General features: G+C 37.9%; 1 protein-coding gene and 1 pseudogene across 4 annotated transcripts; both read left to right on the forward strand.

Moving 5' to 3' along the window:
• Positions 1 to 40,335: 40,335 nt before the first annotated feature.
• BICC1 (BicC family RNA binding protein 1) lies at positions 40,336 to 346,844 on the forward strand. 4 transcript variants are annotated; one of them, XM_043596375.1, is made up of 21 exons: positions 40,336 to 40,922; positions 156,037 to 156,083; positions 229,433 to 229,502; positions 307,306 to 307,385; positions 309,016 to 309,174; positions 311,271 to 311,324; positions 311,766 to 311,960; positions 312,155 to 312,406; positions 314,941 to 315,072; positions 317,106 to 317,292; positions 319,361 to 319,522; positions 320,126 to 320,322; positions 320,460 to 320,592; positions 321,126 to 321,282; positions 323,283 to 323,448; positions 326,087 to 326,126; positions 326,587 to 326,741; positions 332,467 to 332,623; positions 336,105 to 336,265; positions 338,877 to 338,976; positions 344,185 to 346,844. In XM_043596375.1, exons 1-21 carry the CDS (start codon positions 40,451 to 40,453, stop codon positions 344,313 to 344,315), a joined length of 3,207 nt encoding a protein of 1,068 aa, XP_043452310.1. In that variant the 5' UTR covers positions 40,336 to 40,450; the 3' UTR covers positions 344,316 to 346,844. The 4 variants fall into 4 exon arrangements, with proteins under 4 accessions (XP_043452310.1, XP_043452312.1, XP_043452311.1 ...); XM_043596377.1 differs by lacking the exon at positions 344,185 to 346,844 and adding an exon at positions 341,709 to 341,780 and having other exon boundaries at positions 40,484 to 40,922; XM_043596376.1 differs by having other exon boundaries at positions 40,502 to 40,922; positions 323,286 to 323,448.
• Positions 206,514 to 209,595, forward strand: LOC122492776 (annotated as a pseudogene).
• Positions 346,845 to 576,716: the final 229,872 nt, after the last annotated feature.

The following is a 576,716-nucleotide window of genomic DNA, read 5'->3' on the forward strand; positions in this document are numbered from 1 at the left end:
GTAGCAGAATTACTGGATCATGTGGTATTTCTTTTTTTGTAATTTTATTTTTTTTAATTTACATCAAAATTAGTTAGCATATAGTGAAACAATGATTTTTAGGAGTAGATTCCTTAATGCCCCTTACCCATTTAGCCTGTCCCCCCTCCCACAACCCCTCCAGTAACCCTCAGTTTGTTCTCCATATTTATGAGTCTCTTCTGTTTTGTCCGCCTCATGGTTTTTATATTATTTTTGTTTCCCTTCCCTTTATGTTCATCATTTTGTCTCTTAAAGCCCTCATATGCGTGAAGTCATATGATTTTTGTCTTTCTCTGATTGACTAATTTCACTTAGCATAATACCTTCCAGTTCCATCCACATAGTTGCAAATGGCAAGATTGCATTCTTTTTGATTGCCAAGTAATACTCCATTGTATATATTGTATACAATATATATTGTGTATATGTGTATATATATGTATATATATATGTGTATATATATATATATACCACATCTTCTTTATCCATTCATCCATCGATGGACATTTGGGCTTATTCCATACTTTGGCTATTGTTGATAGTGCTGCTATAAACATGGGGGTGCATGTGTCCCTTCATAACAGCACACCTGTATCCCGTGGATAAATGCCTAGCAGTGCAATTGCTGGGTCATAGCAACTAAAACTATTTTTAGTTTTTTGAGGAACCTCCATACTGTTTTCCAGAGTGGCTGTACCACCTTGCATTCCCACCAACAATGCAAAAGAGATCCTCTTTCTCCGCATCCTTGCCAACATCTGTTGTTGCCTGAGTTGTTAATGTTAGCCATTTTGACAGGTGTAAGGTGGTCTCTCATTGTGGTTTTGATTTGTATTTCCCTGATGATGAGTGATGTGCATTTTTTCATGTGTCAGTTGGCCATCTGGATGGCTTCCTTGGAGAAGTGTCTATTCATGTCTTTTGCCCATTTCTTCACTGGATTATTTGTTTTTTGGGTGTTGAGTTTGGTAAGTTCTTTATAGATTTTGGATACAAACCCTTTATCTGGTATGTCATTTGTAAATATCTTCTTCCATTCTGTCGGTTGCTTTTTAATTTTACTGATTGTTTCCTTCGCTGTGCAGAAGCTTTTTATTTTGATGAGGTCCCAGTAGTTCATTTTTGCTTTTGTTTCCCTTGCCTCCAGAGACGTGTTGAGTAAGATTGCTGCAGGCAAGATCATGTGGTGTTTCTATTTTTAATTTTTTGAGAAATCTCCAAGCTGTTCTCCATAGGGGCTGCACTAATTTATATTTCCACAACAGTGCTTGAGGGTTCCTTTTTCTTCACATCCTCACCAATACTTATTTCTTGTTTTTATTCTAGCCATTCTGGCAGGTGTAAAATGATGATACCTCATTGTAGTTTTGAATTGCATTTCCCTGATGATTAGTGATGTTGAATATCTTTTCATGTGTCTATTGACCATCTGTATGTCTACTTTGGAAAAATGTCTATTCAGGTCCTCTCCCCATTTTTAGATTGGATTATTTGGGATTTTTTGGTGTTAAGTTGTATAAGTTCCTTATATAGTTTGGATATTAACCCCTTATTGGATATATCATTTGCAAATATCTTCTCTCATTCAGTAGGTTGCTTTTTCATTTTGTTGGTTTACTTCACTGTGCAAAAGCTTTTTATTTTGGCATAGTCTTAGTAGTTTATTTTTGCCCTTGCCTGAAGAGATATATCTAGAAAAATGTTTCTATGGCTGATATCAAGAGAATACCGCCTATGTTTTTTTCTCTAAGAGTTTTATGACTTCATATCTCACATTTAGGTCCTTAATCTATTTTGAGTTTATTTTAGTGTATAGTGTAACAAAGTTGTCCAATTTCATTCTTTTATAAGTAGCTCTTCAGTTATCCCCAAACCATTTGTTGAGAAGACTTTTTCCCACTGCATATTCTTGCTTCCTTTGTCATAGATTAATTGACCATATAAACACAGGTTTATTTCTGGAATCTCTGTTCTTTTCTGTTGATCTATGTGTCTATTTTAGTGCCAGTACCATAATTCTTTCATTACTGTACTTTTGTAGTATATCCTGAAATTTGGGATTGTGATACCTCCAGCTTTGTTCTTTTTTCACAAGATTGCTTTGGCTATTTGGTGTCTTTTGTGGTTCCATACAAATTTTAGGATTATTTGTTCTAGTTCTGTGAAAGTTGCTCTTTGTATTCTGATGGGGATTGCATTGAATTTGTGGATTACTTTTCGTCACACAGACATTTTAAGAATATTCGTTTTTCTAATTCATGAACATAAAATATTTTTTATTTGTTTCATTCTCAATTTCTTTCATCATTTTTCATAGTTTTTAGCATATAGATCTCTTACCTCCTTAGTAAAGTTTAAATCTCGGTATTTTATTATTTTTGATGCAATTGTAAATGTGATTGTTTTCTTAATTTCTCTTTCTGCTGCTTCATTATTAGTGTATGGAAATTCAATAGACTTATGTATATTAATTTTGTATCTGTAACTTTCTGGAATTCATTTATCAGTTCTTGTAGTATTTGGGGGGAGCCTTTAAGCTTTTCTCTATATAGTATCATGTCATCTGCATAGTGAAAGTTTTACTTTTTCTTTACCAATTTGGATGCCTTTTTCTTGTCTGATTGCTGCAGCTAGGGTTTCTAGTACCATGTTGAATAAAGTGGTAAGAGTGGATATCCTTGTCTTGTTCCTGATATTAAGGTAAAGGCTCTCAGTTTTCACCATTGACTATGATATTAACCATAGGGTTTTTATACGGCCTTTATTCTGTTAAGGTGTGTTCCCTCTAAGCCTACTTTGTGGACTTTTCATCATGAATAGATGTACTTTGCCAAATGCCTTTTTTTGTACCTTTTGAAATGACCATGTGGTTTTTATCCTTTTTTAAATTAATTAATTTTTTAATTAATTAATGTGATGTATCATATTCCAGGAATAAATTCCACTTGATTGTGGTGAATGATTTTTTAAAAATGTATAGTTGAATTTATTTGCTAATATTTTATTGAGGTTTTTTGCATCTATGTTCATCAGAAATATTATAGTTTTATTTTTCTCTGGTGTCTTTGTCTGGTTTTGGTAATAGGGCTATCCTGGTCTTGTAGAATGAATTTGGAAACTTTCCTTCTTGTTCTATTTTATGGAGTTTGAGAAGAATAAGTATTAATTCCTCTTTAAATGTTTGTAAATTTGTCTGTGAAGCCATCTTGTCCTGGACTTTTGTTTTTTGGGAGTTTTTTGATTACTTATTCGATTTCTTTGCTGGTGATCAATCTGTTCAAATTTTCTATTGCTTCCTGATTCAGTTTAGGATGATTATATGTTTCTAGGAATTTGTCCATTTCTTCTAGGTTGTCCAACTTGTTGGCATGTAATTTTTATGATCTCTTTGTATTTCTGTGGGGTGGTTGTTAGTTCTCTTCCTTTATTTCCAATTTTATTTCAGTCCTTTCCTTTTTTCTTCATGACTCTAGCTAAAGGTTTATCAATTTTGTTTCTCTTTTCAAGAAACCAGTTTCTGGTTTCACTGATCTTTTTAATTGTTTTATAGTCTCTATTTCATATCCTTATGCTATAACCTTTAATCTAATCTTCCTTCTACTGGATTTAGGCTTTATTTTCTTAAGCATCTTTAGGTATAAGTTTAGGTTGTTTATTTGATGTTTTTTCTTGTTTCATGAGATAAGCCTGTATTGCTATGAACTTCCCTCTTAAAACTGCTTTGCTCCATCCCCCAAATTTTGAGCCAGTGTGTTTTCATTTTCATTTGTTTCCATGTATTGTTTGATTTTCTCTTTGATTTTTTGGTTAATCCATTCATTGTTTCATAGCATGTTATTTAGCCATCATGTATTTGTGTTCTTTCCAAATTATTTTCCCTGTAATTGATTTTTAGTTTCATACTGTTGTGGTAGGAAAAGATGCATGATATGATTTTAGTCATCTTGAATTTGAGACTTTTTTGTGGCCTAAAATGTGATCTATCCTGGAGAATATTCTATATGCTCTTGAAAAGAATATGTATTAGTTTTTGGATGGAATGTTCTTTATATATTTGTCAGGTTCATCTGGTCTAATGTGTTGTTTAAAGCTGCTGTTTCCTTGTTGATTTCCTGTCTGGATGATGTATCCATTGATGTAAGTGGGGTGTTTAAGTCCACTATTATTACTGTATTTTTGTCAATTTCACCTTTTATTTCTGTTAATATTTTTTATGTCTTTAGGTGCTCTCATGTTGAGTGAATAGATATTTACAATTGTTACATCCTCTTGTTGGACTGTTCCCTTTATCATTACACAGTGTACTTCTTTGTCTCTTGCTACAGTCTTTGTTTTAAAGTCTATTTTGACCAATATGAGTACTGCTATCCAGCTTTATTTTCACTTCCATTTGCATGGTACATATTTTTCCATCCTTTCACTTTCAATCTGCATGTGTCTTTAGCTCTTAACTGAGTCCCCTGTAAGCAGCATATACAAGGACTCTGGTCAAGATGGTGGAGTAGGAGGATCCTGAGCTCACCTTGTCCCTTGAGCACATTGAGATAGCAGCTACACTTGTATAACTAACCCTGAAAGTGACCCAAAGCCTGGCAGAAGAGACCTTCCACATATAATTGTAGAGAGGAGACCACATTGAGAAGGCTAAGAAGGGCAGCAACATGGTCAGGAACCAAACTCCTGGTGAGACTAACCATAAACAGGAGGAACACCACAAGCACAGAGAAGCAAAAGGAGCAGACCCCACATCAGGCACTTCAGGCATGGGGAACCCACACGGAGAAGACAAGTCTCCATATAATTTAGGAGTTAACTAGGGTTTAACTTTGTGTGTTTTTAAAATCGGGTGGGGGTAGGGTGTTTAACTCTGGATAATTTAAAAATCAGTGCACTTATTTCTGGGAGAACTATAGGAAATTGAGTCTCTGCCTTTAAAGAGCCAGCATAATCTGCCTGAGACACAGCATAGAATGAGCAACCTGAAAAGCATCTAAGGTATAAGTGAAGGAGATTTATTTACTAATCTCAGAACGTGTGCTGGATGGGCAGGGATTTTTGTAAGACTTCTTAAGAATAAAAGTGCTGGTGGATGCCTTCTTTTCCCCTCCTTCATCTAGATAGCTGAACACTTTTGGGAATTAGCACAAACACTCTCACACCTATCTTGCTAACACCACGTAATTCACCCCATGTTCCCCTGGGGACCCACCCCATCCAACTTGTGTGACTCAGCATGTGTCCTGTCAAGGTGGTCCCTGCTTTGGCACACCTTGTAAGCAGCCCTGGCAGGGACTGGCACCACTCCAAAGTGATGCTCACCTTAAAGAGAAGAGGAGATAACCACACACACCAATGAACATGAGCCTTTTAGCTGGAAGCACAGGGAGAATGCCCTGCAGTTTGGTGTAACTGCAGTCCCAGTAGATGGACTGAGAGCAGATACCTGGTCTAGCTGCAGGCTCTGCCAACAAATGAAAACTGTTCAGGGGGCAATTCAGGGAGAGTGCCCTGCAGTTTGGTGTGCACACAACTTCAGCAGACAGAGTACAGAAAGGTAGACTGATGGATGACATTATCCAACTATGAGCCCATGTTGGCCTCAAATCTTCCCCTTAACAGTGCAGGGACCAAACCCTGCTCAGCATGCCCACAGCAGACAAAGTAGGCCATTGCAGATAACTGAACTGAAGGCAAACCTAATGCACAGTAGGGTGCCTGTGTTAAGGTGCATGAAATCCACATAGAAGACATGCCTTAAGCAACTGGCTCTGGTGAACAGGGGGCATTGTGCTATAGGGTACCACAGGACCACTTCATTTAGGTCACTACTTTTGACATCAGGAAATGTAGCTGACCTTCCTAATACATAGTAACAAACACAGACAAAATGAGGAGAGAGAGGAATATGTCCCAAATGAAAGAACAAGACAAAGTCACAGCAAAAAAGCTAAGGGAAATAGAGGTAAGCAATATGTGTGATAAAGAATTCAAAGTAATGGTCATAAGGATACTGGACTTCAGAAAAGAGTGGACGATCTCAGTGAGACCTTCAACAAAGAGATAGAAAATATAGAAAAGAACCAGTCAGAGATGAATAATTCAATAACTGAAACAAAAAATACACTAGAGGAAATCAATAGCAGATTGGAGAATGAAGAAAAATTAACCAGTGATCTGGTAGGCTAATGGAAAGCAATTAAGCTGAACAGCAAAAAGCAAAAAGAATAGTAAAAATTGAGACTAGGTTAAGGGAACTCAGCAACATCATCAAAAGTAATAGCACTTGCATTATAAGGATTCCAGAAGGAGAATAGAGAGAAAAGGGGGCAGAAAACTTATTTGAAAAATAATAGCTGAAAATATCCTTAATCTGGGGAAGGAAATAGATAAATCCAGGAATCACAGAGAGCCCCTAACAAAACTAACCCAAGGAGGTCAATACCAAGGCACATAATAATCAAAATAGTAAAAAGTAGTGATAGAGAATTTTAAAAGCAGTAGGAGAAAAGAAAACAGTTACATATAAGGGAAACCCCATAAGGCTATCAGTTGAATTCTTCAGCAGAAACATTACAGGCCAGAAGGGAGTGGTATGATATATTCAAAATGCTGAAAGGAAAAAATCTGAAGCCAAGAATACTTTATCTAGCAAGGATACCTTTCAGAATAGGAGAGATAAACTGTTTCCCAAACAAACAAAACTAAAGGAGTTCATCCCCCATTAAACCACTCTTACAAGAAATGTTAAAAGGAATTCTTTGGATGGAAAGAAAAAACCATAACTAGAAGAAAATTATGAAAGGGAAAATTTTTGCAGGTAAAAGCAAATATATAGTAATAGATTAATCACTAATGTATTAGTGCTTTTAGAATATATTCAAACTTAAGCAATCATCAACTTAATATAGACTGCTATATGCATATGTTGTTATATATTAACATGGTAATGGTAACCACAAATCAAAAAACTATAACACACAAAAAAATAAAGGAATTTAAGCATAGCACTAAAGAAAAGCATCAAACCACAAGGAAGTGAATAAGAGAAAAAGAGAGGAAAAGAACTAGAAAAAAATCAGAAAACAAGTAATAAAATGGCAATCAGTACATACATATCAATAATTACTTTAAGTGTAAATGGACTGAATGTCCCAATCAAGAGATACACAGTGAGTGAATAAAGAAGCTATTCAATTATTTTACATTTATTTTTTTTAATGTATCTTAGAGATCACTGAACCCAATGTCTTCATTCCACTGATGAAGAAATGGGCCTCAAGTATTAGGTTATTTTGTCCCCATCACATGGTTTTGGGGAGCAGTGGTCTGAATGAGCCTACAGAGCACATCTATGTGTTCATCACTTCCCACAAATTATTTACAAATTACAGTGTGTTGGGGGTCCCAGAATTGGCATGTTTAGAGCTGGAAGGACCAAGAGTGATGAGAGCTGCGCCCTGTGAAAAAGTGCCCCTTGGTAACTTACTTCACAGAACAAGAAGGAAAATGGAGGATAGAGACACTGATCATGGACTAGGGCAATCAGTATTAGTGTGGTTTGATTTTTCTGACTGGACATCTTTCTCTTTCTTCTTTCTTTCTTTCTTTCTTTCTCTTTCTTCTTAAATGTCTGTGAGAGTTATGATAAGATAGTGAATTTAGAGGCATCAATGATGGCAGCAGAGTAAGAGGGTGCTAGGCTCATCTCATCCCATAAACACAACTAGATAACTATCAGATTAATCCTATATACCTCAGAAATCAGCCTGAAGACTGACAGAACAAACTCTGCAGCTAAAGGGAGAGAAGAGGCCACATCAAAGAAGGTAGAAAGTGCAGAGATGTGGTTTAGGGGAGAGATGGGTTGTAGGTGCTGTTGAGAAGAGGGGGCTGTGGTTGTGGAGAAGAGCTAGAGAGAGGAGCACCCAGGAGAACACACAAAGAGAACATTTCCCCACAGTCATTGGCTTGGAAAATGAGATGGGCTTGTTTTTGTAAGTTTTTGCAACTAGCAGGGCTTAAAGCCTGGAGTATAAAGGTCAGTGGCTTGGCTAGGATAGAGCCCAGAGGGCACTGCCCTGCTTCTGGAGAGAAGGCAAGCAAACAACCTGGGGGCAGAGTGGCAACAGTGATCTGTAGAACACCTGGGGTACATAGTGAGGAAATTATTCACTCATCTTGGAGAGAGTCGCTGGGAAGCAATGTTCACAGAGATGTCTCTCTTGGAACAAGAGAGCTGGCTAGCATCACTTCCCTCCTCCATACCTCAGCATAAACACAGAGCCACCTGAAGGAAGCAGCTCAGCATGATACTGGCTGCTTAACTTCTTTATACCCAGCCCCATTCCCCTGTGCTCTGGTAGGACTGCCCTTCTCAGTCAAGCTTACCTCCGTTCCAGTGTGGTGGTCCCCTCCCCCAGATCACCTAGGCCCCTGTCCACACTGTGTCTTCCAAACAGAGAGTTCTGTGGGGCCTCAATTCTGGTGGAGATGGTGTCAGGTCTCATTTCACAAGCAGACCAACTTAAGTATGCTTCAAGTAAAAAATGTTCTTGTTGAAAAAACAAACAAAAACAAAAACAAAAAACAAAAGGATGCAGTTGTTCTTGTGTCAGAAAGGTTAGGTAAGATACTGTTTAGAGGTTTCCATTTGATTTTTAAAATTTGGAGTCGATGTTGACCTGGACACAAGCAGATTTGGTGGCATTGGAGGACACTGAAGGCAGATTGCATTTGGTAGATGAATAAATGTATGGTGAGGAAAGAAAGGCAACAAATATGGACCTCTGTTTCTACCAGTATGGTTATGAAGAAAAAAAGAAAAACCAATATGGTATCCAGAGAAATAGATTAATAAAGATTTTGTTTAATAATAAAAAAATTAGTGAATTTAGTTATCCCTTTGTATGATTCTTGCCTTCTTGGTCACAGAAGAGATAACTGTTATCCTGTGTTCTCTCCCTACACTTGTGGGGATGAGCCAGAGTTGCACTTATTTAAGTGTAGAGTTGGGTTCAAGTGGCCTGAATGAGACAGAATGGCCATCTTTTTCCCTCCTGAAGTCTATGAAATTGTCCCACCTCATTTTTAGCTCTCTCACTACAATTGATATTGCATCCTCCCTTCCCCACAATTTTTGCTTTCTCCTATTTGAATGATATTCTGATCATCCTCACATCAAATTGGGATATATCTGAATAGTGCCCTCAGGGTCTCTTGTTCAGTGACGCTCTTTTTTCAGCCTTGGTACTGCCATTTTAGCCATGTAATTTTGGGAATTTTTTTTAAGTTTATTTATTTTTATTTTGGGGGAGGTGAGGGGCAGAGAGAGAGGGAGCAAGAGACTCTCAACCAGATGTCAGCACAGAGCCCAATGTGGGGCTCGATCCCACAGATCATGGGATCTTGACCTGAGTCAAAATCAGAAGAGTTGAGGGGCGCCTGGGTGGCGCAGTCGGTTAAGCGTCCGACTTCAGCCAGGTCACGATCTCGCGGTCCGTGAGTTCGAGCCCCGCATCAGGCTCTGGAGCCTGTTTCCGATTCTGTGTCTCCCTCTCTCTCTGCCCCTCCCCCGTTCATGCTCTGTCTCTCTCTGTCCCAAAAATAAATAAACGTTGAAAAAAAATTTAAATCTCGCGGTCCGTGAGTTCGAGCCCCGCATCAGAGCCTGGAGCCTGTTTCCGATTCTGTGTCTCCCTCTCTCTCTGCCCCTCCCCCGTTCATGCTCTGTCTCTCTCTGTCCCAAAAATAAATAAACGTTGAAAAAAAATTTAAAAAAAATCAGAAGAGTTGGAAGGTTAATGGACTGAGCCACTCCGGTGCCCTGATTTGGGGAATCTTGGACTGTAGTTTGCACTATGGCATAGTTCGCATTATCACACATAGGGCTTTTGAGTAAATTAAATGTAATAATGCACATAAAGTCTTTTCATTTCTTGATGTCATACACAACCAATATTGAAAAAAAATGGTAGCTACTTTTACTATTTTCTTGTGGTAGCCACCCTTCTCCTTCATCAAGTGCAATATTATAATTTTTCACCAGTATAGCAAATTTATTCTATATATATTTATAGCTTTTAATAGTAATTAGTGGTATTTGTGTGCTTTTAAGTTGTTACTCCCCCAAGAGTGTTTTTATTCTTTACTTCAATTTTTTTTCAGACTGTAATGACCCTTTTTATATTGAAATAAGTTATGTGAAGTAATTTCATGAGGTGTGTTGGTGGAGAGGTGCAGAGGAATGTCATCATATCCACGTTCTCTCCTACTTCCATCTTCAGTTAAAGCTGATCCTATTGTCTACATAAGCTTTCCTCTGGTTCTAAATTCCCACTTGTGCCAATACCAGTCTTGTGTACACTGATTCTACCTCTTGTCTTCCTGAAGGTCAATCTCATTTAACTCCTCTGTTTTAGAAAAGCATTCTAGGCTTTTACAGGCAGAGAAACTTTCTTTTTTAACTAGTACCTCCTTCCTTTCTGCTGATGGTACCCCGGCCAAACTACAACTCAGATGTTTCCATCTCAGATAACCCTTTCACATAGTTAAAATGCTCTTTAATGCTCTTTTTTTTTCTCTCCACCTCTGTACAATAAAGCATACTCTTTTCTTTTATTCATGAATTTTAAAATGATTTGGATCATAAACAATAAGTACAGGAGACTGTGATAAAACAACAGTATCCAGGAAAAGGAAGTTTCAAAGATTTTTGTATTTTTATCACTTTTACTCAGATTGTAAAAGTAATGCTTGGTGGCTTTAAAAGTTTGAAGAGTATAAAAATGTATTGAGGAAAAGAGAGTTTCATATAACCTCACCTACAAGAGACAACCACTGATAACAGTTTGGGGCATTTTGGTTCAGTTGTTTGTTTGTCTGTTTGTTTTCTGGCAATGTTAACTTCAGAGTTGTAATTAAGCATAATGGAGAACAGTTGGTTTCCTGAAACTCTAAAAAGCCTTTCAAAAAGCCCAGACCTACTTTTAAAAATCAGCATAAAGCTTCCAATAAAATCTGTTCTTCCTCCAACCAAGCATTCAAATACATAAAAAGAATTATTACTCAATTTACTGTTTTGTTTAATAATTACCACTACTACAGTATTGTATTGTATTTTCTTAATAAACAAAATGGATTTCAGACTCACGATAGGTAACGAATCTTGAAATTAGTTGAAATCTTGAAATAGGGACTAATCTTGAAATTTGTCCACCATTAAAATATTATTTCTGCAAGAAATGTGTACCAAAAAAGTTTTGGAAGATAATTTGGGAACAGTTAATATTTACTTCCAAGTGAATGCAGATTTTGGTCAGATGCAAGCAGAAAAGGACCAGATTTGGACCAGATTTCACTTCGTTAGGTGGTAAAGAAACACGGCTTAGTATCAAGTTCTGGTCTAGATGACAAAACCTTCGGCAAGTCATTAAACTTGGCTTGGTTGTTTGGATCTTGCTGGGTAATATTGTAGAGGATATCATCTTTATGCATGAATATTACATTGTGGCTGCCAGGAAGGAAACAAATAATGGCTTGAGAATGAAAAAGGTACTGTTTTTTTTTAAGTCCAGTCAAGTTATTTTATTTTTCGTAATATGAAATTTATCATCAAATTGGTTTCCATACAACACCCAGTGCTCATCCTAACAGGTGCCCTCCTCAATGCCCAACACCCACCCTCCGCTCCCTCCCACCCCCCATCAACCCTCAGTTTATTCTCAGTCTTTAAGAGTCTCTTATGGTTTGCCTCCCTCCCTATTTTTCCCCCTTCCCCTCCCCAACTTTTTTCCCCCTTCCCCTCCCCCAGGTCTTCTGTCAAGTTTCTCAGGATCCACATAAGACTGAAAACATATGGTATCTGTCTTTCTCTGTATGACTTATTTCACTTAGCATAACACTCTCCAGTTCCATCCACGTTGCTACAATGGGCCATATTTTATTCTTTCTTATTGCCACGTAGTATTCCATTGTGTATATAAACCACAATTTCTTTATCCACTCATCAGTTGATGGACATTTAGGATCTTTCCATCATTTGGCTATTGTTGAAAGTGCTGCTATAAACATTGGGGTACAAGTGCCCCTAAGCATCAGCACTCCTGTATCCCTTGGGTAAATTCCTAGCAGTGCTGTTGCTGGGTCATAGGGTAGATCTATTTTTAATTTTTTGAGGAACGTCCACACTGTTTTCCAGAGCAGCTGCACCAGTTTGCATTCCCACTAACAGTGCAAGAGGGTTCCTGTTTCTCCACATCCTCGCCAGCATCTATAGTCTCCTGATTTGTTCATTTTAGCCACTCTGACCGACGTGAGGTGATATCTCAGTGTGGTTTTGATTTGTATTTCCCTGATGAGGAGTGACCTTGAGCATCTTTTCATGTGCCTGTTGGCCATCTGGATGTTTTCTTTAGAGAAGTGTCTATTCATGTCTTCTGTCCATTTCTTCACTGGATTGTTTTTCGGGTGTGGAGTTTGGTGAGTTCTTTATAGATTTTGGATACAGCCTTTTGTCTGTCATTTGCAAATATCTTTTCCCATTCCGTCAGTTGCCTTTTAGTTTTGTTGATTGTTTCCTTTGCAGTGCAGAAGCTTTTTATCTTGATGAGGTCCCAATAGTTCATTTTTGCTTTTAATTCCCTTGCTTTTGGAGATGTGTCAAGTAAGAAATTGCTGTGGCTGAGGTCAGACAGGTTTTTTCCTGCTTTCTCCTCTGGGTTTTGATTGTTTCCTGTCTCACATTCAGGCTCTTCATCCACTTTGAGTTTATTTTTGTGAATGGTGTAAGAAAGTGGTCTAGTTTCATTCTTCTGCAGGTTGCTGTCCAGTTCTCCCAGCACCATTTGTTAAAGAGTCATTTTAGAAAAAAGACTATTTTAGGGCTAAAACTGTCAAAAGGCAGCAAATTAAAAACAACTGAGTCATACAGGCAACAAAAGTGAAAACCTTTTCAAAGGCAGCATGGTCTGCATTTTTGTACTTTGCACACTGGTTATCTCTGCTCTCCCAGAATTTTGACTTATAGGTAGTTGATCACTCTGGCCATGAGCTGGACACTGACTCAGATTTTAATGTCCTTTGAAACTTGGTTTCCCCAGCTAACTAACCTAGTCTTTCAGTGTCCCAATTTCAAATTCACTGGATGCAAAAATCTGATTGGCCCAGGTTGTGTCAAATGCCCATCTATCATCCAATGACTTTTGATAAGAGGTGCAGTAGTGACTGGGAGTGGAAGTAGATTCTCTTGGAAAAAGTTGTGGCAGCAATGGCTGCCATCTTTGATATAACTTAAGAGAAATAAAATGGGGCTTTATATATTCTAGTTCTACTTCTTCTTTGGAGGGTTTTTATTTTATTTTAATTCAAGTCAACAAATAATCAAATCTCTTCAATTCTAAGTCATCTTTTTTCAATTTTTTTTTCAAAATTTAATGTATGTGATATCCAGTCATGCCTCACAATCAACGTGTTCATTTGATGGTTTATGTTGTAGTATTTCTCCTTCTTCCTCCCCGACAGCCAAAAACTATTAAACTGGTGAGATTTTTAAAACCAAGGAATTACCAAATATATTATTGACAGAAAATCAATTGCTCTCCATGGAGGTCATAATAAAGTTGCCACTAGATATCGGGCTGGGTTAGAAGGTGGGGAAATATTCCGCTATCTTATTTCCACCACCCCTTAAGTCCTGCACCAAAAGAAAAAAGACGCTGTATTCCTCTTTGCTGTAAGAAACGAAGTCCACCGAAGAGTCTGAGGTGGTCTCAGGATGTATACCCTAGGAAGCAAACACTTATTTTATAGAATAATAACTATCATTGCTGACTGAACAGGAAGTAGACACTAGAGCACGTGTGGGCACAAAATGTAGCTTTGTATGCATCCAAATTCCAGGTAATTGCCTCGTCTAATTCACTCAGAAATTTAAGAAAAGAATGCTTCCTTTGGAACTGAAGTTCTTTCTACTTGGTTTCAGCCCAAAGGTGAGAATTTTTGGAGGTTAAATCTTTTCAGATGTTTTCTGAGGTGTACAAAGAGGAAAAGTAAGTCATTCTCTGTTATGCATACTTCTAGCTTCTGTTACCCAAATGTGTTTAAACTTTAATACTTTTATTCTAGTTTGAGAATCCACGATGTGCTCAAAAAGTAGCTTATGGAAAAAAATTCATCTCAAATCAGTCCTGAAAATAGCTATATTTGCACTTGCTTAGAAGTAAAGTTTTCAAACTATGTGAGAGGTATACATAAGATATGCCTATATATAGAAACTCATCAATTGAAAAACTGGCAGAGAAAATCTGTTAAAGTTGCAGAAAAAAACCTTGAATCAAGTTAAAAATATATAGTTAACCTTAAAGCATACATGGATTGGAAACACAGAGCACTCACACTAATTATTGACTGCACTATATAGTGGGTCAACTTTGATGTGTATGGTTGCTTAAATTGCTTCTTCTTTCTCATTTATAAGAGGATCATAATATACGAATCTATTTCAAAAAATTGCTGCGAGCAATAAATAAATCAGGTAATAAATATAAAGCACATACAATAGTGAGTGACACATTGTAAGCTATCAATAACTATTTTCTATTAATTACACTAAAACGACCTTAAGCACATAACATTTAATCAAGAACTAGACATTGCCGTTTTAGTGATCACTCAGATTTTAACTCATCATTTTCAAACTCAGTAACATCTTTTTTTTTTACGTTATTTTTTTTAATTTTCTTTTTTCTTTTTTAAAATTTACATCTAAATTGGTTAGCATATAGTGAAACAATGATTTCAGGAGTAGATTCCTTAATGCCCCTTACCCATTTAGCCCATCCCCCCTCCCACAACCCCTCCAGCAACCCTCTGTTCGCCATATTTATGAGTCTCTTCTGTTTTGTCCCCTTCCCTGTTTTTATATTATTTTTGTTTCCTTTCCCTTATGTTCATCTGTTTTGTCTCTTAAAGTCTTCATATGAGTGAAGTCATATGATTTTTGTCTTTCTCTGACTAATTTCACTTAGCATAATATCCTCCAGTTCCATCCACGTAGTTGCAAATGGCAAGATTTCATTCTTTTTGATTGACGAGTAATACTCCATCGATGGATGAATGGATAAAGAAAATGTGGTATATCAATAACATCTTTTTTATTTCAGTGATTTCAAGTTTTTCCTTGCAGTGAGTAGAAGTTCTCGCTGCCAAATTGCAGATAGATTGGACGATTTGAAAGTGGGAGAGTTTTTTGAGTATGAGCATTCCATATGCACAGTAAAAATTCCACAATTCTCACTAGACCATACATTTGGAGATACTCTTCTGACATTTGATATGGAAAACAAATCAAAACAAAAGATGACTCATGTCGGAACAGTAGACTCTGTTGGCTCCTGGGCCCATCCGTGCTCCCCAGTCTCCTAACTCCAGTGTTAGCTTTGCCTAAGAACTAAAAAAGCATGGGTATCACTAATACCACCATTTAAAGAACTTTAAATAATTTAATACATTTATTTTGTATGATGTATGGAACAAGGCAGCCACTGAATTTGATCAATGTGTTAATAAATGAAGGACAAATTTCCACTACAGATGAATGTTGATTTCCTATCATATATGTTCCTAAAATTTATGCTATATATTATTTTTTTACTAAATGGAATACGTGCAGTATTGCCTTTTCATAGACATAGTTTCAGATAACTTTACTTGTCTACAGACATTTAAAACTTAAGGTTTAAAGTGTTTTTTCCCTTTTCTAATTTTGTGACCTACTAACCCTCTCTCTCTGTCAAGAAGTTCATGATATGTGGGCATCTCTTTTGAATTAGAATAACCAGCTCCTCCAATTTTAATTTCCAAGTGAAAGGTTGTCTTAAAGTAGGGGCATACTTATAAATATATTAATTTCACCATTATAAGGCAAATAGAAAACAAATTTCAAATGTACATAATGTCTCAAGTTTTATAACCTAAAAATTTGTGGTTAACAACAGTATCATCCTGACAAAATAAAAGATGAAAATTTGGGGTAAAATTTCTTAAATGTAACAAAAAACCTTGTTACATTTATGACACAAAACCAGGGTATCTATTTTCACTTGGCATAAATAATATGTATTGGCTGGCTAGCAATAGTTGTAATTATGTGGTACACAAGAAAGAATTCTGCTGATGCCAAAAACAGAAAAATGGGTGAAGCAGACCAGAAACCATGCATTGGGTAAACAGATTCTTAGACAAGTGAGTTTAGCTGATTTTAAGAAAGCAATTTCTTTTATTTTCAGTTTTATGAGCTTTATGAATAGATCCAAACTCTTTATTAAAAAAAATTGAAGTACTAAGGGTGAGTGTCACATATTTAATTCCATGAAATTGTGTAGTCACATGTTTAACAGAACAAATTGTCTACACTTGGGATACTATTTTCAGGACTTTAAATACTAACCAACTTAAAGCTAATCTTTGTGTAAATTATAAAACAGGATAGGGAGCTGGTTGGGTCTCTGAATTATGACATTGATATCTTGAGGGTTTTGTTTGTTTGTTTTTAACTTCTTGAGAGAAAAATTGAAGTCAATTTAATTCTCTTTGCTAGGAAGACGCATAATAATTATGATTTTAAAAAGTGATCATCTGGGACAAAATGTATATGTATATGTTTAAAGTTTAAAATTTCAGATAATCTGTATTTTCTTAGAAGATAAAGTAGAAAATACAAATAAGCACCCTCCAATTTTTAATCTATAATCTTATTTACCCAGAGATAATCACTGTTATTGGTTAATTTTAATACATATACATCTAAACCTTCATTCCCCCACCATTTAAAAAATAGCATTTATTTGTTTTTTATTTAACTTAAAAAAACTTTTTAAAATTTCAGTATAGTTATCATATAGTGTTATATTAGTTTCAGATGCACAATACAGTGATTCAACAATTCCATACTACACTCAGTGCTCATCACAAGTGTGTACTCCTTAATCTCCATCACCTATTTAACCCATTCCCTCAACCTGCTCTCTGGTAACCATCAGTTTGCTCTCTATAGTTAAGAGTCTTTCTTGGTTTGTCTCTCACTCTCTTTTTTCCCCCTTTCTTCCTTTATTTTATTTCTTAAATTACACACGAGTGAAATTATATGGTAATTATCTTTCTCTGATGGATTTATTTCACTTAGAATAATACTGTCTAATGGAAGATTTTATTCTTTATTATGGCCTAATATTCCATATCATATATATATATATATATATATCTCACATCTTTATTTATTCATCTGTTAATAGACACTTGGGCTGCTTCCATAATTTGGCTATTGTAAATAGTGGTGCTATAAACATAGAGGTGCATGTATTTCTTTGAATAACTGTTTTTGTATTTTGGGAGTAAATTGCTGCATTGTGAGGTAGTTCTATTTTTAACTTTTTGAGGAAATTCCATACTGTTTTCCACAGTGGCTGCACCATTTTGCATTCCCACCAACACACATGAGGGTTCCTTTTTCTCCACATCCTCACCGACACCTGTTGTTTCTTGTGTTGTTGATTTTAGCTAATGGAGGTGAGGTGATATCTCACTGTAGCTGTGATTTGCATTTCCCTGAAGGTAAGTGATGATGAACATCTTTTCATGTGTCTGTTGGCCACCTGGATGTCTTTTTTGGAGAAATGTCTGTTCATGTCTTCTGCTCATTTTTTGATTGGATTATTAAATTTTGGGATTTGGAGTTTTATAAGTTCTTTACATATTTTGGGTACTAACCCTTTATTGGATATGTCATTTGAAAATATTTTCTCCCATTCAGTGGGTTGCCTTTTAGTTTTGCTGACTGTTTCCTTTGCTGTGCAGAAGCTTTTTATTTTGATATAGTCTCAATATTTTAATTTTGCTTATATTTACCTTACCTTAGGAGAAGTATCTAGAAAAATATTACTACAGCCTATGTCAGAGACATTACCTCCTATATTCCTTTCTAGGATTTTTAAGGTTTCAGGTATCATATTTAGGTCTTTAATCCATTTTGAGTTTATTTTTGTGCATAGTATAATAAAGTGGTCCAATTCATTCTTTTGTATGTAGCTGACCAGTTTCTCCAACACAGTTTTTTGAAGAGACAGTCTTTTTTCCATTGGATATTCTTCTATGCTTCAACAAATATTAATTGGCCATACAGTTGTGAGTTTATTTCTGGGCTTTCTATTCTGTTCTACTGATTTATGTGTCCTTTTTTTTTTCTTGTGCTAATATCACACTGTTTTGATTACTACACCTCTGTAGTATAACTTGAAGTCCAAAATTGTGATGCCTCCAGCTTTGCTTTCCTTTTTCAAGATTGCTTTGGCTATTTCGGGTCTTTTGTAGTTCCAAATGAATTTTAGGATTTTTTTTCTAGCTCTATGAAAAATACTGCTGGTATTTTGATAGGAATTGTATTAAATGTATGTATTGCTTTGGTTAGTACAGGCATTTTAACAATATTTGTTTTTCAAATCCATGAACATGGAATGTCTTTCCATTTCTTTGTGTCATCTTCAAATTCTTTCATTCATGTTTTTATAGTTTTCAGAGTACTGGTTTTTTTTTCCCACCACCTCTTTGGTTAGGTTTATTCCTAACTTTCTTATTTTTGGTGCAATTGTAAATGGGATTGTTTTCTTAATTTGTCTTCTGCTGCTTCATTATAAATATGTAGAAATGCAGTAGATTTCTGTACATTGATTTTGTATCCTGTGACTTTCAGGATTTCATTTATCAGTTCCAGTAGTTTTCAGGGGAGTCTTTAAGGTTTTCTATATATCTATATCATGGTATCTCTACCTAGTTAAAATTTTATTTCTTCCTTACCAATTTGGATGCCTTTTATTCCTTTTTATTGTCTGATTGCTGTGACTAGGACTTCTGATAGTATGTAGAATAAAAGTGGTGAGAATTGGGATGCCTGGGTAGTTCAGTCGGCTTTGTGTCTGACTCCTGGCTTTGGCTCAGGTCAGGATCTCACAGTTTAGTGAGTTTAAGCCCCAAGTCAGGCTCTGTGCTGGCACCACAGAGTCTGCTTGGGATTCTCTCCTCTCTCTCTAACCTTCCCCCACTCATGCTGTCTCTGTCTCTATCAAAATAAATAAAATAAACCTAAAAAGAAAGTGGTGAGAGTAGACATCTTTTTCCTGTTCCTGACCTTAGCAAGAAAGTTCTCAGTTTTTCCCCCTCTGAGTGTGATGTTCACTGTGGGTTTTGATATGGCCTTTAAAATGTTGAGGTATGTTCCTTCTAAACCTACTTTGCTGAGGGCTTTTATCATGAATTGATGTTGTACTTTGTCAAATGCGTTTTCTGCATCTATTGAAATCATCATATGGTTTTCATCCTTTCTCTTATAGATGAGATGTATTATATTGATTGATTTCCAAATATTGAACCACCCTTGCATGCTGGGAATAAATCCCACTTGACTGTGGTGAGTGATTTTTTTAATGTATTGTTGGATTTGGCTTGATAGTATTTTGTTGAGGGCTTTTGCATCTATATTCATCAGAGATATTGGCCTGTAGTTCTGTTGTTTTGTGGTGTCTTTATGTCATTTTGATGTCACAGTAATACCGGTCTCATGGAATGAATTTGGAAGTTTTCCTTCTTCTGTTTTTTGGAATAGTGTGAGAAGAATCAGTTTTAATTCTTTAAATGTTTGGTAGAATTCACCGATGAAGCCACCTGGTCCTGAACTTTGGGTTCTTGGGAGTTTTTTGATTACTGATTCAATCTCTTTGCTGGTAATTGGCCTGTTCAAATTTTCTGTTTTTCTCCTATTTTACTTTTGGTATGTTATGTTTCTGGGTATGTATGCATTTCTTCTAGTTTGTCCACTTTGTTGGCTTATGTTTTTTCATAATATTCTCTTACAGTTGTTGTATTTCTGTGGTGTTGGTGGTTATTTCTCCTCTTCAATTTGTGATTTGTTTATTTGAATCCTTTCTATCCTTTTTTTTTTAATGAGTCTATATAGAAGTTTATCAATTTTGTTGATATCCTCAAAGAACCATCTCCTGGTTTCCTTGATATGTTCTATTGTTTCTTTGGTTTCTATACCATTTATTTCTGCTCAAATCTTTATTATTTCCTGCCTTCTGCTGGTTTGGGTTTTGTTTGTTGTTCTTTTACTAGCTCTTTTAGGTATAAGGTAAGGTTGTTGATTTGAAATTTTTCTTGCTTTTGAGGTAGGCCATTATTGGTATAAACTTCCTAGAACTGCTTTAGCTGTGTCCCAAAGATTTTGAACCGTTGTATTTTCAGTTTTGTTTTTTTCCCATGTACTTTTTAATTTCTTCTTTGATTTCTTGATTGACCCATTCATTGTTTAGTAGCATGTTATTTAACCTGCATGTATTTGTAGTCCTCCCAGATTTTTTCTTGTGGTTGTCTTCTAGTTTCACAGGGTTGTTGTCAGAAAAGATGCCTGGTATGACTTTGTTCTTTTGAATTTGTTGAGGCTTGTTTTGTGGCCTAATATGTGATTTATTCTGGAGAATGTTCCATAGGCACTTGAAAAGAATGTGTATTCGGCTGTTTTAGGGTGGAATATTTTGAATATATCTGTTAAGTCCATTTGGTCCAGTGTATCATTCAAAGCTGTTGTTTCCCTGCTGATTTTCTGTTTAGATTATCTATTTTTTTTAAAGTTTATTTATTTATTTTGAAAGTGTGTGTGTGTGTGTGTGTGTGTGTGTATGGGGGGGGGGGGTAGGGCAGAGAGAGAGAGAGAATCCTAAGCAGGCTCTATCAGTGCAGAGCCCGAAGTGGGGCTTGGTCCCACCAAATCATGAGACCTTGACCTGAGCCAAAGTCAGAAGCTTAACTGACTGAGCCACTCAGGTGCCCCTAGATAATCTGTCCATTGATGTAAGAGGGGTGTTAAAGTCCCCTACTATTATTGTATTTCTATCAATTAGTTCCTTTCTGTTTGTTATTAACTATTTTATGTATTTGGGTGCTTCCATTATTGGTGCATTAATATTTACAATTGTCATAATCTTTTTGTTGAATTGTCCCCTTTATTATTATATAGTGTCTTTCTGTGTCTCTTTTTACAGACTTTGTTATAAAGTCTATTTTGTCCAAAATAAGTATTGCTATCCTGGCTTTCTTTTGACATCCATTTTCATGATAAATGTTTGTCCATTCCCTCACTTTCAATCTACAGATGTCTTTAGGTTTGAAATGAGTTTCTTTAGGCAGCATATGGATAGGTCTTGTGTTTTCATATGTTCTGTCATCCAGTGTCTTTTGATTGGAGCATTTATTCCATTTACACTCAAAGTAATAATGGATATATATATATATACACATATATATATCCATTTTTGTTACTTGTTTTGTGGTTGTTTTTGTACTTTTTCTCTGATGATCTCTTTCTTTCATGGTTTGTTAGTTTTCTTTAGTGATATACTTGGATTCCTTACTTTTTATGTTTTGCATATCTATTACTATTTTTTGATTTATGGTTACCATTTGGTTTATATATAATATCTTCTGCATATAGCAGTCTATATAAAGGTGATGATCACTTTATTTTGAACTCAGGTTTTACTCCTCTCTCCTCCACATTTCAAATATTTAGTATCATATTTTACATCTTTTTATTCTGTGCTTCTCTTTACTTATTTCTACAGATATTCCTCAATTTTCTTTTGCATTCATCTTCTTCTCTACACTTAGTTGTGTAGCTTGTTATGCCATTCTTCCAAATGCTCTCTGGTTTAATTACTTAGATATGAGTGATATCTAGTTGCAAACATTAGGCAGAGTGAGATTAGTGTCCTCCTACTCCACCATCTTTTCAAGCTCTCCATAGCATGTATTTATAACATGATGCCATTAATATCTTAAAGCTTAAAGATTCTTAAAGCTGTTTCTTAAACCTAATAGTATATGGTATAGACATGTTTCCATGTCACTGTTTGGAAAGTTTGGCATTTCCTACTTATGTATAGGATCCAGAAGGTCAAGGAGTATTGATGGCTTTGGACGCATCCAGTTACTATAAACTTAGCATAGACATTAGCACTGAGATATCTTCAAAACAGTTTTGTGAGAAGTGGACATGGATAAGTGGGACCTGGGACATTACATTACTCACAATGGATTGTGCTATTAGATTGATATGTGCCCATCTATAATGTCCAAATAAACTGCCTTAGCAGGTGAGGAAGTGTTTCTTTATAAATGTGACCCCCGTTTACATCACAATCTGCTGAAGGGAGACCAGATATCTTTGTTTCCTTATGTATTAAATATACATTTACCACCACAATCAAACAAGGCATCAGCACCCAGTCAAGGAAACAAATAAAACCATACCAATTATTTTTAACAGAGTATTTAATAAAGAAAATTGGTTAACAGTATTGGATTTAAGCAAAAAGACGTTAAAGTAAAGCAGGTAAATACTTGCAGGGAGAAACTATAACCCTGTGCCTGGGAGAACATAGGGAAGAGTTAGATTAGCAAAACCTGCAAGCTTGGAGAGTCCCTGAAAGCTGGGAATAAGACCTCTATAGAGGGTTTGCCACCACTTGCTGGTGGTATCTCTGAGTATAAGGCTGGTCCCAGCAGTGATGGAAGAAGATCAAAACTAGAACTACACTTTGATACTAGGGCAAAACGATATTGCTGAGGCAGCAATGACAGGAACAAGGGGCACGAGGGAAAGAGAAAATCTCTTCTTCCTTCAGGTTTCTTGTCTCACTCTATTGCTTCCATTTACAGAACCTAAAAGGAAGTGCTCTCTCAAAAGAGAATGGCATTTGCAGAGCCCAGGTCCCAGCTTCCTGGAGTAGAATAGAAAAAGGTAGGTTTGTAGCTGAGAGAAAATAGGTTAATCCAGAACAGAGAGTACTTGGATGTAAATGGGATTCCCATTTTGTAGTCACAGGGTGCTAAAGCAGATCTGGACATTCCAGTTTCTCTGGTTATGAATTATTCACAGCCACAAGCAAAGAAGACTATGAAATAGACAAATTGTCTAAGTAAACATAAGTTCACGGTAATGGAGTTCTCCACTAATCTATGCTTAGTAAGTAAATCTAATTGATTTGTCAATAAACCCATAGCAGTAGTTTCCAAAATAATTTTAAAAACATTTTTGGTAGAAAAACTTAGTGAAGAAATTCATATATCAATTTAATATTTTTAAATAAATTAGGGGAAAGTTTGTATTATTTGGACTTGAAAATTTCAAGGTTTAGCCCAGCACTGCATTCTACCATACATATTTAGAAAACAACATCAAGCTAGTAGTAAATGGCCAAAAAGTTTAATAGGCACCATATACCAAAGGCTATTCCTTTTTATCTACTTGTTATTCTACTTGTTATTTTATTTCTTCCATGAGGTACCTTTCCTTTTAAAGTCCATGAAAACAGCCAGCAACTTGAAAATAAGGCAAGAAAGAAATCTTATGTTACTTTGTGCTTGAGCAGCACTCTTGGTTATTTTATCTTTTTAATTTTTTATTCATTTTTGTTGGAAAGTAGAACATTAACTCATTTACTTTATTTAATACCTTCAGTGCAACTTTAAGTGCTGGAGATATGAAGATAAAGAGACCCTGCACTTAAGGGACTTGTGACCTAATAGATGAAGATAGATATGTGTGCAGCAACTGAATTATCAGAGATACCATGATACAGTCAGGTAGGCAGTGCCATGAAGACATTAGAGGAATGGTCAATTCTGTCTTTGGGTTGGGAATGGTCAGGAAAGCCTCCACTGAGGAGTGACTTTTTGAGAATAAATCAAGTAGGTAGTGAACATAAAGGTAAATAGCTTTAATTGATTCTTCTTTTTACTTTGTGATCAGATATTGTATGTGGATATGTCAGAGATACTCTACTGGTGAAAGAGTTAGAAGAAAACCACAGTGGTATCAGGGCCAAAAGGAAGAAGAAAGAATTCAGAAATATAAAAATCTTTACCAAGAAGAGCAAGTTTTTTAAATTGTTTGTTTGAGAAATTTCTGTATTATATTTGTTGGCATTGAAAGAAGTAGCCAAAGATAGGCTAAGCTTTTGTATATCTGACCTTGAGCTCTTATAATACACTATTTCATATTCAGCTTAGCTAATCACATGTCCCCTTTGAATGAATGTTATTTTAGCCATTTTGCCTTTGGCCTTATAAAATACAAATTATACTGTACAACAGTAATTTTAATGTAGAAATTAAATACAGACTCCGTTTGTTTTCACGTAGTATGTGCTATAATCAGAGAATATTGAGCTGTATAACTGATGGTAAAATTTAGCTGGAGTTAAAATATGGCAGTAACTGAAACATTTGAGGAGAAATTCAATTACAAATATGTGGGGTTTGTGTAGTTTGGATTTTTGAACAGCGTCTTTAAGCATGGATTGAAGGATAGGTCTGGGAGTTTTCTAGTGATTTTCAATAGGAAAAATATCATCAAAAGGTTTAAATTCTCTCTCTCTCTTTTTAAAGATTTATGTAAGTAATCTCTACACCCACTGTGGGGCTCAGACTCATAACCCTTAGACCAAGAGTCACAGGCTCTACCGACTGAGCCAGCCAGGTGCCCCTCATTTCTTTTTATTAAAAAAAGGAATACATAATTGGATACCTTATTATTTCAGTGAAAGACATATTGCAGGTACTGACTATATTCCATTGCAATTTGATCTCCAGCCAGCAAGACCGGGCTTTAGAGGAAGGGATTATACCTGGACATAGAGATTGGTTTTTGGAGTAAGACTTCAGAGTAGTGATTTTCAAAGGGCTTTTGGGCCTTCTGGAAAACATGTTAATATGTAGATTTTCAAGTACTCTCCCTTCATCTTTCACTGTGAGATTCAGATTCAATTGGTTTGGGAAAAGTTCCAAAAGTTTGCATTTTTAAAATAAGCACACCAAGTGATTCTAATACAGATGCCCTTGTACTATATTTTAAGAAAAATCATAGAAATTTCTTCCTTCTAAAATTTTTAATATCTAAATTTATTTTTCATAGTGCATAATATAGGCCTATTGGCAGGCAAAATTCTTGGAACAGTTCCTATAGACATTCTTATCAGTGATTTCGGTTAAAGAAGGATGACTTTCCTAACTTAATGTCTATAAACATGAGGGTGATGATTGTGTAAGGCCTTGTTGGTGATGTGTTCCCTTTCTTTTTCTTCAGGTTTTTCTATTTTTCCTTTAAAATTTTTTTTAAATGTTTATTTATTTTTGACAGAGAGAGAGAGAGAACGAGTGGAGGAGGGGTGGAGAGGGAGGGAGACAGAGAATTTGAAGCAGGCTCCAGGATCTGAGCTGTCAGCACAGAGCCAGACATGGGGCTTGAACTCACAGATCGATAGATCATGATCTGAGATGAAGTTGGATGCTTAACCAACTGGTTTTTCTATTTTTCATACACTCTCCCGATTCTTCCTCCTTTCTTTCGTTTGTATTGTGTCTACATTGTCAGTATGTATAGACATTACATACTATACTATCTCCTTTATGACCATCATTTAGACTTAGCTCTATAGGTAATATATATTTAATGTTAGGTCCTTATGTTGGATATCTCCCATATCATTTTGTATGCTGAAAGCTTAAAGTAGATTCTTTAGAAGATTCCATAAGAAGGGCTCATGGGAGCAATATTTCCTAAGTATATTCATAACAGTTTACCTGTAGCCTTTTTATACTAGTAAATAAGTTTAGCTCTATATAAAATCCCTGATGTGGGACTTTTCTTATTTTTTTTTTTCTGGAATACCTTAACTGTTCTCTTCTTGAGTACTTTTGTCTTGTGGCATAAAGTGTTGCTGCTGAACAGTCTAATGACAACTGTATTATTATTCCTTATAAATGAATAGGTTCTTTTGTCTGGTAGTCCATAGGATTTTTTTTTTTTTTTTACTTAAAATCTAATACCTTTTACTAGAATGTGTCTCAGCATTGGCTATTATAGGTTGATTTTTCTAGGTTCAAGAAATTTCTTTAAAATATGTAGATTTAGGACAGGTTGGGAAGATGGTGGTGTAGGAGGATGCTGGGCTCAACTCATCCTGCTGATCACTTAGATTCCACCCAAATCTGCCTAAATAACCCAGAAAACCACCAGAAGACTAGCAGAATGGAATTTCTGGAGCCAAGCATATACAGGAGGTCCACGAAGAGGGTAAGAAGGGCAGAGATGGTGCATGCTACACAGACTGGCAGGAGGGAGCTGGGGCAGTGGAGGGGTAGCCCACCCGGTAAGGCAGAGCCCCCGAAGTCTGACTTGCAAAAGCGGAGGGGCTGGACTCCAAGAGTTCTGACCGCCAGTAGGACTTAACATCTGGAAAGTTAAAAGTCAACAGCCCTGAGCGTGGAGGGTGAGAGGATGCTGGAAGGGAGTGTAATTGAGACCTGGAAGGACAGAGCTCAGCTTAGCCGGAGAACAAAGGCGCTGGCAAGTGCCATTTCCCTCTCCCATCCCCCAGCTGAAATTCCAAAGGGAACCAGGTCCCCTCACCGAAAGTGCTTGCATCACGCAAACACCCAATGCTGTGCTTCCATGGATCCATTCCTCCCATCCATCTCCTTCCTGGTGCTGCAGGGCACTTCCCGAAGGGGACCACCAATGGCAAAGTGAGCTAAGCCTGTCCCTCCCACCCTGTGCACATTGTGGATCCACCCCGGCTAATACGCCCTTGGCCAGATCCCATCAGAGCAGCACCACAAGCCTGGCAGTGTGCAAGTAGCCCAGACAGGGGCCACACCACTCCACAGTGAGTCATGCCCCTGGGAAAGAGGAAGAAAAGGTACACACCAGCCTGACTGTGGCCCCAGCAGTGGGCTGGGGACAGACATTGAGTCTGACTGCGGCCCCGCCCACCAACACAAGTTGTTCCAGACAGCACAGGGGAAGTGCCCTGCAGTTTGGAGCTACCACAGGGACTACCCAAAATGATGAAGTGGAAGAATTCTCCTCAAAAGAAATTCTAGGAAGTAGCAACAGCTAGCGAATTGATCAAAACCGATTTAAGCAATATAATGGAACAAGAATTTAGAATAATAATCATAAAATTAATCGCTGGGCTTGAAAAATGCACAGAAGACAGCAGAGAATCTATTGCTACAGAGATCAAGGGACTAAGAAATAGTCATGAGGAGCTAAACAATGGTATAAATGAGGTGCAAAATAAAATGGAGGCCACCACAGCTCAGATTGAAGAGGCAGAGGAGAGAATAGGTGAATTAGAAGATAAAACTATGGAAAAAGAGGAAGCTGAGAAAAAGAGAGATAAAAAAAATCCAGGAGTATGAGGGGAGAATTAGAGAACTAAGTGATGAAATCAAACGGAACAATATCCGTATCATAGGAATTCCAGAAGAAGAAGAAGAGAGAGAAAGAGGCTGAAGGTGTACTTGAACAAATCATAGCTGAGAAGGTCCCTGATCTGGGGAAGGAAAAAGGCATTGAAATCCAAGAGGCACAGAGAACTCCCTTCAGACGTAACCTGAATCAATCTTCTGCATGACATATCATAGTGAAACTGGCAAAACACAAGGATAAAGAGAAAATTCTGAAAGCAGCTAGGGATAAACACGCTCTAACATATAGAGGGAGACCCATAAGACTAGTGGCAGACCTATCTACTGAAACTTGGCAGGCCAGAAAGGAATGGCAGAAAATCTTCAACGTGATGAACAGAAAAAATATGTAGCTGAGAATCCTTTATCCAGTAAGTCTGTCATTCAGAATAGAAAGAGAGATAAAGGACTTCCCAAACAAACAAAAACTGAAGGAACTCATCACCACTAAACCAGCCCTACAAGAGATCCTAAGGGGAATTCTGTGAGTGAAATGTTGCAAGGCCTGCAAAGTACCAGAGACATCACTACAAGCATGAAACCTACAGACATCACATTGACTCTAAACCCATATCTTTCAGTAATAACACTGAATGTAAATGGGCTAATTGCTCCAACCAAAAGACATAGGGTATCAGAATGATAAAAAAAAAAACAAGACCCATCTATTTTTCTGTCTACAAGAGACTCATTTTAGAGCTGAGGACACCTTCAGATTGAAAGTGAGGGGATGGAGAACTACCTACCATGCTACTGGAAGTCAAAAGGAAGCTGGAGTAGCCATACTTACATCAGACAAACTAGACTTTAAATTAAAGGCTGTATAACAAGGGATGAAGAAGGGCATTATATAATAATTACAGGGTCTGTCCATCAGGAAGAGCTAACAATTATACATGTCTATGCGCCAAATACAGGAGCCCCAAATATATAAAACAATCACAAACATAAGCAGCCTTATTGATAAGACTGTGGTAATTGCAGGGGACTTTAATACTCCACTTACAGCAATGGCTCGAGCATCTAGTCACAGGATCAATAAAGCAACAAGGACCTTGAATGATGCAGTGGATCAGATGGACTTGGCAGATATGTTTAGAACTCTGCATCCTAAAGCAACAGAATATACTTTCTTCTCGAGTGCACATGGAACATTCTCCAAGATAGATCACATACCGGGGCACAAAACAGCCCTACATGAGTATAAAACAATTGAGATCATACCATGCACACTTTCAGACCACAATGCTGTGAAGCTCGAAATCAACCACAGGAAAAGTCTGGAAAACCTTCAAAAGCATGGAGGTTAAAGAACACCCTACTAAAGAATGAATGCGTCAACCAGGCAATTAGAGAAGAAATTAACAAATATATGGAAACAAATGAAAATGAAAATACAACAATCCAACGCTTTGGGACGCAGTGAAGGCAGTCCTGAGAGGAAAATACATTGCAATCCAGGCCTATCTCCAGAAACAAGAAAAATCCCAAATACAAAATCAGACAGCACACCTAAAGGAACTAGAAGCAGAACAGCAAACACACCCCAAACCTAGCAGAAGAAGAGAAATAGTAAAGATCAGAGCGGAAATAAACAATTTAGAATCTAAAAAAAACTGGAGAGTCGACCAGTGAAACCAAGAGTTGTTTTTTTATGGGAAAAATAAAATTGATAAACCTCTAGCCAGGTTTCTCAAAAAGAAAAGGGAGAGGATCCAAATAGATAAAATCATGAATGAAAATGGAATTATTACAACCAATCCCTCAGAGATACAAGCAATTATCAGGGAATACTATGAAAAATTATATGCCAACAAACTGGACAACCTGGAAGAAATGGACAAATTCCTAAGCACCCACACACTTCCAAAACTCAAACAGGAAGAAATAGAAAACTTGAACAGACCCATAACCAGCAAAGAAATTGAATCAGTTATCAAAAAACTCCCAAGAAATGAGAGTCCAGGACCAGATGGCTTCCCAGGGGAATTCTACCAGACATTGAAAGCAGAGATAACACCTATCCTTCTCAAGCTGTTCCAAAAAATAGAAAGGGAAGGAAAACTTCCAGACGCACTCTACGAAGCCAGCGTTACTTTGATTCCCAAACCAGACAGAGACCCAGCAAAAAAAGAGAACTATAGGCCAATATCCCTGATGAATATGGATGCAAATATTCTCAACAAGATACTAGCAAATCGAATTCAAGAGCATGTAAAAGGAAGTATTCACTATGATCAAGTGGGAGTCATTCCTGGGCTGCAGGGCTGGTTCAACATTCTCAAATCAATCAATGTGATGCATCACATTAAAAAAAGAAAAGAAAAGAAACATATGATCCTATCAATCAATGCAGAAAAAGCATTTGACAAAATTCAGCATCCTTTGTGAATAAAAACCCTCGAGAAAGTCGGGATAGAAGGAACATAAACATCATAAAAGCCATTTATGAAAAGCCCACAGCTAATATCATCCTCAATGGGGAAAAACTGAGAGCCTCCCCCTTGAGATCAGGCACACGACAGGGATGACCACTCTCACTGCTGTTGTTTAACATGGTGTTGGAAGTTCTAGCATCAGCGATCAGACAACAAAAGGAAATCAAAGGCATCAAAATTGGCAAGGATGGAGTCGAGCTTTCACTTTTTGCAGATGACACAATATTATACATGGAAAACCCAATAGACTCCACCAAAAGTCTGCTAGAACTGATACGTGCATTCAGCAAAGTCGCAGTATATAAAATCAGTGTACAGAAATCAGTTGCTTTGTTACACGCTAATAATGAAGCAACAAAAAGACAAATAAAGAAACTGATCCCATTCACAATTGCACCAAGAAGCGTAAAGTACCCAGGAATAAACCTAACCAAAGATGTAAAAGATCTGTATGCTGAAAACTATAGAAAGCTTATGAAAGAAATTGAAGAAGATACAAAGAAATGGAAAAACATTCCGTGCTCATGGATTAGAAAAATAAATATTGTTAAAATGTCAATACTACCTAAAGCTTTCTACACATTGATTGCAATCCCAATCAAAATTGCACCAGCATTCTTCCCGAAGCTAGAATAAGCAGTTCTAAAATTTGCATGGAACCACAAAAGACCCCGAATAGCCAAAGTAGTTTTGAAGAAGACGACCAAAGCAGGAGGCATCACAATCCCAGACTTTAGCCTCTACTACAAAGCTGTAATCATCAAGACAGCATGGTATTGGCACAAAAACAGACACATAGACCAATGGAATAGAATAGAGACTCCAGATTTGGACCCACAAAAGTATGGCCAGCTAATCTTTGACAAAGCAGGAAAGAACATCCAATGGAAAAAAGACAGCCTCTTTAACAAATGGTGCTGGGAGAACTGAACAGCAACCTGCAGAAGGATGAAACTAGACCACTTTCTTACACCATTCACAAAAATAAACTCAAAGTGGATAAAGGACCTGAATGTGAGACAGGAAACCATCAAAACCCAGTGGAGAAAGCAGGAAAAAACCTCTCTGACTTCAGCCGCAGCAATTCCTTGCTTGACACATCCCCAAAGGCAGGGGATAAAAGCAAAAATGAACTGTTGGGATCTCGTCAAGATAAAAATCTTCTGCACTGCAAGGGAAACAACAAAACTAAAAGGCAACTGACGGAATGGGAAAAGATAGTTACAAATGACATATCAGAGAAAGGGCTAGTATCCAAAATCTATAAAGAAGTCACCAAACTCCACGACCGAAAAACGAATAATCCAGTGAAGAAATGGGCAGAAGACATGAATAGATACTTCTCTAAAGAAGACATCCAGATGGCCAACAAGCACATGAAAAGATGCTCAACATCACTCCTCACCAGGGAAATACAAATCAAAACCACACTGAGGTATCACCTCACGTCGGTCAGAGTGGCTAAAATGAACAAATCAGGAGACTATAGTTGCTGGCAAGGATGTGGAGAAACAGGAACCCTCTTGCACTGTTAGTGGGAATGCAAACTGGTGCAGCCTCTCTGGGAAACAGTGTGGACGTTCCTCAAAAACTTAAAAATAAATCTACCCTATGACCCAGCAACAGCACTGCTAGGAATTTACCCAAGGGATACAGGAGTGCTGATGCTTAGGGGCACTTGTACCCCAATGTTTATAGCAGCACTTTCAACAATAGCCAAATGATGGAAAGAGCCTAAATGTCCATCAACTGATGAATGGATAAAGAAATTGTGGTTTATATACACAATGGAATACTACTTGGCAATGAGAAAGAATTAAATCCGGCCTTTTGTAGCAACGTGGATGGAACTGGAGAGTGTTATGCTAAGTGAAATAAGTCATACAGAGAAAGACAGATACCATATGTTTTCAGTCTTATGTGGATCCTGAGAAACTTAACAGAAGACCATGGTGGAGGGGAAGGGCAAAAAAAGTTAGGGAGGGAGGCAAACCATAAGAGACTCTTAAGACTGAGAATAAACTGAAGATTGATGGAGGTTTGGAGGAATGGGAGGGTGGGTAATGGGCATTGAGGAAGGCACCTATTGGGATCAGCGCTGGGTGTTGTATGGAAACCAATTTGACAATAAATTTCATATTAAAAAATGTAGATTTATGCCATCCTTTATATCATGAAAGTTTTCTTAGTAAAGTTTTTAGTGTTTGTTCTGCCCCATTGCTGTGATTTTCTTCTTCAGCGGCTCCTATTAGATAGAAGTCCCCTTCCTTATATTCTATTGCTATTACTTTCTCTCAAATGTCTTAAAAATGTTTTTAAAATTACTTTTTGCCTTAAAATGTTTTTATCCTTCCATTTTCTATTTCTCTTCAGGTATTTTCCACCATGTTTGCTTGCACCTCAGTATTTTCTAACACAATGTTAATTTCTTAAACATGTTTACTTTTTTCCTGAGTTCCTTATCCTCTTTTTTAAATCTCCCCTTTCACTATTCATATTAAAGTTTTTTTTTAATTCGAGTTATTTCTTCTTTTATAGTTTCTATTATTTAAAACATTTGTTTTTGCTTGTTTTGAAATTTTAAGTTGGAGTGCATGTCTTCCTGGCATGATTTCATGATCTCTAGGGATATCTTCTACATTATTTGACCTCTTTTTTTCCCCCATAATTTAGCCTGTGTCATTTTCTGTTGCTCATTTTTAAATGCAAGTAGATTTCCTTAGCAAAGTGATAAGAAATATGTGGCCCCATACTTCTAAGGTTTACCTCTTCTGTTTATTTCTTCACTTATATCCTGACATTTTCTCTTGGTCACTATTTCTCTGTCCTACTTAATCTGATCCTATTTCCAGGAGTTTCTACTCAGTATATGAGGAGAGCTTTGGTTTCTTAGTTTTGAGAGTTCAGCACCAGTCATTCTCATGCCCTGAACTACAAATTTGATCCTGCAGGGCTCCTGCTTAGGTTTAGCTAGGTTCAGATTAGATTTTTTGCTTTCCAAGGAGTACTTGATGGAAGTTTTGGAGTTTTTCTGATACTATTCCCATTAGCCTCTATTCTGAGGTTTGTGGGGATATGTAGTCATCTATTTTTCTTGTATACATTCTTTGCGGGTTTTTGGGTTTGCTAACTAGTTGTTATGTCTGGAGTGTTTTTGGAGGGGGAGGATTCAAAGAGTTTCAGAAAATGCACTTCTAATCCCACCTAAATCTTCTTTTATTTATCTTTTTCATGTATATGAACATGTCTTTCTTTTTCAAGGTGATGTCTTGATTTCTCTAGGTATATACAAAACAATTATGAAAACTAATATCCATTATTTATTGAGTACTTACTACATCCCATGTACTGAGTGGATTAAATGCTTTATAACATGTTCATAATCTTTACAACTATCTTTGGATGTAGCTACTTTATGCCCATTTTAAATAAAGAATAACTGAGGTCTAGAGAGTTAAAATAGTTGGTTCAGGTTGGGATAGGCAGCTTCTAAAATAGCACTAATGACCCTTCTCTCTTGGTAATCATGTCCTTGTATAATCCTTTTTCCTGACATGTGGGCTGGACCAAGTGACTTGACTCTAATGAATAGACTGTGGAAAATGTGATGTTATGTCACTTCTGAGATTAGCCACTCCCCCCCCCCCCCCCCCAAAAAAAAAATTCTGGCTTGAGTACTCTCTCTCTTCCTTTCGCTTTTTTGTTTGTTCATTCTGATGGAAGCCAGCTGCCATGTTATGTTTTGCCCTAGGAGAGGCCCATGTGGAAGGAATTGAGGGAGACCTCTAACCAACAGCCAGCAAGGAACTGTGGTCCTTCACCCAATAGCCATTGAGGAACTGGAACCTGCTAACAGCCATGTGAATGACTTGGAAGTGGATCATCCCTCGATTGAGCCTTTGAAAGAGACCACAACTGCAGCTGACAACCTGATTGTAGTATTGTGAAAGATTTGGAGCCAGAGGCATCTGGATAGGTTGTACTTGGATTCCTGACCCACAGAAATCCACAGATAATGTTTGTTGTTTTCAAACGTTAATTTTGGAGTAATCTGTTACATGAAAAGAGACAACTAACATAAAGGTCATAAAAGTAATAAATGTCCCTGTTCTCTTGGAACCCAGGGGATCTAATTTCAGTGAACAGTCTGTTCACCTGTATGTGACACTGACTTTGATTAATCTGTACCTTTATAAGACACTATTTCTACTATACTGAATTTGACAATGTTACAGTTCTTTGATTCTATTCATTCTTCTTTGAAAGAAACTTTTTTTAACAATTTATTCAGAATCTTTTCTTTTTTTTTTTAACATTCATTTTTTGAGAGACAGAGCATGAGTGGGGAGGGGCAGAGAGAGAGAGAGGGAGACACAGAATCCAAAGCAAGCTCCAGGTTCTGAACTGAGAGCACAGAGCCTGATGCAGGGCTCAAACCCACAGACTGTGAGATCATGACCTGAGCAGAAGTTGGATGCTTAACTGGCTGAGCCACCTAGGCACCCTTGAAAGACACTGTTCTAACTGGAAACTGCTTGTTCCTGAACTGAGTAATAAGTGAGTATTTCCTTTAAGTCATGGAAATTTATAGTTAGAAGGAACTTGAAAATTCACATAATCCAAATCAATCTGGTCCTAATTTTTACAGATGAAAATCCAGTTTAGGGCTGTGAGCAGGTCCATGCTGATAGTTCTACATGGTCATAGCTCACTACCACATTCTGAACGTGGAGTAGATTCAGTGTGATTCCCATTAATTTTTGCTGTACCAAAACATAGGGATCCCTAAGGGAGCAGCTGACAAATAATGAGTAGGATATTTATTTCCTTTGCTCTTAGGCTCACCTCCCCTGAAAGAGGGATCAACAGCCTGTGTCCATCTTCCAATCCCTTAACCACAGCACTGAATCCAACATGACAATGAAATTTCATACTGAGAGCCAACTCCAAATGATTTGTCTTGGCTCTTCAGACTGTTCATTGAGAAGTTATTTCCTGAGCTGGAGTGGAACGGGGTTGTGTTCAACCAGTAATGTCAGCCATGGGAGGAGGTTGAGGGTGTGGTGGAACATGTGCCATGTATTTGCCCATTGACATTTCTGCAGATTTAGCAGCCTTGTCCTTCCTTTGATGCCCCACACTTTTCCTGCTATGAACACTTCTTGCCTGCCTATGAACCCTTCTTAGCTGCCTAAGAAGGGTCACTTTCAATGTTCCATTGGCCTGCATTTCTGGAATGTTTCTTTTCTCATTTGATGGTGAGCTTTAGCATATAAGTGGCATGGGTGGAATTTACTTTGTAACTGAATGTAGTGTTAGAAGCAGAGCCAGTTCTCACATCCCTGAGGTTGGATGTTTTTATAGCTTCATAGACTTCATTTCTGGATGGAGCTAAAAGTCACATTTCCAGCAGACTTTCAGCCCATCAAAAAAAAAATGCAGGAAGATACAATTATGCACATGCTTATATTGTTGTTTTTTTGCAAAACACTCCATCTTCCTCAATCCCAGGGAGTCATGAGAATAAATTTACAGGTGAGTGTTAGTCCAGGTATCCTGGATGACAGGGTAAAATATTGATCCTGTAGATCAAAAGCACAATTAACATGTGCCTTGGAACTTGGACAACTGCAGGAGTTGTGAGGCTGGGGCTGAAATATCTCCATGGGTGGCAGTTTCAACATAGTACTATCAACTTTTTCTTTTTCTTTTTTTTTTTTTTTTTTCCACTTAGGCAAGCTAAGTGTTGAAGTGTTGGGCAATGTTAGAATTCAGGTAAATTCTGGGGAAGTTAATTTCCTTCTATTCTTCTGCCTACTGCTTAACTTTCTTCCAATTCAAATCATTCTATTTTCTTTTCAATGACTCACGTTTTCTCTATTACTTTTCAGCATTGGGGTATTGAAACCTCCATGAAAATTTTTACTTTTCCGAATTTTTTTTATCAGAAGTCTATATTATTGAAATAGTAAAAGAACACGCGGATGCCTTCTGGCAACTAGATATTCTCTGCTCTTGACTTCTGGAAAACACAAAACTGCTCCTCTTTTGATGAGAAAGCAATAAAAGCCTGAACATGACTTGTGCTTTGTGTCATGGAACTTGGGCAAGTCACTTTGGATCTATGTGCTTCATTTGTCCGTAGGTATAAATGTGTGTGTGTTGGGGGAAAAAGGTTAACAGAGAGCAAATGAGATCAGTAGTTTTCTGAGCCTTTAAAACCCTAAGATTATGGAAGAAAAAGTTTGAGCTAGTGAGAATCCTCTGTCCTTTTTCAGCTCGAACAACTCTGTTGTTATTAGCTTCTGTGTTCGAGTTTATTTGAAAGATGGTTTCTATTGTTTTAAATGTGAAAACTACCAGCATCAATGAGTCTTAGATTCCTTCCACTTCTAATATTTTATGTTACCTACATGTAATCAGATAGTCCCAGATTGGTGAGAAAGCACTGTGTGATTAAGAACACCATCTCTGTCAGATGTCCTTGTCTTTGAATCATAACCATACCCTACAGAGGGTCTTCAGTAATATTATCCTCTCAAGGACCTAGTCATTATCTTATTTATAATGGAGATAATAGTTGTGTCAGTCTCATAGGATTGTGGTGAGAACCAAATTAGATAGCTAACAGTGTTCAGCAAATCATAAATATGCAATATGTGATAGGCATTATTATTAATCTGAAGAAACATTGGCTTTATCCATGGTATACAAATCTTCCTTTATTACATCATTTATGTTTATTCCAAATAAGCTTCTCCTAGAACCAATTCTCAAAGCATTAAAATAGAATATCTAATACTCTGCTACTCGTTTATCTTGATATCAAAAGTACATTTATATAATTTTAGAATGTTCACTTAAGTGCAAACTAATCTGTAAAATATAATTCACCATAACATGGCTATGTAGGTTTTCAGCCAAAAGTTTTGAGTGAGAAGTTAGAATGAAAAAAATTTAAGATGAAATGAATGGCTTCTATGGATGACGCTTTGCTGAAAATCAGTTTTTCATAAAATTTAAGCATATATTTGCAGAACTTTATTTTTCTTTCTTTGGGTCTCAATTTCTTGATCTGCAAGGTAAAGGGACTGGACCTAGTAATTTTTCAGGTTCAATATTTATGATTTTCTAGGTTTTCAGATTACTGTCATGGAATATGGCATTCCAATCAATTTGTCTCATTTCTCCAGGCATCTGTCTCCTCAGCTGTAAATTGAGAAAAGAATGTTTTTAGCTTTCAGCTACCTTTAATTCCAGCATTAGAATTTTGACTTTTTATGATGGTCCTCAGTAACTCTTTAGATACATAATCATCTGAAGTGTATCACAAAATAATTTTTGTTTAAATTTCTAGGTGCATAGTTAAAAGCTTATTAAACTGTATCAGAAAAATCTGGGTGCCCACCAGGACAAAATGATGGAAGGACACATTTTCTCTATAAGGAACTCAGACATCAGACCTATGATGATGATGTGAGGATGATGATAATCATGGCTTACATGGGCTTACATGATAAAACTTTATTTTTTATTTTCTCCTTCCCCTCTTACTACTACTCCTTCTAGCTCCTTTTCTATTACATTGTCATATCCTTGATCACAAATGTTAGAATTTGTGAAAGGCTCTTTCCTTGGTTCTCCCTTTTTCTAATTCTTCTCTTTCCCTAGACGGTTTTACCCATGCGTATGGTTAATTACTAACCTATAAACAAATAAAACGTTTTTATCTCCAGTCGAGATCTCTTTTCTGAACTCTGGACCATATATCAGTTGCTTACTTGATATATTTTCTTGGGGGTCTCAGTGGCACCTCAAATTCAATATGCCCAATTCAACTTCATCTTTCTTCCAGAGAAGTCAATCCCTTTCCAGTGTTTCTATTTTAGCTAATGGTACCTATCTTTCTCCAATTATGTTAGCCAAAACTTGACAGTCATTCTTGACATTCTCTCTCCATCACCTCTTGCCCAATCAATTACCAATCAGTTGGTGACATTTACAATCACAATATTTCTCAAATCCTCTCAGATTTCTCACCTTCACCACACTAGGTAAGCTACCAATATCTATTATCTAAACTTCCTAGATAGTCTCTTAATTGGTCTACTTCTGTCCTTGTTCCTCAATCTACTCTGCATATTGTAGCCATGTCATCTTTTTATTTTTATTTTTTATTATTTTTAATTTTTTTAATGTTTATTTATTTTTTGACAGAGAGAGAGACAGAGCATGAGCAGGGGAGGGGCAGAGAGAGAGGGAGACACAGAATCTGAAGCAGGCTCCAGGCTCTGAACTGTCAGCACAGAGCCCTATGCGGGGCTCAAACTCATGAACTGTGAGATCATGACCTGAGCCGAAGTCAGTTGCTCAACTGACTGAGTCACCCAGGTGCCCCAGCCATGTTTTCTTTTTAAAATGCTATCTAAGAGGCTTTACTTAAAGCCTCTACATGGCTTCTTTCTGTTCTAAGGATAAAGACAAAACTTAACTACAGGGCTTACATACTCTACTCTTCTTGTCCCTCAGCTAGCACCATCTAATTCCTTGTTTTCTTGTGCCAGCTTTGCTGATTTTCTTTTAGGTCGTCCAATGGAGGAATGTACACTGTCTCCTCCAACCACAGGACCTTTGCTTATGCTGATCCTTTTGAGAACCAATATAGTTTAGTGGCTAAACATACAGCACCTGAAGTCTAATATTTAAGGGAGACTTCCTGGGTTCAAATCCTGATTTTACAACTTACTTAGTAGGGTAAACTTGGGTAAATTATTTTACCTCCTGTGCCTCAGTTTTCTCAACTGGAAAACAAGGATAATTGCAATATCTACAGTCAGGGATGTTAGGATGATCAAATAATCATTTGCAGGGAAGGCCCCACTCTCCTCTTTCTTGCCCAGTTAATTTCTTCTCAAACTTCTGTTTAGTCCCAGGGTCACTTTCTCTGAGAAGCCTCCACTGACCTCTCTGATTGAATCCAATTATTCCTTTACAGCTTTGCCCATATCTTGAATGTCTTATTTGTAATGCTTCGTATAGGTACAATTTTATATTTTTCTGAATGATTTATTTTGGTCAACAGTCTTTCTCCCTGGAATGTCAACTCCAGGAGCCTAGGGATGGTGTTTGTTTTTGTTAACTCTTCTTTCCTCCTAACACAAAATCCAGCACATTCCAGTTTCCCCCAAAATAGTTCTTGACAGAAAAAGATGCTAAACATCCCTGATTGAAAGCTCCTTGATAACCTCTTTCCGTGTTTAAGTCAGTGCTTTGCATACTAATTAATAAGTTCAGAGAAGGAAAGCATGGTAGTCAATCAAGCAGTTAAGCTGTATATCTGCTGCCAGTTCTTCAGCAAGGGACTCTGAGCAGGAGGGTTTTCTGCTTAATAAAGTAGGGATTTTGCGGAAATTATATGTCAGGTACATGGACCTGGGTTTGATTCTTGGCTCCATTATTTGATGCTGTGTGACCTTGGTCATGTCACTTGACTTCCCACAGTCTTAGTTACCTCATCTGTCAGTACACCACAGTACACAGCACAGTCAATTGTTGTTACCTAGGCAACTGAGCCTAATGAGTTTCGATTGACCTGAAGTATACCTTGCCCCTTGTGTAATCCAGTAATTCTCCCTCTGTGGCGCAGTAAGAAACTGCCTTCCCATCCAACCCCCACCCCCTAAAAGAGTTAAACAAAAATTCCATGCTTTTGGTCAGAAAACAAACAGGGATAAATCAGTGCGAATGCAAAATAGAGTCCCAAAGGCATCCGTCATGCAAGGAAGTTTCTTCTCTGGTGCTTCAAGTCTCAAGTTTGAAGGTGACAGTGGGTGGGGCGGCCTGGGCAGTTAGGATGATAGGGTTATTTGCTGGTTCTCATCTATGAGACTGACCCTGAGAACAGAGAAAAGCCCTCCGTCCCTGAGGCTGCCCAGATGCCAATTGGATCCAGCTAACCACCATTTTGATCTCTGAGGTTCTTTTATCCGCCCCCACCCACTGCCCCTTTTAAATCAGCTGAATCCATTTCTTGAGAATCACATAGAAAATGACTCCTTACTCATCTCATTCAGGAAAAAAAAAAAAAAAAAAACCCTTTCCTCACAATAAAGACTAAGCCCCTAGTCCGCTTCTCTTGCAGCTGGCCACTTTGCTGTGATGAGGGGAGTAATCCGGTTTTGAACTTCAGTGAAGGAATGAACTGCGTGTAAGCAATGACCACAGTGATGTCTGCAAGCCATGGATATTGTTTCTTCCACTAGTCTTCTCTTTTCTCCCTCCTCCGTTTCAAACTCGTGGAACCAACCGGGGCTGTGAGTTTCAGGGTGTAGTGTAAGTAAAAAGGGATCGTGAGGGCGCTTGGTGTGCGTTCAGAAGGTGTTGTGCTTAAACCTGACGAGTGTCTGTGCGTGAAGAACTATTAAAGTATGCTATGCGTGCGGGACAAGACTTGTGCAAGTAAGTGCAGAAAAGCGGTAGTGTGTACGTGGTGAGTGTGCGCGCGCGAGTGTGTCCGAGCGCCAGGGGCGGCCCGCCCGCGCGCCCGCCCGCCTCGGCTTCCCGTGGGCCGGCGGGGCCAATGAGCGCGCGGCGGCAGGGGCGGCGGGCGGGGAGGGGGCGCCGGAGCCCTGCGGATGGAGGCGCGGGCGGCGAGGCGCGTTCATTCCGCGCGGGCGTTGCTGGCTGGGGGAGGCGCAGTCACTGGCCTGGGATTGGGGCCGGGACTCGGGGTGGCGGGCGGCTCCCGGGGCTGGGATGCGCCGGGGGCTCCGTGGCGGCAGCGTTGGCGGAGGCGTCGGCGGCGGCCGGGGGACGAGCTAGCGCCGCGGCGCGGGGAGCCAGTCGAGCCGGGCCGGCGAGCGGAGGCGGCGGCGCAGGCAGAGCGGCGTCCGGAGCCCGAGCGCCGCGCGCCCACCATGGCCGCCCAGGGAGAGCCCGGCTATCAGGCGGCTCAGTCGGACCCGGGCTCCAACAGCGAGCGCAGCACTGACTCGCCCATGCCAGGTTCCGAGGACGACCTGGTCGCCGGGGCGCCCTTGCATAGTCCTGAGTGGAGCGAGGAACGCTTCCGCGTGGACAGGAAGAAACTTGAGGCCATGTTACAAGGTAGGCATCCCCCGCGTTCTCCGACTCCCCGTCGGAGCCCGTACTCCTTCGCGGACATCCCTCTCCCGCGCCCAGCTCCCTACTCCAGCGACAGCCAACTTAGTTCCCCGGTCCCCTCCCCCGCGGAACTGCAGGACACCCAAGGAGTGAAGACCTCACGGGACTCTCCACCCTTCCACACCTCTCCGGTCTTCAGGCACCGGGAGCCTTGTGCTAACTTGACCCGGCTTCAGAAAAGCCAAAGGCCGAGTTTGTACCGGCGCGCCCGAGTTGTGTTCTTGGATACTTTGGAGATGCCAACTTTAGTCCGGACACCCGGGCTGTGTCATCAGGACCCACTAGGACCGCACAGAGTATGCGTGACTCTATCCCCACTCGCTGATAGCCTTGAATTCTACCTCTGAGCCCCTCTCTGTTTCTCCTCTTGTCAGTATCCACTTCCTCCAGCTGAGGGGCCTTGTTTAGCTATTGGGAAACGCTGCCCGTGTCAGAATTTAAGATAGGAGTTCCCTCCCCTCCACCCTCCACGGGGCGGTAAAGAGGGGCCTGGATGGGGGTAAGCAGCCAGAGTGTGGGGATTGTGTCAGCTCAATGCTGCTGGGTTGGAGGACACCGTGTGTTCACCTCCTGACAGGCTTATAAAACAGATCCTGAGTTACACTCAGTTCATGAAAATCTTCCTGTACTATGAGTATCTGTCTTACACAATTTATGTGTGTGTGTGTGTGTGTGTGTGTGTGTGTGTGTGTGTGTTTAATTACCTAGTTTCTCTGGGACTTTCCCAGGCACAATAGCTTTAACCATACCGGACTGGAAACAAATAGTGAGTTTTAATGGGATGGTTGGTTTCTCAGAGTGAATGCTAACATGTCCAAGGTCATTTTGACCTTCCTTAAAAATGTTAATTACTAGCCTACCTGTAAAGCCACCAATGTGGTCATTTCCCTTCTCCAGAAAAATAGAGTAGTTTGAATGACTGTGATTCTGTAGAGGACCAGGCATTAATTTGATTAAGGATGTATGATGGGTTCATTCAGTGGCTAGTACCCTTATATCATTAGAGGATTGGAGCTTTCCAACTATCTTTTGTGGCTTTGTGCATAACCTACTTTGACTTTATCAGTCAATGCATCACAACATGGAGATTTTTAGCCCTTCCTGGAGATTTTAGCCTCCCCAGTGGCTTTTAAAACAATTAAGCAGGTTATTTTAAGAGAGAACAACATATTTTCCAAGACAATAACTGGGTAGAAACAAACGGCAGGAGTGTTTGGCTGGCGATTGTGGATGAACTGCAAGCTCATCTCCCTTGTTGCTTATTGTTATTGATAAACATCCCTAGTGCTTAATGTGTCTTTCTCTCTTGTTCTCTCCCCCGTCCCCGCTTTAAATTATATAATTTTCTAGAGAGTTACTTCTGTGATAAACTGTTCAAATATGGATAATGTATTGCAGATTTAGAAATTAAATTATAGTAGATTTGGAAATTAAAGTTGTAGTTCAGTAATACATTTTATTTCATTTGTTCCCTGGTTCTTTTTACTAGTTTCTGATTGTAAAACAAAGTATTAAGTTTATTCGTAAAAATATTGTGAGATTGTTTGGATCAAACTGATAGAGTACATACCCATCCTTTGACCAAGTTTCCAGTTTGTTTCCTACACGAGTGTGGAATGATGTGAAAGGTGGATCTTATAATAATACTATATCTTCCTTACCTGTTCACACAGGTAGTGACAGTGATGTTAGTTTCTAGGAAACCCTCGTGTATGACTTGAGCTTTAGAAGTGGCTTTCTTTTTTTTTTTTTTTTTTTTTTGAGAGAGTGAAAGAGCAGGGTGGGTGGGGGGAGAGGAGGGGAGAGTGGCAGAGAGAGCGAAAAAGAATGAATCTTAAGCAGGCTCCATGCTTTGTGCAGAGCCAAACTCCGGGCTCCATCCTGTGACCCTGGCATCATGACCTGAGCCAAGATCGAGTGTTGGTCACTTAAGTGACTGAGCCACCCTGGCTAGAAGTGGGTTTCTTTTTTGAATAAATTAATTTTTTCATTTTGAATAAAATGAAATATGGGTGACACATTTCTTAAATTTGAAGGCTATCCCCTTGTAGATATATTCTGACATGAGATGGTTTAAAATTGCTTCACAGAGATAGTTTCTTTTATAGAAAGTCCTAAAAGAGTTAATATTTATTCAACAATCTGTATATAATGAAATATTTACATTTCAGCCCCAAAGAATTCTTTAATGCTTGAACATAGCGCTTTGATTAGCTTCCTAGAAATCATCAAGAAGTGGATTATGCATTTCGAGAAAGTAAATTTTGAACACGTTTGACAATAGAACCTAGTGCACAGTGTACCAAGGCATTTTGTGATGCATGCTTTCTAGTGTTAAATTATGTAGAACTACTGTGTTTGAAGGAGTAAGACTGGTTTTCTGAACAAAACATAATCCTGTGTCTCTTTGTTTTAAACCAGATGATTATAGCAAGAGTGGGCAGTAGAATCACTCAAACCTAGATTCGAATCCCACAGACCTTGGGACAGTTCCTGGGCTTGCCTTTGTCTCAATTTGCTCATCTCTAAATGGGACTGATAATTAGTTTTTCTTTTACGGTAGGTACTATGAGAATTAAAAGAGATATGCCTGATAAGCTAAAAACTTGCCACACTGTTGGTAAATAAGAGCTTAATATAGATTAGTTGCTTTTATTTTTATTAATAGTAAGTATGACAGCATGGATTCAAAAGATTTCCAGCACCTGTTATAATTTCTGACCTGTAGTGCAATTTCATATTGTAGAAGTAAAATATACACCAAGATAGGAAGTTTGGTAAGTCAACAAGTATTCGAATATTGTTAGATATTCTTGGGTGTAAAACTTTTCATTTGGAAAGTATTTTAGTATTTGTATTGTATTTAGTATCCAGTTCAAATCAGGATAAATAAGATGATCTGTCTTTAAGTCTACATAGTGCAAATTGGTGATTATAATGCTTGGAATTTGTTTCTAGAGAGACTGTCCTGGGGGCAAGTTAATCTTTAATGGGTTGCATTTTTATTAGTAGAGAAATTCTTCTACGCAATGGACCAAAAATTCAGTGATGTTAAAATATGGGCAGTAGGGCACTGATCAAAGAAATTAAATACCATTCTTGGATGATCAGTGAATCTCAAAAGAATTGATACACATAAAAACCACCAGGCTGAAAATGTAGGGAAAAAGTCAGTAATTTTTCTTTTTTTCTTTTTTTTTTTTTTTTTTTTTTTGGTTTAATAACTACTTTGGAACAGCCATGCAGAGTATTTGACATTTTTGTTCCAGTGTAAATGAAGATTATCAACTTTATTAGTCAATGGTTTTATAAATGGGAATTATTTTCAAGTTTATTTAAGGTAATGGTCAGCCTTGGAATGGATACCATGGGCAGCACTGTTTAATCATAAAGAAAAATTGTTTTTAATTTATTTACTAATTTTCAAAAATTAGATTTCATGCCTTGTGTGAGATAATAGTATTAATTCATTTAAGTCAAGGAAATGTGAGTTATAGTATAGAAAGATAGAGGAGAATGGTGTAAAGTCAGAAGAGTCAGAAATACAGTTTTGGTGTTTTCTAGAGACCCTGAGAGGCAAATGTAGGATTTGTATATTTATACTTTTCTCTCTCTTTCTGTCTCTGGGGCTGTTTTACATCTTACTGTTACACTTTTCTTTTTATGTTGAAAAACATAACACATGTGCCATATAATTAAAAATTCCAATAGGTGCCTGGGTGGCTCAGTTGGTTAAGCATCTGACTCTTGATTTCAGCTCAGGTCATGATCTCCTGACTGGGTTCCTGAGATTGAGCCCCACATAAGGCTCTGTGCTGGTGGCACTGAGCCTACTTGGGATTCTCTCTGTCCCCTTCTCTCTCTGCCCTTCCCTCACTGGTACTCTCTCTCTCTCAATAATAAATAAACAAAAAAATTAAAAAAATTCCTACATATAGTTTAGAAGCATAGGCATTTTCAAAATTTCAAATCCCTTGTTTCATTATAGAAAGAATGGAGTGTTACAAGGTAGGAAGTGTCCTGTTTTCATGAACTGAGGTTGACATCTGGTGGGCTTTTAGGATATTGCTGTTAAAGACTTTAAAAACCATGTTGCATTTTTACAATGATAGGCAAAATGGGAATCATTTACTTCTGCTTGCTGGAGTAGCAGAACTAGCCACTAAAACAGGTTATCACACATCATTGATTAAAAGTAAGAGCAGCATTAATGTTATTTCTTTAATTCAGCAAGTGAAATGAATCTTTAGCGAAGATGGTCTTATTTTTTAGATGTTTTGTGTGAGAAATACGAAGCACAAATATGTGAAAATTAGGGACTACTGAAAGGGAAGATAAATACGAGCTCAGCTGAATATAGTTTTCTAGCTAATGCTTGATTAAGGCTAATACAACAAGAGCAAATCTAATAACCTAATGAAGTTTAGTGGTTAAAAGCACAAGGCTCTGGGCCCAATGTGGATTTGAATCTCAGTGCTGCCTTCTAATAGGGAAATAGGGAAAATTCATCACCTTCACTCCTTTTTCTAAAAGGAGTTGTTAATAGTTCTTGCATCTTGAGGTGGTTGTGGCAATTAAGAGAAAAAGATGTATGTAAAACATTATAGGGCTGGAAGTGCTGAATAAATGGATAATAACTATTTATTATAAACCGTAATTCATAAAATGAACATTCTTATATTGAAAATAAAAATCAGGTGTACTGGAAAATGAATTAAAATGGTCTTATGATAAATGAATAATCATAGCTATCTAAATATTATTGGCCTTCCTGGTAGCTCACAGTATGATGAGTATATTAGCTTCTTGTAAAGGTGGTTGAGTATATACTGAGTAAAATTATATTAGACATGAGTGTGAAATTCCAGATTTTGCTCAGGATGAGATGGCTTTACACCCTGTTTAGTTGTCCTTGCCTTAAGTATTTTTCATTTTTTGAAGGGTCCTGAGCCAGTCACTTCTGAAATTTTTACTAAAGAGTAGATGAAAAATCAATCTCCCTTCTAGTTTTATGTTGCTCTGAATTTGTCATTCGTTGGTATCTGGAAAGACACTTCTTTCAAAGTCTGTGTCTGGGCTTACATGTTCTATTTGCTCACTTGTAAAATGGGGGCAGCAGTAGTCCTATCTTCTGGGAATGTTGTGGGCACTGAATGAGACACTGCATGTGAAAACCTTAGCCTAGTTCCAGGCACATGGTGCTTAGTAGGTGTTAGTGCAACAGCAGCTCTGTGCCCTGTGATGGATAAAGATTTCAAAACCTTAGAAAACAAATGCTTGCCAGTTTTGTTTCTTTGTTTGCTTGCTTGCTTGCTTGTTTTTTCAAAGCTGCCTGTAAGTCCCTTTTGTTTAGGGGAAGGAGAGATTTAATATTTAGGTGTAGTCTTTCTCCAATCAGAAAGTTAGGACAATTGCAGTGGAGTCAGAGAGCAGAACTGAAGGTTAAGATCACTTTATAAACAATGAAAATGTACATCAGTGGTTGTGTAGCTTGACAGTAAAGAGCTCAGGAGCTGCTGTTAGAGTGGCCCATATTGGGGTCTGCACTTTGCCTCTAGTAGGGTTCCTGTAAGGATAAAAGGAGATGGGTGTTAAGTCCCTGCCCTCATGGGCATCGAGGACACACTCTCAGTAAACGCATGGACTCTCAGTAAATCTTAACTTTGTGGAGACTGGAGTTTTGGTGAAGTTGATCATTGATAAGTTAAAACAGAAAGGTTTGTCATATTGATGATTTTAATGGGTGGGAATGTATTTGGCTCTGACTAACAGAAAACTCAACACAGAGTGGCTTAAACAAGCCAGAGGTTTATTTTCTCCACCTAACACAAAACCTGGAGCTAAGAGGTCTCAGCCCTACAATAGTTGTCCCAAGGGCATCAAGGAGCTCAGCGACTACTCTCCTCACCTCCCCCTCCCTCAAGTGGCTTTTGGCCTCATTGTTGTAGACTGGCTATAGCTATGCCTGGAGGTGCATCTGGGGGTCTGTGCAGGGGAAATGAGAATAAACATTGTTTTCTATTTAAGATTTTGTCAAAGAATTCTCTCTCCTGAAACTTCCATCTGTATTTTTTTTGGCCACTCTTTGCTACAAGAGATGCTGGAATTAAAACTTTTTTTCCAGCTTTTCTAACCTAAGTAAAGGAGAAAGGGAACCAGAATGGATCATTTCCCTACAGCGGATGAAGCAGGGGGAATTGTAGCAAAATACGAAGTTGTGATTGAAGCGGCAGAGGCTTGCTTGTATTTGGAGACTGGCCTGCACGGAGAATCCCTAGAGATTTAGATTATTTAGTGGCATTATAGGTAGGTAGAGTTTCTTTCTTGGCATAATCCAGGAATAAACATAAATTCCAAAGACAAAATATCTTTGATCATATAAAGCTCTTCTCATCCTGCTACTGCTTTTACAAACAGGACCTAAGGCCACTAAGTATTGTAGCTTTTTCCTCCACTGTTTTCTCCATATCAGGTACTGTTTTTTTTTCTTTTTTTGATAATTACACAACAGTACAAATGCCCATTTTCCCTTTTATTACCCAAGATATCCTTTCTCTCTTCCCTTTTCCTTCCTGCTTGTCACCCATCTCAAATTGGTTTTGGAATCGACAGGTTCAGTGTAGTTCATGTTTCTCTCCTTTTGGGTTTTTGTAGATTGGTTACTGCAGTATTCCGGAATTTGTTCAGAAAGATTTAAGTCATTTTGGAGGCAGTTTGATAATAGAATTATCATCAGATTTGTGCCACGTTTTGCTGTTTGAAATTTTCCAGAATGATGAGCTATTAAAATATACCAGTTGGCTCATTCTTGTTTATTCTGTTTATTTTATTTTAAAAAAAAAAATTTTTTTTTTCAACGTTTATTTATTTTTGGGACAGAGAGATACAGAGCATGAACGGGCGAGGGGCAGAGAGAGAGGGAGACACAGAATCGGAAACAGGCTCCAGGCTCTGAGCCATCAGCCCAGAGCCCGACGCGGGGCTCGAACTCACGGACCGTGAGATCGTGACCTGGCTGAAGTCGGACGCTTAACCGACTGCGCCACCCAGGTGCCCCTATTCTGTTTATTTTAAATATAGTTCTTAAAAAATGCTTGGGATAACAGTGGCCATATATATTCCTTTATGTAAAATGCTTAATAAACTACCAGGGATGAGGCACAATTGTAATGCTAACTTATAGTGGCTTTTGCTGTGCATGGGGATGACCTTGGCAAGAAACCCTTGTTTTGCTGCAGAAGCCACAAATTTGATTTTTAATCCTTGTGGTACTAACATTTAGGGCAGTATCCAAAATGCATAAACCATTAATAGAAACATTTTGTAGATGTTATTTATACATTTGTAAATACATTTCCTGCCTCCCAAGCTACTAATAACTGTAGGCGATGAAAGCATTTAGTTGTTACCAGTATTAAATCGGTACTGGCATATAAAAAGTGAATGCTCACTTTCTAACTGTAAAGTAGTTTTTCTGTTAAAATGAATAAGATAAACCAGACGTTAGTTTGCATATTGAGTTTATGTGAAGCTTAATTGCATCTCTTGTGTAGCAAGATGCTTAAATCTAGGATTTGAAAATTAGCCATTGCAGTTTTTTTTCCTCATTATGAAAGTAATGTGAACTTCTTATAGAATATTCGAAAGTACAAACAAATGTAAAAAAAAAAAAAAAAGAGAGAAACCAAATGTCATTCCTAATCTAGCAGTAACCACTGATAATATTTTGGGAATCTAGCAATAACCACTGATAGTATTTTGGGAATTATTTTCTGGTCTTTAAAAAATATGTCCACACGTAATTTATTTTTACAACAGATATTGAGTTCCTACTATATATCAGGTACAGTGTTAGGCTTTGGGGATGCAGACAAAACCAAGGTGAATATAGTCCCTACCCTTCTGTGTCTTGTGTCCCTTGCATTCTAAAGTGGGATCACACCCAGTTTTCACTTAACATTGTGTCATGAGTATTTTCCATTTCATTAAAGATTTTGACGAGCATGGTTTTAAATGGATATGAACTATCCCCTTGACATATCATACTTTGCTTAAACATAGCATTTTTTTGTGTGTGTGTCTGGGAGTGGGAAGAGCCTAATGTTTTTACTCAGATTGCCCAAGATTCAGATCCTGGGCAGATTAATAATTCCTGCCCGGACCAGTAAATAACTTCTCTGAGCCTCAGTCTTCTTATCTCTAAAAGGGGGATAAAAGTATCTTCTAAGTTGTGAGGATTAGAAATACTGTGTGTAAAGCACCTACCAGTGCCAGATGCAGTGCATATACTCAAAAAATTGCAGATGATAAATATTAATACTGCTGTCCTAAACACTCTTGCCTAAAAATGTTTTTTGCATCCTTGATTATTCACATAGGAAAAACTCTTACTAGTGAAATTTTGGGGGTAAAGGGCATGGGCATTTTAAGACTTTTGATAAAGTTTGGAAAATTATTTTCCAGAAAAAGTTTCACAGGTTAGGCAAGAAGAGACAATAGATTTGCAGGATGTCTGCTCCTTGTGCTTGTGCTCTTACAACCTGGCTTGTTTGAGCTGATAGTGGTGAGAAATTAGGATGTAATTGAATTACCTATCTAGAGTTAGAGCTCTGTATGTTTCCTTCACTGAAAATTTTGAATGGTGTTTATTTTACTGGATTAACATGTCTTTGGATCAATAGTTTTTAAAATCTGTATGCATAAAAATCTGTATGCATAGAAAGGCAAACTCTGGGCCTCTCTTGGAGATTCTGATTGTGTAGGTTTGAAGATTGTAGTGGTGGTTGGAATCTGCATTTTGAAAAGAATCTCTTGTGAGTCTAATGTAGGTGATCCTAGGACTTTGTAGTCTTTGAGAAACATTGCTACATAGATGATGATGATCAGAATTAAAAAGCTCCAGATCCTTTTCTTTCTTTGATTTCCTTTATGTTTGAATCCAGTACTTTCTCCATGTTAAACCATATTGAAGCATTTTAGTCTAGCATAATTTGTTACTGGCACACCATCGTTTACAGTGGCTTGTTGTAAGGGACTTGAGAAGAGCCCAAGCCTATATATTCCTTTGGGGGGGTATATTGTCTTTATTATTGCACAGGAGTCTCAGAATAAATTTAATTTTCCTACAGACTCCCATTAAGTTAGGTGTAACAGACACCTACCTATTTAATATACTATGAAATAATCTAAAAGGACACATTTGTTGTTACAGAAGTTTAAAAAGCAATATGAAGGGAACTTTTTTTTTAATTTTGTTTTTTTAATTTACATCCAAATTTAGCATGTAGTGCAACAATGATTTCAGGAGTAGATTCCTTACTGCCCATTTAGCCCATCCCCCCTCTCACAACCCCTCCAGTAACCCTCTGTTTTTTCTCCATATTTAAGGGTCTCTTATGTTTTGTCTCCCTCCCTGTTTTTATATAATTTTTGCTTCCCTTATGTTCATCTGTTGGTGTGTCTTATCTCATATGAGTGAAGTCATATGATATTTGTTTTTCTCTGACTAATTTCACTTAGAATAATACCCTCTAGTTCCATTCACATAGTTGCAAATGGCAAGATATCATTCTTTTTGATTGCCAAGTAATGCTCCATTGTATATATATACCACATCTTCTTTAACCATTCATAATTCGATGGACATTTGGGCTCTTTCCATACTTCGGCTATTGTTGATAGTGCTGCTATAAACATTGGGGTGCATGTGCCCCTTCAAAACAGTATACCTGTATCCTTTGGATAATTGCCTATTGGTACAATTGCTGGATCATAGGGTAGTTCTATTTTTAATTTTTTCAGGAACCTCCATACTGTTTTCCAGAGTGGCTGCACCAGCTTGCATTCCCACCAACAATGCAAAAGAGATCCTCTTTCTCCACATCCTTGCCAACGTCTGTTGTTGCCTGAGTTGTTAATATTACCCATTCTGACAGGTGTGAGGTGATATCTCATTGTGGTTTTGATTTGTATGGCCCTGATGAGGAATGACATTGAGCATCTTTTCATGTGCCTATTGGCCATCTGGATGGCTTCTTTAGAGAAGTGTCTATTCATGTTTTTTGACCATTTCTTCACTGGATTATATGTTTTTTGGGTATTGAGTTTGATAAGTTCTTTATAGATTTTGGATACTAAGCCTTTCTCTGGTATGTCATTTGCAAGTACCTTCTCCCATTCTGTTGGTTGCCTTTTAGTTTTGCTGATTGTTTCTGAAGGGAACTTTTAAGAATAAAAACAATCATCTCACTATCCTAATGGCTGTTTTCACTTTTCTGCCTTGAAAAGTAGTCTTGACATAGAATCCTTGACTATTTGCATAGAGTTTATGTAGTTCATGCTGTAGCATTAACTATTTTGTATTTAGCATTTAAGCTAATAATGTTTTATATTTCTTTTTGATTCTTTTCAGAATTAAAATTTTATAGTTGAATACATTTGGTCAAAAAAATTTTATAGACCACCTTATAGTAAACATGAATTACATTGCTTTTTTTTTTTTTTTCCCTTTGGAACTGTATTCTGAGGGAAAAAAGTTGAGGAATATGGTTACCGAAGAATGGTAGTGATTTTGAAAGCAGCAGCCAACTTTAATTGAGCACTTATGTGTGAGACACTGTTCTGGTGCTTTAGGCCTGTTCAGCAATCCCCACCTCTTATGCTACAATCTGTGAGATACCAGTGCTGTGGGGATCCGTGTTTTACAGACAGAAAGGCTATAATGAACCCTTTAAACTTGGGGCCTGGTTTCTTTTTGGAGTTTTTAGTGGATTTAGATACTCATTTTCTCCTTAGGGTTGTTGTAGAATTGAAGCTCTTATGCAGTGTGGAGACATACCACATCTGGATCTAAGATGAGAAACTGTACTCCAGAATAGGTTCATGTTTCCCCAGCTCCCTGCAGAAATGCAAAGGAATGTGGTGCTAGGCGCAAAGGTAGGTTAGAATTCTCAGTGAGAATGCATGTGTTCCAAAGCTCTGCCTTCTAGTAGCTTTGGTTAACTCTTCTGCTTTCTTCTTCATGAAACAGGGTAATCACATCTCTTTCCCAGGGCTGTGGTGAAGATTATGTGATCATGTATACAAAGTTGGCTCACAGTTGTTCCCTGTACATGGCCTATATGTTTCAAATTCATCTCCCATTATCTCCAGCATCTAGTCCAGTGCTGTGTTTATAGAATAAATGACCCATGGTGGAGCTCGATTGAAAACTGTTCTATTTTGGGCTGTGGACCTGGCATTGACCTCCTGGAATTGGACTTTAAAGGTAGGGCATGTTCTTGGCCTTAAGAAATACCAACAGTTCTGCCTTACACAAGGAAGGCATAGTAATTGTCCACATGCAAGTTAGTTTTACTTTACCTTTATTCTAGGGACCGTGTAGAATCTTGTATGGTTAGTGATAGTATTTTAGTGAGAGTATTAAATGAGAATATGCAGAATAATTCAGGGAGGTTAATGTTGAATAATTTGTATCTGTATCTGATCTCAATTAATTTTATACATTGAAATTTATCAAGGTTAGCCTAATTATTTGCAGATACTGGATTATCTTTTTCTTTTTTTTTTTTTTTAAATTTTTTTTTTCAACGTTTATTTATTTTTTGGGACAGAGAGAGAGCATGAACGGGCGACGGGCAGAGAGAGAGAGGGAGACACAGAATCGGAAACAGGCTCCAGGCTCTGAGCCATCAGCCCAGAGCCCGACGCGGGGCTCGAACTCACGGACCGTGAGATCGTGACCTGGCTGAAGTCGGATGCTTAACCGACTGCGCCACCCAGGCGCCCCTGGATTATCTTTTTCTTACAGGAATACATCTTCAGATACTTGTTTAAACATGATTTTAAAGCATCTCAGATAAGAGACCATCCATTCTTGACATAAGTGGTCTTTTATGTTAGTTTGCTCATTGCACTAGGATACTCACTGAAGTCCTTTTGATTAGAAGGAAATAAACCATTCCTCTCAGAAGAGTGGGTTAGTCAGGCAACTTGAGTTCATGATCTAGTCTTGCCATTGACCATGTACAAATCATTTAACCTCTCAGGATTTTGGATTAGATGCCCCCTCAATTGCCCTCCAGTTTTAGTGTTCTGAGTCTTTTGCACAGCATACACTACAAGCCCAGTAGTGCCTGGCATGTGGTGTTGGAGGCTGAGTCTACATACATGAGTGGTTTGAGTACGATACCACACATGAGCTTTCACAGCAAATGGGGGAAGAGGGTACAATGAAGATGTTTGGAATATCTTGGTTTTGGAGGAGCAACTGCTCAAAAGACAGCTGACTGTGAGCTGACATCTTGGCAGTCAGGTTTATAGTGCCTATGGGCTAGATGTTAGCTAATTTAAGGTTTTTGATAGTAATGTTTGAGGTTTTTGATTTAAGGTTTTGCGTTAGATGAGCAAAGGATATTGTATGCTTCCCTAAGTAGCATATTCTGGTCACATTTTCCTTCTCTGCCAAAATGTCCAATTATCAAGCTTCATGTGCCAAGATTTGCATATGTCATATAAACCACTAGAGAAGTATAGTAGGGGAATATAATAATGTTCATTAGAGTAAAATCTCAATTAAAAAGATATCTATCTGTATGTCCAAATTTTAAGTATTTTCAGAATTATTTTAATTGCTTGTTCATTATTGAGAACTAACACAATATTTCTCTTGTACAGAAGACCACCATAGCTTGTGTTGTTTATTTTTTGGGTTGGTCCCTTTATCATATTCTGAGCTTTCGAAGTACCATTTAGGCAAAATCAGTATTTTGGCAAGAAATTGTTATCTCTTGTTTTTTTTTTAAAGGTTATTTTATCTTGAGAGAGAGAGAGTGCGAGCCTGCTCAAGTGGAGGAGGGGCAATGAGAGAGGGAGAGAAGCCCAAGCAGGTTCTACACTGTCAGCATGGAACCTGACACAGGGCTCAATCCCATGAACCATTAGATCATGACCTGAATCGAAATCAAGAGTCAGATGCTTAACCCACTGAGCCACCCAGGTGCCCCTAGATATTGCTATCTTTTAAATTGTTTGATTATAATGATCTAATTTAAAAAGCCAGAAAAATATATGTTTAGCTCGAGTGTTGCAGGAGGAATCCTATAATGGAATGTTTATTTTAATCCAGGGGGAATGCTTTTCTTAAATTTTTTTTAATATTGGTAAATGAAACCCAAGATTAGCATCAATCTAAAGTTTTAATTTTTATTTTTTTATGGGATTTATAATTTAGTGTAACATTGCTGGCAGTCGTATTTTCACCTAAAAAGAAAGATTGCTTTCAAAAATATATTTACAATCAATGAATGGACTTCTGAGATGCATTATCTATGGAAAATATGTTTGACCAAGTTAAAACATCTAGTCTTGAGCAACAAATATTATAAAAGTGGATTTGAATTTGAAGGAAGTTCTGCATAAATTATTAGCTTTCAAGCTTGTAAAAATTATCTTTTATTATAAAACATTAGGAATAGTGAGCCATCTGAAAAACCCAATGGGAAATTACTGTATGTGTTAAAAAAATCATGAGGTCATGTTATGAGACTTCACAAGTGAATAAGGATTTTTACCTTTAAGAGGAATACAGTCAGGTGGAAGAGAAGAAACCCACCTATACTCAATAACAGAAAAGAAAAGTAGATCCCATGGAGTAAGGCCCTGCTTACATAATGTGCTTCTTAGCCTGGGGTTGCCTACCTCTGTCCCTCAAGGCTAGTACTTGTAGCAGCTAGTTTATTTGGGAAATAGTCTCAAGGAGAGGAGGTGAGGGAATAAGGAGAGTCAAATGGGGAGGAAGAAGCCAAAGCCAATACAATGATACATTATTGACTTGGTTACTTATGAGGGTGACTATTATTTCTGGTGAGTCCCAGAGACTACATCCCTAAATCACCCATCCGAGGGATTAAAAGGAGAAGCCTTTTGTCTAAAAGTATCTATCCCTCTTTCAAAAGGATTGAGGGTTGCCCCATGAAGTTTGCCTTCTCAGAAATTCTAGGTTACGTATGTGTGATACCTCTTGACCTTGCATGCATCCAACAAACTTCGAGAACAGGAAGTGATAAGTCTGTTTGGAGTAAGATTGAGATGAGGCACTGTTAGCACAAAGTGGGTTGACACCTGCACAGAGTCATTAACTATAGCTGACTGGAGTCGGAGATGAAGTGTGGTGGAGGTGAGATGGTATATAACATAGTCTGTACAGTATAATAATTTTGTATATTTTAGGTGCAAAAAAATTCAGAAAGAGAAGTGGGTGTTTGAAATGTTATACCTTTTCTAAATCAAAGACCAGTCTTCACTATAAATTTTTGATGACTGCTATTGTGTATGTTTCCACTGAGTTTGTTATAATGTGACATTACAGAGATAACTGGTCTGTTCTCAAAAAGATGGTGGAGTAGACAGCTCTAGAATTCACTCCCTTACAGAAACACTGACTTAGCAATATACAGTCCAAAAATCCATTATGAGAATGCTCAAAGACAGGAGCATCTGCATTGAAATGGGTCAGAGAAATGGTTTCATTTAAGCTCCATCAGCCCTTCCTGTAGGCCGGTAAAACTCATAATTAAAAGGAAAAGCCCCATATGCTGCTTGTCCCTTGGAAGGGAAAGAGAGTAGTGGAACATGTATCCAATATCCCAGGGTTTTTTTGGGGTGAGGGACTAGGAGGGGTTGGTTTATATTTTGCTTCACTTAGAGTGCTGATGGGGAACTGGCATACTTTGGATGCTGGGGGCTATTTAGAACCAAAGAGAGCTCAACTGTATGTGGTAGTGCTAGAGAATCTGCAGTACTCTAGATAGACACCAGAAGGTGAAAGAGACTAACCCCTCATGAAAAAGAAACTGGAAAACCTCTGTAATTGGAAAATTACACACACAAGTCCACAGAATATGTATCCTTATAAAGCGTTTGAGAATCTCTAGCCAGGCTGATTGATGGAAGTCTTCCAACATACAAAGGCACTGGGGAGGTGGCTGCTTCTGTAAAGTGCAAAAATCACAACAAAAAAATATGGCAAATAACAAGGCACATGAAAGCAGGGAAATGTGGCCCAATCAAAAGAACCAAATAAATCTTCAGAAACCAACACTCAAGAAATAGAGATCTGTGAATTACCAATGAAGTCAAAATAATTGGCTTAAAGAGGCTCAATATGCTCCAGGGTAACACAAGTAAATAAACAAGTAAATAAGTAAATAAAATAAGGAAAATAATGCATAAATAAAATGAAAATGTCAACAAAAGAGGTAGAAACTAAAAAAACGAAGCAGAAATTCTGGAACTGAAAAAGTAGCTTAATTGAAAAAAATTTAGTAGAAGGGATCAATAACCGACTTGATAAAGCAGAAGAAAGAATGAGTGATCTTGAATACAGTTCGTTTGAAATCAGAGGAATGGAAAGAAAAAAAATGAAAAGTGAAAAAAAAAAGTCTTAGGGAGTTATGAGACACTGTCAAATGGATCAATTTATACAACATCAGAGTTCCTGAAGAGAAGAGAGAGATGAGCAGAGATCTTCTTTGAAGACATATGCCAGGAAACTTCCTGAACAAGGGAAGAAATGAACATACAAATTCAAGAAGCTTAAAAGATTCCAACTAGGATGAATCTAAAGAAGTCCACACTGAGACATATTATAATCAAACTGTGAAAACTCAAGACAATCTTGAGAGCAGCAAGAGAAAAATATACAAGGAAAAATATATAAGGAAGCTCCTGTACAATTGTCTGCAGATTTCTTATCAGAAACATTACAGGCCAGAGTACTGAAAGAAAAAAACCTCTCAAACAAGAATACTATATGTGGCAAAACTTTCCTTCAGAAATGAGGGAGAAATAAAGACTTTCCTGGATAAATAAAAGCTGAGGAAGTTCATGACAACTGGATATGCCTTACAAGAATGGATAAAGGGAGTTCTTCAAGTTGAAAGGAAAGGACAGAACATGAAAGCATGTATAAATATAAAGCTCTCTGGTAAAGAAAATACCTATAGAAGATGCACAAAAGAAGAAATGATAAAGGAAGCAAAACGTCACTGTAAAAAAAAAATCAGTGAAACACGAAGGCAGCAAGAGAGGAAAGAGGGATAACATACCTATAAGACATACGGAAATCAGTTAACAAAGTGACAGTAAAAAGTCCTTCCCTGTCAGTAATTATTTTATTTCACTTTAGTTAATTTTTAAGTGTTTATTTATTTTAAGAGAGAGTGTGATAGACTGCACATGCATGTGTGTGTTGTGAGTAGGGGAAAGGCAGAGAAAGAGGGAGAGAGAATCCCAAGCAGGCTTTGCACTGTCAGCATGGAGCCCATGTGGGACTTGATCTCAGGAACCATGAAATCATGACCTTGTTAGCCAGGAGTTGGACACTTAACTGATTGAGCCAGTAATTATTGGAGTCCCGTCATTACTGGAGTCAGCACTCCAGTAATTATTTTCAACATAAACAGATTAAACTCCCCAAATAGAATGGCTGAATGGCTTAAAACAAAAAAAGGCCAACTATAGTGGTCTACAAGAGTTTACTTTAGATATAAGGACATACACAGGTCGAAAGTGAATGGATGGAAAAAGATATTCCATTGTAAATGGCAACCTAAAGAGAGTAGAGGTGACCATACTTATATCAGACAAAATAAACTTTAAGGCAAAAAATGCCACAAGGGACCAAGAAGGTGATTATGTAAAGATAAAAGGCTCAGTTCCTAGGAAAATGTAACAGTTGGAACAGGAGGGAAGATGGCGGCGTAGGAGGATGCTGGGCTCACCTTGTCCTGATGATCACTTAGATTCCACCCATGTCTGCCTAAATAACCCAGAAAACCGCCAGAAGACTAGAAGAATGGACTCTCCGGAGCCAAGCGTAGACAAGAGGCCCATGGACGAGGGTAGGAAGGGCGGCGAGGTGGTGTACGCTACACAGACTGGCGGGAGTGAGCCAGGGCGGTGAGGGGCAGCCTGCCCGGCAAGGCAGAGCCCCCGAGTCTGGCTTGCAAAAACAGAGGGGCTGGACTGCATGAGTTCTGGCATCCAGTGGGACTTAACATCTGGAACGTTATAAGTCAACAGCTCTGCTCGGAGAGTGGGAGGGCGAGAGGACCCCGGGAGGGAGAGGTGTTGAGCCCTGGAAGACAGAGCTCAGGTTAGTGGGGAACAAGGCACTGGCCAGCACCATCTCCCTCTCCCATCCCCCAGCTGAGATCCCAAAGGGAACCAGTTCCTGTCATTGAACTTGCTTGCACTATGCAAACACCCAACACTGTGCTTCTGTGGATCTATCCCTCCGATGGGTCATCCTCTCCTGGTGCTGTGGGGCCTCTCCCACAGGGGACCACCACAGCAAAGGGAGCGAGCCTGCCCCTTCTGCCCCTGTGCACCTTGTGGATCCACCCTGGCTAATACACCAGATCCCACCAAAGCAGCACCACAAGCCTAGCAGTGTGCAAGTAGCCCAGACAGGGGCCACACCACTCCACAGTGAGTACTGCTCCTGAGAAAGGGGAATATAAGGTACACACCAGTCTGACTGTGGCCCCAGCAGTGGGCTGGGGACAGACATTGAGTCTGACTGCGGCCCCGCCCACCAACACAAGTTGTTCCAGACAGCACAGGGGAAGTGCCCTGCAGTTTGGAGCTACCACAGGGACTACCCAAAATGATGAAGTGGAAGAATTCTCCTCAAAAGAAATTCTAGGAAGTAGCAACAGCTAGCGAATTGATCAAAACCGATTTAAGCAATATAATGGAACAAGAATTTAGAATAATAATCATAAAATTAATCGCTGGGCTTGAAAAATGCACAGAGGACAGCAGAGAATCTATTGCTACAGAGATCAAGGGACTAAGAAATAGTCATGAGGAGCTAAACAATGGTATAAATGAGGTGCAAAATAAAATGGAGGCCACCACAGCTCAGATTGAAGAAGCAGAGGAGAGAATAGGTGAATTAGAAGATAAAATTATGGAAAAAGAGGAAGCTGAGAAAAAGAGAGATAAAAAAAATCCAGGAGTATGAGGGGAGAATTAGAGAACTAAGTGATGAAATCAAACGGAACAATATCCGTATCATAGGAATTCCAGAAGAAGAAGAAGAGAGAGAAAGAGGCTGAAGGTGTACTTGAACAAATCATAGCTGAGAAGGTCCCTGATCTGGGGAAGGAAAAAGGCATTGAAATCCAAGAGGCACAGAGAACTCCCTTCAGACGTAACCTGAATCAATCTTCTGCATGACATATCATAGTGAAACTGGCAAAACACAAGGATAAAGAGAAAATTCTGAAAGCAGCTAGGGATAAACACGCTCTAACATATAGAGGGAGACCCATAAGACTAGTGGCAGACCTATCTACTGAAACTTGGCAGGCCAGAAAGGAATGGCAGAAAATCTTCAACGTGATGAACAGAAAAAATATGTAGCTGAGAATCCTTTATCCAGCAAGTCTGTCATTCAGAATAGAAAGAGAGATAAAGGTCTTCCCAAACAAACAAAAACTGAAGGAACTCATCACCACTAAACCAGCCCTACAAGAGATCCTAAGGGGAATTCTGTGAGTGAAATGTTGCAAGGCCTGCAAAGTACCAGAGACATCACTACAAGCATGAAACCTACAGACATCACATTGACTCTAAACCCATATCTTTCAGTAATAACACTGAATGTAAATGGGCTAATTGCTCCAACCAAAAGACATAGGGTATCAGAATGATAAAAAAAAAACAAGACCCATCTATTTTTCTGTCTACAAGAGACTCATTTTAGAGCTGAGGACACCTTCAGATTGAAAGTGAGGGGATGGAGAACTACCTACCATGCTACTGGAAGTCAAAAGGAAGCTGGAGTAGCCATACTTACATCAGACAAACTAGACTTTAAATTAAAGGCTGTATAACAAGGGATGAAGAAGGGCATTATATAATAATTACAGGGTCTGTCCATCAGGAAGAGCTAACAATTATACATGTCTATGCGCCAAATACAGGAGCCCCAAATATATAAAACAATCACAAACATAAGCAGCCTTATTGATAAGACTGTGGTAATTGCAGGGGACTTTAATACTCCACTTACAGCAATGGCTCGAGCATCTAGTCACAGGATCAATAAAGCAACAAGGACCCTGAATGATGCAGTGGATCAGATGGACTTGGCAGATATGTTTAGAACTCTGCATCCTAAAGCAACAGAATATACTTTCTTCTCGAGTGCACATGGAACATTCTCCAAGATAGATCACATACCGGGGCACAAAACAGCCCTACATGAGTATAAAACAATTGAGATCATACCATGCACACTTTCAGACCACAATGCTGTGAAGCTCGAAATCAACCACAGGAAAAGTCTGGAAAACCTTCAAAAGCATGGAGGTTAAAGAACACCCTACTAAAGAATGAATGCGTCAACCAGGCAATTAGAGAAGAAATTAACAAATATATGGAAACAAATGAAAATGAAAACACAACAATCCAACGCTTTGGGACGCAGTGAAGGCAGTCCTGAGAGGAAAATACATTGCAATCCAGGCCTATCTCCAGAAACGAGAAAAATCCCAAATACAAAATCAGACAGCACACCTAAAGGAACTAGAAGCAGAACAGCAAACACACCCCAAACCTAGCAGAAGAAGAGAAATAGTAAAGATCAGAGCGGAAATAAACAATTTAGAATCTAAAAAAAACTGGAGAGTCGACCAGTGAAACCAAGAGTTGTTTTTTTATGGGAAAAATAAAATTGATAAACCTCTAGCCAGGTTTCTCAAAAAGAAAAGGGAGAGGATCCAAATAGATAAAATCATGAATGAAAATGGAATTATTACAACCAATCCCTCAGAGATACAAGCAATTATCAGGGAATACTATGAAAAATTATATGCCAACAAACTGGACAACCTGGAAGAAATGGACAAATTCCTAAGCACCCACACACTTCCAAAACTCAAACAGGAAGAAATAGAAAACTTGAACAGACCCATAACCAGCGAAGAAATTGAATCAGTTATCAAAAAACTCCCAAGAAATGAGAGTCCAGGACCAGATGGCTTCCCAGGGGAATTCTACCAGACATTGAAAGCAGAGATAACACCTATCCTTCTCAAGCTGTTCCAAAAAATAGAAAGGGAAGGAAAACTTCCAGACGCACTCTACGAAGCCAGCGTTACTTTGATTCCCAAACCAGACAGAGACCCAGCAAAAAAAGAGAACTATAGGCCAATATCCCTGATGAATATGGATGCAAATATTCTCAACAAGATACTAGCAAATCGAATTCAAGAGCATGTAAAAGGAAGTATTCACTATGATCAAGTGGGAGTCATTCCTGGGCTGCAGGGCTGGTTCAACATTCTCAAATCAATCAATGTGATGCATCACATTAAAAAAAGAAAAGAAAAGAACCATATGATCCTATCAATCAATGCAGAAAAAGCATTTGACAAAATTCAGCATCCTTTGTGAATAAAAACCCTCGAGAAAGTCGGGATAGAAGGAACATAAACATCATAAAAGCCATTTATGAAAAGCCCACAGCTAATATCATCCTCAATGGGGAAAAACTGAGAGCCTCCCCCTTGAGATCAGGCACACGACAGGGATGACCACTCTCACTGCTGTTGTTTAACATGGTGTTGGAAGTTCTAGCATCAGCGATCAGACAACAAAAGGAAATCAAAGGCATCAAAATTGGCAAGGATGGAGTCGAGCTTTCACTTTTTGCAGATGACACAATATTATACATGGAAAACCCAATAGACTCCACCAAAAGTCTGCTAGAACTGATACGTGCATTCAGCAAAGTCGCAGTATATAAAATCAGTGTACAGAAATCAGTTGCTTTGTTACACGCTAATAATGAAGCAACAAAAAGACAAATAAAGAAACTGATCCCATTCACAATTGCACCAAGAAGCGTAAAGTACCCAGGAATAAACCTAACCAAAGATGTAAAAGATCTGTATGCTGAAAACTATAGAAAGCTTATGAAAGAAATTGAAGAAGATACAAAGAAATGGAAAAACATTCCGTGCTCATGGATTAGAAAAATAAATATTGTTAAAATGTCAATACTACCCAAAGCTTTCTACACATTGATTGCAATCCCAATCAAAATTGCACCAGCATTCTTCCCGAAGCTAGAATAAGCAGTTCTAAAATTTGCATGGAACCACAAAAGACCCCGAATAGCCAAAGTAGTTTTGAAGAAGACGACCAAAGCAGGAGGCATCACAATCCCAGACTTTAGCCTCTACTACAAAGCTGTAATCATCAAGACAGCATGGTATTGGCACAAAAACAGACACATAGACCAGTGGAGTGGAACAGAATAGTAATCCCAGAATAGACCCACAAAAGTATGGCCAGCTAATCTTTGACAAAGCAGGAAAGAACATCCAATGGAAAAAAGACAGCCTCTTTAACAAATGGTGCTGGGAGAACTGAACAGCAACCTGCAGAAGGATGAAACTAGACCATTTTCTTACACCATTCACAAAAATAGACTCAAAATGGATAATGGACCTGAATGTGAGACAGAAAACCATCAAAACCCAGTGGAGAAAGCAGGAAAAATCCTCTCTGACCTCAGCGGCAGCAATTTCTTACTTGACACATCCCCAAAGGCAAGGGAATTAAAAGCAAAAATGAACTGTTGGGATCTCGTCAAGATAAAAATCTTCTGCAGTGCAAGGGAAACAACAAAACTAAAAGGCAACTGACGGAATGGGAAAAGATAGTTACAAATGACATATCAGAGAAAGGGTTAGTATCCAAAATCTATAAAGAAGTCACCAAACTCCACACCCGAAAAACAAATAATCCAGTGAAGAAATGGGCAGAAGACATGAATAGACACTTCTCTAAAGAAGACATTCAGATGGCCAACAAGCACATGAAAAGATGCTGAACGTTGCTCCTCATCAGGGAAATATAAATCCAAACCACACTGAGACATCACTTCACTCCAGTCAGAGTGGCTAAAATGAACAAATCAGGAGACTATTGATACTGGCGAGGATGTGGAGAAATGGGAACCCTCTTGCACTGTTAGTGGGAATGCAAACTGGTGCAGCTACTCTGGAAAACAGTGTGGAGTTTCCTCAAAACATTAAAAATAGGTCTACTGTATGACCCAGCAACAGCACTGCTAGGAATTTACCCAAAGGATACAGGAGTGCTGATGCATAGGGGCACTTGTACTCCAGTGTTTATAGCAGCACTTTCAACAATAGCCAAATGATGGAAAGATCCTAAATGTCCATCAACTGATGAATGGATAAAGAAATTGTGGTTTATATACACAATGGAATACTACTTGGCAATGAGAAAGAATTAAATCTGGCCTTTTGTAGCTATGTGGATGGAACTGGAGAGCGTTATGCTAAGTGAAAGAAGTTATACAGAGAAAGATAGCATATGTTTTCATTCTTATGTGGATCCTGAGAAACTTAACAGAAGACTATAGGGGAGGGGAAGGAAAAAAAATTAGGGAGGGAGCCAAAACATAAGACACTCTTAAAGACTGAGAACAAACTGAGGGTTGATGGGGGGTGGGAGGGAGGGAAGGGTGGGTGATGGTATTGAGGAAGGCCCCTGTTGGGATGAGCACTGGGTATTGTATGAAAACCAATATGACAATAAATTTCATATTAAAAAAATGTAACAGTTGTATGCACCTAATAGAGCACCCAACTATGTGAAGCAAACATTACATTGACAGAAATGAAGGGAGAAATAGACAGTAACATAATGATAGTGGGAGATTTCAACACCCCACTTTCAGTAAGGGGATAGGTGAAACAAACTGAAGGTTAACAGGGAGCAGAGGATTTGAACAACACGATAGACCAATTGGATCTCATAGACATATATGGAACACTCCACCCAACAATAGTCGAATACACATTTTTCTCCAGTGTACCTGGAACATTCTTCAATATAGATCACATATTAGGCCACAGAACTATTCTTCACCAACTTAAGAAGAATTGAAATCATACTAAATACCTTTTTCTGACCACAGTGGAATGAAACTAGATATCAATAGCAAAAGGAAAACTGGAAATTTCACAGAAATATGAAAATTAAACAGCACACTTCTGAATGAATCAGTGGGTCAAAGGAGAAAACACAGGGGTAAGTGGAAATTATCTTGAGACAAATGAAAATGAAAACAATATAATGAAACTATGGGCTGCAACAAAAGCAGTACTAAGAAGGAAAGTTATGATGATAAATGCATATATTGAACAAAAATTTCTGTTTGAGAGTCTAACAACTCAAGAACTAGAAAAAAGAACAAATTAAACCTAATTTTTAGCAGAAGGAAGTAAAGATTAGAAGCAGAAATTGATGATAGAATAGAAAAACAACAGAAAAATGACATTAGGAGTTGGTTCTTTGAAGATTCATGAATTTGAAAAGTTTTGGCTAGACTGTGAATAAAAGGAAACTCAAGGAAAATCAGAAATGAAAGGAGTTCTTACAGGTGATGGCACAGAAATAAATAAGATCAAACAGGAAAACTGAGGAATTATATGGCAAAAAATTGGGTAACCTAGAAGAAATGGGTACATTTAGAAACGTATATTATCTACCAAGACTAATCATGAAGAAATAAAAAGTCTGAACAGAGTTATAACTAGTAAGGCGATTGAATCAATAATAACCTTACAACACGGAAAAGCCTAGATCCATACCAAACATTTAAAGAATTGATACCAGTTCTCCAGCTCTTCCTAAAATTTGAGGAGGTTGGAACACTTCCATACTCATTCTGTGAGGTCACCTGATGCTGAAATCAAAGATACTACAAGAAAAGAAGACTGTAGACCAATATCCCTAATGAATATTGATGCAAAGATCATCAACAAAATATTAGGAAACTAAATTCAACAGCATATTAAAAGGAGTATACGTTATGTCTAAGTGAGATTTATTTCTGGAATGCAAGAATGGTTTAACTTGTGAAAATCAATCTGTATAATATACAACATGAACAGAATGAAGGACAAAACCAATATGATTATCTCAAATGGGTAGTAAAAAGATTTGACAATATTCATCATTCTTTCATGATAAAAACGTTCAATGAACTGAGAATAGAAGGAAATTACCTCAATGTACGGAAGGCCAAATATGAAAAGCCACAGCTAACATCAATCAGTGGTGAAAAACTTTCAGTTTTTCCTCTAAGGTTAGGATGCTTATTCTCACCACCTCTATTCAGTAAAGTACTGAAAATCTTGGCCAAAACATTCAGGCAAGAAAAACAAATCAAAAGGCATCTAAATAGGAAGGGAAGAGGTGACATTATTTCTGTTGCAGATGACATGATCTTATATATAGAAGGCCTAAAGATTCCACACACATGAAAACTGTTAGAATAAATGAATTCAGCAAAGTTGTAGGTTATGGGATGAACATACAGACATAAATTGCAGTTCTGTACAATGACCAATCCAAAAGACAGCTTCAAAAGAATAAAATACTTAGGAATAAACTTAACTGAGGAAGTGAAAGATTTTCATATTGAGAACTACAAAACATTGCTGAAAGAAATCAAAGAAGACACAAATAAGTGGAAAGACATCTTGTATGTATGGTTGGAAGACTTAATATTGTTAAAATGCCCTACTACCCAAAGTGATCTACAGATTCAATGCAAATGCTATTGAAATCTTTGTCATATTTTGCAGAAAGAAGAAAAATTCTAAAATTCATATGGCATTGTAAAGGACCCCAGGTCGTGAAATCAGTCTTGAAAAAGAAGAACAAAGTTGGAAGCTTTACACTTCTGACTTCATATTATAAAGCTACAGTAATCAAACAGTATGGTGTTGGTATAAAGACAGACATAAGGACCAAAAGAACACCACAGGGAACGCAGAGGTACACCTTCCCTTATATGGTCAAAAGATCTTTGACAAAGGTGCCAAGGGTACATGATGGGAAAGGATAATCTCTTCAACATGTATTGTTAGGGAAACTAGAGATCCATAAGCAAAAGAATTAATTTTGGGGACTTACCTTACACCATACACAAAAATTAACTTGAAATGGTTCAAAGACCTAAATGTAAGACCCCTAAAAGAAAATATAGGGGAAGGGCTTCATGTCACTAGGTTTGGCAAGTATTTTTGGATATAACACCAAAAGCGTAGGCACCAAAAGCAGTAATCGACAAATGGTATGATATCAAACTTAAAAACTTCTGTGTAGCAAAGGGCACAATCAACAGAGTGAAAAGGTACCCTACAGAAAGGAAGAAAGTATCTGTAAACTGTATATCTGATAAGGGATTAATACTCATATTATAGAACTCCTGCAACTCTGTAACAAAAAATAAAATGGTTAAAAAATTGATAAAGGTTTTGAATAGCCATTACTCCAAAGAAGATATACAAATGACCAACAATCATGAAAAGATGCTCAACATCACGTAATTCTTAGGAAAATGCAGTTTAGAACCACAGTGAGGTATCACCTTACAGCCGTTAGGATGGCCATTATCCCCAAAGCAGAAAATAACAAGTGTTGGCAAAGATGTGGAGAAATTGGAACCCACGTGCACTGTTGGGAATGTGAAATGGTGCACATGGAAATATGGAAAATAGTATGATGGAAAATAGTATGATGTTTCCTTGTCAAATTAAAAATGGAATTATCATATGGTCCAGCAGTGCTACTTTTGCGTATATCTATAAAAGAATTGAAAACAGCCATTCAAAGAGATAGGTGAATATCCATGTTCATTGGAGCATTATTCACACAGTAGCCAAGAGATGAAAGCAACCTAAATGCTCATCAATTGATAAATGGGTAAAGCAAATGTGGTGTATATATATGCACAGTGGAATGTTACGTAACCTTAAAAACAAGAAAATCTAGGGGAGCCTGGGTGATTCAGTTGGTTGAGCATCCAACTACTGCTCAGAGCATGATCTCACTTTTCATGAGTTTGAGCCCTACATCAGGCTCACTATTGTCAGTGTGAAGCCCACTTTGGATCCTCTGACCTGCTCTGTCTCTGCCCTGCCCCTGCTCACTCTTCTCTCTCTCTCTCTCTCTCTCTCTCTCTCAAAAAATATGCATAAAAAACTCTGCTTGGTAAAATCTTTAAAAAAGAAAATCTTGTAATATGCTGCAACATGAATGAACCTTAAGAACATTAAGCTAAGAGAAAATTAAAATAAGCCAGTCACAGAAAGATAAATACTGTATGACATGATTCCCCTGAAATGAGGTATCTAAAATAGTCAAAACTCTTAGAAACAGAAAGTAGAATGGTGTTGCCAGTGGCTGGAGGGAGTGGAATAGAAGAGTCTAGTCTTTGCTCAGTTACAGAGTTTCACTTTTGCAAGATGAAAAACATGTAGAGATCTGTTGCACAACAGTGTACATATAGTTAACGCTATTGTACTCTTCATTTAAAAAATGGTTAAGATGATGGGGTGCCCGGGTGGTTCAGTCAGTTAAGCATCCAACTTCGGCTCAGGTGATGATCTCCTGGTTAGTGAGTTCGAGTCCCGTGCTGGGCTCTGTGCTGACAGCTAGAGCCTGGAACCTGCTTCGGATTCTGTGCCTCTGTCTCTCCCTGTTCCTTCCTCCCGCTCACTCTCTTTCTCAAAAATAAATAAACATTAAAAAAAATTTAAAAAAATGGTTAAGATGGGAAATGTCACATATTTTTGTCTAAAACAAAAACCGAAAGGGGCGCCTGGGTGGCTCAGTCATTTGAGCCTCCGACTTTGGCTCAGGTCATGATCTCATGTTTGTGAGTTCAAGCCCCGCATCGGGCTCTGTGCTGACAGCTCAGGGCCTGGAGCCTGCTTCAGATTCTGTGTCTCCCTCTCTCTCTCTGCCCCTCCCCCTCTTGCACTCTGTCTCTCTCAAAAATAAATAAACATTAAAAAAAAAAATCCTGTGTGTTGTCCTCTGATTTTTACCCCATAGGACAGATTTGCCTCAGGTAAACCTTTTGAACAGTCATAATTTTTTAAAAAAACTTTTTAAAAGTTTTAAAAATATAAGAGCAAAGGCATTTGAAAAGTCATAGTAGTTCTTTACCTTTCGTTAATAGTTTAAAAGGGAGAGCACTTTCTGTATTTCATAAGGGTGAAAGCACTCATCCATTGAAACTCAAACCATGAGTATTTCCTTCTGAGAGATGCATAAAAATAAGTTGGCATGAAGGCAGAGTCCTGCGGTAACTGGAACTTCGTAACAGCATTTACATTTGGTGTTAACATGCACACACAGGGAAAAGGATTCAGTTATTTTCAAGCTCTCAAATCCCAAATGTGCTGAATAGATATTTCTTTTAAAAAATAAATACACAAAATAGATTTGTGTGACTTGAAGTTTGAAATAAATGTTCTTACATTCCATAGTTAACAATTGTAACAATATCACTTTCTCAAGTTTCCATATTTTTAAAGTGGACTACTATGGTTTGGCTCAGCTACTAAATTAAATTATTGCTGGCTTGCACATTCCTATTGGTTACACTATAATCTTTACCTCCTTTGGAAAATATGCCCTATTTTCTGTGTTTTCAGGCTCCTTGGCTTGAAATACCTCTGTTTAGCAACAAAACATGGATTTGTATGTGTGATCTGTGTTATGTGTATAGAAAGAAAAGAAATAGAAATGTGTTACTCTGTGAATGTTACAAATACACATTCAGAAGTGGCATGAAAAACATTTAGTGCAATTGTTTTCTTAATTGTTAGGAGTGATTCTAGTTATATACACATGTACATACATGATATATATAACATACACACGTGTATAGATGTTATATATTGAATTGTGTCCACCAAAAATTCATATGTTGGAATTTTAATCCCCAGTATCTCAGAAAGTGAGCTTGTTTGGAGATAGGGTTTTTATATAGGTAGTCAAATTAAAGTCATTAGGATGGACCTTAATGCAATGTGACTGGTATATTTATAAAAGGGAGATTTGGGCATAGACACACAATGGAGGGAAGATTTTGTGAAGAGCCATAGGGAGAACCTGGCCATCCCTCATAGCTCTTCAAAGAAACCAACCCAACAGCACCTTGATTTTGGAATTCTAGCCTCCAGAACTGGGGACAGTAAATTTGGGTTGTTTAAGCCACCTAGTTTGTGGTATTTAGCTATGGTAGTACTAATAAGTTAATGCAGTATATTTCTCTGTTGTGAAAATCAGGATATGCCCATTTAGCTGAAATAGGTAGTCTTTGAACAGTTTAACATTTTTTACTTTGTGTCTTGTAAGTACTCTTACGAAATTCAGGTTGGTCATGATGATGGAGCAATTGGATTTGGAAAGTGGGTCCAGGACTTCTGACCTTACTTTGCATAAATATGAATCAGACCTTTTTTAAATCATGAGTTTATGAGTTTGTGCAATTTGTAGCAGTGCCAGAGTCTACCAGAGACCTAATCATTTGGAGAGGCAGGATCAGAAATAAACCTGTCCTCATCTAGCACCAAAAAGGAAAAACAAAAAACAAACCAAAACAAAACCTTCGCAATTACACATACTAGATTTAAGTTTTCTGCAGATTAGAAATAAAATTGTTCATGTGACCAGATTTTCCACTGCCCTAAGCTGTAAGTGCCTTTTTATTGTGTTCATGTTATCATCAACAGAAGGGACACTTGAGTTCAGTGCTTGGAAAAGCGGAAGAATAAGCATTCTTTCAGCTGTTTGCCTCTGCCTTTCCGTGGCAGACCCAGACTTCCCATACCACACATCCGAATAAACCCCACCTGAGTTAACTATATCCAACCGATGTAGGAACATACCAGCATTCCCCAAACCTCTGGGAAAAAATAAAGATAGTGATTGGGAAGAATTTTAAAATGTTAGGTAGTTTTGTTGTTGCTGTTGGAGGTTGGGAGAGGTTAATTTTTGGGTGAAAAAAGTTCTATATCCACTTGACTTTTGTAGACTAAGATAATGAAGGCTGTTAAACTGGCTTGACCGATGATTTTCACATTAATTTTTAATTAAAGAAACAAAAGAAACTATATTATACAAAGCTAGAATTCTTTAAATCATGTTATTGGCTCTTTAAGTTGTCCAGTATTTCCAGTAAATCAGAATATACCAAGGTATTTTTAAAAGGTCTTACACTGATGTTTAATGTAAGACTATAAATTTTGGAGTAATGAAGAACCCAAACCTTTAGGAAAAATTGACCTAGTCATTGGTAAAATTTTGTTATCTATTCTAAAAAGTGAATTTTGTATTTAGAAAATAGCTAATCAAGGGACGTTATATGATTTATTATGCTTATGAATATGAGAATTTTGTGATAGTTAATTTTGGGGTAGAGTTATTCTGTGTATTATCACCACAAATGCCCTTTTCAAATACATACGCTTTTTGTGCTTCTCTTATGACTATTTCCATTCTATCATTTTCAAACCCACAGTTTTTAGTTATGAAATGATCAAGTCTGTTCAATTTTATGTTTTTGTTTTTAACATTTTAAATTGTGACATATAACACAGATACAGCAAATGTAGCAGAATAATGAATAATGAATTATTTACACCAGTGAGGTCAAGAAAGAAAATATTGTCAGTACTCTAGAAGCATTCTCTTCATTCTATACCTCACCTTTGAAGGTCACAGCTCTCCTAATTTCTCTGCTAATGTCTTAGTTTGCTGTGTAGTTTTACCACTTATGTGAATCCCTATATACCTCGGTAGGTTTTACCTTCTTTTAAACTTCATGTAATTATACAGTATGTAATCTGTTAGGTCTGGCTTTACTCCCTCAAAATTGAGATCTATCCATGTTGTATGTAGCTACAGTTTTCATTGCTGAATGTTTTCTGTGGTATGAACATACCACAGTTTATCCTTTCCAGTCTGTTAATCCTTGCCATTTAACTGGAGCATTTAGCTTCACAAATATTTTATGTAATTATTGATATAGTTGGATTTAGATCTGTAATTTTATTAAGCATTGTTTGTCTCATCTGTTTTTATTTCAATCTTGTTTTAATTTTTAATAGACCTTTATGTTTTAGAGCAGTTTTAGCTTCACAACACAATTGAGCAGAAGGTATAGAGATTTCTCATATATTCTGAGTCCCCACACATGTGTATTCATTATCAGCATCTCCCACCAGAGTGATACATTGGTTCCAGCTGCTGAACCTGCATCGACATACCACAATCACCCAAAGTTTATAGTTTTATGTTAGGGTTCACTCTTGGTGTTATACATTCTGTGGGTGTGGACAAATATGGTATGTTCTTTGATTTTTCCTGTCTAGTCTACTTTTGGGTTAATTGATTACTTATAAAATTTCCACCTAACTTAATGTAGTAGTTTTTTAATAATAGCTTTTTTTTTTTTTTTTTTTTTTTTGAAATTTTTTTTTTTTCAACGTTTTTTATTTATTTTTGGGACAGAGAGAGACAGAGCATGAACGAGGGAGGGGCAGAGAGAGAGGGAGACACAGAATCGGAAACAGGCTCCAGGCTCTGAGCCATCAGCCCAGAGCCTGACGCGGGGCTCGAACCCACGGACCGCGAGATCATGACCTGGCTGAAGTCAGACGCTTAACCAACTGCGCCACCCAGGCGCCCCTAATAATAGCTTTTTAAAAAAATTTGTAAATCGTTTGCTGTAGGATTATACAGTATACATCTTCAGGTTGTCACAGTCTATTTAGGATCATTATTGTACTACTTTATGTGAAAGGAAAGCCCTTACAACTATGTAGGTTCATTTACCATCATCCTCCCTCCTTTATGATGTGGTTACCATATGTGTTATATCTACATACATAACATACATAGTACAATGGTACAGTTTTTTAAGTAATTTTATATTTTAATTCCAGTTAGTTAACATACAGTGTTACATTAGTTTCAGGTGTACAGTCTTGTGATTCAGCAATTCCATATATCATCTGGTACTCATCAGGACAACTGCACTCCTTAATCCCCATCACCTATTTAAAAACCTACCCTCTACCCCCTTCTTCTCTTGTAACCATCAGTTCTCTATAATTAAGAATCTTTCCTGGTTTGTCTCTCTCTTTTTCCCTTTGCTCATTTGTTTTGTTTCTTGAATTCCACATATGAGTGAAATCATATGGTTTTGGTCTTTATCTCACTTATTTTGCTTAGCATTATACTCTCTAGTTCCACCCATGTCATTGCAAATGGCAAGATTTTATTCTTTTTTATAGCTACATAATATTCAATTGCATATCTATATACCATATCTTCTTTAACCATTCATCAATTGATAGACCCTTGGGCTACTTCCATATCTTGGCTATGGTAAATAATGCTGCTTTAAACTTGGAGGTGCATATATCCTTTTGAATTGTATTTTTGTATCCTTTGGGTAAATACCTAGTAGTACAATCGCTGGATTGTAAGGTAGTTCTTTTTAAAATTTTTTGTGCAACCTCCATACTGTTTTCCAGAGTGGCTACGCCAGTTTGCATTCCCACCAACAGTGCAAGAGGGTTCCCCAATCTCCACATCCTTGTTAACACCTGTTGTTTCTTGTATTGTTGAGTTCCTTTCTGACAGGTGTGAGGTGATATCTCATTATAGTTTTGATTTGTATTTCCCTGGTGGTAAGTGATGATGAACATCTTTTCATGTGCCTATTGGCCATCTGGATGTCTTCTTTGGAGAAATGTCTGTTCATGTCTTTCCATTTTTTAAGTGAATTATTCAATTTTTGGGTGTTGAGTTTTATAAGTTCTTTATATATTTTGGTTACTAACCCTTTATCAGATATGTCATTTGCAAATGTCTTCTCCCATTCAGTGGGTTGCTTCTTAGTTTTGTTGATTGTTTCTTTCACTGTGCAGAGTGTTTTATTTTGATGTAGTCCCAGTAGTTTATTTCTGCTTTTATTTCCCTTGTCTCATGGGACCTATCTAGAAAAAAGTTGCTACAGCCAATATCAAAGAAGTTACTACCTGTGTTCTCCTCTAGGATTTTTATGAGTTCAGGTTTTATATGTAAGTATTTAATCCATTTTCTGTTTATTTTTGTGTATGGTGTAAGAAAGTGGTCTAATTTCATTCCTTTGCATGTTGCTGTTCACTTTTTCCCAATACCATTTGTTGAAGAGACTGTCTTTTTCTTATTAGATATTTCCTGCTTTCTCGAAGATTAATCATATAATTGTGGGTTCCTTTATGGGTTTTCTATTCTGTTCATCTATGTGTCTGTTTTTGTGCCAGTACCATTCTGTTTTGATTACTGTAGTGTTGTAATATACCTTGAAGTTCAGAATTGTGATTCCAGCTTAGCTTTTCTGTGTGAAGATTGCTTTGGCTATTTGGGGTCTTTTGTGGTTCCATACAAATTTTAGCATTGTTTGTTCTAGTGTGTTAACTAAGTGGAAGGAAAATAAAAACTTAAAATGTAAAAAAAAGGAAATTTTGACTGATTTATGTTTAGAGTATATATCACCATGGGCATGAATTGTGTGGGTATCTTATGACTCCTTTCTTGGATATGAAAGTATAAGATTTGACATGACTTGTTCTGTTTTCCTGAATCTGAGATTTGCTCATTATCCTGTCTGTTGGGTTAGAATAGTTGTGACTAGCTTGAACTGGGTTGTCTTCAAATTTTTTCGTAGACTTTTTAGAGTTATATAATGGAAATAGAGAATGTCTAGATAAGTATGTGCTCCTTTCAGGGTAACACTGGCTCACACTCTAGCTATTGGTTGGACAAACATTTCCTGGAGAGGCAAGGCACTGTATGAAGTTAGCCTTCCAATGACAGATCCAGGCGTGCGTGTGTGCATGTGTGTGTGTGTTTCAAGAAATTTTGCTGCTGCCCAAGCTGGCATACACAATCTAACAAAACAAACCCACCTACTCATTTAACTAGTCCTGTTTTCCCCCAGAAGCCTCTTTATGATGTCCTTTGTGGAATTCACATTCTATTCTTAGCTTATGTAAAGAATCAGTAAAGTGGGCTGGAATACAGAAAATAGGGAAGTGCTGGGGGTTAAGGCATGTTGGAGAGGCTGTGCCATGCCTTAAAGGGGCCACCTTTGCTCTGCTACATCAGATGTTGCCTATGGGAATGCAGGTGAGACATGGCCAGATCTTCCTATGGTTTAAATAAAAAGGTAGAAATTTGTAGTTTTTGTATGTAGTCTCTCAGATTTTATTGTTGGCAACAAGTTCAGATTGAAAAAATTATGGCCAAATTAAATACCATCTGTTTTCAGCCTCCAGTTTAGCTTATATGAAGCCAGCTTGTTGCTCTTTTAGGTAGCAGGTGATACTCACAGAACATTGCCTTCACTGGGATTTCATGGTAACCAGTCCTTGTAGGAGTCAGCCCTGGGGTGTTTTGTAGTGAATGCCTCTTGTAGTTGCAGGAAAAATTCAGGTCCCAATGATACCCATGCATGGTTGACCACAATTTTACCTAAAGTGAAACCTTTATTGTTATAATTACCTAATATGAACTCTTAACTGTTGTAATTTATTTTATTATCCTGTCTTATCAGCAGTTTCAAATGCTTAAGAAAAAAATCAATAGCAAAGTATCAGTTTTGCAATCCAGAGGATGTTTTTATTTTTTTTAAATAATAGACTTTACAAACTGATAACATTGGCTTCTTGCCTTATGAATATATCAGCTTTTATTTTTTAATGTTTAAGGAATGAATCAGATTTTCAAGTGTGCTCAGTTAAGTTGGTACCTACAGAAATAATGGAGGATTCTTATTTTCTTCACTGGTAAGAATTTATAATTCATTCCAGTAGAATTTTTAAAAATGTTTTATTTTAGAGCAATTTTAGATTTACAGAATAGTTGCAAATATAGTACAGAGAGTTCCCATATGTCCCACAGCCAGTTTCCTCTTATTACATCTTATATTAGTATGGTATATTTGCACAATTAATGAACCAGTAATGATGCATTATTATGACCCAGAATCCATATTTTCTTCAGATTTCCTTAGTTTTTACCTAATGTCCTTTTCCTGTTTCAGGACTCCAACTAGGATACCATATTATGTAATTGTCATGTCTCCTTAGATTCCTCTTGGCTGAGAGTTTCTCAGACTTCCCTTGTTTTTGATGATTTTCACAGTTTTGAGGAGTACTGGTTAGGTATTTTGTAGAATGTTCTTCAGTTGGGATTTGTTTGATGTTTTTCTCATGGTTCAACTGGGGTTATGTGTTTTGGGGAGGATGACCAGAGGGGTGAAGTGTTACGGAAACCAGTCTGGATCACCCAGCAGAAGAACCAAGCAGCACTCGGAGATCTTGGAAGGCAGGAGGTTTATTTTACACCAGTGGGCTCAGAGTAGATCATTTTCCAGAGGTCTGAGCCCAGAGCATCAACAGAGGGGACCATTTAGTCTGTTACTTCTGCATTCCTCATTATTAGTAATTTGGTGCCTGAAACAAGCAGGGTTGGAAGAAGAACCCGGAAGGGAAGTCTTCAGGCAGAGATTGAAATTCCCTTATCACTCCTGCCGGCCATCATATAACAGATTTTTCCCTATCAGAAGTACACCATATCAAGGGTACACACTGCCAATATGACTGATGACTGTTGATAGTAATCCTGGTTACCTGACTAACTTAATGTTGGCCAGGTTTATCCATTGAAATGTTACTCTTCTTAAAATTTTGCTTTTCTGTACTAGACTTTCTGGAGGAAGTCATTTGGTGCAGCCCACACCAGTAGGGAGTCCTGCTGTATACCCCCTTGAGAGGAGAGAACCTACACAATATGATGAAATCCTTCTTTGTGGGGCATTGGCCATATCAGTATGGACCATGGGTATTTATTTTATTCTTTTGGTAATAATGTAATACTAACTTATTTTCTTGGTCAGATTATTCTGGCTTTGAGCATTGAAAGCTCTTTCAGTTGGCTTCTGTGTCCCTTTGACATACTCTCATCATTGTGCTTTTTTTTTTTTTTAAGCACCTTTGTACTTCGTGGCACTGCATGATACTCATGCCCATCCTTTATATTCCCTGTCCCAGCTCTAGAAACAGCCATTTTCCCAAAGAATGCTGGTTCTTTTATTGGAGAATGGTATTAGAAACCAAGATCTGGTGTCCTCATGGATACTGAAATGCGTTGCCTCTAGGCCCTTTAAGCTGACAGAACAAGAAGTTGTGTATAGTAACCAACATGTATGCACATATTTATAACTGTTTCCACTTGTATCCATGTGTATCTATATTCAGCTAAATTCCCTCCAACCCTAATCTGTTACCACATGGATCATTGGAGCTTTCCTGTTGTCTGTAAATCCCCACTCTACAGAGGGACATCTGGTTTCTGTGATCCATTTACTTAATTCATTTACTTAATTGTTCAATTTCAGTATGCAGTGTCTATTGGTTTTAGAATTGTTTACTAACACCACTTGTGAAAAATAATTTTATCAATTTTACTTGCCTTTTCTTTTCTCTTGTTGAGAGTTAGGTGTTAATGATCATGCCAGGTAGATTGTGTGACTTTCTCCCCACTGAATTTTGAGTTCCTTGAATTTAGAGACCAAATCTGTTTATCTTCATAGCCTTGTATAGGGATTGAGGCTTAGTTAAATTAAATGTTGAGGGGTGCCTGGATGGCTCATTTGGTTTAGCGTCTGAGTATTGATTTCGGCTCAGGGCATGGTCCTGGGATTGAGGCCAGGGTTGGACTCTGTGCTGAGAAACTCTGTGCCTGCTTAAGATTCTCTCTCCCTCTGCACCTCTCTCTCTCTCTAAAATAAAATATTAAAAAAATAAAAAAAAAACAAGATTTAAAATTGGGAAATGTTGAAAGAGTAAAAAATGACATTTTTTTTTTTTTTTTTAGTATACACAGGTAAGGAAGCAAGTATAGTTCTCAAGGTGCTTAGCCTAGATGTAAGGAAGCAACGTTCTTAAGATACTTAGCATAGACATTCTTGTGTGTGTCTCTTCTGGTAATGAGAGTTTGAGAGTAATTATGGAATTACTGTTAATAGATTTATATTGCATACTTATTGCTTTATTTTAATGCCTTATAATAATATTCCTAATAACATTTTAGAAGCCTGAAAAAAAATTGTTTCCCTAAAGGTCCCTTAAGATTGACTTCTGTGCAAAGGAGTATAAACATAAAATCCCATAACATAAACACAGTCTCAATGGTGATTGTCATTTGAGATTGTAAACATTGCTTATCAAAGTATGTAATAGTGAGCCTGTTGCATATTCCCTACTTACAAATGTACTCTAAATGTGACTTTAAGCCGCTTTGCAAAACAGTGGCCAAAAGAGTTAATTTGTCACCCAAATAACCTGATTAAAGGAGTAGTTGAGGTTCTAAATAGAGTCCTTAATTTTACTTATTATTGCATTCAATTTAAAATAAACTCCCCCCCCCCAATTTTGTAAGGTTCTCTTGACTAGGGATTGCTTCAAACATATTGTTCTAACAACCTAATAAGTATTTTGTTGAATTTAATTCTCAATTATGTACACAACCTAACATATAGTGTTAGTGAATGGACACCTGAATGATGTTAATCTTCTCTATTCATAAAATGGATAACAAGATAGTAATTCAAATTTCAATAGTTTGTTGTGTCTCTCTATTATCATAAATCACTTACAGTTGTAAAATGTTGTGTAGATCATATTTTGGTTTGGCTATCAACTGATATTCTCAGAATAAACTTTCTTAAAGACATTGTGTGGATATTTGTTTTGCTTTTTAAAGTTTTTGTTACTGTCATTAAGTAAAGGTTTTTCAGTTTAGGATTGATATCTTACCTATTTCCAAAAAGGAGTTGTTGGCTTTGTTAAATTAAAAATTAAGAACATGGAACCAATTGCACAAAGATACTTGAACACAAAAATTGATTTTGTTACAGTTGAGTAATAAGAATATATTAGAGTTCTGCTGTCAGAGTTATATTTTATGTTCTTTGATGAAATAAGGTTGCATGAATCATATTTCATCGAAGAACATTTCAGTCATTTCTAAGAATACAGTGTGTGTGTGTGTGTGTGTGTGTGTGTGTGTGTGTGTGTGTGTGTGTTTTAATTGTAAAAGTAGTACATGATCTTTTAGGAAAAAAATTCAAAAGCATAATTGTACCCTTTCCTCCTCCTCCCCATTTCCCAGGGGTAGTCACCAGTAACTATTCCTCCTGCATCCTTTTAGGTTTTTGCTTTTGGGCACATACATAAGCACACTAACACAACTCTGATTTTTTGTACAAATGCATGTATCAGCAACTTTTGGTTTTCATTCTGTATTATGTAGTATATCCATATTTTTGTGCTTATGAGACACTTCATTCTTTTAAGAAACTGTTGTGTTAGGGGCACCCTGGGTGGCTCAGTCAGTTAAGTGTCTGACTTTGGCTCAGGTTATGACCTCGTGGTTTGTGAGTTTGCCCCCTGTGTTGGGCTCTGTGCTAACAGCTCAGAGCCTGGAGTCTGCTTCAGATTCTGTGTCTCCCTCTCTGTCCCTCTCCCACTCATGCTCCATCTCTCTCTCTCAAAAATAAGTAAACATTAAAAAAATAATCTGTGGTGTTCTATAGTATGGATGTATCATAATATAACTATTCCTCTACTGGTGGATTTTTATATTTTCACTATTTTTTTGTGATTATAGATAATGTATTAAACATTTTTGTACATTATAGTACACCTTACACATCGTGCAACATTGTCTATAGGGAGGTTTCACCAAAGTGTAATTGCGATCAATTTAAATTCCCAAAGCTTGCCAAAGTTAGCATGAAATACATTTTCTGTTTTAACATTTTTTTATTTTAATATATGAAATTTATTGTCAAATTGGTTTCCATACAACACCCAGTGCTCATCCCAAAAGGTGCCCTCCTCAATACCCATCACCCACCCTCTCCTCCCTCCCACCCCCCATCAACCCTCAGTTTGTTCTCAGTTTTTAAGAGTCTCTTATGCTTTGGCTGTCTCCCACTCTAACCTCTTTTTTTTTTTTCCTTCCCCTCCCCCATGGGTTCCTGTTAAGTTTCTCAGGATCCACATAAGAGTGAAACCATATGGTATCTGTCTTTCTCTGTATGACTTATTTCACTTAGCATCACACTCTCCAGTTCCATCCACGTTGTTACAAAAGGCCATATTTCATTTTTTCTCATTGCCACGTAGTACTCCATTGTATATATAAACCACAATTTCTTTATCCATTCATCAGTTGATGGACATTTAGGCTCTTTCCATAATTTGGCTATTGTTGAGAGTGCTGCTATGAACATTGGGGTACAAGTGGCCCTATGCATCAGTACTCCTGTATCCCTTGGATAAATTCCTAGTAGTGCTATTGCTGGGTCATAGGGTAGGTCTATTTTTAATTTTCTGAGGAACCTCCACACTGCTTTCCAGAGTGGCTGCACCAGTTTGCATTCCCACCAACAGTGCAAGAGGGATCCCGTTTCTCCACATCCTCTCCAGCATCTATAGTCTCCTGATTTGTTCATTTTGGCCACTCTGACTGGCGTGAGGTGATACCTGAGTGTGGTTTTGATTTGTATTTCCCTGATGAGGAGCGACGCTGAACATCTTTTCATGTGCCTGTTGGCCATCCGGATGTCTTCTTTAGAGAAGTGTCTATTCATGTTTTCTGCCCATTTCTTCACTGGGTTATTTGTTTTTCGGGTGTGGAGTTTGGTGAGCTCTTTATAGATTTAGGATACTAGCCCTTTGTCCGATATGTCATTTGCGAATATCTTTTCCCATTCCGTTGGTTGCCTTTTAGTTTTGTTGGTTGTTTCCTTTGCTGTGCAGAAGCTTTTTATCTTCATAAGGTCCCAGTAATTCACTTTTGCTTTTAATTCCCTTGCCTTTGGGGATGTGTCGAGTAAGAGATTGCTACGGCTGAGGTCTGTTTTAACATTTGACATGCACCATTAATTTCTTTCAAAGGTCCTTAGAGTTTCAAAAAAATAGTTGAAATCTGCTATTTGTTTCCTGATCCAACTAAGGATATAGAAATGAGGTAGTCTATAGGTAAAAGAAGAATTTAAACTGATGTGTATTTTGGCTTATGGTCTATTTTATTAGATATGCTCAGAAACTAATTGACTTAAAGTAATTTGAAATTTACAGAAAAGTTGCAAGAACAATATAGAAAACTTAACATTTTGTGGAATTTCTCTTTCTCTTTATGCCCATTATTTATTTTGAGGGAACTATTTGAGAATAGGTTGCATATATCTTGCCCCTTTACACAGTAGTACTTCAGTGTGTATTTTCTTTTTCTTTTTTATTATTTATTTATTTATTAAATTTTATTTAAATCCAAGCTAGTTAACATACAGTGTAGTAATGGTTTCAGGAGTAGAACTTAGTGATTCATCCCAGTGCCCATCCCAACAAGTGCCCTCCTTAATGCCTATCACCCATTTAGCCTATCCCCTCACCCTCCTCCCCTCCAGCAACCCTCAGTTTGTTCTGTACTTAAGAGTCTCTTATGGTTTGCCTCACTCACTGTTTATCTTATTTTATTTTTCCTTCCTTTCCTGTGTCCATTTGTTTTTTTTCTTAAATAACACATGAGTGAAATCATATTTGTTTTTCTGACTTATTTCACTTAGCACAGTATCCTCTAGTTCCATCCATATTATTGCAAATGGTAAGATTTCATTCTTTTTAATGGCCGAGTATACTCCATCGTATACCATACCTTCTTTATCCATTCTTCAGTTGAAGGACATTTGGGTTCTTTCCATAATTTGGCTATTGTTATAGCACTGCTATTACTTATTTTAGAGAGAGCAAAAGAGTGAGTGAGCACATGTGCGAGAGGGGGAGGACAGAGGGAGGGGGGAGAGAGAGAATCCTAAACAGGCTCCATACTCAACACAGAGCATGATGTGGGGATTGATTCCTCAACCCTGGGATTATGACCTGAGCTGAAATCAAGAGTTGGACACTCAACTGAGATACCCAGGCACCCCCATACTGCACTTACTTCTAAGGATACTTAGAACCTTCTCACTTTCTCCTTTAGTGAGTTTATTTAATACATTTGTTAGATTCCTTTGTGACAGTCTGCATTCCATCCTAGAATTCTTCAGCTTTTTATTTATTTATTTATTTAATTTATTTTTAATGTTTATTTATTTTTGAGAGACAGACAGAATACAAGTAGGTTAGGGGCAGAGAGAGGGAGACACAGAATCCGAAGCAGGCTCCAGGCTCTGAGCTGTCAGCACAGAGCCCCACGTGGGGCTCGAACTCACAGACAGTGAGATCATGACCTAACCTGAAGTCGACGCTCAACTGACTGAGCCACCCAGGTGCCCCTCTTCAACCTTTTAAATAATCTAAAATGTGAATACTTTAAGGTTTGCTCTGTATGCTGTAAAGTTTTATGGGTTTGACAGATGCACAATGTCCTGTATCCATCATTGTAATACCTTACAGAGTAGTTTCACCATTCTAAAAATTTCACTTGCTTTACCTGTTCATTCCATACCTCTTCCCAATCCTCTGGCAATAGTTTGTGCCCTCTTCAGAATGTCACATAGAAGTAATGGTATAGTATGTAGCCTTTTCAGACTGGCTTCTTTTATTTAGGTATGTGCCTTGAAAAAATCATCCTTGCTTTTGCCCGGCTTTTTTTACCCCTCCCCCCCCCCCCCATAGTATTCCATTGTATGCAAGACTACAGTTTGTTTACATATTCACCTGTTGGGATTGTTAACATATTTTGGCCATTATTAATGAAGCTTCTATAAACATTTTCATGCAGGTGTTTTTGTGGACATAAATTTTCATGTGAATTGGGTGAATACCTAAGAACAGGATTGCTTAATTGTATGTTCAGGCTACATTTAGCCTTATGGCACTGCCAAACCACATTCCAAAGTGTCTGTACCTTTTGCCTTGCCACCAGAAACGAATGAGAGTTCTGTTGCTGTGAATTTTTGTCAGCATTTGATATTGTCAATGTTTTGGATTTTAGCCATTCTAATAAATATGTAGTGGTATCTTATGGTTTTAATTTGTCCTGTATTTCCCTAATAATGTATGATGTTAAGCATCTTTTCACATGTTTATTGGCCATCTATATAATAGTTCTTTGGTAATTTTGGCCCTTTTTACATTGGGTAGTTTTTTTTCTTGAGTTTTAGAAAATCTTTGTGTATTTTATGTACAACTTCTTTATTAGGTATGTATTTTGCATTGGGTAGTTTTTTCTTCTTGAGTTTTACATTGGGTAGTTTTTTTATTCTTGAGTTTCAGAAAATCTTTGTGTATTTTGTGTGCAACTTCTTTATTAGATATGTATTTTGCAAATATTTTCTTTCAGTCTGTGGCTTGTCTCTGTTCTCTTAATAGTGTCTTTCACAGATAAGTTTTAAATTTATCAAGTCCAACTTCTCTATTCTTTTGTAGATAGTGTTTGTGGTATTTAAAAACTCATCACTGAACCCAAGGTCATGTAGATTTTCTTCTGGAAATTTTATAGTTTTGTATTTTACATGTGGGTCTATGATCCATTTTGTGCTAATTATTTTTAAGGTGTAAGGTCTAAGTTTAGGTTCATGTTTTCTTTTTTGCATATGGATATCCAATTGTTGTAGCACCATTTGTTGAAAACACAATTCTTTTTCCTTGAGTTACCTTTGTGTCTTTTTCAAAAATCAATTGCCTGTATTTGTGTGAGTGTCTTTCTGTTCTGTTCCATTGATTTGTGTGTCTCTTCTTTGCCAATTCCACTATCTTGATTGAGTTTGACTATAATTGGTATTAATTTTCAGTTAGGAGTTGAGAAAGGGGTTCTCGTGCAATTTTATGACAATGCTTGTGTGTTTGAGTGTTCTTAAGGCATTAGCTGTTGAATCTCCTTCATCTATCATAAACTCTTTTTTTTTAAGTTAGTTTTATTTATTTTGAGAGAGAGAGAGTGTGAGGTGGGGAGAGAGAGACAATCTCAAGCAGGCTGTCAGCGCAGAGCGCAGTGCAGAGGTTGATCTTACAAACCTTGAGATCATGACCCGAGCTGAAACCAAAAGTCAGACACTCAACTGACTGAGCCACTCAGGCACCCCTCCATCTTAAACTCTTAACATTCCATATTGTTTGTTTTCAAGTGATACTGAGAATGCACATCCCTGGTCTTCCTTCATATCCCTGTAATAGTAAATATAACCTCTTCCTGACATGCGATGTATTTATTTATTTTTCATGTATTCCCTTTATCTTTCACTAGAACTGAAGATCTACAAGAGCAGGAATTTTCTTGTTGTTTACTGCTGTGGCCCTTTGCTATAGGATTTTCCTGGTGTATAATATCTCAACGATATAATGTGAGCTAGGTGAATGAAATACAGTGTTTCATATTTGTAACACCCTTGTGCAATAGGAAATGATACAAAGGTGAATTTGGAGAATAGCTAAACATGATTTAAAATTGGAAAAGCCTGCAGTTGGTAGTTTCAAAGTGGTATTGTGTGTTACCCTTATTTCTTAAACTGTACTGAACTTGATTGATAATGACTCATTCTTTGTAGATTATCATACCAGGTGCTTTTCCTCAAGATGATAGTCCTATGTGTAGAATTATTATCTATAACAGCATGTGGCTTCAGACAGTATTTTTAATTACTTAAAAAAAATCAGGGACACTTGGCTGGCCCTGTTGGTAGAGCATGTGACTCTTGATCTCAGGTTCAGGCCCCATGTTGGGTGTAGAGCTTACTAAAAAATAAACTTAAAAAAAAATCTCTTGTACATCTGCCTTTTGTTACTAAGTGTTCCTATGTTTATCTCTATATGTTTCTCCCTGAATTTAGTTTTACTTATTTTTTTTGTCATCCTCCTTAAAGTGAGTCCCATAGGGCTTGTTCATCTCTGCTCTCTGTTAGTAGGCACTCTCAATAAATGTATGACAGATGTTGTGGGTGGAGTAATGGCCTACTAAAGTTACCCACTGCCTAATCCTTGAAACCCATGAATATGTTATACTGGCATGGGGGCATAGTGGATTAAGGTTGCAAGTGGAATTAAATTTGTTAATCAACTGGGAGATTGATTTGTTAATCAATAGGGAGATTATCCAGGTGAGCTCATTGTAACCATAGGGTGATTAAGTGACAGAGGGAGGCAAGAGAGTTAGAGTCATAGGGGTACAAGGGAAAAAACTGTACTGACCCTTGTTGGCTTTAAAGATGGAAGGGATCCTGAGCCAAGGAATGTGGGTGCCCTCCAGAAGCTGGAAAGGCAAGGAAACATTCTACACTAGAGTTTCCAGAGGAATGCAGCCCTGCCAACATCTTGACTTTAGCCTAGTAAAACTCAGTTTAGACTTCTGACCTTAAAAATTGTGGTATAATAAATTTGTGTTTTTTTAAATTTATTTTTTTATTTTTTATAGAGAAAGAATGTGAGTGGGGGAGGGGCAGAGAGAGAGGGAGACACAGAATCCAAAGCAGGCTCCAGGCTCTGAGCTGTCCGCACAGAGCCCAATGTGGGGCCTGAACTCTTGAACCGTGAGATCATGACCTGAGCCAAAGTCGGATGCTCAGCCTACTGAGCCACCCAGGTGCCCCAAAATTTGTGTTGTTTTAAGCCATTAAGTTTGTGGTAGTTTGTCGTACCAGCAATAGGAAACTAATACAAACACAGATATCTAGTGCAAAGAGCACTATAAATTAATTTCAAAAGTTAACGTTTTGAGAACATATAAAATATATCAAGACAAATAATTTTGGGGGAAGTGGGTCTCCCTATTTTAGCTTTCTTTAATGAACATCAGGATTTTAATCCTATTTTTGTATATGCAAGAACTTCTTGTGTTATTTTCAGGGGTTAGCTTTTGAGTAGTTTTGCCAATAAAGTATAAAACCTATAAGAAATTTGAAGGTGTCTGCCTAATGGGTTTGGATGAAAGGGAATTCATGTGATAATGGTTTTAGCTTCCTTGTTACTTCTAGTATTTGAGGGGATTGGTGACCTATACAATTAAAAACATTGAGGGGCCCCTGAGTGGCTCAGTTGGTTAAATGTCCGACTTCAGCTCAGGTCATGATCTTGCAGTATGTCAGTTTGAGCCCCGTGTTGGGCTCTATGCCAATAGCTCAGAGCCTAGAGCCTACTTCACATTCTGTGTTTTCCTCTGTCTCTACCCCTGTACCGGTCATAGTGTCTCTGTCTCAAAAATAAACATTAAAAAAATTAAAAACATTGAATAATTTATATGTGATTTTGGACTCTTGGGTAATTTAGAATGAGGATTTTATTTTAAAAATAATTTGTATTTAAAAAGTAGTTAATATTAAAATCAATTATTTTTTTGAGATTTTAAATGGACAGATTTCTTACTGAGTGGTAAGTGAAGTCAAGATTTGATTGAATTCAGAGTTGCTAATCCCTTATTAGAATCAGAAGGAGCTCTGAAGATTTGTAGATGTCCCACTAATTCCATGGTTGAGGAATGCTGAGATTCAGAGAGGGTAGTGTAAGGGATTAGCTCATTAGTTTACCCTGAGCAGAATATAGGTCTGGGTTCTAAATCCAGTCTTTTCCTGTCTGGCTGCACACAAAGGTAAGGTAAAAATTGGACAGTTTTAAGCCTTAGAGTTGCACTTCATTGATTCAGTCAATTCTATAGTTATGTGCTTTTAATAAAAGGCCTGCAGTATATAGATTCCCTTTTTTTTTTTTAATTTTTTTTTTTTTTTTTTTTTTTTTTTTTTTTTGGGACAGAGAGAGACAGAACATGAACAGGCGAGGGGCAGAGAGAGAGGGAGACACAGAATCAGAAACAGGCTCCAGGCTCTGAGCCATCAGCCCAGAGCCCGACGCGGGGCTCGAACTCCCGGACCGCGAGATCGTGACCTGGCTGAAGTCGGACGCTTAACCGACTGCGCCACCCAGGCGCCCCTATAGATTCCCTTTTAATATACAGCAGCCATTATAAACATCGTAGACAAACAGGCATTCTTACTGTATTGTTCAGTTTCTGAATTTCATACTTTTTTGTTTTTCCTGTGATGCCATTCTAAATTGCAGTAGTTTTGAAAGTACAAAAAGAAAGAGTAAGAATCAGACAAAATGCTGGTTTGTTGGGACAACATACACAAGATAAGAATTATTTTCTTTTTTAGACCCATATAATGTGGGCATTTAATATGGCAAAAAGAAAGACCTAATTTTTAAAATGTAATATTAATATTGGTTTAACTATCAGATTTTTAAAATTCATACATGACTTACATGTGGATATTTTGCTTCCCCAGCTTTTTTAGACTGATATTTGATTATGGTATGAATTCTATGTATACCTCTTTTTCTATAATCATACTACTTTATTTCTTCATAAGCTTAATTCAGTTACATTTGTTTCTTTCTTGGCTTTCTGTCTGATCAAGAATATAAAAGAATATGTAAACTCTGAATTCATTAGTTTCAATTTCCATGTTTGTCCAGATTTTGTGGTAAATACTTCAAAGTCTTTTTTAAAAGTAAAAAGAGCTAATAAGTAACTCACACATGATGGGGAGGGAGAGAAAATCACTGTCTTAGTTCATGTCAGTTAGATCTAGGAAAATCACTTGGGAAAAATGCGTTTTTGAGATTTTTTGCTTGAATTGCCATCAGATAGTGTAAACTCTGGAAACTTGGTATAATGCACATTCTTTTTCTTTTATTTCCTTCTTTTCCTTTTTTTTTTTTTGGTGGTAGAGGCTTTTTATTTTCTAATTTTCATTCTTTTTAGGTTTTTATTTAAATTCCAGTTAACATACAGTATAATATTAATTTCAGGTGTATAATATAGTGATTCAACACTTGCTTACATCACCCAGTGCTCATCACAGGTGCCCTCCTTAATTCCCATCACCTATTTAACCCTTCCCTCCACCCATCTCCCCTCTGGTAACCGTCAATTTTTTCTGTATAATTAAGAGTCTGGGCTCTTGGGTGACTCAGTCAGTTGAGTGTCTGACTCTTAAGCTCAGGTCATGATCCCAGGGTCATGGGATTGAGCCCTACATAGGGCTCCCTGCTGAACATGGAGTCTGCTTAAGATTCCCTCTCTCTTCTCCCTCCCTCCCTCCCTCTCTCTACCTCTCCATCTCTCTACCTCTCCTTCTATTCCCCCCTCTCTGTCTGCCCCTCTTCCCCACTTTTTTCTCTCTCTCTAAACTAAAAAAAAATCTTTAAAAAAGTCTGTTTCTTTGTTTATCCCTCTCTTTTTTCCCCCCTGTGCTTTTTTGTTTTGTTACTTAAATTCCACATATGGGTGAAATCATATGGTATTTGTTCTTCTCTGACTTATTTTGCTTAGCATATACTCTCTAGCTCTAACCATGTTGTTGCAAATGGCAAGATTTCATTCTTTTTTATGGCAGAGTAATTGTGTGTGTGTGTGCATGTGTGTGTGCGCGTACACACCACATTTTCTTTACCCATTCCTCAGTTGATGGACACTTGGGCTATTTCCATAATTTGGCTAGTGCAGATAATGCTGCTATAAACATTGGGGTCCTTTGTGTAAATACCTAGTAGTGTGATTGCTAGATTGTAGGGTTAGGTCTATTTTTAACTTTTTGAGGAATCTCCATACTGTTTTCCACAGTGGCTGCCCAGTTTTCATTCCCACCAACAGTGCAAGAGGGTTTCCCTTTCTCTACATCCTTGTCAACACCTGTTGTTTCTTGTGTTGTTGATTTTAGCCCTTCTGACAGGTGTGAGGTGATATCTCATTGTAGTTTTGATTTACATTTCCCTGATGGTAAGTGATGATGAACATCTTTTCATGTCTGTTGGCCATATGGCTGTCTTTGGAGAAATGTCTGTTCATGTGTTCTGCCCATTTTTTTAAAATTGGGTTATTAGTTTTTTGGATGTTGAGTTTTGTAAGTTCTTTATGTATTTTTTGGTTATTAACCTTGTATTGGATATGTGATTGGCAAATATTTTTCCCCATTCAGTAGATTGCCTTTTAGTTTTGTTGATTGTTTCCTTTCCTGTGCAGAAGCTTTTTTATTTTGATGTAGTCCTGATAGTTTATTTTTGCTTTTCTCTCCCTTGTCTCAAGAGACATACCAGGTAAGAAGTTGGTATGCCCCATGTCAAGGACGTTACTGCCTGTGTTCTCCTCCAGGATTTTAATGGTTTATCTCACATTTAGGTCTTTAATCCATTTTGAACTTATTTTTTGTGAATGGTGTAAGAAAGTGATGCACTTTTTTGATTCCTGTTGTGACAACCTAATGGATGCCAGGATTTTGTTTTATAGTTGAAGAGATTGGAGGCCATTGGATTTTTTTTAGGTGATTGCCTTAGGACATGAGTAGCATATTAAAAGTTGCAGCTTGTGGTCTTAGACATTGCATCTATTTGACTGAATCAGTTACTCCAGCATTGCTTTTGTGTGGTGTCGAGGACAGAATTGACCACCCAGGTAGTTAAAAAGTAATCAGTAATCCTGGCAGGAATCCTAGAAACATCAGTATAAATAAGCCAATTTTCTCTTCTGATCATCAAGATCGAAAAAGGGAAGCGGAGGTCTGGGTAATGACATTCTCTGTATGTGAAGTCAGTTAATTTTCAGTGAGGTAGATCAGTATTTTCATCTCTTATGGTAATGATTAGCAACTCTTGTTCAGGGAAGTTTCAGTGAGTGCTTGAAAAATATGGGTCAGTGAAGTCTCTCATGTGAAACTCAATGTTGGTCTGGCATCTCTGGAACTCAAACGATGGCCAAATGGGTTTGGCCTCTGTTAAACAGTTTTAATCATTAAATGGAAATGGATAAAATTGGTGAACAAATACAGTGGCTTCAAAGCCCTGATTTGGTTTTTAAATAGCCCCTAACTTTGGTTGGAGGAGAGTCAAGTGAAATATTTCACCACTGGAGTTATCACTAAAGAGAATTAGTTTGGTAAATGGTGCTAGTTTCTCTAAACATGGTGTTCTACACTAAGAATCAGAACTGTCATTCCCAGTTAGGTAGCATTTGCATGGAGAAGTAATATGAAATTATATGTTTTATAAAAATGTCTTCCATTTATTTGTTTAATTATGGTTATTTAGATAATTTATAAATTATAGAATGAGAAAATCTATTTGTAAGCCTCTGGAACTTCTATTTAGATGTGATGGGGATTGTTAATATTATGGCAAACTATTAACTTGGGATGAAAGTTATATCTCCAAGGTTGTGTGCCAAATGCATCTCTTATTGCTGAACAGGAAGCCTTGATATAATTTTATTGGCATGGGTGTATGCGTGCAAGGTAGAAAAAGAATATTAATCATTTACAGTTTCTCAAATTCTGAAATTGCATTACTAGTTCTAAAGTAAATATTATAATAAGTCAATTTGGTGATGCATTGAAGCATTTCATGTAAGGCAAGAATGTTAGAGTTATTAGAATTCTTGGTGGGCTATAAATTCACTTAGCATTCAAGTTTGCAACTTGGTTGACAGTATGAAGGGGAAAAGAAACTTTATCAAGAAATATGACTTACAACATATTGACCTAGAGTTAAGTTAGCATAATTTCAACCCCTCAAATGCCAAATTTGGTACTTGAAACTAAGAGTAGTTTGGTTGAACATTGATGCAGCAGGAACCTTAGGTTTTTTCAAATCACTGTTCTGATTATTTTTGAGTTATTTTTGTAAAAACAGAAATTGCAATGTTATAATTACGTGGATAGTATTTGCAGAGATAAGTATTATAGTTGGAGTGGTTAGGAAGAAAACAATCTTAAATTACTAAATCTGCAGGTCAAAGGAGAATATCCAGGCATCAAAGTCCAGAGGAGTCCCACTTAATTTTTTCTCATGTCTCTTTCTTCTCAGTTATACTCAGTTTCTATTTAAAAAATCATCTATTTTTTTTTTTCATGATTTTTTGTTAGTGGAGTGTCTTCTTGAGTAGTTTCTTCATATGGGGCACATGGTTGGAAGAATAGTCTCCCAAAGGTATCCGTGTCCTCATTCTTAGAACCTGGAAATGTTACCTTACGTTGTAAAAGGAACTTTACAGATGTGATTAAATTAAGGATCAGGAGACTGTACTGGATAATCATTTCTTCCCTGAAGAATTTCCTTTAATATTTCTTATCCTTTACCATTATTATTTTGGTTTTATTTTTGAAAGAAATTTTCATTGACTAATTCTAGATTGACAGTTTTTTCCTTTCATTACTTTACAGATGTTCTACTGTCTTCTGGCTTGCATTATTTCTAATGAGAGATTGGCCATTAAGTATAAATTAAATTTGCTCTGTAAATAATGTGTATTTTTTACTCTAGTTGTATTAAAGATTTTTTCTTTAACACTGGTTTCAGCACTGATGATGGCATATATGTCAGTATTGTTCTTTAACACTAGTTTCAGCACTGTGATGATGGCATATGTATCAGTGTTGTTTTATTCATGTTTCTTATGCTTAGAGTTCATTGAGCTTCTTGAATTTATAGGTTTATATTTTTTCATCAGATTTAGAAAATTTTCAACCATTATTTAAAAAAATATTTTCTGTTTCCCTCCTTTGGAGACTTGATTTATATTTATACTAGTTTGCTTGAAGTAGTTCCATAGCTCACTGATGCTTTGTCCATTTTTCACCAGTATTTATTTTTATCATTGTATTTCATTTTATTTTATTTTTTTAATTTTTTTTTCAATGTTTATTTATTTTTGGGACAGAGACAGAGCATGAACGGGGGAGGGGCAGAGAGAGAGGGAGACACAGAATCGGAAACAGGCTCCAGGCTCTGAGCCATCAGCCCAGAGCCTGACGCGGGGCTCGAACTCACGGACCGCGAGATCGTGACCTGGCTGAAGTCGGACGCTTAACCGACTGCGCCACCTAGGCGCCCCTGTATTTCATTTTAGATAGTCTTTGTTACTATGACTTTAAATCCACTTATCTTTTTTAAATTATTATTATTATTTTTTTTTTTACAAATTTTAATGTGGCTTTTAATCCTATCCAGTGTGAAACCCCATTCATTGTAGTTTTTATCTCTAGAAGTTCAGTTAGAATCTTTTAATATCTTAAAAATTTCAAATTTTCTTTGCATTTTTTTGATCACACAGAAACCTTTAAAAAATATTCTTGTCTGCTATTTAATTTTTTTATGTTTATTTATTTTTGAGAGAGAGACCAAGCATGAACAGGGGCAGAGAGAGAGGAGACACAGAATCCGAAGCAGGCTCTGGGCTCTAAGCTGTCAGCACAGAGCCTCACGTGGGGCTTGAACCCACGGACCGTGAGATCATGACCTGAGCCAAAGTCTGATACCCAACCGATTGAGCCACCCAGGTGACCCTGCTGTTTCTAATATATGACAGTTCTGGGTTGGCTTTACTTAACTGATTTATGTCTTTATTATGGTTTGTATTTTCCTGTTTCTTTATATGCCTAGTAATTTTTCATTAAATGCCAGACATCGTGATCTTATCTTGTTTAATGCTGCATATTTTTGTATTCTTGAGCTTGGTTATGGAATATAGTTAAGTCACTTGGAAAGGGTTTGACCGTTTCATGTCTTGTTTTTAAGCTTTCTTAAGTAGGACCAGAGCAGCATTTAGTCTAGTACTAGTTCTACCTTCTACTGAGGCAAAATCCTTTAAAATTATCTACCTGATGTCCTGTTAATTATGAAACTTTCCACTGTAATGGGAAGAGGAAGAACCATTCCCAGCCTGTGTGAGCTTTGGATATCATTTACTCTCATTCTTTCAGGTGGTTCTTGGGTAGTTTCCTTATATATATGGGTTGATTAGGGAAGACTGGAGGTGGAACCCCAGCATATCTTCAGAATTCCCCTGTCTTCATAGCTTTCTTTTCTCTGGTACTCTGCCCTGCCAACTCTCAGCATCTTGGTCTTCTTGCACTCCCAGACCCATCTCTTCAGCTCAGGGAGACCACCAGGCTCTGCCTGGCTCCAGGTTTTTTGTGCTGTAATCTTGAAATTCCCTCCAGGCAATAAGCTGGTTCAATTGTGTGGTTACCTTGTTGATTTCCATCTCTCACTGTCCTTTGTTGTTCAGTGTTCAATGTTTTAAAACTATTGTTCAAAATATTTTGCTCATTCTTGAGTTGTTTCAAGTGTGTAGGTAAATCTGGTGCCTGTTTCTCTATCTTGGCTAGGAGAGGGTGTCTCCCGCCTATGACATCTTAATTATTTCCAAGCAACATTCTCAGGACCACCTTTTTGTTGTTAACTTCATTGTGCAGTTTGTTTAGTAAAGATACCCAGACTTTTAGTCTTACTTGGGACCTGAAAAATAATGTCTTTATATATGTTTAAGATGATTTATGATGGCTTATCTGAAGGTGTATAAAATATAGTAAAAGTGTTTAGAGTTCAGTTATAATACTGAGATATATTAAATTTTGAGTTCTAAATGGTTTACAAAACTGAAAAATGGTAGCATACTTTGTGTGTGTGTATGTGTGTGTGTGTTTTAATTTAATATTGAAATACAGCCATTGGATGTGTTGGTATATTTGTTTCCTGGAATACATGAAATTTAAGTTCAGAAGCAGTGTAATATTTTAAACTTTGGTGTCACTTAGTTTTCTTTGGATTGCATTTTTATAAGTGATAACATTTTTAGTGATGCAGTGAGATATTTGAAATTTTTTGAAAAAAGTTGCCTGAAGTTTTCCTACTGTTTGCTATAAGAAACACGTTGCATTTGGAAGCATGCATTTAATTATTAATAGAATCCTGTGCCACATTTTATTATGTACAACTTTTTCCTTTGGCTTTCAAGTAGAAAAAAAATAAAAGCTCTGTGCTGTTTTGTGATAACTATGTGATCAAAGTTTGAGGTGAATGAAAGCTGATGACATATAGTTTAAGCTGATTTCAATTAAAAATCCTTTCGTTTTAGCTTTATTTTTGTTGTGTATCTAGTCACAGCATAGTGATTTGGGGTCATTTTCAGTTGTTTTCTTTTTTTCTCTTTGTGGACTGCTTTAAAAATTAAATGGTTTTGAAGCAAAGTCTTTTACAAAGTGCTTTGCTCTCAGTTATTGTTTATTTGCCATGGTTCTAAATCAAGTCCATAAATGAGAAGATGGTTTTGGTTCCCTGAGTGAGGCCAGAAGTGCTGATTGCAGTGGGGCAATCTGAAACAGTGGGGCTCTCCTTCGTTTTGCAGGCAGCAGGCACTTTATATCATCTCAGAAGCACTGTGGGACATGCAGTTATCTCCCATGTTACAGATGACGGACATGATTTTCAGTGAGGTCACAGCAAGCTGCCCCTTAAGTCATTCCGGTAACAAAGGGCTGACTCTGTAACACTCATAATATTATGCTGTCTCCTACTGTTTCCTCTTGGACATGGGCAGAAGCAACTGCTGGCTGTTCTGGTGCCCCTTGTCCATTGGCATAGAGCTGTTCATACCCTCATCCAGGGGAGCGCTGGGCTGTCAGTTACAGTCCTGAACTAGTCAATAGGGAAGACCATTCATTTATTAAAAGGGGCTTTAAAAACATCATATATGATTTTAGTAAATGTGGAGGTGAATGGTTCTGGCTGTTTAAGAAAAATCTATGAAATGAGGTACTTTTAGGAATAATTAAAGAATATACATGAAATGACATACTTTTATGTACAATTTTATCTTTCCCATTTTAAATAGTATTGGTATAAAAAGAGAATAGGAAAGGAGAACTTATTTAAGAATCTGAGTACTGATCATTTGAACACCATCTTTTTTTTTTTGATTCTTACCAGATTTACCTATGTATAATTTTTGCTTCATTTCACCTAGCTATTGGAGAAACTTATCATAAGCCAAATCTTCCGCAACTTTTCAGTCACTGATTCACTTCCTAGGTATAATGTGAATATTCTGCTTATGTCTTTCTAGGTGATATGATTTGCAAATTGATAGATGCATTTTACATTTAGGATTTTATGGGGTCTTTATGCTTAATATATAGTATTCAAAAGATAGGCACATGTGAAGGACTTCTACCAGTCATTCCTTAGATCATTATTTTATGTTTGTGCTTAGGGAGAATAGTGTGAACAAGGCAGAGCTGGGCTCTCATCTCCAAAGTCAAGGATTGCAAGTTTTGAAACTTAGAGCAGATGTTGAGCAGAGCCTCTTTTCATCCTGTCTGCAGGGGAGCTGGTCAGTTAAGTGAGCCAGGATGCTCTGTCTCTATGCAGTCTGTCCCTTGGGTTGATTAGGAAAGCAGGCACACCTTTGAGTGAGAAAGCAGACCACTCCTCATCTTCAGAGTAGCTGGGCATTACTGACCCCCCCATCACTCACTGCCTGCCCTGGAAGGACAGTACTCAATTATAACAGAAAGGCAAAATAACTGGGATCTCTTTGTCATAGTAAGTAGATCTCTCTTTGCTTCAGGCTGTAAAATTGACTAATGTTCTGAAAATCCTTGAGGAGTCTATGCTAGATATTTTGACTGATCTAGAAAGAAAGGGGGAAGATGGCATTTTTAAAATGAGAGATTAAAGTGTTAGTTAGGCTGGTCCAGATAAGTGTCCAGGGCAAAACTTGATTTTTCTGTTTTTTTTCTTCTTTCATTTTTCTCCTCCTTTTCCTGTTTTTTCTTTCCTTCTTTCTCTCTCTCCTTTTCCCCCCATAAAACAAGAGGGATAAGCAGTTCATGAATAAGTGTGCTGTCTGTTCAGTATTCCCCATTTATAAATGAAAGTGTGCACATATGAATGAAATTTCAGTGAGTGTAAAGATAGAGTATTGATTTTATATCTTTTGAGGGTGTGAATACATATATAATTTAGAGAGAGACAGAGTGCATGCATACACGCAAGCGGGGGGGGGGGCAGAGAGAGAGAGAGAGAAAGAGAGAATTTTAAGCAGGCTCCATGCTCAGCACAGAGCCCGATGTGGGACTCCATTCCACGACCCTGGGATCATGACTTGAGCTGAATCAAGAGTTGGATGCTCAACTGTCTGAGCCACCCAGACACCCTGAGGGTGTGAATATATTAATGCTCAGCTTACCAGTGTTCTTCTTCTTTGGTCCATATCTATCAATTGACTTTGTGATTTATAAACATGTAACTATTAAATATTGTTTATATATGTGTACATAAGTCTGATAATCATATTAAAATGCATTCTTAACATTTATAAATGGTCAGTGATTGAAATACTAATTCCAGCGCATCTACTTCTCTGAAACTGAGAAGGTCAATTAGTAATCAGTATTAAAAAACAAACAAAAAATTATAATTAAAAAAAATCAGTGTTGCTTGGTAATGTTATAGAACAGATCTTTAAAAAATAGGAATAGTTACTAAGCTATTATGGGCTTATAGCAGAAAGGAGTATTTTGATTTAATTGAATATTTCCAGAGAACTGAAGCCTGTACTTTTAACTGCTAAATTATTGAAAATTATATTTCAATATATATTTTCTGGTTGTGAAGATAATGCATGTTCATTATAGAAAAAATCAGAAGTAGTAATAAAAAATAAAATTATCTCTATTTTAACTGTTCAGCAATACTTACTACTAATAATTGCTGTTAATTCTTGGTTTTATCTTTGTAGCCTTTTTTTCCCCATGACTGTATTCATATGCTCATGTACTATAAAAATCAGTCATGTTGCAAAGCATTTAAAAATTTTATTTTAGATGCTTCTAAAATTCTTTATACACATCTCTGTCTTCTTTATAGACATCACTAACCTTCTTGGTGTTTTAAGATCACTATGTTGTACTCTAAGGTGTCTGCCATTTTATTTTTATGTTTCCTGTTCTGATGTTAGTCCGTCTCCTAAAGTTAGCACCCTAAACTGTCCTCTGTTCTTCAACTTTGTGGTTCACTTGTGCTGTTACCTGGTTTTAGTAGGTAATTGAACTTCTTAGGAACTTTGTTAAAATTTGATAAGATTCAGAGAGAAAACTTGAAAGAGTGGGATCCTGCTGAAATTTCTGGTTTTATTTCCATCAGTCTCCTGTGGGAAGCTGAATAATGGTTCCCCAAGATGTGCATATCCTGATTTCCAAACCTGTCAATATGGTAACAAGGTAACTCTGTTACCTTGGCAAAGAGACTTTACAGATATGATTAAGTTAAGGATCTTCAGTTTGGGAGATTGTTTTGGATTATCCAGTGGTCCCCGTGTTATCATGAGGGTCCTTATAAGAAGAAAGGTCATAGTAAGAGAGGAAGAGATGGAGGACAGAAGCAGAAGATGGGATGTTATGCTTTGAAGCTGGAGGAAGAGCCCATAAGCCAGGGAATGCGGATGACCTCCAGTAACTGGAAAAGACAAGGAAGTGATTCTCCCTGGAGCTTCCAAAAGTAACATTATTATTTTAGCCTGTAAGACTCATTTATGATTTCTAAACTCCAGAACACTAGATAAAAATTTTGTGTGTTTTAAGCTACTAAGTTTATGGCAATTTGTTAACAGCAGCACTAGGAAATGAACATACCTCCAAACCAGTGAGGTGTTTGGAGGGCAGAACTATAACCCTTACATTTTTAAATCCAGTACAGAATACAGTGTATGCTAACTAAAGGTATAATAGAAAGCATGAGTGAATAAATAAATGAATACTGACTTTAACACTTGACTTTTTAAATGTATAGTCAAGACATTGTCAAAATTCACAAGAATAAGATTGGGAAGTAGTGGGTTTCAAAAAAAAAAAACACCTTCCCTAAATTTAGAGGAACTAGTAATAGATATCTGTTAATGAATTAAAACTCACCTGTGCTCAGGTATGTAATTTCCCTGTTCAATTAAAAAAATGTGTGAGGCAAAGTCAAATCTTATGAAATTGCCAATATCACCTATTTTTGACTGAAAGGAAGGAAGAAAGGCAGACAGGCAAGCTTGAAGAAGCCAGAGCTGAAATTAGATAACTACTCATCTGTTCTGCTCTTTGATAATAATTATTATAGTTGATTGAATGCTTCCTCTGTACCAAGCAGTGAGCTGAGCAGTTTTACATATATCATCTCACTCAATGATCACAACTGTGTTAAGTCCTTCCCCACTACCCAACCCGCTAAATTATTCCTGTTTTTTCCCTTTCTCCAAATTTTAATTTAAATTCCAGTTAGTTATACAGTGTAATATTAGTTTCAGGTGTAGAGTTTAGTGGTTCATCTCTTAAATACAATACCCAGTGCTCATCACAAGTGTCCTCCTTAATGTCCATTATCTCATTAACTCATCCCCCAGCCCACCTCCTGGTAACTATCAGTTTGTTCTCTATAGTTAAGAGTCTGTTTCTTGGTTTGCCTCTCCTTTTTTACCCCCTGTGTTCATTTGTTTCTTAAATTCCACATATGAGTTGAAAGCATATGGGATTTGTCTTTCTTTCACTTATTTCGCTTAGCATAACTTGTTTCTCTAGCTCTATCCATGTCATTGCAAATGGCAAGATTTCTTTCTTTTTTTAAAATTTTTATTATTTACTAATTTACATCCAAGTTACTTAGCATATGGTGTGACAGTGATTTCAGGAGTAGATTCCTTAAGCTCCTTACTCATTTAGCCCATCCCCCTTCCCACAACCCCCCCCCAGCAACCCTCTATTTGTTCTCCATATTTAAGAGTCTCTTATGTTTTGTCTCCCTCCCTGTTTTTATATTATTTTTGCTTCCATTCCCTTATGTTCATCTTTGTATCTTAAAGCCCTCATATGAGTGAAGTCATATATTTGCCTTTCTCTGACTAATTTCGCTTAGCATAATACCCTCTAGTTCCATTCACATAGTTGCAAATGGCAAGATTGCATTCTTTTTGATTGCCGAGGAAAACTCCATTGTGTATATATACCACATCTTCATTCATCCATTGATGGACATTTGGGCTCTTTCCATACTTGGGTTATTGTTGATAGTGCTGCTATAAACATTGGGGTGCATGTGTCCCTTCTAAACAGTATACCTGTTTATCCCTTGGATAAATACCTAGTAGTGCAGTTGCTGGGTTGTAGGGTAATTCTATTTTTAATTTTTTGAGGAACCTCCATACTGTTTTCCCAAGTGGCTGCATCAGTTTGCATTTCCCCCAGCAATTGCAAAAGAGTTCCTCTTTCTCTGCATCCTTGCCAACATCTGTTGTTGCCTGAGTTGTTAATGTTAGCCATTCTGACAGGTGTGAGGTAGTATCTCCGTGTGAGGTAGTATCTCCGTGTGGTTTTGTTTTGTATTTCCCAGATGATGAGGGATGTTGAGCATTTTTTCATGTGTCAGTTGGCCATCTGGATGTTGTCTTTGGAGAAGTGTCTATTCATGTCTTTTGCCCATTTCTTCACTGGATTATTTGTTTTTTGGGTGTTGAGTTTGATAAGTTTTCTATAGATTTTGGATAATAACCTGATACTAATCTGATACGTCATTTGCAAATATCTTCTCCCATTTCGTCAGTTGCCTTTTAATTTTGCTGATTGTCTCCTTCACTATTCAGAAGCTTTTTATTTTGATGAGGTCCCAGTAGTTCATTTTTGCTTTTGTCTCCCTTGCCTCTGGAGATGTGTTGAGTAAGAAGTTGCCGCAGCCGAGGTCAAAGAGATTTTTGCCTGCTTTCTCCTCAAGGATTTTGATGACATCCTGTGTTATGTTTAGGTCTTTCATCCATTTTGAGTTTATTTTTGTGTATGGTGTAAGAAAGTGGTCCAGGTTCATTTCTCTGCATTTCGCTGTCCAGTTTTCCCAGCACCACTTGCTGAAGAGACTGTCTTTATTCCATTGGATATCCTTTCCTGCTTTGTCAAAGATTAGTTGGCTGTATGTTTGTGGGTCCATTTCTGGGTTCTCTATTCTGTTCCATTGATCTGAGTGTCTGTTTTTGTGCCAAGATTTCTTTCTTTTTGATGGCTGAGTAATATTCCTTCGTGTGTATACGTGTGTGTGTGTGTGTGTGTGTGTGTGTGTGTACTACAACCTCTTTATCCATTCATCAGTTGATGGACATTTGGGCTCTTTCCATAATTTGGCTATTGTTTATAATGCTACTATAAGCATTGGGGTGCATCTATCCCTTTGAATCAGTATTTTTGTATCCTTTGAGTAAATACCTAGCAGTGCGATTGTTGGATCATAGAGTTGTTCTATTTTTAACTTTTTGAGGAACCTCCATACTATTTTCCATAGTGGCTGCACCAGTTTGAATTCCCACCAACAGTGCAAGAGGGTTTCCCTTTCTCTACATCCTTGCCAACACCTGTTGTTTCTTATGTTGATTTTAGCCTTTCTGACAGGTATGCAATGATATCTTATTGGAGTTTTGATTTGCATTTTTCCCTGATGGTAAGTGATAATGAAGATCTTTGCATGTGTCTGTTGGCCATCTGGATGTTTTTTTTGGAGAAATATCTGTTCATATCTTCTGCCCATTTAAAAAAAATGTTTATTTATTTTGAGAGAGAGAGAGTGTGTGAGCAGGGGAGGGGCAGAGACAGATGGAGAGAGAGAATCTCAAGCGGCCTCCATGCTTACTGGGAACTCAGTCTCATGACTGAGATCATGACGTGAGCCAAAACCAAGAATTGGATGCTTAACTTGACTCAGTCACCCAGGTGCCCCCTGCCCATTTGTTAATTAGATTATTCATTTTTTGGGATATTGAGTTTTATAAGTTCCTTGTATATTTTTGTTACCCTTTACTGGATATGTCATTTGCAAATATCTTCTCCCATTCTATATTCCCATTTTAAGGATATAAAAACTGAAGCTCAGATTTGTCAAGAGACTTACCCAAAGTTCTTTAACATTTGACCACAAGAGCCTGGCCTCATCTGCTATATGAGAAGGAAGAAAGACAAACCATTAGCATCAAACAACTTCCACCACCTTTTTTAATACTGTATATTTGTAATTATTAGAGTAATAGTGTTCAGTACAGGAGATGTGAAAAAATGTAGAACACATGATAGAAAAAATAAAAAATGACATCAAACCAAAGATGAATTCTCTTAAAAAAAAAATACTTGTATCTTTTACAACACTTCAGCAGCACAAAAAGTGAAACACATTTTTCAAGGGAGAAATTCCTCGTGACACTGAATTTTCTCAGGTCTTACCAAGAAGTGGCTAGAGACATCAAGAATGGAACTTACTTTCTCATTGCCAGCTGGTGCATGATCACTAGCAGTGTCGTTAGTTGGAAAAATGACTCTCAACACATTCTCCTATTTCACAGGTCAGTTGAATTACCTAAGCAAGAAGTTCTGTGTCTGTAGTTACCGTCCATGTCTGTGAGATTCTGGCTTCTGTGAGAAGTGATTGATGGGTGATGGTGCTACTTGGCATGGCCATTCTTAATGACAGCCATGTAGTTGTCTTGTTGGCAGGTAACCCTTTCCTGTTCATGTATTTATGAGAAAGGTACTTACTTGGAACTTGTGTGTATTCTTCTATTACTCAGTTTCAGCAAGTTTTCTTACCTGGCATTTAAGTTCACAGCTAACTTAAATGGAGAGTTGATACTTAGGCCAACTACTGACATCATCAACATGAAGTACAATTGAAAACCCGAGTGAAGAATCATAAAAAGGTGTAAAAACTGATGATAGGCTGGGGCTGCTGATGCTCACATCTCTGGAGTCCACATAGCATTGTCATTAATGTCCATGATGATGACTTTACACCTTATGAAAGATATGGAAAAAGTGTTTAACATGTTCCTAGAACACTACACACTTAATGGTTAACTTAAATGTTGTTGTTTTGCTTAAGGGTATAAACTTTTCTGATGACCTATTCCCTAGAAGTTCCCCAAAGCTGAGTTTTTAGTGCATATCTTGTGAATCAGCCTTCACCATAAACTCTTAAAAATGATTTGAATTCACTTTTCTCCCTTTATGAAAGCTATGAAGAGAAAGAAAAATGATTTGTCATCCCTTAAAAAATAATATATTTATAGATTTTCACTCTCTCACCTCATAATTGGTGTATTTGACCTTGATACTTCAAAATGTGATTGATCTGTTAGAAGTTTTATTTGATTCTTTTAAAGCTCTTTCTGAATGCTGTGACCAGAGTTACATAGCCAATTAAGAATTAAGATAGCCACTGGCAGTTTGAAGTTGAGATTTAAATGAATTGCTTATAGTTAAATAGATTACTTATAATAGCATTTTTCAAGTTCCTGGTGTCTAAGGATCCTTTGACCAGCTGTACCTGGAGAGGTGGTAGAGGCTCACAGGGGAGGAGATAAAATCATCTGATTCTGAAGTAGGCTTCTTTTTTTTCTGAAATTTATTGACAAATTGGTTTCCATACAACACCCAGTGCTCATCCCAAAAGGTGCCCTCCTCAATACCCATCACCCACCCTCTCCTCCCTCCCACCCCCCATCAACCCTCAGTTTGTTCTCAGTTTTTAACAGTCTCTTATGCTTTGGCTCTCTCCCATTCTAACCTCTTTTTTTTTTTTTTTTTTTTCCTTCCCCTCCCCCATGGGTTCCTGTTAAGTTTCTCAGGATCCACATAAGAGTGAGACCATATGGTATCTGTCTTTCTCTGTATGGCTTATTTCACTTAGCATCACACTCTCCAGTTCCATCCACGTTGCTACAAAAGGCCATATTTCATTTTTTCTCGTTGCCATGTAATATTCCATTGTGTATATAAACCACAATTTCTTTATCCATTCATCAGTTGATGGACATTTAGGCTCTTTCCATAATTTGGCTATTGTTGAGAGTGCTGCTATGAACATTGGGGTACAAGTGGCCCTATGCATCAGTGCTCCTGTATCCCTTGGATAAATTCCTAGCAGTGCTATTGCTGGGTCATAGGGTAGGTCTATTTTTAATTTTCTGAGGAACCTCCACACTGCTTTCCAGAGCGGCTGCACCAATTTGCATTCCCACCAACAGTGCAAGAGGGTTCCCGTTTCTCCACATCCTCTCCAGCATCTATAGTCTCCTGATTTGTTCATTTTGGCCACTCTGACTGGCGTGAGGTGATACCTGAGTGTGGTTTTGATTTGTATTTCCCTGATAAGGAGCGACGCTGAACATCTTTTCATGTGCCTGTTGGCCATCCGGATGTCTTCTTTAGAGAAGTGTCTATTCATGTTTTCTGCCCGTTTCTTCACTGGGTTATTTGTTTTTCGGGTGTGGAGTTTGGTGAGCTCTTTATAGATTTTGGATACTAGCCCTTTGTCCGATATGTCATTTGCGAATATCTTTTCCCATTCCGTTGGTTGCCTTTTAGTTTTGTTGGTTGTTTCCTTTGCTGTGCAGAAGCTTTTTATCTTCATAAGGTCCCAGTAATTCACTTTTGCTTTTAATTCCCTTGCCTTTGGGGATGTGTCGAGTAAGAGATTGCTACGGCTGAGGTCAGAGAGGTCTTTTCCTGCTTTCTCCTCTAAGGTTTTGATGGTTTCCTGTCTCACATTTAGGTCCTTTATCCATTTTGAGTTTATTTTTGTGAATGGTGTGAGAAAGTGGTCTAGTTTCAACCTTCTGCATGTTGCTGTCCAGTTCTCCCAGCACCATTTGTTAAAGAGGCTGTCTTTTTTCCATTGGATGTTCTTTCCTGCTTTGTCAAAGATGAGTTGGCCATACGTTTGTGGGTCTAGTTCTGGGGTTTCTATTCTATTCCATTGGTCTATGTGTCTGTTTTGGTGCCAATACCATGCTGTCTTGATGATGACAGCTTTGTAGTAGAGGCTAAAGTCTGGGATTGTGATGCCTCCTGCTTTGGTCTTCTTCTTCAAAATTCCTTTGGCTATTCGGGGCCTTTTGTGGTTCCATATGAATTTTAGGATTGCTTGTTCTAGTTTCGAGAAGAATGCTGGTGCAATTTTGATTGGGATTGCATTGAATGTGTAGATAGCTTTGGGTAGTATTGACATTTTGACAATATTTATTTTTCCAATCCATGAGCAGGGAATGTCTTTCCATTTCTTTAAATCTTCTTCAATTTCCTTCAGAAGCTTTCTATAGTTTTCAGCATACAGATCCTTTACATCTTTGGTTAGATTTATTCCTAGGTATTTTATGCTTCTTGGTGCAATTGTGAATGGGATCAGTTTCTTTATTTGTCTTTCTGTTGCTTCATTGTTAGTGTATAAGAATGCAACTGATTTCTGTACATTGATTTTGTATCCTGCAACTTTGCTGAATTCCTGTATCAGTTCTAGCAGACTTTTGGTGGAGTCTATCGGATTTTCCATGTATAATATCATGTCATCTGCAAAAAGCGAAAGCTTGACTTCATCTTTGCCAATTTTGATGCCTTTGATTTCCTTTTGTTGTCTGATTGCTGATGCTAGAACTTCCAGCACTATGTTAAACAGCAGCGGTGAGAGTGGGCATCCTTGTCGTGTTCCTGATCTCAGGGAAAAAGCTCTCAGTTTTTCCCCGTTGAGGATGATGTTAGCTGTGGGCTTTTCATAAATGGCTTTTATGATCTTTAAGTATGTTCCTTCTATCCCGACTTTCTCAAGGGTTTTTATTAAGAAAGGGTGCTGGATTTTGTCAAAGGCCTTTTCTGCATCGATTGACAGGATCATATGGTTCTTCTCTCTTTTTTTGTTAATGTGATGTATCACGTTGATTGATTTGCGAATGTTGAACCAGCCCTGCATCCCAGGAATGAATCCCACTTGATCATGGTGAATAATTCTTTTTATATGCCGTTGAATTCGATTTGCTAGTATCTTATTGAGAATTTTTGCATCCATATTCATCAGGGATATTGGCCTGTAGTTCTCTTTTTTTACTGGGTCTCTGTCTGGTTTAGGAATCAAAGTAATACTGGCTTCATAGAATGAGTCTGGAAGTTTTCCTTCCCTTTCTATTTCTTGGAATAGCTTGAGAAGGATAGGTATTATCTCTGCTTTAAACGTCTGGTAGAACTCCCCTGGGAAGCCATCTGGTCCTGGACTCTTATTTGTTGGGAGATTTTTGATAACCGATTCAATTTCTTCGCTGGTTATGGGTCTGTTCAAGCTTTCTATTTCCTCCTGATTGAGTTTTGGAAGCGTGTGGGTGTTCAGGAATTCGTCCATTTCTTCCAGGTTGTCCAATTTGTTGGCATATAAGTTTTCATAGTATTCCCTGATAATTGTTTGTATCTCTGAGGGATTGGTTGTAAGAATTCCATTTTCATTCATGATTTTATCTATTTGGGTCATCTCCCTTTTCTTTTTGAGAAGCCTGGCTAGAGGTTTGTCAATTTTGTTTATTTTTTCAAAAAACCAACTCTTGGTTTCGTTGATCTGCTCTACAGTTTTTTTAGTTTCTATATTGTTTATTTCTGCTCTGATCTTTATTATTTCTCTTCTTCTGCTGGGCTTAGGCTGCCTTTGCTGTTCTGCTTCTAGTTCCTTTAGGTGTGCTGTTAGATTTTGTATTTGGGATTTTTCTTGTTTCTTGAGATAGGCCTGGATTGCAATGTATTTTCCTCTCAGGACTGCCTTTGCTGCGTCCCAAAGCGTTTGGATTGTTGTATTTTCATTTTCGTTTGTTTCCATATATTTTTTAATTTCTTCTCTAATTGCCTGGTTGACCCACTCATTCGTTAGTAGGGTGTTCTTTAACCTCCATGCTTTTGGAGGTTTTCCAGACTTTTTCCTGTGGTTGATTTCAAGCTTCATGGCATTGTGGTCTGAAAGTAAGCATGGTATAATTTCAATTCTTGTAAACTTATGAAGGGCTGTTTTGTGACCCAGTATATGATCTATCTTGGAGAATGTTCCATGTGCACTCGAGAAGAAAGTATATTCTGTTGCTTTGGGATGCAGAGTTCTAAATATATCTGTCAAGTCCATCTCATCCAATGTCTCATTCAGGGCCCTTGTTTCTTTATTGACCGTGTGTCTAGATGATCTATCCATTTCTGTAAGTGGTGTATTAAAGTCCCCTGCAATTACCACATTCTTATCAATAAGGTTGCTTATGTTTATGAGTAATTGTTTTATATATTTGGGGGCTCCGGTATTCGGCGCATAGACATTTATAATTGTTAGCTCTTCCTGATGGATAGACCCTGTAACTATTATATAATGTCCTTCTTCATCTCTTGTTACAGCCTTTAATTTAAAGTCTAGTTTGTCTGATATAAGTATGGCTACTCCAGCTTTCTTTTGGCTTCCAGTCGCATGATAAATAGTTCTCCATCCCCTCACTCTCAATCTAAAGGTGTCCTCAGGTCTAAAATGAGTCTCTTGTAGACAGCAAATCGATGGGTCTTGTTTTTTTATCCATTCTGATACCCTATGTCTTTTGGTTGGTGCATTTAATCCATTTACATTCAGTGTTATTATAGAAAGATACGGGTTTAGAGTCATTGTGATGTCTGTATGTTTTATGCTTGTAGTGATGTCTCTGGGACTTTGTCTCACAGGGTCCCCCTTAGGATCTCTTGTAGGGCTGGTTTAGTGGTGACAAATTCCTTCAGTTTTTGTTTGTTTGGGAAGACCTTTATCTCTCCTTCTATTCTAAATGACAGACTTGCTGGATAAAGGATTCTTGGCTGCATATTTTTTCTGTCTAGCACCCTGAAAATCTCGTGCCAATTCTTTCTGGCCTGCCAAGTTTCAAAAGAGAGATCAGTCACGAGTCTTATAGGTCTCCCTTTATATGTGAGGGCACGTTTACCCCTTGCTGCTTTCAGAATTTTCTCTTTATCCTTGTATTTTGCCAGTTTCACTATGATATGTCGTGCAGAAGATCGATTCAAGTTACGTCTGAAGGGAGTTCTCTGTGCCTCTTGGATTTCAATGCCTTTTTCCTTCCCCAGTTCAGGGAAGTTCTCAGCTATGATTTCTTCAAGTACCCCTTCAGCACCTTTCCCTCTCTCTTCCTCCTCTGGGATACCAATTATGCGTATATTATTTCTTTTTAGTGTATCACTTAGTTCTCTAATTTTCCCCTCATACTCCTGGATTTTTTTATCTCTCTTTTTCTCAGCTTCCTCTTTTTCCATAACTTTATCTTCTAGTTCACCTATTCTCTCCTCTGCCTCTTCAAGCCGAGCTGTGGTGGTTTCCATTTTGTTATGCATTTCGTTTAAAGCGTTTTTCAGCTCCTCGTGACTGTTCCTTAGTCCCTTGATCTCTGTAGCAAGAGATTCTCTGCTGTCCTGTATACTGTTTTCAAGCCCAGCGATTAATTTTATGACTATTATTCTAAATTCACTTTCTGTTATATTATTTAAATCCTTTTTGATCAGCTCATTAGCTGTTGTTATTTCCTGGAGATTCTTCTGAGGGGAGTTCTTCCGCTTGGTCATTTTGGATAGTCCCTGGCGTGGTGAGGACCTGCAGGGCACTTCCCCTGTGCTGTGGTGTATACCTGGAGTTGGTGGGCGGGGCCGCAGTCAGACCTGATGTCTGCCCCCAGCCCACCGCTGGGGCCACAGTCAGACTGGTGTATGCCTTCTCTTCCCCTCTCCTAGGGGCGGGATTCACTGTGGGGTGGGGTGGCTCGTCTGGGCTACTTGCACCCTGCCAGGCTTGTGATGCTGGGGATCTGGCGTATTAGCTGGGGTGGGTAGGCAAGGTGCTCGGGGGCAGGAGGGGCAGGCTTAGATCGCTTCTCCTTAGGTGATCCACTTCAGGAGGGGCCCTGTGGCAGTGGGAGGGAGTCAGATCCGCTGCCGGAGGTTTGGCTCCGCAGAAGCGCAGAGTTGGGTGTTTGCGTGGAGCGAGCAGGTTCCCTGGCAGGAACCGGTTCCCTTTGGGATTTCGGCTGGGGGATGGGCGGGGGAAATGGCGCTGGCGAGCGCCTTTGTTCCCCACCAAACTGAGCTCTGTTGTCAGGGGGCTCAGCAGCTCTCCCTCCCTTTGTCCTCCAGCCTTCCCGCTTTCCGAGCAGAGCTGTTAATTTCTGACCTCCCAGACGCTAAGTCGCGCTTACTGTCGGAACACAGTCCGCCAGGCCCCTCCGCTTTTGCAAGCCAGACTCGGGGGCTCTGCTTGGCCGGCGAGCCGCCCCTCCGCCCCGGCTCCCTCCCGCCAGTCCGTGGAGCGCGCACCGCCTCGCCGCCCTTCCTACCCTCTTCCGTGGGCCTCTCGTCTGCGTTTGGCTCCGGCGACTCTGTTCTGCTAATCCTCTGGCGGTTTTCTGGGTTATTTAGGCAGGTGTAGATGGAATCTAAGTGATCAGCAGGACGTGCGGTGAGCCCAGCGTCCTCCTAAGCCGCCATCTTGCCCTCTAATCTGAAGTAGGCTTCTTAAGGCTATTCAGGTGGAAGAAAAAGGCCTGGAGTTGGAAAGATGTTATGTGACCAAAATCCTGCAGGGATGGAATGTGGACAGGAAGGAAAAGAAAAGAAGAAAAAAAAAGAAAAGGAAGGAAGGAAAAAAAAGAAAAAAGAAAGAAAGAAAATGTTAATTTTCTTTTTCAGAGTCAGAATTTTACAGCCACTGACATTTTTTTTTTAATGTTTATTTGTTTTTGAGAGAGACAGAGACAGAATGTGAGTGGGTTAGGGGCAGAGAGAGAGAAGGAGACACAGCATCTGAAGCAGGCTCCAGGCTCCGAGCTGTCAGCACAGAGCCCTCGGCAGGGCTCGAACCCACGAGCTGTGAGATCATGAACTGAGCTGAAGTCTGACGCTCAACCAACTGAGCCATCCAGGCGTCCCCAGCCAGTGACATTCTAATCCCAATAACTTTTTGGTCGTGTGAGTTTAGGTAATTTACCCTGTGGCTCTACCTTGATTCTACATCTGTGCAATGAATGGTACTAATAGTGTCTGTCTCTAGGAGAGCTTCTGTAAAGAATAGCTCACAAGACACAGAAGCCTGTATATTATGCTACCTGAAATTGAGTGCTCTCCATGGGTTATTCCTCTTTTTTTTTTTTTCCTTTTTCTTTCTTTTCCTCACCCCTGGTGACCAGGAGGCCAGATCAGACTGGCAGGTGCCAAACAGAGCTCCAGGTCTTTGATGGGAAATGTATGGCTTGGGAATGCCCTTTTATAAGCAACATTTGGTTTGTTCCTTCAATTTTTTTTAATGTTTGTTTTTATTTTTGAGATTTTTGAGAGAGAGAGAGAGAATGCGAGTGGGGGAGGGGCAGAGAGAGAGGTGGGTGGGGAGGGGAGATACAGAATCAGAAACAGGCTCCAGGCTCTGAGCTGTCAGCACAGAGCCCAACTCGGGGCTTAAACTCATGACCTGAGCTGAAGTTGGCTGCTTAACCGACTGAGCCACTCAGGCACCCTGGTTTGTTCCTTCAAAGAGGAGTTCTCCGTGAGAGCATCATACCCTAAACCCATGTCAGATTTGCCCTAGGACCTTCTAAAGCTAATTTTGCATTATGTAGCATTTACTTAAAAGTTTCAGCGGGTTATCTCTTCACCCCAAAGTTTAAACTGAGAAATCCTCTGGCAAGGATGAAAGGAAAGGAAGAAGGGTTGCTGGCCAGCAAAAACAGAAGAGAAACTTGTGCACAGATCGCCCACATCAGCACACCACATCCACTCCAAGGAGGCAGGAGGTTTCTCAATTCCCAAAATCCAGCCAGGATTTTTTTTTAGGTAAGGACTGACCTTTGTGTTCAATGTTTATCTTGGACCTCTTCACACATTTCCTACTCCTGGTGCTCTGTCCTCTTCTCCCCATCTCCCCTGCCTTCTCTTCACTTAGTGTGTTATCAGAGGAGACAAGGTAAGAATCACATCTGAACACCGTTTGTAAGAACTACAGGAAAATACAGGTTTTTCTAAGGAAGTGGGATTTTGCCCCAAAGCTGCTGGGCTGTTGGCTCACCATGCAGTGAAGTGCCGAGACTTCCCAGGCTTCCCCCTACTTCTCTTTTGTGTTCCTAAGGGAAGGTTTTTGCAGAAAGACAAATCAAGACATTTCACTTCTTAGGTTATGCTTAAGAATTCTCAGTTTGGGCTTTAAAAGTTTTTTTCCTTCTCCAAATAGCATTGGCAGGGAAATGAATGTGGATAGGTTTGGTAGAAGTGCAGTGTAAGTGCTGTTTGGGTGTGTTTTCAGGTTATACTGGAACAGAGAAAGTAGCACATCAAGTTAAATAAGTTTCATGATGATACAGCCAATAACATTCATTTGAAGATGGTGTAACTGGTGTCTTTCTGTCTGCACAGAGTTTCCTGGAGGTTCTCCAGTATCAAACCTTTTTAATTATAGTGTTTCGTTTTCCTTCTTGTTGCTGTTCCCCTCACCGAAGGAATATGAGTCTGTGTTATAATATTAAATGTCTTGAGGGTTCTATACTACAGTTGAAATGGAATGTTGGGAACCTTTTGGGGGAAATATTTACTTTTATGAATTTCTTTTAGGCCTGTAGTTTTGGGAACTATAACTTAAGGTAATTTAAAAAAATGTTTATTTATTTATATTAGATAGAGAGAAATAGAGAAAACACACAAGCAGGGTAGGGGCAGAGAGAGAGAAGGAGACACAGAATCCGAAGCAGGCTCCAGGCTCTGAGCTGTCAGCAGAGAGCCCGACGCAGGGCTCGAACCCACAAATCATGAGATCATGACCTGGGCTGAAATCAGATGTTTAACTGACTGAGCCACCAAGGCACCCCTTAAGGTGATTTCTTAATCAACTGCAGTAGTCAGTAAATAAGCAACATGACTGCCTAGCTGGAGAGCAATAGGAAGAGGAATGTCTATGTATTTCTTGGTTCTGGGAAGCTGAAAGCTTGCTCATAGGAAACTTACTTAAAAACAATAGATACAATGTCTAGTTTTAATGTCAAGGTTAGAGAAATTATCTTTGGCTAAGGTTATCTTCCATCTTGCCTTGTAACATTGAAATGCATGCTGTAGCATGATGCCGACATCTGCTTTTCCTGGCTTGCTGCTCTTATAGGTTTGGCCATCATAGATTTAAAGGTTCTCCAAGTTGGCCAACCCTCATGATGAACTCTTTGAGCATGATAGGCTGGTTGCAAAGGCAGGAGCAGCCAAGATGACTGGAGCTCTGAGTCTGGTGTTGATAGAGGATGAAGTGGAGCTATTCGGAACAGATGCAGACTCACATATTTCAATTGATCCCATCTTTGTAGGCTTCTTTTCAACTTTTAGAACTGCTTCTTTCTTTGGCTTTGCATGTTTATCTTTCCCTTAGCTTTCTAGCCATAATATATTTGAGCCAGCGGAACTTGGAATTTGTGCTTAATTTGTCTGAATACAGTTTGGAAACTTAAAGGTTAGGGAAGTTATGTGTGAATTGGATATTTAAATTAAACCAAAACTGTTTGTGTGTATCTCCCAGACCTGAACCCATTTAATCTGGAATTAGTAAGCCAACCACTCATTTAGCATTGACACAGCCTAAAGAAAAATAAGTGGGTAGCAAGTGTAGTTTTGGTCAGATTCTTCCAGATGCTCTTGCTTCCAGATGCTTCTAAGCTTTATATAATATAGGATCTTAATCACCTTTGTTAGTGAAATGTTTTATGACATCATTTTTGTTTTGTGTTTATAAAGGTAGTTCTACTGATCTTCCTTTTTTGTTCTTAGTAGAAGTATCTGCTTGACTCTGGTCTGTTTCAGTACTCAGCAAAGGTATCCATTTCACCAATTTCTCATTTCCTTTATTTTCATCTGTCATTGCTATGTATCCGGTGTATCCTAGACATCAAACAATTTGACTTATAAGTCCCACTTCTCAGATTTCTTATTTCTGCTACACCAACTGCAAGTTTTTGGAAAGGCAGTATGACCAAATTCAGTTTGACTATTCTGAATGAAGTAATGATAATTTAGAGACTTGTATAATTTTATTTGAAAGAACCTCTGTCATTTTACTGAGCCTATCAAAGTACCCACCTAATGGAAGATGCTTGATTAAATACTTGTTGAATTGAATGGATATGGTCAAACAGTGCATTATTTTTCTAGATGGTCAGGATGGAGGCCAGACTTATGGAGATTACCTGGTGGCTAAGGATATATTATTTCCATGGGAATTCCATTATTGATGTAATGTGAAAATATTGTTGCTTTGAACAGATTTCATTAAAAATATTGTTATAATTCTTAACATATGCACAAAACTGAAAAGTGTAGAAGTCTCCTCTAAACATTGATCTCTCATGGGGTGCCCTGGATGGCCCGGTTGGTTAAGTGTCTGACTTTAGCTCAGTTCATGATATCATGGTTCATGGGTTTAAGCCCCATGTCGGGCTCTGTGCTGACAGGTCAGAGCCTGGAATCTGCTTCAGATTCTGTATCTCCCTCTCTCTCTGCCCCTCCCCCGACTCACACTCTGTGTCTCAAAAATAAACAATAAAAAATATTTAAACATTTATCTCTCATATTTCTATCCCTATCTATATATGTGGAAATATATAGCACATATATTTGTATTTAAATATATAAAAGAAAAATATAAAAAGAAGAAATAGAAGAAAAGCTAGAGAGACAAAATATCAACAAGGAATATCCCTGGTATTGGGGAGTGTGAGAAAAACAGCCATCCAGAGGAAAAACACCATGCTGTGTGTAGCTGGTATGCGCTCCCACTTCTTGGTGGGGTATGAAATGTGGTGAACATTCTTCATTGTCATTAGGGTTTTTTTGTAGCATGATTTTCTGTTGTGTGATATTCCATTATTATATATATTTTGTTCATTTTGGTTATATAGGGAATGAGAGAGAAGATTTGGTGCTTAACCATTAACAGTTTGTTCATCAATATTTATGGGAGGAAGCCAGAGCAGATAGTTCATATTTGACTATGGATTCCGTATCATCTGAGGTTTTACCCCAAACAAAATAATGGCACAACACCTTGAATTTTGGAAGCTGCAAATTTTCCTGTTGGAGCATGTGTTCCCCAACCACCCCCCCTACTACCCTCCCATCCTCTGCCACCAGCTTTGTTTTCTCCCTTCCCTGCTTCCTCTACTTGTAAGTAGGGCTGTCTTAGTGGTTGTGTAATGCTGCCTTGAGATGAATTGCTGTCTTCTCTGATATTGGGTCATTTTGTAGTATTCATATAAAGGTATAGCTCAATGTTGGCATGTTAGAGAATTCAGTGAATGTTTATTCCCTTAATTCCTTTTTTTTTTGAAGAAGAGGTACGTAGATTCCTCACAAAAGGCTGATAACTAGGTTCTGTATTTCATTCAGTGGAAAATAAAATTTGGCCTTTGTCATTACTTAAGATACTGGTTTTGTAAGGCAGAATCCTGCAGCTTTTGAACTGTCCTGGGAGTTCTTTGCTGTTAAATGATAGTCCTGGACAAGAAAGAATAAGCATTTCTGAGGTTCAGATGGTCTGAAAGACATTTTACCAATACTCTGAAACTAAACTAATTTGATGGTTTGTAAACTTTCTGGTAGTTATCCATAGCCTAATAGCATAGATGAGGGCTGTAGATTTCCTACTCAGCAGCCTTGTTACTGGGTAGTGTGTAACTACTAAGGGTCCAATGTGTTTATTTCATAAGCTCAGTGAGGTGTGAGCTCCTTCCTTTTGGTGGTGTTGCTGTCCTTGTAGGAAACGTTCACTTGAGACAGAGAGGAAGTTGCCTAATTGTCCTTTGGTCTTCCCTCAGAGTGAAAATACTAAACCTGGGCTGCCAGTCCAAAGGGCTTAGGCCAGTGGACTTTCTCAGTGCCTATACCTTGTTTACTCAAGGACAGGGGTACCCTACAGTATTTCCAGTCATTCACATTTTAAAAAATTGCTATTTGACCCATGAAAATAATTTTTAGTATCCATTTTGCTAATTAACAAAACCTCTGATATTTATGAAAGTTACAGAAAAATTCAGACTCTTCAACAGCATGTCCTGAGTGGCAGCTTTCAGATACTAATACTCCTGGACTGTGTTCTTAGCTGGAGTAACCAACCATTCTGGGATATGGGTCAGAACCAACCAACAGGCATTTGTCACATGAGCTGTGCTGAAATATTTTAAACATGATTACAGACAACACAATAGGAAGATGTTTTGTGATTATTCTTGTATGTGAAAACCAGATTGGGAGATGCATTTGGGCACAAAAATGTTGAAATATAAAGAGCATTTTTGTGGTTGATGGGAAAAATTGGAAACACATTTGATGTTAAGACTGGCCTGGAAACCTGGGACACATGGTTGCCAGAGAACAGACCCTTTCAGTGCTTTTTTTCTGGATGGTGGCAACTTGAAAGTGAGGTAAAAATAGAGGATACAGTCTAACAAACTTCTTTGCATAAATATAAATTCATACTAAAGTGATACATACTAACAAATACAAACTTAATTATATTACAAGGAATTAAAATGGATTTTTAATATAGTCATACATTTAAACATAACACTAACCCCATTGCAGGCTAATGAAAATTATTTTTTATGAAACATTCTATATTTTCTAAAACAAATTCAGTAAGACAGGTTAATCTCTTTTTCTGTCTTTGTACATCTCTTTAGTATCTGGTGTCCTAGAAGACAACTGGGTTTGTGTGACTTATGTGTGCAGTCTGTCGCAGTCACCCGACATGTAGCCTTTGGAAAACTCCAGGGTCCACTTGTGAGGAAATGAGAATGAAAAAGGCAAAGAATACAGCAGTATTATGAAAACCATTTTGATCTTGCAGATCATCCTAAAGGCCTAAAGGGTATCAGAGAACACCAAGGGTCCTGGATGGCCCTCTGAGAACCACTGCTCCAAAGTTTCAGAAAGTGCTCTAGCACCAATTATTTGATCTGGTCCTTAAGCTAGCCCTGAGAAGTAAGGGATCTCTCTATCACTGAGGAAGAAGCTGAGACTCTAGCAGGCTTGCGTTTGAGTGCTGTGAAATTTCCTCATGACTAGTGCAGCCAGTTTTTAAATGAAGGTCTTTTGATGGTTCTGCTTATGTGATTGTTCTTTTTCAGTGTATGTCTTTGTTTACCCTAACTTGTGCCACCTCAAACTGAGAATTCAGGGAGGTGGAAGCATTTGTCATAATTGATGCAACTTTGTGATATTAGATTAATTGTTTGCAAAGACTTACAGCTTTGGAGATGATATTTCAAACATTCTCATATCGAGTTCTCACTGTAAATTTTAATGCTTGATGAACATGTATGACAAGAATAAGTGAAACTATTTGCTATTTTATTTACTTATTTCTGGTGTGTATCTTAAATAGGTTATTTGAGGGCCATTTTTATTTTTTTGCCTTATGTGGATTATATTTCACACATTAGAAGAAGATTTGGTAGAATGTCACTGGCCTCTAATTATTTACGCTCTCTACAAACTTGTGTTCTCTGGGGAGGTCAGAGCAGGATCCTCCCACCCCAAGTCTTTTAGGAATGAATCTGTTGTATAGGATTGGTGTTTTGAAATTTCAAAGTTGCAGTTGACAGATACTTACTGTTCAATGTACTTTTCCTATAATATTCAATGAGAATGAATTAGAAAAATGAAAATTACTAGAAAAGCAACAAAGACAAGCCCCAATATTTATTAGTTTATTCCATATACTTACGACTTCTTTTTAAGTTACTGTAAAAGTTTCTATGGGCACCTGGGTGGCTCAGTCGGTTGAGCGTCCAACTTCGGCTCAGGTCATGATCTCACTGTCTGTGGGTTCGAGCTCCACGTCAGGCTCTGTGCTGACAGCTCAGAGCCTGAAGCCTGCTTCGGATTCTGTGTCTCCCTCTCTCTCTGCCCCTGCCCTGCTCAAGCTTTGCCTCTCTCTATTAAAAATAAACAAAAATTTAAAAAAAGTTTCTAAGTGCTTCCCCTCATTATCTGTATTACCTGTATTATCCTGTGTTGTCTCCTTGGTGTCTGGGAATACACAGTTCACATCCTGGCAGCAGACCACACTTGGAGTAGACCTGATGTCTGTTATATCCACTGTGCCTTCTCATGTAATTCAAACCTGGAATTTTTTTTATCCATTTTATTTCCTGCCTCCCATCTTCAACTTCAGTTTAAACCAGGGAATTCTTATTTATTCTTTTCTGGTTTTTTCAAATAATACTTAAATAGGTTTGTACATTGGAAACTATGTTATAAAAGTAAGGTATGTGTATTCAAAGTGTAATATTAAAAAGGATCACTATTATAAAAATATAATGAAAGATAAATTCAAATAACATTGTTCTGAACCTTATTTTCTCACTTAACAAGGTGAGCAGCTCTGGCTTATTTGTTTGAGGAAGACAAAATAACAAGGTAGAGAGAAAGAGAAAGTTATCCCAGATGGCTTGAAGTAAGGGAAGGAATGAGTGGTTGCTTAGTTTTTCTTTATGGGGTCCTTTGCAAATCATTTCACTGAAGACTTTTGGGTAGGTTAGGGAACAGAGCTACAGCCAATCAGAAGGGATAGCAGCTGAGAAAGAGAGAGAAAACAAACAGTCTGCTAGGGGCAGAGGAGGAAGCTCTAGGGAAAGCCACTTTATAACAGATGTGGTTGGTTTCCAGCCTATCCAAAGGTGCGCTAGACCTGTGGTTATCACAGTCAGTGCTGGGGTTTCTCTGAGCACTTACTATTTATTGTGGCCTGCCATGTGCCAGGCAGGGGTTGGTTCCTTTTCATAGAACCTCAGTTCTCACAATGGACCCAAGGAGGACAGGAGGATAGTGAGGCTCAGTTGGAGGTAAAATATTTGTTCAAGGGCATGCAGCTAGTCTATAGTGAGGCTGGGATTGCTGCCTCACTGAGATGCCAAAGCCTCTTGCTTTTTCCAGATCTGCAAATTTAAAAGACTGGGGGTTGAGACTGAAATAGGCCCTGGTGAGAGCTGTAGCATGTCCAGTACTCACTCGCCACAGTGTAGTTTCCTACCAGTTTTTACCCTACTTCTCCAGATAAAGAAGATGGAAGATGGTGGAGTATCTGTTTCCAGAAACATTTTTAAGGAAATCAGAGAGAGGCCAAAAGGGACTTAAATTTCTCCAGAGAGGAAGTTGAGAAACTCAAGTATAGCAAAGCCCTAATGCCAGATGTTATTTATCCAAAGGTTTTTGGCTACATTGCAATACTTTCTGGATCTCTGCTAGTTCTCTGCAATCTTTCTGAAGCTGCTTTGAGTTTTAAAAATATACGTACCTGAATTTGAAACCATAGTCATTTAATTCAAAATATGCTTTTAAAACCCTAAATTCTTTGCAATAACAGTGTTGGAAGCACAGAAGGAATCACTCCAAATGATTATTTGAAGTATTATTTTATTCCAAGTGGAAAAAATATTTCTGAACTGGCAACTATTTCAGCTTGAGTAAGCTGTGTTTTTGCCTTAAAAAAATCACATTTAGCACTCTCTTACTCCATACACATGGAATGTTTTCTACTTAAATTTTTAATTATTATTCCTTAATGGAAGGCTAAAAGATTTCCCTGTAGCTGTCTTTGATTTTTCTACCTACATGATAGCAAAAACTTTTATATTTGGTTGTAAGGCAAAAAAAAAAATTACTTATTACCCTGTAGAAGATGTAGAGAGGTGGATGGGGATAAGGGCAATTATAATTTTCTCTTATAATAAGGACTATTGATTTGTAGTCTTAAATCCCTAATTATCCTTTTCCTGAATGGCACTTTCAGAAACATTCTAACTTTACATTTAGTTTTGATAATCTTTTTCTCTTTATTTAGAGAGTATTTTCAAGTTACTATTTTTTGTTCCTAAGACTTTAGCTAAACAGTCTCTTCTAATTACTTTTTAATTTTTCTATCAGCACAGTCTGCTCCTCTGTTCCCCAATAAAATCCATACATTCCCGGTCTAGGGCCCACGTTGTATTCCAGTCACTTCCTTAATTGATAGGAAGCTTAGGGGAATGTATTGTTCTAGTTAATCTATTTTTCTTAATAAAGAATGATACAGAAACTTTTTTTTTTCTTTGACTCTGGTTGTTGAAAATGTTCCTAAAATAATAGCCCACATTCCTTCCTTAGTAAGCACAGTGGAAATGATTGCCTCCTGATGGCTGCAAACCTTGTAGTGTTTGAGAGCAACTTTTCCAGATACCACTTCTTTCTAAATGTGTGGTAAGTGGAGATTCAGAAGGATTGGGGATAAACAGCTTCTGGCATCATTTCCAGAGAGGTGAGGGATCTGGTTGCTGTGCCCTCCCTCCCCTGCATCAGAGAAAAGCTCAAGAATTCATGTCTGAGACATGCTCTTCTCCCACCTGTGTGTGCACGAGTTCAGCCTCCCTTGGTGTGCATATGTATCAAGTTCTCTCTGCTGCTCCTTCTTGAAAGCTAGTACTCTCTCCCCTGTCCCTTGTGAATAAGAATTGGCATAGGTTGAATGGCCAGGAAGTGGCTATTTTGAAATCCTCATGACACCAGATTTCTTATGAGTTTGTTTCTCATGAAAGTTTGGGCTGATGAAGGGCCCAGAGCTCTCCCCATGTGGTACCACTGATGGTCAACCACACTGGAGCCCTGCTGTGCTCCTCCTGGGGCTTAAGGTGTTATTCCTGGTGAGTTCACAGTTTCTGCCCTAATGTCTTGGCTTAGTCTTGCCCCTGGCCTTGTTGGGACTTTCCTTCTAGCTGCTTTGAAAGTGAAGCTCAGTGTGTGTCTTCAGGGGAATGGCTACTCCATGTTGAGGAAAAGATTCTGTGCCCTTTTTCTCAGGTTATGCTGCTTGCTCTTAGGTTCCTGCTAGTGCAGAGGTGGTCTTGCAGCCAGAGTTAACCTCTGTTAACTTTTCCTCACTAAAGAAGTAGTTTGCACTCATTGGTGACAAACACCTGAACAGTAAGGTCATAACCTTACTGAACATGTAAATGGTCATATCTTAGAGCCTGGCCTGGTGGGGAAGAGTGTTTTCCTGGTGGTATAGTTCTGTCTACTTTTACAGTCCATCCCTGGGCAGAGAAGTTCAGAGCTCTTGCTGGGTGTCATCACTAGGAGGTTATTATTTCCTTCTTTCAGGAGAGAGGCCGGGGGGGGGGGGGCTGCTCATTCTTAATCCTTCCTAATTTTTGAGGTAATGAGATTTTTTTTCTTCTCATTTGCTGAGCCAGTTGTAAAATGTAAAGAACAGCACTTTTTCCCTTTCCACCTAGATGGTTTCTGGCTGACTCTGCCCATTTGGTTGAGTTGATATGTTTTCAGAGGGAATCCAGGCTAATTTTGCTTAAAGGGAATTTGTTTTATAAAGGTCAATCTACAAGGCAAAGAAAGCCTGGATGTTTTCTAAAGTATAAAAGAACAGGTTTTTGGATTAGCTATTATTTTGGATAACAGGATGTATAAACTGTTGTTTACTCTAATCACTCCATGGAACCAGTTTGGTTCCATGGCTGTGTGAGAATTGACTCTCTTTTTCCCTGAATCTTATGCTTTGGAGTTTTGGTCTCTCCCTGCCACCAGCTTTCCCTTCCCAATATCAAGCAACATTTCCATGAAATTTGAAAGCCTCAGTTCCCAATGAAGTACAAACAAGAGAAATTAAACTCAGTGTATAACAGAACTGGTGGTTTTTCAAGATCAGACAATATCAGAGACTTCTGTGTTTGGTAAGTCTGCTAAGGATGTCTTAATGATGGGACTAAGAACAGAAAAAATTTGACAACTACAGGATTTTAGGAAAAGTTTTAATCAGTGAAGAGAGGTGGTATTCAAGTTTTGAAGGTACTTATGTGCAAAAAAGTTGCTAGAAATAGCTAAGAATTTTATTTTCCTTAAAAAAATAAATGGCAGCTTTATTTCTAGGGGTCTTGAAAGCAGGAAAAATCGTTCTATTGTCTGTACTCATTAATTAAAGGAAGTAGTAAGAATCTCTCTATACTCCGTTTTTAAAAAGTGTATTTATTTATTTTGAGAGAATTAATGCACAGGACCGGGGGTGGGGGTGGGGATAGCAAGTGAGTGAGTGAGTGAGTGAGAGAGGAAGAAAGAAAGAAAGAAAGAATGAATCCCAAGCAGTCTCTGCACTGACAGTGCAGGGGTTTGAACTTACAAACCATGCAATCATGACCTGAGCTGAAATCAACAGTCAGCTGCTTAACTTAGTGATCCAGGCACCCCATATATAGTCCTGTTTTTTATAAGAATGGTTTGAAGTCTCAGATAATGTAGCCTAATTGTGAAAGTTTTATATAACTGTTTTTAATAATTGTGCTTTCCTAAATAGTACTGAAGAGCTACAAAAAATTAAGTGGTAATAATATTTATATTCAGAATATTTATTTATTATATTAAGTTATTCATGGTCAACATCTTTATTACCATACATATACATGCTTAGTACTGTTTTTAAGTGTTTTGTTTTTCTTAATCCACATATCTAGATGGGTACAGTCTGAGAGAATGTAATAAAAATATGCCAAGTTTTTTAAAGAAGGCATTTCAGCTTTTCATGTGCCTGTTTTGTAGTTCTTAAAAAAATAAAAACAAGGGAATAACAACCATGAGCAGGGATTCAGTTCCATTTTGGGGGGAAGGAGCAAATGGATATGAGATACTAGAAATATTTCAGGGTTTGACATCAAATGATGGATTTCAGCTATTCATCATTAGAAGCAAAAAAGGAGGAGGAAAGTGTTGAGGAACCGACGGTCTTCTCCCCATTTGGGAAGAATTAAAAAAGCATATCTATTTGCTTTGAATGGGTAATATATGCACATGGCAGATTTCTAAAGATAAAAAATATATACATTAAAAATCATAATTGTTTTATATTCCTTTAATTATCAAGTTACTGTCCCCTCCCTCCTTTGTTTTTGAGGTAACCATTTTAACCGTGTTTGTATGATGTTTCCCTCCGAGGCCATCTATTCATATATAAGCATATGTTCCTATAACCTGTTTCGTTTTCAGACAACAGTTGTAGCATTCTCTACACACTTGACCTAGCTTTTTATTTTTTACCTAATTTCTCAAAGATTGTCTCTTATGAGTACTCATTCTTTCCAATGTTTGGATGGATAGACTAATAATATTTAGCTGGTGCTCTATTGGTGGACATTTCTGTTTCAGTCTATTTAGGCTGTGTGCATATCGATTTCAAATATTACAAAATTGCTCTCCATAAACTGCATTTTTTTATTCACAGCAAGGAGGGAGAGTCCTTAGTTTTCTACATTCTCACCAGCATGAGGGAGTCTAACTTTGTGACCTTTTCTAATCTGATAAGGGCAAAATGGTATTTAAATGAAGTTTAAATTAGCACTTCCTTCGAGGGAGGTTAAACATAAAAGAATATCTTTAACTGTCAAGATAATAGATTTGATTGCCAGACTCTTGGGCCCCTTTCTTTCCAGTTTATATTCTTTGTGTAGATGATGTTCTATATTCCTATTTAATTACCATCCACTTAGATGTCTCAGAGGCCACTTGTATTTGTTTCCTTTGGCAATAAATCACCACAAACATAGTGGCTTAAAACAGCACCAACTCACTATCTTACAGTTAATAAATTTTGGACTTCTGACCTCTAAAATTTTATTGTCTTACAGTTTTGGAGGTCAGAAGTCCAAGATGGATCTCACTGGGCTAAAATGAGGGTATGGGCAGGGCTGTGTTCCTCCTAAGGGCTCAGAGGAGAATCCATTTGCCTTTTCTAGCTTCTAGAGGCCACCTGCTATTCCTTGCTGTGGCTTCTTCTTCCATCTTTAAAGCCATTAGTGAAGCCTCTTGAAATATTTCTGTGACCGACTCTTCCATCTTTAAGGACACTTGTGATTTGTGTTGGGCCTACACAGAGAATCTAGAATAATCACCTTATTTTAAGGTCACCTGTTAGCAATCTTAATTCCATTTGCCACATTCATTCTCCCTAACCATGTAACATAATGTACTGAAGGATTTCAGGGATAAGGATACAGGAGCCATAGTTCTGCCTACCATACTGTTTAAACTCCTCATACCGCAGACAGAATTCATGGTTTTTTCACCCTAAACTTTGTTTTCCCTTAATGCTGTGTGTCTTACTTAGTAAATGATGCTATCAGTTGTTTACATTGCTACCTCAGAGTTATCCTTGACTCTTTCTTTTCCTCACTTTTCATATATAATGTCATCAACTTTGGTGGATTTTGCTCCCAAGATAGCTTTCAAATCAAAGACATTTGTCTCTGCCACACCAAGATGTATAGGAACTTCCTAACTGGTCTCCCAGAATATTTTATTTTTCAGCTTTACTGAGGTATTGAAACACAAAAATTGTATATGTTTAGGTCGTACAAAATGATTTTTAAAAATTTTTTTGAATGGTTTATTTTTTAGAGAGAAAGAGAGACAGAGTGCAAGCTGGGGAGGAACAGAGACAGGGGGAGATACAGAATTGGAAGCAAGCTCCAGGCTCTGAGCTGTTAGCACAGAGCCCAACATCGGGCTTGAACTCACAAACCATGAGATCATGACCTGAGCCAAAGTCAGAAGCTTAACTGGCTGAGCTGCCTAGGTGCCCCACAAAATGATTTTTTTTAAAGGTGTACAACAGATGTTCTTTTGACCTCCTTCAGGTGTTCTCCATACTTTAGCTACATAGATCTTTTAAAAATGCAAATATACTAGTGTCACTTCTCAAAAGCTTAGGGATAAAAAAAATCCTGATGTAGTCTCAAGGTTCTACCCTTTATTCCTTATCCTGCCATTCTCTGTTGTCCTCCTCCCAGTCTCTAGCCTGCCTTAGGGGCTCTGCATAGGCTCTTCTCTCTGCCAAGGAGTCCTCTCATCTCCCCACCCCTTGCTGTCTTTATTTACACTCATTCTTCATGTTTTGATCAATACACTTCTTCAGGGAAAACTTCCTTTTGCTTGTTGGTCTGCAGAAGGACCCTGGTTGAATGCTTTCAATTTATCTGTACTTTTCATTCCTAACTGTTGCTACAGTTTGTGGTTGTGACTATTTGTAACAGTTTTATGGAGTAGTTCAGTAACCCTCCTTTGAGTGCAAAGGTGAAATGGTCATATTCATAATCACACACATGTGTGCACACACACACACACACATACTTTTTCAGTAATTTTTCTCAACTGGGCTATGTTGAAATTTCTTTTTTGTGATGTAGAATATACCCTATCCCTTAATGATAAGTCAGCCAAATTTTATAACTTTCTATCTCTATGTTTGAGAATCAATCCTATTCATTCTAGCTTCTCTGTCTTCAAACCTGGAAGGGTAAGAAATAAGCTCTTCCCCCATGAATTTCATTCTCCTCAAAAGGTATCTGTCATGTGTCTCTGTTCTCTTTTTGTATTGACTGGAGTTTGGACAGGCAAATGGGTGGTGGACTTAGGGCCAGGCTGGTGTTTCTTAGTATAAACTCTGGGAGGAGGGGGGTTCCCCATATCTGTGCTACTTGGCTTACTCTATGAACATGTGTTGTGGTATACTTAGTTCTAGGCTTTAGCCATAATTCTAGCATAAGAGGATCATTGCTGTGATGCTACTGCATAGTTTCTCTTTGTGATTGCTAATTCATTTCTCTTTCCATCATTGGGCAGTAAGGTTCATGAGTGTAAGACCCATACCTGTTTCTTCTTTCTCTTCATTTATTTCACAATGTAGGGTGACCAACTATTCCAGTTTATTTAGGAGTGAGGGGATTCTGAGGACATAGAATATTCATTGCTAAAATGGGGGAATTCTTGGGCCAATTGGGATGCTGGCCAGACTGCTTTAGTGTTTTCCTAGCATTGTGACTAACAAGGTCGTATAAAATGTTTGTTTGGAATAAATGAGCACAATAGTTTGACTGAGGCTAACAAAGCAGGTTATAAATTTATTAATAATTGTGTTTCTATTCTCCATTAATAAAAATCAGAATAAATAGAAGTAGTCCTTGTTCAACCTCACCTGATAGTTACTAATGTCTTTCCTTTTAGATCTCTAATTTACAGGTGTACTTGACAGGTGGTAGTGGGAGGTTACAGAGATAGAGTATGAAAGTGGAATTCAGTTGACTTAATGCTGTGTGACCTGGGTCAGTAATTTGTGATATTTAACATGCTGGAGTAATGGAGATAGCATTGTAGCATAGCTATTTTTCTTTTTTTCTTAATGTTTGTTTATTTTGAGAGAGAGCAAGTGAGAGTGGGGAGGGGCAGAGAGAGAGGGAGAGAGAGAATCCCAAGTTGGCACCATGCTGCCAGTTCTGAGCTGGACACGGGGCTTGATCCCACGAACCATAAGATCATATTCTGAACTGAAATCAAGAGTTGGATGCTTAACTGATTGAGCCACTCAGGCACCCCTAGCTATTTTTTTCCTTTGGTTTTGAAGAGTGTTTTTCACTGGCACAAAAGGATTAGGTAGTCTGTGTGGTCTGTCTTTATCCAGGACTATGAAACAACTCTTTAGTCATTTAAAATTCAATTTTTAAAAATTCAGCTATGATTCAGTTTTCTCAATAATTAAGTCGTTCATTTAATTATAAAAACTTAGGTAGTGTAGGTATTATTCTCCCAGTGTGACAGATAACAATGTACTTTCAGAGAAGTGGTTAAGTTGGTCTGTTACTACATATTAACAGACACACAACTTTTGTTCTGAAGGATAGGGGTTGGTAAGCCATACACAAAATATACAATATTGCTGATACTAACTTTGCTTATTTTCTTCTAGTTAAACTTTATCATTTAAGAGATATCTTCACCTTTTAAAAATTTTTCTACAACTGGATAATGATAGTTTCTATGTGCAGTTTTCCCTGAGTATTATAAATCCATTATAAGTGAATACTACTTATTTGATTCTTGATTTCTTAAGCCATATATCCATCCATCTATGTAATTTGTACTGTATGTCTGCTACATTTCAGATATTGGTATAGATTGGGGGACAGATGGGTAAAAAAGTAAAGTAATTAAGATCCAGTTCCTATCTGGATGAATTCAACTGAATATTTTGGCGACCTCTTATTGACAAGCAGTTAATGCTATAGATATTTTCTGAGTACTTTGTGTCAGACACGGTTGTTAGGTGCCTGGAATACGATGCCAATAAGAGCTGTGTAGAATTCCTATCCTCACATGGTATATAGATATAGACACACTCATGCAGTACATGTGTGTGCGATTCATGTGCACTGTACACATGTACCAGACTCTATACACACACACACACACCATACACACACATGCAAGCACATATATAGTCACAAAGCATATAAAAATTTGCATATCATTTGGAAATACATATATTTGTGTGTGTGTGTGTGTGTGTGTGTGTGTGTGTGTGTGTGTGTAGGTGTGTAAATCAATGAGCTCACTGAATTGAAGTGAAGTTAGGAATTAGGCATCAGCCGATATCATTAACTTGTGGACTGGATCTTCTCTGGTCTGGTTTGTCCACTTGTTCTCTGCGAGAGTCACAGGCGTCTGCCAGTTAGCCTGTCGATAGCTATAGGTTTTATTTGTATGTCTTGTGCAGAGGAAGAGAGTGGATGTTACCCTGGGTAGCCTAATTAAGATCTCATGAATACTGATTGCCATATGTCTCATATACAGTTTGTGCATCATGAATATTTAGTGCTGCAGGTGCCTCATGCATATTTGTTGCCTTATGAATATTAGGTGCCTCTTGTATGGTTAGTGCTTCATGAATTATATGTGCCTTTTGGTTCTTTCATCCCTTTCTGTGTTCTCACTTTATCGCATCCCATTAAGTATCTGTGTTAAACACACCTGATGAGTTTCATCTGTCCATTTATTTTCCTTTGTTATTGAGCAGCATTTCCTGCCTTATTGAGCAGGATTGAATTTTCTTAAACATAGCAAATGTACATTACAGCTCTCCAGTTACAAAGTTCCACGAGCCTACTGCCCAGGAGATTCAGGGAAAAGAAAAATATTTTTCATTTTCAGAATTTCAAGTCAGTAATACACATGTAGATTTTTTCTTTTTTTTAAATATAGATATTTTTTAATATAGGAATTTTCAGAAAAATGAGTATAATAGAGGAACCTGGGTAGCTCAGTCAGTTAAGTGTCCAACTTTTGATTTCAGTTCAGGTCATGATCTCAGAGTCATGAGATTGAGCCCTGTGTTGGGCTCTGCACTGAGCACTGAGCATGGAGCCTGCTTGTGATTCTGTCCCTTTCTCTCCCTCTATCCCATCCTTGTTTACGTGTGCTCACTCGCTCTCTCTCTCTCAAAAAAAACACCCTTGAATGTAATAAAGCTCAAAAATAAATTGAAATTCTTATGAAAAAGACTATTCTTGAGCAATTTGTATTACTTTATGGTTTTGCTTAAACTTGTATCATGAAGTTAGTGGAAGGAGAAGGCACTGCCAATTAATATTCCTTACTGCCCTGTGGGTTTTGAACTTGAACTTGCCAGTTTTACTCCTCTGTGTTATAAACTTTTTTGATATGGTTATGATTCAAAGTTATAATGTATGCAAATGTTATTTTATAAGATAAACTGGCAGACTAATGTGAGTAGGTTTTAGGTGGCTAAAAGCTCCAATTCATTGTGACCAAGAGCCAGATCCTAATTAAGTTCCTGGCTTTTTAATAATCTGAAGGCATGTTTAAGGTTGGCAGTGATTGATAGGATGGTTTGTATTTTCTTTGTATCATTCCATTTCACTAATAACTGGTCAGGAAAGGACCTAGGATTTGGTGTCTTCTCTACCATCTTCAGAGAGGGTCTCACATAGATTGTTTGAGAAGATGCCTTGAACAGACACACCAGCTATCCCATATGTACTGGAGAAGTGGTATGAGAGATGGTTGTGTAGAGTAAAATGTGACTGAAACCAAATAAACTGGGAAAATTTGGGGAATCATAAAAAATACTATAAATACTTTGTTATACCCTTAAAATATAAATATACATTTACTTTTTTGTTATAGGGCCAAGGCCTTCTCTGAATATGGGGGTCTGATTAGAAACATTCATATTTTTTGGGATTATTTATTTGACAGATATATTTGGGAATACACACAGCTGGCTCTTGACACAGCTGGTGGTAGCCAAGGATCCCAGGGGTACACAAATGTGTCTTGCAGCCTTGAGGCTTTAAGGTCCTCTTGTGCATAGGTCACTTCCTTTTGCAGGAGAAAAGGGGATTGTTGGTGATGTGGAAGATGATTAGGAAATCTCCTGGTTTTAACATCTTCAGTTGTCTTCTATGTCTGACTTGAATTTCATACTGATATTCTCTGCTCCGTGTCAGTGGCAGAGCAGGTAAGAAGGCATTTCTTGTATCAGCAGCTCTCATTTGTGGCATTCGGGAGCCATTTAAGCAGGCAGGGCTGGGCAGCTGAACCCTCCAGTAGACCCAGGCTCCAGAGGGCATGACACCTGTCAGGCACAGCATGGCACATGTGTTGCATGTTTCCTATGGGGTGAGAACAGATCCATGATTCTTAAGTTGTTTGAAATATACAAAAAGAGCTAACATCCATTAGTGACTGCCCCAGGCTAAGTGCTCTGCAAGGAGGAGCTCATCTGATCCTCATAACATTGAGGGGCAGAGCAGAAGCTGGCCCTTCTCACACCCCTTGCCACTCAAGCACTGGATAGGATGAGCAAGTCTCCTGGTTTTCCCGGGACTGAGGGTTTTCTTGGGAGGCTGGACTCTCAGTGCTAAAATCTGTTCATGAATTAGACTGCTAACCCCTGTGACTCTTGTCTAAAGGCTCTGTGGCCAGAGTCGCTCCCTCACAGCAGATGCTGTCCATAGCTAGTGACGCGCTGGAATTGGTGGATAGATAGCAGCGTCTGCCCCCCCCCCCCGCCTGCCCACCCCGGGGACAGCTCTAAAGCATCTCCCCACAGTCTCTGAGAGGTCAATGCAGAATGGGCTCCAAGTCCACAGAGGGACCCCACTCAGACATCTGTGGAAACTTCCTTCTTGCTGTGTTTCCCAAACTTCTTTAACAGCAACCCTTGGAATCAACTTCTAAGTAAATTACTTTTACTCAAGTACTTGTCATAGAGTCTACCTTTGGGTCAATCCAATGAAAGATATGAGTAAGAACTATTTTTACCACATTTCATGATAAGGAAAATGAGGTGTGCTGGGAACTTAAGTCATTTTGCTCAAAGTTGTTCAGCTAGCAGAATTAATAAAGAATACTAGTTACTACATCATATATAGCTTTTGTTCCCATCCCCCCATTTGTAATTATTTCCAGAAAACCTAAAGGTCAGTTTTTTTTATATGTAATTAACAATAGGCAACCATCAGTTCATGGGATTATGGATGGTATGTTATTCTATCCCTACTGAATTCATCATCAGAGAACTAAGTGTAGAGCAGAAAATACCTCTTAGAGGATTTGGGCTGCTTTTTTTTTGATCAAGGAGAAATCCGTCTTATATACATAGAATTTCTAAAACCAGAGCAACTGACTAAGGACACAGTTCTGACCTTAGCGATGATCAGTCTGGCCTTAGCTGGAAGTAGGACTTGTGATGTCTCTGGATGGGATGTAAATGGCCTGCTTCTGCTGAGAGTTGTGTCTTTTAGTTCTTGGCTGTCATCCTCGAGGTCTCTATTTATGAAATGACTCATTATAAGGAAGTCTATTAAAAATAAATTTCTCCCTGTTTTAGAACATCTTTTAAAATTTCTGCTTAAAGAATTTTGATGTTTTCAGTTCCAGTTACTGCCAAGAAATGAAGTGTGCATTGATGAAATATAGTACTTCAGTCTTGTAAAGATGGATACTTTGGGAAGTGAGTGCATTTCCCTCTTACTTGAAAGCAAGAAGCTTGGGAATTATAACAGAATTAAAAAAATAATTTTTTTCACTGCAAAACCCCACAGTGTAAATGAATGTGCTCCACATTTCTCTAGTAGAAGTGATTCCACTTATCTGATCTGTTAGGATTCTTTCCCATTGTTCTCAATCCTTTATTGTCATTTTACAGGTTCTTTAGATTATCTATTTTTTAAAAAAGCTGCCTGGCGAATGATCCACAGAAATAAAATAAGATAGTGCAGAAGTGTAGAATATAACCATATGTCCATGTTTAGGAATCAGTTGGAAGTATTTTGCTTTGGAGAAGCTGATCTTTGACCACAGGTGTTCTCTCTGATTTGAAATGGGCTTGCCTTTACTGGACTGTCTTTTTTTTTTTAAGTTTATTTATTTTGAGAGAGAGGGTGCACAAGCAGGGGAGGAACAGAGAACGAGAGAGGATCCCAAGCAGCGCAGAGCCAGATGCAAGGCTTGAACTCACAAACTGTGAGATCATGGACCTGAGCCAAAATCAAGAGTTAGATGCTTAACTGACTGAACCACCCAGGCACCCCTACTTGTGTTTTCTATTAGTACACTTGTTCCTTTCCTCAAGGATCTAAAAACACACTCCCCAATTTTGGGAAATATCCCCTCACTGTCACACCTGGCTTTGCATTTTTCAGCTCCACATCTGCTTCCCATCCTGTACTCTGAAGGTGCCATACACACGAGTACGCTTTCATGTTGCTCTCATGCTGTTGGGTTGTAAGATAAGAATTGCTAAGAAGGACTCAATCCAGTGTGGATGTGTGGTTGAGACTTCAGAGGAGATTCATTTTACATGGTGCATGGTGAAAAGTATGGAAGTGTGGCCAAACTGGTGGGAAGGTGAGAAGATGCAGCAGGAAAACTGTATTTTCCAGGTGCTCTGAATATTAGGCTCCAAGAGTTGTTTTCAAAAGGCTAGTATGTCCTCAGGAGTTGACGTGGGTGCTCTTTCACCCCACAGACAGCCAGCTTTTCCTAACACACTGCCTCTGTGGATTGCTGAGTGAATAAATTGCTCTGAATTCTTCTTGAACTCCTTTCTGTTTCTAGCCTCTGCCATCAAGTTTCATAGGTTTACTGTAACCACATATAAAGTAGAGCTTTGTAACGTTTCTCAATATGAGGTGGTGGTATTATTTTTCTAGAATATGTAGAATATATTTTTCCCAGAGTATGGCAGACCTTTGTATTCTCTCCATACCCTTTATAATTTAATTTTTATTTATTTTATTCACTTTGGGAGAGAGAGTGAGAGCATGCGTGTGCACTCAGGTGGGGGAGAGGCAGAGAGAGAGAGAGAGAGAGAGAGAGAGAGAGAGAAAGGAAAGAAAGAAAGAAAGAAAGAAAGAAAGAAAGAAAGAAAGAAAGAAAATCCCTAGCAGGCTCCATGCTGTTAGCACAGAGCCTGACACAGGGCTCGAACCATGAAATCATGACCTGAGTTGAAACCAAGAGTTGGACACTCAACCAACTGAGCCACCCAGACACCCCCCTTTATAATTTTATAAATGTGATTTTATAATGTCTTCAACTTCTCCTTACCAGAATGAAATCGTCCACAGAAAACTTTGTGAGAGGAAAAATATCCTCTAATAAATATTTCATTTATTATATTAATTGCCCTTGTCTGGACACAGATCTTTCTTTAGGTGTTGTAATGAGAAATACAAGCAGTATTACATGTGTGGCTGAATATTAGTTTTGATTGAAATTGCGGTAATATTCTTTGCCCTCTCCTTTGCCCTTGTCAGTTTGTTGTTTTTTCTTTTTGTTGGGGGACAGGCTGTGGAGAATGTTGGAGACAGATTTTGAGTTAATATCTTTAGAAAATAGTCTGCTGTGATGTTGATTTTCTTCCTATTGTAAGTCCTTCAAATAATTAAAACAAAGAACCTTCTGAATTTTCTTTTAGTTACCTGTCCTCTGCCTGTCTCTCTCCTCTCATTCCCACTGGGAAAAGGGTTGGACACAGTACCAGGTCCATGTTGATTGCTTGATCAAGGCATGGTCTTTTATACATAGAATTTCTAAAACCAGCAGAGCAATTGACTAAAGACAAAGTTCTGACCTTAGTGATGATCATTCTGGCCTTAGCTGGCAGCAGGACTTGTGACATCGATTTAAAAATTCTGAGACCAAAGCACCTGGGTGGCTCAGTCGGTTGAGAGTCTGACCCTTGATCACAGTCAGGTCTTTATCTCAGGGTTGTGAGTAGAGGCCCCGTGTTGAGCTCCATGCTGGGCATGGAGCCTACTTAAAAACAAAACAACAAAACAAAACAAAATTATGAGACCAGTTTCTATCCATTTCGGGGACAGGAGGGTCATGGATAAGGGATACTTTTTTTTTATGGGAATATTTCATCATAAATGGTAGCCACCTGATTGTAGCCACCAAATAACACTCTTGCTCAAACCAATGCAGTTTATTTTATTTTATTTTTTTTTACTTTTCTTTTTTTTTTTTTTATGAAATTTATTGACAAATTGGTTTCCATACAACACCCAGTGCTCATCCCAAAAGGTGCCCTCCTCAATACCTGTCACCCACCCTCTCCTCCCTCCCACCCCCCATCAACCCTCAGTTTGTTCTCAGTTTTTAACAGTCTCTTATGCTTTGGCTCTCTCCCATTCTAACCTCTTTTTTTTTTTTTCCTTCCCCTCCCCCATGGGTTCCTGTTAAGTTTCTCAGGATCCACATAAGAGTGAAACCATATGGTATCTGTCTTTCTCTGTATGGCTTATTTCACTTAGCATCACACTCTCCAGTTCCATCCACGTTGCTACAAAAGGCCATATTTCATTTTTTCTCATTGCCACGTAATATTCCATTGTGTATATAAACCACAATTTCTTTATCCATTCATCAGTTGATGGACATTTAGGCTCTTTCCATAATTTGGCTATTGTTGAGAGTGCTGCTATGAACATTGGGGTACAAGTGGCCCTTTGCATCAGTGCTCCTGTATCCCTTGGATAAATTCCTAGCAGTGCTATTGCTGGGTCATAGGGTAGGTCTATTTTTAATTTTCTGAGGAACCTCCACACTGCTTTCCAGAGCGGCTGCACCAATTTGCATTCCCACCAACAGTGCAAGAGGGTTCCCGTTTCTCCACATCCTCTCCAGCATCTATAGTCTCCTGATTTGTTCATTTTGGCCACTCTGACTGGCATGAGGTGATACCTGAGTGTGGTTTTGATTTGTATTTCCCTGATGAGGAGCGACGCTGAACATCTTTTCATGTTCCTGTTGGCCATCCGGATGTCTTCTTTAGAGAAGTGTCTATTCATGTTTTCTGCCCATTTCTTCACTGGGTTATTTGTTTTTTGGGTGTGGAGTTTGGTGAGCTCTTTATAGATTTTGGATACTAGCCCTTTGTCCGATATGTCATTTGCGAATATCTTTTCCCATTCCGTTGGTTGCCTTTTAGTTTTGTTGGTTGTTTCCTTTGCTGTGCAGAAGCTTTTTATCTTCATAAGGTCCCAGTAATTCACTTTTGCTTTTAATTCCCTTGCCTTTGGGGATGTGTCGAGTAAGAGATTGCTACGGCTGAGGTCAGAGAGGTCTTTTCCTGCTTTCTCCTCTAAGGTTTTGATGGTTTCCTGTCTCACATTTAGGTCCTTTATCCATTTTGAGTTTATTTTTGTGAATGGTGTGAGAAAGTGGTCTAGTTTCAACCTTCTGCATGTTGCTGTCCAGTTCTCCCAGCACCATTTGTTAAAGAGACTGTCTTTTTTCCATTGGATGTTCTTTCCTGCTTTGTCAAAGATGAGTTGGCCATACGTTTGTGGGTCTAGTTCTGGGGTTTCTATTCTATTCCATTGGTCTATGTGTCTGTTTTGGTGCCAATACCATGCTGTCTTGATGATGACAGCTTTGTAGTAGAGGCTAAAGTCTGGGATTGTGATGCCTCCTGCTTTGGTCTTCTTCTTCAAAATTCCTTTGGCTATTTGGGGCCTTTTGTGGTTCCATATGAATTTTAGGATAGCTTGTTCTAGTTTTGAGAAGAATGCTGGTGCAATTTTGATTGGGATTGCATTGAATGTGTAGATAGCTTTGGGTAGTATTGACATTTTGACAATATTTATTTTTCCAATCCATGAGCAGGGAATGTCTTTCCATTTCTTTATATCTTCTTCAATTTCCTTCATAAGATTTCTATAGTTTTCAGCATACAGATCCTTTACATCTTTGGTTAGATTTATTCCTAGGTATTTTATGCTTCTTGGTGCAATTGTGAATGGGATCAGTTTCTTTATTTGTCTTTCTGTTGCTTCATTGTTAGTGTATAAGAATGCAACTGATTTCTGTACATTGATTTTGTATCCTGCAACTTTGCTGAATTCCTGTATCAGTTCTAGCAGACTTTTGGTGGAGTCTATCGGATTTTCCATGTATAATATCATGTCATCTGCAAAAAGCGAAAGCTTGACTTCATCTTTGCCAATTTTGATGCCTTTGATTTCCTTTTGTTGTCTGATTGCTGATGCTAGAACTTCCAGCACTATGTTAAACAGCAGCGGTGAGAGTGGGCATCCCTGTCGTGTTCCTGATCTCAGGGAAAAAGCTCTCAGTTTTTCCCCGTTGAGGATGATGTTAGCTGTGGGCTTTTCATAAATGGCTTTTATGATCTTTAAGTATGTTCCTTCTATCCCAACTTTCTCAAGGGTTTTTATTAAGAAAGGGTGCTGGATTTTGTCAAAGGCCTTTTCTGCATCGATTGACAGGATCATATGGTTCTTATCTTTTTTTTGTTAATGTGATGTATCACGTTGATTGATTTGCGAATGTTGAGCCAGCCCTGCATCCCAGGAATGAATCCCACTTGATCATGGTGAATAATTCTTTTTATATGCCGTTGAATTCGATTTGCTAGTATCTTATTGAGAATTTTTGCATCCATATTCATCAGGGATATTGGCCTGTAGTTCTCTTTTTTTACTGGGTCTCTGTCTGGTTTAGGAATCAAAGTAATACTGGCTTCATAGAATGAGTCTGGAAGTTTTCCTTCCCTTTCTATTTCTTGGAATAGCTTGAGAAGGATAGGTATTATCTCTGCTTTAAACGTCTGGTAGAACTCCCCTGGGAAGCCATCTGGTCCTGGACTCTTATTTGTTGGGAGATTTTTGATAACCGATTCAATTTCTTCGCTGGTTATGGGTCTGTTCAAGCTTTCTATTTCCTCCTGATTGAGTTTTGGAAGAGTGTGGGTGTTCAGGAATTTGTCCATTTCTTCCAGGTTGTCCAATTTGTTGGCATATAATTTTTCATAGTATTCCCTGATAATTGTTTGTATCTCTGAGGGATTGGTTGTAAGAATTCCATTTTCATTCATGATTTTATCTACTTGGGTCATCTCCCTTTTCTTTTTGAGAAGCCTGGCTAGAGGTTTGTCAATTTTGTTTATTTTTTCAAAAAACCAACTCTTGGTTTCGTTGATCTGCTCTACAGTTTTTTTAGATTCTATATTATTTATTTCTGCTCTGATCTTTATTATTTCTCTTCTTCTGCTGGGCTTAGGCTGCCTTTGCTGTTCTGCTTCTAGTTCCTTTAGGTGTGCTGTTAGATTTTGTATTTGGGATTTTTCTTGTTTCTTGAGATAGGCCTGGATTGCAATGTATTTTCCTCTCAGGACTGCCTTCGCTGCGTCCCAAAGCGTTTGGATTGTTGTATTTTCATTTTCGTTTGTTTCCATATATTTTTTAATTTCCTCTCTAATTGCCTGGTTGACCCACTCATTCGTTAGTAGGGTGTTCTTTAACCTCCATGCTTTTGGAGGTTTTCCAGACTTTTTCCTGTGGTTGATTTCAAGCTTCATAGCATTGTGGTCTGAAAGTATGCATGGTATAATTTCAATTCTTGTAAACTTATGAAGGGCTGTTTTGTGACCCAGTATATGATCTATCTTGGAGAATGTTCCATGTGCACTCGAGAAGAAAGTATATTCTGTTGCTTTGGGATGCAGAGTTCTAAATATATCTGTCAAGTCCATCTGATCCAATGTCTCTTTCAGGGCCCTTATTTCTTTATTGACCGTGTGTCTAGATGATCTATCCATTTCTGTAAGTGGGGTGTTAAAGTCCCCTGCAATTACCACATTCTTATCGATAAGGTTGCTTATGTTTATGAGTAATTGTTTTATATATTTGGGGGCTCCGGTATTTGGCGCATAGACATTTATAATTGTTAGCTCTTCCTGATGGATAGACCCTGTAACTATTATATAATGTCCTTCTTCATCTCTTGTTACAGCCTTTAAATTAAAGTCTAGTTTGTCTGATATAAGTATGGCTACTCCAGCTTTCTTTTGGCTTCCAGTCGCATGATAAATAGTTCTCCATCCCCTCACTCTCAATCTAAAGGTGTCCTCAGGTCTAAAATGAGTCTCTTGTAGACAGCAAATCGATGGGTCTTGTTTTTTTATCCATTCTGATACCCTATGTCTTTTGGTTGGCGCATTTAATCCATTTACATTCAGTGTTATTATAGAAAGATACGCGTTTAGAGTCATTGTGATGTCTGTATGTTTTATGCTTGTAGTGATGTCTCTGGGACTTTGTCTCACAGGGTCCCCCTTAGGATCTCTTGTAGGGCTGGTTTAGTGGTGACAAATTCCTTCAGTTTTTGTTTGTTTGGGAAGACCTTTATCTCTCCTTCTATTCTAAATGACAGACTTGCTGGATAAAGGATTCTTGGCTGCATATTTTTTCTGTCTAGCACCCTGGAAATCTCGTGCCAATTCTTTCTGGCCTGCCAAGTTTCAAAAGAGAGATCAGTCACGAGTCTTATAGGTCTCCCTTTATATGTGAGGGCACGTTTACCCCTTGCTGCTTTCAGAATTTTCTCTTTATCCTTGTATTTTGCCAGTTTCACTATGATATGTCGTGCAGAAGATCGATTCAAGTTACGTCTGAAGGGAGTTCTCTGTGCCTCTTGGATTTCAATGCCTTTTTCCTTCCCCAGTTCAGGAAAGTTCTCAGCTATTATTTCTTCAAGTACCCCTTCAGCACCTTTCCCTCTCTCTTCCTCCTCTGGGATACCAATTATGCATATATTATTTCTTTTTAGTGTATCACTTAGTTCTCTAATTTTCCCCTCATACTCCTGGATTTTTTTATCTCTCTTTTTCTCAGCTTCCTCTTTTTCCATAACTTTATCTTCTAGTTCACGTATTCTCTCCTCTGCCTCTTCAAGCCGAGCTGTGGTGGTTTCCATTTTGTTATGCATTTTGTTTAAAGCGTTTTTCAGCTCCTCGTGACTGTTCCTTAGTCCCTTGATCTCTGTAGCAAGAGATTCTCTGCTGTCCTGTATACTGTTTTCAAGCCCAGCGATTAATTTTATGACTATTATTCTAAATTCACTTTCTGTTATGTTATTTAAGTCCTTTTTGATCAGCTCATTAGCTGTTGTTATTTCCTGGAGATTCTTCTGAGGGGAATTCTTCCGCTTGGTCATTTTGGACAGTCCCTGGCGTGGTGAGGACCTGCAGGGCACTTCCCCTGTGCTGTGGTGTATACCTGGAGTTGGTGGGCGGGGCCGCAGTCCGACCTGATGTCTGCCCCCAGCCCACCGCTGGGGCCACAGTCAGACTGGTGTGTGCCTTCTCTTCCCCTCTCCTAGGGGCGGGATTCACTGTGGGGTGGTGTGGCTCGTCTGGGCTACTTGCACCCTGGCAGGCTTGTGATGCTGGGGATCTGGCGTATTAGCTGGGGTGGTTAGGCAAGGTGCACGGGGGCAGGAGGGGCAGGCTTAGATCGCTTCTCCTTAGGTGATCCACTTCAGGAGGGGCCCTGTGGCAGTGGGAGGGAGTCAGATCCGCTGCTGGAGGTTTGGCTCAGCAGAAGCGCAGAGTTGGGTGTTTGCGCGGAGCGAGCAAGTTCCCCGGCAGGAACTGGTTCTCTTTGGGATTTTGGCTGGGGGATGGGCGGGGGAGATGGCGCTGGCGAGCGCCTCTGTTCCCCACCAAACTGAGCTCTGTTGTCAGGGGGCTCAGCAGTTCTCCCTCCCTTTGTCCTCCAGCCTTCCCGCTTTCCGAGCAGAGCTGTTAACTTATGACCTCCCAGACGCTAAGTCACGCTTGTTGTGGGAACACAGTCCATCAGGCCCCTCCGCTTTTGCAAGCCAGACTAGGGGGCTCTGCTTGGCCGGCGAGCCGCCCCTCCGCCCCGGCTCCCTCCCGCCAGTCCGTGGAGCGCGCACCGCCTCGCCGCCCTTCCTACCCTCTTCCGTGGGCCTCTCGTCTGCGTTTGGCTCCGGCGACTCTGTTCTGCTAATCCTCTGGCGGTTTTCTGGGTTATTTAGGCAGGTGTAGATGGAATCTAAGTGATCAGCAGGACGTGCGGTGAGCCCAGCGTCCTCCTAAGCCGCCATCTTGCCCTATCTCAAACCAATGCAGTTTAGGTTGTCTTTCGCAAGATCTAATACAAGAGAGATGGGAGGAAACAGTGCACTTCACTATATTTTGTGGTTCATTTTTGAAGTTCTTTGGGCGAAGATTGCTCAAGGATTACTTTAAGATGCATCCTCTAAAGCTTAAGTTATTCTTTCCTAATTGCTGGCAGTGAACCTTTTGCTTTGTGTTTGTCTCTGTGTATGAGTGTCAGGGGAATTTCTTATGGTTCACACAGCAGCACTATTTTGAGAAGTTGACTCCCAGCCCTTGCTGTTATAACAGGCATGTAACATAGCACCCCATTTTTCAAAATCATTTTTGTTGGCTTGTGATTGTGCTTGTAAAAGGTGCTTATTTGGAATCCCTCAGCTGTAGTGTTCTGTTTATAACCACTGAGTAGGTACAGTTAAGCTGACAGCATTGTACACAGGGTGAGTGTGTGTGGATTCAGGGCCAGGGAGTGAGGAGACAGGCTGTCTCTCTGATAGCATGGTGGGAGAAGCTTGGCAGGACCTACAGAAGGCAAGCATTCTGGCTTGGATAGACAATTGAAGAATTTGGGCAAAGTACTATTTTGTACATTCATTTTGACTTTGTTAATCTTAAAATATCCTTTGGAAATCAGAACTTACTGGGTTTAATTAGATACATAAGTGAACACAAATTCGTAGAGTCCTTATTTTCTCATGAATAGATACTTTAAAGTGATTTGACATGGTAAAGACTCAAGTTCTTTTTACTTTTACGTATGTATGTGTCTATTTTTTTGGGGTCATTTTCAGAGTATTATAGCTATACCCCAAGAAAAATTTGGGAAATAAAGATAAGATATATTATAATACTCGTTTCTAGCATATACATTTTGGCCTTTTGATGAAGTCCCTAGTTTTGTGTCTGTATTTAAAGGATAATAGTTATAATCGTATCACACATAGAATTTTATGACTTTTTTCTTTTTTTAACTGCATAGTTTATTGTAATCATTTTTCTTTCTGCATCAGAGCTTTTGTAAATCAGCAAAACTGTCTTTTAAAATAACCTTAAAATGTTTGAATAAGTGCCTGTGTCTAAATTTTCTTCATTCTCATATTGCTTTTTCCATGTTCTTACTCATTATAAATATTATGAAAATGAATATGAAAGTGAACATGTTTGTGCCAGTAGTTTTTCCTCTTATATTTTGGGTTATAGTCTTAAGACCTAATCTCCTAGAAATAGAATTAATGGAAAGTACATGGAAACGATAGTTATTCTTTATGTAAGCCAAATTACTTTTTAAAATATTTGCATGAATTTACACCTCTACCACTGTAGAGTCACCAAATCCTTATTAGTGCTTATGGTATTACTGAATTTCAGGGTTATTGTAGTATAATTATATAAATTACATAAAACCTTCAGCTGAGATAAAATCTTTGTATTCTCTGCAAAAATAAATACACCATTTTAAAAAGGATGGATTCATGTATTGTATCTGGCCCATTAAGGAGCATGAGATTTTTTCAAATAATTCTGAAATTAACCTGAACTTGTTTAGCAAAATCAGGAAGATATTTTAGAGAGTTTTTACACTGTATATTTCAGGATAGGTACCTCAAGCATGTGCATTCAGAACTTGATAGAGCATTGCCAACTGTCATTACCTTTTTAGAAAGCCTTGAATGTTTTGAGACTGGTGAATAATCTAGGCCTAAGACATTTCAGTTTCTTGAACTTAAGAAAAATAAGGTTAAACTTTCCAAAGTAAACAGAGCACAAAAAAACAGCTGAAAAGATAGAACTGTTTAAGAAAATGAATACATACAGGCCACTATGCTGTTATAGCAGATTTATTTCAATTGAGATAGAATATGACTCTTTAACCAAAGCTAAAATTCTGGGAATAAGAATAAAGCTATGGCTTAGAATGTGACCACTGTGTTTGCATCATAAATATACGCATATATTTTATGAAAGGAAATCGAGGTAATAGTGTCTGTTACAACTTTTATCCTAGGCCAAAGACTATTACCTTAAAATTACTCTTCTAGCATTGTTTGAGATGAAAACCACATTTAAAGGTGGATTCTGCCTACTGATGAAAAATGAATTCATGTTAATAAACCAAGGACTTTAAATGAAATAAATTATAATCAGATGTTAGATTTTGATCAGCTTCAACAAAAACAAATGATTCTTTTCAGAGATGAGAATTGATGGTTGGCCCTCAAAGAGTCTATATTTATTTCAGATTAAATGTCTTGAGAGGAGGGAATCTGTTTAATTTCATAAAAGTAGACTTGTGATTTATCAGCAGCAAACTGCTGAGTTTAAGAAATAACAGCTCCCCTAAATGTTTCCTAGACCTTCTGAATGAGGATGCCTTGATCGGTAGTAACTTGGTTATGCAGAGCCACATTTTACAGAAGGTTGAGTTGTGCAGGTAGCTATGGAAGCAGGACCCAGTAGGATTGTAGGTCAGATCCCTTCTCAATGAGTACCTTTGCTGCCTTATTTTGCATGTTAGCACTCATTCCTTAAGCCTGTAGATTATAGACTTGGTCCTCTTGAGTGGAGAAATAAGTCTTTCAGGACTGCTGGATATCTGCTGATTGTCTTAGCACTTCAGACCTCTTCTTTTTTAAAAAATTTTTATTTAATTAATTTTTTAAATTTATATCCAAGTTAGTTAGCATATAGTGCAACAGTGATTTCAGGACTAGATTGCTTAGTGCACCTTACCCATTTAGCCCATCCCCCCTCCCACAACCCTCCAGTAACCCTCTGTTCTCTATATTTAAGAGTCTCTTATGTTTTGTTCCCTCCCTGTTTTTATATTATTTTTGCTTCCCTTCCCTTATGTTCATCTGTTTGTATCTTAAAGCCCTCATATGCGTGAAATCATATGATATTTGTCGTTATCTGACTAATTTTGGTTAGCGTGATACCTTCTAGTTCCATTCATGTAGTTGCAAATGGTGAGATTGGATTCTTTTTGATTGCCAAGTAATACTCCATTGTATATACATACCACATCTTATTTATCCATTCATCCATTGATGGACATTTGGGCTCTTTCCATACTTTGGCTATTGTTGATAGTACTGCTATAAACATTGGGGTGCATGTGCCCCTTTGAAACAGCATACCTGTATCCCTTAGATAAATACCTAATGGTGCAATTGGTGGGTCATAGGGTAATTCTATTTTTAATTTTTTGAGGAACCTCCATACTGTTTTCCAGAGTGGCTACGCCAGCTTGCATTCCCACCAACAATGCAAAAGAGATCCTCTTTTTCTGCATCCTCGCCAACATCTGTTGTTGCTTGAGTTGTTAGGCATTGTGACAGGTGTGAGGTGGTATCTCATTGTGGTTTTGATTTGTATTTCCCTGATTATGAGTGATGTTAAGCATTTTTATGTGACTTCAGACCTCTTCTAATGACATGCAGTGTGAGGCAGTCTTGGCTCAACCGGCTTTGAGTAGAGCAAGTTTAGGAAAGGAAGGAAACAGTTTTAATAATAAATATGAGTCAGTTACTGCTTCTGTCATACTTTGGTTAAGCCTGAAAGTCAGCTTTTCTAGGTTGTTTTGAATTATGTGGAGTACCAAGAACAATGTCATGACTCTAATCTGTACAGTGATTTATGTTGTCATATTTATGTAGATATATATGTACAGTTGACGTAACGTTATGTAAGTTGTGTTGTTGTATTTAAACGTTTTACCTGCCTCAAAGTAATTGTATTTCTCTGTGGTCCTGGGGTTAAGGTAAATTGTGTGGCATTGTCACCATGTGATTTCAGTGACATCACGATGCTTTGATACTTAACTGTATAAGAATTTTCTGGTATGTTTACAAGAATGCAGATTCTTGGACTCCCACAAAGATTAAGATTTGGTGGGATCTGTGGGTGGGTACAAGGATATGATTTTTCTTTTTTTTTAAGTTTATTTATTTATTTTGAGAGATGGGCAGGGTTAGTGGGGCAGAGAGAGAGGGGAAGAGAGAATACCAAGCAGGCTTGGTGCTGTCAGCATAGAGCCTGATGCGGGGCTCAAACTCCTGAACTGTGAGATCATGACCTGAGCTGAAACCAAGAGTTGGATGCTTAACCGACTGAGTCCCTCAGATACCCCAGGAGTGTGATTTTTTTTTCATGAGCATCCCTTTCTTCCACTGTATCTTCAAGTTCGTTTGCCTTCAGTTTGCTGGAATAATAGATAATCCTTATCCAATTGGTATGTTTGCTTAAGCAGCTTTGTCTTATTTGTGCTTGTGGGAACATCTGATGAAAAAGATAAATTTTGTGATCTAGTTAAATTTATTGACAACCTAAAAGAGTATGGAAGGATCATGCTAATTGTTCATTTGGTAGTTCATTGACAGTGTAGAAAGAAGTGAATAGATACATATTATTTGGAAAATCATTGCCTGAAGAAAAGATATTGTTAAAAGAAACACCCTATTAGTAATGCTCAACTAGTGGTATTGCCATGATGGATGGGACAGTTCTTCATTGAGCTAGACTCTTTTTGACTGCCCCAGCCCTAGACACTAAATGTTTGCACCACTGTCCCCAGCCCCCATCCTGTGACAACAACACGTTACGTGTTTCCAAACACTTCTCTGAGGAGTGGTGCTTACCCTTGTAAAGAATCAGTGTGAGCCAACCTGAGGTATTCATGTCTCCAGTCCCTGGAGAGCTCCCCTTTCTCTGCTCTCCTGACCTGTGGCCCCTTCTAGGAACAGGTGCTGTTTCAGTGCTTTGAGTAGACAAACAGACATGGGTATTCAGAATATTCTCTCTGCCCAGAATTCACATTCCCCATTTCCCATGTTTTAGTCTTTTCCCATGCTAAGCAATCAGCTCTGAAGCTTCTTACCTTGTTTATTCTTTGAGTTTTCTTTTTATCTGTGACTCTTATGTAATGTTTAACATTTTAGAGAATTTATAGTTGAGTGAGACTGTAAGTTCTTTGAGGTCAAGGTTGATGGCTTCCATTTATCAAATGCTTAAAGAGTGCTTATTTACACATTTTTCAAGATGAAAACAGAGCCTTAGGGAGGCTAAATCCTGTGCTTGGGGTTATCCCATTAGTAAATTGGCAAACCTAGAGTTGAACCCAGGTTTCTCTGACTCTACAATTTTATCTCCTCTTTATATGCCTCAGGTGCTAAGTAAGTTTTGTTTAAATGAATCAATAAATGAGTTTTTTAGCTTTAAGATGAATTGGGGTATCCCCGATGAAAGCCAGTGTTATCTTTGTGCCCTCCTAACCCTCACACATTGGTAAGGAGAATAGCAAAACAGGCTGCCCTTTCATAGAGTTTTGCACATACTGAATTGTAAGCATGCCTGGAACACATTTGGTTCTGATTTAAAACAAGTTGGCTTGCCCCAGTGCCATGTTATTACAAACACAAAAGAAATATAAACTTCATTCCATTAAATAACCATCTACATAAACTCTTAAAGAGTTTCATGGTTTTGGGTTGAGCCAAAGCTAGATATTAAGGAAATGGTTATTAATGTTATGCATTTTATTCAAACTACTCTAATTCTTTAACCCTCTCTCCACTGCCTCACCCCCAACATACTAACCAATCTTTTCCTTCCTCAAAATGTTTCCAGGAGGTTAAGACAGGTACAGCTTAGATTATAAGATGCTGACTCCTGCTGTTTGGAAATACTCTTTGTAGCCTGTCACACTGTGTTCTCTATTGAACCTTTTTCATTCGTCTTTGGGTAATAGCTAAGTAAGTTATTATCCCCTGTAGTAGCATTGTATAATGGAAATATAATGTGAACCACAAATGTAACTTAAAATTTTATAACCACATGAAAAAGAAAAAGTTGAGATTAACTTTAATAATAGTTTTCTCTAACCTCGTATGTAAAAATGGTATCATTTCAATATATAAGGCAAACATTAGTGAGATTTTTACTTTTTTTCTGTACTAAGTCTTTGAAATCCAATGTGTTTTTTTACTTTTACAGCACATCTGGATTCAGATTACCTATATCTGAAGTGCTCAATAGCCACAAGTGGCCTGTGGCTATTGTTTTGGATGGTGCAGCTCTCTGGGAAGACCAGCATAAGCCTACTGTGGTGTATTAAGTTTTCATAATTCCATTAAACTGTATAAAGGCCATGAACATGCTTTAGCTTTTGACAAAGCTAGAAGAGTGTTGATTTAGAAAAACCCTAATATGTAAATACTCAAAGTTGTCAAATAGTGTTTATGACCCAGGCCAGACTAAATGGTGCTTCAGGAATTTCTTATGTAAGAAGAAATAGAGCCTAAAAGGAAAACATTTGACATTACCAAAGTTTCTGTTAATCAGTTGGACTGAGATTATGTTGACGTATGTTAGGGTCATCAGTCCACAAGGAAGTCTTCATTGTCAGGTCAATAAATTTGAAGTCTGAGTAAACTCTTAGCCAGAGTTGCTTGAAGAGTTCAAATTAAAAGTTGCTTGAAGCAGTGAATAATGTAATTTAGATTTTCTCAGATTTTTGTGAATATTTGTTTTCCTGCACTTGATAGCAGTAGATGCTTTCTGAAACTAAAAGCCCATAGACTAGAGAGTGTTGGCCTTTGCTTGAGGCTGCTGCTGTGTCCTAAGTGTGGCAGGGCCACCACTGTCTTAGATTGTCCCCAGCACTGGAATGAAGGCAAAGCTTTACTGCCCTCAGATTCAACATGTGAAAAAATCCTGTGCAGTCTGCATTGTGAGAAGTGTACTTCTACAGAGGAGTTAATTGTTGGGGTTAATATATGTAAACCTTAAAGAGGCAACAGCAGTCCCATTGTTAGAATAGATTAGGACTGCCCCCCAACCTCCAACATTGTCTTTGTCATTCCTGTTAGACTGGTTGAAAATTTGGTGGTAAATGAAATTTTTAAAAAAAGGTCTCACAGGATGTATTGGATTATTGGTGTAGTTCCAATAATGGCTCATGCTCTTGGCCCAAATAATTATAGACAATCCCCTCTCTTTGCTCTCATAGTCTTAGCTATTGAGCCATTTTAGAATGTGGTAAATTAATAAGGTGTTGTCTGTTTTATTTCATGTTTCATTTGATGTGACATTCCAGTAAAAGTGGCCTTCTTTTAAGCAGTCTATAATTAGAAATGTATACATAGATTTTTCTCTTTTTGGTTCATGCATTTCAGAGAGTATCTCTTGAGGCTAGAACTATAGTTGGATGTGAATCACAGATGTTTTCCAGGTATTGGATTGTTTAGGGTTTTCAGCTGTGAAGTTTCTTAACGTGGCATAAGTTGTTAAAAGTTTTCCACTGAGAATTGCACAGAATCAGTATTTCAATCTAGAAAGCGGTAGGTTAATTAAGGCCTGTGATAGTCTATCTTTGGTATGATTTCATTGTCCATTATTCATCTCCGGAATTGCTTTAGTCATTCCATCCCTTAGGTAGCTTATATCCACATTTGACCTTCAGACTTTTGCCAGATTGTTTATACCTTGTGGGCTGAAAATGATGCTGTGACAAACCAGTGCAACCTTGGTTCACTCACAAACAGGAAGAAGGATCTCAAATATTTTACTTGATTTATTTGCATAATTAAAAAGTTCAAGCTATTAAAAATTTTTTAATGTTTATTTATTTTTGAGAGACAGACACAGAGTGTGAGCAGGGGAGGGCGGAGGGGGAGACACAGAATCTGAAGCAGTCTCTAGGCTCTGAGCTGTCAGCACAGAGCCTGATGTGGGGCTTGAACCCACAAACTGTGGGATTATGACCTGAGCCAAAGTCAGACGCTCAACCAGCTGAGCCACCCAGGTGCCCCAAGAAGTTCAAGCTGTTTAAAGGCATTCTGAAAAATACAGAGGTGAAAGTGATAAATGACCTAGTAATTCCACCACTCAAATAATGATTTTTAATATTTTGATGTTTATCCTTGACTTTTTTCCCCTAGCATGTACATTCTATGCATATGCATGCAGTTTTGATATAGAATTGAGGTAATTTTGTACATCCTGTCTCATAGTCTCCTTAAAAATAATTTATTGCATTTTTAAAGGTGGGGATTTTTGTGTAAGTTTTTATGTTAACTCCAGTTGGTTAAAATGTGGTGTTATATTAGTTTCAGTTGTATAATATAGGGATACAACAGTTCCATACATCACCCGGTGCTCATTACAAGTGCATTCCTTAATACTCATCACGTATTTCCCCCATCCCCCTACTCACCTCCCCTCTGGTAGCCATCAGTTTCGTCTCTATAGGTAAGAGTCTTTCTTTGTCTTTCTCTTTTTCCCCCTTTGCCTTTTTTTTTGTTTCTTAAATTCCACATATGAGTGAAATCATATGGTATTTGTCTTTCTCTGACTTATTTTGCTTAGCATAATATACTTTAGCTGTATCTGTATCATTGCAAATGGCAAGATTTCATTCTTTTAGATGGCTGAGTAATATTCCATTGTATCTGTATATACACCGCATCTGCTTTACCCATTCTTGAATTGATGGACACTTGGGCCGCTTCCATAACTTCGCTTTTGTAAATAATGCTGCTGTATAATACATCAGGGTGCATGTATCCCTTTGAACTACTGTTTTTGTATTCTTTGGGTAAATACCCAGTCTTTTGACAGCTAGATTCCACAAGAGTCCTATTTTTAACTTTTTGAGGAACCTCCATCCTATTTTCTGCAGTGGCTGCACCAGTTTACATTTCCATCAACAATGCAGAAGGGTTCCCCTTTCCTCACATCCTCACCAATGCCTCTTGTTTCTTGTGTTGTTGATTTTAGCCCTTCTGACAGGTATAAGGTGATATCTCATTGTAGTTTTGATTTTCATTTCCCTGATGGTAAGTGATGATGAACATCTTTTCATGTATCTTTTGGCCATCTGGATGTTTTCTTTGGAGAGATGTATGTTCATATGTGCTGCCCATTTTTTAATTGGATTATTTGTTCCTTGGGTGTTGAGTTTTGTACGTTCTTTATATATTTTGGATACTAACCCTTTATCAGATATGTTGTTTGCAAATTATGTCTTCCATTTCATAGGTTGCCTTTTAGTTTTGTTGATTGTTTCCTTCACTATGCAGAAGCTTTTTATTTTGATGTAGTCTCAATAATTTAGTTTTGCTTTAATTTCCTTTGCCTCAGGGGACCTATCTAGAAACAAGTTGCTATAGCTGATGTCAAATAAGTTACTGACTGTGCTGTCTTCTAGGATTTTTATGGTTTTGGGTCTTATATTTAGGTATTTAATCCATTTTGAATTTATTTTTGGGTATGGTGTAAGAAAGTGGTCCAGTTTCATTCTTTTGTATGTAGCTGACCAGTTTCCCCAAAATAGTTTGTTGAGGAGACAGTCTCTTTCCTTTGGATATTCTTTCCTGTTTTGATGAAGATTAATTAATAACAACTATTAATATAGTTGTTAGCTTATTTCTGGGTTTTCTATTTTGTTCTATTGATCTATATGTCTATTTTTGTGTTAGTACCGTACTATTTTGATTACTACAGCTTTGTAATACAACTTGAAGTCTGGAATTGCAATGCCTCCAGCTTTGCTTTGCTTTGTCAAGCTTTGGCTATTCAGGGTCTTTTGCCTTTCCATACAGATTTTAGGATTGTTTGTTCTAGTTCTGTGAAAAATGCTGTTGATATTTTGACAGAGATTTCATTAAATGTGTGGATTGCTTTGGGTACTATAGACATTTAACAATATTTGTTTTTCCAATGCACGAGCACGGAATGGCTTTCCATTCCTTTGTGTCATCTTCAGTTTCTTTCATCAATGTTTTCTAGTTTTCAGAGTAATGTTCTTCCACCTCTTTGGTTAGGTTTATCTGTACGTATCTTATTTTTGGTGCAATTGTAAATGGGATTCGTAATTTCTCTTCTTCATTTTTAGTGCATACAAATGCAATAGATATCTGTACATTGATTTCGTATCTTGTGACTACTCAATTTGTTTACTTCTAGCAGTTTTTTGGTGGAGTCTTTCAGGTTTTCTATATATAGTATCATGTCATCTGCAAATAGTGAAAGTTTTACTTTTTCCCTACTGATTTGGATGACTTTCATTTTCTTTTTATTGTCTGATTTCTGTGGCTAGGATTTCCAGTACTATCTTGAATAAAAGTGGTGAGAGTGGACATCCTTCTTTTGTCAGCATTTCCTCATTAAGGATGATGTTAGCTGTAGGTTTTTCATAGATGGCCTTTATTATGTTGAGGTATAATCCCTCTAAACCTACTTTGTTGGGGGCTTTTATCATGAATGGATGTTGTACTTTGTCAAATGCTTTTTCTGCATCTATTGAAATGATCATATTGTTCTTATCCTTTCTTTGATTGATATTATGTATCACATTGATTGATTTGTAAATATTGAACCACCTTTGCAACCTGGGAATAAATCCCACTTGATCATGGTGAATGAATTTTTTTTTTTAAGTTTTATTTATTTACTTTGAGAGAGTGAGCAAACATACAAGGAAGGGCAGAGAGAGGGGGAGAGAGCCAAGCAGGCTCCACACTGTCAGCACAGAGCTTGACACAGGGCTTGATCTAATGAACCATGAGATCATGACCTGAACTGAAATCAAGAGTCAGATGCTCAACTGAGTGAGCCACCCCAGTGCCCCAGGGTGAATGAATTTTTTAATGCATGCTAGATCCAGTTTGGTAGAATTTTGTTAAGGATTTTTGCATATATGGTGATCAGAGATATTGGGCAATAATTCTTTTGTGGTGTCTTTATCTGGTTTTGGTGTCAGTAATACTAGCCTTATAGAATGAATTTGGAAGTTTTTCTTCCTTTTCTGTTTTTTGGGGCAGTTTGAGAAGAATGTTGACTCTTCTTTAAATGTTTTGTAGAATTTGCCTGTGAAGCCATCTGGTCCTGGACTTTTGTTTATTGGGAGTTTTTTTAAATTACTGATTCAATTTCTTTGCTGGTATGGGTCTGTTTAAATTTTCTCTTTCTTCCTGTTTCAGTTTTGGTAGGTTATAAGTTTCTAGGAATTTATGCATTTCTTCCAGGTTGTCCAGTTTGTTGGCATGATATTCCCTTATTGTTATTTGTATTTCTGTAGTGTTTGTTGTTACTTCTTCTCTGTCATTTATGATTTTATTTATTTGGGCCCTTTCTCTTTTGTTTTTGAGAAGTTTGGCTAGAAGTTTATCAATTTTATTGATTTTTCCAATGAATCAGCTCCTCATTTCATTGATCTGTTGTGTTTTTAGTTTGTATATCATTTATTTCTGCTCTAATCTTGATTATTTCCTTTCTTCTGTTGATTTTAGGTTTTGTTTGTTCTTTTTCTAGCTCTTTTACATGTAAGGTTAGATTGTTTGAAATTTTTCTTGCATCTTGAGGTAAACCTGTATTGCTATAAACTTCCCTCTTAGAATGACTTTTGCTACATCCCAAAGATTTTGAATCATTGTGGTTCATGTTCATTTGTTTCCATGTACTTTATTTGTTTTTTTATTTACTGGTTGACTCGTTCATTGTTTAGTAGCATGTTATTTTATCTCCATGTATTTGTGGTCTTTCCAGATTTTTCTTTTTTTTCAACGTTTATTTATTTTTGGGACAGAGAGAGACAGAGCATGAACGGGGGAGGGGCAGAGAGAGAGGAAGACACAGAATCGGAAACAGGCTCCAGGCTCTGAGCCATCAGCCCAGAGCCTGACGCGGGGCTCGAACTCACGGACCGCGAGATCGTGACTTGGCTGAAGTCGGACGCTTAACCGACTGCGCCACCCAGGCGCCCCTCCAGATTTTTCTTGTAGTTGACTTCTAGTATCATAGCCTTGTGGTCAGAAAAAAATGCATGATGTGACTTCGATCTTTTTTTTAATTTGTTGAGGCTGGTTTTGTGGCTGGCCTATGATCTATTCTGGAGAATGTCCATATGCACTCAAAAAGAATGTGTATTCTGCTATTTTAGAATGGAAAGTTCTGAGTTTATCTGTTAAATCATTCTGGTCCAGTGTGTCATTCAAATCCATTGTTTCCTTGTTTATTTTCTCTTTAGATGATCTATTGTTGTAAATGAGGTGTTAAAGTCCTCTATGTTTGTTATTAACTATTTTATATGTTTTGGGTGCATTAATATTTACATTTGTTATGTGTTCTTGTTGGATTGCCCCATTTATTACTGTATGGTGCCCTTATTTTTCTATTGTAGTCTTTGTTTTAAAGTCTAGCTTGATGTGAATATTGTGAGTTTGGGTTTCTTTTGACCTCTATTTGTATGATAAATGTTTCTCTATCCCCTCACTTTCAATCTGAAGGTGTTAGGTCTAAAATAAGTATCTTGTAGGCAGCATATAGATGGATCTTGTTTTTTTGTTTTTTTTTTTAACCAATTCTGTCACCCTATGTCTTTTGATTGGAGCATTTAGTCCATTTATTTATTTATTTATTTATTTATTATTATTTAGTCCGTTTAATTATTGGTATTTATTGCTATTGTATTATTTCTTTTGTGATTGTTTCTAAAGATTTTCTTGGTTTCTTTCTTGTCTTTCTCTTTCCTGGTTTGCTGGTTTTCATTAGTAAGATATATGGATTTCTTTTTCTTTATTCCTTACATATATATTAGTGATTTTTGATTTATGGTTACCATTAAGTTTGCATATAACATCTGCAGATAGCAGTATATATGAAATTGATGGTCATTTAAATTTGAACCCATTCTTTACTCTTCTCCTCCCTACATTTAGGTATATATTGTCATATTTTTCATTCTTTTATTTTGTGAGTACCTTAACTGATTTTTTATAGAAATACTCATTTTTAGGGGCACCTGGGTGGCTCAGTCAGTTAAGCATCCAACTTCGGCTCAGCTCATGATCTCATAGTTCATGAGTTCGAGCCCCATGTTGGGCTCTGTGCTGACATCTCAGAGCCTGGAGCCTGCTTCAGATTCTGTCCCTCTTTCTCTGTCCCTCCCCCACTCATGCTCTGTGTCTCAAAAATGAATAAACATTAAAACTTTTTTTAAATAAAAAGGGAATACTCATTTTTACTGCTTTTTTGTTTGTTACCTTCATACTTTCACTTTTGGTCTTTCCTTTTTTCTCGCAGAGTTCTCTTTGGTATTTCTTACAGGGCTGGCTTAGTGGTCACAAATTCCTTTATTTTTTGTTTGTCTGGTAAACTCTTTATCTCTTCCTCTGTTCTGAATGATAGCCTTGCTGGATAGAGTATTCTTGGCTGCAGATTATTCTAGTTCAGCACTTTGAATATATTATGCCACTCCCTTCTGCCTTGGAAAGGTTCTGCAGAAAAAGCCACTGATAGCTTTATTGGTTTTCCCTTGTAAGTTACTATCTTCTTTTGTCTTGCTGCTTTAAAATTATTTTTTTTCTTAGGGGGCACCTGGGTAGCTCAGTCAGTTGAGCTTCCAACTCTTGATTTTGGCTTGGGTCATGATCCCAGGGTTGTGGAATTAAGCCCTGTGTCAGGCTCTGCTCTGGGTTTGGAGCTTGCTTAAGATTCTCTCTCTCTTTCCTTCTGCCCCTCTCTAACATTTGAGCATTCTTTCTCTAAAATTAAAAAAAAATTTTTTCTTTATCACTATATTTTGCCTTTTTAATTACAGTATGTCTTGGTGTGGATCTGTTTTTGTTGATTTTGTTGGGTGTTCTCTGTGCTTCCTGGATCTGGATATGTTTCCTTTCTCAGATTAGGGTGGTTTTCACCTATTATTTCTTCAAATAAATTTTCTTCCCTGTTTTCACTCTATTCTTCCTCAAGGACTCCTGTAATATGAATGTTACTATTTTTGATGGAATCATTGTGTTCCCTATGTCTACTCTAATTTTGCATAATTCTTTTTTCTCTCTTTAGTTTATCCAGATAACTTTCCATTACTCTGTCTTCTAGGTCATTGGATTTTTTCCTCTACTTCTTCCAGACTGCTGTTTATTTTATCAAGAGTGTATCTGATTTCGTTTATTGAGCCTTTTATTTCTGCTGTGTTAGTCCTTATCTTTGTGTTAAGTGTTTCACTCATTTCTTCTACTCTTTTCTCAAGTCCAGTGAGTATCTTTGTAATCATTACTTTAAATTCTTTATCATGCATATTACTTATATCTATTTCACTTAGATCTCTGGCCGTGGCCTTGTTCTATTCTTTTATTTGGAACAAATTCATCTTTCTCTCATTTTGTCTAAGTCTCTGGGCCTGCTTCTGTGTGTTAGAAAATTCAGCCATGTATCCTACTCTTGAAGGTAATAACCTTATGACAGAGAGGTCCTGTAGTGCCCTGTAGTGTTGTATCCCCTGTTCCCAAGGGCCTCGTGCTTCAAGGAATATCTCTAATGTGTGCTGCATGTGCTCTTTGATGTGGCCTCTTCTCTACCTTGTGTTGTGGAGTTTTTTCTGACAGTCGTCAGGTTGATTCGTGGGGGATTTAGCATGATTTGAAAGTTATCTAGTTGAATTTTTGGAACAAGGTAAGCATAGGGACCTCCTGCTCTGCCACCATCTTTGTCCCATCTCTCCTAAACGTGGGAATTTTTAACTGCAAAGAACTCAGACAAAAAAACCCTCCAGTATTTAAGAAGAACATTGAAGAAAACTGTCCTCAAATTACCAGCCACTGCTTTGAGAAAAAAAAATATTTTCGACTGTTTCCCTTTTCTTAACAGGCCTACATGTGTTTTTTGTTTGTTTTGTCTTTAGAGCAGGTGAGTTTGATTTGTTAATTGTAGACTCTGAAAGCAGGTAGGGAGTTTTAGGAAAGATGAGGCCTGAAATTCCTCATTCTTTTTTTTTTTTTTTTTTTTAAATTTTGTTTTCAACGTTTTTTATTTATTTTTGGGACAGAGAGAGACAGAGCATGAATGGGGGAGGGGCAGAGAGAGAGGGAGACACAGAATCGGAAGCAGGCTCCAGGCTCTGAGCCATCAGCCCAGAGCCCGACGTGGGGCTCGAACTCACGGACCGCGAGATCGTGACCTGGCTGAAGTCGGACGCTCAACCGACTGCGCCACCCAGGTGCCCCTGAAATTCCTCATTCTTAATGTGATATACAACATTCAGAAGACACTATTCATTACTGATGTTTAAACTTGGAGTGTTTTGGTTGACTAGGGTATTTGAATGACTTTGAGAATTAAAGAAACTTTAAAAATAAGCTTAATGTCTATTTCTTCAATCAATTCTCAGAACTTTTTATGCCACTGTAGAGTGTTAGATATGAATCATGCACGTAAAGTTTTCTGGGAGTATATAGCAACTGCATCTTCTACATCTTTTTGTGATTCCTCTTTCAGTGAAGTTGGCCCAATTGTCATGGAAGTTTTCTGAAAACTGTGTTATATAGAATAAAATATCTGGCAAAGCTCTTTAAGCATATTGATTAAGTTGTTATAATAAGTGAATGTTTTGAAATTTTAGTGAAGTATTTTTGTGGGAGAATGAGGCTACCTACATGGTTACATTTATCTTTCAGGTGACCTTAACATACAACAGCCTTCTTAGTTGCAAATATGCTACAGTTGGTTTGTGTTAAGAAAAAGAGAGGAATGCCTTGAATCTTTATAAATTTCAAGTATTATTTCTCATTTATTTTATAATTTGAACTTTTTTTTTTGGCTCAGTTTCCACAGGGTTGAGGGAAAAACCCATTGCCTATCACGGGAGTGTTTAAAGATACTCCATACTGTTTTTAGTCCTTGTGTTTTTAGATTTGACTCCAGAAAGCATCAGATGTTATAATGGAAAAGCATTTCAGAGTGAAAAGGATATTTAAATAAGTTTCCATATGCCCTACAAAGAATTTAAAATCAAGCTTACCCCCTCCCCACCCTTTAATTCAGTAATTAACTAGACTTGCCCTGTAGTTTGGGGGAGTATAATAGTTTACACCTGTTTCAACTTTTGCTGTTTTTATTGGCTATGGCTTTTGCCATCCCATATTTCTTGTGAAGCAAAAATATCAAATAAAATATGGCAAAACATTGGAGAAATTATAATAAACATAAAAATGAATTGTTCAGCTTAAAATATGAAATGCTTTACCTGCACAATCTATGAAGCTATGTTTCAGTAGTATTGAAGTAATTTATTCCTGGAATTCTATGTCATGAAAATAAAGACAACTGCTTTCATTGGCAAGTATAGTCCAGGGATTTTACAATCAAATGATTACATTTTGGAACATCAGGCAGAAGTCTGCTATAAAGACATTAGGAAAAGCCTGCTAAGTCATTATGTGTGTATTCCTGTTACTATGGAATATAAAAGATAGGAGTATATCAGTGTATAAGAGTGTGAGGACTCAGTAGAACTGTTATACCACAGAATAGAATTAGACTTCAAAGGTCAAGGAATGCTGTGACATCAAGTATGTCTTGGCTCATTTCACAGGCAACATTTGCCCCTCCAACCATAATGAAAAGACAACCATTGAGTCAAGATATTATCATATCTCATGTTTTTCTTACAATCCAATTCTTAGATGGTCTTCCTAGAAGCACCCTTCACTCTTCAGGCCTGGCAGTAGCTGCCCAGCTGTAGTGTTGGATTTAAGAGTAAAATGAGTAGCTTTTTAGTACATTGTCCCAAATGAGAACAGCTAAGTTAAATTTCTAATAAGCTTAGTTTGGATAGAGTTGTGATTGTGAAAAGATATTTGGGAAAGTTGTCACTAAAATTAAATTTTGATTTTGGCTTTATCTCACTAGTGGGAGGCTGTGAAAATATAGGCCAAGATCGTAAGTTGAATGTCAGGGCCTTGCCAATGTTGATTCACCAGCACAGGACTTAAATATTTATGGAATGAAAGAGTGAACTTCTTTTTGTTCTTTTCTGCATCTCTAAAATGGACATATTAACCTTGGCAGCTTTGCTTGCATGGGGTCAGTAAAAGTCCTTCAGGAGACCCAGCAACCCGGAAATGAGATAAGGAATAGTCACTGTAACGTGCCAATGACTGGGACTGACCATGGTTTATACCTAAGACAGTGATCTCATTAAGTATCCAACCAGAGTCTTTTTATTAGGGTAATTGTGGGCTTCAGGAATGGACATTACTCTAGATTTAGGGGAAAATCTATCTCAGATTTGGAGTTTTTTATACATAAACACTTGGAATGAAAAAGGCCAAAGAATTTTGGTATGAGTATTTTTGGTGCTAATGAGTATCCCTGCCTCCTCTTCCCCTGGAAATCGTAAGGTGGTTACATGTGCAGGTTTCTGTTAAATTTTAGATATTTTTCTGGAACATAGTTATAATTTGAGCCTAAGGAAATCCCACCCCCTCCATTTTTTATTCATCCAGGGATTGAAAGGCCATTCTATGAAGTCTGTTTAGCTGGACTTCAAATGAAGGGGGATTTAAAGGTTGTGACATAATGAGTTTATCATGAGCAAAATAAATGCCCTAAAGGAAATGTCTGTAATGAACTGTAATTGTAATAGGAAATTTAAAGTGATGAATTATAAGTTGTGAAGGAGTTCCCTGTGGGTGAATCTTTCTTGCTTGATAGGCTTTTGGAAATATCTTTGATTCTAAAGTTTCTTTTCAAAGAAGAGTTTCCTTGGTGTCACTAGAATTTTCTCACATCTTTGTGCCCTGCTGTGCAATTTTCATTGCCAAGCAATTTTGTTATCGAGTAGGGCCCCTTCAATTTTTTTTTTTTTTTTTTTTTTTTTTGCTTTAGAGATAAAGGCAGCCTAAGAGATGGCTGAGTTGAAGTGCCCCCAAGGCACTTGTTATTAGGTTTGTGTCATTAGGTTTGGGCACTGTCATTTTATCTTGCCTAGGTTGTCCCTCTAGCTACAATCAGCCACATTTTCCAGTTTATTTGGAAAGTATGAGCTTTGCTCTTTTGGTTCAAATTTGCTTTTTGTATTTTTAAAAGTTTTATTAATATTGACATATTTCCAGATTAGAGAGTAGAAATCATAATTTGTAGAGTTAACTACCAAGAATGTATTTCTGAAAGTGTGTGCTTGAAATGCTCACATGTCTTTGCTCAGTTCATGCTGTAGAAAGTATGGTATTTGTGCAGAAAGTAAAAATAGTATTGGCATTATGTATTAGATTTGTTTTGTTTGTGTGTGTATTTGTTTTTTTGCTTCTGTAACAAATTATCACAAGTATAATGGTTTATAACGTAAATTTATTATCTTACAGTTCCAGAGGTCCAAAGTCTCAAATGGGTTTCATTGGGATATACCAAGGTGTTGGCAGGGCCATGCTCCTCCTGGAGGCTCCAGGGGAGAATCCATTTCCTTGCCTTTCCCAGCTTCTAGAGGCCACCTATGTTCCTTAGCTTGTGGCCCCTTTCTTCATCTTCAAAGCCAGCAGTATAGCATCTCTAATGCCTTTCTCCTCTGACCTCTCCTTTCTTTGTTACATGTCCTGCCCTCCCTCTGCTTCTGTTGTCACATTGCCTTCTTGAATTCTGACCTTCCTGCTTCCCTCTTACAATGAACCCCATATGATGACATGCGGCCCACCTGGGTAATTGAGGATTATCTCCCTGTCTCAAGATAATTTAATGTAATTTGATCACACCTGCAAAATCCCTTTGGCCACTTAAAGTAACATATTCAGAGGTTCCAGGCATTAGGACATGACTATCTTTGAGAGGCTATTGTTTAGCCTACCATTAGAATACAGTTTTAAATTTTTTATTTCTTTTTAGCTCTTGTCATACATTTATTCAGAATGTCTTTGGAAATCACAGAAACATGTACTCTGAATTCTGTTTTTTGGATGCAAACATGTGGATAAAAATACACATTTTGCAAGACTGTAGAAGGTGTCTTTAACTGTGAGATTAAAATTGGTGAAAAAATTTATATTTTAGTACTTGCTATTTTTTTGAGGGAATTTATTTGAGTTTTGAGTCTTCCACTTAACAGAATCACCTGCCACATTTCTTGGGTCATTAATAATTTTTTAAATTGAAGTATAGTTGACACACAAGAGTCTTTAATAATTTTATAAGTGTCCTGGACACACATACATGCATGTATATGCATGTACATGCAGTGCCCCTTGATAGTGTTGACCAGTAAGTGTTTGGGGTACCATGGTCTTCCAGGTTTCATTGCCTAAGAGTTCTTGCTCCAGCTTGTTTCCTTGTCTTGGCCAGAGGCTTCTCCAGTTAACCACTATTCCACCCTGCACCTGAATTTGAGACCCGTTTGGTGTTTGCCTTCTGAAAGATGCAATTTGAGGCTATTGTGAGCAAGGCGCTTTTGTCTCTTTGGTCCCTCTTTCCTTTTAGTCAAATTGCCTACTCCTCTCTACAGATTTAAAAAAAGGTTCACATTGGGTGCCTGGGTGGCTCAGTCAATTAAGCATCTGACTCTTGATTTTGGCTCGGGTCATGATCTTAACGATTCGTGAGATTGAGCCCCACATCCAGCTCTGCACTGACAGCACAGAACCTGCTTGGAATTCTCTCTCTTCTCTCTCTGCCCCTCCCCTGTTCACGCACACACTCTCTCTCTTAAAATAAATAAACTTAAAAAAAAAAGGTTCACAGAGTTGTAAGACTTTCGAATGTAGAAAACTGGGTTTCTCATGTATTTATAGGCTACCATTTACATATAAAAACAATTTGTTCAAATGTAATGACCTTGTAATTAATCTCCCATGAAGTTTTATTGTTGTCTGTGACCTTCACTATTACTATTTAATCCTCATGTTGTTTTGTCTTTATCTTATAAATGTGAATTAAAGTGTGAATTGAAGTAGTATGATGCCAGCTGAAACTCAAGTAGATTATATAGTCTTTGCAAAGCATAGAACAAAAAGGAAGTGCTTAGAACACTATAGTTGGTTATATTGGTAGTTGCATTTCTTCATGTAGTTCCTTAACTATGAAAGGATGAGATTATAATCATCAATGTGTGAAAAGAGAGACCTGAATCTTCCAGACCCCCCCCAAAAAAGTGTGAAATTATCTAAAGATGTATAATTGAATGGATTAGTGTTTTGTTTTTTACCAGCTTTGCATCAGAAATGAAGCCTGTTCTGGCAGTCACTGAGCAAGAATGGCATCTTGCTTACTTTTGTATTCTCATACCTGATACTTGAGAGGTTTTTGAATACAGAGATTGAAAAAGAAACTATTTTAAATGTGTATGTTTTTATTTACAGCTGCTGCTGAAGGAAAAGGCAAAAGTGGGGAAGACTTTTTTCAGAAGGTAAGTTGCTTTGTACTCCTGCCTTGGTGATAATTAAGGAGAAATCAGCATGTTGCAGTGGCTATACTCAAAACTCCTAAAAACTCCCCTTCCATTTGAAGGGGAATAGATTTTCATGAGAGAGCTGGAGATGTTTAGGGGAAAGAAAGGGTGAGATGCTCTTTGGGACATAGCCATTCTAACTTCTTGCTCCTCCTGAGCAAATCTAAGGACATGTTTGCTTGGAGGCAAAGAGGCAATGAAGGCTGCCATGTGGGCTGTCCTGATTATATTCTTTCTCTGCTGCCCCCTATTTCTTTTTACCCCTATACATACCTGACCTGAGACATGGAGAGGAATCCCTCACAGCTTTCCTCATTTCCAGTAAGCATGACCACAGGTGGGATAATATAATCGACAAAAGATGCACCTTTAGACCTGCTTGCTCACTGTTGGTAACCATGTTCAATCTGTCCCTGTCTTCTGAGAGTTCTGAGTTTCAGTGAAGCCAGTCTGGCTAGTCATATATAACAAAGGGAAATGAGAATGGACCTGACTGAAAAAGGAATATGGGAAACTATGAATAGCAGTTGATTATTTCTAGTCAGCTCTGTTTTAAAATAAGTGCTTTATATAAGGGAAGATGTCTGTCCTTTCAAAGAAATTGACTCAAGTGAATGTTCTTCTTTCATTTATTTGGATTTATTATATTTGTGTCTTTGTTGTTGGGATACAGAAAGCATGTATGTAGAAACATATATACAGGTGTCCTGGAGTGAAATAAAGCAGCAAGTATAGATGAAGTTAAATAACGCTGGGGAGGGTCGTCAGCCTTTGGAAAAATCAACCTGTGTGTAACCAGATGTGACCTTTTATGGCCTCTTTATTCTCTTGCCTCTGTGTGAGCTACATGTTTTGTTTGCTAACTTTTGCATTCTCTTCCAGGAATATGTAAGCAAATATTTTCAGAGCCGATGCTTGTATTGGTATTTCTTCATTCTGAAAGTATTTATTTACCACTTGCTCTATTCCACACACAAAAGAGACTAAAACGAACAAGGCATAGTCTCTGCCTTAAAGAAATTAGTCTGGTGTCTGACAATATTCATATAAATAGCAGGAGAGTCTGGGGCTATAGAGGGTTAAACACTTGACTGGGGCTTTAGAAGATGAGAAAGGATTTCTTGAGTTCCTGAGATGAGTAGTAGTTAAGAGAAGAGGTAAGGCTTGGGAAGGCATTCTAGGCAGAGAAACACAATGTAAGAAGGCTAAACAGGGGTGGAAGGATTCCTGTGGCATTCACACTTCAGACCTTTGGCTTGCACACATGACATCTGAGGAATTCATAGTTCATGGTGAGATATGATATCCTATATGATGAAGTTCCTTATTTGAGTGGGGGGGCCCTTTTCAAAAGGGAGTTAAATTTTTAAAATTTAAAAATGCTGTGCTGGCAGAAATAGTTTTCCAGCCCTTCTTTAGGCTCAGGCCGTTGAAGTTTCTGTACTATACCAGAAGCTCCTTACTTGGCATTATCTCTTAGTGATTAATATCCAACATATCAGTACCTGAGCATTTCAGAATGCCCTGCCCCGCCTTTTACCTAAGGCAGGCTTGCCGTGAGGAAGAACAAAGAAGACACATAGCAAAAATGACAGATCTGCCTTGGGTTGACTGAAAAGGTGCAGATAGATGTGATCTGTGGAAGGATTTTATTTCATTGTTCTTTAACTTGTGGATAGATGGAGAAAGCAGATTGTTGAGCTTTGTGTGACTGAGACATTTTCAAAGCTGAATTAAAATACGGTGTATATGGTCATAAAGAACCTTCATTCTTAGAAGATTTGCTATATTTATCACTCTTTGTGGAGCCATATATACATTCCAGCAGTTTAAATAGAAACACATGTTTGAATCCAGGAACATGTGTGCATCCACCAAACCACGAATTGGAATCATAGATTCCATCCTTGGTCACAGGTTAATGAGGTCCTGAATAACTAAATGGGAGTAATTTACATCTCTTCATTTTCTTCTTTAGTTCAATAGCGTGTCTTCCTGATAAGTGTCCATACAGGATTTGGATAAACACCCTGGGTAGAAAAACCTGTAACTTTAATAAAAGGCAAACACCCCAAATTCCAGAAGAGTACTTTTCAGTGTTTGACCAGACAGAAGTAGACACTGTGGTTCATCTACAGTAGAATGAAGTAATAGAGAAGTATGGAATTGTTCTCCAAGAACTTGCTTCTAGTTTCACACGTATTTCAGTTTCACATAATGGCATTTTGGAAGAATTTCAGAACAAGAAATAGGCCACATTGCTGGTCATTAGCATCTGTGGGAAATTAATTTTCTTTTCTCAGAGTAAGGCAGATATGAAGGCTCCATATGCTTATTATTAAAATGTTTTGGTTTTGACTCTAGGTGTGTATCACAAACCCAAATTAAAACCTCTCTTGAGTTGACTTTAAAACTTGACCACGCTTATTATTTTATAACCTCTAAGTCTGGAAGGCTACCTTCCTATCTTTATTCTGGCTTTCCCTAGAGAGGAGATTGGAGGAGTATGAGACTTTTATATGTCACTTTGTTGTTGTTGTTGTTGTTGTTGTTGTTGTACCATTAAAATATATGTAAAATCATATACTAAATCTATTCTCATGAAAATATTTGAAATTAAAAATAAATTTAAAATATCATTAAGAAAAAAAACCTTTAAGGATAAGGATTGGCAGATTCCCTCAAAGGTTTTCAATTGTAGCTTAACGACTACTAAGATCATCACATACATTGTTTCAGATTTGGAGCTGTAGCAGTTTATACTTAAATTTCTCCTATAGAGTCACATTTATTGTTTCAGAGATTTACCTGGTTTTCTATATGCTCTTTTACTGCATGTGTTAGGAATATTTTATTTCCCCTGATGCTCTCTTAGAGCAAAAGACTAACCTGGTATTGCAGAGAAACCCAATAATTTAGTGGCTTAAAGAACAGAGTTATTTCCTTTACTTTCATGTGACATTGTAAGGAGCATATTCCTGCTTCGTGGGTGGCTCTGTCCCATGCTGTCAGTTAAAGACCCACATTCCTTCTAAGAAGTAGCTCTGCTACTCCTTAGGGCATGGATCTCATCTTTGTGGTTGATCTGGGTGAGTACCATGTTCAGATGTGAGCTGGGAGAAAGAGGGAGAGTATGAAGGGGTGTGCCCCAGTCTTAAAGCCTGAATGTGGTGTATGTTACTTCTCATATTCCAAAGGAGAAAACTTAGTTATGTAGCCTTCCCTAAATGTAGCAATGGACAGGGGGGAGGAGGAGCATATGGAAGGAGGATTGATTTTGCAAGCACTATCCACCAGAAGACCAATAGTTATGACAAAACTATTTGTGTGTGGTCAAAGTGTAATGTCTTCCTGTGGTGTGCTTTGAAACCTTTTGTGTTAGTTTGTTAGGGCTGCTGTAACAGTGTACTGCAACCTGGGTGGCTTGAACAGCAGAAATTGGCTGTCGGACAGCTCAGGAGGTAGTAGTCCAAGATCAAGGTGTCAACAAAGTTGGTTCCTTCCAAAAACTGTGAGGGAGAATCTCTTCCATTCCTCTCCCTGAGCTTTTGGTTGGTTGCTTGGCATCTTTGGTGTTCCTTGGCTTGTAGATGTGTTATCTCTATCTCTGCCTTTGTCTTCACAGGCATCCTCCCTGTGTGTGTCTCTGTATCCAAATTTTCTCTTTTTATAAGGACAGTGGATTAGGGCTCACCCCAGTGATCTCATCTTACTAATTATATCTGCAGTCACCCTGTTTCCAAATAAGGTCACATTCTGAGGTGCTGGGAATTAGGATTTCAACATAAGAAATTTTGTGGGGCACAATTCCACCTATAAACACTTCTTAATGGAGGAAATCATTCTGTAGAAAAATTTACTATAATTAGAAAAAAATTGCTAAAACTGTAAATGTTATTTATCACATTTTCCTCTGTATATTTAACTGCCTAGTCGTTTGTACTAAATTTGTTTTTTTTCCTTATTACAAGTCATTTCTAAATTGTCTAGAACAAATCTGTAATTAACACACAAGAAGGATTAAAAAAATGTAATCTGTCATCCCATCCTTGAAAGAGAACTACTGTTTATAAACCCTTAGCATTTTTTCTGTGTATATTAAAAATGCATATAAAGTGCTTTTCAAAAATATTCTCTGATTGGCTGATGGAATTATAAGTCAGAATGTTTTCATTGGATACATTCCAAATGTTTTCCTGTATGAATACTTTGCAAGATCTCCAATAATTGTACTTTTTATTCTTTGGCTCTAACTGTACTTACAAAAGGGAGGGAATGGATACAACTTTATCAATATTCTCTCTAGTTCGTTTTCCACCTCTCATGGCAACTTTAATTGAAACACATGGAAATGATTCTGCCAGGATTTTTACAGCTCTTTGGGCAGTTGTTCATGGCTTACTCACTGTCTGTCCTGTTTCCTTTTAATCAGTGCTTTTTTTTTCTTGTGAAATAACTATGGCCAGATCTGGGAGGGGAAAATGTGTTACAGTGTATTAGGTGGGGATGAGTGTAGTGATTGTGCTGCAAGTGTGACTCATCAAAGCACCATGCTTTATTTAGGAATCCTGAGTCCCAATGGCCGAAGAAGACTAAATCCAGTCAGCATCATAATTGAAAGCCAACTTTTCCATTGCATCAGGTTATATACATTATTTCTCCCCAAAGTATACATCACACATTTTTAATGTAGGGATATTTTTATAGTCTTCAAATGTGTCAGTTTGGAAAAATGACCCATAAACTATGGCTTTTCATGAGAGCTAACAGTAAGACTAACATAAATAAGATACTGTTTGGTGACTTATGTGGTGTATTTTTAGTACCCTCAAACTCATCCTTTTAATTCAAACAGATTACTTTTGTCATTTGAGACTGGAAAGTAGGAAGTGTTGTCTTTGGGGGAAAATTGTGGAAGGAGTATTTGTTTCCCTCTACCAAATGAGTGTTTCAGGTGATCTTATATGAGGAATTCTTTAATCTTTTTACTGGGGCGGGGGCTAAGGCAGAAATTAAAGAATTGCTTCTACTTTTTTGACTGGTCATTATTTGTGTATGTTGAATAGATCATATTCCTCTGGTAATAGAAATAAGTTTGGGTTTAATTATTTAAAAATGAATTCAATTAACTGTCACACATGATATACTTTCTCTAACACTGAGACTTTATACTTAAACAATTTAAATCAAATTTAATTAATTAAAATGTTTGTTTATTTTGAGAGAGAGAGTGTGTGCATGTAGAAGCTGGGAGGGGCAGAGAGAGAGAGAGAGAGAGAGAGAGAGAAAGAGGGAGGGAGAGAGGGAGGGAGGGAGAGAGAATCCCAAGCAGGCTCTGTACTGTTAGTGCTGAGCTAGACACAGGGCTCCATCCCATAAACCTTGAGATCATGACCTGAGTCGAAATCAAGAGTCAGACACTTAACTGACTGAGCCACCCAGGTGCCCTTGACATTTGATTTAAGTAAAATTGGGATATTTTAAAATTCTAATCTTATAGATAATGTTTTAATATGGCTCACAATTCAAATGTTATGAAAAGATGTGTATTCAGTGAGTATTTGGTGTCATGGTTCTGAAGATATGTGGAGAGGGCTGTTACAGTGTTGCTTCTAATCTTATGCAAAGGTGATCATTAGTGGATGTCATTACTAATGGACAGTTAAGCCTTGAAGCTAATGTTCAGAGATTATGAGTGGCCCTGAGAGTGAGTTTCAGTGAGAGAATTTGTCATCATGGTTCTCTCCTATTACTGGCTAACTAAGGATAACTGACCATGTATAAGGCTTAGAAAAACGGAACAACCCCTAAAAGCAGGTTGGTTATCTTTTTGAAAGTTGTCAAAGATAAGAATCAATCCTATTTTTATGCCTCATAATTTTCTCTCTCTTCTGTCTAGCAGATAAAGGTGAGTGAGAAAAGATTAAGAAAAGGACCATCTCAGTGACTTATTCATCATCCATTTTTCTGGTCTTCTCAAGTCTGCCTTGGTGTTTTATCTGGCATGAGAAGCTTAGCTGTTGGGCCCATATTTGTAGCATGCTGTATAATTACCTGTAGATTTCCATCATCATATTGTATTTTGGCTTTCATTTCTGGCTGCCATTTCATACAACTGCTTTATGAAAACCGTATTTTGTTTTTTATTCCTCTTTCTGCAACCATGGAATGGGGAATGTCATTAAGATTCCTGTAAAATGTATGTTGATGGTAGTCAATATGCCCTAATTACTACCACAGTTTTTTTTAAGTGAATAATAATCTTAAATCAGTAGCTGGTGAGAGTTTAGGTTTTTCCAGTAAAAATATTCTTTCTTCTTGAAACCAAACTCAAAGCATTGGGTCATATGGAAAATCCAGTTGAATTCATGAACATAGGTTTGTTTAAGAAGGGTCACCAGGCAGGACTCTGGATTAAATAGTGACACTCAGCATACCTGGAGTAGAATTACAATTGAAAGGTCTAGTAAATGATTTATTGGTCTTAGTTTAAAAAAAAGGCTTTTGTATTATTTTGTAAAATGTTCTCCTTGAATGGATTAAAGTCCTTAATTCCTATAATTGTCAGCATTTCTCTTAAAATATTGAGATACAAACTTCTTTATATATGGTTGATACTAAGATTTCAGGACAATATTCACACTATACAGATAAGCCAGAATTACACTAAAAAATGGATATAAGCATATTTGTGTGGGTCAGAAGCAGTTTTTCAAGATAGTGGCATTACCTGTTTTTGAGGAAGGATTAAGTTTGATTAGTTCTCGTCACAGGAGACTTACTTTTGCTGTGGTAGTCTGTATCTGTGTGTATATTTAATTATGTCCTTTGGTTGTCATATGATTCAAATTGTTTTTATATCTAAGATAGCATAAGACAAATTCAGTCTTGTATATACATACAGCATCATTGGAGATGTGTCTGAAGATCAATCTAAAAGGATATTCATTGTGATAATATTTGTAATAACTAAAAATAACCCAAGTGCCTAATGTATGCTTGAAATATGCTAATATGCTATATACAAACTTTATATTTCTAGATAGGCATTAAAAAATCTTGCTTTTTTTGGTAAATATTTAACAACTTGAGAAAATGATCATATAAATGCAAAAATCAGGACAAAACGTATAGCTTAACTCAAATTTTCTTACATACATTTATGCCTTGAAAAATGATTGGGGCAGGAATTATGCCAAATGTTAACATTGATTATCTCGGCTGTGAGATTATGGTTCATTTTTATTCTTTCTCTCTACTTTCCTGCAGTGGACAGCTAATACTTTTAAAACCAAGATCAGCCACTACCAACTCATGGAGCAAAACAAATCATGATTGCTAAAAGTTTGAGGTTGCTCATGGATGCATGAATTGTCAGTTTATAGCATATACAGTATTTTGGTGAAAGAAGTCTGAGAAGTCATCTGGTTCTGCTTCCCATCAAGTACTGAAGTTCCTTCTGTATCACAACAGTTGTACTATATATATATATATATATATATATATATATATATATATATGGCACATCATTTTTAGTGAATGCTAACTTTTTAGAAAGGCTCTCCCCGTTTGTTTTTGTTTTGCTATTTGGAGGTGTAAAATTTTTTGAAGATGGTTTTTTACAACATCTCTATGCCTTCTTTTCTTCCAACTAAAGATTTATTTAGTTGGATTTTATTTAGTTGCTGATTTATCATATGACTTAATTTTCAGACCTCTCACCATTCTCTTCACTTTCAGGAGCAGGATCAGTGTTCCATCTTAAATCTGACAGTGATATCTGGGTACAACATTTTGGATATACCCTGTACCTTTATAGTGAGGCCATAATATCTGTGATATTGATAGGATCCTCAAGTAGCTAAAGATTATATAATCTTCAGGTGCTGTGCATTGGTACAGACATGAAGAATTGGCATTTATTGCTATTCTTCACCCAACTGAAGAAGAAAGGCTGGCCCCAATTCACTGCTAGCTAATATTTATGCTAACATAAAATGAAGATACTTGATTTCAGACTGGCAGGTCAAGGCCCACTTAGGTATTGCTTACTGCTCTGTCTCTCACTCTACTCTCTCGACCTAACATTTGGCTTGGAGATGATGTGGCCATTATGGTGGCCAGCATATGGAACTATAGAAGGCATCTCTCTGAAAGGTTTCACCTGGCTTCTGTGACTCACTAGTCAGAACTCCTGTATGATTTTCTTTCTTCACTATGGACTCAAGGTTGTTCTAGAGTAAAGGACTCAGTGGAAGGATTACAGTCCATAAAATTGATGGGGTCATTGTAGTGCCATTTAGTGTGACTCAAGTGAATGCCGTGATATTTAATAAAGAGCTTAAACTTTGTTGACCTAAAATGGGCTCACAGAAGAATTAGCACATTTTAAAGCTGGATGTGGTGATGGCATTTTTTTTCTTCTAGACAGTGCTCTGATTAGTCTTGGATTGATTTTTCTTTCAAGGTCAGGCAGCCAGTTGGTGGCAGCTCACTTGAAGAGTGCTTTTCCAACTTTGTTTGACTGTTTTTTTTTTTTTTTTTTGACTCCTGTTAGTAAAACATCAATGATTTTCTTTAAATCAGCAGTTCTCATACCCTCTTGGCTGGGCTATATGCTTCTATAGTTGAGAGAAGTTCTGTCAAGCTACAAGTTTTGCTAGGTAGGGTTCTGAGTTAGGGTTGTTGTAGTGCATGAGAGGAGACAACTAAAAGGCTGGAGGGAAATTAATGCAGTAAAATAAATGGCATGGATTTTGTAGTCTTTTATACCTTGTTTAATCAGATTTCAAAATCACATTAAGTTGGTTGTTGTGAAGTTTGTATCTCTGATATTTTGCTATTATAAAACTTGAAATAATGGTTTGTTGTAATCTCCTGAATCAGCCCTTTCTTGAATTTTGGGACTCTTTTTTTTTAAGAACAACTTTTTTCTTGATGTGTTTAATATTTTGTGTTTTCTTTTAGAAAAGGTAGATTATTTTTGGAATTTATTCTTTGGGGAATTCAACCCTTAACCTTGTTTGTATGTCTGAATCGTACTTCATTACATGCCTGCCTTCCTACGTAGCCTACCGTGAAAAAGAAGAGGAGCAAGCCATGTTTTGTACTACCTTACTCTGCTTCCCAGCTCATCTAGCCACCACTGATAGGTCTAGATGTGGGATCCAGTGATGGCCATGACCAGTGTGATGGGCTCTGAAAACTCACCTAATGAGATTAATCTCTAACAAATTGGGAAACTAAGACCCAGAGTGATAGTGGGAACAGAATGGGAAAGGTCATGATGTTAGCACGGGGTGAGGGAGAATCCAGGGGGACTGAGTTAGGCATTTAAAAGCTGGAATGATAAGGGAGAAGCAGCTGTGAGTAAGCAGAAGAAGCCCATCCACAGAAGGGAACATGGAACAAAAGCCAGAGAGAGAAGCAGATAGGCCAGAAGTGAGAGAGCCCCTACAGAGAGCAGGCAGTTTGTGCTGCTTCTTAGATTTTGATCTGTAGGTGTACTTGTAGCTTCACCCCTTCTGATGTAGTTGAGAAATAGTGAGGCCTTGTAATCAAGATTTGGATGAAAATGCATAAAAGCCATTCAGTTACTTGAATAATTGTACAATTGCCCTCTCTTCAAAAGGTTTAGGCATTCACACTTAACAAAATTTGGTGTGTGTGTGTGTGTGTGTGTGTGTGTGTGTGTGTAGAGTAGTTTAACTCCTCAATGAATGGCTCCAATTATATTTTGTGTTTGGGGTGCCTGGATGACTCAGTTGGTTAAGCATCCGTCTTCAGCTCAGGTTCCTGAGTTCGAGCCCTGTGTCGGGCTCTGTGCTGACAGCTCAGAGCTTGGAGCCTGCTTTGGATTCTGTGTCTCCCTCTCTCGCTGCCTCTCCCCCGCTTGTGCTCTGTCGCTCTCTCTCAAAAATAAATAAATGTTAAAAAATTTATCTTTAAAGGAGCAGTGCTCTTTAGATGAGGCATAAGGAAATTTTCTTAAAACCTGCCACTAAACTATGTATATAGCAGCAATACCATAGTGTGTTTAAAGCATGAAAAAAAAAAAACCACTACACCAGTGTATGATGAACACTCTTTATATATGTACTATATATGAATAGTACTCTTCTTTAGGGTGTTTCTTTTTGCTAGTCAGTTGCCAGCATTATTCAAGGAAAGGTCACCACTATTAATATCTTAGGTGGAAAAAGCTTGTGCTGTCCCTGTTTTCCAAAAAGATTTTGTTGTGGGATTTCCTTCTTCTTGGCCATTAACATTAATATTGTTTCAGTCAACATTATACCATTTGTGGGAAATTGTAGTCAGCCAACACGCAGAGGGATTAGTACAGCATGAAACGTTTTCTGTTCTTAATTATGGTTGAGAAGAACTTTTTGTTACTTTACATCTCTTTATGTAACATGATCCTTGAATTAAATTATTAAATCCTCTGAATGTTATTCTCTTACTTTGTATGTTTAGCAGTTGTGGCTTATCCTAAACTAGTTCTTTTGTAGTTTTTTTATTTCTTTGGGTATAAATTCCTTCTTGAAAGAGCTGTCTTTACACTTTAAGTGGTAAAAAAAAATAGGTTACATAGCCTTTCTTTTTTCTTTTGTTTGATGTAATCAGAATGCTAGGAGAAGTGTGTAAATAAATATGTGTTTTCTTTCTTAGCATGCACTACTTTTAGTACTTTGGTCACCCTAGAATATCGGTCAGTCATTCAAATTTTCTACTTCTTAATGGTTAAAGTGATGATAGGTGGGGAGTGAAGGAATTTAGAGATGAAACCAACTATTGGCAAATCTATAGAACCTTTAGTGTTGCTTTCTCAGTTTTTTCTTGACTTCACCATCAATTACTTTTTTTAAGAGGAAAAAAGAAAAACAAATCCAGTTTCAATTCCCATGTGCCTGTTTACTTTGAGAGTTACCAGGAAACCTTAATCCCCTGTGAATGAGAAAACGTTTAACTTAGTTTGAAGTTGTTTTCTTAAATAGAACTTCTTGTTAATTTTTCTATGAGATCTTTGAAGACAATGGTTGTAAGTCAACAGGGGGTGCTGTTTGAGAAGCTCTGTATATTCCCTAGGTTTGCAGGTTTGGAGAGCCTGTTTTCTTGTCTTCAGTCAGTACCTTGAGAGGGAGATATTAACAAAGTTGAGGAAATAGTGTATTTCAGTACTTATTGGGAACATGGATATGTGTTTCTTCTCATTTGAGTACCACTCCACTTTAGTATCCCTCTCATACGTGAAAAATATGATGAGCTACCTCATAATCTGTGAATCTAAAACTTTCCTGTTGTCTTCTAGGGTCCATGGGACTGCTAAAGAAGAAATAATTACCACCTTCAAAGGGTTTTCAAGCAAAGGGGGGAAATGCTTATAAGAAGGGGCTAGAGTGAATGATTGTGTATTGGCCTTACAATAGGATGCCACTCATGAGATACTTACTGCCTTCCCTGGGAGCTAGGCACCGTCCATGTGCAGGACTGTAGAGGGAAAAGGTGGCCATATAGCTTCTGTCCTTAAGAAGGTCACAATCTAGAGGAGAAAGTGTTTGAGTAGGATATGAGGGATAGGTGAAATGAGTATGTTGAGTATATTGGGTAAGATTAGATTAGGACTTTGTGGAAAAATTTCTGACAGAGAGCAGGGATTAGATTAGGTTAAAATGTCTTCCAGACCTGTGATTTCATGACTTCAGTGTCTTAATGGAGGCAAAATGGAAAGTCATTCCTGACAGAAAGAACCAACTAAGTGCCTTTGCAAAGGTAAAACAAAGAATGGGGAGACCATTTCTCTGACATATGGTCCAGAAATCAAATGAGTTGAAAGTGATATATATATCATCATATCATTTCATCTAAGTTAGTTATACACAGATCCAAGTGAAAGGTTGAGAGGGTGAGTAGAAGGATTTGAAATTCAGATTAAATTTAGGAGATCCTGTTATCTATATTCATTGTCTACTGAAAGATGATGAAATTTAAAAAGATAACTACACATTTTGCAATATAAATTGTTTTGCAACTTTTGACTTCTTTGTAAGTGCTGGGTTTAGTGACGTGTTATTACTTCTTCCCACTACTTTCCTGGATGATAAATGCATTCACAGGAAGATGAGTTTTTAACTATGCTTTGACTACTGTAATGCCTTCATTGCATTTTGGGTGATAAAATTTCTAAGTTTGGAATGATGGCTATAAAACAAAATCATTTAAGTAAGTCCTGAACCTTCTTTGATACGTATTTTTTTAAAAATGTATTTTTCAGGAAGACAGTTAAGAGTTTTGGTTTTGCAGTTTAATTCTGGCTGTGTTTTATGGAAATCAAACTAAAACTTCTGAGACCAACAGTTCAAGTTTGGCAAACAATAGAAAATTTGATTCTATTTGTATAAAATTAAAGACATCCTTAAAGAAATCTTTGACTATCAATTTATCATTCTGTAGTATTAGCATGAAACCACCAACATAATGATGAACAAATAGAATATTTGAGATCCAGTATCATATGCAGAATAAATATAGCCAATACTCAGTTTTTCAGGAATAGATTTTCTAGTTGAATTAACTGGAATTCTTGTTCCTATTCTCATTTCCCAAACTCTGAGCCATTTTAGTGTTGGTAAACTGAATCTATAGCAGTGTTCTTAACTGTCCTTGGTGTGTGTTTGCCTGAGGACCTTTTAAAAACTCTTGATGTTCAAACTTAGAGATTCTGACTTAATTGTTCTGGAAGTAAAGCTAGGGCATTAGTAATTTTTTTTTAAGCTGCCAGCGACTTTAATATACAGCCAAAGTTGGGAACCAGTGATGTGGAGAATGACAAGTGCAAACAGAAATTATAAATTCATGTTGATCTCTAATGCTGATAAAAGGGAAGTAATTGTATGTTTTGTGTGTGTTTGTGTCAGTTACTAATAGATTTCATTTTCTGTTGAGTATCATTTTCCTAGGACTAAGTGTTATTTATTGGTATTATTTCCAAGAGGGTGTACTGTGAAACACTAGTTCTGCATTATGTTAATAAGTATCATATTTTTAAAAGTTCCATGATAAGTTTTGAGGAATGCTGTCATGGACAGTTAAAAAGATTCTTTCCTGTGAGACTGCTTATAGCCTCTAATATGCTAGTTATTTGCATTTTGTGAATTTGTTAGGTAAATCTCTTATATGCAGCACTTCACAATATAATTTGATGAAAAACTTTTTTGGGAAAATCTAGTCTACAGAATTCAGCAATCTGTGAATCATTTGGAAATTCCTTTTGTTTCTTTTGTTTTCTTTTTTTTTTAAACCAAGATGTGTTTTGGGACTGGACGTGATATAGTTTATACTTTTTAAAAAATATTTTTTAAGTATATTTTTACTTTTAGTAAAAAATATTTTTGCTCAGTGGGCCTCATGACAGGATGAGAGTGTAAATCATTTCAGAGTGTGTGATTCTTTTCTAAAACACAACTGTTATCATTTTATATCTGTGCTCTGAATTTCTTTAACATTTCTCCATTGCCTCCCAGATAAAGCTAGCTTTCCACCTTTGGCACTGAATATTAATTATATTTGGTTCTTTCATACTTATTTAATTTTGTCTCCCATTGCTCCTCAAACCATTCCAGTTTCATAATTTTAACTGGTTGATATCAGCTCTTGGCATCCCCAAGCCATGATCATTCTTTAAAAAAAATTTTTTTTAATGTTTTTATTTATTTTTGAAGGAGAGAGACAGAGCATGAGCAGGGGAGGAGCAGAGAGAGAGGGAGACACAGAATCCAAAGCAGGCTCCAGGCTCCAAGCTGTCAGCACAGAGCCTGATGCAGGGCTCCAACCCATGAACTGTGAGATCATGACCTGAGCCGAAGCTGGCAGCTCAACTGGCTAAGCCACCCAGGCACCCCCAAGCCATGATCATTCTTGACTGTAATGGCTATAGATCAAAATATCACCCACTTAGAAAGTCATTTCTCATCTTGATCTCTGACCTTTCCAGTTGTATAGCTAAAAATCCCGCCATTTTGTGGCATCCTCTGGACTGGCCCATCGCACATTGACAGTTTTCATTTGTTTACGTGTTGTATTTATATATCTGCATCACTTTGGATTTTATTGAGAAGTTAATTTGCTTACCTGTTGTCCTGTTTCTTGAGTTGGTATACTAATAGTCCAACTAGTTTCTGATGAGAGACTCAAGTATTTTGGGGCCTAACACATTACTTTGTGTGCATGGTTGGAGCTGAGTAACTTCTTAGAATCATGAATGAAATTGTAGGACTGAAAGGGACCATAGAGATTTCCTAGTTTAGCATACAAATGAGGAAAGGCCTAGAGAATTTAAGCAATTTGTCCAAGTCTTATAACTGTCTGATTGTTGAAGCGTGGGAGGAAACTCAATTCACCATCTTTCTTTTTGTTTTTGTTTTTGTTTTTCTTTTTACTTACACTGACAAGTCACATCTTTTAAAAATCTTTGTGCTCATCAGGAAAAATAAAAATCTCATGTCTTTGTTGTTAGTGGAAAAACACAGTAAATTAAATATTGATATTTAAAACAGATCAAAGCAATAAGAGATAGAACTGTCTTATTCCCCACTCTGCCAACATACACAAAAAAGATGCTTTGGAGGTTCTTAGGGAGCACGTGTCTGAGATGATAGACAGTCTTTAAAATTTGAATGTTCCAGAGGTGCTTATATTGTATATTTCTTCATACCTTCTCCTCTTTATCCCTTTTTCTTTACCCTGATTTGATGCCATGCCATGCTTCCTTTTGAAGCAGTCAGCAAGTGAAACAACTAAGAGAGATCAGTATTAAAAAGAACACTAGATCAGGAGCCATGAGATCTGTTGAATCTCAGCCCATTAACAAATGACTTGGGCAAGTCATTTGTCATTTGAGATTCCATTCTCCTACTTACAAAATGGGGACAATTCCTCATAGATTTGATGTTAAAATCAGTTTAAATTGAACAGTTTCAAATCATTTGAAATTGAAAAGCATTGGGTGAGAGATTATGTGATTTTTCAGAGAGACCCTTCCATGTCAGTGCTTAAGGAAAGGCTGCAGGGTTTTATCATTTTGGGATGGGACTCCATGATTTTAGTTGCTTGGAAAAAAAACCATAATACTGTTGGCAACTCTTCTTAGTTTAGAACTGAATGATTATAACTTTTATTTGGGGATACTACTTTCTGGATTCTTATGTTGAGAAAAGATTTCATTTGTTTATTGAAACATGTTTATATTTTTTACATTTTACAGTAAATGTTTTCTTCCCTTAGTGGAGTTTTTTTTTTCTTTCATTTTTTTCTTGTGGTGGTGTTGATGGTGTTCAGTTCTCATGCAATAGGATAGTTCATTACTATTAGAAATACTGTTATTCCTTTGTTATGAAAATGAAAATTGTCAGGGAATGATAGGCTGTGTCTGGATAAGGTTTGCTATCAATAAAGAATTATCAGGGCATGCTGAACTTTGATTCTGGATCCAAAATTCTTTTAGTTTTACTTGGCATAAGAGGATAAAAAGAAAATCCAAGCAGCTTGATTCAGGAGCTGCCAGTTCTCTCTGTGGCTCAAGGAACATTTCATGTCTCAGCCACAAGCATCTGCCATCTTGGTTTTGATGTGCATTGTCTTCCTTCCTCACACAGGCTCTGCTTTTAGCTTGTGGCTTCATGGCCCTTTGCTCTGAGGCAGGGAGAGTCCTTTGAAGACTACTTATGAACTCCCCATTCTATAGCCCATTGACCTGCTGGGATGGGTAGTGGGAGGCACGTATCATTACTGGTGTGTAGGCTTTTAGTGAATATGGAATGCAAAGCACTTTTATACCTCTTCAGGGACATGCTAAGACAGTAGATTCTATTAGTTGTTGACTGTGAGTGGCAGTACTTATTGGGAATCTATATGTCTGGATGTTGTAACTGACAATTAAATTAGTATAGGCACAATTGACTAGATGGGGGTCAGGTAACTTAGTGTTGTGGTGGCTGGAGGAAGCCACTTAAATAGTATCTGTAAGGGGAAGAAGGCCTGAGAACTTTGGGGAGGTATGAGGCAGGAAGATAAAGGGATGGATATGAGGAAATGGGAATGAAGAATGTCTTTTATGTAATTTTTATTTTTTAATTAATTTTTTTCTGATTGAAATATCATTGACACAATGTTACATTAGTTTCAGGTGTACAACATAGTGATTTGACAATTCTGTGTTATACTGTGTTCACAAGTGTAGCTACCATCTGTCACCATATAGTGAGTGCTGTTATATACCATTAACTATATTCCCTGTGCTGTGCCTTTCATCCCCATGACTTATAGGAATCAGAAATAAAATGAGGAATATTGGTAGGATCTGGTGGAATGAAGAACACAGGAATTAAGGATGACTTCAAGGTTTCTAATATGAAAGGGACAGACGTAGTAACACCTAGTAGGAAAGCTATTCTAGAGAAAAATGTTGACTTGAAGTCATGGTGGATATGTAGGTAGAGTGCTCAGGAGAAAGATCAGGGCTGAAGAAATTGTGCCTTTTTAAGAATCACATGCCTTCTAGGGGCGCCTGGGTGGCGCAGTCGGTTAAGCGTCCGACTTCAGCCGGGTCACGATCTCACGGTCCATGAGTTCGAGCCCCGCGTCAGGCTCTGGGCTGATGGCTCAGAGTCTGGAGCCTGTTTCCGATTCTGCGTCTCCCTCTCTCTCTGCCCCTCCCCCGTTCATGCTCTGTCTCTCTCTGTCCCAAAAATAAATAAAAACGTTGAAAAAAAAATTAAAAAAAAAAAAAGAATCACATGCCTTCTAGAAATAGTGAGGTGCTTCATGTAAAATTGCCTGTAAGCTAGGAGTTTTTGTTTTTATTCATCTCCTTAACATTCCAGAAAATAACAGTTGTGTTTTATAGTAAGTATGGCAAGGTTTTTAAAAGACCATTTGAAAAAATGTCTAGAAAATATCCAATAAGAAATGTGGTTCTGAATTTTGAAGAACTCAAGCTGCAGTTAAAGAACACTTGATTTATTGGACTCTTGCCTTCTCTTCTCTCTTCCTGCGTCTGGCTCCTCTCCCCAAACTCTCCTGCCCTCCTTTTGGTCTCAGAGCTTCCAAGACATAGAACAGTGTCTCACTGCCACATATGCATCAATATGTGGTCACCCAGAGTTCATAGATTTGAAAGTTCCTTCCTGCAAAAGCTATGTGTGTCACATCAGCCTCCCCAGTGTTTTTGTGGCATGGTGGTAATGAGAAAGGAGGCTCCAGGCTACTGTACCCGTTTACTGACAGCTAGTTGTTATGAAAAGAGCATTGGATGAGGGGAAAGGAGGAGATAATCCCAGTGCCAGATATTTCTTCTAGGTCTCTGGTTCCTTATTCATTAAGGGAGGGCCAGAATTATCCAGTCTCTAAAGCTATGATGCTCTGTTTTTTAGTGCACAGAAGTAAGAGCCATATCTATATTGTAAGTGTTCCCAGTAAATCAAAGCAGGGTCCAAGTAGCAGCTCACAAAACAGATTTGTTCTTCATGTGAGATTTATGTAGCACTCCTAAATTTTCTAAGGCTTTTATTTTCCTAAACTTCCCAGTAAGATAGGGCAGCAGGAAGGCCTTCAACTGTTAAAGCAGTTTTGATAAGCAAGCCCCCTGTTGAAATTAATCCAGGTTAATCTTCCTGGAAACCATGGGGGTAATGAGAAATGGGGTCAGGTACAAAAATGGGTTCAAGATTTGTCCCTGGCCTCACAACTAATTCTTGTTAACTAAATTTTAAGCAGAAATAGTAATTTCTAATTAAGCATAAGAAAACATTATTTTGTATTTCCTTTTCTGGTAGAGGCAATATATGTTAAGTTAAGCAATATAAGTGGCTCGGAAAGGATTGGGTGAGAAAAAAATCCACAGTTTAGTTTTCACTCTAGGCTCATAACACAATGCCTGCCTTTGTTTAGTGACAACATTTCTTACAGATTTTGTTTACTATTTGGATATTGAAAGGTATTGTTTTTATAGAAAGAATCATTATTGTAGAGTGTTTGTACTAAAATGTTCAACCTGTATCAGGTAGGGCTATCATGAAATGTAATAACTAGTCTTAATTCATATGAAGGAAAGCTGTATTGTGGCTTCTTTACGTGTAAAATTTTAAGGTGTTATAACTTATTAGATTCTAAAGAAACTGCAGATTGTCTTTCTCTGCTTTTTCGGAGTTCTTGAATCCCAGAGACCAAAATGCAGCTTATAGACATTTGTGAAATCTTAATATGGTTGTTGTAGCCATGGAGTAAAGTTACTCAATACATAATTGTGGATCAAATGAGTGAAGTGATGAATTTACTCATTAAAAAGATTTTTTTTGAGCCTTTTAGTGTGTGCCACTGTATTGGGCCTTAGGAATACAGTGGTGAACAAATCAGACATAAGTTCTGCTGTCATAGAACAAATAGAAATTTTACTGAAGGATACATACAAAATACAAGAAAATAAGCAAATCAAATAATGATTTTGAACAACTATGAAAGGAACAAGGTACTGAAATGGGGGAAAGGCTTGTTAAATGATGAATGCATCAAATAGAAAAGAACTCAGTTTTTTTAAACAAAGGCATTTCAGGAGATAGCTAAATTTTAATAATTTGCTTTGAATAGACTAGAAACTTTAAGTATTTACTTCATCTTTCAAAAGCAATTCTTTACCCTCCCACTTAAACCAATACATTTAAGGAATCCTACCCATTAAGGATATAATTATATTTTCTTTCATTTGTCTTTATTGGAATTCTTTTACAGTTCTTCCAAAACACTAATACATTCCTTAGAGTTAAGCCTCAGCAGGAATAATGAAGCATCTCATTTGATATATTATTCCATTACCTATGATGTTAAGACAGTTGGTAAATAATTTCTTTTTACAGAGCAGCCAAAGTGCGGGGGATGGGGGGGTGGGGGGGTGGGTGGGGAGGGAGGGAGGGAAAGATTTAGCCCAATCTAAAAAGCCTGGTCCCCAGAAAATGATTTACGAAAGCTCTGTCATGTGATGGCTGCTATTCATTATCAGGGTTTTGTTTGCCTTTTAAATCAGGGCAACACTTGGATTGTGGTTTTGCTGTCATGCCCTTTCTTCATGTTGGAATTTTTCTAGGGCTTTTTGCAAATTCTCAGGCAGATGTTTGTCTTCCTGATGTAAGGGGGTGATTTGGCGCCATCTGGGTTGATTTTTTGCTTTGCCTGAATGAACACTGTTGCTGAATAGTTTCAAGCAATGACAGCATCTGAAAGGAAATGTTATGGCCGTGCCTTCATGCCCTGGCTAGTCAAATATTGATTAGTCTTACAGAGACTAATCAATTGTAATTTTAAGTTTTAATAGTACAGTGAAGGTTATCACTTGTATTTTAGGAAACCAATAGCTTTTATACTTTCCAATGAAGAATAAATTGGCCACATGGTTAATAATGTGGTTATATGGAGAGAACCTCACTTAAGGGTTTTTTTTTCTTTTTGGGTAAAATACACATAATTAACATTTACCATTTTAACCATGTTTAGGTGTATAATACAGTGGTGTTAAGTATATTAACATTTTTGTGCTACTTTAAGAGATTCTTGCTGTGAAAAAGCATCCCACCTGAATTGATATTTTGACATTAAGGTGGCCATATATTTATTAAACAATATAGGGAGAAAAGTCTAAACTTGAATGACAGGTACAAAATACTTCGCTGGGAAGATAAACTTTGAAATTGTAGTAACGTTGTTGCAGATTTACAGTAAAACTGGAATAGCCAGGGCTCTTAGAGTCTAGTGTTGCACATTTAAATGAACAGTAACTGGTCACTCTAAAGCTGACATTTGAAATATTAAGTAGTTGGTAGGTGGTTGAATGCTTAGAAAAAAGTAAAAGGAGTTCTTTGCATTTTGTGAGGAGTGGGCTAGGCTCTGCGTTTCAGGGGTGCATAAACATGAATGGCAGCTGATCCCTGTGACTTCTTAGTTCCACATTGTGAAAGATGGTGGTGGGCAGTCACAGAGTACGGTCACATGGAAAACACCCTGTCTTTCCTGACATGTTTATTGTATCCGTGTGTTTTGTGTTCTGGGATGGAGCATAGTGACTCTGGTAGGGCAGAGGAGGAGGTCAGAGAGATGAATTCTAGGCTGACATTATTCCTGGAACTCTATGGAACTTCTGTAATGAGTTCCTGGTGACCTGAGACTATCTGCAAAGCGTTGCCCTCATGTATGGGCTGTACAGTCACCATTTTGATTCCACTTGTCTATCTTGTTGTCCTCTGTACAGTGAGTGGTCTTGCAGGAAAGTGTTGTTGAGTGCACAGCCCAACATTTAATTGGACAAATCAGCAAAAACACTCTTGCTCCTAAAGATATGGGCCATTCATTTGTATTGTTCTTATACCTTAATGTTTCCCAGGTGATACTTACTAATGGGGCTTATAAACCAGGTTTCTCTTCTCTTGGACACCACTGAATGAAATTTTGGCTTTCTCACCCAATATTATTGAAAGGGAAGCTAAGTTGGCTCTCTCAACCTAAAGCTGGGGAGTTGAAAGCCCTCCCGGTCTGTCAGTCTTCTGAAGGCTTTGTGATGGTACCACTGTCAGATTGGCACACGAGCATTTGAGGGAGGGATGGTATTCTTCCTTAAAGGGTGACTGCATACATCCATGAGCATTTGGCAACATTCATTGTTTTGAAACATCCTCCTTTGATTGCATAGCTCTTTGCTGGCTTCTTCTTTTGCATCTAATTTTGTCAAGCTTCCCAGGTATTTCGTGAAGCACTTTGCTCCCTTGTTGTCTATCTCTATATGTCCATCAGAGAAACCTTTCCATTACTGCCAAACCTGAGTTTGGCTGGATTAGGTGGAATTCTTGTATTTTTAGTGTGAGTTCAGAATGGTCAAACTTTAAGATACATTATGTTATCTCTTGTTTCAAAAACAGATTTGAAGTGGCTTAGTAACCTGCATTAGTAGCATAGACTGAAAAATAAATCCAAGAGGAAATTGTTGTGAAGGGAAAGTAAGGGTTGGAAAACAGTTTGATGTGAGGAACAATTAAGTTTATATACAGTGCATGAGAATGTCAGCTTCCCTCACGGCCAGTGCTGAAAAGGAAACTGACGAGTTATAAGAATCACAAGGTCTATAAGATTAAAATGGAGTCAGTGGCTCAGGAAGATCACAGGCTTATTTGCTACAGGAAACCTCAGAAGACCTGTGAGTCTGCTAAAAGAGACACTGCTGCATGTGTCTGGTGGAATATGTTGTCAACAGCAACCATTCTAGCTGCAATATGATTCTTTCTTGTTATGTTTCAGTATAGGAAAAATAAAGTTGCTTCTTTTTATGTCCTAATGTGAGTCAAAATAATTCTACAAAGGTTAGAAATTAAGAATATCTAGGATGACCTATACAATTATGGATATATATATATATATGAATATATATATGAATGTATGCATATATATATATATATATATATATATCCTGTGAATATTATTTCTCCCAGCTGAGTTAGATAAAGTAGTTTTCTAGCTTTTACTATTGTTGATTTTTGTTACTAATAATTCTAAAAATAGCAGCGCTTACAACACATAGCTACCCTTTTCTGAGTACCTCTGGTGTGTCAGACATTGCACGAAGACACTTGCTGCAGAAGAGATCTCTTAATCCTCACAGAAACCCTGTAGCTTTATTCTTATTTTAGAGAAAGGAAATTGGCTCAGAGAATTTGACTGACTTGGCCAGGTTCACATGGCTGTTGCTGCCTGTGTGCCTTGCATTCTCCACCACCTGAGACTGAGACATTGTTGTGCAGGGAGAGCCAGTTTAGCTCATTTGAGCCAAATCTCATAAACAGTCTGGAGAACAGTGCTTTCTCACATTAGCCCAAGCAGCACAGAAACAGACCCTGGCCGCCCCGTGTCCTGGATGCCTGTTTTCGGTTCAGTCCCACGTGTCACATACGAGCTGTGGCATTCTGCAACTGCTTCCCTTTAAGACTCCTTTAGGGTTGTGCATCCAGGGCCACATTCCAGTGATTGGAACTAGATACGAACAAGGATTTTCTCTGACTTGTAAATATCCTTAAGCTTTGAATATATAATTGAATTTCATTTGGCTAATGTCAGGAAGGGCAATCTCATAAAAAGGAAAAAAATAGCATTCCATCGAAAGATATTTGAAATCTGATATTTTTACCATGTCCTCTTGATTAAAAATTTAAATGAAAAACAATGTAGAGATTGTCTCCTTCCATCATTTTGACTGTATAGTGTATGTTCAAAAGTACTGTATCTTTAGTACGCCTGTATGTATTTTAAGCCACAGGCAAGGTTACTTTGAAATGTCAACTTCTAATAACAAAAGTTTCATCTGTGTTTAAACAAAGCATTTTCTCTTTACATGGACAGAAAGGCATCCTCCCTCGCCCCAACATATGCAATTTGTTGTACCCAAGTCAAGGCAGGGAAGCTGATGATAGGTAAAGTTTTAAAAGGGAGGAGGTATGTAGTTAGAACCATATTGGCATTTTGGCAGCTTTTTATTTTTCCAGGGTGAACGTGCTCTCAGAAATGGCTAGTAGTTGCTAGGCAGGCTTCAACAAACACAAAGGACACTACCCAAGTGTCCAACCTGGCTGGTTTCTCAATTTAAATTTTGTGATCCTGGCTCAAAATGTAGTAAACTCTATTACTATTTGAACTTGGAATACAGAATTTTGCCAGCAATCCTACTGGCATTCTGAGGCAGGAATGAAGTTAAGTTTTCTTCCCCAGGAGGCCAGTGACTGACTTTAAAAGCAAGGGCATGCTGTCCAAGATCTCAGGCCAGGTCATTTGAATTGCCTTAAAGGTGAATGGAAACTATATAAAGAAAACAATTCCATCTTTCCAGGAGCACTTGCCTTTTCATTTGGTGCTTTCCTTTCTGATTACTGGATTTTCCTGCTGAGTATACGCTGGCTTTTTGTATCTTTCTCTTTCTTCTGGCACATGTACAGAATTTTCACACACTCAGTTACATTCAGTCCTTTGCTTAAATAACTTTTCTAGATGAATTTGGAGCAGCGCCAGTGAAACTGAAGAAATACATGTTCTTCTGGAATAGCCATGAGATGGGCAAAGTTTTACAAAATAATTGTTTAACCATAGGTCTGTCCATTGTTTTCTTTTGGTTTGCACCGCCTCTCCTGGCCAACTTTTCCTGAGAATAGCACTGTGCCATTTACTATTAGATGAGAAATGCAGACTAATTATGAAGTGTAAAAGTTTAAAAGACATCACCTTTTAAATGTGTCTTTTGTGTAAGGGGCAAAATGCTGATAAATATAACTTTCCTTTCAGCTTCCCCAAATGGAATAAACATGCAGAGTTGGGATAGCAATAATAAGGTGACATTTGAAATTTACCTTGATCTGTGATGGGAATCGGTAACCTATTCTATATCTGGGCTAAAATTCTCCATAATACACTAACAGAATTAGCTTTACCATGTTTCCTACTGAGATATGAATATCATACATCCTTCCAAATAGGCTTAAGGTGTTTTAAGCTGCCTACATTATTTGTTTGAATATCATTACATATACATGAGGTTGTGGTGATTACTGTAAAGATGGATTTCCTTCTGATGTGTAAACTCTGATTGCTCATAACCCTTTTTCTTTAGGCTTCTGTATCTGGAACATTTTGCTTGGGACTAGCATGGTATCTGCGTGTCTCCCTCCACAGAACTTTTTAGAAAACTCACAGGAGAAATAATGGAAGAAACAGCGTTATCCTAGGCCATGGGTAAATTCTCTTGTGAAAAATGCAGGAGGTAGTGCTGCATTTGGGAGATGTGGTCTCTCTTGCCAGCTCCTGTATTAATGCTGACTACTCTGTTGTAGTGAGTTTACATGCTAATATAAGAGAAAATGTTTCTTTCCATAACTTTATATTCTATTTGGGACAAATAGCTTTTTTGTTATGCACTCATTGAAAAAAAGTACAGGAAAGTACAGAACAGATAAAGAATAGCTAAATTCCTCCCAAAGATATTGTGCACATGTTTGGAAGCATCTCTAATTCTCTTCCTATGATAGATATACGTATATATAGCTTTGTTTGCCATTTACTCTGTAAACTAGTCTGCTAGCTAGCCACCAACTTTTCTTGTTCATAGACATAGATTTATAACTTTCTACTTGGTGATCATGGAATCATTTAATCATTTTCCCAATAAAAATGTGAAAATCCTTTATTTAATGAGGAAATTAGCATTAAACATTGAATATTTGCCTTCTACATATGTAGTGACCATTGAAAAGAGGAGATGTCAAATTTTTGCTGAAAGAAATTCCAGTTTATAAAGCACTGAAATTACATTGTTTCAGGGAATAGCACGAATGTCAAAATCTCTTTGCTGCTTTACAGAATCAGAATCCTTGGGCTTTAGCTTAATTCAGAAATTTGAATGAAATTAAGGAAAGTTCAGGGTTTAAGGAATATTTTAATATACTATAACATACTAGTTATCTGAAATCCAGAGGAATGAATCATAGTGGTTATAGTATCAAAGACTGAAGGACTGATTTTTCCCAAGATGATTTTCCACACTCCTGAAAACCATTGTCTTCACAATAACCTGTGTCTTTTGGCTTGTCAGCACTTTGAAAAATAAGACTTTTCCAAGTCACGAAACCTTCTTTGGCTACTCAGAACTACTTTTTGTCTTGCTGGGGTATAAAGGACTATCCTTCACCATTACCAAACGTGTGCTTAAGGGATTCAAGAACTTTCTTAAAAAAAAAAAAGTGTGTGTGTGTGTGTGTGTGTGTGTGTGTGTGTGTGTGTGTGTGTAATCATGGGAGAGTAGCATAGCTCTGCAAACAAGAAACTGGCTAAAGTTTTCCAGGTCTCTTTGGTGTTTAGCTTTGACTAGAAGTGTAGAGAAAAGTTGACAGGCACTGCCATGATTGACTGATTTTCTAAGTGTTGTAAAGTGTTCAGAGGATACACTACATTCAACAATGTATTTTCCAGAAATCACAACATTTTTTTTCCAGCTTTAGGACATGCTGAGTTTTTTCAACTTGATCTAGTATTTTCATGCCTTATTTGTTTTTTTTTTTTTTTTATGCTTTATCAGATTTATTTAAAGCAAGTAAAATTACCTTTGTTCTAACACTGGTATTATCATTTATAAAACTATTTTTTTGTTCATCTTCACCTGTCCACTGAAGAAGATGAACATCTGAGATTTACAGATTGTGCATCCCAAATCGTGGTCCTAGACAACATGTCAATCATCAGCACATATCAAAAAGCTAGAATGGTTTCAGGTCATTGTCTATGTTTTTGTATCTAGTTTAGTGGATTTAGCTGACATCTTTTTTGTTTGTTGGTTTCCTGAGATTCTTTTTTTTTTTTTTTCTGAAATTTATTGACAAATTGGTTTCCATACAACACCCAGTGCTCATCCCAAAAGGTGCCCTCCTCAATACCCATCACCCACCCTCTCCTCCCTCCCACCCCCCATCAACCCTCAGTTTGTTCTCTGTTTTTAACAGTCTCTTATGCTTTGGCTCTCTCCCATTCTAACCTCTTTTTTTTTTTTCCTTCCCCTCCCCCATGGGTTCCTGTTAAGTTTCTCAGGATCCACATAAGAGTGAAACCATATGGTATCTGTCTTTCTCTGTATGGCTTATTTCACTTAGCATCACACTCTCCAGTTCCATCCACGTTGCTACAAAAGGCCATATTTCATTTTTTCTCATTGCCACGTAATATTCCATTGTGTATATAAACCACAATTTCTTTATCCATTCATCAGTTGATGGACATTTAGGCTCTTTCCATAATTTGGCTATTGTTGAGAGTGCTGCTATGAACATTGGGGTACAAGTGGCCCTATGCATCAGTGCTCCTGTATCCCTTGGATAAATTCCTAGCAGTGCTATTGCTGGGTCATAGGGTAGGTCTATTTTTAATTTTCTGAGGAACCTCCACACTGCTTTCCAGAGCGGCTGCACCAATTTGCATTCCCACCAACAGTGCAAGAGGGTTCCCGTTTCTCCACATCCTCTCCAGCATCTATAGTCTCCTGATTTGTTCATTTTGGCCACTCTGACTGGCGTGAGGTGAAACCTGAGTGTGGTTTTGATTTGTATTTCCCTGATAAGGAGCGACGCTGAACATCTTTTCATGTGCCTGTTGGCCATCCGGATGTCTTCTTTAGAGAAGTGTCTATTCATGTTTTCTGCCCATTTCTTCACTGGGTTATTTGTTTTTTGGGTGTGGAGTTTGGTGAGCTCTTTATAGATTTAGGATACTAGCCCTTTGTCCGATATGTCATTTGCGAATATCTTTTCCCATTCCGTTGGTTGCCTTTTAGTTTTGTTGGTTGTTTCCTTTGCTGTGCAGAAGCTTTTTATCTTCATAAGGTCCCAGTAATTCACTTTTGCTTTTAATTCCCTTGCCTTTGGGGATGTGTCGAGTAAGAGATTGCTACGGCTGAGGTCAGAGAGGTCTTTTCCTGCTTTCTCCTCTAAGGTTTTGATGGTTTCCTGTCTCACATTTAGGTCCTTTATCCATTTTGAGTTTATTTTTGTGAATGGTGTGAGAAAGTGGTCTAGTTTCAACCTTCTGCATGTTGCTGTCCAGTTCTCCCAGCACCATTTGTTAAAGAGGCTGTCTTTTTTCCATTGGATGTTCTTTCCTGCTTTGTCAAAGATGAGTTGGCCATACGTTTGTGGGTCTAGTTCCGGGGTGTCTATTCTATTCCATTGGTCTATGTGTCTGTTTTGGTCCCAATACCATGCTGTCTTGATGATGACAGCTTTGTAGTAGAGACTAAAGTCTGGGATTGTGATGCCTCCTGCTTTGGTCTTCTTCTTCAAAATTCCTTTGGCTATTCGGGGCCTTTTGTGGTTCCATATGAATTTTAGGATGGCTTGTTCTAGTTTCGAGAAGAATGCTGGTGCAATTTTGATTAGGGATTGCATTGAATGTGTAGATAGCTTTGGGTAGTATTGACATTTTGACAATATTTATTTTTCCAACCCATGAGCAGGGAATGTCTTTCCATTTCTTTAAATCTTCTTCAATTTCCTTCATAAGATTTCTATAGTTTTCAGCATACAGATCCTTTACATCTTTGGTTAGATTTATTCCTAGGTATTTTATGCTTCTTGGTGCAATTGTGAATGGGATCAGTTTCTTTATTTGTCTTTCTGTTGCTTCATTGTTAGTGTATAAGAATGCAACTGATTTCTGTACATTGATTTTGTATCCTGCAACTTTGCTGAATTCCTGTATCAGTTCTAGCAGACTTTTGGTGGAGTCTATCAGATTTTCCATGTATAATATCATGTCATCTGCAAAAAGCAAAAGCTTGACTTCATCTTTGCCAATTTTGATGCCTTTGATTTCCTTTTGTTGTCTGATTGCTGATGCTAGAACTTCCAGCACTATGTTAAACAGCAGCGGTGAGAGTGGGCATCCTTGTCGTGTTCCTGATCTCAGGGAAAAAGCTTTCAGTTTTTCCCCGTTGAGGATGATGTTAGCTGTGGGCTTTTCATAAATGGCTTTTATGATCTTTAAGTATGTTCCTTCTATCCCGACTTTCTCAAGGGTTTTTATTAAGAAAGGGTGCTGGATTTTGTCGAAGGCCTTTTCTGCATCGATTGACAGGATCATATGGTTCATCTCTCTTTTTTTGTTAATGTGATGTATCACGTTGATTGATTTGCGAATGTTGAACCAGCCCTGCATCCCAGGAATGAATCCCACTTGATCATGGTGAATAATTCTTTTTATATGCCGTTGAATTCGATTTGCTAGTATCTTATTGAGAATTTTTGCATCCATATTCATCAGAGATATTGGCCTGTAGTTCTCTTTTTTTACTGGGTCTCTGTCTGGTTTAGGAATCAAAGTAATACTGGCTTCATAGAATGAGTCTGGAAGTTTTCCTTCCCTTTCTATTTCTTGGAATAGCTTGAGAAGGATAGGTATTATCTCTGCTTTAAACGTCTGGTAGAACTCCCCTGGGAAGCCATCTGGTCCTGGACTCTTATTTGTTGGGAGATTTTTGATAACCGATTCAATTTCTTCGCTGGTTATGGGTCTGTTCATGCTTTCTATTTCCTCCTGATTGAGTTTTGGAAGAGTGTGGGTGTTCAGGAATTTGTCCATTTCTTCCAGGTTGTCCAATTTGTTGGCATATAAGTTTTCATAGTATTCCCTGATAATTGTTTGTATCTCTGAGGGATTGGTTGTAATAATTCCATTTTCATTCATGATTTTATCTATTTGGGTCATCTCCCTTTTCTTTTTGAGAAGCCTGGCTAGAGGTTTGTCAATTTTGTTTATTTTTTCAAAAAACCAACTCTTGGTTTCGTTGATCTGCTCTACAGTTTTTTTAGTTTCTATATTGTTTATTTCTGCTCTGATCTTTATTATTTCTCTTCTTCTGCTGGGCTTAGGCTGCCTTTGCTGTTCTGCTTCTAGTTCCTTTAGGTGTGCTGTTAGATTTTGTATTTGGGATTTTTCTTGTTTCTTGAGATAGGCCTGGATTGCAATGTATTTTCCTCTCAGGACTGCCTTCGCTGCGTCCCAAAGCGTTTGGATTGTTGTATTTTCATTTTCGTTTGTTTCCATATATTTTTTAATTTCTTCTCTAATTGCCTGGTTGACCCACTCATTCGTTAGTAGGGTGTTCTTTAACCTCCATGCTTTTGGAGGTTTTCCAGACTTTTTCCTGTGGTTGATTTCAAGCTTCATAGCATTGTGGTCTGAAAGTAAGCATGGTATAATTTCAATTCTTGTAAACTGATGAAGGGCTGTTTTGTGGCCCAGTATATGATCTATCTTGGAGAATGTTCCATGTGCACTCGAGAAGAAAGTATATTCTGTTGCTTTGGGATGCAGAGTTCTAAATAGATCTGTCAAGTCCGTCTGATCCAATGTCTCATTCAGGGCCCTTGTTTCTTTATTGACCGTGTGTCTAGATGATCTATCCATTTCTGTAAGTGGTGTATTAAAGTCCCCTGCAATTACCACATTCTTATCAATAAGGTTGCTTATGTTTATGAGTAATTGTTTTATATATTTGGGGGCTCCGGTATTCGGCGCATAGACATTTATAATTGTTAGCTCTTCCTGATGGATAGACCCTGTAACTATTATATAATGTCCTTCTTCATCTCTTGTTACAGCCTTTAATTTAAAGTCTAGTTTGTCTGATACAAGTATGGCTACTCCAGCTTTCTTTTGTCTTCCAGTCGCATGATAAATAGTTCTCCATCCCCTCACTCTCAATCTAAAGGTGTCCTCAGGTCTAAAATGAGTCTCTTGTAGACAGCAAATAGATGGGTCTTGTTTTTTATCCATTCTGATACCCTATGTCTTTTGGTTGGCGCATTTAATCCATTTACATTCAGTGTTATTATAGAAAGATACGGGTTTAGAGTCATTGTGATGTCTGTATGTTTTATGCTTATAGTGATGTCTCTGGGACTTTGTCTCACAGGGTCCCCCTTAGGATCTCTTGTAGGGCTGGTTTAGTGGTGACAAATTCCTTCAGTTTTTGTTTGTTTGGGAAGACCTTTATCTCTCCTTCTATTCTAAATGACAGACTTGCTGGATAAAGGATTCTTGGCTGCATATTTTTTCTGTCTAGCACCCTGAAAATCTCGTGCCAATTCTTTCTGGCCTGCCAAGTTTCAAAAGAGAGATCAGTCACGAGTCTTATAGGTCTCCCTTTATATGTGAGGGCACGTTTACCCCTTGTTGCTTTCAGAATTTTCTCTTTATCCTTGTATTTTGCCAGTTTCACTATGATATGTCGTGCAGAAGATCGATTCAAGTTACGTCTGAAGGGAGTTCTCTGTGCCTCTTGGATTTCAATGCCTTTTTCCTTCCCCAGTTCAGGGAAGTTCTCAGCTATTATTTCTTCAAGTACCCCTTCAGCACCTTTCCCTCTCTCTTCCTCCTCTGGGATACCAATTATGCGTATATTATTTCTTTTTAGTGTATCACTTAGTTCTCTAATTTTCCCCTCATACTCCTGGATTTTTTTATCTCCCTTTTTCTCAGCTTCCTCTTTTTCCATAACTTTATCTTCTAGTTCACCTATTCTCTCCTCTGCCTCTTCAAGCCGAGCTGTGGTGGTTTCCATTTTGTTATGCATTTCGTTTAAAGCATTTTTCAGCTCCTCGTGACTGTTCCTTAGTCCCTTGATCTCTGTAGCAAGAGATTCTCTGCTGTCCTGTATACTGTTTTCAAGCCCAGCGATTAATTTTATGACTATTATTCTAAATTCACTTTCTGTTATATTATTTAAATCCTTTTTGATCAGCTCATTAGCTGTTGTTATTTCCTGGAGATTCTTCTGAGGGGAGTTCTTCCGCTTGGTCATTTTGGATAGTCCCTGGCGTGGTGAGGACCTGCAGGGCACTTCCCCTGTGCTGTGGTGTATAACTGGAGTTGGTGGGCGGGGCCGCAGTCAGACCTGATGTCTGCCCCCAGCCCACCGCTGGGGCCACAGTCAGACTGGTGTGTGCCTTCTCTTCCCCTCTCCTAGGGGTGGGATTCACTGTGGGGTGGTGTGGCTCGTCTGGGCTACTTGCACCCTGGCAGGCTTGTGATGCTGGGGATCTGGCGTATTAGCTGGGGTGGGTAGGCAAGGTGCTCGGGGGCAGGAGGGGCAGGCTTAGATCGCTTCTCCTTAGGTGATCCACTTCAGGAGGGGCCCTGTGGCAGTGGGAGGGAGTCAGATCCGCTGCTGGAGGTTTGGCTCAGCAGAAGCGCAGAGTTGGGTGTTTGCGCGGAGCGAGCAAGTTCCCCGGCAGGAACTGGTTCTCTTTGGGATTTTGGCTGGGGGATGGGCGGGGGAGATGGCGCTGGCGAGCGCCTCTGTTCCCCACCAAACTGAGCTCTGTTGTCAGGGGGCTCAGCAGTTCTCCCTCCCTTTGTCCTCCAGCCTTCCCGCTTTCCGAGCAGAGCTGTTAACTTATGACCTCCCAGACGCTAAGTCACGCTTGTTGTGGGAACACAGTCCATCAGGCCCCTCCGCTTTTGCAAGCCAGACTAGGGGGCTCTGCTTGGCCGGCGAGCCGCCCCTCCGCCCCGGCTCCCTCCCGCCAGTCCGTGGAGCGCGCACCGCCTCGCCGCCCTTCCTACCCTCTTCCGTGGGCCTCTCGTCTGCGTTTGGCTCCGGCGACTCTGTTCTGCTAATCCTCTGGCGGTTTTCTGGGTTATTTAGGCAGGTGTAGATGGAATCTAAGTGATCAGCAGGACGTGCGGTGAGCCCAGCGTCCTCCTAAGCCGCCATCTTGCCGCAACTCTTCTTTCATGCCTTATTTGAATTGAAGTAAATATGGCCCACTCAACTGCATTAAAAAAAAAACTACTTTGCTTTTCTGCTAGCCACTGGGCCATCTCTAAGGGTAGTATTGGCACTTAGGACTGAGACCCTGTCCTACGTTAGAGAATGGCTGAAATCATCTGCTTTAGGAGCTTGTGGTACTTGGCAATGTTAGATGCTCACAATATACAAAAATACTCCCAACAACTATTCTTTTCTGAGCTGTGCTCTCATATGCATCACAGTGTGCATGGAGTCAATGTCCCAATATTGTACAGGTCCTTCAAATTTTTCTTGTGTTCACCCATTGGAAATGCCATTTTCTCCTGCCCTTTGCCAGAGAAGCCTTTGAATCCAAGCCATAAAAGTCATTTATCATACAGAGTTTTATGTTGTGGTGTGTGCAACACTCTTGTGTGCTAGCCACTGTGCCATGACTTAGGTTATTACTGTAGAGATATGATTTCAAAGGCTATGGTATGGAGAGAATAGTACCATGTTTAGTCTGTCTGTCTCTCTGTCACTTTCTCTCACACACTCTGTATCTTTGACTGCCAGAGCACTGAGGTACAAGATTCCTCTCCATTGTTAGAAATCCTTTCCATGATCTGAGCATAGGGCTACTTGGCACTTCTTTCTCTCCTAATCATGGTCACTTCTAATCACTTGCTCTCTCTTACCTTTCTGCTTTTCTTTTTTCCTTGGTTGTTCCCCTACACAGGATTTGGGTAGGACCTTTTCTATTACCCCATAATTGGCAACTAGGATGCAGATCGAAGGGCCTATGGCCCTGGTATTTTGAAGAGAGCTTTGGGAAAACTGCCAGTGTTGAGTCTGCACACATTTGAGTGTGTTACATTTCCTAATGGGTGTTAGAAATTGCTCTGATACCCATAGCCACCACTGCAAACCACCCTGCTTCCCTGCAAACCCCACCCCTAATTAAGAGTGAAGTGGGAAGAAAGAGGTGGAATATCATTAGGGATATTGAGCTGGTGGGAAATGGGTTAAGAGATTATTTCTTGGGAGAAGGGACTTTCCAAGGAAATCTCTCAAAGATTAGGCACACGTTCAAAAAGAGGAGATCAGCGTTTTATTACCCAGTGGCATAGCTGCTTAAGCAACAGACTTGCTGATGTGCCCTAATGCCTGTGTGAGACTGGACAAGAAAATTGGGGAGAAACTCTCCCATTGGTTAGTGTGAGCCAAGTAGATACCACTCAGGGTAGCTGGTCTTGAGCTGTCCTTCCAGTAACCCACTCATGAAGCCTGACTGCTAGGTGAGTAGAGGCCAGCGTCTAGAAACCACTAGGTATTCTGCTGGTGTCAGGGGTAAGGAGACATGGAGGATTTTGGTTCTCTCATGTCAGGGAAGTGTGCAGTGGGAACCCTCATGAGTGCCTCTCAAAAACTCAGAGACTCTGCACAAGAGAGCTTCTTGCACACCTTCCCTGTAGAGGCTGTTAGTAGCTTGTTGGTGTTAGAGAAGCACTCGAAAGCAGTGGAGAGAGGATTGCTGCTGCAATCCTTTTCTTCTCCTTTCTTCCTTTCCATCTCCTACCCCAAGAGCTGATCTCTACTGGCATATTTGATAGACTATCATGTATTAACTCCTCTAATCCTCCTAACAACTTCATGATATAGGTTTTATTATTGTTCACATTTTATGTATGCAGGAAACTAGGATATGGAGAGATTTAGTACCTGGAATTTGGATCCAGGTGGTCTGGCTCCCAAGACCATGTTATAACTACCATATTGTATTGTCCCACCATCTGAGATAGAAGGAAAGGGTTTCTTTTTTTTTTTACTGTAACCAGCAATAAAAACATCTTACATCCTGACCCACTACACATCTACCTAAAAATAAAAAGTTAAAAAAGTTTAATGAGATAACACATGTTCTACAACCTGATTTTTTTCCATTTTCTATTCTGTTAAAAAAAATGCTAGTTATCACCTACTAAATAGATGATCTGGAGCTCTGAAGAAGTTTTAAGGTGGGAAAGAATAGCTCACCCTTCCCAGTGTGCCTCTCTGTCCCTCTCTCCTCCCTCTTCTCCCCTGCTATCCTGAGTTTCCTGAGCTGTGTGTGAATCTAGCTGGTCATGGAGAGTGGGATTAACTCTGAATTGGTTGTCAGAATGGAGTCTTACACTGCACTGGACTGAGTTTCTAATACTGAAAGTGACCAAACCTTTATGGACTCTTACTTCATAATAAGAGATGAGGAAGGAAGAGGGATTACAGAGAGCACAGTTAAAAATAGTGATGGTGGGGTTCATGTTACTATCTCCACTGAATAGTGATTCCATTGTGGACTAGTTATATCAGGCTTCAATTGTTTGGACTATGTGGGTTGCAGTCCAGCTAGGACAACCCTGTCTTCCATGGAGCGTGCCTATCATCCTTGAAACAATGGTTGCACTCTTCTCACGCTCTGTCAAACTGGAGCTGTTGGGTTCTGATTTTAGACCTCAAGCTATGTGGTATTATTAGCCCAGAGCAGGTTTTATTGAAATGGCTTATTTTGCTAATTTGGACTTATTTATTACTCTGTTACTTACAACACATCGTATTCATTCATTCCTCCTTTGTGTAGAATTTTTTTTCAGTAAAACTAAGCCTCTGTATATCCTTTTAATGAGATTTTATAGTCAACCTGGAGCTTCCTTTGTTAAAAATAAGTAAGATGAAAAGATGTCATAGCAGGAAAAGATGAAACCAACTGCAGTTAGTCCTTGGAAATTTATGAGAAGTACAAATATTAATGGCAAAACTTCTGTTAGAATTTGTTGAATCATGCTTTCTAGAGACTAAAAAATTACTGGGCTCCCTCTTCACCCCACCCCACCCCCAACTTACAAATGACTTTTGTAGGCAAGGAGGAATGCCTACCTTGAACACTTAACACTTTCCAGACTAAAATGATTGTGACCAGGCTCTCAGCTTTGTGACCTTAATCGCCCATTTGTCTGGGAGTTGGAGTGAAACCAGACCCTTCTCCAAGGGAGATTTGGCCTCCCTTGCATGCGCTTCCATAGCCCAGCGAGATGGGTTGTCTCTCTTTTATTTGGCACTGTGCCATCAGCCTGTGTTGAGAAAGACTGTGAGCAGGAAAGTCCCAGCACATGCCAGTATTGTGGAGGACATCCACCCCATCACAGACAGGACTTTTATGAGGAACCACTGGGGAAATTGCTTGCAGAAATTGCTTACTACAAGCAACCTCTGTGCTTCCACCCTGGGAAACTGGCTTACTTTTTAGCTTATGGACACTGTGAATCCTGTACAGATGTGGTTTCTCTGAGAGAGGCAGGGATCAACCTTGCAGCCTAGGATAGTGACCATTCAAGCCCTGATGTGTGAAATTCTGTGTTCCAGTCTTCTGTTTGGCCTTACTATTCTCTTATCCTAATATTCCTTCTGCAATTCTCTCAGTTTTTCATTTGATGCTTTTGTTTCCTACGTGTTTTTTAATACACCTACAATCCTTATGGTAAAGTACTTGTATCCAGAGGGCTTTTGCCAAGTAAATATAACATGTGTTTTTAAAGCCTTAGCCTTTAAAAAAATCTACTGCCTTAAATAGTGGTTAGGACTGAAAACAAATTATGGTCTCAAAATGTATGGTGGAAGAGCAGGACCACAGCTTTTCTAAAACCTTGAAAGCTGGTTCTAGGATTGGCAAGTTTGGCATAACTAAAAGAAGAATGAAGTTTTCTTGAGGTAACAAGATTAAGATAATTGAAAGTCCATGTTAATTACTCAGTAGAATCACCTGATACTAAGTTTTAAGGACCCACCCAGAGGGGCACTCCAAATGCAATAATGAATTGGGACAGAAAATATATTTAAAATTCATACTCACCAGTTGAGAAAAGAAAAGTGGAATGAGAGGTGTTTCTATTGAGAAAGAAGAGAACTGTTAATTAGCCATGTTACTTTGAGAAACCATTTTCCCTTTTATAAATTGGTGCTCTCATCTATTAAATGAAGGAATTAGATTAAATGAATATAACAATTCTGCCAACTCTAACGTTTTCTGATTTTTCAAATGCAGTTAAAATAGAACTTTGAAAACAGACCATCACTACTTACATAAGTGAATATTTGAGAGTCCTGAGTTTTGAGGCCCTTATTGGTAGCTGAATTAACATATTAATCCACAGACCCTCATTGTCCTCTCTTGGCACAATGATTGGACCTTCATTTGCTTTGCTAACGAAGGTAATGATATGTGCTTTACTAATGAAGGTAATGATTATAGTCCTTCCCAGGAAGGTTGCTTACTCCTAGTCATGTTTTTGGTGAGCTTTGATATGCCCATCATAGTTATTCAGTAAAGGTTTATTGTTTTGACTTGGTATTTTACAGCATTATCCATTTAAAATGTTCAGTTATATAATGCCTTGTTACCTTACTTTGGAATTAGTTTTTAAAAACTTTATAGAGATGCAACATTTTAAAGTTGGAAGGGACCAGAGGGTACTACCTTGTTAAACATTTTTGTTTCGTTATTTCTGGGAGAAGGGTATTTAATATTGATACTGTCTGGCAGGATGTAGCTTGTTTTTACTTGTTTTTTTTTTTAATTTTTTTTCAACGTTTTTATTTATTTTTGGGACAGAGAGAGACAGAGCATGAACGGGAGAGGAGCAGAGAGAGAGGGAGACACAGAATCAGAAACAGGCTCCAGGCTCTGAGCCATCAGCCCAGAGCCTGACGCGGGGCTCGAACTCACGGACCGCGAGATCGTGACCTGGCTGAAGTCGGACGCTTAACCGACTGCGCCACCCAGGCGCCCCACTTGTTTATTTGATTACAGGACTTTTAAGCACTCTATATGTATAATAAAAGAAAATAAGCTTAGTTGGAGCTTAGTGTTAGTTCTTTTCTTCCTTAAGTGTGTTTTGCTGTTAGTGGAAGGCTTCATAATTTGAAATTTGTACACAATGGAGGCTGAGCAGATAGCCTATTGTATATACTAGAACATTTTGGCCATGCCAATAAAGATATTAATATACGAAGTCACACAGCAGTACATAGTTACTGCCTTTAGAACCTAATCACTGATTAGTTTTAATAGAGTGAGAATATTGTATTTAAAAAGCAAGTTATTCTCTAAAATGTGGAACATATTTAGTCAAGGTGAGTGAACCTTGATGTTTTGTCCTGCTGATGGTAGCTGCCATATTTCACAAAAGAGAATGAATTTTCACTGAGATGGGCAGACACAAACACTGCCCTGAGTTTGGCCAAATAGCCAGAAATAGTTTTAGGATTCATGGCGTTGTCTCCAAAATTCCAGGGATATTGCATCATCTTCATGGGCCTGGTTTGTTTTCAGTTCTTTTTGAAACTGAGCCCTGCTGGTGGGATAAATACTCAATAAATTACACTCACACTAAGACTGTGCACACCAAAGACAGTAGCAGAAATTTAAAGCCCCTTTCATAGGCATCAAACTTCTCTGCTGAAGTGTGGCTTTTTTTCCCTTGAAAATGTAGTTTAACATTTCTTCAAAGTATGCAATGTTTGAACTCAAAATAGTCCAGTATGGAAAATTGATGAAGTCTACTCCTGATTGGCTCTCTGTTCAGTCCACAGGTCTGTTTGAATCAGGGTACTGTTTATCCTTTATGAAGTGTCACTGTCCTTGCTTTGTTCCAGCAAGTGTATGTTTAGCAGGCACAGAATTTGACCTCAGTAAGAGGATATCATTGTTTAAATCATAGAGGTTCTAGTAGGTTTGGTCTTCCAGAATTTTTATTTCTTAAGTTCCTTGATCTGAGAATACAACTCTATTAATTTCTTTGTTTTTATAACCAGCTGAAAGAATGAAAATAAATGACATCTTAACATACTGCCAGGACTACTTAAAACCTTCAGTAAATTGCAGATGGTTAACTGCATCTGGGCATGCTGACAATTTACAATCTTGACAATGTCTCCATGACTTACGGTGTTAAATATGTATTGAACATCTATTATGAGCCAGGCACTGACCAGGGTAATTTAAGTGCCTCTGCCTTTTGCCCTAGCCTCACTTTCCAGCCTTTTCTGTCTCAGCTTCTTTATACTAACCATGTGCTGTGCCAAATGGGCTGCTAGCTATTCTCTGAAATCAGTGAGTCATGTCATTTCATCCATCTTGAATGTCCTTGTATCCCAACTTTTGCCTTATTTTTGAAAGGCCAACGTAAATGCCATCTTTTTCATAAAATCATTCCTAATCACTGGGAGCTAGACGTGATCCTTCAAATGCTCTGTGTTGTGTGCAGTCTGTTCCTCATTGGAGTTTTCATTTGCAAGCAGCACTGCATTGTAGTATAGTAGATGTGCTATATCCAGATAAAGGCAGGGATTGCTGTTTTGCATTTTTGGTATGTTCCAAAGGAAAGTGCCCTATGGTAGTTTTTGTGTCTCAGCAGGACTCGGTGTAATTGAATGAATGAAGATTCCTATAATTTAAGGGCACCCACTTAATATACACAGTGATTTTGGAGAAGAGTGGGAGTAGTCTGGAGCCACTGAAATTACATTAGGGTAGGAAGATTTCTCAAATGTACTAACAGTCCCTGACTTACAATGGTTTGACTTAAGATTTTTCACCTTTACAGTGGTGCAAAAGTGATATGCATTCAGTAGGAACCATACTTTGAATTTTGAATTTGTATCTTTTCCCTGGGCTGGGCGGGGCTGCACTGCCCTGGTGACGTGTGGTGCAATACTCTATTGTGATGCTGGGCAGTGGCAGTGATCTGCAGCTCCCAGTCAGCCATGCAGTCTTGAGGGTAAACAGCTGGTACACTTGCAATGATTCTGTACCCATGTGTCCTTTCTGTGTTTCCCTTTCAGTACAGTATTCAATGTTTCATGAGATGTTCAACATTTTATTATAAAATAGGCTTTGTGGCTTTGCGTTAGATAATTTTGTCCAGCTGTAGGCTAATGTAAGTGTTCTAAGCTTGTTCAGGATAGGCTAGGCTAAGCTATGATTTTGGTAGGTTATGTGTATTAAATGCATTTTCGACTTCAGATATTTTCAACTTATAACGGGTTTGTTGGGTTGTAACCCCATTGTATGAGGAGGAGCTGCAAAATTGTTTTATGTATATGTTAGTTAAAATTTTTGCTTAGTTCTGTTAACAGGAATCAGGATTCAAAATAATACAAAAGCAGATGTACAAAGTAAAATGATCTTTAGTCTCTTTTCCCTTCCCCACATTCTAGTTTTGCAGATTGCTGTATTGTTAACTTTAAAAATATATATGGGAATCTATTCCAATTGAATCTGAAAGTTACCTTCATTTTTTTCTTCCTGCTGCATATTACATGTTATATTGTGTGGATGCAGTTTAAGGCAAAAAAATCTTAAAAGGCTGGGGAGCCTTTTAGCTGTTTACAGCTGTTTGTTCTTACAAAAATGAATTTTTAGCCATTTGCAAAAGGAGGAGAGAAAAAGAAAACATAGGAGAGGTATAAAATCTTGAAGTAGGAGGAGAATATTCTCTGAACCTAGAGACAGTTTTAATAAGGTCCTGCTTGTTTTATATAAATTCTCTTTTTTAGTAAAAAAACCACAAACACCCAAATAAAGTAAAATTTAAGTTTTAAAGAGCCACTCAAAAACACATTTGACACAAGTAGCTGTCAGTTATATTTGCTCATTTTGTTTCCTATTTAAATTGATATTTGTAATTTCTGAGGATTCTGTGGGCTAATGTTTGTAATAATTTATATCCTTGTTTGACATCAAATTCAGTAACTGTTTTGTGAAAACAGTAGACATTTGAGAGATTAAAGACTTGCTTTCCTATCATTATTAATATTTTACTTATAATTTTTTTAGTGCTGTCTTTGGTAACAGTATCATCAACCTCATTGCTTGTGGTGGATCTTTGCAGTTTCAGATAGGTTACAATTATTCAAGATTGTCTTCTTAAAAAAATTTCAATATGTTCTGCATATAGACGTGAAGTTATGCTAAAAAGTTTTATGTAGCAGCAATATCAACCATTTATTTAGCAACTACTATGTATTGTAGAGTACAAATTTGGTGGATTCTCCTAGATGCATTAAACACTGGCCTCTGATTTCCACCACAAATGGTTTATTTAATTGAGGTAGTCAGGGTATTGTGATTTTTTAGCAGATTCCCCAGATGATACGTTGTTTTTATTTTAAAATAGTGTTGGACTTCCAAAAATGTTGCACAGAGCTCTTGCATTCCTATGACTCAGATTCCCAATTATTAATATTTTATTGAACTCTCCCCCTTTTCTGTTAATCTGTGTAGGCTTTTTCTGACATGTTCCATCACCCCTAAATGAGGAGGTTGGTACTGTTACCAGAGACAGCACAGTGAGAGAAGATGGGAAGGCGTGGACAATTGTCTGTTATTGTCAGGACACCAGTGTTACACAAAACCACCATGCAATCCACACATCCCATTCCAATTTCACCAAATGCCCCCAGTAGTGTCTCTTTTTCCCTGCCTGGTGCAGGACCATATGCAAGAATATGTGTTGAATTTAGATATCATGTGTGTCAGTCTTCTTCAGTTTAGAATCTATTCCTCTGTCTTTTCCCTGTTTCTCATGTCTTTGAAAGGCCTTTCATTCTGTACAACCCTCAATTGGAACCATCCAGTGTTTTCTCATGACCAGATTCAGGCCATGCTTTCCTGGCAGGAATGGCACCATGCTCTTTTCAGTGTATCACATCAGGAAACATATAGTGTCAATCTGTTTCACCACTGGTAAGTAATATTAAATATTATCACTTTCTCAAGTTGGTAAACACTACTTTCTCCATTATCATCATTATCCCCTTTCTATTGAACTAGTATTTTGTGAGATGTTCCCATTTTATGCCAATATCCTGTTCATCAAATCTCCACCTGGCTTTTTTTTTTTAAGACTACCATGATAGTTACTGAATGATAATTATTTTCAATGTTTCAGCCACATCTATTAGTTGATATTGTATAAGAAAGAACTTTCTTCCCTATTTATTTATTCATTTGCTTATTCATATCAATATGGATTTATGAATTACCCTTTTATTCAGTGGATTATAATTTGATAATCTCATTATTTTGATACCCAAAATTGTCCTAGATTTGAGCCTTTCCTAATTGATTCCTGTTTTTATTTGTTTGTTTGCTTTTGACACATTCCTATCATTCTTTGAGCATTGGGACAAGATGTTCCAGGCTTGTCTTTTACTTCCCTGTCCTGACCCTCCTTCTTTTGAGTAGATTATGGTAACTAGAATTACAATCTGGGTCTCAGTGCTGTCATTGCTCCTACACCCTCTCAGCAAACAGAACTAGGAGATGTATATGTGTATACATAATACACACATGTATATTTGTGCTATTTCTATACCTGTATCTGTATAACTTTAGAAAGATATGTTTATTCTGATAATTCAAATTGTAACCCAGTACCTTCCGTGCTTTTTCTAGCCTTCCCTCTTCTTCAGAAATTGAGAAAGCTGGCTCCCATTATCCTCAGTATATTACTTTTTTGTCCAGTTAATTCTGCTTCATGTAATCAATATTCCAATCACTCAGGAATCCTCCTTCCTCTGCCACCTTTGTGCTCCCCTCACCTAACCCCTTTCCTTAGCTGCCAGGCATGCTGCCTAAGATGCCTCTTCATAGCACCCCCTCCCATCATGGTGCTATTTCCTTAGTCTTTCTCATCTTCATGCCAGGGAGGAGGAGAAGGGAAGGGAAAAAGAAAAGGTCCGTCTCTAAGTGACTTAATGTGCTGCAAGTTGAAGATCACTGTGTTTAACATGTTACATGCATTGTCTTTTTCAAGCCATGTATTCTTTCCTCATGAAGTATTTGAGATTTAACAAATATATATTTATTATCAGCTTCTCTTTTTATAATTTGTCCATTTCTCCCATACATGGAGTAGAGGTAAATTTTTACTAATCATGAGACTATAGTGGGGTATTGATAGCTGGATTTTTATTTTAATGTTTTAAATTTCCTTAGTGGTAATAGGATGTGGTTTCTAAAATGACATGACCCGGTTATTGGTAGCAACCTGGCGCTGTCAGGTTTTTTAAGGAGGAGATTCTTTTCTTCAAATGTGTGACATTAAAAAGGCTCACATACTGATCTTGGACTTTTTTTTCGCTTCTGAAATCTCTCATGCTTCTTCCTGCTTCTTCACCGAATTCAGGGGCATTGTCATCAAGAGGTTCCATGTTCCTTCTCCCTGGAGCTTAGATATGGCATTTAAAGAGGTCAGGCACCCCTACCCTAATTGCACCCCTTATCCTAACTTCATTGCCTTCAGGAAATCTGAAGGGAGAAGTAGTCTGGAGCCACTGGCTTAGATTGTAAATATCAAAGCCTAAACCCCATTATAGTTAGAAGAATCCTAGGAGTGATCTAAAGCTAAATTCCATTGCTGTGTGATTCATGATGATCTAAGACTTTTCATCTGTTTTTCATTTTCTAAAGATTGTTAAGTTGGTTGCTATTATCGACAATGTTTAGGTTTAAACAATTAAAATTAAGGTATAGAGTTACCTTTGTATGCCATGCTCAGATTTTCTCATTTGTTGGCACAAGTTCATTTATGCAAAGGTTATATGGCACAGGTTTACCTTAGATAATCTCTTACGTAGTGGAAAATACCAGAAGTCAGCTGGAGGGTAACTGAGTACTTCAAGTAAAAATTCACTTACTTAAAAAATTGGATTAAGTATTATTGAATTTATACAGATTTAAAATCTGATAGGATTTGGATTTTTAAATATGAGGCTTTGTAGTATGATTCGTTTGACCAAAGATTAAATTCTGTAACTTTGATTTGTTAGGATTTTGAAAGATTGAAATCAAGAAAGCAAAAACATAAAAATTAGAGTGGAGTTTGAAAAAAATTGGAAAAGTAGAGAAATATACTTTTTAACATTGAGAACGTTCATATTTTGGAATTATAAATAATTGTTATGAAATATGAGGGATAAAAAGTTCCACCTCTTACATTCTAAATTTCTGTTCATTGTTTTCTCTGTAATGAGGTCCTTTGTGAGACACAGATGGTCATGCAGCTCTCATCATCCATAGTGTGTACATTTATGCTGAGTGGCAGCTGTCATATAGTGGGTCTGAAGCAAACTTTAGTGACTCTGGAATTAATTATTAGCCCCTCTACAGGCCAGAATACTATCAACGCAGGTCATGAAAATATCCTACCAAAAGGATATAAATGTCCCAGTGGGTTATAAAAAAAAGTTAAGATAGTGTTAAAGTGCAAAAATTGTATTTTTTTTTCCTGAAATTATCTGCATGAATTATACTATCTAAAATAGATTCTTTAACAAAATGGTATTTCATGTCATTTTTTGATTCTGGAAAGTGTATTTATTTTTCATAGGAATAGTCTATTTTAAAATGCCTGAATTCGCGTCAGGCTCTGGGCTGATGGCTCGGAGCCTGGAGCCTGTTTCCGATTCTGTCTCCCTCTCTCTCTGCCCCTCCCCCGTTCATGCTCTGTCTCTCTCTGTCCCCAAAAAAATAAATAAACGTTGAAAAAAAAATTTAAAAAAAAAAAAAAAGGGGGCGCCTGGGTGGCGCAGTCGGTTAAGCGTCCGACTTCAGCCAGGTCACGATCTCGCGGTCCGTGAGTTCGAGCCCCGCGTCAGGCTCTGGGCTGATGGCTCGGAGCCTGGAGCCTGTTTCCGATTCTGTCTCCCTCTCTCTCTGCCCCTCCCCCGTTCATGCTCTGTCTCTCTCTGTCCCCAAAAAAATAAATAAACGTTGAAAAAAAAAATTTAAAATGCCTGAATTAAGAATGAATTAAACCTCATGTTTTCCACTAATGATAAGGAAGCTAAGTATAAGACTTTTAACTAAAAATGGGAGTAATTTTGTTGTCCTTTAGTTCTTATGTTAGAAACATGAAACCAGAGGTCAGTTAAGTCTCCATAGCAATCATCTCTGTTTACAAGATGAATAACACATTTCAGTCCAGATGTCGGGAAAGTTCTTAACAAGTGAAAAAACAAAACAAAAAACACTCACCAAAAATATCAGGTGTTTTGACCAGAAACTAAGCTAGTACTTTGCATTACGATGAGGAGAAGGTGTGACATTACCAGTGATGACTCCCCTGGCTTCTTAGTTCTTGTCTATGGGAATACAGGAAAGAAATGTTTTGTTGATTACATTGCAGTTTCATATGGTTCACCCTAATAAATTTGTAACAAACTAGCATGGGAATATATAGGATATTTTGTGAGAATCTGGAGTATTGAGTTCTGACAACATTCAATCAGCATGTAGAAAACTTGTATTAAATGAGTTTTTGTTGCATTTGTTCCCATCACTTCTGAAAATTCATACTTGTGCAACTAAAAGAAACTTTTTTTGGTACAGTGTAACAGTGCCTGCTACATTGTGGGCGCTCGGTAAATATTTTTTGAATAAACAAATGAAAGATATTTTTATTTGTATTTATACGTCTTGAAAATGCAATTTATAAGTTTTCATTAAAAGAACAGTTTCCTTCCCATAAACTTCCAGTACCTGACAGCCACTGATCTGTTTCTCTCGCTGCAGTTTTGCTTTTTTCAGAATGTCATATAAGTAGAATCACACAGTGTTTAGTCCTTTGTGTCTTAACTTAGACTAAATCTTTGGGATTCATCTAGGTTGTTGAGTGTACCAATAGTTTATTGCTTTGGTTCTGAGTAGTAGTCTGTTGTGTAGATATACTAGAGTATTTCTTGTTGTTCATTCACCAGTGGATGAACATTTGAATTGTTTACATTTTATAGCTATTATAAATGAATGTGCTGTGAAATCCACGTACAGGTCTGTGGACAAATATTTTCATTTCTCTTGGGTAAATGCCTTTGAATGGAATTGCTGGCTCCTTTGGGAAGTATATGTTTCATTTCAGTCAGAAAGTGGCTCTACAATTTTGGATTCCCACCAGCAATGTATGAGAATTACCATTGTTTACAGCTTTTCCAGCACTCGGTAATGTCTATCTTTTTAAGATTAGCCATTCTAGTGGATATGTAGCAGTTTTTCATCATGGATTTATGTTTTTTTGAAGATTGATGTTGAACAGTTGTTTATGTGACTATTGGCCATTCTTATAACTTCTGTTAAGTGTTCAAAATTTTGCTACTATGTTGTTGGGTTGTTTACTGAGTATTAAGAGTTTTGGATACAAGTCTTTTATTGGGTATATGATTTGTAAGTATTTTTTTTTCCCAGTCTATGACTTTGTTCTGCATTTCAAGCATTTTTATTTGATCCTTTACATAGTTTTCATCTCTCTGGTAAATCCCTCACCACCATAAGCACATGTTGATCTTTTTTTTTTCAATTAGATTCTTATCATATTTATAATGATTTTAAATGTCCCTTGTTTTATTTACAATACCTGGGCCATATTGGAGTCTGGTTCTGTTGACCAGGTCATCTGTTAGCAATGGTTTAATTTTCCCTTTTTGTGTTTAGTAATTTTTTAACTGAATATAAGGTTTTGTGTCCTAAAGAACAATAGAGACGGGGTAAATAATACCCATAAATGGCCAATTCTGTCTTTCCTTCAGGCTGTTGATATAGGCATTTGTGTCAGTATTATCAGTAGTTGAGCTAGATTTGAATTTTGTTGCTGCTATAGTTACTTTGAGTCCAACACAGACTTCAGATTTCTCCAGTATTAAACTACTAGTACCTTGAGCTTAAGTAGGAGGTCTCAGTGCATTAGGGGTTTCTCAGCATTCCTAATCTACCCTCGGTTTTCAGTCCACACTGCATACCTGGGCCCCCAGCTCTCTCCATGTTCTTGCTTCTTCCCCAGCAGTGGGCTGCTGCTGCTGCTACTGCTGCTGCTGCTTCTTGTTACTTGGTGCAAGGTTTTTGGTGGGTGGAGGGTGTATTGGTATGTCCCCTTCTCCCCCATCCTCAGGTTTAGGTAGGTCTTATGTGCCTGAGCTTTAGGAAAGGGACTTACTCAGTGTTTCTGTCCTTATAACTAATTATTTTTAAAATCTGCATGATTAGTTTTGATAGTATCTTGTTCCTTCAACATACTTGTAATAAATCACTACTCATGGCTTTTCCCCTTGTACCTGTAGTGATTTTTTTTTATTGTAAGCTCATGTACATTAGAATTTTATCCATGAGACTTCTTTGAACACTACTTTTAAATTGCTTTAAAATTTTTTTAATTCTGTCACCAAGAGTGCATGAATATAGACTTGTATTTAGGAATTCTCAGGAGACGTTTTTCTTTTTTCTCATTCCACTGAGGCAAAGCCAGACACTCATTTCTACTGTTGATCACTAAGGGGGAATTTATATTTCAGTCTCTGGGTGGGGCTTTATGTGTTTCTGTTGTGAAATTTATTTTCTGTTCTCTGAACTTGGTTTGTTAAAATCCACACTATAGGCCATGAGGTAAGAGACATTTCTATGGCAAATGCTGACTCTAGCCTTCACTTATTTATTTCTTATCACTTCTGATCTAAGGAATATTCTTATTTAGCAAAATATATTTTTATTTAAGATGTTTTCTACTTAAATAGCTTTATCTGAATGTCCAGCTTACCCTTTTCTACAAGCACAACTTGTATATGCTATCTTCTCATACCTTTGGAGCAGTTGATACAGTGTATCATAATCACATGGTTCTTTTTTCTTCAGCCAAAACTAAAATTTTAATAGGTTGCTGAATGTGACTTTTTAGTTTTTGAAACCCTTGACCAAGCACAGAGAAGGTGGGGGGGGGTGGGTAGTATAAAGAGCTTAGACTTTTCTTTTAAGTATATATTCAAATATATTTGAGCGGAAATACACCAGCATTTATTAGCTGTGTGACCTTGAACGAATTACCTAGTTTTTGAGTCTCTTTCTTCACCTGTTGAATGCGATATAATTCCTACCTTTTTTAGGACTAAATTAGAGTGTGATTATTGTACACCTGAATCTAGTATAACACTGTATGTTAACTGTACTGGATTACAAAAATAGACTGATTAAGCAAAGCAATCTACATAAAACCTCCCTGTCATGTCACATAGTAGGCATTCAAATGTTAATGTTGTCATCTTCCTCTCTTAAATACCTGGCAAATTATTCCCTATATTTTTCCCTTGATTTATTCCCTGCAAGGGATTTTATTGTAATTAATTAATTTAATGCTTATTTATTTTGAGAGAGAGAGGGAGTGCATGTACAAGGGAGCACGAGCTGGGGAAGGGCAGAGAGAGAGGGATAGAGAGAATTCCAAGCAGACTCCATGCTGTCAACACAGAGCCCAATGAGGGGCTCCGTCTCATGAACTGTGAGATCATGTGGGCCCCAAAATCAAGAGTTGGATCCTTAACCCATTGAGCTACCCAGGCACCCCCTTGCAAGGAGTTAATAAAATAGTAAAAATATCTCAGGCATTTGCTCATGTTTAATCTCTCTTCTCTATTTAATAAATAACCCCCTTTGACAAATATATTGGAAGTGATGGCTTTTTCTGACTTTTCAATAATAAACAAGTAAGAGGTTTGTGATTAGGGCCAATGGAAAATTCTCAGTTCAGTTCAGCTTGTCAATTTCAAGGAAGGCACAGATTATTACTTACCAAACTAGAATTTTACTTTCTAATTAATTGCTGTGAGTTTGTACCTCTGTAGATTATAAACAAGATATAGAAGGAATTACTTAACTCTCTTTGGCCTTCTAGTCCTTTAAAAGCTAATTTGTAAAGTAGTATCATAATAGCATTGTATGGTGACAGATGTTAGCTAACACTTGTGCTGAGCAGAGCATAAATGTACAGATTTGTGGAATCACTGTGTCATACACCTGAAACTAATGCAACATTGTGTGTCAGCTGTACTTAAGTCAAAAAAAAAAGGTAATTTGTTAAGAATGACTTAAATTTAGTCTAGACACACAGTTTCTTACTAGCTACTATGATGGTTCTTTACCAAACTTGTTATGGGAGCACAGTAATATATATTTTTTTATTTTTAAGCAAAGATGTCAGGCATTTGAGGGAATTTTATGAAGTCAGTTCTCATTTGTTCACTGTAATTATGAAAAAGTACAGGGTAAAGTCTTTAATGCTCTAGTTTTAGGAATTAGTTTTAACTTCTCTATATGAGATTTTTCTCCTTTAAAAGTTAGATGTGTTATCAGCTATCTAAAACAAAACTTTTGGGGGTGCTTGGGTGGCTCGGTCAGTTAAGTGTCCAACTCCTGATTTCAGCTCAGGTCATGATCTCACAGCCATGAGACTGAGCCCCTCATTGGTCTCCACACTGAATGTGGAGCCTGCTTGAGATTCTCTCTCTTTCTCTCTCTCCCTTTCCTTCTCTCTTTCTCTCCCTCTCCCCTGCCCCTTCCCCACTCACACATGTGCTCTTTCTCTAAAAAAAATTTTTTTTAAGTAAAACAAAACTTTTAGGTACTCTTTTTTTTTGGGGGGGGGACAGAGGGAGGGCACAACTCCCTTCCCTACCTTCTTGTGGAATGAGTGAGGAATAGTAAAATTGGATAAAGACAAGGAAGGGTAGAGGTAGAGGGAAATTAGGAAGTCTGACCATCTGTTACCAGTCTCTAAAAGATCAAAATCACCTTTTAATGTAGTTAAAATATTCAGTTAAGTCTTTTATTTTGCATATGAGTGTCAGGTGACTTATACTGATAAGAACATATAGCTAGTTAATTGTAGAGCCAGGAATAAAAGCCTCTCCAGACTCAGCTGTGTGATCCTAAGCAAGTTCTTTAATCTCTCCAAATGTGCTTTTCAAGTGTCAAAGGGGGATCATGCCTGCTTTATAAGGTTGTATGGAGAAAGTAGAGCTCATGTGTATTTGTGTTTATGAAGTGCTGGTGCATACCAGGTACTCAATAAATGGCTTTTTTCCCCATTGTATCATCTTGGTTTGCTGTAAATTAATTTTTTTGTGAACATAATAAATAATAAGTTTGCCAGTAAACACAGAATTGAAAATTTTATGGTCTTTCACTTTTTAACAGAATGCACAGGGTACAGACTGGGAGTAAAACTTGGTTTAAAAGATTCCCTGAATCATTTTAGCTTGAAAAAGTGGAAGTTTTACATTATCTTTAGATGCTCTGATTTTGGTCACTGCATTATTGCCTTGGGTCAGATATACCAATTTATACAAAGAGCGTTCTCGAAGACATTTCCTTGCCTTTTCCTCTGTGAATTTTTCTTATGTGAGCTTTGATGCTCACTTGAATGACCTTATAAAAGAAAAGGAAAATATGATGTTTAAAACTTACACTTTCCACTCAATTTTTTTCCAGATAAATTTACAGTGTTCTGCATCTCACCTTTCTGTTTGACCCTGGTTGAAAAACTCAAAATTTTCCTTTAGCACAACAGCCTGTTTTCCACTGGTCACATTTGAGCTTTACACCATTTCATTTGCCCTTTTAACAAACACACATTCCAAGGATTGCATCAGTTTAAAATGGATGGAGTGAGTTGACATTCTCTTATTTGGGAAAACTTGGTTTTATTGATGAAATGGAGTTTGGTGTTTGTTTACCACATTTATGGAAAGCATTTTGCTTTAGGCTGGTTACAGTGTGCAAAGCAAAACCCAGCAACTTATAAAACAAGATTTCTCTTCCCTCTCTAAAACTTGTGGCTGTACCTAGTTCAATATTTTTTCTGATCAGGCCAGGGAAGAATTTAAAAACTGAGAACTTGGAATTCAGAGGGATACATGCACCACTGTATTTATAGCAGCATTATTTACAATATCCAAATTATGGAAGCAGCCCAAGTGTCCATTGATAGATGAATGGATAAATGTAATATTATTCAGCCATAACAAAAAAAGAAAACATGCCATTTGCAAGGACGTGGTTGGAGATAGAGAGTATAATGCTAAGTGAAATAAGTCAGAGACAAATACCATATGATTTCACTCATATGTGGAAGTTAAAACAAGCAAAGGAAAAAAAAAAAAGAGACAAACCAAGAATCAGACTCTTAACTATAGAGAAGAAACTTATGGTCACCAGAGGGGAGGTGGGTAGAGTGTTGAGAGAAATAGGTGATGGGGATTAAGGAGTGCACTTGCGATGAGCATTTGGTGTTGTATGTATGAAATTGTTGAATCATTATATTGTACATCTGCAACTAATATAACACTGTATGTTACCTGTACTGGAATTAAAATTAAATTAAAAAAAAAAAAACCTGAGGACTTAGGACCAACGTTAGGCTCATTTAGCTATTTCTTTTTTCCTTTAACAGTGGGGCTCTGAAAAGGACATAGTATCTAAATGTTTACTTGAGAGATTAATATACCTTTCTTTTGACGTTTAAAGGTATTTTATTTATTTAAAATTTTTTTTAATGTTTATTTATTTTTGAGAGATACAGAGACAGAATGCGAGTGGGGGAGGGGCAGAGAGAGAGGGAGATACAGAATCTGAAGCAGGCTCCAGGCTCCGAGCTGTCAGCACAGAGCCCAACACAGGGCTGTGAGATCATGACCTGAGCCGAAGTTGGACACTTAACCGACTGAGCCACCCAGGCGCCCCTAAAAGGTATTTTAAAATTTAGTATAGGGTTGCCTGGGTGTCTGACTCTTGATTTTTGCTCAGGTCATGATTTCATGGTTTGTGAGGTGGAGCCACATGTTAGGCTCCACACTGGCAGCAAGGAGCCTGCCTGGGATTCTCTCTCTTTCCCTCCCTCTCTCTCTATCTCTGTCTCTCTTTCTCTCTGTACCTCTCCCTGGTTCATGCTTTCTCTCTCTCTCAAAATAAATAAACATTAAAAAATGTTTTGTACAGTTAAAGTCTAAGTTGATGGCATGTACAGTAAGGAAAGCTATTTGTCTTAGAATATTCACCAGACTGTATGTTAAAGACTTCGTGTACTGAAAATGAGCAACAAAATATCCCAAGCACAGTGTATATGAATATGTAATTAAACCACTTGTGCTACTAAATGAAAACTCTTTTCTTATAGTAGTATCTATAGTTGTGCTTGCCATGTTAGAAACTCTCTGTATCACCTGAAAATAATAAATGAATGAGAGTTGATTTTGAGCTTTTTAATTGGTAGTTGGTTTTGAAAAATCATTTCATAAGCTTTAATTAAAGGGATAATTTGAGCCAGCGCTCAAGGTGTGGCCTGTGGTCTGTTAAGAACAATATTGTTGCTATGTCTCCAGAAAAGAGCCAAGGAAAGGAAGATGGAAAGAGATTGGCTGCATGGGAAAGGATTCCTCCTCTGCCTTATTCTCCACTGGCTGCTTCAAGGAAGAGGAGACCATTTTACTACCAATCACTCAGGCTTTGACCAGCAGTGGGGGAAGTCCCTATTATTTTCTAAGCAGTGTTTAACAGAAAAGTTTCCATCCAGCCATCAACTACAGCATCCCCCCTCATGTCTACATCTCCATCACCCTGTCTGACATCCTGGAAGTGCGTGATGCATAGTTTTAACTGATGACATAATTCCTGTGGCTAATTGTGGTCTGGTACAATCCATTCATCAGGTGGAATCCAGAGGAATGTGGGGGCATCAGGAAGCTCAGCATGGCAACTAAGGAGCTATGACTTCCAGTTATCTTCATTGAGTTCATAGATGTGGATTAGGTACCTACAGGTCACATAGCTTATGTCACCTGTGAAGGTTGTAGCAGATTAGATAAACCAGTATGAGTCATCAGCATATGTAATATGGACTATCTTCCATTTACCCTTTGATGAACAGACCTGCACACTCACCTTCAGCTCTTTCATCTCAACAGGTAGCCATCAAGGCACAATCCCAGCCTATATATGATGAGGCTTCTGGTATCCTTCTGGTATCCAGTGGCTTTCTGGCTGTCATCCATGCCTTCAGCTTCTACCTACCAGCAGAAAGAGAATCATGCCCCATTCAAGACAGCACTGCTACTGGACTACACTGTCTTTCTGCTTATGACAAATGACTTATTCCCAGACACTGGCATCCCCCTCATCAGTATCTCCTTTGCCCTGTGTTCTTCTCTGATGGTGCAGGTCAGCCAACTGGAGACCATTTTTATCACCTCCCTGCTACACACCTGGCTACCACCCAGCTACCACCCATGAGTTGGTGGTTCTAATGCTTGTTTATGCATTGTACCAGCCCAAAGAAATGCTGCCCCACTGCAACCCAGAGGGGAAGTAAGGGCCTGGGTCTCATTCCTATCTGCCTGCCTGGCCCAAAGGAGCCAGTGGAGTTGGTGGGGAGGGTTCCTGGTAACAAGGAGGCAGAGTTAAATGGATGCTCTGCATCAGCAAGGGCCAGTAGGAACACAAGGCTCAGAAGCAGCACCTGGGAGTGTAGTTCAGCCACAGGATGGACATTGTGCTCTTCCACCTTTGCCTGCTCTTTATGGCCTCTTATCATCATGGTCACTGTCCTCTGGAACACTTCTTCAGACGCCCACCTACAAACCCCAGTCTTGAGCTTCTCTTGCCTCTAGAAACCATCCAGGCTCTCATGCCCATCCAATCCCAGCCCCTAGCCTCAGCAACCACCTTGTTGTTTTTAACCCAGTCCTTCCATGCGGTTTCAGACCAGACCCAGGTAGTTCCCAGAACTTCGCTCTAGAAGTTACTGAATGTCATCAGCTCCCCTCAGCTCTCCCATGAGTTCTGCCTCACTCCTCAGGATTCCAGTTCCTAAAATACTTCCTTGGTTGAATCACCCTCAGTAGGCCTCATTTCAAGGGGAAAAAAAAGACAATTTGTCTTTATTCTTTGAGGATAAATTTTTAGTAAAATGCAGCTAAGTCTCTAATAATTTTAAGTAATTTTAGTTGCTAATTTTTGCTAAGAAAGACCTAGGGGTTTTCTTTAAGGGAAAGAATTTGGGTTTGATAGTGGAAATTAAGGATATAAACAGTATTCCTAGGGAGACATTTAAAAATACATTAATGAATAACAGTGTGACATTTGGTATGCCAGTGATAGTTATTTCCTTATTAAATGGGTCCTAAAGAGCTACCAAAGTATGGAAGTAAGAAAACAGTATCCCTTAAAATGTTACATGATTCAGAATGACCATTATTTTCCCTGTATTAGCTGAAATTTTCCCGTTTATTCTGAATTATCATGGTTTCATTGCTTAAAATGTGGTAAAATATTTCTATTTAAGTATTTTTCTGCAAAGTACATATTTTAGATACTTGGTAATGATTTCAAATGGCATTAAAATGATAAGATTTCTTTGTGGTTGAATTGGTTATGAATTCTATAGTAGTGAACATTTATAGATTCACAATAATAGTGAAGACGTGAAGGAAAAGGAGGAAGATGTGTGCTTGAATCTATTATTAAGTTTTGGTGCTTTTAAAGAAGTGCAGATTAGTTAAAGCTTTTCTAACATTTTATTATAAAAATACAAAAAAGTTGTAAGACGCAGGGAATACCTTATACCCACTAATTAAATTTTACAATTACTTCTTTGTATTTGCTTTATCTCATATGGATGTATCTATCCTTCTATTTATTTATCAATCTATCTTATTTTTTTGTTGCATTTCAGACTAGCAAGCAGACATCAGCACACTTCACCCCTTCACCATGCATACCAGTAATCAGCATTCAATATTTGGAGTGTTTTGTCGTTGTTAAAGTAAATGTACTATTCATTGTTTTTTGACAAATGTGTACATCTGTGTAACCCAAACTCTTATGCAGATATAAGCCATTACCATTACTTGAAACAGTTTCCTCCTATCCCCTCTCCCAGATCCACCCCCAATTTACTGTATCAACCACTTTTCTGAGTTTTTTCACCAATGATTGTTCTAGAATATTATACAAATGGAAACATGTGGTATGTACTTTATGGTATAAGGCTTCTTTCACTGAACATTATGTTTGTGGGGTTCCTCCTATCATTAATATATCAGTAGTTTGTTCCTTTTTAATAGTGAGTTGGATTACATTGCATATCACAGGTAATCTGTTTCCCTGTTTATGGACACCTGGCTATTTCCTATTTTTCACTATTATGAATAAGCTAGTGAGAACAAGTCTTTTACTTGCTGGGTATTTATTTACACTTGGTTGTCTCAGGAACTTAAAAATTAGAATGTCAAAAGTTGAACTTACCCAAGTGTTTAGCTTTTCCACAAGTCCCCAATTCAGTGAGCTATACCACTATTCACAGTGTTGTCCAGGTCGTAACCTTGGGTGTCACCCTTGACTGCTTACTGTCCCTGATCTGTCATGCATAACACATACAAAGTGCTGCCAGTGCTGTCTTCACATTTGCTCACTCTGCCATAGGCCATAATCATTATCTTACCCAACCCCGTATTTCAGGTGGATTGTCAAAACAACTTCCTACCTAGTCTCCTTGCCACCTGTCTTGGCCCTCATTTCATTCCTTTCTTCAAATTACTGTCAGTGATCTTTGAAAAAAAATACACATTAGGTTATGTTACTTACCTATTAAAAATATCTAGTTTCCCAGTGCTCTTAAGATAAAAAAGTAAAATCCTTATCCTACTTTACAAGTCTCTGCATGATTGAACTCCTCCTGCATCTTACCTAGTCTCATCTTTCTAGCTGTGCTGGGTGTGCATCTCTCTCATGCTTTTCTCTTTAGATCCTGCCCCCCTCTGTCATGAGTCAGGCTTTCTAGTTGGACCATCCCCATTTCACACAATTGTGTTCTGTTGGCTCACATACTAAAGACAAAAACTGCCTATGTTAGTTGAGGTTAGAGTTGTCTATGGAAACAGAAAATCAAAGCAAACCCAAATGATTGCTATTTAATAAGTTGGAAGATTACGTCTCATAGTACAGGCCTGGTGTGGTGACAGTGCTTCCCAAAGACTTAGCAAATCAAGGTGCTTCTGCCTACACAGTTTCCCACTCCTAGTTTATGGCCCTTATCTTCATAATCCAAGTTGGAACCGCAGTCTAGTGAGCTGGATGGAAGAAGGGACAGAACATATTGAATCATGGGATTACCTAGAATCTCCTAGCATCCCTAGGCAGAACTTAGTTTTCTGGCCATCCCTGTCTTCGAGGAAGTCAGAGTACTTAATTTAGGTGTCCATGTGCCCAGCTGAAAATTGAGGGTTCTAATTGGGAGAAAGTGGACATTGGAGTAGGCTCCTTAGAACTGTCATATCTCCTTTGGCATCACATTCTTCTCCAGCCACCCTCTTGTTTTTCTGCTTTTTGTCAGAGTCAAAACTTCTTAAAAAAGTCATCTAATCATATTCTACTTCTCAACTCACTCCAACTCCTGCACTTACCCTTACACTGATGTTTTAAAATTCCAAGGGATACTTTGAAGTCTTTCATTTGACTTAATTTCTCAGGAGCTTTCAGTTCTTCTTTCTTTAAGGAACTCTCCTGTGTGGGGATTAGTCTGGAGTTTTCCCTTTGTTCTCTATGACTTCATCATTGTCTGCTACCATTCTGGAAGCTCATTCCCTCCCTGGTGTTTTCAGCATCTCATGTTCTACCCAATGTCTAAATGTTGGAATTCTTGAGGTTTATTTTTTTATTAAAGTCACACTACGTAAGATTATTTGAACCATTTTTAAGTGGCATTAAGTATATTCACCCTGTTTTGCAACCGTCACCACCATCCATGTTCAGAACTTTTTCACCTTCCCAAAGCGAAACTTCGTGACCATGAAACAATACCCATTCCCTATTCCCCTGACCTCCATTCTACTTACCATTCTACTTTGTCTCAAGGTTAGTTTCACACCCAAATTGGGAGGACCTTTGTTTTTTCTGTCTTTAGTAGGTGAGAGTCTCAGATTCCATGATCTAAAATATCTAATTCCAAATTTATAGTTCCAATTAATTTTTTTTCCTTCTGATCACTAGATTCTTATCACCTTAGCCTGATATTTCCACTTGGCTATAAATCTACTAGAGTGGCTCATAGACTTCAAAAATGTAACTTAACTAAAACTTTTATTTTCTTAGTCTCATTTGGTCTCTTTCTTTCTTCTAGTCTCGGTGATTGCATGAGCCATCTAGTTATTTGAACCAGAAACCTGATTGACAACTTGATAACTCCTCTTTCATCACTCCTCCCCAATCAAATCAATCAGTAGTCTTGTCAGTTCCACCCTCAGTATATGTTGATTTGCTTCATTTTTCTTTGTCTATGCCATCCTGACCCTTCTCCACGCTCCCATCATCTCTTGCTGGACAGTTGCAGTGCCCTCCTAGCTCTTCTCTCTACTCCCAGTCCTGCCTTCTTCAGTGTGATCTGTAAAAGACAAATATGGTCGTGTTTCTCCAAGGCTTAAAGCCCTTCATTGCCTTCCTAGCTCTTTATATTGAGATCCAACCCCCTTATCGTGGCTCTCCAGGCTTTGGACTTGGCCCTTACTACCCTCTCTGCCTAACCTATTGCTGTTTCCTCCTGCTTTCTGGTTGCCTTTCAGACCTTTAACACTGAGTTCCCTCCTGCTTCAGGGCCTTTGTGCTGTATTGTACTCTCAGCTTGCAATGTTCTTTATGTTTTCCTTGGCATCTTTCAGTGACGCTCTCAGAGATCGTCTCATGTAGTATAAAGTACTGCCCCTCTTACTGTTCTGACTCAGAGCATCCTGTTCTTTTTTAACCCCTACCACACTTAAAAAATGATTTCTTCCTGCTGCCTTTTCTTCATTTCTCCCAGTAGATTTATTTTATTATACTTGTTCATTTCCCCCAGTAGATTATAAGTGTAATCAGGGACTATTTAAATTCTATTCACTATTTATGCCTAATGTTTACTGCAATGACTGACACATATCTGGCATGCAGTAAATATATTTAAAAGTGAATGAATGTTGCTCCCTCTCCCAGGCATGATTTTCATTACCCACTTTGATGTAACTATGCTTCATATTGTGGCTCATTTCATCAAGGCATAGCCTTCCCTTGATTAATAGACTACATGGCATCTCTATGTTAGGTGAGATCATTGCAACATGTAAGTTTCTTTCATGAAACTTCTTACACTTTGTAGTTAAGGGTGTAAGGGTTGGTTGTTGGTTTCCCTGAGTATAATATCAGCCTTGTGAGAGCAGTGGCCATAGCTGTCCATTGTTGTTGCTCGTAGGTTGAGCATAGTGTCTCATACTTACCTTGTTTGATAAATGAATGAATGCATAATGGGAAAAATATACCTCACCAACTGGTTCATATTTCATAATATAGGATAATTATGCCACTTTATCAGGTGTGAATAGGTTTTGGAATTTGAGTTGTATCGAAAGAATCTTAATTTCTTGAAACCAGCATTTGGAAAGTTTGGTGGTTTTTAATTGGATTCTTTTTAGATGTTAAGAACCTGAAAATTCACAAGGGAAAAACTGTTTGAAACTTTTATTCTAAGAATCACATGAAGACATCTGAAATATTGCCAAATCTAATTCTACACTTTTGCAAATGAATGAAACCTTAGTATATCTGTATGTTTGTCTTTCCAAGTCTCCCTTGTGACATCGTTAGTGCACTTAAGTCTCCGGAGTAGCTTCTTTGGAAACTTTCATAATCAATTAAAATAATTTTTGAAATGTATAAATCCTTTGAATATTACTCATAACTTTTTATGAGCTCTATACTTTTTCCTATGTCAGAAATATTTAAAATTACTTTTGCAGAAAAATACATTTATAGTACAGTAGATATTTTCTGTCATGCTGTACCAAATTCAACAGGGTAATACTTTATTTTTCTGGCATCCTCTTGGAAGTGTTAATTTAACATTAATTCAGGAAAATTTAGTGGTTTTAAAAATTTCTACCAAGTGCAAGGGAATTCACATATAACCTTGTATGAGGCTTAATTGATCTCAGCTTCCCAGCAGCCTTTAGCCCTGGGCCTCCCCACCAAATGCCCTAGACCCATAGTCAGGTGCTGGCTTGTAAAAGCTGTCTGTTCCTTCTTCCTAAGATCAAAGCCCAGCTCTTTATAAAATGCCTGGGGCACAGGATTTTCTGATTCTGATAGAAGCACCATCTATTCATTTTTTGAGTATTACCACATTCTGTAATTTCTCTTTTAACCCATCTCAGGTAAACAGAAAATAAGAGAATGGCTTGCTGGTTGTATTTGGTATATGAACATTTAGTTTAGGCCATATCATATTTATCTAAATAGTGATTTTTAAGTCAATTATTTAGCTGCGTTTTTTTAAAAAATTTTTTTTCAACATTTATTTTTTGGGAGAGAGAGAGAGACAGAGCATGAACAGGGGAGGGGCAGAGAGAGAGGGAGGCACAGAATCGGAAACAGGCTCCAGGCTCTGAGCCATCAGCCCAAAGCCCGACGCGGGGCTCGAACTCATGGACCGCGAGATCGTGACCTGGCTGAAGTCGGACGCTTAACCGACTGCGTCACCCAGGCGCCCCATTAGCTGCATTTTAAAATTAAGGAGATTTTACATGCCAGTCTGGTTTGATAGCTTTTCTTGGAAAGTCGGAAAGTCTGGCTACTTTGGGCCAGTGTCTACACATGCTGGTTGGAGCTAGTGATGTGTCCCTGTTTGCCGCATGCTCTTCCACTACCTCTTATCCTGTGATGGTTGGTGTCAGTGCACTGTTGGTTTTCTCATGGTGGAGTAATTCTTGTACCCATATTTATAGATCAAGGGGAAATATGAATAAGGGGGTGGTGAATTTCAGGAAAATGAGAGAAAATGTATTTGGGGCAATGAATAATCTTTGTATGTCTATTTGTGTGTGTGTGTGTGTGTGTAATGTATATTTGAATTAAAAGCATGCACTCTACCCATCCATTCCTAACTGTTCCTTGCCTGACTCCAGTTGACATCTGAGCCAGGGACTCTTGATTTAGATATATGATCCTATTAAAATAATGTGATTCTACCTTTGGTTTCCTCAAAGGGCAGTGAATTGTTCTTCTAGAAGCTTAAAACTGTCTTGCAAATGAAATGCCCAGACATCCTCTTTGTGATTGTCAAAAGTGTAACTTTCATTGCCTTACCAATAATTAGGCCTTGCAAGACCTGGCAAGTTCACTATAAGTAAAATAGACTTTTCCCTCAAAGATAGTTTATTCTAGAAGGGGGTTGATCCAGTTTAAAAATAGAAATATAAGTGGCATAAGAAAGACAGTATAGCAGCTCAGAGGAGGGAAAGATTGTATTAAATTGAGGGGATCTTGAAGTTGCTTTTATGCTTTGTGATGAACAACAGATAGAAATTGAGTGCAGGAGACCATGAAACAATAGAACTGCTTACATAATGCAAGAAAACCATAGGGATTGGGTGTGGGCAGGACAGTGGATAGTGGTGGTGATGAAGGTAGAGGAGACTGAGGAAAAGTAAAACCAAAGAGGTGGGTCATGGCCTGGTATGGACAGCCTTAATGTTAGGCCAAGAAGTTTGTGCCCGACTTAAGAGATAATGAATAAGCACTGGTGGATTTAGAGGAGGGAAATATCCGCACTTACGACTTGAAGGGGAGAGAGCTGGAAGTGCTGCTACCACATGTGAAGCCCTTTGTGGAAATGCTCAGGAGTGGTAATTACCTGGATGGAAGGTTGTTTTAGGTTCTGGGCACAGTTTGGGGGAGAGAATCACTAGGTCTGTGCAACTGATTGGGTACAGTAGTGTGGGCAGCAAGGGAGAAGCTATGGGAGGTAAGAGGACAGCTTTGAACACATATCAGAGAAAAGTGTGGAAGTCAGAAGGAGGACCAGGTTTGGAATGTGCATCCAGTGGGATGCTTTCCATTTCCAGTAACAGGCTGGCTTCACCAACATGAACAGGTACCTGCTGTCATTACTGAAGTGTGCACAGGTAATGGCTTCAGGGATAGTTGATCAAGAAGCTTTGTGATGTTATCCAGGACTCAGATGTTCTCTGACTCAGCTCTGTCTTCCACCCTGTCAGTTTTATCCCAGAGCTGATTCTCTTCTTGTAGCATCAGGGCTCCATGTGTCTTTGTTTCCCATCTAGTGGGAGAGAGAGAACCTTTTCAGAAATTCTCTTTAAAAAGCCAGAAAGCTTCATTCTCAAAAGTGCCCATCAAACCTTTTCTTATTTATCTTTCACCCAAATTGCATCACATGCCTGGCTATTCTTTCTTTCTTTCTTTTTTTAATTTTAAATTTTTTTTTATTTGAGGGAGAGAACACACATGAGAGGGGGAGAAAGAGAATTTTTTTTAATGTTTATTTATTTTGAGAGAGAGCACAAGTGAGCAGGGGAGGGGCACAGAGAGAGAAGGCAAGAGAGAATCCCAAGCAGGCTCCATCTCTCAGTGCAGAGTCCGATGAGGGGCTCTGTCCGACATACCATGAGATCATTACCTGAACCAAAATCAAGAGTTGGACGCTTAACCAACTGAACCACCCAGGGGCCCTGAGAGAGAGAGAATTTTAAGGCCCCATGCTCAGCACAGAGCCTGACACAGGGTTCGATTCCATGACTCTGGGATCATTACTTGAGCTTAAATCAAGAGTTGGATGCTCAATTGGCTGAACCACCCAGCCACTCCTCTTCTTTTAATTGTGGTAAAATCCACATAACATAAAATTTACCATCTTAACCATTTTTAAGTGTCCAGTGGTAATAAAAACATTCATATTGTTGTTCAACTATCACCAGCAGCCATCCCCATAGCTTTTCGCATCTTGTAAAACTGAAACTCTGTACCCATTAATAAATCCTCATTGCCCCCTCCCTGTAGCCCCTGAAAACAAGCCACAATTCTACTTTTTGTCTCCATGATTTTGACAACTTGAGGTAAATTTTCTCATGAAATGGAATCATACAGTATTTGTATTTTTGTGACTGGCTTGTTTTACTTAGCATAATGCCTCAAGGTTCATCCATGTTGTAGATATGTTAGAATTTCCTTCCTTTATAAGGCCTCATACTGTTCCATTGTATGCACATACCACATTTTGCTTTTCCATTCATCCATCGATGGACACTTGTATTACATTTCCACATTTTAACTATCATGAATAGCACTACTATGAATGTGGATGTATAAATATCTCTATGCGACTCTGATTTCAGTTTTTGGGTGTATAACCAGAAGTGAAATTGCTAGATAATGTGCTAATTATATTTTTAATTTTTTGATGAATTGCTCTTGGTGTTCCATGTTCCACATTGCTGTTTTCAACAGCAGCTGTACCATTTTACATTCCTACCACCTGTGCACAAGAGTTCTAATTTATCCACATCCTTGTCAGCATGCACTTTCTGCTTTTTTTGTGTGTGATAGTAGCCATCTTAATGGGTGTGAGATGCTGTTTATACTTTTGATTTCCACTTCTGTAATGATCAGTGGTGTCCAGCATCTTTTCATGTGCTTATCAGCCATTTGTATATCTTTGTTGGAGAAAAGTCTATTCAGGTCTGCCCATTTTGGGGTCAAGTTGCTTAGTTTATTTTGTTGTTGTTGAGCTTTAGGTTCATGCCTATTCATGCCTATTCTTTTTTTTTTTTTAATTTTTTTTCCAACGTTTATTTATTTTTGGGACAGAGAGAGACAGAGCATGAACAGGGGAGGGGCAGAGAGAGAGGGAGACACAGAATCGGAAACAGGCTCCAGGCTCTGAGCCATCAGCCCAGAGCCTGATGCAGGGCTCGAACTCCTGGACCGCGAGATTGTGACCTGGTTGAAGTCGGACGCCCAACCGACTGCGCCACCCAAGCGCCCCAATTCATGCCTATTCTTAAACCAGTCCCTGGCATTGGGAGTGGCATCACTCTATTAGATAACCAGGTTGATTCCTGGATCCTGGATAGACAACTTATAATGTCCTGTTGTGTGGAGAAGATTGTGCACAGTTTAAACATGTCTAAGGAGCTGATGGGATATCAAGGCAGAGATATGTTTAGGAGGTTATGTGTACAAGTCTGGATTCTGAAAGGAGCAAGAGTAGGTTTTACTATATGATGTTGAAGCTTTTAAAAGAAAAGAACCGTCTGGCAGAGACGACTGGGTAGCTCAGTCAGTTAAGCTTCCAGCCCTTAATTTTGGCTCAGGTCATGGTCTTGCAGTTTGTGAGTTTGAGCCCCACATTGGGCTCTGTGCGGATGGTGCGGAGCCTGCTTGAGATTCTCTCTCTCCTTCTTTCTCTGCCTCTCCTTGCCTGTCTGTCCGTGTCTCTCTCTCTCTCTCTCTCTCTCTCTCTCTCTCTCTCTCTCAAAATAAATAAATAAACTTAAAAAATAAAGAACCATCTGGCAGAGACAGTAATGCCCAGCAAATACTCTAATTGCCCCCTGCATGACCCAGCTCCTTTTGAATTGGTAGAGCTATGTGTGTAGTTATGGTCAATGGAATGTGAGGGAGGTAATGTGTTTTTCTTTGAGGCCAGGGTAGTAAAAGTTCGGCACAGGATTCTTCCTATTTTTCTTCCAAAGGGAGATAGGAGACCATGGATTCTAGATGGGCAGCCATAAAATGAAAAGGCCTCCATAAGCTTGGCTCGCTGAATGACTGTGGAAAACCAAGCCCTTTGCTGACCTATGCAGTCCATTTAACAGGAGAGAGGAACTTTTGTGTTCATCAACTGACATTTGGAGTTGTTACAATAGTAGCATAACCAATATGTACCTCTTCATTATTCCTTTTTTAAAGCAAACTTCTCTCAAACCTAGTACTTCGTTTCCTATTTACCCAGTACAGCCTGCATAGAATTTTATCTTATTAATGTCTTAGGGATGCCATTATAGATCTGCTTTTGTGCTAATCTGTCATTACCAGTCAGCATTAATCCTACTGGGGTTTACTGAGCTAAGTAGGATTGTTTGCTTGAAGAAGATTAAGGTGATGTGGATGGTAAAATGTGTTGCCTAAAAAAGCATATAATGTGAAATCATGTAACTAGAATAATGGGCTTATGAAAAATTAGAGGCTAGAAAGTTAACAATCAAAGTTTGGTAACTTGATTTTGTTAGAGATATCAATACTATTACATTTTTTCCCCAAGATATGTACTATTAAACCACTATATTCAAGTTATATACAAGTTAGATAGTTCAGGTTTAACCTTTTTATTATACACTTGTGATAATAGATATGATAAAGATATATTTAAACTTTCTGGGAAATTATAATAAAGTGATAGTTGGGGAATGAAATAGCATTAAGAATTACAGATCCTTATGTCCCTGGGGAACCAAGAAACCTGTTCTTCATTAACATAGATCATTACAAATAACCCACTCATACCCCATGAAAATTCTTGTTGGTTTGGAGCACAGGTCAGAAAGTAGTAGGGTCCATGCTTTCTCTGGCCCACAGTGTTTTTTTAAATAATTGAAATAGGTCACATTTAGAAATCAGGAGATTTAGGACACCTGGGTGGTTCAGTCAGTTGAGTGTGTGACTTCAGCTCAGGTCATGATCTTGCAGTTCATGGGTTCAAGCCCTGCTTCAGGCTCTGTGCTGACAGCTCAGATCCTGGAGCCTGCTTTAGATTCTGTGTCTCCTTCTCTCTTTCTGCCCCTCACCGCTCGTGCTCTGTCTCTGTCTCTCAAAAATTAATATTAAAAAAAATTTTTAGAAAATCAGGAGACTTAATACAGAAATCTGGCTCATCTTTTACAATGGGCAGATGCGGGCCCCTGAGCCTGTGCCAGCCATAGGCTAGAGTGGAAATGACAGAACTTAGGCTTCCCACTGTCCACAACCCATACTTGGCCCAGCTTACCACTCACTGTACTTCTCCACCTCAGACATTTTAGTTGGAGAGTTTCTTTATCCATTAGTATGCAGACATACCCTGGTAGAATGAATTCTGTCAGTGATACAGAATTTACTTTCATTTAAGGAATATTGACTTAGTTCATTTATTTTGATAAGCAGATTCCTAACAGATACCATTTTTTTGTATGAGTTAAAGGAGACTGTGTAGATGGAGCTGCTCTACTCTGTCTGATTTACCAAGTGCCAAGTAATTGGAAAGTCTTAGATAATTGTTGCGTCTCCTTTTGACCTTTCTTATCTCCACTGTATTTTAACAATGCTTCTTAGATCCTAAGTGCTAGATTCAAATGTTTAGAAGTGAACAAGATACAGTTTGTTGGCCATTGGGAGGCCACTTTCTTGGTGGGATTGGAAAAACAAGCAAAGAAATAAGTACTATAATGTTGCCACAACAAAGTTAGAGTGGGGAGGGGAGAGAGAAAGATGACTTCTGGCCAGGAGGGTTGGGAGAGTGTTCAGAGTGGAGGGTATATTTGAGCTAGATTTTGGTTGATAAGGGGGAGTTCTATGAACTTCTAGAAATGAATTATTTAAGCTTGCCTATGGTTGGAACAGTGTGAAGCCCCTTATCAGTTATTCTCAATAGGGCATAAAAGGTAGTCCTCGACTTGCACAGCAACGTGGGACCATAAAAATGACTGTGCAAGCTGAAACTGCAGAGTGCTTTCAGTAATCACTGGGAAACTTGAATGATGTTCATTGTTATAAACATTTTTAAACATGTTCTAAACATGTTCAAACTTCTAAACATTTTTGTGAAAATATTAAAAGTTTCTGTTAGTGATAAATGTATAGGAAAATGAAGATATTAAAGCCAGTTATTTAATGCACTGTATTTAAATGTTAGAAATATTGAGAATGAATGTATTTCATTTTTTTTTTTTTTGGTAAAAAACTTGTCAAAAATAGTTGGAACTTGGGGCACCTGGATGGCTTAGTTGGTTAAGCGTCCAACTTCGGCTCAGATCATGACCTCACAGTTCATGAGTTCGAGCCCTGTGTCAGACTCTGTGCTGACAGCTGGGAGTCTGGAGCCTGCTTCCGGTTCTGTGCCTTCTTCCCTTTCTGCCTCTCTGCTGCTCACACTCTGTCTCTCTCTCTCTCTCTCTCTCTCTCTCTCTCTCTCTCTCAAAAATAAACACACATTAAAATAATTAAGGAAAAAGAATAGTTGAAACAGTGCTTTTTTTATTGTATAGCGTATGATACTGAGGGAGCATCTTTTCTGTGCCTTGGTAACTGTAAGTCTAGATCCGACTCCAACATGTCATCCTTTGTACTTTGAAAGTTGTGAAATATCTCCCAGAGTTTCTTTAATGTGTAGTATTTTGCCAGCATCAGCTCCTCTTTGTCACAACCACTTTCATTATTTATGTCACTAGGCTTGTATGCACTGAGTTTCCTCTGGCTGCGTATCACAGCCTCTCTAATAGCGATGGTGTCTTCATTCCCAGCATCCCAGATTCTGTACCCCTGACATTTGACTCAGATTTCACTTCCAATATCACTGTTTGTTTGCTGTACTTTCATCGTGGTTGGCCAGTTTCCACTTTTGATTGTCCATTTTTTGTAAAATGTCATTGTTTCTTACCTTGGGAGACAAGGAGTCAGTACAACTCCTTGGTCTGCCATCTGTGCATGAACTGATTACAGATGTGCAGTGAGTAATCCCCCACAGACTTTGAAAGAAGTGGCATGACTGGTCAGTGATAAAGATGTAGTGATTTGTATCCTGAAAGAGAGGGCAGCAGAATGTGTATTTGATGCAACTACTCACAATTAATGTACTTTGTTAACTGGAATGTAATCTTGTCTTGTTGGGGGATTGGCACCATTTACCTAAGCTATGGCAACTTTATGCCTCTTGGAACTGTGCCAAGCCAGGATGTGTATATGGACATCTTGAGTGGGTTTGTCCTGCTCTTTGTTGGAAGTTCAGCTTCTGTAGCCCTGGCCAGTGAGTGCCAGTGTGGCCCTCTGTTGTGTCATTGTGACAGCCAAAATGCATCCGATATGCTGCGTATGTTCATGGAGGTGGTGATCCTTTCCTGGATTGAACCATTCTGGGGCTATCTCTGGATTATTCTGTCATTAGTTAATCAGAGTGTTGAGGGGCAAGCACTCTGCTGCTAGTGAGCACTTCATGGTGGAATTCTGGGAGGTTGGGCTTTCAGATGTCCCCACCCCCCGCCTCCATAAATATGTGGTATTTTTCACTTACTTTGTAAGCCAAGTGGGGCAGAAATTTCCCTTGCCAGGGAGTCATGTGATTTAGATTCTCACTGGACTTTGCCACATGCCTATCTGCAAAATAGGTTACACTTATCTGATTTCTAAGATTATTGTGAGGAATACATGGGAAATGTATAAGAATATTAGACAAATGTGAGGAATTGTTCTGAAGATGACAAATAACTGAATCAGTGAGATGCATTTCGTGGGTTTAAAATGAAATACAACAGAGCCTGCTAATGTCTCAGCAAAATAAACATCCCCAGCTTTTAGACACCCCCTCGTGTGAGAAGTTCACTACTTTCCCATCTCCACTTTTCAGGGCTTTCTAGTTGGCTCTTTTCTCACGTAGCTCCTTTCATTGTGAAATGCAGCAAATTGACTCACAACCCATTAGTACCTGAAGTAACTTGAAACAGCCTTCTCCATGAGGATAGACCTATTTCTCTATTGATAAAAAGGAAACTAGAATCACAGATGAGCTAGTTTTTTGGGGAAGCAGGCTGCAGATGGCTCCCAGCTGGTAGCCATTTTGAATGATGAATTTTCAATAGAGTATAAATGTCAAGTTAGAGTGTTCAGTGTTCTTTTCCTGGTCCAAGAATAAATATTTCGAGTAAAGTCAGCGTAAATAGACTTGTCGTTGGTTGATCTGAGATGCTGTGTTTACTTACCTGTGGATTTTTAACTTTATGTCTGGGTTGAAGAATTTGGTGAAATAAGCATGTTAGTAGAATTGTTGGTTTGGCAAAGGTTTCCATCATCTGTAAGATATTATCCTGTAATTGCTGCAAACTTGCAGAATCTGTAGTATAGTGAATATTGGTAGATATGTTCTCTTTCCACATGGTGTATTAATATGGAATTTGTTGGAGATGGAAAAAAACATTTATTATGACTTGAGCATTGAAGAATATAAATAATTATTTTTTTATCATGGATGAAACTCCATGTAGATTTTGATTGGATTTTAACTTATTTATTTTATTCTAATTTTGGCAAAATATTTTGGCTAAGTGAAATTACTTAAATTATCCCTTGTAAATAAATCTGTGATGAAATTTTTTTCAATAGCTGATAGAACTTTCTTCCAATTAAAAAAATTTAAAATTCCAGGCCATGTAAACATTATGCCCCCTTGCCAACTTTCCTTCTTATACTCCCCATAGAAACTAAAACCAAAACAGGAATATATGATTCCTTGTTTATTAGGTACCTTTTTAATATAAAAAAAGCAGTACTATTACTCTTTGATCAGGGTACGTTATGCCCTATTTACAAAATACAAATATGAATTAAAAAGATGTTAACAGAGCTGTTACATATCCACAGGATACTATCTTCATCACATTTTTCATCATGAAAAAGTAACTTTTATTTGGTTTTTATTTTAAAAAAAATATTTAAGTTTATTTGAGAGAGAGAGAGAATGCACACATGAGCAGAGGAGGGGCAGAGAGAGAGGGAAACAGAGAATCCCAAGCAGGCTCCATGCCGTCAGCGTGGAGCCTAATGCAGGGCTCAACCTCATGAACTGTGAGGTCATGACCTGAGTTGAAATCAAGGAACAGATGCTTAATTGACTGAAACTGACTGAGCAGGTGCCCCATGAAAGGGTAACTATTAAAGATGAACTAAAAAGTATATATTCTTTCTGATGTCAACAATCTTAATTGCTTTATATGTTTCAAAATTGATATTCTTGGGTTAAATACTTTTGTTACTGTAAATATTTCTGTTCCTCAGATCGGAAATTAGCATAAGAATTAAATTACATTTCCATTATTAATCCTCTGTTAGTAATGAGTATAGCAAGTTTGACAACATAAACTTAAAATAGTTATTTTTCAAAATATTTCATCTTTAGATAAGCTCCTCTAAAATCTCATCTCTCCTCATGACATATAGAATTGCTGCTTATAATGAAATAAAGAAACCTAGCTGAAATTGACAGAATTGAGAAGATACTCTCTTGACAATGGAGGTGTCCTGAAGTTGAAATTAACATATTTGAAATGGCTTAAACATATAGCACCCAGAATTATGAGTTAGAATAAATATTTAAGGTGTCATTTAGTGTTTACTGAAAATGATTCAGTAAACATTTGAGCTTTGATTTTTTTTTGAAGGTAGAAACCAGGGCAATGATATTAAAAACAAAACCAAGAAAACTAGCTGGAACTCCAGGATTTTTCTCCCTGAGACAGAAGATAATCATTTTCTTCTTGGAGATTTTGTGGTTTGCACACCAAAGCATTTGCTTAACTGCCATGATAATGCATGGCGTCCTTGCTCTACAAGGAAGCATTAGCCATTTTAAGTGTGTTTCCCAACTTTCAGTTCAAATTTCACACATCTTATTTTTTTTGGAGAGGGGTTGGTCACTGTTAGCCACTTAATTGAATTATTCCTTGAATGCAAATTGAACATTTTGGACAATATCCTGACTTGTTTAAGAATTAGGGCATAACATGGGTTTCTGTAAGGTGATTTCCTTGTAGAAATTAATTGGATTGTGGAAAGTATATAATGTTTTTTTGAAAAAGTGTCAGTGTTTTCATCCATTATGAGATCCTTAAGATTAACTGCTTTAGTGGTCCCATTTCTGTGATTTTTAAAAAACATTACTTTAACACTTTAAACATCACTGGTCAACAACCCAGTCTACTCAGTGACATTTATATCACTTGTATCTACACCAGAGCTCTTAATCAAGGCAGACATGGCCTCTTTGAAATGGAAAGTAAGCACTTACGTCAGGGTTGTCTGGAAGCCCAGGGACATCTTAAAAAATATATGTAACTCATCTGTAAGCTTTCTAGCTGCTCCCCCCCCCCCCCGCCGCTTTTTTCCTCTAGGAGAAATCCCAGTTTTTCCACTGATCTCCTTTAGCTGCTTTATTAATGTACATCATCCAGAATAATGAGTTAATATAAGTCTTTAAAATATTTAAAGTGTGATTTAATGTGTATAGAAAATGATTCAAAATTAGTAGTGTGTTCTTTGGGCTTTGATTTTGTGAAGGTAGAAACAAGGCCATAATAAGATTGTTTTAAAAAAGCTAGCTGGAAGTCACTTTAGAATTTCTTAAATTTTTTCCCTTTTTTGAGACATAAGAGAGTCATTTTCTTCCCAGAGGTTTTGTTGCTTCTTTGATTTCAGGCCTCAGCTTCTGGACCTCACCTTTTCCAGCTCCCTTATTTACCTTGATTTACCTTCCTATTTGTCTTGATGTCCATTTAGGACATCTTTTTAAAAAGTAGCTTGCTGTACACAGAGCCTTTCACTTGCTTAGTGCCCTGATTTCTGCCTCTGCACCCTGCAGTCTATGTCCTCTTCTACCGGGGCTCATGCTTCAGCCCCTGCTCTGGTAATCCAGCTTCAGTCCTGGCCTTCCTGGACCATCCTCCCCCAACACTCCCACCAGAGAACTGGTCTTCCTCCTCCCCCTGATTAGAGGCCCTCTCACACTCTACTATTCCATAACTGGCTGAGGTTAAAACCAACTGTTAGTATGCAGTGACTGTGCTGTAGGAACTGACTTGGAGTCATTGGAGGTGATAGTTTAAAAAGCTTCATTGATAACTTCCTAAGGGGAATTTTGACTTCCTAAAAGTGAAGTAAGTATTGCCTCTTCCTATTTGCAGTTACTTTCCTGGTTCTTAGAGTAGTGAGCAGTAGCCAAGCACAGGTCCTGTATGTCTTTGATTCATGTCATGTCTTCAAGTCTTTGTGAGCATGTCCATGTGCACATCCATAGGAGGGAGGAGAAGACGTGAGACACATTTGCTGTCCTGGATTTATGAAGTGAGCCTTGAAGCACCTCAGCCACACTGAATCACCCTCAAATCCTCTGGAGTACCTACCCTCCTTCCTTCTAGACCTTTCTTTTTTTTTTATGTTTATTTATTTTTGAGAGAGAGACAGAGTGAGAGCAGGGGAGAGGCAAAGAGAGAGGGAGACACAGAATCTGAAGCAGGCTCCAGGCTCTGAGCTGTCAGCACAGAGCCTGATGCGGGGCTCAAACCCACGAGATGTGAAATCATGACCTGAGGCAAAGTCGGACGCTTAACCGACTGAGCCACCCAGGCACCCCTTGACCTTTCTACATGCACTCTTCTATGTGGGATGCTTTCTCCTACCTTTTATCCAGCTAGCTGTTTCTCTTCCTTCAGGTGACAGCATTAATAGGCATTTCTTTGGGGTAACTTTCCTTGACTGCCCATGACTGGGCTAGGACTCCCTCTATATACTCTCATATTGCCCTGTCTCATTCTGAAACTTGACACAGTACATAATGTTGGGTTAACCTGTCCTCTCCCTTGTTAGACCATGAGATTCTGGAGGGAAGCACCATCTTGTTTGCTGTCATATCCCTAGTTTCCAGGACGGTGCCTGACCAAAAGTAATGTATGTGTAATTAACACAGGGGTTAATATTATCTAACAACCACTGTGGGCCATGTTCTGTGTTTGAGGTTTTCCACATGTTTTCTTATCAAAACCTCACAACAATTCTATGAGTAGGTACTATAATTATAATTATACAGAGGATAAAAAGCTGATAAAAGTAATTTGCCCAAAATGATAGCTAGAAAGTGGCAGAGCTGGTATTTGACTCCTTCTCTTAATGACCAGATTACACACAGTGATGAACAAATAAAGGGATGTCTGAGAAGGCATCCATTTGGAGCTCTGTATGGGGACTGCAGCCTGGTGAATGACCTGTGTGGGTGGCATTGGCTGGCTACACATGATATTCATTGGAGTCGGTTTTTTTGTTTGTTTGTTTTTTTCCCCCTAAACATAGAGAGAAGGTCAGCTACAGGTGCTAGATTCCAACAACTAGCAATTTGTTTTCTCTGTAAGGTTTGACATTGACTGCCAGTCATAGAACTTTGGAGAGCATGTGGTGTGGAAGATGAAACTCCGGTTTTAGAGTTAGGGATACTAAGCTTGGGATAGTCTCTTTTCCCCTCACAGAGAGTGTTGAGGCGGGTAGGTTGTGGAGACTCCAGACTGGTGGGAAGCTTAGAGGGAGTGTGTGTAAAGTAGCATTTTGACTTGATGGCTGTTATTTACTACTAGGGTATTATCTCTGGCATATTATTTTCTATCATGGAGCGTCTATTGGTATTTAATAAAAAGATAATACTTATGCAGGGTGATTTCTAGGAACTTCTGCAGATGATTAAGATTTTAGAAAGTTATGTCTTGCCACCATATGTTGACAAGGAGACTTCTCTATAATAATATTATAATTGTGGCACCCAACATAATTTACTGGATTAAATGGCCAAATTATTTAATTCCGAAAAAGAAAAGTATGCAAATTATAATGCTTCCCCACCAACAGCATTATATATAGTATGGTCTCATTTTTCCATTTTCTGTCTTTGGCATAAAGCAACTTAGAGGAAAATTCTGAATCAATTTTTAGTCACTTTGAAGATATATGTACGTGTAGTAGCTGGAACTATATAGCTGGACTATAGCAGAAGTCCCTCCTAATTGGAGCTTCCTCCCCTTATTCAGTGACTGTTGAACTTACCCAGACATTTACTTTTACTTGGCTTCAGGACTTAAGTGATTTTATAGATTATATTTTAGGGAACCTTTATTAACCACCTCCCTTAACTGGCCCTTTCAAGATAGTGGCTGTGAGCTGCCCTTGTGAGCAGATCCTGTGCTAGCAGCTGGTTTACTGTTAAGCGGTTGGCTTTTTTATCTGTGTCCTTGACTGGACTGTAAGCTTGTGGATGCCAGGATTTGTATCTTATTCATGGCTGTGGGTCCTGGCACTTGTGGAACCTAGGTAGGCTCTTGATAAATATTTGTAGGATGTTAAAGCCACTTGTTATGCACAAATATTAAAGCATATATACATGTTTTAAAAAGAGACCCTATGTTCCGTATGGTTTGGTCATTAAAATATGGTCTTTACAAATAGCCTGGCATTTTTATCTCCACTCTACTGCTTCCTACCTGTGTGAGGAATAAAGAAGTCTGCTTTGTAAGCATGCTATGAAGATTCATTTACCCAAATATATCCTGTGCTTGCTGTGTGTAGGATAGAGAGCTTTTATTTTGCAGAGACAGATTATAAACAAGTAAATACAGAAAATAGGAGAATTTCAGAATACAGTAAGGGATAGGAGAGAAGTCAGCACAGAGAGATGGGAAGAATTCCAGTTGGGGTCATGCAGGAGTGGACCCTGCCCACACTCACAGAAGTGTGGGCACAGAAGCCCTATGGGGAAAGCCTGCTGACATGTTCCTGGGAAGCAGAAGAAACTGAAGAGGATAATATTTATTTACTTAATTTTGAAATATGGATTAGAACACATTAACAAGGACAACATGAGATGGGAGGAGAAGAAGCAGGTCCAGGTCTTAGAGGGTCGAGGTAACAAGTTCACCTAGTTTCAGGGCCAGGCCAGTACATTGACTTCGTGAGGACTGTGTGACCTCATTTTTGTTTTTCAGTCTTTAATAGAGATACACAGGTATAGAGAAATATTTCTCTGAGAAAAATAGCAGTATAAACACCATGATAAATGGCAAGTGAGTAACACAAATGTGATGATAATGGCAAGTGGCTCTTGACCTCAGTGTGAGAGACCCAGTGGGGGCTGTGGGGTACAGCCCAGAACCTTCCTGGACCTGATGGAAGAGGGCACCTGGTCCTCAGTGCCAGCCAGGTGTTGCCATGTGGGAATGTGAGCTCCAGGTGCTAATCTGTCAAGTTTTCCAGAGAACCAGAAATCTTAATTTCTGTGTGAAATTCCCAGAGTTAAAAATGTTGGCTCATATTTTAAAAACCTTATGATGGGTAGACAAAGTGCATCTGTGAGCTGCCTGTTTGAAACATCTGCTGAAAGTTCTTTTATGCTATGAAAAGGGGGATTAAGTGAAGTACAGTGCACGTTAACATGTTAAGCATGTAGCCTTATGTCTACATAAGACATAGACTGTGCTGAAGGGATAAAGGTATTTTTTATTAATCTCACTGTGTTTAGTTGTCTTCACCTTTAGTTTGTTTAGTTAACTAACACTAAGTCCATATTAAAAAGTATATATTACTCTACTATTTGAAGTGGTTAATGTATGCTAGTTGCTGTTATTTGCCTATTAACTTGTTTAGTTGTTTGCTCTATTGATTTCTTTGGTGAATTTTGTATTCATGGCACAAAAGTAAACCTTAATCTAGTCTTATTCATGTGATAAGAGAGGAACAAGGATGAACATTTTTTGGTTATTCTTTTTTAATTGCCATCTACTGCCTTAGCTCTGTGGTTGTTGTTTCCCTCACTTGTTCTTGCACCTTGGCACATTTGGGTCCAAGGCCCCCTGGCCTGTGTTAGCTACATGGAAGCGGAAAAGAACTGGGGCAGAGATGTCATTTTGCACTAGGCGAAGGATGATGGGAATGCAGCCTTAGGACATGATGTCGTATTTAGAGGTTTTTCATCAGTTTTAATGAAATACAAATGTGACCAGAGCAAGTTGTTATTTTTTTTCCCAGAAAAAAAAAATCCTCATTTAGTATGGCCTAGCCCACGTAGTTTTGTATTACAAGGATTATGTTTGGTGTGTTGCAATCTGTTGGCGATGGTCTTGGGGAATTTTATTCAGCGCAAGCATCTCTGAGAGTTCTGGCGTCAAGTGGGGTCAATTACTTGTTCATGTACTTTTGGTTTTGTTGTCTCTATGCTAAAATTCTGGAGCATCACGGAGAGGAACACTGGGAGTAACAAAATATACTTGAATATTTTTAATAGATTAAAGGCTTATAAAAATGAGTATCTCTTTTCACCAAGTTTTTCTTTTGCATTATTTTAAGATGAGATCACTTTATCAGCATGAGACTAAAGACTTGAAAATAATTTTTTTAGAAGAATCTTAACTGTAAATACAAGCTCTTAATTGAATCAATATTTTTCTCTCTTAATTTTTGTTACAGATCATGGAGGAAACAAATACGCAGATTGCTTGGCCATCAAAACTGAAGATTGGAGCCAAATCCAAGAAAGGTAAATCATGAGAGATGGTGCAATTGGTGGCTTTGATAATGGAGACTGGAATTACTGGGAAAAAAAACCCTGGAAGTTTGCCGGGAGAAAATCAACCTTTATTCTTACCACATATGTCCCAAAATATTTGTGTAATAGCAATATTTTGGAAGGCTTATCATAATTGAAAATTATGCCTTTTATCCAACAACCAAAAAAATTAAGTATTTTATTATAATGGAAATGTTTTTATAGGAGATACCATAGCAAATTATGATTTCAGTGATGCCCTTTCATTCAGTGGCCATAAGTAATGGTAACTCTCCACATGTAATAAAGTGTTTTCAATACATAAACTTCCAGTGTTTATACAGTAGGCATCTTTTTTTGTACCACACAGATTTAATAGCTAATTTTTTTTTCTTTCCAATGTGGTACAAACCTTAGATTTCCTTTCTTGCACGCTTCTTCATCTGTCAAACAGTGATGAATGTGCTACATTTCTCTTTTAGGCTGAGAATTTCCCTTGGGTGGCCTTTCTTCTGCTTTATTCTAGAACACACTATCCAATGCATGGATGGTCAGGAATGGAAGTATAGGCACCTTGAGTTTTCTTCCAAGGTTACATAGTAGTTTCAAGTGACCTGCCAGTATATGTTTTTATGAATTGTTTTCCAAAGTATAACCTTAGTCTCAACAAACTTTGTTGTGTATACAGTCATTAGGAGATAATGAGAGATACCATCAAACAATTCAAAAACAATGATTATGCAAGCTGAACATTATCTGTTGTGGTCTAGTTTTTTTGTTGTTGCTGTTTGGTTTCATATTTGCTTCCCCTTCTCCCTATGACTTTTATTGCTAAATAATAATAAACATTGTGGGATTTCTCAATTTCTTTTCTTATTTTAGTTTAGAATGCCTTCCTTTAATCTCATTTTATTAGTTACTCATCACATGGAATGTAAATTATTCTACGGTTGTTGTTGTGAGTACTGTTAGTGGGACTTCAGTGGACTGATTGTGGTGGCAAGAGCTGGGAAGCCTGGGTTCTCACCAGTCATAAGAAAGCATGGTGAATTTCCAAGTATAATTACATAGCTAGTATACACCTTGCATTTGCCAAGTGCTGTAGGATATATGCTCAATCTTCAGTGTGTTGAGATGTTTTATACTCATCATGCTGAAGAAGAAATTACTCATTAGTGGATTACCTACCTGTTTGGTTGTTTGTGGCAATTTAAAAATTCCTAGCCTACTACTTGAATAAATTGGAACTTGAGCATAAATTGGATTCTTTTTCCCTATTGTCAGATATTTTTACTTAAAAAATGTGATGAACTTCATTACTTATCCTAATCAAAATGTAATTTGATCAGTCTCTAAAAATCCCCAAGGAAACATGAATATTAAAATGATTTAAGATAATTTTAGATGGCTTATTCTCTTGCATTACCCATGCTGTGTTTTCCCCCCAATTATCATGAGAAACTTGGAATTGATTTTTTTATTCAAAATGTGGTTACAATTTTAGAGATTTTAGATAATATGGAGAAAAATAGATGAGGTTAATGTTTTAGCTTAGTTTCCAGTCATTGACACACTTAACCCATTCAGAATAGCCAACTATATTCCACATTTTGATTATAAATTTTTCTTTGAAAATAAAAATATTTCGGCAGTACGTTTTGAGGGCGTTTAGCATAATTTCCCCGTGGTTAAAGTTAACCATTGGAATTGTGCCTAAGAATTGATCCCTCCAGGCCTATGTCTACAGACATCATTTTATTTTTCTATTATTTATGAAGTGCTATGAATGTACACAGTACTGTATGATGAGTAGAATGTGCCAAAAGAGAGAGATTGAGCTCAAGGAAGAGAGAAAAAATCAAAAGTTTTCCTCAGAGGAATTTGCTATTCAGAATTTGAGTTGCTCTTGTTACTTAAACACACAGCTGCTGAATCAGTTTTGGCTAACATCCCTGATATGTGTATTCCTATATTAAGTTAAAGTTTTTTAAATTCAGAGATGAAATTTGTTTAATTATGATTTTTAATAAGTAAAAATAAAATGAAAATGGCAGGAGGCACTTTTGAAAGCAATTCTCCCATTTGATGTGGGTATCTGCCTCTGAATGTTGTATAGAAAACAGTTGTTAGTCTTTATTTTAAACCTTCTTTATTCTAAAGTATTACTACTCAAGATATCCAAGAATATAAATGTATCTAGGGATTCATGCCATGTTTTAGATGGTTATTAAATTCTAAATCCCATGGTGGTGTGATGACTTAGAATATACAGACAGTCCCCAGATGATGCTAGAGAGAATATAGCCATGGATTGTGTTGTATTTCACTCTCTAGACTTTTGATCTTATTGGTTGCACATATAAAAGCCTAGAGATACATTTTTCATGGCTACTGCTACTAGTCTGCCCCTTTCTTTACCCCATTGGAATTTAGTCCTATGCTTTATGTTTTAAGCCATCAATCCTTTAGTAGAGTGGCCAGATGAGTAGCTGTATGGCTACTTTGGTTGAATTGCTGGTAGGGAGCTGCCTGGCAGAAAGGCAAAAAGCCAACTACCTGAATTTGCCATCACTTCAGAAATTCAGATTCTTCTCTGGAGATTCTGGTTCAGTACGTCTATGGTGAGATTAGGAAACATATACTTAACAAGTTCCTTTGGTGGCTTTTATGGTTAAGCTGACTTTGTAAGCCAAAATCTCACCATCTGACTTGGAAATACTATGACTTAGTTACTGAGAAGACCATGTTGAAAGGTAGTGGGTGATGATTGCTGTTGAAAAACAGGCATAAGTCCTTCAACAGTCAGTCCTTTTTTTCTTGATAATGTCCATCTTGGTTTCCAAAAACTGCACTTTTATGGATTCATTAATTTTATGTTTCTGTCATCTTTGTAGTTAGCATGAATAAGTTTAGAGTGATGAACCATTGTTCAGTGCCTGTGTGAAGAATAATTTTGAGTAAAATTTGTCCCTCTCTCTACCCCTCATTCGTCCTTCTCTCATTCCCTTTTACTCCTCCATTCTCTTTAACCATATAGAATACAGTGAAAAAAATGTATTAGAAATATTTCCACTTAGTAAGCATGGCATTTTGGGAAATGGCATGTTTTGTCATACAAAACTAAGTAAGGACTATGGAACTTTAAAAAATTTATAAGCATTTGAAATTATTGGAAGATTGATTCTCATTACAGCTAGAAAGAACTAAGAATTTAAGATTCAATATAATTAACATTGAAGTAGGCAATTCTAGGGTTGTCCTAATGGGGGTGTCATGAAGAAGAAAAATAAAGCAATATATAGTATTTCTTCTATATAGCATACATTTATTTTGAGTGGAAGAAAATAAAAATCTTTCCAACTCTTAGGTTCAGAGTACTAGAATATTCTGCTTTGAATAGAAAAATCAGTGGTTTATGTCTCTGAGGACAGCACTTAAGGATTAAGGTGTTTAATACTGTAAAACCTTACTAACAGAATAACTTCAGGCACACATTAAAATTTTTAATATGCTATTCTGAATCACAGCCTATTTTAAAGTAAATGCAGCTTCATTAAAGTGTAGATAGCATTTTGAACAAGTTTGACTGTTTTGCCAACTAGAAGTCCTTCCAGACCTGCCTTAATAGATAAAAGTGATTTATAATGAGAATTTATCACACTGTTATGATTGTGTGGCATGCAATGCTAGATGAGTTTGTTCTCTCTTAATTAAGGTAAACATTTTTCTTATGGTCTTCTTTTTGTCCGTAGTTTGCTCATCAGTCTCTTTCTTCCTAGACTGGCAAAGTTGTAAATGTGGGTGAAAATTGTTTAAAGTTTTTATGCCAAATTCCAAATAAATGTGGCCAGCATTAGTGAAGCTTTATTGTCTTTTGTTCTGGGAAGTTGTCATCTTACAGAGTTGAAGTGATAGAAACTGTTTCTTTTACGACTATTCAGGATGCCCCAGAATGATCAGGAATGAGAGGTGTGGCTGAATTGCTTGATGTGTCCTGGTTTCGAGGCAATTTGGCACCAAGTTTGGCTGTTCTCTTCCTCCTGGAATAAACAAGAGGATCATCAAAATTAGGTTTTATTATTTTTGGTTGCATTCCATCAGAACAAGTGATATGTAACAGGAAATCTTAGGTTGAGAAAAATTGAAGACTGTTCATTTTATTTTTTCCAGAGGAAAATGTTGAATGTATGTACACTTTTGTTGAGCATTCACATTGAACTAGTTGAGGCTTTTAACACTGTACTGCTCAAATGGGGCAGAGAACAGAGAAGAGGCATGGCATGGTGTGCCATGCTACAGTGTTTCCAGTGGTGAGTTATTATCTCAAAAATTATTTTAGTCATCACAACCAGCATATAAAAATACAACTAGATTAGAAAAGAAAACAGAGTGTAAGAGTATTGTTTTATGTCATATATGTCACTATTTACATGTATATATAAATATATAAATATTACTAGCTCATGGTGTAAAATGAGTGACAAAGACAGGTTGGAGAATGCTGTTCTAAGTGATCAGTTCCCCAAAGGGTAAAGAGTATCCTTAGCACTGTAACCAGTACATAGTTGGCACTCAGTAAGTATTTGCAGATTTTCTGATACCTCCGTTCAGCTCAGTCATGGTTAAAGTGAAACCACTGGTAGAGATGGAGTTGTAAGCCACTAAGCTGTGCTGTGTAGTAGAAAGGTTTAAAATCATGACTTTACACAGGAGTGGCATTTACTATTATGAAAAATGCTAATAATGTCTTTCCTATAGATCTTTTAAGTGAATGAATGTGGCATAATTTTTGGCTGACACCAGTGTGTCTAAAGCTCCTTTCAGTGGTTCTGAGTAGTAAAAGGAAACTTCAGGGAAACGATGAAATGACCTCATCTTTGTCATTCATGGGGCACCTGAATGAAACTCTCTGCCTTTCCTAGTAAGCTTGTAAATGAAACTTAACAAGATGCATCCTCCTGGTTGTCTTCCAGCCAGAGTTGTTTTTGTTGTGGCTGCTTTATTTATAAAAAAAAAATTTTTTAACATTTACTTATTTTTGAGAGACAGAGTGCAAGTAGGGTAGGGGCAGAGAGAGAGGGAGACACAGAATCTAAAGCAGGCTTCAGGCTGCAGGCTCCACAGTGTCAGCACAGAGCCAGAAGTCGGGCTCGAATGCATTGACGGCGAGATCATGACCTGAGCCGAAGTCAGATGCTTAACTGACTGAGCCACCCAGGCGCCTCTGTTGTGGCTGTTTTAGGTAGTGTTTGGTTACATAATTGACATATCACCAATAATATTGAATACTACTGTTTGTTGAGACTGGCTGGGGCCACATACTGTGCTGAATATTCTATATATATATAATCTTATTTAATGATCAGGGCAATCTATGACTTAGATGGTGATATTTTCAGTTTATAGGTAAACAAACTAAAGCACATGAAATAGAATAACTTGCCCAAGGTTTTATGTTTAGTAGGTAGCAGACCCCAAACTTGAACTCAGGTCTATTTTCAGAGCCCAAATCCACCTCGGTGAGAGTGTACCTTTCTTAATACCTTTCCTTATTCCAGGGTTTCCTTAGATATAGTATTCCTTCGGTGACCATTGCCACGTACAACTGATTATAATTAGTACTGATAATAATCAGTTTCATAATGCTTCAATCCTTGGGAATTACAGTAATTTGAAAGTAGGCTAAATTAGGCTTATCCTTACTCTTGTAGATAACATCTCCTGTTTTTCAGGAGGAGTTAGATTTAACAGTTAAGAAAAACATGAAACCATTCATAACTGTATACATATTTTAAAAATGCCTGCTTCTGAATTTTATCTTTATATTTCATATCTTCATGTGCTGTTTCATTAGGAAGAGACTTTTTGATTTGTCAATAAACTAAAACAACTTCTAAGATGAACTTAAAAGGAAAATAATCTCAGAACATGTTATAAATTCCTTGGAGGATTTTTGCTTGCTTTTTTGCTTTTCAGTCTTCAATAGCAGTTTCTTTGACCTGCTCAGTAGCCATTGTATTTCTGCCGGGGAGAAAGATTTTGTATTTAACATATTTGTATATATTGTTAATGCAACTGATCGTCAGTTGGTCAATGATAACTAGGAACCAAGAGTAGGAATTCAACCAAAGAACTAGACAAGTTGTATGCGGTGTACTAATAGTCACTCTGGTTAGAGAGAATATGGTCTAACTAGGACTTCTCAGGAGGATGGAGACCTTGGGTATTTCTAGTTCCTAAAGTTCCCAGTATAGTTAATAAAAGGCTTATAAAATTAATGTGTATTTTAAATATACAGTTTATCAGTACATCTCTTTCTACATGAATGACCCTATTTGTAGACAGTGCCAAACATGCAACTTTGAAATCCTTTCTGAATATGACATGTGCTCACACACACAGACACACAACACAAACACTTATGTGTGCGTGCACACACACACACACACACACACACACAGTCCTGCAAGTGAAATGATTTATGCAGTGTGATACATTATCATAACTGAAGGCCCAAGTTTGGGTTCATATCTTGACCTCTCACTGGCTCCTCTTTCTTCCCTTCTGCAGCCCCCAAGAGTTGGCTTACTCATTCATCTCATAAATGCTACAGGCTAGCCGCTGCTTCCAGTCTCTCCTCTCTCTCCTATACCAGGGCCACAGAGGAAGGTGGTTTTAGCTTTTCAATTGTTCTCTAAGCCTGAAATAAGCAAACATATCTGGAAATTTTTTTTAAAAGATTTCTAATTAATTAGGAAACAAATTTGGAGTGGAATGGAGAGGTGAGAAAGTAAGTAGGAAAAGTGAAAGCATCAAGAGAATGAGAACACATGCCAGAGACAGGGAGAAAATACTTGCACAGGCCCTATATGATAAAAGAACTATTACCCAAAATATACAAAGAGCTTCTAAAACTCAACAATAAGGAAATGGACAACCAATTAAAAAATAAGCAAAAGACCTGAACAGACACCTCACCAAAGAAGATGTACAGATAGCAAATAAGGTTATGAAAAAATGTTCCACATCATATGTTTTTAGGGAATTGCAAATTAAAATAATGTGATACTACTATGCACATTATTAGAATGGCCTAAATTCAAAGCACTAATAACACCACATGCTGGCCAGAATGTGGAGCAACAGAAACTCTCATTTCTTGCTGGTAGAAATATAAAATGGTACAGCCACTTCGGAAGAAGGGTTGGCAGTTTCTTAACAAAACTAAACATATTCTTTACCATGTAGCAATTGCACTCCTTGATATTTCCCTAAATGAGTTGAAAACTTATGTTCACACAAAATTACACACAGATGTTTATAGCAGCTTTATTCATAATCACCAAACTTGAAAACAATTAAGATGTCCTTCAGTAGGTGAATGGATAAGTGAACTGTGGTACATCCAGACAAAGAAATATTACTCAGCACTAAAAAGATGAACTATCAAGCCATGAAAAGACATAGAGAAACCTTAAATGCATATTACTAAGTGAAAGAAGCCAGTGCTCATATTGTATGATTCCAACTATATGACATTCTGGAAAAAGCAAAACTATGGAGATAGTGAAAAGATTAGTGATCACTAGGGGCTTGAGGGAAAGGAAGGGTGAATGGGCAGAGCACAGAGGATTTTGTAGGGCAGTGAAACTATTCTTTGTGATCTAAAATGGTGTGTGTGTGTGTGTGTGTGTTTGCATGTGTGTCTATGTATATGTGTATGTATGTATTTTTTGAAACCCTTAGAATAGTGAATAGTTTTTTTAATTTTATTTAAATTCTGGTTAATTAACATATAATGTCATATTGGTTTTAGCAATAGAATTTAGTGATTCATCACTTACATACAATACCCAGTACTCAACACAAGTGCCCCCTTAATGCCTAGAATATGTTTCGATGTCAATATGATACTAGTGGTGGGGAAGGTGGTGCCTGTGTGTGTGGAGGAGCATATGGAAACTCTCTGTAATTTCCACTCAGTTTTTCTCTGAACCTGAAATTTCTTTAAAAATTAAAGTATATTTTACAAAAAAAAATAGTCCTAGATCCTGGGCACAACACTTTAATCAGCATTTTAAAGTATATTACATGAAAAGATAATGTTACAGGATCCCTGGTAACTCCTTAAGTGTGAGCTTAAAAGGACCATAAAATCTCTGAAGAACCAATGAAAAGTTTTATGAAATTAAGAATGAAAGAAAGATGGTTAGGGGTGTCTATGTGGCTCAGTTGGTTAATAAGTGTCTGACTCTTGATTTTGACTCAGGTTGTGATCTCATAGTTTGACAGTTTGAGCCCCATATTGGGCTATGCACTGTGCTTGGGATTCTCTCTCTCAAGAAAGAAAGATGGTTAAAGAGTGAATCCCACTCTTTTATTCCTCGAAAGGTGACTGGAGCCAAATCTTCATCTTCCATCTCTCACCTGCCTCTGTGACTGCTGTCTTTCTTTTTGGGATATCGTCCTCTCCCTGTCTTCCTTTTTTTTCCTGAACAGATGTTTTTAAGTCCCTTTCCTTTAGTGAAGAAAGTACCATCCCAGGATTCCATCTGCAGTTCTTTCTTCTGTTAAATCCTGTGAGGAGGAAGGATGAAAATACTTTGCCTACCTTATAATAGGCATTGTGCTAGGTGTGTTATCTGTATCTCTTAATCCTTATAATAACCCACATGAACAACTGTTATTATCCTCAGTATACACATTAGTGAGTGATGTGGAGAGATGATATAACTTCTTGAAGGTCATAGAGTTTGAAGTGATGGAAGTAGCATATAACCTTTGATTTAAAGATCAGGGTGTTCTCTGTCAGTCCATAGCATGCACATAGGTTGCTAAAGGAGGAGTGTTTGGTCACTAAAGGAAGGGATATTCACCAACACATTCATTTAAGAAAACTCAGAATTTTTTTTAAACTTACTTACTATTTATTTATTTATGTTTTTAATTTACATCCAAGTTAGTTAGCATATGGTGCAACAATGATTTCAGGGGTAGATTCCTTAATGCCCCTTACCCATTTAGCCCATCCCTCCTCCCACAACGCCTCCAGCAACCTTCTGTTTGTTCTCCATATTTAAGAGTCTCTTATGTTTTGTCCCTCTCCCTGTTTTTATCTTATTTTTGCTCTCCTTCCCTCATGTTCATCTGTTTTGTATGTTAAATTCCTCATATGAGTGAAGTCATATGATATTTGTCTTTCTCTGACTAATTTCACTTAGCATAATACCCTCTAGTTCCATCTACATAGTTGCAAATGGCAAGATTGCATTCCTTTTGATTGCTGAGTAATACTCCATTGTATGTATATACCACATCTTCTTCATCCATCCATCCATCCATCCATCCATCCATCCATCCATCCATAGACATTTGGGCTCTTTCCGTACTTTGGCTATTGTTGATAGTGCTGCTATAAACATTGAGGTGCATGTGCCCCTTTGAAATAGCACACCTGTATCCCTTGGATAAATACCTAATAGTGCAATTGCTGGGTCATAGGGTAGTCTATTTTTAATTTTTTGAGGAACCTCCATACTGTTTTCTAGAGTGGCTGCACCAGTTTGTATTCCCACAAGCAGTGCAAAAGAGATCCTTTTTCTCCACATCCTCACCAACATGTGTTGCTGCCTGAGTTGTTAATGTTAGCCGTACTCAGAATGTTTCTTAATTAGCTTCAAGAAGAAAGCAATCCTAACTCCTTATCCTCATTTTAGAAGCTTACTGGATGTCCATCTTTTTAAAACTTTCAATCTAGATTTATTTTAATCATTTTTTGTGCTGTTATGCATCATCTTTCTTTCCTTTTCTCCTCTTTTTAAATCCATTAATGGTTTTACCCAAATTTATACTTTTTTTTTCTGGAGTATTGGTTATCAACCTAGCATAATTTTATCCCCCAAGATACATTTGGAAATATCTCTAGATATTTCTGGTGTCACAATTTGGAGGTGGTGTTATTGGCATCTGATAGGCAGAGCCAGGGATTATGCTAAACATCTACAATGCACCAGACAGTTCTCACAAGAGTAATCTGGTACAAAATGTCAATGTGTGAGGTTGAGAAACACTGAGCTGGAAGAGCAGGCTTGACATCAGGGGACTGCTGTGTGCATAACACTGGATTCTTAGAAGATTTCAGGAAGCTCAGTGCATGTGTAACTGGTTTCCTTTTACAGCACTAAAGATAGGATAGTCACCCCTAAAGGTTCAGTGCACATATGTAACATAGGTGAACTGACAGAATTCCAGTGAAAGATAAAGCATGGTCATGGTTAGGTTGGCAGGTGTACACATTTGGAAAGTCACTTGGCAGTCAGTTTTTAATTGTATAGTTCGTACATCTTTAACTGCTTGTTTATTCTCCATGAATGTTTTAAACAGCATCCCCAGTTGTGCCTTCTGGCTCCAGTGCTGTGGGGATGGATCTAGTTCTTGCTGCCTGTGTCTTTGATTCCTCTTTTCTGGAATGTGTAGCTATGATGTTGTGATGGTGTCTGAGACTTGTGACTGTATTTGAACACCCTGATGGTGCACTTGCAGACATCATGACCTAACCATGTGGCATTTTTTCATTGACTAAAGGAAATACCTTAAATCATGATGGCATCCTCATTTCTTCAAATGGCCTTTTTATGCCATTATGGCATGGTTTGAGGTTTACTATAACTCTTTTTATAAACATGTTTTATACAACTATACTAACAGACATTTTTATCAAAAGATATTAGATTTCAGGAATGAAGAGTTACATTCTCTTTATATCTTGTTGCCCAAAATTACTCTTAAAGCAAAATAAGTCCTGCCTGAAATAAAAATAAAATGAGAACACAGCATATGTATGTTTTGGGCTGTTTGGTCTATGCAAATAGTGATTTTATTACTTTATGAAAATGGGTTCACTTTATACAGGTATACATTTCTGCAATTGGATTTTTCCTCTTAAAAAGTAATACAACATCTTCCATAAATCACAAGTAAAGTAAGAAATACCATTGGGTGTGTGTGGGTAAAGATATATCAATAGTATATTTTGACAAATCTGTTTTGATGGACATTGGGTTTTTTCTTTTTCTACAGTGAATGTCAAATGTATTGGTCTACTTGTACAAGGTTTTCTGTTGCAAACATTCTTACAAGTAGAATTTTTAAGTCACAGGTAATGAACAACTTTAATATTTTTTTACAGTTGCCACCTTTTCCTCCAAATGATTGTTGAACTCCTGACAGGCAAGGTCTGGATTCTGGAAAGGGAAGATTCTTACCTCCCATATTTGTGACCATCCTCGGCCAGCCTTGATAGTGTAAAATATGGTGTCTCCTGTGCTTCCTTAATTAATAGAAAAGCTGTGCATTTTTTCACGTGTTCATGGGACACTTATTTGTTTTTTTTTTTTTTTAATTTTTTTTCAACATTTATTTATTTATTTTTGGGACAGAGAGAGACAGAGCATGAACGGGGGAGGGGCAGAGAGAGAGGGAGACACAGAATCGGAAACAGGCTCCAGGCCCTGAGCCATCAGCCCAGAGCCCGCTGCGGGGCTCGAACTCACGGACCGTGAGATCGTGACCTGGCTGAAGTCGGACGCTTAACCAACTGCGCCACCCAGGCGCCCCATGGGACACTTATTTGTACTACTATGTGGATCGTTTTTCTTAACCTTGGTTTATTAATATCCTTTCCCTATTCTAGTTAGTTTTTCATCTTTTTTGCTAATGAAATAATTTTTTCAAATGAATTTTTTCTTTAATTTTTTTGTATTCAGAAGTTTAAGATTGTTAATGCTTCTCTCTAATTTTAGTATAGACATCTCATTTCTTACCATTAATATTTATTTATGAGTAATTTGTGGATCATTTCTGTTTCAAACTAGAAAGAAATGAATTGACCTTAAATAGTAATAATGTATTAATTTTTGAAGGATTGTAGAAAAGTATGCATTAACTTTTAGGACATTGGATTTACAAAGTAAACTATTTAAAGTTTATTTATTTTGAGAGAGAGCACAAGTGCGTGCTCAAGTGGTAGAGGGGTAGAGAGAGAGAGAGAGAGAGAGCATCCCAAGCAGGCTTTGCGCAGTGCAGGCCCGAACCTAGGAACCGTGAGATCATGACCTGAGCCAAAGTCAGATGCCTAACCAACTGAGCCACCCAGGCACCCACAAAGTAAACTATTGAAAGATTATATCTTCAGTATTAGCAGTATGGAAATTTAATATGCACATATACACATATATGTATCTGTGTATGTTTATGTGGCAGGTGAGAAATACCTAATTCAGTGATTCTTATATAATGTTATAAATTGTTTGACTTTATTTCTGTGTATTGGGCTTTGGTTTTGTATATTAGTAGAAGTTTCTGAAAATTTTTCTAATCTCTCATAGTCAAGGGAGGGTTGTGTTCTGTTTCTACACATTTCTATAGTGTATCCGTAAATAAGAGTATTTAGGTTTTGGAATAATTTACTTCCTCTTCAACACTCAGCTTACTTAAGAAAATAAAAACCACTTTTGTGTATTCCAGAAGTACCCTTTTCCTTTATTAGTCTGATCCAAGCTCTTTCTCATATCTGACCCAGCACTGAAGGCCTGATTTATTTCATTTACCTTGGAGGTATATGTGAATTTAGGAAAGTGAGGGAGAAGAAAGGAAAGAGGACTTTCAGTCCAAATATAAATATTTGAAATCAAGCAGTATGTCCCTGTTTCCTTTGTTTTCACCATCAAATGCATATATACTACTCTAACCCTCTTCTGTTTTCTCCTTAGGTCAGTGACTAATTGAGTTTTTACATTATAAGTTATATAACAGTCTCTCTTTCCACACCTACAAAATGTAATATCTACATAGTCGAGGCTTCAAAATTCATTAAATTCCATTGCAAAATATTTTTTAGTTTTGAGTAAAGTTTGTTTCGGCAACACTGACTTTACATTCTGTTTCCCAATCCATTATGCCATCTCACACCTTTATATATGGTGTGTCTGCTGCAGAAAGGCATCCTCCACCCATCTTTTTCCAGGTGATCAACTCCTAGTCACTTTTCTACATCCTTCTCAGATGACATGTCTTCCTGGAAAGCTTCACTCACCCTCCAGATGGAGTTTAATACTCTGCTCCCTGCACTAACTCAATACCTTATACATATTTAGATTTTGGCACTTTTTGTGCTTGTGTTGTGTCAGCCTAGATATTTGTCTTTCCTTCTGGACTGTGAGCTCATAGACCCGTGTCCAAGGCCAAGATGTCTTATTCCCTTCCGTGTGCATGGTGCCTGCCAGGAAGGTGGAGTTAAACATTATAAGTTAAAGCTAGCATTATCATTTAAGTTTAGAATAAATTTGAAATGAACTCAACAATGATTGAAGTCATTCTGGTATCTTTTGAATAACCTGTGAGAAAGTGAAAAATGACTCTGGCAGCTAGGCCACAGTGTTTCCAATTGAACATAAATGCCTCTCACAGAGTATAAATAATCACACAAGGCTACTTCCTTGAGTATACATGAAGCATGGTGGAGACAAGGACGTAGAGACAGGACGTGGAGACAAGACAAAGAAGTAATTAAACATCCTTCTCTTATAAGTGATTGCTGCTGCTTTACCAATGATGACTCCACCTCAGCTTCAATCCTCTGTCTTCTAGATTAAATTTGCCAAGATAATGAATTGCCCCTACTTCCTGATAGCTTCCATTCCAAACCTGGTCTCTACTTTCCTAGGCTATCTGTGGAATCACCCAGAACGAATCTAAATTCTGCAATAAGCTTCTTGCAGTTTCCTCTTAAGATGCCCCAGTTCCTTTGGTGAACTCTTCCTCTTGCTGCAGCAAGCTAAAGAAAGCTTGTTTTATTTACTACAAATGTGTTCCTGGTGGTATTTGGCTAGTGGGCACTCTAGTGAGTGTTGGTGGAACTTAAGAAAGAAGCATTGATCTCAGTTTTTCTGCCTGTTGGATACTTAGAGTTTGGCCAGAGCTTCCTGCCCTACTCACTTTAAACATTTTTTTTAAATAGTATTGTTTGACATCAGGACTAGAGTAGTTCACAGGAGGAAGAGAGTGCAAGCCACAGCCAAAGAAACTCTTTAGGAGTTGATAGTTCCTAGTATGGGTCTCAAAAGGATGGGTAGGGGTGGGGCATTCTGTATAGGAAAGGCTCAAAGCTTAGAGGGATCATTGTTTGATGGAGGAAGGGAACAGGCTGTTTGGTGAAAGGGAGAAAGTTGGAAGAGTTGGTGACCGGTAAGGTTGGACTGGTGGGGGCAGGTCAGTGAGGGCCATGACCTCATGAGAACCTCATCCATTGTGTAGACAGTGGGGAGCCTGGGGTAGGGGTGGTCACAGAAGGTAATTGATAGCTGTCATGGGAATGGGGTAAAGACTGGAAGATGAGTATAGTAGATTGTATTTAGATCATATTTGGTGATGGTGCAATCAAGGAGATTTATTAAAAAGTGCACAGCAGGACGTGGTGGCTGGACAAAAACAAGGAGTTGGCTGCTGTAGCAGACGCTGTTGATACGCTTTTTGCCCATCCCTGAGTTTGCTGGGGGTGGGCATTTCCCATTCACATTGATAGCTTCCCACTCTAAGTGCTGGGTGCCTAAGCCTCTCCACCAGAGCACTTCGTGCACCACTGTGGGAGCTTCCTCTTCTAGTTCAGAGCAGCCTAGAAGTGCGGGTGCTGCTGCTGGCAAGTGAACTCTCCCAGGGACAGCCTTCAGCCAGTGAAGGACTGGAGTCAGAAAACGAATGTCCACTTCCCCCTTTTGTCTGTGGGACAGTTGTGAAGTACATTACTCATGTCTCCTCAGAATCCCCCAGGGGGATTGAGTCCCAGTAGTGACTGCTCCATACCACTCCCTTCACTGGCTTTCCTGTCTCTTCAGTCATATTTTCCTTTCTTCCTAACTGGTGCTCCCTGGGATCACCTCCCAAGTAAACTATCTCAAGTAATACACGCTAACTCAAGTCCTTGTCTCAGCGTCTTTTGCGGGGAAACCCACACTAAGATAGGTCTCCTGGATGATTGGGATAATCATTATGCTGTGACAAATGGAGTCGGTATCCTTTCCATTGTTAATTAACGACACTGTTTAGTGAAAAAATGACTGCAGTCATCCCAAGTGTATTTTATATGTCAGTGCAGAAATATGGCAAAAATGATTTAGAGTTTACGGCTCATTCTGAGAAAAAATAATGCTCCAAACCATCTGCAAAAGTATTAAAATGATCCCAAGTGTAACATAGGCACTTGAAGCAGTTTCCAGGCACATTAGATTGTTGTCGACGAAAGGAAAAATGTATACCAAAGGGAGAAGCAAGAAGAGAGAAAAGGTCTGAGAACTCATGATTCTGACAGGTCAGGGAGAAGAATGTCATTGGGTAAGCAGGGCAGGAGCCCTGGCTCCCTCACCTGGGTATGATCCAGGTGGTTTAAGGATCCCAGGCCATTGGCAGCTATACTGTGATTTCTGCCTGGTTAGGGGAGCATTGATTATTGATCACAGGGGAAAGAACCCAGCCATAGGCCTATTTCTGTCCACTTGTACTCTCCTGAAACTCATGGTGATTTGCGCCAAGTTAGGAAAAATATTTCTGTTACTAACAATATAGTTGTTAAGTGTGCTCTGTGGGGATTCTGAAATATTTACTTGACAGTAATAAGCATTAGAATTTCATTCTTTTCCTTTTTTCCTCATGATCACATTAGCATCAAAATATTTTAAAAGTCAGCACTTGATGGAGTTTTATAGGTAAATGGCACAAAAATTGCTTATAACTAAAGGAAGCGGTGTATCCATCTGGTTTCCATGAATAATCATACCTGTGTTCTTCAGCATTTGGAACTGATGCCTGACTATAAATATGCCCACACAGGGGTGGTCCTGTCCATTACATTCTCTGAGGAAATGAAGCCATGGCTTTCTGGAGCCTTGTGTTGTATGTGAAACTTTATTCTAGAAGGGAAAGAATAGTGTTTCTTGTTTATTTTTCCTTCTACAATCTATTAGAGATTCTTAATTCTGTTGAAACAAGTTTAAAACATGTATTTTTTGTTCACCATTTAATTTTGGAGAGTTCTTAGGTATTATTTATAGTCTCATCCATCATTTGAATTAAAAGGAATAAACTTACTTGAATTCTTTTTAGGAGCACATTCTTTAAAAAATCAGAAAAAGTACACCTCCATTGTAGAAAACATCGTATGCAGGAAATCAAATTAAAATCATGGTCACATTAATGACCACTGAGGGAACAAAAGAATCTAGAAAGGAATAGGCAGCAACTAATATTTAGGGGTGCCTGTCTATGAAAGAAAATATTAACAGATGGAGTGATTGCTTGAAACCGTTGTGAAATAAGTTTACTTTTATTTTCCTGTTTCATATTCATATTCTCTTATAAGAATAAAAGTTACTTGAGTGAATTAAGTGGAGAAAGTATAGAGATGAGAAAATAGGGCAGAGCTTAGTATCGAGTTACCTCTTGCAGGGTGGATACAGGCTTTAACAGGTGTTGGGGCTGGGTCAATTAGCCCTGGGCTGTTGACCTCACTTTGTGGGTCCTTCTACTGGCACTGTGCTCATTTTAGTGAAATAACTCTGATTTCAATTTCTGATTTCTATAGTCCCCATTGGACTCTGCCAGGTATGCTCATGGATTTAAAGACTGAGGTCACTGATTCGGCCAGGTACACATTCAGTAGAATGCTTGGCTTATATAGCATGTACTACATAAAATGTTTATTAAACTGGTTTGAACATATATTCCTGATTTGGTGAGAAGAAAGAAGAGTAGTAATTATGATAGATTTAAGGTAAAGGGGAGAAAACTGAGTGTAACTTTCCTTACTTTGATTAGTCTATTTGGAAATAAAGTTATCTCCTAGGAGTATAGGGGGTTGGTTTGGAGACTTGAAGAAACTAGGAGAGATTCAGAACAGCTGCTTATGTAAAATGCAGTAGAAATGATTAAAAAAAACTTGTCAAGCCAAATTAGTATCCAGCTGAGTCTGCATAATATGACTTTGTAGTCAGATTTTTTAGAACAGTTATATGATTTTTCCAATTCTTTGACTTATCAGCAATGGAAAACACAGGGGGAACCTATGGTGGAGGGTGATAAGATGGGTATGTCAGAAAACCAGAGAGCAGGAATTTTAGGGCATGTGGTGAGAGGGCACAATGGTTGATCTTGGAGTATGCTGGCACAGGGAACTTTGAAGCCAGCAGGGAAGGTGGAGAGAGGCAGGGAACTGGGAGTCATACCAACTTAAAGAACTTACGGGGTTGAAGGTATTCAAGAGTTGCATTGGTAGGAGGTTGTGGCCACAGAAGTAAGTGTCAAGTTAGAAGTCTTAAAAGCGGAATGGTTGGGATTGTAATAAGGTCTGCTTCAAGGCTGGGTTTGTGGGTTACAAATGTATGACCAGTTTTACAATTTGGCAATTCTCAGCACCTTTAGGACGATTTAGCAAAAATAAATTGGATTCTTTAAACAAGCAATAAGAAACTTGTTAATGAGTTAAAACCAAGTAAGATGGAAACAGTTAAAGTCGATATGACTCCAGTTTACTAAAATCTATGTGATTTTAAAGCTGAGTAGCCAAGCTAGTATTCCTGTAGTAATTGACTTTCACGTATGGAAGAAAAACTTATGTAATAGCAAGCAGTGCTTTTGCTAGTCAGTTTTAAAATGTTACATGTGCAACCACCTCATAACTTATGCATGTTTTCCAGTGAGAATTACATCATAGGTCGAAAGAAAATAAATGCATCCATGGTTCTTGAATGTTACATAATCTAGGAATTTCATGACTTCCTAGTTACATAATCTGAAGTCATTGTATAATCTCACGGTTCCTTACAAGAGGGAAAAAAGTTATACATATAGAAGTTCAATGAAATGATTGGATAAAGAAGTGTGTGTGTGTGTGTGTGTGTGTGTGTGTGTGTGTGTGTGTGTGTGTATGTAATTTTGAAAATACACAAATACTTAAGTACTAGTTAGGGTTGATCTGACATCTCTTTGGCTGCTTCCCAGTGAACATGTAGGTCTCCTTTCATTTCCACAACATCAAAAGCTGTGACCTGTGTCAGCCCAAAGCTATGCACAGGATTCCTTGGGGTTACAGGGAATGTTCTCCACCCTCTCAGCCTTTCCTTCTTTTCCTGGACTTTGACTTTGCCTGAGTAGCCATTTTTGCTCATCCTCTGAATTGGTTGAAGAGGTAGGGTCTGTTGGTGGCTTCCAAGATGTGTAGGGTTTGGCTTTCAGACTGGTAGTCCCTAGAACAGATCTGCCCAAAGCCATGGCTGCCTCTGTTCTGGTGAGGCAGATGGTGTACCTTCAGGTTTTTTATTCTTTTATACCTCCAGTTACTCATCATCGGATCCAGCCTCCCTGGAGAAGGATTTTCAAGAGATGAGGGCAGTACAGAGTCTCTGAGGATCTTGTTGTCTGTCTGGACTGTCTGTCTCTCTTCCTTTACTGCCTAGAGTCTCATTTGAACTCAGAATTCTGTCTGATGCAGGTGTAAGCTGGAGTACACTGAAACTCCCTTTGAAATACAAATATACTTTGCTCAAATCTCTTCCCATTTGCACTGAGAATTGGAGTCTTTTATAGCAATTTGGTGAGGATAGGTTTTGGGACACTTTCAAGTAGTCACTTCTTATGTAAAGTGTGGCTTAATTTCCTGTCCTGTACCTGTTACTATGTATTAAAGACAAGGACACAGCCTTTTCTTTTGAGTTTTCCTCTTGCAAACATCAACCATACAAGACGTGCATTTGTGGCTGACATAAATGTGTGCAGCAGCAAGCGATTTTGCTTAGACTGCTTTCTGTCCGAGACTTTTTCTGGCAGCCCCACCCTACTGTAGTCCCCCGACTCCAGGCTATGCCCCTGTGTAATTCAGCAGACATTTAAAAACATCAAATTATCTCTCTACCTTCATTTTGTCTCAGGTCCCTATTTGGGCTTCTTTGAAGTATAGATCATCTGTTCTAGGTTCTAGCTTGTGAAATTATCTTCTCTCTCATTTGCCAGTCTTTAAAAGGAGCAAGGTGGAAATGTATTCTATCACTGGTATGAGCACATCATATAAGAAAGGCAGGATAAAGCTATTTTTGGAATTAAGTAACATGTGTTTGTGTTTGTATATTTGCTTGTTTTGCCTTTACAAATCCACATGATTCTTGAATCTTTTACATTGTGGACCTGTGGTCCTCTGTCTAATCCAAGGTGCCTTCCTGGCTACCTCAGGTTTGTTAGCCTGGATTGCTACTCTTAATACAATAAATGTGGCACTGTTTGAGGAGACATTCTATATAGGCTCTTGGCTTTTCAGAAACATGTTTTTAGGGAAAATTTAGTAAAAAAAATTTATACTGTAAGTTATTGAGGACTTGGCCATGTTGTTTCAACTGATGTTTCTTAACAACTGTGGGGAATGGTTACACACTGCATTAAAAATGCCCTTTATAATTGGGGATGCCAAGACCAACTGTAATGTCAGTGTTATTTTTACTTCTAAAATTTAATTACTTAAAAAATTTCTACTATTTTTTCATATCCACAAAGGATTAGAATCTGTTCCTTGTGTAATATAATTTTAATTAGACTGAAAATTTACTAGTTTGACCACTCTTCCCTTCCCATTAAAATTAAGTCTTTGCAGACTTAGATGGGAAGCATTAGAAATAAAATGAGATCAGTTGACAAGCATGTCTATTTTCATCTAGATAGGACTATGTTCATGTGTTGAATCTTTTAACCTGTTTCAATAATACTAATATTAATAATAAAGTCAAAAAAATAACCGCTATCACTGATTGGACACCTACCAAATCAAGCACTGGATTATGTGAGTTTTATAATTTATCTGACTCTTACAAATAATAATTCTCTGGAGTGAGCATCTCAGCTGCAGAAACAGGCTCAGAGAACTTTGTATGGTTATACAACTTCAGGTTCCCTGACAGGGATTTGCAGTTACTCTTCGTTTGGCTGGGTAGTTCATTCTCTTCTACAGTGCTTAGAGCTTGTGGACTAGAACCCTGGACCTGATGTGTACTCAGATAACACTTGCATGTGTTGAGCACTTTAATAGTTTAAATCTTTCTGATTTAGCAGATAATGTTTTTATCACATGTCATATGCAGATGTGCAGCCCCCATCCGTCCTGTGTCTAATATTTACACACTGGAATTAACTGATTGCATTTTCTTTTGGAACAACTGGAATTGTCCTCTCTCCCACTGTATGTATGTATGTATGTATTTATTTATTTATTTAGGTTGTCCTCTTAAAAATACACATCTATTATCAGGGAATGTTCTGCAGTTACTTTTTAAGGTTGAATAACTCAGTTGATGGTAAATATCTTTTTGTCTGTGTACAAAGGAACAAATTTCCCCGGCAGAGAAAATCAGATCTTCAGGCTATTGTTATGTAAAATGATACTTTTTCCTCCTAGAATTTGGCAGAATTGAATCTAGGAGGAAAAAAGCATGTGTGTGGGTGGGATATGGAGGAAATCTGAAGAAGCTGACTGAAAAATGTAAGCAATTGATTAAAAAAGCAAGTCTAAATGCTAATCTTAAAAAGCTTTATAACTGTATCTCACTAATGTTAATGTTGGCCTTTAAAAGATGACAGAATTTGGTGTTCTTTTGTTATAAAACCCCACTGAATTTTACAGACAGAAAATGGAATTTTCTATGGGATAGTAACAAAATATTATAAACATTATTACAATGCTATATTCTGGCTATATTATATGCATTTACTTCTCCTTGAAAAGCTTAATGCCTAAGTGTCCAAAGTTTAGCCAGATAGATAGTGGTTTTCATACTTTAGAATTGCAAGAGGATTCATAGCAAAGTTCTGTTAGTTTCATCCTGAGAATCTTTAAAAAAACAGATTTATATTCATTTAGCACACCTGAGTCATACCATTTAATAAGTTCTTAATCAACAAACTATTAATGTATAAGGAGATTAGATAATCATGATGTAGCTAAAATAAGGATAACCTATAATTCTCATTTTTATGAATCACTGAAAATAAGACTTTGTGAAACAACCACCAGTCCTTGAAGTAGTGCCTTGTGCAGAATAGTTGTTCAGAATGTTTTTCATGTGTGAATGAATGAGAGCGTGTGTGATTGATGCCTGGATCATTGAGTTGATGTATGAATCCATGAGCTTAACACCACCTTTTGCTACTATCGCAATTTCTTGTGATTCTAATATGCAACAAACTATCCTTCTTCTCTTCCTTGTCTCCTTATTCTGGTATATTTAGACTCATGCTGATAGAACATGTTGGCTTAAAACTAGAATGATAATCCAAGGCCTAAAATCCAGATACACTTTGGTGGAGATTTATGTTATGGGGGGGTTGTGTTGGTGGAATAGCCTGAAATTCGCCCAGAATCACCTCAGCCCCCTAGACAGTGTGATGCCATAAGGTTTGGCTGGTTTCTGTGGCTTGCTGCTGATGCAGATATTAGTGCTTATTCTCTTGATGACCTGCTTTACCCACCTTTTAAGATTCAGTTAAAGCTAAATAAGTCAAAATGGCTAATTGGCCACTGAGTGTTGTGGGGTCAGTCATTCTGGCTTTGTGAATACACATCTGGCTGGCCTTGACTGTCCGGGAAAGACTTTTTTCCTGCCATAAAGATCTTTCACTGTAATACAGGTAATGGTTAGGAGCCTGATGTCTTGATCCAGAACTGCATATATTGGACTTCTGGCTTATTACTGACTAGCCATGAAACAGTGGGCTTACTGTAAACCTCTAGATTCCTCGTCTGTAAAATACGAACACAAATAATGGTTACTTCTTAGGGGATTTATATTGATGTCTGCCTTAGTAGAAACTATTCTTCCATCCATGGGAAAAGTTGTTGAGTGTTGTCACTAATCTGCACAGGGGTCTAGACAAAAATGAGGAAGATTTTAACACATAGCTAGAGCCATATTTAACTATTTGTCTGTCATTGCCTTTCATCATCTACAACTATTAGGGAGCAAACACCCTTTCTTTGTGAGTTGCCAGCTTGGCAAGGACTTTAAGTCACTGTTTCCATCCAGGTGCCAGTGTTTAATTAAACTCGTCAGAGTCTGTGATCATTATGATAAAAATGTCCATTCTGGAAAAGTTTGAAAATGCTTTCTGGTTAGAATGAGATTTTTGGCCTGCTTTGATTGTGGTCTTTGGCTATAAATTCTTGAAATGCTGACATAGTTGAATTTATTTTGTTTAAACGAGATTGCTAACATTTCCAAGTGTCCATATGGACTCGATAAATACTTTGCTTCTGCTTACTGTATATGTGAACTGGATGAAGAGGAATGATTATGATTTGGGGAATCCTGAACATTTTTCTTCATTTAGCTTGATGCTGAAGTGAATTGGAAATATTTCTTTGTCATCATAATTTTGGGGTTTCAAAACTGTTTGGATTTTCAGGAAATTGGTGGTAACTTTATACTAACTGAGAAAAGTGACTTAAAATTTTCAGTGAAGAGGCAAATGATCCATTTTTCATAGGAAAAACTTTTTCAAGGGAGTTTGCTGCCAAGTTGTCTGTAGCGGCTTCAGGCATTATTTGACCTTCTGGCACATCAAGAGATTGTTTTCTTTGTCTAAATATTAAGTAAATATTTTAGGAAGGCTGGGTAGTATATGGTATGTAGTGCAAGGGCACAAAAACAATCAGCCATGTGTATTTCCACATCTGCCAGCAGATTTGGTTTCTGTAACTGTCAGTCAAGCAGATCTTATGGAATGAATTTTCATTCCCTCATTGGTTGATACAAATTCTAGTTCTCCAGTAAATAAATCACAGTGGCCTTTCTGACAAAGGTAGACAGTGAAAAATAGTATAAGGATACAGTACCCTCACTCTTAAGCAGAAGTAAATTGCTTTTTTGTTTCCTTTATGCTATAAAAATAATTTAATAAAAGTTTCTTCTAAATATGTGTTATCTATAATGTGATGGACTATGTTCTTCTCGTGGCTGTTTTTATTTCTGACTGCAGTAGGTACTACTTGGAACACGTAGGCTCCATAGTTAGGATGTGTTTTCTTCTTTTTGCTCTTGTTACTAGAAATACCCTCTCTGCCTTAGCTGCGGCCTATGTGGAGACGCCTTCAATTGCGACATGCTACACATTGTTAAGGCATTTTGATGCTAGCCAAGTTTTACAGAGAAGTTCTTACATGTGCATTTAGGACCATCTAATGAAGGGGTTAGTATTACTTGTGCTTAACAAGCATGTTTATTGAGATAGGAAAAAGAATACAAAATAAACCTTTAAGAATAAAAAAAGTGCCAGCTATATCTCTGTCAACATACTAGATCACAGTCACCCTGTCAAGTAGGAATTACCACCCTCAATTATGATTGGGAAACTCTCCAACTAATAGGTGCTGTTTTTCAAAGCTGTGTCTTTTAGAATCTAAAGCCCACATACCACATCAGCCACCTGACTGGAATTCACACTGAAGTGAAATATTCAAAGTCATTAGTAAATATTGTCAGGCTGGAAAGAAATTCACAAAATTCCAGTCTGCTTCCCAAACTACACCCTTTGTACCCTTAGGTCACTGGATGAAGGTGGATTTTTCAAAAATACCCTATTCTTAGCCTGACCCAGGGTAGACTTGGAATCTCCTTAAGAGATTTGTTCTTCTTTCAGTGTTCCCATTTCAGGTGCATAAGCCAGAATCTCAGGATTTATCCTTGACCCCTCTTTCTCTCATCCCCCACATTTCATCAGGACTAATGGTTCTCCATGGTAAACATCACTGTGTCAGTGGCAGGAATGCCCACAGTTCAGATCTGACTCCTGTGAAAGGAAACATAGTGGGGGAGGGACAGAGGTAGGATAGGACTGGGCCAAGACCCCCAGATTATGATGCAGATTTGACAGCACCTCAGCTGGTCCAGCAAGAGCACTGGAGCAAAAGTTGCCTTTACAGAATTCCCGTTTTGAGCAGAAATGATGAGATCGTAATATGCTGCTGTTCTGGGGGCTGCTAGGGAAGAGTGTGGCCTGGGCTTAAAAGTTGAGGTGAATCCTGAAGATGCTGCAGCTGGAGACAGTCCACTAGCTACCCTCTTGCAGATGTTCTACAAGTTCTTTCTTAAAGGGAGATCTGAACAGCACCCCTCAGCAGCCACCATCGTGGCTCTTAGTCTCTTCACCCACAGCCAGTAATCTGACCGGTGGGTCCCTGTTGGCATTCCACTGTAATCCATCCACTATGCTCAGACCTTTGTTTTCCTTTGATTTTTAAGAAAGTGGCTTTATTAAACAAATGCAAATAAATCAAAAAGTTGCTTCTTGTAGGGTATATCTTGAAGTAAGGCTATATTTAAAATGAATTTGTACAGGTCATATTGAAGAAACTATCTTTGCCAGAATTATGGCTTATTTGCTAACACATTTTAGGTGACTTGTACACTGAGAAGTAAAGCCCCCAAAGTAATTAATTACAGCGTACCAAATGGTAGTAGCAACGGGGAGAAATTCCCAATAAATTTTTTCTGCTGTGAGTTTTACATTGCATAAGATTTTAAAATCCCAAAGCCTTATTCAACATGAAAGGATTTCTTTGTTCTTCTTTTCTCTTTTTTATTTTTCTTTTCTGTTATAGTGTTTTCCCTAGAAAATACCTGCTTTGGGGCGCCTGGGTGGCGCAGTCGGTTAAGCGTCCGACTTCAGCCAGGTCACGATCTCGCGGTCCGGGAGTTCGAGCCCCGCGTCAGGCTCTGGGCTGATGGCTCGGAGCCTGGAGCCTGTTTCCGATTCTGCGTTTCCCTCTCTCTCTGCCCCTCCCCCGTTCATGCTCTGTCTCTCTCTGTCCCAAAAATAAATAAACGTTGAAAAAAAAAAATTAAAAAAAAAATAAAATAAAAAAAAAAAAGAAAATACCTGCTTTGAATGGGATCTGTTTTATCCTCATGTAAGTCCATATAAGAATTTTTTAATGAATACTATCTTATGCATCTAGTATTTCCAACCTAAAGCCTGGAGCATCATAATACCTGTATGACAGCCAGGGTTGGATGATTACCAGGACACAAACTGAGGTATAGTCCTATTATATCAGAATTTCAAGGTAATTTCCTTCCCATTTTAGGTGTGTCCACCAGGCCTCATGGCTCAGGGAGAAATTCCATAGTGGGTGATTATTTCTTTTTCTCTTGTCCTCTTTTTGGAGGACAATGATGTACTTGTGTGATCTTGTCACACCTTTATTTTAAACCCTTGGGCTGAATTTCGGATGGGGCCCTGAATGAGTTGTCCTCTATCTGCCTTTCAGCCTTTCATTCCAACTCACACTAGATCCCGGAGTTGGAGAACACTCTGTGAGGGAGTTTCTTGTGTAAGAATTTGTTTGGGGAGTGCCCTTGAGATCAATACTTTTGGGAAAGAAGGGTGGAGAAGAAAGCCTAACTGGCTAGAAGGAGAAGTCCAGCTTTCACTTAACACCAGTGGAAGCTTTGGAGTTGGGAGGCCCTTGAGAGCTGCTCCAGGTTGAGTCGAGGGGCCAGGATATTATACCTCTGCATTGAATAGTCCGTAAATGCCCTTGGAAGGAGGCATGACCAGGCAGGGTAGATTTCTTTAGCAGAGGAAATCCACAAAAGAGGGTTACAATTGAGGGCTGTTGACTGGCAGTACTCCCAGAAATCTTGGGGGGATGAGCCCTTCAACCCAAAATGAGCCCTTTAATCCTACAGGATCTCTTTGACTCACCATATGTGCTTTTCTCCAGGCACACTTGACTTCTCCCTGAAGCCTCTGGGCCTTCTTGTCTGTTATTTCTTTCACTTAAACTTCTTGTTCACTATTTCCCCTTACTTTGTTTACTTAACTCCTGTTCATTGTTGAGATCGTATCTTATAGGTCTCTCCACAGGGAAGCTCTTACAATCTAAACTCTTTGTTATGCAAGCCCCAAACACCCTATATTTCTTTTCCATTTTAGTGTCCATCACATTTTCAATTATTTGTTTACTGTCTTTATTCCCTATGTGAGTACCTTAGGAGAAGGGATGGTGGTAACATATCCATCCCACTGCATCCCTAAGGGGTAGTAGTACATGGTCTATATAACAGGCACTCAACAAATAGATGTTGACTCACTAAAATGGTAAGAGTATTAAAAATTTTTAAATTATTTTCTGCTTACCAAATATCCTATCATAGAAAACAATTTAAACAATATGCAGAAATCTGTGATTACTTTTCATACTTGCTTTATTCAGCACTCCATCAAGTGTAGCATGCTATTTTTTTTCTTGCACTCCTTATTCTTGTGAAAGATCAAGTACTATATAACTCAGGTGAGTCATCACAGAAGTGAAAATACTGGTCAGTTTGGAGTATTTATGACTGACTAAATTTCCATAAGATATGAGAAGCACTGCAATGCTATCTTTCCATTAGAATCTCTGTGATTTATTGATGCATTTTTAGAAAGTATAAACAACCAGACATTATCTTCAAATTATCTCCATTCTTATTAAATACTGTATGAAAATAAATATATATGTACAAAATAGTTAAATTCAAGGCCCTTGTTATGGTGTGGAATTCTTGTGTTATCAGAGGACTTAATGTTAGAAAGTGGGGGTGGACAGTAAAGTATCACCCAAACTGAGAAGGCACTTTGAAACAGGAAGCAGGCCACTCTGTACAGTTTGCTTAGAATTTTATTCAGGGTAAAAATAGAGTTTTATTACAGTGGGGATTGGACAAATGATGATACAGCTGAGAATAGAATAACTATTCTCTGCAATGTCCAAACCTTAGTCCACAGACTCTATAGAGCAATGGGACACATAGAAGATCTCATTGTAGTGAGATCATAGGGTTCACATGCACCTGAAAGAGTTTGCATGGGCCTAATTGATAGCGAATCTTTAATTAGATCTCATGGCGCCACCTGTGCATCGGGAGGGAGAAAGACTATGTTATCTCTGCCAAATTCATGGGAGGCCAAAACAGGCCACTCACCATCCTGGCCTTGGTTGGCATTTCTAAGGTATGTATATTAATCTCCAAGGGGTGCAGAACACATAGCCTCAAGAGAGGTCATCAGGTGAACATGGACAAGATGGAAGGCCGAAGATGGAGCCAGTACTGTCAGCATTCTTGCACTTATTAAAGCACAGCACTCTGTTTACAGTTATCCAGTACTTGTCAAAGAGAAGTGAGTTGAGTAGTTCAAGGGAAATATAAATCAAAATTGTCATGTTCAGCCAGGATGAGAAACACTGATTTGGTTGAAGTGAAGAAAATACAACTGGATTTACAAAACCTTGGCTTAATATTTTCTATACTTTATTTCCAAATTCAGTTGCTGTCCAACAATTCTTACATGAACTGCAAGATTTTTCCCCTACTGTTTGTTTTTGAAATATCATAGATAAATTTTAGCTTAACAGACTCCTGTGTTCTTAGAACTAATCTTCCTTATATTGAGTTTATAGGTCTATCAAAATAAATAGAAAATAGACATATATCCCCTTTAAGGAAGTTTTATACTTTATAAGGAAATAAAAATAATTCTGATAATTTCTTTTAGTAGGAGATTAGTATATAAGTCTGAGGTGAATAGCTCCTGTTAAATCCCTCTAGCTACAGAAGGCTGCCTCTGTGAAGTTCACAATCTGAGCAAGTCTTTGGTTATTTGCTTTGAAGAGAAGTTATCCAATCAGCCTAGCTTTTTCATACTCTATTGTAGCTTATAGAATATGCACGTGGGCCAGGGAGTCCGAAAGTCTGGATTTGGGTCCTGACCAGACAGTGTCTAGCTGAATTCAGTTAACCTTTTTGACCAAATTCCTTGTCTGTAAAATAGGAATAATGGCTCCTATTTCATTGGGTAGCTGTAGGATTTAAATGCAGGAATCTGCAGGAAATGCCCTGAGGAGTTCTGGCACTAGGCCCCCTAGCGAATGGTAGCTATTATTATTATGACCAGTGCCTGGAAATAGCATATGTTTTTATTTCCCAATTTCAAAGTTGATTTTTGAAATGAAGGTTTATGTCCCCATTGAATTCTAAAAGTTTTGCACATGTATAAAGAAAAAATTATTACAATTTAGAAATTATATTTTGGAAACTTATGAGAGTCTTAAAATTTTTTGGCTGTTCCCTGAAACTCCTTTGACATTTAGAAGTTGTCGAGACACCATCAGGTATTTCAAAATGAGATCAAGTCTGATTCATTTGGACGAATCTGATGGTTTCTGAATTTATTTGATTATGTTGAGGATTTTGTTCCCAGAATTTCTCTGGTTCGCGCGCGCGCGCGTGTGTGTGTGTGTGTGTGTGTGTGTGTGTGTAGAGAACAGTATGCAGTGGCTTGGATTTGGGTAAAAAAAATCTCTTTAGGAGTTAATAATTTCTAAATCACTGTTTATGTCTTTTTCACTTTTATTCCTGAGTTTTAATAGCTCCCCAGCATAGAGTTGAGAACAAAATGCCATGGGAGTCCACAGGAGTGACTAACTCATTTTGGAAGACCTCATAGAAGAAGTGACATTTGGGTTGGCTTTGAAGGATGAATTGTTTGCCAGACGGAGAAGGGGATGGGTGTGGGGTGGCTTTTATAGACCAAGAAAGTAACATGTGGAAAGGCAGAGCCTTGAAAGCACACACATTTCATTAACAGAGAAACTAGTTGCTGGGACCCTAAGAGATCACAGTGTGAATGCTGCCCCCAGAACTGTGCTGGAATGGCCTCAAATGGGAGAGGGTACATCAATACGCTGGGAAAGGACTTGGAGCCACATTGAGAAGGGTGTGTATTCTAAGGAATTTGTTCTTTACCGGGAAGACAGTGCTCACGTTTGTACTTTAGAAGGGTTTCTGAGTGGAGGATGAGCTGAAGAGGTGAGAGAATAGATCAGATGTTGCAAGGTGTTGCTCACAAACCAGATGAGACATGAACTGTGGTGATAAGAATGGAAACAGAAGAGGTCAGGAGTGTGACACTGAGGCAATAAAATGGATTTTCAGGAGAAAGGATTTTTATTAATATGAATGGGATATATGTGGTAGAACATGAGCTTTAACCTCATGACAACCCCATGAAATAGGTTAGTATTCTGTGACTGATTTTTTTAAGAAGAAATGTTAATACATTCCTTAAACAGGAATACTGTATTGATGGACACTGGGGCTGCTTCCATAATTTTGGCTATTATAAATATTGCTGCAACATTACTGCAACCATGCAATGCTGCAACCATAAACACGGTACATATGTCATTTCAAATTTGTGTTCTTGTATTCTTTAGGTAAATATCCAGTAATGCAATTATTGGATCATAGGGTAGTTCTACTTTTGTTTTGGGGGGAACCTTCATACTGTTTTCCACAGTGGCTGCACCAGTTTAATTCCCATTAACAGTATAGAAGGGTTCCCCTTTCTCCATATCCATACCAACACTTGTTGTTTCTTGAGCTTTTGATTTTAGCCATTCTGACAGATGTGAGGTGATATCTCACTGTGTTTTTGACAGATGGATAAAGAAGATGTGTGTGTACACACACACACACACACACACACACACACACAAACATAGAAATATTAGTCAGCCATAAAAATGAATGAAATCTTGCCATTTGCAACAACATGTATGGATCTAGAGAGTATTGTGCTAAGCAAAATAAGCCAGTCAGTGAAAGACAAATACCATGATTTCCCTCATATGTGGAACTTAAGAAACAAAACAAATGAACAAAGGAAAAAAAAAAGAAAAAAAAGACCAAAAAACAGACTCTTAACTATAGCAAACAAACTGATTGTTACCAGAGGAGCGGTTAGTAGGGCAATGGGGGAAATAGGTGATAGGGATTAAGAGTATCCTGTAATGATGAGCACCGAGTAATATATGGAATTGGTGAATCACTGTATTGTATCCTTGAAACTAATACAATACTGTATGTTAACTACACTAGAATTAAAATTTTTAAATTTTAAAAAATGAATACAATTGGAAAAGAGTAGATTGAAGAAAATGAAATAGTTTTTGCTATAATTATATTTTTTCTCATAACCATTAATCTGATATGTTTTGTGAATTCCAAGAGAACAATGTAGAATAATGGAAGTATATCTCAAAATCCATTTATTTCCTTTGCAGTGCAGAAGCTTTTTGTCTTGATGAGGTCCCAATAGTTCATTTTTGCTTTTAATTCCCTTGCCTTTGGAGATGTGTCAAGTAAGAAATTGCTGCCGCTGAGGTCAGAGAGGTTTTTTCCTGCTTTCTCCTCTAGGGTTTTGATGGTTTCCTGTCTCATATTCAGGTCCTTTATCCATTTTGAGTTTATTTTTGTGAATGGTGAAAGCAAGTGGTCTAGTTTCATTCTTCTGCAGGTTGCTGTCCAGTTCTCCCAGCACCATTTGTTAAAGAGACTGTCTTTTTTCCATTGGATATTCTTTCCTGCTTTGTCAAAGATTAGTTGGCCATACTTTTGTGGGTCCAATTCTGGATACAGGAGTGCTGATGCATAGGGTCACTTGTACCCCAATGTTTATAGCAGCACTTTCAACAATAGCCAAATTATGGAAAGAGCCTAGATGTCTAGATGTCTATCAACTGATGAGTGGATAAAGACATTGTGGTTTATATACACATTGGAATACTACTTGGCAATGAGAAAGAATGAAATATGGCCTTTTGTAGCAATGTGAATAGAACTGGAGAGTGTTATGCTAAGGGAAATAAGTCATACGGAGAAAGACAGATACCATATGTTTTCACTCTTATGTGGATCCTGAGAAACTTAACAGAAGACCATGGGGTAGGGGAAGAGAAAAAAAAAGTTAGGAAGGGAACCAAACCATAAGAGACTCTTAAAAACTGAGAATAAACTGAGGGTTGATGGGGGTAGGAGGGAGGGGGAAGTGGGTGGTGGGCATTGAGGAGGGCACCTGTTGGGATGAGCACTGGGTGTTGTATGGAAACCAATTTGACAATAAATTTCATATTTAAAAAAACCATTTAATTTTTAAAGAAATTTCTTAAAAGACTCATATTGAGAGAACTCTTATAACCTCACTTTAGAAACTGGGAAACTGTGAGGTATCTTGTCCAAGGATTTTATAGTTCATAAGAAGCCCTTTATATTTAAATCCATGCTGTTTATATTACAAGATATAGTTTCTCTACTGAAATTGTTGGGTTTAGGGCTTGAGGTTAGGAAACAAATCAAGACTAACTTAGAGGCTTTTGCTTTGATGACCACAGTTGTTGGCATTTTTAACTAAAATAGAAAATATGAATGAAGGAGCAGTTTTGTTTTTGTTTTGTATATGTGGGAATGGAATGGGTAATCATTTAAGCTTTGGACTTGTTGCAATGGAGGTACTTGGTGGAGATGTCTAGTGAGCAGTTGGGATAGCAAAAAATGAAAAGTATATTTTTGGACTTGACAGAACTGTAACTTTTTTGTTATAAAATGGGCCATTGAAATTTGGATATTCAGTTTTATTATGGCTTTAAATAAATGTTTCTAAGTTTGTGTCCAAAAATGCCAAAGTAGTCACTGTAAAGACTTTGTGGTTTTTTCTAGACACAATTTTTACTTCATGCCCAACTATTGTATTTGATTATGTGTGTGTATGTTTTATTAAAAAGCTGTCTGGAAGAAACTTTAGGAGAAAAATCTTCAATCATTTTCTTTAGAATTATACTCAGTAGCCCTTATAGAGTATTTTAAAGATTTCTTGACACCAGTAAGTGTCCATGTGAATGAATTGTTGTATCTCAGTAGTATTCTCAAGAGCTGTTCACCTCTGCCATGAGGTTAGCTATATTTAAACAAAAAACTTTTTTGCTATTAGTGTGTCTCCTACAACTTTGGTTTGATCTGCTTAAAGGTTTATACTTCAATATTATTAGATATTCGTTGGTTGAAGTTAATATTCCTTAATTTTTTGCCATCCCTTCTATTATTATTGTCATCAAGTTACTGGAGAACTAGCTATTAGATTAAGAGCTTTAATCCTCTCTCCCCTCAAATGGTCAACATTATGGAAAAGTGAGGGAGATACCTGCATTCTCTAGAAAGTATAAAGTAAATGTAAGCAATGCAAATAAAATAATTATGGCAATTTAGAAGGCACTTTTGTTAGGTGGGGGTTGGTCATGGTTTTTTAGATCCTTTATTTCTTTCAGGATGAGGGCTCAAAGGGCATTCAGGTGGTGGGTATGGTGAGGGAAAGTCCGAAGGGCACACAACATATGTATGGGACTACAAACAGGCCCAGGCGGCTGGGATGCAGAGTTCATGGAATAGTGGAGTTGGGAGACAGGCTTAAAATAAGGTACCTTGAAACCATGTTGAGGAGGACTTTGTGATTTGTGATTTCTTAAGAAAATACAATCTTCAGGTGTCTTTGTGCTTCTGGGTATCACCCTTCCATGGACAAGTGGGAGGTTACTAGGCCAGTGAAACTGGAGCTGATAAAATGTGTACATATGCTTTCAACTAATTGGGAACCAGGTCTTCCCTTCTTTCCACTTGAATTTTTATTTCTCTGATACCATTTAATTTCATCATTTGGGCATCACCATCTATTTTGATGGTGATTTTATGATAAAGGAAAAGATGAAGTTCGCTGAATTTCTTTTAAAATACCAACAATAATAAAACAAGGAGACAGCAGCTGTGAAAAACATATGCCACACTTCTCAGTTATGGTCTTATCATTCTAGCTTTGGTGCAGGCTCATGATGTATACTTCTGTTTCCATGGATACCTGCTAGGCAGCAGAATCCCCCAGGCTGGTATGCTCTAGTCTCAGAATTTTTCATGGAAAGGAAATTCAAGACTTTGAAGAGTGAAGTCAATACCTTTTTTTTAAAGCGGATGGGTTATGCATTTTTAAAAAACAAAAATGGTTACTACAGTTTTGATTTCCAAGTTATAAGTGAAGCCAGACTTGAAGGCAGTGTTTTAAGGAGTTTGAAATTCTGGCATTTAAATGGTTTCTCCAAGATGGTCCCCATGACAACAAAACTCAGTGCAGGTATCGAGTATCATCTTTGCTGTGAAACAGTCATGCTACAAAAATGCATTTCATCCTTAAAGCTACTCTAATAAACTCAGGCAGAAGAATTTAGCTTATTCAAGGTGTTACATGGATGAATATTTCAAAATCATTTTTAAGAGGTTAATAAAATGCAGTTATAAGTGAACAGTTAAAAAATTGAGTGATGATATATCGTATTCTTAAATTGATGTTTTGTTCACCAAAAACAAGTATTATTTCAGTTGTCAAATGTAAAAAATAATACTGTTTTATGATAGAAAAATTTAAATTTCTTAAGCACAGCTGAAGATTGCAGTTTTAATATCACTTGTTTTGTAGTGTAATAAATAAACTCAGTTTTGGCATACACCTTCTCCCCCCCAGTTTTTTTGCCAAAGAAAAATTTCATTTTTTTTTTTAAATTTTTTTTTCAACGTTTATTTATTTTTGGGACAGAGAGAGACAGAGCATGAACGGGGGAGGGGCAGCGAGAGAGGGAGACACAGAATCAGAAACAGGCTCCAGGCTCTGAGCCATCAGCCCAGAGCCCGACGCGGGGCTCGAACTCACAGACCGTGAGATCGTGACCTGGCTGAAGTCGGATGCTTAACCGACTGCGCCACCCAGGCGCCCCGAAAAATTTCATTTTTAAGCTAACACCTGATGAAGCCATATATTTGTTAAAGATGTAATTTTGAAAAGTTTCAGTGTTTTAGTTTAATGGCCATTGTAATACATACTTTTTAAAGCTTTGTAGAGGACTAAACTGGCACCAAGGTATATGGTGCCATCTAAGGGAATAGCTATTATTCATTAGCCAGCATCACTTGAATATTAATAAGATCTTATTTTCTAAAACTGACAATTATTTTTCTTGTATTTATTGTTAAATTTTATATATTATTTAATTATTGAGACAAAAGCATAAAGTCTTCAATTCTGTGATAAACTTTTTCTGATTTGACATCTTTATCCTTACCTTGGGCAAGAAATCATTTGCTGATATATCCCCCTTGTTAAATTCAGATGTGTCTGTCTGTATTCAGTACAGTATCCACCTCTGGACTGTGGCTCAAGAAGAATAGATGTAGGAAATTGTGGAAAAGATATTGGTGGGTAGAAGGCACTTGAAGGTGAACAGGGCTAATTTTGTAGGAACTGAACCATGGAACAGAAGTGAATTATAGCAAGTGGATAGGGTTGATGGTGTGGAAGAAATTAGAAAGATTGACTCGTCTTGAGAGATCTTACAAGGTTTACCTTTTTTTTTTGTTTTTTGTGGGTCTTTTTTTTTTTTTGGTCTATTTTTGCAGTTTCATTCAGGCCTTAAATTAGATTTTCTCTTGTCCTCTATTATAACACTATTCTGCTACCTCCATATTCCTGAGTAAATGTTAAAACAAACCACTTCATTTCCTTTGACCGCATGATGTCTCTAATCTTTCCATGACTTTCCATGACAAAACTTCACATTTTAACCACAGGATATGGTTGTACTTAAGGAGTTCTCTGCAGCATTGTATCTTTCATGGTGCCAAGTACTGGCTAAGAGTGTGGGCACTGGGGTCTGACTACCTGGGCTTGAATGCTGGCTCTACCACCTACTAGCTTTGTGACCTTGGACAAATTACTAACTTCGCTTGTTACAGTGTCTTCATCTGTGAAATGGGAAGACTAGTAGTACCTGCTTAATAGGATTATATAAGAATATATCAGAGGGGTGCTTGGGTGGCTCAGTGGGTTAAGCATCCAACTCTTGATTTCAGCTCAGATCATGATCTCATGGTCATGAGATCAAGCCCCAAGTTGGGTGCTGGGTGTGGAGCCTGCTTAACATTCTCTCTCCCTCTCCCTCTGCCCCTCCAATTGCTCTCTCTCTTTCAAAAAAAAAAAAAAACATATACCAGAAATACCGACTGTTTTCTATTGTTGCTATAACAAATTACCATAAATTTATTGGCTTGAAACAATACAGATTTACTGTCTTACAGCTTTGTAGGTCAGAACAACAAAGGTCTGACTGGGCTAAAATCAAGGTATTGACAGGACTATGTTCCCTTCAGGGAACTCTAAGGGAGAATTCATATTCTTGCCTTTTCTAGCTCCAAAAGGCCACCCACATTCCTTGGCTTATGGCCCCATTTCTTCATTCTCAAAGCCTTTTCTGTAGTCACATCTCTCTCTGAATTTACTCTTCTCCTCCCTCTTCTACTTTTAAGGACCCCTGTGGTTGTAGTGAGCCCACTTAGATAATCCAGGTTAATCTCCCCATTTTAAGATCAGCTGATTAGCAACCTTAATTCCATCTGCAACCTTAAATTTCCTCTGCCTTGTAACCTAACATACTCAGCAGGTCTAGGAAGAAAGGACGTGGAAGTCTTTGGAAGGGCCATTATTTTGTCCCCTTTCCCTTTTTACCTCATTCTACCCTAGTGTTCTAGGGTAGATATTTTTATTTTTCCATACTTCTATTTTAGAGGAGATGTGTTACCACAACAGATGAGAGGGGCGTAAGAGAGGGAGGAGTGGGAAGAATAATGTGCTGATGCTATTTTTTACAGCCACACATAATTGTGGAGATAATTCCTTTTTCATATTTTTATAGCCATCCAAATTGGTCTTTCCCTTTGGCTAGTGCCTCTGAAGGCTTTGCTAACAGTTAAGAAGATATGGACAACATTTAATCTATTTATCCATGAGAGGTCATTTTCCTACTGAAACTTACTTTTCTTTCATATCTATAAAATATGAACTATATCAAATATTATGATTTAGAGTGGGCAAAGACTCAAACAATGAAATAAAATATATTAGCAGTTGTGACATACCTCACAGTTTACAAATGTTTTTATAAAAATTATTTTATGGAGCCTATCAGCATTTTGAGAAGTAAAACAGTTCAAATCCTTTGGACAGCAAAGTCTTTCCAGAGATTTGCTTGCTCATTTCTTCTGCTAAAGAGGACAGGGAGATGAAAACACCTACCTCTCCCTTAATTAGAATTTGGCAGAAGTGGGGCACCTGGGTGGCTCAGTTGGTTTAAGTGTCTGACTTCGGCTTAGGTCATGATCTTGTGGTTTGTGGGTTCGAGCCCTGCGTCTGGCTCTGTGCTGACAGCTCAGAGCCTGGGGCCTGCTTCGGATTCTGTGTCTGCCTCTTTCTCTGCCTCTCTCTCTCTCTCTCTCAATCTCTCTCTCTCTCTGTCTCTCAAAAATAAATAAACATTAAAAAAGAAGAATTTGGCAGAAGTATGATTACTAAGAAGGGGGGGGGGGAAATGAATGAGTAAATGAGTTCCCAGTTTTGCAGTCAAAGAAACTAAGGGAGAAACGTGATGGCTGCCCATTGGTTGTGGCTGTGTTTCTATCTCAGTCTGGTTCTGTTTGTTCCTTTCTGTGAATCAGTTTGCAGGAGCATGATGGGGGAGAGAGGCATTCTTTTCCTGTCCTAAAATGGGCCATGAATATATTAAGCCATTGTTTTCTAGTACAGTCCACATTTACCAGCACACTTAATGATTGCATTTAATAAAAAGGAGGTAGAGGGAGATACATGTTCAGAGTTCATAAAACTCCTAAAGAAAAAATTTTAAGTCAGTTGATATGTCAACAGGAGGGAAATAATTCATTCTCTCTTGGAAAAATGAATGCCAATAACAATAGCCATGATTCTGGCAACAGAATAGTGCTTGAGAGGATGACTTTCAACTCTTGGCTCTCTCCTTTCCCTCCATTTCCAAAGGACAGTCTCCCCATCAACAGAACCACGTGATTTATCCTTGCTTATGTCAGCTGCTGAGGTTCATGGGACCACACAGTGTGGTTGTAGGGCCTGGTCTTTCTTCCTGTGGCTATAATCACAAAGGAAGTATTCTTTTTTAAAAAGAGAAATATAAAGTGATATATCTGTTTGTTATTAAAGCACTTTTCTATGCTATGGAGAAGATTAACTTTAGCCTTGGGATGCCAGAGTAAACTTGGATTTAATAAACTATGGCCATTTTACTACTATCTTTATTGCCCCTGAATTGTATAGGTCAGTGAATGAAGGAGGCAGCCTTTCGTTAATATCCCCTTTGATTATATCTGTTTATTAAAAAGATATGGGAATGAACTTTATATTGACCAATTTAAAGAAAATAAGTAAATAAGTAATTGATATTAATAAGTCTCCACAACTTTTTTCATTTTCTTAGGAGATATGGTATAGATTTTAAGTAACATAAACATTAATGTGCTCTCTCTAAAAATAGGTATTTGAAAGGTGCTTATAGCCTCTTGTTTGTATCTGTCAGCTTAATTCGATTTTGAAACTAATAAAAGTAATAATAGTTGTTACTTTTGTGGCTTTGATCAGGGGTCAGCAAAACTACATTCTGCAGGTCAATTCTGGCCCATTGACTGTTTTTGTAAATAAAATTTTATTGGAATACAGCCCATCCATCATTTACATATATCACTATCTGGTTGATGTGGGTTCAATAACTATTTAAGACTGAGTCTCTAATAACTTACGGTATAGTTGGAGAAAAGATATTCCAAAGTTTAAGTGCTAACACAAGTTAATTTTTAGGTTAATTTATTCATTGACTCAAATTAAGTGGGTTTTGAGTGCCTCCTGTGTGCCAGGCAGTGTTCTAAGCATTTGAGGATGTAGAGGTAAACAAAGAAGAAAGATTTCTCTCCTTATGGACTTACAGCCTAGAGGAGCAGGTAGATAATAAAGAGATGAACATGTATAGTATAATGCCTGGTATGTGCTATATGACATAGAGATTCAAGCCCAGACCACACTAATGGTATTGTCTTTAGCAATAAATTAATTTTCCTAAGTATCTTCATCTCCAATGAGTTTCATATTTTTTTAAAAGGGAGCAAATGGAGAATGAAAATAGCTCAAGCCAGCAATTCTTTCTCTGAGCTTTTACATGTGGCTCAAAATTACACTTTGATACAGAGTGGCAAATAATATATTTTGTGTTCTGCCATGGTAGAAGAATATTTAATTGGGCAGCAGGAAACCTGTGTCTCTTTTTTGGCTGAATGACCTGCAAAAATTTTTTCTGCAACATGTCAAGGGTCGCAGAAGCACTCCATCAGTGCTTCTTGAAGTAGAGTGTGCATTAGTATCACCTGGAGGGTTTTTTAAAAATACAAATTGCTATCCCACCCCCTGAGTTTCTGATTCAGTGAGTCTGGGTGGGGCCTAAGAATTTCCACGTCTAAGTTCCTAGTTGAGGTCAGCTGTGCTGCTGGCCTGGGAACCACACTTAAAGAACCACTTCCCTAGGTGATTCTAGTTCCTACCAGTTCCTCCATTATTTTTAAACGCCCTGAGAAAACCTTATTGCTCTTTGAACTAGACTAGGAAGATCCCACTAAGTAATAGCTTGGCCCAAATGACTGCTTAATATTCAGGGATGTTTAGTGAAGAAGAGCTTCCAAAGAATGAGAATTTTTAAACATTTGCTTTGATTACATATAAAACCCTTTAAAAGTGGGTTTTATGGTTTCTTTGGAAGAAGTATGCTAAATTCCAAGGGTGGAGGCCATAATTGATCATGATTTCTTCCTTTTTGTATCCCAAGTATGCAGGTATGCAGTAGGTGCTTAAAACTGATCTGTTTATCTGATATGAACTTAAAGAGGGACAGGATGCTTCTTATGGTCATCTTCCTGAGGTGCTTTTGGTTTTACATTAAATTCCATTCTGAATTAAGCATTAATTCCACTGTTGGTCAAAACTCTAAAACTGTTTACAACATGTACTCTGTTCCTGAAAACTGTAGTAGTGTTGTTTTTGTAGAAGCTAAAAACAAAAACAAAAACAAACCAAAAAAACTGCTCATTGATACTCAGTTTGTCTCCTCTCTTGAGTCTAAACATACAGCAAAACAAATAAGCAAATACAAAACAGCCAGCATAATAAGGTAGACAAAAGCTCATTGTGTTTTCCATTGCAAAAAATAACCTATGCAGTTACTTCAGTGTAACTCAAGAAATTAATGTTTAAATTGGACTCTTACAGAGCATCCTCCAAAGCTCTAACATTATTAGAATATTTAAAGTAAATATGCATTTCCACTTCTGCTCATAAATTACCTACTATGGGTCTAGGATAATATGTAAGATAGAATTTCTACCACTAAGAGACTTCCATACCTTTTGTTGGATAAGGCAGGGATTGTAAAATCAAATGTCTAAGGAGCCAGGCACCCAGTACTAAGATTTTGGATTTTTGTGAGCTTTTAAAACATGTTGCTCAAGTTAAAAATAAAACAAAAACATAATATCAACCAACAAAACCTGTATTCACCAGCTTAATTCCAACATCATATCTTCAGTTTGTAATTCTCAAATGTGGATCATCCAGATGGTATTTGGAGTGTTTCACAGGGTGGGGGATGAGAACAAATTCAGATGCAGAGATCAGAAATGGTTGTTTAGATAAGTTGGTACTTGGTTTGGACTTTGAAGATAATTAAGGGTTCAAAATCTAGAACAGCGTTAGGGTAGTGGGTCCTAGCAAGAGAGAGCGTGAAAAAATACTGAATGCAAGTAGATGGAACAAATATTGAGGCCATCACGAACACTTTCTAGCAGCAGGACAGCAAGAATAGTAGCTAATGAGAGAAAAGCCTAGTTAAGTTTATTTGGGATTCTGTGGTGTGGGGCCACGATGGATAGTGGGAAAGCTTTATACTTGTTAGGCAACTTGAAACACCAGTCATGGACAAGTATTAGGTATCTGGATTATGTTTATGCCCTATTTCATTTAATCTACAATGTCATTGAATGTTAGAAACATATAGCACCACGAAAGAAAAAAATGCTGCCATTTAAACTATGACACAATACTTTATCATCATTTGGAATTATTTTATAAGAGCTCTTTTAGATATGTTTTGACACAAGAAATGTGAAAATATTTGTGTCCTTGTTTATGCACAGACAGTGGAACTGTCAGGACTGCCAGTGGACTAAGAGCTATGGTAGCTGTCAATTTTAAGATCCATCACTCTTTCATTGGTGTTGAAATGTGCATCTTGCAACCAATGAAATACAATAGGTGAAAAATTCTACATGCTGGATATTATGCTTCTGCCGATAAACTGGATTGAGTAAAAGATACTTGAAGCTAAACAGCTAGATCATAACTACCATTACCATCCACCTATTATCACTTGCAAGTGAAAAGTTTTGTTAAAACCTAAGTGCTAGAAATCCAAAGGGCACATCCTTTTTAGTTGGAATCAGTCTTTACTGTTTTGAAGCCACAGATATTTTCTTACATGAAGGATTCTCATTGAACACAAAAAACCTGTGATTCCTATTTCATGTTTATGTTCTTCCTTTGGAAAAGTCTTTTGCTTCCCCAGTTTTTTTTTCCTTTTTCTTTCTCTCTCCCCCACCCAAAGAAATGTTAAGACTTTATGAAAATGAAACACAACCCTAGAGAATAGACTATTAATCATAGGGCCCATTGAAGAGGTTTGAAATGGAAGATGCACATACCCAAATTAGTAGCAATGAAATGTGCAGGCTGTGAGTTTCCAGAAACCATTCTTAATTCAGGAAAACCAGGAAGAGCCACAGACTCCAAATGATTAAGATTGGTTTTTGTTCTCTGTTATTTTTTTTTTTATCACTCGTTCCTATAACTTACCTGAAGTCTCCTTTCTTATTTCTGTATTAGTAAAGTGATTCTGACATATATGGTACACTTGCTAAAACATTGATCACAACCATTTCTTAATGTCTCCACTGTGGTGATTTTTGACTGGTGTCAGCCTAATGTGCTGTCAGTTTTGTGATGTTATTGGTAATATTTGTAATGAAAATATAGCTATAAAAACTATGTCAACCATAGATTTCCTTAAAATTTAACTCTTTCATTCATAATATCTGGGCTGTGTTTTATATTTATGAAGTAACATGTCTAGTAGGAATAATTTCATCTTTTTCTCTCTGTGTGTCTGAGATGTAATACTTATCAGTTAAGATACAAAATATTTGATTATTAAAGCAAGCAGATCAGTACTGCTATAGAAGAATAATTCAAGGCCCAGGAAATAATAATAGCCCAAAATGTAACCGGGATTTACCCCTAGTCAGAATGCATATTCTTGTATTTTAATTTTCCTTTATTGAATTATGAATATTTCAAATTTTGTTTCTAGGAGGCAACTGAGATTCACTTTTTAAAGTGCCTGAAGCATTTATTCATTCACATGCAGGTTTGGAACCAAAAATCCACAGGCTGTATGATTTTAGGTGATCTAATTCATTTGGAATTAAGACTATACATGTAAAATGCCTACAGGGTGCATTTATTTTTTTGAGAAAACCAAGTAAAAAGAAAGTGTTAAAATGGAAACAAGCCACCTTTGCTATTTTAACTTTCTCTGTAGTATACTTCATGATGATTTAGCATGAACAATTGAACTTTTTCAATTTTTCTTATTTTTAGACATAGAATTGAATTTGTATGCATTTTTTCTTTTATACCTCTTCAAGTAAGAAGGGAAAATGGTAAAAACAAAAAGCAATTTGGTATATATTTCTGAATCTAAGGCATTTCTCAATTGCACAAAAAAGTCTGAAAGAACTTACCTGAGGCATTGTGGGCCCGCTGTGTGAGGCATCTGGGCTATTATGGAGTTGTTGAGTAAAACATATAAACCTAAGTTTTTGTCATCAGCATTATATTCTTGGCATTTACAGTGTATTGGTATGCAATTTTCTGATATCAGAAGTTCCCAGGGACAGAGTTTGAATATCTTCTTGCAGAAGATCTCAATAGATAGGATGGGCCTGATTCTATAACGGTGCAGGATTCAGACCTTCCTTGACTGTCTTCCTGTCCATCCAAGGCCAATCCCATGTGGAATGCCCCCAGACCCAGGACTGGCAGTAGTTGAACCAGACCTCAACAAGGGGTGATAAGGGAACAGGTTGTCTCTAACATCCGTATCCTGTTTGGCTGCTAGACCCCTGTCTCTCATGTCTCTCCCTCTGACAGTCAGATCCTCCCTTAAATATTTTATGAGCATTGTTGATTGTAGAATAAGTTTTGATCATTTTCAAGAGCACACCTGTTCTGTACATTAGGAGACATTTTCAAAAACAGCAGTAGGCATTGTCTTATTCCCATGAGTAGACAGCATTTACTTTATCATGGACTTCCACTCATTTAGCTGCAAAGAACAGAAACCCCAGTTAGCAGTAGTTTCCAAAGGCAGAGGTTACTTTTTCCTCATCACAAGAGATCTGGAGATCAGCAGCCCAGAGCTGGTTCCACTGATGTGAGATGTCCAAGGCCAGGGACCTAGGTACTTTCATTTTCTCTGTAATGTACTGTTTTCTTTGTGCTTTGTAATATGTGGTCACAGGATGGTAGCTGCCACTTTAAGCAGTCAGGAAGAATGGGAGGGGGAAGGGCTGCATGGTGCTCCCATCACTCCTTCCTCTGCTGATGGAAATTTAGACACCTCTGGTGGTCTATCCCCACAGTGGCTCAGTTTATTGGTTTTTTTTTCTGTTTGTTTTTTTACTTTTCATGTGTTGATCTTTGTTCTACCTGCAGTGTAGTTTTGTATTATGATGTGAGTTTGGGATCCAATTTTATTTCCTTAAAAGGAGGCAGTTTTCTCAGCAACACTTTCTAGATAATCTTATCCCAGTAATTTGTGATACCATTTCTCTTGTTAACAAAGTTGGTATATACACACTCTCTCACTTGCTCTTCCACCCTCCCTCATATTTTCTTGGAATTTCTGTTCTTTTTTGCCTTAGACTTTGTAAATAGTGTGTGTGTGTGTGTGTGTGTGTGTGTGTGTGTGTGTGTAAAATATACCTTAATATATGGTAGGAAAGACTTTTTCTTCTTTTTCTGTCCTTGTCTGCTCCTTTCTTTCCATTCCATTTTCTATTCTGTTCTATCCTAATTTTTTCTTTTCCTTGTCCTTTCCTTTTTTTCTTTCTTTCCCATCTTTACACTGACAGGGTGGTAGTAGATGGTATCACTGCACCCTATGTGACAGGTCTTAACTGTTCAGTTTCTCTGTCATCGATCACCAGTTTAAAACCCAATGTTGAGGTCTTAGGTGTATTAGAAGCCTAGATTCAACAGTAATGCCCTAAACACAGCAGTATGAAACTCACAATGTACTGGCCATGATGGAAGTTTTTGGTTTGGGTTGGTTTGCTTTGTGTTTTACTGCCAGATGAATTTGAGCCCTCACCATACTGCCATAATGTAGCTCCGTACAATGTTGCTGTTTTCTGCCCTTGTCTCCTTACACCCCTTATCTGACTGAAAAGTGGTGTGTTGGGAATTTAGAGTGAAGAATTTTGAGCTGAAGAGCTTATTTTCTATGATTCCAAGTAGAAAGTAACTTTTTTGTTCAGGTGAATAGTACTTGAGAGACTGAATAAACTTAGTAAACTCTATCAATAAACTGGATAATTCTGAAGCCGAAAACATGGGGTCTGCAAAAATTGGTCACAGAGGATTAAAGCCCCTTTGGTTACAAGTTGTTGAAGGAACAAAAAACAAAAACCCTGCAGCAGTTTAAAAGTGGGCATTTCCTCTTGGAGAGAAGTCCAAAGTCTCTTGCATTTCTATCTGATTTCTTCACAACTTGCCAGAGGTTGGCAACCTCTGCTCAGTTGATGTCCCACACTGCAGGGAACAGAAGGAATGTCTCATCTGTGACTGGAGCAGATGGTCTCCCCAGGGGCACCTCAGGTGTGACTGGGAAATTTTATTTCTATAGCTGTCTTACCGTACCGGCTTTAGGGACTGACCTCTGAGTGTGTGTGAATGTGTAACACTCTCCTTGAGCTTTGATTTCCAAGCTAAAATTGTTTACCTTCCAAATACTTGGACAGAAAAGAGGAAGCCAGGAAACGGACTCCGAACATGAAAATGTTTCTCTTTTAGCAGACCAAAATTGCAAATGGGTCCCCTACAGACCTGAGGTTTATTGCTTGCAATACCAGACGAATTACAGTTTGTATTGCAGTCATTGTATTATAGGTTACATCTGCTTTCTCTTAAAGTTTCTTGGTAAACCAACACTGTTAGTGAATTGAAGCCTGACTCTGAAAATTTTGAAAAGCAACTGTGTCCAGATCACAAGATTTTTCGGTTCTTTCTTTCTTTCTTTCTTTCTTTCTTTCTTTCTTTCTTTCTTTTTTTTTTTTTTTTTCCGTGGAGGAGTTTTTCTGGGTTTGGTGACTGTTTTATTTAAACCAAGTACAAATGCAGGGAGTAAATAGACACCCTTACTTTAGCCTTATGAACTTTGGTTTGATTCCTCCTTCTCCTCCTCCTCCTCCTCCTCCTCCTCCTCCTCCTCCTCCTCCTTCTCCTCCTCCTCCTCCTCCTCCTTCTCCTCCTCCTCCTTCTCCTCCTCCTCCTCCTCCTCCTCCTCCTCCTCCTCCTCCTCCTTCTCCTCCTCCTCCTCCTCCTCCTCCTCCTTCTCCTCCTCCTCCTCCTCCTCCTCCTCCTCCTCCTCCTCCTTCTCCTCCTCCTCCTCCTCCTCCTCCTCCTCCTCCTCCTTCTCCTCCTCCTTCTCCTCCTCCTCCTTCTCCTCCTCCTCCTCCTCCTCCTCCTTCTCCTCCTCCTCCTCCTCCTCCTCCTTCTCCTTCTCTTTTTTCTGACTGCCAGGGCACACATTTTTGTGTCTACCCTGCTTTTTATTTTTTATTCCACCTCTGATGTTTTGATTTTGGTCATCTTGGGGGAAAGATGGAGCTTTTATCATCAAACTATATAGTTTCCACATACCAGGGTCCCAAAGTCAGTGGGGCTATTAAATTAAAACCTGAAAACAAAGCTGGTTGCTTGGTGGGCAGTGAGACTCTTCATGTGATTTTGGTTTACATTTGGCTGGTTTTCACATCACAATACATTTGGTAAATTATTTCTTAAGCTCTGACAACTCTGTACCATTTTCTCTATGTTAGGGATTTTTCCATCTGAGGTCTTGAGGAAAAATTCCACAAAGTGTGTGGAAACCCCAAAGTTCGAAATGGACAAATGAAGAAACACCTCAGGTTTGAAAGGGAATTTTAAAATTATATTTCTGGATTGTGCCTGTGTGAGTGTGTATACTTTTTTTTCTTTAAAAAAATTTTTTTTTCCTTTTCAGTGTATTAAGTGACATTCTGGAAGGTGATTTAAATTGGGTTTTGGGAAAATCTTTCCAACAGCAGCTGAGTCTGGATTAGATCCCACAGTGAACAGTGGAAGCTTCTCTCTCCATTGGCCACACCTGCTCTCTTGAGCAACCTGAGAGATGCTGCTTGTGGATATTTTCCACTACTTGGTGATTAGTCACCCCTCAGTGGTGCTGTTTTCACCATGAGATAATTTCACATTGCCCTTCAGTGCACACGAGCCCTCTGTGTCTGCTTTCACCTACCTTTGCTTTCTCATTTTCCTCCAGGTTTGTTACCCTCACATTTCTTTGTACCTTTGCCTCTTCTTACCCTTTGAACATCATGGCTCTGCCTGTTCCATTTTCACTTGGGTCTTGAGGTTTTGCATATTTTCCTCTGAAAGATGTTCCTTTTTTCTTATGTGATCTGCTCCAACATCATCAAGATGGAGACTTTTTTTCTATTCTCTTTCATATCTTAGAAAACAGTAGCTTTTCTTACTTTAAGACCAGCTAGAAAGGCTGCTTTTTGCTTTTCTGCTTTTCACTTTTCCTAAGTAGACTGGATTGCCACTTACTTGAGAAACCACAAGCATTCCTGTGTGGAATTAAATTCCCTGTTTTGTGATTCTGTGTGTGTGGGTTGATGTGGGGGGCATGGTAATATTTAGAGTCACTGGCCTTTGCCTCCCACAGGCTTTCCGTTAACGTTTTGTTGATTTTAAGCTATTCCTACATTTAGGGCTAGTTTACTGAGTTCACCTCTCATTCCCTTTCTGGCAGGACACCCAAGGGACCTGTTTGCTTGCTTCCTCTTGTTCTGGTCCCGCCCCAAAGGTTTTCCATGTGATCACACTCTTCTCACGGAGGTTCTTGGTCTTCAGGACTCTTTTAGCACCTATTATCACTTTTTTGCCATAATGTTCTCCATAGTAACTATAGTATCATATTAAGTTAGCAATTAATTCCTTTGTGAGGAAAATTTTATACATAAAATTGTATTTGAACAATTATTTCCAATTTAGTATTGAGATGCCTTTAAAAATGGATCTATCTTGGGGTGCCTGTGTGACTCAGTTAAGTGTCTGACTCTTGATTTCAGCTCAGGTCATGAGTTCGCAGTTGTGAGATTGAGCCCCATGTTGGCCTCCACACTGGGTGTGGAGCCGGCTTAGGTTCTCTCTCTCTCTCTCTCTCTCTCTCTCTCTCTGCCTCTCCCTCACTGTCTCTCAGTCTCTCTAAAAATAAAGGTTTCATTTCACAAGAGAAATAACTTTCTAGCCTTTGTACTGTGTTATGCAAATCATGCTATAAAAATAAAAACTCAGGGACCCAATAGATTCAGATAACATACCCTTTGCAGTTGGATTTCAGCAACATCATGGACTTTGATAGTGATGAGTGCTTATATTTGCAAAGAATTTTCATAGGTGCTGACATTAAAATTTCCAACTTATTTTCTTGCTGCTTTAATTTTTAATTGTTATTATAGGAAAAATTTTATTATACATAGAAATAACCATATGTTGTGAAAATGCACAATGCTGAACACAATTGATATGTATAGTTAGACGATATATCACTTTAGAATATGCAAGGGGTCTATGGCTCTGGCACAAAATCAGCCTCCTTGTTGGATGTTAATACTGCATGATGTATATTATTATGTTCTGTGGATTTATATTTGCTCATGAGTAAGTGGACATTTCTCAGTGGAGAAACACAAATTTCAATAAGTTCTTTGAAATCATAGCATGTTTCCTGTAGGACGAGTATTTGACATTACCATTAGGTGTACTACCAATTCATCTGCCCAACTGTTACATTACTATATTTCTACATTCTATACTCTACTAATTGAGATTTGGGTGGTCAAAAGTACACCAAATAGCAAAGTGCCTTGTGTGAGCATCACATTATGCATTCAAGATGCAAAAGTAAATATCAGAGAGTCTATGCCAAAGAGTAGCTTATGATCAATAAATGGATGTTATGAGGGATGTATATATTCAGGGTCTCTGACTGTTTCAGTTGCTTTAAGAGGTCTTGTCTGCAAAGAGGGATAGGAAGGGCACAGGCCTTTTCTTAACTCCCTTAGCCTGTGTAATCTCTGGCCCTATCAGAAAGGCTGCAACCTCATCCACATCAGTCATTCTAGGTATTCTGAGTTAAAGAATAAGGGATGTGGCAGGACTGGGACCACGGTAGGAATTCCATCAGTGATTGTTTGTATGTTGAGGTTGCTTGTGAATAAAGTTTGTTAGAACAAGAGATACCATAAATACCAGGGCAGTTTGTCCTTAAACCTGAAACCTCCAACTCAGAGCAGGTGTATGCAGCTGGTTTACACATCAAAGGCTTCTCTCTTTATTCTCATAGCAAGAGGTTTCAAGCCCTTGGATTTTGGTGACACTGAGACCTGCACTCCTAGCTCAGAGACAACACATAGCAAACAATATTAGAAAAGGTGCTTAGTTTCTAAAGCTGTTGTGAGGAACACAAAATGTACTGACATGAAATTGCAATAGGTTTACTATCTTTAAGAAATATGTATCTAGGTTTTTTTTTTTTTTTACTCCGTGGATTATTAGGCCTTTGGGAGCCAAATCTAGGACCAGAATCATCATGTAAATAATTTGGGGGGGGGAGCTGCAAAAACATTGTGTATTTCATACACCAATTCACAAAAACATCTGTAGAATGTAACCTATTCATAAATTTGTGTGTCGCACATAGTCAAAGGTGAGAACTCTCACTGTAGGTGCTACATGGTTGCTAGATGATTTCTAATGCCCTCCTCCCCTGCCAAACTGACAGTTCTATTCTACTGAATAAAAAATGGTATGTGTGTTGGATCCTGGCAGAAGCAATTAGGCTTGCTACCATGAGTATGATATGCAGCAACAAAGTATTTCATGGCATAGTTCATCTAGTTTTTCTCCCCTCCCCTGTTGGGACTGTGACATAAAAGCCCATTATCCCTTCTTGTCCTCCATCTGGCAAAGACAAGGTTCATTCTAATAACCTAACTTCCAGATTAGATAGTAATTTCATTTGGACCCTATAGATCATTACCCAAAACTGACAAGTGTCAGAAAAATTTTACCAGCCATTTCTTCTCACCATTTGTAGGTCCAAGATAATGGAACAGATGGCACCAGATTTTTTTTTAATTTCTTCTTAAAAATTTCTGTTTCCCTTGGGAATAAAAACAATTAAGTTCTGTAAATTGTGATCAGAGAAAGGGCACTGAAATTAAAATTAAAAATGAGCATTCATTCCAGCAATTTTTTTTTAAGCTGTTACTTGGTGAAAGCCCTTTTTTTTAAAAAAAGTTTTTATTTATTTTGAGACAGTGACAGAGTGTAGCGGGGGAGGGCAGGGAGAGAGGAAGACAGAGAATCCAAAGCAGGCTTCAGGCTCTGAGCTGTCAGCATAGAGCTTGACTCAGGGCTCAAACTCACAACCGTGAGATCTTGACTTGAGCAGAAGTCAGACTCTCAATCAACTGAGCCACGCAGGCGCCCCTGTGAAAGCCCATTTTAGATTCCAAGGACAACAGCTTCAGTCATTAAAATATTTTAAGAACTGTGCACATTTCAGTAAAAAAAATCTGTAAAATCTAAAATCTTTGCAAACTTTTCCAGAGAAAGAACATCAGGCTAAATATCTGGAAATATTTAGCTCTTTTGCTGGCACATTGAAATTATTAATTGATATGAACAGCTTTGGGTATTAATGTATGTATTTGTATAGTGCCATAAAGCATTCTCCACTAAATTACAAATCAAAGTAGGGAAGAAATTAAAACTACTAAATTGTTTTTTTATTGTTAAGCTAATGCTTTCTGCATACTCCTTTTCTGTGGTGTAAAAGAAACTCAGTGTCGATCTTCTGCTTTGTGAAACCTAAAAATAGAATTATATTAAGAAGAAGGGCAAAGGAGTGAGAAAAATTGGTCACTTTTGGAGGGAGTTGTGGTCATTTGAAAAGTGACATAATGTTAGCTGCTTTCCATAAATATGTTTTAAGCTAACGTATTCTTAGCTCTGTTTTTGGTTTTAATAATAAGTCCACTGTGAATTTGTATATTGTGGAAAGAGCGAATGGTGTTAAAAGGAACCTCCTTGTTGCCAGGTCTGAGAATGCGAATGGTTTTCTCCAGAAACCCTTATTCCATCAAAGGTGTTAAATTACTGTAAATTACATTCATGCAGCAGATTGCTGAGTCCCCAAATGACAGTTTCTACTATTTTCCATCTCCTTAGTGTATCTATCCCTAATAGTTATGCTTCTTATTAAACTGTAGAACTCACGTATTATGATCTCTTCCACAGAGAAGCTCCCATATTCATTGCAGGTGAAATCTCACCACAATAGATACATTACCACCAAACACCAGAGAATAGATTTTCTAAGCCATTTGTTTAAACTAATATTCAATGCAGAGTAATTTTTGTTAGCCAAAAAAGGCTTTTTGGAATTTATTGTAATGGGATTTAAACTGTTCTTATTAATGGCTGTAAAAATTGTTTTAGTATTAAAGGATAATTTTCCCAAAAAATGGAAAATCATGACTCTTACACAGATTTTAAAAAAAAGAACACAGATTAAGGATTTTATTTATCTCATTATTAATGAGTGAACCAGGGAATGATAGAACCCTTCAAAGGAGAAGCATCAATTTATTTGGAGTAAAGGAATGTCAAATGAATTTACAAATGGATCTAAAGCTGGCCTTTTCTAATGAAAAAGGGAAGGGAATCAATTGAAATACCAAGGGAAAGAATTTATTTGCATGTCTGCATGCAACATGTATTTTGCTTTGCTCCCAGTTACATGAAATTTAAACAGTTATAAAATAGTAAGGCATCTGGGTGGCTCAGTCGGTTAAGTGTCTGACTCTTGGTTTCAGCTCAGGTCATGATCTCATGGTTTGTGAGTTCGAGCCCCATGTCAGGCTCTGTACTGACAGTGCAGAACCTGCTTGGGATTCTCTGTCTCCCTCTTTCTCTGCCCCTTCCCTGCACTCTCACTCTCAATAAATAAGTGAACGTGGAAAAAAAAAAAGAGTTATAAAATAGTTCAAAGGGAATGGAAAAGGTCGAATCAGAGAACCTGGAAGGATATTTCCAAATGATGTGTAGTTTTCTATTATAGATATTCAGTAATCCTTTGCTTATTTTCTTACATTAGTTATGAATGATATAAATGAACATTTGATGGTACCAGAAGAACGAGTTGAGAAGTAAGTAACGCATAGTCATCTTTTAGTTATTTCCTGAGAGACAGAGGTTATTTCAATTACTTTCAGACAAAGACTTCTTCATTCACTTTTATAAAATATGTAAAGTTTGTTCTTTAAGGGTATGATTTAAGATTTTATAAGATAAGAGACTAGGAATTTATGAAGAGATGATGAGTTTGTGTGAAACTAGAGGATGCTGAGATACAGATGAAGTCACTCTAACTTTGTAGCTGTCTATAGAGGGAAAGGGATGGTGCTGGGAAGAAAGTTGATTCCTTTCTAGTTGAAAGAGGAGGTATACCAATGAGGGGGCAGTGACAAAGTTTAAAAGTTACATGCCAGAAACACTACAAAATGAATCCGTGAAGAACTTTAAGCTCCATGAGGCCTAAATCAACTTCCATTTAAAGGAACTGGCAGAGATACCCATCAATTTAGAGTTTTACAGATGATTTATTATGACTTTCCATGTGTGTTAATTAGTTCTGTCTGTATTTATTTTGATAAAATGTCTTAGAAAAATGTGGAAGTATTTGTGGTTCAATATTATAGTATAGCTGGAAAGGGAGATCTGTTCCTCTGGATAAAGGTTGTTGAGAATGGACAACTAACACACAGTTCAGGGTGCTGATTTCTTAAGTCTGTGTAAGAGAGAAAAATAACTGAATGAGGTGATTTGGGCTTCTGGGGAATGCAAAGCAAGCATTGGCATGGGAATCTTTGATTCTTGGGAATCTGGCTTCATCTTCTAGGAGTTTAGAGTAAGTCTTTACTTACTCTAGGAAATCTGCTTTCTTTCCTTTTCCTTTTTTTTTTTTTTAGGATAGTTGACACACAATATTATATCGGTTGCAGGTGTACAACAGTGGTTTGACAAGTTTGTCCACTGTGCTGTGCTCAGCACAAATGTAGCTACCATCTGTCACCATACTATGACAATATCATTGGCTGTATTCTCTATGCTATATCTTTTATTCCTGTGACTTATTCATTCCATAGCTGGAAGCCTGTGTCTATATAATCTTTCTCATGTTTGAAGTTCCTATCAGTCACTATTAAAAGCAACCACTCCCATAATGATTTTTGTAGGAAAAAAATTCTTACAAAACGTTTCCATCAAAAAAAAAAAGTGGGAGCCTACAGTTAAATGAAAATAGATCGAGTTGTAGAAGTTAACTTTGTTCTGTAGGTGTAATCCCGGTTTCGGTTTGAAACTAGACTCCTTTTTAAATGATCATTTTAGCTTGGCACCACATTCCCTCATGACACTAGTTTCCCAACATGCCTTTGTTGTTGATTTATGCCAGAAAGAGCCTGCACATGCTACATACCCAACCTCACGTGGGCCAGTTCCTTCTCACTCTGATAGAGATTTGTGGCCAGAAACTCACAGACTGATCAAATCTGAGGCCAACTAAGTGAAAGCTGAAGAATGTACAAACATAGAAAAACAAAAATCACGGAAACTTGAAGAGAACAAAACGAGAGAGTGTAAGAGGTGCCACCGATGTGAGGAAACAGGGTCAGACATGGAGACCTGATTTGAAGCCAAACTTGATGGGAATGTCTGTGACATATTAGGGAATGTAGTTGTCAGGTTTGCTGAATACAGCAAAAAAATGTTTAAAGCATGCAGTGGAAGTGCCAAAATCAAGATCCATAAGGTCTTAACATGATACATTATATTGTGGTAATCTGGCCAAAAATGTAGTCAACTTTGTTTTCTTTTTCTACACCATATGGTAAAAGAAGGAGGAATAGATTGTAAAATAGCCAGCATTTCTTTTTGCAAACTCTGGAGTCTGAGTCAGCCCTGCTGCAGAAAAGGATTAGTTACTGTAACGGACCATTTCAGTGCCAGGTAATGGTGACATACATGACATTAAGCTTCTGTACATTCTCTTTACATGACAATTGACATAGTTTTTATTGTGAGGTGGAACTTAATAGGCATTGGTCAGACTTGCAGGTGTACTTTGGAAACCTTAAAAAAACAGAGTTTTAATCTCTTTCTAGATTATCCTTACAGGTACATCATAGTACTTGGGCAATTTCTTCCTAAGCAAAGGACACTCAGCACAGTCTTCATTGCTAAGCAAATCTCCATATATTGGTGAGATTGAGTAGAATAGAAAGTCTATCAGAATTTCATAGGTTCTAAATGTAAAATGGAGACAGCTCTATTATGCTTGTTTCAAGACCCTGTGACCTTTTATCTTTGTGATTTAGGGAAAAGATAGGGGAAGCTGTTGAGTGTTGAATTGATAATGTGACATGATTTTCCTCTTAATACCAGATGTAGTTCTGTGGAATCCTCAAACTTGTACAACCTTGACCATCTCTAGCAGGGATAATAATAATAATAATAATAATAATAATAATAGAGTCTTTCAATAATGAATAAGCCCTGAAAAGATGTAGTAGTTACTTTAAAAATATTAGAGACTTTGGGAAAAGTTATTGCCTAAAGTATGTTACCTTTTTTTTTTTTTAATATTGTTTAGGCACCAGACCATGTAGCTGATAGCATGGGTTGGTCCACCTTCAAAGGTGATTTAAAAATCATGAGTATAGCTTTGAGCTTTTCCCAAGACACCATCCCAAATGACAGGTTAAATCTGGGTTAGATGGAGGAGGAAGATGTTTTCAAATATAAGTGAACCCAATAAATTTTAGAATTTTTCAAAGAAAGGAAACCATGATGATTCCTAATAATGGACAATACCTTCCTGACCAGTACTACTGAAATTGAATGACTCACATGGGAGAGATTCAGGAGGGGTTTAGTTCTGGGCACAGACTAGTGTTTGCATTAAAGTAAGACAGGATCACATGCTGATGGTGATCTGTTAATCTTTGAATTGCTTTCTGCACAAGGATGTACCTGTCTAAACTGTGGAGATCCCCATTGCTGCCAAAAGGATAGAAGACCGTAACAGATTTGGGGCCTGCCATGTTGAAATTGAAGAGTATGAGGATAGAAGTTGTTTACTGGGTGGCTGGAAGTATAGAGAGGTCAAGGTTGGGAACCTGGAGTTGGAAACCATCAGAGTATTGGTTGGAAGTTAAAGCTACATGAGTAGATGGATTATTCAGGTAAATGACATACAAGAATGTCAAAGGCGTACCCTGGGAACAGAAGAGAAGCAGGAAAAGACACCGGAAGGAATACCAAGCGAAGACTCAAAGTCTAAGTTTAGTGCTGTTTTGGGGCCCCCAGAAGGTACAGGTACAATGACACATACTAATGTTTACTAAGCACTTATTATAAAATAGACCATATTATCAAAACCATTTTAAGTGAGGAAGCTGAGTTCACATCAGCAGAACAAGGACTCCTACCTGATAATAACCAGTTGCCTACGTCAGGCTTTTGAATGTTTAATTAGATAAATGATCAAACAAAAAGAGCTAGAAATTACTGAAAATTGCCAGAAGCACATTTCCTTCAAGGATCCATAATAATTCATCTTACATACCTAGAGACCTTAGACTGAGCAGCAGAAGTGGAAAAAATCTGGTTTATATGACTATGGAGAAAATTCTCTATGTGGAATGCTGTATCCTGTTCTGGACACCTTATTGGCAATGAGATCTATTAACTTGGAAGGGACCTGGAATTCACTTGTGGTTAAAAAGGGAAAGAAATAAATGCTTAAGGCTATAAAATCATATAGAAAGTGAAGAAGGTGATAAATGTGTGTGTGTATGCTGACACAGCAGAAAGGGAAAAGATCTGAGTAAGCATAAAACCCACTCCAGGCTCAGGGGAGAGAAACACACAGCCTTTAAATTGATCAGTAATTTCCTTTTTTCGTCTTCTTTTTTTTGGTTCCAGTTTGAGCATTTCCCACTTTTGTCCTCTTAAAACAGGAAAGAGGGTAGGTTGTAAATTTTATGCCTTTAATTTTCTTTAATCCTTTCCTGATGGAGATAAAAGGATAAAATCAGTGAGATGAAATTCAGGGACACTGAGAAATGAAAATGGAATACTGAACTCAGGCAAGTTTGACGTTCTGTCAGGATAATCAACAGATTATATGAGAACAAACATTTTAGTAAATCATTACTGATCTGGAATAATCAGTGATATCTGTGTCAATTAAGGAAAATCTGAATGCGCTTGGTTTTTGCAAGATGGCGGCTTAGGAGGACGCTGGGCTCACCGCACGTCCTGCTGATCACTTAGATTCCATCTACACCTGCCTAAATAACCCAGAAAACCGCCAGAGGATTAGCAGAACGGAGTCGAGTCGCCGGAGCCAAATGCAGACGAGAGGCCCACGGAAGAGGGTAGGAAGAGCGGCGAGGCGGTGCGCGCTCCACGGACTGGCGGAAGGGAGCCTGGGTGGAGGGGCGGCTCGCCGGCCAAGCAGAGCCCCCGAGTCTGGCTTGCAAAAGCGGAGGGGCCTGACGGACTGTGTTCCCACAACAAGCGCGACTTGGTGACTTAGCGTCTGGGAGGTCATAAGTTAACAGCTCTGCTCGGAAAGCGGGAAGGCTGGAGGACAAAGGGAGGGAGAGCTGCTGAGCCCCCGGACAACAGAGCTCAGTTTGGTGGGGAACAAAGGCGCTCACCAGCGCCATCTCCCCCACCCATCCCGCAGCCGAAATCCCAAAGAGAACCGGTTCCTGCCAGGGAACTTGCTCGCTCCACGCAAACACCCAACTCTGCGCTTCTGCGGAGCCAAACCTCCGGCAGCAGATCTGACTCCCTCCCGCTGCCACAGGGCCCCTCCTGAAGTGGATCACCTAAGGAGAAGCGATCTAAGCCTGCCCCTCCTGCCCCCGTGCACCTTGCCTACCCACCCCAGCTAATACGCCAGATCCCCAGCATCACAAGCCTGCCAGGGTGCAAGTAGCCCAGACGAGCCAAACCACCCCACAGTGAATCCCGCCCCTAGGAGAGGGGAAGAGAAGGCACACCCCAGTCTGACTGTGGCCCCAGCGGTGGGCTGGGGGCAAACATCAGGTCTGACTGCGGCCCCGCCCACTAACTCCAGTTATACACCACAGCACAGGGGAAGTGCCCTGCAGGTCCTCACCACGCCAGGGACTATCCAAAATGACCAAGCGGAAGAACTCCCCTCAGAAGAATCTCCAGGAAATAACAACAGCTAATGAGCTGATCAAAAAGGATTTAAATAATATAACAGAAAGTGAATTTAGAATAATAGTCATAAAATTAATCGCTGGGCTTGAAAACAGTATACAGGACAGCAGAGAATCTCTTGCTACAGAGATCAAGGGACTAAGGAACAGTCACGAGGAGCTGAAAAACGCTTTAAACGAAATGCATAACAAAATGGAAACCACCACAGCTCGGCTTGAAGAGGCAGAGGAGAGAATAGGTGAACTAGAAGATAAAGTTATGGAAAAAGAGGAAGCTGAGAAAAAGAGAGATAAAAAAATCCAGGAGTATGAGGGGAAAATTAGAGAACTAAGTGATAAACTAAAAAGAAATAATATACGCATAATTGGTATCCCAGAGGAGGAAGAGAGAGGGAAAGGTGCTGAAGGGGTACTTGAAGAAATAATAGCTGAGAACTTCCCCGAACTGGGGAAGGAAAAAGGCATTGAAATCCAAGAGGCACAGAGAACTCCCTTCAGACATAACTTGAATCGATCTTCTGCACGACATATCATAGTGAAACTGGCAAAATACAAGGATAAAGAGAAAATTCTGAAGCAGCAAGGGGTAAACGTGCCCTCACATATAAAGGGAGACCTATAAGACTCGTGACTGATCTCTCTTTTGAAACTTGGCAGGCCAGAAAGAATTGGCACGAGATTTTCAGGGTGCTAGACAGAAAAAATATGCAGCCAAGAATCCTTTATCCAGCAAGTCTGTCATTTAGAATAGAAGGAGAGATAAAGGTCTTCCCAAACAAACAAAAACTGAAGGAATTTGTCACCACTAAACCAGCCCTACAAGAGATCCTGAGGGGGACCCTGTGAGACAAAGTACCAGAGACATCACTACAAGCATAAAACACAGACATCACAATGACTCTAAACGCGTATCTTTCTATAATAACACTGAATGTAAATGGATTAAATGCGCCAACCAAAAGACATAGGGTATCAGAATGGATAAAAAAACAAGACCCATCGATTTGCTGTCTACCAGAGACTCATTTTAGACCTGAGGACACCTTCAGATTGAGAGTGAGGGGATGGAGAACTATTTATCATGCGACTGGAAGCCAAAAGAAAGCTGGAGTAGCCATACTTATATCAGACAAACTAGACTTTAATTTAAAGGCTGTAACAAGAGATGAAGAAGGACATTATATAATAGTTACAGGGTCTATCCATCAGGAAGAGCTAACAATTATAAATGTCTATGCGCCAAATACAGGAGCCCCCAAATATATAAAACAATTACTCATAAACATAAGCAAGCTTATTGATAAGAATGTGGTAATTGCAGGGAACTTTAACACCCCACTTACAGAAATGGATAGATCATCTAGACACACGGTCAATAAAGAAACAAGGGCCCTGAATGAGACATTGGATCAGATGGACTTGACAGATCTATTTAGAACTCTGCATCCCAAAGCAACAGAATATACTTTCTTCTCGAGTGCACATGGAACATTCTCCAAGATAGATCATATACTGGGTCACAAAACAGCCCTTCATAAGTATACAAGAATTGAAATTATACCATGCTTACTTTCAGACCACAATGCTATGAAGCTTGAAATCAACCACAGAAAAAAGTCTGGAAAACCTCCAAAAGCATGGAGGTTAAAGAACACCCTACTAATGAATGAGTGGGTCAACCAGGCAGTTAGAGAAGAAATTAAAAAATATATGGAAACAAATGAAAATGAAAATACAACAATCCAAACGCTTTGGGACGCAGCAAAGGCAGTCCTGAGAGGAAAGTACATTGCAATCCAGGCCTATCTCAAGAAACAAGAAAAATCCCAAATACAAAATCTAACAGCACACCTAAAGGAACTAGAAGCAGAACACCAAAGGCAGCCTAAACCCAGCAGAAGAAGAGAAATAATAAGGATCAGAGCAGAAATAAACAATATAGAATCTAAAAAAACTGTAGAGCAGATCAACGAAACCAAGAGTTGGTTTTTTGAAAAAATAAACAAAATTGACAAACCTCTAGCCAGGCTTCTCAAAAAGAAAAGGGAGATGACCCAAATAGATAAAATCATGAATGAAAATGGAATTATTACAACCAATCCCTCAGAGATACAAACAATTATCAGGGAATACTATGAAAAATTATATGCCAACAAACTGGACAACCTGGAAGAAATTGACAAATTTCTGAACACCCACACTCTTCCAAAACTCAATCAGGAGGAAATAGAAAGCTTGAACAGACCCATAACCAGCGAAGAAATTGAATCGGTTATCAAAAATCTCCCAACAAATAAGAGTCCAGGACCAGATGGCTTCCCAGGGGAGTTCTACCAGACGTTTAAAGCAGAGATAATACTTATCCTTCTCAAGCTATTCCAAGAAATAGAAAGGGAAGGAAAACTTCCAGACTCATTCTATGAAGCCAGTATTACTTTGATTCCTAAACCAGACAGAGACCCAGTAAAAAAAGAGAACTACAGGCCAATATCCCTGATGAATATGGATGCAAAAATTCTCAATAAGATACTAGCAAATCGAATTCAACGGCATATAAAAAGAATGATTCACCATGATCAAGTGGGATTCATTCCTGGGATGCAGGGCTGGTTCAACATTCGCAAATCAATCAACGTGATACATCACATTAACAAAAAAAAAGAGAAGAACCATATGATCCTGTCAATCGATGCAGAAAAGGCCTTTGACAAAATCCAGCACCCTTAATAAAAACCCTTGAGAAAGTCGGGATAGAAGGAACATACTTAAAGATCATAAAAGCCATTTATGAAAAGCCCACAGCTAACATCATCCTCAATGGAGAAAAACTGAGAGCTTTTTCCCTGAGATCAGGAACACGACAAGGATGCCCACTCTCACCGCTGCTGTTTAACATAGTGCTGGAAGTTCTAGCATCAGCAATCAGAGAACATAATGAAATCAAAGGCATCAAAATTGGCAAAGATGAAGTCAAGCTTTCGCTTTTTGCTGATGACATGATATTATACGTGGAAAATCCGATAGACTCCACCAAAAGTCTGCTAGAACTGATACATGAATTCAGCAAAGTTGCAGGATACAAAATCAATGTACAGAAATCAGTTGCATTCTTATACACTAACAATGAAGCAACAGAAAGACAAATAAAGAAACTGATCCCATTCACAATTGCACCAAGAAGCATAAAATACCTAGGAATAAATCTAACCAAAGATGTAAAGGATCTGTATGCTGAAAACTATAGAAAGCTTATGAAGGTAATTGAAGAAGATTTAAAGAAATGGAAAGACATTCCCTGCTCATGGATTGGAAAAATAAATATTGTCAAAATGTCAATACTACTCAAAGCTATCTACACATTCAATGCAATCCCAATCAAAATTGCACCAGCATTCTTCTCGAAACTAGAACAAGCAATCCTAAAATTCATATGGAACCACAAAAGGCCCCAAATAGCCAAAGGAATTTTGAAGAAGAAGACCAAAGCAGGAGGCATCACAATCCCAGACTTTAGCCTCTACTACAAAGCTGTCATCATCAAGACAGCATGGTATTGGCACAAAAACAGACACATAGACCAATGGAATAGAATAGAAACCCCAGAACTAGACCCACAAACGTATGGCCAACTCATCTTTGACAAAGCAGGAAAGAACATCCAATGGAAAAAAGACAGTCTCTTTAACAAATGGTGCTGGGAGAACTGGACAGCAACATGCAGAAGGTTGAAACTAGACCACTTTCTCACACCATTCACAAAAATAAACTCAAAATGGATAACGGACCTAAATGTGAGACAGGAAACCATCAAAACCTTAGAGGAGAAAGCAGGAAAAGACCTCTCTGACCTCAGCCGTAGCAATCTCTTACTCGACACATCCCCAAAGGCAAGGGAATTAAAAGCAAAAGTGAATTACTGGGACCTTATGAAGATAAAAAGCTTCTGCACAGCAAAGGAAACAACCAACAAAACTAAAAGGCAACCAACGGAATGGGAAAAGATATTCGCAAATGACATATCGGACAAAGGGCTAGTATCCAAAATCTATAAAGAGCTCACCAAACTCCACACCCGAAAAACAAATAACCCAGTGAAGAAACGGGCAGAAAACATGAATAGACACTTCTCTAAAGAAGACATCCGGATGGCCAACAGGCACATGAAAAGATGTTCAGCGTCGCTCCTTATCAGGGAAATACAAATCAAAACCACACTCAGGTATCACCTCACGCCAGTCAGAGTGGCCAAAATGAACAAATCAGGAGACTATAGATGCTGGAGAGGATGTGGAGAAACGGGAACCCTCTTGCACTGTTGGTGGGAATGCAAATTGGTGCAGCCGCTCTGGAAAGCAGTGTGGAGGTTCCTCAGAAAATTAAAAATAGACCTACCCTATGACCCAGCAATAGCACTGCTAGGAATTTATCCAAGGGATACAGGAGTACTGATGCATAGGGCCACTTGTACCCCAATGTTCATAGCAGCACTCTCAACAATAGCCAAATTATGGAAAGAGCCTAAATGTCCATCAACTGATGAATGGATAAAGAAATTGTGGTTTATATACACAATGGAATATTACGTGGCAATGAGAAAAAATGAAATACGGCCTTTTGTAGCAACGTGGATAGAACTGGAGAGTGTGATGCTAAGTGAAATAAGCCATACAGAGAAAGACAGATACCGTATGGTTTCACTCTTATGTGGATCCTGAGAAACTTAACAGGAACCCATGGGGGAGGGGAAGGAAAAGAAAAAAAAGAGGTTAGAATGGGAGAGAGCCAAAGCATAAGAGACTGTTAAAAACTGAGAACAAACTGAGGGTTGATGGGGGGGTGGGAGGGAGGAGAGGGTGGGTGATGGGTATTGAGGAGGGCACCTTTTGGGATGAGCACTGGGTGTTGTATGGAAACCAATTTGTCAATAAATTTCATTAAAAAAAAAAAAAGGAAAATCTGAATGCAAAAGCTCTTTTTAAAAGAAAGCTTTCTTTCACTCCCTTGGATTACATAAGGCTATTATGGCCTAATATTCCTGGGGAGACCAGTTCGTGATTAGTTATTGTGATTTTGTAGATACTATGCGGTTTAAAATATACAAATTTGGCTTCTAAGGGACTTTATGGTGTTTGAATAGTACTTTTTTGCCCAGATGTTATTTACATTCATTTACTTATCAAGCACTTTATTCCTTTCTAAAGAAAAGCTAAATCCCAGCATAGCTCAAAACCTTCATGTTGTGATTAGTGACATTCATGTTAATGAGGTTGCACATAGTAATCTCTCAATATGAATCCTGAAACATGTTCTCTATTAAGGGCATGAAAATTCCATTAATATCTAAAATGTAAAAACTTATCTAAGCAACAATTCACATAGGTCAAGGGAAGCATTCCGTCCTTTCTCCAAGTAAAATTTTGGATTCTAAGATAAGGACCCACAAGGGGAAAATTCTTTCTCTCCTGCTCTAGAAGGATACTTCTAATGCTTTTGTAGTTGTTAATAAGCATGTCAGAAAAGTTGATGCCAACTGTATTTCTTCTCTCACCCTATTAAGAACTGACCCTATTAAGAGAAATATCTTACTAAAACTTAATCAGCAAAAGCAGGTGTTACAGGGAAGGTTAGATCTGTTGAAATCTGAAAGTGAGTCCAAATACCCTCTCTTTTCCAGGCACACAATAAATTAGTCCACAGGGCATATGAAATCTTCCCAGTCCATAATAATATTAGAGTATGCATTGTGTTATTGGCTGCAGCACAGAAATATTCTGATTTGACTCAGTTTAGTTCTTAGTCACCTGCCCCAAAGCTGCCCCTGCAGATTTGAAAATTTTGATAATTTCTGGCAGTGCAGTGGTACTCCTCCCCAATTATGTTACCACTTATTGTCTGGTAGTTGCAGAAGTGGCTCATGCTGCATTATGTTCCAAGAAAACTCAATCTGTAAGCCAGATTAAGGCCAGATCTGGTCTTGGACACAGTTCTGTGAGGTGGGAGTAGAGGGTGATGGCAGGGGCACTGCCAGGTGGGAAAGCTGGAACTTGCTGGGATAACACCGTAGAAGAATGATCCCATGTACATAGTGTTTTCATTCACCATTCCCTTGAAAATGGAATGGGGAGAGTAAGTGGGCGTGGGGGCAAGGAAATGTTTCAATTTCTTAGCATACACATTTTCATTTCTTTGGTGATGTGTAAATCATAGTAAAATTTGGATCATCTCAGAATTATCAACTGAAGGACTAATAAAGGTATATTTTCAACAAGGAAAGTACATCATTTTCAAAGAAATCCCACCTTTCATGCTCATATTTCATATGGGAAGGATTTTATATCATCATGAATATAAGTACCATTTCCTGTGTGTGTATTCTTTGATTTTAATTAGTATTCTCTGAACTGTTGTTGGCCCAACTGTATTTGCATGATCAATCCTGAACTCAAGGACTCAGTAATTGTTATTTTTCTTGGAAAATATTTTTGTGAATATTGGTGGCAATTCAGTTTGAGGTTCTCCCATCATATATTGTACTTCACTAACTACACCCTGTTTATATCTTAACATCTAGGGAGTTAAAATAATTAATATTTGGGGCCTCATTTCCTACAAGTAGGCAGTAAAATAGGAAGTATTTAAGTAGTGGGGGTTGAGGACTTACATACCAAATTGTGTGAACTGCCAAAGAAAAGTTTGAAAGGAGTACAAAGTGTTTCAAGTTTAAGTGTCTTTATTATATGTTTATTCAAAGCTAAATTAGTTCTCTTAAGTTTTAAATTAAAATGCAAAATGAAAAACATTTTCTGAGTAATCTTTTATAATATTTAGCAAATATGACCTAGTTTAATTTTTTTAGAAATCTTGCTTAAAATACCTTTGTTGTACTTTCTAACATGGAAATATTACTTGTAGGCTCTGCTGTGAAAATAAATATTGTAGAGATGTTAGATTTATGCTTAATTAGTCTTTATTGATTTTTAGATTTTAGAATTCTTATTGTGGCCATAATCTAATTTCTTTTCTTTCTTTCTTTCTTTCTTTCTTTCTTTCTTTCTTTCTTTCTTCTTCTTCTTCTTCTTCTTCTTCTTCTTCTTCTTCTTCTTCTTCAAGGAATAGTGAGGTGATGGCAAAGTGAAACAGTGAATACATTCCATTTTTATTCTTGCTTTTCTAAACTTTTCAAATATTTTCCTCTCATGAGCTGCAGAGAAAACCTATCTTCATCAAGGAGTTACCATGCTGATATGTTGAACATTCCTAATACTCCTTAAAAAGTGAGGAAAAAATAAACGTATCAAATGTCAAATAGCATATAAAAATTTCTCCTAAAAAACCAAGAATAACAGTTGATCATATTCTCGCTTATCATATGTCCAGTAGGAGTTTCCCATTAAAAAACAAAACAAAAAACAACAAACACTAACAGAATAAAGCTGATCTCTGAGACATTTTAATATAATTTATACTAAAACCATAGTTAAAAAGAAGCTGTTTGCACTTGATGGGACAGTCCAGAGAGGGGAAATGCAGGGCTTAACACCAGTTGATATGTGAAGGCTCTGAGGGTTTCATTGTTCAGAGTCACTGTACACCAGCTATGAGTGTCTATGATACTGTGACAAACACTGTCTTAGGCAGCTTTATCAGGGTGATCAAGAGCTTATGTAGACCTGTTGGACTCTGATAATCATAGCACATCTCTAAAAGAAGTAAGAGCAAAGAAGAATGTGTCTAGAGAAGAGCTAGAATGGTAATCCTTCATTCATTAATAATAACTGACACTTATGGAGTACTTACTATGTTAGGGACACTGTGCTAAGCCCATTGTGTTATCCCACTTACTGTTACTTAATTCTCACAGTTATCTGTGTGTGTGGACACCTCCTTTACTCCATAGCCTGTGTCAGAGATTGAAGATTCAGAAAATTAAAGTTGATTCACTTAAAATCAGTTCATAGAAGGAAGAGCTGAAGGAAGCAGGGGTGATTTCCCAAAGACAAAATGATTGGGAGCATAGTTGATGGCTGTGCTGGAGCCCAAAGGGCTGTTGTGAGTGTGCCAGGGGGAGTGGCTCTTCAGTGCGGAGGAAGAGGGGATAAATGCATAAAAAGATCAGAAAGCAGATATCGGTTACTCTAGGGAAATGAAGATTGTTACCTAATTTGAAGATTCAACAAATAGTGTGTTCTGTGGAGGATATAAAAACTGGACACGGTGTCTGCCATGAGATCAAGAAACCTGCAGACTTAAGGAGAATAGTAGGTATGTGGGCAGGAGGGTAGCTTGTGATAGGAGACTGAGGACTGACCTGATGCTTGTCTTCTGTTTGGGGACTGGGAAGTGATGAGAAGCCAGCAGAGATTTATGTTGCTCTGGAGGGACCTGGTAAAATATGACACTTGGGTTGACCTTAAGGTGGTAAGGATGAGACAGATGGAGCCAAAAGTAGGAACAGTGTAGTGTCAGCTGGCTTCAGGCACAGAGATGGAGGTAAGAAGCCATTGACATTTTGTCAGTGGGAAGTGTTTAGGTTTGCTGTGGCACAGGCTATCTGAAGGGAAGGAAAGGAAGTGAAAGCTGAACAGCTGGGTACAGTCCTGATCATGAGAGCTCTGAAGACCAAAATAAACTATCAACTCTTAATTCTATAAGGTTGGGAAATCATGGAGGATTTATGATGAGAAAGATGGTTTTAGGAAATTATTGTTAACAGCTAAATTTTGCTTTTTATAAAATGGTGCACTTCTGTCACTAAAAATGTGGCAGTCAAGATGACATTTGGAGGAGGCATGCTGGAAAGGGGAAGGTTTTAAAATCTGTGGTCACTTACATGCCTGAGACTGACATGTCCTCATCATGGTGACTGGATTTTGTGGGATGTGCCTGGCCTATTCTGGGGGCACTCCATGAACCCTGATGAAGGAAGACTACATCTTTGATGGTCTTTGATACAACTGTAGGGGATGATCTGAAACAAAATTTTATATCATCTGTTGAATAAAGATACATTTCTGTAGCAGAATGATAAAAGTTCTAGGATTTTTACTATAATAAAATATGTAGGATTGTTTTTTAAAGGGTTTGCCTGATTGCTTGATTCAACTGTTGCTTCTCCAGACCTTTCATTCTTTCTGTTACTATTTTCTCCTTTGTCTCTTAGAATAACTGAAAGAAAGTAATGATGAACACAAATTTGCTGTCATCCTTTTGGTTAGCTTTAATGTTTTTTTTAAACTTTTTTTAATGTTTACTTATTTTTGAAGGAGAGAGAGACAGAGTGTGAGCAGGGGAGGGGCAGACAGAGAGGGAGACACAGAATCCGAAGCAGACTCCAGGCTCTGAGCTGTCAGCACAGAGCCCGACACAGGGCTCGAACTCGCAAGCCATGAGGTCATGACCTGAGCCGAAGTCGAATGCCCGGCCGACTGAGCCACCCAGGCGCCCCAGCTTTAATGTTTTAATTATAATTGCTGAAATTATATCCAAAAATGCAATTATTGAACATTTCTGAAAAAAAGCCAAACAGCAGCTTGCAGTAATGCCAAACCAAAGTTGAATTCTTGAAGTATTTTAAAATATGCTTTCTTAATGTCTCTATGAAATTCCATACTGCTTAGATGAAGACTTCTCAGCTGTTTCAGCCTTTTTGAGAATCTGTAGATCCATTCAGAAAAATTTACCAATGAGTATGTGAATAGTCTTTGAAGGCAATTACAGGCAAGTTCACCAGCCCCATGAAGGTGATCCATTGAGTTCCCCTGCTTCAGTAAGAAACTCTGACTTTAGAAGGATTTAATGGTTTACAGAAATCTCACTCCCAAAGATTTGAAGTTGGCACAGAAAGATGTATGTATATAGTTAAAACAGTGGTTTTCTTGGGGGGTGGAGTATGCAAACAAATGCCTTTAGAGGTAAAAAGTTATATGGAAGCCAAGAAAAAATTAAAGAAATTTTACAATGCTGCTGAATCCACACATATTTCTCAAAGGTCCTGTAAACATTACAACACATTTATCAAGGAATATCTGAAGGTGCCAAGATACTTCCAGTAATGTACCAGAATAAACATGACCATAAGATAAAAATACATTTACATAATAACCTGTGAGGTCAGGGTGAAGACCAGAAAGAAGATGAAAGGGGGGAGGGGAGGGGAGAAGAGAGGAAGGAAGGGAGAGAAAAGTACACTATAGGTCTCTGCTATAGTTGTGTAATTGACTTGTGTTGAACAATAAGAAGAAATCAATCTTTTCAAAAGAGTGTCTGCTAAGACCTAAGGAATAGTATTCTTTAACCTATATAAGGCATGGAGTCTACCCTCTAAAAGTTAGAGCTGTTATGAAGAAAAGAAACAAGACCAAATATTGAATGGCAGCTTCTCTACTTCACCATGCCCAATCCTCTGTGCATTTTGTCATCAAAAGAAGATAAGGGGGGTGCCTGGGAGGCTCAGTCAGTTAAGCGTCTGACTTCGGCTCAGGTCATGATCTCACAGTTCATGGGTTCGAGCCCCGCGTCGGGCTCTATGCTGACAGCTCAGAGGTTGGAGCCTGTTTCAGATTCTGTGTTTCCCCCTCTCTATGCCCCTCCCCCATTCGTGCTCTGTCTCCCTCTGTCTCAAAAATAAACATTAAAAACAATTTTTTTTAAATAAAATTAAAAAAAAAGAGAGAAGATAAGGAATTGGTGGGAAAGGTGTTAGCAGTCTTGGTCTGAGAGAAAATAGAATTAACTCCAAAAGATTTAAATAAACTCTAATGACAGACAGAGTAAAGGGACAAGAAAATGGAGTTGCACTCATGCAAATGCTGGTTCAGCTTCCTGGTCATAAAGTGGGACAAAGCCAATGATGGAGAGAGAATGGCCCTGGGACAGTGGCTAGTAGAGTACAACCATGTACATTCTCAACTCTTGGACTTCCCTGCTGAGAAGACAAAGAAAGTGTTATTGTCATCCTGGTGAAACTGTTATGAGGGCACCATCCTTTGAGGTTATTATTTATTTATATTAATGGGTGGTTTAATCACACCCTGAGAATGATATGTAAATAATGCTTTTCTTGTGGGGACGTTGGAGAATTCTTTCAAGAAAGAGCACTAAATTCCCATTACCAGGATTGTTGTTATTTCCATTTATTTTGGAAACAGTTGCTGAAGAAAGAAAGACATGTGGCCATAAATGTTTAAAAGAATTCCATGTGTAGTTAGTGGTGGCTGTAAACATATGGCCTTCACCAAGTATTTGAACTCTGTTCCAACCATGTCTTTCAACTGCTGTGAACCCCATCATTATATATTCCTGCTCCATTTTCATTGACGAAGTCTGTGTTCAGAGCCAAATTACATTGATAAAATATTGAGTAATGGCCCAACAAATAAAAAGAGGTAAAGTTCATAAACTGCATGGCAAAAAGTCTGCCACAGAATTGTAGATGAGAAAGAAAGAACTTTTCAAGCTGAAAAAACACTTGCCATTATCATTAACCTTTGTAAAGGTCTAAATTTTTTAAGGGAATTCTTAAAACATGCTTAGAAAACAAGGACTTTTGACTTAATATTTAAAGTATAAGAATGTGATTTGATTTCAGGACTTTAGTGATACAGGTAACCTTCTTTTAAGGTATGAGGTTTTTTTTCCCACATTATAATGTATACTTTTTCATGTTAAATACAGAAGAGTTTCAAGCATAAAATAAAATAAAAATGACCTGAGAACTTATTACTTAGAAGTAATCATTATTGGTTGTTTTCCTTTTTATTCTGTTCAATATATGTGTATCCCTACAATAAAATTATGGTACTCTGATTCTTTATTAATATTTCCATTGTGGGGCGCCTGGGTGGCTCAGTTGTTGAGCATCCAACTCTTGATTTGGGCTCAGGTCATGATCCCGGGCTTGTGGGATCGAGCCCCATGTTGGGCATGGTGCTGGCTTGGAGCCCTACTTAAGATTTTTCTCTCTCTCTCTCCCTTTGCCCCTCTTCCCAACTCGCACTGTCGTTCTCTCTTTAAAAAACAAATTCCAGTACTTCATTATTCTCCAGACATTTTGTGCCAGTTTTTATTTCCATAAAAAGTATATGTTATAAAAATTATGTTAGCTTGCCTAATTATATCTTCATTGGCCTTATAATTTAAAGTCACCCCCCAATTTTATGAATAAAAAATGTTTAGTAAGGTTGAACTTTATTCAAGTTTATATATTTTATTGACCATTTTTCTTTTGAATCATTTATCCATGCCTTTTGCTTATTTTCCTATGGGACAATTAGTGGGGGTTAAAAAAAATTTTTTTTTCAACATTTATTTATTTTTTTTGGGACAGAGAGAGACAGAGCATGAACGGGGGAGGGGCAGAGAGAGGGAGACACAGAATCGGAAACAGGTTCCAGGCTCTGAGCCATCAACCCAGAGCCCGAGGCGGGGCTCGAACTCACGGACCGCGAGATCGTGACCTGGCTGAAGTCGGACGCTTAACCGACTGCGCCACCCAGGCGCCCCATAGTGGGGGTTTTTGTTGTTGTTTTGTTTTTAACTTATAGGAGCACTTTGTAGAGAAACAAATATATTTAATAAGATCAATTTCACAAATACTGTATGATTCCACTTCGATTAGGCAGAATCATAGAGGAGAGAAAGTAGAATGGTGGTTGCTGTGGGCTGAGGCAAAGGAGTATTACCTTTGGATAAATGTCTGGTAAATCCTGATTTAAAAATTTTTAGACTTCAAGGTAACTTTAGATATTTTTTTTAAGAAAAATAAAGGACCATTTTGAAGTTATTTGATAATTTAATTTATATTTTTTTGCCCCAGAAGATATAAATGTCTTAGGACTAAGAGATTAAGACCCTTGGTTCCAGCTTACTCAAAACAGTCATCAAAAAAGTATGGAAGAAACAAATAATATACAGAATAGTGTTGCAGTTGAAGACAGGGGTATGACAGTTGTCTTCAGTATGTGTGACTGCATTAAAAAAAAAAATTAACAGCTATTCAGCTATTCTGTAGAAAGTGGGAGTAAGAAGAACGGATTGGCAGATAGGCATTTTCCAAATAATTTAAGGCTCATTTACTTATTAGATACTTTTAGTTTTCATGAAAAATTAACTTTCCTGATACCATGAACAAGCTGGGAATAGTCTAACACCTAGAGTTACCCTTAATTAACTGTTCTTCAGTGCAAGCTATGGAAATTTCTCAGTAGATCTTACAACAAAGAAGAGAGGAAAGGTGGAGAGTTTTTATGCCAGTCTCAGGCTGGCAAGTTACTTTTAGAACTGAATTCCTGGGGTGCCTGGGTGGTTCAGTTGGTTAAGCATCCGACTTTGGCTCAGATGATGATCTCACTGTCTGTGAGTTCAAGCCCTGCATCAGGCTCTGTGCTGACAGCTCAGAGCCTGGAGCCTGCTTCAGATTCCGTCTCCCTCTCTCTCTGCCCCTCCCCTACTGTCTGAAAAATAAATAAACATTAAAAAATTATTGAAACTGAATTCCTAAGAGTTTTGCTGTTTCTTACATACATTCTTAATTGTACCTCAAATATCTTCAGAATTTCTAGTTTTTAAATTTCTTCTCTTAGTAGGCCAAAAATAAAACAAAGAAATCATGCATGTGGTATGATGTGGTCAAGTCTTCATTTACAGGACTTCCCTTGTCTAATGTGTGTGAACCCTTAAATGCATAGTTGCTTTTGGTAATGATAGCCAGCATGTATGTTAGGATTGTTCATGAATAGTCCCAGCTGTTGTAAAAAAGAACAGTCTGCCCTGGCCACAGATAAGAGCACTTTGGGTTTAGACCACAGGCCGTACCATGGGGACCTGCCATGTACACTGTGAACATCAGTATTCCTTGGAGAGAGAATGACAATTAGTCACATCTGGCTCCTCGAAATTCTTGCATAACTTGCTGTTATCTCAGTTCAGTCTCCTGGGAAGGCTTTATCTTGGCACATGCCTGCATCCCCACTGCAACATTCCCTCCTTCATTAGACCACTGCGACTCCTGTTCCATTTCAGAGGGCCAGCATTCAATTTGGGCTCTCCTTCTCATCCTGGGTACTGGGTTATTGTTTTTGTCATGTCTTATGTCTTGGGTTTTGTTCCCACTGTCACAAGTGTCCTCCGTCTCTAGCACCCTTGCAGTAACCTAGCACTGCAGAAGCTTTCTGTACAATTGTTACATACAAATCATTCAGACTATCCCAGATTTCCTCCTGGCATTTAAGTTTCCTTTTCTCCCTCTTCCCAGAATCCTTGTCCTTATCTCTGGAGTATAAAGCTCAGATGCCAAAAGACTTCAGAAACTAATTGAGTTAGGCTTTGTGTTTGTAGCTTTCTTTTTCCACGCTCCATGTTCCAGAGCTAGATTTCTCTTGTGCTTTGGATTTTTCTTCTCCTCTTTCTGCCTGAACAGCAAATCTGCAGTTATGCTTGGAGTTTAGTTTATAGTGCATAAGATAAAGTGGTTTGTAAGATAAGGTAGTTTACTCTTTCCTAATTCTCACACTTCTTAAATCCATCTGTTCTTGATTATTTCACCTATTATGCCTTGATTTTGCTTTATACTTTGTTTGCATTTTGTTCTTCTCTGAAATTGTTTCTAGAGTCCATAATTGTTTCTAAGTCCATAAAACTTGTTTCTAACTACATAAAAGCTTTGATAAGGCACATAGGAATCTTAAACAGAGAAGAGACATATGCCAGTTTACCTCTTCCTTCTCTCTTTCCTTATTTCCTCCTAAACTTAAAACAACAGAGAACAATTAGAAGAGTGTATTGTCACTGTATTTTGAATGGTTTTATTGATGATTATATTGGAGATATAGGCATTCCATCAGTAAAAGTTCTTGTATATCTTATAACTAGCTGTGAATTTTCTCTGGCTAAAAGCTCTTTTCTACCTAGTTGGTAAAGGCTCCATAGGCTCCATCTTGGCATGTGGACACACTCTTTCATTTAGCAAGAACCTGCCTAAAATTGTCATTACTATAGTGTGAAGGCACCTCCTCCCTAGTCATTGCCAAATAGTTGAACTGAGAATTGTCTTCAGGAACTAGTTATACTTTCTATTGTTTGATTTGTTCATGTCACGTATGCCACTATCATGTCAAGAATACTTCCTCTGGAGCGCCTGGGTGGCACAGTTGGTTAATCATCCCACTCTTGATTTCTGCTCAGGTCATGATCTCATGGTTTGTGAGTTTGAGCCCCACATCTGGCTCTGCACTGATAGTGCTGAACCTGCTTGGGATTCTCTCTCTCCCCCTCTCTCTCTGCCCCTCCCCTGCTTGACCTCTTTCTCTCTCAAAAATAAATAAATAAACAAACATTAAAGAAAAAAGAATACAGTTCCTCTGTTGAGCATTAAGTTTCATTCGGCCATATGGAATTTTGAATAGGAAGTTATCCTGAGGCATCATGGCATGTAAACTGATTGTGGGTATCAATGGAAACATATTTTTCTCATGAAAACTAGGTTTTTATTTTGAAACACATTTGCTTTTGCACTTCTCTCTCTTTTCATTCCCCTTCTCTTCTAATTGACTAGGAAGGAGATTGATTTTTTCTGTTTTAAAATAAGGCAAATACGGATGATTTTATGCCTTATTCTAAAGCAGCACAGTAAGTTTGGGGAATGCCTGCAACAGGTAGATTTGTTTTTTTCTTGATCCCAGTTGTAATATCTGATGTGTTATAGGTGCTTGCCACTATTTTCCCTTAAATACTCAAAGCTTCAGTTCTTCCACCTACTCTTCAAATATACTCCTTTTTATTCTCAGTTTATTAGAATTCTTGTCAAAGACCATTCCTTGAAAGAATCTGGAGTCTGTATTACTGGCTTCAAAATTAAAGTATGTTGACTTCCTGTCATTCTGTTTCATTCCTTTAAAATAATTTCTAGTCAGATTTAATGAGTCAGTTCAGGTTTTCTCTATCTGTTGATAAAGTATATCTTCACTGAAAAATGTGATATTGGTATGTTATTTGACCTGTTATAACATTTTTTTAAAGGAAAGTCTGTTTCTCAAGAGGTTAGAAGGAAAATTTTATTTCACAGAAAAATGTGGGTTGTGGCCCCATGATTATGAGTCAAATTCACTTTTGCTGATCAGCAGTGATTTGCCAGCTTAAAGGAAAAGTGATCAAAGTAGCACGTGGATTGGGTGGTATCTAATTTTGAACTGTGACAAGGCTCAGATAGAGTTTGAAGTAGACTCCCATCTCCATAGAGGGTTTTCACTGCATTTGTTTGGTGCCTACAAGCACATTATTCATGAAATTTCAGTGGAGTGAACACCAAATTTCACCTATATTGATGCAGAATTAATTGCATTCTTAGAGTGTGAAAAACAAGAGGAAAGCCCAAGCTGCCACTCTGAAGCCGGTCATGGATCACGGCAGATCACTATTTCACACATTTGTGTTTACTGCCAGTTTAAGTAAACTATAGTTTACTTAATAGTTTAAGGCTCTTGGAAACATTAACATTATGATGTCTTGGGTAAGCTGCTTATCATGAAATACCAAAAACTTGGAGAACAAAGTTGTTTATGAAGTTAGTTTTATTGAAGAATGTTATAGTACTGCTTTACACTGAAGACATTTAGATTTATTTGGAAGTATAATGATGTTCTGACCAAACTCCCTCATTGAAGAAACTCTACTCCAGAGATTCAGTGACTTTTCCAAGGTAACAGACCTTGTTTATGACTTACAATTCAGAATTTATTATCATAATTGTAGACTTTACATATTTCCCCCCACAATGTAACCTTTTACTTTTGCAGAGTCAGTCATTAAAACTTTTAATACATCCTGCATGATATCTGCTGGCTTTTCCCTATGTAATCCAAGTCAATCAGTACCCTTGAGATGTCCAGGGCTTTTTTAGAGTTTTGGTTTATATTTGCTGTTTGATAAAATCCATACCCTACAGTCACAGTCTTCCTTATAGGAAAAAAAAAATTGACCCATTACTGCTTTAGAACTACTTGCTAGTTGTGGATATATTCCCAGTATTGTGGGGAATTTTGGAGCAAGGTGGAGATACCTCTCTGCCTTTCAACACTGACAACTCCTGATGGTGTTGATGGATCCAGTCCCAGCCAATGCCCTCCTTTTTAGACAGTTTTAAAGGCTAAGGCTTCTTAGAAAGAACTTGAAATAAAACTGAAGAGGTCTCCCAGCCAAAAGAAAGTGAATTCTGGGGCACCTGGGTGGCTCAGTCTGTTAAGCATCTGACTTTGGCTCAGGTCATGATCTCATGGCTGATGGATTTGAGCCCCACATCTGGCTCTGTGCTGACAGCTCAGAGTCTGGAGCCTGCTTTGGATTCTGTGTCTTCCTCTATCTGCTTCTCCCCTGCTCTCGCTCGCTCTCTCTCTCTCTCTCTCTCTCTCTCTCTCGAAAATAAATAAACATTAAAAAAAAAAAAGGAAAGTGAATTCTGTCTACTCTTATGGATTTGAGGCTAGTTTGATATACATGCATAAAATGTACTAAAGCCATCTTGATTTCAGGCCATGATATGACTTTTCTTCATAAACAAATGACTGTAATATGATCTTTTATTTTGGGTGTTGTGGGTGGGAGGAGTCAGGTTAGTTAAACAAGGATTTTCTGTTCTCTCTTCAAGAGAACATGCTGAGAAATGAAAGCATTGCATTGAATTTTGGGTGTTGAATCTTTTCTCAACCGTACTCAATCATGGAGACAAGAAAGTAGCTACAAACAAATCATTGGTGAAACAGTGATGGCTTAAATCTATCATATGTCAACAACTCATTACTTTCTTTTTTTTCTTAATTTTTTAAAAATGTTTATTGATTTTTGAAAGAGAGACAGAGAGAGTGGGGCAGAGAGAAGGAGTCACAGAATCTGAAGCAGGCTCCAGGCTTCACGCTGTCAGCACAGAGCCCCACGTGGGGCTTGAACTCATGGAGTGTAAGATCATGACCTGAGCTGAAGTCGGACACTTAACCGACTGAGCCACCCAGGCGCCCCTCATTACTTTCTGTAGCATTATAACTACAATGAAAATGGCTGACATGAGTCTTTTCTATAGATTTTGCTCTGGGACAGGAATGAAAGGGAAAGGAAGTTTCAACTTGAGGAAAGAAGGAAAAGGCAGTAAAAATTTCACTGATGTTTCCAGGAACGGGAATGATTCCAAGGATGGGAAACCAGAGAGTACAACCAGAGTACCAAGAGATAAACTTTTAAAACCATTACTAAACTTCACTTAAGTTCATATAACATCCCAACTCTTTTAAATATTTATCTTTACTGAAAATATGGTTTTTAGCATGTATTCTTATAAGAACAATTGTTGCCTTATCAACTCCTTATGAATTTCCACATGGAAGTCATAGAAACCTTTTTGCTCAAAGGTTTACCTCTTTTGCAGTATGCACATGTAAAATACCCATTTTATACCCATCTTCATACAGCTTCATACAACCTATTGAAGGTTGGACCACCCTCTGGTCTTCCTCTCTTCCATAGGGTTACACCACAGATTTGGGAACAAATTGATGGGACAGGAATCTAAAACCCCAAATCTGGAAGGACATCTGACAGTTCTCTATATTTTTATAGAGGTACTGAGATCAGGATATTTGAAGTCAAAACTGTCTGGGGAAGTGCAGGACATATGATCACCTTAGATATGAAGTTTAGGTTCTTCCTATCGATTTCCATCTCCTTCCTCTGTATAGGTAGCCATTTCCAAAAAATAGGGGCACCTTCAGTCCATTCACCTACTGTTTTACTTATAATCTACTACTTGGCTGGCATCATGGAAGTTATAAAACCAATTAAGACAATCCTTGTGTTTAGAGCACTTGAGGGTTGATTATAAAGCAATGAATATTATTTTTAGAGCAAATATCTTAAAATTTTCATGCCCAAATTGGTGGTGTCCTTCAAAGTAATTATTTTGAGGGAGGGGAAGACTATACATTTATTCCCTATTACTGTACCATCTTTCAACAATCTTTATAGATGGGCTTTTCTTTACTTTTATATTTATTAATATAGTTAATTCTTTGGCTTTTCTCCATCAAGTATTTCCAGAATGGGTCTTAATAAAACCTCAGTCCCATGTAGGACACGTTTAAACTATGAAATGGAACATTCATTGAATGTGGAGAACTGGATTTCAGGATTTAAAATAAGCATGTTAAGTTCAGCTTGGAATCAGAGTTCACATTCTATAGATATCTTTTGAGCAAGGACAAAGGAGGGAATGAAGAAGACACTATTTTTGGTTCATTAGCAGTATAAACCAGAATTTTGTCATATTTATTTTTCTCTACACTTATGAGACTTGATTATTTAAAGAACCATTTTCCAAACAAGTGCTAATTTGGGTCCTGGATACGACTTGATGTTACATGTTGGTGACTGTGTTGTGTGTATAGCTCTGTGTCCATTGATAATTTGTATTTTTGGTCAGTAGATGGTGCTCTTTCACTTTGAAATAAAATGTATTTTCTATTGAGGCTTTTGCTTTTTATTTTGCTTATTGTTTTGTTCATACAGAGATGGTAGAAATAAATTGGATCTGAGTCTCCTTGTCCACCTGGAGATGCATAGGAATTTTAATGTGATTATCCAATGTGTAAAGTAATAGATTTTCAGATTAGCATACCACTCAATACTTAACTGTTAATTTGTTAGTAAGAAAATATGTTTTCCCCTGTAGAACCATTTTATGTTATATATACTTGCCTGATACATAAGACACTACAATTATATCTTTTATGTGGTTTCATCTGCTGTGTCCTGTATTTGATTGAAGAATGACTTGGGAAACAAACAAAATGCCATTACTGGATCCTGGAGACCCAGGAACGTATATTTTAGCAAGTGCTACAATTCAGTGTGATCAGGTATGTTTTGAGAAGTGCCAGATTCTAATCCCCCAGGAGTAAGCATTTTCAATAGAGAATAACATCAGAGTCAGCATACAGTAATTGAAACCAAAGTCAAAGATAGCTGAGATCAAAATTTTGAATGTAGACTGCTCGGAATATAAATATTGCCTACAGGAGTTATAATGCATATAATAAAAATTATTGAAGAAAATGCTTTTTTTTTTTACATTACTATGGTAAAGTTGGTGATAATCCTACAGAGAACAAGTGGTTTCTGTTAGAATGCACCAAAGAGCAAGCAATGTGGACACAATGCCATACCACCTTGAGTTTGTTGGACATCGATTTTGCCCTACTTTTAGGACCCTTGCCTTATAATACTTGATACTTTAAACAAATTGTAAGGTCTTTCATCTTCACAGTGTCCCTGTTACATGGCAAGTGTCAGAGGAAGGATTAAAGAACGGGTTAAGGAAAAGAGTCTAAGGCCAAGGGCAGCTCCCAGGAGACAGTCTGGCGGGGTTGGTGGGGGGCTAGAGGTGATGGCATTGACTCAAAATACAGTTGCTGGAATGTCTCCCCAGGAAGCCAGATGCATTCCTTAGTTCTGAAGCTTGGTGGTGCACTGTTGTTGACTATGATTGTTCTGTCCTGGTCCTAAGAGCCAGTAGCTTTAGGACAGGGTTTCCTCCCTCCTTCCCATCTCTCCCATCTCTCCCATCTCTCCCATCTCTCCTATCCATCCATCCATCCTTCTTTCTTCCTTCCTTCCTTCCTTCCTTCCTTCCTTCCTTCCTTCCTTCCTTCCTTCCATCCATCCATCCATCCATCCACCCATGCATCCATCCTTCAGTTGCTCATTTTGACCTTGTTAATATGACATGCTCATCATGGCATTGATTTTCAGATGGACTGCTGGTTGAGGATGGGTAAGTCATGATACCAGGGAAGTACATGTACTTTGATAAAATTCCCACCAGGTGATTCTCTTTTCTTATCCTAGAGAATTGATGGTTTGGAATTCTCAGCTAATATTTCCTGACCCTGTTGTTGATCTGAGGTGTAGTTCAGTGTAGGATGGACTCCACAGAGAAGGTGGCGTGTTATAGGCAGTCAGTAAGATTGGCATCACTAATGATGGTGATGATGATGCTCTGTTATCCAGCTTTATTGCTTTCGTGATATCACTTTATCATAAGGCTAGTGGTATGGAACTTCTGGCTTACCTCAAAATGGTCTTGGTCTCTGTCAGGCTACCCATGGGGTAATAGAGCACCCTATTATGGCAGAGACTTAGAAAGAGAGAAGAGACACGTCCTCACCGGAGAGTTTTAGCTGTGATGTTTCCCTTCTGAAGATTCTAGCTTGGCCAGCTGTCTCATCTCCTCAAAGCTTTTACTCAGACCTCACTTTCTGAATCAGGCCTAATGCACTGACCCCTTCCCACAGCTGGTCCTCCTCATGCTTTTGTCTTGTTCTCCTCTTCATAACAGTTATGTTATAATACACTAGATAATTTGTTTATTTGATTCAGTTTTGTCTCCCTGTACAAGACTGTCAGCTCCATGTGGACAAAGGTCTTTTTCTTCACTAATATATCCCTTGGGCCCTAGAATAGTGCCTGGTACAGGAAATACTTGCTGAATGAATTAATGCTTTCCTTTATAACATTCTGTGGCTGTAATAAATAACACATATAGTATATATTAGCCATTTAACACTAATTCTGAATAAATATTAAATATTACTGAATGAAGATTATGTTTTATTCTGTTAACCTTGACCTGTAAAGATACCTTCCGAATTAGGTTAGCACATGGTTTAAAGTCTGGATGCAGAGTTGGAAGACATGAGATTATAATGAATGAGCCTATTGGTGGTTTTCTAGGGCAAGTTACTAACCTGCTCCATGCCTTAGTTTCCTCTGGAAATAACCTCACAGAACTGTGATTAAATTAGCTTATGGATTAAATGAGCTCATGCATCTAAAGCCCTAGATAAGGGCTTGGAGTATAGCAAGAATGTAGTCATAAATTGAATTTATAGATTCTTGTTTAAAAAAAATTATATGATAAACTTACTTTGCAGGTAAGTGATTTGGCCAGTTGTCAGAAGGAAAAGACCACACAGATAAATGTACAACTTGGGGATTTTCCATATTCCTGTCTTAATTGCAGTGTTAACACACCTAGAATGAATCAAATATTTAATTTCTTATGGAATCTATTTTCTTATATTGTAACATCAATTTTAAAACAAAGAGTTTTAGGGGTTTCACATGAGCCCTTTTTTGATTTCTTATAGATCCCCATATTAAGGTTTCTGGAAAGAAAGAAGATGTTAAGGAGGCCAAGGAAATGATCATGTCTGTCTTAGACACAAAAGTAAGTGAATGTTAAGGACACTCAGATGTCAGAACCTTGTCTCTGCAAGGGCTACTTCATGCTGTTATGAAAAGAACCATTTGGAGAAGAAAAACCAGGAGAAAGTAATGGTGGGTTTTAAAATAAGCATGTGTGTTTCTACAATGGATGTAAAATTCTGTTTAAAATTTGAATGGGTTCTGTCATGCTGGGTAATTGAGTGATATTTTCAGAAATCAACACTGACCCTGATTAGTGTGGGGCAAATAATGAAGTTTAGAAGAATTAGCATATTGCCTTTATGATGCCAGAATGATCTTCTATATAATTGTGCATGATGGCATGAAACCTGACAGTTTCTTTTGTAAGTTCTTTCTCTCTGCATGTATAGGTATAGAGAGATAATAGGGAAATTTAGATGTGTAAAAATATACACTCCCTTGTGAGAATTTATTCTAGTAAATATTTCTAAATCACTTAGTATATGTCAGGCACTTTGCTGAGCATTTTACAAATACTAATTTGTTTAATGCTTATAACTAAGTCAGCACAGAGATATTAGGGAATTTTCCCAGAATCTGTAGCTAATAAATGGAGAAGTGGGATTTAAATCCAGGCTGTCTGGTTCTTAACCACTGTGTTTTGCGACCTGATATTCCATTGAAATAGTTTCTGATCTCTTCCTTTTTTTTTTCCCCTTTTCTTGTTCTTTTAATTTTTGGAATTATTCACCTTCTAATTATTAAATATTCTAATTTTTTTCCCAAAAAAGAATGTATGTTCCCTGTATTTAAAATGCTAAACTAAAAGAAGAACAAAGTGTAAAGACCAAAGTATTTAATGGATATGTTTAAAATTTAAGAATTAAGATGTAAAAACTATTGATATTTTTAATGTCTTATTTTGACTTTTTAATTTTACTTTAAAAACTGAAGGACTGAAGAATTTTGATATTAGTCTTATAAATGAGAAAATATTTCATGTGTTTATAATTGTACAATACTGAATTTCCCAAAATTAAATACATAGATTCTAACATGACCACAGTTATTCATTATGTCTTAGAATTTTACATTTTGTTTTATTATAACTAATCTTACACTTTGTACTGGTTTATGTAAGCCGTGTTACTGCTATAGAGCTGTGCTTTGTTTTCCTTTCCTCACTCTTCTTCCTACCAGCAAGAATAGTAGATCTGCTCTGTAGTTTGGCCTATAGTAATGGACTGGTTGTGAAAACAATGCTTACAAATACCTTTTTAGTTTTGAGTTTTATTTTTATTGTTTTCTGTCACAGTTCAACAGTCCTACTAACATACATATATTCAGTCTTGCAGTTGTTTTCATCTGTTTTTAGTTATTTGAATTAAATGTTTCATGAATAATGTCTGTTAAAGAAAAAAATGAGTCGAGTAATTTATTTGTAACTCTGCCTGACTTTATTTAAATGATATTTTCCAAATAAATATCTTGTATAGCCAAAGAGAAATGATAGAAATTGCACATTTATAGATTAATATGATTCCAAAAAATCTGTAAGATTTCCCACCAGGTCGCTTGTTTTTAGTACTGTCCCCTTGGATAAAATGTGTTTTAAGGAGTTGTTCCTTCCTTTTGCATGCATCAAGAAATAATACATTATTTCCATGTAGAGCAATCGAGTCACTTTGAAGATGGATGTTTCACATACAGAACATTCTCATGTAATCGGCAAAGGTGGCAACAATATTAAAAAAGTGATGGAAGAAACAGGATGCCACATCCACTTTCCAGATTCCAACAGGAATAACCAAGCAGAAAAAAGCAACCAGGTGCTTTGTCTTTTCACATGAACTGTTATGGGACAGATTAAAGCTTTGATTTTCCATATGCATATCTTTTTTGGGAGATGAAAGCAAAAGAATAATCATGGAGATACCATATTGATTTTACTAATATGTGACTATACAGAAATGAATGAATAAGCAAACACCAGAATCAGACCTTTAAATGCAGAGAACAAACTGATGCTTCCTAGAGGAGAGGGGGGATTGGGCAAAATGGGTGAAGGGGAGTGGGAGTTACAGGCTTCCAGTTATGGAATGAGTAAGTCATGGAAATAAAAGGCACAGCATAGAGAATATAGCCAGTGGTGTTGTAATAGCAACATATGATGATAGATGGTAGCTATGGTGAGCATAGCATAGTGTATAAGCTTGTCAAATCACTGATGTTGTACACCTGAAACTAATGTAACATTGTGTGTCAACTATATGAAAAAATAAAAATAAATAAGAATGTATGACTCTTTCCCAGGAGATTGAAGGTGCTCTACTTTTTTAAAGAGATGAATTATAGGTAGGCCATAAAGTGCTTATCTCTGGTTGGTAGAAGAGAGGGGAGCAACATAAATGCGATGGCAATATAAAACGAAGTCCCTAAGGAAAGGCCCAGGGAGCATTACATTAGGAAAGGACCTACAGCCTTGCCTGGTCCAAGAACCTGTTCAGTGTGGGGATTCTGTTGGTAGCATCATACCCGTGGTTCTCCAGGGTACACCAGATCACCTGCTCAGAGGCCACGCACGAGTGCCCGACTCCCTCACGTTGGTGGAATTATGTTTCTCTTTAGTTTATACACGTTTTTTCTAGTTCTTGTATTTGGAAACAAATGAAACTTACCTGTCCATACAAAGCACTTTCAGTACTTGAAGAACAGATAGCATTATTTGTGTTATTTGGAAATTTTCTCTCTAATCACAATACTAGAAACTGTCAGCCTCAAAGATGAATAGGGTAGTCTTTTCTCTATGAGGACTAATGGTGATGGTGACACACACATAAGGAAGATAGATAGAAAGCAAGGGCAGTATTCAAAACATTTGACAATTGGTATGGCACGGGGCATGGTCCATTAGGAGCAGTGTCCTGGAGCCCTACACCCTTACTCTCATGCCAAGATTAATTCTTTTTTTGTTTTTTTTTTTTAATTTTTTAATGTTTATTTTTGAGAGAGAGAGCACAAACGGAGGAGGGCAGAGAGAGAGGGAGACACAGATTCCGAAGCAGGTTCTGGGCTCTCAGCTGTGAGCACAAAGCCTGATGTGGGGCTTGAACTCACGAGCCATGAGATAATGAGATGTGACCTGAGCTGAAGTTGAACGCTTAACTGAGCCACCCAGGCGCCCCCAAGATTAATTTTTTACTTGATGGATCGTGGGAAAGTTCAGGGGATCCCAGGAGAGAGCTGGAGGTGGTGTTGAAGCAATAGTTTTTTTTAACCAATTAGCATGAAGTGGTTCAATATTTCGAGTACCTACTGCAGCAATATCATTGTATATTAATATATTGTACAGAGTTGATATACAGTATGCAGAGTTTAAACAAAAGGTAGAAAATGCAGTAAACAAGAAATGAGAAGGGGAGCAGGATGGCATTATGGGGACTGTGAGGCTTACATAAGTCTGGGGGTTGATGTAAATCAGTTGACACAAATCAGCTGAGGAGCTTGTTAAAATGCAAATTGTGATTAAGCAGGTCTGGGTTGGTGCTTGAGACCCTTCTTTTTTTTTTTTTTTTTTTTTTAATTTTTTTTTTTCAACGTTTATTTATTTTTGGGACAGAGAGAGACAGAGCATGAACGGGGGAGGGGCAGAGAGAGAGGGAGACACAGAATCGGAAACAGGCTCCAGGCTCCGAGCCATCAGCCCAGAGCCTGACGCGGGGCTCGAACTCCCAGACCGCGAGATCGTGACCTGGCTGAAGTCGGACGCTTAACCGACTGCGCCACCCAGGCGCCCCGAGACCCTTCATTTTTAACAAGCTCCTAGATAACACTTTGGATGACACTTTGAGTGGCAAGGGTGTAGATAGCTGGAAAAGCACATGTGGGCTCAAAATAAATCTACTGTATTTTCTTATTTTTGCAGGTATCTATAGCAGGACAACCAGCAGGAGTAGAATCTGCCCGAGTTAGAATTCGGGTAACTATTTATTACTTTAATACTCTAAATCAGTATCAGCAGTGTTTGAATCATAAGGCAATAAAAATATCTCAGTGTATCAATTTATAACCAAATCATATGTTCAATAGGTAGGAAATAGTGACAGAAGTTGTTTTAATGTGTTGAAGATGTTTCTTAGTGATGTTCCATTTTGTACCTGACTCCGTTTCTCTGATGATTTTGAGGTGATCAGAAAGAGGCCCGAGGAAGAATACCACAGGCAGTTTAGGTTACAAACTCTCTGGTTTCACAGACTCCTTTTATTCGAGAAACTACCTAGTTTGCTCAAGCTTTATATCTGTAATAAAAGCAATTTATGTTTTAGAATTCCATCCTCAGAAAAAAAAAGAACAAGTTATGCATATCTCTAAACATGCAGTGACTCAACTGTCTGCCTCGGGCTCTAATACTTTCATTTAGGAGCTGCTTCCTTTGGTGCTGATGTTTGAGTTACCAATCGCTGGGATTCTTCAGCCAGTTCCCGATCCTAACTCCCCCTCGATTCAGCACATATCACAAACATACAACATTTCAGTGTCATTTAAACAGCGTTCCCGAATGTATGGTGCTACTGTGATAGTACGAGGGTCTCAGAATAACACCAGCGCTGTGAAGGTAAGTAATTTAGATAATTATGAACATTGTAAGTGTACAAATTATGCAAGTTTTACTTTCAGAGTTTTTCCTTGTATTGCATTATGGGTTATAGAATTCTTTGAAATTGTCTGTAGCAATTAGAAGTACACTAGAATCTTTCCTTGTATATGGACAGTCATTTTATAGGATTATTTCCCACCCTTTTCTCCTAGGAAGGAACCGCTATGCTGTTGGAACATCTCGCTGGGAGCTTGGCATCAGCTATTCCTGTGAGCACACAACTAGATATTGCAGCTCAACATCATCTCTTTATGATGGGTCGAAATGGAAGCAACATCAAACATATCATGCAAAGAACAGGTGCTCAGATCCACTTTCCTGACCCCAGTAACCCACAAAAGAAATCCACCGTCTACCTCCAGGGCACCATTGAATCTGTCTGTCTTGCAAGGCAATATCTCATGGTAGGTTTATTGATATTAGTGTTCCTATTTTATTTTACTTCATTTACTTCTTTGAGTACAGTATATGTTGGCGCACATACCATACTACTGGTATTTATGAAAACATTTGGAAGCCTTGTCAGATAAGGAAGTTTCTTGGTAAAAGGAAATAAAATAAGAGTAAAGTATGTAGTACCTCACAAGCTTAATTTCATTGCATAGGTGAGTAATTTATTTGTTGTATTTTTTTTAACTTAAACTAAACACAAAAGCGGATACAGTGAAATAATGGGCTGTATTTTGTAGGAGGTGATTATTTTCATCTGACATGTAGTATTAGTTTGCATTTGACAAAGTCTTCTGTTTAAACAGAAAAGTAAAAATAACTTTTTACCCTCAAAGACATAAATTTTAGTGGCCTGAAACATTTTAAAATTTCAAAAATCTCTGATACAATTTAAAAAATGGAATTTAAGCCTTGAATTTGAGTCTTAACGCATTGAAGAGAATAGCAATTATATAATATGATACTGGTTCCGATTTAAAATTTGCTATATTTCTGTCCTTCCTATATTCATTTAAAAACACAGTGTGGGGGGGCTCCTGGGTGCCGCAGTCGGTTAAGCGTCCGACTTCAGCCAGGTCACGATCTCGCGGTCCCTGAGTTCGAGCCCCGCGTCAGGCTCTGGGCTGATGGCTCGGAGCCTGGAGCCTGTTTCCGATTCTGTGTCTCCCTCTCTCTCTGCCCCTCCCCCGTTCATGCTCTGTCTCTCTCTGTCCCAGAAATAAATAAAAACGTTGAAAAAAAAACCATTTAAGAAAAAAAAAACCACAGTGTGGGGGCGCCTGGGTGGCGCAGTCGGTTAAGCGTCCGACTTCAGGTCACGATCTCGCGGTCCGTGAGTTCGAGCCCCGCGTCGGGCTCTGGGCTGATGGCTCAGAGGCTGGAGCCTGTTTCCGATTCTGTGTCTCCCTCTCTCTCTGCCCCTCCCCCGTTCATGCTCTGTCTCTCTCTGTCCCAAAAATAAATAAACGTTGGGAAAAAAAATTAAAAAAAAAAAAAAGACCACAGTGTGTAGGTTGATACATAGTAACAAAGTGGATTGACACAATGTGGACTCATAAATATTCTTATTAAAAACACCATTTTATTCTGTTCAAGAACTTGATCTATAATGACATTTGAATCAGTAACCTTCGGGTGTGATCTTTGCTATTGTTAACTCACAGAATTTGTTTTTGAGAAACTTTCAGAAAATCCAAATTTTTATTGTTGATTCCATTCCTCAGACAGATAAGAACTTGTTACAGTCATTAAGCATACATAATTATTTTGTTGTGAATGATTTTTTTTAGCCAAGCTTAGTTTACCAGACTACTTTTAAAATATCACTAGTTAGGTAGCATATTTGTATCCAAAGATTATTATGATTACTTTTCATAATTTTCTTTTTTTCTGATTTTAAAGTTCTTGAAGTATTATTTTAAGTGAACTTTTTCAGGCATTCTATGCAGTTAGGAGTTCATATTCATGCTTTGACCGTACCTGCCAAAAATACAAGTGTGCAATGAGATATATTATTGTACAATATTGAAAGAAGTGAGGAAGAGAGGAGTAAATTAAAAGGCTTTTAATCTATATTTTAAATCCAAAAATCACTTTTATCCACAAGGAAAATGAAGCACAGTAATTTCACTTTAATTCAGTGTATTTGGCTGTTATTTCTCCTGATACTTATATACAGAACCCAACTAGTACTAGGCAGGCTAGTACTGAGCATCCTGTGAATCAGTAAAAGTATGGGATGTGGTTCCTATATGTAGTAGATTCGGGGCCAGGAAGAAAGCATCAGAGAAAGAAACAAGTGCTAACCTGTGCAGTGCTAAAAAGTGAGAAGGCTAAAAGAAGGAACAGTAGTAGCAGTTTATCTCAGGAAGGAGATAAGGTTGGAGCTGCAGCAGAAGAGAGGTAGGACTTTGGTTGGTGAAGAAGCCTTTTGGTGAGTTGAGACCAAAGTACAGTATCTGTTTGAACAGTGGTCAAGAGGCTGGTCTAACCTGGGGAAGGGACAGATGTATAGACATACAGACCTGTGATTGCATAAGCAAAGGGCCAGATTGTGGACATCTCTACTGATACATGTTTAGATTTCATTCAGAAGGCGATAAAAAATCACTACTGTAAGTCTTTGAGCAAAAGCACAAGATTCATACTGTTGATGTGGATGAGAATCTAATTTCTGGCACCTGTAACAAAACTGAAGTCAGAGAATGGAAGAGTTTTCCAAGGTGGAAAGTGAGTAAAAAAATTCAGAGCCAATAACAGAAAACTTCAGACATGTATAATGTTGTCTTTTAAAAAATAGTTTGTGCCCTCAGTATTATTTCCACACCAGTTTTCTAAGCTTTGTTAAAGTATGTAATTTAGCTTTAATACTTGGGTTTATTCTTTAAGCCCATAGAATATTGCATTATTTGTAGGCACATTAAGTTATCAGATGTTTAAATGAGTAATGTTTTTTACCTCTGACACTCTCTTTTGTGACATTTCGTAGGGTTGTCTTCCTCTTGTGTTGATGTTTGATATGAAGGAAGAAATTGAAGTGGACCCACAGTTCACTGCCCAGCTGATGGAACAGCTTGATGTCTTCATCAGCATTAAACCGAAGCCAAAACAGCCAAGCAAGGTGGGTTCAGAGTCCAGACCCAGAGCACCATGTTCCAACTAGTTCTGTTTTCATATAAATGTTATTTGCATATACATGGAATTAAATATTCTATATTATATATATATATCATTATATATTATACTTAGTTATTTAAATACATAAATTTGTACCATTCATTATTGATCATCATTTTATTTAAATATGGGTTGGTTTTGGAGTCCATATTGAATGACCATTATTTTTTACAAATATATGAGAAGAGAAAATACATTTTTATTAATTTGCAGTCTGGTAACTTTCAGCTTTGTTAAGTTATCAGAGAGTTAAATAAGGCTAAACATTGTGTTAAGTGTGCATGTGTATGTGTACATATCCAGTGCAATTCAAAAATATTTAGCTTACGTACTCTGTGAGCCACTCTGCTGGCCCTGGAGATTTAAAGAATAGGTGCCCGTCCTCTTTAAGAAAATAAAGTGATAATAACGATCAAAAGTAAATAATGAAGTATTCCCAGTTCAGCCTTCTTGGAACTTCTCCTCTAAGATCTTGCAGAATTACAATAATTACATGTATAGTCAAAATTTAATAGGATAAACCTGATGATGTTAAATGCTAGTGAGAATGTGAGGGAAGAGGAATGTTCCTACATTAATGTTTGGTAAATTGGTACAGCCACTTTGAGGAACAATAGCGACTGTCAGATCACACTGAAAATATTGATAGCCTCGACCCCCCAGTATTTATGCCTAGTTATACACCCTGAAGAGACCTTTGTACCAGATGTCAGAAGACAAGAAGCAAGTTGCTTCTTTTAACATGTACTAATGAAATCATTTATGAAAATTTTTATTCTAGTAGTTAAAACACATAACAGTTATGCTTTCCATTTTTTAATTTTTGTTAATCTTGTTATGTGTATCATGGTGTATGTATAGTATGTATCATGGACAATTTTGTATATATGTAAATAACATGGCGTTCAGTGTCTAAAGAAAAACAATCATGCCTTCTTCTAAAGTAAACTTTAAAGGAAAAGATAGGATTTATTCTAAGTGAGCTTAATATAATGAGTTTAGAGTTAGAGAACAGAACAGGACATTAATTTTATGTATCTTGAAGCTTCATGCTTGACTAATTTGAGTTGACTGAAGTCACTGTAGATACCAGGACTAAAAGCTAAAGACAGAAGAGATTTTGTGCATATAAAGAGGGTCAAACACACGAGAAATTCCTGGAGTTTAGTAAGAAATGAGCACATATCAGGGGAAAATAGATTGTGAGAATTCTAAAACCTTTTAGCATCCCAGGGCCATTTAATTCTTCCTAGTTGGCCCTGAAGCTGACTACTGCATTAACTGCTTTCTCAGTCACAAATTTTCTTTATTGCCCATTGGAGGCTCTCCCTCTTGAGTTCACACTTCCAATTTTCTAGATGAGTCCATTGAGAAAAAATACATTGTTTAGAAATTTATTTTACCATAAGCTTTGCCATAGATATCAGTGAGGAATAGTGGTACCTTAAGGTCGGTTAGTTAACTAGTAGGCTATAAATGTCAAATGTAAGTGACTGTTATTATGCAGTCTGTATGTAGTGACTAGTTTGATTTGTTTTGTAAAGATGAGATAAAGGGCAGAAAGCTTTAATGTAAAAAAAAGTCAAGTGGACATAAAGAGAATGGGCTGTAGATGCGAACAACCTGAGGTCCAGTCTTCTCGCTGCCCCTCCAGCTAGGCTGTGCCTGTGGATAGGTCCCTTATCCTCACTAAATATGAATATTCAGTCCCACCCAGAAGGTGTCTGCCAGGCATTAAGATGTATGTGCAGTTTCCTGGCACACAGGACATACCCAATAAAATGTCACTAACATTTTATGGTTTTACCAAAAGGAATAAACATAAGAAATAAGCGGTTAGAATTTTTAATTGATTTTAAAACAGCATTGATTCCCTGACTGGAATCCTTTTTACCATATTCGTTTCTCACCCACCTCCCAATACATTGTAGACTACTTGCATATCACCTTTTTCTTTCCCATTATGTGTTTTCATAGTCTGTGATTGTGAAAAGTGTTGAGCGAAATGCCTTAAATATGTATGAAGCAAGGAAATGTCTCCTCGGACTTGAAAGCAGTGGGGTTACCATAGCAACCAGTCCATCCCCAGCATCGTGCCCTGCCGGCCTGGCATGTCCCAGCCTGGACATCTTAGCTTCAGCAGGCCTTGGACTCACTGGACTAGGTATAAAATTTATTATTATAGCGCTTCTCCGTCACTGGGGGATTGCTTAGCCAGTTCCCTTTCTTTCTACCTTTTGGGACTACATTTTAAAGGCTTTTTCTCTCATCAGGCTCTAAGATCAAGTGAAAAAGCAACAAAACTCACATCAATCCATTTTGGGTTTTTTTGTTAGAATATAGATTTTTGTTACTCAGATTCTTTTTATTTCGGCATAAATAATCGAGGTCTAACTGTTTCATTTTCAGTGGCTGTGTTTGTTCTTTTAAATTAAGAATGCCATTGAGAGTGAAGTGAGCAGGCTAACTATAATTTATGTGTTTGTTCTCTCTTGCATTTGCAATATTGCCATCCATCCCTAGAGGTAAAGATTATCCAGTGTGCTTTTCAAAAAGTAATTGCAGGGGGCGCCTGGGTGGCGCAGTAGGTTAAGCGTCCGACTTCAGCCAGGTCACGATCTCGCGGTCCGCGAGTTCGAGCCCCGCGTCGGGCTCTGGGCTGATGGCTCGGAGCCTGGAGCCTGTTTCCGATTCTGTGTTTCCCTCTCTCTCTGCCCCTCCCCCGTTCATGCTCTGTCTCTCTCTGTCCCAAAAATAAATAAACGTTGAAAAAAAAAAAGTAATTGCAGATCTGTATGAGGGGTAGGGAGAGGGGGAAGTGAAAGTGAGCAGAACCCCCACACCCAGAGGTCAGAACTGCCTCATCCAGATGCAGAGGAAATCTAGCCTGCGACCACCAAGAGGGGCAAATGGACTTGTATTTATATCTAAGGTGAAGAAGATGAAAAAGAAAAATAGAAGATGAAAGAGCATCACCCCCTCAGTGCCTTAGTTCTTTGAGAAAGTGAGGTGAGGCATTTCATGGTTGTGATGATATGTACTGCCTCATTTATGGATTTCCATCTGACAGGCTAAAGTTCATTGCCATGTTGCAGTTGTGCTAGTTCACTACTTTCTTGCACATTTTTCAGTAGCCTTAATATAAAAAGTGAATGTAATAACCCTAGGAAATCATTCTGCCTCACTCAGTGTTGATCTGAGACAGAAAAAATACTGTCAGCGTTCTGTAAACTTTTTTCCTAATGGTTATTTCATGCTTTTAAAATTATAATATGGTTATAATATAATTAAGATTCCAAGTAGCCCTGTCTAGTCATCATTACAGTAAAGACAGACTCTTTTTCCCTTGGCCTCTAATCTCCCAAAGTTGTCCGTTCCACTGGAGACCTGGACAGTCATAATAACATATGCATGTGAATCAGGAAGTGGCAGGTGAGAGAATTTAGCAGGAACCAAGTTGTTCCTGCACTAGAGAGAAAAAAGTGAGCAAAGATTCAGTTACTCAGGTTTTTAAATGTTTTCATGTCTGTACCTATCCTGTAATACTTAATACTTTAAATATTCCTGGAAAATTGTATACAATTTCATATTTTACTTTAGAATATATTTTAAATGCCTGAAGGGAAATTTTCATTACTTAAATCAAACATTAAATCCTTTAAACAAGCAAGAAACAAAAAATTGTTTCTGAGGAAAGTTTCATACACATTGAGATGGAGTACCAGAGAGGTTGTTTTGACACATGAATGAAAACTGTTCCAAGTGGCTCGGCCTATCCACAAATGGGCCAAATGAAGTTATTCTGCTGCAGGAGAACATTCCCCTGTTCTCTGCTAATTGCAGGTGGTTTGAAAAGAGTTAGTTTGGAAACCGAAAACAGTGAGTTATGCAGAGAAATAAAAATGAGCTTCCACTTGAACAGAATTTGGTTCATCCTGGCTAGTTGAGATGAATGCAGAGCAGCTGGCAGTGCTCAGGGACCCTGATCATTTCCCTGGTTTGCACACACCTATCTCCCATTTTCTGACCAGCATATGTTTGTGGATAGTTTGAGTTCTGTGTCGGAGTTGTATCATGCAATATTTCACGTGGATGTTTGAAAGAAGGTAACCTGTTCTTTATATTTGGAAAATATTAGATTATATCTGTGCATTCCAACTGGCAATATTGGTGCCATCTGTATTTTCAAATCTTGAATTTATGCATATTGACTTTACATTCATTTATTGCAGGTCTTTTGGGGCCTACCACCTTATCTCTAAACACATCAACAACCCCAAACTCACTCTTGAACGCTCTTAATAGCTCAGTCAGTCCTTTGCAAAGTCCAAGTTCTGGCACCCCGAGTCCCACATTATGGGCACCCCCACTTGCTAACACTTCAAGTGCCACAGGTGAGTATAATTCAAATACAGTCAAAGGCATGCATTCTTAGGTATCAGTTTTTAAGTAAAATTCACTAGTGGCTCTGTTTCCTTAGAGAAAAATTATGGTTCAAAGCATACTGCAGGTAAACACAAATTCCCCAATGTGTAAATTAGTTAAAATGAAGCATGACAAAGCGGTGAGTTTTTCATAAAAGTGAAATACAGTCTTCAGACCTGACAAGCAGATCAGGAAGAAGAGTACGATGAGCAGGAAGCAGTGGCAAAGACACCAGAAGGTCACTGACCTGATAATTAAGAAATGTAGGTTCCATTCGGACAGATGTGCTTGGTAGTCATATGGACATGCTAAATCTAGCTTGTTTCCTCATAAGTACTATTCATAGCTTAGATTAAATTTTCTCTAAAGTCTTGTTCCATTTTAACATTATTTTGTGTTTTTATAGTAATGTTAAACCTTTTTACAGAGAAGGTATCAAAATTGAATTCTCTTCTGAATTTATAGCAAAAAAACGAGGGGTTTTTTTTGTTTTTCTGAAAATAATAAAGTAATGTTTGTTGAATCTGAGTTTTTTCCAGTCTAATATCTGTCTTCATGAAATGTTGTTACAGGTTTTTCTGCTATACCACATCTTATGATTCCATCTACTGCCCAAGCCACATTAACCAATATTTTGTTGTCTGGAGTGCCCACCTATGGGCACACAGCTCCATCTCCCCCTCCTGGCTTGACTCCTGTTGATGTCCATATCAACAGTATGCAGACAGAAGGAAAAAAAATCTCTGCTTCTTTAAATGGACATGCACAGGTAATGTCCTTTGCTAGAGTAGTGTGATCTATGCTGTTTCTAAGAGATAAGCCACTGGTAATATGTTTAAACTTTCACCTGCAATGAATTTTAGAATTGTGACCATATCTGTATGTTATTTTCTATTATTATTTTAGTCTCCAAATATAAAATATGGTGCAATATCCACCTCATCACTTGGAGAAAAAGTACTGAGTGGGAATCACAGTGATCCATCTAGACAAACAACTGGATCTGAGCAGGCATCTCCCAAATCAAACCCTGCAGAAGGTATCTTCCCTTCTGAACTTCAGCCTGGTCTGTTACTTGGATAAAGGGGGTTGTAAAAAGTCTCTGCAGTGATTTCAAGTTGGTTTTGCTAACCAGTTATGACTCATCTTGCCTCAAGGATGCAGAAAGACATCTTGAATAAAATTCCAAAGAACATGGAAAAGATAAACTGAAAAACACTTCCCACAGAAAGAAATCACTTCCCATTACATTGGAACTTCCTAAATTGAAGTGTAATTATGTAAGAGGAAGGCATCAATTTACTAAATGTACACACGTGATTTTTTTCCAAGTAGAGTTATTTCTTTTTTTTATAACCCTTTCACCCCTAATAATCTTTTAAAAATTATGATGGTCTCTCTTCACATTTCATCTTGGGTGAAATTTGAAACAGCTTGAATTTAAGCTGCCTTCTTTGCAGTTGAAAGCTGGTATGCCTGGGTCTTCCTAGAGTTGGGTTCTGATTTGTTTCCGTCACAAGTGGTCGTTGACGATAAGCTGACACTTGGATTTTCACTTTATCCCTTCTGCAGGTTGTAACGATGCTTTTGTTGAAGTAGGCATGCCTCGAAGTCCTTCCCATTCTGGGAATGCGGGTGACCTGAAACAGATGATGGGTCCCTCCAAAGTTTCCTGTGCCAAAAGGCAGACAGTAGAACTATTACAGGGCACGAAAAACTCACACTTACAGTATGTATTTTAATCTTTAAAATCCCTTGATCCTTTGAAATAAAATGTAACGGGCTGAGTTTGTTTTAAAGTTGGTAGTTTGTGTTCTTTGGATCAAGTGGATTTGATCTTCTCCAAGAGTGTTTTTTATTTTTCTTTATACTTTTCTTTTTCCTTTTAAAAATTGTATTAAGGAATAGCATCTGGTAATTTTCACTCATGTCTTCTCTATAACTGGCTAGGTTTATATCTGGGTCTTCTAAACCCATCCCTATTGTTCTGAAACTTTAGCAGGGCAATATTTACTCTCTGATTTTTCTGTTAGAAATTTTCCTGCTGTGAATTTTCTGTTTTGCTTTGAGTCTTTAACTTAAACTATGGCTTCCTTATTTCAAGGTAGTTAATTGCTAATTTTGATAATAAATATTTGACAGTTTCATGATTTTATTTATTGTAAACCACAGTGAGTACAATGTATTAACTGTAACTCTCCTTACCATAGCACAGTTACAGATGTGTTATCCTTACTCTATTTTCTTTTCCCATTTACTTTATTTTCTTCAAATAGGCCATCTATTCATACTTCAAAAATACAGTGGAAAACTTCTGTGTTTAAAGGTTTTGCTCCCATCCATCTCCATCCACCCAATTTCCTCTACTGTCTTACTAGTTTTCTTGTATATCCTTACAGAGGAGAATATCTTAAATATAGCCTTTATATTTTTATTTCCTCTTTTTCTTACCAAATTTTTTTTTTAATTTTATAAACCCTTTTGTCAGTTAATTACTGTTGTTCCCATTTTGTCCAAATCTGCTTTATCTGTGTTTTTCTTCACATGGTACTAAGAGCCACAATGAACATTATTCAGCATAGGTTAGAGAGGTAAATTTGCTTTTTTCCCTGTATTGAAGCATTTGAAGGGAATGCCTTTTCCTTTCATCATTAAGTATGTTCTGAACTTACTTCTCATCTGAATTAAGCTGCAACCTCCAGAACAGTCTCCCTGCCTCCACGCTCTCAGCAGCTCAGTCAGTCCTTTATTTCCTTCCAGCAGTTTTTTGAACACACAAGTCTCATCTTATTGCACTCTGGCTTTAAATGCACCAGCTGTCCACATTACCTCCTTCCTTTTCTTTGCTTGTGCTGTTCTTCTGTCCTTCACGCTGGTAAACCTGCAGATGCCCTTTAAATTCCAGTTATGACGTCCTATGTGAAGCCTTTGTGAACTTTTGTCAGCAAACAGAGTTCATTGCTCCTCCTCTTCTGTTCCAATAGCCTGTTATGAATTCTTCTGAATCCCTGGCATGATATAATAGTGAGTGATAAAAGAAAGAATGAATGAACAGATCAGCTCTTTGACTAATAATACTGTTTCTTATTTCTCCTTTACTTAAGCTTAACCTGGAATTAGATTTGAACTTGAGGTGCATTGGTATAGGGCATTACCAATCTTGTAATTCAGATCATTTTTCCTATTTTACGGAGCCCTGTTATGTTCATCCATGCACCCTGAACAGGTGTTGGAAATACTTATTTATCTGCTATCTGTATCTTATTAGATTTGTTAGCAATATCATATGCATTTCACATACACAAATTGGATCATCTACATGCCTTCAGATTGACTCTTTTTAGACTGTGCATGCATGACTCATTGCTATCTTCTTGATATGTGCAAATTAGAAATCTTGTCTGTGTGTCTATTCCATATGTACCATATACAATATGCCATACATACAATGTTTATCAAAGTGTATCATGAAATCATTTCAACTGCAGCTCTAGAGTCATATGCTTGGGTTCAAATTTCAGCTTTACCATTTATCAGAGGTATGACCTTGGGTAAGGTACTTCCCTTATCTGTCTACTACTTACCTCAGAGAGGGATTGTGAGGACTAAATGAAATAATACATATAAATAGCTGACAGTGGTATAGATGTATAGTAAATGTGGCACATAGGGGATGTTCAGTACATTTGTATATAAATATGGAGTGTTAAATTCCAAACTGTTTCACAGCAGTACTGACAGACTGCTCTCAGATCCTGAACTAAGTGCTGCAGAAAGCCCTTTGGCTGACAAAAAGGCTCCTGGAAGTGAGCGTGCTGCTGAGAGGGCTGCAGCTGCCCAGCAGAACTCTGAAAGGACTTGCCTGGCCCCAAGGCCATCATATGTCAACATGCAGGTAATGGTAAAAAATGAGAGTCTTCCAAATGTAGGAGGTTGGGTTAGGGAATGGGAAATTCAGTGAATGGTTAACAGTAGAGCAGAATTAGGGGTTCCTTCTGCATTGTAGTCAAAATTAAATTTAAATGTATACACAATAGTTAGGAATTGGTATGCCATAAATGTTAAAAATGAAAAGCAGGAGTTAGCTTAACCAAGAAGAATTCTTTAAAATACAATATTAAAATTGACATAAAATGTTTTACGTCACTGTATCTTACACAAATGACATCACTTATCGATCACTTAAAAAAGTTTACATACATGTGAAAGCTGTTATTTTTAAGTATTACTGCCTCATGACTTAGTCTTGGGTAAATATAATATTCTTCTATCTATTTAATGGAGATGATAAATTTAGTGTCATTTAGATAGTTATAAAAATAACTAATCTGAAGCTTTAGGTTTTTGAAAGTAAATGCTAAATATTATTGATGACTATGTTAGTTGAGAGAATTTTATGATTATTTCCTAAGCAGGGATATTCTTTCTATCCATTTTTAAAGTATTAGGCTAGTTATTCAGAGTGGACTATAGATCATGAAAATTTGATTTCCATATAAACTACAGTATGAAAGGTAAAGATTTTGTACTTTGTGCTTTCAGAGATTCGTATAAACATCCTATTTCAGTATCAGAATTGCTAGGTAGACTTTCCTACTTCATAGTAAAAGATGTGTTATCCACAACCCTCCCTGAACCTCCCAAAGAAGGGCATAACTTTTCACAGAATCCTAAAAACAAGCTATCACAGGTATGTCAAAGAAATTAACTCATGGAACTAAATTATACTTTTATGATGTTAGTGAAAGCTACAGTTCGGGCCTGTTTGTCTGTTTTTTTAATCCTTCACATTTGAACATTTTTATGAGTTTTTAGATAAATGGTTTTATAAAACATTTACATTTTCTCTGGTGGATTTATTTTCAGTTCACATAAATTAAAATTTTCTTATATAAGCAATTTCTAATCCCCTATCTTATTATCCCTTTTTCTCATTTTTGTCCATCTGGTGCTTCTTTTCTGTCAGGTTTACATCTACAGTGAATCATTTTCATGTTCCTTTCTTTTGGGATGGATAAGAATGTTCTTGGTGATAGAGTTTCAACTTAAATAGATTTATTTATGTCATTAATGAAGAGCTAACTTTTAAAGTTACTAAGAACTGAATGATAATAGTCACCAAGCATTGACAGAGGGACAGATTGAAGACTTAACTGATGATTCCTGCAGCTAAAAATGATCTCTGTCTCCTGACCATTCTTGGAATGCTGTATCTCCAGCTCTCTCTTCACACTTTTCTCACTTCCTAATTTTAGTTGTTTCTTTTACCCATTCCCACTTAAGATTATATGTTTTGAGGGTCTAGACAATTTTTGATGCATTGTTATATTCTTCCACAAAGAGCAGCACAGTCTCTTTAACCAGAAGACACTCAATAAATACTTACTGAACAAGTGAATTTAAGATCTCCCCACACCTTACCAATAGACATTAATCATTACAAGTTGATTTTAATTCCCAAGGCCATTTTAGACCTAGGATTTCAAAAACATTATCAACCTGTGTTATCTAAAAACCTGGCTCTCCTGATTTACTGTCATGTTCTTGGAGTTAATCACACATCCTGGTTTGTCTGGATCAGCCCATTGACTTTTATAATTCTGGCCTAATTTTTATGTGTAGCACAATTTCACTCTCAGAAGTATCCTGTTTCAGACTGCAACATACATGGGCACCCTATATATGATGGTATAGTCCTCCTGGAGGAAGGGTCAAAAGAACTCTCCCTAGTTGGTTCTTGGCCCTCCTGGTAGTAGGCCTTTGAGACATTCTTAAGTCTTAGCTATCCCCTAAATTGGAGATCTGAGAACACTGAAGTAGCATTTGAGATGTAGCTATGTCTGGACTAATTTCTTCAAAATGCCCTGCCTTGGTCCCTACTAGACATGACTGACTGAATACTCATTTATTCAGTATGAATGGAAAGAATGAATGATGACCTCCTAGTCCTGTACAATAAAAAGTAACTAGGTTTAATTTTATTGTATTGCTTAATGTCATTACAGATCAAAGCTAGACATTAGTCATTTATCCCACTTCAAAAGCAAAGACTATGCCAATTAGGCCAAATAATTTCTTAAGTTGTCTTAACATCATCCCATTTCATGCCATCCTTTACTTAAATGAGGAGAGGATGTACAGAAACAAAGAGGCCAGTAGATAACCAGAAAGCATTTGGGAGATGCGTGTTTTGAAACTTAGCCCTAATACTTTTAGGTTATTCACTATACTTTAGCATATATTGGCCCTAGTGCATTAAATACTCACAGTAAGTAGGATATTTTTTTCTTTTGAAGGAAAATTTCTAAATCTATCACTGTCGTGTCAGAAGTAGTTAATTTATTCTAATTAATTAGTTTGAAAACATGTTGAAATGTATCAGACTTGCACTGGATTCACATTGTGGTGCAAAGCTTAGCATGTGTCCCAGGCGGATTCATGGACTATAGTCAAAACCTTTGTTCGTAATTATGGAGTGTTGGCATGACATTTGGATAGACTGGCAATAAAGATACTTTCTGTTTTATTTTCAGGCATTTGACTATGAACAAAAGAAACTATTAGCAACTAAAGGTTTGTGCTATATTAGTGATCTATATTAATATATATTAATATACATTAATATATATTAACATAATATATAATTATATATAATAATATTAATATATATATATATAATATATTTTTTTTAGTAGAGCCATAAAAGGTTTTCTAGTATTCGTGTTGAATTGAGCAATTGTACCTTCATAAAAAGAAATTTAGAATGTTTAGGTTCAAGTTGTACACATTTTGTTGAGGTTGAATGTATTTTGTTGATTAGAATAGCATGAGATCAATTAAGAAATAATGTAGCATTTTTCAATTTACTTGGTATTGAGTGTTTTATGAAGCTGTTTTAAGGCATTTTATGTTAAGAAATAATTTTCAGTGATAATTTCTTTACATTTTATCAAAGAAACAACATTCATCAACATTTTATTTAAGAAAAACATTAAAAATACCAAACATTTGTTTTATGTTCTGTTTCCCAAAGCTATGTTAAAGAAACCAGTGGTGACGGAGGTCAGAACACCCACAAATACCTGGAGTGGCCTTGGGTTTTCTAAATCCATGCCAGCTGAAACTATAAAGGAGCTGAGAAGGGCCAACCATGTGTCCTATAAGCCCACAATGACAACCACTTTTGAGGTTTGTACAGTTGTGCCCTACCCATTCTTCCTGTCTGTTCTTTCAGCAAACAAGAGAGGTACCATTCTTTATTTACATAAAGAGAAGTCGTTATGGTGATTTGTTCTAATTTCTATTCCTGTGAACATGTTGCTATCAAATTGATTCAACGTAGTATGTTACTATCTTTATATACCTTCTTTAAAAGTTGTTGATAAGCTGTTACAGAGATGTAAATTTGGATAAATGTGTTTTTGTTAGGAGGAGAAAGTGTCATAAATGATAGAGCAGGGCTGAGATTAAGCAAAGGACAGATGTACTATTCCATAAAAATATATAAAGAATCCCTTTATTTAAGAGTATCACTAGCAGGCACCAAAGGGGGAAAAAGCAAATATTCAACAAAAATAAGTTTTCAGATATGAGTTAAATATTCAGCATGTTCAGATGTGCCAGGAACACAGCAGGAAGTATCATAAACAAGAGCTCCAAAATTTTATGTTTCCCAGATGTTGGCTGCACTGCTCAGGGTGAGACTGGGAAGCTGGCATCCTTGCCACATAGGGAAAGGATCCAGCATTCCATACTTCTCAGCCAGGCTCCACGTGACTTGCTAAGCAAGGCCTTTTCAATCTGACAGTATCAGATTTTGGCTGTAAGCCTTTTGTGAGCCAGGGTGGAATTAGAGTACACACATGCATACACAATACTGGGGATAGAATGCAAACCCAAACGTGGATAAAAATGATTAATTCAAGAATCACAGTGTTCAACTAGAACACTGTAGGCTGCAAAACAATTACTGGTTAAGGGTTTCAAAATCATTAGCCATTGTAGATTGACCTTTTTTCTGCACCAATTTTCTTTGTAATAAATTAGACTGTTGAAGAAAGGCAAAAGGAAATATGCAATTTTTTCATTGTTTTTTAGTGTAAAAGAAAATACTAAAAAGAACAGTCTCATGTGAATTTCATTGTCAGACATCTATCTAGTAGCAACCTGGCAGGCTGTATATAAAGATTGAAGTTACTGTCAGCAGCTAGAACACAGGAACCATTATGAAAAATTTCGAGGTTCTATGAGGCATACTCCACTCTCTGCCATTATAGTTCTGACAGAAAATTAACATTTCCTTTTGTTGGTAGAGACCTTAAAACTGCTGTGCTACTTCTTAGGCTTTCAGTTGATACACCTATGGCCAATTTTCACACGTGCCTTTGGCAGAGTGAAGTGTTAGGTGGTTGATCGTGTTTCTCTAGTTTCAGAGATAAAATATTTTACTCAAGAAATGCTAATTCAGATGTGTGCTTAAAGACCAACACTCTGTTAGTTTGAAATGATGATCATTCTAATAATGTAGCTGTCAAGTGAAGGGGCTGTGGAATGTGACACCCACCACTAATAAGATGTTCAGCTTTGATGAGTGACTTCTCTCCTCTGTACTTGTTTTCTAATTTGAGTTAATTTGAAGATGACCTGGAAGAAACCCTCCAGTATGTAGCACAGTGTGTGGTAAGTTCTCAGTAATATTTGACAGGTACTATTCTTTCAAATTGGAGAACTTTACCCTGAAGAAGACCAACCACCTGCTGAAAGTTGAGATTATGTCCAGCTAGATAATGCTTTTTATTTCCAAAGGAATACCTTGGAGTATTATATGAACACATAATGTGCTAGTAACAATTATCGTAAATCACATAATTTGTTTGTAGTTAATAAGGTGCATTTTCATCCTCAAGCTTATTCAGTCCCTACAAGCTCCCAGTGAGGAAAGAATGGCCCTGATCAGTTAAGTGTTTTACATGAGATCATGGCAGTAGGTGTCACAGAAAAGACTTGAATTTATTTTACAAAATTTCCTTCATACTTGTCTTCCTAATGGTTTAACCCAAGAGGGTACATAGCAAAGGTGATAAGTAAATGATCTAGAACCATGTGGCCATACTTTAACAGACATAAGATTCTCTTTAGAGAGCTTGATAAAAATGAAGATACTTTCTCCAGGATCTCATTCATTAGATGGGGAGCAAAAACCAAGAATCTACATTTTCAGGAAAAGCCTAGTACAATTCTGATGCAGACACCCTTCTGGAAACACTGCTTTACAGAGATGTAACACTAGGAGGACAATGCAGAAGTTATTTCAGAACTTAAAAGACTCTTCTGCTCCAACACTTGTCAAAGGATGGATAGACCACCTTCTGTGGGCAGGGATGTGCCAGGGTCCTGACTCAGTGGCTGAGTACAGTAGCTCCTGTAGCTTTTTCTTTTGGCTATCTTGTGCTAGTCTGTTCCACCTTCCTAGTTAATATCTAGCAACCTATTCACACTGGAAGGTGGGGGAGAGGGTGTGAACACCTAGATTAGTGCATGGGCTTTCACCTCATAACCTGTTTTTGTTTATAACCCCTTCAACAATGCTGATGAAAAGATATAACCAAGATTTCTTTGGTAATAGCATTCTAGATTTTCCCTGTTGTGTAGGACTCGAACTTTTCTTCATTCATCCCAAATCCATTGAAAGGGGATGAGAGAGTCCTTTACAATAGCATGATCTGATATTATGTAGCAGTTGCTATCTGCACATGCATGCCTTTCCCTTTATTCTGCTATAGCTCAGAAGGATTAAAAACTGAGCAGTGAGGATTGTTTCTTTTGGTTAGGACATGGAGACAGGGTGGGATAGAGAAGAAAAGTAGAGAGAACTTAAAAATCTTTATTGAAGTATTGACCACCTCTCTGCTTATATATAGCACTAATATTTTGAAATTAGAAGATGACATGAAACACTTTTTTTTAACATTCTAAAGAAAACAAAACAAACCCAAATAGACAAGTAGAATGCTGATCTATGAGGAGAAGCATGTTTGTTTAGCCAGTAGGTTCTGATGGGTATGGGCCAGGGATCAAGGCTCATGGAATTTCCTGCTCTAGGAAGCTTGCTTGAGGCAAGAAGTTGATGCTCTGAGCTTCTTATTCAGATTTCTGAGAAGCTAGACTTAAGCAGTTGTTTCCAGTTTGAGGGCAGCTTTGAGAAATGAGCCTGTTCCAAAGAGCTCCTTTAGATAAGAAGCAGGCAGCTTGAGGCATTTTTTTTCCACTACTCAAAAATATGACCCAATCCACTTGGTCATATACTGAGACATGAAAGGTGGAACAAAAGGTTGCTTTGACCTGCATTATCTTTGTAACATCAACAGATCTACAAAAGCTCTGGGATTTTCCTTTTCTATTTGCCACTCATCTCTGCTACATGTTCTGTAAAGCCAATAAAAACATGCCTTGAGAACAAAGATGATTTTTAATTTCTCCACCACTAAGAGTAATGAAGTTGTCTGATTATTTTCAGTTTTACAAATCCAAGAATGGAGATGAGCTGTGCTTTGTGACACTTTGGATTAGTGAGTAGATCATGAACTAGTAGGTATCACAAGAGAACATTTTACTTAATGGTTTTAGAAATCACCATGTTTAGCCAGATCTGATATAGCTGTGTGCATTAAGTCAGCTTAGATCTTAGATGAGTGTTTTTTTTTTAATACTCAAAGAGTTTAGATGTAGAATTTTAAATATACATATAAATACTATAATAATGATCTCATTGACGTTCTGGTAATTGCCAGTTTTGAGCATGTTCTTATTTCCCTTGCTACATTGGATTCATTTTGGTTGAAGTATGATGTTAAAGATAGTTTTAACTGAAAACACCATTCTTTGGTCTCAGGAGCTTTCCTTCCCTCTGCCCCTTCCCAAAAGTCAACAAAGGGCATCCCATAGCAAAGGGAATTAGAATTATTCATAGATGTATAAAAAGGTAGGTATCTCTAGATTCAGTAATTCCGCAAATATTTATGGAGCATTTTCTGTGTTCCAGACACAATTTGAGGGATACAGTGCTTAAATACAGGTTCTTGGTTTCATGGATAGAACTTTCTTTTTGTTAGGTACAGAGATATACAAAACAAACAAGAAGCCATTAGGTAATAAAAGTCCCTGATAAATAAGCAACAGAGCCTGCTTTAGAGTGGGTAGTCATAGCAGGCCTTAATGAGCAGATGGCATTCAAGCTAAGACCTAGATGACAGGAAAGGGTCAGCTTTGTGAAGATCTAGGGAAACAGTAATAGGCTTTGATCATCCTGAAGTCAGAACCAGCTGGTAAGTTCATGGAGCAGAAGTTGGGTGGGAAGGGCAGTGGGAAGGGAACACAGAGTTAGAGAGGCAGAGGATCAGCTAGGGAGCATCTTAGCCCATGACAAAGTACTGGAAAAGCATTATCAGACTTTACACAGAAGGTATCATTTGTTCTAATTTGCTTTTAAAAAATCAGCCTAGTTGCTTTCTGGATAATGGATATTGGGGTGGGAGGCAAGAATAGAATAAAATGTTCATAAGGAGGCTGGCTATTGGCCACAGTTGTGGAGATGGCAAGAAGAAGGTAGATTTGGGGTATGTTAAGAGATTATAGAATTTGCTGATGAATTGTTTGTGGTGGGGGGAAGGAGGAATGAAGATGACTCAGAAGTTCGGCTTGAGCAACTGGGTGAGATGTAGGAATTCTGGGGCAGGAGTGTGTGTGGGTTTAGCTGGTGGGAATGGGTCGTCAACAATTAAATTTCAAGCATTCCAAGTTTAAAATGCTTACAAGGAAATTCCACAATTATAAATTTCAACAGAAAAGTCAAATCTGGAAGTAAAACGTTGAAAGTCATGGTTGTCATTAAGCTCTGAAAGAGGTTGAGATTATTTAATGAGCAAGTGTAGAGAGAGACAAGAAGGCATGTTAGGGCCAGCCCCAGGATAATGTGATATTTGGAGTGGAAAAGTGGAGGAGGATCCTGCAAGGCTACAGGAAGTGGGCAGAACACATATGGGGAGTGCTTGAAGAAAAGGGTGTTAAAGGGGGGCATGGCCAGAGATGAAGAAAAAAAAAAGGAGGGCATGGCCAGTTGTGGTTACACTGCTATGAGACTGAGTGAAGTGAATTTATGGAATTGTGAAAGATCCTCTTAGAATTCCCCAACAAACAGTGCTCACTTTGGCAGCACATATACTAATTAGAATTTAATTTATCTAACAAACAGGATACTTTGAAAACCGGGGAATCCTGAATTCAAAACTCTAGATATAGTACAAAATAGATTGCCTTTGGTTAACTAAATGAATAAATAAATGCAAATCAGTTCAAACTTTGAGATCTTTTAAATTTTTATTTGGGGGAATTAAAAATATTTCCAGGTATTTGTAATTTATTAGAAAGACCATATAATTGTTTGGATGAGGGTAACACGGAAGAAATGCCAACCCTCTCTCCACTCTGACTCTAGTAGCCTGGGAGCTGTAATCTTGTTAGAGCATTAGGTCTAGGCACACCCCCTCCCATGTGTCCTTTTTAGGTGATACAAGGCAGAGAATCTCTGCTTTACCAGATGGAAGACTTACTGTGTGGTTCTCTATAATAGGGAGGAATCTCAGTATCCATTGCTCCAAATCTTATAGGACTCAGTCTTTGTGCTGGGGGCTCTCATAATGAAGGAGGAGTGAATGAATACTGTGTATATTACCAGGTGTCCTTGGTGGCTGGAGGATAGAAGGCCTATAGACAGATGGCATGGCCTCTTCCTGAGAATCAGCAGTGGTGAACAATAGAAGTAAATGGTGGTGGTGTAACGTGCATTCTTTTCTCCTCAAAGCTCAGGACACCTACCTTATTAAATATTTCCTCATCTGGCTTTGATTGTCTACAGGGTTCATCAGTGTCCCTCTCGAGGTCCAACAGTCGTGAACACTTGGGAAGTGGAGGTGAATCTGATAACTGGAGAGACCGAAATGGAATAGGACACACAAGTCCTAGTGAATTTGCTGCTTCTATTGGCAGCCCCAAACGTAAACAGAACAAATCAAGTGAGCTTTGACTTTTCATCATACTTTTAGATGTAATCAGTCTGGAATTTGTCCATTTGATTTAGGGTGATGCTCAAATATAAACTCTGAACCCCATGCCTTCAAGTATTTGGCATCACATGCCACCTTCTCTATGAAGCCTTCCTTATTTTTCCAGGTGAAGCAGATGGTGGAGTTCTCTGTTTTCACTGCGTTTTGTCTGTGCTTTCACTTAGCACTTGTTACACTCATTCTTGTTATACCTGTGGATAATTTGAGCTCTACAAGCTAGGAACCATAGTTATCCATTCAGTAAGAACTTACAAACTGCCCGTGTGCCGAACATTGTTAGGCAGAGGCTTATTTGTTATTTCTTCCCAAATATCTAGCAGTTCTGACACAGATAGGCACTCAGTAAATGTTTGTTGAGTGAATGTATGGATGAGTCATGCTCCCACAAACATCCTGATGATAAGGAAAAGACAGGGTTGTAAAGGAGTTGAGCCAAATGAGATCAAATTAGCATCTTGGAAAATAAAGTCTGCCCAGTGGGTAGCTACTAAAGGTGAAGAGCAAGTTTTAATTTTTTAAAATGACAATATGTAGCCAGGTTGGCATAAATAGGAAGAAAAAGTTTAAAGCATACAGGTTCTGGCTTTGAACAAATGTGGTGAAGACTCAGCATGCGTCTATTGGTTTTGTCTGTAACAGCTCTCACACTTCTGGGCTGTATAAATAGGTAAGCAGACAAGAATTGACAATAGTAATCACAAGATATTCCCCTAATGGCCTTTTTCAGGGTTTTTGATGAATTTGGGATCCTGAAACATAGTTTGCAGTATTTGAAGAATACTTGAAGAAAGGCAATCTAAGTGAGTGTAGTGGACACTCAGTAGCAGTCAGTTGTTGCCATCAATTAGGTTGGTCATTTTATCAAGAGTCTCCGATTTGAAAAGGCCAGTCATGGTGTCAGCCAGCTCTAAAAAAAAAAAACACATTCCAAGTGTATTATCAGTAGTAGCCAGGAAACTTGTGTGGGCAGGGCACCTCACCACTGACAAGAGCATGGAGCTGTGAGGCAGGCTGGTGCCAGGTGCAGATCTAGGGGTGGAAATGAGCTCTGTTCTGTGGCTCAATATAAATTCGTTTTGTGCTTCTTTTTCAGTCTTTATCTCCTTTCCCTTCACTTAACACTGGATAATTAAAATTGTACAACTTAGCTGCATTGAAGTTCAGGATGAGAGTTAAGATAGGGAACTCATTAATAAAAAGGAATGATTAAGGAAAAACAGGTGTTTGGCTTTTGTGAGATGCTTTAAAAACATAAGGAGTTTAAAAGAGATTATAAAAACTATAAATAGTTATGATAAAAAGAAATATAAGGGAAATTATGTGTCATAATAAATATCACTAAGAACATTTAATTTTGAAACCCCTGTTTTTTCCCCAGTTTTACTAACATATTTGCTTAACCCAACATATGTAAAATATTATTTAAACATGTAATCAATGTAAAGACATTTTTATGAGATATTTTACATTCTTTTTTTACTAAGTTTTTAAAATCTGGTACGAATAGATCTTATAATCTTGCAGAACATTTCAATTCCCACTACCCACATTTCAGGCATTCAGTAGCCACATGTGGCCAGTGGTTACTGTATTGAAGACCACAGTTGTAGATGACTTTTCATGACATCCTTTTCAAAGTTAGCAATGTCTAGGTTTTTCTCAGAGCCTGTTAACAGGAGTTGTACCATTGTGATTCTCAGTAACTCCCTCTTCTGTTCTCCAAGTAAGTAAATTTATTGTTTAAACAGTAAATTATATGGTTAGCCTTTCAGTAGCCTTCATCTTGTCAACTCCAGTGGTTACTCCCATGTGCTCTTTGCATTCTTGCTTTGTGTCAACCTCGAGCCAATACCTCACTGGGTTGATGACTTTGGGTCTTCCCTTTAAATGGTGGAACACTCCAGGGCTCGGTCCTAGGTTCTTTCATCTACACTTTCTCCCCACAAAAGATAAAACATCTGTTTTTTAATGTATATTTTTAAATTTTTGTTTTTATTATTTTTTTATTATTTTTGAAGGAGAGAGAACGTGAATAGGGGAGGGACAGAGTGAGAGGGAGACAGAAGATCTGAAGTGGGCTCTGTGCTGACAGGCACTGTGCAGACAGCCTGACCTGGGGGCTCCACAAACTGCCAGATAATGACCTGAGCCAAAGTCCTGTGCTTAACTGACTGAGCCACTCAGGCATCCCTTAAATTTTTATTTTAGGTAGGCTCCACACCAAATGTGGGGCTTGAATTCTACCCAGAGATCAAGAGTTGCATGGTGCACAGACTGAGCCAGCCAGGCACCACTAAAACACCTATTTTTAAGAGAAAGAGAAACTTGATCAGGAAATTCCTTCCACTTGAAATATAGAAAGTATATGTACTGTCATTTGGGAAATGAAATGACCAGAGAAGGTGATTAGTGGCAAACAAAACAATCTAGAACAGGATTCTTAGATCTGGAGAATGCATTGGCCAGAGGAGATAAGATGTATCTGATTAGCTAGGTGAGCATCCTCTGCCCTCATCAACCTTGGAATCATTCCTGCAGCTGCAACTTTGGTATAAGGGGAAGAATTCCCACATGGATAAGAGCTAGTTGTTGGTCAGGGAAGTAGGGATAGCTGCAGGGCTCTACTGGGCTCTCCAAAGCAGCTCTGGGAGAGTGTTTCAAATATTCAATATTTGGTCAAGTACTTGGTATGACTCACCAGTCCATCACCCAGCAGTGAGTGTTATTGGGTCTGAGCACCACAGACAATGTGGAGAAATCTTTGCCCGCCAAATCAATGGCGGAGCCAAGGTTAAGTCTAGTTTTGCTGTCTTAGAATTTTTTTCAGTAGACAGATTCATTTCTGTCATAATCCAGAAACTCCAGCGCCATTCTTAAACTTTGCATTTGCTCTTAATTTTGGAAGCACTCTGTTTTGTGAACTCACTGCCTAATTATATTTTTGTAAGGGATGAGATTTACACGTTGCAATATCCTGCAATTCCTTTGACCACAGGAAAACACAAGTGTGGACACAGAGGGCTATCCTGCTTTCCAAAAGGAGCCTGGACTCACAGTAACTTCCCATACCTTTATTGTATCCTGGGGATCTTTCTTCCAGTTTCTCATTTAATTCATATCAATTATGAAGAGCAAATGTTTCTGAATGCTCAGGAGAATATGATTAATGATTATTAACTACAGAGGCACTGTTGGTGAATTGCTGCCTCCCAAGTGTAACATTTTAATGGCAAGAGCCTCTCTAAAGCAATAACCAGCATTTCATTAATGAAAAGCCAATGTTTCAGTAAGGAATTACATTATTTCTGCAATTACTGCTCTATTCAGTCCAACAGTGAAATCTAAAATATTTGAGTGATTAAAATTTTTAATTAAACCGTGTTGTCTCTGGGCATTTTCACTTGAAGCCTGCCTCTCCTTTGTCTTTCAGCGGAGCACTATCTCAGCAGTAGCAATTATATGGACTGCATTTCTTCACTGACAGGCAGCAATGGCTGTAACTTGAACAGCTCTTTCAAAGGCTCTGACCTCCCTGAGCTCTTTAGCAAACTGGGCCTGGGCAAATACACAGATGTCTTCCAGCAACAAGAGGTCAGTCATTATTTATTTACTTTCCTGGGCATCTTTGTTTTGGTTGTGTGTATATGACTACTTCTAGAATGAAATGGCTTACTGACCTATGGCTGTGCTTTCACTGAGCACTTATTAAAGCCTCGTAACTTGTTTCCACTGCTAAGAAAAATGTCATCTCATTTCTTATTTATTTAGTGCAACTAGTAAACACAGGTTAGCAGAAATATAGAAAATTGTGTTTCCAAAAACACACCTCCACTAGTTTTAGCTAAAATACCCAGTCGGTGTATTGATTCATGGGAACGTTTGATTCACAACTCCCCTAACAGCAAAGTCTGTATTTAAGATCATTTCAGTCTTTAATCCGTATTATCTTTATTTGTGGTTCTTAAATAACAGCATCTGAAATAAATATCCATGGTTGTTTTTGACCCCATCCTAGTCATGTTACCGAATCTGTTCTCACAAAATAGAATGTGCTTTTTATATATATTAATTTATTCATTAATTTACTGTTTGGGTTTTGCCTGAACTGAGACAGAAATAAGATGTTTTCTGAAACATCACTACCATGGATTTTGACCAAACTGATCAGCCAAATTATTATGCACTGACTTAAAGAGAAGAGCCCTGAACACGATTCTTTCTAATAATGCTGTCATTATTGCTAGGGCATAGCTAACCCAGTGCAACATAAAATTAGAACACTTCAATAAATGTATGTATTTTTCAAGTCCAGACATGGTTTTTAAGTTTCATTCCAGTTTGGCTTATTTCATGTTAGAGAACATCTGATTAAATCCATAATTCCCAAGCATGTATCTCTCAAAAAGAATCTAACGTTAGGCCTTTGTATCATAAATTTAATGTATTGCCCATGGTTCAATAACTTATTAAGTGTAATTGTTGAACTTTGTTTTTTAACACCAAACACAAAAAAAGTTTGTCATCTGTGTGTTGGATTTCAGCGTATTGATTGCATTGTCTTTTCCCGAAATCTGAATTAGTGTTCATTTAACTGAGGATTATCTAAGTTGCACTCATCAGTGTGTTAAAAAATTTCATTTACGTATTTAGCTTTGCTGGTTAGACAAGTGTAGCTGATCGAGAAGCTCAAGGACAGAAGTATTTTAATTAGTCCAGAAAAAGAAGGTTTTGAAGTAAAAGACTGGGTGTTATTCAGTGATATTCTGGATTTTTTAAAATTTATATTTATTTCTTATTTGAAGAAGCATAGAAATATATTAAATGTACTTCTTATTGAATTAATCTAAGAAGGAAGAAAACATAATATAAAGCCAGACTGCCTTTATCTAATATTTATTCACTAGAGCAGGGGTCAGCAAACTGTAGCCTGCACACCTGTCTTTGTTAATAAAGTTTTATTGAAACACAGCCACACATTCATTTACATATTGTCATATTGTCTATGGCTGTTTTTGAGCTAAAACAGCAGTGTCAAATAGTTGCAACAGAGATAGTACGGCCCACTAAACCCAAAATATTTCATCTCTGGCACTTTAAAAAGAGGGGATCCCTAAAATAAAGAATATATATTTAATAGAATTTCTAAAAGCATATCTTTAGAAATGATAAATGAAAAGGTTTTACAAGATCTGGATGTACTTTCCAAAATGAAAACAGAAAATCTCAAATTAATTTCTGTATCATTTGAATGAAAAGTATGAATTCGGTTCTGTTTCCTTCATGTAGGATATTCTCTAATACTCAAATACGACTTAAAAAGAATTTATTAAGTGAGCTTGTGGGATTTAGTTTACTATAAGCAGGTTGAAGATTTGTTTAGCCGATTTCACAGATGATATGTCTAAATACATAATTACTAACCATAACTGCCAGTTATTCACCACTGTGGTGAGCCCACTGCTTTATCTCTGTGATCATACTTCATGCCCACTACAGCCCTGCAGTGTGCAGTATGTCAGCCCTGAGTGCCCACAACTAGTAACAGCAGAGGTGGAATAGAGAGCCAAATCTCTCTGGCTTCAGAGCCTATTACCTTTCTTCAAAGGAAGGGTGGGATCCTTGGGCTTCCTCCCTTCACAATTTGTTGCTGATGCCAGAGTGTGCAATTATATACCAATATGTACTTGTAGGCCACTTTCAGAGATAACATGCTAGACCGAGCCAAGTGAATCATGGGTCTGATGTAGTCTGGGAATTCTTCTACCATTCTTATGTAGAACACAATGGAGGATAGCATTTATGGTATTATTCAGTTTCTTTTTATAGAACTACACTTAATTCAGAATCCAAAGCCAAGAAATGTTTTCTATCTTCTGGACAGGCATGTATTCTTTTACCAGTTCACAAAACATGTGGAATTTGTGTTTCCCTTTTTGCTCTGGCTGCCAGGATGCTAAGACGTAACATTTTAATCTCAACTGCAATAAATAACTGGCTTAGACTAAGTCTCCTACTAGAATCATTACTTTCATTTCACCACCTTTATTGTCTCTTGTCCCCTAGATTTGTGACACCATCATTCCTTTTTGGAAGTAGGCAGAGCATAATTAGAAAATGAAATATGTGTAGTAATGAGTTGAACTTTTAATGCACAAAAATAAGTACTTAATATATTGGTTATACATTACTTTTTCACCCACAGATCGATCTACAGACATTCCTCACTCTCACAGATCAGGATCTGAAGGAGCTGGGAATTACGACTTTTGGTGCCAGGAGGAAAATGCTGCTTGCAATCTCAGGTGAATATAAATGCTCATAGTCCTATTTTAAAATCTGAATAACCTCTGCCAGTAGCCTCAGCCACTGGGGCTGGTTCTGTCCATCAACCACTTGCTTACTATGCTGGCACCTTGTGGTTGTGGTTCTAGAGTGTTTTCCCACTAACATTGTGACAAATGCCTAGAACATCCCTACTCCTTCCTCAAGGCATTGCCTGAAAACCTGCCTTGACAATGTCGTTCTTTAAAACAGATCTCTTCAGAAAGACCGAATCAAAGTTGCCCTTTGCAGAACATAAGAATGGGGGAGAAGTTGAATTCTCCTTTCTGTGGTTGTGTTAAGCAAGTATGATTGGACTAGTGAATAATTATTCTGGATTGGCTGTCATGTTTCAAATGCATGTATCCTTGCATACCAACTAAGATAATTGCACCAGAGAAAGAATGATCCTTGGTATAGCTGGAATCTAGTAGTATTGTCTTAATGCTTTTAAGTTTTTCCCAAACTTTTAATAGAATTTGTGAGACACAGAAAGGTATGGAATCCTGAATGTAGTCACAGAATGAAGGAAAATAATGAAGGAAAATAATGTCCCAGACCACTTTTTTTGGTGCACTTACTGCATATTCTAGGTATTAGAAAATGCTTTATGTATATTTACTGAGTATCTTCCATTTATGAGGAATTGAGCTGCATGATAAGTACATAACCATGTACTTCCAAATGGTATATAGAAAAATATGACAGAAATTTTAGGGGCAAAAAATGAGGTTACTTTTTGAAGAAGTTCTGATAAAATTCATTAATGTCAATGTTATATATGTACCAGTTTCTCAAAAAGACAGAGACACCAAGGGCAGAAGCCAAGTGTCAGGTGTGGTGGGAAAATGACTTTGCCTTTTCAAAACATTGGTTTTGCAGGCTATGCCTTTGTGAAGCCAACAGTGGCATCTAACCAAGTGCAAATCCTTTCCAAACAGTATTCACTAATCAGATCAGCAAATAAAATGGAAACCACTGGTTTTCCATTTTATTTTAGCAGGAGATTGCATCCCCCTCCCAACTCCACGAGAAAATCTTATATATAGACCTAATACCTAAAGCAGATATAAGCAGAACAGCTTTGAAATAAGGGTGGAAATTCAGCCATTGGGCAGCCTGTTAGGCTCCTTCATGGATAGAATTCTACACGCATCAGTTTGATGAGTCTTCTTCCATCCTTCTTCCAACCAAGTGGTTGCATTAATGGAACTCCACAGGGAAGATGCTTTTTCTTGTTAATAAGATCAGCTTGGTAGAGTGGAAAGAGCACTGTATTCAGATAAAGAGATATGGGCTTTCCTCTGCCAAGTCATTAGTCCTTGGGTGAGTTTCCAAACCTCTTTTGGTTTTGGTTTCTTAAGCATTAAGGTGGATTGGAATAGATGATTGTGTAAGGTTACCTTCCATTTCTGAAGTCTGTCCTTCCCCATGGTATGTCATCAGATGTAGTGGAAATAAACTACATTTTTAACAGTGTATGGTTATTAGCAGTATATTCTCTTGTTCTTTCTTTTTTTACTACCTCTAGCAATAGGATAGTTTTCAACTTGTTTATAACTCAGCCTTAAAGGGCTATTTCTAGACCCAAATTAACTTTATATATGTTCACATTCTCTTATTAATTAAAAAAATAACTATTTGAAATTTAATTAGCTCACATAATCACCAAGCCTGTAGTGTTAAAATATGCTTGTGGGCCAACACATTTATACTGGGAAAGTATCTGTTCTAGAATTTGGTAATTTTTCATTAGATATTTATGGAATGTCAGAGACCATATAATGAAAATTCTTTCTTTGTGCACCCAAACTTTGTAAAGCCTCCAGCAACAGGCAGATCTCTTTAAATCATCAGGATCTTTATTCTGGAACACATTTGTGATGTATTTCAGATGGGTTTGGGGGAGTAGAGTTGGAAAGGAGGGGTTTTGAAGCTTCTTTAAATTTTTTTTTTTACTCCAGTCATCCTCTGTGTGGTTCTGTTGAGATTACATACTATTTCTTTAGACCACCTCTCTCAATGGGGTTCACAGGTCTTCTTGCTTTTAAAGGGAATTAGAGGCTTTGAATAGATGTCTTATGAATGTTCTGCACAGTGTGAAGTACTTGATTATTTTAAGGATGATTTTGCCTTACTTTGTTGAGTGCATCTGTTTGAACCTGGTAAATTGTTTTCTCTGCAAGTAATAAGTTTTTATTGAGAAACCCTTCATCAAAAGCCTTCTTTTTCCAGTTCAGCTCATCTGACCACAAAGGCATCCATTTCTAGTCTCAGAAAATTCCATTTCCAGGGGTGGATGCAGGGTAGCTGGGCAGCTTTTACTCACGTTTGTCTTGTGGTTACATAGTTTGGTTAGGTACAGAGTTTGTTCAAAATTCCTTTTAAAAATTTTATAGATTTTTAATCTGTGATCAGGGTTGTTCCTTCAGTATAGGTTTTATTCTGTTTTTAATCTTGGGCCAGAAGACATTTCTTTTAATGTCATAGAAGGAGATGAGATTTATCTCTAGTATAGATGGATCAGAGAAAAAAAATGATCTTATTTTTCAAATCTGTGATTTTTTTGAAAATTCTTTGATTTTTCTCAGTATTTTAGTGAGTGATTAACTAAATTGTACAGGGACAAAGTAAAAGGAACTTTAACATCCTATTGACAAGCTTCCCACCACGGCCTCAGGTAGATCTAACATTTCCCGACCTATTCTTTTAGTTTGTGACTCTGTTCAGACCCGCAACAAGATCCTGAGAGCTGCCAGGATTGTGTGAACCTTGGAATTTCAAAGAAAAAGGTTGGTATTTTCCCAAACTATCTCTTAGGCTTACTTGAAAAAAAAATCAGGAGGGAGTTTACTTTTTAATGTAAAAAACAACAACAAAAATAAAGTCTCTTCAGTAGGACTTGATCTTTGATAGTCTCTCTAGTAGATTTATCTCTGCTTCACATTTGGAAATATACACCTTAGAAATTATATCTTTAGGGAATGGCCGAATTCCTTCATGATCATTTTATTCTCTCAAAAATCTAGTTGATGTGACTTTTCAGAATAAAGTTTTTAATGTCTTTTAAAAAAATGTGTATGTCTTCAGTGGCCCAATTTCTTCAATTGTGCATGTTAAGTGTGCTAGGGTAGCTGCATTCCTATTCCTTCTCTATAGCATGGGAATGTTCTCCTGATTCATGCATTACTCTCTCAGGAGAAAATGAAGGCCAAGACAGTCTTCTTACTAGAAGGTGGATAAAACTTTCACAGGCTGTGTGCTTAATGGGATTCATTTATTCTTAACTTTCCTACAGTTGCCTTTAAATATATTAAATTCTGTCTTGATTTATGAATTTCTGTTTGTTTTTTAAAAACAATACATGTGTTCAGCTTTTAGTAGGAATGTCATTGCTACAGTGTTTTTGCAGAAATTTGAAACAATAGCCATCTATAAGCATGCCTGCATCTTATAAAGATAACCTTCCTTGCTGTTCCAGAGTTTTAAAGCTATGTTATTCTATTTAAAAAATAAATTTAGTGTAGTAAAATATGAAGTGCAGCTCTGTTATCTGGCATACCTGAAACTACCAAGTTTTCAGATTTGTATTCCTAATGCCTTGGTTGGTCTTTTCTACTCGATGGATGGATCACTGGAGCTCAGGGCCCAGAGCACAGCATTTGCATAGGCAGGCAGAGTTTCAGCCTGTCACTTGACAGCTGTGTGGATAGGTTACTCTTGTCTATTTTGAAAACTCAGTTTTCGTGTCTAAAATGGAGAATGGTAATATCATTTATTCCTTAAGGAGGACTTAAATAGGACAAAACAAATTGTAAAGTGCTTGTTGTTACAATCGCTACTAAATCACTTATTTTTCTTCTCCACTAACACCTAACTGTAAACAAAAGAGAGATATTTCCACTCGTGCATCACCTCAATGGGGCAGATGTTAACATTTTGGAAGGCAGTGGGGTGAAGTGTTAGGGTGTTGGTTCATGTTCCAGAACTCAGGAGATAAGTGCACATCTGGCCATATGGCTTTCCTTAGCCACCTGTGACTGCTCTGCAACTTGAGTCTGTTGTTCTCAGCTCCAGCACTAATGCAGCCATAGCTTATGCAACCTCAGAATTGGAAAAGGAGATTGTGTGTATGTGTGGTTAAAAAAGTTGTGAGTACTGCGCAAATGCACATGCTGAACCACTGGCTCCACCCCCTCAAGAAAAAAAAAAAAAGACAACTTTAAGCACATCAACTATATAATCCCATTATTTGATACTTGCGTTTGGTGGCTGTCAGAACCCTAATATCCAGAGTCTGACAGTTCTCTTTATTAGCAAGAGTTACATTGGTTTATTTGAGGATTTGTAAATGTATGTGGTAGAGGGTGGGGAGGAGTGATGTTGCATAGGGATAAACAAGATGGGCTGCCTCTGTTAATTTTCTACCTTTCTGATTAACAGTTTCTATTTGACAAAAGACAAAGTAAACTTTTTTTCTAAGTACTCTGGTTTCTTTACAATTAAAATAAAGCATCTTAGTTTTTCCTCAGAATTTGGATTCAACTGTTAGTATTTTTACTAAGTTGATTATTATATTCAAAGAAAACTGCTGCTGATAGACTTCTTCATATAACTCTTTCTGACCCAAGGAGCAGAGGCATCAGTGGAGCCACTGGGCTGTGGCTTAACACTTCAGCGTGCTCCTCCATTATTTTCTTGTTTGTGTGTGAGGTCTTCTTTTCATGTCTGATTTCAGTAATCTAGTGATGGCTGTATTTCACATGGATGAGTTCAATAGCTGTAATAATTTTCTGTGTCGTTGGTAATACATTCTCTCTTATGCCTTTCACCAGCTTTGATGGGCCCCTCCCTTTGCCTCTGAAATGACATTTGGGATAGTTCAAACTGTTCAATTTGTATATCTGGAGTATAGAGGGTTCTGAGAATGACATATCTCCCAGATAGTTTACAAACTGCAATAAAAATGATTTCATGTCCTTGGTTCTCCTGCTACCAAAATGCTGTATTTAATATCAGACCTTCTAGCAATTTCAGAAATGTTTTGACCAGCAACTAAAACTTTTCCTTTTGATACTAGATTTGACTTCCCCTCCAAAACCCTACTGTCACCATTTTCTGAGCTCTACTGCCATGTCCCGTTGAGCTTCTCCACTGATCTCCTAACAATTCTCCCTTTTTCTTCCTAGAACTGAATAAAAATCGAAGAAAGCTTTTTGAACCACCAACTGCACGCACCTCTTTCCTGGAAGGCGGAGCAAGTGGGAGGCTACCCCGTCAGTATCACTCAGATGTTGCTAGCGTCAGTGGCCGCTGGTAGCAGTACGTACCTCCAGGTACACACCACCACCTCTGTCGAGTTGGACACAGGAGATCTGTGAACTGCCTTCACTGCACACCGTCCTCAGTACTATGGGTGTCTGGTATCAGGACCAAAGCATCTTACTCACACCTGAACTTTGTGCCAAAAAGGAAGAAAAGAGAGGAGATGATCTTATGTCATCATACAGACTGCCACACTTGGATGCCTTTTTTTTTTAATGGCAATCGGACAGAATTTGCAATTTGAGGGTAGGGCTTTATTTCCTATTTTTATTTACCTAAATAACATATGCACTGATTTTTTACTTAAAATGAAGGATTAATTGACATCTGGAATACCAGAAAACATAGAGGTTCTTTTGTTTGCTTGTTTTGTTTAGGCATTTGGGGATTTTAAAAAATAATCAAAATGGAATTTTCTGGTACTGCTTTAAAATAATTATTGAGGTCTTTCAGCACTTTACACTTTCTAATTTCTTGTCCTGTGGAAATTATCCCTCTTTCTCTCATTTTCATGTCACCTGATGTATTGGTACAAATCAGATTTAGTCATATTTTTCTGACTGTAAAATTTTTATTTGAAATGGTACTGGATTATTAGTTTTATGCTGAGTATTCTGTGACTTTGGGAAATGCAAGTGACTCCACTTGGTTCTGGACCAGTTCTGTTCACTGATGTCAGCATCCTAGAAACAATTAGCAATGAACCTATTTCACATAACAGGTGCAAAGAAAGACCAAGTGAACTTTGCAATATTAACCCTTTGCAGTCATCATATTTAGCTGCTGCCTGTATTCCTAAAATGATTTTAATGGTTGTCTGAAGGCAAAGGGCTATTCTGTAGTATATTGCCACTAAAGGACACTTATTTATATCAAACTTTTATTTTTAGATGTTATAAGCATACAGTACATAACTGATTAAATTGGTATCTACTAGAGATTTATGGTAGAGAATGGACGGCATTCAATAACTGGAGCCCTAGATTGTCACTTTATTTAAAAAAGACAAATAATCATCTGACAAGACAGCACTGTTGCCATTAAGAGGAGAAATAAATTGCTATCCTTATCATGTACATATTAGCTGTCCTCCATATGGTCACAGGACTTTCTAAAACCATATCTGTCTGCTTGAAGTAGACTTGTGTTTGTTGAGAACAGAAAGGCTTTATTTAAGTTTCCAGGGTGACAGTTTATAAAAACAGCTGAGTTCCAAAGGAAAGCAAAAAGTAAAAAAAAAAAAAAGAAAAAAAAAAAGGAGGACTGTTTTCTAAGTGGCTAGACTCATTGTTACTATCTTATACTGTGAAAGTCCAAGAAATCAGGCAACATTGTTTCTTAGGTCTTTTCAGACATCTTATTGTAGATGAATGAAAGGTTTTCAATCCATGAAGAAAATCGCCAAGTGCCTCTCCTTTCTTCAAAGCAATATTATTTCCAAGTGTATTAATTTGTTGGAAAACTTTCCCATAGGAAATGTTGTGAATTACCTGTACTGTAATGACTTATTTATGTTCAGTATTCAAGACTTTCTCCATGGACATAAACCACTGTCGTATATTCTCAGCAGAAGGCATTACATAAGCGTACATAATTGACGACTTTCATACAAATGTGGGATCAGACAGATTCACCAGACATTTTTCCATGACTAAGTCTTACCATTAAAGTAATAAAAAGAGTTGAAGAGAAGTTTTGCACATAGAAAAATTTTCACCTTAAAAAATAATATTGGTAACCTAGAAGGTATAGATAATGGGCCTGTCATAAAATTATGTCAGTTACATTACCAAGGGGATGCCCATTTCTAAACTAAATCTTACATGCTTAAGTATAAGAACTAAGTTGCTCCTTTTGCAAGTACAACAGGATCACCCTGTGCAACATGTCGCTCCCTGCCTTACATGGCTATATGAACACATCATGCCACACATTCAGCACGGGGTAGGAATTCAGATTTGTTTCCTATTGAACAACTCAGTGCCTTAAATTTTACTTAATAAGAGCTTCCAAAAAAAAAAAAACCTAATGATTTAGAGCTCTTTCCCAAGCTCTCTATCATGCAGTTGCAATAGAGGAAGATAGAATGAATTTGCAGTATTAAGTCAATACAGGTTTTATGAACAGTGCTTTGATGCTATGCCAAAGAGAAAACTGTCCCAATTAAACTAGATTAAATAGGGTGGCTAAAAATAAACAAAAACACTGGAAATTACTTTTCTCACTTTCTCTTGATGCAATGAAGGGAATATGACACTACAGTCTATGGTGTTGTCAGTGTTATATGATGCACAAAATATTTGGATTATTTGAATAAATGTTAGTTTTTAATCAATCTGTGCCTTAATAGTGACCGGTTATCTGTAAATAGAGAACAGATACAGATTGTATTTTTGTGTGGGTTTTTGTCCTTTTAGTGATTTTTTTTAATGAGCGATGGAATTAAGCATTGAAAATGGGAATTTTTTCTAAAGTAATCAATTGTTATATGAAAAATAAATTTATATAACCCCTTTGTATTGCCCTTGCTAGATGAAATGTGTCTTTCTTTAGAAAAAAAAATCTTTATGCATAAACCTTATGCCTGTCTTTGTTTTCTAAGAAAGCTTTTTTTCCCCCCATTTTCAGCAGAATTGAAAGATGTTTCTGCAGTAGAATTGAGTTTGCATTTTCTCTCCTGTTGTTTTGCGTTGACTATCCTCATTTTCAACCAGAAGCTAAGGTACTTTATTTTAGCCAGGGAGTCCAGGACCAGTAATCAATCATTGTTTCTCTGGCCACCCATATGTATATACAAAAAGAGTAAGATTACAGAACAGATTTTATTATTGTTCTTCTTTGTTTTATAAAGAGTCAAATATCTGACCACTGTGACAATCTCATCCATCAGGAGAGGAGCTCCTTCCTAAAGTCAGCTGGGCTTCTTGACCCAGGTTCCTGTTCCAGACACTGATCATGGTGCTGTCACACTGCACGCTGAACACTCACTGCGCCTTGCCCTGAGATTCTGTGTGAACTCATTCTCAGATGGAATCAGTGTCTTATTACTAGTCCTGAGATTTGTGAACTCTCAGAGAAACCCTAACCTTCCAGTTACTATGCTTCCAGAAATATCTCCACTTGAATCACCTGTGCCAGTGGTTTTTTAAAAATAGACAATCTTTGAAAACTGAAATATTACCTATAAACCCAATAGTAAATTATTCATCCAATTACTCATTTTTTACATATATACATAGGGATTAGTCACTACCAGGCCCTGTTCTAGGAACATCAGTAAATGGAACATAAACCCTTGTCCTTATGAAGCTTACATTTGAAATGAAAAATGGTGGAGCCAATGGACTGGAGGATGAATTATCCCCAGCCTTCAACACAGACCTCCACAGGTTTATGGCACCAGGATTCCTGCATCCATCTAGAAAGCCCAGAGTCTCATAAAACTGTTGAAAGGGCCCATCTTGTAGCAATGTGCCTGTGCTTTCAAATGCAGTATTTCTGTCATCTGCCTTGTGTTTTCAGAGGTTTACTGAGATCCTCAAAAGGATTGTGGCCAAAGGGTTATGACCCACAGCTTTATAGTTTTATGACCCATAATTTCTTAGATTTGACTCCAAGTGACTTTGCAATATTTAGAAGTCAGGTTCACCTTGAGAGAACATGAGTCTGCTACAACTGAGGACACTCTGAGAATGTAGTAGTAGAGAGTGAGGCTACCTATATGATGACATACATTGTTCCTGACTTTTCTCCCCCGCACAAGAACAACTAACAACTATTCATGGACAAGACACCACTCAGAAAATCCTAGAACACCGATATCACACCACCCCAACACTGACAGCTCAATTACCTTTCCCCTAAATAGACTCCAATAGCAGACCCCACTGCCCAAGAATGTTACTCCAGTACACAGGTCCAGAAACCCAAAGTGAGCTGACTGGTGAAGTACTGTCTCTGCAAAGTGAACTTGTGAAGTCTGGAAGAGGAGACAACTTCAATACTCAGATACCAATGTAAGGATCACAAAATCAGGTAAATATGACACCACCAAAGGAAACCCAAAGCTAAAACTAATAACTGACCTTAAGGAAATGTAAATCAATGAACTATCAGGTAAAGAATTCAGAATAATCCTCTTAAAGAAGTGTAATGAATTCGAATAACACACAGCTAAACAAAATTAGGGTAACAATGCATGAACAAAATAAGATGTTCAGCAAAGAAATAGTAACTATAAGAAACAAATCCCAGAGCTGAAAAATACAATAAGTGAAGAATTGTCAAGAAAGAGATGGAAAGGGAGATTCAACTATGCAGAAGAAATAATCAGAGACCTGGAAGATAGGACATTTGAAATTATCAAGTCAGAGGAGCAAAAAGAATAAAGAGTGAAGAAAGCTTAGAGGACATATGGAACACAATAAAAACAATATTAACACACACACAAAAACACATGAGAATTCGAGAAGAGAAAGGAACAGTGTATTTAAAGAAATAGCTGAAACTTTCCCAAGGAAGGGAGAGAAATAGAACATCATACTCAATGGTGAAGAGTTGAAAGCTTTTCCTCTAGGATCAGAAACAAGACTGTAGTGCCCACTTGCACCACTCCTATTCAACAAAGTACTGAAAAATCTTTGTCCAAGCAATTAGGCAAGAAAAAAGAAAATATCAGTATTGGAAATGAACAAATAAAATTTTCTCTATTTTCAGTTGATGTGATTTTATATTTTGAAAATTCCTAATGACTTCACCAAAAACTTAGATCTGATCAACCAATTCAATAAAATTGCAGGATATAAATTTCATATACAAATACCAATTGTGTTTCTATTTATGTGCAACAAATTATCTGAAAAAGAAAATGATCCTATTTACAATAGCATCAAAAGCAATAAAATACTTAGGAATAAACAACCAAGGAGGTAAAGCTTTATAATATGAAAACAACAGACTCTGATGAAAGAAGTCAGACACAAATAAATAGGTATTCTGTGTTCATGTGTTCAAAGAATATTGTTAAATGTCAATACTACTAAAAGACATCTATAGATTCAATGCAATCCTTATCAAGATTCCAATGGCATTTTTTTGCAGAAGTAGAAAAAAACAACCTAAAATTTTAAGTGGAACAACAGAAGACCCCAAATTGCCAAAGCAATTCTGAGAATACAGACTTTAGTTGAAGGCATCACACTTTCTGTTTTCAAGCTATGCTATGAAAGCTATAGTAATCAAAACAGTATGGTTCTGGATAAAAACATAAATACAGATCAGTGGAATAGAACTAGAGCCCAGAAGTGAACATAAGCATGTATGGTCAACTATATTTGATAAGGGAACCAAAAATACTCAATGGAAAAAAGATGATCTGTCTAATAAATGGTGCTTTAAAAATTTGGTTATTCATAGTAAAAGCAGGAAACCTTAGGTTACACCACTCACAAAATTTAACTCAAAATGGACTAAATGTACAATCTTAAGACCATGAAATTCCTAGAAGGAATTACAGGAAAAAAAGCTTGTTGGTCTGGGTCTTGGCAATGATTTTTTGGGTATGACACCTTTAAGTGTCAACACAGTACAGCAACAGAACCAAAAAGAAGTGGGACTAGCATCAAACTAAAAAGTTTCTGCACAGCAAAAGGACCAATAAAGTGAAAAGACAACCTAGAGAATGGGAAAAATATTTGCAATCATATATAAAGGGTTAATATCCAACATATATAATGAACTATGACTCAGTAGCAACAACCACCCTCAACAGCAAAACAAAAAAAAAATCCAATTAAAATAGGGGAAAAGACCTGAATAGATATTTTTCCAAAAAATATATATCGATGGCCAAAAGATACTCAAAAAATACTCAATATCTCTAGTCATTAGGGAAATTCAAATAAAAACCACAATGAGATATCACCTCCTGTCTGTTAAAATGTCCATCTTCAAAAAGAGGAAAGATGATTTCCATGTAGCCTAAGAAGATTCTGAACTCAAGTTTTCCCACAGACACACCAAGTCTATAGCTACATATGTCTTTTTCCTTCTGAAAAAAAAAAAAAGACATGAAAAGTAGATGAACTCTTTCCCTATAACAAAAGATAAAAAGATAACATTGAAACATGTAGGAGAGGCAGAGACAGTGTCGCCAACCCCCCTCCCCTGGTTTGGTGACACAAAATAGGGATATCACAAGTCTGGTTGTTCCAGAGGAATAAGGGGCTGGTATCCCACATCAAGTATCCCAACTTCTGGGTCTGTACCAAAGAAACAAGCCCCCAAAACATCTGGCTTAGAAAAACAATGGGATAATGTCTAAGGGATGCAAAGTACTATAGGAAACTGATATTTCCCTTTCAAAGGGATCATATGTGATCTCACTTGCCTAGAGACCCAGTAAAAAAAAAAAAGCCAGCAGTTTGAAAGCTCTTAGACTAAATTTGAAGGAGATTGATTTGCTAGTCTAAAAGCATCTGCTGGAGGGGGAGGGGAGAGTTGATTATCACTCTGGATAAGAGGTGTTAGTGGATGCCCTTTTTGCACTCTTCACTTACCCCAGTAGCATGAATTGGCAAGTTCAGACACACAATTCTTTTGCTTGCTAAGAGTGTCAGGGGTTAGAGGTCATGGTGCTATCTTGCTTAAGCATGAAAGAGCAGGCAGTTGTAGCACCTCCTGCTTCCTGGCTGGGGCAGGTGAGCATGGTTGTAGCATTCTCCCATTCCCTAGGTACAGTCTGCAACCAAGGTGGTTGTCACCCTCCCCCGCTCGATGGCTTGGACTGGTGAGTATGAGTGGTCATGGCATTCTATATAGATATTCTACATAGACAAAACACTCTAGTGCTGCATTCCAGAAGCCCATAAATATGTTCAGTCAATATATTTTCCCACTGCCTTTCTATAATTGGCCAGTAAATCCCTCCACCTATATTCACAGCTGGTTAGCTAAAGCCAATGGGCTTGCAAAATCTACACAAAGATTCCCTATTACTGCCTGGCCTTGGTGGCCAAGGGAGCTGGCATGCTTGAGATCCATAGGAATGTAACAGACAATTTTTAACAGGCCACCCTGCCCTGCACCAGGCATTGCACAGACACACTAAAACACAACCCCAGTCTACCTAGGAAAAGGACTATTAGCCTGAAACTTCAAACTGAAGGTAGACTTCAGGTTTCCCACACATCTAAAGCATATGGAGGTGCTTCCAGGGAATGTAAACAAGGAGACACCATTGTTGTGCGCTCTCCTGGACTCACTACAGCTCAAAGAGACCTCCCAGAAAGTTTATACATTCATCCGGAACCCAGAATTTTGCAGCTGTCACCTAGAGGATACCTCATGGTCTCCTGAAATGGAGGCCAGCATGAATTTTGACTGTAGCCTCCAGGACTGTATATTTTTGCATACTTTAAACCTGCTGCCCTGAGAGACTGGCTTCCAATTACCCTGAAACTAGCTACTAAATGAGATTCTTCCCCTTGGAACACCCCCAGTTCTTGGCACAACCTCAGCAATAGGGATATATCAAGAATAAATCCCAATCACAAAGGTTCAAAAACAACGAAGAACAAGGTTGAATGAGATGGTTTATTACCTACACAAGGCCGTTCCTTCAAGAAAAAGAGAAGTAGCTGTTTTATCTAATACACAAAAACAAATACAGAGACTCAAACAAAAATGAGAAAACAAGAAATATGTTCCAAACAAAAGAACAAGACAAAACTTAAGAAAAAGACCTTAATGCTATAGAGACAAGGAATGCACTTGATAAAGAACTGAAAGTAATAGTCATAAAAATGTTCAACAAAATTGGGAGAATAGGTGACCACAGTAATAACTTCAACAGAGAAAATATAAAGAAATACCAAATATAAGTCACAGAGCTGAAGAATAAAATAGCTGAACTGAAAAATACACTAGAGGGCTTCAACACTAGACTGATAAAGCAGAACTGATCAGAGAGCTGATAGACTAAGCAACAGAACTTATGATGGTAGAGCAGAAAAAAAGACCAAGAACAACAACTTGAAGAACTTACAGGACAACATCAGGTGGAGTAACATTTGCATTACAGGGGTCCAAGAAAGAGATAAAGGTGCAGAAAACTTACTTGAAGAAATAATGGCTAAAATTTTCCCTTACCTAGGGAAGAAAACAGACATCCAGGTTCAGGAAGTCCCAAGAGTTCCAAAAAGATGATGAACACAAAGAGAGCCACACCAAGACATAGTATAATTAAAATGTCAAAAATTAAAGAGAGAATCTTAAAAGCAGCAAGAGAAAAACAAATTTTTATGAACAAGGGAAATCCTAAAAGGCTATCAGCAGATTTCTAAGTAGAGTCTTTGCAGGCCAGAAGAGGGTGGCATGACATATTCAAAGTGCTAAAAGGAAAAAAACTTCCAACCAAGAATATTTTACCCAGAAAGATTATCATTAAGAATTGAGGGAGAGATAAAAGTTTTCCAGATAAGCAAAAGTTAAAGGAGTTTATCATTACTAGACTGGCTTTATAAGAAATGTTAAGGGAACTTCTTTAAAGCTTAATACACCAATAAGTAACAGGAAAATATATGAAAATAGAAAACCTCACTGGAAAAAGGTAAATATATAACAAAGATAGTAGATTAATCACATATTAAGGTACTATGAAACTTAAAAAAGTAGTGAAGTTAACTAAAACTATTAATAGATACATCAAATAAAAAGATGTAAAAAGTGACATCAGAAGCATAAAATGTTGGTGGAGGGAATACAAATGTAGAGTTTTGGAATGTATTCAAATTTCAGTTACTGTCAACCTAAAATTGACTGTTAGATACATAGGATGATATATGTAAATTTTGCAAACGGCAAAGCAAAACTTTACACAAAAGAAAATGAGAAAAATATCTAAACATAGCACTAAATAGACTCATCAAGGGATGAGAGAAAGAGAAGAAACAGAACTACAAAACAGCCCTAAAACATAAAAATAAAAATAACAGTAAGTACATACCTACCAATAATCACTTTATTTTTTTCTTAATGTTTATTTATTTTTGAGAGAGAGAGAGAGAGAAGCTGGGGAGGGGCATAGAGAGAGGGAAACACAGAATCCGAAGCAGGCTCCAGGCTCTGAGCTGACAGCACAGTCTGACACAGGGCTTGAACTCACAAGATGTGTGATCATGACATGAGCTGAATTCAAACACTTAACTGACTGAGCTACCCAGGTGCCCCCAATCAATAATCACTTTAAATGGCCCAAATTTGCCAATGAAAAGACACAGAGTGGTTGAATGGAGAAAAAGCAAAAAATATCTATATACTGCCTATGAGAGATTCATTTCAGAAGGACATGCACAGACTAAAAGTGAAGGGATGAAGAAAGATATTGTGTGCAAATAGAAAAGAAAGGAAAGCTATTGTTGCTATATTTCTATAAGACTAAAAAGACTTTAAAACAAAGACTGTAATAAAAAACAAATAAGGGTAATACATAATGATAAAAGGGTCAACACAGAAAGAAGATATGACATGTATAAACATGTATGTACCTAACACAGGAGGACCAAAATATGTAAAGAAAATATTAATAGACCAAAAGGGAGAAATTGACAGCAGTAGTAGGGAATATTAATAGTAGGGGATAATTAATAGTAGGGGATATTAACACCACACTTACATCAATGGATCATCCAGACAGAAAATTAAGGAAATATTGGCCCTAAACAGCATGTTAGACCAGATAGACTTAATATATAGAGAAAATTCCACCCAAAAGCTGCAGAATACACATTCTTCTTAAGTGCATATGGAACATTCTCCAGGATACATCACATGTTAGGCCACAAACAAGTCTCAATAAATTAAAGAAGATTAAAATCATACCAACCTTCTTTTCTAACCACAATGCTATGAAATTAGAAATCAATTACAGGAAAAAAACCTAGAAAAAAAAACCACGGAGGCTAAACATGCTACTAAACAACCAATGGGTCAATGAATAAATCAAATAGGAAATAAAAATATACCTGTAGACAAAGGAAAATGGAAACACAACATTCCAAAATCTATGAGACATAGCAAAAACAATTCTAAGAGGGAAGTTTATAGTGATACAAGTCTACCTTAAGAAGCAAAAATCTTGGAGCGCCTGGGTGGCTCAGTCGGTGGTTAAGCATCGACTTTGACTCAGGTCATGATCTCATGTTTCATGAGTTTGAGCCCCGTGGTGGTCTCTGTGCTGACAGCTCAGTCTGGAGCCTGCTTGGGATTCTGTGTCTCCCTCTCTCTCTGCCCCTCCCCTGCTCTCTCTCTCTCTTTCTTTCTCTCTCTCTCAAAAATAAATAAACATTAAAAAATTTTAAAAAAAAAAACAAGAAAAATTTCAAATGAGTAACTTAAGCTTACCCTTAAAGGAACCAAAAAAAGAAAGCAAACAAAACACAAAGTTAATACAAGGAATGAAATAATAAACATCAGAGTAGAAATAAATGCTATAGAGACTAAAAAAAAATAGTAAAGATCAACAAACTTATGTTTCTTTGAAAACATAAACGAAAATTGATAAACCTTCAGCCAAACTCATCAAGAAAAAAAGAGAGGTAATACATAAAATCAGGAATGAAAAAGAAGTTAAAATGACACCACAGAACTACAAAGGATTATAAGTGACTACTACAAAAAAATGATGCACCAACAAACTGGACAATCTAGAAGAAATGGATAAATCCCTGGAAACATACAATATTTCAGGACTGAATCAGGAAGAAATAGAAAATCTAAACAGACTGATTATATTCATAATGAAGTTGAATTGGTAATTTAAAAAACCAAAAACTAATGAAAATCCAGAACCAGAAAGTGATACCAAACATTTAAAGAACAATTTATACCTATTTTTCTCAAACTATTCAAAAAAAATCTGAAAAGGAAAAACTGTTTCTAAATTCATTCTACAATGCCAGCATTACCCTCATGTCAAAACCAAAGACGCTATAAAAAAGGAAAATTACTGGCCCAAATCCCTGATGAACATAGATGCAAAAATCCTAAAAAAAATTAACAAACTGAATTCAACAATATTATTAAAGAATCATTCACCATGATCAAGTGGAATTTTTTCCAGGAATGCAAAGATGGTTCAATAAACATAATCATGTGCTACATCACATTAACAATAGCAGAATAAATATCATATGATCATTTCAATAGATGAAGAAAAAACATTTGAGTATATTCAAAATCCATACATGATAAAAACTCAACAAAGTGGTTATCAATGAAATATACTACAACAAAATAAAAACTGTATATGACCAATTCACTGCTAACTACATAATGGTGAGAAGCTGAAAGCTTTTTCTCTAAGATCAGGAACAAGAAAAGGATGTCCATTTTTGCCACTTTTATTAAACATAGTACTAGAAGTCTTAGCCATAGCATCAGACAGGAAGAAGAAATTAAGGGAATCCAAACTGGTAAGAAAGAAGTAAAACGTTTACTATTTGCAGATGACATAATATTATATATAGAAAATCCTAAAGACTCCACTAAAAAATATTAGAATAAATGAATTGAGTCAATTTGCAGGATATAAAATTGATATACAGAAGTTTGTTGCATTTCTCTACACTAATACACTATCAGATAAATTAAGAAAATGAGTCTATTTGCAATTATATCAAAAATAACAAAACACCTAAAATAAACTTTACCAATGAGATGGAAGACTTGTACTCTGAAAACTATAAGACACTGATGCAAGATATTGAAGAGGACACAAATAGATATACTGTGTTCATAGATTGGACATATTAAAGTTGTTTAAATGTTCATACAACTCAAAGCAATCTACAGATTCAATGCAATCCTTATCAAAATTCCAGTGACATTTTTCACAGAACTCTGGAAAATCATTCTAAAATTTGTATGGAACCACAAAAGACCTTGAATAGCCAAAGTAAGGCTGAGAAAGAACAAAGCCAGAGGTATCATGCTCCCTGATTTTGAACTATATTACAAACTTATAGTAAACAAAACAGTAGGGTACAGGCACAAAAAGAGAAATATAGATCAACAGACAGCCTGGAAATAAACACATGCATATATGGTCATTTAATTTAGAACAAAAGAGTCAAGAATGGACAATGGGGAAAGGAAAGTCTCTTTGATAAATGGTGTTGGGAAAACTGGATATCTATATGCAAAAGAATGAAACAAGACCACTTTCTTATATCATATACCAAAATTAACTCAAAATTAAAAATTTGAATATTAAGACACAAAATCATAAAACTTCTAGAATAAAACATGCAGTAAGCAACTCGACATCAGTGTTAGTAATGGTTTTTAATATCTGACAACAAAGTCAAGGGAAACTAAAGCAAAAATAAACACGTGACTACATCAAACTAAAAAGCTTTGGCACAGCAAAGGAAACCGTCAAGAAAATAAAGAGGCAATCACCGAGTGGGAGAAGATACTTGCAAATGATACATCTGATAAGAGGTTAATATCCAAAATATGTAACAAATTCATGCAACTCAGTAACAGAAAACTAAACAATTCAATTTAAAAATGGTCAGAGAATCTAAATAGACATAATTCCAAAGAAGACATACAGATGCTCAACATCACTAATTATCAAGGAAATACAAATCAAAACCAAAGTGAAGTAATGCCTCACATCTGTCAGAATGGCTATTATCAAAAAAGTGTTGGTTAAGATATGGAGAAAAGGGAATCCTCCTGTGCTGTTGGTGGAAATGTAAATTGATGCAGCCACTATGGCACACCATTTGGAGGTTCCTTAAAAAATTAAAATTTTTACCGTGTGATCCAGCAATTCCACTACTGGGTATCTATCTGAAAAAAATACAAACACTCATCTGAAAAGATGCATTCACTCCTATGTTCATTGTAGCATTAATTACAATAACCAAGATATGGAAGCAACCAGAGTATCTACTGAAGGATGAATGGATAAAGAAGATGTTTTATATGTATTCAATGGGATACTACTCAGCCATAAAAAGAATGAAATGTGGCCATTCGCAACAACTTGGATAGATCTTGAGGATTTATGCTAAGTGAAGTAAGTCAGAGAGAGAAAGACGAATACTATATGATTTCACTTATATGTAGAATCTAAAATATAAAGCATACAAACAAAATAAAACAAGATCCAGACTCATAGATACAAAAAGAAGATTGGTGGTTGCCATAAAGGAGGGGGGTGGAGTGAAATACAAAATGGGTGAAGAGGATCAAGAATTATAAACTTCCAGTTATAAAATAAATAAGTCATAGGGATATAATATACAGCATGGGGAATATAATTAATAATATTGAATTTACTTTATATGACAGCAGGAAGTAACTAGATTAACTGTGGTGATCATTTCACAGTATATACAAACGTCAAATCACTGTTGTACACTCAAAACTAATATATTACAATGCATAACTAGTTTTTTTGCACTTTGCTCTACTGCACTTCACAGATACTGTGTGTGTGTGTGTGTTTAGCAAATTGAAGGTTGTGGCAACCCTGGGTCAAGCAAGTCTTTTGGTGCCATTTTTCCAACAGCATTTGCCCACTTTGTGTCTCTATGTCACATTTTGGTAATTCTCGCAGGTTTCAAATATTTTCATTATTATTGTATTTGTTATGATGATCTGTGATCAGTGATTTTTGATGTTACTATTGTCATTGCTTTTGGGGTGCCATGAACTATGTCTGACTAGAGATGTAGTGGAAATAGCAAGAGAACTAGAATTAGAAGTGACTAGGGGCGCCTGGGTGGCGCAGTCGGTTAAGCGTCCGACTTCAGCCAGGTCACGATCTCGCGGTCCGTGAGTTCGAGCCCCGCGTCAGGCTCTGGGCTGATGGCTCAGAGCCTGGAGCCTGTTTCCGATTCTGTGTCTCCCTCTCTCTCTGCCCCTCCCCCGTTCATGCTCTGTCTCTGTCCCAAAAATAAATAAAACGTTGAAGAAAAAATCTTTAGAATTAGAGGTGACTAAGCCTGAAGATGTGACTAAATTGCTGCAATCTTACGCAATCTTAAAACTTCAGTGGATGAGGAGTTGCTTCCAATTGATGAGCAAAGAAAGTGTTTTCTTGAGATGGAATCTACTCCTGCTGGAGATGCTGAGAAGATAGTTGAAATGACAAATTCAGGATTACATAAACTTAGTTGATAAAGCAGCAGCAGGGTTTGAGAGGACTGAATCCAATTTTGAAAGAAGTCCTACAGTGGGTATAATGCTATTGAACAACATCATATGCTATGGAAAAATTATTTGTGAAAAAACAGATTCAGTTGATGTGGCAAACTTCACCGTCTTATTTTAAGAAATTACCACACCCATCCCAACCTTCAGCAACCACTACCCTGATCAGTCAGTAGCCATCAACATTGAGACAAGACCCTCCACCAGCAAAATTAGGATTCACTGAAAGCTCAAATGAGGGTTGGCATTTTTAGCAATAAAGAATTTATTTATTTATTTTCAGAGAGAAAGAGTATGAGCGGGGGAGGGACATAGAAAGAGGGAGAAAGGGAATCCCAAGTAGGCTCCACATTCAGCAGAGCTGGGTGCAGGGCTCGATCACATGAACGTGAAATAATGATGTGAGCCAAAATCAAGAGTCAGTTCCTTAACTGAATAATAATAATGGGTAGGGAAAAAACAAGAGAAACAAATGCTGGCAAGGATGTGGAGAAAGGGAAACCGGTTTGCACTATTGGTAGGATTGTGAACTGTACAACCACTATGGAAAAAAATACAGAGGATCTCAAAAAATTAAAAACAGAACTACCATATGATCCAACAATTCCTTTTCTGGGAATACATCTAATGAAATGAAAACAATAACACAAAATGTTATCTGCACCCCCATGTTTATAACAGCATTATTTACTACAGTCAAGACATGGAAACAGCCTAAGTGCCCATTGATGGATGAATGGATAAAGATGTGATACACACACACACACACACACACACACAGGATTATTATTTAGCTATAGAAAAAACAAGAAAATTCTGCCATTTACAACAATACGAGATGAATCTTAAGGGCACTATGAATCTAAGGGCTAAGTGAAAAACGCCAAAGAAAGACAAATACTGCATGATATCACTTACATGTGGAATCTAATTAAAAACAAACAAACACTCCTAGAAAAAGAGATTATAATTGATAACCGCCAGGTTACCAGACCTGGAGGGTGGGTGGAAGGGAAATTCGAGAAGGTAGTTAAAAAGTACAAACCTTCAGTTATAAGATTAGCTAAGTACTTGGAATGTAAGGTATAACATAAAGACTGTAGTTAATACTGCTGTGTGATATATATACATGTTGTTAAGAGAATAAATCCTAAGAGTAATCATCCCAAGGAAAAATTTTTTCTTTTTTCTTTTTCATTTTATTGTATCTATGTGAGATGTTGGATGCTTACGAAAATTGTTGTTGTAATCATTTCACAATATATGCAAGTTAAACCATTATGCAGTACACCTTGACTTTATACAGTGATGTATGTCAACTATGTTTCAGTAAAACTGGAAAAAAATGTAATAATATTTGGAAATTAATTCCAAAAGTAGACCTCCCCAAAAACATTGGACAATGTAATAAGTGGAGTCTCCTTAGTTGCCTGTTTCCAAGGGAGCTTGACTATGTAAATCTTGACATACATTATTAAAGTAGCTCAGAATTTGTCCTTTTCTTGAGTACTTATTAACTACACATATTCGAATATGTTATTGTGCATTTAACCTCATTTTGCTAATAAACTGATATTTATTCAATATTATATAATTCCAGGCAATACCAGAGGCCATGGTTATGTTTTCTCCTATAATCCTACTCCAGGTAAGTCACCCTCCTTTCCTCATCACCAACAGCCATTCAGATACCTTTCAGGTAATCTGGCTGAGAAATGAGAGCTTGGAATTTGTAGTTTGACAAATGTGCATTTAGATCTTGTCTTTAGATCTCAGGAAAATTCCTCTGTGTCTCCGAATCCTCATCTGAAAAATGGATATAATACCTCCTAGAATGGTTGAAATGGTAGAGAGAGGACTTATGTAAATCCTTCCACATAGTGAGCAGTGAATTATTAGCAGCTACTATTATTACTAACTGGCTATTCTTTTCACTGCCTGGGCGTTTTTTTTTTCCCATCAGGGATTGTCACTGTGTTCATCTGCCTTTTGCATCAACAGGGGAAGCCCATTTCTCGTGCCAGAACATTAGTCATAAGAATTGTAAACTCAAGTTCAGGGGCCTGCCTCTAGACTGATAGGGTTAAAGTCAGAACACTTTCCTGAAGGTGAAGGTATAGATAGGGTCTCATACTTTGTACAGAAATCTGTACTGTGATTACTTTTTATTTTGATTCTTTTAAATCTCTGACTCGCCAGAACACTGATAACCCAAGCTCCCCACACCTGTGGAAAGGGTTAGTAGCTAATTCTAAGAGTCATATACTTTGTGTTTGTTATGTTCTCAGAGTGTTGTCATTACTTCCAGATGGCATTTCCCCTAAGATCACCTCAATCTTACCCCGTGGTTCTGCTCACTTTCCCCACCCTCATTTTTGGGGGGTCTACCACCCCAGGATTTAATACCCGTTTCTTTGTGTGTGTTTAAGAAGCTTTTAGTTTCTGTTGAAAGGAGCCATTTGCCTATATTTGTGCTAAGTTTAGTTGTTTTCCACTTTAAAAAGTGAACTGAGTTAGATAATATTTGACTATTCCTACAGATGTGGCCAGGGCACTTCAAAAACACTTCATCAGGGGATTTCACATTTTTGTTGCTTTTTAAAATGCTTTGACTCATTCTGAAAAGAGACAAGTGGAGCTTAAAATTCTCTTTCTCAAGGGTTAGGCCACGAATGTGTTTTGGAGCAGATTTTGGGAATTGGATTCTGAATCTGACTTTGGAGGCAGAATTTCAGTGTGGGAACCAGAACCTTTAGGAAAAAATTACAGTAACTGAAATGTTTCAACTACATAATAGAATGTTTGGATGGGTTACAAGAGGAAAAAAAGGAGTAGCTCAATAATTTGGTGTGTGTGGCCTTTTTTTCCCTCCAAGTCCAGGGAAAACAAATGATTCTTAACTCACAGTGTTCACTGCTTCTCAATCTCTAATAAAGAGGTTGTGGGAATTAGACATTAAAAGACTTTAGCAAAACATCTAGAAAACAATGGATGTTCAAACAAACTTTTCACTGAAGCACAAATGACTCTTTGTCCAAACTGCCAATGCAATTTGATACAAAGTAACTATGGATAAAGTTTTCCAGCTTTTTAAGTTTGGTGATGTGGGTGGGTGACACTTCCTTTGTTTTTACCCCTCTTTGCCAGAATCTTAAGCTGATATTAATAAGAGCCACATGAAGTTGCTCTACATAAATTCTTCCTATAAGTTGAAAAAGTCTCCACAATGAAAAATTACACCACTTGCTGCTTTACAAAGCTGAGTTGAATTCCTAGATGAGGAAGGGAAATCCTATCTTATTATTTTCTTTATATATTTAAAAGCTTTTAAAAACACATAAAACTACTTTAAATATTTTCATCTGAAAATGTGAGGACAGAGTGGCTTTAAGGAAAGTTAGCCTTACCTGTCATGTAATAACCTTTAAATTAGCACTGCAATATAATGAAGATATTATTAAAGAACCGACTTGTTAAAAAATATCAGAGGACACAGAATTGAGTTAGAAAAGAGGGTAACAGAATGAGAATACTTATCTCCCTTGCATCTTTATAAGTCAAGTGTAAATACAAACTTTTTGGAATATCCATGGAATATCCATGTTAGGAAGTGGAAATATGCAAAATGGATCCATTACTTTTTGGCCACACTACTTTCAAGGCAACGAAAAGTTAATGAGACTGAGAAACTAGTTAAAGAAATAACTTAAAAGCAAAATTTTAGCTGCACAATTTTATGTACCCTTCAAAGAGTATTTTTCTATGAGTTATTCTATATTTCTGCCACTTTGTTAAAAACAATTAAATCTAGGTGATGTAAAATTGGGTGGTATGCCAGTACTTCTCAAACCATATGTGATGAAAAGCCAGTTTTTAAAAATTCACTTGAAAAATGAATTTATTTGACTAATACATTTGCAAGATAAAATGATATGGCAGTATAGAACTGTCATAAAAGTTTCTAAATGCTTTTGTTCACTTCCTGTACTTACTGCAGAGAACAGTTTTTGTATTTACACCTGTCCATAGATGACTGTTAACAGGAGTACTCAATTATAAATTTTTCTTAATAGAAGAGCTACAAAATGTATTTTTAAAAGATACATGGAATTATCAAGTGTCATCCGCATGTTTTATCAGCTGCACCAGCCTAGAAAGAACCTGGATATGCTTTCTAGTGTCTTTAAGATACAGTAAGTTGTGTATAAATCTCTTGGAGAAATCTTGAAATGTGCTTCACATGTGTGCTCAATGTAAATGTGCTTTTCTTTTGATTTCTGTTCTTTTGCCAGCCCTGTGGCTACTACAGCTGCTTCCCGTGTGTTTAATGTATCAAATTCTCCCTCTTCTGGTTTCTCCATCTCACGCTGTCCCATTTATTTATGCTTTCCCACAATTGAGGGGAAATAGCATTTTCAGTCACTTGGAGGGGAGTTTATTTTGTGTGGCAGTACCTCTAGGATCTGGCATGCTCTAGAAGTGGAAAATATTTCCTTTGATCTTCTCAAGATGGTGGTTTGTAGGGTTCCAAGACAGAGACCAGCAGGATGTGCATGTAATATTATAGCATTTTGGAGGTGGGCCCATTGCCATTTTCACCCTTACAAGGCTGATCCAGGCCACTTTGTTCAGAGCCATTCTTTATTAGTAGATGTGAGAACTTCACCTTTTTTAGGATGCTCTTGGAATTGATTTTTTAATGTTCTGCTAAAGCAGAGGAATCATCCTAGTACTCAGAGCAAGCAATGATAAAGATACAATTTCAGCAGCAAAAAAGGAAACCAAATCCCAAACAGTGGCCACTCCGGCTTACAGCCCAGAGAAATGAGTTGACAGCTATGCGAAGAAGATGTCCAAACTAGTGTGCCTGCTGGAACCATGTGTAGTGATGGTAACAAACCAACTACAAGCTGCTTGGGGATTATGAGGACCAATTATTCACACAGAAGGAAAAGGAACCAAATAAAATACAAAAAAGGAAAAGAGGGAAATTGGGGGAACATACTACATCAAGACCTACAGGTCACAACATGAAAGAATGAAATCTGCATAATTTGGCTATTGCTAAAAGCACTGCTATAATATATATTCAATGGAATACTACTTGGCAATGGAGAAAGAAGGAAATCATGCCATTTGCAGCAACATGGATGGAACTGGATGGTATTAAGCTGAGTGACATAAGTCAGTCAGAGAAAGACAGATCATATGTTCTCACTCATATGTGGATTGTGAGAAGCTTAACAGAAGACCTTGGGGGAGGGAAGGGGGAAAAATAGTTACAAACAGAGAGAGAGGGAGGCAAACCACAAGAGACTCTTAAATACAGAGAACAAACTGAGGGTGGATGGAAGGGTGGGGGTGGGGAAGGAAAATGGGTGATGGGCATTGAGGAGGGCCCTTGTTGGGATGAGCACTGGGTGTTGTGTGTAAACCAATTTGACAATAAATTATATTCGTAGAAACAAAAGGAATGAAGTCTTTGGGTTTGTGTCTGTGGACCTTGGATATGTTGTGGTTCCCCAGATCCTCCAGCAATGCAGTGGGAACTGCTTCAGCCCAAAAGAGACTCCTGAAATGATGAGATTCCATGAAGTGGCTTCCTTTCCAAGGGTTACTCAGGCCTTCCAGGATTTTCCCCAGTTAGTTGGGGGCAAGAGAGGGGACAGATGAGAGCCCCATTGTCCTTTAATGGGAGGAATGAGGGAGATGCCATGGCAAGTTTGATGATGAGCCATGGTCAGAGCCTGGACACAAAATCTTCTATAATAAATAAATACATGTCCTGCAGCCACAGTTCTGCCTGGTTGTGTGGGCCTGTGTGTTGTGTGTCTGTTTCCGAGTGGAAGGTTTAATATGACAATGCTCTTACTCCTGGCTCTCAGCCCCAGGTCAGCCTGTGACTTACAAAGATTAATGCCTACTTTGTGCTTGGCTTTTTCACTTATGGTGTTTTTGCCTGTATATTTATTTGTAATGTTTATTAAATTAAAACAATCTCTGTTTTATAGAAATACAGAGTCCCCAGTTACACTCCAATGACTGAAAAATTCCTGGGGGGAGGTTGAGGCAATCTGCAGTTTCCTAAAAGCTTTCTGCATGGTTCTTTGGCATCAGGGCTGGAAACCCAGTCTTTGGAACCATTGAATGAACTGCTGTTAAGTGTTATTTTCAATTTAACACTTTTCTGTGATTCTAAATTTGAATCTTTTATATACTATTTAAAGACTTCAGGCAGGGGATGAATTGCAAATTTGCTTTTGTTTGGCAAATCCATTCTTCAAAGTGTAAATAAAAAGGGGCAAATAAGAGCTCTGAATGGAGCAATCATGAGGAAAACATACTTTATGTTCCCTCAAGCTTTACTAACAACTACTATGTATACATTAGTTGCAAAATAATCCAAAACCAGTCACAGATTTCCTAAAGATTTGCATAAAATAGTGGTTTGAACAGTAGATTAGCAGGTTGAACACTGTACTTGGAAGGAATAAAAATCACATAATTAAAATTCTTCCCTTTACTGGCCTCCCCTCGCCCAATCAGTGAAACTCCTCCCCCTTAAAAATTGAAGTCCATGCTACTGAAGTTCTTTTTATATGCTAAAGTTCAAACCTCCATGTGTTTAGGTTCATCGTAGAAATAATGATTTGCTATATTCTATCAGAGCCATATTCTTTCTCTCCTTTTCTTCCTGTGAAGGGAGATGTTAGTTGTGACCCATAGCAGAAAATGGGCTCTGGACACTGAATGCACTAAGAAGGCAGCTCTCATTGTAGATATGGGAGTCCACCTGCTGAGGCTGAAAACATTTATCTTCCTGGACTGTCATGGTACCTGACATCCACCATTAAATCTGTCTCTTTGAGCCAAGATGGGTATGTTCCCAAACATTCAAAAACAGGATGTAGAGATGGAAATTTGTATTATTGTGCCTCTTGTTATCCTTTCTACCTTGATGGATTCCTTGATTCTGGGCCGGGCCAGTTTCATAGACATGTGACCAGTACAGCTGCACAAGATACCATTCTTAGATGGGCCTTGGGCTTGGTTTAATTCTTTGCTATCACTGTCTTGACATTCTTAATAATCTTTGAATAAGAGACCCTGCATTTTCATTTTGCATGGTTGTTCCTACCTCTGAGGTTGATTGCCACATGGACTGAGTGGGAAAGGGTAGTTACCCAAAGGAAAAAGAGGGCCTGTTTTTGGAAGAAGGTGAATAAATGACAGTAAGGACAACAAAAACCTTCTGTTTTATATAGGTAGGCACTATTTTCATCCCCTTTTGCAGATGGGGGATGCAGAGATGTGTTACCTAATTTGCTGAAGGCCATATAGCAGTGAGAGGTTTAGATATAAGCTCTTTGACTCTAGAAGTGGAACTCCTTTGCACTAGGCTGAGCTGCAAAAGATCTGGGGCAATGTGGGCTAATTAGGCTGGTCACGAATTAACTTTTTAGAGGGGAGCTGTGGTCAAAAGATTGGAAAATGACTTGAAAATAGAACAATCTTTCTGTCCCTGGGAGCAGACAGGTGGGTGGAATTCTGTGCAGCATACCCATTCCAGGCAATGCTGAGAAGTATTGATAAGAGCATATTGTATAGACGAGGGTCATACTTGAGTGTGCAAAGCTTAGAAGTGCTGCATCTCCAGACTGAGTGTTGAAAACTCTTGGCTTGGGTGTCACATGGGGAGTAAATGTGGAAATGTGCTCTCCTGGCACTACAGCCCTCTTAAGGATTCACATGCTCTGATTTGTCAATTGTTATGAAACCTAAAGAAGTCTTGCATGGAAAACAATGTAAGGCTCTGGTTCCTATGTGGACTTTCTCAACCAGTCAAGAAAAACTTGTAATTGTCACAAGAAAGGGAAAGAAGGCAGGGAAGGAGCCATGTCTCCCTTATCCCACTTCTATCTCTACCCTCCATTTCCATCCCTTCTTCACAGTCAGGGGACGCGCTCATGTATCTTTGAATTCTTCCAGTAGCATTGCTATGAAAGTGTGCACATATTCTGCTCTGCTGCTCCTAGAGATCTGAGGGAATTTAGCTTTGCTACTAAAGCTTTACTGTAGGATTTACTTCACTCATCAGATCTTCATTACTTTGAACAAATTATTTGGCTTCTCTGACACTTGGCCTCCTCATCTATAAAATGTAATTAACAAATATCCACTGCCCAGGGTTATCCTAAGGATTAAGTAAAATAATTTGGATTAACAATCTCATCCAGGGTCTTTCAATTAGTATGTACTCAATAAGTGTTGATTTCTTCTCTCTTGCCCCAGTACAGTGATCTTTCTAGGGCAATACAGTTGGAAAAAAAACAATTGCTAAAGTGATTTGCATAGAAATGACATTTCAGAATCTGACATACAGGGTTCCTTGCCTCTCTTGAAATGAATTTTCCACAGAAGGTGGTCATTGATGCCCTCCAGCCAGAGTTTGCTGGGAACACACTTGTAGCTGACAAATTGGATTTATTCTCCACTGCAGGGAGGGAGAGCACACAGCTTGGAGAACCGTGAGGGTGTCTCAGTGAGTGTTAGAAAAGCCTTCTAGGATTTGGGCTAGTGTTAGGTGATTTGGAGGGAAGTTTCAAAGGAAAAGAGATTTTGCTCTAAATTGGATGCTGTCAGGAAACAGGGGTAATTTTGACTGGGCTTCTTAATACATCTTACCTAGAAGGATATAGAACAGGATAAAACTGTAATGTGTAAAGAAACAACAAGCAGTAATTCATATTATCTAGGAGAGGGGGATATTTGGAATTTAGAAGTTTGGGTAATGTTCATGTTTTGTCTGTGTTCAAATATGATTATGGGATGGTCTTGTTTTTGTCTCGATCCATCTTGGTCACAGAATGGCCTTGTCTGATGTTGATGTTTTACAAGATGTTTATGTTCAACAAGAACATAATTCAAAGAACACCAAGATCTGTCTATGAGTACCAAGCCAGCTTCCAGATGATAGGGGACACCTCTCTCTTTCTTGTGATTTTTTCTTTTTTTGTTTTAGTTTTATGCTTTATCATAGTTATTTATAGCACTGACTATTTAGTACATGACAGGAATTGTTCTGAGAGCTTCACAGACATTAGGAATAATACCCTTAAAAACTTAGTACTTTCATTACCCTAATTTTATAAATGGGGAAACTAAGAATCAGGTAAAATAACTTGCTCAAAGTGACACAGCTCATGGCTGACAGAGCTAGGATTGAACCCCAGGCAATATGGCTCTTTTCAGGGTTTCTATGCTATACCAAGGAAGGCAGGATTGTGTTTGTCCTAGAAGGCAGCCTTCAGTGTTTTTATGGGTTTTTTAAAGCTATTTAAAAAAAAATTGTTCCTTCTTGACACTTCTCATTCCAGCATTGATCCCAGATTCTCTGCATTTATTAAAAAATCTTGATGGAGTACCTACTGTGTGCACACAGTGTGTGTGTGTAATACAAATGTTTCCATGCCTCCTGTGGGCAGTCTCCCTTCTCTGCTCTTCCTGTGTTAAAGAATCTATACTTTGATATCTGTTTATGCAAAGCAAGAGACAGGTTATTTCATTCTCTCTCTGTCTAGTTGTGGACAAGGGAGATAGTGAATCTTGAGGGCATATCAAGTAACAGACCTGCTGCCAACAATTTCTGTGTTGTCAACACCTGCATAAATGGGATGAGATAGTCACATTCCAGAGAGTACTACAATAGTTCTAGGAACTGGAAGTTCTAGGAAGATGGATTATGTTGGCAGATGAAATGCTTACTGCTGTTTGGATGTTGGGGTCAGAGACAGTGGAAAGAGGCAGAACGCTCTATGTGATCAGTTTATAGACACAGTGACACTTTTTTCCTTGACACTTCTCTTGGCAGTACATCCTCCAAAGGAATTAAAATTAAGACTCTTCCTGAAGCTATAATCTAAAACCATCAGTAATCTCTGTAGTATTTCTCTAGGGCAAAAAAATGAAGACAAAAACCCAAAAGGAAATGTCAAATGCATGTGGAAATAGGAAAGATGAATTCAAAGCTGGTAAAGATTCAGGATGTTTGATTCTAGGGAAAATATCCATGAGCAAAAAGCTTGCCTTCCTTCTAGTAGTCCATCTAGTAGCAACTACTAGAAGGAAGTTCTTCCTCATATCCCACTTAATTCTCTCATGCTATAGTTAATTCACTTCTTTGCAGGCTTAGTCATAAGACAGAAGCAAAATTATCTGTTGGAAAAAATCCTTGACAAGCCCTGTGCTCAGCTTTTCCTCAGTATTCAATTTCCCCTCCTAGATATACTTTCACTGGCTCTCCAACCTGGAATCCCTTCCTCAACAAATTTGTTTTGCTTTCTGGTCAAAGTCACTTTGGGAAGAGAGGGCAAACAAATCATGTTGGAATGTGAACTGCAAGAAATGCTTTTAGTTCTCAAAGTGACTGTTAATATCTTGTCCAGAAATAATGGCTTAATCCAAAGGGATGAAGAACTAGTTTTGGAATATCAAGCATCAACTATTGTCCTTCCTAGAAAAGACTGTCAATCTGATTTTCATAAACCTTTGCATGGTACCAAGGAACTGGGTACCTGTTCAATCCTCATAGGAGGTGTCCTCTGTGGAGGATTGACAATCATCATTAAGTTAAATAATGCATATGTAAAGTACTTATCATAGATTCTATTTCATGGTTAGTGCTTAATGAAAGGTAGTCAAGCATTATAATCTATTAAATTGTTTTTCGCATACTTTGGCTATTACTCATATGGCACACTGGTCTCAGGTAATTCAACTTGCGAACTTGAGGTTATGATCTTGAGGCTATGATCCCACGTAAGAGATTCATGTGGGATTTGGTGTCTGGGAGTGCCACTTGCCCCTCCTCCATTCCAAGGCATCCTGTCCTCACAGGACAAATGTGTTTGGTCCTTGCTGTGCTTTCTGTAACCAATGTTGGTGATCCAAATTTCTTTTTACTAGTATATGACTTTTCTACCTTATACTTTGGCAATCTGAGCTAAAATATTGTGTTAACTTCAGCCAGTTCAGAAGTTGACAGAGTCTCTAGTACTCACATTGGACATACACCAAAGATATCTGAAACCAGACACTTTTATAGAGAGCTGTGTGGATTTAGGTCAAGTTGTGCCCTAATTCTGACATAATTATCTGGGATAAGAGGTTGCCATTGAATTGCTTTGGGGGAAGTGAAGCCTCTCTTATAGCTCTCCTGGTAATTGGAATCATGATCCTGAATGAGGCTTTCAGGTCAATACAGAAGGACAAGAAAGCTTTAGTTGCAAAATGCAGCATGGAAACCTCCTGGGTTAGACCTAAAGATATATGGAAAAGGTTCCTTTGGGATGATTATGCTCCTCATTTAAGGACCAACCTGAGAGTAAATTATAGTAGTCCTAGAGGAGGGATCATTAAGGATGTGGCATGAAGTCACTTATTCATGACTACAGTAAGAATAATGTAAAAATACAAGTAGAAGAGGGCCAAATATCCAGTGGTTGTTGTGGCTCCTTTCTTAGCCTGGGTTCCCTAGAAAACAAAAGGAAATCTATTAATACCTCACTGGCAGTGCATTCACAGGTAAGAAGGAGTGAAGATAAAAAGATAAAAGTCAGAGAAGGCAGGATGAAAAAGATAAGGTAGTACATTCCCAAGCTGACCACAGCTTTGTAACAAGATGACCAAAGGGTCTTACAGAAAGTCTTTGAGAAACCATATGGATCTCCTGCCTCTCTAATCCAGCTTTTAGAGATAGGGGGCAGAGAAAGAAAGAGGAGTTCATCCTCATCCTGTATGTTGATCACATTTTTGCTTCTCTGAATATCAATTCCCATATGCTTCTGGATTCCAAGAGAGTCTTTTGGCATCTCATACCTCAGGGGTGACCAGTGACCCCTAAATAGATGGTATACAGTATGGGAATGAGCAAGATATTGTTGTGGCATGTTCAAGAGATACTGAAGGATCAGGACCAGCTGACTCAGCAGGACCTGAAGTCAGTAGCAGGAGAGATGGCAGCAGCAGAGACCTGGTTCCTTGACAACAGGGACAATGCAAGCCGATGTTAGGGATGCTCGAGCTAGAGAGCATGGTAAGTGTACAGTTCTAGGGCAATACATTTCCAATCTTCTCTCTCTCTCTCTCTCTCTCTTTTTCCCAAAGAAGATCCTTTGCTGAGACCTATTTAAAACTGAAATGTCCTTAATTCAAATAAACTTCAACTCAGCTGAATCATTGATGTCTGCTCTAGGTCAGGGTTTCATGGTGAAAAAAATATGTCCCACCTACAAAGACATTGAAATACATTCACAAGAGTGTGAATATACTCAAGATCTCTGTCCTAACTTCTTCAGGGTTTGATTGAGCTCTTCAGATTTGTGTATCTGCCTGATGAAGAAATTCCCATAGGCCTAGTGACCTTGGTGTCTGTGATGTAGATCATGTCCTTATCGATATAGAAGTCAACCTTGAAGCTGACTGAAATTTGCTGTTTAGGTAAGAGATGTTACTGGTCCACACAAGGTTTTTAATTTTGTGTTTGAAGGCAAGGAGCTGGATATGTAACTCCTACCCTATGAGGTCCAGGAAGCCAATTAACTAGGCAATAGGGATGGGGTGTAGAGCTTGAAGATGCAGACAGTTGAGAGCTAAACCTTCTCCTTAATTTCATCATAAAACACATTCAGCTGCTGCAAAAAGCTTTTTTTTTGTGGTAGTTGGAGTGCACATTGTCATCTCTAGGGAACTGCAGGTGACGGGAATTTGCAGGAGTGTCTGAAAAGTTCCTAACAGACATGCAGGTCACCTTTCTGCATGGATAGAATGTTGTGCCCACATTTCCTCCACAGTTTCAGGTGAATGCTCTTGTCGATTTTCATGGGGTACATAGAGCAATGACGAGTGGCACAGATATGAAAAATGAGGTTAAGGGGGAAAACATGAGTTCTGCAAATAGGTATGGAGCCTTTGTGATCATAGGATTCCTGGGTATATCTCATAGCCTGTTTATTTTTATTTTTTTTACCACTTTCATGGAAGCAAAGATAGATATTAAAAATATCACGCTGGGGTGCCTGGGTGGCCCAGTTGGTTAAGTGTTCGACTTTGGCTAGGTCATGATCTCATGGTTTGTGGGTTCAAGCCCCATGTCAGGCTCTGTGCTGACAGCTCAGAACCTGGAGCCTGCTTTGGATTCTGTGTCTCCCTCTTGCTCTGCTCCTCCCTCACTCACACTCTCTCTCTCTCAAAAATAAACATTAAAAATTTTTAAAAATATCATGTAGTAGGATCCCTGGGTGGTTCAGTTGGTTAAGCGTCCAACTTCAGCTCAGGCAATGATCTCATGGTTCGTGAGTTCAAGCCCCACATTGATAGTGCAGAGCCTGCTTGGGATTATCTCTTTCTCCCTCTCTCTCTGCCCCTCTCCCACTTGCTCTCTCTCTCTCAAAAAAGTAAACTTAAAAAATATATCATGCAGTTGCATACCCATATTTCTTCCCAGTTCTACTTAGCATCACTACCTGAAGAACCCACAGGATAAGGACGTGATGGACACCTTCTTTCCTTGTGTGCGGTGAAAGGACAATGGGATTCACAGTGTTTGGTGCATAGGTTTTCCATGCTTTTATTATTCCTTGGGAGAATGGTTTGACCCATCCAGAAAAGGATCAGAAATGAGGGGTGAATGGGTGACTCAGTGAAGCATCTAGCGCTTGACTTTGGCTTAGGTTATGAACTCACAGTTTGTGGGTTTTAGCCCTACATCGGGCTCCCCACTGACAGTGCGGAGCCTGCTTTGGGCTCTCTCTCTCTCTCTGTCTCTCTCTCTCCCCCTCTCCCTCTCTCTCTGCCCTTCCCCTGTCTGTGCTGTCTCTCTCAAAATAAATAAATAAACTTTAAAAAATAGGAAATGAAGTGCTTCTTTTTATTAATAGCTGGCTATGTGTCTAATGTCAACACCATTTCCCCTTCCCAAAGAGGGCTTCTCATATAAAACTGAGTTTGAGAACATGGTTGAACCAAGAGGTAGAATGGGAAATCTGTTCTCTCGCCATTGACAGTGGATAGCTGGGTTGAGCCAGTCTAGGTTGGAGCAATACTAGATTGGAGCATGGTCTAAGTTCATTCCTAGGGGCTAAACTTTGGGTACTTATCACATGGACAAAGGAAGTAGGAAGAGGCAGTGGAAAGAGGGCCCACTGGGATTGGACAAGAAATGATTAGGAAGTAGTCTGAGGCCTGGATTCTGTCTGTGAGGCTTAGTAGCATCCCACTAGGAAAAGCAGATCGGTTGAATGCTGTAAGCTCTACCAATTAAATTTACAACTAAAAATTTTCTCTTGGGAGGAGCCATAGGAAGGGATGGATAAATGGAAAAGAGAAAGCAAGTACACTTCTTCCTTAGATGTGAGCCTGTCTAGAAATATGAGGTGACAGACAGGAAAACTGTTCCTACCTCAACACTCCCCACTTCTACAGATCAAGATCCAAGCTTTCTATAATTTTCAACATCTTCCACAGTCCATTTTCAGTCTCATCTTCTAAGACACATGCTCCGACCAGCCTAATTAAGCAGCTGGACCTTCCTTAAGCACATTCCCCATGTCCATGAGTTTTCTCATGCCTTTCCCTCAGCCTGGAATGTCCTCCCTGACACTCTCTGGTTGTAGAAATCTTATCCATCTCTGCAGGCCCAATTCAAATGGCAGCTCCACCATGCAGCTTTCATGATTGGAAGTATCTTATTCATTCTTTGAAATCCTGTACCTCTGTCTACTTCTCTCACATAGTTGATCAAATGCTACCTTATAATGCAGTTAAAGGAGAGATGCTGGCTTGCTTTCATTCTTCTTTGTATTGACTCATTGGTGCCTAAGATGATGTCTAAGATATTGACTGTGGAATAGTAAGAGTTAAGCAAATACTTGCCAACATGAATCGAATTCCAGGGTATTTTATGGAAAACGAGGAAAGGTTACAGAGTGGAAGTGACCAGTATTTCTCTTCTTCTGCTGCTTAATATGTTTCACTTCATACCCAGTCATGTGGAGGAGGTCCTAGAGATGACCAAATTAAGGCAGAAAGTGGAAGGATGGAAGACTTATGAGATCCAATTATTATTATTTTTTTGTAAATGTGGAGCTTCTTGTTCTTGCAATGGGCAAAAAGCGTGCTCTACTGCAGCTCAGTGCCATTTCACAGTATGACCCATCTGTTATAATTGCTTTGTGCACACTTGTTCTGATATTTTGTCTGACATGTGTGTCAAAGACCAAATGATAAAACTGATATGAATTAGTGAGAATAACTTCAAATTGAAGGGGGGAAATGGCACTTTGAACAAAAATGAAACAAGTAGGAGCAATTGGGGAACTAGCTGACAGTTGAAGATCATTCTGGAGTGTACTGGGAGTCAGATCTGCTAAATAATGTACTTAGTAGTAAAGACTTCTGTTGGCCTGAGAAGAGGTTGGTACTAGAAATCAGGAAGTCTATGTTCTTTTCATAGCTCTAGTCTTCAGTAATTAGGTTCAATTGGTTTCCATTTTTACAATTACAAAATGGCTTTGAGATATTGCAAAGCATCTATGTCCCAGAGAATATAGAGTACACAAAAGATACTCTCTTCTAGTTCATATTCTCAGAACCTCTGGCCTTTAATTCTATTAGAACAATGGCTCATCCAGAGTAATATTTGTGTTCATTGACTGCAAAGTTATTTTCTAAGGTGCAACTGTGTGCAAGGCTCTTCAATATGTTCTGGGAATGGAAACCTGAATAAGACAGACACCTTTGAGGTCAAATAGTATTTGGTTCTAGCCAAGTCTTCTTTATGTGTGAGAACTTGGCCACTGTGATTTCCATATCTAGCCCTTTTTCTCATCTGTAAAAGTGAGATGGCAATAGAATACTGCTTAAAGAATTGTAAGAATTATGTAACATAAAAGTGTGCAAAGCTTTCCACAGAATGTCTGGAACATAGAAGGCCACTAACAAATGTAAGCAGTGATGGTGATAATAGTTTGATTGTATCAGAATGACAGATGAGCTGGGAGATGGTGATAATAGTTTGTATCAGAATGACAGATGAGCTGGGAGCTGGAGGGAGGCATAAAGAGCAAGATGAATTAATCATATGAAAACTTTAAAAATTTTTAGGGGCACCTAGGTAGCTTAGTCTGTTAAGTGTCCAAGTCTAGATTTTGGCTCAGGTTATGATCTCGTGGTTCATGGGTTCGAGCCCCACATTGGGCTCTGTGCTGGTAAGCCCCATGTTGGGCTCTGTGCTGGCAGCACTTCTCTCTGCCCCTCCCCTGCCTCCTCTCTCTCTCTCAAAATAAACACTAAAACATTTTAAGATAAGCTGTGGTACATTCAGACAATGGAATATTATTTTTTGGAATATTATTTAGTGCTAAAAAAAATGAGCTGTAGAGTAATATCACCAGAGGGTGAAACAGATCATTCATGAATTTGTGTTAGCTCACAAAAAGAACTGACAACTAGTCATGGACAAGACACAACTAGAACATGGAGGTGAAGCTAAAGCACCCTGCATCGCAGAGATCAAGACAGCCTGCATTGGAAAGCTAAGAGAAGTGGCTACAGGCTGACTGCATTGCCCCTCCCCATGGCCAACACAGCACCATGTGGAGAGGACTCTCCAGAGCTTATGGTTTCTCCAGTGGGAAAAATGAGGGCATTCCAGTGACCCCTCCCAGTGCTATGTGTCACTTCATGGGAGCCCATACCCTTGTCTAACCCATGAAGATTGCTGGGGAGTCTGTGGGCTCAACCATGGAAAATCTGACTATGACAGAGAAGGGGGAGGAGTTTCTAACAACCAATCTGCAGAACCAAGTTGGTGGTATATAGTGACCAGGGAACAAAGTGGGGTGCAAGTATGCCTGATTTACGTTCTCAAGCAAGTTTGACTGGCCCTAGAGCATGGTTTGCTCATTCCCAGTCTCCATGTACTGCTGTGGAACATGACTCTTGGCCCCATATAAGCAGAACAGCTGGTGAGAAAACCTGGAAGCTCTGTAGTCTAGCAATGCTCAAAGTGAGAGGCAGACAGAGCTGATGGTATGCAGTACAAAGCCAGTGGCCCTAGGCAGCGAGGGAACTTGGAGCATGGGTTAGCTCAAGAGCACACAGAGCCTTATTGGCTTTAGAGCTCCTTCTCCTGCTGTACCCAGGCAAGGAAACTAATTCATAGCCCCACTTATTGCTGAATAAGCCTTCAGACTACCTGACCAGGAAACCTAACCAGGACACATGGGAAGCTATGTAGTCTCTCCAACTCTCATTACAGTGGTACTAGAACAGAGAGCATAGCCATGGCTTTCCCCATCTTCAGAGAAAAACTGGTAACCTCACTTGACCAGGAAATTTAGTGTACATTTTTGCCTGATTCCAATCCCTAAACAACAAGCCCTTATGCTGGCCCTGGGTCTTATTCTGTTGCCCTGACAAGACAGGGAAGCTAATTCACAGCCTCACCTATTACTGAGTATAGTAACCAGTCAGGATTGAAAGCCTGACCACAGTATCCAGGCAATTGAAGAGTCCTTCCTACAGCTTTAGTTGGTCAGAGAACAAACCAACAGTCCTACCTAGCTTCTCTTAACCAGTGGCACACCACCCAACCCCTGACCGAAAGCTCAAACAGTTGCTTTGTCCAAAAATAGACCTTAATAGCTGGGCCCACTTGCCAAAGACCATTTCTAACAGACATGCCTCCAAACCCCAACTAAGCTGAATGGTAAAGAACTGTCTTGGCCACAGTGAACCCGTAATGTCTGGAAGAGGAGCCCATTTACTCAAATGCACAGATACTAATGTAAAGAATCAAGAATTACAAAAAAAAAATCAAGTAAATATAACACAACCAAAGAAACCATTAAAACTCCAATAACTGACCCTAAAGAAATGAAGATATATGGCCTTTCAAAGAATTCAGGATAATTTTCTTAAGGATTAGTGAACTACAAGAACACACAAATAACTAAATGAAAGTAGGAAAACCATGAATGAACAACAAAAAAAAGATAGAAATCATCAAAACAAATAAAAATTCGAGTTGAAAAATACAATTATTTAACTAAAAAATTCAGTGGAGAGCTTCAAAAACATACTTAACTATTCAGAAGAAAGAATTAGTGACATGAAAGATGGGATATTTGACATGATCCAGTCAGAGGAGAAAAAAAAGAGCAAAGAGAGTTTATAGGACCTTTGGAATACAATAAAAACAAGCAACATTTACATTATAGTGACTAGAAAAGAAGAAAGGGAAGTATGTTCAACCCCAAATAGGTTGAACCTAAATAGGCCTTCACTGAGTCACATTAGAATTCAATTGTCAAAAGACAAAGACAAAGAAGGTATTCTAAGAGCAGTTAAGAGAAAAGAGAGAAAATACAAGGGATAAACCATAAGGTCATCAGTAGATTTCTCAAAAACAAAACAACAAAAAACATTTTAGGTTAGAATAAAGCTGACATATTCAAAATATTGAAAGAAAAAAAAATCCACAGAAGATTCTATACCTGCTAAAGCTGTACTTCAGAAATAAAGGAAGGATAAAGACTTTCCTGAATAAACAAAAGCTGAGGGAGTTCATTACCAGTAGACTTGCCTTACAAGAAATTCTAAAGGAAGTTCTTTAAATGAAAGTAAAATAACGTTAACATTATAAAAACATAAGAAGATAGTGTAAAACTCACTGGTAATGGTAAATATACAGTCAGAATTAGATTCTGTAATGTGGTAATGATGGTGCATAATTAACTTACAACTCAAAAGTTAAAAAACAAACAGTAAAAATGTCTATAACTACAATAATCTGTTTTAGTTACACAATAAAAAATATGTACATTGTAACATCAATAATCTAAAATGCAAGGGGGAGAAGAATTAAAAGCATAAAGTTTAGGAATTCTTTGAAGGTGTAATTAGCTTAAAATATTTTAAGATATTTTATGTAATCCTCATAGTAACCGTAAGGAAAAAACTTGTAGCAATTGCACAAAAGAACATGGTAAAGAAGTCTAAGTATACTGATACCAAAAGATAACACACACACAAAGACAGCATGATAAGATAAAAGGAACAATGGATCTACAAAACAACCAGAAGACAATTAACAAAATAGTTGTTAGTCCTTACTTATTAATAATTAAGCTAAATGTAAACATCTTAAATTATCCAATCAAAAGACACAAAATGGCTGAATGGATTAAAAAACAAGATCCAATGATACGCTGCTTACAAGAGCACTTGTACTTCACTTTACTCTTTTTTTTAAGTTTATTTTGAGAGACAGAGTAGTTGATTATCACAAGTTTTTACAAGCAGCAGAGCTGAAAGTCCAAAGTCTTAGAAATCCATGCCACCACCAGGTGGAACCTGGTGGGCATAGCGGTACTCCTGTGGGGAAGGAAAACAGAGGCCTGGGAACAGGCAGTGTGGTTTGAGGATCTGGGCGGCTCTGGGAGAGACAGTTCCTCTTCTTGGAGTGCATTTGGCATTTGGGAGAGGCAGCACTGCCTCTCAGGGGGCAAAAGAAATGGCGGGTGCCAATGTGTTGCCCTGTTCAGTAGCATAGGAACATAGACACCTGCTGAAGGCAGCAAACTTTGATGCCAGCTTTTTGCTGTGCTTTATCATAAATTCTAAACCCCATGCAATCACGTGACTGCTATTCTGGCACTAACTGGCACCAGTCACAACATGGCATGACCCTCCCCCAGAGGATTAGCACAGGTTTGCTCCACACCAGATCCTTATATTTGGAGTTTTGAAACCCAGCCATGTGCTCGAGATAAAACACAGGAGTACTGTGCTGCCTGGAAGACAGACAGTTTAGACACAGACAGGGCGAAGGTAAGGATCTGACAGAAGCTGGGGACACAAGGAGGGAGATTCTTCATTCTTCTGTGAGGGCTTTCTGAACAGTGGCAGGCATGAATTCCCTGCTCCTGAGGTGAGAGAGCAGGGCAATGCCATTTTATGCATCAGCATGGACAGACCTCAGTGAGCAACACAGCACCCACAATGGAGGCTGGGGCCACTTACACCAAGCCCCACCCCCCTGTTCCCTGCAAGTGCATCTTTACTAGGGCAAGTCTGCCTGAGAATCAGTGCATCAGGCCACTCCTCCAGAAGACCAGCATAAACCCCTCACATGCACCAAGTCTACCGATCATGGAGTGCTGTAAAGCTTCAGCTCTAGACGAAATAGGATCTAGCCTCTTTAATAAGCAGATCAAAATACACCTAGTAAAAACTTGCCATACAGTGGACAAGGTCCAAACACTCCTCAGACAAGGAGAAACTCTGCAGAGGACTGACCCAAGGAAAAGAGAAGCCACAACAATGGCAGAGTGCACACTCTGAAACACTTCTTGAAGCTCCAGTTCCTGGAAAGTATAGGACTTCTTAATATAACCATTACTCTCAGGAGCAGGAAATATAACAGGCTTTCCAAATACACACACAATACAGTGACGTAGACAAAATGACAAGATGGAAGAATTCAACCTAAAATAAATAATAGGAAGTGGTCAGTGGCCAGGGATTGAATCAAAACAGATATAAATAATTTGCCTGAAAGAGAATTTAAAACAATAACCATAAGGATGCTAACTGGGCTTGAGAAAAGGATTGAAGACACTAGAGAATCCCTTACTGCAGAGATAAAAGAACTAAAAATTATTCAGGCTGAAATAAAAAAAAATGCTGTAGCTGAGATATAAAACTGATTGGATGTAATGACAACAAGTATGGACAAAGTAGAGAAATGAATCTATAATATAGAAGATAAAATTATTGAAAATAATGAAGCTGAATAGAAGAGGAAAAGAAAAGTATTGGATCATAAATACAGACTTAGAGAATTCAGCAACTCCATAAAGCATAATAACATTTGTATCGTAGGAGTCCCAGAAGAAAGAGGGAAAAAGGAGCAGGTTTATTTGAGCAAATTAAGCTTAAATCTTCCCTAATGTGGGGAAGGAAACAGACATTGAAATCCAGAAGGCACAGAGAACTTCCTTCAAATTAAAAAAAAAAAGCTGGCTAAAACCAAGACCTATCATAGTAAAAAAAAAAAATACAGATAAGGAAAGAATCCTGAAAGCAGAAGGGAAAAGAAATCCCTAACCTACAAGGGAAGACAAATCAGGTTCACAGCAGATCTCACCACAGAAACCTGGAAGGCCAAAAGGGAGTGGCATGATATAGTCAATGTGCTGAATGGGAAAAATATTCAGCCAAGAATACTTTATTCAGCAAGGTTGTCATTCAGAAAAGGAGAGAAAGAGTTTCCCGAACAAAAACTCAAGGAATTTATGACCAGTAAACCAGCCCTGCAAGAAATATTAAAGGAGACACCTTGTGTTGGAAAGAACAAAAACTAATGAAGACTAGAAAGGAACAGAGAAAATCTCCAGAATCAGCAACTTTACAGATAATAAATGGCACGAAATTCTTGTCTGTCAATAATTACTCTGAATGTAAATGAACTAAATGCTTTGATCAAAAGACATAGGGTATCAGAATGGATAAAAAAAAAAGGAAGACCCATCTATATGCTGCTTACAAGAGACTCATTTTATACCTAAAGACACCTGCAGATTGAAAGTAAGGGGATGGAGAACTATCTATCATGCTAATGGACATCAAAAGAAAGCCAGAGTAGCCATACCTATATCAGACAAACTAGGTTTTAAACCAAAGACTGTAACAAGAGATGAAGAAGGGCACTATATCATAATTAAGGGGTCTATCCAACAAGAAGATTTAACACTGGTATTTATGTTCCCAACTTGAAGCAACCAAATATATAAATCAGTTAATAAAGAAAACACAAAAGATAAAGAAACTCATTGATAGTGAAAAAGGCATAGTAGGGGACTTTAACATCCCACTTACAGTAATAGACAGATCATTGAAGCAGAAAATCAACAAGGAAACAATGGCTTTGAATGACACATTGGACCAAATGGACTTAACAGATATATTCAGAACATTTCATCTTAAGGCAGCAGAATACACATTCTTTTTGAGTGCACATAGAACATTGTCCAGAATATCATGTACTGCATCACAAATCAGTCCTCAACAAGTACAAAAAAAAAAATAGAGGTCATACATATATATTTTCAGACTACAACGCTGTGAAACTTGAAGTCCACAACAAGAAAAAATTTGGAAAGACCACAAATATATGGAGATTAAAGAACATCTTATTAAAGAATAAATGGGTTAACCAGTAAATTAAAGAAGAAATTAAAAAATACATTGAAGCAAATGAAAATGAAAACACAATAATCCAAAACCTTTGGGATGCAACAAAGGCAGTCCTGGGGGTTGGGGGGAGGGGAGTATATAGCAATACAGTCTTACCTCAAGAAGCAAGAAAAGTCTCAAATACACAACCTAAACTTACACCTAAAGGAACTAAAAAAGGAACAACAAATAAGGACTAAAGCCAGCAGATGAGGGGAAATAATAGATATTAAAGCAGAAATAAATGATATAGAAAGAAATAAGGTAGAACAGATCAATTAAACTAAGAATTTGTTCTTTGAAAGAATTAATGAAACTGATAAAGCCCTACCCAGACTTATAAAAAAAAAGAAAGGATCTAAAAAAAATTAAATCATGATTGAAAGAGGAGAGATCACAACCAACACCACAGAAATACAAACAATTATAAGAGAATACTATGAAAAATTATACAACAAAAAAACTGGGCAATCTAGAAGAAATGGACAAATTCCTAGAAAATACAAACTACTAAAACTGAAGAAGGAAAAAGAGAAAATTTGAACATACCCATAACCAGCAAAGAAACTAGGTCAGTAATAAAAAATCCAACAATTAAAAGTCCAGGGCCAAATGACTTCCCAGGGGACTTCTACCAGATATTTAAAGAAGAATTAATACCCATTCTTCTCAAACTGTTCCAAATAATAGAAATGTAAGGGAAACTTCCAAACTCATTCTACAAGGCCAGCATTACCTTAATTCCAAAACCAAACACCCCACTAAAAAGGAGAATTTATAGGCCAATATCCTTGATGAACATGGATGTAAAAATTCTCAACAAGATACTAGCAAATTGAGTACAATAATACATTAAAATTATTCACCATGATCGAGTGGGATTTATTCCTGGACTGCTGGGGGCGGTTCAATATTTACAAATCAATAAATGTGATAGACTCATTAATAAATGAAAGGATAAGAACCATGTGATCCTCTCACTAAATACAGTAAAAGTCTTTAACAAAGTATAGCATCTCTTCTTGATAAAAATCCTGAAAAAGTAGGGAAAGAGGGGAAATACCTCAACATTGTAAAGGCCATATATGAAAGACCCATAGCTAATATCACACTCAATAGGGAAAAGACTGAGAGCTTTTCCTTTATGGTCAGTAACAAGACATTGTTCAACAAGACAATCTCACCATTGTTATTTATTATAGTACTGGAAGCCCTAGCCTCAGCAATCAGGCAACAAAAAGAAATAAAAGCATAGAAATTGGCAAGGAAGACAAACTTTCACTATTTGTAGATGATGTGATGTAGAAAACCCAAAAACTCCACCAAAATTTTACTAGAACTGATACATGAGTTCAGCAGTCACAGGATATAAAATCAATGTATGGAAATCTGTTACATTCCTATACACCAATAATGTAGCCGCAGAAAGAGAAATCCATGAATTGATCCCATTTATAATTGCACCAAAACCCATAAGATACCTAGGAATAAATCTAACCAAAGAGACAAAAGATCTACACTCTGAAAACTATAGAATATTTATGAAAGAAATTAAAGATGACACAAAAAAATGGGAAAACATTCTATGATCATGGATTGGAAGGACAAACATTGTTAAAATGTCTATGATACCCAAAGTAATCTACACATTCAATGCAATCCCCATCAAAATACTACCAGCATTTTTCACAGAGGTATAACAAACGATCCTAAAATGTGTATGGGACCACAAAAGACTCCAAATAGCCAAAGCAATCCTGATAAAGCAAAGCAAAACTGGAGGCATCACAATTCCAGACTTAAACTGGCACAAAAACAGACACATAAATCAATGTAACAGAATAGAAAACCCAGAAATGGACCCACAATTATATGTTCATCTAATCTTCAACAAAGCAGGAAAGGACATCCAATGGAAAAAAGACAGTGTCTTTAACAAATGGTGTTGGGAAAACTGGACAGCAACAAACAGAAGAATTAAATTTTCCTAAGTTTCTTCCATAAGAAAGGACAACATACACAAAAATGAATTCAAAATGGATGAAAGACCTAAACGTATGAGACAGGAAACCATCAAAATCCTAGAGCAGAACTAGGCAGGAACCTCTTTGACCTCGGCTGCAGCAACTTCTTACTAGACAGGTCACCAGAGGCAATGGAAACAAAAGGAAAAATGAACTAATTCGGACCTCATCATGATAAAAAGCTTCTGAATAGCAAAGAAAACAATTAACAAAACTAAAAGACAGCATATGGAATGGGAGGAGATTTTTGCAATGACTTATCAGATAAAAGGTTAATATCCAAAAATCTATAAAGATATGATCAAACACAATACCCTAAAACCAATAATCCAGTTAATAAATAGGCAGAGGACATAAACATTTTTCTAAAGACGACATGCAGATGACTTCCAGAGACATGAAAAAGATGCTCAACATCACTCATCATCAGGGGAATACAAATCAAATCCACAAGGAGACACCACTTCACACCTGTCAGAAGTGCTAAAATTAACAACACAGGAAACAGCAGATGTAGACAAAGATGCAGAGGAAGGGTAACCCTTGTGCACTGTTGGTGGGAATGCAAAATGGTGCATCCACTCTGGAAAACAGTATGCAGAGGCTCCTCAAAAAATTAACAATAGAACTACCCTATGACCTAGTAATTGTGCTACTAGGTATTATCTAAAGGACACAAAAATACTGAGTTGAAGGGACTTCAACCTTGATGTTTATTTCAGCACTATCAACAATAGCCAAATTATGGAAAGAGCCCAAATATCCATCTACTGATAAATGTATAAGGAAGATGTGGTATTCGGGGAGGGGAGGAGTCAAGATGGAATAGCGTGGAAATTTCTTTGTGTGTCTTGCATCCATGAAATACAGCCAAACCAACACTAAACCATCCTACACACCTAGAAAATTGACTGGAGGATTAAAACAATAATCTGCACAACCTGAACACAGAATTCAGCAAGTACACGGCATGGAGAAGTGAACTTGGGGAGCGAGAAGGTGCAGGAAGGGAGGTGCTTGTGTGAGTGGAGAGAGGACAGAGACTGGGGTGGGGGAAGAATACGGGAAAAGCACCCCTCCCCGAAAACAGCTAGAGAGAAAGTGGAAAATTGGAAACAGCTGCAGGGACTAAACTAAAAAGGGAGAAAAGAGAAAGGAGAGGGTTTAAATTCCATTAAGACTGTACACAGGGGGAGTGCAGTCTGCAACTCCGCAGCTTGATACCTGGAGGTGCTCTGGTGGGAAGCGCGAATACCCAGGAACAGAGTGGGGTCCGGGAGGTTCTTGGGACACATGGGGAAAAGCAGTTCCACTGCTGGAAGGACACTTGGTAGAGACTGTTGAAGCCACCTGGTCCCAGCAGACCCTAGAAAACAGCCACATTCACTGGTGCTGGAACAAGGTCATTACAGGTGAAGCCTGGTGCCAGATGTGTGTTGTGATTTTCCATAATCCCTGAAACACTGCTGCTACAGTATCTCACGAACTTTTTCTGGGGCGGGCTGGCACCTGGCCGTAGTCTCGGGGCACCGGCAGCAGCAGGGTCCAGCAAGCGTTCCTGGGTGCAGCCGACATTCGGCCATTGTGTATTTGGCCATTGCTCGGTGAGACCCTCCCGAAGAGGGGCAGAACAGGTCAAAGCCACAGTCCTTCAGAAGTAAGGGGCCAGGGAAAATAGCTGCATCTGAGACAAAACTTGGGAGAGAGGTACTGCCTGGGGCCTGGTCACGGAGAGTGAAAAAGCGGGGAGTGGATGAAAGCTGAAGATAGAGGACAGGTGCGTGATTGCTGATCTGGGAGAACAGACTGGGTGGCTGGGTGGCGTCATTTTCACCACTCCTGCGCATGCGCATACGCACCTAGAAGAGCTGCAACGATCCACCCCAGTAGTCTCGCAGCACCACCTAGTGGAGAATGGAGCCATTACACTGAGCCCCGCCCACTGGGCCAACTTTCCCTCTGAAGAAAAGTCTCACTGCCGGCTTAGTTTATGGACTATAAAGTGCTACATAGACTGACTTCTAGGGGAAAACGAAGTAATTTGAGTCCTACTTCAATTTGCTAGCAGGTCCATCTATTCAATTTTCTTTCTTTTTTTTTTTCTCTTTTACACTGCTTTTCTTTTTCTTGAATACAGAAAGAGAAAAAACTCATTTTTATTTTCAATTTTTATTAAAAACATTTTTCTTTAATTTTTATTACTATATTTTTTACTTTTGTGAAAATGTTTTTAAATTCTATTTTACTTCCATTATTTTAGTCTACTTCAGTGTATTCACCTTTTCAAATTTTCAAACAATTTCCCTTTGTTTCTTTCTTTTTCTTGTTTTCTCTTTTTTATTTCTTTTCTTTTTCTTGAATGCAGAAAGAGAAAAACTTCATTTTTACTCTCAATTTCTATTAAAAATATTTTTCTTTAATTTTTTTACTATATTTTTTGCTTTTATGTAAATTTTTTTCAAATTCTATTTACTTCCATAATTTTATTTTAGTCCACTACAGTCCACTACACTGTATGAAAATTTTCAAATTTTCAAACGATTTCCCTTTTTTCTTTTTTAAAATCTTTTTTCTCTTTTTTGTTTCTTTTCTTTTTCTTGAGTACAGGAAAAGAAAAGATTCAAATTTATTTCTAATTTTTATAAATTTTCTTTAATTTTTTTCTACTTTATTCTTTACTTTTGTGGGGTTTTTTTTCAAATTCTATTTTACTCCCATAATCTCATTTTAGCCTACTTCAGTGTATTCATTTTTTCAAATTTTCAAATGATTTCCCTTTTTTTCCTCCCCATTTTTTTCTCTAATCTGTCAAACCACTTCCAACACGCAGACCAAAACACACCTAGAATCTAGCATCATTTATTCGATTTGTGTGTGTATTTAATTTTTTAATTTTAATATTTTTTAATTTTAATATTTTTTAATTTTAATTTTTCTACCTCATTAATTCCTTTTCAAAGGAATTCACCCCAAGAGAAAAAGCACGAAGAAATGACAGCCAGGATTTAACCAACACAGATACAAGCAAGATGTCTGAACAAGAATTTAGAATCACGAGAATAAGAATACTAGCTGGAGTCAAAAATAGATTAGAATCCCTTTCTGCAGAGATAAAAGAAGTAAAAAATAGCCAGAATGAAATTAAAAATGCTATAACTGAGCTGCAATCATGGATGGATGCAGTGGCGGCAAGGATGGATGAGGCAGAACAGAGAATCAGCGATATAGAGGACAAACTTATAGAGAATAATGAAGCAGAAAAAAAGAGGGAGATTAAGGCAAAAGAGCCCAATTTAAGAATTAGAGAAATCAGTGACTCATTAAAAAGGAAGAACATCAGAATCATAGGGGTCCCAGAAGAGGAAGAGAGAGAGATAGGGGTAGAAGGGTTATGAGAGCAAATCATAGCAGAAAACTTTCCTAACCTGGGGAAAGACACAGACATCAAAATCCAGGAAGCACAGAGGACCCCCATTAGATTCAAAAAAAACTGACCATCAACAAGGCATATCATAGTCAAATTCACAAAATACTCAGGCAAGGAGAGAATCATGAAAGCAGCAAGGGAAAAAAAGTCCCTAACCTACAAGGGAAGACAGATCAGGTTTGCAGCAGACCTATCCACAGAAACTTAGCATGCCAGAAAGGAGTGACAGGATGTATTCAGTGTGCTGAATCAGAAAAATATGCAGCCAAGAATTCTTTATCCAGCAAGGCTGTCATTCAAAACAGAAGGAGAGAGTAAAAGTTTCCCAGACAAACAAAAATTAAAGGAGTTTGTGACCACTAAACCAGCCATGCAAGAAATTTTAAGGGGCACTCTCTGAGGGAAGGAAAGATGAATCTATCTATCTATCTATCTATATATATATCTATATATCTATCTATCTCTATATATCTACCAAATATATATATATATATATATATATATATATATATATATCTACCAAAAGCAGCAAAGATTAGAAAGGACCAGAGGACACCACCAGAAACTTGAAACTTGAACTCTACAAGCATCATAATGGCAATAAATTCATATTTTTCACTCTAAACGTCACTCTAAATGTCAATGGAATCAATGCTCCAATCAAAAGACATAGGGTAACAGAATGGATAAGAAAACAAGATCCATCTATATGCTGTTTACAAGAAGCACACTTTAGACCTAAAGACACCTTCAGATTGAAAATTGGGGGATGGAGAACCATCTATCATGATAATGGTCAAAAAAGAAAGCTGGAGTAGCCATACTTATATCAGACAATCTAGACTTCAAAGACTGTATCAAGAGATGCAGAAGGGCATTATATCATAATCAAGGGATCTATAGACCAAGAAGACCTAACAACTGTAAACATTTATTCACCAAATGTGAGAACACCCAAATATATAAATCAATTAATCACAAACACAAAGAAACTCATCAATAGTAATACCATAATAGTAGGAGACTTCAACACCCCACTCAGCAATGGACAGATCATCTAATCAAAAAATCAACAAGGAAACAACGACTTTGAATGACCACTGGACCAGATGGACTTAACAGATATATTCAGAACATTTCATCCTAAAGCAGCAGAATATACATTCTTCTCCAGTGCACATGGAATGTTCTCCAGAATAGACCATATACCGGGACATAAATCAGCCCTAAGTAAGTATAAAAAGATTGAGATTATACCGTGCATATTTTCAGACCACAATGCTATGAAACTCAAAATCAACCACAAGAAAAAATTTGGAAAGGTAACAAATACTTGGAGACTGAAGAACATCCTACTAAAGAATGAATGGGCTAACCAAGCAGTTAAAGAGGAAATTAAAAAGTATATGGAAGTCAATGAAAATGATAACACCACAACCCAAAACCTCTGGGACACAGCAAAGGCGGTCATAAAAGTATATAGCAATCCAGACCTTCCTAAAGAAGGAAGAAAGATCTCAGATACACAACCTAACCTTACAGCCTTAAGCAGCTGGAAAAAGAACAATAAATAAAACCCAAAACCAGCAGAAGACAGGAAATAATAAAGATTAGAGCAGAAATTAATGCTATCAAACCAAAAAAACAGTAGAACAGATCAAGGAAACCAGAAGCTGGTTCTTTGAAAGAATTAAAAAATTGATAAACCACTAGCCAGTTTGATCAAAAAGAAAAAGGAAAGGACCCAAATAAATAAAATCAAGAATGAAAGAGGATAGATCACAACCAACGCAGCAGAAATAAAATTAATAATAAGAGAATATTATGAGCAATTATATGCCAATAAAATGGGCAATCTGGAAGAAATGGACAAATTCCTAGAAACATATACACTACCAAAACTGAAACAGGAAGAAATAGAAAATGTAAACAGACCCATAACCAGTAAGGAAATCGAATTAGTAATCAAAAATCTGCCAAAAAACAAGAGTCCAGGGCCAGATGGCTTTCCAGGGGAATTCTACCAAACATTTAAGGAAGAGTTAACACCTATTTTCTTGAAGTTATTCCAGAAAATACAAATGGAAGGAAAACTTCCAAACTCTTTCTATGAAGCCAGCATTACCTTGATTCCAAAACCAGAGACCCCACTAAAAAGGAGAATTATAGACCAATTTCCCTGATGAACATGGATGCAAAAATCCTCAACAAGATATTACCAAACCAACTCCAACAATACATTAAAAAAATTATTCACCACGACCAAGCAGGATTTATACCTGGGATGCAGGGCTGGTTCAATATCCACATAACAATTAACATGATTCATCACATCAATAAAAGAAAGGACAAGAACCATATTACCCTCTCAATAGATGCAGAGAAAGCATTTGACAAAATATAGCATGTTTTCTTGATAAAAACCCTCAAGAAAGTAGGGATAGAAGGAGCATACCTTGAGATCATAAAAGCCATATATGAATGACCCAACGCTAATATCATCCTCAATGGGGAAAAACTGAGAGCTTTCCCCCTAAGGTCAGGAACAAGACAGGGATGTCCACTGTTGCCACTGTTATTCAACATAGTATTGGAAGTCTTAGCCTCTGCAATCAGACAACACAAATAAATAAAAGGCATCCAAATTGGCCAGGAGGAGGTCAAATTTTCACTCCTCACAGATGACATGATACTCTATATGGAAAACACAAAAGATTCCACCAAAAAACTGCTAGAATTGATTCATGAATTCAGCAAAGTTGCAGGATATAAAATCAATGCACAGAAATCGGTTGCATTCCTATACACCAACAATGAAGAGACACAAAGAGAAATCAAGGAATCGATCCCATTTACAGTTGCACAAAAAAACATAAAATACCTACAAATAAATCTAACCAAAGAGGTGAAAAATCTATACACTGAAAACTATAGAAAGCTTATGAAAGAAATTGAAGAAGACACAAAGAAATGGAAAAAGATTCCATGCTCCTGGATAGGAAGAACAAATATTGTTAAAATGATACTACCCAAAGCAATCTACATATTCAATGCAATCCCTATCAAAGTAATACCAGCATTCTTCACAGAGCTAGAACAAATAATCCTAAAATTTGTATGGAACCAGAAAAGACCCTGAATAGCCAAAGCGATCTTGAAAAAGAAAACCAAAGCAGGAGGCATCACAATCCCAGACTTCAAGCTATACTACAAAGCTGTAATCATCAAGACAGTATGGTACTGACACAAGAACAGACACTCAGATCAATGGAACAGAATAGAGAACCCAGAAATGGATCCACAAACATATGGCCAACTAATCTTTGACAAAGCAGGAAAGAATATCCAATGGAATAAAGACAGTCTTCAGCAAGTGGTGCTGGGGAAACTGGACGACATCCCAAAGAATGAACCTGGACCACTTTCTTACACCATACACAAAAATAAACTCAAGATGGATGAAAGACCTAAATGTAAGACAGGGAACCATCAAAATTCTCGAGGAGAAAGCAGGCCAAAACCTCTTTGATCTTGGTTGCAGAAACTTCTTACTCAACATGCCTCCAGAGGCAAGGGAAACAAAAGCAAAAATGAACTACAGGGACCTCATCAAAATAAAAACTTCTGCACAGTGAAGGAAACAATCAGCAAAATTAATAGGCAACCAATAGAATGGGAGAAGATATTTGCAAATGACATGTCAGATAAAGGGTTAGTATCCAAAATCTATAAAGAACTTATCAAACTCAACACCCAAAAAACAAATAATCCAGTGAAGAAATGGGCAAAAGACATGAATAGACACTTCTCCAAAGAAGATGGCCATCCAGATGGCCAACCGATGCATGAAAAAATGCTCAACATCACTCATCATCAGGGAAATACAAATCAAAACCACAATGAGATACCACTTCATGCCTATCAGAATGGCTAACATTAACAACTCAGGCAACAACAGATGTTGGCAAGGATGCAGAGAAGAGGATCTTTTTTGCATTGTTGGTGGGAATGCAAGCTGGTGCAGTCACTCTGGAAAACAGTATAGAGGTTCCTCAAAAAATTAAAAATAGAATTACCCTATGACCCAGCAATTGCACTACTAGGCATTTATCCATGGGATACAGGTGTGCTGTTTCGAAGAGACACATGTACCCCCATGTTTATAGCAGCACTATCAACAATAGCCAAAGTATGGAAAAAGCCCAAATGTCCATCGGTGGGGGAATGGATAAAGAAATTGTAGTATATATATATATATATATATATATATATATATACAATGGAGTATTACTCGGCAATCAAAAAGAATGAAATCTTGCCATTTGCAACTACGTGGATAGAACTGAAGGGTATTATGCTAAGTGAAATTAGTCAGTCAGTGTAAGACAAAAATCATATGACTTCACTCATGAGGACTTTAAGAGACAAAACAGATGAACATAAGGGAAGGGAAACAAAAAATATATAAAAATCCTGAGGGGGACAAAACAGAAGAGACTCATAAATATGGAGAACAAACTGAGCATTATGGGAGGGACACTAAGGAATCTACTCCTGAAATCATTGTTGCACTATATGCTAACTAATTTGGATAAATTAAAAAAAAACAACTGAAAATAAACAAAAAAAAATAGAAATGGAAAAAAAAAAGATGTGGTATTTCACACACACACACACACACACACACACAGGAAAATTACTCAGCCATCAAAAAGAATGAAATCTTGCCCTTTGTAATGATGTGGATGGAGCAAGAGTATATTTTGCTAAATGAAAACAGTCAGAGAAAGTCATATACCATATTATTTCTTTCATATGTGGAATTTAAGAAACAAAACAGATAAACATAGGGGAAGGAGGAAAAAGAGAAGGAAACAAACCGCAAGAAACTCTTAATTATAGAGAATAAACAGGGTTGATGGAGGGATATGGGCAGGGGATGGGCTAGATGGGTGATGAGTATTAAGAAGGGCACTTGTTGTGATGAGCATTGAGTAATATATGTAAGTGATGAATCATTAAATTCTACACCTGAAACCAATTTTGGCACATATGTCAACTAACTAGTATTTAAATAAAAACTTGAAAAATAAAAATTTGAAAATATAGGTCGAAAGTGCATTTAATATGCCTAACCTGCTTAGCTTAGCCTACCTCAATCTCTGAACACTTATGTTAGCCTACAGTGGGGCAAAATCATGTAACACAAAGGATATTTCATCAAGTGTTTAATATCTCATGCAATTTATTGAATACTGTACTGATAGTAAATTAACAGAATGGTTGCATGGGCACAATCGTTATAAGTGCATCAGTTGTTTAGTCTTATGATCATCTATCTACTGAGAGCTGCAGCTGGTGGCCTCCTTCCAGCATCATGAGGCAGTATCTTGCTGTTTACCACTAGGCCAAGAAAAAAAGCAAAATTCAAAATTCGAAGTATCATTTCTACTGAATATGTATACTTTTGCAACATCATAAAGCAAAAAAAAAAAAAAGTAAAGCAAACCATCAGAAGTTTGAGACCAAGTGTATGTATGGTCAAGTAATATTTGATAAGGGAGCCAAGAATACTCAATGGTGAAAAGATAAATGATGCTTGTAATTGCATATTCATATGTAAAAGAATGAAACTAGCCTGCTATTTTACACCACTCACAGTGATTAATTTAAAATGGATTAAAGACTTACATATATGTCCTGAAACTATGAAACTTCTAGAAGAAAATATGGGAAAAAATATCCTTGACATAGGTATTGGAAATGATTTATTTTTAGATATGGTACCTAAAACACAAGGAACAAAAGCACAAACAAGTGAGACAACATCAAACTAAAAAGCCTCTGCACAGCAAAAGAAATAATCAGCAAAGTGAAAAGACAACCTATGGAGTGGGAAAAAATTTTTGCAAACCACATATCTGATAAGGGGTTCATATCCACAATGTATTAAAAACTTATATAACTCAATAGCAAAAAAAAAAAACACCCCAAAATAATCCAGTTTAAATATTAGCAATCAACTTGAATAGACCATTTTCCAAAGAAGATACATCATGATCAATAAGTACATAAAAAGATGTTCACATCATCCTACTCATTTGGGAAATGCAAATCAAAACAATGATGAGATATCACCTCATTTCTGTTAGGTGGCCATAATAAAAAAGATAAAGAGATAACAAATGTGTCAAGGATGTGGATGAAAGTGAACCCTTGTACACTGTTCGTGGGATTGTAATATAGTACAGCTACTATAGAACATAGTATGGAGGATCTTCAAAAAATTAAAAATAGACCTACCATGCGATCCTACAATTCCACTTCTAAGAATATATTAAAAGGAAATGAAAACACTAACTTGAAAAAAATACCTGCACTGCCAATGGTCATAGCAGTACTATTTACAATAGCCAACATATGGAAACAACCTAAGTGCCCATCAACAAATGAATGGATAAAGAAGGTGTGGTATATATATATAGATGGGTGTGATATATATATATATATATATATATATATATATGAAACTAGCCTGCTATTTTACACCACTGACAATAATTAGTGTTTTATATATATATATATATATATGTATTAATATATATACCACACACACAGTGGGATAATATTCACCCATGAGAAGGAAGGAAATCCTGCCATTTGAGACAACATGAATGGACCTTGAGGACATTATGCTAAGTAGAATAAGTCAGAGAAAGACAAATACTGTTTGATTTCACTTATATGCAAAATATAAAACAAGATAAACAAAACAAAAAAACCACCAAACTTGAAAAAGAAATCAGATTTGTGATTACTAGACCTGGGATGTGAGGCTAGGAGGGGGAATTGGAGAAAAGTTGTCAAAAGATACAAACTTCCACTGAGAAGATAAATAGGCACTATGGATGTGATGTACAACATAACTACAGTTGGCATTGCCATATGATCTATATGAATGCTGTTGAGAATAAATCCTGAGTTCTCATTTAAAAAAAAAAAAGAGCTACCTTGCCATGAATAGACATGGAGGAATCTTAAATGCATTTTACTAAGTGAAAGAGGCCAATCTGAAAAGGCTGCATATCATTCCAACTATGATTCCAACTATGTGACTTTCTGAAGACAATAAAAAGGTGAGTTGGAAGGGGTTGGGAGGAAGGGAGAGGGATAAATAGAGTACAGAGGATTTTTAGAACAGTAAAAATGTCTTGTATGATATTATAATGGCGGATGTATATCATTATACATTTGTCTAAAACCCACAGAATGCACACCAAGAGTGAACCCTAAGATAAACTATGGATCTTGGGTAATTATGAGTGTCAATGCAGGTTCATCCTTGGTAACAAATGTACCATTCTGATGAGTGATAATGGGGGAGGTTATTCACATGTAGTGGCAAAGGGTATATGGGAAATCTTTCTACCTTCCTCTCAATTTGTAAACCTAAAGCTACTCTAAAAGATAAAGTTTTAAAAAGATACCAATGTCCTGAATATAGTAATTTTCTTGGGTTTGGTGGCTTAGAAATTCCAAATATTTCTAGTCTTGGCAGGCCCTTGTAGCTGCTCTGTATAATGTTCCTGAGTTCTAGGATTCAGTGCTTCAGTGTTGAGTCTGTAGCTTCTGCTGTTGGGACTCATAAACTCTGAGTAGACAGGATCATGGTTCATGACAGCTTCCCATCCTGGGGAATGCTGAGGAAGGGTAGAGAAATAAGTAGGCAAAGCCCATGGAGAACACTTGTTTTCAGCTTCCAGCTTCTGCATGGTGTCATTTTCTGTATTTGAGAATAATAAACTTCCAGGAGTGATAGAAATTGAGATTCAGAGAGAGTAAGTGACTCGCCCAAGGTTATTTATTAATGTCAAGGTTAGGACTCAAACCTAACTTTGCTGTTTCCATTGTGGTGCCTTTCACTGAGCCAGTTAAATGATGAACAATGGAAAAGGAGCAAGGAAAATTTGGTGAACTTAAATCCCTATCTTTCTTGATGTGTTCTCGTCATCAACAAGTTCAAATAAATTCTGAATTTTACTTTGCATAGTATCTAAGATAGTATAGTTCTACTCTGCATTCTAGAGGAGTAGCCCCAGTCTCCTTCTACCAAAACACTCATGCTTTTCAATGTGCTAAGTTAAGATGAGCCCTTCCTCTAGGCCCAAGGAATGACTAAAGCTCATCACAATAATCTCAATGATCATTTTGGTTGTGGCCAGTAAAACATAACGATATATCTGTTGGAGATTTGTAGGAAAGAATTTCCTCCATGACCAAAAAAGAAAGGCTTCCAGTCAAATTCCTTCTTGTGCCCCAAGCAATGGAGATACAGGGAAACTCCCTTTTGCTTCCTGCCTTTGGAGATTTTCATGATGTTGAGATGCTGTGGAAGCCATCTTGTGATCATGAGACAAAAACCAAGAGAATTGGAGAGAAGTCACTGAGTTGTCGAATTGCTCAACTCTGGAACTTTCTATCTTCACACTGCTTTTTATATGAAGTAGTAAGAGCACTAATTGTTTAAAAAATGTCACCACTTAAAGGATTTTAGCTGATTTTGAAAGCCTCCTATAGAAGATAAGAACTAGACCTTGAAAGATGGTAAGATTTAGGCAGGCAGAAAGGAGGTGGAGGGATCTTATATTGGAAGATAAGTAAAGGCAAAAGAACAGGAACTAGCCTGGCCAATGTGGCAGCAGGGGTGGGGTGTGGAGGAGGAATCTCCAGGCTGCTTTGTTTCTCATGATCAGCACTATTGACTCTGGGCCAGATGATCCTTTGTTGTGAGAGCTGTCCTGTGCATTGTGGAATATCCCTGGCCTCTACTGTCTAGTTGCCAGTTATATACATTTCTCCTGAGCTTTGACAATTAAAAATGCCTCCAGATATTTTTAGAACCACTGGGCTAGAGAAATATGGGAAGAATGTGTGTAGTGGTAAGTAGTAGTAGAGAAAACCAAATATATCTGTCATTTACATTTATATTTATTGATCACTTATACTTCTACCTTTTTACTTTAAAAAAGCTTTTTAAAAAAATTTCCTTAGTCTAGTATCTTTATTTTCTTGGGGCACTCGGGTGGGTCAGTTCATTAAGCATCCAGCTCTTGATTTCGGCTCAGGTCATGATCTCACAGTTCTGTTAGTTTGAGCCCACATCTGTGCTGTAGGCACAGAACCTGCTTGGAATTCTGTCTCCCTCTATCTCTCTCCCTCTCATGCTCTCTCTCTCTCAAAAATAAATAAATAAACTTTAAAAAAATCTAAAAAAATCTTTATTTTCTTGGACTAAATTCCTAGACATGGAATAGCTTGGTGAAAGAATGGCAGCTTTAAAGTTAACTCTAAGGACTAAATGACTTCAATAAAGGCTGTTCAGATTTAGATTCCTATCAAATTTGACAATTCTTTTTAATCGTTACAGAATTTAGTATATAGTTTTGCACATGGCAAGTGCTCAATAAATACTTGGTAGTTGGCTGATTGTTACTTGTAAATTTCCATACCTCTTTTTTCAAACAAATATCTGGGCATATTGGTATATGTCATTTCACAACAATTTCTATATGGGCTGGACCTGAAGAAGGTACTCATTATATGTAAAAAGTATAGTATTATATTTGTTATATAGGATTATTTCCTATATAATCCTCTTAAGTATGGTCCCTGAACCTGTGGTCCCCACCTGGGAACTTGTTGGATATTCAAATTCTCTGGTGCCACCTGGACCTATTCTGTATTTAAAAATCTTTCTACATGATCCTCCAAAAGCTAAAATTTGAGAACCACTTCAATAGACTATAAAAATGAACAAACACTGTTCTCATCAGCATATAAATGGCTATACCCTAGACATTCACTCTATAATGGCTTCTCCCTGATGGGAGTTGGCCAGCCAGCCGCTTGTTCATCAGAGATTTTGAACCTTCACAAACTAAATGTGTGTAATGCTATCTCACTCCATCTGGTTCCCTGGTTGGTCTCTTAGAGGCTCTTCCAATGCCAATACCTTACAGTGAGGCTCAGCTCAGCCTGATTGATATCCCATGGCCTGAGAGCCAACAGCTGGGATGTTGAAATGAAGAGTGCCGCTTGCATGTTCAACCTCATTTGCTATATTGCTCGTTAGATAGATAATGCCCTATCTTGGCCAGATATGAAGTCCACTGTGAGTGGTGGCCATCTGTTCAGGAATGGATCCTTTTGATCTAATCAGATATTACAGACCTCTAGCAGGCACTTCTGCCAGAGAGAAGAGAAGCAAGGTCCCTGGGGCTGAACTGCATGGGTGGCTGTGAGCAGAGTAGAAGATTAGGTGGGGGACTACATGCACCTTTGAAGGCTAACTCAGCTTTTCCTCCATATGGGACAACCAGGGTACCCAGATGCCTTTCAGAGTGTAGGAGACAAAAAGTCAGAAGGTCAATTTGGATGAGAACAGCTGCAGTTGCCAGGAACTTTGGTGCTTGAACTCACATCTGGTTCTTCTCCTCCCCTGTGGTTCAGAAATGAGTTCCTGTACTAACAGCTCCTGACATCTGTAGTCCTTGTGGTTTGCAAGATTGTGTGTGTATGTGTGTGTGTGTGTGTGTGTGTGTGTTCACATATGTGCAGTTTTCTAATTAGACCACGGCATCTATTAAAGGCAGGGACTGTGCCTCTCACCACATGCTTAGCCTTGCTTATAATGAGGATTTTTAAATGGGATGGAGTGTACTTTAAATGCTCATGCACAAAGATACCTCATCTTCAGGTTTCCCAGGGAACAGTGGGTGATTCCGCTTATAAGACACATACTTTTGAGAAGCTAATTATGTAAGGGATTGAGAAACAATGTAAAACAATCAGTCAAAACTCTTCACTGGGGCAGTTCTAGGTACTGCTTTGTAACTGACAATTTTTTTTAAAAAATTTAAAAAATGTTTTTTATTTATTTTTGAGAGACACAGAGCATGAGTGGGAGAGGGGCAGATGGAGAGGGAGACACAGAATCCAAATCAGGCTCCAGTCTCTGAGCTGTCTGTACAGAGCCCCATGTGGGGCTTGAACCCATGAACTGTGAGATCATGACCTGAGCCTAAATTGGACACTTAACCAACTGAGCCACCCAGGTACCCCTGTAACTGACATTTTTTTTAATGGTAAGATGCATCTTATTCATGTCTGGCATCTCTATCCCAGGTCAAAAGCAGCTTATCCCAGGTCAAAAGCAGCAGAAAGTAGGTCAAAGGGATGGGGTTAAATTTTAAATAAACCAGAAAGTTCTACCTCTTCTCTGTGAGGCACCAACTAGTGAAAATAATCCTTTCTGATTTGAGCAGACCAGGTCAGTGAATTAAGCAGCCAATCTGAGGAAATGGGTGTCGGGGTTATAGCAGTAAGAGCTGAAGTGGGAGTCAAAATAAAATGCTCAGTCAGAACACATTTGCATGACCAGATGCCTCTGTAGCCGTGCACAACACAGCATGGCATGAATGGATACACTGGAATGAAGAAAAATCCCAAGGGTTCTTGCTAACCTTAACACGAGTGGAGAGTGACGAACTGTCCTGGTTTTAGCCCTGAAGATCCTGTCTTTAGAAGTTCCCCAGTCCCTGGCAGACCAAGATGGTTGATCACTTTACTTGGCTTCTGAAAGTCTTGACTCACATTCTTCCCACAGTGGCCCTTTAGAGATAGCTGAATTCTTCATGAGATATATTTTAGGAAAATAAGAGAGCCAAGTGAGTTATTTATATATGAACTTCTCTTCTCCCTATGAAATTTGTTTTTGGTGTTTGTAGATTTTATGTTTTTCCCACTTTTCAGACTATATCAGGGAAGCAACAAGTAGAGCAGTGCGATAGGTGCTCATGCTGGAAGTAGAGACTGCCTCAACAGTGGAGACCAGATTTTCCCAGGTCCTTTGAGGCTTCTCCAGGTGCCTGTCCTTAACCTCTGGAGTTCCAGCAGGAGATATTGGGATGAAGTGAGATTTCACAGTAGGAGTGGGTAATGCAATTATAATACTGCAAGACATTTCAGCATCTTCTCATTCAGTTTTCAGGTTTATCACCTCTCTTATCCCTAGGACTCTGTTCAGGCATGTTTCCCATGAGAAACTTACCAATGCTATTTTGGACTTTGTGAGAGTCTCTGTCTAGGAAGTCCAAAGTCCTGAAAAGCACTTAGTTTCAGAATATTTGAAAATAGAACAGTAGAATGTATTGAGAATATAGTGCCTAGAGTCATACTTCCTGGGTTTGAATCCTAACTCTTCCCCTTTAATTGTATGACCATGGGCAATTTACTCAAACTCTCTGAACTTAGTTTCCTTACCTGTAAAATGGGGATAGTGTCTTTTTCATAATAATAGTGCCTTTTTCATAAAGTTGCTGTGAGAATAAAGTGAGTGAATATATATAAAGTGATTTTTTAACTAAAAATTTTTAATTTGGGGGCACCTGGGTGGATCAGTTGGTTAAGCATCTGGCTTGGGCTCAGGTCATGATCTCATGGTTCCTGGGTTTGAGCCTCATGTCAGGCTCTGCACTGACATCTCAGAGCCTGGAGTCTGCTTCAGATTCTGTGTCTCCATCTCTCTCTCTGCCCCTCCCCCACTTTTGTGCATGTGTGCTCTCTCTCTTAAAAACTAATAAAAAAATTAATTTCATTTTTTCCAGTTTTCTTGAAATGAACCTGATATAACATTGTGTAAATTTAAGGTATTCAATGTGTTGATTTGATGCACTTATATATTGCAAAATGACTACCACTAAGTGTTAGCTAACACCTCCATCATGTCACATAATTATAATTTCTTTTTTTGATTGAAACATTTAAGATTTACTCTCTTAGCAAGTTTCAAATATATAATACAGTATTATTAACAATAACTACCATGCTGTGCTTTAGATTCTCTAGAATTTATTCATCTTATAACTGGAAATTTGTATCTGTAGTTTAAGCCCTAACAGTTTTTCTTTTTTGTAATACAAGGGTCTTACTTAAGCTTTGATTGCTGAGGCATCCACTTCAAAGAGACATCCACTTCAAAGTCAGTTATCTCAAATAAACACATTGCCAGCCACATGACTAGATAAAGAGCCAGACTGTGCCATCCCCCCTTCCCCCAATCAGGCTCCCATATTTTAGTGATTTCTGTTATGGATCATTTGGGGTGTTTTTTTTCCTCTTCCCACACTTTCAATTCCTATTCTAGGTTTTAAATTCACCAACAGAGTATGTCCTTGAAGCCCTAAGCCTCTACACACAATCCTAATAAAATACCCCAGGCCCACAACCTCTTTCTGTACCTGTTCCTTGCTGTGTGGTCCTAGGTGTGCTGTGTGCTTCCCAGGCCTGGTGAGTAATAAACTTTTTTCTCCAAAGGTTCCTGATGGTTACTAGAAAGGGTATCTCACAATCATAAGAACCATGAAGGCCAGTCCAGCCACAACTTTCGTTATTGGTAGATTTAGACTAGCACAAAACCATTTGTACCATTTGACCAATATCTCTCCATTTCTCCTACCCCCAGTCCCTGGTAACCACCACTCTACTCTCCATTTCTATGAATTTGGCTTTTTTAGATTCCACATAAGTGATATCATGGAATATTATTGTTTTACTTAACATAATGCCTTCAAGGTCCATTCATGTTGTAGCAAATGGCAGGATTTCCTTTGTTCTCATGAATGAATATTATTTCATTACACACACACACACACACACACACACACACACACACCACAGGTTCTTTATTTATTATCCATTGATGGACACTGAGGTTATTTTTATATCTTGGCTGTGAATAATGCTGCAATAAACATAGGAATACAGATAGTTCTTTGAGATCCTGTTTTACTTCCTTTGAATATATACCAGAAGTAGGATTGTTGGAACATACGTTGCTATATTTTTAATTATTTGAGGATTGTTCATACTGTGTTCCATAGTGGCTATACCAATTTAAATTCCCAACAGTGTACAAGGGTTCCCTTTTCTTCATATCCTCACCAACACTTTGTTATTTCTTGTCTTCTCAATGATAGCCATTCTGACAGGTAAGTGGTGGTATCTTGTTGTGGTTTTCATTTGCATTTCCTTGATGATTAATGAGGTTGAGCATCTTTTCATGTACCCATTTGCCATTTGTATTTCTTCTTTGGAAACATGTCTATTTAGTTCCCTCACCAATTTTTAAGTCAGAATTTTTTGTATTGAATGGGTTATTTATATATTTAATATTTTCTCTCATTATGCAAATTACCTTTTACATTTTTTCAATTGTTTCTTTTGCTATGCAGAAACTTGATGTATTCTGCTTATTAATTTTTGCTTTTGTTGTTGTGCTTTTACCATCCCATCCAAAAAAAATCACTGCCAAAAATCAATGTTAGAGAGGATTTTCCTATGTTTTCTGGTTGGAATTTTATGGTTTCAAGTCTTATGTTTAAGTCTTTAATCCATTTCAAGTTAATTTTTTGTGAATAGTATACAATAGAGGTCCAATTTCATTCTTCTGTGTGTGGGTTATCCAGTATTCCCAGCACCCTTTATTGAAAAGACTATCCTTTCTCCACTGAGTATTCATGGCTCTTTTGATAAGTATTAGTTGACCCTATAGGTTAGGACTCATTTCTGGTCTATCTCTCCTGTTCCATTGGTCTATGTGTCTATTTTTATGCTAGTATTATATTGTTGTGATTACTATAGCTTTGTAGTATAGTTTGAAATCAGGAAGTATAATACCTCCAGCTTTGTATTTCTTTCTCAGGATTGCTCTATTAAGGGGTTTGTGTGTGTGTTTTTTAGATTAAAAAAATCTTTATTTTTGAGAGAGACAGAGACAGAGCAAGAGTGGGGGAGGGGAGAGAGAGAGGGAGACACAGAATCTGAAGCAGGCTCCAGGTTCTGAGCTGTCAGCACAGAGCCTGATGCAGGGCTCGAATTCACGGACTGTGAGATCATGACCCAAGATGAAGTCGGATGCTCAACTGACAGAGCCACCCAGGGACCCCTTGTGTTTTGTTTTTAAACAAATTTTAGAATAGTTTTTTTTTTCCATTTCTTAAAAAAAAAACACCATCGGAATTTTTGATAGGGATTGTGTTAAGTCTATAGATAGTTTGTGTAGTATAGCCATTTTAACAATCTGAATTCTTTGAATCCATGAGAACAGAATATATGTCCATTTGTTGCATTTTCTTTAATTTCTTTCATTAAAGTTCTATGGTTTTCAGGGGCACCTGAGTGACTCAGTCAGTTGAGCATCTGATTCTTGATAACAGCTCAGGTCATGATCTCACAGTTGTGGGATTGAGCCCTGTGTCAAGCTCCATGCTGAATGTGGAGCCTGCTTGGGTTCTCTCTCTCTCCCTCTGCCCCTCTTCCCTGCTTTCTCTCTCACTCTCAAAGTAAATAAATAAACTTAAAAAAAGTTCTATGATTTTCAGTCTACATATCTTTCACTGCCTTGGTTTAATTTATTCCTAAACATGTTATTGATTTTGATGCTACTATGGATGGGGATTGCTTTCTTTATTTCTTTTTCAGATGTTTCATTGTTATTGTGTAGAAATGCAAGTGGTATGTTGATTTTGTATACTTCAACTTTACAGATTTCATACTTCTAGCTTTGTTTTGGTTGAGTCTTTAAGATTTTCTCTATACAAGATCATGTCATCTGCAGATAAAAACAATTTTACTTCCTCCTCTTTGATTGGATGTTTTTTCTTTGATTGATCTTACTAGGACTTCCAAAAACTATGTTGAATAAAAGCGGTGAGAGTGAACATCCTTGTCTTGTTCTTAATCTTAAAAGAAAAGCTTTCAATCTTAATCTTTCATCATCGAGTATGTTGTTAGCTGTGAATTTGTCACATATGGCCTTTGTTAAGAGGCCATATTCTTTCTATAGCTATTGATTTTTTTAATCATGAAATAATATTGATTTTGTCAAATGCTTTTTCTATGTCTATTGAGATGATCATATTCATCCACTAATGTGTATCACATTGATTGATTTTGGGATTCTGAAACATTTTTTTATCCCAGGGATAAATCTTGCTTGTTCATGGTATATGATTCTTTTAATGTGCTGTTGAATTCAGTTTGCTAATATTTTGTTGAGAATTTCTATATCTGTATTCATCAAGGATGTTGGTCCACAGTTTTCTTGTAGTGTCCTTATCTGGCTTTGGTATCAGGGTAATGCTAGCTTCATACAATGAGTTGGGGAGTGTTCCCTCCTCTTAAATTTCAGTAAGTTTTAGAAGGATTGACATTAACTCTTTAAATGTTTGATGCAACTCACCATTGAAGCCAACTTGTCCTGGACTTTTTTTTGTTGGGAGTTTTTTGATTACTGATTTAATCTCTTTACTCATTATTAGTGTGTTCCAATTTTCTATTGTTTCATTATTCAGTCTTGGTAGATTATGTGTTTCTAGGATTTTACCCATTTCATCTAGATTGCCCAATTTATTGACCTATAATTGTTCACAGTAGTCTCTTTGATCGCCTGTATTTCTGTGGCATCAGCTGTAATGTCTAATCTTTCATTTCTAAATTTCTATTTTTCTTAGTCTAGCTAATTGTTTGTAAATTTTGTTTCTTTGAAAAAAAACAACTCTTAGTTTCATTGACTTTTTCTGTTGTCTTCCTATTCTCTATTTCTGCTCTGATCTTCATTGTTTCCTTCTTTTTGATAACTTTGAGCTTAGCCTTGTAGGGGTTTCCTTTACAAAAGATTTTTTTTCTCTTGCTTTTCAAATTATTTGTCCTAAATTTTTGACAGTTTTATTATAATGTGTTTTGGATAGGGCTGAAACCTTGTGGATTGAAATCTTAGGGTGATATATTAGCTTTGTAAACTTGGATATCCAAATATCTCCCCACATTTGGGAAGTTGGCCATTTTTTCTTAAAATGAGCCTTCTACTCCTTTCTCTCTTCTCTTTCTGGGACTCCAGTGATATGTAACACCATTAAAAGAAAAAAAATGTACACAAGTCCCATAGGCTTCCTACATTCCTTTTCATTCCTTTTGTTCCTCTTATTGGATAATTTCAATTGACCTGTCTTCTAGTTCACTATTTTTTTTCCTGAATCTTTAAGTCTGCTGTTGAAACTCTCTATTGAATTGTTGGGTTCAATGATTCTGTTATTTAGCACCAAAATTTCAATTTAGTTATTTATGTTTTTTAAAAATCTCTTTGTTGAAATTCTCATTTTGTTCTTGTAATGTTTTCCTAATATTGTTAAATTGTTTGTGTTCTCTTGTAGTTATCTGAGCATCTGTAAAAAATTATTTTGAATTCTTTGTGGGAGTACTAACTAGATTTCCATTTCTTTGGGACTAATTACAAGAGGCTTGCTGTATTTCTCTGGGGGAATCCTTTCCCCCTGATTCTTCATAATCCCTGTAGCCTTGGAATAGGTGTCTGTAAATTTGAAGAAGTAGTCGCCTCTTCCAGACTTTATGGACTGATTTTGGAACAGGGAAGCTTTCACTTTCAGGTGGGAGTATCCTGGAACATACTGTGATATTAGGTCTAATGGTGCAGGGTGCCATATGTGGTGGCAGTGGCAGCACTGGATCTGGAGGGGCATGATGTCTTTTTTCTCAGTCTGTTGAGGCTCACAACATTGATAATTGGGTGGTTCTTGGTGAGGACTTCAGGGAGTCTACAGTGGCTGAGCAAGCTTTTGTGGTTCTCAGTGGCACCAAAAATGAGGACCTCTGGTTCCAGGTATAGTCCAGAGCAGGAAGTGGTGATGGCTGGAGGTGGCAGTATGTACATATTTGGTTGTGGGGCAGCCATAGGTATCCAACCAGTGGCAGGGGCTGGCTGCAGATACACATGTAGTAGTGGAGGCCAGGACACTCAGCAAAGGCCAGGGCCTACTATGGGCTTACTGGCCACTATGGAGGCTTTGGCTGTCAATGTGCTGTCTCATGGCTAGACAGTATCCCATAGGGCATCTTCTCTGCAATGGAGATGTGTGAGGAGGTTTAGGCTGGGGCATTGAGGTGCACAGCTAGAGGGGCTAGCTACAGGTGAACATGGTGGTACTGGCCAGTGACAGAAAATAAAGTTTGATCTGGGCCCACAAGCAGTTGCAGGGACAACACGCAGTTGTCAGCATGCTCTCCCTTGGCTGAACACTCTCCCCTCAGGTATGCACATTGTAGTGGAGGTCAGTGACAGTTGTTATGCCGGCACCATGGCAGTGCATAGCTGGAGGCATGAGTCCCAAGCACATGTATAGCAGTAGGTTCAACTATTGGGTCTAAGCTGGCATTTGCATTTGCAGAGACACAGAGGCTTGCGCTGGCTGCAAGAACTATTCCTGGACTCTAATGGGAGCAGGAGGGAAGGAGTGGAGAAGTAATCATGAAGCTGGTATCAATGTATGTGAATATCTGTGAGGCAAAAGATAGTGAAATCTGTAGGGGGTCCACATCAGCTGTGCTGGCCATTAGTTTCCTCAGTAGTAAAATCTGCAAGGTGTGTCTGCAGAGTGGTCAATCTGTTTACAAGATGGCTCCCACTGTGTGGCTGTTATTGGTAACTCCTGATTCTCTTCCTTGTTCAGGCTGGCTCTGTATATCGCATCTTTGCCAGTCCAGGTGGGATGAATTGGGGCCTAGAAAAGCTGAGGAAGGTTGCTCACCATGCTCTTACTTCCTTGGCAAGGGGAACTCTTTCTTGCTGGGAAGTTCCTTCTTGGCTTTGAGCAATGCCATCTTGGGGGATGCAATAACAATGCAGGCAAAATGAAGCTGTCTTTCTTCTTTTCTTCTGTGCTTATCCTCAGCTTTTTTCCCTCCGACTGTGTTGCTAAAGTTTCCCAAGTGAACTCCAGAACTCCCCCAGAGCTGCTTTATTTGTGGATAACTGTTGATCTTGGTGTGTGTGGTGGGGTGGAGGGGGGGGGTGAAGGCTGGTGAGATGTCATCTCAAAGAGTATATATCTAATACTTAGAATACAGAATGAGTACATTGTATAAACATTTGCTGTTACTATTAGTACTATTACTATTAATGTTGCAGGTAAAAAGAATTTAGCAGACATGGCTCTAAAATACACCTATTATTTGCTGGGTACATGGTTGGTAATTTCACTCCTCAGAGCTTCACTTTCTTCATCTGCAAACTCATACCTCCCATTTGTTATAAGAACTAAATGAGAAAGCTAATTAAAATATTCAGCAAAATATCTGGCATCTTGTTTGCTTTATAGATGTTGATTTTTTCCACCCATAGTAAGTTAACATAGACTTGGTACCAGAATTATATATTCATGTTAATCAGGTAAATACAAGGCACTAATGGATGATCAAAGCTGGTCCGTGGGTTGTCATTATTCCTGGTATGGTGCAGCATGCACTAACCTTTATGCTTCATTGAAATTGACAGTCTCTTTGAACTTCAATGGCAAGAGCTACTAAAAAATTTCTCTAAACCCTTTAGCTCCTGAGAATATACAGCCTCACTTCATAATAAAACATATTCATGAGGGGTGCCTGGGTGACTCAGTCAGTTAAGCATCTGACTTCAGCTCAGGTCATGATCTTAAGGTTCATGAGTTTGAGCCCTGCATAGGGTTCCACACTGATAGTTTGGAGCCTGCTTGGGATTCTCTCTCTCCCTCTCTCTCTCTGTCCCTTCCCCCACTTGCTCTCTCTCTCAAAATAAATACATAAACTTAAAAAAAAGCAAACTTTCATGAAAGTTATGGAAATTGTTTACCAGTTCCCCGAGGAATTGGTTTACAGCCTCAAGATTGCCTCTTTATCCCACTCTTTGGGTGAAGATTTGATGTTACCTACATCATGCCATGTTTATGCTGAGCCCTGTGAGAACACGTCAAAATAAGACACACCATTTTCTTTTTTTTCTTTTTTAAAAAAATATATGAAGTTTATTGTCAAATTGGTTTTCATAAACACCCACTGCTCATCCCAAAAGATGCCCTCTTCAATACCCATCACCCACCCTCCCCTCCCTCTCACCCTCCATCAGCCCTCAGTTTGTTCTCAGTTTTTAAAAGTCTCTTATGCTTTGGCTCTCTCCCATTCTAACCTCTCTTTTTTTTCCTTCCCCTCCCCCATGCGTTCCTGTTAAGTTTCTCAGGGTCCACATAAGAGTGAAAACATATGGTATCTGTCTTTCTCTGTATGGCTTACTTCACTTAGCATAACACTTTCCAGTTCCATCCATGTTGCTACAAAGGGCCATATTTCATTCTTTCTCATTGCTACGTAGTACTCCATTGAAAACACACCATTTTCATGTGACATTTGCATTATGGTGAGAGAGAGAAATTTATTGGTGATGAGAGGACCACATAGTAAAATCTATTTCAGAGGCATGCTGAAGGAATCAAATTGAATTCTAGTTGAAGGCAGGGGAAGATAAAACAAGGAAGAGCTTTTGGAACACAATCACACTACGCTGACTCTGGAGCAGTGTTTCATAGAAACCAGACAGATGAAGACAGGTGGAAGAGAGACCCACATCTTCCTTAGCCCTCTGTCCCTTCTGTTTTTGTCACTGTAGAATGTACTTTATTCCTGACATCTCTATGCCTTAGGGACTCTGGAACTTTCACATAAAGGAATACAAATCCTTCAGGTTCCCATAGTATAATAAACAAAATAAAATCTCTGTTCTTTAGAAAACAGTTACTCACTGTTTAGGGTAGTTTTGCTCCACCCTATATTCAGGCATGCTCTGTAATTTTAGTTTTTGTTTGTTCCCCACCAACTCCTCATGATACTAGGGTTATAGCTGGAGTAGTTTACTCTGGATCTCTGTGCTTTAGAATACATACTATTTTTACACTGCTTCACACCCTCATCTTCAGCACTGCTCAGTGAGTATATAATCATGGGAACAAGGCAAGCAAATTTCATGAAGAAGATTTTTTGTGTGTGGAGAGTTCAGGCTTGTATAAATAGCAAAAGAAATGGCTGGGCAGTCAGGGAACAGTATAAGGGCTCAGAATGCTAGGAGAATACAGGAAAAGAGGAGGAGGGAGCTTATAAAGGCAATAAGGCAGCTTAAATATAAACTTGGCCTGCCTTGGGGCATTTCTGTAGGGTTCCGAATAGGTCACTGGCTAAGTTGTTCTGGCCAGCAGGAAATGAGGCATAGCATCTCTCAGGAGACAAGAATGCTTTAGCAACAGAAACACCCTTGTAGTGGAATTGCAAGAACTTCCATTCAAATTACCAGCTTTTTTCTAGGGAAGGAGATTATTTTCTGGAAATAGCGATTGTTCCTTGAAAATTAAAAAACTGTATGCAGTCTTCTAGGTCTGATTGGGTTTGAAGTTTTAGTGTTGCTGAGCTGCAGAGGGATGTGCCTAGCAGATGGGGTGGGGGGGGCCCTGTCCTCTGGGACTCAATTTTGCCTGAAGTTCTCTAATACCAACTTCTTGCCAAGTTTTCAATGACTGTTTATGACTATAACTAACCATTATCTGAGTCTGAGAACCTCACATAACCTTACCAGAAATCCAGAGCTGGGATAGAATTTTGAGTCCAGTGTTAGAATTTCATACAAGGGCCAATTAGAGAAAATGTTGCATCACTCCTCAATTCATGCTGCAGGAAAAGTTCAAAACAAAAACCACAAACTGTCTGTGATTATTTAAAATATTGTTCTTGTACATGGTCTACTCAAATACAAAACAAAAATGCAATTTATTTCATTACACAGAGAAATAAAATAAAGCATATTATAATTAGCAGAATGTTAGGAGAGAAGATGATTTAAAGGAATTTTTTTCTTTTAGTCAAAGTCGCCTTTTCCAATGTATGCACTTCTAAACTATGTAACTGAGACCTATTCTAATTATTTAAGCAATAGAAGAAACAGTGGATGAAAAATAATTTCCTTTTTGAAGAATAATCTAATCAAAATAACGTTGCACAATAATTTTGATAGTAACACTAAAATCACTTGGGATAACAAGTTTAAAATGCTGTAAATGTAAGGCAGTAGGATTATGCAAGAAGAAAATAGAAATGAGACAGTTAAAGATTAAGGAGTATATATTTGCAAGGAACTTCAAAAGGAGATTTCAAAAATATAGTTATAGTTCTCAATCTAAGGTAATAGTTACAGCTGACATTTCAGCACCTCTAGAACCTGTTCTGGTCTGCTTTTGCTTCTGTTGGAGTCTGTCCTGGAGACTGAGTAAAGATTCCATCTCTTCTTCTAATTATCTATTTATTTAAAGAGGAGTAAGCAGACTAGCTGAACATTAAGAACTGAGTATGACCTCCAAAAGATGAGTCAGGAAATAAAATAGGGAGCACCTTGAATCATGACTGAAGAATACTAACTGGGGAAATTCAAGCAGCTCCTGTTGAGACATTAAAATAAGTGGGCCCTTACCTGTTATCATTGGTGAAATAGTTTCCCAAACACAGTCTGGTAGATTTGGGAAAGCTGAACTCAGTAGATATTATCCCTTTCCTTATGCATCCAGAACTCCCTAATGGGAAGAAACTATTTTCCCTCCTGGCTTATGGCGTCTGGTAATTATAAGAGCTTAAGGATGGTACAGCTGTGGTACATGCTAGCGCTCTGTCAGGGTTGATGTGAATGATCTGGCTGGCGTGTCCTCTTCCTCACTCCTCATACCATGAGTAACCCTCCTGAAGTTCTGTGAGGATGACTTTTCCAAGTAGAGAAGGTTTATTCTTCAATAAAAGTAAAACTATCATAGCACTTTCCTGAAGGAACTCTGTGTCAGATGAGACATCACTGGCTAATTTAAGTAGAAAATGGGATTATTATGAAGGTATTGGGAACAATGTTAGAGGGAAATATAAAATAATATTTTTACAATATTAGGAATGGTGACAAAATATTTCTTATACAAGATGAAAGCACAAAATATGTCAGAAGGTTGATAAATTTGACTACATTAAAATATAATTAAAAATCTGTGTATTGGTGGCTTCTGGGTGGCTCAGTCAGTTAAGTGGCTGACTCAATTTTGGCTCAGGTCATGATCTCATGGTTTGTGACAGAAAGAAGCCTCCTTGGGATTCTCTCTTTCCCTCTCTCTGCCGCACCCCCACTCATGTTCTCTCTCTCACTCACTCACTCCAAAATAAATAAACTAAAAAAACCCCCAAAGAACTGCATATCAAAAGACACCAAGAACTGAAGCAAAACCAACCATAAACCTTGGGAAAATATTTGCAAAAAAATATACTTAACTTAGAGCTTAACTGTAGAGCTCTACTTAACTGTAGAGCTTAGCATCTACAATGTGTAAAGTACTCTTATGAGTGGGGGGGTTCAAGACACTGGAATAGAATGACCCTGAACTCTCCTCTTTCCCCTGGATACAACAAATCTGAAAATACATATGGAATAATTTTCCTCTGTAAAGGACCTGAGAGCTAGATGAACAGCACCTCCGCTACAAAGATAAAAAAGACAAATGGAAATGAATAAGAGAGGCAGAGACTTGTATCACCTGAAATCCCATCCCAGGTGTGGTTACCCACAATTGGGAAGTGGTTTTCAAATATGTAATTTTTTCTTTATGAGTGAAGGTATAGCACCTGATATCAAACATCCTGACCCTTGAGCCCAGCATTGGAAAAATGAACCCCCCAAATGTCTGTTTTTGAAAATCAATAGGGATTAAGTCCAGGGTAACCATAGAACTGTAGGGACTGGAGGCTTGTGCATAGATGCACTTATCTTGAGATTCATTGCAAAAGTAACAATTTGAAAAGTACCTAGAGTATAAGAGAAGAAGATCTACTTACTAAACCTAAAGTGGTTGCTAGAGAGACAGAAACCTGAATTGATTTTATTATCCAGGGACAAAAGGACTAGTCAGTACTATTTCTGCAACCTCATTTACTTTATTTTATTTTATTTTATTTTTTTAATGAAATTTATTGTCAAATTGGTTTCCATATAACACCTAGTGCTCATACTAACAGGTGCCCTCCTCAATGCCCATCACCCACTTTCCCCTCCTCCATACCCCCATCAACCCTCAGTTTGTTCTCAGTATTCAAGGGTCTCTTATGGTTTGCCTCCTTCTCTCTCTGTAACTTTTTCCCCCCTTCCCCTCACCCATGGTCTTCTGTTGAGTTTCTCAGAATCCACATATGAGTGAAAACATATGGTATCTGCCTTTCTCTGCCTGACTTATTTCACTTAGCATAACACTCTTCATTTCCATCCATGTTGCTACAAATGGCCAAATTTCATTCTTTCTCATTGCCAAGTAGTATTCCATTGTATATATAAACTACATCTTCTTTATCCATTCGTCAGTTGATGGACATTTAGGCTCTTTCCATCATTTGACTATTGTTGAAAGTGCTGCTATAAACATTGGGGTACAAGTGCCCCTATGCATCAGTACTCCTGTATCTGTTGGGTAAATTCCTAGCAGTGCTATTGCTGGGTCACAAGGTAGATCTATTTTTAATTTTTTGAGGAACCTCCACACAATTTTCAGAGTGGCTGCCCCAGTTTGCATTCCCACCAACAGTGCAAGAGGGTTCCCGTTTCTCCACATCCTCTTCAGCATCTATAGTCTCCTGATTTGTTCATTTTAGCTACTCTGACTGGCATGAGGTGGTATCTGAATGTGGTTTTGATTTGTAATTCCCTGATGAGGAGTGATGTTGAGCATCTTTTCATGTGCCTGTTGGCCATCTGGATGTCTTCTTTAGAAAAGTGTCTATTCATGTCTTCTGCCCATTTCTTCACTGGATTATTTGTTTTTTGGGTGTGGAGTTTGGTGAGTTCTTTATAGATTTCGGATATTAGCCCTTTCTCTGATATGTCATTTACAAATATCTTTTCCCATTCCATTGGTACAACCTCATTTTTTTTTATTTGAGAGAGAGAGAGAGAACGCATGAGTGGGGAGAGAGGGGCAGAGGGAGAGAGAGATTCTTTCTTAAGTAGGCTCTATGTTCAGTGTGGAGCCTGACTCCACACTGGGGCTCAATTCCACGATCCTGGGATCATGACCTGAGCCAAAATCGAGTTGTACAGTCAACTGACTGAGCCACCCAGCACCCCTGCAACCTCATTTTAACTTGCTGGTGAGGTAAATAACATGTACCATTTTTAGTGCCCTCCCTCCCTGTATTCTGCTAGCCTCATTAGGCATGTTCCATATCCTGCCCATGTATCAGCCACACCACTACTGGGCTAGGTGAGTGCATGGGCCTCCACCCTTCTCACACAGTAGCCAAACCACAGCCGGACAGGATGAGGGCCTCACAGCCCACCCATCCCATAGCCATATCCCTGTTGGAGCTCGTGTGCATACCCAGTCCACATGAGGGATGCCACTTGACTGCCTGGCTCTGAAGGCCAGGGGACATTGTGCTTCAGGACCCATAGACCATCTCCAACACAACATCACTCCTTCAAGACAGAGAGGTAGCTGCTTCACCTGACATATATAGACAAACACACAGAGTCAGGTGAAGTGAGGAGACAGGGGAACCTCTTCCAAACCAAAGAACAAAACAAATTCCCAAGACCTTAATGAAAAGGAGATAGGCAACCTATCTGCTAAAGAGTTCAAAATAATGGTCATGAGCATTCCAAACTTGGAAGAAAAATGGATGAACACAGTGAGAACTGCAATAAAGAGGTGGAAAATATGAGTACTAAACCTAAGTTATAACTGAACTGAAAAATGCACTAGAGGGGTTCAACAGCAGAATAATGAAGTGGAAGTAATAATCAGCAAGCTGGAAGACAAAGAACTGGATCTCAACCAGAGAGAGCAGCAAAATGGAAAAAGAATTTTAAAAAGTAGGATACTTTAAGGGAACTCACATTGAAATGGTGTCCCAGAAGAAGAAGAGAGAGAAAAGCCAGAAAAATTATTTGAAAAGATAATGACTGAAAACTTTCCTAGTCTTGGGAGGGAAAGAGCATCCAGGTCCAAGATTCCCAGACAGTCCTAACTAAGATGAACCCATACAGAACCATGCCAAAACACAATATAATTAAAATGATAAAATTTAAGGATAAAGGGAGAATCTTAAATGTAACTAGAGAAAAAAATTATTATATACAAGGGGAACCCTATAAAGCAATCAACAGATTTTTCAGAAACTTTAAAGGCCAGAAAGGAGTGGAAACACATTCAAAGTGCTGAAAAGAAAAATTAATCAAGAAATTCTCTACCAGGCAAGTTTACTATTCACAATTGAAGAGGAGTTTTAAGGGGCGCCTGGGTGGCGCAGTCGGTTAAGCGTCCGACTTCAGCCAGGTCACGATCTTGCGGTCTGTGAGTTCGAGCCCCGCGTCGGGCTCTGGGCTGATGGCTCAGAGCCTGGAGCCTGTTTCTGATTCTGTGTTTCCCTCTCTCTCTGCCCTTCCCCCGTTCATGCTCTGTCTCTCTCTGTCCCAAAAATAAATAAACGTTAAAAAAAAATAATAATCTTGAAGAGGAGTTTTAAGAGTTGTCCAGATAAGCAAAAGGTAAAGGAGTTCATCACCAGCTGTATAAGAAATGTTAAAGGGATTTCTCTAAGCTGCAAAGAAAAGACACTAATTAATAAGAAAACATATGAAAATACTAATCTTACTGGAATAGGTAAATATATGGTAAAGGTAGTGGATCAACCAGGTATGAAGGCCAAAAGACAAAAGTAGTGCAATTAACTAAAATTATGATAATTAGTTAAGGGATATATAAAATAAAAAGATGTATAAGGTTATCAAAAGTATAAAATATGGGGGAGAATAGGAATATGGCAGAGTAGGATCCTGAGATCATCTGATCCCATGGACACAGATATAACAGCTACATCTGTAAAATTAACTCTGAAAACTGGAAGAATTGACTTTACACAGTTAATTATAGACAGAAGGCCTGAAAAGGGTAAGAGGGGCAGAGACATGGTCAGGAACCCCCAGTGAGACTAACCACCAATGAGAGGGACATCACAAACAAGGAAAAGTGAGAGGATCAGACCACACCAGGCACCCCTAGCTCTGGAAACCTGCAATGGAAAGACAATTCCCCATAACAACTGGCTTTGTAAAAGAGTGGAGCTTAAGTTCAGGGGCTTTAAAAATCAGCAAGTCTTGGGGCACCTGGGTGGCTCAGTTGGTTAAGCATCCAACTCTCGGTTTCAGATCAGGTCATGATCTCACAGTTCATGAGTTTGAGCCCCCTGTCAGGCTCTGTGCTAACAATGTGGAGCAGGATTCTCTCTCTCTCCCTCTTTCTCTACCCCGCCCCTGTTGGAGCTCACTCTCTCTCTCTCTTTTGCTTTCAAAATAAATAAATAAACTTAAAAAAAATCAGCAAGTCTTAACTCCAAGATAACTGAGGGTCCATAGGAAATTGAGTTCTCACCCTTTAAAAACCAGCACAATAAATAACTCAGCTGGAGACACAACACAGAAGCAACAACTATGTATACATCAAAAAGACTTATTGACTAATCTTAGACCATGGAATGGAGGGGCTTTAGATTTCTCCAAGAACAAAAGTGCTGGCAGATGCCATTTCTGTGCCCCCTTCCCCCGCCCAAGGAAGGTAGCTAGATTTTTGTTGGAGCCAGCATTAATAGTCTCCATCTACTTAGCCAGCACTGCAGGCCCTGCTCTGCTGTTCCACTGCAGAGCCACATCATCCAACATGCTCACCTCAACAGGCATTCTTTCAAAGTGTTTCCGGCCCCAATACACCCTGTAGGCAGCCCCAGATTGGTACTGGCACCAATCCAAAGTGATTCTTATCCAGGGAAAAGGGAGCAGATAACCCCATGCACCAGTGTACCTGCCATTCCAGCAGCCCAGCCTCTTTGCAGGTCACTCAGGGAGCAGACTTTGGCCTTTGACACTCCCACAACTGTGGCAGGGAGGTTAATTGGAGAGAGTTAGTCTGACTGCCAGCCCCACCCATCAAAAAGCCTCTTGTATTCTCAAACAGGACAGGCTTTTCAACAGTTCAGGGACCAAACACTGGAAAAGGTGCCCAAGCAGGAAAAGTGGATCCTTGCAGTTGGCTGGGCTGCAGGCAAGCAATTACAGTTTAGCCATAACAGTAGGGCACACACAGCCCATACACGGGGGATACCACTGGAGGCCCTGGTTCTGGTTACCAGAGGGGATTGTGCTACAGGGTACCACAGGACTTCTTCATAAGGCCACTATTTCCAAGTCCAGAAAATGTAGCTGACCTTCTTAATACATACAAGAAAATACAGAGAATTAGACAAAATGAGGAGGCAGAGGAATGTGTCCTGAATGAAAGAACAAGACAAAAATCACAGTAAAAGAACTAAATGAAATGGAGATAAGCAATATGCCTGGCAAATAATTCAAAGTAATGATCATAAAGATACTCACTGGACTTGAGAAAAGAGTGGATGAACTCAGTGACAACTTCAACAAAGAGACAGAAAATACATTTAAAAAGAACCAGTCAGAATAATTCAGCAACTGAAATTAAAAAAAAAAAATCAGCAACTAGGGGCAACCAATAGAAGATTAGAGGTTGTAAAAGGATGGATCAGTGATATGGAAGACAAAGTAATGGAAAAAAACAGGCTGAAGAGCAAAAAAGAGAATAGGTTAAGGGAACTCAGGGAGATCATTAAGCATATTAATATTCACATTACAGGGATCCCAGGAAGAAAACAGAAAATGAGAAGGGGTCAAAAAGTTTATTTGAAGAAATAATAGCTGAATACTTCCCTAATCTGGCGAAAGGAAATGAACATCCAGATTCAGGAAGCACAGAGAGTCTTGAGCAAGATAAAACTAAGGTTGTTCCACATCAAGATGCATAAAAATTAAAGTGATAAAAAGTAATGATAAAGAGAGAACTTTAAAAGCAGCAAGAGAAAGCAGTTACATATAAGGGAAACCCATATCACCTGATTTTTCAGCAGAACTTGTGCAGACTAGAGGGAGTGGCATGATTTATTCAAAGTGCTGAAAGGAAAAAAAAAACAGCAAAAAAGTTATTTTTCAGAATAAGAGAGATAAAGAATTTCCCAAACAAAAGTTAAAGGAGTTCATACCATTAAACCAACCTTATAAGAAATGTTAAAAAGATTCTTTAAGTGGAAATAAAGCCCATAAATAGAAAAAAATTATGAAAGAAAAAATTTCACTGATAAAAGCAAACATATAGTAAAGGTGGTAGATTAATCACTTATAAAGCCAATATGGAGTTTAAAACACAAAAGTAGTAAAATCAATTATTCTGTAAAAAAAAATCAGGGATATACAAAATTAAAAGGTATAAAATATGGCATCATATATATAAAACATGGAGGGGGAAATAAAAATTTAGTGCTTTCAGAATGCATTCAACTTAATATAGACTTTTAAACACATAAAATGTGATATGTGAATCCAGTGATAATCACAAATCAAAAACCTTAATACACAAAAAATAAAATGAAAGGAATCTAGGCATAACACTAAAGAAAGCCATCAACCTATAGGGAAAAGAGCAAAAGAAGAAGAAAGGATCAAAGGACTACAAAAACAACTAGAAAGTATTAACAAAATGGCAGTAAGTATATACTTATCAATAATTACTTAAAATGTAAATGGACTAAATGCTCCAAATAAAAGATGTAGGGTGACTGAATGGATAAAAAACTAAGACCTCTCTATATGCTTCTTACAAAGTGAAGGAATGGAAAAACATATATCATGCAAATGGAATGAAAAAAAAGCTCGGGTAGTAATATCAGACGAAATAGACTTTAAAACAAAGACTGTAGGAGGAGATAAAGAAGGGAACTACATAATGATAAAAGGAACAATTTAACTGTAAATATCTATACACCAAACATAGGAGCAGCTAAATACATAAAGCAAATATTAACAGACATAAAGGAAAAATTGACAGTAATACAGTAATGGTAGGAAACTCAAACATGCCACTTACATAAAAAGATAGACCATCCAGATAGAAAAATCAACAAGGACACAGTGGCTTTGAATGAAACATTAGACCAGATAGACCTCAAAATATACACAGAGCATTCCATTCCCAAACAGCAGAATATAAATTCTTTTCAAGCACATACAAAACATTCTCCAGGATAGATCGCATGCTAGATAACAAAACAAGTCTCAATAAATTTAAGAAGATTCAAATCATATCAAGCATCTTTTCTGACTAAAATTATATGAAATTAAAAATCAATTACAAGAAAAAATCTGGAAAAATCACAAATACATGGAGGCTAAATAACATATTATCAAACAATGAATGGGTCAACCAAGAAATGGAAAAATAAATAAAAAATATATGGAGACAAACAAAAATGATATTATACTGGTCTGTAATCTTTGGGACAGAGCAGAAGCAGTTCTAAGAAGGAAGTTTATAGTGATACAGGCCTACCTCAAGATACAAGAAAAATCTCAAATAAACAGCTTAACATTAAACCGAATGGAGCTAAAACAAAAACAAACAAATCCCAAAGCTAGTATAAGAAAGAAAATAATAAATATTAGAGCAGAAATAAGTGAAATAAACACTAAACAATAGACATGATCAATGAAACCAAGAACTAGTTCTTTGAAAAAAGAATCAAAATTGGTAAAACTTTAGCCAGAGTCATCAAAGAAAAAAGAGAGAGGATGCAAATAAATAAAATCATAAATAAAGCATAAATAACAGCCAACATCATGATTATAAAAGATTATTATGAAAAATTATATGCCAACAAATTGGACAACCTAAAAGAAATGGATAAATTCCTAGAAACATCTAACCTTCCAAATAGAAAATTTGAACAGACTGATTACTAGTAATGAAATTAAATTAGTAATAAACTCCAACAAAAAATATCCAGGATTCTATTTTTATTTTTTTGAGGAATCCCCATACTGTTTTCCACAGTGGTTGCGCTGATTTACATACAAACCAGCAACACATGAGGGTTTCCTTTCCTTCACAGCCTCACCAAAATGTATTATTTCTTGTATTTTGATACTAGCTATTCTGACTGGTGTGAAGTGACATTGTGGTTTTGATTTGCATTTCCCTGATGATGAGTGATACTGAGTATGTTTTCACATGTCTTCTTTGGAAAAATCTTTATTCAGTATTTTGGTGTAGTCCCAATAGTTTATTTTTGCATTTTTTTTCCTTTCTTGAGGAGACATATCCATAAATAGGTTATTAAGGTGATGTCTGAGAGATTACTGCCTACTTTTTTTTTTTTTAGGAATTTTATGGTTTTAGATTTCACATGTAGGTCTTTAATCCATTTTAAGTTTATGTTTGTGTATTGTGTGAGAAAGTCGTCTGCTTTCATTCTTTTGCATATAGCTGTCCAATTTTCCAGCACTATTTATTGAAAAGACTATACAATGTGGAAAAGACATTTGTGCCTCTTTCATCATAGATTAATTGGCCATATAGATGTGGATTGGTCAATGTGCCTATTTTTGTACTAGTACCATACTATTTTTATTACTATAGCTTTGTTGTATATCTTGAAATCTAGGATTTGGATATCTCTAGCTTTGTTCTTTCTCAAGAGTATTTAGGCTATTCCAGGTTTCTTATGGTTTCATACGATTTTAGGATTATTTGTTCTAGTTCTGTGAAAAATGCTTTTGGTATTTTGATAGGGATTGCTTTCAATCTGTAGATTGTGTTGGATAGTATGGGCATTTTGGTTATCATAGCCAGAATGGCTAGTATCAAAAATATAAGAAATAATAAATGTTGGTGAGGGTGTGGAGAAAAGGGAACCTGCATGCATTGTTGGTGGGAATGTAAACAGGTGCAACCACTGTAGAAAACAGTGGAGATACCTCAAAAAAAAATAGAAATACCACATTATCCAGTAATTTAACTATTGGGCATTTACCAAAAGAAAACAAAAATGCTAATTTGAAAAGATATATGCACCCCTGTTTATTGTGGCATTATTTATAATAGCCTAAATATGAAAGTAATCCAAGCATCTATTGATAGATGAATGGATAAAGAAGATATGGTGTGTACACACACACACACACACACACACACACAGAAACACACAAACACTGGAATATTACTCAGCCATGAAAAGGATGAGATCTTGTCGTTTGCAAGAACCTGGATGGACTTGGAGCCCATCCTTGGATGGAGTGCTACATGAAATAATTTAGACAGAGAAGCACAAATACCATATGGTTTAACTTATAGGTGGAATCTAAAAAACAAAACAAAAGAAAACAAACAAACAAACAAAAACAAACAGACTTAAATACAGAGAACAAAGTGGTGGTTGCCAGAAGGGAGGTGGGTGGGGAAATGGGTGAAATAGATAAGAGGGATTAAGATGTACAGACTTTCAGTTATAAAATAAATAAGTCACAGAGATGAAAAGTAAAACATAAGTAATATAAGTCAATAATATTATAATAACATTGTATGGTGTCAGATGGTGACTACACTTAATTTGGTGAGCACTGAGTAATGTATAGAGTTGCTGAATTGATATGTTGAGCACCTGAAATACAATATTTTATGTTAATTACAGTTCAATAAAAAATTTTAAAAAATACACAAAACATGGGGAAGAAATAAAAATGTAAATCTTTGGAGTGGGTTCAAATTTAATTTGCTTTCAACTTAAAAGAGACTGTTACATATATAGAATGTTATATGTAAACCACATGGTAACCACAAAGATAAAACTTATAGTAAATACACAAGGGAAAATGAGAAAGAAATCAAAATATAAGAGTAAAGAAAGCCATCAAAGCATAAGGAAAGAGAGAGATAAGAAGAAATAGAGAACTTCAAAAACAGCCAGCAAATAATGAACAAAATAGCAATATGTATATTTCCATTAACTATTTTAAATGTAAGTGGATTAAATTTGCCAATCAAAAGACAGTGATTGAATAGATAAAAAACAAAACATGTCTGTATACTGTCTAAAAGAGACTCACTTAGGAAGTAAAGATACACACAGACTAAATGTTAAGGGATGGAAAAATTTTGCATAAAATGGAAAAGAAAGTTGGTGTAACTATACTTTGTTTAGCAGACAGACTTTAAAAGAAAGACTGTAATGAAAGATATAGAAGAGTTCCACATACAGATAAGGAGTCAATCCAGCATGAAGATGTAACATTTATAAATACATATGCAACTATGTACATATAAAGCAACTATGAACAGACCTAAAGGGAAAAACTGAAATCAATACAATAATAGAGGATATTTTTTCAATATATGAAGTTTATTGTCAAATTTGTTTCCATACAACACCCAGTGCTCATCCCAAAAGGTGCCCTCCTCAATACCCATCACCCACCCCCCCTCCCTCCCACCCCCCATCAACCCTCAGTTTGTTCTCAGTTTTTAACAGTCTCTTATGCTTTGGCTCTCTCCCACTCTAACCTCCTTTTTTTTTTCCTTCCCCTCCCCTATGGGTTTCTGTTAAGTTTCTCAGGATCCATATAAGAGTGGAAAACTTTTGGTATCTGTCTTTCTCTGTATGGCTTATTTCACTTAGCATAACACACTCCAGTTCCATCCACGTTGCTACAAAAGGCCATATTTCATTCTTTCTCATTGCTACGTAGTACTCCATTGTGTATATAACCCACCATTTCTTTATGCATTCATCAGTTGATGGACATTTAGGCTCTTTCCATAATTTGGCTATTGTTGAGAGTGCTGCTATAAACATTGGGGTACAAGTGCCCCTATGGATCAGTACTCCTGTATCCTTTCGGTAAATTCCTAGCAGTGCTATTGCTGGGTCATAGGATAGGTCTATTTTTAATTTTTTGAGGAACCTCCACACTGTTGTCCAGAGTGGCTGCACCAATTTGCATTCTGACCAACAGTGCAAGAGGGTTCCTGTTTCTCCACATCCTCGCCAGTATCTATAGTCTCCTGATTTGTTTATTTTGGCCACTCTGACTGGCGTGAGGTGATATCTGAGTGTGGTTTTGATTTGTATTTCCCTGATGAGGAGCGACGTTGAACGTCTTTTCATGTGCCTGTTGGCCATCTGGATGTCTTCTTTAGACAAGTGTCTATTCATGTTTTGTGCCCATTTCTTCACTGGGTTATTTGTTTTTCGGGTGTGGAGTTTGGTGAGCTCTTATAGATTTTGGATACTAGCCCTTTGTCCGATATGTCATTTGCAAATATCTTTTCCCATTCCGTTGGTTGCCTTTTAGTTTTGTTGGTTGTTTCCTTTGCTGTGCAGAAGCTTTTTATCTTCATAAGGTCCCAGTAATTCACTTTTGTTTTTAATTCCCTTGCCTTTGGGGATGTGTCGAGTAAGAGATTGCTACGGCTGAGGCCAGAGAGGTCTTTTCCTGCTTTCTCCTCTAGTGTTTTGATGGTTTCCTGTCTCACATTCAGGTCCTTTATCCATTTTGAGTTTATTTTTGTGAATGGTGTGAGAAAGTGGTCTAGTTTCAATCTTCTGCATGTTGCTGTCCAGTTCTCTCAGCACCATTTGTTAAAGAGACTGTCTTTTTTCCATTGGATGTTCTTTCCTGCTTTGTCAAAGATGAGCTGGCCATGCGTTTGTGGGTCTAGTTCTGGGGTTTCTATTCTATTCCATTGGTCTATGTGTCTGTTTTTGTGCCAATACGATGCTGTCTTCATGATGACAGCTTTGTAGTAGAGGCTAAAGTCTGAGATTGTGATGCCTCCTGCTTTGGTCTTCTTATTCAAAATTACTTGGGCTACTTGGGGCCTTTTGTGGTTCCATATGAATTTTAGGATTGCTTGTTCTAGTTTTGAGAAGAATGCTGGTGCAATTTTGATTGGGATTGCATTGAATGTGTAGATAGCTTTGGGTAGTATTGACATTTTGACAATATTTATTCTTCCAATCCATGAGCACGGAATGTTTTTCCATTTCTTTATATCTTCTTCAATTTCCTTCATGAGATTTCTATAGTTTTCAGCATACAGATCTTTTACATCTTTGGTTAGATATATTCCTAGGTATTTTATGCTTCCTGGTGCAATTGTGAATGGGATCAGTTTCTTTATTTGTCTTTCTGTTGCTTTATTGTTAGTGTATCCTGCAACTTTGCTGAATTCATGTATCAGTTCTAGCAGACTTTTGGTGGAGTCTATTGGATTTTCCATATATAATATCATGTCATCTGCAAAAAGTGAAAGCTTGACTTCATCTTTGCCAATTTTGATGGCTTTGATTTCTTTTGGTGCCTGATTGCTAATGCTAGAACTTCCAACACTATGTTAAACAACAGCGGTGAGAGTGGACATCCCTGTCGTGTTCCTGATCTCAGGGAAAAAGCTCTCAGTTTTTCCCCATTGAGGATGATATTAGCTGTGGGCTTTTCATAAATGGCTTTTATGATGTTTAAGTATGTTCCTTCTATCCCGACTTTCTCGAGGGTTTTTATTAAGAAAGTTTGCTGAATTTTGTCAAAGGCCTTTTCTGCATCGATTGACAGCATCATATGGTTCTTATCTTTCCTTTTATTAATGTGATGCATCACGTTGATTGATTTGCAAATGTTGAACCAGCCCTGCATCCCAGGAATGAATCCCACTTTATCATGGTGAATCATTCTTTTTATATGCTGTTGAATTCAATTTGCTAGTATCTTATTGAGAATTTTTGCATCCATATTCATCAGGGATATTGGCCTGTAGTTCTCTTTTTTTACTGGGTCTCTGGTTTAGGAATCAAAGTAATACTGGCTTCATAAAATGAGTCTGGAAGTTTTCCTTCCCTTTCTAGTTTTTGGAATAGCTTCAGGAGGATAGGTATTATCTCTGCTTTAAACGTCTGGTAGAACTCCCCTGGGAAGCCATCTGGTCCTGGACTCTTATTTGTTGGGAGATTTTTGATGACTGATTCAATTTCTTCACTGCTTATGGGTCTGTTCAAGCTTTCTATTTCCTCCTGATTGAGTTTTGGAAGTGTGTGGGTGCTTAGGAATTTTTCCATTTCTTCCAGGTTGTTCAATTTGCTGGCATATAATTTTTCATAGTATTCCTTGATAATTGCTTGTATCTCTGAGGGATTGGTTGTAATAATTCCATTTTCATTCATGATTTTATCTATTTGGGTCATCTCCCTTTTCTTTTTGAGAAGCCTGGCTAGAGGTTTATCAATTTTGGTTATTTTTTCAAAAAACCAACTCTTGTTTTTGTTGATCTGTTCTACAGATTTTTAGATTCTATATTGGTTATTTCTGCTCTGATCTTTATTATTTCTCTTCTTCTGCTGGGTTTGGGGTGTCTTTGCTGCTCTGCTTCTATTTCCTTTAGGTGTGCTGTTAGATTTTGTATTTGGGACCTTTCTTGTGTCTTGAGATAGGCCTGGATTGCAATGTGTTTTCCTCTCATGACTGCCTTAGCTGCATCCCAAAGCGTTTGGATTGTTGTACTTTCATCCTCATTTGTTTCCATATATTTGTTAATTTCTTCTCTAATTGCCTGGTTGACCCATTCATACTTTAGTAGGGTGTTCTTTAACCTCAATGCTTTTGGAGGTTTTCCAGACTTTTTCCTGTGGTTGATTTCAAGCTTCATAGCATTGTGGTCTGGAAGTTTGCATGGTATGATTTCAATTCTTGTATACTTATGAAAGGCTGTTTTGTGACCCAGTATATGATCTATCTTGGAGAATATTCCATGTGCCCTTGAGAAGAAAATATATTGTGTTGCTTTGGGGTGCAGAGTTCTAAATATATCTGTCAAGTCCATCTGATCCAATGTATCATTCAGGGCCCTTGTTTCTTTATTGACCGTGTGTCTAGATGATCTATCCATTTCTGTAAGTGGAGTGTTAAAGTCCCCTGCAATTACCACATTCTTATCAACAAGGTTGCTTATGCTTGTGAGTAATTGTTTTATATATTTGGGGGCTCCGGTATTTGGCGCATAGACATTTATAATTGTTAGCTCTTCCTGATGGATAGACTCTGTGATTATTATATAATGCCCTCTTCATCTCTTGTTACAGCCTTTAAAGTCTAGTTTGTCTGATATAAGTATGGCTACTCCAGCTTTCTTTTGACTTCCAGTGGCATGATAAATAGTTCTCCATCCCCTCACTCTCAATCTGAAGGTGTCCTCAGGTCTAAAATGAGTCTCTTGTAGACAGCAAATAGATGGGTCTTGTTTTTTTATCCATTCTGATACCCTATGTCCTTGGTTGGCACATTTAGTCCATTTACATTCAGTGTTATTATAGAAAGATATGGGTTTAGAGTCATTGTGATGTCCATAGGTTTCATGCTTGTAGCGATGTCTCTGGTACTTTGTCTCACAGGATCCCCTTTAGGATCTCTTATAGGGCTGGTTTAGTGGTGACGAATTCCTTCAGTTTTTGCTTGTTTGGGAAGACCTTTATCTCTCCTTCTATTCTAAATGACAGACTTGCTGGATAAAGGATTCTAGGCTGCATATTTTTTCTGTTCATCACATTGAAGATCTCGTGCCATTCCTTTTTGGCCTGCCAAGTTTCAGTAGAGAGATCGGTCACAAGTCTTATAGGTCTCCCTTTATATGTTAGAGCACATTTATCTCTAGCTGCTTTCAGAATTTTCTCTTTATCCTTGTATTTTGCCAGTTTCACTATGATATGTCATGCAGAAGATGGGTTCAAGTTACGTCTGAAGGGAGTTTTCTGTGCCTCTTGGATTTCCATGCCTTTTTCCTTGCCCAGATCTGGGAAGTTCTCAGCTATTATTTCTTCAAGTACACCTTCAGCACCTTTCCCTCTCTCTTCCTCCTCTGGAATACCAATTATGCGTAGATTATTTCTCTTTAGTGCATCACTTAGTTCTCTAATTTTCTCCTCATACTCCTGGATTTTTTTCTCTCTTTTTCTCAGCTTCCTCTTTTTCCATAATTTTATCTTCCAGTTCACCTATTCTCTCCTCTGCCTCTTCAATCTGAGCTGTAGTTGTCTCCATTTTATTTTGCAACTTGTTGATAGAATTTTTTAGCTCTTCCTGGCTGTTCCATAGTCCCTTGATCTCTGTAACAATAGATTCTCTGCTGTCCTCTATACTGTTTTCAACCCCAGCAATTAATTTTATGACTATTATTCTAAATTCCCTTTCTGTTATATTGTTTAAATCATTTTTGATCCGTTCGTTAGTTGTCGTTATTTCCTGGGCGTTTTCTGAGAGGAATTCTTCTGTTTTGTCGTTTTGGATAGTCCCTGGAGTGGTGCAGGACTGCAGGCACTTCCTCTGTGCTGTCTTGAATAACTTGTGTTGGTGGGCGGGGCCTCAGTCAGACTGGTGTGTCTCCTCCCCTCTCCTAGGGGTGGGATTCACTGTGGGGTGGCGTGGCCTGTCTGGGCTACTTGCACACTGCCAGGCTTGTGGTGCTGGGGATCTGGCGTATTAGCTGGGGTGGATCAGCAAGGTGCACAGGGGCAGGAGGGGCAGGCTCAGCTCGCTTTTCCTCTGGAGATCCACTTCGGGAGTGGCCCTGCAGCACCAGGAGGGAGTCAGACCTGCCAGAGGGATGGATCCGCAGAAGCACAGCTTTGGGTGTTTGCGCAGTGCAAGCAAGTTCCCTGCCAGAAACTGGTTCCCTTTGGGATTTTGGCTGGGGATGGGCGAGGGAGATGGCGCTGGCGAGCACCTTTGCTCCCCACCAAGCTGAGCTGTGTCATCAGGGGCTCAACAACTCTCCCTCCTGTTGACCTCCAGCCCTCCCATTCTCCAAGCAGAGCTGTTAGCTTATAACCTTCCAGTTGTGAAGTCGCTTGCTGTCGGAACACACTCCGTCTGGCCCCTCCACTTTTGCAAGCCAGACTCAGGGGCTCTGCTTGGCCGGCGGGCTGCCCTCCGCCCTGGCTCCCTCTGGCCAGTCCGTGGAGCGCGCACCGCCTCTCTGCCCTTCCTACCCTCTTCCATGGGCCTCTCATCTGTGCTTGGCCCTGCAGACTCTGTTCTGCTAGTCTTCTGGCAGTTTTTGGGTTAGTTAGGCAGGTGTAGGTGGAATGTAAGTGATCAGCAGGATGCGCGGTGAGCCTAGCGTCCTCCTATGCTGCCATCTTCCCAGGATCCTCCCCAATGATAGAGGATTTTAACACTTCACTTATAACAATGTATAGACCATCCAAACAGAAAATCAGTAAGGCAATATTGGTCTTAAACAACACATTAGACTGGATGGATTTAATACATATATACAGAAGATTTGCTCCCGAAGAGCAGAATACACATACTTCTCAACTGCACACAGAACATTTATCAGGCTAGTTCAAATGTTGAGTCATAAAACAAGTTTCTATAATTCAAGAAGATTGAAATTATATCAAGCATCTTCTCCAACCAAAATGGATTTGAAACAAGGAATCAATTACATTAAGAAAACTGGAAAAACCACAAAACAAACAGGGTACTCAAAAATACTTCAATAGGCCACTGAAGAAATGAGAGGGAATAAAAAAATACATGAAATGAAAACAGATATAATAGACCAAAATCTATGGGATATAGCAAAAGTGTTTCTAAGAGGGATATTAATAGTAACACAGATTACTTCAAGAAACAAAAATCTCAAATATACAATTTACTTTTGTACCTAAAGGAATAGAGAAAAGAAGAACAAACCCACAGCTAGTAGAAGGAAGTAAATTATAAAGATTAGAGTGGAAACAAATGAAATAGAGGCTAAAGGACAATAGGAAAAAATCAGTAGAACTAAGAGCTACTTCTTTTGAAAATCTAAATAAAATTGACAAAAGTTTAGCTAGACTCATTAAGAAAAAAGAGAGAGAGGACTCAAATGAATATCAAAAATAATAGAGGACTAGTTACAACTGATATCACAGAAGTACAAAAGATCATAAAAGACTACTATGAAAAATTATATGCTAATGAAGTGGGCAATCTAGCAGAAATGGATAAATTCCTAGAAACCTACAATCTTACAAGACTGAATCAGGAAGAAATAGAAAACCTAACTAGACCAATTACTAGTAAGGAGATTGAACCAATAAGTTAATAATTAACAACAACAACAACAACAACCTCCCAAAAAACAGAAGTCAAGAACTAGACAGCTTCACTGCTGAATTTTTATAAATGTTCAAAGAAGATTTAATACCTACTCTTCTCAAAGTCACTCAAACAACTGAAGAGGAGAGAATGCTTCCAAAAATATTTTACAAGGTCAGTATTATCCTGATAACCAAACCAGACAAGAACACCACAAAAAAGGAAATTTACAGGCCAGTATCCTTGAAAATAGATGAAAAAAATCCTGAACAAAATATTAGCAACCCAAATTTAACAAATATTTAAAGGATCATGTACCACAATCAAATGGGATTCTTTTCAGGGGTACAAGGATGGTTTGACACCCTCAAATTAATGTGATACATCACTTTAACAAAATGAAGAACAAAAATCATATGATCATTTGAATAAAGAAAGAACATTCTATGAAATTCAATGTCCACTTATGATGAAGACTCTCAAGTGGATATAGAGGGAATGCTGCTTTCCATAATAAAAGTTATATGTGAAAAACCCACAGATAACTCATAGTCAATGGAGAAAAGATGAAAGCTTTTCTCCTGAGATCAGGAATAAGACAAAGATGTCCACTCTTGGAAAAACTGGACAGCTACATGCAAAAGAATGAACCTGGACCATTGTCTTACACCATACACAAAAATTAATCTAACATAGAATAAAAATTTGAAGCTAAGGCCTGAAACCATAAAATTCCCAGAAGGAAACATCTGCAGCAAGCTCTTTGACATAGGTCTTGGTGATAATTTCTGAATCTGACTCCAAAAGCAAAAGCAGCACAAGCAAAAATTAAGTGAGTGTTTATCAAACTAAAAAGCTTCTGCACAGAAAAGAGACTATCAGCAAAAGGAAAAGGTAACCTGCCAAATGGGAGGTTGTAAATTATTTATCTGATAAGAGGTTAATATCCATAATATATAAAAAAAAACTCATATAACCCCATAGCAAAAAAAAACACAAAAACCCACAAACCCACAAAACACCCAAAACAATATGATTAAAAATGGGCAGAATATATGAATAGACATTTTTTCTTTTTTAAATTTTTTTAAACATTTCTTCATTTTTGAGAGACAGAGAGAGGCAGAGCATGAGTGGGGGAGGGGCAGAGAGAGAGGGAGACACAAAATCTGAAGCAGGATCCAGGCTCTGAGCTGTCAGCACAGAGCCGGATGTGGAGCTTGAACCCATGAACAGTGAGATCATGACCCAAGTCAAAGTCATGATGTTTAACCCACTGAGCCACTCAGGCGCCCCTGAATAGCCATTTTTGTAAAGGAAACATACAGATGGCCAATGGGCACACAAATGCATCATTAATTATCAGGGAAATACAAATCAAAACCACAATGAAATATCGCTTTGCATCTGTTAGAATGGCTATTACCAAAAAGATGAGTGTTGGTGAGGATGTGAAGAAAATTGGTTCAGTCACTAAGGAAAACAGTATAGAGTTTCCTCAAAATATTGAAAAGAGAACTACCATACAATTCAGCAATTCCACTTCTGGGAGTTTATCCAAAGAAAATTAAAACATTATGTTGAAGAAAACATAGCACCCCCCCCTCCCCATATTTATTGCAGTATTATTTACAATAGCCAAGACACAGAAGCAACTTAAGTGTCCACAGAAGGATGAATGGATTAAAAAATGTGGTGTGTGTACAGAATGGAATATTATTTAGCCATAAAAAGAAGAAATCTTCCCATTTGCAACAAATGGATGGACCTTGAGGACATTATGCTAAATGAAATGATCCAGATAAAGACAAATACTTTATGATTTTACTTATAAGTGGAATCTCAAAAAAAAAAAAAACAAAACCAAAAGCAAACAAACCCCAAAACAAAAAAATGAACTCATAGAGAATATATCATTTGTTGGCAGAAGTAGGAGTGGGGGATGGAAGGTTGGAGAAATGGGTGAACATGGGAAAATGCTGCAAACTTCCAGTTATAAAATAAAAACATCCTGGAGATATAATGTATGGAATAATGATTATAGTTAATAATACTGAATTGTATATTTGAAAGTTGCTAAGAGTACATCTTAAAAGTTCTTAACATCAGGAAAAAAATGTGTAACTGTGTGGTGATGAGTGTTAACTAGACTTGTGATCATTTTGCAATATATACCAACATTGAATCAATTTGTTGCATTTGAAACTAATGTGGTGTTATATGTAAATTATATCTCAATAAGAGAGGAACACCTTTAGGATAGGTTTAATTTGGAGAAATTATTAATAAACAAATGGTACAGGAAAGATGAGAAGACAGGGAAAAAAAGGATATTATCTAGGACACTTCTTAAATATAGGAGTATAATAGTTGTTTTCTGTTTTGGGTTGACAAATAGCTTCCAGTCCTGAATGGTTTTATCAGTAGGTCAGTAGTAGAGAATTAATTTAGGTTGCATATAGAGATTAGTTTTTTTTAAGTTTGTTTATTTATTTTGAGAGAGAGAGAGACAGAGAGAGAGAGAGACAGGGTGGGTGGGGGAGGGGCAGAGACAGAGGGAGGGAGAGAATCCCAAGCAGGCTCTGTGCTGTCAGCACAGAGTCTGATGCAGGGCTTGAACTCATGAAATCATGAGATCATGACCTGAGCTGAAACCAAGAGTCAGACGCTTAACCGACTGAGCCACCTAGGTGCCCTAAGATTAGATTTTTTTGAGGAGGATCAAAAAAAATTTAATATTACAAAGAGCAATTAAATAAAACTATTTCATAACACCTAATTAACAATTAATGTTTTATCATATTTGCTTTTCTAAGAGAAATTAAATATCAGTAAAACAAAAGGCTTTATGTATGTCACTGTTCTTATTTGTAAACAACAGAACCTACTCTATTAAGTTTAAGCAGAAAGGGTTTTTTAAAAAAGGTAACAAAGATAATATAATCTTGAAGAGGAAGAGAACCAGGTTTGGATGCTACGCAGCCAGGATTAATGAAGCTAGAAGGCCTGACCAATCATACTGTGGGGCTCTTGTAGCAGAAGCACCACTGCTGTTGCCACCCATTACTCAGCACCTACAGTGCTAAGGTTTGAAAGCTAAAACTATGCCACAATGCTTCAGAAGAATCAGGTGCTTTACCTCTCATGCACGTGCCTGGGCAGAACCACCATCTCACATTGCTCACTTCCCTCTTGCAATTACAGGAGGCCTCTGCTTGGCAGAACCTGGGCCCTGTAAGGAATCCCAGGTGCAAGACAAACCAGAAAGGGAGGGCATGAGTAGGGAGCAGCCAATCAACAGTGTTTTCTCCAGTCCCTTGACTACTACTTCTGGCCCCTTTTCCCTGTAACCTTTCCCACTTCCAGAAGTAACCAATGTACATATTTATCTGTAAACAACATACATTTTAAATTTATATACATTGCGTTTTCTTGACATGTTTCTATAAGCTGATTTTTCTTTTTCACATATTTGAAACCTATTCATTTGGATATATTGTTCATTGGTACTTTCCATCTGAATATATACCATTTTCTTTTCATTCACTTTCGATAGATATTTAGTTTGTTTCATTTTTTTGCTTTTATAAAGACTAGTAAAATTAATATCACTATACACATTTCCTTAGGCATATTTATTCAAATTACTCTAAGATAGAGTTTTTTTTTTAAGTCCCCAGAGGTAAAATCACCTGGGGCCACTTATTACAAATATAGCTTCCCAGGCTCCTCTAGGAGTCAAGAGCAAGCTGGAAACCTGAAGAACTCAAAACAAAATAACTGAAACAAGTTTAATTACAAGAGACTAGGTCATGGTTGGGAAAACTTTTCTGTAAAAGGGCCAAATGGCAAATATTTTAAGCTTTGTGGGTCACATGTAGTCTGTTGCATATTCATCTTTCTTTTTTACAACTGAAAACCATTCTGAACTTAAGGGGTATACAAAATAGGCTAGTAGTTCACTGACTCCTGGTTTGGTGAAGAAAGGAACAGTACAGTCAATTGCAGCTAGTAGCAACAGAACTTTTACTGACACCTGAAGGATGAGAGAGGTTACTAGGACTTGAAAGGAGAAAGGATGTTCTCTATAGTCAGGTGCACTGCTTGAAGGAGACTGTGAGAGAGCCAGCCTACAGAGACCCTTCAGAAAGTAAATATATAACCCCACTCCTCTGAGTTCCTGCCAAGGCTCCCCATTTGGTCAAGCCAACCCTGAAGCTAGGGGAAATGGAGTTCTGTTGTTATCATGGAGTCCAGTCTTCTGGGACAGGGAGTAGGGTTTGTGAGGTAGGGAGTGGCTTTGGATGAGTGAAAAGAAGGTACCTAGGAGGATTCTGTTCGAGATTCTGAGTTAGGACACCTGAGATAGAACCTGAGAACTTGTGCTTTAAACAATAACCCAGCTGATGCTGACCAAAGCTTGAGAAACATTGTTTAAGGGTATACAGCTGGAAGTGAAATTTCTAGATCACAGTATATGTGAATTATCCATTTTAGAGTGAAATTTCCAATTAAACTACACTAGTAGTATACTGGTGTATAATTAATTTCCCCTTCAATCTGACCCAATACTCAAACTTTTCCATTTATACTAATTTAATGGGTAAAAAATAAAATTAAAGTAACATTTTTAAAGTAGCATAATTAAAGTAACATTTAGCCGATTGCCAGTGAACATGAACATATTTTCATATATTTGTCATTCTAATATGTGCCCCTTTTTGAACTTATATTCTTTGCCCATTTTTGTGCTGTATTATTTTTGTTGTCTTTATTGATTGGTCAGAATATATATATACACACACACACACACACACCCAAATGTCTAATATCTACTACAAACACCTTTTCCTAATCTGTGGCTTATTTTCTTAATTCTGTATGTCTTTTGCCATATAGGATTTGAAAACTTTCATGTACCAGGGCGCCTGGGTGGCTCAGTTGGTTAAGTGTCCAGCTTCTGCTTGGGTCATGATCTCACGGTTTGTGAGTTTGAGTCACGCATGGGGCTCTATGCTGACAACTCTGAGCCTGGAGCCTGCTTCAGATTCTGTGTCTCCCTCTTTCTCTGCCCCTCCTCCATGCCTGCTCTCTCTCCTAAAAACTAAATAAAAACATTTTTAAAAAAGAAAACTTTTGTATAATAAGATTTTTAAAAACGTTTTTATTTATTTTTGAGACAGAGGGAGACAGAGCATGAACGGGGGAGGGTCAGAGAGAGAGAGGGAGACACAGAATTTGAAGCAGGCTCCAGGCTCCGAACTGTCAGCACAGAGCCCAACGCAGGGCTCAAACTCACAGACTGTGAGATTATGACCTGAGCCAAAGTCGGAAGTTCAACCGACTGAGCCTCCCAGGTGCCCCTGTATAATAAAATTTTTAATCTTTTAAAAATTTTATGTGCTTTATGACTTGTTATGACTTTCCTATCTACAGTTCATTAATGTGTTTCACTACTTTATTATAAAAATTTTATAGTTTTGTTTTTCATATTTAATATACCTGGTATTTGGAATTTTTGCCAAACATAAGAATATACTAAAATACATATAAAATTATGCTGAATTACAGTATAGATAGATTAGTATTCCTTGGATTTAAGATTTATTAAAGGGCTTACATTTTTGTCTAGGCCAACATGAACAAATTATTAGACAGTTGATGTCTGAAAATACCAAGTAAGATAATTTTGAAAGAAAGGAGATATTCGGCTTTGGCAGTCTTTAGCTAAAATAAAGAGTATTGCACTAAAGTCAAAGGAAGTAAAAGCAATTTAGTCTTGTTACTACTAATGAAAAAAAATTTCTCAATGTAATGTTATCATGTATTGTAAGAACAATCTAATATAAAAGTGTTCTAGTTCAGTCATTTGGCTAAGAGCTTGTTATTTCTGTTAAAATTATGGAAAGGGGGAAAGGGGATGCTTTTACAGATAGATAATGATAGTAAGAGACTTTTGGAATCTTGCCAAAATGGTGGCCAGAACCGACTGAGCCACCTAGGTGTCCCACAGAGGTCATTGTTATAAGCACATTAATCTCATTCATGAGTTCCACTCTTGTGACCTAATAACTTCCCAAAGGCCCCACCTCTGTATCCCAGCACAGTGGGGATTAGGTTTCAGCATATGAATTCTGGGGAGACACATTCAGTCTATACCACTCCCACCCTGAAAAGCCATGCCAGAGAAGCCTTTCACTTACCCTTAACAAAGGCCTCTGGGACAAGTCCTCATTATTAATTTATTAAGCAAAAAGTTAAAGCTGAAGGATTATTCTTTAAAAAAAAATTGTTTAATCAGCTGGAGGAGAATTTCTAGAGTAGATGCTTTGGCCTAAAATTAAAGCAGAGCAAAACTTAAGGTAATTCAGACTTACCTGTCAGAAACTGTATTTTTTATTTTTAAGGTCAATCCTTTCAAGAGTAAAATATTTTTAGTTGTTTTACCACAGAGTAAAGTGCTCTTTGTTTTGGCAATTTTGGGGTTCATGGTTTGCCTGGTTTCTCCATTCCTGTTGATATGTCCCACTCACGTAAAGCTCACAATGGGTCAATCTTTCATTTCACAAACAGGTCTTGAATAGTCAATACCAGAAAATCTAAAAACCAGGAACTGTCTAAAGCAACTACTTCAGGGAGACATGGATTTGAAGATGAAAAGAGAGGGAGATTTTAGATTCTTCTGCATGGCTTGAGTTTTTTAAACCACATCAAGGTATTACTTTAATTAAAAATCAAACCTAGTTTAATAAAAATATTGTTTGTATTATACAAATGATATTAGTTAACACCTGCCTATGTTCAATTTTTAACTAAGAAATTATATTCATTTGGGCTCAGATATTCAGGAATCTCCAAATCTTGTTCCTGACCAATGACTCTTCCCCTAGGGTCCACACGTATGAAATATGCACTCAGGAGGCAAAACAGAAAGCAAAATAGCACTTTAGTTTTATCTGTGGTTTTATTTGAGAAACATGCTGAATACGGTGATGGTTATTTGGGCTTGACACATTTGGTAGGCACTTTCTTTCTAAATAAGTAGGGAGTCAGCCAAGCAGTCTGTGACACAGACTTCATCTGTTTTTCCCTGCCTATGCCAAATTCAGATCATACACGCAGATGGAATAGAAAAGTCCAATCCCAAGCACACCTGTCATCACCAGAGAATTTGAAGCCTTAGAGACAGAGCCCAACAGAAATAATTCCCTTCCTACCAAAATGATGCAGGGAGGAAAAGTTTACCAGTAATAGTGAGTTGCCTGTAACTCCTCCACTTTGAAGCCGTCCCTAGCCCTTCCTGTTTCAGTTACATGGAAGCAAACAGCAGCGAGAGAAAGGCAAAAATATTCCACCCATGTGTGCTGACCTATTAACCCAATGGTTCTCAGCCTGGCTATACATTGAAATAGTCTGGGAAACTTTAAGACTTTTAAGGCCTGAGATGCATCTCCAGAAAATTGATTTAATTGTTCTCAGGTATATTGGATATTAGGCATTTGAAAATTTCCCTAGCTGGGATATGAATTAATAATTCTGAAACTATTTCTTCTGTATACTAGAATCAAAAAATAAGTAAATGAATGGTGGCTGGTGAGAGTCAGTTTTCTCAGTCAGAGAGGGAAATTATAGATAAGCAAGAAGCGAAAGCTAGAATAAACTTTGTGTGCTAGAGTTGGAGACATCACTATGAACTCAAGTTTAGCTACACACACAGAGATAAATAGAATTACAGACAGGTGTTGATACATAGGCTAATATGCAAATATATATTACCTAGCTCTGTCTGTTGAAAGCAATGATATTCCAATAGCAATGACTGTCCATTCTTAGATCCTAGATCATGGTTTCTAATTACCATTCCTCAATTAAAGTAAGAAGATCTCCTTGGAGAAATGTCTGGTCCTGGGGACAAGGCAGGGAAAATACAAAATAAGCTTGAGGCATCTTATACTACCAGGTAATAAAGCAGTGTTCCAAAAAAAAAATGATGGGGTCATGTCAAAAGAACATAGGCACCAATCTGAAAGAATTCCCAGTAGCTGAAGCTGGAAATGTTTGAGCAACAAAATAAATAACATAGTACTGGATTGTAAACCAAAGTATAAAATGATCAGGCATGAATCCATATTGATATAATTAAATGACTTAGTTAATAAATAGGGAGAAAGAGACAGATCTTTCTTACAGCATATTTCTAAGTAATTTATATAGATACTTTTCCTTTCACAAGGTGGAGCTTAATTTTTCCCTCACCTGCCTGAGGATGAGCAGACTTTGTGACTTGCTTCCAATGAATAAAATAGGGAAAGAAAAAAACAGTAACTTTATGGTACAGGAATCTGAAAAACATGAACCAAGTGATGAAGGTTAACACTGCCTGTAATGTCTTGTGACTATCATGGATCCTCTGATGTGGTAAGAAGGACATTTCATCTCTGTGGCACACTCTCCACAAATCTACATACCAGTCTAATTACGAGAAAATATCAGATACCTAAATTGAAGGACATTCTACAAAATACCTACTAGCACTCCTCAAGGTTGTCAAGAAAAACAAGGAAAGACTGAGAAACGGTTACAGACCAGAGGATATTGGGAGACATAATATTTTAGTGCAATCTGGTGTCCTGAATTAGATCTTGGAAGAGAAAAAGGATGTAATTGAAAATCTGATGAAATCTGAAAGAAGTTTGGATGATAGTTAACAGTAATGAACTGATGTTGGTTTCATAGTTTTGACAAATGTACCACAATTTGTAAGATGATAATATGACAGAAAACTGAAACCAGATCAGAGGCAGAACTCTTTGCGTTATCTCTGAAGCTTTTCTGTAAATCTAAAATTGTCTGAAAACAAAATGCTATTAAAACAACAGCAACAACAACAAAAATGACAACAAAACAAGCAGGTAAAGTATTGGCCAGGAACGCTAAGGACAGGAGTAGACATGTACACAATGATCTTTTATAAAATAAAGCTCTGATAATGTAGTAAAAACAAATTCTCCAGATGATTCTAATTGCAACCAAATTTGAGAACCACTATTTTAACTCCTTTTAAAGCTTTGTCACTAGGCTATGTGACTGAATTGGAGTCTTTGATTTTGACCAAAGATTCCTTCTCCTATTGAAGGGGAAAGTGGAAGAGGCTTGAGGAAGTGAGAACAAGGTCTTTGAACTATTTACCATACAGACTAGTGATCTATATCAGGGCTGCAAAGGAACATTGAGGACTGTGGATATTCAATTTTTCTTATTTTTCACTAAATAGGCTCTACGGGCATATTTAGAGAAACATAGGAGAATTTAGGATTAAATCAGGACTGGTGTATAGTGGGAACCACTGTTGATAGATAAGAGGTGCCCATTTCTACTATTTAAGTAGTTTCCAGAGAAACAATGCAAAGACATTCTGTACATGTTCACTGGCACATAGAAAGCATCCAGTGTATATTTATTGAATAAATAGCTTACTGTCTTCCAGTGGCCAGTGCAAGAGATGAGAAAAAATTCTTGATCCTGATTCACAAAAATATTACTTATTAGGTAAAATGGCAGGATATACCTAAAAACTTGAAAAGATATATAGTTCTGTCATAAATCAAAAGGGCTTAATTAATACTACTAAGGTCCCATTAATACTGCTGTTACCAACCTTTGTACTTATGTACTATACCATAGGGGAAAGAAAAAATGCTCCTGACATGAGAAAGAGCTACTTTTTGTTTTTCAGGGATTTATTTGATTTCACTTTCTGAGGTGCAAACCTTATATTCAAAAAGCACAATCTTCCCTCTTTACATATCTGTTAACAATACACTTTCTTAGAGCTCAAGAATTCTTGCCATCCCCTGGGAAATGTGGTAGGACCCTTTTTTATTCCTAAAGCCAAACCCATCTTGGTAGAAATCTCATGGTTTATGTTGTCTAGGGGAGAAACAAGACTGAAAGTAGATCAGAAAGAGGTAAGAAGAAAGAAGTGGGAGAGTGGCTGGGATTGAGTGGTGAACTGTGAAGCAGGAGAACCAGACTGCTCCACATGAGAACGAGGAGTCAGCCTTTCATTCCTATGTGAGAGAAATCGGTCCCACCCTAACAGGAGCCTTGGAAAGGACAAGGAGTTAGGAAATGCCTTGAGAAGATTTGGTGTAGGACCTCTCCAAAGAAAATATTGTAGAAAATTTAAACAAGGAAACAGATATCTGAGACTTGTTATTCCCCAGGGCCTTTAATTTTGTTGTTTTGAGCTGAGAAAAAAAGGATTGAGGAAAGGTAGGCTCACCACAAATAGAAGTGCTCGCAGATTGCCCACTCCCCAAATTCCTAAGCATGTAGGACAAATGTGGGAAGTTTGAGTGATGGAAAATGTAACCCAAGGATGAAACAAGGAAACAAGGTATATATTTATCAACCTCAAGCTAAACATTGTAGAATTTGTCTTCCCAGATCCTGAGTATAATGGAAAATTTTTTCATTATTTGAAATAATATCTAATAAGAAGTTCCTTTTATTCCACTATGGGCAAAATATTTTTTGACATACAGAAGTTGTACATAATTAATGTATACAGTGTGATGAGTTTGGAGGTAAGTAAACATTCATGAAACCCACCACAATGTAGGCCATAAACCTATCCATCACCTCCAAAAATTTCCTTCTGCCTCTTTTTATTACTATTTTGTGATAAGAACACTTAACATAAGACTTACCCTTTTAGCAATTTTTTTCTTTATAGGCCAGGGAACTGAGTAGATAAGGGGCTAAGAGCTAAATGATTTCATTAACTGTATGGAAACATTGATGATTTCTGAATAACAGTGTGAGAGTCCATTGGATCTGAATCAGTGTCTTTCAAACCAGAAAAAACTGGGAGAAGGTAATTTCTTTCCTAAAGAAAGCTAAAACTCAGCTCTGGTTCAAAGTACCCAATCTCTTTTTTCTTTTTTTTTAAGGCAATTTGACATGCTTAAAAATTTAAGAAAAGATTATATTAAAACACAATGGGGCTTAAACACTACTCTGAATTTATTAGGTAGACTTTACAAATTGTTATTATTTACTGTATAGCCAAAATCACAATATGTCAATCACCTCCCATCTGTCAGAAGAGCTAAAAAAGACAAGACATAAGAAGTGTTGTTGAGGACATGGAGAAAAAGGAGCTCTCCTGCACTGAATGTAAATTGGTGCAGCTACTATGGAAAACAGTATGAAGGTTCCTCAAAAAACTGAAAATAGAAGTATCAGATGATCCAGTAATTCAGCTTCTGAGTATTTACCCAAGGAAAAAGAAATAGTAATTCAAGAGGATACATGCACCCCTATGTTTACTGTGGCATTATTTATAACAGCCAAGATATGCAAGCAACCTAAACGTCAGATGAATGGATAAAGAAGATAAGGTATATGTATACAATGGAATAGTACTTAACAATAAAAAAGAATGGGGGCACCTGGGTGGCTCAGTCAGTTAAGCGTCTGACTTCAGCTAAGGTCATGATCTCATGGTTTGTGGATTTGAGCCCTGCCTCAGGCTCTGTACTGACAGCTCAGAGCCTGGAGCTTACTTTGGATTCTGTTTTGACCTCTCTCTCTGCCTTCCCCTGCTCATGCTGTCTCTCTCTGTCCTTCAAAAATGAATAAACTTTAAAAAAATAAAAAGAGCAATAAAAATAGAATGAAATCTTGTCATTTGCAACAACATGGATGGACTTACAGTCTGTCACTTATGCTGAGTGAAATAAACCAGACAAAGACAAATACCATATGATTTCACCTCTATGTGGAGTATAAAAACAAACAAATAAAAAAAACAACAAAAAAAAAGAGAAACAGAGTCATAAATATAGAGGACAAACTGGTGGTTTCCAAAGGGAAGGGTTTGGGAAATGGTGAAATGTGTGAAGAGGATGAAGAGGTACAAACTTGCAGTTATAAAATAACTAATTCATGGGGATGAAAGGGCAGCATAAAGAATATAGTCAGTAATATTGTAATGGTATGCTTGAATATGCTTGTGGTGAGCATTTCATAAGGTATACAATTGTTGAAACACTGTGTTGTACATCTGAGACTAATTTAACATATGTTAGCTACGCTTCAATTAAAAAAACAAAGAACACAGACATGTTGGAATTGTGCAAGGGGTAAGAACAATTCTACTAAACTTGACCAGCCTCTGGCATTTTATTTTATTTATTTTATTCTTTTAATGTTTATTTGTTTTCGAGAGACAGAGAGTGAGTGGGGGAGGAGCAGAGAGAAAGGGAGACAAAGAATCTGAAGCAGGCTCCAGGCTGTGAGCTGTAAGCACAGAGCCCCACGTGGGGCTTGAACCCATGAACTGTTAGATCATGACCTGAGCCAAAGTCAGATGCTCAAATGACTAAGCCACCCAGATGCCCCAAGTCTCTGGCATTTTACAGTGAGAGTAACACTTTTGGAGATCACTGCTGTTTTACATAAATCTGTGAGAGCTTGCAAAATTACCTATTGCCTAAGCCCCTGTGTCCTAATGTGTGAAATTGGGAAAGGAGCTACCTCACAGAGTAGTCATATGAATAAGAATAATATGTACATAGCACTTGGTACACAGCTGATCCTCAAGCTTGTTGATTTTTCTTCTTTTCATTTTTCACAATTAAATGGCTGATTTTTGAAGTGACAATTTCCCTGTATTGGAAATGTTCATACCTAAGAGGCTGGAAGGAGTAGTAATTGACAGAGATGATGTAGGGACAAATCATTCATCGAAAAGGGCTAGAACACAACTGAGCTGTTTTCCAATTCTGAGATGCTATAAAAACCTTGTTTAGATGTTGCCATGGCACTGTGGTTTCTTCTTTCTTACTTAATAAGCAAGTGTGGACACCCAAGTTACTATAGGTTCAGATGGGCCTGGTTGCTTATCTAGCATCTGATATGGATGCCACATTTCCAGGTGCATACAATACATGGCATTCAATCCTTCCAACACCTTGGTGGGAAAGGGATTTTAAAGATGAGAAAAAAAAGCCTCAGCAAGATAAAAATTCAATGTACATTCAACACAATAATATTTAATATAAAAATTCAGCATAAATTCAATCAGTGAAAGTGAGGGTTTGAACTCAAGACTGTCTATTAATTCGCATCCACATCTTTCCTCTTCTATACTAGGTTAGGATGGCATTAAGTTGGAACTTGATTTATTTGGAGATGGGACCAGAGGTGGTGGATATTTTAAAGCTTTTGTCCCCTGGCAACCAATCTCTGCATATATATCCTCTGCTTATTTCATGTCAGCAAGGGCCACCTGTGTTTCTCCCAACTGCTGAGGCTACTTGGACAGCATGTTACCCTGTGGGTTCTGGGAGCACAGGTGTGGGAACTAGAGTAAAAGCCAAAAATCTAATGATTTTGAACTCCCAAAGCATGTGGCTCTGGGCTCTCAAGTCCTCAACTGAAGACACAGTAGAAATAATGAGAAGCAGCTGCATTCTTTTCCATCTTTTTAAGGTTTTAGTAGGGTGCAGGGCAAATGAGGTCATTGTGAGTCATGGTTTTTGCAAGTCACTGTGTATTAAAAATGGCTTTTAAATATTATGTCATGTCATGGTTGAATATGGAATGTGAACTGCACTTAGAATTTCTCATCAAGCCTGTAGAAAACAATTCTGCCCAAAGGCATCAGTTTGCAAGTTTAGTAAACCAGGCACCAGTTATATTTACTAGCAGGCTGAAGAGATATCCCAGCAAACAAAGGTGCTCTGGCAGAAGTGCTAATTCTCATTAGGTCGCCCTGGATGGTAAGAATTCTTCTGTGAGCACCTTCTGTGGCCTTTGCAGACTATTTATGCATGAAGGAAGCTCAGCCTAAAGTTCTCTTTTCCTAAATGAACAACAGAGACTAAGAGAGTTGAAAAAGGTCTCCTGGGCTCTGGCAGTTATACCACAACATCTAGCAAATTATTTAGACACTATTTTGCGTACTGAACTCTAGCTTTGCAATATTTGCAGCACAGGGGGCATTATGCATAGAACATTAAACCTCTGAACAGAAAATTTTCTACTGCCATCTGTCTAAGAAGTAAACAAATTCTACACCCGTATATGCTATGACCTGTGTGTTGTTGGTATCTTGTGCAGTTACCATGGAAACACCGGGTCTGGAGGAAAAAAGCGCTATAATTTCTCTTAGTACCATAAAAATGACCACACTTAGCACTGTGAATTGATTGAACTCTGTCCTGTAATTTGGTAAAAGGCTCAAAGGTCTCCAATGTCTTCCACTGCTCTTCTTATGAAAAGCAGTTGGCTCAAATAGCTTGTGTTAGTATTAAAGAAATGCAGTGGTTTAGCTAAAAGCTAGAGCATATATTTAAGGCAGCATATTTCTTTAGAATTATGATATCAAATAATGATTCACTTATACTGGAAGTTTAGGAATGTGAAATGGTTAGTCAGCCTCAACGGCTTGTGTGTCATTTAATTTTATTTCTCAATGAAAAATTATCATTGTTATCAACTGCAAAGTTATTCTCAGGCTCCAAAATAGGCAGAGAAAAAAAATGTTTAGTGTCTGGGTCACATATGAATTAGCTAGGAAATTACAGAAGCAAAATAGATGAGTTGTTATCAGATTTGATATTTTCATCATTTGAAATGTGTCTAAACTCATTACTTTCTTACTGCACTTTTCATTGAAGGAATTGCCACGTAAATTCTACACCACAGTGATCTGAATATTAGAGAGTTGCAATCTACCCTTCCCTATTGGCTAAAGGGGAAAAGAACCCTGCCAGGAAACAAGGAGGGGGTAATATTTTGTTTTGAGTTTTTTGTTTGTTTCTACACCTGGGTACCCAATTACTCTCTGATGTCGGGCAGTTTTCCCTAATTTCTTTAAAAATTTGATCTTTCTGCCCCTGTTATTTCATTGCAATCCCTCACCCCCCATCCACCTAACATACACTGATTCAATTCAACCCCTCCTCTAAGTCCCAGATCCTATTGTAAATTCTTTTTTATGCTATCTCAGCTAGTTCAGGCAACATCATTAAAACTTCTACAAATAAAACTTTTTTCCAAACCACTAAGCACTCTATGGAATTCATCAGGTTTTCCCCAGTGAATACAATAGTCTGTTTTCAGTATTTAGTCTCATCAGTATCTCTGCATAATTTAACCCAGTTCACCAGATCTTTCTGCCCATGTCTGCTATGATTCTGGCCTCTCTTGGTGGCCCCTTAACCTGTCTTAATGCTTCTTCACAGGCCCCCTGCTGTCTTCTCTTCCTTTACACACACCATTTGTTCATTCATTCATTAAACATTTATGGGGGCACTTATCCAGTGCTAGGCTAAGTGCTGAGGCTGTACAAATACAAAGATGAATAAGGTGGGTTCCCCTCCATTAATGTGTTTACAGTTTCATAGAGAAAAAGAGTCAGAAACCAGCAATTGTATTTTGAGGATTTCTTTTGTAGACATGTGTAAAGTCCACTGTTTATGAGAGTATAAAGGAAGAACTTCTAAAATCCAGGTAGGAGAAGGAATTAAGGAAGGCTTCCTAGGGGAGATGACCCTTGAGCTGAGTCTTGATGAAGAGGTAAATCTTACTCAGGTGAAGGAGAGGATGAGTTTTTCAAGCAGAAGGAAGAACATGTTTGGAGAAAAAAGAAGCTTGTGGATTGGGAGACAGTATGGTATAGTGGGGGAAGACTATAGTCCCTGGATTTGGATATGGGATTGCATCCTGCCATGTGACCATAGACAAATTGCTTAATCTCTGAGAGCCTAGTTCTGTCATCTACACAATGGGAATAATATCTACCTTGTGGTGTTAGGGGAGTAGTTTAATAATAAATAACATATGGCAGCTGCATGATACCTGGATAATAGATACCTAGTAAACTGTAACTATGATCATTATGGTGATCGATGGTGTGATGGTTAATTTTATGTGTCAGCCTGGCTGCGCCACAATGCCCAGATATTTGATCAATATTATTCTAAGCATTTTCCGTGAAGGTATTTTTGGATGAGATTGACATTTAAATTGGTGGAGTAGGAGGGAAAAAGGAAGATGGCGGTGTAGGAGGACGGTGGGCTCACCGCACGTCCTGCTGATCACTTAGATTCCATCTACACCTGCCTAAATAACCCAGAAAACCGCCAGAGGATTAGCAGAACATAGTCTCTGGAGCCAAGCGCAGACGAGAGGCCCACGGAAGAGGGTAGGAAGGGCGGCGAGGCGGTGCGCGCTCCACGGACTGGCGGGAGGGAGTCGGGGCGGAGGGGCAGCCTGCTGGCCAAAAAGAGCCCCCGAGTCTGGCTGGCAAAAGTGGAGGGGCTGGACTGTGTTCCGCCAGCAAGCGCGACTTAGCGTCTGGGAGGTCATAAGTTAACAGCTCTGCTCGGAAAGCGGGAAGGCTGGAGGACAAAGGGAGGGAGAGCTGCTGAGCCCCCGGACAACAGAGCTCAATTTGGTGGGGAACAAAGGTGCTCGCCAGCGCCATCTTCCCCACCCACCCCCCAGCCAAAATGCCAAAGGGAACCGGTTCCTGCCAGGGAACTTACTCACTCCGCACAAACACCCAACTCTGTGCTTTGGCGGAGCCAAACCTCCAGCAGCAGATCTGACTCCCTCCCGCTGCCACAGGGCCCCTCCTGAAGTGGATCACCTAAGGAGAAGTGAGCTAAGCCTGCCCCTCCTGCCCCCGTGCACCTTGCCTACCCACCCCAGCTAATATGCCAGATCCCCAGCACCACAAGCCTGGCAGTGTGCAAGTAGCCCAGATGGGTCACGCCACCCCACAGTGAATCCCGCCCCTAGGAGAGGGGAAAAAGAAGGCACACACCAGTTTGTGGCCCCAGTGGTGGGCTGAGGGCAGACATCAGGTCTGACTGTGGCCCCGCCCACCAGCTCCAGGTATACACCACAGCACAGGGGAAGTGCCCTGCAGGTCCTCACCACGCCAGGGACTATCCAAAATGACCAAACAGAAGAATTCCCCTCAGAAGAATCTCCAGGAAATAACAACAGCTAATGAACTGATCAAAAAGGATTTAAATAATATAACAGAAAGTGAATTTAGAATAATAGTCATAAAATTAATCTCTGGGCTTGAAAACAGTATAGAGGACAGCAGAGAATCTCTTGCTACAGAGATCAAGGGACTAAGGAACAGTCACGAGGAGCTGAAAAACACTTTAAACGAAATGCAAAACAAAATGGAAACCACGATGGCTCGGCTTGAAGAGGCAGAAGAGACAATAGGTGAACTAGAAGATAAAGTTATGGAAAAAGAGGAAGCTGAGAGAAGGAGAGATAAAAAAAATCCAGGAGTATGAGGGGAAAATTAGAGAACTAAGTGATACACTAAAAAGAAATAATATACGCATAATTGGTATCCCAGAGGAGGAAGAGAGAGGGAAAGGTGCTGAAGGGATACTTGAAGAAATAATAGCTAAGAACTTCCCTGAACTGGGGAAGGAAAAAGGCATTGAAATCCAAGAGACACAGAGAACTCCCTTCAGACGTAACTTGAATCGATCTTCTGCAAGACATATCATAATGAAACTGGCAAAATACAAGGATAAAGAGAAAATTCTGAAAGCAGCAAGGGATAAACGTGCCCTCACATATAAAGGGAGACCTATAAGACTCCTGATTGATCTCTCTTTTGAAACTTGGCAGGCCTGAAAGGATTGGCACGAGATCTTCAGTGTGCTAAACAGAAAAAATATGCATCTGAGAATCCTTTATCCAGCAAGTCTGTCATTTAGAATAGAAGGAGAGATAAAGGTCTTCCCAAACAAACAAAAACTGAAGGAATTTGTCACCACTAAACCAGCCCTACAAGAGATCCTAAGGGGGATCTTGTGAGACAAAGTACCAGAGACATCGCTACAAGCATAAAACATACAGACATCACAATGACTCTAATCCCGTATCTTTCTATAATAACACTGAATGTAAATGGATTAAATGCACCCACCAAAAGACATAGGGTATCAGAATGGATAAAAAAACAAGATCCATCTATTTGCTGTCTACAAGAGACTCATTTTAGACCTGAGGACACCTTCAGATTGAGAGTGAGGGGATGGAGAACTATTTATCATGCAACTGGAAGCCAAAAGAAAGCTGGAGTAGCCATACTTATATCAGACAAACTAGACTTTAAATTAAAGGCTGTAACAAGAGATGAAGAAGGACATTATATAATAGTTACAGGGTCTATCCATCAGGAAGAGCTAACAATTATAAATGTTTATGCGCCGAATACCGGAGCCCCCAAATATATAAAACAATTACTCACAAACATAAGCAAACTTACTGATAAGAATGTGGTAATTGCAGGGGACTTTAATACACCACTTACAGAAATGGATAGATCATCTAGACACACGGTCAATAAAGAAACAAGGGCCCTGAATGATACATTGGATCAGATGGACTTGACAGACATATTTAGAACTCTGCATCCCAAAGCAACAGAATATACTTTCTTCTCGAGTGCACATGGAACATTCTCCAAGATAGATCATATACTGTGTCTCAAAACAGCCCTTCATAAGTTTGCAAGAATTGAAATTATACCATGCATACTTTCAGACCACAATGCTATGAAGCTTGAAATCAACCACAGGAAAAAGTCTGGAAAACCTCCAAAAGCATGGAGGTTAAAGAACATCCTACTAAAGAATGAGTGGGTAAACCAGGCAATTAGAGAAGAAATTAAAAAATATATGCAAACAAACGAAAATGAAAATACAACAATCCAAACAACTTTGGGATGCAGCGAAGGCAGTCCTGAGAGGAAAATACATCGCAATCCAGGCCTATCTCAAGAAACAAGAAAAATCCCAAATACAAAATCTGACAGCACACCTAAAGGAACTAGAAGCAGAACACCAAAGGCAGCCTAAACCCAGCAGAAGAAGAGAAATAATAAAGATCAGAGCAGAAATAAACAATATAGAATCTAAAAATCTGTAGAGCAGATCAACGAAACCAAGAGTTGGTTTTTTGAAAAAATAAACAAAATTGATAAACCTGTAGCCAGGCTTCTCAAAAGAAAAGGGAGATGACCCAAATAGATCAAATAGATAAAATCATGAATGAAAATGGAATTATTACAACCAATCCCTCAGAGATACAAACAATTCTCAGGGAATACTATGAAAATTATATGCCAACAAATTGGACAACCTGGAAGAAATGGAAAAATTCCTAAGCACCCACACACTTCCAAAACTCAATCAGGAGGAAATAGAAAGCTTGAACAGACCCATAAGCAGTGAAAAAATTGAATTGGTTATCAAAACTCTCCCAACAAATAAGAGTCCAGGACCAGATGGCTTCCCAGGGGAGTTCTACCAGACGTTTAAAGCAGAGATAATACCTATCCTTCTCAAGCTATTCCAAGAAATAGAAAGGGAAGGAAAACTTCCAGACTCATTCTATGAAGCCAGTATTACTTTGATTCCTAAACCAGACAAAGACTCAGTAAAAAAAGAGAACTACAGGCCAATATCCCTGATGAATATGGATGCAAAAATTCTCAATAAGATACTAGCAAATCGAATTCAAGAGCATATAAAAAGAATGATTCACCATGATCAAGTGGGATTCATTCCTGGGATGCAGGGCTGGTTCAACATTCACAAATCAATCAACGTGATACATCACATTAATAAAAAAAAGACAAGAACCATATGATCCTGTCAATCGATGCAGAAAAGGCCTTTGACAAAATCCAGCACCCTTTCTTAATAAAAACCCTCGAGAAAGTCGGGATAGAAGGAACATACTTAAACATCATAAAAGCCATTTATGAAAAGCCCACAGCTAACATCATCCTCAACGGGGAAAAACTGAGAGCTTTTTCCCTGAGATCAGGAACACGACAGGGATGCCCACTCTCACCGCTGCTGTTTAACATAGTGCTGGAAGTTCTAGCATCAGCAATCAGACAACAAAAGGAAATCAAAGGCATCAAAATTGGCAAAGATGAAGTCAAGCTTTCGCTTTTTGCAGATGACATGATATTATACATAGAAAATCCGATAGACTCCACCAAAAGTCTGCTAGAACTGATACAGGAATTCAGCAAAGTTGCAGGATACAAAATCAATGTACAGAAATCAGTTGCATTCTTATACACTAACAATGAAGCAACAGAAAGACAAATAAAGAAACTGATCCCATTCACAATTGCACCAAGAAGCATAAAATACCTAGGAATATATCTAACCAAAGATGTAAAAGATCTGTATGCTGAAAACTATAGAAAGCTTATGAAGGAAATTGAAGAAGATATAAACAAATGGAAAGACATTCCCTGCTCATGGATTGGAAGAATAAATATTGTCAAAATGTCAATACTACCCAAAGCTATCTACACATTCAATGCAATCCCAATCAAAATTGCACCAGCATTTTTCTCAAAACTGGAACAAGCCATCCTAAAATTCATATGGAACCACAAAAGGCCCCGAATAGCCAAAGTAATTTTGAAGAAGAAGACCAAAGCAGGAGGCATCACAATCTCAGACTTTAGCCTCTACTACAAAGCTGTCATCATCAAGACAGCATGGTATTGGCACAAAAACAGACACATAGACCAATGGAATAGAAAAGAAACCCCAGAACTAGCCCCACAAACGTATGGCCAGCTCATCTTTGACAAAGCAGGAAAGAACATCCAATGGAAAAAAGACAGTCTCTTTAACAAATGGTGCTGGGAGAACTGGACAGCAACATGCAGAAGGTTGAAACTAGACCACTTTCTCACACCATTCACAAAAATAAACTCAAAATGGATAAAGGACCTGAATGTGAGACAGGAAACCATCAAAACCCAAGAGGAGAAAGCAGGAAAAGACTTCTCTGACCTCAGCTGCAGCAATGTCTTACTTGACACATCCCCAAAGGCAAGGGAATTAAAAGCAAAAGTGAATTACTGGGACCATATGAAGATAAAAAGCTTCTGCACAGCAAAGGAAACAACCAACAAAACTAAAAGGCAACCAACGGAATGGGAAAAGATATTTGCAAATGACATATCGGACAAAGGGCTAGTATCCAAAATCTATAAAGAGCTCACCAAACTCCACACCCGAAAAACAAATAACCCAGTGAAGAAATGGGCACAAAACATGAATAGACACTTGTCTAAAGAAGACATCCAGATGGCCAACAGGCACATGAAAAGATGTTCAACGTCGCTCCTTATCAGGGAAACACACATCAAAACCACACTCAGATATCACCTCACGCCAGTCAGAGTGGCCAAAATGAACAAATCAGGAGACTATAGATGCTGGAGAGGATGTGGAGAAACGGGAACCCTCTTGCACTGTTGGTGGGAATGCAAATTGGTGCAGCCGCTCTGGAAAGCAGTGTGGAGGTTCCTCAGAAAATTAAAAATAGACCTACCCTATGACCCAGCAATAGCACTGCTAGGAATTTACCCAAGGGATACAGGAGTACGGATGCATACGGGCACTTGTACCCCAATGTTTATAGCAGCACTCTCAACAATAGCCAAATTATGGAAAGAGCCTAAATGTCCATCAACTGATAAATGGATAAAGAAATTGTGGTTTATATGCACAATGGAATACTACGTGGCAATGAGAAAGAATGAAATATGGCCTTTTGTAGCAACGTGGATGTAACTGGAGAGTGTGATGCTAAGTGAAATAAGCCATACAGAGAAAGACAGATACCATATGGTTTCACTGTTATGTGGATCCTGAGAAACTTAACAGGAACCCATGGGGGAGGGGAAGGAAAAAAAAAAGAGGTTAGAGTGGGAGAGAGCCAAAGCATAAGAGACTGTTAAAAACTGAGAACAAACTGAGGGTTGATGGGGGGTGGGAGGGAGGGGAGGGTGGGTGATGGGTATTGAGGAGGGCACCTTTTGGGATGAGCACTGGGTGTTGTATGGAAACCAATTTGACAATAAATTTCATATATTGAAAAAAATAAATAAATTGGTGGAGTAAAGAAGATTACCCTTTATAGTGTGGGTGGGCCTCATCCAATCAGTTGAAGATTGTAAGAGAACAGAGTGACTTCTTCTGAGCAAGAAGGAATTCTGCCAGCAGATTACCTTTGCACTTGAACTATAGCTCTTCCTTGAGTATCTAACCTGCCTGCCTACCCCATCAAATTTTGGACTCATCAAGTCTCTACAATTGTGTGAACCAATTCCTTAAAGTAAATCTCTTCCCCCACCTTTCTCTACACACACACACACACACACACACACATACACACACAGTTGGTTCTGTTTCTCTGGGGAACCTTAATACAGATGGCTTACCTGAACCCATATCAAACTGCTTACTCAAATTCTCCACTTAGATATCTAACAGGCATTATTAGTCAAAAGTGTCCAAAGCTGAGCTTCAGATTTATCCTCTCCGCCAAACCCTACTCATCCTGCAATCTTTCCCATTCCAGTAAATAGTAACTCCATTCTTTTTTTTAAACTCCATTCTTATAGTTGTTTGGGCCTTGAACCTTGATGTCATTCTAAACTCTTCATTGTCTCACACTCTACATCTGATTTATTGGCAAGTCTTGTTAGTTCTATATTCAAAACGCATCTGAATTCAACCACTTTTCACCACCTCCACCACTATCTCCATGGTTCAAACCACCTGGACTATTGGCATACCCCCTAAAATTGTCTTTGTGCACCTCCTTTCCAGGATCCAGAGACATCCTGCCATTCTCTGCTCAAAATCCTCTAGGATCCCTGAGATTAAAAAGACTGTAGTCCTTCCCTGACCCATAAGGCCATACACAGTCTGGTGTCCTTCCCTCTGGCTTCATGTTCCTCTTGCTCATTGTTCTCCTCCTTGTTGTTCCTTGAACTCACCACATTGCAAATGTCTGAGGGCCCTTCCATTTGCTATTCCCTCTGTCTGGAAAGCCTTCTCCCTTTTAGATTTCCACAAGGCTGTCCCCTTCTCTCCTTCAGCTTAAGGCAGTGAAGCCTCTGAAAATTCCTTTCTAGAATTGTAACTCCCTTCTGTCATACCCTCTTCACACACAATTCCTTTCCTCCCTGTTTTCTTTATTTTTCTCACTACCTGACCTGCTAGGTTTCATTTATTACCAACTTTACCTCCCCCCACCTCCCGCCTCTCCCCACTAGAATTAGGCTGCATGAGAGCAGGGGTTTTAGTGTCTTTCATTCAAAGCTGCATCCTCAGTGGCTAGGACAAAACCTAGCACACTCAATATGTATCTGTTCAATGATCAAATGTCCAAAACGATGATGATGAGGAAGAGGATAGGGAATACCTAAAATAGAGGATAGAAAGCTCATCAGTGTCCTGATGTATTATTTGTGATATGAAAGCATGCCCATTTCTCAGATCTCCCAGTCTCAGAAAATCCAATACCTCAATGTTGGGCTATACTCCCCTTCTATTTCTATCATGAATATTTACTTAAAAGTATTGATCACTGGGTCTTAATTTGAGATTTGGATTCAGTAGGTTTGGGATGGGCATGTAAATCTCCAGTTTAAAAAATGACATTGATGCAGATGGTCCTTGGACCATACCTTGGGCAACATTGACTACCACTGACCCCCAAATTATATATGCCACATCTGGCTTACAAATGTATTTTATTTGTTCCAGAAATTGTTGGCTTGTGAAGTGCTTTGGAAAAAGCACATTGCTTAACAGCACTTAAAAATTAAAATATTGCCTATATCATCCCTATTTCAAGATTTCTATTTTAAGTTGAAGACCTGGCAATATTGGACCTATGTTTGTAAATGGAAACAATAGGCTAAATCTGGGTGGTAGCTGCATATTTCTTTTAAAAAGGAGTTGTGAACCCCAGGTTACCACAGATACCACCCCTCCTCAAAATGCCTTAAACACCATTTAGTCACAAAGCCTTAGAAGACATTTGAGTCTGGGATCCTTCACCTAACCAAACCAAGCCCAGAATGGGAGTGGTCTTAGGTTGGCACAATTCTATATATATCCTGAAACTCAAAAAGGCTGTTAGTCACTGCCTGAAGCCAGGAACCCCAGAACAGGAAACACAAAATCCGTTTCTGTGAGGGGCATGAAGAAAATTGCCTTTTTATTATTTTTCTCACGATTCTGTTATAGGGGAAAAATAGTTTCTATATCAAACATTTAGTACACTAGCCAGTAGTTTTATTGGTAAAGAGCAATTAGTTTTACATAAACATGTTAAAGATGTACATTGAGCTTTTCATTACTTATCCATAAAAAAGTGAGTGATCAGTTATTGGCTCCTCAGAAGGACCCTGCTCAGCTAACCAGAAAAAAGCCAGATACACTTTGAGAATCATGCTCCGGAAGGAATATTCTGATTGAATCAGGACCTGCTTTGAAGTACCAGAGTTCTCTCTCTCTCATGGTTAGGTTGTCAGGCCAGGTTTGGTTTTGATCTGGGATGTGCCACTCAAATATAACCCAACCCAGTCCTAAGTAAACTTGTCCCAGTTTCCTTAAGAATGGATTAAAAGAAAACAGGTGACCACCCTTTAGAGAGCCCAATATAAACACACATAAAACCCCCAGTCTGGGAGTCCTAACCTCTAAAGGAGTAGCAGTCCTATGGCAGTAGGAGCCACACCTGTGACACTGAAGGACCATTATTGGTAGAACTGGTGGCTTAACAACCAGGCTGACAGGCACTTTGGTGAAATGTGACTTTAAGGTTGATAGTAAACAAAGGTAATAGTTCTCAAGGGGCACACTGAGGCATTTGGGACCATGCTAAAGGAAGGAAGGATACCCCAGCTTCTAGCGACTATAATTGCTGGAGACTTAGTCAAAGATATTTCCCATTGTCATTGTTGTCTCTCCCCTTGACCACCTCCCCCCAGCTTCCAAGGCCTAGAAACATGTGGCTCTATAGACAGTAGAGTCAGTCTTAAATATGGATTCAAGTGTCACTCTTTCCCTATTCAGGAACACTGAGGATATTTGTTCCTTCATTTTCACAGAAGTTTTAAAGTTATAAGTCTACACTAAACCCACTGTATTAAAATTGTTACTCACTTTTTTCATCATCCAAGTATCTGTTGTAGGATTTCCCTAAGACTACTTAGTGCATTAGATGAGTGTCTAGGCTGATGTGATCTTTGGCCATAGCTGGCAGCCCCACCAGAGTCAACAAATTTTCAGAGGAGTGCCATTTTTACCTTATCATTGGTCACAAAAGGAATTCAACAAATGGCTGTAGATCAATGAGAGGAAAGACACTCAACTCCTGGAAAACAATCTGAAAATGAATGTTTCATTTTCTGTTTCCATATAGAAGAGCAGCATAACAGGCTTTGAAGGTTTGAAGGACTCAGGATAAGATTCAACTTATGACACTTCTAACAAGTATAGCCTTTAGCACTTTATTTGCTCTCCTGAGTTTTGGTTTTGTCATCTGTAAAATAAGGATAATAATGCACACTCCATATGGTTTGGGCTGAAATAAAAAATAATAACATGTGTAAAGAATCTAGTCTATTGCTTGCTTCACCAATGCTCCATAGAAGATCACTAATTTGGTTGTTGTGGTTGTTCCTACACAAAGAGTGTCACAGGGAATCTGAGAACCATAGAATTGAAAGCAATGCAAAATTTTCTAATCCTACTCTTTTTAAGAGGCACAAAGCCTTTCAGATAAGGAGTTATCCAGCCTTTGCTTCACATTGTCATTTTCATTAATTAACATCAAACAGTATCATCTAACATTGTTTGAGTACTGATTTTGTGTTGTGTTATTTAATGCTGTCTCTGAACATATGACATGAGTACTATTATTATATCCATGCTGTATAATTGAGGACTTGGAGGTTTAGGAAAGTTGCATCACTTCCCCAAGGTCACACTGCTGGCCTTGATCCCTGATGCTCTCACTACCATTTATGCTGTCTCCCATGTTCAGACCCTCAAGGTCAGTCTTGCTGCCCATTTAAGCCCTTCTCTTCTTGTCTTTCTAAATAAAAACCAGGCAAATGGAACACACGTACCTTCCAGGCATATAAAGGTCCTGCTGGTACTAGAGCCACAAAAAAAGTAAACGGACCTGATTCATCAGCCTTCTGCTACTGTGATCTCTTTTCATCCTACTTTTGTTCCACCAAATTCAGAAGCTAAAATGATTTTAAATGCTGTTGACTTTTTCTGTGATGATGTGCACTAGTGCACTCTTTCTGAAATCTCTTAGAGTTTCTGGTCTGATTCCACCTCATAAATTTATATGTTGAGGGACTACCTGACTATATTCAATTGGGTTATTCCAATGCAAGTCTAGTGGTAGTACCTACTATTATAAGTATAGCTGTGAAACGGTGACTAGGGAATTTGAGGGACAAGGTGAAACTGGCAGAGCCCTTGGGGGTGGAGTCTAGTGCTAGAGATGCTAGGGTGCAGTTCAGTCTTCAAGGAGGTAGCATGGTGTTCATTTGCACAGTCTGAGTATGGGCAGTGGACAGCAGGCAGATCTTTGGTAGAGACCTTTTGTGTCTTTAGGTTAAGGGGTTCAGATCATCAACAGGGGTAGTGGTCTGGCTCTTTGTTGGAAAGAGTGTCTGGTTTATACTAGCAATATGTACTTTATCAATATTTGTGGGATCAATAAATAAGAGTAGCTGAAGAAAGGAGGGAAATGTGAAGACATTTACCAGCAGGAAATGGTCTTACCAGCAGTGGGAGCAAAAAGGAATAATTTTGGGGTGACAAACAGAGAATGAGGTGACTTTTCAGGTCAGGTGGTCAGTCATAAATGACAAATTTACTACAAAAATATGACACAAAACTCCACAGTGAGTTGTGGGTGGATAGATGGATGGATCCATCTATAAAAAAAATCTATTGTGTTTGTAACTGTGGGGTGGGGATTACTGACAGTTTATTTCCTTTTTGTTTATCATTGTTTTCTTATTTCATTTTCTTATTCATGTTTGTTAGAGTTTGCCTAAACATTTTGCTTGGGTCTATTGCATCTTACAACTAACTCTGACGAAGTCCTTGTCCTTTTTTTTTTTTTTTTTTAATGGGGAACTGACTGAAATCTATAGGTGAATGAACCTTAGTGAGACTTTTTCCTAAGTTACCTAAGTTTGCTTACCTCCATCTGCTTATCCAAATCAGCCAGCAGTTGACAAATGTGCCATTTTTTTCATAAATTTTTCTGTAAGTTCTTCACAGCCCTTGTTTCAGGTGCTTTTCTAAGCTTTCCCAGATATCAGTTAGGAAAAGGAGCTTCACAGTATGTGATGGACAATGCCCTATTTTCTTATATGCAACCCCATGGATAATAAAATCCTATTAAATTTTGGTAGCTATAACAGATGCTTACAAAATATTATATGAAAAGCTGTTTCCCAGCCTAGTCACTGAAATTATTGGAGAATACTGTTGCCAATGAAATGTATCTAGCAAGAACCTTGACTTGGGTATTTTCTTCCTTCTTTGTCTTGCTTTCTGCTTTTAGCCTTAGAAACTGTGTCACCTGGGACTTGATGCCAATTTCTTGGTGCTCAGAAGGATAAAGAAGCCTGGGGAGAATGTTGTTTGACATTCAAGAATGTTTAAAGTTTATTATTTCTGAGTGTGCTGTTGTGTACAAAGCAATTATGTTATACCATGCTGACTCCCTTTTTGCTTGCATTATATCTCATCTCTGACTTGTCTGGTATTTATCTACATTAAAGTTCTCTCTCTTTCTCTCTCTCACTCTCATTCTTGTGTCTTTCATAAAAAATTATCTGAAAAAAAGAAACAGAGGTGAAGAATAAGAGGGAGAGGAATGTGTCTGGAGATTTTTCTGTAGGATTATTATACTTTGTAAAATAGATATAGAAGAAGGTTCCCTTATTTTGTGTTGAATGTAAAATTCAGGCTTGTGTGTAAACTTTGGAATGTAATTTCCATTTTTATTTTTATTTTTTTAATATATGAAATTTATTGTCAAATTGGTTTCCATACAACACCCAGTGCTCATCCCAAAAGGTGCCCTCCTCAATACCCATCACCCACCCTCCCCTCCCTCCCACCCCCCATCAACCCTCAGTTTGTTCTCAGTTTTTAAGTCTCTTATGCTTTGGCTCTCTCCCACTCTAACCTCTTTTTTTTTCCTTCCCCTCCCCCATGGGTTCCTGTTAAGTTTCTCAGAATCCACATAACAGTGAAACCATATGGTATCTGTCTTTCTCTGTATGGCTTATTTCACTTAGCATCACACTCTCCAGTTCCATCCACGTTGCTACAAAAGGCCATATTTCATTCTTTCTCATTGCCACGTAGTATTCCATTGTGCATATAAACCACAATTTCTTTATCCATTCATCAGTTGATGGACATTTAGGCTCTTTCCATAATTTGGCTATTGTTGAGAGTGCTGCTATAAACATTGGGGTACAAGTGCCCGTATGCATCCGTACTCCTGTATCCCTTGGGTAAATTCCTAGCAGTGCTATTGCTGGGTCATAGGGTAGGTCTATTTTTAATTTTCTGAGGAACCTCCACACTGCTTTCCAGAGCGGCTGCACCAATTTGCATTCCCACCAACAGTGCAAGAGGGTTCCCGTTTCTCCACATCCTCTCCAGCATCTATAGTCTCCTGATTTGTTCATTTTGGCCACTCTGACTGGCGTGAGGTGATATCTGAGTGTGGTTTTGATGTGTGTTTCCCTGATAAGGAGCGACGTTGAACATCTTTTCATGTGCCTGTTGGCCATCTGGATGTCTTCTTTAGACAAGTGTCTATTCATGTTTTGTGCCCATTTCTTCACTGGGTTATTTGTTTTTCGGGTGTGGAGTTTGGTGAGCTCTTTATAGATTTTGGATACTAGCCCTTTGTCCGATATGTCATTTGCAAATATCTTTTCCCATTCCGTTGGTTGCCTTTTAGTTTTGTTGGTTGTTTCCTTTGCTGTGCAGAAGCTTTTTATCTTCATATGGTCCCAGTAATTCACTTTTGCTTTTAATTCCCTTGCCTTTGGGGATGTGTCAAGTAAGACATTGCTGCAGCTGAGGTCAGAGAAGTCTTTTCCTGCTTTCTCCTCTTGGGTTTTGATGGTTTCCTGTCTCACATTCAGGTCCTTTATCCATTTTGAGTTTATTTTTGTGAATGGTGTGAGAAAGTGGTCTAGTTTCAACCTTCTGCATGTTGCTGTCCAGTTCTCCCAGCACCATTTGTTAAAGAGACTGTCTTTTTTCCATTGGATGTTCTTTCCTGCTTTGTCAAAGATGAGCTGGCCATACGTTTGTGGGTCTAGTTCTGGGGTTTCTATTCTATTCCATTGGTCTATGTGTCTGTTTTTGTGCCAATACCATGCTGTCTTGATGATGACAGCTTTGTAGTAGAGGCTAAAGTCTGGGATTGTGATGCCTCCTGCTTTGGTCTTCTTCTTCAAAATGTAATTTCCGTTTTTAAAGAATAAAGTACTGGTGTGGTAATCAGCCATAATTTATAATGAACTCTCCGTACTCTAGGTCGGAGGTGACCAAACACAAAAGAATGATGTAATAGGTTTGGCTGTTTGCTTCCTCTTGATATTTTCTTTCTAAGATAAAAGATAGGGATCTTTCCTTTTCCAAGGTACTCCTGTCTTTTGGAAGGAACTGGTATCAGACATTTATACCTTAACATGAACAGAAGTCTCTGCGAATCTCATTCACATTTGTGATTCTCATCTCTCATTTTGTATATAAAGATGGTACTCTGAGAAAGCATTTAGAAAAAGATAAGAGGTACAAGTCAAGTCTGATGAAAATTGGTTAACTCCTTCAAAACCTCATATCTTTTAAAGTAGCAGACATTAAAGGTACCAAGGGAGCAATGAGCAGGTTCTATTCAGGTGCAGATAAGAGAGCAGCAATGCTATGATATATTCTCACACGTTTTTATATACAATAAGAATTACATATTAAGAGAATGATACCTGTTTCTTTTCTTATTTTTATTATTTTAAAATATGTTTTAAACATTTTTTTTTAACAAGTGCAGGGGACAGGCAGAGGGAGAGAGAAAGAGAAAATCTTTAGCAGGCTCCATGCCCAGTGTGGAGCCTTACAAGGGGCTCAGTCAGGGCTTGATCTTATGACCATGAGATAATACCCTGAGACAAAATCAAGATTCAGACACTTAACTGACTAAGCCACTTAGGTGCCCCTTAAAACATTTTTTTTATTTTATTAAGTTTTCTATTTTAATTTCAGTATAGCTAACAGCGTTATATTAGTTTCAGCTGTACAATACAGTGATTCTTTTTTCTTTGCTCATTTTTTTTTGTTTCTTAAATTCAACTTATGAGTGAAATCATATGCTATTTGTCCTTCTCTGATTGCCTTATTTCACTTAGGATTATACTCTCTAGCTCCAAACATGTCATTGCTAATGGCAAGAAGATTTCATTCTTTACTTAGGTTGCTTCCATATCTTAACTATTGTAAATAATGCTGCTATAAACATATAGGGGTGTATGTATCCCCTTGAGTTAATGTTTTTGTATTTGGGTGTAAATACCCAGTAGTGCAATTACTGGATCATAGGCGAGTTCCACTTTTAACTTTTTGAGGAAACTTCATACTGTTTTCCACAGTGGCTGCACTAGTTTGCATTCCAACCAATAGTGCACGAAGGTTCTTTTTTCTCCACATCCTTGTCGACACCTGTTGTTTCTTGTGTTTTTCATTTTAACCATTCTGATAGGTGTGAGTTGAGAGCCCATTGTAGTTTTGATTTGCATTTCTCTGATGATGAGTGATGTTGAGCATCTTTCAATGTGTCTGTTTGCTACCTGGATGTCTTCTTTGGATAAATATCTGTTCATTTCTTCTGCCTATTTTTTAATTGGATTATTTGGTGTGTGTGTGTGTGTGTGTGTGTGTGTGTTGAGTTGTACAAGTTCTTTATACATTTTAGATACTAACCCTTTATCAGATATGTCATTTGCAAATATTTACTTTCATTCTGTAGGTTTCCTTTTAGTTTTGTTAATTGTTTCCTTTGCTGCACAGAATGTTTTTATTTTGATGTAGTCCCAATAATTTATCTTTGCTTTTATTTCACTTGCCTCAGGAGACATATCTAGAAAACTGTTCCTATGTCAACATCAGAGACATCCTCTTCTAGAATTTTTGTGGTTTTAGGTCTCACATTTAGGTCTCCAATCCATTCTGAGTTTATTTTTGTGTATGGTGTAAGAAAGTGGTCCAATCTTCTTCTCTTGCATGTAGCTGATCAGTTTTCCCAACACTATTTGCTGAAGAGACTGTCTTTTTCCCACTGACTATTCTTTCCTGCTTTGTTGAAGATTAATTGACCATACAGTTGTGGGTTCATTTCTGGGTTTTCTATTCTGTTCCATTGATCTATGTGTCTATTTTTGTGCTATTCCATACTGCTGTGATTACTACAGCTTTGTAATATAACTTGAAGACTGGAATTGGGATACTTTCGGGTTTGCTTTTATTTTTCAGAGTTGGTTTGGTGCTTTAGGATAGGATATATATTTATTAACTTATATTTCCTGATCACAAGCCAAGTGCAAGAACAAGAATTAAAGGAAATTAAAGGTAAACCTTATGTATAAACTAGAGTTTTTGTTTTTGTTGTTTTATTTTTACTACTTCAAAGTGATAAGCTAAATATTTTTATATGAAGAAGGCTATTACTACAAATCTCTGTATCTGTGTATTTGTTTTGTCTAATAATAATAATAATAAATGTTTCTCTTTTCCCCTTACCTGCTGAAGACTTTTTTAAAAAGAAGTTTATTTATTTATTTTGAGATAGAAAGAGAGAGTGCATAAGCAGGAGAGGGGCAGGGAGAAAGAGGGAAAGAGAGAATCCCAAACAGCAGGCTCTGTGTTGTCAGTGCAGAGCCTGACTCAGGGCTTAATTTTATAAACCATGAGATCATGATCTGATCTGAAATCGAGAATCAGAACCTTAACCGACTGAGCTACCCAGGTGCCCCTCAACTACTGAAGACTTTTTGATATTTGTCCATTCCATCTTGCTGTCTCTCTCCCTCTCCCTTCCTCCCCCCACTTCTTTCTTCCTTTCTCTCTCCCTCTCCCTCACCCCCTCTTCTCTCTATCTCTCTCATCAGACCTCTAATGAAAATTCTCTTTGAAAGCTAAGTTTCTGGGTCTTTGTAATGCAGAAGGGAGTTATCAGAAATGGCCAGTTTAATTCTCAGGAGCAATAATTTCAAGAAAATTGATAAAGGATGAAGAAAGGAGAAGTGAGGAAAACTGTGTGGGTGAAAGGGAGAATAAGGAGGGTTTGAGAAAAAGACTTGGAAGCATGGAATTGGGAAAGAATTTCAAGAAATAAATTAGAGTTATATATTGGTGTTCTTTAAGAGAATGGAATAAAAATTTTTATTATTTTCAATTGCTGGTGTTTTCATTTGAATACAAAATAGTGATGAGAGAGAACCATGATAAATTTTCCTAAATATAATTCACAAATGAATGCATATATATTCTGTACTTCAGATTATATGAAGTTATTGTAACCATCTAATCTGTGATTATTGATTTTAACAGGCACCATTATTTCACACACATACCTACCTTTAAGAAAGAGAAAAACACTTCCAATTATTATTTTAACAAGTCATCAATTATAAGATGCATTTATCTAAGAGATGTTAGAAAAGTGAAAGAGAATGTCAATCAATAAAAGAACATGCAAAATAAAATACACCAAAATATCAATAAATTCTTATCACTAGATTTTGGAATTGGAAGTTATTTTTTGTACTTTTATGTATTTTCAAAGTGTTTTACTCTGATCATGAGTTTCTTTTCAATCAGAACAAAAAATATGGTTCAGATGTAGTTTTGCCAGAAATTCATAGGGAATGAAGTGCTTCACTTCTGGAAACTTCTGATCTCACTGACAAAATCTTACAACTGTTACCACCATCAGATAATTCTATTCCGAGGTCCAACAAAAAAGTCTTTGAAATTATCACAGTTTGTCCTCTAGATCTCCCAGGATCTACTGAGTGTCCCTGCCAATAAAATATATAACTCTGCTTAGCATAAATTATTTGTGCATCTGTAAATGTAGACATATGCAAGTTGACTCATGTAATAGTGGGTTAATATCTAAATGGTGCACTGCATGATTTCTTTTAAATGGTCAATAAAATGTTAAAGATGATAAATGTTCTTCAGTCCTCTCTGCCTCTTATGCTTTCTTTAGTTCATCTGGATTCAAGCTTTGAAGACTGCCATGTAACCTGAGGGTTTAACTCCAACTTCCAACCACACTAATATACTCTCTGGAATACTGAGGTCAGGGGGTTGAAGGGTACATGTACCACCTACTACCCTCCCTTAGTGAACAGTCCAATGTAGTAGAGAAACTCAATCAGGAAAAATCTTTTATGTTCCTTATGGCAGGATTTTGAGTTTGAATCAAGCTCTGTTTGTCTGGAATATAGATGAATTTAAATCAGAAGGGTAGCTTGGGAAGAAGGAGGATGGTGATTTCATTTCTGGAAAACTTTTCCCCAAAACATTATCTTCTAATGATTTTTTAAGATTCTCATCAAAAAGCTCTAGAAAAAGTTACGTGACACATGCAATAAAATAAATTAATGGTCAGACAGTGAGACATGCAATCAGAGTGGTAGCTGTTTTACACGTTTTTCTCCCAACCCAAAGTGCTCTCACTCCTGGAACCATCAGAACCTCACTTTGCTTAGAGTCTGGGCATGTTTGGAGGGCCTGGAAGGCCAATCCTTAGGGCATCCAAAAGGAGAGACTCATCCAACTGGAAGAGGGAGTCAGGTTTTCAAGTTCAAGCCAAGAAAAATAGGTTGGAGTCAGAGGGCAGAGGTAATTTTGAGTATAGTGTAGTGTCTGACTCTCAATATGTCCTCTTGATTATGTCTTGCAAAGTCATGGATGGTTTCTGGAAACAGATTACTTCTGTAGAGGAAGTTTAAAGAAAAAAAAAAACCCAATTCCAATGAAACCTAAGCAAAACCAGGAGAGTAAAAGGCTATACTATCTAGCAGTATGTGCAGTGGGGGATAAAAGGAATCTTCTTGAGGAGGCCTTTGGAACCTGGAATACACAGGCTTATATCTGGACTGGAGATAAAAAGTCTGGGAGTTGAGCATGGGGCAGTTTCCACACAAGAAGCTCTGTCAGAAGAAGGAGAGTTTACCTCAATGGCATGATCAGGAGCAGAAAGAGGACAGAACTTAAATGGTTGCCTCCAGCTTAGGCTAATAAGCATATGATGCTTTCTGTAAGGAAGTTTGAAGAGGCAGTTGGAAGTGGTTGGGACAGGCTAGCATTGCATAAACACCAGTGGGACAGAACCAGAGAAGTAGTGTTTTGTTACTGTTTTAATGATGCCATTATAACTAACAGAATTTGGGCTGCACACTTAAACTTGGTGCAAAGTGACTATAGTATCTGTCCAGTGATCTTATCCCTGAGGTGGTGTTTTGTGTCAGAGATGAGACTCATTGGTGAGCATTGCTCCTCTTCGATAAGGCATGGAGGCTTTAGGACTTCAGAATTCTTAATTTGACAACCTCCACATAATTAAGAGTACCCCAGATTTCCATGAGTTCTCTGGCTTTCAGAAAGATTCCTTACCCAAACAAGTATTCTAAGTTCCTATCTGCTGAGCCTTGGGAAATCTTTTTTTGTTTTGTTTTCTAATGGAATCCATACTTTCCACTTATTTCCTGGGAATTTCCAAGGAACATTTAAATACTCTAAAACCAGGCTCTGTTTGTTTGTAACCTGAGAAGAGAATTACAATGCAGGGGGAAAAAAGGATAGAGCAGGATATAGACCTCACTCTTTCTTGAGCCATTGTATATGCCCATTCACACCCTTCTTTACTTGACATTGGCCCAATACCAGGTTCCAGAGCTAAGCACAAACCCTGTCAGAAACAATGCTTTTGATCAGAAATCCCCAACGTTCTGGCTCAACAGCTCATAGCCCCAGGGAGAAGAATGCCATTTTCTTCTCCAGGTTAAGGCCTACCCCAGTTTCTTTTAGAGGATTTGATAGAGAAGACATACATTTTCTGTATTTTTTTAAAAAATTTTCTTTTTTATTAGGGTGCCTGAGTGGCTCAGCCGGTTAATTGTCTGACTTTGGCTCAGGTCATGATCTCACGGTTCTCAGAGTGCTGCTTGCACTCTGTCTCTCACATTGACTCAAAATAAATAAATATTAAAAATTTTTTTTTAAAAAGTAAATTTTCTTTTTCATTTTAATGTTTTTAATGTTTACTTATTTATTTTTGAGAGAGAGAGGCAGAGCATGAGCAGGGGAGGGGCAGAAAGAGAGAGAGGGAAACACAATTTGAAACAGGCCCCCTGCTCTGAGCTGTCAGGACAGAGCCTTACGTGGGCTCAAACTAGGGAAATGATGAGATCACGACCTGAGTCGAAGTCGGATGTTTAATTGACTGAGCTCCCCACCGGGCACCCTGACATAAATTTTCTTTAGGAGAATATCACCCTCTATTTATAGGATGTGATCTGGCCCTGAAGTCATGGGCTAAAACAAGTAAAATAATTGACAAGAGTTATTATAGTCGTATTAAAGTATGCCACTTTTGGGGGTTTCAGAAGGCTAGTAGAAAGTGGGTGCTGGCAAGTCCTATACAGTCTGTTTTATGATCCAGCCACCAGCAGGAGGTAAAGATGTGCCAGATTTGCTGCCTCACCTTTCCTGCCATCAACCAGTCTCAGCTTCTAATTTCTTGTGGGTTGTCCTTAGAACACACACTTTCTCTCTCTCTTACATACACACATTCCCTCAAGAACAATACACTATTCTTTTTACGGATATGGATGTCTAGATAAAAACGAAAAAAAAAAAGGTTTTAATCTGTGAAGGTGCAATTATATATCTAGTTTATATTACTTACTAATTGCTAGTCAGAAGCAGTGTTCTCCAAGAGAAATGGGTGGGTACTTGTGTTAAATCTAGATAACTAAAATCACCTGCCCAAAATGGCTATTCCCAAAGGCAAATTCTGATTTTTACTACAGAATAAATAATCTAAACTCAAAATAGCAGTTTTTAACTTTGATGATTTAAATTTTTCATCCTCCACTGGCACTTTCCTTATAAAATAAATTAAAGAACACAATCAAATAAGACTTTGAGCGACTGCAGTTTCAAACAATTTTAAGGCATATTTGAATGGTTCTGGTTATGGATACTTTATTAAGATAAACATATAGATAAAAGTGGTGTTCTTCTGGCCTGCTTCATTTCCAGAATATTATGAGTTAGGATCTATGAGGAGGAAGAGAATAAGCACTTGGATATTATTTTGGAAAACTTTCTTACGAGCCAACTGAAATTTGTGAACTAATAAATATTTCTATGGCCACCATTTTTATATTAAAAAGAGCTTCCTTCTTGTCTTTTAAATGTTTATTTGGAAAAAAATATTTTACACCCTCTTGAGTCTTTTTAATATTCCAATTCTTAGGCTAACCTTTTGAATCACTGCTTTCTGGCTTATCTTTGGGATCATGTTTTTCTGTTTGATTGTCCATAGTTACAATCTAATAAAAGGTTGTATAGTTAAATATATGAAAATGCTCCTAGGTGGAGTTCTTCAGTGCTTATCAGGACAGGAAGGGTACTTCTGAGGTTATGTTATGTGGAACCTTCCTGACCTTGGAGATAAAAATCTCTGCATTCTATTTTTATTCATTCTCCTAAAGTTCACTATATCTCCACTTTTCCGCCTCCAAGGCTCTTTTGTTTCTTTGGTTTTTGCTTATCACCTAGACAATGATATATATCCTAGACATTATCTTCTAGACAATGCATAGCTGCCTGAGTGTATTTTATTAAATAAAAATGTAATGTTTTGCCCAGTTCCCCTTTCTTGCATTAGTTTTCTCTCCCTTCTCCTTTATCTAGTAAAGACCTAAGCAGACCAGGGAGCCAGCCATATGGATGGATATCTGGTGAGAAAACTTCCCCAAAGAGGAAACAGCAAGCTCAAATCCTGGAAGAGGGGTATAGTGTGGATGGGATGGATTAAGTAAGAACAAAAGAGTAGAAAAGATGAACTCAGAGATCAATTAGACCTTTGTAAGCCATGGAAGGTCTTTGGCTTTTCCTCTGAGTGAGGTGGAAAGCCACTAGAGGGTGAACACCCACAGTAACAGACATGTTGAGAGTACACTACAGCCGACAAAGATGGAAAGGTACAAGGGTGGAAGCCAATGGAAATAATCCAGGAAAGGGATAATGGTGGCTTGGACCAAATTAGTACTAGTTAAAGAGATTTAAAGAATTGTTTGGATTATATATATATATATATATATGTATATATAACATATATATTACATATATGTAATATACATGTACATATGTAATATATGCATGTACACATGTAATATATATACATATACACATACCTATGTAATGTATACATGTACACATATATAATATATATGTACATGTATATGTAATATATATGTAATATATATAATCCAAACAATTCTTTAATATATATATTACATATATATTGCATATATATACTATATATACATATATATACATATATATATATACACACACATATACATATACATACATATATACACACATACTGGATAGAGCCCACAGGATTTGATAACCAATTAGATGTGTGGTGATGAAGAGAAGAAGAGATATAAAGGATGAATCTAAGATTTTGGGATGTGAAACTGGGCAAAACTCCTTTCTCTATATTCAGAGATAGAAATGGCTGAGGGTAAAACAAATTTGTGATAAGAGCAAGGTGAGGAGCTCAGTTTCCATGGATTTATTCACATTGTGATCCCTAAGAGGTATCCAGGTATAGATGTCAAGCAAGCAGATGAATTTATGGGTCTGAAATCCAGGGGAGTATTCCAGATTGCATATACAAATAACAAAATCCTCATCATACAGATAGTTTTAAAAGATGGCAGAATGAATAAAATTATCAAAAGAGTAAAAGTACAGATAAAAAAGGAGAGGAGGTCCAGGAATAGTAGCCTAATTTCTCCAAGAGTTTTATATTGGATTATGTCTCATTATTGAAAATGTCTTACTGGCATAGCAATCTGTCCTTTCTTTAAGGAAAATGCCCAGAGAATAAACATTCCATCGAGGATTTTTCTTTCTACTATAGACCATACACATGCATTGGCAGTGATTCAAGAACAGGTGTGTGTCTGCCTGTGAGTCTGTATGTTAGTACATATTTTTCTTCTGATTTTGAAATATGTTGAATGCACCAGAGTGATTGGAAAGGCAATCTATTGGAGGAGGAAACAATATCAAGATTTTTTAGAAGAAATAAAATAAGTTAATTGATAAATCTAGAGGCAAGAGTACACAGTTCCTGAGTCATTTTGGAGAAACTGATTACATAAGAAGGGAGATGGATTCTGCTGAACTTGCTGCTGCAAGAGTGAGGTGAGTGAAAACCCTGTTGCAGCCTGACCAGATGGAGAAAACACTTGGCTGACTGTACAAGCACCACTCCCAGTTGCCTTGGTTACAGGCTACTCATAATATGCAAATGAAGTCAATTATAATTACCAGTGGAGCAACAGGTGACCTAACTAGCACTAACTTGGAGGAAAGTCATATGGCAGGGAAAGAATGAGGACAAGAAAAGGAACTCATTGTCAATAACAAGGGCAACATTGGGGCTACCTGTTCAGGAAACTCTCAGTGCAGCAGAACTTTTTATATCTTCCACTAACTTTGGTCAGCCTCAATGTAGGTAACTTGCAGAATTACCACACTGGTCCTGTCTAATGCCATTGCTGACCAGAAGGACACCCTAGGAAGAACAAGATGGGTAGGTAAACAAATAATTTGTATAAATCTTGTCCCAAAAGGGAAGAGGACATTCTGAGATGCACCCAAACATTTTAGTATTAATTTCTTTGTAAATCTCTGTGGGCGCATACCTCCAGATATTAGCTATACATTATTATAAATTAAAGTGAAATGGAAAATACAACATTTGATAGAATCTATGCATGTGGTTTTGATTGCTCAATCTGAAAAGTAAGAAATTAAGAAATGAGACTATTACTGCCATTAAAAGGGATTTGGTAGGTTGATCTGAAACAACTCAGAATTTATTTGAAAGCCTGTGCTTAAAATTAACTCTCTTCCTTTCTGGCAGGCCTCACTGGGTTAATAAGGCCCCAGGAAGAAGTCTATACACTTGCTGTAAGGGTCATGGCACAGTTTTCCAATTTGGAGTGATCAGAAGCCATAATAACAGTATTAAAGTTGAGGCTCTTTCTTGAAGCATTCAGAGCCAATTTGATTTTCATTGTGCTTTCTGGCACAAAGTTACTTTGGAAGTTATAATTTGGACATTCAATATTGGATTTATAGAAATCTTTTCTAAAATGCTTTGAGGGTTGGATTGAAGAAATAAAGGAAGAAAGAAACAAGGCATATATTTCTCTTTCTAATGTTGATCTTCTGCCACCTGGATAGAGCATTTGTGAGAGGGAAATGATGCATAGTGTAGATTTGGGACAGCAAAACTGAGAAGTTGATTATTTTGTATTCTGTATGGTTTCACCAGGGGAGGAAGAAGTTGAGCTACTTAAGGAGTATCAGGAGAGACTGCCAGTTCTGAAACATTCATCTGCAAGTGACAATCACATTCGTCCCATCCTTTGAGCAAGGGCAGAAGCTCCAGACATAAGCACAAGCAGATGGTATTCCAACTTTTATTCTTGTCAAAATAATACTCTCAACACTTCAAAGCTTTCACAGCTTTTCAAATAATTGAACATCTTCAGGTCCTCACCCAAACATCAATTCTTCCTGTTAATGTTTATGCTGATAGGAAGAAGTACCTCATGACTAAATAAAGCCCACAGATAAATTACCAAAGTACATTAGGGGTGCTCTATTTAAGGGAATTCTTTAAATAGCTGATGTTTCTTTGCCATGATACAACATATCTTTTCTCCCTGTATAATCTTAACAAGAATACTAATACCTGCTTTACTAGAAATAGCATTAATAACAGCTTAAGAAAGAAATCCTTAGGTGTGGAAGCTAACTGCTCTGAGAAGACTCATTCTTACTCAAAGCAAACAAAAATATTGGGAAATCAAAGGCAGAATCCTGTTTTCTTTAAATCAGATGGAAGGAAGCAGAGAGGATTTATTTAAAGCTTCATTTGGTTGCATATATACTTTGAAAGAAAGAATGTTGAAAGATGCCATTTCTTTGTCAGGTGATTTTTCAAATAGAGATGGTACATGATTGTTCAACCCACACATTCTTTTTCTGCAGCAAGCATTGATTGACTTCATTATTATTCTCTTTATAAAGGGTCTGTGTCATCCCCATTATAACATGGTTGACCCCAGCCTTTGCTTCTTGAATGTGAGGCATCAGCTTTCATGCTGATTGGCGTCTTCAACATTTTGTTGCCTGAGAGAACTTAGCACTGTTAGCTTTCAAGGAGATAAACATTTACAAACCTTTCCTGCTTAGAAATTACTGTAGTTAACTATTGAGAAATTACTGTGAATACTTTATTACTTAGATCTTATTGCTTAGCTCTATATGTAGATCTTGTTATGTAGTATATTAATAAACATATACTATTATATCATGAACTTGATTTTTTTAGATATTTAGAATGTGACTAAAATAGGGTTCCTTTGTGATTTTACATATTTCATTTTATGGTTTTAAGAACCTTATTCTGAGAAAGTGTTCATAAGTCTCACCACAGTGCCAAAAAGGCCAAGGAATAATGCTGATGTTAAGAACTCTGATACTCTTTTTTTGTAGTTTTTTTATCTGAACATGTTTTCCTCTTGCTTTTAGTTTTAGAGGATTTTTCCCTGGATATTACATTCTAGATTTCCTATTATTTTCTTTTAGCATATTGAATGTATCTATCCACTGTCTTTTGGCTGTATTATTGCTACTGAGAAGTCACTGCTAATTTAATTGTCACTACTTTGAAGATATTCTCCTTTTTTCTAGATGCTTTTAAGATACCATTTTTCATTTTCAGTGTAATGGCTTTTGATGTGCTTTTCTTCTTTTTAAAATGTGTTTGACTTTTTGAAGCTATGGCTTGATGTCTTTTAATAGTCCTGGAAAGGGGCGCCTGGGTCGCTCAGTTGGTTGAGTGACTGACTTCGGCTCAGGTCATGATCTCATAGCTCATGGGTTTGAGCCCTGCATCCGGCTCTGTGCTGACAGCTTGGAGCCTGGAGACTGCTTTGGATTCTGTGTCTCCCTCTTTCTCTGTCCCTAACCTACTCACATTCTGTCTCTGTCTCTCTCAAAAAAAATAAACATTAAAAAAAATTTTAATGATTCTGGAAAAAATTTTTGAAAATTTTCAAATTCAAAAATTTCTTCAAATTTTGCCTGTGCATTATACTATTTCTTTCAGCATAAATCTGTATGCTCTATGTCTTTCACACTTTCTTCTGTATTTTATATCTTTTTGTCTACTGTGAGTTACTCCATTATTTTCTTCTGGTCTCTTAGGCCTCCCAGTTGTCTGATTATCTCTTCACATGTGACTAATCTGCTATCACACTGAATTCTTCATTTGAGTTATTGTATTTTATAGTTCTAGTGGTTCTGTTTGATTGTTTTCAGATCTGTTATGTCCCTACGCCAGAGTCGTTGGGTTACAGCTTTCTCATCCTTCCACTTTCATTTTCCAAACCTGTTTCTTTCCCCTACATTATTGATCAGAGTCACATGTAGATTAAAAGGCACAATTAAATTTTATTTTGTTAGAAAAAATACATAAAAAATATGTTTCAAAGAATTTAGGCATTACATTAAGTAGAACCTGGGTTAGATCAACTTCTTTCTGAGCCTCAATTACATCATCTGTAAAATGAGAGGATTGGGAAAAATAAGTGGTTCTCAGAAATTCTGGGTTTTACAGGCCAATAATATATCCAAAAATAATTTAGTATGCATTAAAGGGTAGTCAAATTGTTATGTTTCTAAATAAGAATATTAGTAAAACAGCCATCACCACTATTTCAGAAAAGAAAGGGCATATAACAGAAATAAATTTTAAAATAATGGCTAATCTGGGCCTCAGTTTGTTGAGCAACCAACTCTTGATTTTGGCTCAGGTCATGATTTTGAGCCCCTCATCTCTGCACTGACAGCTCAGAGCTGCTTGGGATTCTTTCTCTCCCTCTCTCTTTCTGCCCCTTCCCAACTCACACAAGCGTGTATATGTTCTCCTCTTTCTCTTTCAAAATAAATAAACTTAAAAATAAAAGACATTTAAAAACACTAAAATAATGACCAATCCTCCCAAAAGAAAATCAGCTTGCACCTGCTATGTTGTCCTTAGTTTTCTCATTTCTCTCTCTCTCTTTTTTTTCAGATTACTCCTGGAAAGAACAAGTCCTCAGACCTACATTTTGGAACCAGAGGAATTAAGGATATGAAATTCCTTCCAGAATTTATATTCTCTGATTTCTAGTATAGAGTACTAATTATGTAGAATGGTTAGTAAACACAACAAGAGATCCAGAAGGGAGATAAGATGGCTTAACTTTGTTGAGAAAAGATACAAAGTGAAGTCAGACCATCAACTGGAGCTGGTCTACTTCAGCATAAGAATAACCTGGGGAATTTAAAAACAAATCCTTCAAGTCTCAGGCCAGTGCCATTATGATTTGGCCTGGGGTGGAGCTCTGTTATGGATAGATTTTTACATGTGTTTCAAATGAACAGCCAGGGTTAAGAACCACTGTGCAAAGAAACCTCATGAGCTTTGAAATCATAAGGTTTGAAATTTAGGCCTAACCTCATTACTTACTATGCAACCTTAGCAAGTTTTTTAAGCTTTCTGGCCCTTAGTTTCCTCATCTGCAAAGTAGGGATTATAAAACCTATTTCACTGGATCAGATAAGATCAAATGAGATAATATAACCCCTTTGTGAACTATAAAATACTGTGCAATAAGTGATGTGATACTGTTCTTAACATTAATTGTCCCAGTGAAGGCAGAGAGGCCATGGGGGGCCTCGTGTGTGGAATAGAAAAAAAAAGCCTGACTATAATGGGAAATAGTAAAAATAAAGATTGATTGAGCTTTGAGTATTTGGCAGAGAAGTTTTAACTTAAAGCAAAATTTTTGTATTAACTTGCCAGAGTGCTGAAAATATTCCTGTGCAATAGCTATGATTGAGTAGGTTTTTTTTTTTTTAATTTGGTGCTAGGTGCTTTACCTGTGTTCTTTAGAATCCTCAAAATAACCCTATAAAATAGATCTTATTATCATCATTTTAAAAATCAGGACGTACCCAAGGAAGCAAAATTAACCTATCTTCCCAGCATATATAGAGAACAGAACCAGGATCTGAACTCAGGTCTGTCTGGCTCTGACTCTGGGGTTCTTTGTGTATGTCAAGACACCAGAGTGGCAACCCAGTTTTGGTTTGGTCAACAGTCACTTTAACACCTTATTTTGTAAGTGAAATTGTCAGCTCTTAGAAGAGGGAAATGTATTTTAAGCCAAATAACACAGGCTAGGTGGAAATGAGGCCTGCAGGTGGACGCAGCCCGGGGTTTGGGGAGGTCAAAGTTCATAGGATGGAGATAATCTAGGAGGGTTCTCCTTCCCTCCCCCCATCAGGTAATCAATCTTCTAATTTTCCCCATCAGTTCTCATGAGTTTCACTAGCAAATAAAACAAAACAAAACGTAGTTTGGCAGCAGTTCAAAATGTTCCCCTTCCAGATTTTCTTGCAGTTTCCCAGGGGATTCACCAAGCTTGAAATACCTTCAGGACCCAATCAAATGAATGACCTGTCATAGAGTTTTAGAAACTATGGTCAGCAGTTGGGAAGATATTTTAGGACAAAACACTTTTTGAGATCCCCTGGAATGATACCCCTCAAATGTAATGAAAAACTGCAGTCTATTTCTATTAATAGTGTTTGAGAGAAGGAAAAAAAAGAAAAATGAGAAACACTTCAGGATTGAATAGTCAAGATTCAATGAAAGCAACGTTGTCAGCATCACAATTTAAGATTCAGTAGCCACAGGAGTTTGAATCCAGTGCCATGATCTAGACACAACTCTGATTTCTAAAATAAACTACTAATTATGACTCAGTGTTTGATGCTCTAGAGTAAAACTCTGCCACTCTCCACAGGCTGCTTTCTCCTACTCTGCTTCCAACTGCTTCTTGACTCTTTTTCTGTACTTTCCTCTACCTCTGCCTCCTCTTTCTGAGATTTCCTAACTTGTTTGCTCTCTGCTTATTCTCACTGTAAATCCAAATGCTCCAAAAGATGATTAGACTGATGTGAACTGTTACCATCTGGTATGAAATGCCTCTGCTGGAGAGAGGTCTCAAGGCAGATCCCCTCAAAGGCCACAGACCGTAGATAACTTTCTCTGGCTCGCATGTCAAGCCAGGTTAACTGGAATGCATGGTACAAAGTGAGTGACTTTTGGGTGAAGAACCACTAAAAAGTGATTATAAGAATGACAGGCACTTGGGGCGCCTGGGTGGCTCAGTTGGTTAAGCAATTAAGTGTCTGACTTCAGCTCAGGTCAGGATTTCATGGTTGGTGAGTTTGAGTCCCGCATCTGACTGCTGTCAGCACAGAGCCTGCTTCGGAGCCTGCTTCAGATCCTCTGTCCCTCTCTCTCTCTGTTCTCTCTCTCTCAAAAATCAATAAGCATTAAAAAACTATTGATAGGCACTTGCTGTGAACTGTTAAATACACACTCCATGTAGTCACAAACTTGCTCCACCTACTTCACATCTGATTCTGGTCAGATGTACTACTGAGCACAGCTGGGATCAGGGTGAGGCAAGAGAGGCCTGGATGCAGAATTTCAGGAGGCACTCATTCTCAGGGTTGTGCAAGGGCAGAGCTGGCACGTGAGGGTGAATACCCCCTTAAATTTTGTACCTGAGCACTTAATTCGCCTCACACTAGTTCTGGCCACACTGCTGAGAGGCAGTTTCCTTTGTTTTGACTCCCTTTTACATTCTACTACTTGAATTTTCATGGTGTGTCTACCAGTAACACTATTATTTCCAGTATAAAAATTTGTAAGAGTTCATATACCCGTCCATAGGGTTGCATGTTCTATGGAGAGGAGGTAGCATTTAGTAAGTGTTCCTAAAGGAATCCTTAAAAAAAAAATTCAACTACTGGTTTCATTTTACCTTGATAAAGGTTAAGGGTTAATTAATGATAATAGACAGTTTGAGAATTTCAACATCAATTTTGTTTCCTCCTCTGTTGAGAGGGAGGTAACAAACAAGCTGCATAGTTATTTTTGGAGCTGAGCTCCAGTGAACTGCACAAACTTGAACTCTGTTTCAGAGGTGAAGAATGAAGTATCTTGTGGGCGGAGGTCAACTCTTCTTCACAGAACAGAAAAACAAAGATAGTTTTTTCCCCCCCACAATGGATTGCTTAAAATATTTTAATCATGTGGTCTGCTGCTAGAATTATTTTCCTAAAAGCTATAAGCTGTTGGAAGTAACTGATGTGTCCCTACAGAGATAGACCATTATGTGATAGCTTTTTTTTTTTTTTCTGAAATTTATTGACAAATTGGTTTCCATACAACACCCAGTGCTCATCCCAAAAGGTGCCCTCCTCAATACCCATCACACACCCTCTCCTCCCTCCCACCCCCCATCAACCCTCAGTTTGTTCTCAGTTTTTAACAGTCTCTTATGCTTTGGCTCTCTCCCATTCTAACCTCTTTTTTTTTTTTTTTCCTTCCCCTCCCCCATGGGTTCCCGTTAAGTTTCTCAGAATCCACATAACAGTGAGACCATATGGTATCTGTCTTTCTCTGTATGGCTTATTTCACTTAGCATCACACTCTCCAGTTCCATCCACGTTGCTACAAAAGGCCATATTTCATTTTTTCTCATTGCCATGTAATATTCCATTGTGTATATAAACCACAATTTCTTTATCCATTCATCTGTTGATGGACATTTAGGCTCTTTCCATAATTTAGCTATTGTTGAGAGTGCTGCTATGAACATTGGGGTACAAGTGGCCCTATGCATCAGTGCTCCTGTATCCCTTGGATAAATTCCTAGCAGTGCTATTGCTGGGTCATAGGGTAGGTCTATTTTTAATTTTCTGAGGAACCTCCACACTGCTTTCCAGAGCGGCTGCACCAATTTGCATTCCCACCAACAGTGCAAGAGGGTTCCCGTTTCTCCACATCCTCTCCAGCATCTATAGTCTCCTGATTTGTTCATTTTGGCCACTCTGACTGGCGTGAGGTGATACCTGAGTGTGGTTTTGATTTGTATTTCCCTGATAAGGAGCGACGCTGAACATCTTTTCATGTGCCTGTTGGCCATCCGGATGTCTTCTTTAGAGAAGTGTCTATTCATGTTTTCTGCCCATTTCTTCACTGGGTTATTTGTTTTTCGGGTGTGGAGTTTGGTGAGCTCTTTATAGATTTTGGATACTAGCCCTTTGTCCGATATGTCATTTGCGAATATCTTTTCCCATTCCGTTGGTTGCCTTTTAGTTTTGTTGGTTGTTTCCTTTGCTGTGCAGAAGCTTTTTATCTTCATAAGGTCCCAGTAATTCACTTTTGCTTTTAATTCCCTTGCCTTTGGGGACGTGTCGAGTAAGAGATTGCTACGGCTGAGGTCAGAGAGGTCTTTTCCTGCTTTCTCCTCTAAGGTTTTGATGGTTTCCTGTCTCACATTTAGGTCCTTTATCCATTTTGAGTTTATTTTTGTGAATGGTGTGAGAAAGTGGTCTAGTTTCAACCTTCTGCATGTTGCTGTCCAGTTCTCCCAGCACCATTTGTTAAAGAGGCTGTCTTTTTTCCATTGGATGTTCTTTCCTGCTTTGTCAAAGATGAGTTGGCCATACGTTTGTGGGTCTAGTTCTGGGGTTTCTATTCTATTCCATTGGTCTATGTGTCTGTTTTTGTGCCAATACCATGCTGTCTTGATGATGACAGCTTTGTAGTAGAGGCTAAAGTCTGGGATTGTGATGCCTCCTGCTTTGGTCTTCTTCTTCAAAATTCCTTTGGCTATTCGGGGCCTTTTGTGGTTCCATATGAATTTTAGGATTGCTTGTTCTAGTTTCGAGAAGAATGCTGGTGCAATTTTGATTGGGATTGCATTGAATGTGTAGATAGCTTTGGGTAGTATTGACATTTTGACAATATTTATTTTTCCAATCCATGAGCAGGGAATGTCTTTCCATTTCTTTAAATCTTCTTCAATTTCCTTCAGAAGCTTTCTATAGTTTTCAGCATACAGATCCTTTACATCTTTGGTTAGATTTATTCCTAGGTATTTTATGCTTCTTGGTGCAATTGTGAATGGGATCAGTTTCTTTATTTGTCTTTCTGTTGCTTCATTGTTAGTGTATAAGAATGCAACTGATTTCTGTACATTGATTTTGTATCCTGCAACTTTGCTGAATTCCTGTATCAGTTCTAGCAGACTTTTGGTGGAGTCTATCGGATTTTCCATGTATAATATCATGTCATCTGCAAAAAGCGAAAGCTTGACTTCATCTTTGCCAATTTTGATGCCTTTGATTTCCTTTTGTTGTCTGATTGCTGATGCTAGAACTTCCAGCACTATGTTAAACAGCAGCGGTGAGAGTGGGCATCCTTGTCGTGTTCCTGATCTCAGGGAAAAAGCTCTCAGTTTTTCCCCGTTGAGGATGATGTTAGCTGTGGGCTTTTCATAAATGGCTTTTATGATCTTTAAGTATGTTCCTTCTATCCCGACTTTCTCAAGGGTTTTTATTAAGAAAGGGTGCTGGATTTTGTCGAAGGCCTTTTCTGCATCGATTGACAGGATCATATGGTTCTTCTCTCTTTTTTTGTTAATGTGATGTATCACGTTGATTGATTTGCGAATGTTGAACCAGCCCTGCATCCCAGGAATGAATCCCACTTGATCATGGTGAATAATTCTTTTTATATGCCGTTGAATTCGATTTGCTAGTATCTTATTGAGAATTTTTGCATCCATATTCATCAGGGATATTGGCCTGTAGTTCTCTTTTTTTACTGGGTCTCTGTCTGGTTTAGGAATCAAAGTAATACTGGCTTCATAGAATGAGTCTGGAAGTTTTCCTTCCCTTTCTATTTCTTGGAATAGCTTGAGAAGGATAGGTATTATCTCTGCTTTAAACGTCTGGTAGAACTCCCCTGGGAAGCCATCTGGTCCTGGACTCTTATTTGTTGGGAGATTTTTGATAACCGATTCAATTTCTTCGCTGGTTATGGGTCTGTTCAAGCTTTCTATTTCCTCCTGATTGAGTTTTGGAAGCGTGTGGGTGTTCAGGAATTCGTCCATTTCTTCCAGGTTGTCCAATTTGTTGGCATATAAGTTTTCATAGTATTCCCTGATAATTGTTTGTATCTCTGAGGGATTGGTTGTAATCATTCCATTTTCATTCATGATTTTATCTATTTGGGTCATCTCCCTTTTCTTTTTGAGAAGCCTGGCTAGAGGTTTGTCAATTTTGTTTATTTTTTCAAAAAACCAACTCTTGGTTTCGTTGATCTGCTCTACAGTTTTTTTAGATTCTATATTGTTTATTTCTGCTCTGATCTTTATTATTTCTCTTCTTCTGCTGGGTTTAGGCTGCCTTTGCTGTTCTGCTTCTAGTTCCTTTAGGTGTGCTGTTAGATTTTGTATTTGGGATTTTTCTTGTTTCTTGAGATAGGCCTGGATTGCAATGTATTTTCCTCTCAGGACTGCCTTTGCTGCGTCCCAAAGCGTTTGGATTGTTGTATTTTCATTTTCGTTTGTTTCCATATATTTTTTAATTTCTTCTCTAATTGCCTGGTTGACCCACTCATTCGTTAGTAGGGTGTTCTTTAACCTCCATGCTTTTGGAGGTTTTCCAGACTTTTTCCTGTGGTTGATTTCAAGCTTCATGGCATTGTGGTCTGAAAGTAAGCATGGTATAATTTCAATTCTTGTAAACTTATGAAGGGCTGTTTTGTGACCCAGTATATGATCTATCTTGGAGAATGTTCCATGTGCACTCGAGAAGAAAGTATATTCTGTTGCTTTGGGATGCAGAGTTCTAAATATATCTGTCAAGTCCATCTCATCCAATGTCTCATTCAGGGCCCTTGTTTCTTTATTGACCGTGTGTCTAGATGATCTATCCATTTCTGTAAGTGGTGTATTAAAGTCCCCTGCAATTACCACATTCTTATCAATAAGGTTGCTTATGTTTGTGAGTAATTGTTTTATATATTTGGGGGCTCCGGTATTCGGTGCATAGACATTGATAATTGTTAGCTCTTCCTGATGGATAGACCCTGTAACTATTATATAATGTCCTTCTTCATCTCTTGTTACAGCCTTTAATTTAAAGTCTAGTTTGTCTGATATAAGTATGGCTACTCCAGCTTTCTTTTGGCTTCCAGTCGCATGATAAATAGTTCTCCATCCCCTCACTCTCAATCTAAAGGTGTCCTCAGGTCTAAAATGAGTCTCTTGTAGACAGCAAATAGATGGGTCTTGTTTTTTTATCCATTCTGATACCCTATGTCTTTTGGTTGGCGCATTTAATCCATTTACATTCAGTGTTATTATAGAAAGATACGGGTTTAGAGTCATTGTGATGTCTGTATGTTTTATGCTTGTAGTGATGTCTCTGGGACTTTGTCTCACAGGGTCCCCCTTAGGATCTCTTGTAGGGCTGGTTTAGTGGTGACAAATTCCTTCAGTTTTTGTTTGTTTGGGAAGACCTTTATCTCTCCTTCTATTCTAAATGACAGACTTGCTGGATAAAGGATTCTTGGCTGCATATTTTTTCTGTCTAGCACCCTGAAAATCTCGTGCCAATTCTTTCTGGCCTGCCAAGTTTCAAAAGAGAGATCAGTCACGAGTCTTATAGGTCTCCCTTTATATGTGAGGGCACGTTTACCCCTTGCTGCTTTCAGAATTTTCTCTTTATCCTTGTATTTTGCCAGTTTCACTATGATATGTCGTGCAGAAGATCGATTCAAGTTACGTCTGAAGGGAGTTCTCTGTGCCTCTTGGATTTCAATGCCTTTTTCCTTCCCCAGTTCAGGGAAGTTCTCAGCTATGATTTCTTCAAGTACCCCTTCAGCACCTTTCCCTCTCTCTTCCTCCTCTGGGATACCAATTATGCGTATATTATTTCTTTTTAGTGTATCACTTAATTCTCTAATTTTCCCCTCATACTCCTGGATTTTTTTATCTCTCTTTTTCTCAGCTTCCTCTTTTTCCATAACTTTATCTTCTAGTTCACCTATTCTCTCCTCTGCCTCTTCAAGCCGAGCTGTGGTGGTTTCCATTTTGTTATGCATTTCGTTTAAAGCGTTTTTCAGCTCCTCGTGACTGTTCCTTAGTCCCTTGATCTCTGTAGCAAGAGATTCTCTGCTGTCCTGTATACTGTTTTCAAGCCCAGCGATTAATTTTATGACTATTATTCTAAATTCACTTTCTGTTATATTATTTAAATCCTTTTTGATCAGCTCATTAGCTGTTGTTATTTCCTGGAGATTCTTCTGAGGGGAGTTCTTCCGCTTGGTCATTTTGGATAGTCCCTGGCGTGGTGAGGACCTGCAGGGCACTTCCCCTGTGCTGTGGTGTATACCTGGAGTTGGTGGGCGGGGCCGCAGTCAGACCTGATGTCTGCCCCCAGCCCACCGCTGGGGCCACAGTCAGACTGGTGTGTGCCTTCTCTTCCCCTCTCCTAGGGGTGGGATTCACTGTGGGGTGGTGTGGCTCGTCTGGGCTACTTGCACCCTGCCAGGCTTGTGATGCTGGGGATCTGGCGTATTAGCTGGGGTGGGTAGGCAAGGTGCTCGGGGCCAGGAGGGGCAGGCTTAGATCGCTTCTCCTTAGGTGATCCACTTCAGGAGGGGCCCTGTGGCAGCGGGAGGGAGTCAGATCCGCTGCCGGAGGTTTGGCTCCGCCGAAGCGCAGAGTTGGGTGTTTGCGCGGAGCGAGCAAGTTCCCTGGCAGGAACCGGTTCCCTTTGGGATTTCGTCTGGGGGATGGGCGGGGGAAATGGCGCTGGCGAGCGCCTTTGTTCCCCACCAAACTGAGCTCTGTTGTCAGGGGGCTCAGCAGCTCTCCCTCCCTTCGTCCTCCAGCCTTCCCGCTTTCCGAGCAGAGCCGTCAATTTCTGACCTCCCAGACGCTAAGTCGCGCTTGCTGTCGGAACACAGTCCGCCCGGCCCCTCAGCTTTTGCAAGCCCGACTCGGGGGCTCTGCTTGGCCGGCGAGCCGCCCCTCCGCCCCGGCTCCCTCCCGCCAGTCCGTGGAGCGCGCACCGCCTCGCCGCCCTTCCTACCCTCTTCTGTGGGCCTCTCGTCTGCGTTTGGCTCCGGCGACTCTGTTCTGCTAATCCTCTGGCGGTTTTCTGGGTTATTTAGGCAGGTGTAGATGGAATCCAAGTGATCAGCAGGACGTGCGGTGAGCCCAACGTCCTCCTAAGCCGCCATCTTGCCGCAACTCCCCCCATTATGTGATAGCTTAAGGGGCACATCTAAACCATAGTGGACTTGAAAGTAAACCAAATGGCAACTATAGGGCAAGCACTAAAGGTAAATGGCAATTTGCTTCCCTAGTCAATTAAATGTGGATCATAAAAGCTTTCTTTGGTAAAATAAAATAAGATCTGTAGTGAATGTACCAACCAGATCACCCTTTAGTTATTTGTTTCTCTAGCTGGCAAGGGTGTTAGGGGCTGGAGGGTCAGGACTATGTCCGTAGTTTGTGAATTGCCCTCAGGCTGCTTAATGATACTTTGGCTAAGGTTGCTTGCTCCTCCAAAGGAGCAGCCTACGTTCAGTAACTGGCTGATACAGAAATCAAAAGCCTGAACCTCTTGCCTCTATTACAATCATCTCTACAGGATCATCCCACCTGCAGAGCATTCTGTAAGCTCACTGAAGGTATGGCCATTGCATCACAGTTTGACTCTCCTGCCCAGTGCTTCTTACCTTATGCCCACACAGGTGTTTTCCTGAAAGCATTCCTAAAAAAATCTCTCACATGAAAATCTCAGAATTTCAGTGTCTGTTTCCTGGGAATCCTGATCTATGACAACTGGAATCAGAAGTCATCCTAAGAAAGAAGACTCTAAAATGAGATTTTGGAGCTGGAGAACACCCCAGGTGAAAAGCATTGAGAACTATTATTTTATACACCTCCCACTGATACATAGGAACTATATCTACTCTCCTTGAATTTGAATGAACTTGTGACTGCTTCACCAGATTATGGTGGAAGTGATCCTATGTCACTATAAGAATATGTCAAAGAAGTCCATGTGGTCTTTCTAGTCTTGTTTACTTTTTTTTAAACAATAAATTTTTATTGTATTTTACTTTATTACCATTTTAATCATTTAAAAAGTTTGTCTTAATGTTTATTTATTTTTGAGACAGAGAGAGACAGAGCATGAACAGGAGAGGGTCAGAGAGGGGGAGACACAGAATCTGAAGCAGGCTCCAGCCTCCAAGCTGTCAGCACAGAGCCTGATGTGGGGCTCGAACACAAACCATGAGATTATGACCTGAGCCAAAGTGGGACGCTTAACTGACTGAGCCACCCAGGCGCACCTACCATTTTAATCATTTAAGTGTACACTTCAGTGACAGCCTTGTTTATTTTTGAAACTGTGTCACCATGTCAAAAAGTCAACTACCTTGAGTATGGCATGCTATGAGGAAGCCTGTCATATGGAGGTGCCAGATGAACCCAGAGTTTGAGTTATTCTAGTTCAAGTGCTTAATATATGATAGAAAAAGCCTCCAGAGCAGGATATCTCAACCTCAGTATTATTCTCATTTGAAGCCATGTAATTCTCCATTATGGGAGGACTATCATGTACACTGTAGAATGTTTAGCAATATCTCTGGCCTCTACCACCTAGATACCAGTAGTACTGACTCTCTTCCCCCCAGTTGTGACAAACATGTCTCTGACATTTCTATGTTCCCTGGGGACAAAAATCACCCCCAGTTAGGAAGAACTCATTCAAATAAACTCAGCTCTTGACCCTTTGAGTAAGTCCAAGATATCTGAAGCTTCCCAGTTTATATACCAAACAGCATGAAGCAGAGAAAAACAATTCCTACCTACTGTGCCATGTCCAAATTCCTGCCCTATAGAATCTGTAAATCTACTAAAATTATTGTTGTTTTACAGCAGTAATTTTGGGAGTGATTTTTTAATTCAGTATTAGATAACCAAAACAAGGGAATAGTAGTAATTATAATGACCATGGAATTGGATGACTTTAGCTTGACACAATCAATACATTAGAGAAGATAATGAACACTGAGAATATTTAATTACCAATTAAAAAGTGAGTGTGAAAGCAAGAGGTTATCCTTTGCAGCATGTAAAGAAACTCTCATCTCCAGAAAGCTGAGGATCAGGTTAAGTACAAAAGTAGTAGGACTATAGAAGAGGCTGAGTTCTCAAATTTGGCAAGTTTTCAATGCCAAAGACAGGGGTATATTTGGAGAAGTAGGACCCTGAGACATGGCAAGGGGAAATTTGGGTTGATAATTCCAAAAGTCTTGAATCTCCAGATTCTTCTTAACTCTCTGGGCCTGAAAAAAGTCCCAAGCCTCTCTGTTTAGTTCAGTTCTCTCCATTTGCTTGAAGATGATGTAGAATCCTTTGCCTTGACTTCACTTCCCTCCTTGGCCAACTGTGGAAGTTCTGGGACTGATAAGAGAGGAGATGGGCTGAAGTGGAAGGAGATGCAGGTCCTAGCCAACAAACACCAGTAGTCCCTGGGAGAACATCCCTGGAACTGGATCCTGAGGCTGCTGGATCAAGCAGGAAAGAACATAAAGGTAGATAAAGGAGTACTTTTATGTAATAGGATTTAACACCCTGAAAAGTACCTTAGGAGAGGGTGCTAATGCTAATTTTAAGGATGGCTCTTAGGTTCTTGGAGGAAGACAACACTAGTTAAAAATGCCATATGTATCATGGCAAAAGGAGAAGGCATCAGTAAGTTAAGTGAACTACACCTGCTGGAGTAAGACATGACATGTAATTTAGGACAAGGCACCAGCCCACTATGTTCTGTGGGAGAGCCCAGAAAACTCTCTGTCAGAGACATCAGGAATATACCAATGAAAAGGGGATGGTGATCACAAAAAGCTTAATTATGACCTTTCTCTGTAGGTCATGGCTGAAAGTACAAGACACTATGTAGAACTAGCCCCCTCTGATAACAATGGAGTTGATAGGAGACTGGTTTCTGGAGACTGATTAGTACACCATTAGCTTCCATTCAGTGTCAGTGATAAAGAATTACTGTAAGGTTTAAATTAGAATAAAATATGTCAAATTGTTTCATAAACTGTAAAATGCTATTCATAAATATCCAGAATTTTTATCTATTAAGTTATAAGACTGAGTCATGTTAACTCTGTATTTCAGTAAAACAGCACAGTGCCTGGAGCCTAGGAGAGGCTCAATAAAGATTTGTTCATTAGATGATTATGAAAATTGCCCATTAATACGCCAAAAAGTCTCAGATATGTTGATGCCATAAAAAAGGTAAAATACTTCTATTTTATTACTAAGATGACCTGGCAACAGTCAATCCACATGCTGATCACTGTGAAGTTCACTCAATTTTATCAAAAATAAACATGCAATTTTTAATCTTTACCTTTGAAGACAGATTCTGTATTTGGAGACTATAGTTGGTAAGATTAGACTCACAGTAGAAATAATAAGAGAATAAGACAAGTGAGTATATTAAGTGTTCTGTAGTTCAGAAACGATGGGGGATCAATATAGGTTGAAATGGCCATGAAGGCTTCCAGGTGGACGTGGGATTTGGGTTGGATTTAAATGAGAAGAGGGGACACTGGACAGACTGGGTGGAGGTGGGGTGGTGGTGAGGAAGAGGTCGAGGGTGAGAGGTCAACTAGAATGAAGGTCTAGAGGCAATGTTGAGACTAAAGAACTTATGGCCAGAGAGAAAACATATTCTACCAGAAACTCTGGTAGAGTATATGTTGAAGAGTAGTGGAGGATGTGCTAAGGTAAGAAATGAGGAGTCATTGAAAATTTTTAAGCACTGGAGGTAGTCTTGTGCTGTTTCTAACTCAGTCATTTAACCCTGTCCCTACACAATTTATTTTCAGGCACCTCCAGTCACCAAGACAAATCATTCAGTGCATTTATTTCTCTATATTTTTTCTTTATGTGTATGGTTTTTATGATAATGCTTAGTCTATATCATTTGGGGATAAAATTAATGTATTTTCTCTATATTTCTTCGGTAACTTGCAGTTCATGTATAAAAATGTGAAGGACATGGCTCTTAGCATCCATCTTTGACCTGCTTCACCAGATCCTTCTCACTGGCTGGGTACATTCCTATTTATAATGATCATTACTCTATAATTGCAGTGAGCTCTTTTTGATCTAGTTATTGTTCTTTCTTTCTAAGTATTTTTCACTAAACTTTTCTGGGGTAAAGCAGTAAAGGATTTATTGAAATTTAGAAGGGCCAATATCTAAAACAATATTTAGAAATTATTTCATCATCCAAATTGGTTCCTTATCATATGTTAAAAACGTGTGCCCTATTAAATAAGTTCCTTGAGCTTACATATTCCATAGAATATATAATCTATGAATAAGAATATTTCTTTAAAATGTATTGAAACTTAGTAGCTTTTGCTTAAAGGACAAAAATAAAGAGAAAAAAAGGAAGGAAAGAAAATAAGAAGGAAGGACTAGAGGAAGAGAAAAGGGAGGGAGAGAGGGAAAAAGAGGCAAAAGAGTCATTTCTGACATGGGATCTGTCAAGTCCCTGATACTTTTCCTCATGTGTATCTGTGTGTTCGTCATTATGCAGGAAGTCTGCATTTAGAAACGTTATCCTTTAATGGCTAGTTTTGCTCATGGAGTTTGGCTAAGAGAAAGCAGGCAGAAGATTTTTTCTTTTCAGGGTAGAATGGATTTCTCTTTGCACATTATTCCAGGCCTGAAGGGTAAATGACAGACACCAAAGTGTACACTTCTGTGCTCAAATATATCTCAAAAAACTTTAAAATACAGCTCTTTATTGTTTGAATACTGATTAAACTGAGAAAAAGATGGAATATGATGTAAAGAAATGCCATTAGAAAACATAAATTGGCATATTCTGTATTCTCAACCATTTGAAATTATTGATCATCTAAAACTGGTAGTCTCTGTGATCTAAGCTTAGATTGCTTTTTTAAAGGATTTTCTTCAATGGATGGGTTACAGAGTCCTTTCCAGCTCCTTGGTCACTTGCATTTTTTTTGTTGTTGTTTACTTAAATCTCCTATTTTGGACCCTGTCTATCTGTGTCACATTAATGTGTCATCCTACTGGTCTTCGGGAGGGAAATGCATTTTTATGAGTGGCCCATTTCTTTAACCTCTGAGTAAAATTTGCCATTTTGTAGTTTGCCACCTCAAATAATATGGCAGTCCACAGAGGCAGAGAATAAAGAAACATAGTGATAAAGGCCTTTAGACATCTATAGTTCACATCTTTTATTTATATTGTTAACTGAGAGACTAATATCTGAGATTCATACAGAGATGGGAGAACTCAGAGTTCTTAACTCCTGGGTTAATTGATTTTTCCTGTGTTTATATTCTCTACTTCCTAAACGTTTCTCTCATCAACTTGCTCTCAGTTGCTTCCCCGTCACACACAGACATCATCGCTGGGATGATTCTGTTAAAACATTCATCTTGGCACATTCTAATGTGGACTTAGCAAATATCAGTGGGTCAGATAAATTTCCATTGGAACATTTTCTGAAAAGGGCTTCCCTGGCCACCATAATTTAAATATACAATATTTATAAACAATATACAACAATATGTGAGGGGTTATATGTGGCCTTTTTTTTTATAATAGTCTAGTCACCAAAAACTCTTAATAGCTTTTTTATTCTAATGCTCTCAGATAAAAATATTTTATGGCCCTCTATTAACTAGTCTTCAGAAGTTTAACATTTTTCAGGTTACCAAAACTAAAGTGCTCTTTATTTTTATTATCTTTATGTTAAAATTTTTTTAAAGTTTATTTATTTATTTTGAGAGAGAGAGAAAGAGCACACGTGAATGTGCACAGGGGAGGGGCAGAAAGAGAGGGAGAGAGAGAATCCCAAGCAGGCTTTGAGCTATCAGTGCAGAGCCCTGTGGGGGGGCTTTAACCCATGAACTGTGAGATCATGACCTGAACCAAAATCAGATCGTTAACCAACCATGGTTAGATGCGTAATCAACTGGGTCACCCAGGTGCCCCAAGTGTTCTTTTATTTAAACACTTGCCTACCCCTCACCACCCTTCCTTACTAAGCATAAAGTTTGGATTATTGATTTTGTACTATCAATCTCCTTCTGTAAAACTTTCTCTTATCTCAACTTTGAGCATTCTTTAGGGTTAATTAAATATATGGATCTTTAGAATTTTGGTGTTAGTGACAGAAGAAAGATAGCTTTTCATTAATTCCACTGTTCTGGAATAGCTCTTCTATGGTTGCCTTTCTTGTATACCAGAGATCTTCTTTTTCATTTTGACTTTTAGTCCTATTAACCTTGAATCACATTTGGCCGAGGTTAATGACGTCAACAATTCATTGAATTCCAAATTATACCTAGCAGCCAGATTGAAGGACCATTAACTAAAATAAACTGCCCTGAGGGTGTGGGCAGTAGAGGGGAAACATGGCAAAAAGCCACAATTCTATACCAGGTACAGATCCAAAGAGACTCCTTGGTTGAAATTCTGTCAGGTTTTGCTGCTTATACTAAAGACCATTTCATTAGGGGAGTAAAAAAGCTGAAGTACATATAAAGCCAAATTTTTAATGCTTTTCTGTTGTCTTAAAGTTTAACACCATGATGTTTTTCTGTAGATTTGGGGGTTTCTCTGAATTAAATTTTTATTAAACAGTTTCACAGGTGTTTCTATGATTATAAAAATAATATATTTTCCTTGTAAAATGCCCAGTTTGCTGAAAAGCAAACTGGTAATATTTTGATATATAGCCTTCAGACTTTTTCCATTCACATGCACACATATGCATATTATAAAAAAGTGAATCATACTGTAATGATGTTACTTTCACTTGATCATGTTTCTATATCAAAACTATCAACTTCGTGAATGGTCTCATTGAATTGTGTTTTATGGATATGGCCCAATATCATTAACTTGTACTTCTATTTAAGTAGCTTCTAATTTGAAGCTGTTATAAACAACATTGTGTGACCATCCTGTTCATTCATCTTTGCCCACTTGTCTGATGCTTCCTTAGGATTAATTTCTGCGTGTTGAATTTCTAGATCAAAGGGAATATATTCTTTAAGATTTGGAATGTATACTGCCAAACTACCTTCCAGAAAATCTGTGCCAATTTGGATTTCTGGCAGCAGTAGAAGAGGTCCCTTTTCCTCACAGTGCACTCCACACTTAGAAATGAGAGTTAGTCTTCCTTCTACATTTGCTAACCTGAAAGGTGAAAAGGGAGTTTTGCTATTTCAGTTTGCTCAAATATTGGCAAGATTGAACATCTTTTCATGAATGTTTTGAGTTAGGTCTAACTAGAAAGCAAAGAAAAAATTAAGTGCAAATTGTGTCTAAAGTTGATTTCACTGAACTAAGTATAAGGGTGAATGCATTGCTTGAGGGTTATTAAATGAACTGAAATTAGGTGAAATTTTTCATTGCTGAGCCTCTTAGTAATAGGTGATATTTATTGAGTGCTTGTTTTATGCCAGGAATTTTTCCACTTTTGTTGTGAATTTAGCCTTCACAACAGTGCTATAGTGTAGGCATGCTAATTTATTCATTTCATCTGTGAGGAGACTGACACACAAGGTTAGCAACTTACCTAAGTTAAGTGGCAGAGCCAAAATTTGAACCCAGGTCCTGCCTATAAAACTCATGCTCTTAAACTCTATGTCACTCTGGTGTTTACATGCATATATACCCAAGATATCTTGGTGAAAGATTGTTAATAGTATTTTCCTCCACACTATATGTTATTAGTAAATTTTTTATTATTAAAATAAAGTCAATAAAATAAATTTCTTCTTAGAATTTTTTCAGAAGATATTTTAAATTCTCTTTAATTTTAAATCTGATGTATATATTTATATATAAAAACTAAAATTATATATATATATATAATATCTACATGGCAAAAATCTGTGGTCTGCATTTGGGGCTGAATACCAAAAGCTTCAGAAATACAGATTTAAACTTTCATAAATATACATAGTGTAGGCTAAATGTTGAAGCCTTCGCTGGAAAAAAAAGCTCTTTATTTTTTTTGCTGACTTCTGCCCACTAATGAACTAGTTTTCTCTTTTCATAAATACCTGAATTTTCAAACTGAACTGCTATTTCTTGAGATTTGGACTTCATACCCAGAGCTATAAGATTGGGTGTGAATATATAAGACAAATTTATGCTTAAAAATTATTTAAATGCATAAGCAAATGTGTGTGTGGTTGGTGATACATAAGTAATGAAAAGGCTGCTACCATGAATGACAGGAAAAGTCAGGATGAAAAATTACTTGATATTGGCTTATGGTAATGAGGATTGGAAAATGAAAAACATGGTTTTGATGTAGAAGACCAATCATCCAACAAATGCCAGAAGATGCTAATAATTTACTCTAAACCAGTAAAAAATAAGAGCTCTAATTTCCAATGGGCAAAGACCTGCTTTCTTGATGGAGCCTTACTGTTCATGTCACTCAGGCCTCACTGAGTGTATTAAGTACACTTCCTACATTCATGGAAATCAATCTTTTCTTTGGATTTAGGAGGCTTTGATCTCAGTTTTTGTCTGGACTTGCTGGGGTTACAAATCACTGTAAGTACAAGGGGACTCTAGTTTATTTGTGCCAGTGATGCTTCATTTTCTGTTTGCTTTGCAGATCTGAGGAAGGCAGCAAGTGATACCAAACACTGGGATATGTCACTTAGAGTGTCTCCATTACACATCATAACACCCTCATTTACATATGAGGACATTCAGGTTGAGGAGATGAGGTCCTTGTATTCCAGGGGCAGAAAGATTGCTTGGGAGACTGGCAGGCACTTCCTCTGTGACACTCCTCTCATCCAATTTCTGCTTTTTTTTTTTTTTTTTGAAAGAAAAAAATTATTTATTTATTTATTTATTTATTTTGATTTGTGGCTAAATACTCTTTATTTTTTACATTTTTAAAAAGTTTTGTTTTTTTTGTTTTTTTAATTTTTTTTCAACGTTTATTTATTTTTGGGACAGAGAGAGACAGAGCATGAACGGGCGAGGGGCAGAGAGAGAGGGAGACACAGAATCGGAAACAGGCTCCAGGCTCTGAGCCATCAGCCCAGAGCCCGACGCGGGGCTCGAACTCCCGGACCACGAGATCGTGACCTGGCTGAAGTCGGACGCTTAACCGACTGCGCCACCCAGGCGCCCCAAAAAGTTTTTATTTAAATTCTAGTTATTTAACATGTAGGATATTATTGGTTTCAGGAGTAGAGCCCAGCAATGCGTCACTTACATATAATACCCAGTGTTCATCACAAGTGCCCTCCTTAATACCCATCACCCATAAAACACATCACCCGCCCACCTCCCCTCCAGCAACCCTCAGTTTGTTCTCTATAGTTAAGAGTCTCTTGGGGTTTGCCTCCCTCTCTTTTTTTATCCCATTCCCTCATGTTCATCTGTTTTGTTTCTTAAATTCCACATATGAATGAAATCATATGGTATTTCTCTTTCAGTTAGCATAATAAACTCTAGCTCCATCCAAATTCCTGTAACTTCTTAGATACTTAATGTTAAAAATCTTGGCCACAAGAATATGATAAAAATAACTACAGCAAAAAAAAAAAGACAACTCTATTGATGGGGCGCCTGGGTGGCGCAGTCAGTTAAGCGTCCGACTTCAGCCAGGTCACGATCTCGCGGTCCGTGAGTTCGAGTCCCGCGTCAGGCTCTGGGCTGATGGCTCGGAGCCTGGAGCCTGTTTCCAATTCTGTGTCTCCCTCTCTCTCTGCCCCTCCCCCGTTCATGCTCTGTCTCTCTCTGTCCCCCCCCAAAAAAAAAATAAAATAAACGTTGAAAAAAAATTAAAAAAAAAATCTTGGCCACAAGAATATGATAAAAATAACTACAGCAAAAAAAAAAAAAGACAACTCTATTGATACTCTTAAAGATACTGTAGTTATCATACTGAGCTCACAGGAGGTAAATAAGATGCAAGCACTATCATTTTAAAAATTCATGTTTTACCAGATGTACATCTCAGTTAACTATGAGCTTTATACAAATTGTCTTCCTAATTCCAATTACTTCTCTCTTCTTCACCCCACACAGCTACTTGAAATGTGAAAATTTATGTGGTTATTTCTTGCTGTCTCTCTTCATTACTCCAGAATTCCCCTTTCAGTGTTAATAATACAAAATAGTTTATTTGGTTCTTTTCTTTTATTATTGCAATGAGATGGGCATGTAGAAGTTGTGAGTGTTAGCCTCAATGTGGTCTCTTTTTCCCAGAGGACTAATAGCAACAATAATAACAAACAGCTATATATACCGTGCTACTCTGGGTTCTAAGTGCTTTATTTATAATTCAGAATTCCTCTTTATTGCAGTTAGTGAGCTCCAAATAATTCAATATGCCAGAAAAGCATTATTGAAGACTTATTATTAGCTGGCTAGGAATTCCATGGGACAATTCTAATCCACCCTTGTTCTGGCTGTGGATTGATGCCATCTGGAGCAATAATTCTCCTCCTGAAATCCTGAATGATACTTCTAGAGCAGCACGAGTGATTCCATGAATCCCCTAATTAGCTGACACCTATTTCTTCACCTCAGTCCTGGGATATGGCCGGTAGAATTCTGGAGGCATGGACTGGGCAGAGATGGGAGTGAAGTAGGTTATGTGTGAATCTGGATTATCATGAAATAGTCATTCATGGAACTGTTTTCTGTATTAACTTACTAAAATTTTAAGGCAAGTACTATTCTTGTTATCCCCATTTTTCAGATAAGGAAACTGAGGCATTGGAGGCTGAAAAATTTACCCACATAGCTAGTAAGTGAAAGAGCTGGGATTCTAGGCAGGCAGTTTGACTCCACTCAACTGCCTCTTTTATCTTTGTCTACCCTATGATTCCAAAGGGAGGACTATGTAATTACCTAGTGAATTATTATCCAGGACCCATCCTCCAGTATTCTTCAAGCATTTTGCTAATGGCAAAGGGATTTATTATTGATGTAGGCAACAAAAGAAGATGATTACGTCTCTGAGAGAAAAAAGAGAAGAGGGAGAAATGGCCACCTCTCTGATACTAATAGCAGAATGAAGCTTTGGGAGGGCTAGCATTGGTGAGGACTGACTCAGGAAGTCTGTAAAAGTCAGTCTGCAGTTTGTGAAGAGTCATGATCCTGCCATTGGTTAGACCAGAGTCCCCAGAGTCAGATCCATCAATATTCCTGCAGCATGACAAACCCAGCAAAGTTCCAGAATGCTAACCAGTAATTATTACTATGCTAGGGTTATTCTTGTTTTCTTTATTTGCCTAGAAAATATAAATGAAATTATGTTGCCATTTCTTTTATTCTTTATGTCTTCTTACTGTTAGGTTCTTTCTCTCTGCTCTTTCCCTGCTGTTAGCGAGATGAAAAAGGCTGCATATTCCAAGGCTTTCTGTTGACCTTTGAGACTTAAGAATATCCCACAAGGGAAAGAAAGTATCTCTGAAGTAAATGAGAATTCATGAAATATCTCAGACTTGTGGAGGAAACAAACGACTCTCGGTTCTCTTCAACCCACAGCACACAGCAGGTAGAAAAGCAGCAATTTGAGATTTCAGTGAGTCTGGGAGTCTCACAAGATAATGCTGAGGGTTGGCAAAGATACTAGTGAAGTATTAGTGCTGTAAGTTTAAAATGTTCATACTTCTTAGGGCTTGAAAAAATAAGTCAGCCATAAGCTTATTAAATTCAGGCCCTCAACAGAATTTCTTTTTAATTTATCAATTTGGGGGATTTCCCTTGTTTTGGTTAAGCAAAAAGACATCACCAATTGCATGCACTCATAAAGGGTTCTAGTGAAATAAAATATTATGCTATAATGGAGAGGCAGCATAATGTAGTTCATCAGCTTGGAAGGAACACACATTTGTTTAAATTACAGACTGAACAATTAATAATCTTATTTTATTGGAAGAGTCATTTAATGACATCATTGTTCCTGAATTATCTAACTTATTTTCCTTCTACTCTTACCTGGCACACTTAGGTTTAAATCTAATGTTAAATATGTAGTTCTCATGATGGTCTATGAGGATCTACACATCTCACCTTATTCCTGATTAATTTCCTTTTCCCTATACCCTGCCCTAGCCGTGTTGGCTTCCTTGTTCTTTATATACACCAAGCACAGATCCCCCTTGGGGCTGTGGACTTGCTGTTTCCTTTGCTTGAAATTATTCACTCACTGGCTCCTTCACTGTATTCATTTATCTTCTTAATGTTAACTCTTAAGAGTAGACTTCCCTACACTAGTTATCTTAAAAAGTACCCCTGTCATTCTCAATTCCCTTACTTTTATTTATTTTCCTTCTCAGCTTTTATCTATATCTAAAGCTGTATTGGTTTATATGGCTGTCATTCTCCTCCACTACAATATAAACTTCACATGGGCATATTTCTAGTCTCCTTTGTTCGCCACTCTATGCCAACTGTCTGGAACAGGACCTGGTACATAAAAGACATGTAACTATTATTTATCAGACGTGTCTTGGTTTCCCTCTTTATAAAGTGAAGATAAGAAAAAACCTCCTTGCAGTGTTTTCATAAAGATTATAAATAGTATATTAAATGGAATCTCAAAGTTCTCTAGCACCTTGAAACAAAATCCGTGCCTCATCCTTTTCATTCAGACCACTCGTGTACTGTAGTGGACTTCCAGCTGATAATGAATGTCACACTTTGCCTGAGTTCTATTTTTGAAGCCTTTAAAGGACAGAAGTAACACTCCCACCCGAATCCCTCAAATTGTGACTCTCAGGGATTGATGCATGAATACTCCAGCTCCCTCACCCCTCAGGATGGTTCTGAAGCTTGCATTTTGCACCCTTTCCAGAGTTTCTCCACAGGATCAAGCTCTAACGAATTACAGTGGTAACTAGCTTGATGGCGGATCCTTTATCAGCTGCTTTCTCTTTCCTTTACAATTACTCTGCTCCCCTACTGTGATTTCCAAATAAAATAAAATAATTTTACTGAGTCATTGTCTAAGGATGTGCTTCTGGGGGAACTCAAACTGAGATATTTAGAAAATGGTAGTTATTAATGTATAATAACTTCTAATATACCAGGTAGAAGTCAGACCTCTTAATATAAAAATCTGCATAAATGTGTGCCACTCTACAGAGCTTAATATTATTAAAAATAATAGTGTATTTATCTGATATTTAGCTCATTCTCAAATATTTTGCTTTGCAGTTCTTACACCTGTATTGTATACTTATTTTCTTATGCTTCTTCCATAATGATTAAGCATGTTTGATTATTTATATCCAAAATATCCATTTGATTGTTATGTGGTTCTCAAACCTGGACCCATTTCAAAATAATCCCTATCTTTGGGGGATCAGGTATTGATACTTTAAACAATGTCCCCAGTGGTCTCCTGTGCAACTAATATAGTAAACTCTGGTAAGTCTTCCATAATTTCCCCCTTTTTTTCATAGTATCAATACTTTTCTTTTTTTCTTCAGAGTTTTCTGCAGTTTTATATGATCACGGAACTTTATTTTTATCTTAAAAGCCTCTTTTCTCTGTTTTGTTAGCATTTGTTTGTGGATTATCAGTTTTAAATTAAGTGATTTTTAAATATTACTTGAGTCATTTAAATCTTTAAGCACTAAGATTTTGTAACTCAATAAACTATTCATTTCAAAGTGTGTGAAATATATTTAATTTATCCATGTTAACCTTCATTTCAAAAATATTAAGCATTCATACAATGTGGTATTCACATAAGGATAGAAATATAGATCAATAGAAAAGAATAGAGAGTCTAGAAAGAAATCAATATGATATTTGACAGAGGAATTCTGGTTCAAGATGGTGACTTAAGAAGATCCTGAACTCACCTTCTCATACAGACACACTCAATCTGCAACTATATATGAAATAATTGCCTCTTAAAAAAGCCTAAAGCTTGGCTAAGTGATGACTATACATTAATAAACAAGAAAAAAAAGCACATTAAAGCAGGTAAGAGAGGCTGGGACACAATCTTGCAATAAACTTGACGAAGGTGCCAGGCAATGCAAGGAAGAAAGGAGAGTCGTTTCAAAAAATGGGATGTAAGATGGGGGGTGGGAGGGAGGGGAGGGTGGGTGATGGGTATTGAGGAGGGCACCTTTTGGGATGAGCACTGGGTGTTGTGTGGAAACCAATTTGACAATAAATTTCATATATTAAAAAAAATGGGATGTAATATATATATTTCTGGCTCATAACTTGTACCAAACACAAAATGTAACAAAAATGAACCATAACCCTAAATTTAAGAACTCAAACTCTAACACTTCAAAGAGAAAACAGTGGAGACATTTTTGTGACCTTAGTTTAGGCAAAAATTCATAGATATACATTAAAAGTCTAATCTCCTAGAAAAAATTAGTAAATTGTACTGTATCAAAATTCAAAACTTCTACTTTTCAAAAGACACCATTAGAACAATGAAAAGATAACCACATACTTGGAGAGGATATTTGCAAAACATATAGAAGATAGAGGAATTATCCAGAATATAAAAAATATTTATAACTGAATAATAATAAGGCAAATAACCCGATAGAAGAATTGAGAAAAAAAAGTTCAGAAACCAGTTCTCATAAGTGGACACTGCTTACCTTCACGTATTATCAGTATCATCATTTCTAAATTAACCTTTGTGGTTTTCATGTGGCCACTGGATGCATTTATGTTCATTTGGTTAGCATGATCACATAAAAATCATATTGAGCTGAATATTAGGCAATGATACTTAAGCAGTTTGCAAGTAAAGATATTTATTGAAAGGTAAGAAAATGTATACATAAAGGTGAATCTTGTGGAGATTCTCACTTATTACTGCTTTTCTAAAGGGCCAATTGCAATTATGTTCTAAAGAACAGGTAATGTGTCTCCCACTCCAATCAAAATATAGTAAGTTGTTCATGGTTGGTCATGATAGAATGTAGTAAGTTATGCTCACTGAAACTAGAATGACTAGAAAAAGCTGGACAAGGAATAAAAAACATATTTTAAAAAATATCAGAGATGTGGAAATCTAAGGGACTACTTTGGACTAAAATTCCAGAGATGGGGAGAATAATTTACAGATGAATAGACAATTAGCTACCAGTTTTTCCCTGGAACAGTTATCTATTTTAGGTGTAGGCTGATAAATGCAGCTTGACCCAGGCATAAGGCTGATACTGAAGAATGGTGAAACCAGTAAATATTTTAAAATTAGAGATTTCAGAAACCCCAACTACTTGGTCATTTTTTTTTCAAAAGACATTTGCTGAAATCTGAAGTTGCATGGGGGTTAGGAGCTAAGGGAAAAAATAAAACAAAGCAAAACCACAACCCTGATAGGCAAAATTAAATTTCTCAAAGATCAACCAGGGAAATATTGAAATTAAAATAAGCTAGAAATAAAATCCCTAGAGAAAGTAGTGACTGGATTGACACTAAAGGTCTATATCCTCTTTTTACCTGGAGAGACCTCTGAGGGGAGGGAGAGGGAGGACTGAAACCCAGATTGGGCTCTGGCATAGGCTGCCGTTGGTGGACACTGGTGGAGATTTTGGCATTCATGCAAGAGTAGTGAATTGAAATGATTCAAACACCTGACTGGTTTCCCCCTCAAGCATTTGACACATTTGAAGCTATGTCAGGAGGCTAAAGAGCTAAACTGAAAAATTCTGAATAGGAGAACTACTGAAGTCTTACAGAGTCAAGAAGACAAAGACTAGGGCTCCTGAAAGGCTCCGTCAGTTAAGTGTCTGACTCTTGGTTTTGGCTCAGGTCACGATCCCAGGGTTGTGGGATCGAGCCCCACATCAGGCTCTGCACTGACAGCATGGAGCTTGCTTGGGATCTCTTTCTCCCTCTCTCTCTGCCCCTTCCCTTATGCACCCTCTTTCTCTCTCATGATAAATAAATTAATTAAAAAAGGAAATCTTATGAATAGTCTGGAACTATAAAATATAATAACAAAAATTAAGAACTGAATGGGTGAATTTAATAGCTGGTTAGAACAAGAAGAACCCAGCATCAATGAATAAAATAGGGTCTAATGTACATGGAATTGGAGTCCCAGAACAATGAGAAGACAGTGTAATGGTAGCAGTATTCTTAGGTGTTTTATCCAAGAATCCCCCTAACCCGATAAAAATCATCATGTCACAGATTTAAAAATCTTAGCAAATGTCTAAGGAGAGTTTTAAAAAGAAACATAGACACATCATTATCAAACTCCTGAAAAAACAAAGGTAAAGGGAAATTTTTAAAACTTACCAGAACTTAAAAGACAAATTAACTTCAAGGGCCGATAAGCTGAATATCAGCCAATTTCAAACAGAAACAATGAAGAGCAGAAGAAAATGGGAAAAGGGTCTCTAAAGTGCTGAAAGAAATTTAACTGCCAACCTGGAATACTTTGCAAAAATATCCTTCAAAATGGAAGTGAAGTAGACATGTTCAGATAAATATATATTGTTAATATGATTACATTAAAAAAAGTGGGAGGGTTTCCAAAAGAAGGAAAATGAACACAGACAGAAACATGGAAATGGAAGAAAAACAGAAAAATACCAAAAAAGTAAATATTCAGGAAATAGAAATAAATATTGACTAAGTAAATTAATTATAATGTTGCTATAGTTCAAAGTAAAATTAGAGCTAAATGCGTGAGAACAATAATGAAACATTTGATAATGGGGGATTCAAGGAGTGAAAATGTTCCAAAGTTGAACTGAGAAAGTAATAATTACTTTAGCAGGTATAATAAATCAGGAATGGATGCTATAAGTTCTATGATAGAGGGAGGTGGGTGGGAGATAGATTAAGGAGGGCTCTTGTGATGAGCCCTGGGTATAGTATGTAAGTGATGAATCACTGAATTCTACTCCTGAAACCAATATATATGCACTGCATATTAGCTGTATATATTAACAATATATATGCACTGTGTATTAACTGTACATTAACTAACTAAAATTTAAATAAAAAAGAGTTAACCACACACACACAAAAAGAATGCATACTATAATCTCTAAGGTAGCCATTAAAAGAATAATGAAATAATGTTTTAGTACATATCTAATATTAAAAGGAGAAAACTGCAATAATAAAAAAAAATGACTGATCCAAAAGGACAGAAGGAACAAAAGAAATATGAAACATGTGAGAAACAGAAACACATGGAAAAATTGTAGCTATAAAATCAGTTATATCAGCAATTACATGAAATGTAATTGTATTAATACTTCATGTGAATCATGAAGAATAATTGGATTAAAAACATAAAACCAAACTATATGTTTTTTATAACAAAACAGTTAACTGAATAACATTACAGAAAAGTCAAAAGTGAAAGGATAGGCTTGAAGGTCTAGAGATCACAAAGAGTGTTACTTCCATTCTTATAATAAGAACAGAAAAAGCTGAACAATTTGCAAGTTCACAACTTCTTTGAACTCATCTGAGTGCTACAGTTGCAGGGTTGAAAACTAACCTGAAATATGGACCAAGATGGAACCTAAGAGCTTGCTTAGTAGGGGAGATGCAGGCAGACACCAGTAAGAAGTATTCAGCTACAAGAGTTAATGAATTGGCAAAAGTGAGTGTGGGCCAGAGGAAGAATTGGAAGACGTTGAAATCCATGGGAGAAGGGAATCTCTACAAATCACAGTCCCTCACAGGAAGACTAGGGAGTGTCCTGAGAAGAATCCACGGTGTAGGCCAGGCAGAGAAGAGCGTCTTCTGTGGGAAGGGCACAAAACTCTACCTAGATGTTTCTCTATGGAACAAAGCCTTACTGTATACAGTTTTTGTTGCCTCTAGGGTAACTGTAAAAACTCCTTGCAGTTGGGGGAGGGAAACAGAAAAAAATACCTTCTACCCCTGAGGGAGGAGCAAGAATATATTCTGAGCCCTGAAAAGCTGGGCTGGAAGATAGGCAAGAGAATTTTAAAGGGTGTACTCCCCAAATCCAGGGAAATAGTACCTATTCAAGACTGAAGTTTAAACAGAATGTCAGAGAATACCACCTCTGCCCTGCTTCCTCCACAAAGCTAACAAGCATTGAGTAAAAGACAGTGGAGTATTGCAGACAGAACAGACCCTCTGTGTAGTACAGTGTAAAGGGAAGACCTAAAGCTGAAGGTGGAGCAGACGAGAAGCAACCACTGGTCAACCAGCCTCCAATCTAAACTTTATGTTATCACTAGAGGAATTTGAGCCCTGCATGCTCTCAGAGTAAGGAAGCAACAAAAAATCTCAAGCTCAAGATGATGCTTTGATTAATATGAACTCCCATACTAAAGGCCTAGCATAAGGAAAGGTGTGCCCTTTTCTAAGCTCAAAACCTATTTACCCCTAATGTTCTACACAAATCACACACACACACACACACACACACACTCCCAAGAGACAAAATAATCAACAGAATCAGATGTGGCTATTATAGAGATGCTGGAATTATCTAACAGAGAATTTAAAATAAGTGTAGTTTCTATAGAAAAGGTTCATTGGAAGCATTGGACAATGTGTAATGTTATATGGATAATTTCATAAGACAAGGAAACTATTAGAAAAAAATCAAAATGGGAATGATAGAAGTGAAAAACACAATAATAGAGATGAAGATTGCCTTCTATGGACTCATCAGTAGACTTGGCACAGCCAAGGAATGAATCAGTAAACTTGAAGATATGTTAATAAAAATAACCCAAACTGAAACAAAAGAGTTAATAATTGTAAGAAGAACAAACAAACAAACACACAAACCAGAGCATCCCCAAACTGTGGGATAATATCAAATTGTTTATATGAATTATTGGACTGTCAGAAGGAGAAAAGAGAAAAATGCACAGATGAAATATTCGAAGAAAAAAATAATTGACGATTATTCAAAATTAATGACAGACACCAAACCACAGGTTCAAGAAGTTCAGAGAACATCGAGAAAGATAAATATCAGTCACACAAACAAACAAGAGCACACACTTAAGCATATCACAACCAAACAGTTGAAAACAAAAGATTAGAAAATTTGAAGTTAAAAGAGACATTATATACAATTGTAAACCTGTAGGCAAAAATAGAAAAAAAAATCAAAACCATATTTCATATCTTGCACAAAAACCAAATCAAAATGTTTTATAGAAATAAATGTAACATAAAACTAAAACTTCTAGAAGAAAACTTAGGTAAAAATATCTGTGACTTTGGGTTAGCCAAAGAATTTTGAGATATCAAAAACAAGATCCATTAAAGAAAATATTTATAAGTTGGATATTATCTAATTTGAAAACTTTTGGTCTGTGAAAGGCATGGTTAAATACAGGAGAAGGTAAGCTTGAGATTGGGAAAAAAAATTGAAAATCAGACTTCTGACAAAGGTTTTGTGTCCAGAAAATATAAATGATTCACAAAACTCCACAATAAGGCAACAAACAACTGATTTTGTTTTCTTTTTTAGCTTTCTTGGTGATTTAAACTTATAGCCAAGTTTGGAAACCTCTGCTCTATGGCATCCTCTCTCACTTTTCTGAGAAACAACTCTTCTGTCTTAGACTATTTGGTTTTGAAACATGAATCTAAACCCCAGACTCACTCATTCCTATTCATATGAATTTGTCTGGGGTGGCATTCTGGTGTGTATATTGGCAGCCTACAGGCAGTTGGGCTGATGTTTTACATTTGGTCCTCCTGTCACTTCTGTTTATTCTGTTCTTTCGTGGCACCTGTAAATTTAAATGTGACTTTAGATTTCAGGCAGGCACATCTTTTGAAAAGAAAAATATAGAATTTAAAATACCTGACATTTATTTTGAAAGATTATTAAATGAAAATGCAACTGAAATTGTTCATGTGACTTATACATTGGTGAAGTCAATATACCTCTGAGTACCTCTCCAGGAGTGACTTGAGCATGGCTTTTCATTCAGGCAAATCCACTAATGGTGCATGAGTTGCAGTAAACTAATATTTATAATATTTATTTTTATGATTTGCTCATGGAATTCTAAGGACAATTTTCCATTATAATGGTAACATTTGAATTTTAGTGGGTATGAAAATCATCTAGGGAAGGAATTTTAAAAATGTAGATTCTTGATCCCCCATCCCTACAGATAGATTGAATATAGTTAGCATTGAGGTGAATTCCAAAAACGTGTATTTAATTTTAATTTTTTTTGAGAGAGAGAGAAAACAAAATCAGTGAGCAAGGGAGGGACAGAGAGAGAGGAAGAGAATCCGAAGCAGGCTCTACACCTGATGCAGGGCTTGATCTCACCACGTGAGATCATGATCTGAGACAAAATCAAGAGTCTGACACTTAACTAACTGAGCCACCCAGGCACCCCCAAACCTGTATTTTTAAATAAATAACTTTCCATGCTTCTAATGCAGCTGGGGCCAAAGAACACTCCTTAAAAGTCCTAAGTAAGAAGGTAATCTCTGAGAATTTTTTATGTTTATGTGTGTCCTGTAACAGAGTTGGCACAGCCATTGAATTTCACCAAGGCAGACATTCTGAGGCAAAATAGGGCTTGGTAAAATAAAAGGGGAGAAAAATCTAGCTTTGAAAATAAGCTTCCCTTTTGCTGCCTTTTTAAAGTAAATGACAACTTTTTGAAATAACTCACTGGAGAGTTATTATGGGCCAAGTATGATAACAATCATTAATATTCTGGCCACAAAGGCAATTCATTTGGTAAATGTTAGGCTCTTTGAAGCATACAGTACCTTATGTAATTGCATTTTGCAACAAGGCTGTGACAGTGGACCCCTGGGTGGCCATGTGGATCTCTCCCTTGAAGTGCTGGATGGAAACTTTGCTGTGTGGTCCTGAAGTGGAGCTCTTTGAGTTTCCATACTTCCTCCCATCCCATTTTCTGAGTTATCAGAATCAAAAGGAAGTAATTTTTTTCTGTCTTTTTCTCTTACGGTCCTGACTAAATGTGAAAATATTCTGGTTGTTTATAAGGGTGGTGTAAAAAAAAACGGTTTAGTTCCTCATATGTATGTAACAATTATTCTGAAACTGGCAAGGGGAAATGTGAAGGCAATTTGATTATCACCACAGTACTGTATTTCTTTTTGCTTCCCCCCCCCCTAGATTTTAGCCTTTTCTTTAGTGAGGAATCTTATATCTACCCCTCAAATACTTTCCCCATCAAATGCATTTTCTTTTTTACTTCATTTGCTATTAGCTTTTGCTAAGTACAACTGGGAACGACATATGGTCTTGGATAATAGAAGAAAAATTAAATGTATTAAAAAGATCTTATGCCTTTTCTAAGAGAGTGAGGCTCATTGTCATGCATGAGTATATTGGTTGATTTCTAATGGAAGTCACAGTGGTATGATTCTAGAAAATCCTATTGTCAGTTTGCAGAGCTCAAGCAAGCCTCACGGTTGCCACTGCTCAGGCATCCCATCCTTTGCATTTGTTAAATTGTATTTCTCTTTACAGATAACACTTGTAACAAGCCAGGGGAAAGTAAGTCTTACTGCAGCTTAATTTGAGAAAATTGATTAAGATAAAGTTAAGATTATGACTATTTTAGAGAAAAATGAAAAAGCTCATTATGAAAAGAATGGACTGCTTGCTGTTATTCTGATAGGGAGCAATTTAATGAGCAAATTTATGAACTGTTGAAGCCAAATTTTTGGCATTTCCATTTGGCTTGGTGGTTCCCAAACAAAAATATTAACCTACATTAGGAGGAAGTTAGCAGATATTGACATAGAAAAATTTGGAAAATACACAAGTTATAAAAGAAAGTTAATATTATTACTAACATTTTAATGCATGTGTTTTTTGGCCTGTTTTCTATGTGTGTATGTATATATTTTTGGCATTGTATTTTATACACTGTTCTGTATACTGCTTTTTTTCCCACCAAGTGTTAGATTTGCCTATGCTATTAACATTTTTCACAGACATAAATTGAATGTTTATATAATGTTACCTTTATGCACTATAATTTCATTAACCATATTTTATAATTGGACCTTTATCTATAATACTGTAATAATCTTGATCCATCATAGAAGGCCTAAAATATTAGCCATATGTCCAACAAATAAATTAAATGGCAGATGGAGGATTCTGGATCTCCCTGTGTGCAGTAACTAGCTCACTTACTGAAAGAATTCAAAATGTTGAACAGGACTGTAGGCCTTAACTGCTTATTTGGGGGAATGTGTTTCTGTTACATTTGGGCAATCCCAAATGTTATCCGTTGTTTCAGAGTTGCTTCTATGTTTGAAATCAGTGGATTAAAGAGTCTCAGGTTTTTCTGTAGGAGGAGAGAAGGGAGGGGAGAAAGTTTATACCTCCAAATATACAAAATTGTGGGATTTCATTGTAAAGTCTCTGGGCTGGGCATTGAGGAGATCTGGTCTCAGTAACTTCTCTGATTAGGTAGGAAAAGGGAGCAATGGCTTATGGTGAGAAACATGGAAGTCTGTGAAGTGATTCAGGTTTGACATAGAGATATTTTTGGGGAGAGATGATAAAGCCAACTTTTTACCAGATAAAACTTGAATCTTCTCACCCTAAGGTTTTTAGCTGACTATGTTAAAGGTTAATTTGGAGTTGGGAAGAGGACTCACCTAGACTCCCAAACTGAAAGTTTGAGTAAAGTGTCATGAATAATCAAAATCATAAATAAATGAGTGAACAAATGAATGTCTCTGATTTTCTAGTTCTCTGACACAAACTGGGTGTCTACTATTTCTATTAAATTTTGACACTAACTCCTGGAGTTAGCATCAAACCCTATAGGTTAAGGGTTCAGTTTCACAAGTTTGCCTCCCACCTCAGATGGCAGTTGCAATGAAGTGCCCAGGCTATCCGCACTTCTGTCTGATTTGGCTACTAATTTGAGGAATCCCACAACCCCCTCTTTAGATTTGATAATTTGCTGGAATGAAAATCCTATATTTAATATTACACTTTATTATAAAGGATAAAAATAAATAGCCAGATGAGCAGGTACATAAGGTAAGTTCCAAAAGGTGTCTGAACACAGGAGCTTCAGTCTCCGTGGAACTGGGATCTACCACCTTGATACCTCAATGTGTTCATCAACTTGGAAGTATTGCCAGGTGAACTGGGGAGATCCCAGGCCTTGGGGCTTTGCCCAGCCTGTCCCAAAATGTTACCGAAGGTTCTTGGTTTCATCAGAGATAGAACTCAAATATAGATACAGCACAGTAAATGAAATGACACAAGCAGGAAAGGTTATTAGAGCAAAAGTATAGTCTGAAGGTGTGAGAGTGGGTGAGCTCAAGAGAGAGAGAGCTGTGAGCCCTGGGGTTTGCATTTCCATCTTTTACCGACAGTTGTTAACTAGGGAGTGGAATTTCATTACTTGGGGTGGAGATTTCTTGGAAGCAAGGTTTTCTGCCTTTTCTTCCTAATTAGGTCAGGGGTTTCTGTCATGGCACCTGCCATCTTGGGCCTGTCTGGTATGATCTGGCTTCTTATGGAATGCTACCATGACAGGACTGACTTTCCTGATAGCTGGCCATGACTTCCTCTATGTCTGCCTCCAGATATCCTATTAGAACCTAATTAACTGCCTACTCTAAAAGAAGCTCTCCAGACTCCATAATTTGGGGTATTTTATGGAGGTTTCATTATGCACGAATGATTGATTAAATAAATGGTCATTGAGAATGGAACTCAATCTTCAGCCCCTCTCTCCTTTCAAAGGGATTTATTTATTTATTTATTTATTTATTTTATTTAGAGACAGAGAGCCTGAGTGAGTGAGGGGCAGAGAGAGAGGGAGAGAGAAAATCCCAAGCAGGCTCTGAGCTGTCAGCACAGAACCCAAGGCGCGCCTCAAACCCATAAACCATGAGATCATGACCTGAGCCAAAATCAAGAAAGAGTCCAATGCTTAATCAATTGAGCCACCCAGGCATTTTAGGATTTTATTTTAATGGAGAAAGCAGCTTAAGTCAGTTAAACTTTACCTGTGAAAAGCCCTTGAGACTTCTCTACACCTAAAGTGGGGATCTCTTCAGGCTTTGCCTGCTACCTTTTCTCCCAAACCCATTTTCTCTGCCCCAGGGGCATCAGTTCCTGCTTTGATGCATCTTAGGTAGAGCTCTTAATAGTGACATTTTATCCCATACCTCATTTACTGCACAGGACAGCTCCTGGATCTGCCTCTGGCCCACACTCTGCAGCCACTGGCAATCTTCCAGTGGCTTCCATCCCAGGATCCTATAACCCCATCCAGCTCCAGTGTCTGGGGTTGTTTGTCTAGGATAAGGAAACACACAAAAAGTAACATACAGAAGTAGTTCCATTCAAAATTGCAAACTGGTACTTCGCAATAATGATGATGATGATGATGATAATAATAATAATAATAAAACAAAAATATTGAAAACCATCGATATTTATAGGGAGCTTACTAAGTGCCTGGTATTGACACTTACAAAGCTGGGAGTGGGGATGGGGAGAATATTTAACAACAGGGGATCAGTCAAGGAAATCCCCTTATTTTTGTTTTGCGTATGAAGAATGCCAGAGTAGCTAGTGAAGTACTCTAAGCACTTTATATGCATTATTTTAATAAATTCTTACAACAGCTCTGTAAATTGTTACCACCATTTCATAGATGGGGAAACTAAGTCACAAATAGGTTATTCAGATGCTAAGTGAAAGTAATAGGATTCAAACCCAGTGATTCTTACTCCAGTGCCAAGGCCACATGAGGCTACAATGATAGATTGAAAAAAGGAATAAATTAAGAAAGGTTTCTTGGAGGAAGGCATATAATTTCTCTAAGCAAAGAAGACATGTCTGAGAACAAGATGGGAGAGGGCATTTCAAGTCAAGAATATACTATGTTCCCCTATTCCTAGAATCTACTGGGATTTCTCTCAGCTTAATGTCTTTACACATACTAGTTTCTGTAATTTGGGATCCTTTCTCCCTTTTATTCACTTGACTAATTCCTGTTCGTTCTATAAAACGTAGTTAGATACCACCTTGTCTTGAAGTTTTTTTTGCATGCAATGTCTTTGATTTATTGTTCTCTACTCACTTTGTGCTGACTGCTGACATAGCTTATGGTAGATTGACTATAAAAAAATACCACCAGCTTACACTTTTGTCTGCATCCATGCATCCATATAACTTTACAGCCCCATCAGGAGGTGATATCTATTTGCCCTGACTCCTTGAGCATGGTCTGGCCTTGTGACTTTCTATGGCCACTAGAAAGTAGTTTGCCCAGTTTTAGCCTTGACTTTTATGACTTCTAGTATCTTAGAGCTCTGCCTCTCCCATAAGAAGAGGCTGGGATGCCTTGCTAGAGGGTGAAGAAGCACATGGAGAGAACTGAGGTAACCCCCAAGAAATAGAGCCCTTGGCCAAACCATCAGCTGATTGTTGATGCATGAGGGAGCCCAGAAAAGAACTGTCAAGTCCAGTCCAGATTAGCAAGGCTGCCTAGCCAACCTTCAAACTCATGAGAAACATGAGTATTGTTTTAATCTGCTAAATTTGGAAATGATATATTGCATAGCAATTACTAGCAGATATAGAAATAGATGCCTATAATGAAATCTTGAAATATGTAGCATTGGTTTTCTGTCCAAGTGGTAAGTGGAGGCTAGAAAAATGATGGGCAAACTGTAAGCTCAGGCTGGAAAAATGGTGAGGAAATTTTTAGAGAGGCTGGGAAAATAGCAACCTATATTATATAGTAAAGAAATGACTTGCAAATTGTCTGTGGTATCTCCAAGAATGGAACATATCCTTAATGAATTTTTGGATTTGGCTGAGAAGGTCTCTAGGTACAACGTTGGAAGCATCAGTTAGTTGTTAGTTGCTGCCTGATAAAAATGAAATAAGATGAGCTTTTAAAAAAAGGCTAATCAGCTGCAAAATGTGAAGTCTGGAAAATTAAAATGTTTCTCATCTCCAACCTCTCAAGCCAGTAAAAGATAAAATAAAAAGTATTTCAGAAAGATATGGCCTTAGGGTAAAGATGGGCATGGAAAAAGGATGTAAAGAATCTAGGCAAACACGTTTTGATCAGCACATTTTGAAAAAAGGTAAGTGGTTAGTAATGGGAAATTAATATGCAAGAAATCTAGAAATCTATGAGATATTTTTAAAAATGTGAATATGTACTTATTTCTAAACCTGGCAACTTCTTTTCTCTCTTTTAACCTTGTAATTGTTGTCCTTCTTTCCTCTCTCATTTGCTCTATTTCTTTTTTCTTACTCCTTACCTATCTCTCAATGTTAGGAGCAACATAGCAATTTAAATATAATGATACTTGTAACATTTTCCAAACCATCCATTTTATGCAATGGACACTGCATGTTGAGTTTTAAACATAGTATAACTGAATACGTGGTAATTGTATTGCTGAGTAAATTTGTAAATTTAAAATAGAAAGAATAACTTAATACCCTAAGTATTATTGTGGTGGGAAAATATCTTTTAAATTGGAAACTAAAGGCAAAGCAATTTATCAGGTGCAAGATATCAACTGAAAGTCCCTTACAATAGAACATACTGGGTTTTTTCCTTTTTCATTTTTTTTGGCAAGCAAAAGAGTTCAACGAGTACTTTTTTTTCCCTTTTAACTACTTGTGGAATTGAGTGTAGTTTGTTGCCTAGCCTTTTGAGTTTCTGCACTCTACAAGTCACAGGGTGGGGATATTTGTGTTTGCCAAAATTGGAAAGACCAGAGTAAAAGGAAATTGTATGTTGTAATATTCTGTTCTAATTGCCAGACCAGGCTCAGCTCCTTCCTGATCAGATGAAGTCAAAGGGCTACCTCCTTCTGAGTCACTTTGAGAAAAATCTAATTGCAGTGTCCACGTGTTTTGTGAACATATGATGATAATGATAATGATGATGATGACGATAAATTAAGGATTTTCTGAATAATTCTTGGAACACAATTTCTTGCTGCATAAAATGGATTCAGAATAGTTGACCAGTGTGTGGGGGCTAGCAAGGGAAAAAGCATCACAGGATGCATCAGCAAAAGAAGCAACAGTGAAACATGAAAGACGGAACAGTGAAATATGATAAGCTCTTCTTTCACCTCTGTCATGACTGAAAATTCACCAAAACTAGCAGCCAGGCTTTTGTCTCTGTGGTCTGGAAGTTGCGAATATGTTGGAGGGGTATAGAAACAAGTGGGGAGAGTCAGAAATTGAGCCTATAAAGGATTTGAAGAAAAGATCAAAGAGCATCTAAGACTATTAAGACTGAATGTGTACAGCATCAAGAAGTTTGTCTGAACTTTAGGACTTCTGTTTCTGGCATGATGGAATGACTCGTATCAAACTAACTCTCTTGCAAAGACAAACTGTAAAAGATGTATAAAACAATAGTTTGAAGGCACTAGGGTTTAGCCAAGTCAGCCAAGACTCCATAAGAAATGAGGTATGCCGGGGACAGCCCATCTTTTCTTGGGAGATTGGCCAGTTTATAGATTGGAGAATAGAAGCCTAACAGATAGATGCACTCTGGGAGTTTTACATTCTCACTTGGGTGAGGAAACAGATGTTGGAGCTCGAGCCTGCCAAGATAACAAGGAATTGAAGACCCAAAGTCCTAGAAAGAAGGGGATCTTAAAGAAATGAGCCTGATATTATGTGTGAAATTTCATGAAGCATTTACCAACTCTTAGCTTTGCTAAGACATGACATAAGTATGTCATAAAGCATGACATAAGCATGACATAAAGTAAACCAAATCTCTGAAGAAAATTGTGGAATTCAGAAGCTGAGCACAGATTTTTGACAGTCATCTAACATTGAGTAAATACAGGTTGGGGTTCAGAGCTCAACAAAACAGAGAAGCCCTGGGAAATACCCTGATGCCTTTAGCTGAGACTCTAGAAGGGAAACACACTAAGGGTTAGGGCTAAGCCGTAGAATTAAAGACAGTCCTGAAATAATGTTCCCATTATTTATTTTGTTTTGCAAACCATCTCAAAACTTAGAGGTTTAAGACAATAATATATTATCTTTCATAGTTCTAAAGGTTGGCAGATTTACTTGGTTGGCTTTTGGTTGGTGTCCTTTATGTGCAACCCTATGGTGTTTGAGGCTTGATTCATTTGAAAGCTACTTCACTAAAGTCTCTGGAACCTGGGCTGGAAGTCTGGAATAGCTGGGGAGTGGTTGGACATTTATCCACATAAGAATTCTCTCCACATGACTAATTTGAACTTCCTCAGACATGGAAGTCTTGGAGTAGCTGGATTTCTTATATGCCCCTAGAGTGGGCATTTTAAGATATAAGAAGTAGAACTAGTAGTCTTTTAAGACCTGGACCCCCAATGGGATAGAATCATTTCTGCCTTATTCTGTGTCACAGTCCCAGAGCCCACCCGACTGTAAGAGAAGAAGAGCTAAACCCCTCAGCTCAATGGGAGATATGTCAATGAATTTGAAGCCATCTTTTTTTATGCCACAAAGTGGCTGTAATAAAACTTTAAGCCTAGTCTTGATTGGATGAAGTTAATTTTCACATACTCTACCTGCCTGTCAGAAAAAAATTAAGTCCTCCAAAGAGAATGAGTACTTCATCCAGAGATCCTACAAGTTGTTCATGTACAATGTTTGGCATTCAATGAAAAATTCTTAGGAATGCCAAGAAATAGGACCAGATAAAAAAACAAAATAACAGACAGACAGTAGGAATAGTCAAGATGTTGGCGTTATAATACTAGGAATTTTTAAATAACTGTGATTAATATGATCAAAAGTATTTTTAAAAAGATGGAGAGTTTTGTCAGAAAACTAGTATCTGTAAAAAAGCATAGAGTCAAATGGAAATTCTAACCTTAAAAATACAGTATCAGATATTATGAATTCAGCAGATCAAGTATGGAATAATAATGAATCATTAAACAGAAATACAGAGTAATAGAAAATATTCAGATCTAAACACACACAGAAAAAAAGGATTTAAAATATAGAATGAGTATAAGAAATGTATGATAGATGGTTAAAATGACTACCATATGTAACTGGAGTTCCAGGAAAAGAATTGATGAAAGGAAATAGAAACAATTCATTTGAGAGAATACTGGTCAGGAATTTGCCATAAGTCGGAAAACTTCAAGCATACAGAGTCAAGAAGTACTGAAAACCCCAAGAAGGATTAATATAAAGAAGACCAGTCTAGACACATTATATTCAAACTGATAAAGCAAAGTATAAAAAGAAAATTCTTTATAGTAACAACAAGACATCCTTCTTCAAAACAGTAAGATTGAAATTTGACTTTTCAATACAAATGTTGAATGCCAGAAACCAATAGAATGATTAATATCTTTTTTTATTTATTTAAATCCAAGTTAGTTTACATATAGTGTAATAAGGACTTCAAGAATAGAATTAAATGATTCATCACTTACATATGACACCCAGTGCTCATCCCAAGTGCCCTCCTTAATGCCCATAACCCATTTAGCCCATCCACCAACCCAACACACCACCAGAAACCCTATTTGTTCTCTGTATTTAAAAGTCTCTTATGGTTTGTCTCCCTCTCTGTTTTTATCTTATTTTTGCTTCCCTTTCTCCATATTCACTTTTTTTGTTTCTTATATTCCAAATATGAGTGAAATAATATGATAATTGTCTTTCTCTGACTGACTTATTTCGCTTAGCATAATACTCTCTAGTTCCATCCACGTTGTTAGCCAGTTTGACCAAAAAGAAAAAGGAAAGGACCAAAATAAATAAAATCAAGAATGAGAGGAGAGATCACAACCAACACAGCAGAAATGCAAACAATAATAAGAGATTATGAGCAATTATACTCCAATAAAATGGGCAATCTGGAAGAAATGAAGAAATTCCTAGAAACATAAACTACCAAAACTGAAAGAGGAAGAAATAGAAAATTTGAAAGACCCATAGCCAGTAAAGAAATTGAATTAGTAATCAAAAATCTCCTAACAAACAAGAGTCCAGGGCTGGACGGCTTTCCAGGGGAATTCTACTAAACATTTAAGAAAGAGTTAACACCTATTCTCTTGAAGTTGTTCCAAAAAACAGAAATGGAAGGAAAATTTCCAAATTATTTCTATGAAGCCAGAATTACCTTGATTCCAAAACCAAAGACCCCACTAAAAAGGAGAATTATAGACCAATTTTCCTGAAGAACAAGGATACAAAAGTCCTCAACAAGATATTAGCCAACTGGCTCCAACAATACATTAAAAAAATTATTCACCATGACCAAGTGGGATTTATACCTGGGATGCAGGGCTGGTTCAATATCTGCAAAACAATCAATGTGATCAATCACATCAGTAAAAGAAAGGACAAGAACGACATGATTCTCTCAATAGATGCAGAGAAAGCATTTGACAAAATATAGCATCTCTTCTTGATAAAAACCTTAAGAAAGTAGGGAGAGAAGGATCATACCTCAAGATCATAAAAGCCATGTATGAATCGGAAAACTGAGAGCTTTCCCCCTAAGGTCAGGAATAAGACAGGGATGTCTGCTCTCACCACTGTTATTCAACATGGTATTGGAAGTCTTAGCCTCAGCAATCAGACAACACAAAGGAATTAAAAAGCATCCAAATGGACTATGAAGAAGTCAAACTTTCACTCTTCACAGATGACATCATACTCCATATGAAAAACCCAAAAGATTCCACCAAAAAACTGCTAGAACTGATCCATGAATTCAGCAAAGTGGCAGGATATAAGATCAATGCATAGAAATCGGTTGCATTCCTATATATCAACAATGAAGCAACAGAAAGAGAAATCAAAGAATCGATCCCATTTACAATTGCACCAAAAACCATAAAACACTTTGGAATAAATCTAACCAAAGAGGTGAAAAATCTATATACTGAAAACTATAGAAAGCTTATGAAAGAAATTAAAGAACACACACACACACACACACACACAACCAAAATGGAAAAAGATTCCATGCTCCTGGATAGGAAGAGTAAATATTGTTAAAATGTCAATACTACCCAAAAATTGCTTCTTTGGAAAGATTAATAAAATTGATAAGTCCTTGGCAAGACTGATCAAGAGAAAACCCAAGTAATCAAATTTAGAAATAAAAAGGGGTTATCAGTACTGACTCTACAGACATTTAAAGATATTATGGTAACTTTGTGCTGGTAAATTTCACAATTTGGATAAAATATACAAATTTCTTGAAAGAAAGAGAAAATCTAGACATTCCTTTAACTAAAAAAGGAAATTCCAGAGCTGGCAGATGGTTTCACAGGCAACATCAAGACCCCCAAATTGGAGCAGAGCATCTGCACTTCATCCTGAAGTCACAGCAGGACAATTGGATGTACTGGGAAGACCAAGCCAATAACCATTAGAGGACCCAACAAGGTCTATTATATTGTTGATAGAAGCTTCCCATTATGTGGAGAAAAATCACAAGGAGTACAACGAAGCCTTCTGAAGTCAGGAAAGGCCTCAAATGGGTGTTTTTCACTGTGACCACCCAGAAAAGAACAGATTATAAACACGTTTGTTTTTAAAAAGAAACAAAGTTACCAAACCCTGGGGAAAATGTTGGCCGTTTACATCATGTAAGCTATATCGATATGAAATCAAAACAACCAATTAATGCAGTGGATGCAATGTTAAAAGAAAACCAAGTTTGTTGTTTAATCAATTTTTTTATTTGAGTTTAACAAAGCTTTGAAGAATCTCTTGTCTTCAGAAAATTGGGGAATGTTCAGTCATTCAAAGGGGTTAGTTTCAAACGAATAGTTTTGAAGTCCCAGAAGTAAGACTAGAAGTAGGGCCAAAGACCTTGAATGCTCTTTGTGATTTTTCTCTTGATTAATTGGCGTTGGCCAGACTTTTGTTGTGTTTTTGTCTGGGGTTATTTTGGATGACATTCCACTTGTCACATATCAAGACTTTTTAGTGGGATGCTGCTTGGTTCTTACTAGTATCTCCATAAATGCCTTCTGTTTGACATCATTTTCTCTTTCTCCCAAAGATGAATTCAATAAGCCAACTGAAAATGTCAAGAATATTGTGTGTAGTTGACATTAGGAAATGCTTGGCTTCTTTTTGCCCGGCTGGCACTAAGCTCTGGACCAAAGCAGTCTAACTGCCTGCAAACATTTTGTTGACCTGAGAAAAATAGGTTCATGGAACCTGTTTGCATTTTCTGATAGGGAAATTCTGTGCTAAAAGATTTTGTTTCATAATTTTGGCTTCTTGTTCACCAGTTGGGGTTCACAGGTTGGGCAGTGCATTAGCTTTCTAACCCTGACATAACACAGTCCCACAAATTTAGTGACTTAAAACAACATAAATTTATTATCTTACAGGTCTGAGGATCAGAAGTCTAACAGGGGTCTCAGTAGGCTAAAATCAAGGTGTGGCAGGCTGCATTCCTTTCTGGAGGCTCTAGGGGAGAAACATTTTCCTTGTGTTTCCAATTTCTAGAGGCCACCCACATTCCTTGGCTAGTGGCCCCCTTCTTTGATCTTGAAAGCCAGCAATGTAGTTAGCATCCTGTGACCCTGTTTTTGTCTCACATCTTTTTCTCTGACCAAAGCTGGGAAGACTCCCCACTTTTAGCGATTCATGTGATTAAAATGGACCTATATGGATAATCCAGGATAATATTCTTCAGTGTCTGTGATCTTAATCACATATACAAAATCCCTTTTGCCATGCAAGATAACATAGCCACAAATTCTAGGGATTAGGGTGTGGGAATCTTTGGGTGGGGACAGGGGTCATTACTCTGCCAACAAGGTAGGCAAGGATCATATCATGGATGGAAAGCCATATGTTTCTGCCATGCATTGGAAGGAAGTTCTGATTTTCTCTTTCTAGTTTGGATTGACTCCCTTGCCAGTGCTGTGCTATTTGGGGGCTGAAGATGGTTTTTAGTCTCTGTGGCTTATTGACAAAAAGAGTAATTGAAGACTGCTATTCATTACCCTCACTTGTCCCCTTGACCCCAGGCAACTTTAACTCCTGTACAAGAGTAATTAAAAAGCTATTATTATCTCTTCATTGCTTATCTTAAGACACACACAAAGAGAAAAAGGACTTTGCCTTCCTACAGATTCTACCAAGAATTTGTTTCTGTCACCTATTGCTATCTGTTCCTTTATATTAAATTTTCAGGTAAGTGAAAATAAAACAGATGTTGCAGGAAAAAAAGATGTGATAGATTCTACGTATATTCCTTTCAATGGACTTAATTACATGAATTTATAAAAGTGAAATTATTCTGTATCTTAATGAATAAATCTTTGAGAAAGTCCAGTATTTCTCAAGTTTTTGTCCTCTTCCCATGCTTAATCAATCTTCCTCAGTAACAGGGCTCATTAAAAGAAGCTATTCTTGATGGAATATAACCTACAATTCGAGAATAGCTGATCTAATCAATCTCCATAATTTTATGAAGTAGGAAATGGATACTTCAGATAGGTTAAGTATGACTTGACAAACATCACATAGCTACTTAGCTGAAAATTCAGGCTTTGACCCCAATATCACTTCTTTCTACAGTTTTAAGCTTCAGACTTTACATCAATTTAGTTTAAAGTTTAATTTTATCTCAGGCTTTCTGATTTTCCCTTTGTTGAAAGCAATTTTTTGTTTTTGCAGTTCAGTGTCTGTTTTGTTTTGTTTTGTTTACTTAGTCCTATATTTTAGAGGCTTTACTATCTTTACTAGGAAAGTAAAATTCAAGGAGCAAACATTGACATACAGTCTTATTCTATGCTCCACATAACCTTTTTTTGACAAGGAGAAATTAGCTTTGTTGAAGAATGTTTCTTTTTTTATCTTGTTCTTTTTTATCTTTCTTGTAAAGACTTACACTCCCCTCACTTCCTCTCAATTTCTAGTTCTCTTTCCTTTAAATATCCCACACTCTACACGCCTCCTTGTTTCCTCCTGGGTCTAAGACTAACAAAGGGTAGACACAAATAGCTGCAGCAGTGGATATTGATTTAATTGCTTGGCCACGTTTTCACTTGGGTCCTCTCTGAGTCTTTCTTCCAGATGCTTACCTAATTTTCTTCCTCCTTGGTCTATTTTCTCCCTTCTAAAGAAAATGTACCCAGCTCCATCCACATCACAGTTTTCTGTCAATGTAAGCAAGAGTTAGTTTCCCCAAAAAGATGGCTATATTGAGCATTTATGTCACACCTTCCCCCTCAGCAATTGAAAACCTTCCATAGGAGTGATATTTGCCATCTCTATTACATTGCTGATGAGAAACGGAGTCAGGGAGTAGGAGGATAATGATACTAGAGAGTGGGAAGAAGATATATTATCAGTTACACTTTATGGATGGAGAGCAACTCAAGTACAGATTAGGTCTATCCAACTATTTCCTTTTATCATTTGGGGCCTTGAGGGAAGTCATAGTGTTGGAGCATTGATCAGTAGATTGGCTTGCCAAGAAATCAATCCAATCTTCTATGAAGATACCTAGAATAGAGATAGATATAGATCCATGGCCCATGTATGAGAGTGCCTTAATACTTAGGCAAGACAAACTGCTCAGAACATAGCACAGCACCATAAATAAAGGCATTATGTATGGCTGTAATGTCCTGAATTTGGACCCTATTCTGTCCTTTTCTCTTTAATTTCCATTAACCTCCATTTTATCATCTGTGAAATGGAGAAAGGTAAATATGCATTTCAGGGTTTTTTTCAAATTTAAGTGATGAAAAAGCTTGAACACGTTTAAAAGATGATGGTAACAATCCAGTGGAGAGCAAGAGACTTAAGACAGAAAAGAGAGGGGATAATTTATAAAGCAGGATTTCTCCCTTGGTAGCAGACTGGTGGGGGGATAAGCTTTAATTAGAAAAAAAGGTCCTTTTCTATAGTGGTAGGAGGCAAGGTGGAAGAATGTCTGCATAAGCACCTAGGTTTGTAAATGTGGTAGTGGGAAGTGAAAGGGTGTCTCCTCTGAGGATCTTTACCTTCTCTGTGAAGTAGGAGTTGATGTCGCCTGCTTTGAATATTGGGGGATGTGAGGAAGTTAGATAATTGAAGACAGTAGAGAATGTATGGAATCCTCACTGTGGAGAATAGGAAAGAGAACTGATAAACTGATAAAAATGCAGTAGTATTTCTTGTAGTGTTTCATGTCCTGTTGAAGATGCTGATCATGAACACATGACAACACTCTGCCCTGCTGCATTTTCTGCCATGATACTCAGCAACCTTGTTGATAGTTGGATTCACTGAAAAGAGCCAAGTAGATTCAATGAAAGAATAGGAAAGGAAGAGTAAGAAGCACCCAGATAAACAAGAAATTGTAAGGGTCGTCAAATGCATTCAAAGAGTTGGTTTAACAGAAATAACTGAATGAGCCACCTGAAAGAATAAGAGTTGTGAGCTAATTTCTTGATTTTGAAGGTAGAACTTTTCTGGGTGATAACAAGGTTCAGAGAGTGGTAATGAAAATACACAAGCAACGTTGGGAGTGGTGGAGAAGGTGACTAGAGATGAAAGATATAAGAAACCCAGAAGCCAAGATGTTTGGTATTAATATAAATGTTATTTTGGGTGTTGGTGTGAGGCTCTGGATATAGAGATAGGAGATAATAGTGACAAAGAAGGGTAGAGGATGGAAGAGCTAAAAGCCTAAGTCTTGATGGAGCAGGGGTTTTTATACGAAGGTGCAGGAACAATAGCATAGAAAACGGAAAGGAGGGTGCTGCCCCTGCCTCTGCACTTTGGGGTATGTGGTTGAGAAAATTCTCTATGGGAAAGCTGTGTAGAAAGTTGTATCTTTAGGAGAGAGACAATATTCTCCAAAATGGGAACAAAATACCTACATTAAGGAGTTATCAGGAATAAATGAGACAGGGGCGCCTGGGTGGCGCAGTCGGTTCAGCGTCCGACTTCAGCCAGGTCACGATCTCGCGGTCCGTGAGTTCGAGCCCCCCGTCAGGCTCTGGGCTGATGGCTCAGAGCCTGGAGGCTGTTTCCGATTCTGTGTCTCCCTCTCTCTCTGCCCCTCCCCCATTCATGCTCTGTCTCTCTCTGTCCCAAAAATAAATAAACGTTGAAAAAAAATTAAAAAAAAAGGAATAAATGAGACAGTGTACGCTGAAATGCCTGCCTTATGAAATGATGGTTTTATATATTAAAAAACACACAGTTTACAATGCACGAGCTACCGTACTAAGTGCATTTTGTGCATTATCTGATATAATCCCAGTCTGATAGGCAAGTATTATTATTATCTGCATTTTATAAATAAGAAGCCAGGTTTTGGAGGGGTTAAATGCCTTGCGTGGGTCTCCTAACTCAGAAGTGGCAGACATGAAGCAGAGCCCACACTTTTAAAAACTGTTACATACTGACAATTCTTGTTTTTGCTTTTTAATTTTTTTAACTTTTATTTATTTTTTGAGAGAGAGAGAAACAGAGTGTGAACAGGGGAAGGGCAGAGAAAGAGGGACACACAGAATCCAAAGCAGGCTCCAGGCTCTGAGCTGTCAGCACTGAACCCATGTGGGGCTTGAATTCATGAACAACGAGATCATGACCTGAGCTGAAGTCGGATGCTTAATCTAGTGAGCCACCCAGGTGCCCAGTGACTATTTTTGTTTTAAAAAAACTGTATCCAATTGTCCATGTGAATGAACTCAAGAACTCAAGAACTTAAAATCACTTAAGGTAATCCTCAATTAGGCAAAAATTTTTGGATAAATACGAAAATTCTCAAATGTATATATAGTGTTTATGCTATTTTCAGCATAAAAATCCCACTACTGTCATATCCTACTTATAGGGCCAGGAAGAGGGATTAAGGCCAGTTAATATTTTTGGTCCCGGTGCCTCAGGGTAAATCTGCAAGGCTACTCTGGACTGTTTGATCTTGATTGTTGACTATGAAATAAAAGGGTGAGTCAAGGAAGAGAAGAAAATGAATTTTGAGTAAATGTAGCTAATAGTAAGAGTAGGTAGAAACAAAAGGAAATATATTGACAGGTGTGGAATGATGAGAGGGCTGAACTTCTGTTAGAACCAGGAGCTCTCATTGCCTATACTCTTTAATATGGATCAGAGAAGGTATGGTGGATGGGATGGGAGTTGTTTGTCCTTCACGGGTATTTCAAGGGGAGGACTGTCACTTGCATTAAGCAGTGTTTCTAGGCTATCAGAGAATTCTGAGCATAATTTGGAGTCCAGAGAGTGTAAGAACTCTGAGTGGTAGTAATGGTCAAGTCATAAGAACCTTCACCTGCCTTGGACATTCATGTGCACCTCCTGGTCTTTACATAACTCATATACTGAAATTCTGGATAAACATTCTCTTTTCCTTCTCCAAAGAACAAAGGTCTCCAGTACCTCAATGCGGTGCTCTATAATTGTGCCATCAGTCAGTGCCATTGCCCTTGGCCATGGGCACTGTGTTGAGATGGAAAGGGTGCACAGGAATTCAGATTTAATTAAGGACATTCCAGATCATGTCTGGAGGATGGTGAGCATCATTCTCCATGTTTGTGGTTGAGACTGGAAGAGAGACTGTCATTAGAAAGGAATAATTGAATGAATATTGACATTTTCCTTGGTATTTTTCCTCTCAAAGGGAAAGCTTTTCTTTGTTTGTTTTGTCCCAACCATGAATGGACCAAAATAGTACCTCAATGGATCCTTAACCCATTCAGAACCCTGTACTATTTTCATTATCAGGTTTTTCCTAAGGGTATGAAGTAAAGGTGTTACTTTTCCAACTTAATGGAACAAAATGATCAGCCTGAACATGTTCATTAGCTGGTAGTACTATCTTGAGTAAGGAAGATTTTAAAAAGTATATTCTGAGCCTAAGAGTTCCAGAGAAATTTTATGAGATACCCAGTGAGAACTTCCAGACAGCCACGTCTTTTTTTTTTTTTTTTTTTTTTTTTTTGTTTCAGAAGCCCAGCCCCTGAAGCACTCAGTTCTGAGAATTGTTAGGGAAAGACAAAACTCTTCTGGCAGGTACTGAGTTTTTGGGTTTGTTATGAATCTGCATTGGTCCCAGGAATGTTAAGAAGCATGTTTCCTTGCAAACCACACTTTAATAAAAAGCTGACTACAGTTAAATCCAGTCCCAATGGGGTAGCTAAAAAAAATAAAAATATGTATATATTGGAAAAACTAGTGCTTCTGTAGCCAATTCTGCCAGGTACACAGAGGAGGCATTTCTGGAAGGTTTTACACCAATCCTGTCTATTCTGATTAGGAAGGCAGTTCCTACCTCTTTCAGTTATGGTTTGTCAGTTTTTCCATTAAAGATCATGGCTTCTTGGAACACAAACATCTGGTGTGTTTCTAATCCCTCAGAGTCTTGCTAATGGCAGGCAATCCATTGGCACGCAATGCACATCCTGAACCATATCTTTGCCTAACTTTTTGGTGTGAAATTCCAAGTTTTGTAAGTCTAGTTTTTCCCACATGATCCTAAACAGCTGTCTTCAGATCCAGAAAATACTTAGACAGGAAGTAGAAAATAAAGTCTTTTGCTTTTCTTACAAAGGGTAAGAGATTCCTGGTGTATAATATGGAACAAGTATAATTTATTCCATTTCATTTTGGAAAAAGTACACATAGTTGACCAGATGTAATTGTTACCATCCCGAATTATGATTAAGAATAAAAACAAAAAAGTCTGATTTTGTCAGGAAGGCTACGTTAGTGTTTGAGCCCTTCCACTAACAGCATAGCCCTGAGTGATCATATACATATCATGAGAAATGGCTTTGTCTTTGGAAAAATGAAGTGGTCAGATGTGTTAGAATCTAAGCCCTCCCTAGCTTTCACAATCCAGAAGATTCCAGAGAAAATGAAAATTTCTTGTCATAGGATTCACAGTACTACCCCATATGACCAGTAGATGTCAGACTCGCATTATAGTCTGAAACAGATATGGAATGCGATCCTGGTAGTCCCAACGGTGATGAAGCTTATCAAGGTAGGTACAGTATAATAACCATTAAATAAAATGTTCTTCTTAACCAGAAAGTTCATGGACCCCTAGGCAAAGATTGTTTCTATTAAACCTGATGAAGTCGCCACACTTGCACAATGACATCCTTTCAAACCATGCTTTGAAAAGCAATAGACTCATTGGAACAAACCATTTATTTCTTCTCTCACTCACTCTCATTTATTAATTCATTCAACAACTATTTATTGAGTTCACTGTGTTACAGGTCCTGGGATAAGTGCGAATGATACAGAAATAAACATAAAGGATACAGTTTCAGTATTCGGCAGCTTAACCTACAGAGGGATACACATGTTATTGAACAAGTCATTGTCATTGTGATGAAAGTTTACAGAGAACTACATAGCAAACTATGTAATAACCATGCTGTGGGAGAGGAGTATCAACAAAAACTTTCCCAGTGAAGTACTGGATATTTCAGAATGAGTTAGGTTTGGTTTAACAAGAAATTAGTTCAGGAAAGAAGTGATCCAGGCAGAAGAACAGCATGTGCAAAGATTCATAGGTAAGAGAAAGTGAAGAGCAATCCAGGAGCTAAAGGAAGACAGAATGAATGTGGTCCAGGCCAGGCAGAGCACGGTATTAGATGAGGAGACTAGATTTCAGGGGCCCTTCCACATCATGAAAAGGAGAAAACTGGTTTCACAGAATTCTTGATTTCCCCATAATACTGTTGGCAAGGGCAGTTTTGTCACTTTAGTGAGCTGGCATCTTGGTGGGTTTCATCTAACAGTAGAAAAGAGAACAGGCTCATTATGAATGTGAAGTAGAGGAGAGGAACTTGGAGATTTGAAAATCAAAATTGAATTGGATCAGTTTAGATCAAAAGAATTCATTGAATTTCTTTTTTTTAATATGAAATTTATTGTCAAAATGGTTTCCATACAGCACCCAGTGCTCATCCCAACAGATGCCCTCCTCAATGCCCGTCACCCACCCTCCCATCCCTCCCACCCCCCCCCCCCATCAACCTTCAGTTTATTCTCAGTTTTTAAGAGTCTCTTATGGTTTGACTCGCTCCCTAACTTTTTTTTTCCTTCCCCTCCCCCATGGTCTTCTGTTAAGTTTCTCAGGATCCACATAAGAATGAAAACATACGGTATCTGGTGTTCTCTGTATGACTTATTTCACTTAGCATAACACTCTCCAGTTCTATCCACGTTGCTACAAAAGGCCATATTTCATTCTTTCTCATTGCCACGTAGTATTCCATTGTGTACATAAATCCATTCATCAGTTGATGGACATTTAGGCTTTTTCCATCATTTGGCTATTGTTGAAAGTGCCGCTATAAACATTGGGGTACAAGTGCCCCTATGCATCAGCACTCCTGTGTCCCTTGGGTAAATTCCTAGCAGTGCTATTTCTGGGTCATAGGTTAGAACTATTTTTAATTTTTTGAGGAAACTCCACACTGTTTTCCAGAGTGGCTGCACCAGTTTGTATTCCCACCAACAGTGCAAGAGGGTTCCTGTTTCTCCACATCCTCGCCAGCATCTATAGTCTCCTGATTTGTTCATTTTAGCCACTCTGACTGGTGTGAGGTGGTATCTGAGTGTGGTTTTGATTTGTATCTCCCTGATGAGGAGTGATATTGTGCATCTTTTCATGTGCCTGTTGGCCATCTGGATGTCTTCTTTAGAGAAGTGTCTATTCATGTTTTCTGCCCATTTCTTCACTGGATTATTTGTTTTTTGGGTGTGGAGTTTTGTGAGTTCTTTATAGATTTTGGATCCTAGGCCTTTGTCTGATATGTCATTTGCAAATATCTTTTCCCATTCCGTTGGTTGCCTTTTAGTTTTGTTGATTGTTTCCTTTGCAGTGCAGAAACTTTTTATCTTCATGAGGTCCCAATAGTTCATTTTTGCTTTTAATTCCGTTGTCTTTGGAGATGTGTCAAATAAGAAATTGCTGTGGCTGAGATCAGAGGGGGTTTTTCCTGCTTTCTCCTCTAGGGTTTTGATCGTTTCCAAGAATTCTTTGAATTTCTGACATCAATTAATACCCTTTTTGGCCAGCACCCAATATGGCAGCAATTAGCCTGTCAAAGGGACACAACAACCACTATCAAGTCTGTGTACCATTGGCTTTATTCCCCTTAACACTAATTGTAGGTGCTAGTATGTCAGACAAAGGGATTGCCACCTTCACTGCAAGACTTTACAAACACCTTTGCAATCACAGAGCCTGTCTGAAGAGGCCTGTGTCACCCTTTATTGGCCAGCTAGCCCATAACTCATTATGACTCTGTATCAATTAACCAATTGTTTTTCTGTGAAAATCTCAGCTCTTCAATAACATTGCCACTTAGCAAATGACACTGAATTAGTTCCTGGAGTGTTTCTACACAGTAGAGGGAACAAGTAACATGCTATTATGGATTTTCTGACTATAAAACCAAGATACATATTAGATTTTAAAGAATTACAGGCTGAAGACAGGCTATCACTTAATTTTAAAAGCAAAGCTGGGTTTGTGATCTGCTGTGAATCTTGGAGTTCGAGTGAAGAAAGTAAACAAAATTATATCTGTGAACTTAAATGACTAGTTCATACACTGCCCCCGCCCCCGCTTCTGTCTTAAATGCCCATAATAGTGAGTTTTGTGTATCTAGACATTTACTTTAAAGCATGCAAAATCCAAAGTCAATGACTCTTTTTCTCACTGCCTTCATGTGGAGCTAAGCACATTTACATAATGCAAATCTGTGTGTGAGAAATCAGAGATGCTTTGGGGCTAGTGGAAATTTCTCATTAATTTTGTAGGGACATTCTTAGACCACTCAGTGAAAAAATCAAGAACTATGGTATTTTCAGGACCTGGATGCAGTTTGGCAGAATACAGTGACCAGTCATTAATTTTACACATCTTGCTTCATTTAACCATATGTTTAACTGTAGGTTACTGTAAATATAATGAGTATCTATTTGGGGATTTAAGCCCAGAGTCTTAGTTTTATTAGCATTCATAAATATTAGCAATCATATTATTATAGTTTTGTATATACTCACACATAAAATTCATGAGGCTACTTATTATATCAACTCAGCCATGCCCCCACACCTAGCCAGAAAATATATTAGAGATGACAAAAATAAGGACTTGTCAGTAGTTCAGCCATATTGCTTCAAATAGAACCCATTTTTACTAGAACCATCTTGCTTAGGGTCATCCTGACTCACTGGTGGATCAAAATGCCTTCCCCTCCCCAAAACACTCTTCTTTCCTTCCTGGCCTGAAATCCTCACCTTTAGAGATAATCATGGGTAATACCATCTGTTAAGAGACTGTTTTTCCACTGAAGAGACATGCGGATGACCTTTGCATGCATTACACATAACCATGGGCTACCTCAAGTTATGTACAATTCTTAGTGCATTAGTTAAACTCCACTTTCCTTCTTCTTCCACTCACAAAATGTAATTGTATCCACTCTAATTTATATAAAAAGTGAATTGTTAGCAAACCAATACCTAAAGTAGTAGTAGTAGAAAAAAATAATCTTGGTATATCCCATATTATTGAGTCCAGGTGATGGTCTTCAAACAGTCCAAGGTAAAAAAGAGCCTAAAAGCGTCACTGATTATCTGAACAATAATGAACTTACAGCAGTTATTGTCAGTGGGAGGGAAGGGAAAGAAGGGAAGGGAAAGAAGCAGCACTGGGCAACTTCTTACAAAGTAGAAATGAAGATCGAAGCACTTTCCTAACAGAACTGTGGGGACATGCCATCAGAACATGAAGTTTTCTCTGCATATGCTCAGGCTCCCCTGGCTGGACAAAATGGGGGCACATATATTGACGAAATTACTTTGAAAGGTCAGATACTGGAGAGACCAAAGAGAGCCATTTCCTGTGTGTTGTTCTATAAAAGCTGACAAAATGTTAGAATTAGGAGAGATTTATTTTAAGTCTTCCTCAGTTTCCATGTAATTGAACCAAATCCCAAGAGACTGAAGGTCATATGGTAGTTGTGATAGACAGCTGGGCTGTGGTTTGAACTTGCTTTCCCTAGTTACTAGTGAGTCCCAATTTCCTCCACACTGCATAGTAAAACAAGCAGGAGAAGTAAGAGGAATAAATTAATGGCAGTTTAGTTGCATGCCCAGGAATTCCTTAGTTTGCCGAAATAAATGCTTTCAGGAAAGTCAATTCCCCTAAGAAAAAACAGTAAAGTGCAACCCTCAGATCACCCTTGACTAAATGATGTAATGGACATTAAGCCTTTGGTGGGACCTGTTGGATACAGTTTACAGTCTACAGTCCTTTCTCTCAAATAGGCCATAGGCTAGGATCTGTGGGGTTATTTTTTGTCCATTTGCTTTATATACACACACAATCCTGGACCCTATGTCTCTGTTGAAATTTCCTGATTTCCTTCTTCTTTTGGCCAAAATGAATAGTTGCCTCCATATGAAACATACATCTTCTAAATTTTGTCCTTCTTGGCTGGATGTCTTTTGTTTTCTAGCTATGTAATTTTGTTAAGCCTATACAAGTCATCATGTTGAGGGAGGCTAAAAGGCACTCCCAGTGCCATCCTTCCTTAGCTAGCCACCATGTCCTGCCTATCTGTCCAACAGCACAATGGAAAGAGGAATTGGAAGATAGAACTTAAATCTTAGCTCTATGACCTTGAGCAAGACAGAATGCTGTTCAGCTTCAGTGTCCTCATCTGTACGACACAGATCAAAATCCCTCTTGTCTATGCATTACCGAGTGGTGAGGTCCAAATGTGGAGAGGTATGTGGAGGTGCTTGATAAACTGAAAGCACTTTGTAAATTCAATGCACTGTTTGTAGCCCATAGGAGTAACACCACAGTAGGAATCTGAAACCAGGTATGGAGAACTCCTAAGTATTCTTAAGATCGACGCCCTTGTCACTCCCTGCTCAAATTGCTTATAGAACCAGCTGTGCCTCTAAATTTTCTAAGAATCATCATCTTCATGGAAACACACAATTTTACACTGTCCTTAATACATCATAGAGATAACCTCTTCCCACTGCTGCTACTAACCTGGGAACAGAGGTAGTTCAGGAGAGAAACAACTTTTTCTCATTATCAGGCAACCATTTAAGTGTTCCTTACAGTATTTTTTCCAGAAGATGTTTGGTGCCTCAAAACTTTCCGGTGGCTCTCTTGACTATCTTGCTAATTCCTTGATATAAACTTCATCTGGTATCCTCACTTTTCACCTGACATGTGCCCTGTGCAATGGGAAAAAATGTTCTTATGTTTTTTCTCATTGCCTTTTAAACCAGGAGTACCAAAATCTGGTGCCTGTATTTTCTGAACAAATTTCCTCTGAAACAAATCTTTGTAGTAAATTTCTCTTGAATCTGGTATATCCTTTTCTTTTCATACATTTACCCTATAAATTCACATCTTCATTTTCTTACCCCTCTGCCATCCTGACAGATAGTATAATTTGCATAGTGAATTAAAGCTGCTCTGTCTTTGCCTTCATGGGATGCCATCTGAACATAAGCCATACACCTGCCCTTTCTTACCTGTGACATTTATGGCAAGAGAGCCACCAACTAATCATGTTTCTCTCCTTGCAGACCCTGTTTATGCTTGACAATCTTAGAAAAAAACTAAGATCAAGTGTTAAGCATTTGGCAGATAGTTTGAACTACCAACTCAATCTGTTCAGAACCATTGGGAAATAGGCATTTTCAAGCATATGAAAAATATTAAAAGTTTTAGATAAATGGGAGCAGTATGTATGTACAGTAAATATTAGAAGACACCTGATGAAGTTCAGGTAGTAGCCCAGAAAGTTGCTGGAGGCATCCTGTATCTCAAGCTATGTTTCACCAGAGTTCTTCTGACACTATGATTTTTAAATTTTTTTGTCCTGAAAAATGATGAATTGAATAGTTAAACACATTCTACAATAAGAAATATGTAGAGGAATAGACATTTCTATATATGACAAACTAGAGAGAATGTGCAGTGGTAGTTAATTCAGTTTCCATTCCTTTTATTGAGGAAATGATGGCTCAGGAGAATAGTTTCTGTCGTTGGGCCATCAGCTGCCTCCACAGCCAGTGAGCCAGTGAGGTCAGACAAGCTGTGGTGGCAGAGATTACACCAGCTTTTTGCATTTGGCCTGGAATCCCATGGGGAATTCAATCTCCTCTCCTGAGGTGTCTTTGTGGGCCTTCCCCTAACAAATGCCTACTTGTTCTTCCTTAAAGCTCACAGGGTGTCAGAAGCCAAGACTGAGCCCTCGTTTGCATTCCTGGTGCCCACTGGCATGACCTCAGGAATCCTGCAGCTGCAGCATGAATGGGGCCATTTGATGGGTTAGCTGAGGGCTTAAGTGGGGTTGGATGGCACAGAATCCTCCCATTTAACAGCATTGTCAAATATTCAACCAGAGTCAAACTAATGCTCTTTGGAAAAAAATCACTTGCTTGTCTGAAATTCCCACCTTGTGACTCTTTGCAAAGAGAGAGCATCAGAGATCTCAATTCTGCTCCCACTGCACCAGCACGAGGCTTCGTACACAGTACTCAGGAAAATATTGGTTAAACTGAATGGTGGAAGCTAAAGTGGCAAAAAAGTCTTCTAGATTGGTTGGTACTATAGGAGATGGAAAAAGTCTTTCTCCTCTACCTATTTTAGCTTCTCTGGCCAGGGCCCCATAAGTTAGACTGACAACAGACATCTTAGGAAGAGAAAACAAACAGAAGCATCATGCATACCGATGAAATACTTGGGGATTAGTACATCAAAGGGGCGGTTAGAACTTGGGCTTCTGTAATATCTTAACAAAGGGATATGACATCTCTAGAGAAGAGGAAAGATAGGACTTTGAGTTTCCAGGGGTGGCAAATTGTGAGAAGGCAAATATATGGGGAGACTAATGGTGGATAAGGGGTACTTTTAGTAAGATTTGTTGTGTAGATACTTTTGGTGCTGTCTTTGGGCTGATAAGGGTCTAGAGTTGTCTCTGTTGATTAATTTCTGTTCTTCTTGGTAGAGAGAGGAGGGGGTGCTTTTACAAATTTATGTCCTGTTTTAGACAAGTAGGGAGAGGGCAGAGAGCTATTCTTGTATCTGCTGTTTCTCAATTATTCAAAATAATCCTTATGCCAAAGTAGCATATATTGGGGCAACATTGTCTGCTACCCATCTGTACTATTTTTCTTTGTCCCCACCTTTATTCTTTTGCCTCTATCTTTGGTTTAAAAAGCAATTTCTTCCAAAGGAATAATTTTTGGTAAGAGCAATAATGTGTGTTTCTTTATAGTCAAAGAAGCCTTAACATAAGGCATATTGTTCCCATACAGCCAACAAACTGATCACGGTTAAAAGGCAAGTCTGAGTGCATCCACTCCTGAAAGAAAACTCAAAGACCTTTGACAGGTTCTGGAGTCTTCCACCACTGGCCTCTGTAACCCTCTTCTGTCAAAGTTTGTCAATTTTCTTCTCTAACACTATACACTGAGCTCACCAAACTTCTTTCCATTTGTGGAACCTACTTTGCTCTTTCTGCCACTGAGCTTTTGCACATTCTGCTTTCTGTAATATTCTTCCTGCTTTTCATTGTGGGGCTAACTCCTACTGAGGCTGCATTTAGCTTAAGCCAGTGTTTCTCAAAATTTGTTGTATATTACAATCATCTGTATCACCTGTGAGAGCTTTTCATACTCTATACCAATTTAACCAAGATCTCTGAGGATGGAAGCCAGCCATCAGTAATTTTTAAAAATGGCCCATATGATTCTATTGTGCAGCCAAGTTGGGGAGCCAGTGGTTTACAGAGGTGTTTCTCACACTTGAATGTGCATAGGTATCACCTAGAGATATTGATGTAGATTCTGACTCAGTTCATCTGGGGTGAGATTTGAACTTCTACATTTCTAACAATTTCCTAGGTAAGGCCAATAATGCTGGTCTGAGTAACCTTTGTTCCTCTAGGACAGTGGTTCCCAAAGTGTTTTCTCCAGGTCAGCACCATTGGCATCATCTGGAAACACGTTAGAAATGTAAATCAGAAACTGGGGTGAGGGCCATTTTAATAAGCCTTGCAGGTAAGCCTATGTATACTCACATTTCTATTACTCTAGGAAAATACTCCTGAGATGCCAAGACTCAGTTGATTACTCTCTGTCTAGCCTCCTTTGTTTTTCCAGAGCAATCTGTGCTTCCTTCTGCTGTATCATAAATTATACATACTGTTTAGTTGTGTATTCATTGGCCTATATCCCAAACTGGAGGGAAGAGCCTGTGATTGTTTGGCCCATGGGATCCCCATGACCTTGCACTGTGATTGGCACCTAATAAGCATTCAGTAAATATTTGTTGAATGTATTACAGTACAGAAAGTTAAACTGCACCTCATTTGGTCATTTTTTTCCAGGCAATTTCTTTGTAGCTGGCATAAAGAATGGCAAAAAGAGAAAGAACAAAGTTATAAAATACTTGCATCAAGTGCACCTTGACATCTGCACTCTGTCCAAAGAGTGGCCCTTAGAGGGCAGGGTTCAGGTTTCCATGATTGCTGTCTTGAGTGAAGCTACAAGTGGCAGTTTAATAAATACCTTTCTGTGAGGAGGGTGAGCCTGGCAAAAATAAAGATTGGTGAAAGGGGAGGGGCGGTTGTCTGGAAGACTTTCTGCAGAATTATCTAGCAGTAGTTTCTTCCCTTTTATCATGCAGCATGATGAAATGAGAGAGCAATCCAGATTCCTTTCACACTCCACTGTCTGAGGTTTTCTCCCTTACCTGATGGGTCATCTCCCAGATACTCCTCCCACTGGGAATATCTCCACTTCTGCCAGGGAGCAAAGGTGAAGGCCTACCTGCCCATTGCTAGGGCCCATAAGCACTGTGTTTTTGTTTTTGTTTTTGTTTTTGTTTTTGTTTTTGTTTTTGTTTGTTTTTGTTTTTGTTTTTAGCAGTAAGATAAAAGGAGAGAGACTCTGGGAAGTCTCACTAGCAGAATCATTTTGGTTGGTATAATCAGGAGAGGCATAGCAGGCACCTATCATTTATCCCTGTCATTGCCGAATCTCAAGGCAAATGACCAGGCCCAACTCCAGGTCAATGAATTTAGATTCTCTGAGAACAGGGCCTGGATAGCTTCATTTTAGTGTGGCTTGGGTGATTCTAACGTGCAGCTTAAGAACGATTAGCTTGAGGTTAAGACCAGGAAAGGGCTTACAAGTCACCTAACCCAATGCCAGACAATGGTTAGAATGAGTGAACTAGATCTCTATGCAGAACAAAACATCACAGTGTGGTGTGGAAAAAAAACAAGATGCACAATACAAGTGCAATGAGATATAAATTATACAATGCACCCCCAATATTGTATATTCTCTCTATTGTTTATGTTTAGGTAAAAGTCTTCAAGTGGATTAGAAGAACTTGCTTTAATTTCTTTCAGGTAGTTGCCACTGGGGGAGGAGATGGGGCTAGGAAGCAAGGAGGAAGGGGTTATAAGGGGAGTCCATTTTGTCTTGCTTTATTTCATTTATATTTTAAAAACAGGTCTTGAAACAAACATTACAAGTTAACAATGAAAAAAAATGTTAACAATGGTCTCTTTTGGCTGGAAGGTTTGTACACAATTATATTCTTTTGTGCTTTTTATTTTTTCAAAATGTTCTTAAAACAAAAATGATAATTAATTTTAAAAATAAAGATCTAGCACCCAGCGTTTTCTGAATGAGCACTATGAGGCCCGGAAGTGTAAGTGACATGATAACTGTATCAGCGGCATGGCTTCTAGACTCCCACCTGAGGTCTCTGCCATCCGTCTCTGCTGAGTCACAGATCATCCTGCCTGGAGATCCCTTCTCTGCGCCCTCGCAGCATCCCCTTAACCTCCTCTGGTAGTGGATCGCAGCCTCCCCCACGTAGGGGTTCTCTGCTCGGCTCGGCTCCGTGTCTGCCGGCAGCTTTCTCCGTCTGGGCCTCTTTCTAGCGCAGGGCATTCAGCAGCGAAGGCTCGCCAAGGCCCCTAGGCTCCTCCGGGGCAGGTCTGCGCGACCCCGCTAGGCTGTCGCAGTAGCTACAGCAGAGGCAGCCTCAGATGGGCGTTCCCGGGCGGGAACCTTGCAAGGAAGGCAATCAGTTTGCTTGTATGCAAGCTGAAAAGTCCCCTGTGAAGGCAGCGACTCAGACCCAAAGCTGGATGAATGTGCTTCGCTGCAGAGCACGCAGCTTGATTATTGCTCTGGGCAGAGAAAAGGCATTGAAATGAAATCTAGAGACTGAAGAGATCTGCTTTTTTGATTTGGGTTCTTCCAGAATTTTGCAGGCTACAGCCTGCCCTCGCCAAAGCAAAAATCTCCCTGTGATCCTAGCAAAAATTTTGGGGTGCCAGTGACACATAGTATTTTCCTCTTAATAAAAAGCGAACGCACAGCAGTAGCACATACTGGGTACTCACCGCCCTCCCCCCCCCCCCCCCCCCCCCCCGCCATGTTCTGATTTGGTTGGCACACCTGTCACTGAGCTATTTGAATGCGCTGGGTTTCCCCTCTTCTTTAGCAAGCCCTGGTGTAAAAGCAAGCCAGTGCCTGTGAACAGTTGAGAAGCCATGTTCATCAAGTAGGGGTACAATCTGACATTATACCAGAACCCATCAGAGGCTTTCATGGATAAATAACTGTAAAAGCAGAGAGGGGCATTTGATAAGCTCTATGGCTGCTTAATGTGAGTAGAAACCACAAGGTGAAAAAAGAGACAAGGATGGATAAGCTTGTGTTTCTCTTTCTTGCTTTCGAAGAATTTGACAATAACTGCCAAGTACTCCCTGAGGACAGTGCTCTTAGGGGCAAGTAGGATTCTGGTCTGAGGAAAGAGGAAGAGAGTCACATAATTAATGAAGGAAAAGCAGAAACTGGGGGCAGGGCCACACATTTTGTGCAGGAATTCAAAGCACAGAAGTCCCATGGAAGGGAAAGGCAAAGAAGCCCTTAATCCGGTATCCCTAGAGGAGGAACTGGAGAAAGTAAGATGAAACAGAATCCCCAACCAAAGTGTCTGAACAGAAAATAGGGAGGTGGAAGCATCTGCTTCATTTTTGAACCTGTGTCTCCCAGGATTTTGCCAGCTCCAGCAATTGAACTCAAGTGGTATTCTAGGCATCAGAGTGTTTTATTGCTGGATTGCAGTAGGAGGAATTTTCCTTAATGCCTAGACAGAGGAAGACATTGACTAATGCAGAGACATAAGATAGAGATCCATTTGCATGCCAGCTCTAGCTGAGTGGTAGTGGTTGGCTGGAGCATTCGGGCAGGAAGGGTTTTAAGGCCAGATCCAGGCTCTAAGTGGGAAACAGTGCCTGACTGATTAATAATGTCTGTTTTGGATGTGGGATGCTAAGGGCAGTATGTGCTCTTCCTATTTGTTATCTCTGCTTTGAGATGCTTTTTCTTCTGTAGTGGCACTGCATCAATGCAATGATATAATAATGTATATCAATGTAATAATCTCAATGTGATAATTTTTGCTTTAGAGTCTTGGGCTAAGAAGATTTCAGCCTAAAAGGGAAGGCAAAACAGGTCAGTAATGCTGTTTCTTCCCCTAAGTCCGCTAGGTCGTGCAGAATTGGCCAAGTTGATTCAAGTTTCATTGAAATGCTCTTCTACTGGCTTGCCTCAGTGACCAAAATGTCTACAGACCTTTGTTCTTAGGTCCATCCTCTGAAAATTAAACAGACCCCATTACTTAGGCTCATCTTTCCAAAATTAAGCAACCAGCAATTTGCTATATGGCTAAAATAAATGTTCAGTGAATAAGTCTACTTTTAAGGGTCTGATATAGGCAGTTTTGAGCACAAATCCAATTACTCAATGGGTCCTCGGGCTTCTCCAGCACTAATAACAGTTATGGTGCAATAAATAAGGAAAAGAAGCTGGAACAGAACTCTGCCTCCAGTGTCTTGCTGCCTGTGAGAGGAAGGAAATACCCAGAAAGGATGACTCAGTCCTTGAATACAGAGAGAGATGACTCTGGAGAGAAAAGAATATGGGAGGAACACAAGTCCTTATTGCAGACATCCCCACTTGACAAAAATGTGAAATGTCTTTAGACCCTGTGATAGGCCGAATAACGGGCCTCCTAAAGACATCCAGATCCTAATCCCTGCTCCCTGTACATGGTAAAAAGAACTTGGCAGGTGTCAGTTAAGGTCCTTGAGATGGTGAAATTATCTTGGATTATCTGAGTGGGTCCAATGTAATCCCAAGTGTCCTCATAAGAGGGAAGCAGGAAAATCAGAGTCAGTGAAGGAGATGTAATAATGAAAGCAGATATGAGAGTGACCAGGGACCATCGGGCAAGAGATATGGATAGCCTCTAGAAGCTAGCAAAGGTGATGAAGATTCTTTCCTAGAACCTCCGGAAGGAACACAATACTACAGACCCATTTTAAACTTGTGATCTCCAGAACTGTAAAAGAATAGTATGTGTTGCTTTAAGCTACTAAACTTAGGGCATTTTTAAAAAGGATATAATGCGATTTCTCTATATTTTTTCATTTTAATTCCTGTATAGTTACTATTCAGTGTTCTATTAGTTTCAGGTGTACAATATAGTGAGTGATTCAGCACTTCCATATACCATCCGGTGCTCATCACAAGTGCCCCCCTAAATCTCCATCACCTGTTTAACCCATTTTCTGTCCTCACTCTGGCAACCATCAGTTTGTTCTCAAGAGTTGAGTCTATTTCTTGGTTTCTCTCTCTCTCTCTCTCTCTCTGTCTCTCTCTCTCTTTTTCTCCATTAATCGTTTGTTTTGTTTCTTAAGTTCCACATATGAGTGAAATCATATGGTATTTATTTATCTCTGACTGACTTATTTCACTTAGCATTATACTATCCAGCTCTATCCATGTTGTTGCAAATGGCAAGATTTCATTCCTTTTTCATGGCTGACTAAAATTTCATTGTGTGTGTGTGTGTGTGTGTGTATGTGTATGACACTTCTTTTTTACCCATTGATCTATCCATGGACACTTGGACTGCTTCCATAATTTGGCCATTGTAAAATATGCTACTGTAAACATAGGGTGTATGTATCCCTTTGAATCAGTGTTTTATATTTTTGGAGGTAAATACACAGTAGTGTGATTATTGGATCATAGAGGATTTCTACTTTTAACTTTTTGAGGAATCTACATACCATATTCCAGAGTGACTGCACCAGTTTGCATTCCTACCAACAGTGCAAGAGAGTTTCTTTTTCTCCACATTCTCATCAACACTTGTTGTTTCTTGCGTTTTTGATTTTAGCCATTCTGACAGGTGTGAGATGATATCTCATCGTAGTTTTGATTTACATTTCCCTGATGATGAGTGATGTTGAGTATCTTTTCATGTGTCTGTTGGCCTTCTGGATGACTTCTTTGGAGAAATGTCTGCTTATGTCTTCTGCCTATTTTTAATTGGATTGTTTGTGGGTTTTGGTGTTGGGTTGTATAAATTATCTTTTTAAATTTTTATTTATTTATTTTGAGACAGAGAGTGCGAGTGGAGGAGGGACATATGAAGAGGAACAGAGAGAATTCCAAGCAAAGCCACGCTGTAAGTACTGAGCCCTATGTGGGACTTGATCCCACAGACTGTGAGATCATGACCTGAGGCAAAATCAAGAGTTGGATGCTTAACTGACTGAGCCACCCAGGCATCCCAAGTTGTATAAACTCTTTATTTTTTTTTAATTTTTAAAAATTATATTTATTTATTTTGAGAGAGAGAGAGACACAAAGCACGAGCAGAGGAGGGGCAGAGAGAGAGGGAGACACAGAATCTGAAGCAGGCTCCAGGGTTTGAGCTATCAGTGCAGAGCCAGATGTGGGGCTCGAACCCACAAGCTGTGAGATTATGACCTGAGCCAAAGTCAGACAATTAACCAACTGAGCCACCCAGGCATCCCTATAAATTCTTTATATATTTTGGACACTAACCCTTTATTGGATATTTCATTTGCAAATATCTTCTCTCATTTTGTAGGTTGCCTTTTAGGTTAATTGTCTGCTTTGCTGTGAAGAAGGTTTTTATTTTGATGTATTCCCAACAGTTTATTTTTGCTTTTGTTCCTCTTGCCTCAGGAGACGTAACTGGAAAAATGTTTCTATGGTTAATGTCTGAGACACTACTGCCTGTGCTCTCCTCTAGGATTTTTATGGTTCCAGGTCTCACATTTAGTTTTCTAATCCATTTTGAGTTTATTTTTTGTATATGGTGTAAAAAAGTATCCAGTTTCCTTCTCTTGCATGTAGCTGACCAATTTTCTCAACACCATTTGTGGAAGAGACTATCTTTTTCCCATTGGATATTCTTTCCTGCTTTGTTAGAGATTAATTGACATTATAGTTGTGGGTTCATTTCTTGGATTTCTATTCTGTTCTATTGATCTATTTGTCTATTTTTGTGCCAATGCCAAACTGTTTTGATTGTTACAGCTTTGTTATATAACTTGAAGCCTGAAATTATGATACCTCCAGCTTTGATTTTCTTTTTCAAAATTGCTTTGGCTAAATGGGGTTTTATGGTTCCATATACATTTTAGGATTGTTTGTTCTAGTTCTATGAAAAATGCTGTTGATATTTTGATAGGGATTGCATTCAATGTGTAGATTGTTTTGGGTAGTATAGACATTTTAACAATATTGATTCTTCCCATCCATAAGCATGAAATCTCTTTCTATTTCTTTGTGTCATTTTCAATTTCTTTCATCACTGGTGTGTAGTTTTCAGAGTATAGAATTTTTACCTCATTAGTTAGATTTATTCCTAGGTATCTTATTATTTTGGGCACAATTGTAAATGGTATTGTTCTCTTAATTTCTCTTTCTGTTGCTTCATTATGAGTGTATAGAAATGCAACAGATTTCTGTTATGTTGGTTTTGTATCCTGTGACTTTACTGAATTCATTTATTCGTTCTAATACTTTTTGGTGGAGTCCTTGGGTTTTCTACATATAGTATCATGCCATCTATAAACAGTTAAAGTTTTACTTTTTCCTTACCAATTTGGATGCCTTTTATTTTTGTTGTCTAATTGCTGTGGCTAGGACTTCCAGTACTATGTTGAAAAAAAGTGGTGAAAAAAAAAATGAAAAAAAGTGGTGAGAGTGTATACCCTTGTGTTGTTCCAGGCCTTATTGTATGATGTCACTGTGTGTTTTATTATGTTAAGATATGTTCCCTCTAAAACTACTTTTTATTAAAAAAATTTTTAATGTTTATTTGTAAGAGAGAGAGACAGAAAGACAGAGACAGAGGGTGAGCGGGCAAGCGGGAGAGCGAGAGGAAGACACACAACCTGAAGCAGGCTCCAGGCTCTGAGTTGTCAGCACAGAGCCCAATGTGGAGCTTGAACTCACAAACCGTGAGATCATGACATGAGCTGAAGTCGGACACTTAACCGACTGAGCCACCCAGGTACCCCTAAACCTACTTTTTAGAGGGCTTTTTATCATGAATGGATGTTGTACTTTCTCAAATGCTTTTTCTGATCTACTGAAATGGTCATATGGTTTTTATCCTTTCTCTTATTGATATGATGTATCATGTTTATTGATGTGTGAATATTGAACCACTCTTGCATCCCAGGAATAAATCCCAGTTGATTGTGGTATATGGTTTTTTAATGTATTGTTGGATTCTGTTTGCTAGTATTTTGTTGAGGAATTTTGCATCTATATTCATCAGAGATACTGGCCTATAATTCTTTTTTCTTTCTTCTTTTCTTTTCTTTCTTTCTTTCTTTCTTTCTTTCTTTCTTTCTTTCTTTCTGGTGTCTTTATCTGGTTTGGATATTAGGGCAATACTTGCTTTGTAGAATGAATTTGGGAGTTTTCCTTCTTCTATTTTTGGAATATGTTGAATGGAATAGGTATTAACCCTCTTTAAATATTTGGTAAAATTCCCCTCTAAAGGCATCTGGTTCTGGACTTTTGTTTGTTGGGAGATTTTTGATCACTGATACAATCTCCTTGCTAGTACTTGTCTGTTCAAATTTTCTATTTCCTCTTGCTTCAGTTTTGGTTGGTTATATGTTTCTAAACATTTATCCATTTCATCTAGGTTGTCTAATTTGTTTTTCATAATATTCTCTTACAATTGTTTGTATTTCTGTAGTGTTGGTTGCTATTTCTCCTCTTTCATTTCTGAGTTTTTTGGATTCCTCTCTCTCTTTCTCCCTCTCACCCCGCCCCCCCCCCCATCTCTTTGGTGAGTCTGGATAGAAGTTTATCAATTTTGTTAATCTTTTCAAAGAACCAGCTCCTGGTTTCATGGATATGTTCTATTGTTGTTGTTGCTATTGTTGTTTTTAGTTTCTATATCATTTATTTCTGCTCTAATCTTTATTATTTCCTTCCTGCTGCTGGTATTGTTTATTCTTTTGTTTATTCTTCTTTTTCTAGCTCCTTTAGGTGTAAAGTTAGGTTGTTTATTTGAGATTTTTCTTGCTTCTTGAAGCAGACCTGTATTGCTATAAGCTTCCCTCTTAGAACCACTTTTCCTGCATCCCAAAGGTTTTGGACGCTGTGTTTTCATTTGTGTTTGTTTCCATGTACTTTTTGATTTCTTCTTTGAATTCTTGGTTGATGCAGTCATTACTTAGTAGTATATTATTTAAACTCCATGGATTTGTGGTCTTTCCAGATTTCCTTCTTATGGTTGCTTTAGAATTTCATAGCATTGTGGTCAGAATAGATGCATGGCATTACTTCAATCCCTTTGAATTTATTGAGGCTTATTTTGTGGCCTATTGTAATCTATTCTGGAGGATTTTCCATGTGCACTTGAAAAGAATGTGCATTCTGTTGTCTTAGGATGGAATGTTCTGAATATATCTGTTAAATTGATCTGGTCGTTTGTCAGTCAAAACCACTGTTTCCTTATTTGTTTTCTGTTTGGATGATCTGTCCATCAAAGTAAGTAGGGTGTTAAAGTCCCCTACTATTATTATATTATTATAGATTAGTTCCTTTATGTTTGTTATTAAGCATTTTATATATTTTGGTGCTTTCATGTTGGGTGCATAAATATTTATAATTGTTATATCTTCTTGTTCAATTGTCCCCTTTGTAATTATATGGTGACCTTCTTTGTCACTTTTTACAGACTTTGCTTTAAAGTTTATTTTGTCTGATGTAAGTATTGCTACTCTGGCTTTGGCTTTCTGTTGACATCCATTTGCATGATAAATGTTTCTCCATCCTCTCACTTTCAATCTGCAGGTGTCTTTAGGTCTGATGTGAATCTCTTGTAGGCAGCGTAGGGATGGATTTTATTTTTTTGTTTTTGTTTTTGTTTTTTTAATCCACTCTGTCATCCTGTGTCTTTTTATTGGAGCATTTAGTCTATTTACATTCAAAGTAACTATTGACAGGGGTGCCTGGGTGGCTCAGTTGGTTAAGTGTCTGACATTTGATTTTGGCAGGTCATGATCTCCTGGTTTGTGAAATTGAGTCTTGCTTCGGGCTCTGTGCTGACAGTGCAGAGCCTGTTTGGGATTCTCTCTCTCCTCCCCTACAAAACCTATAAAAACAATCACAAAACAAGTAACAAAATAGCAATAAATACATTTCTATCAATAATTACTTTGAAAATTTTTTTAACAGTTCACGCTTATTTATTTTGAGAGAGAGAGCATCTGAGCAAACAGGGGAGGGGCAGAGAGAGAAGGAGAGAGAGAAGCCTAAGCAGTCCTCTTGCTGTCAGCATGGAGCCTGACACAGGTATTGATCTCATCAACTATGAAATCATAACCTGACCCAAAATCAAGAGTTGGACGCTTAACTGAGCGACCCAGGCACCCCTGTGTTTCCTTTTTTTTTTTTTTTTTACTCTCACTTATGGTTTTTGTTTTTCACTCACAGAGTCTCCCTAAACATTTCTTGTAGGGCTGGGGTAGTGGTCATGCACTTTATTTGTCTGGGAAAATCCTCATCTTTTCTTCTATTCTGAATGATAATCTTGCTAGATAAAGTATTCTTGGCTGTGCGTTTTTCCCTTTCAGTACTCTGAATACTTCATGCTGAAATTTTCTGCTGGAAAATAAGCTGATCACTTTATGTGGTTTCCTTTGTATATAAATGTCTTCTTTTTTCTTGCAACCTTTAAAATTCTTTATCACTATGTTTTGACATTTTGATTACTATGTGTTTTGGTGTGGACATCTTTGAGTTTAATTTGTTGGGGGAATCTCTGTGTCTCCTGAATCTGGATCTCTGTCCCCCCCCCCCCCCACCGCTACACACATACATTTGGGAATTTTTTGTCTATTATTTCTTCAAACAAATTTTCTGTCTTCTCCTTCTGTCTCTTCTCCTTCTGGGATCCTTATAATGTGACTGTTATATGCTTGATGGAGTCACTGAGTTCTCTAAATCTATTCTCATTATGCATTATTTGTTTGTCTCTTACTTGTTGATCTTGATTGATTTCCATTACTCTATCCTTCAGGTCATTTATATATTCCTCTGCTTTCTGTTGCCTACTATTTATTCCATCTATTATATTTTTAATTTCATTTACTGAATTATTCATCTATGATATGTTATTTTTTATCTTTGTCAAGGGTCTCCTGATGTCCTTCACCCTTTTCCAGTGAGTATCTTCATGCTCATTACCTTAAATTCTGTGTTAAGCATATTACTTTATTTCTGTTTCATTTAGATCTCCTGCTGATTTTTCCTGTTTTTTCATTTGGGACATATTTCTCTGTCTCCTCATTATGTCTATCTTTCAGTGTCTATTTCTGTATGTTAGGAAAGTCAGCTATACCTTCTGGTCTTGAAAGAAATGGTTTTGTGAAGGAGAGGTCCAGTGCAGTGTCTCCTGTTCACCAGAACCTGGAACTTCAGGGAAATCTGCTTTATGCATTGCTTACATCCTGCTATTGTGTCCTAGTCACTTTTCCTATTGGTCCAGATATCTGCAGAGACTTTCTGCCTCTTGTGGGCTGTGCTTGCTTTCTGCGATGTTAGTGAGACCTAGGTAGGTTGGCTCTGGGGGATCATGACCACAGAAGGCTTTGGGGCAATGCAGAAGAGTTAGCAAAATTTGCTCTAGCCACTAGTCCTAGGCTTGATCACCTGGAGCATGGTGGCAACCTGTGGTAGGGTGTGGCATGCAGCAATGGTGGGGGCCTGGGGCACCCTTCATCTGTGCTTGTGGCAGCTGAGAATGACCTATGGCATCTGTGTGTACAGTGGCTGGGCACAGGGTGGGATGGCTGGGGTGGGATGGCTGGGGGGGGGTGACGTCTATGCATGTAGTGGCTGGGTGGGTGTGCATGGCATTAGCAAAATTTGTGCTGAGCCACTCACTATTCCTAGGCCAGATCCTCCGATGCGTGGTGGCTGCTGAGGGTCCAGCACAAGAAGATGGTGGTTGGGTGGGGCACATGTAGAGTTAAGAAAATTTGCCCTGAACCTAGGGCCAAAGCCAGCAGGCTTGTAGCAGGTTGGTCCTCAGGAGAACTCATGGGCAGGTTAAGTAGCAAGTATCTGTGCGACACTGCTTCCTATAGGTGGCTCTGTGTTTTTGCTGGGGCAAGGAAGGAAAATGGCACCTGCCAGCTCCTTTGTTCCTAGAAAAGCTCCCCACCAACACATTCTAAAATTAGTATAAGCAGATCTCCCTCCCATTGTGCAAACGGTTGCTTATCCTTGGGTTGTTGTCTCTTTAAGGACAGGCACCTGGCTATTGCAGGGCCTTCCAGCTCCCCCAGTGCTAAATTAGCTGACTTTTAAAGCTCCAGGATCCAAGTCCTGCTCCTCATACACACTCACAGAATTCAGCCTCTCTTGTTTTCAAGGCCAGACATTGTGAGATTTGTTTTCTCCATGTGGGCTTCCTGGTGTTTTCCCCTGAAAATAACTACAGCTCCCTCCCTCCTGCAGGCAGCTCTGGCCTGACCACCCTTTCTGCCCTTCCTAAAGGCTCTGGTGCAGCCTCTTCTCTACCTTTAGTTGTAAAGTTTGCTCTACCAATCTTTGGATTGCTCTCTGGTTTATTTACTTAGATGTGAGTGATATCTAGTTGTAAATGTGGGGCAAGGTGAGTTTAGTGTCCTCCTACTCTACCATCTTCACAGCTTCTTTCAGATAATCTCTTGTGACAATTTGTTATAGCAGAAGTAAGAAACTAAGAGAGTGCCCTGGCTAATTTATGAAGTGTCTCCTCCATTCCTACAGCTTCAGGCTTCTGGTATGATCATTCCTATAAATATCTGTTCTTAGGAAAGAAGTCCCCATCATGTGTCAGTTAGAGTGAATTTTAGTCACAATTTTCAATCAACTTCAGCAGTATTTGACTGATGGCAAATTTTGTCCATGTTAAAGGAATCCTAAGTACAAGTACCCATTCCTAATCCCTGTACATGTAAGGCTGCCAGTTTAGCACCCAGGATAGGAAGAATCTTTGAGGTGGGAAATGCTTAAAATTCAGCCTGTGAATTGTGTTTGCCATAAGGTATAATAAAACCTGCAATTTTAAATAATTTTTGATTGCCCTCTGTCAGTTACCAGGCTGGAAGACCCATTTTTTTAAATATGAAATTTATTGACAAATTGGTTTCCATACAACACCCAGTGCTCATCTCAAAAGGTGCCCTCCTCAATACCCATCACCCACCCTCTCCTCCCTCCCACCCCCCATCAACCCCCAGTTTGTTCTCAGTTTTCAACAGTCTCTTATGCTTTGGCTTTCTCGCACTCTAACCTCTTTTTTTTTTCCTTCCCCTCCCCCATGGGTTCCTGTTTAAGTTTCTCAGGATCCACATAAGAGTGAAACCATATGGTATCTGTCTTTCTCTGTATGGCTTATTTCGCTTAGCATCACACTCTCCAGTTCCATCCACGTTGCTACAAAAGGCCATATTTCATTTTTTCTCATTGCCACGTAATATTCCATTGTGTATATAAACCACAATTTCTTTATCCATTCATCAGTTGATGGACATTTAGGCTCTTTCCATAATTTGGCTATTGTTGAGAGTGCTGCTATGAACATTGGGGTACAAGTGGCCCTATGCATCAGTACTCCTGTATCCCTTGGATAAATTCCTAGCAGTGCTATTGCTGGGTCATAGGGTAGGTCTATTTTTAATTTTCTGAGGAACCTCCACACTGCTTTCCAGAGCGGCTGCACCAGTTTGCATTCCCACCAACAGTGCAAGAGAGTTCCCGTTTCTCCACATCCTCTCCAGCATCTATAGTCTCCTGATTTGTTCATTTTGGCCACTCTGACTGCCGTGAGGTGATACCTGAGTGTGGTTTTGATTTGTATTTCCCTGATAAGGAGCGACGCTGAACATCTTTTCATGTGCCTGTTGGCCATCCGGATGTCTTCTTTAGAGAAGTGTCTATTCATGTTTTCTGCCCATTTCTTCACTGGGTTATTTGTTTTTTCGGGTGTGGAGTTTGGTGAGCTCTTTATAGATTTTAGATACTCGCCCTTTGTCCGATATGTCATTTGCGAATATCTTTTCCCATTCCGTTGGTTGCCTTTTAGTTTTGTTGGTTGTTTCCTTTGCTGTGCAGAAGCTTTTTATCTTCATAAGGTCCCAGTAATTCACTTTTGCTTTTAATTCCCTTGCCTTTGGGGATGTGTCGAGTAAGAGATTGCTACGGCTGAGGTCAGAGAGTGGAAGACCCATTTTTATATTAACTCTCCATCTATCACATTGAGGGAAGGAATTACTTTAGTTGGACATATGAATAAAAACATTGGTATTTTTTTAGTGTAGTTAACTTGAAATACATTGAAAATTTCCTTCAAAGAATTAGTTTGTAGATTCCATGAGGCTAGGACTGGCCCTGTATTTTTTTTTAAGTTTATTTATTTATTTTTGAGAGAGAGAGAGAGAGTGAGCAATCGTGAGTAGGGGAGGGGCAGAGACAGAGAGGGAGGAAGAAAATCCCTCATGTGGGGACTCGAATAGTCGAACCATTAGAGCATGACCTGAGCCCAAATCAAGAGTTGGATGCTTAACTGACTGAGCCACTCAGGCACCCAAGAACTGGCCCTATATTTAACCTTCAATGAGTTCTAGAAACTAACTGAGCATCTAACACAGAGTAGACATTCAAAAAATAAATACCAGTTGGTTAAATCAATGAATTAAAAAATAAATATTTGCTGGTGATCATTCACTACATGGAAAATAACACATGTAGAAAATACTAGAGACTATTGTTGATTTTTTGCAAGAAATATAGTGGTCTTTAAATGGAAGAAAAATAGATTTCTCTGCATATGATCCTTGGTATAATAACAGGAGATTTTAATTTTCTCCTTTTTTCTTGTCTGTGTTTTTAAATTTTGCATATTGAATACGATTTACATTTATAATCAGAAAAACAGTTGTTTTTTAAAAATTAGATCCTTAGGGAATATGGTTAGTTGGCTAGCATTGGTTGACTTTCCTTGGGGAGGAGTTTAGTTGTCAGAGGGAGGCATTAAGCTTATAAATATACTTGATTACTGATTTCTGGTTTTCTTACAGAAAAAGTGACATGTGGAAATAGCCAGGAGATATGGTTTAGTGTTATGGTAAGGAGCAATGACTGGAGTCTGTCCCTTACTAGCTGTTTGACTGTGAGGCAGTTACCTAACTTCTCTCAACTTGGATGTTCTCATCTGTAAAATGGGGTAAACATACTTTACAGGACTATTTAGAGGTTAAATGAGATTTAGGTTGTAAATCATTTAGCCCCATGCTTGGCACATTATGAGTACTCAATACACGTCAGCTCTTATGGCTTTTATTATGAACAAATTGAACATCCGTGGCCTTGATGCTGACATTTTCTGCTGATAGGCAAACTGATGCACTGAAAAGTGCACACAAATGGATGGCCCTGAGAATTCCCGTATTTTGTTTTATTTTATTTTATTTTATTTTATTTTATTTTATTTTATTATTTTATTTTATTTTATTTTTGGCAATGATTAGGAATGACAGAGTGATTAGGTGGTTAGAGGACATTATTAACCTCTCTGGCTCTCAACACTTTTCTGTAAGAGAATGAGATAGAATTGGAAGAACTTTAAGATTCCTCCTTGCTCTAAGATGTTATGTTAATAAGATTTATTTTTGCATTTGAAACCTTCATTTGAAGGACAATGACTTTCCATAAAATTTACTTTTTCTTATGAACTGCAATCTACTCTCTCCTACAATCTATTATCTCAGATGAATATCTGGGAATATAATAATAAGAAAGATCCTGGTATCTGGCCAAATGTCTTTGCTGGAGGTAAACACTAATTTTTTTTTGGTCGTTGTTATTTGGGAAAATTAAATTATATTTTTCTTGGAAATGGACTAGAGGATGAGGAGGGCTAGGAATGAAAAAAACAAGAGCATGAATTGTTAAAGTGAATGAAAGCTAATTATTTCAAGGTAAGCAATGTCCAACTTTGTGATGGAGAAATTTTAGATTGTACCTCATTAAAAATGTATAGTAATTTTTTTTATAGATGACTGCCCCATGGCTGCCCAGGACTACCAATTATGGTGCCACCTTGTGTAATTGCTCACTCAGTCGCTCATCCTTCTCATGAAAACTTACCTGCCTAATGTATTATTCCCCTTAGGGCCTTGCCTCTAGTTACTATGGCAACTCCTGGCTAATCTAAGCTTAATATGCCCTTCCTGCTTTCTCAAGCAAGAAGGATGTCTGGAGACAATCTCTTCCTGGAAGTGAAATGACATTAATGGGGGAATCTCAAATTAATACTGAAAGAATGATATTCTGAAACAAGTAGCCAGTGGTACCTCTCAAATTGCAACATGGAAACAGTCTTCCTCCCTACCTACATGGTGCCTTGTAATTTTTGCTCTTTTGCTAAACATCTATGTCCTATCTGCTATTGTAACAATGACATGCTGGGTGTGGTCTGTCCTATAGGGAGCTACTGAAATGTTGTGACTGCATGGATGATATTCAAATCCAATCAACCAGCACCTCTTCCTGGACTCTCACTAATGTAAGAAGAAATGACACTGGAGTAAAGTAAAACAGAAACAAAAACAAAATAACTGCCGCCACCCCCCGCCCCCCCCAAAAAACCTCTCAGTAAATAAAACCTCTGTCCGTTTCTCATCTTGCACCTAACTTCTTTTACACATGAGGGAGGTATTATCAAACCAAAATCCCCCAGAGCTGTGCTGTCTTGGAGATGCTAAATTGCAAAGTGGAAATATCTCAGTGTTAAGGAGTAAGAGAGCTCTGGATGTGGAATGAACACAAGGCAAAGTAACCTTTGGCAAAATTATCTCATTAGTCTCATTCACTGGTATCCTGGTTCTAAGATCTCTCATCTCAGGTACTCAGACTTCCAAACTCTCCTTCTCCACAACACTATTTCCTAGTTGACATGCACCAAAGAAAAGTAAATGACTAAAACAGTTTAATGTTACCCATCCCCAGAGGTATTTGCATTTTGACCAGAATGCAATAGAGAGGCAGTTCAAAATATAGAATTTAACCATAGAAGCAGGAGAAGATGGGATAGAATTAGAGACAGAGATGATTCTATAGTCCAGTAACCTACAATGAATCCCATCTGCACTTCTGCTTTTGGGTAAGTTACTTAACCTCTCTAAAGTTTCATTTTCTTACCTATATTAGGAATCATAATTGTTCCTATCTCACAGAGGATGTTCTGAAGATTGAATTATATTATCCATATAAAGTGTCAAAGGATCGAGTAAATGTTTAATAAATGATGGTTCTTATTATAAATAAAGGTTTAAGGGAAGGAAATTAAGACTGATTGTGGAATTTAAAAAATCCTTTATTCATTTATTCAACAAGTACTTATTGAGAACCTGTCAAATGTGTCTAAGCACTGTTCTAACTTCTGGGCTGGGAGAACAGCAGTGAATAAGATGGGCTAATGCTCTGCCATTACTGAGCCTACATATTAGTGGGAGGGGAGGCAGATAATTAATAAATATATGTATAATATATTTCAGGTAATGATAAGTTCTATGAAGAAAACAGGCATGACAAGGAGATAAATGATGATATAGAGGGAAGCTATTTTAGATGGAATGGTCAGGAAAGATTATCTTGAGGAGGGGGCATGTGCACAGGGCTTTAAATGAAATATGAGAGTAAGGAAGATGAGGCTCTTTTGGAAAGACTCAGCAAATTGGTCACATTTCGTTGGATTGCTTATTTTTCTGGGAATATCCTGCTACCTCTAGAATTATATATATGGAAATTAACTGGGCTAAAGGTAAGCTAGATCTTGGATCTGAAGTTAGGGCTAGGTGAAAGAAGGAAGCCAGAATTTTCTGAGTTCTTATTGCCAACGGCTACTCTCTGCTTTAAACAGGTTCATTTTGTCCTCTAACCATGTAATCACTCTCTCATTTTCCAGAACAGCCCATGATATAATTATTACTCTCCCACTGTGGTAGCTGAGCCTTGAGAATTTTCAGCAACTTGTCCCCAAATAATATAGGGCTGAAGCGGAATTCAGCTAGATCACACCAATCACTGGCAAGTTCTCCAGATAATATTAGGACATAGCAGGACTATGCCCTGAAATGCCTTGGAAAAGTGGTTATCTCCCACCCAAAACATATGGTTGTGTGCTCATTGAGAATGTATCCAAAAGTTCCAAGCCTTTACTCAGCACAAGCATAGGTTACAGCAATATGGCCTTGAGCCATCTTTAAAAAGAGTATGGCTCCTACTTAAAAGCAGACAGCTGCCCAGTTCTAGATTCAACCAGGAGAGAGCTAGCGTGTTGGCATTCCATTGCTACAAGATGACGTTCTATAGCTACCTTCCTTTTTTTTTTTGTAATGTTTTTTTTTTAATTTTTTATTATTATTATTTTTTTTTATGAAATTTTTTGAAAAATTGGTTTCCATACAACACCCAGTGCTCATCCCAAAAGGTGCCCTCCTCAATACCCATCACCCACCCTCTCCTCCCTCCCACCCCCCATCAACCCTCAGTTTGTTCTCAGTTTTTAACAGTCTCTTATGCTTTGGCTCTCTCCCATTCTAACCTCTTTTTTTTTTTTTTCCTTCCCCTCCCCCATGGGTTCCTGTTCAGTTTCTCAGGATCCACATAAGAGTGAAACCATATGGTATCTGTCTTTCTCTGTATGGCTTATTTCACTTAGCATCACACTCTCCAGTTCCATCCACGTTGCTACAAAAGGCCATATTTCATTTTTGTCTCATTGCCACGTAATATTCCACTGTGTATATAAACCACAATTTCTTTATCCATTCATCAGTTGATGGACATTTAGGCTCTTTCCATAATTTGGCTATTGTTGAGAGTGCTGCTATGAACATTGGGGTACAAGTGGCCCTATGCATCAGTACTCCTGTATCCCTTGGATAAATTCCTAGCAGTGCTATTGCTGGGTCATAGGGTAGGTCTATTTTTAATTTTCTGAGGAACCTCCACACTGCTTTCCAGAGCGGCTGCACCAATTTGCATTCCCACCAACAGTGCAAGAGGTTTCCCGTTTCTCCACATCCTCTCCAGCATCTATAGTCTCCTGATTTGTTCATTTTGGCCACTCTGACTGGCGTGAGGTGATACCTGAGTGTGGTTTTGATTTGTATTTCCTTGATAAGGAGCGACGCTGAACATCTTTTCATGTGCCTGTTGGCCATCCGGATGTCTTCTTTAGAGAAGTGTCTATCCATGTTTTCTGCCCATTTCTTCACTGGGTTATTTGTTTTTCGGGTGTGGAGTTTGGTGAGTTCTTTATAGATTTTGGATACTAGCCCTTTGTCCGATATGTCATTTGCGAATATCTTTTCCCATTCCGTTGGTTGCCTTTTAGTTTTGTTGGTTGTTTCCTTTGCTGTGCAGAAGCTTTTTATCTTCATAAGGTCCCAGTAATTCACTTTGCTTTTAATTCCCTTGCCTTTGGGGATGTGTCGAGTAAGAGATTGCTACGGCTGAGGTCAGAGAGGTCTTTTCCTGCTTTCTCCTCTAAGGTTTTGATGGTTTCCTGTCTCACATTTAGGTCCTTTATCCATTTTGAGTTTATTTTTGTGAATGGTGTGAGAAAGTGGTCTAGTTTCCACCTTCTGCATATTGCTGTCCAGTTCTCCCAGCACCATTTGTTAAAGAGGCTGTCTTTTTTCCATTGGATGTTCTTTCCTGCTTTGTCAAAGATGAGTTGGCCATACGTTTGTGGGTCTAGTTCTGGGGTTTCTATTCTATTCCATTGGTCTATGTGTCTGTTTTGGTGCCAATACCATGCTGTCTTGATGATGACAGCTTTGTAGTAGAGGCTAAAGTCTGGGATTGTGATGCCTCCTGCTTTGGTCTTCTTCTTCAAAATTCCTTTGGCTATTCGGGGCCTTTTGTGGTTCCATATGAATTTTAGGATGGCTTGTTCTAGTTTCGAGAAGAATGCTGGTGCAATTTTGATTGGGATTGCATTGAATGTGTAGATAGCTTTGGGTAGTATTGACATTTTGACAATATTTATTTTTCCAATCCATGAGCAGGGAATGTCTTTCCATTTCTTTAAATCTTCTTCAATTTCCTTCATAAGCTTTCTATAGTTTTCAGCATACAGATCCTTTACATCTTTGGTTAGATTTATTCCTAGGTATTTTATACTTCTTGGTGCAATTGTGAATGGGATCAGTTTCTTTATTTGTCTTTCTGTTGCTTCATTGTTAGTGTATAAGAATGCAACTGATTTCTGTACATTGATTTTGTATCCTGCAACTTTGCTGAATTCCTGTATCAGTTCTAGCAGACTTTTGGTGGAGTCTATCGGATTTTCCATGTATAATATCATGTCATCTGCAAAAAGCGAAAGCTTGACTTCATCTTTGCCAATTTGGATGCCTTTGATTTCCTTTTGTTGTCTGATTGCTGATGCTAGAACTTCCAGCACTATGTTAAACAGCAGCGGTGAGAGTGGGCATCCTTGTCGTGTTCCTGATCTCAGGGAAAAAGCTCTCAGTTTTTCCCCATTGAGGATGATGTTAGCTGTGGGCTTTTCATAAATGGCTTTCATGATCCTTAAGTATGTTCCTTCTATCCCAACTTTCTCAAGGGTTTTTATTAAGAAAGGGTGCTGGATTTTGTCGAAGGCCTTTTCTGCATCGATTGACAGGATCATATGGTTCTTCTCTTTTTTTTTGTTAACGTGATGTATCACGTTGATTGATTTGCGAATGTTGAACCAGCCCTGCATCCCAGGAATGAATCCCACTTGATCATGGTGAATAATTCTTTTTATATATGTTGAATTCGATTTGCTAGTATCTTATTGAGAATTTTTGCATCCATATTCATCAGGGATATTGGCCTGTAGTTCTCTTTTTTTACTGGGTCTCTGTCTGGTTTAGGAATCAAAGTAATACTGGCTTCATAGAATGAGTCTGGAAGTTTTCCTTCCCTTTCTATTTCTTGGAATAGCTTGAGAAGGATAGGTATTATCTCTGCTTTAAACGTCTGGTAGAACTCCCCTGGGAAGCCGTCTGGTCCTGGACTCTTATTTGTTGGGAGACTTTTGATAACCGATTCAATTTCTTCGCTGGTTATGGGTCTGTTCAAGCTTTCTATTTCCTCCTGATTGAGTTTTGGAAGCGTGTGGGTGTTCAGGAATTTGTCCATTTCTTCCAGGTTGTCCAATTTGTTGGCATATAGTTTTTCATAGTATTCCCTGATAATTGTTTGTATCTCTGAGGGATTGGTTGTAATCATTCCATTTTCATTCATGATTTTATCTATTTGGGTCATCTCCCTTTTCTTTTTGAGAAGCCTGGCTAGAGGTTTGTCAATTTTGTTTATTTTTTCAAAAAACCAACTCTTGGTTTCGTTGATCTGCTCTACAGTTTTTTTAGATCTATATTGTTTATTTCTGCTCTGATCTTTATTATTTCTCTTCTTCTGCTGGGCTTAGGCTGCCTTTGCTGTTCTGCTTCTAGTTCCTTTAGGTGTGCTGTTAGATTTTGTATTTGGGATTTTTCTTGTTTCTTGAGATAGGCCTGGATTGCAATGTATTTTCCTCTCAGGACTGCCTTTGCTGCGTCCCAAAGCATTTGGATTGTTGTATTTTCATTTTCGTTTGTTTCCATATATTTTTTAATTTCTTCTCTAATTGTCTGGTTGACCCACTCATTCGTTAGTAGGGTGTTCTTTAACCTCCATGCTTTTGGAGGTTTTCCAGACTCTTTTCTGTGGTTGATTTCAAGCTTCATAGCATTGTGGTCTGAAAGTAAGCATGGTATAATTTCAATTCTTGTAAACTTATGAAGGGCTGTTTTGTGACCCAGTATATGATCTATCTTGGAGAATGTTCCATGTGCACTCGAGAAGAAAGTATATTCTGTTGCTTTGGGATGCAGAGTTCTAAATATATCTGTCAAGTCCATCTGATCCAATGTCTCATTCAGGGCCCTTGTTTCTTTATTGACCGTGTGTCTAGATGATCTATCCATTTCTGTAAGTGGAGTGTTAAAGTCCCCTGCAATTACCACATTCTTATCAATAAGGTTGCTTGTGTTTATGAGTAATTGTTTTATATATTTGGGGGCTCCGGTATTCGGTGCATAGACATTGATAATTGTTAGCTCTTCCTGATGGATAGACCCTGTAACTATTATATAATGTCCTTCTTCATCTCTTGTTACAGCCTTTAATTTAAAGTCTAGTTTGTCTGATATAAGTATGGCTACTCCAGCTTTCTTTTGGCTTCCAGTCGCATGATAAATAGTTCTCCATCCCCTCACTCTCAATCTAAAGGTGTCCTCAGGTCTAAAATGAGTCTCTTGTAGACAGCAAATAGATGGGTCTTGTTTTTTTATCCATTCTGATACCCTATGTCTTTTGGTTGGCGCATTTAATCCATTTACATTCAGTGTTATTATAGAAAGATACGGGTTTAGAGTCATTGTGATGTCTGTATGTTTTATGCTTGTAGTGATGTCTCTGGGACTTTGTCTCACAGGGTCCCCCTTAGGATCTCTTGTAGGGCTGGTTTAGTGGTGACAAATTCCTTCAGTTTTTGTTTGTTTGGGAAGACCTTTATCTCTCCTTCTATTCTAAATGACAGACTTGCTGGATAGAGGATTCTTGGCTGCATATTTTTTCTGTCTAGCACCCTGAAAATCTCGTGCCAATTCTTTCTGGCCTGCCAAGTTTCAAAAGAGAGATCAGTCACGAGTCTTATAGGTCTCCCTTTATATGTGAGGGCACGTTTACCCCTTGCTGCTTTCAGAATTTTCTCTTTATCCTTGTATTTTGCCAGTTTCACTATGATATGTCGTGCAGAAGATCGATTCAAGTTACGTCTGAAGGGAGTTCTCTGTGCCTCTTGGATTTCAATGCCTTTTTCCTTCCCCAGTTCAGGGAAGTTCTCAGCTATTATTTCTTCAAGTACCCCTTCAGCCCCTTTCCCTCTCTCTTCCTCCTCTGGGATACCAATTATGCGTATATTATTTCTTTTTAGTGTATCACTTAGTTCTCTAATTTTCCCCTCATACTCCTGGATTTTTTTCTCTCTCTTTTTCTCAGCTTCCTCTTTTTCCATAACTTTATCTTCTAGTTCACCTATTCTCTCCTCTGCCTCTTCAAGCCGAGCCGTGGTGGTTTCCATTTTGTTATGCATTTCGTTTAAAGCGTTTTTCAGCTCCTCATGACTGTTCCTTAGTCCCTTGATCTCTGTAGCAAGAGATTCTCTGCTGTCCTGTATACTGTTTTCAAGCCCAGCGATTAATTTTATGACTATTATTCTAAATTCACTTTCTGTTATGTTATTTAAGTCCTTTTTGATCAGCTCATTAGCTGTTGTTATTTCCTGGAGATTCTTCTGAGGGGAATTCTTCCGCTTGGTCATTTTGGATAGTCCCTGGCGTGGTGAGGACCTGCAGGGCACTTCCCCTGTGCTGTGGTGTATAACTGGAGTTGGTGGGCGGGGCCGCAATCGGACCTGATGTCTGCCCCCAGCCCACCGCTGGGGCCACAGTCAGACTGGTGTGTGCCTTCTCTTCCCCTCTCCTAGGGGTGGGATTCACTGTGGGGTGGTGTGGCTCATCTGGGCTACTTGCACCCTGCCAGGCTTGTGATGCTGGGGATCTGGCGTATTAGCTGGGGTGGGTAGGCAAGGTGCTCGGGGGCAGGAGGGGCAGGCTTAGATAGCTTCTTCTTAGGTGATCCACTTCAGGAGGGGCCCTGTGGCAGCGGGAGGGAGTCAGATCCGCTGCCGGAGGTTTGGCTCAGCAGAAGCGCAGAGTTGGGTGTTTGCGTGGAGCGAGCAAGTTCCCTGGCAGGAACCGGTTCCTTTTGGGATTTTGGCTGGGGGATGGGCGAGGGAGATGGCGCTGGCGAGCGCCTTTGTTCCCCACCAAACTGAGCTCTGTCGTCAGGGGGCTCAGCAGCTCTCCCTCCCTTTGTCCTCCAGCCTTCCCGCTTTCCGAGCAGAGCTGTTAAGTTATGACCTCCCAGAAGCTAAGTCGCGCTTGTTGTGGGAACACAGTCCGTCAGGCCCCTCCGCTTTTGCAAGCCAGACTCGGGGGCTCTGCTTGGCCGGCGAGCCGCCCCTCCGCCCCGGCTCCCTCCCGCCAGTCCGTGGAGCGCGCACCGCCTCGCCGCCCTTCCTACCCTCTTCCGTGGGCCTCTCGTCTGCGTTTGGCTCCGGCGAATCCGTTCTGCTAATCCTCTGGCGGTTTTCTGGGTTATTTAGGCAGGTGTAGATGGAATCTAAGTGATCAGTAGGACGTGCGGTGAGCCCAGCGTCCTCCTAAGCCGCCATCTTGCCGCACCTCCCCATCGGTAATCTATAGCTACCTTCCAATGCCAATATTTGTGGGCTCAAAGAATTTCAAAGAAGAACAGCTGTTCTGCTGTATGGAGTTTTCAGAGGAGTTAATGATTTCTTGAATGTGCAGTTAAGTGGAAGATTGCTAACATATGGATCTTTGGTCACCTGTAGGAGACATAGGTAAAAAAAAAAAAGAACTTTTTTATTGTGTAAATAAATGCACAAGCGATTATAAAACAAAGGAAAAAAAAAGCTTGACACTTAGGAAACTCCACACTTATTTAAGATGCTGCTTTTGCTTAAAATATTCTTCCTGCCATTTTATCTTGTCTTTTCAATCTATGAGGTAGGGGATTTTATCCCCTTTATGCAGATGGAGAATCTGAGATGTAGAAACATTTGCTGAGTTAGGTAATATTAGTCATCCAGCTAGGTTAGATTTGAGCCCATATCTGTCCACATGTACCCAAATCTCTACTCTTCAAAGCTATCTCTTTTGTAATTTACCTTCAGAATAGGCAGCATATTCTTTCAGATAACACTACTGGTAGCTGACTATTATCCTTTCAAGGTAGATTTAATTTTGGAGAGTCAAATTCATCGGAAGTCACGACTGAGTAGATGATCATTTTGTATGATGCCATTTTTGTTATTTCAACAAGAAAAAACAAGAAGGACAAGACAACTTTTCATTCATCTTTGCTTTTCTCTAGTACAATAGCAGTATTTTTTTTATTAAAAATTGTTGAAATAATGGATGTATCACCAGCTGTCTGTACTTAGCATTTATTTGTTGAATGGATTTTCTGTTAGAGAGAACCTTGAAAGAACAGGTATTAGGACAGGTGAGTTTTTATTGTAGGGGTAGGATACAGAAAGATTAAACCTCAGTGGACTAGTTCCAGGAAGGGGATGGAGGGGAGGAAAGGGGGTGGAAGGGAGGTAGACTAGGGCTAGAGGTGGGGAGTATGAGAGCAATGATGACTTGCAATGTAGTACTAGACCTCGTCCTGCATTGTAGGGACTAGACCCTACAAGGGGCTGAAGGGTAGAGTATAGAAGGACTAGGGAAACTTGCCTTCACAATCTTAAGAGAGGAAAACACTCTAGGAGTAAAATATAATAAAATGTTACATTAAATTGTACTTCCAGTAACTACTTAGTGCCTCATAAGAGGTCATGATAACCTCCTTTTGCCTCAGAGAGGACTATTTTTCTCACCTGATTCACCATGGAATTAACTCCACCTAAAATATAAATCCCTCTGTTTTTTGAGAGCCTTAATAACCTCCCTACTTAGTTGTGGCTGTTGAAGAATGATGATCTATAACCTCATCCATCACCAATACCAACAAAAAGAAAGTAATTAATAAGTGTCTGAATATGCTTTAATTTATTCAGGCTACTCAGTTTCATGAAGTAGAGACATGCAGGCTTCTCTTTCCGGTTAAATGTTTACTGAGAGCAAGTAAGTACATGTTAAATCACAGAATTCTAAAAACATACATATAGAAACATGTACACTTTACCTTAAGTAGGGGATAATTTTTGGAAATGGAACTTCAATAACATTTGTGCATCTATAAAAAGCAACTCCAATTTTAGTGAGCCACCTAGAATATGTTATAAAATGTCAGCTTATAACTAATTCAAAATACTCTGTCATTAAATCATGTAATGATGCTTTGTGAACATATATAAGCTTAATTGGGAGATGAAACTAAGGAAATTGAGATCCAGACTGCTGTAAATAAAATAAGTTAGCAGCTCCTGCAGTCTAAATTTAGATCACTGGGTAATATTGCAAAGTTTCTAAGGTTTATTCTGAATTGAAAGCCTCTCTCTTTTGTGCGAAGACAACAAAAAGATTATTAAGTCTCCCAACAGGAAGATCTTAAGAATTTCAGGCCTATGGGATCTCTGTTATTAGTCGGTATAGGATTGGCATGTCAACTGACGCAGCAATCAGTGAGCTGCTCGGTTTGCAGTGGATGAGTGGGTAGAGGACGTTTGAAGGCGAGACATGATACTGTAGTGAAAAGAGATCTGCAAGTCCACAGACAACATATTTTATTTCAGTAATTTCAGTTTCCTCATCAGTAAAATGGGCAGAGTTTTTTGAGAATCAAATGAAAAAGTTCATGGAGTACCTTCATATAATTGTTGGCATGTAGGAGGTATTCAATAAATGCTATTGGTTTTCCCATGCCCCCAGCACAGAGTGTCCTGTACAGTGTAAGAACAATAGATAATGGCTGACATGACTGAAGTGCACCCGTTGAAATCAATTCCCCAAGGGACTGTCCTATATTTTCTAGTCAGACATTAAAGGAACAAATGAAACTCAAATCAGATTTAAGACACAGGTTAATGGCAACAGAGAGACTGGGGAAAAAAAATCACAGGGTCAGTAACGGTAGCATGTCAACTCCTTGCTTTCCCATGATGGGATACCAAAGCTGAGGGAAGAAAAGCAGACATATGGCATTCATTCTGCCATTTAACTTTCTCATGACCATAGCTGTCTGCCCTTTCTACCCAGATAGGTCCTCAGACTGGATTTGGCAGGCAGGCATTCAAGATCCTTTAGTGTTGGCACTTGTGATAAAGCCTAAACATTTGCTATTCTGGCAGACACGTGCAGACTGCTGCCTGACTGACCCTATTAGTTGGATCACAAAAGGAGAACACTATTCTTTCTTTCCTCTTTGTGAATCCCCCCCTAGAGCAAGAGGAAAAGGGCTTTTTTCCTCTTCTTTGTAAAGTGATGTTTTTGTATGTAGGTTATTCCTTACTCCTGATATTTGATATTTGGATACCACTTCAGGATTTATATAATATTTTAAAGTGCACTTAATCCTGATAATAACCATGGGTGAGAAGTGGGTTACATATTATTACCTTCATTATACATAGGAGAAAACCAAAATGAAATTAACGGATTTACTTAAGATGACAGAATCAATAAATGGCATAGCTCGAAGTTGAAAACTGGAGTTCCCAACGCCAAAATATGGCAGTTATTGAGAAAAAAATTCTACCATTAATATGTAATGTCAGAGAGAAGACTATAGTCAGTGATGACACTTACTGCTTCATAGAGGAGATGTCAGTTTTCAAAGAGAGGATAAGATTTGAAATTGACAAGACACAGCACAACCAAGTTATAGGCAAGGTACCATGACTGGTAAGGAAGATCAATTTTGTGGGCACGACAAAGAGTGATGGTGGGCATCAGTCACAGGATGGAGACTTCACAACTGGTAGAGAAGGTCATATAGGGATTCTGAGGAATATTATATGAGTGGACCAGGAAGCTATATCCTCCAAGGGAAGGCTTTGAATGCAAGGCTAAGCATTTTGCATTACTTTTTTTGGATTACTTATCTATAATCTATGATTTTATCTAAACCCTTTTGGAGTTTTGATTTTGAATTTATATTTTTAGTTTGTCAAATATGGTCATTGTCTAAATTTCATTGCCTTGATCCTAAAATAATACCTTTAAGATTCAAGGTGGAAAGAAGAAATCCTTTTTTCTAGAGTTGGCAGACATATTTCTCCATTTGCTCATACTCCTCTAGTGACTTTTTATACTGCTGTGTTTTGAGGCCATTTGTCTTTCCTGGAAAATAAGAATACTGAATGCAAATTCAATATATAAAAATCAATGTTTCACATATACAAATCCCAGCAAATTAAATTTTATAAGGAAAGAAAATATCTCTTTCAAAGCCTCAAAAAATAAAATGACCCTGAGCCCATGAAATAACTAAAAATGAGACCTAAACAAGAAATTGCAAGATTTTTGTGAAAACATTTGTAAATATTAATGAGAGATACAAAATATACTTGAAAAAATAAAAATACCTTGTTTTTGGAAAGACTCATCATAAATATATTATTTACCCTTTTTAAATATATATATTTAATATAATCATGATCAAAATGCCTTCAGGATTTCTTTTAAGAACTAGATAAGCTGATGCTAGCTTAATATGGAAAAATACTAGGAGAAATAGTGGCCAGGAAATATTATGAAACAGAAGGGTAATGAGGTAGGCTTCGTTCTATCAGATAGTAAACTATGAAAAGATAATAATTAAAACAGACAAATTAATGGACTTGAAATACAGTTCAGAAATAGATCCAAACACATATTTAGAAACAGATCCAAACACATGTGATAAAACTGGCATTGTTTATCAATGAAAAAAAGAGATGTTCAGCAAACATTAAAAAAATAGAAAAAGAAAAGGAAATAAAAGTAAAAATCAGAGAAATGCTAAAAAAATGCATATAGATACAGATGTATATCTACATTATCTATCTATCTATCTATCTAATTTGCAGAGAGATGAAGGTTTTGCTAGGTCTGACACAAAATCCAGAAATCATAGAAACTATCAATATATTTATTGAAATAAATATTTAATCTACAAGAAAAAAAACCCAGTACTAATAATGTTAATGGACACCTGAAAAAAATTGAATCTTATATTATAAACAACAGACTCATTTTCCTAATTCATTAACTAAAAGTATGAGAAAAAATAATTAAATGGAAAAATCAGAAAAGAAAAGAAAATAAAGAGTTCTTAAACACATGAAAAGATGTCCAATCTCACTGATCATGAGAGAAATGCAAATTAAAACTACAGTGATATTCCATCTTCACCCAGCAGAATGGCAAACATAAGCTAGTTTTATGCTGCACTGTAGAAGTGAGGCTATGATGAGTCCATTTCAGATATCAGTGGTGGGATAATGACTGGCACAATTCTGTGGAAGGTAATTTTCAGTATCTTTCAAAATTATAAATCCATATTCCCTTTATTCCAGAAATTTTACTCCTAAGAATTTGTCCGATAGGTATCTAGTACATACATTGTAGAATATTGATTCCATGATTGCTTATAATAGTAAAAGATGAAAACAGCCTGTATGTCTGTCAGTATGGTGCTGGTTTATTAAACTTGGTGGATGTATATAGTGAAATACTGTGCAGCTATTAGAAATTTAAAATAATGAGTTTTGAATATTAGGTCTGTTTTTGCCACTGCACAGCTCCAAGGTCTCTTTTCTTTTGGGAAAAATCTCAAAAAGTTGTCGGGAAGATGAGAGGGGCTATGAGTGATTACTTCTCTCTCCACTTAAATTCATTATAATAAAGAATAATTTATTAGAAGCACAATCTGTCAAATTTGAGACAGGCAGAGTGAGTAGCTTGTGGCTGCCCTTTAATGTACATCCCTGAGAGTGAGAAGGAGAGGATGAAAAAGATAATTGTATGTCATATCCAGAAACATTCCTGGAAAGTCCCAAGGATATATGAATAGAAAATCCCCAGGTCCAGTTGTACAAGAGGTTGTATAACTTGCAATACAGACATAGAACAAGAGAGATGGTCTCAGTACATAATAGAAAAATGTCATAATAGCAAAATAGCAAAATACCAAGACCCCAGAATTTAAGCCTGGGGGCCATGGCTTGCTAAAAGCACAATGCTTGCCTTTCTGGTAGTTTATGATGCTTCCACTGATATGAGTGGGAGGAAGGGCAGCTGATACAAGTCTGGGAGCTCTTTTCATAGAGCTTCTCAGCCTTGGTGGATACCTTACTCCTCATCAGCTTTCCATTGCCACCACTCTGCAAGCATCCTTGGGAGGAACAGAGGGGGACATGATGAACCCACATTTTTGCAGATGTATCCTTTGATTACTCCAAGGGTTCTTAACCCTGCCTGACCATTACCTGGGGGAATCATCTGGGTTGATAGTAAAATTTACTGGTGCCATGACTCCTCCACCAGTGGTTCTTATCTAAGTGGTCTGGGGAGAGCCCAGGCATTGGTAAATGCTAACTATTCCCCAGGTTATTCTGTGCAACTAGGCCTGTGAATCTTGGGACTGTGCTCTATTCTTCTCATATCTTTTTTTGGAGGGGGGATGCTCAATAATGCTTCTGAATAGAAATATTTGGTGTTTGTGAGTTTCATTTTTTGTTATTCCCCAATTCATTTGGGTCTCCTATTGGGCCAAGATGGAGGAAGAAAGAGGCAGACAGAGTGAATCATGAAAGAAAAAGGAAAAAAAAGTTAAAAGGGAAACATTGAATTCTTCACTCCAAACTTACTCCAGAATCTTTGAGCACAGGACCCATAAATTTTCAGTTTATAAACTTCTGAGTTGATTTTTATGCATACTTTAAGTTTGAAAGCTATGATCTGTTGGGAGATCCATTTAAAGTACATTCAGTGAGGGAGCAGGTAGGGATCACGTGCTGACTGGGGAAAGATGATAGAACAGAGGGTTCTCCAAGGAGACCTGGACTAAGCATAGAACTTGTATAGGCTGGTTGGATTTTGCATAAACAACCCCGTGTAATTGGGAGGCTTTACATGAAAACCAAAACCTAACTGCATCCATTTTTCAATAGTAAACCTAACTAAGTTGGGCACTTGGAATGAAGCTCATCAATGACACCAGTTATTGGATTTAAGGCCCATCCTAACCCAATATGGTTTCATCTTAACTTGATTATATCTACAAAGACCATCTTTCCAGATAAGGTCATATTTACAGGTAACAAGGGTTAGCATTTCTATATGCCTTTTTTGGGGAACACAGTTCAACCCACTATAGACACCTTGTTCAAAGCTGCTTTCATTTTGCTGAAAGCTGTTTTACCCATGAGACCAGCAGTGACCACAGTTTTGAGATCCATTTATTCTACCTCTTCATTCACAAACCTGTAAATTATTCTTTTTAGAGTTTTATTTCCACTTGGTAAAAGTACAGTTAAGAAGCAAGTGATGGTGACACCTCATCACTTTCTCCATCACCAGACTGATAGGCATTAAATTACACTGACAAGACAGATGCTCTGGAAGCAAATGCCCAGCTTATAGAGAAAAAGAGTAACAATCAAAGTACATACAAAGACAGCTCATTTTAGAGCTTCTTTTTTCTCCCCCACACACTGGAATACTTATTTGAACACAAGAAGTTATTTGGCTTCACATAGCCATCAGTTTGTTCTGTCTCCAGTACCTGAATATCAGTTTGAAATAGCACAGAATACCAGAGAGGCAGGCTAAGTGGCCTTTTGGGATTCCTTGGGAACATTTTGATCTTTCTTTTTTCCTGTTAAAAAGAAATTATTGTATGAAAACTCTCTAAGTCCAGTTCCAATCCAACTGCTTTTAGGTCTACGTAAATACTCAAAACAAAGGAACAGCTTTGCTATTTGATCATTGAGTAGAAATAGAGTGAGTTATTAATGAGCTTTTATTTCCACAGGGGATTTTATGCATGATACATTTCATGTGGACAACTATAATTCCCAGTTATCAATGAATATAGCCTTTAGGATATGGTTGCCAGATATGTAAGTATGTACAGAGGAAAGAAATAGAGGTAATAAGGAGGAAGTAAGATTAGGAGCAACTGATATCAAAATCAGAAGGACTAGGGAAGCTCAAGGCTCTGAATTGGATCAAGACAGATTATTCTTACTAAGAAGAAGATCTCATGCTTCCCATAACTGGCTGGACCTGGGGATTTCTCCTTTATCCTTACCGTGCTCAAAGATGGCTTCTATAATAAGAGGGAAGTATTATAGCAATACAGGCCTTCCTAAAGAAGGAAGAAAGGTCTCAGATAAACTTACACCTTAAAGAGCTGGAAAAAGAACAGCAAATAAAGCCCAAATCAGCAGAAGACAGGAAATAATAATAGAACAGAACAGAACAGAATAGAACAGAAATCAATGATATATACAAAAAACCACACAACAACAACAACAACAACAACCAAACAGTAGAACAGATCAATGAAACCAAGAACTGGTTCTTTGAAAGAAAACACAATTGATAAATCCCTAGCCAGAATGATCAAAACAAAAACGGAAAAGACCCAAATAAATAAAATCATAAATGAAAGAGATCACAACCAACACAGCAGAAATACAAACTATAATAAGAGAATATTATGAGACATTATATGCCAACAAATTTGGCAATATGGAAGAAGTGGACAAACTCCTAGAAACATATAAAGTACCAAAACTGAAACAGGAAGAAATACAAAATTTGAACAGATTCATAATGAATCAGTAATCAAAAATTTCCCAACAACCAAGAGTCCAGGGCCAGATGGCTTACCATGGGAATTCTACCAAACATTTAAAGAAGAGTTAATACCTATTCTTTTGAAGCTGTTCCAAAAATAGAAATGGAAGGAAAACTTCCAAACTCATTATATGAGGTCAGCATTACCTTGATTCCAAAACCAGACAAAGACCCCACTAAAAAGGGGTCTACAGACAAATTTCCTTGGAATATGGATACAAAAATTCTCAAAAAGATACTAACCAACTGGAACCAACAATACATTAAAAAAATTATTCACCACAATCAAATGGGTTTATTTCTGGGATGCAAGTCTGGTTCAATATCTGTAATTAAATCAGTGTGATACATCACGTTAATAATAGAAAGAATAAGAACCATATGATCTTCTAAATAGATGCAAAGAAAGCATTTGACAAAATACAGCATCCTTTCTTGATAAAATCCTTCACAAAAGTAAGTATAGAAGGATCATACCTGAAGATCACAAAAGTCATATATGAAAGACCCACCACTAATATCATCCTCAATCAGGAAAAGCTGAGAGTTTCCTTCCTAAGGTCAAGAACAGGATAAGGATGTTCACTCTCACTACTATTTTTCAACATAGTTTTGGAAGTCCTAGCCTCAGCAATCAGACAACAAAATGAAATAAAAGGCATCCAAATCAACAAGGAGGAAGTCAAACTCTGACTCTTCACAGACGACTCTGTGTGGAAAACCTAAAGACTCCACCAAAAAATTGCTAGAACTGATCCATGAATTTATCAAAGTCACAGGATACAAAATCAATGTACAGAAATCAATTGGATTTCTATACACTAATAATGAAGCAGCAGAAAGATAAATCAAGGAATCAAACCCATTTACAAATTTAACCCCAAACCATAAAATACCTAGGAGTAAACCTAATCAAAGAGATGAAAAAGCTATAAACTGAAAACTATAGAAAGCTTATGAAAGACATCAAAGAAGACACACACACAAAAAATGGAAAAAACATTTCATGATCATGTATTGGAAAAACAAATATTGTTAAAATGTCAATACTACCCAAAGAAATCTACATATTCAATGTAAGCCCTATCAAAATAACACCAGAATTCTTCACAGAACTCTAACAAACAATTCTAAAATTTGTATGGAACCAGAAAATACCCTGAATAGCCAAAGCAATCCTGAAAAAGAAAACCAAACCTGGAGGCATCACAATTCCAGGCTTCAAGCTGTATTACAAAGCTGTAATCATTAAGGCAGTATGGTACTGGCACAAAAGCAGACATATAGATCAATGGAACAGTATAAAGAACCAAGAAATGGACCCACAAATGTATGGCCAACTAATCTTTGACAAAACAGGAAAGAATATATAATGAGTAAAGATAGTCTCTTCAGCAAATGGTTTTGGGAAAACTGGACAGCGACATGCAGAAGAATGAACCTGGACCACTTTCTTACACCATATACAAAAGTAAGCTCAAAATGGATGAAAGACCTAAGCATAAGACAGGAAGTCATTAAAACCCTAGAGAAGAAAATAGGCAACAGCCTCTTTGACATCAGCTGCAGCAACTTCTTACTAGACATGTCTCTGGAGGCAAGGGAAACAAAAGCAAAAATGAACCATTGGGAACTCATCAAGATAAAAAGCCTCTACACAGCAAGGGAATAATCAGTAAAACTAAAAGGAAACCAATGGATTGGGAGAAGATATTTGCAAATGACATATCAGATAATGCATTAGTATCCAAAATTTATAAAAACCTTATCAAATTCAACACCCAAAAAACAAATAATCCAGTGAATAAATGGGCAAAAGACAGGAATAGACACTTTCCAAAGAAGACATGCATATGGCTAACAGACACATGAAAGAATGCTTAACATCACTCATCATTAGGGAAATACAATGAGATACTGTGTCACAGCAGTCAGAACAAATTAAGAACTCAGGTAGCAGCAGATGTTGGCAAGGATGCAGAGAAAGAGGAACAATTTTTCACTGGAAAACACTGTGGAAAACAGTATGAGCTTCCTCAAAAAATTAAAAATAGAACTAACCTATGACTCAGCAATTGCACTACTAAGTATTTATCCAAAGGATACAGGTGTGCTGTTTTGAAGAGGCATATGTACCCCAATGTTTATAGCAGCACTATTGACAATAGTCAAAGTATAGAAAGAGTCCAAATATCCATTGACTGATGAATGGATAAAGAAGATGTGGTAAATATATAAAATGGAATATTACTCAGTGATCAAAAAGAATGAAATCTTGCTATTTCCAACAATGTGGCTGGAACTAGAGTATATTATGCTAAGTGAAATTAGTTAGTCAGAGAAAGGCAAATATCATATGACTTCACTCATATGTGGAATTTAAGATACAAAACAGAAGAACATAAGGGAAGGGAAGGAAAAATAATATAAAAATAGGGAGGGGACAAACTGTAACAGACTTAAATACAGAAAACAAACTCAGGGCTGTTGGAGGGGTTTTGGGTGTGGGGATGGGCTAAATAGGGAAAGGAAATTAAGGAGGACACTTGTTGAGATGAGCACTAGGTGTTATATGTATGTGATGAATCACTAAATTCTATACCTGAAATCATTAGTATACTATATGTTAACTAACTTGGATGTAAATAAAAAAAATAAAAAATATAGGAGCTCCTGGGTGGCTCAGTCTGTTGAGGGTCTGACTTCGGCTCAGGTCATGATCTCGTGGTCTGTGAGTTTGAGCCCCGCTTCGGGCTCTGTGCTGACAGCTCAGAGCCTGGAGCCTGCCTCGGATTCTGTGTCTCCCTCTCTCTCTACCCCTCCCCTGCTCATGCTCTGTCTCTCTCTCTGTCAAAAAATAAATAAACATTAAAAAGTTTTTAAAAAATAAAAAATATAGCAAGATGTCAATTTTACTAAACCAGCTCATTTTAAAGGGATCATCATATGCACATTGTAGGTTTTGTTCTTACATGTTATGGGAGTAAAGAGAGGTGAAAGAGGATTCAGGACTTCAGTTTCTTTGCTATTTAGTCCCAAATACATTAGTTTTTTACAATATGTAAATTTCTTCTGTTTCTGAATGAATGGATGTTATTTTATTACCTTCTAGCTCCATCCTACAGGTGTGTATTACAGAGTTATCTCGTTTTCTGATTTATCAAAGGTCAAGAAAGTTCCCTAAAGATGGGAGAACATGAAAAGCCCTGTACTGAATGGCTGGAGTGGGAAGGCAATCCAAATAGTTTCTGACTCTGTATGTAGAGCCAATGTTACAAAGAAAAGGAGCCATTTTGCATGGCAGCCTTCCCCCCTCTCAACAACAAGCCATAATAGCTATGAGAGACTAGGGAGCCATTGTTTGAATTGGGGCTTCTGTGCTGATGCACATGGAGAGCTTAGAGTAAGCTGGCTTCTTAGATTGACTCATGGTACTAGGCAGAATTATTTGATTCTTATTTCTCTATGGCCCGTAGAGTTGTGCTATTGAGTCTAAAATGTTATCTGTTAGAAAACAAAAAGGAAGATTTTTGAACTGTATAGGAAAGGGGGAAAATATATAAGTACCTTAGTTATGCTTAAGGGTATGAATGGGATATATTATAGGATGAATTACTCAAGAGTCTTAAATTGAGACTATTTTGCCATTGTTATTAAGAATGGGTTTCCTACATATTGAGATTTAAGGAGTCCCCCAAAAATGTCCTCCTCAAAAAAATTTTACTAGTGCTGCATAAAATTCTCATAGCCTGCACTTTGCAGAAAGTCAGGGCTTCCCAATTAAGAGATGTGAAGCTACCAAAAAACTTTGCATCCTAGATAGTGGCTCTCCAAACCAGTTGACATTACCATCTTCATTGTTGTTCTGTCTCCCCTGGTTGGAAATCCCAGGGTATGTTATACAGGAGGAACACTGCCTTCTCATCTGCCCTACTGACCAGCTCCTGTGAGCACCATCCCTCCAAGTTTCAATGAATGAATAGAAGTTTCTCCTCCACAGGAAAGTAAGGGTCTCTTGTGTTAAAGCATTCAAGTCACTTGTTAAATTTATGTAAGACATTTAAGCCTTACCATTATTTAAAATATTAGAGTAAATTTAGAAGAGACTTGATATGGAGCAAGCAGACTTAGATTTGTACTGAAAAGGCCTGAATTTAAATCTTAGCTTTTCATGTCATGGCTGTGATGATTTGGGACAAGTTACATAACTTTTTTGAGGATCATTTTCTCATCTGTAAAATTAGAGTAATAACATTTATCCCATAGCATTGTTCTAAGGATGGGATGACAATTGTTTAGCTATGCTTGGAATGGATATATATCCATATCTATTTATGTATGTATTATCTATACATATATATCTCCCACTTGTTCTAAGACCCTCCAATAAGGCAGACAAGGTAATAAGTACAGAACCAAGATTAGAACCTAGGACTTCTGAATTCCCAGTAGTAGATCTGGTGTTTCTCAATGATGTAAATCTAAAGGGAATAATGGGACAGCATGTCCATCTACTTAATTACTAAAGAGTTAGATTGAAATGGTCAGAGGGTGAATGGACTTTTGTTTCTCCTTATTTGGTAAATACATTCGTCTGCTCCCAGGTATTGGGTTGTGTCTTACCACTGTTCAATTTAGGTTGCTCATTTCAGGAGTTTAGGACAGCAATTTTCCCATATATAAGTCCCAAGAGGCCATTTGAAGAATCTAAGCATTATAGCTTGAAGTCAGTGCTGTCAGGCACCTCTGGGGCAGGTGACACAATGACTGACTTGCTCATTGCCAGCTCATCTACATCAAGTCATAGGTTTTCCCAAATCCCAAGATGGACTCATTTTTTTTTTTCCTGCAGTTAATGTGCACATTTGGAAAAGATCCTTTGGAGGGATGCTAGTCCTCTTCCTTGACCCAGGAGATTCAGAGAGTTACAATCACCTGGCTCCAACCTGAAATGTTATCTTTGCTGGAAATAATTATTCTATTCAAGTGCCAGAGTGAGCAGCCAGGAATAATACTGCTCTATTTGGGGTACTTGATAAGTGAGAAGTGTGTCTGACCTAGGGACAGTTCTCTTCCATTTTTACATTATAATAATTTACAACAGATGGGCCTATGAATCCAGCTTTTGAAATATTTAGTTAATTGGAAATGAAAATCAGATAATCCCTTAATGGCATCTCAGAAAAAGGGTAGTTGAAGTTTCTGAAGAGATTTTTATTTTAAAGGCCATCTAGCAAAAAATCTCAACATAAACTTTTGTTATTCTCTTTGAAATGGCTCTAAATAGTGCTGGAAGTGTTTAACTTGTTTCAAAGATGCTAATTTGAGCCTCAGACAGCTGCAGTGGTTATTAATATGAGCACAATGGCTGACAATTTGACAACAGCCTCTAGTTTTCATTTACTACTTTCATACTAAATGTCCCTTTTGTGCACAGGGCGTAAAACCCATGGTCAGATGACTGACTTGGGAGACATGCCTATAGACTGACCAGCATCTGAGAGCATTTTTTTTTTAAGAGACTGATACACTTTTAAAGGGAAACTGGTAGGTCTTATACTAGATTATAAAGCTTTAATACATTATTAGTATTTCTATGGTGAAATCTCTACAGAAAAGTTAAGGAAAGAAACTTATTAATAAAATTAGTGAGGAATGATGTGTTCTTAATGCATACTTACTCTAGATAAATTGATACATGAAAATTCGTGAGGCACTGACCTAGAATTAGGATAAACAGTTCTCTGTCATTCTACTGAAATGCGGTTTAAGGGTGAACATTTTAAATCAAAGTAATTTTTTGCTTGTTTATTTATTCTTTATAATTTTCCAGCTATCTAAATGAAAAAGCAAAAAACAACAACAGAAATATATCTGATGGTATATATATATTTTTCTTAGTTGGGTTTTATGATTGATGCCAGATTGATGTCCATTTGTATTTGGTCTTTGGGTTTTCTTACAGAGCACCATTTTGCTTCATTGAACTTTGTTTTGTAAATGCACAAAGACTTAAATCATCCTTTGGGCATCTCTGCATGTGTCACATTCACCAGACAACTTGTCTAACTCTGTGAATATGTTTCTTTTGAAGGACTCAGCTGATCCATTGTTTGAATAAAAGCAAATAATCAACTGAACACTGATAGAGGTATAACTTAATATCTCTGACCCAGGCTGAGTCAAAGGCAGAATTATAAAATATAGGCATTTTCCTACAGTGTCTACTGGAACTGGGTGTCTTAAAAAGTTACTAAAGGGATTGATTAATAAGGAAACACATCTTGCATCAAGCAGCCTCTCTTTCCAGCCAGAAGATAAGCTAGAGACTCAGGCTAGGGACTGCTTTTTCACTCTTACTCCTCTGTGTGTAGTCCAGTGTCTGTTCCATGAGCAGACCTATAGGCCTTGAATATTTATATGGGGCTCAAATATAAGTTATTTAATTTAATCCTTACTACTCTGGGTTTTCTTATTTTCTCATTTTACAGAGAAAGAAATTTATAATGATTTTCCTTTGTGTTATCCAGCTAGGGAGAGAAAAGGTGAGACTTGAATCACTGTCTTTTCACTCATAAGTCTAAGAAATTTCTCAGTCTTCATAATGTCAAATCTCTGTCCTTAGAATTTACTGCAGTTGCTATGTTGATCTCATTCTAGAACATGCTTTATCCTTTCAATGTCAGCAAACTTTCTGCAAAGGGCCAGATAGTAAATATTTAAGGTTTTACAGGCCATGCAATCTGTCACGCAGCTCTTCAGTACTGCCATTGTAGCACAAAGGTAGCCATAAACTATATATATATATATACATATATATATATATGTATATATATATATATCAACAAGTGAGCATGCATGTGTTCCAATAAAACTTGATTTATAAAACAGGTGGTTGGCTGGATTTGGCACACAGGCTGTAATTTGCAGTCCTCTAGTTACAATAGAACAGAGGACCATTCTCAGAGAATATCAGAGGATCTAAGTTCTAGCTCAGGCTATATTATTAGAAATGGAAATAATAAGACAATAAAAATAAAAACAGCTAACATTTATTAAGCAATTTATAAAATATGTGTGTTTCATCCAATTATTCTCATTTCATAAACCCATGTATAGAAAAATTATGCCACTCACTCAAGGTCACTGAGCAGTTCATTGCAGAGCTGGGTTTACACTAAGTCTGCTTATCTCAGCATCCCCTCAAGGCTTTGTAACTATGATAGGAAGCTCCTGATCTCTCAGAGATCAAGCAATGACAGTGCCAGATCTGAAAGAAGTAAGTCAGTCATCTTTGGGGAAATGAAATCCAGAAAGAAATGACACTTTATGTTTTCACAGGCTGAAGCATGGGGTTGCTGGATGCCTAGTATGAGCCCACTGCTGAATGATGCATCCACTGGTGACATAGGACTCTGGTGAGAGCAGACTCTGGAGGATGTCTGCTGCTCCCCTTAGCATTTACTACTGCTCTCTCTGGGCCCTGATTGTTTTATAATACAACAATCAATGTGAATGTTTTCCTTTCTTTGAATATTTAATAATCCATTTAAATAGAAATACACAAAGATTATATAAAACAGAGTATGATAATGTCACTGTGCCAAATTCAAAGATGTGCAAACCTGCACCCTGGGCCACAGTGTCTTCTTACACTCCCTCATCTTCAGGGAATGCATATCTGGTGCCAGGGACAGACAGCCTCAACCCAGTGGGCATGGCCACCGGGCAGGGTTTCCTGGACTGGGCATGTGTATATTATCTTCATAGAGCTTTGGAAGGATGATGCCATAAAGTTGTAGTACTAGAATCCTGGCCACAGGAATGTGTCTGGGTGGCATAGTGAGAATTTTGGACAGGCATGACTGATTTTTCAATGAAATAATTGTCTATATTGAAAACTTCCTTTAACATAGACAAAATAAACAGGTGCATTTCCAGCATTACGGAACCATACACTTCCATTATTTTTCTTCCATTAGCAATTCATTCCTTATTGTTTGCTTCACAGACTCCGCAGGGAAGGTAAAATACTGAGTGAGACCTTAGAATCTTCAGGTCACTTTCCTCACTGTTGGAAGAGACCAGAGCAGCTTATGGTGTGGTATCAGGTATCAGTGTATGGTATCAGGAGAAGGCAGAGAAAGTAGAATGGTAAAGGAGAAAAATATAAGCAAAAAAATACCTTTGACTAGTTTATAAAAAGAAATTGAGAGGTGCCTGGGTGGGTCAGTTGGTTAAGTCCAACTTGATTTCAGCTCAGGTCATGATTTCAGCATTCACAAGATGGAGTCCTGAAGCCAGCTCTGCACTGACAGCACAGAGCCTGCTTGGGATTTTCTCTCTCTCTCTCTCTCTCTCTGCTCCTTCCCTGCTCATGCACATTCTCTTTCTCTCTCTTTCACTCTCTCTCTCTCTCAAAATAAATAAATAAACATAAAAAAATTGGAAGATGATCTTCAATGGGTATAGTTTCAGCTTTACAAGATGAAAAAGTTCTAGAAATCTGTTGCACAGCAATAGGAATATATATAACAGTACTGAACCATACACTTAAAAAACAGTTAAGATGGTAAGTTTTGTGGGATTTTTTTTTTAACCACAACAAAAAATTTTAAAAAGAAGAAAAAGTGGTTTGGAACCCACTGTGTGACTAGCTGTGTGAATCTGAGAATGCGTAGGAGGCTTGTGTTCCTTGCAGGTAAAATCAGGTTACGATTCTGACCTCGTTAGGTTGATGAGATATTGTACTTACAGTGCCGAGCACAATATTTCATACTTGTAGGATCTCGATAAAAGCTAACATTCTTTTCCCTCTTTTCTCACTCTGCTCCCACACCTCCTTTGCCCAGCGCTTTGGTAGCAGATTTTGTCTTCTTATGGATTATTTTTTCCAGGGAGATACAAAATATTGCCCACGTAATTTAGCTTGCTTCTCTTATCCCTCATTAGTCAACCCATACACATGTGTTGTGGTCTACCCATTACAGTGAGTAACAAGCTACCAGATATTTTTACTTAGCATTTGTGCTCAAAACGGTTGAGTTGCAAAGTGTGAACAATTCAGGGAATGTGGGATGAAGTGAGGTAGACAAGCACTTCCTGAGTCTCCCAAGGAAAAAGATGAGCTGTTGAGCAGTAACCAAAAGTTCTAAATCTCTAGGCATGACAAGATTAAGGGAATATAAATATAGAATGTGAATCAGGAAATCTGATCCTAATGCACTGCCAGATGTACCTTCAAGGACAGCAGGACCCAGTGTTTGAGAACTATATGTAGTGTTTACTAAGAATTCATTGTTCACTGATGTTTACTAAGGGTAAGGTAATTCACCTTAGTTTTCTTCATCATTAGTTTGACATTGGCTGTTTGGTTGTAGACGTATGTGTGATGCAGTTTTATAAAACTTTTTTTTTTTCCCCAGTGGCCCTTGGCTTTTTGCATAACTTTGTACCTAGCACCTACTCTGGGTGTGACCTAACTCTGAGATCTGAGGAAATAGTGAGAGAATGCCAGCAGAGACACGTGATGGCCTCTGGGGGAGGAGTCAAGAATGGAAGTATGTGAGCATGTCACAAACGCACATGTATCGGTTAAGCACTGTGCAGAGCATGTACATTAATAATTACCAAACCCTAAGCCTCAGATAATCAATGTTTCAGATATTTACAGAAGTGAAAGAGTATTTCTCAAACTTTAATGTGCAGTGAAATCCCTTGGGGATCTTGTCAGAATGCAGACTCTGGTTCATTAAGTCTGGGGGGACCAAGGATTCTGTGTTTCTAATAGGCTTCTGGTCTACTTTGTTTATTCATGCATGTGTTCACTATTGAATCAGTCATACACTGTGCATTATTGCTATAAATCGGGGATAAAACAATGACTAAAATATAGGCTTCCCTTACGAAGGGGTCAGGTAAAGCAAAGATTACAACTTCATAATTGATAGAAATAGTTGCAGAGTTCTTTCTGAACTTGTTTTGTAATGGATGGATAATAGCTGTCATGATAGATAAATTGTTGTGGGGAGGTTGGGAAAGGTGCAGTTCAGGCAGGAGGAACAGTATATGTGAAGGCCTGGAGGTGTTTAACAGTGCCACTGAGGTTAAGTCTTGTGATATGCCCAAATAAAGGCTGTGGGTAGAAGAGCAGAGGGAGAAAAAGCTGGACAGTACTCAGGGGCCAGGCCATAGAGGGTCTGTGTGGCAAACCAAGACATCGGTCTCACATCCTGGAAGCTAAGGTGAACTGTGGAAGGGAATCCAGAGATAGCTCATAAGCATCCCTATCCAGATGGTGTGTGCTTGTCCTTGTTCTCTCATTCACAGATAACCATGTCAACTACTTTCTAGGACTTAAGCAGTTGATTATATTTTACCTGATTTGTGGACACCCCTAACCCCCAGCCCAAATATCTGAACCTCTACTACTCTGGTTTCTGCTGCTCCAGTGGTTTCCTTCAGCAGAGGTTAGTAATGTATAAAGCAACAAAACTGATTTGCCCAAAGTGGGGCTTCTCAAAGGTTAAGAGAAGCTACAACAGCTTCCAATGTTTGAGCCTCTTGGTTTGTTTAAAAAAATAAACACAAATCAAAATAAGGTGGTGAAGTTTTCAGTTTATTTTAAATGTTTTCTTGAAGAAATTAAAACTTTTACCGTAACAAATACACCACAAGTGTATGCTGTTTTAAAGATAATTATAACTTTAAAAACATTAAAGTAAATTAGAAGCAGAATGGGGCACAAGATTATGCCTGCTTTCAATTCTGTATCTCTGTTATTCTATATGTAACCTAATTTATAGACAAAAAGTGAAAACATTAGGACTTTTGTAAATGTAAGGCTAGGCCAAACTTCCATCCTATTCCCTACTTTCCCTACCATCCATTTTAATAGACTCTGATCCAAGAGCTTCAGAGATTCTATTTTCTTGTTTAATTATTGGAGAAACAAAGCATTAGGCCTCACAGATAAAACACTGCATTGACTGAAGGGTATGCAAGGTGACTAATGACCAAACATCAGGGACCTTCAAAAACTACCTTAAGAGCTGACCAAAGAACCCACTGGGCTGTTCCAATCTAATCCCAACATGGGCACATTCAGCAAAATGACAAAAACTACTGAAGAGGAAATGGGCACATCATTGTGTGAAAGACAGACTAGCTAGTCCTCTATCATCACCCTTCATTTTTTTAGCTTAGTGCAAAATTTTCTGATTTGAAGAGACAGGTTTATTTTGGAGACAGTGAAACACAAATGAATGCACAAACAAAAGGCCTATTTGGCAGCATAAGACAGTTTTCAGTTTAAAAGAACAATGATACAAACCAAATTTAGCTCCCACTCATTGACCCAGATGAAAAAGCAGCCATTGCATGTGCCTGGCAAGCAGCACACAGCACACCAAGCTGGTGCATTGACCTGGCCTGTACGTTCAGATTACAGATCTTTGTAGGAATGGTTCCTGTGCTTTAGGGAGTTTTTTAGAAAAATAAAACAAGATCTGTATGTATATAGAGTACTAATGGAGAGCTGAGAGCAAAGGGTGTCTTGTGAGTTATGAAGAGCAAAGGGGCATCCCAACAAGGAAAAAAATTAAACTACTGTCTAGTCAGTTTGATAAATTAAATTTGTCCAACCTGGGCAAAGATCTGACTGGTCAGAGTTAATTCTGGAGTGAAATTTTATGGTTATGTCTTTTAAAAGCCATGTAAATCGGCAAACATAAAGCTGACAGGACCTTGCAGTCTTCTGCAAGAACACACTGTCCCTCTCATTTATTTCAGAGAACGCTGCCCCTGTTCAAAGCCCTGCAGTGAGCTGTGCCAGAACGTTTTGGCCATGAGTGCCTGATGCAGCCTAGTGGGAGGGTGGGGGTGGCACTGAGAGTATCCCAGTGAAAAAGGATTCTGCTCTATAGAGGCAAAGGAACCACAGTGCCACAGATATCAGACCTGGAGACTCATCAGCTGTTGTCTTTTCCAATGTAACAAGAGGATTTCTGTTAGGGCAGAGAACTGAAACTTCTTTCTGAACTCTTGCTTTTGGATGTATGTTTTCAGGGCCTGACAAAGCTATAGTGATCAAGTAGGTTAAATTGGTCACTCTGATCAATCTGTAATTAAAGGCCCTGCAAGATGAAGAGATGGGTATCTGGTCCAGAGGAGGATGATAAGACTGGAAACCATGGTTGAAATGGGAACAGAGAGGCTCTTACACTATGAAGATATCAGAGGAGAAGGGGCTTTAGAGGTAATCTGGTTGTATACCTTCATGAAGACAGATGAGGCAATGAAGGGAGACCTTGAGTGATTTGCTTAGGGTCATACAATAATATGTGGTTACTTACAGTAAGTAGAGCTTCTGATTCATGTGAGTGTGGCAGATTTATTGCAAAAGTGACTCTAATTCTTTTCTTCTCTGCATCCAGAGAAATGTCCAGTGAGGCCTGACCAAGATCAGCAGAAGCAGCCAGCTAACTGTGGATTTATGAGCAATAATTATGGATATTGTTCTAAGCCTCTTGGTTTTGGGATGATTTGTTTATGGCAGTCTTGTGGCAATATGTAACTGGCCGGTGGTGCTGTAATGAGAAGTTGGTCATTGAGAGGAGAAAGAAGGAACAGGATAATCCTTCAATGAATTAAATCATGCAGTTTTTATCTCTGGGAATAGTGGCCAATTTAGGGGATGAGGCTATGTCCTGGAAATGGAATCCTGGAGAAACTTCCTCAGAGCCATTGTAGCATTGTGCTCCCTAAATGCCAAGTGATCCCAAAGTGGTTATATCCTCACACCCTGGAATTAAAATGATACTGGAGATCTTCTCTTTCTGATTTTATGGATAAGGAAACAGATGCTTATAGAGTGCTAAGGCACAATTACATAATTTATGGGACCTGGTAGAAATGAAAATGTAGACCCCTTGTTAAAGAATTAAGAATTTCAAGACACTGACAGCAGAACATTAAACCAAGCGCAGGCTCGTCTAAGTGTGCATTCCTTCTGCGACTGTGAAGCCTGTGCACCCCAAAGCCAGCCTGCAGTTAAGCAGTTAGTCTAAGGATGCCCCTTCAGAAGTTCATCTGGCTTACTTTTACCTAAAGTTGTAACTAAGTGTATTTGTTAATAGCTAGTTCAAGATGTAGGGCACAAACCTAAGACCTTTAGTTCTACTCCAGTGATTCCTTTTCTTCATTTTTTGGTAGACTGATAGAAAATCTGAACCAGAAGCAATATGGTAGGCTTGGGGTCATTGACTGAGAGGGAAGAATTTATAATTCTTCATAGGATATATTGAAGCATGGGAATTTGAATTCAAGCAAGTAAATTCTGAAATTAGGATTCTTATGTCAAGTATTTTGCTGTGTCCAATTATATCTTTATGATATTTTCTTTGTGGAAGTTGATGTTCATTATAATAAATTAGTTGAATTGTCTGTTTCTTTATTTAGCTATTTATTGTCTTTGCTTTCTTCTCTCTCTCTCTCCCATTTGAATAGAAAATTCTCAGGTGCTTAACAAAAAGAATTTAATTTTTTTTATTTCTCCCAAGTTTTACTTTACTTATGACATTAATAATTTTCTAGCAGCTCCAAACTCTTCTCTTTCCTTCAGAGGTCTGGAAAAATAATAGCTTAGGATGTGCATGACCCTATCCATAGCCAATTTTGTCACTGTTTTGAACACACTTCTTTTTTTTAATTATATGGTTAAATATTATTGGAATCTTGTATCTGTAGGAAAGCAGTCTCCATTACTTCATTTTATAATTAATAGGAACAGAAAATGGAACTCCATTATTTTATCTTATAATTAGAAAAAAACATAAAATGAAACTCTGGGCCTTCTAAGTTTTCCTCTTTTTTCTGACAAGCTTATCACAGGAAATTCAAAAAGGTCCCCTCTGGTAATAGTTTGTGGATTTTAAAAGAAGTCTTTTAAGAAATACAAGGTTTCTGTGACCTCCTTTTTTTTTTTTAAGACAATGAAAGTGCCAAGGCAAGATCTTCGATGATAGAGTTAAAGGCATCACTAAAGGCAAAAGCCAGGGATGAGAAACAACTGTGAGCACAACGTAAAAGCTAGTGATAATGTCATGAGGAGCAAAGCTTAGTTTCACTTGATGCCAGGCAGAATTCTTGCTGTGTTGAGGCTGGTTGTTTTCAGCATTAACATGAGTTCTTGCTCTAAGGATTATTTGCTAGCTCCCTACAGACACCTGTGAGCCCTGGTATCTATAGCATTCCTTTCTCAAGGCTCCCACCCATCTGGTTTTGTCTTTGCAGGTGCAAGACAGGTTCTCAAGATATGTGCCACCTCCCCACTTCTCCTCCGAACATTACCATTCTCGAAAAAAAAAAATTACCAATCTGGGCTTATCTTTGGCCAGTGACCTCTAACTGGATTAATGGAAGGTCCGATTTAGTTTGGAACAATGAGCTTTGATTTTACTTTGGTTTGTTATTTACTTTGGTTTGTTATTCAGGTTCTTATTTAATCAGAATAAATTTTCATTGTCCCTAATGGAAATGCTAATTTTCTCCATTAGAACATCTATTTGGCAATAGATGTTTCCAAACCAGTTTCCAAAGAAAGTCCCATTGTGGACACGATTGTTCAAAGAACTATGGGTCATAACAATCATGACCTGGCTCTGGTTGTTATCTTTGGGTCACGGTTTCTTTTCTGCTCTCTGTTGTGTCTACCCAATCTATTTCTAACCTCGCTCCCATTTTTCTTCCCAAGTGCCAAAAATGTGATCCTTCTTTGTGTTTGCCAAGGTCACATTGGCACAGAAATCTTTCTGAAGGCTTCCCTGGAGGACAAAATCAAACTGAAACTTTCTACCCTTAAGCTAAAAGCTGTATAAGCCTCAAACTACTTGGTTTCTGTTTGGCCTTTATTTTCTCTTCCTTTTTTACTCATTACTTTCTGTTTCCCTCTCCTAAACACCAAGTACCCTAGGTTCCTTTCTCTTTCTCTTGCTTTCTTTCATTTGACCTTGAAAACAAAATGCTGATAAGCTCCCTTCCATTGCCTCATTTAAAAAATTGCCATAAAATTTATAACTGGCTTAGGCTGGCCATCACTGATCTTCTTGATTTAGCTACTGCCAAGAAGTATTTTATTATTATCCTCTGACTTATTTACAACAAACACACAATGTCCTTGGTGTTAGGAGCCTCTGATTTGTTTGGAAAATTGAGTGAGTACTGGAAGTTCCCTGTGTCGAATAGGGTGATTTGGGTTGTAAGACTTACACATTTTATACGGGAAGAAAAAATCCCCAAGCCTGAATATGTAATAACAGCAAATCATTTTGCTGCCCTTTAGAAAATGTAAACAGCCTTGAGACAACACAGGAAACTTTCCAATACTTCCTTAAGCATTAGTTTCAGTAGGCCATTAGTGAGGCTGGTAATTGAAAATAAATTGTGTTGGTGATGTTGAAATTGGCTATTGGTGGAAACTGTTTAAATATCTGAATGCAATGAGGTTAATTGATTATGTAAGAGTGATTTAGAGGCTGATGTAATGACCACAATAATAGCAGTCTTGAGTTCTGCTATTTGAAGGATGAGTCAGGGCAGGAATGATTTAAATGTTTGAAACTTGAATTGTGCTGATTGTTCCATTGTAAATTTGAAATATATGAAAATGATCTCTTCCTCCTATAACCTCTGGTATTATATTGGTCACTATATAAATTTAAGTTGTTTGGTAGCTTTCTAACAGGTGATGTTTTGTCCTGAGCAAAAGAGTGTGATGACCTGGAATAGATCCATGAAGAAGAATTCTGATGTGTGTTTCCAAAGAGAAATATCAACTGTATATTTTGGAAGTTAACCCAAAACTATGGTGCCATAGTTGAACTTGAGCACTTTAAAGCCAGGGAAGGAATCTGATGTCTGAGTTAAAGTTGTATTTTTTTGGCCTTCTCTAGTCACTTTCCCCTACCTGGCTAAGGCTAGGTTTGGGACGAAGGGTAGTGGCAATAAGGATTGCGCATCTACAACTGCACTAATGATTATTGTATGTTATTTTGCTGAGGCCAGTGCTATTTTATAGGGAGCTACTGGTAAAAAAGAGTTTTGTGGAAGAATAAAGGTTTGTTTACATAAATTTAAGGTGTGGTTCACCCAATACATAGAGGAGCCAGGAGGAGGCGTGATCATGTCATGGCAAATCTGTCACAGCAGTGTTAGAGAAATGCCACTTGATAACTCAGGAAATGTGACTGCATGAACCAAGTACAAACTGGGGCCCACATTGTCCAATCTCCCCATGATGCTCCATTACAAAGCACAGTCTAGAAATCAAAGTAATTATTACTGAAAGCTAATCTTTCATCTCTTAAAGATTCATGAAAGTAGATTAAATGTATAATCCACAGTAAAACACCTTTTCAAAACTGCCTTTGCTTCTTTCTCAGTTTCTCAGACTCCAAAGCTGCTCCAGAGACCCTCAAAAGGCTATTCTCGTATAACATGTGGCTTTTTTTTTTTTTTTACCTCTTCTTTTTAGCTCTTCATTGTGCAGATACTCAGCTTCTCTGGCTGTTTTTATTTCTGCCTTTTGTTTTATGTAATTTGGTTCTGCTTATTCTTACAAAAAAGGTTAGGAACTAGTTTGGCAAAATTCTCTTAGGGCATAAGTTTAAGGGAAGAGAAGAATCTGAGCTGATAAAGAGCAAGTTCTCTTATTACTTGGGTTGGGAATAGGGTTCTTAAATTATTTCTAAGATTATAGGTAATCTATTTTGTCCTCATCACAATCTATAATAAAAGCCAACATTTGTTAGTAGTTAATATGTTCCAGTCATTTTGCTAAGTATTTTACATTAATTATGTCATAATAACTAATGTTATTTTACAAATGTGTAGTGTTACTGTAAAAAAAATAAACTGTAGTTTAAAGAAGTTGAGTGCCCCAGGTTATACCACTAGTCAATGGCAGAACTAGGATTTCTCAGTTTGGCTTGTTTCCTTCCAAAGCCCCTGGTTTTAACCATCAGAACTTTAGGCATCAGTGGCCCCGTGGCTGAGGTTATATGAGAATAAAGCAATAATTTAAATACAATGACACCTATATGTATATAAGAAATGCAGTTGAACTCCATTTTTAAGTTTTTTCTTCTTTTTATACAATTTTTCAGCTAAATTCACCATTTTGGACCCATATCTATGTTAACATACTGGTTACCAAATGCTGGACATTTGTCTGCAAATTAGTACTAGAACTTACCATCCATAAATGCTTGTCATTTTGGGAGACAATTCAAAATGAAATTTTCCTTTTTTTTTTCCCCATTTACAGTTTTCCTCCCAAAGTTCAAAGAAAATTCTGTAGTCCAGGGTTACAAACTTGAGTCCATTCCCTCTGAGTAGTATATTCATCACCACTGTGCCTCATCTGTGAGGTTGGAGAAAGAATTTAGGAGGAAGATTGAGGGCTTATCAGAGCATGGCAGTGATGAGCAGTGCCCAGAGTGTGTGCAATGAAATTCAAATGCAGTTGTCAGCTACACTGTCAGATATGCAACCTCCAAAATTATCTTTCCATTTAATCTCTACTTTTTAAACAAATTTCCCTTTTGGTATAAATGTTTCTTTCTTAGTTTTGTATCCTGATTGAAAGTGAAGTGCTATGCCTCTGATGAGATCCATCATCATTCTTTGAAAGATAGGTCTCAAACCAACACTTTCTGTTTCTCTTCTGGCAGATGCCTTCAACCTGGAGTATGTGTCTTAAGTCAGTCCCTTTAAATTTCAGTGTCTGCGATCTGTGTTCACTCATCATCTTGGCAGTTAGTCTCCTGTCAGCTCCCTTGGCTGCTGGTTAGTTCTCTTTCCCTTGAAACTAGAGTTTGAGCTAGGTATGTAAAGGAAACAGAAACAGAGGAATGGGGGAGGCTGAATGCAGGATTCTGATGTTACATTTGGAGGCTTTGACTTTTTGAGTTAAAACAAACACTAGAGCTACAAAAAGAATCTTTCTAAGTCATCTGTCCCCAATGTTTTGATTCTATTACAGAAAGGGCTTGTGAAATTATTTCAAGAGATCTGCATATCTGTATACAGATGGAATAAATAACTTTTACACATACATGTACTATTTATTTTTCACATGGAAATAGGTGCTGTTTTAATTAATATAACTTGTTTTAATAATATTAAGTTTACTACATTTATTTGGTATTATACATTTTCTTAGTCAATATATTAATAAAGGCAAGAGATTCAACTACTCTATGACATTTAAATATACATTCTTATGTGTGAAAGGATTTCTCATTTTTAAAACATTTGGGAATCACTAATCTAAATAATGGTGGTTTCCATCTGGTCAATAAAATGGGAAGAAATGTGAAAGAGGTCAGAAATATGAAAGCACTTTTACAAGAAAAAAGAGCAGGAGGTCGCTACCCAAAGCTATCACTTCCTGTCAGGAGATTAGCTGACACATCCTTGTTTTACCTTGGAGCTATGGAAGTCTGTGGCTTGATTTAGCATGGGTGTTAAAGTACCCAGTGTCAGCAAACTAACAGGAAGAACTTGTCATTTCTACTGGTATTCTGAGCTTCAAAATGGCACAGCACTCAGGTATATCATAATGTATCATAATGTCTTTGACATTTTCCTAAGGAAAAATAATAGAGTATGAGTCAATGTGCAAATGAGAGAATAACGGGCTATCTCTGATCAAGAAATGTCTACTTCTAGTTGATAATCAAAAGGATCATCCAAAGGGCATAGCAGCTAAGTTGTTTTGTTGGTTTTTACCTACCCTGATTTCATGTTTCCTGCTTGTTGTAAAAGAATCTCTGTTTTCCGTTACAGAATTGTCTGTAACCATTGCTGGCATATAGCCCAGGCCTGGTCTCAAAACTGCTAGAATTATTGAGAAGGAGATGAACTCCTCCAGAAGAGGTTTTGAAGCTGATTATAAGTCAGTTTTATGAGGAAGTTTGAGAAGTCAGGTACTTATGGTCATCTTTGCTATCATGAGGGAAAGCCTGCCTATGAATACAGCAAGGTAGGAAAGCTGGCCAGCAAATGGAGAGAGTCCAAAACACATCATTTGAACACATCTGCTCTAAGTATTCCTGATTTTGATTTTTGGGTTATGTATGTCAATCAAGCTTCCTTTGTTGCTTACATATTTGAGTTAGGGTATCATCACTGACACCATAAAGAAGCCTGATTAACAGAAGTTTTCAGATGGCATTTATTATCCTCTTTGCATTGCTTCTTTCCACATTCCAACTCTAAGTGAACTCCACTCTGCCACATCGAGACTGTCCCAGTCTTTCTCCATTGTGGACCCCTCAGTGTGGAGCAGAAGGACTTTTCTCCAGCTCACCAGTTGACTTCTAGGGACAAGGCATTCCCAGCCACACTGAGCAGGTCAAAAAATGGTGGTGAGAAGCAGAGATTCTATATTTCTCCTGGGAAACTTGACTTTAAGATGGCAAGGAAAATTCACATCAAACTAGAATGTTCTAAAATGTAAACTGTAACTTTCTTTCTAACTGGCAATAAATAGTGTGTGATGCACTGCAGCATACAAAGGTTGCCAGTTTTTGACAGAATAGCTTAGTACCTCAGCTGGGGATTCTACTAAAAGGGGAGCCTATAGTAAGCATTATTTTATGGAGATGGGATATTTTGATGCTGACCCTTTGATTTTGCTTCTATTCCTTTTTTTCTGCTCTTTTTTTTCATTCTTGTTTCCCCTGCTGTTTTCTTTTGCATTATCACTCTTTGTCTGAAATTGGATCCACAGAAATAAGCCTGTAATATGGGGACATGAGAAGCCCTAAATTGCTGTCATTTTGATTTTCTACTTTATTAATATTCCAGAATATGAAACATACAGGAGGTATTTTATTTAGCTCACTGGCCCTTCAACTTAGTCATGCTATCTAAGCCTTTGCATGGAAAATTTGAATATGCATCATAGCATCTAAAACCGACATTTCTAAATCTGTTTGTGGTACATTATGTAGGAAATTACTTCAGTCTCACTAGTACTTGAGAAGTCTTCATCACACATCATTCCAACATCTTAGAAAAAGAGGCAAGTGCGAGATTTGCATATAAGGGAAAAGGAGGAACATTAACATTGCGACCCATTGCTGGAGATTAAACTGGCTTCCTTTATTAATTGGATATGGCTCATA

Source organism: Prionailurus bengalensis, chromosome D2, assembly GCF_016509475.1.
Source record: "Prionailurus bengalensis isolate Pbe53 chromosome D2, Fcat_Pben_1.1_paternal_pri, whole genome shotgun sequence".
Lineage (NCBI taxonomy): Eukaryota > Metazoa > Chordata > Mammalia > Carnivora > Felidae > Prionailurus > Prionailurus bengalensis.

Excerpts from the sequence above, each read along its gene's own strand:
- BICC1 (XM_043596375.1), top strand. The coding sequence starts at position 40,451 with ATGGAGGCGCGGGCGGCGAGGCGCGTTCATTCCGCGCGGGCGTTGCTG. Across the intron at positions 229,503-307,305 it reads TGGAGCCAAATCCAAGAAAG|ATCCCCATATTAAGGTTTCT; the intron begins GTAAATCATGAG and ends GATTTCTTATAG. Across the intron at positions 317,293-319,360 it reads CCTTGGACTCACTGGACTAG|GTCTTTTGGGGCCTACCACC; the intron begins GTATAAAATTTA and ends CATTTATTGCAG.